The sequence below is a fragment of the Equus quagga genome, chromosome 7, assembly GCF_021613505.1.
Source record: "Equus quagga isolate Etosha38 chromosome 7, UCLA_HA_Equagga_1.0, whole genome shotgun sequence".
Taxonomy (NCBI): Eukaryota; Metazoa; Chordata; class Mammalia; order Perissodactyla; family Equidae; genus Equus; species Equus quagga.
In genome coordinates, this window is record NC_060273.1 from 61,008,274 (window position 1) to 61,566,161 (window position 557,888).

At 42.2% G+C, this 557,888-nt stretch overlaps 4 protein-coding genes and 1 pseudogene across 20 annotated transcripts; 4 read left to right on the forward strand and 1 right to left on the reverse strand.

Moving 5' to 3' along the window:
* The first annotated feature begins 54,083 nt into the window (after positions 1-54,083).
* LOC124243092 (60S ribosomal protein L7-like) lies at positions 54,084-54,818 on the forward strand (annotated as a pseudogene).
* A 22,581-nt stretch (positions 54,819-77,399) lies between these two features.
* Positions 77,400-362,481, forward strand: ATP10B (ATPase phospholipid transporting 10B (putative)). Of its 8 annotated transcripts, XM_046667349.1 has the most exons (30): positions 77,400-77,638; positions 120,302-120,368; positions 133,955-134,131; positions 144,822-144,904; positions 184,208-184,274; positions 207,053-207,100; positions 215,846-215,953; positions 252,471-252,566; positions 257,719-258,104; positions 259,127-259,321; positions 275,309-275,513; positions 291,605-291,690; positions 295,634-295,740; positions 299,227-299,358; positions 304,683-304,810; positions 306,360-306,612; positions 307,655-307,893; positions 318,096-318,287; positions 319,775-320,372; positions 322,742-322,851; positions 324,817-324,943; positions 327,901-328,085; positions 332,308-332,629; positions 335,431-335,507; positions 336,850-336,975; positions 343,829-344,029; positions 345,534-345,614; positions 346,978-347,082; positions 354,371-354,558; positions 359,613-362,481. In XM_046667349.1, the coding sequence occupies exons 9-30, from the start codon at positions 257,830-257,832 to the stop codon at positions 360,070-360,072; spliced, it is 4,392 nt and encodes a 1,463-aa protein (XP_046523305.1). In that variant the 5' UTR covers positions 77,400-77,638; positions 120,302-120,368; positions 133,955-134,131; positions 144,822-144,904; positions 184,208-184,274; positions 207,053-207,100; positions 215,846-215,953; positions 252,471-252,566; positions 257,719-257,829; the 3' UTR covers positions 360,073-362,481. The 8 variants fall into 8 exon arrangements, with proteins under 8 accessions (XP_046523305.1, XP_046523306.1, XP_046523309.1 ...); XM_046667350.1 differs by lacking the exon at positions 215,846-215,953; XM_046667353.1 differs by lacking the exons at positions 215,846-215,953; positions 252,471-252,566 and having other exon boundaries at positions 257,817-258,104.
* Positions 362,482-505,771: 143,290 nt separating this feature from the next.
* On the reverse strand, positions 505,772-512,775 carry PTTG1 (PTTG1 regulator of sister chromatid separation, securin). 7 transcript variants are annotated; one of them, XM_046665249.1, is made up of 6 exons: positions 512,688-512,775; positions 512,158-512,259; positions 511,356-511,537; positions 509,961-510,054; positions 506,658-506,816; positions 505,772-505,926 (listed from the first exon to the last, which is right to left on the reverse strand). In XM_046665249.1, the coding sequence occupies exons 2-6, from the start codon at positions 512,246-512,248 to the stop codon at positions 505,847-505,849; spliced, it is 606 nt and encodes a 201-aa protein (XP_046521205.1). In that variant the 5' UTR covers positions 512,249-512,259; positions 512,688-512,775; the 3' UTR covers positions 505,772-505,846. The 7 variants fall into 7 exon arrangements, with proteins under 7 accessions (XP_046521205.1, XP_046521201.1, XP_046521202.1 ...); XM_046665245.1 differs by having other exon boundaries at positions 511,356-511,540; XM_046665246.1 differs by having other exon boundaries at positions 511,356-511,540; positions 512,158-512,286; positions 512,688-512,752.
* Positions 512,776-515,791: 3,016 nt separating this feature from the next.
* On the forward strand, positions 515,792-531,673 carry SLU7 (SLU7 homolog, splicing factor). Its single transcript, XM_046668213.1, has 16 exons — positions 515,792-515,894; positions 517,862-518,047; positions 518,680-518,833; positions 519,184-519,264; positions 519,551-519,715; positions 520,608-520,676; positions 524,304-524,351; positions 524,562-524,693; positions 524,964-525,061; positions 525,231-525,298; positions 525,433-525,572; positions 527,166-527,327; positions 528,653-528,757; positions 528,915-528,986; positions 529,101-529,217; positions 529,877-531,673. Exons 2-16 carry the CDS (start codon positions 517,878-517,880, stop codon positions 530,054-530,056), a joined length of 1,761 nt encoding a protein of 586 aa, XP_046524169.1. The 5' UTR covers positions 515,792-515,894; positions 517,862-517,877; the 3' UTR covers positions 530,057-531,673.
* A 1,410-nt stretch (positions 531,674-533,083) lies between these two features.
* Positions 533,084-543,709, forward strand: FAM200C (family with sequence similarity 200 member C). Of its 4 annotated transcripts, XM_046668583.1 has the most exons (4): positions 533,084-533,425; positions 534,305-534,382; positions 536,523-538,352; positions 543,241-543,709. In XM_046668583.1, the coding sequence occupies exons 3-4, from the start codon at positions 536,572-536,574 to the stop codon at positions 543,383-543,385; spliced, it is 1,926 nt and encodes a 641-aa protein (XP_046524539.1). In that variant the 5' UTR covers positions 533,084-533,425; positions 534,305-534,382; positions 536,523-536,571; the 3' UTR covers positions 543,386-543,709. The 4 variants fall into 4 exon arrangements, with proteins under 4 accessions (XP_046524539.1, XP_046524538.1, XP_046524541.1 ...); XM_046668582.1 differs by lacking the exon at positions 534,305-534,382; XM_046668585.1 differs by lacking the exon at positions 534,305-534,382 and having other exon boundaries at positions 536,523-538,360; positions 543,241-543,325.
* The last annotated feature ends 14,179 nt before the right edge of the window (positions 543,710-557,888 follow it).

Here is a 557,888-nt window from a genome sequence, read left to right on the forward strand (position 1 = left end):
TACCATGTATTGGTGTTGAATTTTGTCAAATGCCTTTTCTGCATCTATTGATATAACGTGGTTTTTCCTCTTTAGCCTGTTGATGTGTTGGATTACATTAATTTGTTATAGAATGTTGAACTAGCTTTGCGTGCCTGGGATAAATCCTACTTGGTAGTCATATATAATTCTTTTTGTACATTGTTGGATTCAATTTACTAATGTTTTGTTAAGGAATTTTTTAATCTATGTTCTTGAGAGATACTGCTCTCTGTTTCTCTTTCTTGCAACGTCATTGTCTGGTTTTGGCATTACATAATGCTGGCCTCATAGTATGAGTTAGGAAGTATTCCCTCTGCTTCTATCATCCACAAGAGATTGTAGAGAATTGAAATTTCTTCCTTAAATGTTTGGTAGAATTCACCAGCAAGCTCATCCAAGTCTGGTGCTTTCTATTTTGGAAGGTTGTTAATTATTGGTTCAATTTCTTTAAAAAGTACGAGCTTATTCAGATTGTCTATTTCTTCTCGTGTTAGTCTTGGCAGGTTGTATCTTTATAGGGATTGGTACATTTTATTGGACTAATTTCATATTGGTCCAAATTTTACATCAAATCTGTGGGCATAGAGTTTTTCATGCTATTCCTTTATTATCCCTTTAATGTCCATAGCATCTGTAGGGACATCTCTTTCATTTCTGATGTTAGCCATTGGTGTCCTCTCTCTTTAGTTCTTTGTTAGTCTGGCTAGAGGCTTATTGATTTTATTGATCTTTTCAAAGAAACAGATTTGTTTTCATTGATTTTCTCTACTATTTTTCTGTTTTCAATGGAATTTCATTGAATTATTCTCTAATTCTTATTTCCTCTGCTTATTTGGATTTAATTTGCTCTTTTTTTTCTGGTTTCCTATGGTGGAAAATTAAGTCATTCACTTGAGAATTTTATTCTTTTATAATATATGTATTAAATTTTCCTGTAAGTGCTGCTTTCTTTTCATCTCACAAACTTTGATAATTTGTTTTATTTTCATTTACTTCAAAATACTTTTAATTTCTCTTAAGATTTATTCTTTGACTCATGTGTTACTTAAATTATGTTGTTTAATCTTCACACATTTGGGAGTTTTCCAGCTATCTTTCTGTTTTTAATTTCTAGTTTAATTCCATTGTGGTCCGAGAGCAGACACTGTATGATTTCTATTCTTTTAAGTTGTTGAGGCTTGTTTTATGGCCCAGATGTGGTCTATTTTAGTGAATGTTCTACGTGAACTTGAGAAGAATGTGTGTTCTGCTATTGTTGGGTGAAGTAGTCTATAGATGTCCATTATATCCAGGAGATTGATGGTGTCAGTCATTATCATTATGTAATGCTCTTCTTCATCCCCGGTAACTTTTCTTATTTTGAAGATTCCTTTTTTGAAATTAATATAGCTACTTTTGCTTTCTTTTGATTAGTGTTAGCATGGTATATTTTTCTCTATTTACTTTTAATCTATATTTGTTTTTTCTGTCAATATTTTAAATATTTCACTTCTCTCTCTTCTTGGTTGCACAGTTTCTGAGAAGTTTGATATAATTCTTATCTTTGTTCCTCTATAGATATGGTGGGGGTTTTTTCCCCTTTGGCTTCTTTCAGGGTTTTTCATTATCTTTGATTTTCTGTAGTTTGAAAATGATACGCCTTGGCATATTTTTTTGACATTTATCCTTATTATTGTTCTCTGAGCTTCCTGGATCTGTGGTTTGGTGTCTGACATTAATTTGGGGAAAATTCTCAGCCATTATTGCTTCAAATATTTCTTTTGCTCCTTTCTTCTTCTGGTATTCACAATATGCGTATGTTACATCTTTTGTAATTGTCCCACAGTCCTTGGATATTGAGTTCTGTTTTTTGCAGTCTTTGTTCTCTTTTTCAGTTTTGGAGGTATCTACTGAAAAATTATCAAGCTCAGAGATTCTTTCCTCGTTTATGTCCAGTCTACAAATGAGCTTATCAAAGGCAGTCTTCATTTCTGCTACAGTGTTTTTATTCTCCAGCATTTATCTCTGTTTCTTTTTTAGGATATCTATCTCCCTGCTTACATTGCCCATCTGTTCTTGCGTGCTGTCTTCTTTATCAATGAAAACCCTTATCATATCAACCATAGTTGTTTAAATTCCTGGTATGATAATTACAATATCCCTGACATATATGTTACTGATACTTGCTCTGTCACTTCAAGTTGTGTTTTTGCCTTTTAGTGTGCCTTGTAATATTTTCTTGATAGCCAGACATGATGTACTGGGCAAAAGAAACTGCTGTATATAGGCCTTTACTTACCTGGTGGTGAGGTGTGGGGGGAAGAGAAGTATAGTCCTATAATCAGGTGTCAGTCTTTAGTGAACCTATGTTTCTGGACTATGAATTTCACATGTGTTTCTCAATTTTTCTCCCCTTAGTTGGAATAGGATGACCAGAGTGGGCTGGAATTGAGTATTTTCCTCCTCCCATTTAGAAGGCTAGAGTGGACAGGAGCTGAGTATTTCCTTCTCTCACATGGAAGGTAGAATTAAAAGTTGGTATTTCCCTTCCCCTGGGTCAGGTAGGTTCTGATAATACTTCAGCAGGTTAGGCTCTGGTTGACTAGTTTCTCCTGAGGGTACACCTTGTTAAGAAGAACAGAGTGCTCTGACGTATTTGCAGATGGTTCCTTTTTCCTTCCCCCTGCTCAAATCATGAGAGGATTTTTCTCTGATATTTATTATGAGAACCTGGCAGAGCTCCAGGAGGTAAAACCCGCAAAAGAGAGGGCCCACCTGTGACTTGGTCTCCCTGGTGATTTAACTCTCAGAGTTGTCCAGAGTTGCACACACTGAGCTGCCAGCAATTTGTCAACCACAATTCAGGTTTTCCTACCCTGGCACTGATTCCTGAGGCAGTTTCCACTCATGAGTCTCTGCTCTGGTGAGCTGTGACTCCCTGTATTCACCTGTCCCTCTCTCTCCAATCTTGGGGGCAGGAGTCTGCTCTGTGTTCTCACCTCTTTTATGGATCCAAGAAGAGTTGATGAATTTTCAATCTGTTCAGGCTTTTACTTGTTAAGATGGAGGGGTAACTTCCAAGCTCCTTACAGGCTGAACCAGAAACAAGAAGTTCTGATAGTTACTTTTTAAATAAATATATCCATATTTTAAATAGAGAAATTTATTTAAAGAAAAACATAAAGTAAATATTAGTACCAATGGTAGGTGGAAATGGGCCCAAATCCAGAATGTGGTAATGAATGACTGATGTCTGGAAAATGCTGCATTATGCAACATGTGCATATACCTTAGATTCCTTTCTATCTCTCTGCTACTCTGCCTCTGAACCAGCACCCCACTCACTGCTCCTGAGGAGAATGTTTAACTGAGAGAAGGCTGACTGTACGTAGGGTGCCAATTTCCTGTGCTTTCCAAAGAACTTCTGGAGGACACTAAGTAATGGAGGCCACTCAAGAGATCAATATTATGCTAATCAGCATGTGATACACTTTAGCAGACTGATACACTCCACAGGCTTGAAGCAGAGAGCAGAGTCATTTGAGGATCCAGAAATAAGGAAGGCAGGCTTTTAACTGAAGAATAACTGAGTACTTTTCTGAGAACAGATTTGTCCCCCCACCACACATACACTGTTGCAGATGCTGGAAGCCATATTTGTATTATGGCCCCTCCTTCTTAGCTACAGCTTATTGCAGTAGGCGTTGAAAACCAACTCAAGCTGAGCCCAATTAAAAAATCTCTCCTATGGAAATTTAGAATTAAAACAAGAGATACTATTCAATTTTCATCATATCTTGAACTAGAAGGATGTATAAATTAAGGAGTTGAGCCATGACCAATTCCTGCTATATACAGAGGATAACAGAGGGATTTAGTCCACTAAAAGGGAGATGAATAACACAGGCACTTAGCAAGGAAAGGGGAGGGAAGGCTCTGTAGTCTCATAGAGCCAGACAGAGCAGTTTATGGTTCACAGTCGCTGTTTCTAGTTGGTTCCAGTTACCAATTGCTGTACAGCAGATTAATGCAAAACTTAGTGCCTTAAACAACAGCCATTTTATTATAGCTCATGATTTTGAGGATTAAGAATTAGTGCAGAGCTTGGTTGGGTGGGTCTCCTGCTTCATATGTCATTGACTGAAGTTACTCACTGGTATTCAGCTAGCAGAAGGACTGGTTTAAGGGTCCCATGATGGCTCCACTCATATGTCTTGTACCTCAGTCAGTTGGCAGGAAGACTGGGTTCAGCTGGAACTACCAGCCTGATCATCTACCTGTGACCTCTGTAGTATGGCTCTCAGACTAGTCAGGCTTCTTTCAGAATGGCTCAAGATTCTCCCAGAAAGTGTTCGGAGAGAGAGGAAATAGAAGCTGCCAATCTCTTAAGGTCCTGGGCTAGAAACAGGTATTGCCCTCTTTTCTGCCCCTGTTCTACTAGTCAAAAAATTCAGCAAGTCCAATTCAGATTCAAGGGGAGGAAAATTAGATTTGACCTCTCAATGAAGACAGTAGAAAGAACACTGCAGTCATCCTTCATCCTTCATGATGGCTGGCTCACTTGGGTTCCCTGAGAATGTTCTATGCCTCCACAGGAAGTAGCCCTTTTTGGGTAGGCTAGTTTGAGTCATTTTTAGCTATTTGTAGTTATCATATCAATGAATAAGTTACAAGGGCAATGCTTTATATTTGGTTGGCTCTCAAAAATTCTTTGAATGTAGCACACTGAGTGAGAACTGGAGATTCAGTACAGTTTAGGCTCTGCTGCAAGAAAGACCAAGGTTCAGATGCTGACTTTAAAACTTCCTGGTTTTGTGACCCTCAAACAATTACTTTCCTTTTCTAAGCTCCAGCTTCCTCGTGTGAAAAGAGGAAAGAATAAGAGTGCCTATTTCATTCAGTGATGGTAAGGAATCCAGTGAGATCATAAACACAAAACCCTTAACATAGGGCCAAGCATATGGTAAGCACCCAATGAATGTTGCTCTTATTCTTTTCATTCATTGTTATTGTTAGAGTTTCAAGTCAAAGAAATGTAAGAGAAAGGTTATACACTCAGGGAATATACAACCTAGCTGGGATACAGGATATTTCTAGTAATAGAGAAGTAGCATTACAGCTATCTAGCATTAAATTAAAATGAGGGAACAGTCAGAGAGCAAGTTCCTATAGGTTATTAGAGTAAAAGAAAGTGTTATAAATTGGTCAATCAGAAAACATTCCAAAGCAGGGGTCAGGTCAGAGATAGACTTTAAAGGATGCACTAGGGTTAGGCTAGAGTAGAGGTGAAGGGAGAAAATCCCAGGCAGGCAGAAGAGCAGAAGAAAAGATGGCCAGGTAAAAATGTGCTTGAGGTTTTCAGGAAGCCTTAGCAAACCAGTGCAGCTACAAAAGCTATAGGAGGTAAGATAGAAAGAAGGTAGGGATCCAATGGAGTGAGAGCCTTGAATGCCAAGTTAAGGAATTTCAATTTATACTTAAGACTGGGAAATTCTTTGGGCAGTTTTAAAATAGAGTTAAGTAACAGTATATTAATCTTCTAACAGAATGTAGACTTGAGTGAAGAAAAAGAAATTTTTAAAAGAGAGACTGTTAACCTCTGGACATAATATAGATAGAGGTGAGCAATAATGGAGGCCAGATGGTAATAGCAGGAAATGAATGGATGGCAAGCATCTAGGAGACGTCATACAGAATACATTGACAGGGCTGATAGAAACTGTGACTGACCAGATGTGGGGAAAATAGAGGAGTTAGTAACGTCACCCAGGTGTCAATTCTGAATAACACAAACAACAATTGCCCCATTGCCAGAAATGGCAAAGTCTGAGAAGGCGGCTAATTTGGAACAAGAGGGAAATGGAGGGAAGAGAAAGAGAGAAGCCTTGGATAGATGGACAAAGAAAGAATGAGAGGACAGAAGAATTTAATAAGGTATAAGACATCACTGTTCCTTTAACCTTCAAAGGAGAAAATATATATTAGAGGCCATGAGTCGTTCAGCCTAGAAGCACAGGAGTTTACACACTTGAGTTAGTGCTTTTGAAATAATGGGTCATGTGGGAGACAATTTATAATCTCTAACCCCAGAGACCTTCTGTTGTGATTTTCAGAAGCACTTAACCAGAAGCTAGGCCTTAAAATCACTAGTTGAGAAATGAAACAAGGGTTTATTCCCCCAGCCCTCTCCCCACATTTACTCACATACGAGTGTTGAGATCAGTTGATATGAAAGGAGTCTGACACATAGATTCCTTTATTGTAGTTATGTTTTACTAGGTCCCCTCAGCATTCTGTATGTGTGTGTGGCATGATGTATTTTCGGAGGGACGCATTTAATTGTTCATAGGCAAGTCCTCCAAGACACAATGGGGCTCAGTGCTATTACCTCAATCCCGGGATTTTGTTCTTCCAGACACAAAACTGTGCATCTACCTCTGTGCCTCCAAATGTATTTCTTGGCTAGGAGAAACAGAACGCTACTTACTTCACCAAGCGTTGTATACATTCCAACCTGATGGGCAGGGCAGTCACTCCATAACCCAGGGAGTTGGAAGGAATTACTGGGAACCCAAGCCCACAATTGCAACCTGAGAGTCATTGTTTTAGATAACAATCTACCTCTAACTCTAACTAGATAACTCAAAGGTAACCACTAACATTCACTCCAGGGTAGAGAGGGTTCCTAATTTGTCTTCCCATCTCCAGTTTATCTTACACACTATCTTAGTTTGTTCTGGCTGCTGTAACAAAATATCACAAGCTGGATAGCTTGTAAACAACAGAAATGTATTGCCTACAGTTCAAGAGGCTAGGAAGTCCAAGATCCAGGTGTCAGCACAGTCACCTTCTGGTGAATTCCCCCTTTCTGCTTCCTAGGCAGTGCCTTCTCTCTGTTTCCTCACACGGTGAAAGAGGCAAGAGATCTCTCTGGGTCTCTTTATCACTCTTTCATCAGGCATTCATCTCATTCATGAGTGCTCTGCCCACATGATCTAAGAAACTCCCAATGGCCCCACCTCCTAATATGACCATTTTTGCAAGTTATAATTTCAACATATGAATTTGGGGGGGACACAAACATTCAGACCATAGCATGAACTATTACCAAATTCTCTTCTCGGAGAATGATTGGAGCCATGTTTTTCTCGTACACAAGTAGGTTATTTTATAAATAAATGATCTTATGCCTTTCTAGATTATTCCCCAGCAACCATTCCCCTTCCTAATGACCTCCTTGTATCCATTTGGAGGATTCCTCTTCCATTGTATACTGTCTTAGCAGAAGGAGATTTTCCAGAACCCCAGAGCCTCCAACCACAGTAGCACGATCGTTCTTCTACCTGCTATCTAGACCAGCTAGGGGCTATCAGGAGACCCAAGGGTGGCCAATCAGAAGATATATCCCTGGACCTTGAATCTTGACCGACACCAACAGCAGAGGCAGCTATGACCAGGACAGGTCCTTCCTGACCAGGCTCTTCTGGCAACCAAATAGCCTTGCTTCCCTGCTTTCTTCTTCTTTTTCTTCCAAGACTTCCCTATTTATGTTTCCAGGGGGGCCAAGGAGGTGTCCCCACTTGGAGCAGGCCCACCACATTTTGGATACTCAGGGTCCCCAAATTTTCCACTCGTATAGCCCTGGCCTACATCCAAGTCTTCCCCACATTTACACTCTTGAGGATGAACCATGCTGCCACTGGCATGCACACCCCAGGACATAAGGTTGGCTGAGGAATGACTTATTACAAGGAGGTGGTAGGGTGTGAATAAAACTTGGTTTGTGGTATCCATACGCGCACAGGCAAGGCCCTTCCTAGGGCGTGTGAGCGAGTGAGAAGAGAAGAATGAGAGGTTGCTCTGGGGAACCTGAAAGGGCAATATAAGCAGGGGCTGGGGGGTGCTGGGGCAACTTTGTGGGCAGAAGGTCCCTAGTGTGAACTGTGTAGGGTGAGGAGAAACCTTACGGCTTATGAAGTGCATAGAATGGGGAAAAAGGGGTTTGCAGTGGGCAAGCACCTGAACATGAGAATAAAAAGCCCCCAGAGCACCTCAAAGAGGAAGAAAATGCGGGAGTTTGTCTTGTGGATTCCTGAGCCATCAGAAAAGGAGCCTGAGGGAGGGAGCCAACAAACCAGGGAGACATTCTTCTCTGTCATCTCTCCCTACTCTTCCTGGGCTCTAGAGTGTCTTCATATCCCCAGGGCAAAAGCGCAGGCTGTCCACAGTTACTCGGAAGTAACCATTGCTTTGCATCTACTTCTTGTTGTTGTTATGAAGACATTTGTCAAGGGCAAAGGATAGAACATATTTCATGCAATAGTTTGTTAGTTTGATTTATAACTCATAAATATTTAAACGTATCGTATGTGGGCCTCCATTTGTTCTCTTTCCCTGGGCCCACAAACAGTCCAGGTAGCCCACCTGCCCTTCTCCAGCTTTATCTTCCAGCTTCTCATTGATTCTATAAGGCCAAGATATCTTTCTAACAATCCCCTTTTGCTATTGCATCAGGCTCTGCTTTGTGTTTGCAACTGGGAACCTCCCAGAAGCTTTGCCTTCATTTGGTCTAGGAAACCCCCAAGCCTTATTTCTTCTAAATACAGAAAATATAAAGAAGAAAAAGAAATCACGCAAAATTCATTAACATTTTTACGCAATCGTTTTTCAATATTTCATTTTTGGCGGAACTGATGTTACAAACACATGGTTTTGTATCTATCCTTTTCACTGAGCATAATCATTTCCCCATAAATAAAAATTCTTCAGGAATAGTATTTTTAATGACAGAATCCTATCGTGTGGGTATTTCATAACTTACCTAACAAATCTCTGAGTTTTTTTCATTGGAATAAACTATGCTGAGATTCAGATCTTTGGGCACAAATCCTTTTCTACATTTCTTATTTCTTTAAAAATAGATTCCTAAAGGAGGGAATATACATTTTTAAGGTGATTGATAAATATTAACAGATAACGCTCAAGCAAGGTTTTACCAATTTGCTTTCCAGTCAGTAGAGTTTAAGAATGCCTGATTTCCTCATATCTTCACTATCCAGCTCTTTTTTTCACTGAATACCCTCAGGACCATTATTGGCTGCACCTTATAACCCCAAGATAGGGCCCCTACACACACACACAGACTCCCCACCATACCTCACTGCAGTATCAAGATAAAGGAGGTGCTGTGATAGAGTATAAGAACAAAATGGAAGAAATGGAGGAGAAGAGATTGTGAATTGAACTAAAGGGGAATGGAATTCTCTCTTGACCTCTATCTCTCTTGGTGCTGTTTAATTCTTTTGGTCCTACGAAGTTAGAGACCCAGGTCCTCCTTCTAGAAGTCTAAAGGATTTCTTCCTCTCAACTTGGAAGACCAACAGGAAACAGGGTGATACTGAAGGGAACACCTAGGCCAGCCATTGGTCTAGGTAAAAGATATTTTAGTGGGTCACATTTGTTTCAGGCCTGTTCAGTAGAGGCGTAAAATACAAAGGAGTTGAACCAGAGCCTGAAAATTATTAATGAAGAGTGAGTATTTGCCTGAATCAACTTCTAGTTATCTCCCTCTATGTATGAGGGAGATGGGATGACAGGGTTAGTCGGGGCTGTGCTGGACCAGATGGTCACGCATTTGGTGATTTGGAATCTCACCATCAGAGACCTAACACCATTAACTTTTATTTCAGATTCATTTCTAACAGGCATTTGCTGCAATGTATATTAGTCAGATGGAGTTCGAGATCTAGTTATCTGGTAGAAAATGGAGTGAAATTATGCCTGTCACAAAGACTTCAGCAAGAAGAAAGAAATGCCAACTAAATCTGCTGATATAGCTGGAAGCTGGAGTCCCAGAGGCTGGGGGTAGAGTGAACCAAGTGGTTTCCCAGAATGACCTAATATGGGAAAAGTCAGAGGTCAAATGTAGGATGTACAGAAAAGAGGAGCAACCTGGGAAAATCAAATCCGCCTAACTTATGAGGTTGAAAACGGAAGAAAATTCCCATGAGGGCGGGGACAAAGTGAGAAGCCAGAGGAATGCACAGAAGTGAAGAGAGAGCTTTCAGGACAATAGCATTTGGAGGGCCCTTTCTTATGGAGTGTGGACTACCTGGATGTTGGGTTCACTGGGCTGCTTTAAGAGTACCACTTTGTAGCAGACATACCTTTGGATTCCTCTCCACAAGACTATTAATATGTCTTATAATAATGGAGGCATACTACTAAAATAGAGTGGAACAGTTTATTCAGAAAACACCATACTTTATGATGCTGCACTCTCCCTACCCACCCAGGTCCCATTTACCACCAGGAATTTCATTGTTAAAAATTGTTGGGCCGGCCTGGTGGCATAGTGGTTAAGTTTGTGCTCTCTTTGGTGACCCATGGTTCACTGGTTCAGATCCCAGGCATAGACCTAAGCACCACTTATCAAGCCATGCTGTGGCAGGTGTCCCACATATAAAGTAGAAGAAGATGGGCACAGATGTTAGCTCAGGGTCAATCTTACGCAAGTAAAAAAAATTGTTAAAAATGGGTTCAAAATCTCACCTATGTATTTTGAGGGCATCTCTGTTCATCTCTCTCAACTTTTTACCTCAAACTATTTTTGTTACCTCAAACTTTTTATGGCTCTGATGAGGACCCAGATTTACTTCTTGTATAAAAAACTAGACAACCTGGGATCTTTAGAAGTCAAATGCCAATTTTTGTTTCAGAATGTCTGAGATAGTTGGAAAAATCCCAAATTGCTGTTTACTGTGAATACTAGAAAGATTACGTGTATATCACTTTGGAAAAGATAACACTCTGGAAATGCCTCTCCTCCCGTTGTGCCTTGGGGTGAAAGGATTTCTGTGGTCTATGTAAACCAGAAATAGTCTCCATGCTTTTGCGAAGGGCTTAAGTTATCAGGATGCTTTCTCTAGTTCAAATTCCCTTGTCTTTTCTAAGTTGTCTTGGTACTCTCAGGAAGCCAAAACTTCTAGGAGAGAATGCTCTGAATCATAACACAGACCAATGGGAGAAACCTGATTACACTGAATTAAAGTAAGTTTGCCACCAGCTCTGAATAAAATGTTAGAAGGTATCGGGGCACCATATTTACTTGATCTCTGTCCTAAAGAAGGCAGGTGGTGGAGGGGCTGCCTGCCTTAGAGAAGGAAGCAGAATTCATCCCTTCCCTAAGGATAGGTAGATTGCAGACCCCGAGCTCAGAAAAAGTATGTTCTGTTACAGAGAACATGAAAAGTACGTGTATATGCTCAGCATTTGTGAATGTTCCAGTTCCAAGTTTCTAAGTTGAGGAGGCAAGGGGACAGTGGAGGTGGCAGAAAAAAGTCAGTCACGTCCCTTCAAAGCACATCGGATTTGGAGGCTAATCTTCGAAACTGCATTTGCCTTTATTCTTCTTGACTTAAGTTAATGGGATGAAAATAGCTTCAGAATACATCATTTCTTTTCCAATTTCACATAGCCGAAACCCTTTATTAAGGAGAGCTGACCTTCAACACTCTAGTGAATGTGTTTGTTCTCTTAATTTCACCAGCAAGTAGATAACAGTACAATGTCGCTAGACAAACCTGACATAGGACAGTGAGCATTTAATTAGCCCTGTGTTAGGTCTAACGTAGACAAAACCATCACTAGAGGGAAAATAGTTTTCTAGAAGTGTACACTCAATAGGATTTGTGATTTCCTGTCTCTTGATGGAATGTTTTCAGTATAGAGAGCAATACAAAAGATGTCTTTGGTTAAGGTTTTGTTTGTTTGTTTAAGTTACCTTGAGGATCATCAAAAAAGATGATGAAACAGAAGGAACACCGAATTTGGATTCAGACAGACCTAGATCAAGTACTGGCCCCATCAGCTAGCAGTATATTCTTCGCCAAGGTACTGAACGCGATGTTTCCCAAACCTGATCGCACACATCAGAATCACCTGGGCTTCAGCCAAAGAATCTTTTTCAAACAAGCACTTCAGATCATGCTGATGTGCAACCCTGTTTGGGAGCTTCTCACCTAAATTCTCTACAGGTCACTTTCCTCATCTACAAGACGTGGTTCAATATCAACCCCACGTGTGAGTACTGAAGGAGACGAAGGACATGAAACATCTATTTCATTGCCCTGCACTCAATCATATTTAGATATTCTCTTTGAACTAATACTTTTGAGATGATTTCTTCCAGAAGATTTCAACTGGCTTTCAGGAGGCAACCTGTTCAAGTACCATATATCTATTATTTCTTTACCACCAAAGATAGTTACAGCAGTATTGCTGCTGAAGGAACCCAACAAATCACAAACAAAACATCTTCCATCAGGGAGGCATGAGGAGAAAGTCAGAGAAATGATTTTCTTCTTTTGAACCAAAGATGTAACTCTGCAAAATCAGTAAAAAATGGATTTGAAAGATCAGGATTAGGTGTCCTTCCTCCATTTTCTTTTCATCTGAAAGCAAATGGAGAAACGAGAACCACTTTGCAGCAGGTGATCATGCTAATTTTCTGAGTCACTTCCTCAAGGTGTCCTTAAAAGTAACAATCATCTCTCCTCAAAGCAATTCCCTCCCATTAGATCCATCAGCTCCCCAAATGTTTGACACCATTTAATCACTGCTTTCTGTTACCTCAAAAAGCATCGCCTGTTTGGATTAGCTTTTTCTCCAACCTTGTCCCTTGTGAAAACTGCAGCATTACAAAACAAAACCCAAACTCCTACCACAGAAATTTTTTCAAGATTGATGTTCCATGATGATGTTGATGTATCTGTATAGAATTTTTTTTTACATTCAAATCCCTTTCACATCCTCCTAATATCAGCTTTCACAACATTGGAGGTAGGTAAAGCAGGTGTCATCACTGCCCTTTTAAACATGAGAAAACTGAGGAATCTGAGACACAGGGAGGTCACAGAGCTGGTTGAGTGACCCAAATGGAGCCAGAAATACCAGACTCTTAGTCTATACTCTTCAAGACTCCAACTCCGATGGGTTTAAACCGTATTTGCTCTTAAAACCAAGAAGTCCTTGAACAATATTGTTTTAGGCCCAGATGGTTGCAGGAATTCAAATGCTACTACCAAGTAACAGTGACATCGACTTCCTCTGACTCTCTCCGCATCTATCTTTGTGTGCATGCATGTGTGTTGCCCCCTGTCTTTCTGTGTGTCTCTGTGTATGGATCTGTGTGATCTGTACGTATGTGTGCCTAAGGTAACTCCTTTCTCTATTTTTGTCTCTATCTTCCTTCTGTCTCTTTCCTGCCTTTTTCTATCATTCTCTTTCTGTCCATCTCTCTATCGCTCTTTCTCCAGCTGCTTCTCCCCATCTAGCTCCCCTTTCTCTATCAGCTCTGTTTTCTTCTTTTTAAACTTTATGCTCAGATCAGTTTGTTCATATGGCAGCCAGATGATCCCTTGAAGTTTCAAGCTTCCGTGCTTCCAGAAACGTGCAATATAATGGAAGTCTCCTCTCTCTCTCTCTCTCTCTCTCTTTCTCTCTCTCTCAAAAGTCAAAACAAACCTCTAAAACTGACTCTGGTCAACCTCGGTTGGGTCAGGCGCCCTCACGTGGACAACACTGGTATTCCAATTGGTCAGTCTGAGTCACACGCAGGCCCCTTAGATTCAGTGCTATCAGAATCACTGGAGTGAGGAATAACAGTTCTCTAAAGGAAATGTCAGAGGTTTTTACCAAAAAAGGGAGAAGTGTTGCTGAATAGGCCAAACCCACACATATCCACACAGCCTTCATTTTAGTGCATCATACATTGCCTCCTACGTATGGGCGTTTTTAAGGATTCTAACTCCTTTAAAGTTAGATCAAAAAGAGAATTCCATACCTCACCTGAAATAAGGCCACACCCTAACAATCACTAAGGGAAAAAGCCATGTAAACAGGCTAAGTTCCCACTTCTTACAGATAAAGCTCATCCACAGAGGACTTTTATGAGAAAATACATTTACCCTTGCAAAAAAAAATATGGCAGAGGAGAGGAATGCTTAAGCAAGTCATATCATCTCTGAGCCTCAGTTTCCCCATTTGTCAAATGAGGTAATATAAGTCATAGGGACTTTTGCAGACCACGCAATCCACTCTGGTTAGTTCAAACAGAAAATGATTTATTACAAGCTGATGTCACTTCTGGGAACCATACAGTGCTGCTATCTAAACAGGAACAAATGTGGTTAGGAGAAATATCCAGTCACCATATGGAAGCTCCACTGCAGATGCCATCCACTACTTGGACCAAAGACAATGGGGAGAAAGAGTAGAAGTTTCACCCCAGCTGCCCGAGAAGAGCTTCCATCATTGCATTTGCAAGAAGGTCCAGTTTCAACGTGCATAGATACCACTTCTTCTTGCTCATTTCTCACATACAAATACAGAAACCACAACACAAACCTGCTCCGAGATGTGAGAGGAAGGTCTGGAATTGTGCTTTATCAATAGCCTGGATTCTCTGAGCACATGTAGGCCAGTACAGTGTTGGGTCAAAAAGCATGGGCTTTGGATTCAGATCAAATCTGAGCTCAAAGATGTACTGTTTTACTTTAACCTCTTTAAATTCTCCATTTCTACCCACTGTTAAGTGGAAATCCTTGTAAATAGAGATCAAGTGTGCAGGGCACCTGGCACATAGCACACACTCAACACAAGGTAGCTAATAGGAGGTAGCTCATGAAACGCAAAAATATGTGAAAATATAGAATAAACATGCCTCTTCCTTCCCTCTTATGATCTTCTCCTTGGCCAACCTCTCTACACACAACTGCACTAAATATATTTCTCTGCAAGTGTTTGTTGCAAAAGACTCCACAGGTGAGATGTTAGTAACTGGCAGCTTTTATTTCCAATTTCTAATACCCCCACCTGAGACCTTCCTGTGCAGCCCACACAGCAGCACAGCCGCCTCCTACCACACACAGGCTGGGTCCCTGCACAGAGGCACCTCTGCTCCTTGCCCTGGATCAGGAGTCAGGAGGCACTCCAGGACAGATTGCTTAGATCTCTACTTCCTGGACACCAGGCCTGTCTCCATGGCATCATTCTGCTGAAAATAGACAAGAAGTTTATTTCAAGATCCATAGAAAGGAACACATAGATGGGGAGACGATTAAAATGAGAGACTGATGAGTCTTTATGCAAATTCCAGAACCGAACCCACTCCTCCAAGAGCTTTCAGGCCACTAGGGCCTATTGTTCACCCCTATTCCTCATGGCCCATCGCAGTCAACTGTTAAACTTCAGACCTTGAAACAGAATTTTAATTCAGTGTTTGCTGGTTTCTTTCCATTGCTTTTTGTGTCCTTTATTAAACTATAAGGTTCTAGAGGGGAGTCAAGATCTATTCTTTTTCTACATTCCCCCAATTCCTAGGTCAAAAATGTGGCTTTGAAATAAACAAACTTGTCTTAGTTATTTATGAACTATGTGGTATTAGGAGTCACTTAACCTCCTTCAGTTTTAATTTTGTGGGTGGGATATGTTTAACTAGACAGTTTTACGTAAGATAGTTTTGGGTTTCTTTTAAGATTTTATTTTTCATTTTTCTCCCCAAAGCCCTCTGGTACATAGTTGTGTATTTTTAGTTGTGGTTCCTTCTAGTTGTGGCATGCGGGACACCGCCTCATAGTGGCTTGATGAGCGGTGTCATGTCCGTGCCCAGGATCCGAACCAGTGAAACCCTGGGCCGCTGAAGCAGAGCGCGCAAACTTAACCACTCGGCCACGGGGTCGGCCCCAATGGTTTTACATAAGATAGTTTTAAGGCATCCAACATAACACCTGCCACAATAAAAGATAGGCATGACCATACACAGTCCTAAAAATGCGGACTGTGAACTCATGCTGTCTAGGTATTTGTGTTGTTTCCAGCACTTATTGGCACTTTTATGTAACTTCATTGTGTATCATTTCTGCATCTTTAAAAATGAGTCCAATGATAGTCTGTAACATATAGTGTTGCCATGAGGATTGAGTGAGACAAGACATAAAAAATGCTTAGCAAAATGTCTGGCCCAGAGTAAACTTGAGCAAAATTCCCCATCACCTTCCCATCAGAGGCTAAATTCAGATCAGGCAAAAGAATACACACCATCTGAATCTTCTCAGACTTCCGGAAACATTTTTTGGGTCTCCTGTTATTTAAGTTAATTAGGAATTTCCTCATTACCCACTATTGTTTCTTAGCACCATACCCTCCTTCATTCCTAGATTATCACTTGCATTTGATTGTTACAAAACAAATGGTGGAGGTGCTTTGTGATAAATTAGTTATTATGGAGCATTAGGGCTTTTAAATGCAGTGATTGCATTAGTCTCCAAAGGCCCCCTATTTTACCTTCCCTACTCCAACCACCAAAGAGCAGAGATGGACTGTTCAGGAGACATGGCTCCCCCTGCTGGATGAAGTAGATTTAGGCCCTGTTTTGGCTCTTAGATGAAGAACAGTGCAAACGGTCACGCTTTCCCTAGCTTCCCACACTGCAAATTCAGCTACTGTTATGTGGGGGGTTCTCTTCTAAACATGACTCTGGCAGCTGAATGTCACATGAGGCTCCAACCCATGGTCATCAGTCCCTTCTCAGAATTCTTATTATGCTTCTCATCTAAATTGGAATTGCTTAGATCTCACTTCTTCTATATTCTAACTTTATATCATTCTGTTTTAGTTTGCTCAGCCATCCCTGTAATCAGCACGCTTGTCTATATTGGGTTTTCCACTTCCAAATTATTTTTATGTAAATACACTCCTAACAGAAGACCTTAAACTTCACCTTGTCTTCCATCCTGTTTCTATGCCTGCAAAAGAAAAGCTAGGGGGATTTTTTCAAGATGAGAGCAGTGAAAGCAGAGATGTTCTAAAAGAATGTTTAATAAAGGAAAACAGGTAAGTTCCTGGTCTATGCACTGAAGTCCTCACAGCTACGGGAGGAAGACAGACAGACACATGAAGAACACACTGCACTATGACATGAGAAGGCACCTTCATATCTTGACCCTGAGAGAAAGGAGCCACTATATGGCTCAGAAAAGGCTCAGAGACCTGTGATTCTTATTAGAATCATCTATATTGGCAGTTTTTTCCCCTCATGAGCATGCCATCTCTTTTCAGTTGGCAATCCCCCATCGCTTTGGAGGACTTCCAAAAAAGCGGAGGCCATTTCATTCATCTGAAGCTCTGTCCTCCTTTTTAAAACTTTCAACTACTGATACCTTTTATTTCTCCTTTCCATTCATTAGTGTTGGGTCCTCTCAACTTAGTCCCATCCTTGCTGATACTTTCCTTGTTCAACTCAAAAGGCAATAGGATGTTATTGGGCTATATTGTGCTTTGGCTGGGACAGGAGTTTTTCATTGCTATTTGTGATTTTGGGGAAGAAAAGACAAGCTCAAGATCATAGGGTCTTCCTTTGCTCTGACTTTGAAGAGCTGTCAATTCTTCTTGGTCACAGATTCTTAGAACCAGATAGAAGTGGGCAGGATCTCTCAGGTAACAAGCCTTTGGTGTCATTGAAATAAGACAATATTAGTAACCTGAAAGCCAGAGTCCAGGAGAGCCCCCTGACCAGTCAGCAATTCACAGATTCACTGAAATGAGGCTGCAGGGGGAGAAGAGTGACACACACACTGGGAGGTTCTTATACTTTGAGTGCTGGGTTTAAAAAATGAAGCTGAATCCAATGAGTGGCTGCACCTGCAACAGCAAAAAAATCCTCTAGGAGAAAGTAAGACAGCTTCAAACTTCTAATTTGGGAATGAGCCAAATTATAGTCTCAATTTGGTACTTGTCTTCTGATCTACCAAGTGGCAGGTGGGCAAACAGAATGTAGAGAGCTCTTTTCTCTTCTTCTTGTGCGCACAAGAAAGGGAAATATATTTAATAGACTGATACCATATAAAATCTAGAGACAACTTTTGAGATAATTATTACTACCTGCACATGTTTTAAGTGATGGAATCAAATCCCAAATACTGTAATTTGCATGCCTAGTGCCACCCATCTATCAACGCAGACTAAAAGGCAAACCCGGAAACTTGGACCTCTCAGTCCACTGCTCTTTGAAGTCTGCACAATTTCTGTCTTTGGGGGAATAGTTATTGTTGGTTCTCATAATTAGATGAATCTTAAATATTGCCATTTAAATAAAACCTGCCAGTTTTCTATTACATGTCCCCAGTATTATAGGAATCTTAAATATTGCCCGTCATCCACACATGTATTCTCCTGATAATACAGTTTGCGTCAAGGTTACCATTGCAATTAAAGTACATGATGCTTGACCATGTTACAGTCAGAGAGGCAACCAAATAGGACACTGAATGTACGTTGTAGAAATCAATGCAGGGACCTCACATCTCAACAGGAGATTGAGATTGCAAGTCAGCTTCTAAAGCAAACACCACAAATAGTCAATAATCACCCTTCAACACCCCTCAGAAGGCACTCTGCTGGAGATCATAATACTAACTCTCAGCATATCCAACACAGACTATATTTGCTCCAATTTTGGAACAGATTGTTCTTTCTTCAGTTGAGCACCAGATGAAGTGGTGAGTTGGCTTGCATTCAGGGGCAATGTTGTATGAAAAATATGTATCTTTAAACACTAAACACTCAGCAGAGTGAGATGCTCACTCTACAGGAAGCACGAGAGAACTTTCTACCGAGGAGGAACAGTAGATCTGCAGCCCGGTGTCGGGCTGCCTCAGGTCATATGTTTGAGTGGAGTGACTGGTGAGTCACCTGCATTATTTAAATTCTTCCTTCCCTCTTTGCCTCTCCTATCTTTGCTGAGCAACTTGAGTTAAATTTACCAAAATTAAATGTATGTTGAAACTTCACTGAACTTTGTGAAATTTAGCCGGGTTAGTTATCGTAGGTCACTGACTCAGAATAATGAAGCGACATATATACATATATATACTTATTTTTGCTGATTTCTCTGTCAAAGAACCGCTGTGCTTCCATCTCAACTTCACTTGTCATCACAGCGATTACACGGTGAAGATTTTTAAAAGGTGATGTGGTTGGCAGTAAAGAGAACTAGGTTCTAATCCCGATTCTACAATGAACTCACTGAGAAGCCTTGTACAGTTTGTCTAACCTCTGAATCTCAAATTCCTCGTCTTCAAAGAGAGGGCTCAGGGGAGATATCCAAGGTGACGTTTAATTGTAAATTTCTGTTAGGAGTTTCTAAAATTGGTTTCTGTCAGCACTGGGACTTCAACCAAAAATAGAACATGGGACTGCAAATTAGTAATATGATACCTCTTCCTCCCTTTTTGCCTCCTGCTCTTCCTTCTTCTGTTCCTTTCCTAGTCTCTTTCTGATCCCTCTTCTCCTCTTGTCATGTTCCCTCCATCCGGCCCTCCCTCCCTTCCTTCCTAACCAGAATTGGGTGCCTATTGTATTCTGGAGACTACATAGGCCCTAGGGACACAAAGATAAACTTGAGGTTAGAGCATACTGCCTCTTGTGCATTGACTAGTCTTTCCCCTTCGCTTATCTTAAATGCAGCTGAGCAAGTCCAGTCTGATACTATTGTCATAGAATAATTCAGTGTGAAGTTTCTTTGGAAAATCACATCCTTTATCCAATTTGGATAAGCAAAAGTGCTTTTTAAGTTCCAGCAGGGAGTCACACAAATCTTTCTAAGTTATTGAAATGCTTCCTGAAGCTGTCTATGCTCTATTTATTGGTAAAGAAGGAAGAGGGACTAAAGGCTCCTGGCATAGTATTCAGGGCCAGGTGGAATCTTTCTTCCATTACACTCCAGTCAGCTCCAGTGCAGACAGGAAGGCAGTGTGGTTCACAAGCAAGAGCCCATGTGTGGAATTAGGCAGACCTAGTTCACATTGTGGCTCTACACTTACTGGCTGAGTCACCCTGAATGCAGAGTGTCACCTCCCAGAGGTGCTGATTCTGCCTCTATAAAATGTGGATGATAATTTCTACCTTGCAAACAGTGATGAGAAATGACACCGTGCAGGCAGAGAGCCTAGGGGAGTGCTGCACACATAACAGGTATAAAGAGAAGGTAACTGAGCGTAATTCAGGGAAAGCAACTCACATTCACATAGCACCTGCCAAGTGTCAGGGATTATATTATTAGGCTGGATAAGGCTGCAGTGACAAATTAATCTCAAAGTGTAGAATGGCCCAAACAAAAAAGAAATTCATTTATCACTCATCTAACAGAGCAAGTGGGTGCTCCCAGTTGGCAGCTGGCTTTCCTCCACATGGTAATTCTGAGACCCAGTCTCCTTTCATGCTATGGCTCAGCCACCCTCATCATCACGTGCATTCTGCTGACAGAGAGGAGGGAGAAGTCATCCCTGTTTTCTGAAAGCCTTGGTCCAAAAGTGATAGATATCACTTCTGTTCTCATCCATTATTGAGAACTACTCACCAGGCCACATCTGGCTGTAAGCAGGAGCTAGGAAATACGGTCACTGCTGGGAAGCCACTAACCGGAAATGACTATATCCCAAAGAAGGACAGCAAAAGGTTGGTGGACAGCCAACTGTCCATGCTACAGTGACTTTGATTGTTAAGCCACTTAAATCTATGTGGTAGGTATTATCATCCCCCAACTTATTGATAAGAAAATTTCAAGTCAGTTAGTAAGTAACCTCCTGGTCACGGGGATCCAAGTCCAGATGTCAGATTCCAAGGCTGGTATTCCCAATCTCGCATCACTGCAGTCCTATAAGGCAGAGTTCAGGTTCCTGAATGGTGGGCTGGATTATACCTAGACAGCATGCCCCAAAAGGTATTTATTTACACACAGAATGTGCATTTATAGCCTTTCTTTATAAATCAGAACATCTGGCAACTCTGAATTCTCATTCTAGCAAGGCAACAATGGCCTGAAGATTTCTCCTAGCTTTGATGCTTTAGATGGGGCCTTCTGGTTCTGGTTCATTCACCACTATTCCCTATCTTCCAGTTTATCCCTGTCCAATATCACCCTTGACATCATCTACCTAGACTCCCTTGGCCTTTGAATCTGTCACCTCTGCTATACGAGATATCTTTATTACTTTATTTCTTGACAGGGAGAGTCAGCATTTTGCTCTAAAATCTTGTGATAGTCATGAGGATATCAAAGAAATTAAATATATATTTCTCTCTGAAACTGTCAGAAAGAGACTATTTTAATGCTCTTTGTGCCTCTTCAAATTTTGTGCTTCTCACCCTTATCTCTCACCTCAGATTTATTATTCAGCCCTAATTCACAAACCGTCTAAATAAATTTCCTTGCAGTCTGGCCTCCATGGGTACAGAGAGCTCTCCTACTCTGAAAGATTGGTTTTGTGTCTCTTTTCCCAGTTCTTCCCTGTCTGCACTTATCTATGCTGCTCATTCCACCCCCAACAATAGCTTTGCTTCTATCAGTTCCATCCATCTAATCAATGCATCAGCGATTTGTCAACAGAGCCCAGAGAGTTTTGACTCCATGTTCTCAAGATTAGAGTTCAGTAAAGAAGCTGAAAAGCAGAGGACAAAGCACCGAGAGTGAAGATAGACACTGATTGGAAAGCAAGAGAGCACAGTATGAGCCAATAATCCACTTCTGTGGGTTTGTCCCCTATCCCTGAAAATCAACTCCAGCTTTGCAATCTGAATCGTGACACCTCCGAGGACAGGGAGTGTCCAGCCAGGCCAATCTCATCACATTTCATTGAATCCAATTTTAACTTAAAGTCCTAACTCTGATTCATCAACCAGGTTCTGCTCTGACATATTACTTGCATCATGGAAGGTGTACATAGACTTCTCAGTTTCTAAATTTATTTATTATTTGAGTTTCCGGAGGGCATTATTTTTTATGTAGTTGCCCCACTCTGTGCACTTTCTATCATCAATTGGAGTCTTCATTCAACTTTCTAATTGGCCATTCTTCTGCCCTTACTGCCTTAATCCTTCTTCAGCTCCCCAAGCAACCCCTCTGAGTGAAACATCAAGAAAACTGTGTTCCCATCATTCCACACAATATGTCTGGAAATGGGTCTCATAAAACACTAGTTCAACAAGATGCTAAATCTACCTATTATGTCACCCCTCAGCATATACCTGACACAAGTTAACAAATCAAAAGCTCTGAAAATGCCTCAGTTAACAAAACAAAAACCTTTTAAATGTAAGTCTGTATTTCCTGCACTAATTCTACTCTAGAATCCCATCCAAACCCTCCTTTATCAAGAAACACCTAGTCATGTCTGCTGGAATTACTGTTCCATGATAAATATTTTGAGAAATGTTTTCCTAGCTCTAAGAAGTGTTTTATTATATGGAAATACTTATTTGCTTTTTGTTGCCTTTTTCAACCCTACTACACATGTACTGGAATGAATTATTGGTTATAATTCTTCATCCCTTCCTATATCCATAATCTTTGCCATCTAACCTTTCAGTTCTTCTCATAAAAGATGACTTTGGTCTTGACCACGTGGTTTGCTTTGGCCGATCATATATAACAGACACAACATGAGCAATGGCTTAAAATGTGCTTATGTAGTTGAACTTGTCCTCTTGCATCTCTGCAGTGATTATAAGAAGAGCATGCTCTAGCTAACCTCCTGCTCCCAGAGGGAGGATGAGAGACACATGGAGCAGAGAAGCCCCAGCCAACCCAGAGACCTGCAGCCTGAGCAGGGCTTCCCCAGCTGACCAGCAAAGCTTCCTTAAGAATCAATGCCTATTTTGTATGCCTCTGAACTTTTGAGGTTGTTTGTTATGCAGCCACAGTTGATAACTTGCTAGCTCTGTACTAGAAAATATTCAGCTACAAATGAGGAAAAAAAATACTCTGTACCTTCAGTGACCTCATAGTAAGAGAGAAGAGAAATAAACAACTAGTTATAATTCAAGACAAAATAAAATGAGGGTGCCAAAAGAAAGATCAATAATATGCTGTGGGAACATAAAAGTAAAACTAGTGCTCTCCCTAAGTTCTTAAGCAAGAAGGTAGAATTCTGACTGGTTCTTAAAGGATTAAAAGGATTACATTAGAAGAAGAATCAAGAGGAAAGACATTCCGGGTTCTCTTTGTGGAACAGCATGCACAAAGAGAAGTATGAATGTTTTCCCTCTCGGGGAATGGAGGTGTTCTTTTGTGTCTCTATCTTTGTATGCCCTGTTTGTAACTGAGAAAACTAGATGGCTACCCAAGACCACATAGCTAGTCGATGGCAGAACTGGGCGCTAGAACCGAGGTCTCCTGACTCTAGTTCTTGCTCCCTGTTCTAAATGTGTTTACACAGCCTAGCACAGAATGGAGAAGCAAAAGTGGAAAATTAGCTTGCTATTGTGCCTTCGAGTAACCATGGTGGTCCAGGCAAATAAGTGTGTATATCACACTAGTAATCATCATCATCCTCATCACAACAACAATAACCACAATAAGAACAAAAATGACAATAGCCACAATAGTTGATATTTATTACTCATCTACCATGTGCTTGTTACTGTTCTAAGTGCTTTTTATCTGTTCTTTTCTGTTCTTCATGATAATAACCCTACGAAGAAGGTGCTTATTATTAGCCCCATTAAACAAGAAGAAATAACTAAGAAACAGAGAAGTTATGCCACTTTCCAGTGGTCACACAGTAAATAGGGGAGCTAGGACATGAAACCATCTCTCTCTGTCCCAGGAGCCTGAACTCTAACCACTGTGTTCAACTGTAGCCAAAGATAAGAATTCCCTCTGGGAGCTTTTAAAAAATACCAATGCTCAGGTCCTGTCCACGCTAATTAAATGAGAACTTCTGCTAATGGAGTCCCAGGCACCAAATCATCCTAAAAGCTCTCCACGCAATTCTTTAGAACAGCCAGTATTAAGAGCCACAGTGAGAGCGAGATGAAAATGAGAGGCTGGTGGGTGAGCTGGATTCAGAGTATTCACAAAGAGCAAGAAAACAAAACAACAAACCAGACAGACAGAAGATGAAGATGGTAAAACTTGCCTGAGAGTTTGTTCATAAGTTTATAAATCAATTGGGAAAACCATGGAATTAACTTACTGATAAAGGCAATGTTCCAAATGGAGAAAGACTTCTAGAATAGCCCACTGGGGCATAACTGACCCATCTAATGCACAATCTAAAGTACCAGGAATACTAGATTGCAAGTGGGCTCCTCAGAGTAAGAGAGAAAAACAAGCGATGAAAGATTACACCATCTTTCCTGGTCTAATTCTAACTAAAATTTTGAAATGGTCCAGTTTAGATTTTAGCATCCTCTCTGGCTTTCTGAATTGTCTTACAGTTCTTTTCCCAGGTGCCTAAGACCTACATGCTTCCCTTGGCTCCCCACTGCAGTGGACACCCTCAGGTCCCCAAGGCAACCTCATCGATGATATATCTACCCCTAAATGACGTAGTTCTCCTGAGCAACCTTTGCCATCATGTAAAACTCTTCATTGAGATTGGACACGGGCTCAGAATCTTTCTCAGCTTTAAGTAGAGCTAGAGAAGCAACCAGTCCTGATACTTGGGGTTACAAATCGGTTTGCCACCCCTTGTCTGAGAGCCAGATAAGGTGGCAATGAGACAGCAGAACAGCCCCAGCACCAGCAGAGGTGGAGGAAGGGCAAGAAAGTGCAGCTGCTGTATGGCCATCCTTGTCTTGCCTTCTCCACGGGTTTAATTGCTCCTTAGATCTTTGTCAATTACAAGGGATTGTAAATTTCCATTTCATTTGCCAAATCAGACCTCATATTTGCATGTTTTCTGTCCACTAAATTTTCTTGAAGATCTCACTGACTCTCGGTCCAGCACATGTAATAAGAGAGAGAGTTCCTCACATGTGTGCTCTGCTTTATAGAAGTCCATGTCCAATGTCACTTTGATCCTTTTCAAAACCCTGTGAGTGATACAAGGCAACTGGTATTTCCCACATTTTTCAGATGATAACATTGAAGCTCAAAATGGAAAGAGTGCTAGGATTTTAAAATATTAGTTGGGAAGGAAATTGTCTCAGATCACAACGTAGCTTGTATCAGGATTGGAATCATGCATTCAGCCAATAAACATTTGCCGGACACCTACCGGGTGCTCGATATCAGGAAAGCACCTAGAAATAGATAAATAAATCGTGATTGGTATCCTGAAGAGCTCATACTCTAGAACAGAGATTGACAAACTACAGCCTGTGGGGCAAGTTTTGCCCAATGCCTGTTTTGCTAAATCACATTTCATTGAAACACACCCATGTCCACTTGTTTGCAAAGCATCTATGGAGACTTTTGTGCTACAGCAGTGGAGTTGAGTAGTTGTTAACAAAAACCATGTGGCCCACAAAGCCGAAAATATTTAATATCTGAGTCTTTACAGAAAAAGTTTGTGGACCCCTGATCTAGTAGAAAGAGACTGAAGTGAAATCAAGTGTTGCAAGTGTTATTATAGAGCTCTGTGTGGGGCATACAGGGTGGGATCACATGAAGCAGGTGACAGCTTCACAGAAAAGATGATGTCTTGAAAGATACCCAAGCAGAGAGGCAGGAGGCAGGGATGGAGGAAGAGGTAGCAGTGTAAGCAAAATAGTGGAGATAAGAAACAATAAGGCTCATGCGGGAACCTTCAGGAGCTCAGGACAGCTGGCATTTATTTGGGGGCAGGGGGCAGAGGAGGAAGAGTCAGCAAAGGACCATCTTAGGAGGACTTCATATACAAATCTGAAGACAGTGACTTTGTGATTTTTACATAACATACACAGGCTATACTAAAAATCCTATATTTCTCTTCCAGGCTGAGTAACCACCCAGGAGATTTAGAGTTCAGTAACCATGATGCCATTAGAGCACAAGATGAGCTATAGTTTCAATTGAACAAATTGAATCTCTGTTAAATGGATTTCAAGCAATTTCCTCCCCTTATGATAGTTCATGGCAACTAGGATAGTAGTTAAGAAGGAGAGTTACAGGGTACCATGGGAACAGATGATCAGGAGACCTGGTTTAATCTAGGGGAATTGAGAAGGTTGTCCCAAGGGAACAACATTGGAGGCAAGATCTGAGAGCTGAGTCCACATCAGCCAGAGAAAGAGTCAAAGAATCACGTGAGAACTTTGTCTGAACATTTCAAAATCTGCAAAACTGAGTCATTCCAAAATGGTCCTCCTCTTCCTGGGAGGGCTACAATATCATTGGGTCCAGCTGTAAAATGGAGACAATAATGGCACCCACATCATAGGATTGCTCTAAGGACAAAAGAAAGGAATGCACGAAAGGTGCTTAACATAAGGTCTAGCACACAGTAAGCATGTAAGAAATGCTACCTATCAGTCTTAGTATCTGTTTTTTTCTTCCTGTTCTCTAAAAACGATGAGCCTATCTTGTTTGTTTTATATCTTTCATAGGATCTAAATAAAAGAATTTTGGACACAAATTGTTGTGGAATTCATATAATATTCATATATAATATTTTTGTTGAATCAATGAATCTTAGAGTCAGAAGCCATGGAGCTCCATCTCTCACTAATTGTGGGAATTCCTGTCCTGAATCCCTAACAGATGGTCTTCCAACACCCACTTGGATGAGGCCAGTGCACACTTGTTCTCCAACAGGGCAGCTCTGATTGCAGGAAATTTCTTCTTCATATGGAGCCCAAATTAACTTTCCTGAAACATCCACTTACTGGCTTTACTTCTGTCCTCTGGATGATATAAAACATGGCTTCTGCCCCTTCCACATGACAACCTTCAAGTCCCCTGATAGTAGCTTTCCCACACAGATCCCAGACCACAGGATGAGATCCTTCCAATGCACCATATCCTCTTATCTCTCTCTGACCTTCAGTGACATTCAAAGACAAAGATCCTTGGACTCACATCTTATTCATCTCTCTATCCAAGCTCCCAGCACAGTGTCTCTCACACAGCAGGCATTCAGCGAATATTTGTGATAAATAAAGGAAAGAATGCAATTTCAAACGCAAAATAAAACTGAATAATCACTCAGCCAATTTTATTCCAAACTCTAGTGTGCATCAGAAAACATCATGGGGAACTTATAAAGATGAAGGTTTCTGGGCTATACCTTTAGAGACTCTGAGCCCATCAATTTGGAGTTTTCCTGGACATTTGCATTTTTATCAAGCCCCTTGGTTATATCTGAATCAGGTGGTCTGATAACTGCACTTGGAGAAACACTGCTTTAAGAACTCCAGACGTCAAACCAAACAACTTTTATTAAACCTGATATTTGAAAGTAGTAAACACATTTCAGTTATTTCTACCTAGAACAACTTTTCATTTGCTCTCTTATTATTTTTCTTTCCTTGAAGCATTTTTTTTCCGGGTTACCCAGCCATAGCTCCCCTCCCATGCTGAGAAGTAAGTATGCTCCATCTATTACACTCTTTTCAGACTTCCTAAGGAGATAATTAGGCATTGCAATTGATTGCAATTTATTAATCAGAGCAGGATGTTATAGAGTTTGAAGGGGAGAACACAGTGCTGAAATCTAGTATAAATGCAAGGCAAGTGTGTAGAGTGACAGGGGAATAAGGCAAAAATAACCACAAATCACAGGATGTTTTAAGCTGATTTCCTATTTTACACTATGGTGTCCTAATCTATAAAAAGGGAACATTAAAACCTAGCTAGGCTACCTCCACAGCCAGATGTAAGGTTTATTCTATGAATGTTTATTGAGTGCCTACAACATAGCAGGTGCTGTCCTTGGTGTTAAGGATACATTGGAGAACGAGACCAAATCTTTGCTTCAGACAGATTAAAAAACATGTAAATGCATACATTTATTTTATACTATATCATACTACACAGCAAGTAAGTAGAATTGAATAATGGGAGACAATGAGGGAGGGATGAGGGCAAGAGAGGTCTCCTATTACATAGGAAGGTCAGAGAAGGACTCTACAAGGAGACGATATTTACGCAGAAGTCTAAGGGATGTAAAAGAGCATGCCATGCAAAGATCTGGCGGGAGAACACTTCAGGAACAGAGAATGGCAATGCAGAAGGCCTAGGTGGGCATCAGAGAATGAGGAGTGGGCTCCATATGTTGGAGGAATGCAGGAAGGCATGCCTAACTGGAGTAAAGTGTGTGAGTGAGGAGAGTGGTAGATGAAAATAAGACCACAGAGATGGAAGGAGAGGGAAATGTAGTCTATAATGGGGCAGAATTATTCTCACAGAACAAGGACCTAAGCAATCATCTAGTCCAGTCCATTCATCCAATAGGTGGGAAAACAGAAACCCAGAGAGGCTGACAGAGCTCTTCTAAGTAGGAGACAGGTGCCCAGGTCTTACTTCCCTTTTTGCTACCTCCTCCTCTGAGTTCCCTAATTTTTCTCTCCTTTTTTCCTCCTTTTTTCTATCCTCTCCTCCTCTCTCCATCCTGTTGTCTGTCTCTTCCTCCCCATGACATCTGTCTTTTCTAATTCCATGGGTTGTGGTCAGTGTTAGGTCGAGGCAACAAGATTTATCCATATGTGAAAAGAGTTCTGACCAGCAGGCCTATGCAACTCAACAACACCAGATCATTTCAAATCCTGACATCTCAGAACCTCAAAATATCACTTCTCTTGTCCTCTCCTTACTCTCTTAAAAGCTACTTGTTATTTTAGCTAAAAATTTCCTTTTCCTGCTGTCTGGTATACAAGTCACCTCCATGATTATAGAGGTTGTGTCTCTGTACTCCAATGCAAGATCTTTGGTTCAGAAGGTGCAAAGCAAGACCCATGTGTAGCAAAATCCAAACAGCATCTAATACAATGGGACAAGCATTAAGTCCAGTCACTGCACCTCCATTAGGTGTGGGGAGGATAAAGACTTCAGCCAAACCACAGGAAATTGCTGCTTCTTTTAAAGAGGTCTGTTTGTTCATGTCTAGCCCATTCCTAGAATTAGATATATCAACCCAGAATCTTATGAGAGATACTAGCGAATGGTGGTGCTCTGAGCATTGCCATCAGTGACCCAAACAGATGTCTGATTTCTAAAATGTAAGTATAGAAGCAGTGCTGTGTGAGTTTGTCACATGCTGTCCTCGGCACACATCCCCAAGTGGGTCCTAATACAAATCCCTGACGATTATATTTCAATTTCATATTTCCAAGCACTTAACTAGAGAATGCAGAGCTGGCATCTGTAGAAATTTATTTTTCTTTTTCTGTTGAAAGAGTCCTTTGCTGTCACAACAAAGCATATCCTTTTTCTTAGAAAGAAAGTAAAAGGAATTATTGGGAGTACTTTTATCCTGCCCAACAGCCAACATCAGTCTTCCACCCAGCTTTTCAAGTGCTCCAACTCTATGTACCACTGCTAAAAAATAAGAGCCACAGACACGTAACTGAGTCTCTTAAAAGTAACCATCTAAAATTTACTCCCACAGCTAATCTCCCTGAGTCTCAGTTTGCTTATCTGTAAAATGAAGGAATGTAATAAATGATGTTTAGATCTGTGGCAACTCTATCATTCTATTCCTTCTAGGTTCTGAATTACTCATCTTAGGACTGATGCAACCTCAGAAATAGAATAAGTCTAAGACTCCTCCCTCCTCTCTCTCCTTACCAAGGATCAAAGAAAGAAATGCTCTATGTCTTAATCTTGATATTATTAAAATATGTGTTTTTCATGAAATTTCAGAGGGAGTAATAAAGAAATCAAAATTTGGTTGTGGGTTGCTGTAGGATGCTGGATAGTACCTCATTATGGTTTGGGGATTCAGCTCTGGAGCTTGGTTACACTTGTAAATAGTATTTAAATGCATAAGAGAATTTGCTTTATAAAATGTATATGCTTAGAGAAGGAGCCACAAAATGTCAGAGAGGAGGTTTGGCAAATCCTCATTCCCAAAAAGCAATGATAAAACTGAGCAGAATTGTTAAACACAATCACTGTAGGACTCTGGAAATTGATCAAAGGCATACAATAAATTGGGAAGTGTTTATTCAAGAAAAATTACTGGGGCAAGCCCGGTGGCGGAACGGTTAAGTTCGCACATTCCACTTTGGTGACCTGGGGTTCACCGGTTTGGATCCCGGGTGCAGACATGGCACTGCTTGGCAAGCCATGCTGTGGCGGGCATCCCACATATAAAGTAGAGGAATATGGGCATGGATATTAGCTTAGGCCCAGTCTTCCTCAGCAAAAAGAGGCAGACTGGCAGCAGATGTTAGCTCAGGTAATCTTCCTCAAAAAAAATAAATTTAAAAAAAAGAAAAAGAACAATTACTAACCATCTATAAGGACAGTGAGAGTCTGTGACGTTTTAGGCTGCTCCCACCCCTCCTTTCATTTCCATGACATGGTAGCTCTACCATGACTGGGGAGAAGTAAGAACAGACAGCTCTCCTACAATGGAGGGCTGACCTGAGTTGGAGCAGAGTAGAGAGAAGCCATATATTCAAGGACTTTGTCGAAAATAATAGCAATCTCAGTGCCAATTTAGGAGGGCAAATATCACATCTGTTGGAGACTGTGATACTGACTGGGCCAAACAACAGATCAACCAGAAATGGAGTAGGGAAATACAAGGAATAAGCCAGGCATAATGGGTTTGGATAATAACCCAGATATTTCTGATGGTCTGTAAGGATATTTGCCTGCTTAGGAGAGTCAAGAGAAGGCCCTAGATATCTACTCATCCCCAAAGGAATGTGAAGCCTTGCACAAGCAGAAAGTAAAACCTGGGGCATCTGCTGGAGCTCTGAAGTCATTCTGCAACCTACACACAGAGTCGTTAGCAAACAGTGAAAGTCTCAGGTGTTTAAGCACAATTTCTGACCAGTCTTTGGCTGACCACTAAGCTATCCTGGCCAGGGAGAAACCCAAGAAAGCCTGTCTTAAAAGTTAAGAAAAGAATTAAGAAAAGTAACCAGATTAGAGACATCAGGGGTGAACACAATGGAGGGCAGACAGTTTGACAGAATTAGTCCAGCCAAGTCACTAAACAGCCAACAGCCAAGTCACTAAACAAACAACTAAAGCAACAACACCATCCCCTGGGAGTGGTGAAGTCAGAATCCAGAGTACTACAATATATTATCTAAAATGCCCAATTTTCACCAAAAAGTACAATGAAAAATTCAACATAATAGGAAAATGTGGCCACTACACACACAAAAAGCATAAATAGAAACTATCTCTGAGGGGATCAAGATGTTTACTTTAGCAGACAAAGACTTCAAAGCAGCTATTATAATAATTGCATTCAAATGAATACAGAAATTATGTTTAAAGAATTAAAGGAAAATATGACAGCAAGGAATCTCCAAATGGAGATTATCAGTAGAGAGACAGGAAATGTAAAAAAAAAGAACAAAACAGAAATTCTCAGTTAAATGGTCAATAACTGAAATAGAAAAAAAATACATTGGAGGGGCTCAATAGAAGATTTGAGCTGACAGAAGAAAGAATCAGCAAACTTGAGAATAGATCAACAGAAAACATACAATCTGAAAACAGGAGAAGAATGAAGACAATGAATAGGGCCTCAGAGGCTATGGAACAACACTAAAAGTACCAATATGTGCACAATGGGACTCACAGAAAAGAGAAGAGAAGGAGAGAAAGGAACAGAAAAGTACTTTTAAAAAATGGTGATTGAAGCTTCCAAAATTTATGAAAAACATTAATCTACAAGTCCAAAAAGTCCAACAAACTCTAAATATGCTAAAGACAAAAAGATCGACATCTAGACACATTATACTCTAACTGATAAAATACCAAAACAGAATGTCTTGAAAGGAACCACAATAAGAATAATAGCTTACTTCATATCAGAAACAATAGAAGACAGAAAGCAATGGGATAACATACTCAACACACTGAAAAAAAAGTCAACAAATAATTCGATATCCATCAAAACTATCCTTTAAAAAGTGAAGGTGAAACAAAGACTTTCCCTGATAAATATAAGAGGTATTATTTCCCGCAGATCTGCCTTAAAAGAAGCCCTGGAGGAAATCTTTCAGGTTCAAAGAAAATGGCACCAGATGGTAACTCAAATCCACACAAAGAAATAAAGAGCACTCATAAAGGTAATTACGTAAAAATGTATAAAAGAAAACATAAACATGTATTTTCCTCCCTTCTCTCAATTGATTTAAAAGACAGCTGCACTATAAACTTTCTGAAACTGTATTAGTGAGTTTATAACACATGAGCATATAATAGATATAAAAATAAATGCCCAAAGTAAGGGAAGAGAATTGGAGTTATGTTGGGGAAAATTTTCTTTTTTTCTTTTTACTGTATTTAAGTTTGTATAAATCTGAAATCAATTGTGATAAAGGAAGATGCATATTGTAATCCCTAGAGCAACCACTAAGCAAATAACTTTAAAATTATATAATAAAAATATAAAGAAACGAGGGGCTGGCCCCGTGGCTGAGTGGTTAAGTTCGCGTGCTCCGCTGCAGGCGGCCCAGTGTTTCGTTGGTTCGAATCCTGGGCGCGGACATGGCACTGCTCGTCGGACCACGCTGAGGCAGCGTTCCACATGCCACAACTAGAAGAACCCACAATGAAGAATACACAACTATGTACCGGGGGGGCTTTGGGGAGAAAAAGGAAAAAATAAAATCTTTAAAAATATATATATATATATAAAGAAACGAGTTAAGGGGACCGGCCCACTGGCACAGAGGTTAAGTTCACATGTTCCACTTCTCAGCGGCCTGGGGTTCACCAGTTCGGATCCCGGGTGCGGACATGGCACCACTTGGCATGCCGTGCTGTGGTAGGCATCCCACATATAAAGTAGAGGAAGATGGGAACGATGTCAGCTCAGGGCCAGGCTTCCTCAGCAAAAAGAGAAAGACTGGCAGTAGTTAGCTCAGGGCTAATCTTCCTCAAAAAAAAAAAAAGAAAGAAAGAAACAAGTTAAAATGGTGCACAGAAAATCTATTTAACACACAAAAGGCGGTAAAGAAGGAACACAGGAAAAAAAAAAGGTATAAAACAATTAACAAAATGGTAGAAATAAATTCAACCATATTAAACATTTAATGTAAATAGATTAAATACTCCAAACAAAAGGCAGAGGCTATCGGACTGAGTAAAACAAACAAAAACAAAAGCCAACAATATACTGCCTGTAAGATCTTTAGATACAAAGACACTTACATACAAACTCTTTATATACAAAGACACAGACAAGTTGAAAGCAAAAGGAAGTAAAAAGATATACCATGCAAACGGTAACAATGAAAGAGCTGGAGGAGCTATATTAATATCAGACAAAATAGAGGTTAAGATAGAAAATGTTAATAGAGACAAAGAAACGTATTTTATAATAAAATGATCAGGAAAATATTACAATTATAAACAATTTGCACACAACAGCAGAGTCCTAAAATAGATGAAGCAAAAACTGACACAACTGAAAAGAGAAATAAGCAACTGAACAATAATAACTGAAGAGTTGAAAACCCTTCACTCAAACGTTGATGGAAAAACTAGAGAGAAAATTAGCGACGATATATAAGACAAAAAAACACTATCAACTATCAACCAGCATGACCTAATTGACTTCCAGAGAACAATCCACCCAACAACGGAAAAATATGCATTTTCTTCAAGTGCACATGGAACATTCTCTAGTATAGACCATATGCTAGGCCATAAAGCAGTATCAATACATTGAAAGGTAGTGACATTGTAACAGTATATTCTCACAATGGAATTAGAAATCAATAACAAAAGGAAATAGGGAAATCCATAGGCATTTGAAAATGTAACAACACACTTCTAAATAATTCATAGGTCAAAGGAGAAATCATAAAATTAGAAAATATTTTGAACTCAGTGGAAATGAAAGTACAAAATATAAAATTTATGAGATGTCAAAGCAAGTACTTAAAGGGAAATTTATACCTTTAAATGCCTATATTGGAAAAAAAATTTCTAATTAATAACCTAAGCTTTGATTTTTAGAAACTAGAAAAAGAAGAGTAACTAAACCCCAAAGCCAAAGCAAGAAAACAGAAGGTAATAATAAATATTAGAGCAGAAATCAATGACACAGGAACCAGAAATAAAGAAAATCAGTACAAGCAAATGGCAAACTCGGTTTGCCATAAAGAAATAAAATAGAAAACACAGAGATACCAAAATAAAAAATGAAAGAGTGGACATCACCAAATTTACCGAAGTTAAAAGAATTTTCAGAAATACTATGAATAATTTCATGCCAACAAATTATACAGCTTAGATGAAAGGAAAAATCAATATAAAGATGCAAATTACCAAAACTGTCTCAAGAATAGATTGAAAATATAATAGGCCTATAATAAGCCAGGAGATTGAATCAGTAGTTACATATATCCCCACAAAGTAAAATCTCAAGGCCATATGGCTTGACTGGTGAATCCTTTTAAACATTTAAAGAAGAGATAATAGCAATCTTCCACAAACTCTTCCAAAAACAGAAACGAGGGAACACAACAACTTATTCTATAAAGCCATGATACCAAGGACAGATAAAAACATGATTCACACAGACAAAAAGCAAACTACAGACCAATATTCTTCATGTATATAGATGCAAAAATTCCTTAACAAATATTAGCAAGCCCAGTCAACAACATAGAAAAAAGATTATACACTATGACCTAGTGAGATGTACCCCAGCAATGCAAGGTTAAATTAACATCCAAAAGTCAATTAGTGTGATACATCATGCTAATTTTTTTAAAAAGACGAAAACTGCATGATCATCTTAACAGATGTAGAGTAAAGCATTTAAAACATCCAAATCCCATCGTGATAAAAAAAAAAAAACCCAACTCTCAACAAAGAATAAAGTGGAATTTCCGCAACCTGATAAAAAGCATTTACGAAAAACCTAAAGCTAACATTAAATGCAATAATGAAAGTCTGAATTCTTTCTCCCTAATATCAGGAACAAGGTAAAGATGTCTACTCTTGCCATTTCTATTCAACATTGAAAGTTTTAGCTAATGGTGTCAGGCAATAACACTGACTAAAGGGCATCGAGATTGGAAAGAGAGAAGTTAAACTATACTCACTCACAGATATATGATTCTGTATGTCTGTGAAAATCCTAAGGAATACGCACACACACACACACACACACACACAAACTACTGGAATTAAGCAAATTCATCAAGGTCACGGAATAGAAGATCAACATGCAAAATCAATTCTATTTCTATATAATCCAGAAACAAAAAGTTTTAAAATTTCATTTATAATAGCATCAAGAGAATAAAATATATGTGAATAAATTTAATAAAAGAAATATAAGACTTATAAAACATCATGGAAATAAAGAAGACCTAAATACACGGAGAAACACTCCATATTTATGAGTTGGAAGAGTCAATATTGTTAGGAGGGAAATTTTTTCCAGATTGATATAGAGACTAGATGTGATCCTTATGGATAACTCAGCAAGATTTTTTTTTTTTTTTGCAGAAATTGACAGGCTCGCCTAAGATTTATATGGAAATTCAAAAGACCCAGAATAGCAAAACCAATTTTAAAAAGAAAGAACAAAATTGGAGGATTCACACTTTCCAATTTCAAAATTTACTATGAAACTATTATAATGAAGATAATGTGGTATTGACATAGAGATAGATATATAGCTCAATGGAACAGAATTGAAAATCTAGGAATACACTCTCACGTTTAGAGTCTATTGATTTCAACAAAAGGGTCAAGACAATTCAATGAGAGAAAGGATGGACTTTTCAACAAATGGTACTGAAACAATTAGATATCCACATGAAAAAGATGTATTCAGACCCTTAACCACACACCACACCCAGAATTAACTCAAAATGGATCATAGATCTAAATGTAAGTACTAAGGTTACTAATTTCTAGAAGAAAGCAGAGAAGAAAATCTTTGTGACTGTGGATTAGCCAAACATATCTTAGATACAACATCAAAAGCACATCCACAAATGAAAACAAATGATAAATTAGTCCTCATCAAACTAGAAACTTTTGTACTTCAAAAAATACTGTTAATGCAAAGATAAGATACAGATTGAAAGAAAATATTTACAAATCATATATCTGTTGAAGGACTTGTACTCAGAATATACAAAGAACAACTCAAAACTAAGACAACCCAATCAAAAAAAAAAAAAAAGCCAGCTTGGAAAACAGTTTCTCAAAATGTTAAAGATAGATTTACCATATGATCCAGTAAGTCTACTCTAGATGTCTACCCAAGAGAAATGAAAACATATGTCCACACAAAGTCTTGTATGTGAATGTTTATAGTAGTCTTACAGTAGTCAAGAAGTGGAAGCAATCCAAATGACCATTAACTGGTGAATAGATGAACTCTGGTGTATCCTGCAATGGGATATTGTTCAGAAATAAAAAGGAATGAGCTATTGATAGATGCAACAGTATGAATGAACCTCGAATGTGTAAGCGAGTGAGGCAGGCCAGGTAGAGAGGACATGGTCTATCTCAAACAGCCAATTATTGCCATACGGGAATATTGTCATGTGGGTCCACTGTTGCTGGATGTTCAGATTTTGCAAAAGTACCGAGAAAGCAACATTTGCATGTCAATTCTCATCAGTGTTCATTTGCAGATTCTCTCTGGCTGTTTTGCTATCTGTTGGTTTATGCCAGGTGCCAGAAACTTTGGCCATTTTAGAATTCTGCCTGCCTCCTACATGATATCCTCAATATTGCCTCTTAGTCCACAAAGTCTAAAATATTTACTATCTGGCTCTAAACAGAAGAAAAAGTTTGCCTACTCCTGCTCTCATTGATTTTCTTCAGTACACGATTTCAGCTGCGTATGCCCATCCGGATTCTTGTAGACTGAAAGTGTGTGCATGGGAAGAGGTGTGTCCCTAAACAAAAATTTGGGCTGTTTCTGCGAATTCAAATAAAAATAGAAACTACTCAGCTCTATACCTGCTCATCTTATGTCTAGCCGTCCTCAGCTTTCTCCTGTATCAGCTCTCTGCCAGCACTCCATATTACCATTTGAGATGGAAGAGCAAGAGCCATGCCCAGAGGTTCCTGAACATCTCAGGATGTTCTGTTTTCCATCCTTCTGAAAATCCATTTCTCCTCAGCCCCTCATTTTTCTCAACAGAATAGATTGTCTGTACTTTCTCCCAACAGTTTGAAACGCCTTCTGTTTCAAACACAAACTTACGTTGGGTGTTGGGATTGATTTCAGGACTATGTTCCATTTCATTGGTTTTCTGTCTAGCCCTGTGCTGGGGTCACTCTGCCTCAACTACAGTAGCTCGATGTTAAGTTTTCCTGAGAGGGCTAGTTTTCTCTTTACACATTTCTTTTCCTGAATCTTTCTCATAGGGCTTATCTGTTTTTTCCTACTTAAATTTCCACATTCTAGATCAGAAAACCGAAGAGCAAAGAGATGCGATGTCCTGCCCCAGGTATGTGCCAGGGTCAGGTGCAGATTTCAAGTGTGTCACCCTCCTCTTTGTATTTAGTCTGTATTTTCACATATGTGTAGAATTTTTATTCCATTTGGGTTTTTTCCTTATTGCAGTATTTTGTAAAAAAAACAAAACCCTGTTTGAAATGTTCAAACCTCAACTGTGACGTGTATCCCAGGGTGTTCGCCTGAGACACCTCCTACTACAAAGGATTTATAGCAGGATTGCCGCATTTCTGGGGGCCTTGTGTGATGGTTGCAGTGTGGATGGTAAATTTAGAGAATTTCAAAGTAGGGGTAAAATTTAGGGCACAGGGCATGGGCCATTTTATAAAACTTCTCATTTGAAAGTAATTTCCAACTTACAGAGAAGTTGCCTGAAGAGTGAAGAGCACACTATTTACCCAGATTCACCTCGTTTTCACATTCTGCTCCATTTGCCTTCTCTGCACACACACGTGACTACTCTTTTTCCTGAACATTGGAAAGTAGATTGAATACATTATTGCCCTTTATTGCTAAATGCTTCAGGGTGTATTTCCTAAGAAGAAGAATATTCTCTTCTGTACCTACAGTACGGTTCTCAGCTTCAGTGAATTGAACATTAATACAGAAATTTTATCTAATCTCTTGGCTGTATTTCTTGTCAGTTTACCCAAGAATGTCTTTCATTGGATTGTTTTCTCTCCAGTAGAGGATCCCGTCTAAGATCACATATTGAGCTTAGCTATCATGTCTGGAGTATCCTTTAATTTGTAGAAGTTCCTCAGCCTTTCTTCTACTTTTATGACATTACCATTTTTGGATAATAAAGTGCTTGGGCCTTCTTAAGAAAGATGAGGACATTTTCCTTTAGAGAACTCCATGAGCAGGCAGAGGGACCTCCTTCATCAAAGAGCTAATGAGCCAGTCTGCCAAGGATGGGGACCAACAGAGATCCCGAAGCCACAGTTCTTGCCCCAGAAGAGATGGGCTCCTCAAAAAAGTAAACACCAAAAAAAGATGAGCCATTTCTTAAGGTAGATTTATCCAAGGAGAAAATGGAAAAGTAGGTAAGTTGCCCCAAAACCAGCTAGCCTGTGTCTCCCATGCCACCCTTCCATCAGCAGGTACCAAGGGGACCAGGTCCCACGGGCTGCCATCACCACTGCCATCTGCTCTGTAATATGGGATGTGCATCCCCCACTGATCCCTAAAGTCTCCCTCCATCTATATAGAATGTTCTCTGAACAGGAAGATCTACTTTTCCTGCCCTCCAAAAATGTTCTTTAAAAATGTATTTACTCAAATAGGAGAGTGGCGTCCTCTGTGTCTGCCACACCTGGGGTTGACATGTATGGCATCTCAGTAGCTTGTGCTTAGATGGCGGGGGTGGGGTAGCACTAGCTCCTGGGGAATGTCTTCTTTGGCCTCTAAAAGAAGACCCTGTTCATAGAGAGAAGTTGACAGTGACATTGCATATCCACTACCATCCAGCATTCCTTCATTTTAATCTACTCAGATATTCTACCTTTAAAATATTTTTTCTTAATTTTATCATTTACAAGTTACCAAAAATAAATACCATAAAAACCTCTAGGAATCTGTGAAGGTGAGAAATTCATGAAAGTCCCAAGGCCAGGTCTTGGCTCAAGCAGTCCTCTGCTTGCTCCCTCACTCTGCTGACCCCTACACAGTTGTGGGGTGGGTAGGGCTACTCAGGCCTGGTAGAGCCAGAAACTCCCCATGAAGAGTAGAAGACAAGTAGCCTCCCATATGGCCTGTGTGAGAATCAGCAGTTTGGGGAACTGGGCCCTGAGTTCAGAAAAGTAGAGAGAAATCTATGTCCATAAATCTCAGTGGGAACTGCTGACACCTTTACCTAAGACCTCTTTCCCTTCTTGATGAAGAATGGGGAGATGGGCCTGCCCCACCTCTTAGCTTAGCCGTAATGAAATGAGGAGCAGTCCACGACTTCCCCTTCCTCCTGCAAACGCTCTAGAGTGTGGGGAACACAGAACTTCTGGTCGGGGTGTGTGTGTGTGTGTGTGTGTGTGTGTAAGTGTGTATGTCAGGGAGGCTGCTGTGGGACTTGTTCCCCTCTCTGCCTCAAATGAAAATCTTTATCCTTTGGGTAACCTCCCTTCCTGTCTCAAGGCTGGAGAGGATGCAAACTTCTCTGTGGGTAGAACACGACTGTGCATGTATGTGAGCTTGGCTATTGATTGTGGGACACAGTGCACCTAGGGGAGCTGGGGAGGAGGAGGGGGATATGAAGCAGTTTCCTTTCTGTGACCTTTTCTCCTCCCAAATGTGAGAATGTCAGAGGGAAGGTGGAGGAAGTTTCTGAGGGAAATTCCTAGCAAAAGTAGGAGAAGCAGCAGGACCTGCTATTCACAAGCTTGGACAGGACACCTCTTCACATATTTAAGTACCTCTCAGGTCTATCTTTAGCCACGGCATGGGAACTAGATTCAGCAGGAACATAAAAATGAACCCCAGGCTTAGGTCAGGTTTCCCCACTTTCCCCATATGACAAGGCAGCCAGCTTTTAAGTGGTTCAGGGACAGAAACATTTCCTGAAAGTACTGGCTTTTGCATTTTAGAAATGCAGAGACAGAGCAGTGTGGACTTGGTGTGTGGGAAGTACATGTGTTGGGCTGCTGCTGTGATGGAACCTGGGATAGCTGGGGTAAAGCTGAGGATCAGGTTAGCTGCTCAAGGACTTAATATCTGCGATGTTAATCTGTCTAGAAACAAACTTTGAACTTGACCATGATATCACTCCACTGGACGAGCTCCTTCTGGAAAAGAAAGCCCTCCCCGTGGAATCTCTCCCCAGTGCCTGGCTGAATGTCTTCTCTGCAGGCAAAGGGATCACCCAGCCATCCATGCTGGGCATGTACACAGTGCCCAAGAAAAAATGAGTCAACATGGAGAAAAGTGTAGGTCCAGTGAGTGGGAAATGAAGAAGGAAAAGGATCAACCTGCTGACTGGAAGGGATGGAATGTGCTCATTTTCCCTAATCAAGACTTGCCTTGTAATCTTCCTGAGCTTGGTGGAGCCATGGCAGATTTCCTTCAAGGACACATTCATCTCATGAACCTGTAGGGGAGGAAGACATTTCCTCTACCCTCTCTGGGTTCGTCTGGCCAGAGAATGAATTAAATTCACATGAGACAGAATAGCAGGAGAAAATTAAACAAAGCTTTATAACATGTATACATGGGAGGCTCAGGCAAGCTTAGCAACTCGCCAAAATGGCTGAAGTCCCCACTTAAATATTATATCCAGCTAAAGACAAAGGAGGATGTTGGGGGTGGGGGGAGTCAGTTACAGGAGGTTACCAGACAAGCACAGTAAACAAATGCAGATTTAAGTCCTTGCCTTCCCCATTGATTAAGAGTTTCTAGAGATAGGGTCATCCCCCCTTCTTCCTGGTAGAGAGGGAGATATCTTTACAGATGGAGATTTCCTTTACAATGTAAATGTCTCTTACAAAGGGTAAGTAAATTCTACTTTTCAGTTGCTTTCCTGTCTGCAAAGTAACCAGTCTCAAATGATCATCATGCCAAAGAGACATATCTTGGAGTGGCCAATTCCAGGCCCCCATAAACCACAGAAGGGTCCTGCGTGTTTCCCAGCGTTTACAGTGTTTCCAGGGCCCAAGTTTGACTCCTACTCATCCCACTGAAGTCAATGTGGGCAAAGGTACCAAACATTTCTCATGTTCTTCCATGTACACTGGACAAAAGCATTGAGTGGTTTAGTGTGATGACTGCTGGCAAAGAAGTTTTCAGAGGTGGGAGACACCAGGGAAAGGGCCAGAGCTTTTGTGGGAAATCTCCATGAAGAGTGTAAAGAAGTTCCAGGAGCCCCTTCATATACCACTGTTGGTCTTCATGCCCAGAGAGGTGGACAAGGCAGAGGCATCATGGCTCATTCTGGCTCCCCCCCCCCAATATTTTCACCCTGCCCTACCTATTAAACCATGGATCTAGAGAGAAATCATTCTGATAACTAAGTTTTTGCTTATTTCTTATCCTCAAAGCCCCCTTGCAGCTCAGTTTAAGTCACTAAGAGGCTTGTCTCCTGAGTTTGAGAACTACCCTTTCTCCTCTGTCCTATATTCCAGATCATCCTACCCATCTTTTCCATTACACTGTGAGTTCCATCCAGGCAAGGATCTCATCTCTCTTATTCTCCATTGTGTCACCTGTACCAAGAATAGAGGGAACCAAGCCTGGTACAAAGTAAATGTTCAAAGTTCAGAACCTTTGCCTGAGTTGTCTGCTTCTTTCCACTCTCCCATCTGTGGATCAAATGAGAGCATCTGGGTCTGCAAACCATCCTGGCAGGCATGCCTGTTTCAGTGAAAATGAAACAACCAGAGGAGAGTGCTCTGGCTGGGTTTTTGATGTGACACTGATAGCAAGCTTTCATGTTTCAAGGTCCTTTTTATATAAACCTTGCTGCTTCTTGGAGGGCTAGGTGCTTGCATCCTAAAGCAAGACGCGAATCTCTCTGGATTTAAATTTCATGACTGTTTTGCAGAGATGTCATGGGTAGGAACAGGACCCCCAATTTTGAGGGGTTATGATTTATAGCTTCTTCAGCTCTCTGAAGCTAAAAATCCCTTGGCTCTGTGCATCTCCTCCAAGAGCTGTCACCACATTATTCATGATGACTCTCACCCATGGGGAAGGATCAGGGATTTGCCGCGGTGGGATCAGAGCTCCCTCTCATTATACACACAGTCACTCAGAAGCATTCCTATTTGCGGCTTTCACTTTTCATTTGCCTTCTTCTGCTCAGGTCAAAGAGATTGAAATTAAGGACCTGAGAGAGGAATCAAAATATTAGCAGCTGTTTGCTTGTTTCTTCAATATTTCCCCCCACCTCTTCTGATGACAGTTTAGAGTCAAAGAAAAAAGTTCAGGCTGTGGGACCTGGTTTGTCATGACGTCCTGATTTGTCATTATTATCTGTATGACATTCGGCAAGTTAATGTCTCACAGTCACTATTTTTCAGCATAAGATGGAAATATCATCTAACCCGATGGGTTGTTTTAAGAGAAAGGAAAATCCAGTTATCAGTTGTCCCCTTGTCCTGGAGATCCTCTGTCTCAGTGGGCTATCTCCATGGTCAGCCAGCACCCACGTGGATGCATATCTCAGCATTCCCTCAAGTTCTTCTAAGGAACCGACTCATCAGTGTCTCTGTGAGCACTGTCAATTTTACTGAAGCTTTTATAAGACTGAGAAAGAAATTTATATCACATACACGATTTTTTTTCATTATGCATTTTTGTTCTCCTAAAGATCTTCAGCTGAGCTGCTGGATGATGGGAGTAGGGCTGCTTTCTGACTCTTCCTCCACAGAGCGACCAGTCTACCTGGACCCTCCCATTTCCCTCTGGGAGAACTTGAACTCCTTATCTTGCTATTATGCAGAATAATTTTCCACGTACTCAAGCCTTGGGGCCTCGCCCCTGAGGCTCTGAACCCCTAAAGGACTTATGAGAGCAAATTTCAAGAAATAGGCAAGTGTCTTTAATGAGAAAGTGATGTCCTTGTTGTAAAGAAAGTTTAAAAATTTCCCTAGGGTCAGACTGCTTGGATTAAATTCTGGTTCTACCATTTACTATCTTGTAGTCTTGTTCAAGTGGCTTCCCCTTGTTAAACTTCCATTTCCCGATCTGTAAAATAGAAAAAGAGAATTTACATTATAATATTGTGGGTGCGATTCAATGAGATGATCCAATAAAAGTGTTTAGCACAGGGCCAGGCTTATAACCCCCACAAACATAAAGAAACAGATATGCGAAATGCCTAGTAAATAGTAGGCTTTCAATAAGGAGAAGTTATTTCTATTTCATAGGCGTTTATGTGAGTCAGATGATGTCATGTCATCATGTACAGGAAAATGGTGGAGATTTCAGGCACTGTTGGAGAAATATTTTGAATTGAGTACATGGTCGGGTGGGGGGCATTTCTGTACTTATCAAATTGGAACTCTCTATGGAAAGGAGCAGTCCTGGGTGGATTTCAGGAATGTGAGTTTTCCTATGTGCCCTTTTAAATTTGGGGGGGTGCCAGCCGGGTGGCGCAGTGGTTAAGTTCGCACGTTCCGCTTCAGCGTCCCAGGGTTCGCTGGTTTGGATCCCCGGTGCAGACATGGCACCACTTGGCAAGCCATGCTGTGGTAGGCATCCCACATATAAAGTGGAGGAAGATGGGCACGGATGTTAGCTCAGGGCCAGTCTTCCTCAGCAAAGAGAGTATGATTGGCAGCAGAGGTTAGGTCAGGGCTAATCTTCGTCAAAAAGAAAAAATTGGGGGGGATGCATTTTCTGCCCCATATCATCCCCAGACCAAGGTATCATCACTACTTTTTCCTTATTAGGTACAGTCTGCATTCATAGGGTGGTCTTTCAGCTTAACCAGAGATCTGGCCAAGGGGATTCAGTTCCACAGGCATCTATCAAACTTGAATCTCATAAGGCTTTTTTTGAATGGTGTCATTTACTTTATGATGGACAAGAAGATGTGCAACCCAGATTCCCCTTCAAAGAAGGACTTCTTGCCCTAGTTGTCAGCAGGCAGCCTCAGCTGACAGCTTCTCCAGTCCTTGCTTCAGTAGCAGAAAGCCACCCAAGGGCATACCCTTCTGGGGAAGCCTCACATACAATGACTGATCAAGGCAGGGGCTGGAAGATAGAAAGGCCCTGTCATTTTGGTGCTTCATGGGAGAACTCGGTGGGGTTGGCTGAGGCTATGTTGGATCTGCATCCCGGTTGGATTTCTCCATCTGCCCAGTCCTCCTTCCCTCACTTCCTTCCATATGCATTCATCCCTAACAAATATCCTACCAGCCACACTTTATTTCAGCGTCTGCTTCCAGAGAACCCAACATGTGACATCTTTTTATGGGACCTACATCCTTGACCTCTTAAGGAATGCCTAGGACCATGCTAAACACTATGGGATTCAAAAAGGAAATACACATGTTTTTGTCCTCAAGGAACTCCGTGGGGAGACAGAATACACACAAACATGCCTAAAATAGCTAAATAACAATGCAACATTATGTGATGATATCTGAATCTAGTGATTATGTGATTATGTGACACAGTGGGAGGTAGAGAGAATGTATACAGAAAGTTAACAATAAGCTAGGCTAGTTCAGGGAGGTTTCAGAGAGGAGATAGGCTTGTGTGGGCTCTGAAGGTTGGGGAGAACCGGGATAAGCACTCTAAAGTGTAATTTAAAAATGTTTTCCCTTTTAGGAGGAAAGAGCCAGACTGGCCTTCTCAATTCGTGATAAACAAATATATTAAATTCAGCTACTAATCCCAAGAGTCCTTGCAGTTCTTTCAGAAATTGCAGAATCAGAGCCTAGAAATCGCTTGGGCTGCAGCAGAACTGAAGAGCCACGCTCGTTTCAATATAGCTGACCTGGCAGCTTAAAGGGTCATCATGATGTATCAGGTGTAGAATGTGTCGGGCAGCCTTAAGGAGATTCTGGAAGGTTGTAGATAAGAAGACTTGGCAAAGACAAAGTCTGTGCTCAGTTCCCATGCTCCAAAACTGCCTCCCAGATAGCTTCCTATTGAGTTGTAAGAGTCCCATGGCAGGGCCTATGTCAGATCAATCCCTGGGTCCCCTTAATACACACACAAGTGGGTGAGGTGTAATAGGCATTTGTAGAATGAGCAAATAAAGGAGCCTAGCACAGGCAGAAAGGAATGCTTTCCCGTGCTGCCTTCCTCATTCATTCTTTCAAACATTCAATCAATATTATTTATTGAAAGCCTATTATGTGCCAGAAACTAACTAAGCACTGGCCTCAGAGCTTCATAAGGTCTAGTGGGAGCTAGATACCATAAAAAACAATGTCAATACATAGAGCAAAGTCGGGGACAGGCTCTTCAACACAGGATAGTGGGAAGGGCTTGTCAAAGAGAAGACAAATAAGTGGAAAACATAGAACCAGAAAAAGTTGACAAGGTGGAAAGGTAGTAAGTGGAATGGGATGGAGGTTAATTTTAAGCAGGAGGAAGAGCAAGTGGGAGAGGTCTGAGACAGAAAGTAGACTGCTCATTTGAAAAACTACAAAGAGGGCACACAACTGGAGAAGATTGAAAGAGGGAACAGGTAACTCGGGTGAGGATAGAAAAGAGGAAGAGACCGATCACTCAGGACTATCTTCAGGAGTTTGGATTTTGACCCAGAGCAAAAGGAAGCTATTTAGTCTTTAATAATGACCCAATTAAATTTAAAAGCACATTCCTTCTACAGGGTGGAGAAAAGCTGCTCCCGGATGACTTGACCGAAGCCATTGGAAGGCCAATGATAATGGAGATTTTCTTTGTCTCTTCATCTTGGTTTCCTTTGTTTATTCTCTCTCTCTCTTTGTGGTGGTCTCCAGCCCTAGAGCTGAAGTGCAGAACTGGCCACAGGCACTCATGCTGGTGAAAGGAGTCATCCTCTCAACTACATTTTGGAGGATACGTATCAGAGGTAATGGAGTACATCAAGAAAGAACATGGGTGTGGTGCCAGATACGTGGCAGTTGAGTTTTGACTGATCATTTCACCCTTTTTGGACTTAAATTTTGTTCATCTTCAAAGAAAATTAAGCAACATCCTCCCTACATTTTTTGTACAGGAGAGTTGAGGAGTCATGAGACAATAAATGACTTAGAGGCATAGTATTTTTATAAGATAGAACCATTTTCTTTGTAACGTATTAGTGTTAAATAACAAGGAAGACAGGTTGACTGCGTTGGTGAGAAGTCAGAAGTACAGAATTTGAAAGAAGAGACACGATTTTGCTATTTTCAAGTACATATGGCTATAACAAGAAGAGAAAAATTTGTTCTTGGTGGTATGCTACAGAATTTCTCTTAAGGAGCAAACCACATTTCTTGGAAAGATGCCGTGAGAGGCTCTCTTGGGGTTGTTGAGCGGCTGTAAGGAATGCATTTCAGCTTATGTGGAGCCTTCAGAGAAGGGCAGAACCACTTGCTAGTGGCAGAAAGAGGATTTTGTTTCTAAGAGGGAAGGAGAGAATAAAAGAGAGGAAAGGAGAGGGGAAGGAATGGAGAGCAGGGAAGGGTAAGGGAGCGGAGGACAGAGGTGGCAGAAAACTTTGCAGGACACAATGTGACCTCTCCCATTAACCTTTCAAATCTTCAGTAAGGTGATCTAACTCAGAAAATGTGAGTACCTTTATTTCTCTGTAAACAGGAGAATGGGCCAACACCAGTGGCTGCAGGAGCTAGGGATAGAAGTCATTAGGAGGAAGCAGGCCCCTGGGAGCTCCTAGAAATCTTGATGACACTTCAGCCTTCCCAGAGCCATGGAACCAGCCACTGAAATGAAGTTTCTTTGGTTTCCAAAGGCAAGGAGGTTGTTACTATCACCTTGGTTTTAAGGGAAAGCAAACGACAGTTATTACAGAGTACATTCAGATGGACGGGATTCTTGGAAATGAACACGTTTTGGAAAGCTGCCAACTTACTTCAGACCATTTTTCTTCTGCAGACTCTACTTAAGGTCATCTTATCCCCATCATTATTTTCTTTGGCAAACTCTTTCTTCCCAGAGCACGGAAGGTGGCCTTCAGCCAAGTTTCTTCTCCAAATCATGTAATTCCATTACACATGAAACTAGAAGTGTTTGTGTTCATCCCTTAAGAGCCCTCAGAATATAAGGCAGCATAGCCTTATCAAGGGCCTGGCCAGCAGGGAACTCACTGACACAAATGGGTGGAAGAAAAGGGACTTCGTGCTTCCCACTGGGCAACAGGGCCTTCAAAGGAGGAGGATATTTCTAATATCATATTTTCAGATTTAATTTTCATGTGGCATTTTCTTAACTTTGTAAAACGTTTAAGGACACCGGTTCTAGAAACTCACTTCATGGGGTCAAATCCTTATTCTACCATTTGCTATTCTGTGACCTTTCGTCAGCCTCTTAACTTCCCTGAGCTTCAGCTTGATCATCCATAAAATGGGCATCCCTACCTCGCAGAGTTACTGTGAAGGTTAGGTGTATGTGAGCCTTTAGCACAGTGCCTGGCACTGCATAGGCTCTTAGTAAATGTTACCTATCTTTATTTCTACAATTATTATCATGATCTTTAATATTTGAACTTTGTCACTGCTACCCAGAGCTGGAATTGGATTTTAAAAATCTATTAATAATACAATTTCTCACTAAGCTAGTCTAAGCCAAACTTTCAAGGAGGTGAGTTTATATTCAAAGTTATGTATTCAACATTTTTCATTCTGATTTTTATTTTTATTGGCTCTTCCTTGTTGAAATAGTGTCAGCAAAACTTATCTGTCCTGCTGTCTCATTCCTCTGCTAAAGCAAAAGGAACAATCCTAATTGACTGAATTTGTTACTAGCTGAGAACGACATACGTATAGAATGGCTTAGATGTAATCTTCTTCATTCCTAATGCAAAGGTATGGATTAAAGGGAACAGATGACATGATTATGGGTGCCATCCCTGGACAGACATTAAGCAAATTCAGCTCTTATCTCTAGTTCTGCTCCTACTTAGTTGTATGACCTTGAGAAGGTCACTTAAGCCCTCTCAGCCTTACTTCGCTCGTTAGTAAAATAACATTAGACAACATCATCTGCGTCCATTGTTGTTTTAAAACGTATGTAATTCATATTACATTTTGAAAGATTGTAGAGAATGGTCGAGATTTGGATCTGTAATTAGAATGTATGGACAAAAAGAACAGAGCTCAAAGCCAGGAGATATAGGGTTCTGAATCCAAATCTGCCCTTGCATTTTTATTGTGACTAAATTCTGTTTCTTCATTGTCTATAAAATGGTTAAATTAGAGCTGCATTCCTCAAAGCATTCCATGGGTTTGCAAAACAATGGGTTATACAAATAGGTTCCCTTGCTGTAGGAATTCCCAGAGTTAAAATGCTAACGTGCACTGTGACTATTGGAGGGGAGTATTCGAAGCCTTTCTAAAACTTCTTTGATGAAAGAACCATGTCTTTTTCCCACAGTGGCTCTACTTTCATGGAACACCCTTTGAAAAACATGGAGCCAGGCCACCAGCAAAGTCCTTTCCGACCTGGACAGCTCCAGGTTCTGTGAACTTGGGGTGCTGATGGCAGTGGGGTTGAGGGCGAAGCAGGTTTCACACCGTGGATTCAATGCAGCCTCGCTCAGTATCCATGGTAGAGGACTAATGCTCTCAAGGCGTTAAAACTTCTTCCCTGAGCCCAAATTCACAGGCCCTGAGGAGCTTGGGCTCTGAAGGCGCTATCCAGCCTGTTTTATTAAGCCTTCAAGATGGAAAGATGGGGAAAAAATTCTATGACAGTGTAAAGTGTTATAAGCCTCTGTTCAGTGGGATCTTTTATAGTTCAGGTGAAAGCAATCTGGAAAATGGAAAGTTTAAAGAGGTTTCTTTTGCAGAATTGGACAAGCGAGTTGAGCGCTCTTCACCTGTCTAATGCTGATAATTATCTGTGAAGACCTCTCTTGTTCTCTCAGATGAGCTTCTCTAGGTTTCAAAGAACTCATTCCACAACAGCTTGAAAGGGTAGGAAAGAGCTTGTCAGCCACTAAGATTGTTTAGATTGAAATAAAAGATTCTAAGACTCAATATGAGAAGAAATGCCTCCAACAGGTGCTCCTCAACAATGAAAATTAGAGTAGTCTAAAATCCCAACAATGTTTCACATAAAGTATTTAATAAGCAAACCAAATGGTTAGATTTTGTCTTTATTACAAATTCGGTGATGAGGGTAGTAGAAAACTTGTAATTTAAAACCATTAATGAAAGAGAGTTATAAGTCTTAGAAGTAAATAGACCTTAGAAGACTGTCTGGTTGCTTTCCTTTCTCATTTCAAAGAAGGAGAAATGAGCCCAGAGAGCGGAAGTGACTTGCACAAGGTCATATCACAAGTGCCAGAGCCCAGGTTACAAATCTTGTCTCAAGTCTCCAGTCTCTTTTTAGGTTAAACTAGATGTGGCAGGGAGGATCTTGATATTTTATCTTAAAAAATATGCTGAGCTTTTGCTTTAGAATCCTTACTATAATTATCTGTGGAAATATGACATTTAAATTTTCAAAGAGCTTCCTACTATCCGTTTAAGAACAGCATGAGCAATTGCCTCCAGTAGGCACAATAGCAATACTGCTTTAATAAAATGCCACCTGGTGGAGGTTTTGAAGCAAAACACACTTCCGCGTAGTCCTCTCCAAGAGAATTACCTTTCTTAGGCTCACATTTAATCAATATCATTATCTCCCTGAGTGGTACGTGATTAAAAATAACACTGAAAATTGTCCTACTTCCAGAACACAGCAGGGAAGATGAGACTGCACAAAATAAGCCGGTGCACAGGAAAGAAGGTATATGGGGTCAAATTGAAAACCATGGCACTCAGGGACCTTAAATCTTCATCCCCGTTTTACTGTAACAGAAAACAAAAGGAGAATTAGAAGGAAGTTCGTTCTGCTACCGCCCTTCCATGGTTTGGGGCATCCAAGTTTTCATGGAAGGTGGAGCTTGGAAGGGGGAAACTTTTACCATGAACAGCCTACCTGAAAAAACTTCCTGCAAGCAGAACACCTCAGGACTAGCAAGTTCCTAAAATGTCGTCTGGTCCAGTTCTCTGACTGTGGTGAGGTCGTCATCCATCCACCCAGATAGTAATGTGGACAGCCATCACAGAAGAATGACTAGGTGTATCTGGAAAGCTCCACATGGAAAACTCAGAACAGTGGATGTGTACCCAGCAGATCAACTTCCGCTCAGTAGGAGGAAGAACTCTCAAAATCGGAAGTGTCTGACATAGAATGGAAAGACTGTCCCTGGAAGGCTGGATACGTCAGGACTATTCATTCCACTTGTTGAATTTAAAGAGGCTTACTATTAACCACATGGAAACCTAATATTTAAAAAGAATTGGAGTGAACTGTGCTGAATGGTGGAAGATTTAGCAATCTGTCTTTATCTTAGGTTGGTTCCCCAGGGAAACAGACTCTGAGAGGGAGATTTGGGTACAGGATGTTGATTGACAAGTGCCCCCAGGATCAACACCTGAGGCCGAGTGAAGGAAGCAGGACTGAACAGAAGGAGGTTCTGAGCAGTAACACACAGGCAAAGAAGGCCTCCTCAGATCCCATGGGGAGGTCTGGAACTGGGATGACCTTTCAGAGTTTCCCTGACTTAGGACAAGGGCTTTTATTTACCTGCTAACCAGTCCCAGCTTTGGGCTGCTGCAGGGGAAGGAGGGTGAGGTTGGATTAGCAGCTCTCTTTGAGAATAATTCTCAGAGAGGAGCTCACTGAGAGCAGTCAGCAGTCAATATGTGAGCGCCTCAGCTCTGAGGGGGTGTGGACAGCATACAGCAGCATCCACTACAGTCTTTTCTCCTTGTCTGTCTAGAACCTAACCAGGAAGTTACTCTTGTCATCCTCCAAGGCTAAATAACCCTTAACCTGGAGTTTGTTTGCAAAAGAGTGTTCCTCACGTCTCTTTGTTTTCTATCTATATGCTTTAGAATACACCTCACAACAATTTGCATTGGGAAATTAATTTGCCCCTTTCTGATATTTGTCATAGAAATTGGGCCTCACTTTGAGTTGTAACTTCTCTGTGCCTAATTTCTTAATCTGTAAAATGGGTATAATAATTATATCTCCTCTCATGAGTTATTATGAGGGTTACATGAAATAATAACTATGAATTAGCACAATATCTAATACACAGTAAAGATTTAATGTGCTGACAAATAGAAATGGCAAGCAATAGGATATATTGGAGTATGTGAGGAAGCCATTTGGTATAAACCTAATTCAGCCTGACTTTGTTTTTCCAAAAGGACCTGGCATGGCCATTGAGCATGCATTGTATATCTGCTTTAGACATTTACTATGGCAAGAACAAATGCCCTTAAGATAAAGGTGCAACTTCCCCCTACATTGGCATTTCCTTAAGGATAAGCATCTTTCCTTAGGCTAGGAACTGATTGCTGCACTCACCTTTGACCACCCAGCTCACCTGTGACCACCCAGCTTGAGACCAGATCTGCCATCCTGCTGTGTCCACTGAGACAGCAGACCTACCTGCTGTGTCCATCAATCGCTGTGTTGACAGAGCAGTCTCGCAGCTATTGTAAAAGGGACATTTTAATCATATGTGAAACATCCTCTTTGGGGGTATATAATCTCTCTGCACCCCAATTATTCGGTTCCCTTTCTTTCTTTGGGAAGACAGGCCCTGGGCCATGGTCCTCACATTTTAGCTCAGAATAAACTCACCCCAAATTTTCATTTATAGATTGATTATGGATTATTTTCGTCGACATATTATTAATGTTAGAGAGAGAGATTGGTTCATGTATATCACACTCTCTCTCAGCCCTTTATTTTCCAATGTCCTTGCCTACACCAATGGCTCTCAAGGGCCCCAGGACTCTTTTTGTATGTCCATAAGATCAAAATTATTTTTGTAATAATACTAGGACATGAATCGTCTTTTTCACTTTCATTCTTTCTTGAGTATAAAACGGAGTTTTCCAGAGGCTACATGATATATATTGATGTTATTGCTCTCATGTTAAAGATAATTATTATTTTTAAAGAAATTTAGAAAAATTTAACTTCTTTTTCTAATTTCTAATATGATAACTATTGATACATGTAATCCACATAAAGAAAACATTTTTAGGGTCCTTAATAATTTTTACAAGCGTGAAGGAGTCCTGGGAGTGAAATGTTTGAAAACCAATGACCTGGACAAACTCTGTCTCCTCCTTCTAAATCTCTCTGCCTATTCACCACTCCTGCCACCAACCCTGCTTGACAGCCTTCCCTGACTTCTACTTCCAGGCTGCTCTTTCTGTTTTTAGTATTAAGACCTACACAGGACATGATCTTGCAGATGGAATAGGATCAGGGAGTACACAATGTGCTTTTCCCCTGGCGATAGTCAGATGGAAGGTTCTAGAACATCAAATGAGGTACCAGAGACTGGATGCTGCAGTTAGAACTTGCACAGAAGATGCTGAGTGGCAGCAAATGAATCACAAAGTGACTGACGTCCTGCTGCTCAGTTGCTGACTGTATTTTAGGAGGACTGGCATGTGCAGAACAATGTGGATTCCCTCATTAAATAAATTATCATCTGAGGCTTTCTCTAATGATTACCATAGAGATGACTCACTGGAGTCAATTTGACAGTGGAACAGAAAATTGCCGCAATGTGGTTTCAAACTCTCAGAATTTAGGAAAGAATAACTCTTACAACTCTTGCTTAGACCTTAGTTCCTTATTTCCTTCCAGCCCTTGCTGAGTGTGAGCTCTCAATATGAAGAGAGGGTAGGAATAGGAGAACAGGGACACTGTGTACCCCAAAGAGAGAGTTTCATGTGAAAGGGAAAACGAAAACCCATAGGAAAGATCATCATAGTACTACGTAACTCTATATCCTGCAGCAGCTCAGGGGCTCCTCTCATTTCTCCTCCCAGCAGCCTCCTGAAGTAGAAATGGCCACCCACATTCTACAGATAAGAAACCTGTGGGCTAGAGAGGTTTAAATGGCTTGCCTGAGGCCACACCTCAATTAGGTGACAGAACTGGGTTACTCAGTCTTCCCACCATAAAACATCATACTTTGCCTTTTGTGTGCCAAATAGATCCAGCTTTAAATTTAATATTTGTTAATTGCCTAAATAGGCACTAAGCTAGAATCAAGGAGGTCTTCAAGGATATAAAGCTGCATCCACGTGTGCCTGCTCTCAGGAACCACGGGACAGGCTGAGAACAAAGCAGCCTTCATGGGTAAGGAAGCAGTCGTAGAGTCCTGCAGAAACCCGAGGGCGACAAAAAGGAAGAACATTTCTGCAGCGTTACTGTGTGCTGTTCACATGGCATTTCAAAAGCAACCTCACATTTCATCCCACAGCTCTCTGGAGAAGGTAGAATTATTGTCCCTCTTTTTTAGACAAGTAAACAGAGGCTCAAAGAGATGAAACAATTTGTCCAAAGTACCTCGCTAGTGAGTTCTGGTGCTTGGATTCAAATCCAAGTCTGTGTGATTCTTAAAGACCAAGGCTGCTCTATGCCCCACTGCCTGGGGAGGGAGCAATCCTGGTCATCAAGAATTGGGAAAGACCTGGTATGATGGATTTAAACTACCAACTGTGATGTCTCGGTCCATCCCTCAGTTAGAATGACCCCTTCTCTCTAGGCAGTGTTGCCTAATGACTAGGATGTGAGTGTTATGGGTCAGACATGAGACTCCAAAAACTAGTATTAACCATTTGCTTACAGAAGGGCACTCTGGAGGGGAGGTTTGAGTGTGAAAGAGTTTTATCGTCTACATGATAGCACTTTTGTGCCTTTATTATTATACCATGTACAAGTTTTACTTCTTCAATTAAAAGAAAAGCCAGTTACAGAGGGAGGGAGGGATGAAAGAAGGAAAGGAGGAAGGGGCTTTTGAGATGAGATTAAAGGATGCACAGGATTTTGAAAGAGAAAAGGGGAGAAGACTTCTAGGAGGAAAAGTTTGAATAAAGGTTGTGAAATGGTGTTCTGGGCTGAATTGTGTCCCCTCAAAATCATATGTTGAAGCTCTAACCCCCAGTACCTCAGGACGTGACTATATTTAGAGATAGGGCCTTTAAGGAGGTGATTAACCTCCTTCTGGCTGGAACCATGGGGAGTGCAGAAGAGAAGAGAAAGAAGTTTCCTGTGGTGCCAGAAACCCTTAAGAAAAAGTGAGGGAATCTTGCAGAGCTGGAGATCAAGCACCTGAGAAAGAAGTTTGCCCAAAAGATGCTTCAAAAGGCAAGAAGGAAGCTTACCTATGAAAATGCTAAGCACTGTCACAAGGAATACAGGCGGATGTACAGAACTGAGACTCGAATGGCTAGGATCAAAGAAAAGCTGGCAACTTGTACGTATCGTGGAATCCAAATTGGCATCTGTCATCAGGATCAGGGGTATCAATGGTGTGAAACCAAAGATCCAAAAGATGTTTCACCTTCGCCAGACCTTCAATGGCACCTTTGTTAAGCTCCAACTGAGCTTCAGCTAACATGCTGAGGATTGTGGGACCATATACCGCAAGGGGGTACCGGAACCTGAAGTCAGTAAATGAATTGATCTACAAGCGGGGTTATGGCAAAATCAACAAGAAGTGAATTGCCCTGACAGATAACACATTGATTGTTCCATCTCTTGGTAAATACAGTGTTATTTATACGGAGGATCAGATTTATGAGATCTATACAGTTGAAAAATGCTTCAAAGAAGCAATGACTTCCTGTGGCCTTCAAATTATCTTCTCCATGAGGTGGAGTGAAGAAAACTACCATGCATTTTGTAGAAGGTGAAGATGCTGACAACAGGGAAGATCAGATCAACAGGCTTGTTAGAAGGATGAACTAAGGCATCTATGATGATTATTTTTGTAATCTGATCAGTTGGTAAACAGTGACTGCTTTCAAACTGAAAAGAAAACCCAAGAGGTTACTAGGTTAAAATGAAACCATTAAGGTGGGGCCTTAATCCAAAATGAGTGTTGTCCTAAGAAGACGGAGAGACCCCAGGGCTGCATGGGCTCAGACAGAGCCCTGTGAGGACACAGGGAGAAGGCGGCCATCAGCAAGCCAAGAAGGGAGGCCTCAGGAGAAACCAAATCTGCCAGCACCTTGATCTTGGACTTCCAGCCTCCAGAACTGTGAGAAAATAAATTTCTGTTGTTGAAGCGACTCAGCGGATGGTATTTTGTTATGGCAGCCCGAGCTGACTAATGCAGGAGGCAGAGTCTTTGTGAGGACGAGTCTGAAGTGGCCACAGTAATGAAAGAGCAGGAGGGATTAGAGAGAGAGAAAGTAGACAGAACAGATGGGGCAGACCGTGGAGAGTCTTGTGTATCATTAAAAATCAAATATTCAGACCAGCTGTGAAGAATAAGGAAGAAGGAAAAAGGAGATCTCTCCTCTATAGTTCTTCACATCTTATACATAGAGCAGGAGAGAGTCAGCTGAGAATTTCTAATAGTATTTTTCTTCCCTGGCCACTTGTAAAGTTATGTCATCTAAGGAAATTTATGATTTTCTCTACTCTAATTGGTGCCTTTCTTACCCACTTCTTTTTTATTTCTTTCTTGATGCCATCCTCTGTCTTATTTTTGTATCCCAATTTTATTCTCACCCTTAACTTTCTCAAGATTATGTCACAGCAAATGCATACTGCCTGCACCTTTGTTAAACAGAAAATCAGAGTGAGGAGACCTTTCAGAGTGTCTTATCTAGTCATCTTAGTTCACAAATAAACACAGTGAGGCCCAGAGAGGGCAGGGACTCTCCTAAGGTCACACAGGCTCACTCACAGTCCAGTGCCCTCCTTGCCAGTTCACTGTGCTGGGACCATCCCATGTTTGCCTGCTCACCTTGTTCCAGGGGCCCAATTTTTGTTGAGATCAGAGCAGCTCCCAAAGCAGATCATCTTTCCTCTCCACAGAGAGAGTATCACTCCCCTGTGCTCAGGATGTGGGAGAGAACGTACGGAGGGGTCAGCGGCTGACCAAAGGTCACACGCCAACCCTGGCCAGCACTGATGCCACACCCCTCATCTCTCCTCAGTTCACTGACACCTCTGTTTTCTTCACCTTTCAAGTAATTTTGGAGTGAAATTCTAGATGGGGAAACAGAAACAATCAATGTCCCTTTACTGTACCCATTTCCAAACCCAAACTGGCCAGCTGTCATCCAAGAGGCCATCTGTGATCCCACATAAAGGTCCCTCTGTCCTACCTCCAGCTCTTGCTACCTGACAATAAGTTAGAGCCATAGTCTGGCAGGAGTTGGAGCAGACCTTAGAAGTTAATCCGTACTTTAGTCTCCAGCAAATTGTATTTGAGGTTCTGCTTAAATTTCAAATGACAAGCTACTAATTTCTTTATCAGGCAGTTTTCTTCATTTTCATTCAGTTGTTTTAAAGTTGTATTTTTAATGTAACTGATACAATCCAGGATCCCAGATGGTTCAGCCGCAGAGTCAATATTCAAAATAATGAGAAAGGAATCCCATTCTCCACTCAATAGCACTAAGAGGAACCCAGATGAAGGGTCCACAGCAATACATAACTAAATCCTCTTTCTTCCTCTATCCTTTTCTCTCAGTGGGCAGCTGCAGGTTCCATCACCATCCTCCCACTCAAAATTCCCCCTCTTCTCCCACTAAGGCAGCTTTCTTCTCCTTCTCCCTTCCATTGCCTTTTCTCTCTCAGACCATTGTTATGTAGGTTGACTTAGCATCTCTCTCAGCAAGAAAGAACCATTCCTTTCACAAGAGGGAGAAATTGATCTGGCAATTTGGGGATTCTCTTTTGTGGCTTCTGTGAGTCTGTGTCAATGTCTCATAATTCCTACCTACTGGTCCTGTTAAAGCGACTTGACCCCAGAGCCACTTTTCCACATGACAGCATTTTAAATATTTGACAAAAGGCTCACAAGCCTGTACCCACCCTTTTTGTCTTCCAAACCAATCATGCCTGCTATGAAGTCACTTCTTCTCTGAGCCTTCATTTGTGACATATGACATGAATGTATGATGTAGAAGGAGTTAAAAGAATAGACTTTGGTATTATTGTTAAAAATATTACTTAGGCACACAAATGTTAATTAAGCAGTCATTGTTCTAGGTGCTGGGGATATTGTGCCAAACAAAATCTCTATCCTACTCCTGGAGGAGTTTACCTTCTGGTTGGAAGAGACTGAAAATTAGTTAAGCAAATAAACATGTAAGATATAGTGATAAAACTCTGAACAAATTAAAATAAAACATGAGATAGAAAGTTCCTAGGACTTGGGGTGGTTACTTTAGCTACAGGGCTCAGGAAGGGCCTATGGCGGATGTGACATCGGAGGTGAGAACTGAATAATCTGAAGGTGGCAATCGTGTGACAAACTGGAAGTCCACTGCAAAGCCCTTCAGATGGTAACAGCGTGGCATGTTTAATGGGAAGAACAGCATCCCGTGGGGTTACAGTGCAGCGAATGAGGGAGGGAGCAGTGGTGTATCACCTCAGGGCAGGGAAGTCAAGGGCATAACGGTAAGGAGAATGCACTTTATTCTTTTTTTCTAATGAGATATAATTGATATGTAACATGATATTAGTTTCAAGTGTACAACATAATTATTCAATATTTGTATATTACAAAATGATCACCACAATAAGTCTAGTTAACATCCATCATCATACATAGCTATAATTATTTTTATTGTGATAGATCTACTCTCCTATTATTTTCTTTTCTTTTTATTGAGGTGAAAAGCTATGTGAAGTTTTGAGCCAGAGAATGACATGACTGATTTTGTTTTTAAAAGCTCGCTTGGCTTCCACACAGAGAACCAATGGATGAGAGGCAAGAGAGAAGGCCAAGACATCAGGCAGGAGTGGTCCAGGCAGAAAATGAGGGGATCTTCAACTAAATTTGTGGAAATGGGAATGATGAGCATGGTTCAGTTCTGTGATATATTTCGAGGGTGGAGCCAACGGGATCTTGGTTTCCCAGCTGGGCTGCTGTGGCTGTGCAACCACCATGTCCACACAACCTCCCTGAGGTCTTCTGTTGCAGCCTCTGACATCTGTGGCCCACTGTTCTAAGAATAATACACACGTCCCCCTAGAACAAGCACCAATTTTAGTCACATTTAAGTCTAAACCCATACTTAGAAAGTAAAGTTATCCCCCAAAAAACTGTAGTCTGAAAATATGTATCTCCTCCTACAACACAGAGATTGTTTTACATGATTACAGAGCAGTTTAGCTCCTTAAATCCCCAGTGGTTCCAACCTTCTGCCTCCTATTTTGGTCCCTTTAACATCGTATAACTAACCACTACCTTGCTCATGGCCAGGTTTAGAACCCAGAATACCAGGGCTGCTAGTTTGACTCCAGAGCTTGAGTGTTGTGGACATTTATGGATGATCCCTCAATATCCATTCCACCCACGGTGATCAGTCTAAGCCAGGACAGGTAGTTCCACACCCCTTGCTTATGATTGACTCTGAAATGTGCATGTGACTCATCTGGCTAATAAAATGATAGAAGACAGTCTTCTGGGGACTTCTATTAAAGGATTCATAATCTCCAGGAAAGAAACACAGAATGGGATGGCCTACCTCCTTCCTCTGGGCGTTGTCATGTCTGGAGGTGAGGCCTACAAATCCTTCAGCCATCTTTGAGCATGTAACCCTCCATAAAAGGAAGCGTAGGCTGAAGATGACAGAATCAAACGATGGGAAAAATTTCGGTCCTTGGCGACTATGAAGGCACTAATCAAAAATGCTTAGAATCTCCCTTATCATTAGACTTCCAGTTTTGTGAGACAAGAAATTTCCTTTTCTCTCAAGCTAGTTTGCATTGTAGTTTTCAATTACACTCCATCAGATATATTGAGGTTCATTTTGTTTGTAATTCAACTAATATTTATTGAGCAACCACTGTGTGCCATGCACTGTTCAATGCTGGTAATACAGAGGTGAATAAGACAACGTTGTCTATTCTTGTGACACTTAATATTCTAATCTGGGGGGACAGGAAGTAAGTAGAAATAAATGGGAGAGCTTAGATAACACCAAATTCTATGAAGAAAATAAAGCAGGATAAGGTGCTGGAGAATTACTGGGAACATGGGAGAGGAGAGCAAAGTCTTTTAAAAAACTGTTAGACATATGTAGAAGTGTGTCTAGTGCAGGAATGCTCATTACCGCCGTGTTTGTAACAGCAAACCTAATAACAGTTACTAGAAATGAAATGAATATCCATCTGTGGGGGCCTAATGGAATAAATTTTCGTACATTTATATGATGGAATAGCATATTATCAATAAAAAGGCTAGATTATAAGAATATATGTTTATATGATGCTATCTCCAAGATGTTAATAAAAATAAAAAACGTTGTCGAATAGTATGTAGAGTGTTACCCCAATTCTGGGAATTAGAATAGGATACATGGATATAAATGCAGATGTATTTCCGTATGTAAGAAAGTTTGTTAGTATTGTTTAGGAGAGTTAGAGAGAGAAGAGACTTTTATCTTTTATTCAGTCCCTTTCTGTCCAGTTTCGGAATTTATTTTACCATGCTCATTTTTAATTTATGAAATATACAAATATTTTTAAAAATTTTAATTACATCTAAATTTTCTTCCTGGTAAATGTAAGTAAATACTATCGCTTAAGAGAAGTGGCGTTTGACATACATGGCATCAGAGGGGAAGAACCTGACTTTAAATAGGAGCCAGGCAAAAACGAGGCCATCTGTTCTACTTAGTGTCACCTGGCATACACTATCCCCACTGTCAGGGGTAAAAGCTACAGGAAAAGATTCTAGCAGCAGAAGCTCTGCAGCTACCAAGAGCAGCACTGCATGGGACCAGCTGCCAGGATTATCCACAGGATAATTTCAGGGCAGAGAGATGACAGGGGAGGATGATAGAAAAATACTTGGGAATGCTAGAAGAGGCCAAAATCCCAACAGGTCACAGGAGCACCTGAGGAAGAGCACCCACGACAAGGGACCTCTGAAGAATGAAGGTTGATGACAAGATGTAAGGTTATTACCAAATGCGTTTACATGACCTTCCAGGGCATTTCACTCCCCAGTGCTTTGATCTGAGCCAGACCAGGAACCTGTGTTGATTTCACCTAAGCTGTGACCTCCCTCTCCACGGAGCATGTGTTTTGAAAAATCCTCATCTGCTACATGTCAAACCCATATTTGTAACACAATCAGCAGGTCTCCAAAGGAGGCTGTCTCAAAGCCAACTTCAAGAGCAGAATGGATTGGGCAATCCACTACAATAACGAAGAGGATTAGTGGCCAGTGCTTTTCTGGATGCCTGATTTTTATTCCTTTCAATTTTGACTTCTTGTCTTATCAACAACCACCATATATTTGGTGACTAGAGAGCCTATTTTCTGATAAATAGCACATGTGGTGAGAAATGATAGATCAGGATGAGGAAAATAGGTTTTTGTTCATCCATGGAAGCTTCTACACACTCAAAGTACTGTTCTGTAAGTGTCCATCCTTCAGTGTGTCACATGCAGTCACTTAATGATAACCAGAGTTGCCATAAGCATTGGGACTTTTTGCTGTTTTGTACATTAACTGTTCAGTTTCAACCAGAGCCTTTAACCTCTTTCTAACTTGCCTTCTCCATTCCTAGCATAGATTATTAGGCAGGGGTGACAATCCATGAATGAGAAAGAGATGTAAAATACAGTGGCTCCCCTTAGAGTTTGCTTTACAAATTCTAATCTCTAAAATATTTTCTCTCACTCAAAGCAAACACATGTGGTATGTGTGGCTTCCCTATGCCTGAGGCCAGCATTACAAATTCAGCATAACAGCACTTTCTCCCACTGCTTCTAGATGAGGCCTCAGAGCTTCAGGCAACTACTCGAGAACTGACAGGTGATTTGGACTATCTGCCATCCCTGCAGCTGCTATGGCCAGGCTTTTTCTTTGATTGTTACCCACAGTTTGGGTCCCAGAGGTGTCAATTTCCCTTGCATTTGTACAATGTGCTGTGTGTGTATAGAGTGTCATATGTGATGCCATTACTAATGGATGCCTGCTGAGGAGCTTTTAATTTGCTTAGAACACCCCCTTATGATGAAAAGGGAGCTAAACTTTGCTCATGGATCATCTTCTGTCATTGAGAGAAAGTCTGGAAATTTATGGGTTCCTCATTAAATCATTTCTTTGAGACTTTCTGAAGAGTTTAAAAATAACCCAATATAGAGGAAAGAAATTTTTAACTCTCTTTATCTACTTCCTTACCAGGTCTCGTTTCCAGGGAAGGGAAGAGAATTTCTAACATAATTGGTCTGAGGTCAAGAATTAATTGTGGTATGAATATTAATGGATAGGGCAATTGCATTAAAAGGCCTTACCCCATGATCTATTCCTCTCTCCATGCCTTCCACTACACACAGCTTGGTTAATAAGTCAAATCAGGACTTGCCCTTGGCATGACTTGTCAGCTGCCTCTCCTCTTCTTAAACTTCATGAAACACTCACTTAGCTGAGTCAGGGTTCTCCCTGGAGCCCTGCCATCGCTCCCTGCCTGCATGCCAAATCATGCTGGACATTGCACTGAGTTAGTGTCTCATTCACTTCAATTCCTTCCAACTAGCAAAAATATTTCGAGCACCTACTATGTGTAAGCATCATAGCAGGTGGTAGGCACATAACAGTGTACAAAGCAAAGAAAAATAGATCTTACAGTCTAGTAAATAAATAGATAATACCTAGAGTTCACCAGATGGTGCTTTCCAAGGACTTTGGAAAAAATAAGGCAGGCAAGTGGGACAAGGGAGTTGTGTTCCGATTTCAAGTAGAGTGGTTAGGAAGGCCTCCAATGAGAAGGTGGTAGTTAAACCCAAGGAAATGAGGACCAAATCATGTGATTGTTTCAGGAGAAGAGCACTCCAGCTGTGGAAAGGAGCAAAGGCAAGGAGCAGGGGTCAGCCTGGGTGACTGAGGAGCAGCAATGAGGCCAAGTGGCTGGAACAGAATGAGCAAATGGAGAGTGATGGGAGATGAGGTCAGAGTAACAAGGTGGATGGCAGGAAGTAGATTGTGTGAGGCCTTGTAGGTTATTGTGATGACTTTGGATTTTACTCAGCATGAAATGGGATAAAGGGGAGCTGTCTCAGTTTCCTATTGCTGCTGTTACAAATTACCACAAACTTAACAGCTTAAAACAACACAAATTCATTCTCTTACAGTTCTGTAAGTCAGAATTCCAAAATTAGTTTCACTGAGCTGAGGTTAAGGTGTTGGCAGGGATGTTTCCTACTGGAGGCTGTGAGGAGAGAATCTATTTCCTTTTTCAGAATCTAGAGGCCACTTGTATTCCTCTGCTTGTGGCCTCTTCTTCCATCTTCAAAACACATCACTCCAATCTCTGCTTCCATCATCACATCGCTGTCTCCTCTGACTCTGACCATTGTAGTTACATCAGACCCACTGGGATCATCAGGATAATTTCCTCATCTCAAGATCCTTAACTTAATCATATTTACAATATCTCTTTGTCATATAAGGAAATATGCATAGGTTCTGGGACTGGGACCTGAGCATATTTGGGAGGCCATTATTCAGCCTCCCATAGATCCCTTAATGTGACTCAGGTTTCCAAAGGGTGTTTTGGCTGCTCTATTGAGAAAAGACTTTTGGAAGTACAAGGGCAGACACAAGGAAACCAGTTGGGTAGCTCTTGCAATACCTCAGGCAAAAGATGATGTTGGTTCAGTTCAGGGTTGTAGCAACAGGATTGTTGAGAAGTCATACCTTGGATGTGTTTTGAAGACAAAGCCGACATGATTTGCTGATATGGGTCATGAGAAAAAATAGAAGAGAAACTGATCCCTCTAAGTTTTTAGTGTGAGCAATTAGAAGAATATGCTTTTTCCCAAAATGGGAACGGTTATTGAAGGAGCAGATTTAGAGAAAAGAAAATGAGTTTGGTTTTGTACATATTAAATTTGAGATGCCTATTGAAGGTTCAAATTGAAATGTCAACATTTGAATTAAATGTTAGAACTTAAACCTAAACAGGTGAATCAGACCAGCCTTTACCATAATTGTGCACTGAGAGTTATTACACATTGTACTTTAAATATCATTTGGCTATTATTCCCTGCATTTAATTCAAACAGGAACATTGCGAGAGCAGGAGAACATGGAAGATGGGCAACAGCCAGGCAGGATTCATGTACTACCAAAACTCTGGCTGTAACACCACCAAAATGGCATGAGAAAGACCCAAAATCCCATTGAACCCTGACATTGGGTATTTTTGCAAATATAGTTGCAATTTCCAACGCTGACACTGAGATCTACCACAATCCTCTTGTATCTTGGTTTATGGTCTATTTCCGTGGTCTTAAACTCTAGCTTGCATCAGAAACAGTAGAGGAGTGTGTTAAAATGCAACTTTCTGGACTCCATCTGAAGAATCTGACTCAGAAGTTCTGGATGGTAGTAGTAATGATCCGCAACCCAGACAATAGCAGAGAAGGAGAGAGGAAGGACAGATGGGTTGTGGTAAATGAGTAAATGTGGTGGGTGTTTGGTTTGGTTTGGTTTGTAGTTAAGAATTCATTGAGAATTTATCACGGGCAGATATGATGTCACTTTATTCTCAAAACACCCTAAGAAGTGAGAGGAAAGTACTATTATTAGTCTCATTTTACAGACAAGAAAACTAAAGCCCTAAGGAATTAGATGACTTTCCCAGATCAGATAGCCAGTCAAGGCAGAGCTGAGATTTTAGGCTGAGTTTGTTTGGCTCTGACTCCCACATCCATGCTCTAATCGGTATTCTGTGTTGGGGTTGGGAGCATGGATTGATGAGTGGGTGGAAGTGTGAAAGGGGATGATTCTAAGGTGATGTTGATCATGTCTGGATTTATGTTGGGATTTGTAGATTGAGTTCTGGAACCAGGTTTCCTAGGTTCAAATATTGATTCTGCCACTTGTCAGTCATGTGACCATGCTACCTCACCTCTCTAAGTCTCACTATTCCCCTCTAAAAATGGAGATACAAATAGCACTTACATCATAGGATCATTGTGTTGGTTAAAAAAGATAATATATTGAAGTTTTATTCACCATGGCCTACAACACCTCTACACAATCTGCCATCTGCTCTTCTCTCCAATCTCATGTGTGTACTACTGTCTCCCATTGTGCATCTTGCTCCAAAGATGCTGGCTTCTTTTTACTACACAAACAAGTCTTGTTCATATGGGACATTTACCTTGGAATGCTCATCTGCCTAGAAAACTTTCCCCACAGACTGTCACATGGCAAATTCTTTCTTACTCATTGAAAGAATGTCAGTTCAAATGTCTCTCCCATACAGGTTTTCCCCGTATGACCAAGGGAAAGTAGTCCTTCATCCCTGGTCACATCATACTTCTCCGTTTTATTTATCTTTTCATAGTATGTATCTCTATCTGAAGTTGTATTCTCTATTTGTTTACTTGATTATTATTAGTATGCCTCCAACTGGAATTTAAGGTGCATAATATTACTTGTTCACACTATAGCCCGAGCTTTTAGAAGGGTACCTGATATGTACAGGGAACTCAGTGAACATCTGTGGAAAGGAAGGAGGGAGGATAGACGGAGGGAGGGAGGGAGAAAGAGAGAGAGAGAAAGAAACAAGGAAGGAAGGAGGGGAGGAAGGAAGGAAAGAAGGAAAAGTCCTTAGCATATTACCTGATGCATAGAAATACTAAAAACATACTACTATTTTTATTATTAAAGAAATAGTTATTAAATATCTACTCTAAACCAGGCGTTGTACTAAACTAGATTTATCAGTCTTAAAGCAGACTATATTCATATATCCCTCTAAACAACTGTTGTGTATGGACTGAAATATGTTGTGTATGGACTTGAAAAAGTTGCAAGGAGGCCATGGTGGGAATCTCTAACTCTTAAGGGTTCAGTGAACTCAGGACTCACAACCACATTTTCAATACATTTAAGAAATTCAAATGTAACTTGAACCTGTCCCATGCACAAAACTCATTACCCAAATCCACACCAGACAGAGTGACTGAACAGATGGACTCTGCATTGCACCTGGGAATCCAGCCAACTCTGACTGTGCTGGCCACACTGGAGAATCTCACAGCAATGGGGTAGAGTTTACAAATTTCCAAAGGAGACTGAGATCCTGAGTCCCACTTCCAATTTTGAATCATGCAGGTTATGGGTTTTAAATGGACCTTTTTTATTGTTTATCTTCGCTTAACGTTTGCTCCTCTTCCATGTGGGATGACGAGACATCATCTGGCACCTCTGCCAACCTCATCATCACAATGATCTGCCTGGCAGAGGATAGCTGGTTTTGGGAACAGAAACAGCTCCTCTAGAGAGTCAAATATACACATCCCTCTTCGGCAGGTGTGTGGGCATTGGGTCGGGAATCATAGGAAAGGGTCCGTGTATCCAGAGAAATTTTAGAATTTCTCATTCCTTAGCCACTGGGCAGAACTGCCCTTCAACTAAGACTGAAACAGGGGTAATACCCAAAGCAGAACCATGATCTGCGTTAGAAAGAATTTCTGAGTCCTCTCTTGAGCATCTGCAATGAGATTTTCAAGAGGGCAGCACCAGTAATATGTTCTTCCTTCTAAACAGACTTGGAGCCTGTCAATCTAGAAGTTACACCTTTACTGTCCTCCCTGTTTTGGCAAAATAAGTGTTGGAATTCAGTTCAGTTCACAAAGACTAACAGAACATTTACTACGTGCCAGGCCCCATGTGTTGATATCGCCATGGTAAACAAGCCACTTCTCTCCTGGAGCTCAAAGTCCAGTGGAAAATAAAGCCAAGGAAATAATTCATTACAAGTCAATGTGATGGGAGCTAGGGTGGTATGGGGTCATGTTTGGAGCCTAGAGATCCAGAATTAGGTGGATAGAAAATCCTGCAGGAGGAAGAGGTATCTGAATCCTGCATGATAAGATGTACCTGAAAGAATCCTGGAGCAGAAGTCTATGGATCTGGGATCCAGGTCCCCATTGTTTGAGTTAATTAGCCTTGGAAACATGGGCAAGTCATTTAAAAGCAAAGAACAACGGTCTCTTCATCTCAGAAATGGGTATAATAATACATCTCACAGGATCAGGTAACAAAATATATGTGCAAGTGATTAGTTAATTCTAAAGCATTCTACAACTCTCAAGGCAAGATATTATATGAGGCACCATTGCTATCGATTCTCTGGCATCTTAGCTTGTGTGTGCTTTGATTGGGACCAGAAAGTTTGGCTTCACCTTTTCCCAGCATCATTCATCTTTGAAAGTGCTTGGAGTTATTTTGCAACCAAGCACCACAAATAGAAACTCAAATTTATTGCCAGGGTAACTCTGCTGATGTTTAATCTTGTCTCCCACCATACTCCAAGCTCTGACCCCATAATGTTTTCTTTCTACTCTTCATACTTTCCTACGAAGTAAAAGAACATGATCCATGAATATTTACTAGTATGATCTGTGATTTGTAAGCATATTTGAGGATAAAATGTTAATATTTCAAGCATCAAGTTTGAATAGCTTTCAAACCAAAACAGAGCTCTATTCCAAAGCAAATATGAGGCACAAGCTCTTCCATGGCATTACTGCAAGATTTATTTTTATGTCTCATCATCCATAAAGCATAACAACACTCTCAACTCATAAGGCAGCCTTTTCACCTATCATCCTTGGAAGTACCAGAGTTCAAGTTCTTTTCTCCTAAATTGAAACACATTTTTCCACTAATGAATATAACAGTGACCAATGTATTCATCTCCAAGTGTGATATCTGGAATAACCTATAAGATAGAAAGCCAAACTCTAGAAACCCTGGGCCCAATGCCCGGAAAACCAATGTCAAGTCCTTCAATATATTTGGACAAAACAAAACACCCAAAATAGAGAGTTGAGATGAGAAGGCAAAAGATAACCTGAGAGAGAAAGCAAGACGAGCCACTAAGTATTAATCAATGGAGATAATGCTTGTACCCTGTCCCACGTTGTCGTAACTCAAGATAAGCAACTACTCTTTCTTAGAGACAGACTTTCCTAGAGAAACTTTGATCTGGGTAAGGAGTTCCCATCCTAATTCTAGACCTCAGAAAGCTAAGATAAAGGGTACCTCTCAAGACAGCACAACTTTGACACTTGCATGATTTGACTAAGGACTCAAATAGTTAAAAATAAAGCTAAGGCGGTGAGTTGAGGTGAGGGTTAATGGAATGTTTTGGTTTTTGCAAAAGAGGTTGCCATTCATCAAAATCCAGCTGAGAACTTCTGGGACCAGATGTTTCCATTTGGGACTCCTTTGGAAGACAGTGTAGTGCAACAGTTAAAAATCTGAATTCTGGAATCTAGTTATCTTAACTTAAGTTGTACTAGAACTGTTTATTTGCCCACTGTTTGCATTTTGGTTCAATAGAGAAAAGCAGTGGTTTTCCTTCCTACCAACAAGTTGAAATCTAAGGAAAGAGCAATGACTTGAGAAGCCAGTGAGAGATGGAAATCACAAAAGCTTCTTCTGGGTATCTTAGAAAAAGAGAGTCAGTGATGAGGAAGGACAGAGGTGAGTTGAAGATGCTTTCATGTTCAAGAGAGAACCTTTCTTATCATGACTGACACAGAAACACCTATTTGGCCTCAATCCAGAAGATGATCTGAGGGCAATTAACTTCTCAGTCTACTTTTTCTCTAAAGGAAGGATATCCTTGTCTCAAACTCGAGGGTAGAGTCAGAGAAGTGATGCAGAGATGCCTCTGAAATAGCAAGAGCTAATATTGTTGCAATTGATCATTTCTTCCCCTGCTTGTCCTCACTCTTAACATGCTCCTCTATTTTAGACTACATATAACTCTGCCTTATTTTGTATCCTTTAGTTATGTGTTTTTCCCATCTCTATGTAATGTATTTAACAAAGGTAGAGACTAAACACTGTACCTCTCTTTCTTCTTCCTCCTCCTTGCCCACTAAGCGCCGTATACAGTAAGTGTTCACGGAGTGGTTGGTGAAAAAAAAATAGATGAATGAAGCGGAATTTTCAAAGATTCACAGTCTTGGCTATCTAGTCTGTCCCCATAAAAAACAATGAAGAAATGTAAGTTTTATTCAACTGTCTTCATGACCATCCTTTTACTCCTCACTCTTCCCACCGATTCCTTCACTGTAGACATGGCATATGTTCCAAACTTCTATGTATCGAAACTTACCTGTCTTGCTTCCCATTTATGAAAGGAATTATAATTTCAGATTTTCAAGGTAAAAACTGGTTTCCTAGTCAGCTAATCCTGATTCAAAAGCTGATGACTCCTGGTACCTTAAGTGTGCTAGTCCTAACTGCATTTGATAGGAGCTTTCTGGAGACGAATGCTCTCATGAAAAGGATTATATGTGGCTTAATAGGCCAATGGAAACAGAGTCTGTAGTGGAGAAGCTTTCTGTTCTTTAAATCACTCATCCTGCAACCTAGATCTATTTAGGAATAAGCATTCATGATGAATATGAAAATTTGAGATTAAAGAGAGTATCAATCATTTGATTTCCAAAAACTCAAGTCTAGGCGACTGGTGCCAAAGGCTCATAAATGAGCAGCTGCTTGAGATGAGCATTGTATTTTATGTATTTAAGTGCATTAATCTTAGAAAAATGAATAAGAAATCAGGGAAGCTGAGTGCTTCCTTATTCCTTGAAAGTCCAGATCTTCAGAGTGTCCTCGTCCACTTGACTTTTCTGCATCTGTTCTTTTGGTCTAGGCTGCCAGAAGCCAAGATGCCACTGATCGTCACAAGCTAAATAGGTCATTTTGGCTAAAGAGAAAACCCAAAGAGGAGATAACAAGAGAAAGAAAATCTGCAATATGTTATATATGAAAAGAGGTGACCAAGAAGGACATGATTCTAGGTGGGAAAAATCAAAGAAAGACAGCTTCATATTTTAGCCCATCTTAGATTTTTGGAGGAGGATCAATACCTAGCTTAACACAGATGGAGAAGAAAGGACAGCAGAAAAGCATGGTGGAAAAAGCAGGTCTTTGACTAAAGATACTTGCTCTGCCACTAATAGGATGTTTTAATGGGAAAAAGACACTTTATTTTGAGGGACCCAAGTTGACCCATAAAAAAATGAAGATGTTGGACAAAATGGTATCTGAAGTCCTTGGAGGAATGCTCTGATGCTTGAAGAGTTCAGAAAACTGCTTGGGGTGCTTTGAACCTGTCTGCTCTATGATTAAAATCTTCACTTGTACCTACTTTCCTCCTGTGCAATCTCAGGGCACTTAGCAGTAGATTAGGCAGAGGGGTCAATTCCCAGGGCTTTGAATCTGGAAAATGTGGTGTCACTTTCTCATCATTGTTTCCAATTGCATATTTTGGTTTATGATGCATAAAACATATTGTGAAAAATGAACTCTCCAAACTGTACTGCAGAACCATTAAATGCTGCGTCTCATTCATGGGTGAAGTTTTTTAAAGGATCATCTATAGCTATGCTATGGAAGCCAGCCACAACAATGTGATGTACTTTGGATCTTTCAAATGGGCCATATTTCTATTGAGAGGGAATACAATCAGGCACTGACCTTTGGAAATGATGGGAATAATTGTGCAGAGCCTGGAAAAGCCCTGCCATTGGCATGGGACTGCCTCTGTCCCAGTCATTCATTCACTCAACAAATATCTGTTGAGTACCTATTATGTACCAGGCACCGTGCTAGGCACTGGGGAAGCAGTAGTAAGACAAACTTGGTTCTTATCCCAATGAAACTTACAGTTGAGAGAGTGCTATGACAGTTTCATGGGAGACAGCCTAGAGTTGGATGTCAGGGAAGCCCCCCCTCAATAATAGCACTTGAGATTTGAAAGATAGCTCTCCTGCCTTTCCTAACCCTTCTTGTTCTTTTATATATTCCTTGTATGAGATACTTCCCATTTTCTACCCCTGAACACACTATTGTTTATCAGGGTCCACTTTCAGTGGGGCCACCAGAAGCTAACCCCAGATGCATCTAGTCTGAGAAGAGGAGAAAATGAGTCTCTATTCTACCTGTTCTGAACACATAGTTGCACTAATATAGTGATCTTACTGGCTCTAATAATAATATAATAATAATGGTGATGATAATGATGATGGTGATAAGTAAGAATAGAAGAATAACAAAGATGCCAAGACTTTGAATGCCTAGACTAAAGTCCATATTCCGTATCTATCTTGGTTTGGGTTCCCCTAAGAACAGAAATAGGTTGGGGAAGAGTTACAAGGCCTCAATGGCCTGACTCTGCAGTATACTCTTTACATATACTTCCTTCTGCAGAAAAACCCCGTCCTCCTCCCTACATTTCTCTCCTTGCCCACTCCCCAACTGGTAGTGCCTATGAAATCTTCAAGTCTTGGCCTAGACGCCGCTTCCTCTGGGAAGCTTTCCTCAACTCCCAAACCTGGTTGGCTTGCCCTCTTATGCATTTCCACAGCATCTTGCCTTTGCTTGTCATGGCGCTCATCTTGCTATATTTGAATTGCCTGTTGTTTGATTGAATTTGTGCAACTGCACTTTCAAAATGGTCATAGAGGGTAAATGAATGAATAGATGAATGAATGGATGATGTTGCCTACTTTGCTCTGGGTCAAACAAGCATGATCTCCCACACAACTCTAATTTTTTAAAAAGCACAGATCTACTTTCAGCATAAACAATGATTTATTCCTAATGAATGTTTTTCCATTAGGCCCACTCTGGTTTCCTTCAATCCTTGAAATAGGACTGTTTTTGGTTACTGGAAAAGAATAAAGGAAACGCATGATTTTTTAGGATTGTTTGGTAGATGCAAGGAGAGACAATCCCGCAATGATCAGTCTATCCCTCTAGCCTGTAAGCCCCAGTGAATCCCTCAAACCACTTCTGGATGGTATGTTCAGGGAACGACTTAGATCTCAAGGTCACACAGAGCAGCCATCCCCCAGATGGTGCTATTAGTGATACAAGAAAAGATAAAGATTGTCTTATTTCTCCCCTTAAAAAAACTCTTGGAACAGTCCTCGTGCAGCCCAGTAAAACAAAAGCCAGGATCTGGAGAATCAATAGAAGAATAAGGAAGAAGATTGGCATTAGTGTCTAAGAGATCATGAATTAAACCCCAGGGCTGTCCTTTATCAGCTCCATGAGCTCACGTAAGTCATTTACATTCTATGAGCTTCACTCTCCTCTTCTGTAAAACGGGATAGTGTTTCCTGTTCTTGAAACCATGCCTGGGATTTAATGTATCCTGCCCTTAAAAGATATGTTGTGGCATATAGACCGAAGAATGTTCCATCTGAATTGGAGAGAGGAATAAAAGGCAGTAGGTTGCTACTGTTAAGAAGCAAATAGCTTTTCTGAAAAGATTCTTTTATACTAGTGCTCCTCAAACTGTAGCACACATCAGGCTCATTTGCAGGACTTGTTAAAATAAACGTTGATGGGCCTGATTCCCTGAGTTTCTGATCCAATAGGTGTGGGGTGGGCCGGGCATCATGCTGGGTCCTGGGGAGATGGGAGTGACCTCACTGGTCCCTATCTTCACAGATCTAACAAATTAATGGAGGAGGGCAACATTAAATAATATCCTGACACATGGAGTTTTAAGAAGACAATATCACATTCAGACTCCGCCCAGAATATCATTGTTTTGTATTGGTTCTCAAACTTTGGTGTACATAGAAATTATCTTGGGTGGTAGGCATTAAAATCCAGATCCCAGGCTCCACCCTCAGAGGCTTCAGGAGGTCTAGGGTGGAGCCAAGAACCTGAATTTTTCACAAGTTCCCCCAAATCATCCTAATGTAGGTGGTCTTCATATCATATTCTGGAAACACTGCTTTATTAAAGAGAATCATTCTTTGCTGATGGATTTTTTAATGCAGCTTTCAAAGTTGAAGTAGACCAGCTTGTATTTCCTTCCATTTTAATAAAGAAGCTACTCAAAATTAAATCTCTGTGCTTTGCCCTCCTCCTCAGATATTTCAACGGCCTTCAGGGAGCTATTTTAATTAAGCAATTCATGGAGAGGACTCCTGTTCAGGTGTGCCTTGGTTTTATTTGGAAAACAATAATTAAAAACCAAAATCTCAACTATTCCTGGAAGGAGACAAGCATCTGTCTGTTTCAAGGCATAGAGGATATTTGCAAAATGGGAGAGAGTGGTAAGAATGTCTGTTAGACTCTATAGTAGATTCGAGCACCACCTGATAATATTGATGCATGTCGGGAATGCAGATAGGTCCATCTCATGGAATCATTCTAGTCACTGAAGGGGGTTGTGTAGACCTATGTGAGAGAATAATCCTAAAATTACTTCTGGGTTCAGTGACATGATGGGACACATGCTTGCCAGGCTTTGGTTCCTTCTCCTTCAAGACAAGGGTGCAAGTGATGCCAATATAGAGATAAGTCATTATAAACCCAATCTGCCTGAGGGCTTGGAAAGACTTTCGAGAATTTAACCCACAACCCCAGAAAGCAAGATGTGTCAACAAGGGTTGGCTTTTCCCCACATTCCCCACTGACACAGCGGAATGCCCTGTTAATGGTCATTTCCTCTTGCAAGGCTTTGTCCCCTCCCAGTAACATGAGAAGGGGAGTACGAAGGTGCAATTTACACTGTCAGACTAGCTTAACAAGACATTAGCACAACCTGTAACAGAAAGAAAAAATCAAACCTCAAATCCTTAGTAAAAACTAACCAGAAACCACGCCACATATCAAATGGATAGATGTTCTTTGACTGTGGCTAGGAGGAAAGAAAAATCAGAGGGAGATAAAATAATTGGGCTTCTGTCAAATCAGAAGGCCCCATGTTACCAACCTATGTTTGGGAAGTTGAAAAATTGATGTTAGATTACAATCTAAAAAGAGATCCTGAGTGGCATTAGCAATGACTTTTGGCCCACAATCTTTTATTAATAGAGCCATGTGCAAGTCCCCAGAATTGAGTCATCCATCAAGTCAAAAATCACTCACCCATTGTGCCATCATGCCTTAGAATTTACTCACAAATATTTATGGACCATAACACACGCAGAGCACAGATCGAGACACTATAGGAGGGCACCCACTCCACTTGGGGAAACAAAGTGCTCATGAACCATATCATCCCACTGTACACATAGAACCAACTGTCCATATCCTGACTGGCAGCACCCACGGGTAGGAGATGATCAGGGGCGGGGGAAGTCAGAGATGGCTTCTTGTAGGAAGCAGAAGCAAATCTTACAATGAGTTATAGAGGACAAAGTAGTTACAATTTGCTGAAGAAGAAACAAGAGAGCATTCTAAGCAGAAGATCCAAAAGGCCCAGATTTTTAATCTAGGAAGTCTTTCCCTGATGAAAGCACTGGGAATTATATACAATAAGGTCTGTCCTTAATTATCAAATAAATGCAAAACAAAAATAAGACGGTATCTTCCACTGATTAAACTGACAATATAAAATAGTCATCAACAGAGTTGGCAAATCCTGCCATGGGGTTGTGTGTGATTTGCTACAACTTTTCTTGCGGGACAACCGGGAATGCATGTCAATGGCCTTTAAATTTGTCATACCCTTTCAGGTAAAAATACCATATCTGTGAAATATCGACGTTGCTAAATACAAAAAACTTCATGGCAGAATTTTTATAAAATAGAAAAATTATAAAAACATAAATGTCCGATATTTGGGAATTAGTCAAAGTATGGTGCATCCATATGATGATGATAATGGGGAGAATATTTAATAACTTGGAAAATATTCATAACAACCGATGAAGAATATGATCCAATTTGGGTTTTAAAAATACTTTATATACATTGGAAAGCCTCTGAAACTCTAGAAACATGTTCACCAAAATATCAACCAATAATGGTTCTCTCTGAAGTTGTAAAGTTAAGGGTGATTTGTATTTTTTCTTTTCGTCTGTCGTCTCCACATTTTCTATAACAAACACGTATTCCTTCAGAAACCAGAAAAACATGAAAAGTGTTCTTTTAACAACTAAGGAAAGAGGTTAAATGGGTAAAGCTCAGTGTTTCTCCACTGCTTACAGTACGGAGGTCAGATTCTTTTCCATGGCTTGGCCCCACCTACTGCTCCAGTCTCGTCTCTCATTACGTTCCCACCAACTCTCTCAGCATTAGCCACAAAGGCCTCTAAGTTTTTTATTTGAGAAGCTTAGTATCGTAGTTTATATTATTTTTTCAATTATTCATTCCCATCCTCTTCCCTGTAAGAGGGTTAGGTTACTGCCCTCTGCCATGTACCTTGCTTTGTTCCCAGTGTTGAGCACGATATACCCCTGTCCCATTGGCTTCAGTCTCTACTTCTCAGGCCTCAGTGGCCTCTTCTTATAGATTTGGAGACTTTTAAGAGCCCACTGTCAGCAAAAGGAATGTAAGCACACATGAAGGCTACATCCAAGCAGAAGCTTTCAGAGTCATGGAAAGTTCCCACCAGGGCTCTTGACCCTTCTTTCTGCTACAAGAATAGCAAGTCCCGCATAGGGGCTGTTCCTTCAGTTTGAGTCCCCGAATGAGAAACAGAGTCATAGCCCGAGCAGGGCTGCAGTCAACCCACAGCCTACCTGCAACACAAGTGACTAATAAACCTTTACGGTGTAAGCTGAGATTTGGAGGTTATTTGTTACTGCAACAAAACTGATTAATACACAAGACACATGGCATTTCTCTATCTGGAATATTCTCATGAGGCACCTCCACTCCATATAATTAATTCCATCTCTTCCTTCATATCCCAGTTCTACCCTAACCCCTTGACCAGGTCAAAGCCCTTCTCACATACTTTCTCAGCACAGCGACTGCTCCTTCTTAACACTTATCACAATCATAATTTCACAATTTTCCTGTGATTATTCAATCAATACCTGGTACGCCAATGGACCGTAAACTCCTTCAGAGCAGGGATAGTGGCTATCTCTCCAACCATTTTATCACCAGCACCTAGCACAGTTCTTGGCACATAGTACCTCCTCAAAAATAAATGTATATATATAAATTAATACATGAAGGAAAGCATGGGTAAATTAATGAGGAAGGTTGAGCGTAGAATTGAGAAGTGTAAAAATCAAAGAAAGCAAATATTTGGAAGACATTGTCTTAAGGTGAAAAAACATTATGAGTCTTTTAGAGTGCAAATCAATATGTAGTAACAGTGCTCAAGACCTCCTGAATAATAATAACATGTGAGGACATTCACCGTTAAAAGCACTTTATACATATTAGCTCATATCATCCAGGTAACAGCCCCGTCATGAGAGTACTACTTTTTTCCCAAGGGAGGTTCAGCACTTGGCCCAAAACCACACAGCTGGGAGCTGGAGAGAAAGGCTTTCCATCCAAGCAGTCTGGTGCCAAAGTCTGTGTTTGTAACCACTGTGGTGCCATTGACTGTGCTGCCATTCATTTCGTCTGAAGCTTGTGAGTGCTGGGAAAGTCTTGGGGAACTGCATTGGCAAGGCAAGAAAACATCTATTTTTAGTTTCCCTAATGTATCACAGCAGATCCCCTGACCTACTTCTAGGTGGGGGTGGGTGGCTCCAAGAGAACCTTTCCCCTTGGGAAAATAAAGCCCACACATTTTCCTACATCACTTTTATCATTTGATCCCCATTCAGTGCCCTCTGCCCAATTCACTTGTAAAACGATGCCAATAACAATAACTACATCATCATTGACACATTTTGGTCCTCTTCACACCCCTCGCTGTGCCTCATACGATGTCCTGCACGTATTGGGTGCTTAGTAAATGTGCTTTGAATCGAGTGGGTCCTGTAGTTCTTGTCTTATGATTAAAACGATTGGCATGGACAAACACTCATATGAAGTCTAGTGGCCTGTATGAGAAGTCCATTTGGGGGAGCAGGTGGGATGTGAGAATCTCATTCTAAACTAAACTTGACGCAAGAAATAAGGAACCTGAACACGGATTGCCTCAGCCATGGAGCAGGGAAAGCAATTGATTGTGGGGCCCATGCACCAGGCATCTTCCCCAGAAGTAGTGGTATTATGAGGGAGAGTGACTGGGGAGGGGCTGGCACAGGGGGACTAGCTTGGGAACAGGTGATGTAGTGGTGGCAATGGTGTGAGGTCTGAGCCTCAGGGGAGAGAAAGGGCAGAACCAGGGCTCAATGACTTTGCTGCTGTGACGATAAGAAAGGGTTCGATGACATCATTTCCTTTAGCACTCTCTTCTCTGACAAAGCTGATTTGTGAGTTAAAGGGAGGAGGAAGATACTGAAGTCAGCTGGGAAATTCCTGAGTGCAGGGGTAGAAAAGTGAATTGGAAACAGTGGAGAACAGCTGGTCCTCAGCTGAGGCTCAAAGGCACCCAGAAATGCCAGGCTGGGAATAGAGAATTTAGACCTATTCCAGGACAGTATTCCTTAAAGTACAGATGCCAAACCACGTACATCAGAATCACCTAGGGGAAATCTTTAAAATACAGATTCCTGAGCCCTCCTGGAATCTGAGAGTTTCATGCAGAAATCTGCAGCTTTAATACCCTGGATAATTCTTATGAATCCTAAAATCTGGAAATCTCTGACCTGGAGAGCAAGAATACTAACTTAACCAAGGTAGGGAAATAAAATCCCAAATGCTTAGAATTTGGGACCTGAGCAATGATTGTTTTTCAAGGATAATTTAACTCCTTATGTTAAGACCAGCTGTGGATTCAGTGGAACAGTCATTGATTGGGATTTCTAAGTGCTTTTTAACAACAGACATGGGTGCATGGCTAAACTTTCCTTGACGATCTCCCCAACACTTCACAGATGAAGAAATGGAATCTCCTTTCAGCCTAGTGGGCAGATTTCAACCTGTCTCTCAATTCTCTCCCTCCTCTTTCTACTGAGAATAAAGGTAGCTGTTGTGTCTGTCCTGAGAAGAGCTGGACCCCCTGAAGTAAGGGTGTGGTACAGCCGAGTCTCCGGCATTAGAGATGTAGCTCCTTGGCCTGGATTGAAGTCGCCCTGTGAAGCAGCTAGACAGAGCACCCATCTCCTGAGACTTGGCCTTCAAATCCCTATAGTTTTTAAATTAATCACCAGAAAATACTCTTCATTTCCCCACAGTTGGGCAAAAGTCCCAAGTTCTAGCTCTAACTAATCCAAGGGCTCTATCTCAAAATAAAGTGTGGGGGCCCGGGGGCAGAGCTGAGATAGTGGAGACCAGGCCACCCACCCACCAGCTAACAGCACAGGCAGCCTCTCTGGGCTTCTCTCTGGGAGCCTGAGCCGGTTAGGCCAGCCCTGCCAGGGAGCCTCCACGGAAGAGGAGGAGAAGGGCGGAGATGCAGGGCTTGGAAGAGGAACCTAGAAGCCTTGGGGAGGGCGGGGCTCAGCAGGTTTCTCCAGCAGGCCAGGAGAGGAGGAAACGGGGTGGAGGAATTGTGTTCAGGTATGTGACACTGAAGGCTGGGCTTCTAAAAGGGTTGGGGCTGCCTGCCCCAGCCAGGGATGAGAAGGAGGCTCTTGTACTGGCCGTCACTCCCCTTTGATGGGATAACTGGAGGCAGTGACAGTTCAGCCTCCCTCCTTAGTGCCCCACCAGAATAAAAACTCCCTAGGAGTGCTGACTCCCCGTGTCATAGCTGTGGAGCCTGCACCCTGCACCAAGGAGGAAGGAGGTAAGCGCCCTGCTTGATGCTAAGACTTTGGGGTGGAGGGGGTTTCTCTTCAGCTCTCACCAGTGCTTGCTGCCCTGGGGTAGGAACGCTACTTCAAAGGGAGGCTCTGAGGCTGCCCCTGGCTTCATCCTCACTACCCTGGGTCCTTGGGGCTGTAGCTGTGTCCACCACCAGCCTCCAGCAGCTCCGGGTCCCAGGGAACCTCATTCCTCTGTATCTGGGGAGCTCTTTGCCCACGCTGGAAGATCTCGTGCTTGCATGGACTGAGTTATGAGGGCGGCTGCGGATGGTGATGGTGCTCACTCCATGGAGTCTTGGCTTCCTCCACGTGCTGATGAGCAGGCAGCCTCTGCCCTTGCTGCCTATAGCTAGGAATGAATTACCTGTATAGAGAGCCCATATTATACAGGCATTGGTCATCACCTGTGCTATTTCAGGGCCTCTTTCAAAAAGCTTACAAAACCATTATGCAGGATTTTGAAAGAAGTAAATGTGTGTGAGGAAGAGAGAGAGTGAGAGTTGGCTTTTTGTTGATGGTGACTGATAAAAATAGTAATGGTGAGAGCTTATTTGAAGGTTTATGATTTACAAGCACGAGTGTGAGGCAATTTACAAGCCCGTGAGTCAGGTGTCAGTATTACCTACAATACTGCTGAGGATGCTGAGGCTCAAGGAGATTAACTGAGCCAAACCAGTGCTTGCTGATCCCAGTCCATGCTTTTGACTTACATCAATGAGGTCATAGTTAGCTGAGGGTGTTCCAGATTCAGAGTGTACAGAGGTGGTGAGGAACAACCACTTGTCAAGGGGCTTTCTCCAGGCAGAACAAAGCTGACAGCCTCATTCTCCTGTTGCCATGTTCGGGAACTAATTTAGAACTTGATCTCTACTTCTCAGGCCTCAATGGCCCCTTCTTGTGGATTTGGAGAATGTTTAGAGCCCACTGTCAGCAATATGTAATCCATGTGGTCTGTGCCATTAAGAATTCAGAGACTGTGCAGCTGAACAATGCAGCTGGTCTTTAAAACACCAGAGCCAGCAATGGAAGGGAAAGCAAATACCTCAGAGAGGAAGACATTGGGTCAGTGCACTGTGGCTACCTAGAATTAAACCCAACCTCCAAATACCAGAACTCTCATCACTCCAACCTTTGTCCCCTCCCCAATGTCACCTAATACCAGCTCCTTTAGTTTCATAGTGAGCCAGCAACACTGGCGGCCTCTGCTCTTTCCTCTTTGGGACATGTGTCCCTGGTCCTCCCTCTGCTTGGAGCACGTTCCCCTGGGCTTTTCCTGTATTTGGCTCTCTCTTTTCAACCAGGTTGCAGCTCAAATGTTGCCTGTTCAAGAGGGCTTTCTAAACCACAGAATCTAAAATGGACGCACCACCACCACTACCACCCTCAATTACACTCCCTCACAGTGTTGATTATTTTCATAATGCTGATGACGATCTGAAATTCTGTCGTCTTGTTTATTGTTTACCTTCCCACTAGAACATAAGTTCCCTGAGGGTAGAGCCATTCCATGTCTTCTGCCAGCTGGACACTACTGGGTCCCCAGGGCATAGTAGATTTCCCAATTAAAACAGGCTCAGTTAATATTTGTTGAGCGAATGAATAATAGACAGGATTAGGAGATATCATGACAGCTAGTTTTTCTCCTTCTCATCCAACACCTCCACTCAATCTCCCTTGGGAAGGCAAACATCTTGGTCTAAAAACAGCAGTAATGGTCACCTGGGTTTTCAATAGCTCAAGGGGCAACTGATTTCATTGTTGGGGTAACAGGGAAAAAGGCTAAATGGCATCAAGTGGATTTAGTTCCTTGAGAAAATAGCAAGGTCTGATCAGGCTGGCTCTGCTGACCAGTCTCAATAAGCAACACTGCCTGTGACACATGCCAGCAAGCTCTTCTGGACCAAACATGATATTGATCTTAGGCACGCCTGGGGTACTTGCCATGCCAGTATAAGTGCAGGAAGCTGAGAGTGCTCCCTTCCAGCCCTGCTTCCTCAAGTCACTGATTCAAATTCCCACCAGGCTTTGCTGACATATCTTTTGCTATTTTGGGTGTCATTCATTCATAGGATAGAAAGAGGTCCATATTTGGGAGCAGGGTGTACAAAGCATCTCTATGGGCTCTACCACTCTCTGCAACTGTGGTCATGTCTCTTCTTGTCTCCTCTTCTCATATTTCTCTTCTGTAAAACGGAATGATAAGAGCTGCCCTCCATAGCCTGTGAGGTGCACGTGTGGTGCCAGCCCTTTGCAGAGTATTCGGTGTGACAGCGATATAGAAACCAGCACAACGTATCTCTTATTCACAAGCACCCAGCCCTGCAAGCAATGGGGAGCATGGAATACGCAGGGAGCTGTGTTTGTTTTGGAAAATTTCACTTGCAGAAAATCCACAGTTCCAAAAGAAATCTATCAGAGGAAGAGACTTCTCTGCAGGATTCCTTTTCCCAGGCAACAACCTCAAGAATCGGCTTACACACTTTAATTAACACCCAGCCCATTTGCTTTGCAGCGAGGAGCATTAGCATCCAGCCTACTGACGCTTCCTCTTTGGCAAGCACACAGCATTTGGCAATATTTCACACGCTGGTAGTTTTTATGGGTCCCTCCTCGCACTTATGTGTTCTTCATTGTAATGTGTGTCAAGCCTTCCTGGTATCAGCCCTGGCCCTGACCCTATTTGATTTAAGAGACATCCGATTTTGTATCTGATCCTCAGGTTGCTCGATGATTCTTTTATTAACGCATTCCTTATCTTGTTCTGTTCCCTTGTGTTGTTCTCAATTTGCAGATGCCTTTTGAAAACAATATATTTTTTGAATCAGGAGCCAAGCCAGAGTCCTGATAATTTTCTGGGGAGGAAGGGGCCGGTAAGGAAAGTTGTATCATAGAAAGAGACTTACATTCAGTGTGTGAAGACCTTGTCTTGAATCCTGGCCATACTTCTCAGTAATTCTTTTCCAACTCCGTGGGCCACAGTAATGATAATAGCAATATTGGCAGTGGACGTTTATTGAGAACTTACTAAGTGCTAAGAGGATTCCTTGGATAATCTCATCTCATGTTCCTGCTGACTCTCTCTGTGTTTTGGAAATAAGGAATATGAGACTTAGAGGGTACAAGGCCATCAGGTAGGGAGTGATGGAACCCAGATCTGAATGCACGCTGGGTGGCTTAAGAGCACATGCTCTTATCTACCAGACAGGTTGCCTTCTCGAGTCCCTGGAATCTTTCTTTCTACACAATTCAACATAACTGGGCCTGCCCTTCTCACAAGATGTCACCCAATGAGATGATGCCTGTGAAGTTTCATTGAAATGGTGGTTTTACTTTACCATTTTCCATGTGTCTTGTTTACCAAGATTTAGAAAAATGCTCTAGAGGGATTCCTTTTCTCAAAGTGCCCTTTGAAGAAAATGACAGATATTTTCATAGAGAAAGGAAAATGGTGCATCTTGCCAAAGGGAAAATGAAAATCATCAGTCCTAACCCAGAAAATCATCAGTCCTAACCCAGAAAATCATCAGTCCTAACCCAGAGCATACATTGGATACTAGGCAGAACCCAAACTGTGTTAATTCTTAAAATCTTCTGGAGAATTTGCAGATACTATCTGCTGCACTAGGGGCTAATGATAGAATAATGATAGTCAACATTTATTAACTACTCCTTCATACTCGGCACTGATAGAAGCATTTTCCTCATGTTATCTCATGTGCAAGAGGCAGTCCATCACAGTGGTGATGGGCATGGGCTCATGGTTTAGAGTGCCTGACTCTGTCAGTTGCTAGCTGTGTGACCTAGGACAAGTTTCTCAACTATTCTGTGTTTCAGATTCCCCATCTATAAATGGGAATATTACTGAACTTTCCCCCCAGTGGTGGTGTGAACATTCTATAAGTAGATACATATAAAATGCTGAAACAGTGCTTGATGTGTAAGGTACTCTGAAATGTTCACTGCTGCTGCTACTTTTCCCTGTACCCTTCTATGAGTGAGGGCCTCTCACTCCCACCCTGTAAGTGTAGAAACTGATGACAAGTCAGGTGACACAGCGAGAATCAGGATTTGATGCTCTAACTGTATCCATCTGACCCCTTCCCTCTTCTATGTCATATTTCCTCAATAAATTCTCAAGGAAACACACATTCCTCTGGGAACTCAGTTGGACAGGAGCTTATACTGCAAGATCCAACCTACTTTCTCTCCACGCATGTACCTAAGGGTCCTTATCGGCGTCTCACCTTTAGGCTGGTGAGTGAAGTGTGTTGTTGAAAATGACTTAAGTTGTGTTCTCTAGGATATCATCAAACCAGCCAGAACTTTCTCCTCTCTTCACTTTCTCTGTGCGCAGGCAACCACACTACCCTTGGGGTGGTAAGTTTCCTCATTAAAAGCAATCAATGATGCTGCTGTTCACCAAGACAGAGCGCTGACCGGACTGTTAGTGGGCTTCTTTCAGCTCTAGGAAAACATTCTCCTGCGCTGCCTTAAATCTGCCGATACAAAGTCTCTTGAGTTAGGACCAATGTTGGGATAAGTGACCAGAAATTTTCCAGAGGTCTGTCCTGGGCTGATCAGAGACAGATGCCAGCACTTGTGCTCTTTCGACCGTGGTACCCAGTTGCATATTCAACTTGCTTTACGGACTCAGACTTCCCTTGGGTGGAGACTTGCTTCTGCCAGGAGCACCAGGACCCTTGGAAAGCAAACATTCTTCAGCTGCCTGCACTGAGTGTGCCTGGCTCTGAGATCCCTCTCAAATAATGACAGTAATTAATAATTAACAACAGCCCCCTTTTATTGAGTAGGTGCTCTGTGTGAGACTATTTAAGTAGTTCATGTAATCCTAACACAGCGACAGTCTCAAGTGGGTTCCAGTACTATCCTCCCTATTTTAGAGAAGAGGAAGATGACGTTCTCGGAGCTCAGAAACTTGGCCAGGGGCACCCAGCTGAAAGTGGTACCACCAGGACATACATCCAAGCCGGTGTGACCGAACACAGGTTCTTCATGTCTGTGCTCAACTGCCCCAAACTCCTCCTGCCTGAATCACCCTCTCCGAGATGGTTTGATAAGACATTACTGACTAACCATGGAAAAACTTGTCCTGCTGGGCCACCCCATGGGACATGTGGACAAACCTGCCACCCACAGTTTGTTTTCCTTGCACCTTCCCACCCCGGCCTGGGCAGTGAGTCTGTTTGTTTTCCTTTGCCTCGTCTTATCCGGACGCAGTTGAGCTCCTTAACTAGCTGGCTTGGCTTTCCCCCCATGACACTTTAGTTACCAGAATATCGCAGAAGTAAGCACCAGGGCAGAATTCTTGTCTCTTCAAGGTACCCTCAGCCCATCCCTAACCTTTTTGAACAGTAACCCTTTTGCATTTTTCCTTCCTTCTCTTTTCAGCCTGGTTTAAGAGCCAGTGGATTTGATCACAGATCGTGAAGCATGTTTTCACTGCTGTGAGAGAATTCAGTAATTGGCATTTTAGCCTGAGGACTGGCCTATGAATTCTGTCAGACAAAGTGGTGGTCTGCATTGTGGCTGCATGTCAGGAAAGTGCTGTCATCCCTCCTAAGTGGCACTTATGCAACTGGCCTGTTACCAGGAAGGAATACAGAAAGAAGTCGGAGAAATTGAGTTAAATCTTGGACACCATGCCCTTTAATGCCTATGAGATCTTGCACAAATTACTTACTTTCCAAAGTAGCATAATTCTGCTTCCATTTCATTCAGCCTTGCATACATTTACAGATAACACTTCCGCAGTGTCCCGGGCACTCTACAGACCCCTACATGTGTACCATTTCACTTAATTCTCCAACCAACCTACTGAGGTAGTTACTGTGAGCATCATTTTCCAGCTTAGGAAACCAAGGTTGGTAAGATTGAGTACCCATTAAGTAAGCGATGAAGGGGGCCTTTGAACCCTGTTCTTTTGAGGTCAAAATCCACTCCCCAGACCAGCATAATGCACTGGCTGATCATTTGCTGTTAAATTTTTCCTTCTCTATCGCAAGATCATGCACAAGTCTTTCTCTTGTGCACAATCTGCTTTTGCAGCTCTTGCTGAGGACATTTTCCCAGACCCCGTCTCCCTGCACTGCTCCTCCTCATTTGCCAACCTTCCAATCGATGACCAGAGCAGCTTCGGCTGATGCCCTGGCCTTCGCTCATTATCCTTTCTGCTCAGTTTGATCTCCCCATCACAGAAAGACACCTCATCGATAAGTGTAAATCTTTTTTGTTTCCTAACAATTGAGAGATCTTCCGAACAAATACTTGGGCTTACCTCTGAAAATAAAACCATCTATTTTCTCTTCCTCTGCATGGCAGAAGGATCACTGGGTACCGCTGCATTTCCAGGACACTCAGAGAAAAAGCAGGGATTGGCTGTGGACAAGATGAATGGGCCAGAGTCAAGGGCTTGGAGGGGACCCATTAGGATGTACACCCGTAAGTGCAAGGGTCTCCTCCATCATGTTTGTCACTGTGCCCTGGCACCCAGGACAGCTCCAGTGTTATTCACTGGATCAGCGTGTTGGCTTCTAAGAAAAGTATGTGTCTATTGCAGCTTTGTTTTCCAGATACTTTGTTTCTGTTTTACTTGAAAGCAAATGCAGAAGGGAGAGGGTAAGTGGTTATTGGAATTCTTACATTTGGAGACCAGTTTTCTTTCATCAGCCTCTCAGTGGAGTATTTCTCTGCCCAGTTACACTTCGAGTTACTGTGGACTCCGTTTTAGGGTGAAGCTCATCATTTCTCTCCCATCTACTAATGCCACTTCTCCTGCCACGGCTCACACTGGGAGGCCGGTCACACACACTCCCCCTCTTTCAGTTACTTGGTTTGGCTGGACAGTCACCATCGGGGTCCCTGGACCCCACTTTTTGCCCACATCCTCCTCCTTTAATTCCCTTTCAGTGAAGAGTCCAGGACAATAAGATTTCCATTTCTGAGCACTCACAGTGTGCCAGGCATGGTGCTAAATCCTTCCATATACTACTCCCTTTAATCCTCACAAGATCTTCACCTCAGCCTTTGGCAGATGAGAAAGAGCCTGATCCTTGGAAAGGTGAGATGGTTTGCTACAGGTCACAGAGCTGGATGGTGGTGAACACAGGCCTCTGTGCCAGGTCTGCGGGTGGCCAGTTCCAAGCCTTTCTGCCGTGGCTGCACAGCGAATCCACCTCTTGCCTTCAGTCGACATCTGTTATGCAACCCCCTATATGAGAGGGATGCTGGTCCTTCTCTGACTTTTCTCAAGCCAGATACCCACCCCCATGACAAGTGTCATTCTCTAGAAGGGCAACTCTGATGTCACCTCCTGTAAAATGCTGAGGGTGGGGTCCTTGTCTCTATCAGGGAGCACAAAATCCCCTAAGGGGCCGTGCCTTCCTTCTTGGTTGCCATTCTGTTAGGGATGACAGAGGAGAGGCTGCTATGTGGTCTGACTTCCAGAAACCAGCCTGAGCCCTTAGAAAAAACTGCCTTTGGGTATAAGTCCTGAGGCCCTAAGGGAAGGCCATTTTCACTGCCCAGCGTGTGGAGATAAAAGTCAGTTGGGAGCTCAGAAAGGGGGCGGGAGGGGCGGGGGGCTTCCTGTGCTTCAGTTCTTCATGATGTACAACTTTCCCATCTTGTGGTCCAGCTAGGGGCAGCCTTCACTAATACTTACCAGGTATCATTATTTCAGCAGAAATTAGATTTGTTTAAAAAGCAAACTACTTTAAGTGGAAAATTAGTGTTTCTTATCACAAACAGAGTAACTGTAAAATGAAATACAGGGATTACAGAGCACAAAGTGAACTCTGGGCTGACACTGCTGTCCACTGAAAGCTCTGGCCCCAAGACCAGCTCTCGCTTTGTTCAAAAGGACAGTTAAATATTAACCAGCTCCATTTTGCAGACATAGAGTTTTAGTTTGGGAAGTTCTCGAGATGGATGGTGGTGACGATTGCATAATAATGTGAGTGTACTTGATGCCACTGAACTCTAAACTTAAAAATGGTTAAAATGGTAAATTTTATTTCATATATTTTACCACAATACAAAAAAGAATGAGGCAGCTCTTTATGTACAGTTATGAAACATCTCCAAGATATATTAAGTGAAAAAGTAAAGTGCTGAACAGCGTGATCGGAATGCTGTCATTTGTAGTTTTTTTAAAGGCTAGATACACATACACACCTATGCTTGTATGTGCAAGGATCCTTCTGGAAGACTGACAATATTTGATTCTGTAGAGGGATTTGCTTCTGGTGGCTGGGAATAGAGCGGGAGGGTCATTGCTTGCTGTTTGATTTGTGTTCCATGTGCATGTATAACTCATTTTAATTGATAATTTTTTAACTGTAGAAGAAAATAAATTGCACCAAACTCAAACTGCCTCCCTAAAGCAGTGGTTCTCAACCTTGGCTGCAGCCTAGACTCGAGCCATTTAAAGTGAGGTCCTCTGACCAGGGGCCTCAGCATCTCTCGGGAGCTTGTTAGAAATGCAAGCTCTCAAGCCCCACCCAGACCCATGGAATCCAAATCTGCATTTTATCAAGGTCCCCAAATGGTTTGCAGGACATTAAGGTGCGAGAAGCACTGTGCAGGACTAATTAAATCCATCTCTGAGGTGGGGTTTGAGCCTGGGAATTTACTAAGGCTCCTCAGACGATTCCACAAGACAATTGATGCTGCCAACCACGGACTTAATATAATAGGGAAAATTGAAGGGGTTGAAATAGGATGAATTTTATCACTGTATGACTCCATTTTATTCAATGGGGGCCCCATGTGCCTCTTAATAGTTGTTACACGTCCCACACTTGGGAGCACTGGCCCAGATGACTATCTCAGATCACATTAACGTCACACAGGAACATGCACTATTGGGATTCACCTAAGCTTGGTGGGGAAGATGTTCTCCTTTCTGGCTTCGAGTACATCGTCCCTTATATAAAATAGACTTTGCAATTCCACACCAAAACTCATGCTGACTAAGGGCTTTTTTATCCATGGATGGGCATTACGTGAGGTCATTGTAAACTTAAACTTTGGAGTTAAAAAGATATGGATTTGAATTCACCTCTCTGAGCCCTGTGTCAAATGAGGCTAATGTCTACCTCACAGAGCTGTCATGTTTAAATGAGATGGCGTAGATGATGTTTGATGCGTTATAAGTGCTTATCACTATTAGGTGATAATTATGATGTTTATACTCCTCTCCCTTCCTCTCACATCCACGTCTTGTCCTGGGCTTCTCTCACTGTCACTATTCCCTTCACATTTGCTCATTCTGCCTTGAGCGTCTCACATACAGATGACATTTCTCACATTGCAGTTGACGCCAAGGAACTTGAGTTCCACCTCCCCCGTCTCTTGACACAGAAAACACTCTGCTGCCTCTCACCAAATTATCTGACACATTTCTAAAACACAACTGAAACCTCATTACATGGATGAACAGCTTTCCATCAGCTCATTCCTCACTCTGATATTAATATAATTGTTGCCAAGACATTGCAGTTGGCCTCAGAGGCAGTCAGGAAGGCGTCATTGGTAGCAACCCGAGATGGCTGCAAGTGCAGAGAGAGCTAGTGGAAGCTACTAGGGTTTCTGCGTGGATACATGGTACTGTAGAGTGGATTCCGTGGTTCTCCTCAATTGCCGTGGCAGATACGGTTTGGGGAGAGGGAGCGGGTGTCTGAGTCAGAGAGTAAATGTCCTTCCCCCATAGCACCCTGAATCATCTTTTCAAAATGCAAATCTGAACATGTTTAAAACCCCCGCTTAAAACCCTGTGAGAGCCTCTCACTGCTTTGAGAAGGAAGACCAACATTTTTGATAGGATCTACAAAGTCTGGCTTCCAGCTGCTACTCCTAGTCATCTCTCTAACTCCCACCTGTCTGATTATTGGGTCGTCTTCCTCACTTCACTGAGTCCTTGCTTTGTGTGAGTCCTGATCCCCAGGCCATAGACCAAGTCTGATTTTGCGCAGTCTCCTAGCCCTAGGGCCTACTTTGTAGCAAAAGCTCAGTAAACGTTCATGGAAAGAATAACTGCGTGCGAGGATGTCGTACAAATTGTTCCTGTCTAATCTGCTACCCCATGATTTGCAATGTCCCTCCCAGTAACAGAAATGCTGGCAGTTGCCTATATAGGTAGTAGACTGTTTTCTACATTTAAGCTTTGGCTGACGCTGTACCCTCTGCCTAAGATTATCATCTTACTCCTCGCTCGCTTTGTCTGGGAAATCTTAGGCCAGGATTATCTCCTCCAATCAACTTTCCTTGACTCGCCAACATCCTCGGTTATTATGGCCCTCCCTTATGTCTTTATTATGCTCCATATATAACCTCCATTTCATTTAACTCCGTTCCATGTTTGTGTCTGCCTCTCCAACACCTTGAGAAAGAAGAAATGAGAAAACATAAATTGTGTGCGATACAATAGGTGATGAGTATGTGTGTGTATGTATGAATGAGTCACTGATATTTCATGGTGAATAAAGAAGTATGCCTTGTGGCCTCAGTGCTTTTGCACTTGCTGTTCCTTCCACCTGGATGCTTTTCCCACCTCTTCTCCTAGTAGTTTTACCTACCTTCAGACCTCAGTTCGGTTATATCACAGGCCACACAGAAGCCATCCCTGCCCCACCCCCAGACTCAATCTGACCCTCTGCTATATATTCTAGCTCCTTATTTTCTTTATTAATCTTATTACCAATTCCAATTATAAACTGTACTTTTATCTGATTTAAGTTTACCTCGCTGTTTATACTGGAAGCTTCATGAGGACTGGCTTTATTTCCATTTTCCCCCAGCACTTAGCAGAGTGCCTGGCACCCTGAACATGCTCCCTGGAATGAACAGTTGATCAAATGCAGGTCTTATTAGATCCCTGAGTGTGAAAAGAGAGAGTAGGCAGATGAGAATGCCCAGCTTCCCTTCCCCACTGTGGTCCTGTGAGGGTTTTCCTCAATTGCTATGAGTAGAAACTCCGCCCCATCATTCAGCATCATGGGGACATGCCGGAAAGCATTGTGGCTGCTGGTCCCCACCCTGCCCCACAGTGCTCCCCTCCCCACTTAAATCAGGCCACTGCTCTTCTGAGAGCTTGTTCTTTGGAATCTCAGACGGGTCCAGCTGCCAACTGCTGAGGCAGCAAAGAGGCATGATGGCAAACCCAGAAGGGAAGGCAGGTGGCAGGCAGGACAGCACAGTTGTGGCTTGTAAGTAGGTCTGACATCCCCAGACACATTCTGTCTAGAAGAATGAGCCTCACCGGATTTTGTGGGCTGGCAGGAGAAGATCTGCTATCTTTCCTCCTCTTCCTGGCTGTCCCACTCAAAGCAGATGATCAGTGTGATTTGACTTGAGGAATATGGGAATCTTCTAGGTGGCCCCCCTACCCTGACTCCACCACTTGTAGCTGAAGGTTTTCTTGTCATTGACATTGACAGGCCATTGACATTCCTGACATTGCCAAACCACCCCAAACCTTTTCTTCCATTTGTCCTGCCCTAGAAAGCCTTCTGGTGACTGTCCTCAGCCAGCTAGAAGGTTAGAAGTATCCAAACATCCAGGGAGAGGCTTAGAGGGCTTGTATGCGAGTGTGTTTGTCCTTGACCGGTAACAGTCCCTTGGCCGTGAGTTGGACAGTGGCTCGTTGCAACAAGGAGATTGGGCAGAGAGAGAGAAATGCCCTAGGACCAGGAGCCTGGTCCCATACCCAGCTACCGGCTCTCTCTGCCTCATTTTACCTCCTGTAAAACAAAGGGTAAGACAACATGAGTAATTTTCACATTAGGTTCTCTGGAGCTGTTGGGTTGGGTAGAGATGACCTGGAGGCACCGTGGAGGGCAAAGGAGCAGCCCTTTAACACACTCATCCCACATCCTTACCCATACATCTCTCCCACACGCTCACAAGTACATTCACACCACGGCATACACTCCTGTTCTTTCTCTCTTCTCAGAGCTGCTTTCATCTGTTTTGTGTGCCAGCATGCCGTGAAGGACACGTGGCACTGCAGGTGAAAATGAAATAGGGTCCAGTACAGTATGAAAACATTTGATAGCCACTGACCCAGATGATCTCTGAACTCTACCAGCCCCTTGAGCCTTCAGCTGCATTATTGGGATGTGTAGTTCTCTTCCAGAAGTCTACTAGAAAGTAACAAGAGTTAGTGGTTGCAGAGGATGGACTCTGGAGCCAGACTACCTGGGTTTGAATCTGGCTTCTACCACTTACTGTGTGTCTTTAGAAAAGTTATTTAACCTCTCTGTTTTCATTTCCTCACTCCAAGATGGACATAAAGGAGTACCTACTTCATAGTGTTGTTGTGAGGATTAAATGAGTTAAATAGGTAAAATGCTTAGAATAATGCTGAACATAAAATAAATATTCGTAAGTATCGGCAGTTATGATTTTATTGCTTCTCATTATTAAACCAGTGGTTCTGAACATTGAGGGGGGCCATGGATCCCTCTGTAAATTTATAAAAGCTATGGATCCTTTCCTTGGAAAACTATATACCAAAACATCTTGCGCATTCAATTCAGAAAGCAGTGGGCTCAGTGTCTTCACTGGAAACTAAGGCCCCACACATAGCTCGCGTGTTTGGGAGAAGTGTTTTGGTGATTGAATTTAGCCTGTCAAACAATGAACAATCGGGCAATTAACAGGTTCTGATAAATGATTGCTAATTAAACTTTACGACAAATAGAGCAGAGCCAACCTATTTTCCTATTAGAAAGACCCCAATATGTCTCTTGAATTGCTGCAAATCTCTCAAACAAGGTATACATTTATTTAAGCACCTTCCAAAGGGACCTAGTTTCAGGGATTGCAATTTGCTAAGAGATTGGACTGGGTATTTCCACGGCAAATAATTCCATTTACGTTACACCCAGGCCCAGTAACACTGCATGCCCTGAATAACTCATTACGCTCCGTGTGAGGCTTCTAACCCCATAAAAGGTATAAAAGCATAAAGAATATATAAAGGAGACAGAACATTCAGATTCTTTAAATTTCTTCAGCTTTTTTGCCAGCACTCTCTTCTTAGGAGACTTTAACTAGGGGGAAATAAAGAAATGAGTTGCACAACCAAATTAGGATGGGAGATTTGGGGCAAGTGGATTGAGGTGAAGGAGATAATGGATGGACTGGGATAATGAGCTCAGAGAGGCCGGCTTCCAGATGCAAACACTAGGTATAAGCAGCTTTCATTTTCCTGAAGCCAGTTTTATGAAGCTGCTGTCCCAGGGCAAAGGCATGCAGTGCCAACTCGGCCTCCAGGATCCAATACTTCTGAGATACTTATAATGATATTTCCTTGATTCTAAGTCATACACTTTTTTTTTGTCATCAATGTTTTGTTTTTGTTTTTAAAGATTGGCACCTGAGCTAACAACCATTGCCAATCTTTTCTTTTTTTTCCTTCTCCCCTCCAAAGCTCCCCAGTCCATAGTTGTATATTCTAGTTGGGAGTGCCTCTGGTTGTGCTATGTGGGACGCTGCCTCAGCATGGCCTGACAAGTGGTGCCATGTCCGTGCCCAGGATCAGAACCGGCAAAACCCTGAGCTGCTGAAGCAGAGTGAATGAACTTAACCACTCACCCACAGGGCTGGCCCCTCATCAATATTTCTTAAGCGTAATCTGCCTTATACATTATAAGCACTTTCGATGTAGTGTTTTTCCACTTCCTCTTTGGTACTCCCCAAAATTATTGAATTGGTTATCTTACCACAAAAAAAAAATTTATCTTGGTACCAAAATACAATAATTCTTGCTTAATTTACAGGATAGTGAAGTCTGAATGAGATTAAACTTGTCAGAGTATTTTTGAAACTGTAGAAACCTATATAAGCACATTATTATTATTATATTATTATTAAATTGGCTACTTGATATTTACTGAGCATATACTATGTACCGTTTTGTTCTCCATGTAGGGACTGGAGAAGTGAAAAAAAAATTAACGAAGTCCCTGCTCTCATGGAGCTTTCCTTCTCTTAGGAAGAGATCAAGAATGTACACACAAATAAGGGAGTTTTCAGGAAGTAACGAATACCATGAATAAAATAAAACAAGCTCATGGAACAGTACCTGGGGAGGACAGCTCCAGCTAAGAGAGTCAGGGAAAGCCTGTCTGAGCTGAAACCTGAGTGTCAAAAAGGAACCAGTCCCATCTTGAAGGGAAGAGGGTGTGATAGCATTTCAGACAGAGAGAAGAACAAACACAAAGGCCCTGGTACAAGCCAATCAAGGGTCAGAGGAGAGAGTGTGACCGGAGCACAGCGGACAAGGAGGAAGGTGGGCAGAAAGGGAGAAGCGAGCCAAGGCTAGATCATATGTGGCCTCTTAGGCTATGATAATGAGTTTGGGTTTTAATTTATCCAGCCCTTGCTTTTAACAAATTCAGGAACTAAAGTCCAAAGGTGAAGTGACTTGTTCAAGGTCAATGAAACATCCTACGGTTTGGGAAATTAGATCTCTTCATTTCCTGACCGTTCTGCTTCACTGAGCTGCTTGCAGACCGCAGCTTTTGTTGGTCAGGTAAGGCCTTCGAGAAGGAACCTGACACTCCTCTGTGATTTTTTCTCCAAGTTCTTTCTGATATATCATTTTCCTCCTAATTAGAGATGAATATATTCTCATCATTTAGCTGGTTTATAAACAAAAGCAAAAATAGAAGTTATTCCAAGCCATTTAAGTTAACATTGGTTATTAAAATACTGAAGTAGTCAAAATGAAAACAAGACCTGGTGGGTGGCTCTGCAAACCAGCTCATCTGAGCTGTCTGTATCACTGTTCCTGTTACCAAATCAGGTTCGGTTTGCCCTTCGCACGAAATGCCAGTCACTGAGATGAGTCTGCAGCAGAGAAAGGGTTTGTTCACAAGGCAGCCAAGGGAGGAGATGGGAGAACAAATCTCAAATCCACCTCCCTGAAAATGAGCATTAGGAACATTTATGGGATAAAGGAGGCAGAGTGGTCTGAAGTATGGGGATAGATAGTTGGAGGGAAGGAGAAGTGAGGTAATTGATAATCTGCGCAAGCATGGTCAAGCTTCCTGGCTCTTCATCGGACGCACGTTCACAATATAGTGGCATTAACATGATCTGAGGGTACAGTTTTTGGCTCTCGGATGTCAGGAGTTCATCTATTGCATACCTGCACAGGCCCAGTTGGTGGGTTGGTAGTCTCCACTGGCCTGAACCGGACAGTGGTTGATCCTTAGTTCCTGAAAGTAACTCAGGCATCTGTTACCATAGTGACCCAAGCGTCAGGGAGATGTTGTCTATGAGGAACCTAGTAGGATCTGGATAATATATTGCCTATCTACCCGTCTTTTGAAAATAAGCAGCACAGCTAACAATGAGCAGGTGGACAACTAAAGACTACAATTAATAATTGCCAAAAAAACCTTTAGTTACCAGCTATCTAATTATTAGTGGCTAACTGTCCACTGGTTTCATTCCATTGGGAACAGTACAATTACACACTGTATCTAACAGGATCCAGCTCCTGGACTCAGGACACCGATTATCTCAAGAGTTGGGTCTGCTAAAGCCATTCATAGCTCTCCATGAGGTTCCTCCACTCATTCCTTATAGAACACTGACTTGAGACTGGGATGTGTGCCATCAGGGACTGTCCCTTGGCATGCCCAATGGGAGAACCAGTGTGGTATGTGATAAGACCAAAGCTCTTGTATCATATTTGAATTTGAATAATTTCTCCAATGCCATGTTATTTATCACTATTTATTATATCAAGATAATAGTACTTAACTCAGAGGGTTGTTATCATAATTAACTGAGACAATGTAAGTATTTAGCATGCAAAAGTGTCTCCTCAAAGTATCTGGCTCCATAATGTCCCTTCCCATCCCACAGGATCTCTTAAAATCAAGGGCTCTTTGTATCCCAGATCAATCTGCCTCTTTTTGCTCCATACATAATCTGCTGGTCCAAAAATTATTTAATGAACACCTACTGAGTGCCTTGAACTGTAGCATATACACCCACCCAATTAATATTTAGGGAGTGTCTACTAAGTGCCCATGATTGTACCAAGCATTATGAAGTCTATAACAGGTACAATGGAACATAGTTTTTGTCCTGAGGAGCTGAGCACTTAAAAGGACAATTTTCAATTAGAATATTGTTTAGGACTTGATACTTCCAAATGCCAGAATTCTATGTTCTTAAAAGGAAGAGAGAGAGGATAGAGTGATGCAAACTGGAGCAACCAGAAGGCTTTGTGGAAAAGAATGGGTCAGGGGGAGGCTTGAGCTGGGCAAGATGAGGGTAAACCAAGAAGAGAGGTGGCGGCCTTCCAGGCTAGGAAACTAACAGCATTGCAGGCACGGGCAGAGTACAGAGGTAAAAGGGGAGAGGATGGTAAGGAGATGGTAACTCCTGCCCCTACCTGGACTAGATGCCTTTTGAGGAAAAGTGCTTTTTAGGGGGCACAGACAGAGGAAATTTGGGGGGACACCTGGGTTCCAAGCCTGCTTTGTCCCCATGATGAGAATGTGGTCTTGTTGCTGCCAAGTGAAGAGCCTGGGAAGACTGATCCTTTTAAATAAGTCTCATAGTTCTTACTTGTTCCAGAATGTTAATATAAGCCCCAGATATAAAAGGGCAGTGATGTGGCATAATCCTTTCCAGCCACAGTATCTGTGTGCAGGAGGCCCAGCAGATGCATATCCTATTTGGGAATTGGGCATTCAGGAAGAACTGCCAACATTTGTTGCATCTTATACTATTCACCTCTTCCATCAATGTTGTGAATTCTTGGCCAAAGAAACTGGCTCCTTTTAATGCTGAGAAAAACTTCCTAATAGTCTGGGCTGTAGTGCCTCTGATAGGGTTCCCAGAGTGTCCTCTGCTTCCTGCATGAGAGCCTTCATCACACTGTATTGTGATTGCCTGTCTATGTCTGACTCCCACAAGACCATAGGCCATTTGAGGTGAGCGGGTACCATACTTGTTTTAATTATGTCCACCCTTCAATTCCCAGAGCCTTGCACAATACCAGGCACATGATAGATATTTGATTAATATTTAATATATTGAATTAAATTAAGATTAGCTTTTCTAGAGCAGAGGGTGGTAGGTGGCATATAAGAAAGTTAGGGTCAGAACTTGGAGGCCAGTAAGCTTGACAGGAGTTTAGATTTGATGAGAAGGCAAAGGAGGGTTGGCCAGCAGACTAAGAGAATAGTAAGCATTAAACTGTACTGCCTGCTCCCTTCTCAGCAGAGCAGATGGGGATGAATGGAGCAAAATTAGCAAAATCATTAGCATGATGATAACCAGAACCTCCTCATGCTGGGAGCTGGGAGGTAACCAGGGGTCTTCTCTGCTCCCAGCCTCCCTGCCTTTCAGATCACTGTTGCTTCCTTCCTGAGGACAGTAAGTGATGCTAGCCCCAGAGTTCTCTGTGAGAGGGAGGGAGGAAGCGAGAAAAAGAAAAAGTAAGCTGTGTCAGCTGATTCTGTGTCAGCTTTGGAAACAGATGAGTAGCCTCACTTAGGGACACCGAGATTTGGAGCCTGAGTATGGGCTTTGAAATCAGATCTTCTTCCCTGGTTTAAATCCATAGTCTTCTACTTCCTAATTCAGTGGCCAATGGCAAGTGAACATTCGAAGGGTAGAGGTAGTTATTACCTGATATGATGATTGTCATTATTGCACTAGAGGGAACTCCACTGGCATGCATCCAAGGCAAAAGAACAGAAAGACAGTATCTCCCAGAGAGACCCAGCCTGGGACCAGAGAGCCCAATAAGGGTCATTTTTTAGTACGTGTCTTTTCTGTCTCCGCTTTTAGTTCTGTATTGTTTTGTTAAAAGATAAATCACAGAGAACTGAACCAGAAATGATTTCAACTCACTCTGTCAATGCGTTGGGCAGGATAATTAACTCTAAGTGCACAACAGACAAACCTTGAACTCTCAGTGACTTAACGGGTAATAGTTTACTTCTCCCTCATGTCACAGTCCAGTACGGGTTGCAAGACCATCATACAACCTGTAGCAAAGTCATCCTCAAAGGTCTCCAAGGTCGCTGAGGTAGCAGATGAGAAATTGAGGAGATACACCAGCTCTCGGCTGCCTCAGCCTCGTAGTGGCACATGCTACTGCCGCTCATGTTCCATTGGCCAGTGCTAGTTACAAGGGCCCAACCTAAATGGAAGGAAGACTGGGAAATATCAGCAGCATATGGATATTTGGTACTGTCTGCCACAGCCACTTTCTTGCTGTGTGACCTTGGCGAAATCACTTAACCTCTTTGAACCTCAGTTTCCCTGGCTCTGAAATTGACCTAATAGTTCCTACTGCATGGAGCTTTGTAAGAATTACATGGCATCATGCAGGTAAAGAATTGAGCACATTACTTTGCAGGTAGACTCTTCAGTGTCAATGTTCTTTTGTAGATTGATTAATAACCGGGAAGTCTTCTTTGGCTTCAAGGTAACAGAAACAGGTTCTAACTACCATCAGAAAATATGGAATTTATTGGAAGTATTTGGGGTAAATTTTAGAATATGAGTGAAGGCTGAAGAACCAGAACATAAAAGATAAGTAACCGGGGCTTCATGGCAGGAAGTAGAGGAAACTATTTGGCTTGGTGCCATCCCCTTAGCAAACCAAGGGCTGGGTATTTTGATAGTCCCCCCCCGCCCCGCCTCAAGGCCCCATGCAGGAAAGAAGTGTTTCTTTAAAAGGAAATCTGGTTGCTGTTGCTAGAAAAGAGAGAGTGGAGCCTCAGTAGCCACAAATAAAAAGTATCCATTCACTGTATCAGTTAAGAATAAGTCATACAAATAAAACAAGACCCAATTAGAGTGGCTGAAACAAGAAGTGCAGATGGAAGCTGTCCACAGCTGATGCAGTGATGCCCTCAGGGATGCATGCTTTCCAAACTTCCTCTCTGCCTCCTTGGCACGTTGGCTCCTCATCCCCATACCTTATAGTCACAATGTGGCCACTCCATGTCTAGTGGGAGGATGGAGAGTGGTATCAGCAAACCTCCTTCCATCTCATCGGACAAAACTGTAGCACACGGCTAATCCTGGCTGCCATGAAACCTGGGGAATTCTTTCACTTTTTTAAATGACTTTTGATAGATTTAAGCAAAAGAGAAGTTGAGCATGGAAGTATGGATGTGCTAATCTATGAGATCTTCTAAATGTCCACAGTTTAACATTAATGTGAATAAATCAACATCCTAGTACCGGAGGGAAGTAGGAGGAAACACTAACTATCCTAAAACTAAAGAATTCCTTCCACTGGCTCTTCCCTCCAACATCCTCATAAAAAATGGAAAAATGTGAAAATTTCTCCCAGGGGTCTACAGATCCCCTTCCTGGCCCGAGAGGACCTGAGTAGCATTGGATATGGAGAGCGAACTGGTTGGTAGATGTCTTCCCAAAGACTGTTTCTGGATGGATTAGTGATTAAAAGTTCCTTCTCTAGTGAAATGTCTCTAAAGTTCCAGCACAATCCACTTCAATGGTCACAAATCAACAAGAAAGGTAGGAAGAGAATATTTTTTAAATGTTAACATACCTTGCTAGCGCCTGACCCATTCTCAGATCTCAAGAAATGGAAGCTATTTTCCAAGTTCCCTCAGAACCTACCTTTCCCAGCTTTTGATGTTAAAAATCTGAAATCTAAATCTAAAAACTAGGTACTGACACAGTTCCAGAAAACAGCTACCCCTTGGGCAGGATTCCGCAGGTAATCGTAGTAAAAGCAGTAAAAGAAAGGGGCAGAAGGACATGCTAATTGTCCATGGAGAGTTATAAGTCCTTGGGTAAATAAAATCGTCCCATTTCTTCCTTAACCTTCTCCCTACTCCGCCTCTCACCCCAGACACATTTTTTTTCAATCCAATGAAATGAGGTAGGCTTGAGACAGAAGCCTAGCCAAAAACACTTATGCTTTTTAATATTTTATGAAAGAGCTCAGTTTATCTCCATTTAATAGCCAGATTTTATTTAATGTCAGCAATGTGCTACATGCTATGGTTGGGGTTTTATATACACTATAATAACAATATTAGTTAATGTTTAGCAAGTACTTATTGAGTCCTAGGCTCCCTGCTCTAGTGCTCTACATAAATGATCTTCTTTACTCAGCAAACATACTCCGCCATGTAAAAGGTGTATTACTTGACTTGTTTTACAGATGAGGAAATTGAAGACCCAGCCAAGGTATGAAATATGGCAAATATCATAGCTTCAAGTGGTAGAGCTCTGAGTCAGACTTGCTTCCTTAATCACTAGGCTATGGTGCTGTTGACTTTTCTCAGCAGCCCTATGGGCCACAGGTTGTCTCACCTTACACCTGAGGAACCTAGGACTCAAGGGGGTTGGTGACTTACCCAAGGCCAACAGCAAAGCTATTAAATGGCAGAGCTGGGATTGAACCTAGGCCCATCTGAATCTTAAATGCAAAGATGTGCTATCCCACAAGGTTTTTTCCCAATGGCTGAACATATCTAGTGCATTAATTCCCTATTCACAACTCTGCCACCAAGATTTACTTATCCAATATAGTGTAGTAGTCAAGAACACAGACTCTGGAACCAAACTAGCTCTCTGACATTAGGTGGGTTTCTTAACCTCTCTAAGCCTCAGTTTACTTATCTGCAAAATGGAACTAACGGTATACCTAATTTATAAGTTTGTTGTAAGCACTTGGTATAAACCCAGTCTAGAGTTTCTGTTCAATAACTATTATTGTTTTTCTTCCAGCTTGTTTGAATTTCATCCATTTTATAACTCGTATTTATCATGTGCCATCAGATGACTTTGACTCCTGGCAACCCTATGAATGAGTGACGTCCACAGTGTCCTGTCCTCAGCAGCCCTACTTGGCTTCTGTAGACTCATGCCTGTGGCTTCCTTTACGGAGTCAGTCCATCTCATATTTGGTCATCTTCTGCCATCTCCTTTTCCCAGCATTATCTTCTTTTCCAAAGAATTCTGCCTTCTCATGATGTGCCCAAAGTAGCACAGCCTCGGTTTTATCATCTTTGCCTCCAAGGACAGTTCAGGCTTAATTTGCTCTAGGACCCACTTGTTCATCTCTCTGGCAGTCCAGGGAATCCACAGAGCTCTCCTCCAACACTGTATTTCAAACGAATCAATTATATTCCTGCCAGCCTTCTTCACTGTCCAGCTTTTGCACTTGTACATAGGAATTGGGAATTCGAGGGTGTGGATAATCTTGGCCTTGGTCTCTAATGACACTTCCTTACACTTGATGATCTTTCCTAATTCTTTCATTGCTGCCCTTCCAAGTCTGAGTCTTCTCTTGGTTTCTTGGCTGCAGTGTCCATTTAAATTGATGACTGAACCACGGTAAACAAAACCTTTAACAATTTCAATATCTTCATCATCTATGTCAAAGTTGTGTAGTTCTTCTGTAGTCATGATTTTCGTTCTCTTGATGTTCAAGTGCAGTCCTGCTTTGGAATCTTCTTTCACTTTCATCAGAAGTTGTTTCAAGTCATTGCTGCTTTCTGCCAGGAAGATAGTGTCATCTGCATGTCTTAGATTGTTGATATTTCTTCCACCAATTTTCACTCCTTCATTTGAGTCTAGCCCAGTTTTTCATATGATACATCCACGTACGGATTAAACAGATAGGGAGATAAAATGAATGCTTGTCTGACACATTTGCCTACAGGAAACCATTCTGTCTTTCCATATTCTGTCCTGATTGTGGCTTCTTGCCCACAATACTGGTTACGCGTTACAGTACAGGTTACTCACTGTATAGCCTTAAGAATCTTCTCCTCTCTCCGGGCCTTAGTTTCCCCATTTGTGAAACAGGAGGTTGTCTCGATATCCTTTGAGTCCCCTTCTAGCTGTCATTCCACTCTTCTCACATATCACAGTCAGGTGCCAAGTGAAGCTACGTGGTGTTGCTTGGCACCTATGGGAATCATAAGGTCTCTGTGAAAATAAACACATGGTTAATGTTAGCAACCAAAGTGCCAGCAGCCCCTAAGTTCTTATGATTGTAATAACTATCATTTGCAGAGTGCTTGCCATGTGCCAACCACTTTTTAGAACATTATATATACATTACCGTATGTAGTTCAAGAATCTGCTCATCCCTTTCCTTTTCTCTTGATGATGTTGGCAAAATATTTTACCTAAAAATATATCTTGTAAGTAGGGCAGACAGGTTGGACAAGGTATCACGTTAGCTAAAACACATATCGCAGCTAATGTGAGTGATACACGCACACACATATTGAGAGAGAGAGAAAGAAGCTAACGTAATTACCAGGTCAGGACTGCCTACCCATCCTGCATCTGTCTAGACTGTGAAGACCCAGAACAGGAAGAGCTAACATGTACATATAGAACGACAATGAAATTCCAGGCACAGCTATGAGCACTTAGGACTGCCTCAGCTGCTCCTCATAGTTGCCCCATCATGTTGGTACCATCACTATCGATTTTATAGATAAATATATGAGGCTCAAAGAGATTAAGTAGTTTGCTCTGCTAGGAAGCGGGAACCCTGCCCAGCAGTCTAACTCCAGAGGCTTTATCCTATTAACCACTACTCTTAGAACTTTCTGTACCTTCTGAGCTTAAGCCCCGTTTAAAAAGCAGGAAACCACGCCCAGCTTCCTGAATAGTAACAAAGCCCTGGGATCTTTCCTGGTCCTGAAAAACAGCACAGAGGTGGTGTCCTCAGCAGGAAGCTGAGGTCCTCGGCCCTCGAGGCTCTGGTGATAGAAGCTGCCAGGTGAGGCCGCCCCGTGGATATTCTGACCTCCCGTATGTCACCAGGGAGACACTAACTCAGGGATGACCTCCAGATCTGGAGAGACAGCCCCCTACAGCCTGCTCCAGGCCTCGCTGACCTAGGGTCAGAGTAGAGCTGGTTTACAGCCACTTGGAGCCCCTGCCCTCCTTTCTGAACAAGGAAAACACGAGGCTGGTGGGTAGTGAGGCGGAGCCAGGCTCTGCTCCTGTTCTGCTGCTGTTGGATGTGGGATACCTGCAGGGAGCAGCCAGGCTGCAACCTTGTCAAGCATATGACAGAGACTCCTCAAATGATGACTGGGGCTGTTCTGCAGTAGGCTAAATGGGACGACCAAAAGGGTATCAAAATTATACTAAGGCTTCTGTAATATTTTATTTGCAGTGGACCATCAAACGGTTAGGTTTTCAGCATTTTGTGCAACAGGAAAGAGCAGATTCATGTTATTCCAAGATTTCCCGTTGCTGACAATGCAGACGATGAAATGTGTTCGGGCCTGTGGGAAGGCCTGCTGGAAGCCCCTGGCTCTCCATGTGCTGGAATGGTGAGCAAGGGACAGCGTGTGAGAGGCCTTCAAGCCCCAGTGCCTGTCCCTTCCTCAGTCTCACTGCATTAAGAACAGGGACAGGCTTCTCTTAGACCTAGCCTAGCGACTTAGAAACTTCGAGTCAGCAGATCAGGTTCCCGGCTTGGGTGTGACATAAACAAGCTACATAGCCCTGAGCAAGTTGGCTTTGCTGTGTCTCAGCCTTCCTCTCTATAAGACACAATGTTAAAACTGAGTGGTCTCTAAGACTCCTTCCTCTTTAGAATGCCATGGCAAATAAAAAACTCTCAGCCACTCACTGCGGTTGTTAGTAGTTACTTGTATTATTAACTTTTGAGGCAAAGTAGTTGATCTATTAGATTGTCTTTTCCAAGAAGGCAGATTAGTTTTGCTTTGTTCAAGATTCTATCTCCTGTGTCCGACAGTGCCTGACACAGAGTGGGTGCTTAATAAATGTCAGATGGATGGTAGTTAGGTGGGTCCAATTTCTCTTCTGAATTAAATAGTGCCTTCCATGGACACTCACAGCATGTCTCATGTGCACCCATCAGAGATGGACTCATTCTCCGTGTACCCTCGCGCACATGAAGTGGGTCCACACTAGTTGCTGGAGACAAACTCCCGAAGCTTGCACAATGGATCGCTTCAGTCATCTAATTTTGTGTCCTCCTTGCTTCCTTTATCACTTGTCAGTCAACGTGTCTTTGCAGTAACAACGTTCTTTCCTATCTCTCAGAATGTTCCAAATTATCGGCCAATCAGTTATCTATTTGCCTAATACGTGCTCAGACCCTCTGACAAGTCCTGTAGGGAAAAAATAAATGAAGAAAAACTGGGCACTGCCATCAAGGAGTCTATGGCTATTGGGGAAAAGAAAAGCTGCCCCCACTTTTCATTCACCTTCAGTTCTTGCCCTGATATTATTCTTTTTTTCTCCATCATGAGCTCCAATCATTTCTCCCAGAGCAGCCTTCAAAACTATGTTCCACTCTGCCATTCTTTATCCCCTCAAATGCCTGACATTTCTCCATTTTCAGGGAACTTTGACCCCACTAATTCTTACCCACACATCTGCCACAATCCCTCATGTTGCTGAGTTTTGATAGCGAGGGCATCGTTAGGGACCCTGCAGTCGGGAGTAGAGAACTTGTTTCTCTAATTTGTTTCTGTCATGCAGCAAATCAATCACAAGGTCAGCTTAGGAAGTAGGATGTCGAGGCTCACTCAGTGCTCCTCAACTCTCCTGGCCACAGGAATATTTTTCAGAAGTCTTGGCATCTATCTGAGGTATTACTAAAGCAATGAGACTTTTCTTTTTTTCCTTATAAAAATGGTCTTTTTTCCAGAATTTCAGCTCACATTTAAGAGAGAGAAAGGACTTCTATAAAACTGAAATTTGATTTTGAATTTCTACTATGTAAATGGTAATGTGCTTATTTTTGGTTAGTTTTCTCATTAAAACCTTCTGTACATGGTCTCATGCCTTCACTCCTTCGAGGATTCGTGGAAGAGGGTGCATTTGGAGATTGCCCAACAGTTGTGGGCTTTGATCTGGGTTCTGTTCCTCACCAGCCATGTGACATTGGGCAAGTAAATTTCAATGAATGTTTTCTTCATCAGCAGAATGTGGGTTCTTTATTTAAAGGACTCATGTGGTTGTTAGGAAGATTGACTGAGGCAAAGTCTATAAAACTTAATGCTTAGCAGGTTATAGGGGTTCAATAACCTACTGTCTGAATCAAGTTCAACAATTTATTGGTCTCCCGCTGTGTACAAGGTCCTGTTGGGGGATGCAGAAAAAGCTGACCCATTCATTCCCAAAGCAAATATTTGATGCATACTTGTAATGTGATTTCTATTTAATTTCCAAACTTTCAAGTTTCAGCTCAAATATCATCTCTACAGAGAGGCATTCCCTGGCACCATATCTAAAATCAACCCATGGTTATTCACCCTGATGGCAACTTGTATATTTCCTTGATGGTATAACAACGTTTTGTTTGAATGTTTGTTGGCTGTTCCTTTCTCTAAGTTGGGGGAGGCCAAGACTTTGTTTCTTCATTACTAACTCCCCCAGCGCTCTGCCCAGTGCTTGGAAGCAAGTAGACACCCTACCTATTTTTAATTGAATGAATGAATCCTAGCTGCTGGGGCGACACTGAGAAACCACAGACATAGGTCTGCCCTGATCCGATTCACAACCAACTGGGGAAGCATAAGGACCTTTAAGTTAAATTGTTAAAACCCTCTATTTTTGTTAACACTAGCAACTTTCTACCTCAGAGCAAACAACGATAGGTTTTATAAGGTAGGTATAATTGGAGGTGTCAATCCTGAAAGAGGTATTTGGGGTGAGGGAGACGTGGGAAATCTTGGATGGAAGGCAGCATATGAAAGTCCATAACATTTGCAAAGCATTGCCAGAATGGAGCCCCTCTCAGTGTGGCTGGGGCCACTCTGAAGAAGAAAGCCCCATTCTCAGCTGAGAACTGAGTTTTGCTTTCGACATGTTTTGCTTTGCACCACTGCTACTTTCCTACAATCCTGGAAGAATCACATGGTGTGGCTCTCATGGGAGAGAAGAGATGCCATTCACTAGTCAGAAACAAGACCATGAGGAGAAAAAAGAAATATATGCCTCCCCTCCAAAGGGACTTATACTTTTCAGAGAGCATTCCTATACTTTTTTCTATGACATGAGTAATACATGTTCATCATGAATATTCAAGAAAATACAAACAAGCCAAAAAAAAAAAGAAAGTAAATCTCCTTTCCCATCCCATGACGTAGATGACCCTTGGCACATTTTGGTGTATACGCTTCTAATTTATTCTATACATATATCCTGATCATAGAGTACCTAATTATTGATCATGTTTTCTGTACTTTACAGTATGCAATGATCATTTTCTATGCCATTTAATACATTCCACCACATTATTTTTTATAAACATATAATACTTTACCCTACGGAGGCATCACATACCTTAGTACATCTGTAAAGGAGAAGGAAAGAGAAATTTGGGGAAATCATGAAAGGGGTTGCATCTGGGAGTTAAGAACTCAGACGTTGGAGGTGTCCCAGGTTCAAATCCTGGCTCCACCTTCACAAGAGGTAGGACATCCACAAGCCCTGAACCAGTCGCAGCATTGTTTTCCTCATCAGTAAAATAGTAATAGTAGAGGTAGCTGTTCCCTGTGGTGGTTTTAAGGATTAAATAAACTAATATAAGCAAAGTGGTTGGCCCCACAGAATCCAACAAATGTTCATTTATTTTCATGTCTAATGAGGAAATAGAACAAGAAGGAAAAGAGAAAGGAAATGCAAGCAGAGGAAAAGAGAGGAGGTAGAAAAAAAGATTTGAGGGGAGGATCTGACTTGTCTGCAAACTGGAAGTATTCGGTCGTGAGGGCAGGCTAGGAGACAGAGGGCAGCCTCAGGAGGGGCGGTCAATGAGTGCGTGGGAAATGGCAGGTTTTCTGCAAGAGCTGCTGGTCTGTGTATCTGAGCCCTTAACTGCTTTAGGAGAAAACAAAACACAAGACAACCTTCTGTTTCTTGTCTCGGCTGGAAGGCTTCCCGTTGAGAGAGCCTGGTGCTGTGGGGGCTGTTCTCTTCTGCTCCCCCAGGGGGGAGCCCCCTCAAGCACAGAGGTGAGATGTGGAGGCACCAGCTTCCCCACACAGGCTGTTCTTTCTCTCCCACCTCGGCAAAAATGACCTCACCAGTGTCCTACCCCAGAATTCCCAGAATGAATGGGATGCATCATCTCTACCTTCAAAAACTTAGGTTCTGAGCTCACCAGCTGGAGGAAATCCATGCATGCTGTTTTGTGGTGTGGCTAATGTTGTTTTCTGTGTAATTTTTAAATAGCTTTTAATAGCTTTATTGAAGTCTAATTACCGCACAATAAACTGCACATATATAAAACATACAATTTAGGTTGTGCCATACATATACACCTGTGAAACCGTCACCACAACCAATCTAATGCAGCCATAACCCCCAAAGTTCCCTCATGCTCCATCCTGGTTCCTCCCACCACCACCTCTGCTCCCAAAAGCTTTCTGCGTGACTGTGTTTTTAGTTCTTTTTCCGCCTTCTTGTTTTCAATAATTAGACAATTTGATGTTATCCTATCCCCGTGGTTCCTTTTTTCTGAGAGTGCAAATGGAAATGGTTTTATAGCAACTTTTACCACCGGTTTGATTTCCCAGTGGAATTGGAAATAAAGCTCACTCGAGACGATTGTCGCACCAAGATGGAAGACAAATCATGGCTTCATTCATTCCACAGAGAGGAGGCTCCTCTGTAGGCAGCTTTGTGTGTGCAGGATAGAACAAGACAAGGTTGCTTGCCTCATGAAGCTCAGATTAGAAAGGGAGACTGACCATATCCAAGCAAACAAATAATCATTTATGAGGAAAGGCAAAAACATGCAGTGACCAAAAAATTATGTTTTTGCTTTCCTTTTAAATGTAAAGCATAAGGAGTGGCCTGTCTAAATGGAAGCAGTTAACTAAGGTGATAGCAGGTTCTTTCTTAGCCAAAAGCTTGGGGAAGCCCAGGAATGAGGTTCTAGGCTGGGTAATCAGCAGGTCCCCAGGCCCTGAGGCTGGAAAGAAATTGGAGCCTCAAGGGAGCAGCAGGCCAGCGTAGTTGGAGCCTGAGAGAAAAGGAAACAGGCCTGCAAATACAGCTGGAAGGGTGGCCAGGGGCCAGCTCAGGGTGGTGAAATCCTTGGAAGGAGTTTGGGTTTTATTCTAAATTTAATTTGAAGCCATAGGAAAGTCTCAATCAGAAATAGTGCAATTTGACTGGTTTAAGATCACAGCTTCTCATGAAAGGACACATAAATGACAAAAATGTAAAATTTCTGATTAAAACAAATAATTATGAAAATCATAATGACGAAACTCTCTCTCTACTGTGGCTCCTTTGCTCAGAGAAAAGTAACAAATGACTGTTTTCTATTGAAGAGTGCCGTCTGCCATGCACAACTCCAAGCGTTTTGCCTCTCTTCCTGGTTTACCTCTACAAAACATGTATTATTCCTATTTTACAGAGGAGAAAATTGACTCAGAGGTTAAATAATTTTCCCAAGTTTGCAAAACTTCGAGAGTAACCTACCTAAGTAAATTAACAGGGCCAAAGGAAATGTCTCTTTCTATCAAAACTCATCTGGAACTTTTTGCTGCAAGGGCACATTTAAACCTGTTTCCTGGGCTCCGTGGAGGTTAATGGCTTTTAGAAAGAAAATAGGTCAGACATTGAAAGGAAGAGGTAATGGAGGAAATCACTGGGGGTGAAGAACACACGCTGGGGAGACTCTGAGGCAAGGGACAGAGTGTCCACGATGGTCACCCAGAGGAGCACAAGGTTATTCAGCCACCTGGCAAAGTAACATGAGAGGCAAGTCCCAGAAACTGGACAGTTCTGGCAACATGGAATGTTTGGCAAAGAGGATCAAGTCTCAGTAACTACACAAAGGTAGGCATCTCTTCTTCATACACAAGAGGCCTCAAAATGTTAACATAAAATTACTATATGGCCCAGCAATTCCACTCATCGGTATTTACCCCAAAAAGCTAAAAACATGTATTCAAAATAAAAGAAACTTGTAAACTTATGGTCATAGCAGCTCATCACAACCCCAAAAAAGTGAAAAGAACCCAAATATCCATCAAATGATGAAAGGGTAGATAGCAAGTGACATATCTATACAATGGAATGTTATTCAGACATAAAATGAAATAAATTTCTGATACATGCTACAATGTAAAGGTAAATGTTGAAAACAGGTAAACCTTGAAAATACTAAGTGAAAGAAGTCAGACACAAAAGGTCACGTATTGTGTGATTCCACTTACATTAAATATCCATAATAGGCAAATCCTTGGAGAGAGAAAACAGATTCGAGGTTGCCAGGGGCTTGAGGAGAGATGGGAAGGGAAGGGACTGCTTAATAAGTATGGGTTTTCCCTTTGGAGTGAGGAAAATGTTAGAACTAGATAAAGGTGATGGTTGCACAACGTTGTGAATGTACTAAGTGTCACTATTTGTACACTCTAAAATGGCTAAGTTTATGTTATGGGAATTTCACCTCAATAAAAAAAAAATTCAATAGAGTCATGGAGAGCACCCAAAATGCCCAGTTGAGGAGACCGTAACAGTCTATAAGGAGAATCTCTAGATAATCTTTGTTCGTTCCATATATATCTAACACCTGTTATGTTGGGTATTAGGATGAGCCAAGTAATATCTGGTCTCTGCCTTCATGGAGTTTATGTTCTAGTGGAGGAAACAGGGATTAATCAGACCCACAAATATGTAAATTATGAATGTGATGAGTGCTCTAAAGGAGAAGCTCCATGGGGCCAGGAGGTGGTCAGTGAAGTCTTTCCTGATAAAGTGACAATTCAGGAACCTTCTGAAGGAATTTACTAGGGGAAGGGAAAGCTGTTTTAAGTGGAAAGGGAATAGGCTGAGGGAACAACATGTGCAAAGGCCCAGTGGCAGGAGATCTCATGGTAGAGGTCAGGATCTGAAAGAAAGCTTATGTTGCTGGGTTGTAAATGTGAGAAGATGTCCTATACAACGTGAGCCTAGAGGGGCAGCATGGAACCTGGAGAGGCCAAGATCATACACAGCCCTGTCAGTCACATTTAGGATTTTGGTCCTAGTCCTTAGAAGAGTAAAAAACAGCCCCCAAACACACACCCTGTGTCTCTCCATTCCCTGCCCTGCATTTCCTGTCCTCTGAGCTCTTACCATCCCTGACCTGTCTTTGTTTCCTCTCTGGCTCCCCCCACTTCTATGTAAGCTCCCTAAGGGTAGGGACTGTGTGTTCACTGATGTGTCCCCAGGGCACAGCACCAACGAGGTGCTCAAAGCTTGTTGAATCAGTTCATGGGTTTCCTCTTTGAAAACACCACTCACACTGCAGTGTGAAGACTGAATTGGTTTGGGGCAAGAGGAGAGGCAGGGCAGCCAGCAGTTCGGTTCTGCAGTGGAAGGAAGTTACCTCTCCTGAGAAACCCTGTGTGCTGCACTGCCTGTGGTGGGCAGCAGCTTGTTCCTCTGCAAAAAGCAGGTCTTATCTTGAAGAGTAAGACCTCTTCTCAACTGAGTGCTCTGGCCCCTTGATTCAGACTGCCCTCACAAGAGGTTAAAGAGTCAGAGGTCAAAGAGTAGGAGAATGTCCGTTCAGTGAGGAATGTCGAGAGGCTGGAGTTGGCTGGCAGGGCAGTGTGGTTGTTGAGAGAGCACTGGCTAGGTGTTCTGAATTCTACCCCAGCCCTCTGTCATCTCACTGTGTGACCTTAAGGTCTCTCCACCTCTCTGGTTCTCCATCATATGAAGGAAATAAATGATGAACTTGGTCTCGATGATTTATCCCTACCCTATTTTTTCCCACAGAAGATTTTGTCTACTATTGTGATAATAGTAACTTATGTTTGTTTATTTGAGAGTGTGACAAAGTTTACTGTTACGAGTGTTATAACAAACCATACTGCAAATCAGTGACAATTTTAATAGGATTTATGTTTCATTAATCCCAGTAACACATACATCTCAAAAACATTACAGATGTGTACACAACATCTGATATTTATTCCATCTAGAGAGAGTGTTGAGTGCTCATGGATTTGTACACCCCTGACACCCATCCCATGGCCTCATGAATTAGGAACCATTGGAATAGAAAACTTTGGAGATCATAATCCTAGGAACAGAGAAAAAGCTGATTGTGGAAGGGAAAACAGGATGGCTTCACAGCCTGCACTGAGATTGAGCAGCTTACTTCTGCCTCCTCCCCTCTGCTTCCTGATTCCAGACAGGTGATGATACCTAGCACCCCATCCTCCCAGGAGAGAGGTCCTCCCAGGAGAAAGGTCCTCCTGATTCAAGAAGCAGATTGCCCCATCCCCTGGTCAGATGAAACATTCTTTCCTCAGCGTGCAGACCCTGGTCTGGCTTCTAGAATGGCTCACAAAGGAGTAAAGTTCAAAGAAGCTGCCTGGGCGTTGAGAGAATTCTGTTGGCTACTGAATGAAGTTTATCACAAGCAAAACTTCCAGATCTTTGAAGCAGAGAGGCTCAAGTCTGGAAATTGGTGTTGCCCCCTCTCTTGGCCTCTGCTACGTGTATGTTTTTCTAACAGATTCCTTTGTCAGAGGCACTGGTTTTCCTTTCCCCAAGCTCATTAATTTCCCAGCATTAATACACTTCCCTTATCCTCTAATTAGGCACCGCTTCTCACATATTTATGGTGGTGAATGCCCATGAGCCAAGATTTCCCCTGGATGTATGCAGAGGCCAGTCCACGCTTATGATCTGTGCTCCAAATGCGTGCACGGGCAGTGCAGGAGCCGCTTATCAAGTGTGATTCACAAGTCACTCCTTCGCCCAGAGACTTGCATTCAATATATTAAACAAATATTTGAGCAACTACTCCCTTCCAGGTGCTATTCTAGATGCCTGGGATTTTTGCAGAGAACAAAAGACAAAAATCTCTGGCTCCCAGCAGAAATAAATTTGATGACAGGTTAGCGATTAATAAATGCCTTGTAGGTAAAAGAACAGAGTGGGGTAATACAGGCTAGGTGTGCCCGAACGTGGCAAGGGGGTGTGGTGTGTTTGTAAGCAGGGTGTTGAGAAGTTGACCCTTCACAGGAACTTGCATCAGAAAAGAGTTAGCTGTGCAGCTATCTGGGGTAAGAGCAACCCAGACCACAAGGACAGCGAGTGAAAGACCCTAAGGAGGGAGCGTGACCGGTATGTCCAAAGAATAGTAAGGAGGTCCATGTGACTGAAGCTACAGGAGCAAGGCGGACAGAGTGAGGCTGAGGTCAAAGTCGTGGGGGCAGACTGTATGAGACCTTGGGGGTGCTCTGTAAAGACCTGAGCTCTTACTCTCAGTGAAGTGGGGCCAATGCCAAGTTTTGATCAGGGGAGCAATGAGATCTCACTTGTTTTTTATTCATTATTTGATTATATTTCTATTCATCTAATAGTTTTAATACCAATTGAAAATTTGTGCCTGAATCAATTATATTAGAGCGTGCAAATGCTTTTTTCTAATTCTGTCACTCATTCTACTCTTATCACCTGACATTCCTTTGTGAAGTAGAGCTTTCTTTCATCAACTCTGGGTATTTGATTCCCAGGAATACATTTCCTATTGGAAAATAAAACTAAATACTAAGATTGGTCTATGTTCTTTGATGGTAAATTTTCAAGGAAAGCTTTTTTTTTTTTTTAATAGCCACCTCAAATAGAGACAAATGTGCCTCTGCTTTAGAAGGGCTCTCCTACTTTCTCCTTCTTTCATTGTCCTTTCTTATTACTGGGGAGGAAATTCCATCAGGGAGCCATTCCTTGAGTCGGCTGTCATCTTTTGGAGTCTCCTTTCGGTGGTGCACCCATGATACCTGGAAGGAAAAAGATGGCCATGGAGGAAAGGGCATCAGGAACTCTTCCCTTGATTTGTTGGAGGGATGAGCTGATTCTTGTGTCCAGATCCTAAAGAGCAGCTACGATAGTGCCATGTCCTTGTTCCACAGCCTTCATTATTTAGTTAAATCCAAATGGCCTCACCAGGTTTTTAAGGCTCTGTAAAATCTGCGTCCAGATGATCTTTCACTCCTTAATTCTTTTCCTGTCCCCTACACACACACACACACACACACACACACACAATGCACCCCTACATTCTGGATATAACCCCTCTAAACTACCCAGTACCCCAATATATGGTCTATCCCATTTCAAGATTTTGTCTGTGGTTAATTTTCCCTGGGACGTCCTTCTCCAGAATTATCTATACCTGTTTCATCCTTCAAAGACTCCACCACGTACTCCTTCCCTTATCCCCACCCTAAGCACCCCCCAAAGCTGACATCTGATTCCTCTTTCCCTGTGCAACCACATCGCTTTGCCTTATCTCTCTCTCACTTTGTTTCTCATGTTCTCAGTTGTATAAAAATTACCTGTGTTCATGGCTATCTCAGCCACGGGTTTACAATGTCTTGAGAAGTGAGGCTGTTGCTCTGATTTTTTAAATTCCTCCCAGTGGCTAAAAGTGGCATTTGGTTCAAGGTAAGTGCCCAAACACTCATGGAAAAGAATTTATACAGCGGCTGTAGTAATTTTCAAATTTCTGCTTTCATTCATACATTCAACCAATACATAGTGAGAACTATTGTGTCTCAAACAATGGGTACTGTGGAGAATCCAAAAGTGAGTCAAGAAGTAGATCCTGCTTCTGGGAGATTCCAATTTAGAAGGAGAGAGAGAACATGTACCTAAATTACCGTATTACAAAGTCAGAAGTGTTCAAAGCTGGAGAGTCAAGAACAATAGATTAAATTCACTCTGGTTTTCCTCTTTGCTCTGCCACAATATATTCTCCAACAGCCTATGAATCATCCCATCAACTAGGATGAAAACAACTTTCACAAGTCCTCTAGGGATTTTCTCTTGTCCCCGGAAGAGCTTTCAGTGTCGTGCTGATGCCCCTCCTGAGCAGAGAACAAAGACATGTCATGTTTTTCTCTCTCTTGTTAATTCAGGCTGGGTTCCCACTCAAATGGGATTTTATAACTTTCCTTTCCACCGACAACCAGGACTTTCATTTTCATGATTCCTTTACATTTGGAACCAATACAGTTAATCCTGAGGTTTAACCAAGGTGATCATAAGCTCCAGCTTCCTCTGACTTGCCTAAAAAGTCATTTCTGGGTCCATTGTCTCCGTGGGGTTATCAGCCAGTCATGCAAACACATCTGGAGAGAAGACAAACACTCACTAAGGAACTGCTTTTTCTCTAATTTTCTGCTGGTTTAGACTTCATGTTCCCCATCTGGGCCATGCAGGGTGCTACCTTCCTTGTTAGAACTGCAGTGTACTCGTTGCATCAACCCTCCTCATTAAAACAGCAGAGCTGAGCACAATCAGAGCTTTGCAATTCCCCCTCTCAGCTCATCTCTTTTCTCTGTTTACTTATTCATTCACTTATGTATTCATTTATTCAACAAATACTGATTAATCACCTCCCTTTTATATACTCTGCCTATTCCCAAAAGGATCAGAGGTGGCTTGTGGGATCAAACATAATGCAAAACAGGGAAGCTTGGGATAAAAACAGAAAGGAAGGAGGAGGCGTTGTCACCAGCTCCAAGGGGGTTGGAATTTGGCCCTGGATCTAGTCCAGCAAAAGAGAGATTTGTCGAATTTCTACCGTTTTGCTTTCTCCCCAACGAAAACATGCAAATTTGTGTGCAGAGTGTATAACTTTTCCTGCATCTAAATACATTTATTGAGCATCCAGTGGAATGCTTTGTTCTCGTATGCAAATGCCTTTAGAATAAATGAAAAAATGAATTCACTGCCTCCCAAATTTTAGTCATTTGCATGCTATCGTTCAAATTTTTGCTTAATTACATGATTTACTTATTGTGTAGTTTTTTAAAAATTGACTTTAAAATATATTTTTAAAAAATACTTGACTCTTCCATAAATGGGATTCTATGTCCCTTGCCATAGCTAGAAAGTAATCATAAAATAAATATAATTTAAAAATAACATTGCATTCCATGTAAACAATGGCACCTACTTAAAACTCTGAGTTACAGCTTCTTCCTTTGTGCTGCAAGAGAGATTAGGATGTGTTAAGGATTTAAATTATACAAATACCACAGTGAGATAGCCAATTCTTTCAATTATATCAATACAAAAAGAAACTAAGAAAGAAAAATCTCATTATAGATATCAGTATGATATTACTACTTTTAAGTAGCATCCTATATTATCTCACACTGCCCCAAACCTTTTTACGTATCATCCCCCCACGTTTGGAAACGTTCATCAATTAATGGAAGCTGAAATTTGTGGGACAGAGTTTCTCTCCTACCTGGAAGATATGAAAGCTCTTAGATCTTACCGCATTGGGTTCATTTCAACAAGTGCAACACCAAGCCATCCTCTCCTGCACCCTTTGTTACCAGCAAATAATTGTTGCAATATGGTTAGCCCCAGTACAGAATGTGTGTGTCTCTGTGAGGAGTTCATAGTCCAGATGAGATTTTGGAAGACTTGCTTGGGTGGAGGAGCAGTGAATTATGCTTATTTAACATTATTAGGTTGCTTATAAACAGTATGCTGGACAGCAAGTGCACTACTCGTAAATTTGGAAAGTCTTAAAAATTCAAGAATGTTTCCATTCACTTATTGGATGTCCTAGTTTCAAGGTGCTAAGATTTGGATCTTAATTTCTTCTTCTCGTACTCTAATGTACTCATCTACTTTCTTTCATATCAGTGATACACATCAATAAGCAGAATTATCTTTGGGGGACAGAGATCCTGTAAGAGGTGCCAGTGACATTCAATATGTATACCAGCAATGGCACCTGATTTTAGTGGGCATCCAGTTTGGTGTTGTTTGTCTGCCTTGACAGATCAGATAGTCTACTCTACTAATTCAGAACCACCACTTTCTCTTCTCTCTTGCTGTGGGCTCAATTATGTCTCCCCAAATTCCTATATGGGTCCTAACCTCAGTACCTAAGAATGTGGCCTCATTTGGAAATAAAGTCTTGAAGATGTAATTAGTTAAGATGAGGTCATACCAAAGCACTTGGGCTCCTAATCCCATATGACTAGTGTCACTTATAAAAAGGAGAAATGTGCACATAGAGACATGCGCAGAGGGAGAATGTCATGTGAACATGAGGGCAGGAATTAAGATGATGTGTCTATCAGCCAACACAAACCTAAGACTGCCAACAAAACACCAGACACTAGGAGGGAGGCATGGACCAGATTCTCTCTCTCAGCCCTGAGACAGAACCAGCCCTGCCAACACCTTAATCTAGTACCACTAGCCTCCAGAACTATGAGACAATAAATTTCTGTTGTTTAAGCCACCGAGTTCATGGTATTTTGTTACAGCAACCCTAGCAAAGTAGTACATCTCTCTCCACCATTTCCACTGCAAGAGGGAAGTGTTGGAAACTTGGTACCACTCTACTTTCTAAAAACTGCCGCCCCTTACTCAAAGAACAAACCTCATCACTATCATTCAATATACCACATGTACGAACATACACTTGACTCAGAAGTCTTCTTCCTTTTCAAGAAAAAAAAGGGACTCTTTTATTAAAGAACTTGCTATTGATTTGGGTATATTCATTTAGCTGATTGGTTAATGAAAATGTTTACCTAGTTTCAGGGAACAAGAAAAAGCTTTATCTGTCATTTTTCATATGCTGAAATTTTCTGATAAAGCCTCAACGGAAAAGTAGTACTAATTACTTAAATGACATTTAGTTTACCGATCATTGTACTATATAAACTCTACTGATCCAACATAGGAAAGTAGCCACAGCTACTCTAACTTTTAATACGCTTAATGTAAAGGGCATGGGGTTTTTGTTAGTATTTTTTTTAATCCTTTAATATATGGTCTCCTGTTTTGGTTTTTGTGTGTATTTGTTTTGATAATATGGAAAGTTTACACATGCTCTAGTAATTAGTTTAAGTATAATATTAGTAACTATTAATCCTCTACTTCTTTAAATGGTATCTATCAACTTTCTGTTATAAGCAATGATGAAACTAGTGTATTTTCTCGTCTCCTCTTTTTCTAACACCTAATTTCAGTTTCCAGTATTACCTTTGCTAGTGTTTCCTTTCGTTCTGTTATACATCTAGTGCTCGATCCATCATTCTCAGCTGTAAAATGTAAGAAAATCACTATATTTATAACACCTGCCCTCAATTATCCTTCTCCTCCCAACTTTTGCCAAAGTTAATAAAATGTAGATGCTGCTCTGAAATCATTATCCCTGCATGACATTTAGTCTCTGTCATATAGTCAAATAGATTCAGTCCTCACCACAAGGCTTTTTGCTGTAATCTTTATAATCATATGTGGATGGACTGAAGTTTTTCCTCCAATAGGTTTTTCAATAAAGAGTCTTGGGAACAATATTCCTTAAGTTCTTGCACGTTCAAAAATGCAGTTGATAGTTTAGGTAGAAGGTTCTGAGGCAAGATTTTCTATCCCTGAGAATTTTATAAGCAATGTTGCCTGTCCTCCAGCATTTACTGAAGCTATTTCCCCACCCTATCCAGGACTGGAGGTGGTTCCCTTTGGCTGCCCAATTGATTCCCTCTGTATCATTGATATCTGGTAACTTCACCAGGGTATGACATCGTGTTGGCCATTCAGTGTCACTTCTTTCCCAGAATATAGAGTGCCCTTTCAAACTATACATTCAAGGTCATTACGTCTGAAAATTTTTCTTTAATTATAATTCTTAATATTTGCTTTAGTTGCCTATTTCCATTTTCTTCATCAGGGGCTCCCATTATACACATGTTGGATAACCCCATCTGTCTTTGATATCACTAATTTCCCTCACTGAGCCTTTGGAACTCGCTTTTCCCACCCCTGTAGTCTGTGGTTTACTGTATTTATAGCAGTTTTTGTTCTCCCTTGTGTTGCTTCTCATTTCAGATTCATGTTTGCATTGATTTCAGTTTTATCTTCCATTTCTCTCCTTAGACCAGCCAGCTCTATTATTTGTTTTCCTTCTGTATTCTTCCCACACTTCTTTAGTCTTCAGAATTCTGACTTGATCTTAGATTTTAGTGATGATCGCTTCATGAGGTGGTTTTGTTGTGTTATGCACACAGTGAAAACTTGGTCACAATTTTATCTTCTCCATGGCAATTTTTTCCGTTGAATGTTCACTATTTTTCACTTGTTTTTCCTGGTTCATTCCCCATTTGATCTTCATAGTATCTATCTACAAAAGTGACAATTTTTATGATGTTTCCTTTGTGATTGCTCATCTTTAAATAAGATTCCTTGTTTCTAAGCCAGTTATTTGCAAGAGGTTTTTATGAAAGCGATACTAGGGGGAATTTTAAATGGAGGGTTTTGTAAGATTTTTCAGACTTTTCCTTCCCCAACTGAAAGAAATCAGCAATTATAGGACTATTTTCTGTGCCACAGGCATTTTTCCTTGAAATTAGGCTTTTGTATGATTTTTATATTTAGTCCTACTCCCGCAGCTTCCCTTGACCAAACAGAGAGCGGGGGTGAGAGGATAAATGTTAGTAGCCTAGGAGATGAATTGTATTATCCAATTCTCATGTGATGGGAAAAAATGAGAGCTGTTAGATGTGGCACCTGAGTTTACAGGTGGGTTGGGTAGAGCACAGTAATAATGACAACTGTCATTGAGAATTTATTATGCCAGATATGTATACACACACACACACAAGATATAGATGTAGACATAGATAGACAGAAGGAATTTATAATGATCATGTAAAGTAGATATTATTTTGCTTATTTTTCAGAAGAAGAAGCTAAAGCTAAGAGATTAAGTAGCTTTCCAAGGTCAAACAACCAGGAAATGGTGGCAGAAGTGAAATTAGAACCAGGTCTGTGTGAATCAATTCCAATGCATGCTCACAACCTCACTGACTCCCCAGTGGTTGATACAGAATTAACCCTTAGAGGAATTACTCAGCTTCCCTGTTTAAATAATGCAATTAAATAATCGTAGACTGGGTATGTACCAATATGTCTCTGGCTTCGTCCACTATTGAGCTCTAAATCTTGAGGAATCCAAAGGCATGCCTAATGTGTAATCTCAATGAATCCTAGTCACCACTAATTTGCTGGTCTTCCCAAAGCTTAGGGTACTATCATGTAGTTGGATTTTTCGAGAGGAGGAAAACTATTCTCTGTATATTCTCTATATGGTAATCCAACCTCTGACTTCCCAATCACAGATATAGTTATGCCTTTTTTTGTAAGTGAGAAAAAAATTTAAGACACTGTTTTCATTTTGGAATATGAACTTGTTTCTGATAATATATGTTCATATGCCTTAGAAATGAGGTTCTTGTTGGAAAATATGCAGAAGTTTTTTGTTTGTTTTTGTCTTAAGAAAATCACAAAATTCACAGCAGTGGTTTCAGCAAGTGAAATGTTGAGTGCAGGTGGGGAAATTGAGTAAAGCCTCATTGTAAACCCTGTGATGATGTTTTCCTGTAAATTTAAATGAAACAGAAAGAGTAAGTGGGATGAAGTGGACTGTAGATAATAACCAACTATTCAACATGTTCAAGTTGATTGGAATCCAGAAGAATTTGGGCACAAAGATCAAAAAGGCACTGAATATTTGTGCAAAATTAGCCACTACTCCACCCCAGATGTGGTAGTGATTTGGCAGCTTTTTTTGATGATGAAAGGTTATTGTTTTTGTACAGAAGTTTCGTCGGGCAGGCCAGGCATGTCTGTGAAAACCAGGATTAATCTTCCTCTAGCCTTGTAAGGTTGAGATGCTCTGCATTTGGTTGGTTTTCACAGCTCTTAGGGATATCACCCCTTAGCTCTGTTAAATGGCATGTGTGTGCTGAAATATGATGCCAAAGCCATTAAGTGTACTTGAGAACCTCTAATATGAGGAATAATATTACCATATACCTTGAGTTTTAAGATGTCATCAATTATACACATCATTGTAAATTAAATAGTAGCATCAGGGATTTAAAATATCTCATTCAAGGTACATATCAAGTGTAAAATGCACCACAATTTCAGAAACAGTAGTACGTGAAAAAGTGAGAACATATGGTAATATGACCTTTGATCTCACAAAACATATTTGAATGGATTGTTCCCACAGAATTTCCCAGGAAAAAAATGGCTACCAAGGATAGCGGAATATTAATCACTGCTGAGGTTGATGGAAAATCAAACATGGGCCTGTCATCCCATAATCTTCGGCCCAATTAAAAATTAGTTACAATGTAGAATTGTGGGGAGGGCCACTTACGGATCTACAGCTGAGGAACCACTATCTGATGTTACTGGTGTAATTGCAAAGATAAGATTTGTACCCTGCACAGGTATCAAAAGCCAAGGTAGACCCTAGATATCAGAAACAAGATTGTCAAATCAACATGATAGACAGATGACAAAGTAAAAGAGACAACAAGTGGAAGAGACAATGAAGTGACAGCAAGAAATGGGAGCTACTGACTATTGAGGAGTGGTAGAAAGAAGAAAACTCTGGAGATGTTTGACAAGATTTTTTTTTTCTACTGGAAAAGATTCACCCTGAACTAGCATCTGTTGCCAATCTTCCTTTTATTTTTTCCTTTTTCCCTCCCCAAAGCCCCAGTACATAGCTGTATATTCTAGTTGTAAGTCCTTGTAGTGCTATGTGAGCTACCGCCACAGCATGGCTACTGACAGACAAGTGGTCTGATTCTGTGCCCAGGAACCAAAGCCAGGCCACTAAAGCAGAGCACCAAACTTTAACCACTAGGCCGTAAAGGCTGGTTTGACAAGATTTTGGAAGTCTTTCCCCAAGGCTATTTGGGTATAAAAGTGTTCCTAGCAAACACGTGGTGCCTGAGCTCTTCTTCCTGTTGAGGCACAATCTGAGATACTCTCTCATCTGATACTTTTGCCTCTACCATGGTCTTCGGGAAAGGCATCAGGGAAACATCCTACTGTATGAATCAAATACTTGAATCTATTAAAAAGGTCACATTGCAGTACCCAGAGCCTGCTGCTCTTGGACCAAAGTCCCAAGAGACACTTTATATACCACTGTCTATGGTCATGGATTAAATGATGCTCCTGCTCCATTTCTGGCCAAACCTCGACATCAAAGATAACATCTAACCGTGGGTGCCAGAGTTATCAGAAAGTCCATCCTCCATTACCTTTTTCTCACTTATCTTTCATAATTGAAGCATATTAAAAGGTAATAGAAATAAGGCATAGGCTTATTTGGGCTCTTGTGAGAGTAAGCAAATAAGAATTTGGGATTTATGGGTCTTAGACACACCTATACAAAAGGAGAGCTTGAGAAGTCTTAAAACATTTTAAGAGGGGTTCTCACCCCAATCCATGTACCTGTGGTAACTGTGTGGGGGTCTACTGCCAACTTACGTAGAACAATCCACTTTGGTTTAAAAGGGTTGGAGGAGAGAAGGAAGTTCCTCCCTTCAGTCTATCCATGGACAAGTATTTACCCTTTACTGTAAGCTCAGGATGATGATATAAAGAATATACTGAAGTAAGGTATAATTCCTGCAGAAAAATTACTTACATTTCAGTCGGAGAGAATAATGCAACAGCTTACGTGGCAAGCAGCATGTAATTAGGAGTTAAATTGTCTTTGTGATTACAAAGAATACGAAAGAAGTGAATCAGTGAGAATCAAGAAATTTGGGAAGGCTTCTTGGAGAAAATGTAAAAGATAGCTATCTCCAGCAGTAAAAATCAGCATTCAGTTCTACAAACATATGTGTGTTGCCCATGATGTGCTAGGAGCTGTAGTAGGTGCTATTTATGTTCTTTTTTTTATTTCATTGCCCACACATAAATTAGTTTGACTGTCATAACGATGGTTAACCTTTATTTAGAGCTCAAAGAGTATCATGCACTCTATATGCATTATCTATGAATTAGGTGATGATGGTGTTCCCCCATTACAAGTGAGGTCATTAAAGCTTAAAGAGATGAAGGAACTTGCCTAAAGTCACACAGCTAGTAAGAAGTCGGGATTTCAGCCCAGACCTATTTAACTTAAAAGCCCCAGCACCTAACCATGACCATACACTACCTCTTCAGCCTCCTCTGAAATTACACACATGACAATTTCTTAATTAAGAATTTGTGCTGCATTTAAGTCTTTGATTTTCCTCAAAAGTGACGTTGTAGAAAATTTATTTTGCCAGATTCCACAGTATCTTCAGCTATATCATTCAATTCTCAAATCCGTATTAGACAAAGTTCAAGTGAGTTGGAATTAAAAAGAAAATCAGAATAATTCATACCCCACCACAGTGTTAGGAGAGTGGGAAACATTTGCTGTGAAATCACAAGGAGCAATGGTAGGTTATTTGGGGAACTGTGGCATTTAAAAACTCGAACATTGAAAACCAAGAATATGAAACAGTTTATAACAGTTTCTTTTAATTGAGACTTCATGACATAAATGACACTGACAGTCTCTGGTGATAAAGGTGATGACAGTGGCCTTGGCACAAATCAAGCTAACAATTCTATATGGAATATATGTGCAAAGGAAGGGAACGAGCATTCATTAAATGCCAGACTCTGTTCTAAGAATATATAATATTTTTTGTTTTGAGTATATATGAAAGCAATTATCCTGATGTAAACCATAGTGAATCAATCTTTTCTTCCATCTCCAGAAATGAAATTTTCCTTTATCTTTCTCATTACAGATATCAACACAAATTATTTAGAATAAGAAAAGCAACGCCGTTTCCAGAGTTGGTATTCCTGCATTTGGTAAGTTTCTATTCTTAGGTATTTCCTTCCATGAGGCTGCATCTTAGAATCTGATTATAATATATATTTGTTGGTGGTGCCTATTTAGAATCCCTGACCTCCTTCTGATTAGATAACCCCTTTTCTTGCGAATAATACTTTCCATGAGGTTAAAAGAAATGACCTTGCCACAGAGTATGTACGTGAGCTGGTGAATCAGAGTAGCCATCCCTGTGGCAACGGTGATTGGTCCAGGGATGAGCATTCAATTTAAAGTGAAACAATCAGGGGCTTTCCCAGGACTTTAGCAAAAAAATAAAATGTGTCCAGAAAGACTTTCTATTGAGGCTTCTAGACTGAGTCAGTATGTGCGTCTGGAGTTTCCCAAAGGCCGTCTGGCCTACCACATGGAGAAAGCCAGTCTAAAACACACAAGAGAGCTGATAACATTGTTGGAGGCCTTGGGTCTCTGGACATTCCAGTTCTGTGAGCCAATGAATTCCCCTTTGGGCTTAAGTAGTTTGGGTTGGGCAGAAAAACGTCAGGTAGAAATACAGTGCTTATGGTGACCTCACTGAGACAGTATGAAGTGGCAGAAGTACACTGGATTGGAATTAGAGGGGCCAGCCTGGTGGCGCAGCAGTTAAGTGTGCACATTCCACTTCAGGTGGCCCGGGGTTCACCGGTTTGGATCCCAGATGTGGACATGGCACCACTTGGCAAGCCATGCTGTGGTAGGCATCCCACATATAAAGTAAAGGAAGATGGGCATGGATATTAGCTCAGGGCCAGTCTTCCTCAGCAAAAAGAGGAGGATTGGCAGCAGATGTTAGCTCAGGGTTGATCTTCCTCAAAAAAAAAAAAAAAAAAAACTGGAGTTAGAAAATAGTCTTGATGGTGACGTTGACTTGTGACTTCAAGCAAACTTCCTCATCTTCCGGAGTCTGTCTCCTTTATCAGTGATATGCTAAGATAGAATCATAAAATCCTAGGCCCTATTTTTGTCTTCCATTTTTATTCCAAGTTCCATTGCTTTAACTTTATTAATTCATAGTTATCTCTCACCTAGAAGTCGTAGGGAAAGGTAAGTCACACACACTGCTTACTAGCACGTCTACATAGGCAAGGCTTTTATTTCTAGATGAAGGCCACATCTCTCTGTTCCCAGGTCTCACTCCACCTGTCCCAAGCAGCTACCTTGCAAATACATGTTGTAGACAGCCACAGGGCCTGCATAACAATGCACATTAGGCTCTGAGAAAATCCATCCCTCCCACCTTGAAAATCAACTTAACTACTTGTATTCAATAAATAGAAAATCATGTACAAAGACTACTATGCGATATCTCTTATTTAATGTCTTTTTTCTTTATACTCCTTTAAGACCTGTTCCAGCCAATGATTTCTGCACAAATGCACAATAAAAACTTCTAAATCTTTTGAAAAGGGGATTCACACCATTACACTCAAACATAATGGACCCTGAGACTAGAAATTCCACTTTAAACTAGCAGCGATATCATAATTCTGCTGAATATTCTGTATTATTTGTCATTTACCTCCTGAACCAAGTCAAAAGTATTACATATGGTGAATGGAACATCTCTTAAATTTAATTGTGTACAGAGTATTAAAATTTTACAATTTTGGAAAGACCTGAAATTCATCCTATTGATGTTCTCCTGTGGAGCAAGCTGCTCAGGAAGAGTCCCGGTTCTGTGTGTGTTCTGTGATAAAGATCAAGCCTCATACTAAGGCCAAAAGCTTGTTTCAAATTGAAAAGATGTCCCTATAACTTATACAAACATAAACAAGACCAGTGCTATAGTTAGGCAAGTGAGTTCTCCTAGTTGGCTCCTGTTACAATTACTTGTTATCAATTGAATTTACTTCCAGTGTACCCAGATATTAACAGATGTGTGTCATTGAGTGTGAATAGCTACCATTTGTAAGTTCTGTAGATACTTCTATATCCAGCTTTACATAACTCTAATGAGATCCTAGACATACTCGGAAATATTTGCGTGACTTGTATATAGTTTTTTTTTTAATCCTAGACAGGCACCTCCTTAGCTATTGAGTTGTCTAGGGACCTCTAGTCAATTTGCCAGCTAAGCAAAGAGAACGTGGAAGACTAATAGTTATGTCAGGGAGTTGGACATTCTCTAAAACCTACAACTTTCAACTTCTAAAATCCTCCCCTAAATCTGATCAATGACATACTTAAATTAAATATGCTCACAGAATTTTATAGTTTCCCTTTTACCAATTATACTTAAGGAGAGACTTTTTGCTCCTGTTCTGAATAAACCACCAATGTCAAATATATGTGATGATCCAGTGGAAGGAGCACTTGGCTAGGATGTCCCTTACCTCCATCGCTTCTTTGTGTTTGGACTATTGAGATAAACTCCTAACTGATTGCTCTGGATTAGGTACTTTCCCTCAATGATTTATTCTAACATTAAATGTATTTTCCAAAGTGACAGCTGCCCCCAATCATTATTCCAGTTAAAAACTTTCCATTGGCTGCTTGTTGCCTCTAGGATTAACAATGATAGTGGTAGTAACACTAATACTTATGAGGGCCAACGCTTATTGGATTCACTCTTTTCTAGGCACTATGTGAGGTACTTTACATACATTTTCTCATTTAATTTTCACGGTAACTTTCCAAAAGTTCATGGTTGTGGAAACTGAGGCTCAACAAGGTTAGGTAATTTATCCAAGATCACAGAGCTAGTATGTGATGGAACTAGGATGTAAACTCAGATTTACCTGACTAAACATCAGACTATGAGCCATGACACTATTCTGCCTCTTCTTCCTAATGAAACACAGCTTCCAGCCAGTCTCTCATAAGATGGAAACTCTTCATTTGTTCTCTTGATAAATCTCTTGATACTCTTTGACACACCCTCTTCTCCTGCTCAGTTTTTTTTGTTGTCTTTAAAAAGTCATGTTCCATCTTTCAATTCTTTAGTTTTCCTTTTCTCCTGACTTTTCCGCTTTTGCTCTTCCTTTTCACCTTCATGTGCTATACCCTTTCTCTGCATCTTCAGTCAGTCGTTCAATGAACAGGTCGTTATTGTTAAGTACCTGCTGATCGGTCATTATCCCTGTCTTTCATAAACTCACCGACTAGTGAGGACAGTAGGTATGGGGGTGGGATCTATTCCATAATAGTGATAGCTGAAAAAGATGAAAGTGGCCCTGTTCCAGTGGCTAGCATTCAAAAAAAGTATTGGTAAGGAAGCAAAGTCAAAATCTCTTTATTAAATCTCATTTCATATCTTCAGGGGTGGATAATCTTATTTCTCCCAGCTAAATTATAAACTCCTTGAGCATAAAACAAAGCCTTGTGTTTCTTTTTACCACGTCCACTCCTAGCTCAGATACAGGTATGTAGTAAATATTTGATATGTTCTTACCTAACAAGCATGTCTGTATAAGATAGACTTTTATGTCCTGCCTACTTTTTCCAAGGAATTTCTTCATGGCATGTATTTATTAAGTAATATAAATATCTATATTGGCAAGTATATTTCCAAATATATAGAAGGTTATTATTCTGAAGGATAAAGAATACTGGTATGGGGACAGGAACTTAAGAATCAAGACTAAGAGTGCTGTAGGATGGGCGCCATTTGATAAATATCCTCTCTGAGGATAGAAGTGATGATTTCTGCCTTACTGGCTCCGTGGAATTATTAAGTTAAGCCAGTTAGGTAAGTGACATTAAAGGCTTTATAGTCTATACCAGTGATTCTCAAAGTGTAGTTCAAGGACCCCATGGGGGTTTCTATACAAGAGTTCAACCAGAGAAACAGAACCAGTAGGAGATACAGACTAAGACATTTATTGCAAGGAATTAGCTGACATGATTGTGGCCCTGGTGAAGCAAGTATGACACCCATAGGGTAGGCCATCAGGCAGGCCATGCTGGAATTCTCAAGCACAAGCTGAAGCTGCTATCCCCACATGGAGTTTCCTCTTCTTTTTCAAGGAAGACACAGCTCTGCTTCTAAGGCCTCGCAACCAGTTGAATCAGGCCCATCCAGATTGTCTATGATAACCTCTCCTATTTAAAGTTGACTGATTATAGACTTTAATCACACCTGCAAAACACCTTCACAGCAGCATGTAGACTGGTGCTTGAGTGAGTAACTGGGGACTGTAGCCTAGCCAAGTTGACACATAAAACTAACAATCACAGTCCCCAAAACTTTTTCAGGGGCCCCTGAGTCCTCCCTTTTCCAATATGAATGAGGCTGGATTTTTTCTTCATATACTTTAAACAATATAGTGCAACAGAGTGAACGCATAAACAGACATGAGAATCCAGCTCTCTTCTACTAATCCAAATACTAAAGAGATTTAGAAAGATTCTTACTAATTTTTTGTTTTGGGAAATAGTTATTTTTCATAAAAATGTATATTAACATATAATGAATATATTCTTCTTAAGTGAATAATTATTTTAAAATTTTCTAATTTTAAGTTTCTGATACAGTAAATATAGACAGAAATAACACAAACAAAAATTTATCAGGATCCTAAGTAATTTTTAAGATTATAAAGGAAGTCTGATTCCAAAAGGATTGAGAACCACTTTCCTGTACAAGTGTGATGATTATAGAACCTTACCTTTATCAATAAAACAAGCGCCTCAATGATTATCCTGATATTTGGCATAAATCATTGCAAATGTCTTCTATTGCACAGCATGAAGTAGACAATATAAAAACTTGGCCTTACCTTATGAATATCAAAATGACCTAATCTGTTCCTCCTCATGCATTGATTTAAACAAATTATTATTCAAAGAATCACAAGATCCTTTTGTGACCTCCTAATGACTTGACCTGATGCTATAAATACCTATTTGAATTTTGGCTATAAACACTTTCAGCATCAATATTCAGTATTTTATTCTAAAGCTTATCTTTTGCATATCTCAGCAAGTTTTCCCTGCCAAGTTTCCTTACATGATGGTCAAAATATTTATTTGGGGGATATTTTTATTCATGTTTTATATGCTAAAAATTGTAAGCTAACAAAGTGGGTAGCAAAGTGGGTAACAAAGCAATCCCTACTTGTGGCGACTTTGTATCCCAGTGGGTAAAATTCGAGTTATTCTTCACTATTTAGTCACCCTTTGATTAACCAGGAAAATTGGAGGACAGAAAGTCTTGGAAACACCAAAAATCATGATTAAAACAACAATGCCCAAAAGATGGTGCAAAATTCATTTGACAAAACTTAATCTAAGCAAAACTGCATATCACATTTGGAAACACATTATCATTATGTCGTGTCACCCCAAAGAGTCAAGTAAAAGGAATAGTAAAAGTATAATCCTTTAAGATAGAAGTTGCAGACTGGAATTGCTACAGGGCCCTGGCAGGTAACGTAACCTCCTGAAGCAGTCCAGATGAAGAATGGGGTTACTTGTGCCCAGTTCAAAATGGGTGGCCTTTATTTAGCAATGGCCAACTCTTGACTTTTATAAATCGATACCCACGGTTGTCAGTTCTTTGGCTTGTCCCACGCAAAAAGAATCTGCATTATTATGAGACATATCCTAATGGTAAATGCTGCCAACTAATCTAAAATTTAAGTCTGTGCAGGCCAGGCCACACAAAATATTCCTGAAGATTATTACCACTGTGTAACATCTGATTTAGGAACACTGAATATCACACAAATTATTTGGTGACAAAGGATCAAGAAGTCCCTATCCACCGAGATCGTCTGTAGCTGCTGCTGTTTTTCAGCAGAGCCTATCCTTGTCCCCTCAGTGATATTTAGTATGCAGGCTCTTCATCATTAGTTTGTCTTTGCTTTCTAAGACTAATTGCTGGAGGTCCAGACTGAGACTTCACGCTCCTTCAAATCGTTCATCTTTGAAAGTTTGCTCAACATCTACCTGGCAGAAGAGCCAAGCTTAGGTTGGGGAAGAGAAGGAAAGACTCCCAAACCCGTGTCGTTTACTCAGTGAATCAGCCCTGCAGCTATCCCAGCCCGTCTCTTTGGGAGTCCAGGAAACATCTAAGGCAGGATTTCTCAGCCTCAGAACTATTCACATTTTGGGCAAGATAATTCTTTGCATAAGAGGATGTCCTGTGCAGTGTAGGGTGTTTAGCAGCATCCCGGGGCTTTACCCCCTGGAAGCCAGTAGCACCCTTAACCCAGTTTGACAATCAAAGATGTCTCCAGATATTGTCATAAAGTCCCCTGGGGGGCAAAATCACCCCTTGTTGAGAACCATTGATCTAGGGGTATTCATGCATGCCCCTTGGGGGTCTCTCACCTCTTCTCAGGCTGCTTAGACTGTACTCTTCCTAAGAGGAGTTCTGGTAAATGAAATGTGTTCCGTCATGTTTCATTTCCAGTGATGTTTGATGCCCTGGGCAGCTGCTCTGCTGTCCCCATCCCCTTACCTTAGTCCTGAAAAATTAGTTTTATGGCTAATCTCTCATGTTACCAACTCCTCCTCATGTTTCAGCTATTTGCTCAGTACTTCTTCCAACTCTTACTCTTTAATCCTACGCTAGTGTTTGCATCTGATTAACCAGCTAAAAAGCTTCAAGTTATTTTCCATTCCAAGTACTTAAAACGTCATTTTGTTTGTTCAGTGAGGATTAATCTAGACCCTTGCCTTTCTCATGACTAAAATTAAGACAAATAAGCACTGACAAAGTGGCCATAGGAAGATTTTTCCCCACAACTTTTTCTGCTATATTTTATTTGAAGAATTTTATGACCCTATTTGTTTTTTAAGGGGAGTAATGACATCAATCTATTAAGGCTGTTGGGGAATTAAATGAGTCAGATTATGCAGGGTGCTTGGCACAAAGTAAGTGCTCAGTGATAGTTATAAAAATTATCACCAGTAACATTTGTGCAACTTGCAGTAAACAATTTGTCTTAAGCTTATGAAATTCATCCTGGTTGTATGGTGCTGGTGGTAGGAGATGGGGGCAAAAGGCTCTGTCAACAGTTGCTTCTTTAATTGGCAAGTTAGGGCAGCAGGAATATAAAGATTAAACATGACAAACTGTCTAAAAATCAGAAATGAGAAGCATGATGCAGTCAATGAGAAATGCAAATATGTACAAAATGCTCAATTCACCTAAGTGTAGAAAAGTTGACTGCTGGAAATGGAAATTATTTAAAGCTCTGAGACGTGTGATCTCGTAACATGATTTACTGGGAAATTCCAGCAGCTAGACAACAGAAACATGGCCTCTCTAACAAAAACTGAACACAGCATTTAATATCTATTATTTGTTACTAAGATTCTACTTAGCCGGATAGCGGCATTTAATTCCAACTTCATGATGCAAATAACTTGCCACATGCCTATTGGTATTTACAGTCTCTAAGCAGCTTGGAAAATGAGGCAATGCTTTAAGGGCTCTATATCCATTGGTCAGCATGACAGTCCAAAAGATAGTCTAGCCTCTCTTGTCTCAAAATTGTATGTACCCCTCTGTTAGGGAAGTGGTAAGGGGAAAGACCACTGGTCCTAGGAGTGAGGACATGGGGCTTGTGGTCCCTTGTCTGCCACCAACTTCCTGGTGAGGCCTTGAGCAGATTTATGAACTTCTCTAAGCTTCAGTGTCCTCACCCTGGCACAAGGAAGCAGCACAAAACGACCTCTAATTTGCTTCTGGTGCTAACATTCTGGGATTAACCAGATCTGTGATCCTAGGTCACACTTGTGCCAAGAAACCGTGGGACTCTGAGAAAAGGAACAAGGACTTGCAAAGCACTCTTCTCTTCAGCAGATGGAAAACTACGAAATGTCAAGTGCCTTTTAACAACATTCTAGACTGTTCAAAGTGTTAGGCAAATTTTATATTGTTTAGAAATGTCTAGCTTGTATCCTACTGTTACAGCTATTCAGATTTTACATGTTGTAGCTGTTTCTTCTCTTCTAAAATGCCTCCTATGTCCATGTTTCTTCGTAGCAGTCTGATAGGATCCAACAGCACAAAGTCCACAATAACCCTAGCCACCAACCAAGATCATATGTAAATATTTTCATGAAGTCAGATATTACGTTCATTTCTTTCCACCTCCTTTTTTTCTTAAACTTGGTAATATTCCCCTTTTGTTACCCTCAAAATAGGCTTGTTGTTTGCTCTGTCTTCTCTTTTCCTTATGAACCCATCAATGACTATCCATGACTATGGCAACTGGTTCATGACATTTACCCCAATTAGCTGAGTTACAGGCAACTCAGTAAAAGGATTGGACATGAAAATTTCTTTTTTAGGGTGTGAATCAAAACTCTCAAAAAAGCACAAAAAATAATTCTGATTTTCTGTATGTTTGAAGCATTCACATAATCCGTAAGTATAATATATTGGTCCCACTTTCCTTATTTTGTGTAATCAAACCATAATCAATAAGAACTACAACTATTTCATAATGAGATTTCTGAAGCATTGAGGACAAATTCATCAGGAGCACACATATAAAAGTCACTGGAGAGAGTCTTTTCTTTCTTAAGTGCCCTTGAAACCCAGCAACTGAATTATATTCCAGGCCCCAAAGGAGAGCTACAAGGTTATAATTGTCTCACACTTAATTACATGCATTGCAAAAGGTAAATGGACGAAGCCATTTTTGTACCATGTATAGAAAATAAAATCTCTTATAAATTTTGTTCTTGCTGGCCCACTGATTCACAGCAAGCAGAAATTTATGCAAGAACCATGTCTAACAGTGATGGTGGTGTTTAACTGTGCAGCCGAGCCGAGAACACTGCCTTCACTGTTCTGGGCCTGGGCCCCACACTTACAGATATGCTATTCTTCTTCTCTTGGGGCCCTGGTGAGGTGGCTTCTTTTTCTGTTTTCCTTTATTGGTCACAGTTGTTTCTTTCCAGGCCATCTTCTCTGAGTTTCCAAGGGAGCATTAGCTTAAGGCCTTGCCTTGACACGGTCAGATATAATCAGAGAAATGAAAATTGTCATAGGAAAGAGAAAGGATATTTTAGCCAAGCTGCACAAGAGAAATAGAGCCACTTTCAAGCCCCGTTTCCTGTAGCTTCTAATGGAGCCTGCTCAGGAGGGATGTCAGCTGTGCGGGGGTAAGTAAAAGCAACCTGGCCCTTCCTACATAACCAGGAATGACCACCTCCTATGATGACTGAGTCCAAGTTTTGAATCAGGTCTGAAATATAACCATTTCTCTTTGTGCTGCATTTGAAATCTCATTTGGCTTGCTGAGGGCGAGATCTATGTTCCTTTTGTATCACTGTGTTGTATTTTTCTTCGATTGATTTCACTAAGATAAACTGATGACAAATGCTACTTCCTTATGTGCGATAGAGCTTGCAGCCTGAATGTACCTGAATACATTTTATGATAAATAATATATCCTGCATTCATCCAGTGCAGTCTGAGGAAGCAGACGGAGTTAGTGTCTTGTTCTCAAAGCAGAAAGAAACTACAGCTTTAAGGGAGAGAGTGAGATCATTATACGGCTTCCCCGTTTCATCTCAGTAAGCTCTGAAGCTGGCAGTGGTTTTCAACTATCTGTGGGAACTTTGGTTTCCCTTTGAGTTCAAAGGAGAAAATAGATGCTTAAAGAAAAATCTGTTTACTCTCTAAGTATTAACTACTCCTTCCAGAAAAAGCCCCATGCATGCAAGTGAGTCTGTGATGAACACCTTTAGTACAATCCTACTGTGGCATGCTATTAGGGCTAGGGTAACACATCTCTAACCACAAGGTAAAAAGTAAATTTTTTGAAATCACTCTCAGCAGCTAGTTGTTTAAGCTGAAGGCGGTCATATATCTGGGAACTCATTTGTCCTCCAAATTTGCTACACAATTCTGGCTAAGGTAGTCAGAGGGGAATTCAAAATTCTAGGGAGGAACTTGACCTGCAACAACCGATCTGGCACTCATCTGCTTTCTTCTCCAACATCCCTTTCTCTGGTTCCAGATCTTGTAAACATACAGTCCAGAGAACTAGGAGCATCATTCCATTAACAGATGCACTGTTACATTAAGCCATTAATCAGGCAAATCACAAATGTTGTTTTCTTTCTAGACGTTACTATAATTAGTCCTAATAGTACCTGCTAAATTTGTCATTTCATTGCCATTGATGACTTTTTAAAATTTTATCAAATAATTCATTTCTCCTATTTATATAGATTTAAGTTGTATTTCTACCTCGGAGGGTTCAGGATCTCTCTCCTCCAGTTGTGACTATATAATTCCCAAAGAATATAGCAGGGGAACCTCACCTATTGGGTGGATGAATGGACTCTTGAGAGACTGAAAGTTGAAACTCACATGCTAAGTTTGCAATAAAACCATATTCCCCTCCTGCTCAAGGATGGGCGTTATTGCTTTGAGGCATATGGTGCTAATAAATCAGCTGAGGGAGTCTGCCGTTCTCAAAGGCAGAGCTGGAAAGGGAACTTAATCCAGCCACCAGGTTTATAGGTGGTGACACTGGGACTCGGGGAAATGACGTCTGAGTTACTGAGACGAAACAGTGACTGGCGTCCAAGGCTCGTGGCTCTCAATCCAGTGCCAGCTTTTCTACCACCTATTCTCCAAATGGCCCTTGCTGTACCAGAAGGGAATAAAAGTCTTCTTGACTCAAAAGTGAGCTAAAACAGGTTGGATTTCTGAGACTGATTCTCTCCACCTACCTACTCTCCTGAAAGTAAACCTTAGCCAGACATTCTTAGATCCTTGTTTGAACCTAGGAAGCTCTGTCTTCATTGCTGATTAAATGTCACTGATTTCTCCCTTTCCAGTAACATCACTTTCAACATTTTCTGCTAAAAATTTCAAGTATCCGGAGCCCTTTCTCCTTCTCATCTTTTCTCTATGGAATACACTTTTGTTAAGAGATTGAGTAAATGGGTTGTTACAATAGCAGTGGTGTGGCTTAGTAAAAACAAATAAACGTTGGAATTGATCTTGGAATTGAATCCCTTGTTTTACTTCTCAGTAACCGTGTGACATTAGACAAGTTTCTTAGCCTCTCAAATCCTCACATTGTGTGCGTGTGGGTGTGTAATCATCCAATACAACATAAGGACTGGCTCACAAAAGCCGCTTTATAATTATTAGTCATTTCTATTCATTGGAACCGGATGAGAGAGAATATTATCTGTCATGGCACTTTTAGTGTTATGTGTCTCAATGTCTGGAGCAAAGAAGGAGAATCTCATTTTCTCCTTTTGGCGTTAATCATCACTGGCTGCTGTTAATGCGGACAGCCTTGCAGATAGTTAGCAGCCTGCAAGCAACCTGAATTTTGGGGGAGGACAGACTTCCATTCCTTAACCAAAGTTGCTGCAGGCTGCTCGCGTGTGGTGTAGTATCAATTTGAACTAGCTGGATTGAAGAAACAGCACAGGAACATAAGAATACATTGTTTCTTTGCCTGATCTGCCTGTTTAAATAAAAATACCGGAACCCTGCAAGCTTGGTGGAGAGATTTTCACACACAAGCCACCATGTATTCCTTACAGCCTCCTCCCCAAGTACAACCCAAAACAGTGGCTCTCAAAATGGGCTTTTTGGGCCTGCTGCTTCAGCATTACTCAGGAATTTGTTAGAAATGCAAATTCTCAGGCCCTCCTCCAGACATACTGAGTCAGAGTCTTGGGAAGACTCAGAAATCTGTGTTTTCCGCAAGCTTCCAGGTGATTCTGATGCTGACTGGAGTTAGAGAACCATGACCTGGAGAATCTGCCCGAGTGCTTTATGGCCTACGGTGTTTCTCAAAGTGAGGAGTACATACCAGAACAGTACTCAAAACGATCTGAGATTGAACAAAGATGACATTAGTTCACACTCTGATGTGGCATCAAATAGCGGAATCAGAGTGAAAGTTTTCTCTGCTTTGATTCTCTTTCCATTCTTAAGTCTTAGTTTGATGTGAATAGGTCTTTAACACCTCTCTAACCACTGCTAATCTCCTCTTTCAAGAAAGAGAGTATGTGCAAATTCAGTGTCTTTAGGGACCAGCAGAATCTAGCGATATTTTGGTTTCTTTGTATTTGCTTTTATGAATACCTTTGATTTAGGCACATTATATTTGTTTTACATTTATGTAGTGATAAAAAGTTTTCTTTATAAATGTTTACGTGAGTCAATTTAAAGAAAAAGTTAAGAAAACTATAATACAGTTGGTGTGTAGATGTGGAAAGAATGAGTGCATTCAGAGAAATGCTGGTATGCTAGAGGGAACCTAGTTACATCAGCACTTTAATTCCATTTGTGGCATTTATGAGCTGTACTCCTTTTCTTAGCCTCCATTTTTTCGTCTATCAAATGGGAATGATGATATCGACATCATAGAAACAGTATGAGAATTTATGTATGGCAAATGCTTGCTGCAATCCTTAGAATGTAGCCGGTACTTGCTACATTCTTATTCCCTCAAGTTTTATTTGGGAGTCAATTTGTGTGGCCTTCAGAATACCATTTCTTTCTGGGCTTCAGAGTCCTCATTTGTAAGACAACCAAAAGAGACCTGATGATCTCAAAGGCCCCTTCCGACTCTTCACTGATATGTATATGCATGTATTTTGTATGTGAGTATGTACATATACTTATATATATGTAATAAATTCTGTATTCCCTACCTTTTTATAAGCATGGTGTAGGCATAAGTAACTGTATTCCCCAGACATAAACCTTGACTGCTAGGGAATAATATTGAAAGTGGCTGAGCTGTGTTGGAAAATAAAAGTCAAGTCATGAGGAATGTGGGAGCTGATGTACATTTCAGAGCTCAAACGTAATTTCATCGTATTTTATTATCATCTGTCAAACTTAAAGCAACACTGAGACTAGAAAACAGATTGTCATGGAGGTTTCTGAGGACAATGGTTTCCATGAGTTGGTGTAAATATATTCAGAGAGACTTGTTTCTCCTTAATAACCCACGTTTTTCCTTCTGAATTGCTGATGCGTTCGCTTATAGTGTTTGAAAGGCAGCTTGTCCTTTGCTGTCAAGTGAACTTGATAGAATAATAGAAAATTCTGATAAATTCAATCAGACCTTGTTGTTTCCTAAGGGAATTTCTTGACTACTTATTCTACTGAAGGAGAAAAAGAGAAGATGGTGTTTCTTTGGTCTTGTACAAAACACCGACCAAGTTTAACAGTGCAGGTTCCAGTTAGCAGGACCTGCTTGAGTTTTCCCTTCTCGGCATCCCAGGGGACAGTGCTGCAGGAGTGTAGGGGCCCTTTGGAAGGTGAAAGCAAGACATAAAGGGTTACTACAGGATTGCCCTGTTATGAAATCAGAAGTGGTAACCATCAACTTACTGCTTGTAGCATTCTTGTCAATCAGGAAACTTAAAATCCAGAAAAATGGTGAAGTGAATTTCTCAATCAGAATATAAAATAGCTTGCACTATCTTTTACATAACTGACTATTAAAGAGTCCCAGAAGCTAGATCCTCTAAAATATTGACGATTCTGATGAAATACCCCAGTGGGGCTATTTGACTCAATTCAGCTGTCACTTAATTGAAAATTATTATGTAAGGCACAGGGAATGTGCTTGAAGTTACACAAAGGTTCAAGTTACTATTTTACTATCTCTTTAAGCTCCAGTCTCACCTATAAACTGAAGATAAAATGTTCCCACTTCACAAGATTGTTGCGAAAATTAACCAAGGAGATGACATTGGAAATAACCAGAACAGCTAATAGTCACTGACCACTTACTACTTGCCCGGTGTCACTCCAGGGGCTAGGATCATTTAGCCTCAATCAATCTCTGAGGTAGGTATTATTCTTAGGTCCAGGTGGTGGATGTGGGAACAGACCCCAGAGAGAACTAACTTGCCAAACATGTAGTCTGGCTCTAGATGCCTCTTCTTTAAGGCTTAAAAACACTTGACATTGTTCTCAGCATTTCCTATGAGTTGAATCATGTGAAATTAGATACTTGACCTTTTTTCTACTCATAAAAAAAGCAATTTTGTGTGATCCTACCTAATAAGCATTGAATATGGATTAATAGTAGCTACAGTTGCTACTGCTAAAATAGTAACAATAATAATATTGATTTTTATCTTTGAACCTCCTCATTAATGTAAGGAATGCAAGTGACACTATAGCGTAAAGACCACTAGCTTGGCAATCAGGAACGAGGTGATCTCTAGGTCTCTGTTTCCCCATTTGTAAAACAAATGGGATTGGTCTTTTTCAGCTCTAATAGTCAATGGCAGAGCTTTAAAAACTGCATTGGGAAAAGGACCAGGTTTTTGGCCAATCCATCTTCAACCAATAACTTCTACTGTGAATGACTAGTACATAGTTCATGTCATACACAAGGCGAGTTTACTGATCACCTGCTTGCATATCGTAGCAGGGTAAAATCAGCATACCCAGTTCTAAACGCACATTCTCAATTTCTGTATTTAACTTCTTGTAAACCAGTAATAAACAGTTCATGGACTGGTGCTGCTTCATGGACTATACTTTGAGTAGAAATGGATCTCCATGATATATATAAATAAATTCTTAAAGAAAAGGGAGCGTGTGGGTGTGTGTTCGTTTCCCTTTAAAAATGTATTGTTTGGAGGTTAGAAATGAATATCATTAAAAACTGGAGAATTTTAAAAAGGAAGGCCACAGATGTGTGATATAAACAACAGTACTCAGAACATTTGGATAAGGTAGAGAAAAGAAGGCAGTGTGTACCAGAGTCTGTTAGTACGTTTATTTTAAAAAATTGTTTTTTTATGTAAATCATAGCTAAGCACATTCCACGTTGTCATGTTTGAAGCACTGGGGAATTAGAGGTAAATGAGGCCTTGCCCCTCTCCTCCAGAAACTCACGGTCTAGCCAGAGATGCAGCACATAAGCATGAAATTGTAGAATAGCAGATAATGCTCTGAAGAAAGACACAAGAAGAAGCATTTAATTTGGCTGGAGTATCAGAGGCGGCTTGACCCCTAAGGTGTAATTTCTTATATTTTGGTGTTTCGAATAGTTTTTCTTTATTAAAAAAAAACTTTTTTATTCGTGTCTAACTCACACACAAAGTAGACTAATCTGGAGTATACAGCTTTGATGAATTATAACAGAGTGAACACGCTCATGTAGTCACTCGATCAAAAAGTCACTGCTTGATCAGGAAATTGAATGTCACCCGCTTTCCGGAAGGTCCTGACGTGGCCCTTCCTAACTGTGGTCCTCTCCCTCTCCAAATGTAACTATGATCCTGATTTCTAATACCAAGGATTAAATTTGCCTGTTCTTGAAATGTTATGTGAATGGAATCACACTGATATAATCCCTTGTGTCTGGCTTTTCTGTTCAGTGTGATGTCTGTAATCATGCTTCCCAAACTGTGTGCCAAAGTATCCCAGAGCACTGCAGGATATTTTTAAATTTTAGAGAAACGTAGTGATATTCAGTATCTATCAGACACTGAACAAAGTAGTATCTCGTGGTAGTTTACAATTTCAACATTAGACTGCACTACATTCCTTTCTGTGGTGTCGTATCTTTGCAAACATTCAAGGGGCTGTGATTAAAAGCAAGTACATGCAAAAATTTGGAACAATAAATGGCAGGTTCTAATCTGATTCCAAGATTTGAGATGCTGTGCAGAGCCCAGCGGGCATACACATCCCACTAATAACAGTTACTTTGGTTATTTAAGGATGAAATTAAAATATTAGTTTTTTCTTTCAATTGATGTGTACTTTTTTTAACATAGGTGCTGAATTGCTAGGACAGAAATCTTTATTAAGTTATTGAGACCTAACTACTTAATAATTCGAACTATTAGATACTTCTTTTGGTGGAGTAGCATTATGAAAACATTCCTGAGACACTAAGTGACCTGAGAAAGTTTGGGAAAATCTGGTCAGAAAGTTCATTTGTATTGTTATGTGCAACAGTCTTTGTTCATTTGCATTTCTGTTTAGTTTTCTATTGTATGAGTACACCATAGTTTATTTATGTATTCTACAGTTGGAAATTTGGTCTGTTTCCAATTTGGAACTATTATGAATATTGTTCCTATGAACAGTTCTAAATACATCTTTCAGCAAACATACATGTATATTTCAGTTAGGTATACATTTAGGAGTGGAAATACTGAGTCATAGGATATGGACATTTCAACTTCAGTCGAAACTGCTAAATAGTTTTCTAAAATGGTCATTCCAATTTACATTCCCACCAGGGTTGTACAAGAGTATCCGTTGTTTCATATCCTACTAATGTTTAATATTTTTAGTCATTTTAATACAGCCAATTCTTGTAGGTGCAGGGAAATCCAGATTTTGTGCCGCCTAAAGCTTAATTCAATTTTGAGGGTCTTACCTAAAAAAAGATAGTAAATTATAAATACAAATTTAAGTTTAAGAATGATTAATTATTGAATAGGAGAAAATAAATTACAGCAAATTATAAACTTTCAAAGCTGAAAAATAACCCAAATATCACAAAATCAAGAAAAATTGAGAAAAGTCATGAATTCATTGCCCATCATACCCCCTACAATTTTCCATCTTTCCACTTTTTGGTTGCATATTCCTAGATTACCTCTTCATATGGCAACATTTTGTATTATCACTTTCTCTGGAGAAAATAGAAAGACAATCCAGTCTTTCTTATAGTACATTTGATCAAAACTTGTTTTCAAAATATAGATCATTTAGGGAAGTTTCTTTATGTTTAAGAATTTGTCAAATTTAAAGAAATTGCTATAGATTTTTTTCCAAAACTGAACTGCAAATTTTTAGGACGTCACAAATAGTACAGCATGTAATCTTAAATATACTTTGAATTGGTGAAATTCATTCGTCATCCACGTCCTGGTTGTAGTGGTTTATTGTGTATTTTGCTAGTTCTTCCCTTTGATTTGTGTCTCCATCAGCACAGCAGGTAGTAAGAGCTAGCAATTAATTACCTGTACCTGGGGGGTGACCACAAACCATATACAAATATCCCACTAAATCCAAACTAAACGTTTCCCCAACTTACCTTCCAGTATTCGGATCCCACATACCCTCACAGCTGCTTCTATGATCATATGACTTTTCTCCTCCCCCCACCTCCCATTAATATGTTGAAATATCTTCCTTCCTTTTCTAACTTAAAACCACTCTCGCATTCCTGTGCCACCTAGTCAAGATGTATTATCCTTTTTATGAATCTCTGAATTTGGGGCGGGAAATATTTTGTTTAGAATTACTACTTCTACATTTATAAAAGATTGGGCAATAATATTCCTTTTCTTCAGCTTTATTGAGGTATAATTGACAAATAAAATTGTAAGATGTTTTAAGCATACATCATGAAGATTCAATATATACATACATTGTAAAAGGATTCCTCCCACCTAGTTAATTAACACACCAATCACCTCATCTTTTTTCTAGTCGCGACATTTAAGTTCTACTCTTTTAGTGTTTTCAATTATACAATACAGTGTTATCAATTACAGTCACTGTGTTATACATTAGATTCTCATTAGACATATGACATATTCATCTAACAGCTGAATGTTTGTACTCTTTTACCAACCTCTCCCTATTCCCCTACAGTGCCCCTCAAGTTCCTGGCAATCACTTTTCTACTCTCAGTTTCTATGAGTTTGATTTTTTGTGTTAGATTCCACATATAAGTGATACCATGCAGCATTGATATTTCTCTGGCTTATTTCATTTAGCGTAATGCACTCAAGGTCTACTTATGTTGTCACAAATGGCAGGGTTTCCTTTTTTCTCATGGCTAAATAGTCCATTGCATATATATGCCACATCTTCTTTATCCATTCATCTGTTGATGGACAATTAGGTTGTTTCTATATCTTGGCTATTGTGAATAATGCTGCCAGGAACCAGATATCTCTGATATCCTGGTTTCATTTCCTTTGAATGTATACTTAGAAGTGAGATTGCTGGATCATATGGTAGTCTATTTTTAATTTTTTGAGGAAGATCCATACTATTTTTCATAATGACTACACCAATTTACCTTCCCACCAATAGTGTACAAAGGTTCTCCTTTCTCCACGTCCTCAAAACATTTGTTATTTCTTGTCATTTTGGTACTAGCTGTTCTGACAGGTGTGAGTTGATATCTCATTGTGATTTTAATTTGCACGTCCCTGATGAATAGTAATGTTGAGCACTTTTTCATGTACCTGTTGGCTTCTAAGGACAAATGTTTATTCAGATCCCCTGCCCAATTTTGTTTTATTTTTTGGTATTTAGTTGTATAAGTTCTTTATATATTTTGGATATTAACCCCTAATTGGATATATGATTTGCAAATATTTTCTCCTATTCTAGAGGTTGCCTTTCATTTTGTTGCTTTTCTTTGCTAGACAAAGCTTTTTAGTTTGATGTGGTCCTACTTGTTTATTTTTGCTTTTATTGCCTTTGCTTTTAGTATCAAATGCAAAAAATCATTGCCAAGACTGATGTTAATGTTACCACCTACATTATCTGCTAGGAGTTTTATGGTTTCAGGATTCACATTCAAGTCTTTAATCCATTTAGAGTTGATTTTTGTATACGGTGTAAGATAGGAGGCCAGTTTCATTCTTTTGCATGTGGCTGTCCAGTTTTCCCAACACCATTTATGGAAGAGACTATCCTTTCCCCATTGTATATTCTTGGCTCTTTTATCACAAACTAATTGACCATATATGCATAGGTTTATTTCTGGGCATTGTTCTGTTCCATTGATCTATGTGCCTTTTTTTATGCTAATACTATACTGATTTTATTACTATAGCTTTATAACATGGTTTGAAATCTGGAAGTGTAATGCCCCCAACTGTTATTCTTGCTCAAGATTGCTTTGGCCATTTGGGGTCTATTGTGGTTCCGTAAAAATTTTAGAATTATTTTTTCTATTTCTGTGAAAAATGCCACTGGAATTTTGATAGGTATTGTACTGAACATGTAGATCGCTTTGGGAAGTATGGACATTTCAACAATCAAACAATTAATCAAGCAGTTCTTCCAATCCATGAACACGGGATATCTTTTCATTTATTTGTATCATATTCAATTTTTTAATCAATATCTTATAGTTTTCAGTGTACAGATCTTTCACCTCTGTGGTTAAATTTACTCCAAGTGATCTATTATTTAATGCCATTATATATGGGGTGGTCTTCTTAATTTCTCTTTCTGATAGTGCATTGTTAGTGGATAGAATTACAACTGATTTTTGTAAATTTATTTTGTATCCTGCAACTTTACTGAGTTTGTTAATTCTGACAGGTTTTTAGTGGAGTCTTTAGGATTTTCTATATATAAAATCATGTCATCTACAAATAGAGACAATTTTACTTATTTCTCTCTGATTTGGATGACTTTTATTTCTTTTTCTTTCCTAATGCTCTGGCTAGGACTTCCAATACTACATTGAATATAGTTGGCAATAGTGGGCATCCTTGTCTTGCTCCTGATCTTAGAGAAAAAGCTAAAAGCTTTTAGAGTATTCAACTTTTCACCGTTAGTATGATGTTAGCTGTGGGCTTGTCATGTAAGGCTTTTATTTTGTTGAGGTATGTTTCCTCTTACCCAGTTTGTTGAGAGCGTTTGTCATGAATGGATGTTAAATTTTGTCAAATGCTTTTTCTGCATCTATTGAAATGATCATATGATTTTTATCCTTCATTTTGCTAATGTAGTGTATCCCATTGATAGATTTGTGGATGTTGAACCATCCTTGCATCCCTGGAATAAATCCCAGTTAATCATGGCATATGATCCTTTTAATGTATTGATTAATTCAATTTGCTAATATTTTGTTGAGAATTTTTGTGTTTATGTTCATCAGGGATATTGGCCTGTAATTTTCCTTTCTTGTAGTGTTCTTGTCTAGTTTGGGGATCGGGATAATGCTGGCCTTGTAAAATGAGTTTTAAAGTGTTCCCTCCTCTATTTTTTTGAAGAATTAAGGAAGGATTGGTATTAATTCTTCTTTAAGTGTTTGGAAGCCATCTGGTACTGGACTTTTGTTTGTTGGTAGGTTTTTTATTACTGATTCAATCTCCTTACTAGTAATACATCTGTTCAGATTTTTTATTTCTTCGTGACTGAGTCTTGGTAGGCTATATGTTTCTGTGAATTTATCCAACTCTTCTAGGTTGTGCAAAATGTGGGAGTATAATTGTTCATAGTAGTCTCTTATAATTATTTGTATTTGTGTAGCATTGGCTGTAATATCTCCTCTTCATTTCTAATTTTGAGTCCTCTCTCTTTTTTTCTTGGTAAAAACAGATAAAGGTCTATCTATTTTATTTATGTTTTCAAAAAACAGTTCCTATTTTCATCTTTTCTGTTGTCTTTTTATTCTGTTTCATTTATTTCCACTATGGTTTTTGTTGTTTCCTTCCTTCTGCTAACTTTGAGTTTAGTTCTTCTTTTTCTAGTTCCTTGAGGTGTAAAGTTAGGTTGCTTGAGATCTTTCCTTTTATCTTAACATAATTTTTTATCACTATGAACTTAGACCTACTTTTGCTGCACTCCATAAATTTTGGTGTATTTTATTTCCATTTTCAACTTTCTCAAAATATTTTTGATTTCTCTTATGATTTTTTTCTTTGACCCATTGGTGGTTCAGTAGCATGTTGTTTAATCTCCACATATTTGTGTTTTTTCCAGTTTTCTTCTCCTAATTGATTTCTAGTTTCATACGATTGTGATCAGAAAAGATGCTTGCTATGACTTCAGTCTTCTTAAATTTATTAAGACTTTAGTGGCCTAATATATGATGTATCCTGGAGAATGTTTCATGCTCACTTGAGAAGAATCTGTATTCTACTGTGTTGGGTGGAATATTCTGTAAATGTCTGCTAAGTCCATCTTATCTAGGTGTGGTTTAAGGACAATGTTTTCTTATTGATTTTCTGCCTGGATGACCTATCCATTGTTGAAAGTGGAGTATTGCAGTCCTCTACTATTATTGTATTACTGTCTGTTTCTGCCTTCAGGTCTGTTAATATTTGCTTTCTATATTTTGGTGTTCCTATGCTGGGTGCATAAATATTTACAAGTGTTATATCCTGTTGTCAGATTGACCACTTTATTATTATATAATGATCATCTTTGTCTCCTATAGTCTATGGCTGAAAGTCCATTTTGTCTGATATAAATATAGATCTCTTGAATTTTTTTTTGTTTCTATTTCCATTCAGTATCTTTTTCCATCCTTTCACTTTCAGTCTGGGTGTACTCTTAAAACTGAAGTGAGTCTCTTGTTAGCAGCATATAAATGGGTCTTGTTTTTATCATCCATTCACCCACTTTCTTCTTTCGATTGGAGAATTTAGTTCATTTACATTTAAAGTAACTATTGATAGATATGGAATACCATACTTGTAACATTCTACTTTAAGCTGATAACAACTTAACTTCAAGTGTATACTAAAACTCTCCAATTTTACTCTTTCCACACACATTTAATGTTTTTGATGTCACAATTTATATCTTTTACCTTGTGTATCTATTAACAAATTATTGTAGTTACAGTTATTTTTAATACTTTTGTCTTTTAACCTTCATACTAGAGTTATAAGTCATTTACCCACCACCATTACAACTTCGGAGTATTCTGAATTTAACTATATTTACCTTTACAAGTGAGATTTATAGTTTCATATATTTTCCTGTAAGTAGTTAGCACTCTTTTGCAATTCTCTTTAACAGTTTTTGTAAGGTCAGTCTAGTGATGATGAACTCCTTCAGCTTTTGCTTGTTTGGAAAACTTCTTATCTCTCCTTCCATTCTAATGGACAACTTTGTCAGACATAATATTCCTAGTTGGGAGTTTTTTCTTTCAGCAGTTTGAATATATCATGCCATGCCCTTCTGGCCTTCAAAGTTTGTGATGAAAAAGTCTCCTGATTGTCTTATGGGGGTTCCCTTCTATGTAGCAAGTATTTTTTTTTCTTGTTGATTTTAAGATTCTTTCCTTGTCTTTAACTTTCGATAATTTAATCATAATGTGCTTCATTGTGGGTCTCTTTAGATTCATCTTATTTGGAATGCTCTGGGCTTCCTGGATTTGGTTGTTTCTTTCCTCAGTTTAGTAAAGTTTTCAGCCATTATTTCTTTTAATAAGCTTTCTGCCCCTTTCTCTCTCTTCTCCTTCTGGGACCCTACAATGTGTATATTGTTCTGTTTAATGGTTTACCGTAAGTCCCTTATACTGTCTTCACTCTTTTTCATTTTTTTCTTTTTGCTGCTCTGATGGGATGAATTAAATTGCTCTGTCTTCAGGTTCACTGATCCTCTCTTTCACTTGATCTAGTCTGCTGTTGAACCCCTCTATTGTATTTTTCATTTCAGTTATTGTATTCTTCAGCTCTGTGATTTCTGTTTAGTACTTTCTTATATTTTTTATCTCTTTGTTGAAATTCTCCTTTTGTTCATTATTTTCTGACCTCAATGAGAACCTTTATGCTCAGTGTTTAAACTCATTATCAGACAAATCATTTATCTCCATTTTATTAAGATCTGTTTGTGGAGTTTTATCTTGTTCTTTTGTTTGGAACATATTCCTTTGTTTCTTCATTTTCCTTGACTTTATGTTTATTTCTGCATGTTAAGTAAAACAGCCACTTCTCCTAGTCTTGACAGAGTGGTCTCGTGTAAGAGATGAATCATCAATCAGCCTGGTTGGTGTTTCTGGTTGTCTCTCAAACCTCTGTGATTGTCCAAGCCACCTTCTTTGTTCTTAATGGCTTCCAGTAGTCGAGGTTGTGCCAAGACCCATACATGTCCCCAAAGGGAGGATCAGGGGGTTGACCCCATGGCTGAATGGTTGGGTTCATGTGCTCCACTTCAGCAACCCAGGGTTTTACCAGTTTGGATCCTGGACATGGACCTAGCACTGCTCATTAAGCAATGCTGAGGCAGCATCCCACATAGCTCAACTGAAAGGACCTACAACTGGAATATACAACTATGTACTGGGGGGCTTTGGGGAGAAGAGAAAAAAAAGGTGGAAGATTGAGAACAGATGGTAGCTCAGGGCCCATCTTTAAGGAAAAAAAAGGGGGAAGATCACAGTCAGCACCTAGATGCAGGCTGTTTGGAAGCTAGACCATCAGGCAGCAGCTGGGAAAATATGTAGTTAGAGCACGTCAAGGGATAAATAGGGATATAAGGGGGTTTTTTGCCTGTTCCCTCTTCACTGGGTCCCATTGTATAGCTATTGGGGTTGCTCCTACACCCATTAATAACTGCTACAGTTAATAACTGTAGCAAATACAGTTACAATCCTGTAGGAGTGTACCATACTGCTACAGCCCTGTAGGAATCAGGAATGCAAACCCCTTTGGCTATCAGAGCCAGACAATCCAGTGCCCGTCCCTTGGACAGCACTACAAAAGCTGGGGCACCAGATATGCGTACATACTTCTTCCAGGGTGATACTAGCAATTTGGATCAGGCAAGAGAAAAATCAGTGGAAGTGTCCTCAGACTTCCCTGTTATCTGGAGAGGATCACAGTCAGCTATAGATGAGTGCTAAATTATAAGCCTGACCCTCAGGCAGCAGCTTCTAAAGTACAGTCGTGTGTCACTTAACAGACAGGGACACATTCTGAGAAATGCATTGTTAGGTGATTTTGCCATTGTGCAAACATCATAGAGTGTACTTACACAAACAGAGGTTATAGCCTACTACATACCTAAGCTATATGCTACTAATCTATGGGACCACTGTCATATATTCAGTTCATTATTGACTAAAACAATGTTACGTGGCGTATGATTATATGCAAATAGGGCTTTTTCAGGAAAAGGTCTGGAAGATGGGTGTTTTGTCTTCTCTCTGTGTGCTGAGCTTTGGGAGGATAGCTAAGTAGCCATTTTTTCTTTGTTTGCTACAGTCCTGTTGGACTCATTGGCTATCAGAACCGGGCAATCTAGCAGTCTATCCCTTGAGTGACAGCTACAACACCTGGGGCATCAGATGTCTGTATAAGCTCCTTCCAGGGAGATATTGACTATTTGGAGTAGACTTGAGTGAGAAGGTGAAGCTGGCTTCCTCTGTCTCCAGGAAGGATCTTAGTCAGCAACTAGATGCATGTTAAATTAGAAGTCTGACCCTCAGGCAGCAGCTTTAAAGTATGCAAATAGGCCTCTTTCAGGAAAAGACTGGAAGATAGGCCTTTTTTCCTGCTCTCCCTCTGTACTGAGCTGTTGGGGATAGCCACAGAAAGTCCTTGCCAGCCCCTTAAGAACTGTTTGTTTGCTATAGTTTTGTGGATTTTGTGGACAAGCTCTGTTGGCTTTCAGAGCTAGGTGTTTTTGGGGCACTAAATGTGGTGTCCAAACTCTTCGCTTCTCAGTTGGGAGTTATCTCTGAATTGCATAGTGCTGTGCTGGGGGTGGCATTTATGATGAGAGTGTGTCTCAGTCTTTCCTATCCATTTTGATGTGGGTGATATGAGTATTTCTTCTTTTGCCTGATTTGTAGGAGTCACTCAGCTAGCATCCGGGTTTCTTTCGGAGTGAATTGGTCCATGTGTAGCTGTACATTCAGTGTGTCAATGGAAGGAGGTGAGTTCTGAAGCCTCTATGTTGCCATCTTGAATCAGAACTCAAATAATATTCTTTTGTTTGTTTATTTCTTTCTTTCATTTCGTGCAAGGTGTTCATCTTGTTTTGTATCAAGCCTCTGCTGTCCTCATAAAATAAATTGGAAATTGTTTCCTATCTTTCAGAACAATTTGCGTAAGATCAGTGTTATTTTTTCTATAGATTTTAGAAGAAATCACCAATGAAGCCAAATAGTCCCTGAATTTTCTTGTGGGAATGTTTTAAATAATGAATTCAATTGCTTTAATAGATACAAAGCTATTCAGATTTTCTGTTTCTTCTTATGTCAATTGATAGGTTTATTTTTATAGGAATGTATCCATATCATCTAAATTTTTTAATTGATTAAAGTTGTTCAGAATATTGTCCAATGATTTTTTTCTCAGTTGAATTCTCAATGATATTCCTTTAACTCCCTTCATATTATTGGTTGTTTGTTTCTTCTCTCTTTTTTTTTCATGATTAGCCTTCCCAAGAGTTTATCAGTTTTGTTAGTTTTTCCTAAAGTACCACCTTTTGGATCTTTTACTTCTGTCTACTGTACTTTTTTAAAAATTTCACTAACTTTCTTCTATTTACATTTTTTGTGTTTCACTTCCTTTTTCTCCCCCCTTACCTCCTTGAGAAAGATACTTAGACAATTGATTTTTAGCCTTTCTTCTTTTCTAGTATATGCACTCAAGGTTATAATTTCCCTCTAAGTGTGGGTTTAGCTATATCCCACAAATTTTGATATGCTATATTCATTATCATTCAGTTCAAAATATTTTCTAAACTTCTATTATGATTTCTTCTTTGGTCCATGGGTTATGTAGTAGTGTATTGGTTAGTTTTCAGATTTGGGGAAATGTTTTCTGGTTATCTTTCTATTAATTACTTCTAGCTTATAGCCATTGTAGTCTGAGAACATATTCTCTATGATTTCAATCCTTTGAAATTTGTTAAGATTTGCTTTATGGCCAGAATGAGGTCTATTTTGGTAAAATGTTCCATATGCACTTGAAATCCTATGCAAGGCTAAGAGTATATTGATCAAATACTCTGTTCACAAATTAATTGAACTGGTTCTTTTTCCCTCTCCCCTTTAGCATGATTATATTATTTATTTGGAATACATTTGGGTTCATTTGTTTTCAATTTGCTTTCAGTCTTAAGTTTTCCTCCTTCCCGTCTTAATTTAATTATGGTTTTGAATATGTAGAACATTAACATACTTCTAAAAATCAAAACTATGCAGAAACATGTAATCATCTTTCTGTAAAAGTGTCACTGCCTCCTGTATTCCTTCCACCTCATTCCACCTACCCCATGTAGGTCACCAACATTACTGTTTCCTGACCGGTTCTTGCTGTGTGATTTTTTTTTTAAGATAAGTAAATGTACATATGTTCTTATTTCCTCTTTTTCCTTTTACACAAGGTAGCATGTAAGCTCTTTTGCAATTTGCCTTTTTTATTTAACAATATCTCCCAGAGATCACTCCACATCAGTTCATAGAGATCTTCCTCATTCTTTGTTTGCAGCTGTGTAATACTCCATTGAATATATACACCATGGATTTTTCAATCAATCTCCTATGCTTAGACATTTAGGTAGTTTCCTAAAAATAATACTGCAGTTAGTAGCTTTGTGTATATGTATTTTTGTGCTGTTGAGGGTGTATCTTCCGGATAAACTCCTAGAAGTGAGGTTGCTGGGTTGAAGGATAGATGCATATGTGGTTTATCAGCTTGTGCTGAATTCCTCTCAATAAGGACTTTGCATTCCTACCAGCAACGTATGAAACTGTCTGCTTTTCCTCAGCGATAGGAGCATTGTCAGGCTTTTGGAGTTTTGTCAATCTGATGAGTGAAATAGAATTTCAGTGAGTTTTAACTTGCATTTATCATAATGTGAGTGAAGCTGAATATCTATACATATGTTCAAGGCTCATGTTTATATCTTTTTGTAAATTGCCACTTCGTGTCATTTTTCTGTGAGATTATTAGTATTTATTTTTTCTTCAAGTGTTAAAGGTTTTTCGTATATTAGAGATGTTGGCCGTTTTTCTGTGATATACACTGCAAATACTTTCTCTTTGTCCTTTGTATTTTTACATAACTTATGGTGTTCCTTGTCATATATAGTCAATTTATCATTCTCTTGTTTTTCACACCTGGATTTTTTAGTCAATGTTATAAACATTTCCCTAAATCCAAATTATGGAGGAACTCACCCATATTTTCTTCTAGTACTAGTAAAATTTTATTTTTTACATTTATGATTCTTACTCATTTTGAGTTTCTTCTTCTATATGACGTGAGGAATGGATTTTTTTTTTTTTAAAACAGTTATCCAGTTGTCCCAACATCATTTATTAAAAAGATTATCTTTTCCCCAGTGATTTGAGATACCACCTTTATAATATACTAGATTTCTATGGGCTTCTATTCCATTGGCCTTTGTCTCATCATAAGCCAGTACTGCACCATTTTAATTACAGAGGCTTCATAGAATCGATATTCAGAGGATTAGACTCCTCCCCTCACCCATAGCTTTTCCTATTTACTCTTCCTTCCTGTCTTTGTGTATTTATTTTTTCTTTTCTTTTTAGCTTTATTGAGGTATAATTGATAAATAAAATGATAAGATATTTAAAGAATGCAACACGATGATTTGGTATACATATGTATTTATTTTTTTATATGAACTTTAATCTCAGTATATCTAACTTGATAATAAAACTTGTCGATATTTTCATTGGGTTACATTAAATTTATGTTAGCATAGTAAAAAGTGAGATCTTGATTATGCTGAAGCATCTTAAATAAGAAAAAGTGTTATCTTTCCACTTGCTCCAATATACTTTTGTGTCTTTCAGGATATAGTTTTCTTCATATAGATTTTTATCATTTATTGTTATGTTTATTCCTAAATATTTTATCTTTTTTGTTGCTATTATAAATAAGATATAAGATTTTCTCGTTCATTATGTCTTTTAACTGGCTATTGCTTTTGTATACGAATGCTACTGGGTTTTGTTATATTTTCTTTTCATTGTGAAATATGGTTTTAGCATTATAAAATGCCCTGGCCTCACTTTATGTATTTGGCTTGAATTCTATTTTGTCTGATATTTGGATTTCAATTCCTGCTTTCTTTTTGCCTCTGTTTGGCTGGTAAATCTGTGCATTCCTTTATTTTTAGCCTTTTTGAATTATAGCATTTTAGATATGTCTCTTATATACAGCATAGAGTTTGGGTTTTCATTAATGGATAGGTTTTAGAATTACTTTAATAGATGAGTTAAGCTCATTAATGTTTATTGATATGACTGTTATATTTCGTGCCAAGTATGTCATCTTATGTTGCAATTTCTGTAGGCATCATATTTACTATGTTTCCTTCTCTTTTTCATGTGTCTTCTTTGTTTTTCTTTTTTTCCTTTGGCTATTTAGGATGTTCACGTTTCTGTTGTAGTGTTTAGTTTTGTATTCATAGTATCCTTGATTCCTTTTTGTCTTAACCTTTTACTATCTCAAACTTCCAATGACTCCCTCATCTCAGAATAAAATTAAATATCTTTGCTATGGCCTACAAGGCCTTCCATGACCTGTTTCCTGGCTATTTCTCTGGAGTTTTTCCTGTGACTCTCCAGTCACTCAACTCCAACAACATGACGTTCTTGGTCTCCCTCAAACATGTTATCATCTAAAGGTCTTTGCAGTCAGGTTATCTCTATCTGAATGTCCTTCCCGCAAATTCTTACACTATTTACTCCTTGACTTCATTTAGGTCTGGGCTCGAATTTTACCTCATCATCAAAAGAGTCCCTGACTCCCATAGTTAATAGATCATGGCGATTTCAATCTGTAGCTCCTTATCCTATGTGATTTTTCTTCAAAGCATGTGCCACCACTTGCCATTGTTAATACAAAGCATGGGTAGATTCTGAAGGCCAAAGAAAATATTTGAATGGTCCCTTCAACTAAAGAGCATATTTTCCATGGTTTCTTGGCATCATTAAAATGCTGTTCAGTTAAAATTCCTAAAACTTGAAAATTTGGGTCAAGTATATTGAGGTTCTCAAATAGAGAACAGAACTGGAAGTTATTTGGCATTGAAAATGCAAATGGGTAACTCTGCCTGACAACCAGATAACAGCCCTGCCTATCGAAGTTTGTCTCTAGGCTGTTTCCACACTACAATTTGTTGGAAGTTTCATCCACATCTTATTTTGATGGTATGTGTGGGCCTGTTTTCTTATGTTCCCTTGACCATTTTAACAAGAGTCTAAGATATGGGTTCATTTGAACCCATGAGTAAAACTGTACAATGTGAGAACCCCCCGAATGGAAGTCTAGCACCAGCTGTCTCATGCAATTCTCCAACTTCATGCTCCATAAAGCAGAGGATAAAGGCATCATGAATTGATGAGGTGTGGCATAGTAACCTGGGGCCTCAAAATTCATGCCAGATGAGGAGGCAATTGGAATGGGCTTCTAAGTACCAGCATAATTTTGTAATTCTGGCAAAAGTTTGTATGTGAAAGATAGCTGAGTCCCAAATGGTGTCTGCCATCTGTGGCTACATTGTAGAATCCTGGTGTGGAAGAATTTGGTTCCCATAACTTTGCTCAAACTTCTATGTGGTAATGAATACTTTTGTGAACAGTAATGGTTATTGTAACCTGGTGAGCTAATGATAAGCATGGGAATATCTCCAGGGCAAGAGTAGGATGGAGACTGGATCGTGGGGAAATAATTCTAAAAATGGTTCTCCAGGGCTAAGGGATAAACCAGATGGTACTATATTTGAAAAATGGGAGAAAACAAATTATAGCTATTTATGTTTCTGCTCTGAGGGCAATGCCTGTATTTTCTATAGGATGGCTTCTTTGCTAAGGACTATTAACTTGAGAGGGGAGAGCTACCACCAAATGATATTTTAATGGCCAGCATAAAAAATGTGTTACTTTTGCTGTGATTTCCCTGAAAAAACATATCTTGGTAGAGAAATCTTAATCATATTTTAGAAGCTCTGTTGGGTCTTTCTCATGGAATAAAATAGTAACAACATTTTAGGAAGAGAAACACTAATGGATTTCCCTTTCAGAAATTATTTAATTCAAATAAATGTTTAACAAGCTTTTGCTGAGTTCATGGCATGGTACTAGATAATAAGGGAATATAAAGAGGAATAAAATATATCCCTTGACCTCAACGCATTTGTGATTTTGTGAATAATATTCCAACAGCTAAATTTTGAGTATTGTATGATAAGAGATAGTAACAATATATAAATGACTCACCTCACTACATTTATAGTAGCTGATTTTTTTTTTATTCCTGCTTTGAAGGACCTTTCTAGTTGAAAAAAGAAAGCCCCACAAAACTCTTTCATAGAGCCGTCAAACAGCTTGCAACATTAGACAAACGTAATCAGCAGTGAGAAAACATGATGGACTGACTGATGAGATGGAAAGACTTTTGATTGCCTGGATATGTGATAAGACAATGAATCCATATGCCTAGAAGCCAAATGGATTTTTTCTAAAGGGCTTTCATACTGAAAAACTCTTAAGAAAAAGAAAAATGAGACATTAAAGGAAGACATTTTCAGCTTGAACAAGGGACTATTTGATAACTCCAGGAGGAAGTTCTATTAGCACAACCTCCTAGTTCAGGGAAAAGCTGTAAGGAATCAGGCCACTATGTAATACAAGAAGGAGGAGGAAATGGTGGACGTAAATGGAGTACGAAGGAGGGATCCTTGGAGGTAGTGGCATTTAATCTCAGCCTTGAAAGATACGGATGGGTTGAGTCCATGGGAAAGAATGATTGAGTCAGCGGAACCAGAGTGAACAAATATATGAGCTCTGAATTGGCTAAGAATCTGGTAGGGAAAAATATTTGTATGTTGGATTGGTAAGAGCTGAGGAAGCAAAGATAGTTCATGACGGGTTCACAGAGGGTGTTCACTTGAACTTTACTTAATAAACGATGAAGGAAATGTAGGATGTGAAGAATAATGCAGTGAGATCAGGGCTTTAGAAAGATAACTCTGGAGGAGCAACGTAAAGAACAAGTAGAGCATATGTGACAGTAGTCCAGACCAGAGAGTAGAGGCACAAGGACTCTCTCATTTTGTCCTCTACAAATAACTAGCATATTATTGAGCACGTGGCAGCCGTTCCACAAATGCTTTATTCACTCAGCATGTAAGTATAGCATATCTACCATATACAAGCATTTGTGGAGGCTAGAGAAATGGAGAAATATTCCATTGTTCCCAAGAAACTTAAACTCTTTACTGATTAGTCATGAATTTATAAGGTTTTTTGTTTTTGTCTTTTTATTTTTTAATTTAATTTTTTTTTCAGTGAGGAAAATTGGCCCTGAGCTAACATCTTTTGCCAGTCTTCCTCTTTTTGCTTGAGGAAGACTGTCCCTGAGCTAACATCTGTGCCAGTCTTCCTCCACTTTGTATGTGAGGTGCCACCACAGCATGGCTTGATGAGCAGTGTGTAGGTCTGTGCCCAGGATCTGAACTGGTGAACCCCAGGCCGCCAAAGTAGAGCACACGAACTCAACCACTATGCCACTGGGCCAGCCCCCTACAAGGTTTTTGAGGGTCATCCAAGGTCCAGTTGCCCAACTGTTTTGAAATGGTTTGCATTCTGCTCTCAAAGATATCAGTAGTCAGGACCAAACTTCCAGAATAAGCCACACAAAAGATTACAAATTGTATGAAACAAACAAACAAACCGGGTTCTCTGTCACATCTCCCTATTGCTCTTACTAGTTTATTTCCACTGACACTGAACTATCTAGGAAACCAAAAATTGAAAATATCAGATCTGACTGCAGGAGGCAATCAGGAGCCCCATGGAAAACCTATTCTTTTTATATATTTCCAATGCATGAAGAATAATCTCTACCTGGAAGCCAAACACCCTAAGCTGATGTCCAACTTGCTTTTTAGACATTATCCAAACATACATAATGTAGGCAATAGCTGCTTGACAGGGATTTGGAATCAGGAAGAGGAAAAGACATTTTGGTTGAAAATTGCGTGGTAATATTTATCTTCACAATGCTGTGTATGCCCCAAGCCTGTCTTCATTCTTAACCCCTGAAGAGAGAAATAAACTGAATTCAAGCCAGTGGGTCAAGATCCAAATGTAGCACATAAGCTTACTCCCGGTGCGGATAGGGGGTCCCAGAGAACAGCATGTCCTATAAAACCTTGGACAGCAGAGAGAGATGCCCATATGCTCCTCTTGCCATTTCTGCTTGTCATTTTCCACTCCCCTTCCCCCTGTAGGTGACTGATAAGCAAAAGCTTAACTTTCCTTTCATCAACAAAAAAAACACCACAAGCTATACATCTCAGCTTGTTCTTCAGCAAGTACTGTCTGTTTCTGAGCCAATGTTTGGAATTTGAAGTGACAACTCAACCCAATAATTTTACTCCTCTCCCTCTCAATCTTAAATTGTTTTTTTTTTTTTTTTTTTTTTGCTGCATCTTAATCCAGGGTGTAAGAAACATGGCTCTCACAGAATGAAATAAATCTTGAGGAGTTCTCTCTCCCTCAGCAATTCAACATCTCTTTTGGATATTCTCCCACTGAGCATGTGTTCAGAGGGACCTCTCACCTCATCAGTGATCTGTATCTCAGCTGCCACTTCTTTTTGAGGAAAACTTGACTTTCAGTTTCTAGGGAACACACAAAACAAAACCTTACAAGGGAATTGGAAGTAGGGGTGTTGAATGAGACAGCAACAAATTTCTGGTTAAGGGATGCACCAAAGTACGTACAGACTAAGCTTGTTCTGACCATTACCTTTACTAAGGAAATTAAGGATGCTTAGGTTTTACAGATCCTTTATCCTCAAGGAAAGATTTCATTGTAACTAATGCACGCTTGGGCTGGAAAGCATTTAAAGAAATTCTAAAATGTATACCACAATGATCATGACCAAAGAGTTTCTCTGGTTGATGAGAGCTTATGCATGAGTATCCAGAAGCATGTTGTAAATTGAGAAGATGCATCATCATCACTTAAGCCCCTGATTAAGGTTTTATTTCATTAAATTTTAAGCACAGTTCACCTTATTGACACATCGCTCTACTTTTTTTCAGTTTCATCCATATTTATCTCCACCAACTGCATCTTATAGAGAATGTTGCCCTGAAAAGGCAACATCCTTTTGTATAGATTTATTAAATATATCCTTTTAAAAATCAACATTTATTGGTTTCTGCCACATCTAGCCCAAGACTGAACTTGACCACCCTGGACAGCATGCCCGTTAATCCATAATAGTATTATGCCCATAACAGCATAAGAATCTACCGTTGTGCCTTGAAAAGACAGAAGTGAAAAAGTCTCTCCCCAGAGAAAACAATGCTTCTCTTCCTCCCCAGGGATAAGCATTTTTCTTAGAATTATACTGCTTGAATTGAAAAGTTTACCTCTCACATGCAGGCTTTTAGAAGCACTGTTGATGTGGTCACATTTTAATGTCTAGATTTCCATCTGGAGACCTTGATTGTATGACTGCCTCCAAGTGTGGTAGAACCATTATTGCCAGTAAACCTCAGAGTGTGCATAGATCTGTATCAAAGTTTTTCCATGGGGTTGAGGTTTCCCTCTAAAGCACTTGAATTATACTTTAACCATCATCGCACATAGAAGCATTTGGAAATTTGTTTTTAAAATCACTTTTTAAAATTTCAAAACACTTCTCGTTGCCAAATGTAAATGATACAAAATCACACCATGTAAAAATATGGTTCTTTTTAAAGTTTTCATTTCTCAGTTAAAATTCTCTACCTCTTTGTAAATTGTCCACTTTCCTCTACTAGATCTTTAACACATTTATCACAGTTGTTTTAAAGTCTTTGTCCTCTAATTCCAAAATCTGGACTGCTTCTGTTGACAAACTTTTCTCTTAATTATGAATCACCTTTTCCTCCTTTGCCCATCTCATAATTTTTGGTTTTATGCTGGACATTGTGTGTAAAAAGAACCATAGGATGAAATAAATATTAACTCCTTGAAAAGAAGATGTCCCTTCCTCTTCAGACTGCTGATGTGGGAAGTTGAGTTAATCTAACCTTATAATCATCTGCAGTTCAGCTGAATTTTGAATTTGTCGCAGCTTTTGTTAAATTCAGTCAACCACTGACTTCAACAGAGTCGAGGGCGGGATCAGAGCTTCGCCTTCATCAGGGCTTGAGATCTCATTATTAGTGAGAGTCTTGAAATCCCTCTATACTCTACAATGGCACTGCCAGCTCTCCATTTTGGGAGAGATTTCTCTCTTCTTTATGACTCAGCCATCGGCTTTTTAGTTTTTTGTACCTTGTGAAGTCTCTCTACCATACTACCCTGCCACCAGGCTTCAGAAGACTGATGCTTTAAACAAAGATGAGTGCCTTACATTTGGTGAGGGTCCATGCGCCTTAGAGGAAATCTATATCAGATCTCCAGGCCTACCACAGATTTAGGCATCTAATGCCACACCCTTCATAAAGGTGCTGTGTGAAAGAGTTGACAGGTAAGCACATTCTTGCTTTGGTTTGGATTTGCTCAGGATTCTAATTTATGATGCCAACCCACACCTGGCCATGAAAAGATTGCTACAAATCAGGCTTGTTTCTTCTTAGCCCCATCTATGGCACGGTTGTTCCTCCTGCTGCCTTGACTTCAGGGATGAAATTAGTTGTGACATTCTTCTCCCCTAGGAATAGCTCATCCCTTTCTGTTTGTTTCATTTAGATTTCTTTGTATCCTCAGCTCTCCAATGAATTTTTAGAAGTATGATTTTGTGGCTTATGTAGCTTTGTCTTATTGTCAGAGTGGGAGCAGTGGTCTCTTGCAAGATTCCACATTCTAACTAGAAGAGAAGTCATACAGGAAAAATAGAAAGTCTTCCTTATTGCTCCCCAAATGCATCCATATGCATACACACTCAGACACTTATTTGTTTATGTATTTGTGTGCATATGTATGTGACTTTTTAAATAAATAGCTTGCTATGCATTCTCTCTACAACTTTCTCCTTTTTTTCAACAATGTCTTGACTGTTTATTTCCCTGCTAGTACAGGTAGAGTTACCACATTCTTTTGAACACTTATATAGTATTCCATGGTATTGTCTGAACTATCATTTATCAAAGCAAGTTCTTACTGATGGATATTTAGTCATTAAATATTTTAATATTATAAATAATGTATCCACGAAAAATCTCACAAAAGTATGCAGAGTTTTGTGACTGTTTCTAAGGTCGAAGTCCTAAAAGTAAACAGCTCATTTGAAGATGTTTACTTCTTTTAAAAGATAACATTAAACATCATCTACTCTTTTCACATCACTCTGTGCCATCATTGTGACTATTATCACTGTACTGCTGTGATGCCCTGATCACTTTTTGACAAGTGTTGGACTATTTGACCCCTTGCATAAAGGCCTGAGATCAGAGTAACCCTGAGTAGGTTCTGTGGAAGACTAGTGCCATGAATATTTCATAAAAAGGGGATCTGGGGGCCGGCCCAGTGGCATAGTGGTTAAGTTCGCGCATTCCACTTTGGCAGCCCAGGGTTCACAGGTTCAAATCCTAGGCACATCCTTATATATCGCTCATCAAACCATGCTGTGGCAGTGATCCACATACAAAATAGAGGAAGATCAGCACAGATGTTAGCTCAGCAACAATCTTATTCAAGCAAAAAAAAAAGAGAAAGATTAGCAATTAACATATGTTAATTCAGGGACTTTCTTCCTCACCCAAAAGAAAAGGGAGAGAGGAGGTTCTGTGGTCAAGTTAGATTGGGAAGCCCAGTATACTATATCCACACACGCTTCTTTCTTAGAGATTCAGAACATGCTTGAATACATTAGAGACTTTATGAAGCCATGCAGAAGAATGATCTATTTAACTTTGTTTCGCCCAGTGTTTTCCACACCTATTGATCAAGTAACTCTCATTGTTTATTATATATTGACATCCTATAGAAAGAAATTTGGGAAGTGCTGCTCTAAGTAATTTTATTCCTTTAAAAATAAATCTGGATGTTCCTGCTGCTTCCATCTCTTTCCTTGTAACTAGGCTTTCAACACTGTCCATGATGAGTTGCCTTTTCTCCTGATCACTGAATCTCCTAGTCCAGAAAGGCTCTCCCCACTTAGAGATGGGAAGCCTCCATGCTTGCTAGAATTGTTTATAAACTAAAAATGGGCAGACTTTAAGAGAGGGCCTACTGAGCTCTCCCATGAGTCAATGAGAGCTTTTAATGCCTGAACTCTATTGAATTTATGTGGCCTTCCCATGACTCTTCTTTTCTTTTCTTCTTCATCTTCTTCAAGATTCTCATCTGTATTTTCTCATAAGGGAAGTATGGTATTCTTGGCTGTCTCCTAAAGTCCTGATGTAGAGAAGTCTCTTGCTTATTTAAGGCTTAGGCAGGGAGGATTTGTCCTACCAGAAGAAGAAAAGTAGGAAAGTTCAGTAATCTTATTCATGATAAGCTATGAGAAGAGAGCTGTGCTAGGTATGAGAGAGACCATATGCTAGGTAGAGCCTCCATTAATTGTGAACTCACTCTATGCCAACCATGGTGTGAAGAAGTTTACCTCAATCATCTCATTGACTTCACTCAACAACAGACTAAAAAATTACTGTTGTTATCTCCATTTAACAGATGAAGAACCTTGGGCCCAGTGAAACTAAAAATATAATTTGTTTACAGTCACACAAAGCAAATAATAAAGTAAATGATAGAGGTGAGATTTAAACTAAGTCTTCCCAATTTCAAAGTTGTTTTTAACTACTACACTATTCTATCTACTGTGTGAGTGTGTATAGTGCATGTGTGTGTGAGAGAGACAGACAGACATAGAGGGAGAAAGAGACAGAGAGAGAGAGAATGAGAATGAAATTAACCAAAACTGCTGTTCTGGTATGTCAGACTAACTAGAATGAGAGTCAGAGATTTAAGGCCAGGCCAAGTTGGGTAGAATTTCCAACCCTCTAGATCAGTCATCCCTCTAGATCCTATTCTATATGCTGTCCTCATTTCTCCTCTGGATCTTCCCTTGACATCAGTTGTAGAATATGCAATAGAAATCTGCACTAGACAAAGGGACTATAGAGCTTCTCTGAGCTAAGAAAGAAACCCAGTCCAGAGAGTTTCATATATAAAAATTTGGCTCAGTTCCTAACGAATTTGGATTACATGAAATCAACACTGTTTTCTCTGTGGATAACCAATCAATACAAGTACAAAAGGAGGCTTAGATTAATCTGCAGCTGGAAGCACATTTGTGAAAGCAAAGCACAGATTTTCAAAGCTCAAAAAACCTTAGGCTTATTTGATCTAGTATCGTGATTGCAATTTGTCACATGCAAAAAACATATTTATTCAACAAACATGTATTGAGTACTTCACTTTCAAGCATCGTGTCAGTTGTCACAATGCCTACACAAACACAGTGATTGGAAAAAATTAAGGAGTGAATTGCTTGAGTGCATTGGGGAAGATTATAAAAAATGGAAAATTAAAGAAAATACAAAAACGTGTGCTATGAACTTCTGACATACAAATAAACATTAGCAGGAAATAGTTTAAAAGGCATTAGTGAAATAAATTTTATATTAGAAATCTCACATTCGTTCCAGAAATACTTGCTGAGAAGCTCTTATGTGCTAGATATGTGCTAGGTCCTGGAAACATGGGGGACGCATAGGATAGTTTTTTACCTTAAACATCCTACAGCTAAGTGGGAAAGAGAAACATAAGAAGAATACTAATCACACAGCTTATAAGGGATATAATAGTAGCATAAATGAAAAAGTGAAGAAAAGTCCTGAAGGATTGGTTAACCTTTGTGAAAGTGCATAAAGCTAGTTGACATGTTATATTTAGCCTCTGGAAATGTTAGAAAAGATTTTGGGGATCACAGATGAATACCTTATTTTACCAAAGAGGAAAGTAGGCACAGAGAGGGAAGGTGGCTTGCCCAAAACTAACAATTGGCAGAATGGGAGTAGGAAAATCCTTGACACCCAAGCTAGTGCTTGCCCACATGCAGGTGAGAACCCTTTGTTAGAGACTTTCAAAGAAGATGTGTGACCTTTCCTGGCACACATCTCACTGGGAAGCAGTTGTCCCTCCTGATTTCCTACTCCTGAGCTTCTTAGGTTAGGGTGAACCTTTGTGAGCGTGCCCAAGTACTTGACAGAAACCAAAGGAAAAATGCAAACAGTTTGAAATAAACATTTTCATTACAAAATGTGCCAGGGGGTACATTTTTGTGAACTATTTTACATTAGAACCACCTGCAACAAAGTGGGAACTGCTGGTGTTTGCTGAAAAAGCCCCTTTCTTGGTATAACAGGAATGCAAATAAACAGCTGCTGTATTTTCTGCAATGTCACTGCTTGGAAGTCCGCTAAAGTGCCTTTTGTTTGTGTTGGGTATATCTCTAGGTCACTTAGAGTCACTGTCTTTTCTAGGAATTAGCTTAACCCCTATTATTATTCATAAAATAATGAAAACTGGAAAGCCAATATCCAGCTGCTATTCAGTCTGAATCCCCTTTCAGTTTATTCATTAGACTACTGAGATAGAGCGGCAAGAAAGTTTTGTAGAAATTAGATGCGAATCCTAAACATGTTCGTGTAATTCAGCCCCCAAATTCTACTTCTTAGAGTGTGTCTAAGAGAAGCTACTCAAAAGAAGAAAAAGATTCATTGTTTTAAACATAGTCTTGAGAGAACTGGTTATAATAGTAAAAATTATGCAAACATCTTACATATCAAATAGTAGGTAAATTAGAACAATTTTTGGAGCATTACAAAGCCATTAAAAAATGTTAATAGCTGTACAGCTGCATGAAAAAAATTGTTTAACATAATGTTTGTTTTCATTTCTGATATGGCTGATTCAATAAACTAAAAATCTTATAAGACAATTTGACTATGTACTCTGAAAGTCACCTAGAAGTGAAAATATAACAAACATCCTTTTAAGCTCTAGGTAAGCGCTTAAGAAAGTACAGAAAATCCCAAAGAGTCAAGAATAAAAGAGGAAAAGAAAAAGGGAGAAATCATGGGTATTATTCCAAGTTGCTGAAGTGAGTTTTGGGGATTGTAGATTGGGCTGATAGTCTCCATAAGAACCTGATTTTTTAATATACACTAGTGTGCAGGAGCCAAGATCTTGGGCCTCAATTATTTGAGGGATTTTGAATTAAGTTGCCTATGTGAAGCCATGAACTTCAAAGGGCTACAACTTCAGCAAAAGATTCAAACTGAGGAAAAATTCAGCCCATCAACAAAGGGGCACTAGCAGCTTATACACCATGTCCTAAGCTCAAAAGAAAGATATAAAGAAACTTCCCCTGAAAATTTGTAATGAATCTGTCTTCACTTATGTTTGGAGTTTGATTTTTATACCATCTGCTTGCTCTAGTAATTATTAAGCTGTAAGTAGCACATACCCGAATGGTCTAGGGAGCTTCTGATTTTGGCCATGATAGAGTAATTGAACTATACTTGCCTCCCTCCATGAACGATTAGAAAGGTGAGCAAAATATATAAAACAATTCTTTTCAAACAATGAACAAAGGCAATGTAGGGCTGTGATTCCTAAGAGAAGGGGAAGAAATGAGGTAATCTTTTGATTGCCCTAACTTCTGATTGTTGATACCTTCCAGACCACAGTGCAGGGAGGGAGAACTCAAGCAGAGCACAGTAGACTCAGTGATTAGAGAAGACTGAAATAAGGGTGCAGGCAGGCTAATGTGAAAGGAACCTGTGGGCCAGCATGCCAGAGGAAAACATACAGAGGAAGAGTTCCAGAAAATGGCAGGGGGAGTCTCTTTGATTCTGTCACTAAATATTGAAGTGCATATGTACAGGATGAAACTACGTGAGCCCAGCCAGAAAAAAACTTGGCAGCTAAAAGCTGATCAATTCACAGAGCTCACACAGGGCTAGGAGATATTAGAGTGGAGAGTAAACATCGGACACTGAGGGCACTCAGTAGCAACCACATGAAACCACACTTTACACACCTTAGTAGGTGGGCTAAATTAGTACCAGAGTAAAAGTTACTTTAGATTAACTCTAAAGAATCTAAAAAAATGTGATTCGAAAGATCAATGTGACTTCCAAATAACTTACCTGACTGCCGGAACAAAGTCCAACACGTTTCAAAGGAAGACAAAAGATCCAGCTACTCAACAATGTATAAAATTCACAAGTCCAGCAACCAATCAACTATTACTAGATTTACAGTGAAGTGGGAAAATGTGCCCCATTTCCAGGAGAAAATTCAGTCATTAGAAACAGATCCCAAAACAACAGCAATATTGGAATTAGCAGACAAGAGCCTTAAAATAGCTGCTATGAGTATTCTCAGCAATTAAAAGGAAATTTGAACATAATGAGAGAAAGATACCAAGAAGAACCAAGATTTTATAGCTGAAAAATACATTGTACTTAAACAAAAAATTCACTAGATGGGATTAACAGCCAATACTATGTTCAAGAAGGAAAGATTATGAGCCTAAAGACAAAAGAGTAAGGCATCCAAACTAAAGCAAAGAGAGAAACAAAATAATGGAGAGGAAAAAACAGACTCAGTGACCTGCAGGATGATAATAAGTCAACTAACCATGTGTACTTAGAGTCCCAGAGGGATAATGGGCAAAAAAAAAAAAAAAAACATTTTGGAGTAATAATGGCTGAAAAATTTTTTTAATTGATAAAAAACCACGAGAATAAAAATCCAATAAGCTCAATGAACTCTATGTAGGATAAACATAAGGAAAACCACCCTACAGCACATCAAAATTAAATTGCTAAAAACCAGTGATAAAAAAAGAAAATTTTAAAAACAGCGAGAAGAAAAAATATATTACGTAGAAAGGAAAAAGATAAGAATTATTAATTATTCACAGAAAACATCATGTACATGGAAAATCCTCAAAAAAGTAACTCAAACAATTAGTAAATTTAGGAAGATCACAGGGTAAACATATAAGTCATTTGTATGTTTATAAACTAGAAAAAATGATTGAAAGTTAAATTTAAAATACCATTTACAAGCACCATAAAACCCCACCAAACAAAATATGTTACCTACAAAACTCTGCTGAGAGAAAATTTTAAAAACCTAAATAAATAGAAAGACACGCTAAATTCATGGATTGGAAGACTCAACATTGTTAAGATGTCAATTTTATTGAAATTTGTCTATGAATGCCACACAATCCCAATGAAAATCCAAGTGGGCTTTATTGTAGAAATGTAAAAGATGATTCTAAAATCTATATGGAAATGCAAAGACCTAACATAGCCAAAGAAATTTTTTGAAATGAAGAACAAAGTTGGAAAGCTTGTATAGTCTAACTTCAAGAGTTACTATAAAACTGTTTTAATCAAGATAGCATTGTATTGACATACATGGGAACATATGGATCAATAGAACAGAATAGAGACACCAGAAACAGACATACACATATATGATCGTTTTTTGACAAAGAAGCCAGGTAATTAAACAGGGAAAAGAGACTTTTCAACAAATGGTGCTTTCCATAGGAGAAAACAATGAACCTTGAAAAAAATGAACTCTCACGCCATATCTTGATGTTAAAGTAAAAACTATAAAATTTCTCAAAGAAAACATTTTTCTTTGTTACCAGAATTAGACAACAAAAACGTCAGACAAAAACTGGCAAGTCTATAAAATGTGAATGATGAAAACATAAAAGAAGGAGCTGAAAATATGAAAAAAGAACAAGACTCTATCAAAAATGACCAAGCAGATATAAAAGGAAACAAATAGAACTTCTGGAATAATTTTTTTACAAATGCAGTCAATGATTTTTTAAATTAGTTGATGTGCTAAACAGCAGACTAGACACAGGGAACGGAGAAGCAAGTGGCGAACTGGAACATGTTTATTAAGAGATCATCCAAAAAACAGAACGGTGAGTTAATGAGATAGAAACTATGAGGGGAAAAAGAGACATGGAGAAGACACTGAGAGAAAGAGAAAGAAGAGAGAGAGAACATGAGAGCGAACCAATCAAAACTATTGTTCTGATAGACTAGTTAGAATGAGATTCAGAGATTGAAGTCTGTGCCATACTTGTCTTGGACACAGAGTAAAATTGCAGATTTATAGACAAAAATCTCAGAAAAACATAGAAAAGATACATACTATTTGCAAAGAAATAACAAACTGACAGACTTCTCATCGCAAAGATAGAAGACCAAATGGTGCTAGAGAAAATTAACTTTTAACCTCAAAATATATATTCAGCTAAAGTAGCATTTGAGAGAAAACAAAACAAAGATGTTTTCAAAGACTAAAGTATTTACCTTACAAGAGACTCCCACTAAAATACTTAATAAAGAAATTAAACCAGTAGAAAAAAATTGGAATAAAGAAAAATACTGAGCAAAAATTTTTAAAACATTTGGGGAAAATCTAAACAAATATTGATTTAGGGTTAATAAAAATAACGGTAGAATTAAGTTTTGGGTAACAACTGGTACAACAGAAACAGAGGCAGGCCAGGCAGATGATCTGAGTTAAAGAATTCTAACTTCCGTAGGGAAGGAAAAGATATGGTTAATTCCAACTTGTGATGTGTGCATGGTGAATGTTTAAGGATAATCAATAAAGAGAAGAAAATACATTGAATAACTTCCAAACCAGTAGAAGACAAAAAAAATAGAGAATTAAGAACAGAAAATGTTTAACTAGAAAGTGCTAAATTCTAAGATGGCAAAATCAAAGTGTATCAAATCACAAAATCATAAGTTAAACTTGCCTGTAAAGACAGAGATTAGCGTATTCGATTAGAATTATTCAAACGCATTTGAATCTATTTTAAAAATTAAGGACACAAAGTGGTTGAAAGTAGAAGGATATGTAGAGATTTACCAGACAGATTATAACCGAAAGAAAGTTGGTACAGCAAGATCAACATCAGTTCAAATAGACATTAAAGCAAATTATTGTTAAAAATAAAGAGGCTCACAACATTGATAAAAGGTACAATTCACCAGGAAATCTAAAATTTTCATGCACCTAAGGGCATAGCCTAATAATATGTATAAACAAATTTACAGAATTACAAAACCACGGTCTTGATGGGAGATCATGATTGCTTTCTGATTAATTGCAAGCTCAAGCACACGAAAATTTAATAGGAACATAAGATTTGAAGAAGATCTTTAGCAAGCTGGATGAAATAGACACACAGAAAAACCAGCACCCAAATTAGACAATAGATATTCTTTTCAAGGACACACAGATATTTACAAAATTGTCCATGCACTAAACATAAAACAAATCTCAATAACTGTTAAAGAATTGGTATGATACTAAACAACTTAATTAGAATAATTGTTAAGCAATAACAAAGAGAGAACTTCAAAATTCTCATATTTGGAAATATAAAAAACTCACTCTAATAAATGGTTCAAAGAAGAAAGAATAATAGAAATTTTTAAATAGAATTAAAAAAATAATGACAATGTTACATATCAATTGCAGACCTTATAAGAAGAAAAACTAATGCCTGAAATTCTCATATTATAAAAAAGAAGATGTAATCAATAAGCTTGCAAAAGACCTAGTGCAATAGGAGGGAAATAATACAAATTTAAAAACTGATGAACTAGAATTAAAAAATAAGAAAAAGAGAATAGTTGGTTCTTTGAAAAGACTTAATAAACCATATATACTCCTGGCTAGTTGATCAAGAAAAGAGAAGATACTGTAGAAGATTTAAAAAGATACAGAATATTATTTACAACTTCAGCTCGATAATTGTGAATGCTTTAGATTACTTGATAAATTTCTTAAAAAATATAATTTATCAAACCTGATTCAAGAAAAAAAAATAGAAAAGCTGATGATCATTAAAAAGCCTAATACACAATAAAAGAGTTTAAGCACCAAAGAAAATGGAATTAATAGTTAAAAATATCTTTCTCTTTCCCCCATCCCTAATCCCTTCTACAGGTACCAAGGCAGTTTTTCAGACGAGTTTGACTATATGTTCAAGAAATAGATAATATCACTGTTAACTTCTTCTAGAAGAGGAAAGAACACTTCCAATTTATTCCAATTCAAGCCAATATAACCTTGAAGTCAAAATCAGACGAGCACAGTAAGAAAGAAAAATGACTGGCCATCTCAAAAATGAGCATGGATAGAAAATCTATATAGATTTTATAGAAATTTATATATATTTTGTAGAAATAAAATAACAAAACTGTCAATGGGTTTTGAAAAGACATCTCAAATAAAGGTTAAAAAGCAAGTCATGGACTTGGAAAAATATTTGAAATTCATTATAACCAGCCAAGCATTATCTAGAGTCAATTAAGAAAGCTTACAAATCAACAACAGTAAGAGATAAGCTAATAGAAATGAAGGCAAATTTGTACGATGTGCCAGGCACTGTGGTAAGCACTCAGTTTATAGTAGGGAAGGAGACAGATGTAATCCCTGCCCACGAGATGCTCACAGCCCAGCCAGGGAACATGAAACAATTAACAGGTAAACAAATCAAACTGAATACATTTTGTTGTGGATTGAATTGTGTCCCCCAAAATTCATATGTTGAAATTCTAACCCCCTAGTACCTTAAAAACATGACCTTGTTTGGAAAGAGAGTCATTGCAGACATCATTAATTGGGGTCACTAGGGTGAGCCCTAATCCAATATGGCAGGTGTCCTAATAAAAAGGGGAAACTTGGATACATAGACACACAGGGAGACATCATGTAAAGGTGAAGGTGGAGATGAGGGTGAAGCTTCTACAACCCAAAGAATGCCAAAGATGGTCAGAAAACCACCAGAAACAAGGAGACAGGCATGGGCCAGATCCATCCCACACAGCCCTCAGGAGGAGCTAACCCTGCTGACACCTTGCCTTTGGACTTCCAGCCTCCAGAACTGTGAGACAATAAATTTCTGCAGTTTAAGCCACTCAGTCTGTGGTACCTTGTTACAGCAGCTGTAGCAAACTCATACAGGTTTCTTTAAAGAGGTAACATGTTAGACAGCAATGGAAGATCTGCCTAGATAAAATGGTCAAGGAAAATCTTCCTGGGAATGTCTTATCGAAGCTGACCTTGGAAGGATAAGAAGGATGCAGGCGTGCCAAGAGTCTGGGGCCGAACATTCCAGTGAGAGAGAATGGTGTGGCCAACCCAGCTAAGGGAGAAAAAAGCTTGTTTATAATATATTGGAAGGGAACATGGTTGTGGGGGGCAGTGGCAGGAACTGATGATAGAATATAGGTTCTTGGGCCTGTGGAAGGATAAATGATTACCAGAAACAGAACAAAGTCAGGTTTGTCCTCAGATGTTTGGGTGTCCAAGGCCGTGCTCACTTTACAGGATCCTCTGACAGCCCTCTGATACGGATAAGTTGTCATCCTCAAAGTATTATCCTCACAGGGAACATGGTGAAATTGCCATTTGCAAGGATGTTAGGATAATAAAATCGCAGATTCCTCAGAATGCCTCCAAGCCCCAATCTGCCCTCCAAAGGATCCTTACACCATCTCTGACATCTTCACTGTCTGTCTGGCTTTTCCCTGTCTGCTCACCATCTTGAGGCACAGCCCATTCTGTTTCTCAGCTCTAACTTAAAAGCACATTTTCAGCAGGTAATACAAGCACCTGGCACAAAATTTTAAAGATAAAAAAACGGTTTACAGTAAAAATTGTCTCTCTCCCCTGCTCCCTTCCAAATAGTTTCCTCACAGAGGCAATCACTATTACCGGCAAAGTCTATGCATTTATAAACATACATGAATATTTTATTTTTGCAACACAATCTCAGCAACTATACACACCCTCTGCCCCCTGGTTTTTTCTCTCTTGGAGTTTCCATATTGGTATCTAGAAAGCTCCTCATTCTTTTTCAGCAGCTCTATGTACAGTTTTGCTCTGTAGCTCTAATTTGTTGCTAGCTTCTCCCTTTTACTGGATTGAACGCTGCATCTCTGTAACTTTTCCTCATTTGTCTGTTCTATGGAGCCCTTGAAAATGTAGCTAATCTCACTGGACTGAACCCCTGCATGAAGCAGGGAAACTTTCTCTGCACTACCTGGAGGCTGGCAGGGTGCTCTGCTGCCATAACCATCTGCAAAAGTCGTGGTGAATTCTGGAAGGCAGCGCAGATATTAGTTAGAAGACAGATTGCACATGTTCAAATGTGGATTCTGCCACTTATAGCTAAGTGACCTTGGACCAGTTACTCAAACTCTGTCTCTCGGTTTCTTCAACTGTAAAATGGGAATAATAATAGCACCCATGCAAACAGGGTTGTTGAGTGGATGAAATGACATTTGTTAAACACCTAACACGTGGTAAGAGTTCAGTCAATGCTAATCAATGTTCTTATCTCTATCTCTCTTAGAGGATAGAGATCAAGCTCCCAAGACCTCTTGGACGGTGCTCAGAAAGAGAAATGCAGTGAGGGAAACCTCCACTGTCAGCCTGCATCTCTCTCTCCAACTTTATCACCTCTGCTCTAAGGGATAAGTGTGTGTGTGTGCATGCATGCACGCTTTTATTAAGGAAAGATGGCAGTGCCTTGTTACCCTCCAAAACTCTGCCTGGTAGCTTGTTTTCAGATCCTATCCTTACCAGCAGCAGGGGCAGCTGACCTTGGTCTGTGTCAGAGGAGTGTCATTTGACTTGCAACTGTCTTCCCACAGAATCCCCCCATCTCAAACCCGGAGCCGTCTGCTCACACACACAGCTGCCAAACTCAGGAACCAGCGAGAGCCTCTGGGGCACTCAGGGCCACCACAAGCACTGTGTAAATGCTCTCAAGGGTCTTAGATTTCACTGTCCCTGTGTCCTTGACAGGCAGGGAGACAGGTTTCTGGCTCTGGAGAATGTGGGTTAGTCCCAGGTGGCCCTTCTAGGTGGGTGTGATCCAGTTAGTGTAGTCACCCAGAAATGTCCATGTGTGTTGGCCAGTTCTCAAATCAACAGCATTGTGGGCAGCTTTGGTTCAGCTTCTAAAATCAGCAGTCAGCTTAAAACTGCAGTGATCTAAATGGTTTCTTCAAGATACACTTAACAAGATAGTTAAATTTAACGAGATGCTATTAAATACCAGTGATTATTTAATATGAATATGTGGAGGAGCTGCCGTGTAGGAGACGAATATCAGTATTAATTACTGCTGAATGATTTTAATCATCAGCACTTAAATTTCAATGTTTCTCATCAAATTGGGATACTTATGTGCAGAATCCTGAATATACTACATAAGCAATGGTATATAGTCTTTAAAGCTCTTCTTTCTCCACAAAAGGAGAATAAGAGCTAATATATATAATATGTGGCCACCTACAATCTGCCAGGCTCTATTCTAAACACTTTACAAATAGTACAGTTAACCCTCATGATGTCACCATGAGGGACTCCTGTTTTTATCTTTATTTTATACATGAACAAACTGAGGCACAGAGTGGACGCATAGCCAATGGTAAAACACCCCTGGGAGGAGGGTGATGAAGCCGTGATCTGAACCCAAGCAGACTGAATCTGGAGTTTGTATGCTTTCCTGCTAATCATAGTCTCCCAAATGATCGCAGACTTGCAAACATCTAGTTTTCAAACTCCAGTCTAGTCTAATACTGTAGGGTCATGGGACTTTGGATCCAGAAGAAGCCGGGTTAGAATCCTGACTCCACACTTACTAGCTGTGTGGCTGTGGACCCCTAAGCCTGTTTCCTCATCTGGAAAATGTCAGCACTAACACATGCTCACATGGTAAGATAATGCATGTAGAGTGCCTCTCATAGGGACTGGCACATGGCAGAAACTCAGATTCACTCACCAGACTTATTTATGGAGCCCTCAATGCACCACCCTGTGGCAGACACAGGGCAGAAAGGGCAAAAATGATGAGCAAAAGCAGTCCAATAGAGTCCCTGTTCTTGTCACGCACAGAAATGAGCGGAAATGTACAATTGAGACTGGCTAACTGCTGAGAAGGACAGAGGTACGTGCTATCATGAGACTAAAAAAGGCTTCCCGGAGGAGGTAGTGAACACCTGTGACTCCATCCTTTAGAGAAATAGCCATTTGGCCAAACAGATCTGCTAGTCTCTATGCTTGGGCAAGGCTGTAGGGTATTTGATGGATTTTTGCTGTGAATTTGAGCATTTGAACTCAGGAGGCCATCAGAGAATGGCAAGCTGGGTCAGGGACTAGTGTCAGAAATTTGATCTCTGCCTCGCTATGATCCTGCATGGGCAGTATTGAAGAAACCTCAGCATTGACCTTCTCTAGCACAGTCTCTAGCATTCAAGACGTTCTTAGTCAATATTAGTTAAAAAAATAAAGAGCAAATACAAAGCATGGGGAAAAAATTCTAAGATTTATATAGTACCTCACGTTATCCAGAGCTCTTTTCTCTGTATCATTAATGTAGAGCTCAGTGGTTGGACTAGCAGGTTTAAATTATTCCACCACCTACAAGCTGTGTGGTCTTTAGCAAGGAACTTCTTTCTATGCCTTGGTTTACTCCTCTGAAAAACGAGGTACGGTGAGGATGAAATCAGATCATGTATAAAGGACTTGGCACAGCTTCTGGCATATGGTCATTTTCATGGCAGTGTTAATCGAGGTAGTAGTCAGTGTGTGTAGTAGTAGTCAGCAGGTGATGGTGTGGTTGTTTAATCCACATGGTACAACCAAAATGGGTGGTCATAGCATTCTCCTTTTACATAAAAGGAAAAACTGAAGTTCAGAGCTCTAAGGTTATATACCTAGTCAAACCCAAGTCAACAGGATTCAAACCCACCATGCCAAGTGATCTAGCAGAAGACCTTAGATCAGAAACGTGCCATGGGAAAAGCATTAAAGACAAAAGGCTGCTCAGGGAGCATGTGTAAGACTGAGGTCAGCTGGAAGTAACTCCTTCCTTCTGAGCAAGCAGAGAGCACACTTTATGTTGACCCCTAATTGTTTTCCCTCCTTTCTTTTTCCGGAATGGAGTAGAGGGTGCAGAATTGTGAACAGGAGAGAAATTGATTCTTCTCCCATGAGCTCAGCAGGAGAAGGACGAGAAGCCAGGGAAAAGCATCCCCTTATCAGCTCGGGACTCCAGATCCTGCCACAGCAGTGGCTGCAAGTCTGAAACCAAGCTGCCCCCTAATGTGCACTCTCTGCATTCAGGAGGCTGCAGCTGGGGAGCAGAAATGCTGCAGCCATTAGCAACCAACAGCAGGAAGGAAGAAAGGGAAAAGGACTCAAGTGCCCTGAGCAGTAAGCACCAGGCTCTATGTGAATTCAGCAGTGTCCCTTGCCCTGTGTTTACACTTATCTAGGCTGGGTTTCTCATCCTCAGCACTAGTGACTTTGTGGCCGAATAATTCTTTGTTGTGGGGGATTGTTCTTTGCATTCATTGTAGATGTTTAGCAATATCCCTGGCCTCTTCCCATTTAGATATCCATAGAAATCCCCAGTTGTGACCACCAAAAATGCCTCTAGATATTGGCAAAAGTCCTCTGGGATAACCCCAGTTGAGAACCATGACTTGAGATCTGACTTGCAAACACGCCATGGCTGGGGGTTAGGCATGTTCCAGGATTTCATTTAGGGGCAGAACCTAGTGTCTGTGGCCTGACATTCCCTGAGGAAAAAGCCCTGCACCACTAGGCTAGATATTTTTGTTCTGTCTTTGCAAATTAAGACAAATCAGGAAGCATTTGTCTCATCCCCTGTCTAGTGTGGAAGGAAACAGTGCTCATCTTCCTCAGCTTATTTTACGCTTTCTAAGGCCCATCTATATTTTGAGGAAATAGTTTCTCAGCACCATATGTGAGGTGGTATGAACCACGTCCAGAGAGGTGAGTGAAGGAAAAAGTTGGTGCAGAAATCGCTTCCATGTCTCCACCTCCACCTCTATAGACATGGCTGCAAGGCAGCAGCAGTGATGGGGACTCTGACAAGCTAACAAACATTCATCTTGACCAACGTGCTTTGCTGTAGCCAACAAATATTTCATGGCAGACCTTCTGTGCTAGGCATTTCATGAGGTAAGGTGGCATTTAGAAGGACCACGTGGGCTATATATCTTCTAACTGAGTTCAAGACCCGAATTTGGAATCCAGATTTGGACTTTATCCAATTAACTGGTGAACTCAGCGTGTATATCACCAGAGACCAGGGTGGGTGCTTGGGCTCTCCCTAGGCCTTGATTTGCATTAGAACTTTTGTCTTCCTTGCCTGCATCCTGGTTTGGGGGTGCATAGATTCAAGAGAACAAGATAGTCCTTCGTTCAACACAAATTTACTGAGCACTGCTATGTTCAAGACTGTGCTACTCTGAATGTGAGATGGTGAGCAAAGCATATTCAATTCATTCCTTTGTGGTGTTTGCCATCTAATGGGGGAGACAGATGTTAGACAGAAATGACACAAATAATGTGCGATCACTGTTGGTAATAAGAGCTACAAAGGAAAAGATCAGGTGTCCCCCTGTCCCTCAGCCCGGCTGCAGTCTGAGGCCAATGGGGAGGCTGCTACAAGCAGAGGCTAAAGGAGCTGTTAACATGAAGGGCTTTGTGGATGGGAGCATAATCAGAGTGACTGCAGGATCAACAAGACAATGCGAAGCAGGGAGTGGCAGAGAGAGGGGCAGGATCCGTATTACTATAGGGGAAGCAGCACTATTTTAGTTCCCTATGAGGTTTGTGGCTTTGGAAGCTCCCTGGAAAGGGAATTAGTGTTCACAAAGAGGACTCTGGGGTTCGGGATGGTGGTTAAACACATCACCAGTGGATTCCTAGGCCACAGAAGTCAAGGAGGAGACCAGAATTACACAAATTCAGGTGAAACTCCTCCGAGAATTCTTGGAAGTAACTCTAGGACATTCTGAGGTCCGACTAAGGCTCTAGAGCATGAAGATGGAACCAAGAGTCAGCAAACTGTGCATTACAAACCTTTTCAATAGGAGGCAAAAGAAAGGCTGAACCCTGAGGGCCCCTAGGGCTCCAGATGACAGGGAAGTGTCGAACCTTCCTGGAGGAGAGAGCCCTTTACCTGAGCCTTGAAGGATGAATTTTTAAATTCGTTTCCTAGGCTGATATTATTATTCCCAATTCATAGCTGGGAAGTACTTGCGGCCCAGACTGACCAAACACTGAGAATCAAAGGGCATTGCCTCTCTCTGCTGAATCCAGTGGAGGAAGAAAAGAAACCAACTGTATTAGGAGCCAAATCAGTATAAATGGAGACTATTAAGCAAGATCCAAGATTCTTCTCTGGTAGGAATATACTGCCTATACTTTATCAACCCACAAATCCTTATCCAGCATGTACTTGTGCAAACCACTGTGGTAAGAACTGTAGAGTACATTGGCTGGCATTAATGGATTGAATCCCAGCTCTGCCACGTTTTAGCTAAAGGACAGGTTTCTTAACCTCTCTACTTCTCAACTTTATGATCTATAAAATAGGAATAATAATAGGAATAAGTAACATCTATGTGTAGAAGCATGCCTGGCATATAGCAAATGCTATACAATTATTATTATTATCATTATAAGTTTTATCATCATCATTATTGTAGGCCAGACTATATCACAGGATTTCATTTCTTCCTTATAAGATAGACTCTTATATTATTTCCATTTATTTGCAAGATGAGCAACTGAGGCCTAGAAAGAATAAGCAACTAAGTCACTTAGCTACTAACTTGCAAAGCCAGGATTTAAACCCAGGGTGCTGGACTTCAAGTTCATACTTTTAACCACAAACCTACAATGACAGGATTACAAGAAATAATGTGTATGAAGTACCAGCCAAGATTTTTGACACTCAGTAAATGACAGCTATTGGCATTTTCATCATTATCAATGGTGCACCGTTTCCTTCTTAAACGAGATAACACATATACAACATTTGGTTCAATAACTGGCACATAGTTAGTGCTCCAACTCAAAAGTCCTTATTACAGCTGGCAAGGAGTGAGGTTCAAGTTCCTACTTAGGAAACTTGGTGTCTTGAATACATGAGAATTATAGGTGAACCCATCAGTTGTAAGGAAAAAAGGAAATTATTTTCTCCCAAACTTTAAGAAGCTGAGAACTCCAAATCCTATCAGGTTACATAAAGCTATGCACTCCAGAACTTTCTGATTTCTGCCTTATTTCCCCATTTGGCCATTTTTCCTCTCCAGTTATGTGTTTTTCCACAAGCATCAGACAGCTAGCACTCATGAATGGCTTAATTTAAGCTGTAATTGGGCACCTGAATCCAGTCATCCATCGATTTTTAGGCACATACTGAAAGTTGTGTTCAGAATTAGAAGAACCCTTCATCCCTTAAATAAGCACTTTTTGCAGCAATGTCAGCAAAGCAAACATCAGCATTAATTAACAATGACTTCAGAATGTATAATGTTTTCCATTAGATCTGAAGGGGGCTAGAGGGAGGAAGACAAGGGATAACACATGTCATCGCCACGTGTCTGGGAAATAAAAGGAGCTAAATTCAGAATGCAGAAGTAGACTCCTGTTTGCTTAAAAATAGAAAGGAAATGTTTGGAAACCTCAAGTGGTTAATGATGGAGACAGTTAAGCCAGATGACTGATCTCTGAGAGCACCACATTTTGCCTGGTCAGTGGGCTGAGGACGGTGTAAATGGCATCTTATCCTTAAGGAAAGACTTGGAAAGTGTTGGGAGCATAAGGACTTTTTTCATTCATTTGACATACCTTTTTAAACACAAATCCGGGAAATAAAATCAGTTCTTATTATTGCCTAACACCCTTTGATGAATCTCCATTTCGCTAATAATAAAGCACAGTCTTTTCCTTGCCTCTTACATTAGTTTCTGAAGGCTGCTATAACAAATTACCACATTTGCAGGCTTTAAACAACAAAAATTTATCCTCTCACAGTTCCGGAGGCTAGTAGTCCAAAATCAAGATGTCAGTCATTCTCTCTCTGAAGGCTCTCCTGGAGGGTCCAGCTTCTGGCGATGGCCGGCAGCCCTTAGTGTTCCTTAGCTTATAGACACATCAATCTCTGCCTCTGTCTTCACACAGTCTTATTCCCTGCACATCTCTCTGTCTCTGTCTTCTCTTCTTAGAAGGACAACAGACATTGGATTGGGGGCCACCCTACTCCAGTGTGACCTCATCTTAACTGGGTAGACTTGAATTTTAGGAGGGCTCTATTCAATCCAGTACAGCCTCTTCCTGCTCCCCAGCTTCACCAGATGAGCTCTAGCCAGAGAGATCTCCCCTCATTTCTCTGAATACATCCAGCTCTTTCCCACCTTGGCCTCTTGGAACTTCCAAGTGCTCTCTGCCTAGACGGCCCCCGTGGCTGCCATCTCTTGGCCTGCCTGGCGCTTCCTCACCCTTCAAGTCTCAATTTAAATGTCACCACCTCAAAGAAAACTTTCTTTGCCCACCCTATCTAAGCTCCTTGAGCACATTATCTCTTCTGTCTCCATACTTGTTTCTTTTCTAGTACTTAGTGCCATGTCGATGCTGTATGTCTGTGTGTATATATTTTCTTAGCTTCCTCACTAAAATGTCAGCTTGTCCACCAGGAGTTCCACACTAATTGTCCCTCCTATCTTGTTCATGCAGCACCAATAAAGTCCTAGTCACACATCATGTCCTAAATGAATAGTTGTTTATTAAAGAAACTACTTGAGTACCTATTCTATGCAAGGTCACAGTGCCTGGCACTTAGGGGACATGGAGTACATGAAATATTATCCCTACCTTCCAAGAACTTGGGCTGGGGTGAGATCAGAGGTAGACACAAATAATTCTAAGATACGATGTGTTAAATCCAAGCAGAGAGGGACTGAAAAGCGCCACAGGAAAAACTCAGAGCAAACAATTCAGTAAAACTGGCAGTCTCAGGGGATCAGAGGGACACAGGTGGGGATAGACTTGGAAAGTTGCTATCAGAGCAAAAGGCAGCTGGTATTGGTGAAAAAAGTGAGAGTAATTCAGCGTGCATGCAACTGTGGGTAACATCTGTGAATCGGCATTTGGCGCATCTGTGAGCCGGACTCAGTGGAGCCATGTGGATTGGGTGTCACCTGAACCCAGCTGCCGTGGCAGGCAAGACAATCACAGGGAAGGTCCAGCAGATGATGCCTTTCCAGCCATGGCTTCTGGGACCCTGGTTCCTAGGCCTCAAGGGGCCTGAAAGCCATATGTGTTTAATGACTTCTGACACACTGGAGACAGTGGGGGATACTTTGCCACCCACCCTTGGGTGCCCCTGGCAGCTGGGGCAGGATCTGCATGGCAGTTTTTCTTTAGGTTCCTGCTTCTCACCCTCCCCTCCAGTTTTCACCCTAAGAAGGTTGTTTAAGCTTCAGGTTAAACTAAATCCTGATGCTCCTGGAGTAAACACCACTCAATCTTTTACTTCAAGAGACAGCTGGCTTAGAAGAGCTGCCTTTTCTCCTACTCCTTCTGGACTCCCTTCCAGTCCTCCAGGTGCAGGGTGAGGTACCTGGGTGAAGCACCCTGAGGATGTGACGGTAGACCTTGAAGCCTGAATACATTTGTGAAGGAATTCATTTAGGAGGGATGGTTTTTGGAGGCTGAAAGAGATAATACCCCATAAAAATTGCTTAGCACCATGGTTACCACATGATAAACAATCAGCTATCATTAGCTACTATTGCTGCTACCACTGTTGTTACTATGACTATTAATGTTTTCACACGGATTGTGGAAGTAGAAATCTCCATAGCACCGAAGGCAAGCCTGGGCCTCCTTAAACACTTGCTGATTTGTTGGCTGAGGGGACTGGCGGAGAGAGTGAAGATGAAGAAGAGAGGAGGTTCTCTGTGGCTAACAGGCTGGAGGAGAGAAGATCTCAGAGAAAGAGTTGGGAAAGAGCAGCTGCTATGGGCAGTGGAGTGTGAACATTGAATTTTTAAGAAGGCTTTGTGCCATGATATGGATAATACTGTGCTCCATGTCTCTTTTTACTGGACTATACATAGATTGTTAAAATTTCTAGAGTTGGCCTGGTAGGGTCACTGGATATAGTGACATTAGAGGCTGAGCTCTAGACTAAAGAGGCTCAGTGACCCTCAGTCATACGTATAGTACAAATGAATACTGTGTTCGTTTCCTAGAGCCACCATAACAAGTTACCACAAACTTGGTAGCTTAAAACAACAGAAATTTATTGCTTCTGTTCTGGGAGCCAGAAATCCAAAATCCAACAGGACCATGCCTCCTCTGGGGGTTCAAGGAGAGAATCCGTTATTTGCCTCTTCCAGCTTCTGGTAGCTCTTGCATTCCTTGGCTTGTGGCCACATCACTCCAGTCTCTGTCGCTGTAGTAACACTGCCCTCTCCTCTGTCTCAGATCTCCCTCTGCCCTTCTCTTATAAAGACACTTGTCATTGGATTTAGGGCCCACTTGCATAATCCAGGATGATCTCCTCACCTCAAAAGCCTTAAGTTAATCACATCTGCAAAGACCTTTTTCCAGATAAGGAAAGCTTCACAGTTCCAAACATCCACAGGAATTGGGAGATGCACACATCTTTTGAGAGACCACTATTTGGCGCACTGTGAGCACCCTGGCACTGATGGAGGTTAGGTGACTTGCTGAAGGTCTCAGCTCTAGCAAACAAAGGAACCTGGTACAGAAATCCAAGGAACGGAAATGACCTACTCAAGACGCTGTGGTAGACGCCAGAGTCTAGGATTCTGTCTACACCAGCCTTCCATGAAGGCTGTTTTGCCCAACAACATGGGTAATATGGGTATTTCCCATCATTTTTGTCTGGGTAACTGGGAAACTTTAAGGAAGACTTTTTTGCTGTTGAAGTATCCAATCCAATCTGAGTATCAACCCAAGAAATCTTTTTCTTTTTAATGAAAATAAAAGAATTGTTTGTAAGAAAATAAAGAAATGGAATCACCAACGTATCATGTCAATTTTGAAATGCAAAGGAGGATGATTCCTGTATAACATGGGCCTCCATCCTTTCATACGTTCACATATTTATTTGCTTATTCATTCAACAAATATTGAGCACCTACCCTGTACCAGGCAGTGTGCTTAGAGCTGGGGAGACAATAATGAACAAGATGAGTTTGCTCCTTGCATTTATGAAACGTACTACAATATGGGAGAGACAGACAACAATAACCATAAAGCAAAAGAGTGCTGTTTTGAAATTTGAAAAGTGCTATCGATAAAACAGAGCGCCGTGTGTCTACTGCTGATGACACTACTTTAGGTAGAGAACCTAGAGAAGGCCTACGTGAAACTTAGGTGAGGTTTGGAGGAGCCAGCTGTGCCAAGATACTAGAGACAGTGTTCCATTCCAAACACAATGCCCTAAGGGCCAGCGAGCTTGGCGTGATCTTGGAACAGTCAGAAGACCACTGTGGCCAGAACTTAGAGCTGGGTGGGGAAGGTGAACGATAGGAGGTTGCAGAGGTGGGCAGGTACCACTTTTTACTTTGTAGTCCAGGGAAAAAGTATGAATAAAATTCAAAGTACAGTGAATTGAAGTGTTTCAGGTATGTGTGTGTGTGTGTGTGTGTGTGTGTGTGTGTAGAGGGAGGATCTAATTTGCATTTTTTAAGATCTCTCTGTCCAGAACAGATTATAGGAGGGCAAGAATGAAGCAAGAACCCGTTAAGAATCTGTAGCACTGTTCTAGGCAGCAGATGGTGGAAGTTTGGATTTGGACTTGGGTAGTGACTGTGCATATGGAAATGAGAGGATGGATCTGAGAGACCATTTGGAGGAGGATCATTCAAGACTTGGATGATGTACTAGATGTTGGGCATGAGAAGAGATAAATCAGGAGCAAATGGCTGGATCATAGGGCTATTTACAGAGATAGTGGAGAACGAAAAAGGTACAGAAGGCTGAGGAAGGCAAGTAGCACCAGATTATGGAGAGTTATTGTGGAACCACATTAAGTTGGAGAAGCTTACAAAACATCCAAGTGGAGATGCCAAATGAGACATTGAATACATGAGTCTAGAGCTCAAAGGGCATGGTCTAAGCTGGAGATATAATTTAAGAATCTTTAGTCTATAGATGGTATTTAAAACCACGGGAATGGACAAGGTCACCTAGGGAGAAAAGGATCAGGTACTCTTGTAGGAAATGGATTGACATCTCACTCTGCCCTGATTTAAGCCTGAGTTCTGATCAGCTTTGTATTTTACCCTTTTTGAGCTTATAGTAAATTTCTCTCTTCTGCTCTGAGCTCCCTGGATCCTCAAAGTTCATGTGAGTAAAACATAGCAATACCTACAAAGGACCTTCCATAGAGAGATCAGAAAATGTCTAAGGTAACCAGTGCGTAAAGTGCTTGGGCATGACTTGTCATGCAATCCTTCACAAATATGGAGTTCAACTCGCCACTTGGGATTCTGATAGGTGTTACCATCACTTCCTCTCCTACAAAACATTGCATCGGTTCATGCAGATGGAATTTGTACTTGATGAGGTGTAATTACATTAAGTACACTCATTTCTCTACTGTGGACAGGCTCATACTTACTATTTAACTGCCTCCTGCTGGCTCAGTGGAGAAAGCCCGACACAGAACTACTTTCTGCCTCTAACCCAGTTAGATTGGCAAAGGCATAGATACCAGTAGGCGTGAGATACAGTCAAAATGTGTCTGTACAAAATTCAGCTCGCCTGAAACCTCCCTTAACAAAATTTGGTGAGATTCGATAGACTGGGAACTTCTTGAGGTAGTTTTTGCCTTCTCATGATTGTACTGCTGGTTCCAAACATAGTGTCTGACCCACAGCACAAGCCAGTCCAAATGGCTAGGGAATTAGGCCTCCCCCTCTGACCTCTCCTCCTACCATGCTCTCCATCACTATTTATACTCCGCTACTCAGCCTTCTTTCAATTTCTCAAAAATGCCAAGCATTTGGGGACCTCAGGGCCTTTGTACTTGTAGTTCTCTCCGTCTAAAGAACTCTTTCTCTGTGTCTTCATGTGGCTGGCTTCTTTTTAGATTCAGATCTCAGCTCAAATGCCATGTTCCCTTAGAGGCTTTCTCTGACCACCCAGTCTAGCAGGGACTCTGTTCATTTCTATACCTACTTTGTCCTCCATGGCCTGTACTATTTCCTTAAATTACTTGTTCATTTATTTGGTTTCTACTTTGTTACTGTCTCCCTTCACTCAAACAGAGCTCTTTGAAGATAAGGCCCTTATCTGTCTCATCCTCCCGTATCCTCAGGACTCAGACAATATCTGGCACATAGAAGACACTCACTTGATAAAAATCGGTTTTATTGAATATAGGTAGCATTAGACCTCTTGACTACAGTCATACACCACATAATGACATTTCAGTCAATGATGGACTGCACACATGACAGTGGTCCCATAAGATGAGTACCATATAGCTCAGCTGTGTAGTAAGCTGTGCCGTCTAGTTTCATATAAGTGCACCTTACAATGTTTGCACAACAACAAAATCACCTAACAACACATTTCTCAAAGTGTACCCCCATCATTAAGGATTACAGCCTGTTTATGTCAACTTCTCTGCTTAAAGCTTTACACTTCCCTCGTTGTATCATCACCACCACCCTTATGAGAGGGTGGTTATTTTTTTCTCAACCTCATTCTGCTGGTTGCTGAAGAAGCCAGAAATAAGAGCAAAGCCTACCTGATATCTAAGCCTTTTTTTTCACTATCACTCTGTTTTGCAATATTTTGAGAAAATGGATGAAAATTATGGCAAAATAAGATGGTGAGAATTTTTTCAATCTGTAACTCCTTCCACCTAGCTGAAGACACAGTCAATATAGTGCCATTCATTTGTTCAAGAAATAGGTCCTTGGCATTTTTTCCACTCAACACACTGTACTGGGTGATAGGGACTCTCAGACAAAGGGGCTCAAAGGCAGTATTCAGCCTCCTTTTTTCATTTCAACAGAAAGTAATGAGTACCTACTATGTGCCAGTCATCATTTTAGCATCTGGTCCTACTACTCTGTCTCCTTGCAAATTGCTGTATCTCCCTGTCCCTCAATGCTGCCTCTCTCTCCTCCCCTCCTATCTTTCTTGGCTCTACTTCTCTATTTCAGAAAAGGCTTTCCTCCATGTGGCAAAAAATACTGCCACAAGTGGCTCCAGGATGACATCATCCCAGCCCAGTGATGACAAGTCAAAGAAGAGCCTCTATCTCCTCCTGTTGCATAAATTTTAAATCCCAGGAAAGACTTTGATTGGCTGAGGTTTGGGTCGTGTGACTTCCCTTGAACCAATCACAGTAGGCAGAGAAACAGGGTACTCAGAAAAGCCAGGCCCATATCCCCTGCCTCCCTCTGTGGTCAGCAATTCAGTCAGAATCACACGGTTGGAACAGCAGGGAGGCCCAGTAGAAGGAGACAATGCAAGACAGACAGACAGTACATGTCCACCACCCTGCTCAAAATGGGGGTGATTCATCAACAGTCCACCAGATCCTTAGGAGCAGGGATATTGTCCGTTTTAGTCGCCGCTGCGTCCCCCGTGCTGAAGACCATTCCTGGGACATATTAGCTGTCTATTGTATTTATGAGATGAATTAAAAGAATGATATTTCATCGCCTAAAAAAATATATATGATTAGTAATATAGCATACTTCACAGTGAATAACTGGACACTGCTGTTACACCACATTCTTGTTGAGGATTGTTGATCTCGGGAGTGGGAACCCTAATACTTAAGCTAAATAACTTACCAGGCTTGCTTGATGATGAAGTGCTATTAGATTGTGAAAGGGCTTTGAAAAGTACTAAACAACACACAAATACTAAGCATTTTGCTGTTAATAGGCAGCTAGGAAATGAATGCTCAGCACAATTGTCTAAATAGGCCTTTCAAAGGCTATGGCAAAAAATGGAACTTTGTAAAGAAATTTTCAAATGGCAAGAAATACTTGGGCAGCAAAAGGCAGTTTTCTAAAATGATGGGTTTGAGAAGAATGAATCAGCAGTGAATGTCGGTGCAAAATAGTGCTTAGGACGTCTGGACATACTTCTGGTTAAAGATATTTTCAAGAGTGACTCCAGAAATAATAAAATGCTAGGCATGAACCTATTTGCTTAACTCTGCCAGCTAATCAGGATGAGAGAGATTGAGCTCAAACCTCCCGTCAAGTGCCCTTGGCCACTTTTAAGGAGTGGCGTGTGTACAGTCAGTTCTATGTTTAGTATTTTACGTCTCGTCGTTTTAGGCTAGGTGTTACCCTCCTGGAAAAGACAAGGGGAAAGGAAACAACTAATTTGAGGATAGGATTGGAAAGTGGGTGTACCATAACCAAGGCAGTAATTTCAGAGAGAAAAGAGGGAATGAATGCCCCTCAAAGAAAATGAAGGGATGGGGTACCCTCCAAACTATCTGGGTGGAACTGGGGAAAGGTCACCTGATTGGTAGTAAAGACCCATTATGGTTTGATCTTTGTACTTTCTCCCAGCTGTACTTCAGTGTGAGGTCTTTGGAACATTAGCTCCAAGAAGACAAGGACCTTGTCTGTCCTGTTTTCTTTACCCCCACCTCTCAGAGTACTGTTTTACACAGAGTACTAACAAATATATATTTGCATGAATAAATGAATGAGCGCAATATTGATTGAGGCAGTAATTGGTGGGCATCCAAGTCCTTCTTCAGTCTTTTTCCCACTGGGCAGTGTGGCCTCGTGGTTAAAAGCTGATGCTCTGAAGTCAAAATAGATCCAGATCCCACTTCTGCAATTTATCTTGCCAATATCTTCCCTGGGAACTTATCTGAGTCTGTTTCCTGTCTATAGTGTGTAACCAGTAAGTACGGCTGGGCTTTGTGAGCTTTCATTGAGATAATAGATTAAAAGTGCTTAGCATAGTTGCCAGTAGTCAGTGAGGGTTAGTTAATGTTAGTCCAAACCCTCTGCTCTTGCCAAAGTAGTCTCCCCTTGATCGTCAAAATTAATTCCCAGTCTATGTGCTTTTGCTTGCATCAATTATCCTGCCCCTTCAGCATTTTATGCACATGTATGGGTGTATGTACACACACATGTACATGCGCACATGTCACATGTCAAAACCAATTTGCGCTATCTTCTCCATGAAGCCAACTACTATGGCCCTCGTCAAAGTCATCTCTTCACTTTGGATTCTTGGATGCTGATTAAGTCACTTTTGCATTATCACATATCAATGCCTAGCACAGTGTCTGGCATAAAATACAGAAACCTAACACATTTTGGATAGGTGGATGGATGGAAGGAAGGAAGGAAGGAAGGAAAATGAACTTAAGTTCTCTGGCAGCTCCCCAGGAATTTATTTATCTTCATACCTCCTCACGAGTCAGCACAGTGCTCTTAAGCTCACTAAATGTTGATTGGATGGGGATAAGGCGGAAGAAAAAACAGAAAAAGAAAATCAAGACCAATGCCCACCTGGATCCATTCTGCTTTCAGGGCATCCTGTTGAAAGGAGTTATTGAGAAGAGAAGCAGGGAGTTGACAGTCATTCTCTGGACTCTCTCCCAGGGCCTTTTTAGAACAGGAAAGTTAATTATGGAACCAGATTAACAGTTTCTTTTTTGATACAGTCAAAGTAAAACCAGCAGGATGCAATTTAGCTCTTCCCCACTTTCCAAATAGCAGCAAATTTTCATACAAAACAAAGAGACACTTGAATTGCAAATTACTTAGAGAATCAGCTAGCAACCCCAATGGAAGAATATTTCTGCTACTTTCAAAACCCGGCTGTTGCCTTTTCAGGTTTAACTATGTAGTGGGACCTTCACAAAGGCTTGGGCGTCGCTGCTTCAACTCTGGGCCAAGCAGGGAGGAGGAGTGACTCACTAAGGTTTACTGGAATGTTACTGCTTGGTTTTTTTGCTCAGAACATTTTTTTCTTCTCCGCATCGTCTCTAACTCTCAGATTACCAGCCTCCATTCACAGAATCGGGCCTGATGGGTCCCTAGGGGTCATTTTGTTCAAGGGTGACAAGGGCAAATGCCTCTGAGGGCTGGCAGGGATATAAATGAATAAAGCAGGTGGTGAAGGTACGTGTATGTCTACTAGGAAGTGAGTGAGGACCGGAGTAAACTGGGAACCCCCATCTAATCACCATTGTCACGCGAGAATGCTGGCCCATTGTCAATTGTTGCTAGCTAGTTCTGAGAAGTCTGCAATCTGCATTCTTACCTGAAATATCCTTCTTTTGAGCTGTTGGCATATAATTAATAAAAGGAAAAAATATATCATCTAAGCTTCATATGGCTTGTGGGCCACCAGTTAACAACTTCCAATTTAGCTCAACTTCCTCCCTTGATAGATGAGGAAACTGAGGTAAAGCAAGGGAAATTATTTATGAAAGGTCACAGAGTGGCAGAGTCTTCTGACTTCTCACTCAGTGAGATTACCCCATATGGCCTCCCTCAAGTCCCTGTCCCCTGCAGGACACAGAGCAGCTTTATTTGCACAAGAGCCTTCATAAACCTTTTTTTTTTTTTCCTGATTCAAATAAATCCTATTTTTTTGCAGAGGATTTGGACAATATGGCAAACATAAGGAAAAATAAAATAAAGTCACACAGTGGTGCCACTGTAACTTTATTCATGAAAGGACTGGAGGCTGGGGTGGGAACGTCGTTGAAACAGGCTGCTTCCAGACACGGCCACTGGAGGGCAAGGTGACATCTCAGTTGCGTTAGCCCCAAAACCAAAAGTCTTAGGAAAGTTAGGACGGGGTTGAAAATGCATATGCTTATGGCACTCAGGCAGGTGGCAGGAATGAGTCAAGGAGGCCAGATGGGAAATATGGTGAACAGAGCAGATGTGTCTGAAGGACTCAGATGCTGCTCAGATTCGGAACCGTGTCACCGTGTGGGAATGGACTCAGTGTTGACAGTCCTTTTCACTTTTTTCAACTGAAGCTTGAAATCTAAGGTTTTTTGTAAAATTTTTCAATGTTTCAATGTAGCTCAATTTTAAAAAAAATGTGAGTCAAACCAAACACAAAGCAGGATTGGGCTTCGGGCTTCCTCTCTGTGACCTCTGCTTAGTGACTCACTGAGGGTGGACTGGGCACTGGGCAGGTCAGTCAGCTGGGCAGAGCGTGTGTCTGTGATCAGGCCAGTCACAGACCAGCAGGCAGGACTGGCACAGGGATGACCGGGTCTGCAGGGCGAGACTGAGGAAGCAGAGATCACCCATACACTGGGGGCTGCAATTCTCTGGGGAGAGAGGGCTTCAAGCAGAGCCAGGCTGCAGCCTGGACAGATCCTTGGGGAGAAGATCTGTGCGCATCTAAAGCACGTGCTGTGGCCTTTTATAGTGTCTGGGGGGTGTGTATATAACGATCTTTACTTCACTAAAGTAATGTAGATTATCTCCTTGGTAACCCTGTGGAAGACTCCTCCATTTTCTCAAAAGCAGAAATGTTAAAGTCAGTAAAGATAGCAAAGGGTATGTCAATTCTTTCCATTTTACTATAGTGAATCACTGAATGAGTAAGCAGCAGACTGGAATGGAGGAGCCCTTGAAAAGAGGTCCTGGACCGTCCCCGCTAACCTTTCCCTGAGCCTCCATTTCAGCCTTTGTAAAGTGAGCATTATGATACCTGCCCTGCCTCTCTATATTAGTGACGATTTTTGATTGGAAGAGATAGAACACTCAACTAGCTTAAGCAAAAAAGGGTACGTATTGGTTCACACAACTGGAAAGTTGAAGCATTTCAAACGTAGCTGGATCCAGGTGCCCAAATAATGTCAGGACTTGGTACCTCTCACTCAAAACTGCGGTCATGATCTTTCTCCTAAGTGCAGGAGAAAGAGATCTTCTCTTCTCCTACATTTCCAACACAAGTTTTGGGACTGACTTTCATTGGCCCGAATCTATCCTACGCCCATTCCTGAACTGGTAGATTTGGCAAAGGAGATAAAATGCACTGAGTGGCTGGGCCAGTACGTATTTCAGAGAACAATCAGGCATTTAGCTTGGAGTCTGTGGGAGCATGATGGATGTTCTGGAGGGGAGCAGATAAAGTAGTACACCTGATTCCCTGGTAGGAATAAACTGTTCCTATTACAATGACCTCTTGGGAAAATGTCCAGCCTGGTCTGGGGAGTTTGTTTAAAGCTGGATTCATCTAGCTGCAGAGAAAAGGACAAAATACTTGATTTCTGCCTGATGCCAAAATGCAATTGTATATTTTGTATTTATTTGCTCTCCTGTGTTTTGCAGGCTTTCTTTGACAGAGAATCAGGCTTGACCAGTGACACTTGTTTCAATGAAAGCAAGAGAGTGAATAGTAAGTAGTTTTTCCTGTTATCCATTGGTTATAGGATGTGGACTCCTCTCTCGTGCCAAGATGAGCTTTATTAAATTACCATTCCTCCCTCCAACCCGTTTAAGCAAAGAGCAGCATGTCTCATTGGTGAATCAGATGCCAAATATATGGCTTAACTTTTTTCTATTATATATTCCCCAGAGCAACACAGACACTGTCAAGGTGCAGATCACTTCAGACGTGTTCTTGGCTGCAAGTAACAGACAAAGCAGACTCCAGATGGCTTAAATAATAAGAAAAAAGTTATTAGCTCTCATAACAAGAAGTCCTAAAGTAGGATAGGTCCATAGCTGGTTAATCGAGCAGCTCAAAAATATCACAAAGATGCACTTATTTCTAACATCTCCACTGGGCTCTCTCTTCCACTTATTTCTTTTTAGTCAGCCTTTCCAGAAATCCCCCAACAGGCTTTCATTCACATTCATTGGCCAAAACAGTGTCACATACCCTTGCTTAGGTCAGTCTCTGGCAAAGCAGATGTGACCACCATGATTGGCTTAAACCAATCGTTAGTCCCTTCCTAGGGCTAGGAATAGGACCACATCCCGTGAAGCACATGGTCTCTTAGAGGAGAGTGAATATGTGAACAAAATTAAAACAAAAGGGAAGGAAGGCGGTCGACTATCTGCTATAAGATGAGACTGTGCAAATCTGAGTGGTGCTTCCTCCAAATGAAAGTTTGAAAAAGTGCTTAAGTTCCAAGACGTTGTATACTCCATCACTGCAGAAAATCGGGCACCTGGCCTGGGCTGACCTCCCCCAAGTCACAGATAAAATTGAAGACATATTTGGACATACTTTTGACTCTGGATATAAAACCTAAGACATTACTATTATACCATATGCAGACTGTTTCTGCAATTTGCATAATTATAAACTCCTCCTCAAAGAGTAAACATCACTGCCAACTTAAAAAAAAAAACTACAAAGCAGTATTACATATGCATTGCTAAATTGACTTTTTAAGTTGTCTGGGATCTTCACAAAGACACAACTCTATAGATACTGAGTGCTTAATAAAACCTTCTGTTTGTCTGAAAAGAACTCAAGAGGAAAAGAAAAGCTAAAACCCAATTTTTTTAGCTAAAGAATATGAGTTGATGCCTGAAATTTACCAGTAGGAGTTCATTCTATTAAAATGTCTCTGAAATTCATTATTCTGTGCATTGACTACCATCATTCAAGTATAGGTGATTTCTTTGTGCAGCCAAAGGAAGATATTTCCTCAGATGTCTCCATTCAGTTTTAAAAGTCACCTGTGAGCTGTGTGGCCTTATATGTGAATATTTCTAGGAGGTGATTGAAGAGATCCAGAAAGACTTTCTTGTCCCTAAATGTCTGTCTTATTAATTAGCTCCACCTAAAATATCTGCACAAATCCCTAACTTGGGCCTCGAAGGTTTCGGCTACAGTACAAATATGCTGCTGGCCACGGTGGACTGTTTTTATACACCTCAATTTAAGTTCATTGGTCAGCCCCAACGATGGCTGAGACACAGCACACTCAGGTGTACATGCAAAGAGAAGTCCTCCTGGAGCTATATTACAAATTGTGTATATGCAAATGTGTGTGTACACACAAACTAGAGATAAAGATTATGTACAAACACACAACACACATATCTACAGTGTTACATAAGTGAGTTCCCTTTTATATAAGCTATTCTATAACCTGCTTTTTAAGCTCAACAATAAATTATAGACATCTTTCCATCACAGTATGTGTGTGCATGTGTGTGTGTAAGAGTATACACGTCATTTTTTCACCATTGATTAACATTGCATCTCAGGAATCAATGGTAATTTATCTACTCAATCCCCAATTAAAGGCTGTCATCCTTGGTTTATATTTTTACTATTTTAAGTTACACCAAATATTCATGTGCAGAGAGCTTCCTCCACACGTATCATTATGTCTTTAGTCAAGTTTCCAGAAGGGCGATCGCTGGGTCAGTGAGAGGTCAGCCTCTCTGTTAAGGAGAGAGCCATGAAGCACTAGAATCTTGACACTGCCCGTGGTCCACCAGAGCACCAGCCCTCTGGGGCTTCTGGACGTTCCTGTGAGGCCTTGAGCTCCTACAGAAGGAAGATGTTAAATGACAGGAAGAAGAAAATGGGGACAAAGTGTGCCAAATGTGAACTTTGCTAAGGCCACATTTTTATCTTATGCTATCATGGAACAATAAGGGAATGACTGTTTTTACAGGCAATCATATTCATTTTTGTGTTTACTTGAGTACTACCTGTGCTTGGTCTAGACGGTAGACCCCTATGGCTGGGAGCCAGGTCTGGTTTTCTGTTGTTCTTCATCAATATGTATTGAATGCTGACATATTTACATTACTGTATGGATATGTTTTGGCGGCAAAAGATTAAATGAATTATATAGAAAATACTTCGTGACAGAAAGGAATTTGGAAGGAAGTTCCTAAGAGAGATGTGTCTAGGGAATTTATTCTCTTCCCATTCCCAACCTTCTCACCCAACCCCAGGGTCACTTTGGCCTATTATGCTGTCCATCCCACAACAATGGAAATAGATAGAGAGCCATACATCTCCAGGTGTTACTTCACCATCTCAGGGCAAAAGATGCTTCTGTATAAGGAGCAGGTTGTTATAAATGGCCATCCCTGTCAGTCAACAGATTATCTTAACATAATTCATTCAACCCCTGACCTAAGGGTCAACCTATTTTTATGACCAGCATTTGATTTACTTTTACCTTTTGCTTCCCCTTCTAAACAAGAAGAGATTCTATGAGATTATGAAAATCAAAGAAGGGCTGCACCTAGAGATACGACTTTATGCTGAGTTCTATCCATTGCAAAATGAACAAGTTCTGTAATGTTGTGCCAGTTTGATTTGCTACAAAACACATCGGAAAGATGAGATATTTTGTTTCTCTTTCCATAAATGATATTTATTTGCCTTTTCTATTTCCAAAAATGTTTCTTGTCGCATCATTCAGGGTTTTATCTAAGTTTCTTGAATTCTTGTCATCCTTCCCAGAGCAGTGAGGGTGATTTTCATGCTCCCCAATTCACTTCATTTCTGTCTGCGGTTCTGTGCCCAGCAGAAGAGTAGGGTATAGAGACACCCCACACCCATCACCAACTGGCAACTCCACTGGCTCCTGGACTTACAGTAGTATTGACCATAGAAATCCTTCAACTCTCCCCACGAAGGAAGAGAGATTGCCATCTGTCTATTCAAAGTTTGGAGTTTGGAGACCAACAGAATTAATATCACCTAGTAGCTCCTAAGACATGCAGAATCCCAGGCCCCCCCCCAGACCCACAGAGTTATAATATACATTTTCTCAAGAGGTGTTTGGTATGCACGTTACAGATCTAAAGGATAATTCTTTGAGGTCATTCTCCCTGATCTCTTCCTGTTTCCACAACATCTCCCTGCTCTAACCAACGAAGTGAAGCACACACGATGCAGAGGATAACGAAATGTGCATCATTTCCGTAGCACGCACCATTATCATGTTAGGCAAGGAAAATCCTTCAGAATGATTGGAAGGACATTTTCTCTATCTAAAAACAATTATTTATTCCTTAGAGCATTTCATTATTTTCAAAGTAATTGCTCTTCAATTCTCTCATTTGTTCAAAATGGCAGCCTTACAGTAAGGCCAAATCGTGGTAAAAGTGAGGGATACGATGAAGTGATCTTTGGCGCTCCCAGCGCCTCCTGAGCTTATTTCCTGTGTTCTCTTAAGGTTTCCAGTTCTCTCAGACTCTCTCTAACCCCTACCTCAAGCAAAATCTATTCTTGGGACAACATATGATGCCAGCCATTTATATTTTATATACTTTCACAGATTTGTTGTAATAATTTGTGCCCACCTCTCTCATGAGGTCACCTCTCTCACCTCACTTGGTCTCCCATTAAAGGAATATTATACAAGTAAGAATGAAAAGGTATGTTTTGACTAGATCCAGCTTGGCAAATCAGTTTCACCTGAGCAATTGAGCTCCTGGAGTTCTGTGTGAAGAAGGATTCTGAGGCTGCATCTGGATTCACCAGAAAAAAACATTTTGTGATCAATCAGTCATGCCTGCTATGAGTTAGGGATAAAAATATAGCCATATGTCAGCCATATAATGTTTCATACTAACATTTACTAAACGTTTACATGTCATGCATTATCAAGCTACTTGCACACCCTCTTAGTTATCTATTGCTGAATATCAAATTACCCCAGAATTTAGTGGCTTAAAAGAATAATATTTATTATCTCATAGTTTCTGTGGGTGAGGAATTTTTGCACAACTTTCCTGGGCTCTCTGTCTTGGGGTTTCCACAAGGACTCAGTCCAGGTATCAGCCAAGGCTGCAGTCTTACTCAAAGGCTCAAATGGGGAAGGATCTGTTTCCAAGCTCACTCACGTGGTTACCGGTAGCATTGAGTTCCTTGAGGGCTGTCGCACTGAGGGTCTCGGTTCCTCACTGGCCAGTGTCCAGAGCCTGCCCTCGGTTCCTTGCCAGACGGCCCTCTCCTTTTGGGAGGGTATGCAAGAAGAGTGAGAAAGAGGGTTAGCAAGAGGGATGTCACAGTCTTTTGTAACCCAGTTATAGAAGTGCTATCCCATCACTTTTGCCTGTTGTGTTCGTTAGCTGTAAGTCGCTGCATCCACTCAAGGGGAGGGGTTTACCCAAGGGTGTGTGAGTACGAGGGGATGGGAATCCCTGGGAGCCATCTTGCAAGCAGCCTGCCGTACATGCTTTATCCCGCTTAATATTCACCACAATCTCTTAAGATATATATTATTATTATCCCATTTTTATGAATGAGGAATTAAGCACGGAGCAGTCATTTATTCAAGATGACACAGCTCATAAGGGACAGAGCTGGGATTTTGACCCAGGTCCATCTGACTTTAAAGCTGATGTTACTGTCCCTACACCTTTTGCCGTCTCTACAATTACTCCATAGAGTGACCTTCAAAATGTTTTGACCGTGAACCCCTATTGCAAAAACTTCCAGAATACACTCTTATTATATACATATATATTTATAAATTGCATCTTAATCTGCAATTAAATATGAGTAAAGCTCGCTTTTAAAAGTGATTATGAATAGAAATTCTTTTATCCACACCACAATGGCTTGTCTTGCCCTCCAGAGGTCACTCCCACACTGGAGACTACTAATGCTTTTCCAGCTGTGACATCCTATGATCCATGATTCCCGAGTGGATGCTCAAGTGGGCTAATTGGGGATACGATCGGAACTTCTGCTGCCCAACCACTTAGAGCAGGGAAAAACTGGCCATCAGCCTCCTCCTCGCTCCAGTATGAGTGATAGGAGAAATATTGAATAAGTAGGAGTTTAGCCAATTCCCTCCTCTTACTTGCTGTCATCAAGTCACTTAAGGAAGGACACTGCAGGATTGGAGCAGCCTCCTCTCAGCCTCGGAGCTGTGGGGCTTCACTGTGGGAGGAAAAAACAAATGCCTTTAAAGGCTGCCTCCCGATTGGGCCTGAGGGATGAAGGAAAGTCAGATGTAGTTTTCAACTGAGGCTCTGTACTTTATAAAGACCCAGGTATTGTCTAAAAATTCCATATGTATTTATTTTAAATAGGTAATTCATGCACATGGTAAAAACATGTTTAATGGATATTTACCGAAAATTAACCTTTCTGCAGAGCCTATCTTTAACTGTTCTGCTCTTCTCCCTAAAACAACTGCTTTGTATGTGTAATCCTTCCAGTGAGCATCTGTTTCCATTCAAATATACATACACATGTCCCTGATTTTTTTTTAACCCTAATGGTACATCCACTGTTCTGCACCTTGATGTTTTTCAATTACTCTTTCTTAGAGATGCTGTTACATTTGTACACACATTTTCTTATTCTTAATAGCCACATAATGTTCTATAGTGTGAGTGCACCAAAATTTATGTAAATAGTACCCTATAGCTGGATATTTAGGTTGATTCCAATTTTTCCTCTTATAAACAATGCTGCAGTAAATATATCCTTTAAAGGATTGCTTCGGAAAGTATTTGGCTTTCACTGTTGATGTCTAACAACTTTGTTCTGACCATTTAAGGACTATGTAGTCATTGCTGGGCCCAGGTTGGGAGAGCAACACTGAATTACAGGGACATATAACCACCTTCTGTCCTCCTCCTATGAAACGCTCTGACAATGCTCCCCTTGCTCCAGTACTTGGTACCTTAGCTGAATAAGCCTCACAATATTGCTAAGAGAAAAGGAGTATGTGACTTTCCTGGAAGACTAGAGCAACTAAGGCTCCATCTTCCATCTCTGGATTTCCCAGGGCAGTCCTGGCAAGCAAGTGCTAGAACTCTGACGTGGACTAGCTAACGGGATTTATCCAGAGCAGTATGAGTGGCCTCAAATAATGGCAGCATGGTGTGGTGGGAGAGCCCCAGCTTTCGGGTCAGTGAGCAGGAACTGTGTGTGTGGTTCCCCAAATCAAGATACTGTCGCCAGAAAGTGGGGGATTGGATGCTGGCCAGGCACAAACCACAGGTTCCCATTCTAAGGGATGTTCAAGCAGAACTTTCATCAGCAACCCTTTGTCACCACCCCTTCTATACTCTGAATCTCCTTGTCCCTCTGGCCCCCAACACTAGATGACCTCTGAGATCCCATCCAGCTCAAGCTTACCCCAACTTCGTGATCTGCCATCATGAATAGGGGGAAGGAGGCATCTACCTCAGGCATCTGCCTTTATTTTGTTTGATCCCCATCTTGTCAGACCAATCAGAACTCGCCAGGTGTGGAAATCTGCCCTTTCCTCTCGCCTTCCTGGCCAGCTGCATGTAGGAGTTATTCACAGTTGCCCAATTGAAATGCCTTCCAAAGACACATGTTTGCATTGATTTTCAAATCAGTATTCTGGCCAGAGTGACAAACCCACACACTGAAATCTCAACCTCTGAGTTCTGGCTGGGCAAGATTTTTCCTGTGTGGACAAATTGTTATAAGCATACGGACGACTAGGCTGACTGTATTGTTTCCTTCTGCCAAGGCTCACAGCGTTGGGGGGTGGGGGACACACGGCAGGGGTACTTCTTAATAAAAACAGCAGCAGCAGCTACATTTCAGTTTCTCTTTTACCCCGGAGTCTATATGACACAGGGAGCACTGTGGTGAAGAATATGGGGCCTGGTATCAGTCTCACTGGTTTGGGACCCCATCTCCCTCCCTCAGTAGCTGTGTCACCCTGGCTCATTTCTTGGCCTCTCTGAACATCAGTTAGACTATCTACAAAAACCGTAACCACACCTACCTCGAAAGGGCTGGTGTGAAGATCCAAGGAGGCTGCCCATGGAAAGTACTTAGCACTAAGTGCTTAGTACCTGGTGCACACAGTACCAGTTGGCTATTCTTGTAGCTGTCCCTGCCAGATTGTTTCTCCTCATTTTGTAAATGTGCAACCTCAGAATCAGAAGATAAACAACTTGTCTAAGACCAAAAATGGCAGAACTGGACTTAAACCCGGGTCCGTCTGCCTTGCTAACTCTCCACATAGTTCTTGCTTCTTACCTTCCAGGCACTGGGAGTAGAGCAGCGAGAAAGCAAGGCATTGTCCTGGTCCTCATGGAGCCGGCCGTCTAATGAGACGTCGTGGAGCTCCATGAGAGACCTTCCACCCATTGCCTTTGTGAAGCCACCCCAGGGCGCTGAGTTAAAACACCCCTGGAGAGTCTTGACGGCAACTACAATAGCTGGTATTTATTGGGAGCTCATTCAATCTCCCCAGGAGCCCTGTGAGGCAGCTACTATTATCATCATTTTACAGATTGGAAACCTGAGCCTTGTAGAAGGCAGGACACCTTGTCGAGGGGAGGTCCTGGAGCTAGAAAATGGTAGAGCTGGGTCTTGACCAGACAATGGACTAGTACAGTTCATCATATTATTTCCAAGGAGGCAAGGTGACCTGTGACTGGAATGGGAGCTAGAATAAGAAGCTGTGTTACTCCCGCAACCCACATCTGATCACGTATAAGCTGTGTCCCGTTTTTTGTGCCCTGAGTTCCCATAGTTACCCTCTGAGGGTAAAAAATACTGGAAGAGAAGCTTAGCCATGAAAACAAAGAAATCAGGCACTATCTAATTAAAATTCGGTAGCAGGACTTTTACTGACTAACTCTGCTCTCCTAAATTCTGCCTAATTGCATTTTCAAGGGCCCCTGCATCAAGGGGCAAGCTCTGTCAGGTCAGCTGGTGGCAGATACTGGCCCCCTCCAGCGGTGGACATGGAGCCTGACTTGGCTGGGTGCAGACAGGCAAGGCCTGGGAAGACATGCACAGAGGCAGGGCCCAGGAGCCTGACTGACAAACACAGCCACGGCCTGGTGACTTCTGCAGAGCTGCCGCAGATCACAGAGAGGGCTGTGTTCAAAGGAGTCAAACAAACTCAGTTCTGCCTCCCTGATTCGGAAGATTCATCTGAATCTCCACAGGCGCCTGGCAGGTCCAGGGAGCCCGTGATGCTGGCAGTAAGTAAAAGGCCGCCAGCATGATCTTCCCCCATTTGCTGGCTTTATTCATGGCTCACAGTTACCAGCCAGCGAGGGAGGGTCTGCACAACCCTCAGGCACCATGAATTTGTTGACAAGGAGTGAAAACAAGGCAGAGAAGAGAGGCTTCCTGCAGAAAACAGAAGGGGCCTGGCCCTTCACAAACTGACCAAGCCGAACACAGCTGGAGCCTGAGTTCAGGTTTCTGTTACTTATGAAAGGGAATACCCAGCCAAAACAGAGACGAGATTTGTGTTGTTCTCAACCTGGAATTAAGAAATCTAAAACGATAAGTGCTTCATGGATCAACTCCCCACCTGCCTCCCAAGGTGTAGACAATCCCCTCAGGAAAACATCAAGAATATCCCAGGACTGCTGAGGAGGCCGAGCATAGTCAATGGACCAAGTGTTGGCAAAGGCTGTCATCCTTCTCCGAGGGCTTGCTGATCAAGCGTCTCGTTTGAGCCTTGCGGCTTTGATGGAGGGACACAGGGCATTTTGACTCATTTTATGCATGTACAAACTCTGAACATCCAGACAGGTCATGAGATCTGCCTAGAGTCACGCAGCAGTTTGATGGAAGAACCGGAACCAGAACTCTGATGGCTCTGTTCCTAGTGCGCACTTAGACTTCAGCTGTGTCTCCAGGAGAAATGTGAGAACGCATGCAGGGCGCTCTGCACACCCTGGGAAGCGCTTGGTTCTGATTAGATGGCGTTAAGTTGCTGGGACCTCTAGCTGCTCTTTCCATGGGGCCAAAATGAAGACTAATGCCGTTTACTTTGCGTTTCCCCCTCCTGGAGTGATCCTGGTGAAGCTTTGAAGCAGCCACAGTGAAAGAAAATAGCATCCTCAATTAGATCCTTTAGGAAAGTCTGCTGTATCTTCCTACCTTCAGAGGAAAACACTAAATCAATTGTCTGTATGTGAATAAACAGAAGAGAAAAGCCAGATCTGTGATAATTCCACAAATGCTTACAGGAGTCTTTATAATGGCAAATGGCCCAAAAGCCTTCAGACTCATCATATGGGTCTTTTGAAAAGTAGTTTTTGTCATTGCTAATGGAAACACCATGTTTTTACCTAGATGGATTCTGCAATTGCACATCAAAGGTCGGGCTGCATGGGGTGGGAATGTCTGTCCATAGTGTGACTCCTTGCTGGAACAGAAGCAGATGATTCTGGCACCCTGACACTCTCCCACCCAGAACCTGCCACTACACTCTGAAGAATAAACTGTGGCAGAGTGGTCAAGGTCAGATAGAATGGATTCGAGGCCTGGATCTGCCACTTTCTAGCTGCGTGACGCTGGAAAAACATTAATTGCTCTGAGTCTATAATTCTTCAACTATAAGATGGAGCTGCTAATGTACCTAACAAATGATACATAAAGTATTTAGGTAAATAATTGGGCCATCTCAGCAGTAGTAGTATCACTCTAATAGAGCTGGAAATGACTCCAGAAATCACCTCACCCAGAGGTTCCCCAACCTTGCTGAGCATCAAATGAGGTGCTTTCTGCAAATGCGTGTGGCTGGGCCCCAGACTCACCTATTCCCTGCAGCCTGCTTTCATGCTCTCGACTTCGTAGACCTCCTCGCTCCTTTGAAAAGCAACTACAGAGTCTGTCTAGGACAAAAGTACAGAGCTTCCATTAGCAAAGACTATCATTTTGTTTCAAAATCTCTGAGGATAGAGACCAGGCTTCTGTATTTTCAAAGCCCCACGGCTGATCCTTAAGCAGTTAAGATTAGTATCAGTCCTTAGAATGATCTGGGGAGCCACTGATCTAAGCCCTAGAAAGGCTAAGAAAACTGAAGCTCACAGAAACAGAACTATTAGCAAATAATAATAACAACAAACACACCCTCAGTTTTTCTGATTTCTTGTCTAATGACCTTCTCACCAAATCAATGCAACCAAATTAAGAAAAGAACAAGATAGTTTTCATGGTTGATTGTCTCAAGAATGGTCCTGGTTTACGATGTGTTAGTAACAGTTTAGAGCCAGCAACTGTATTTTCACTAAGGACTAACTCTGTGGGTTTCAGTCAGAACCACCAATCCAGGGATACTTGGGGATCTGTCTGAGTGTGAGAACATCACAGACTTGCCCCGGAGAAGGCTGGCTTTTTTTTAGGACGGAAGGTCACAGCCCAGGCATCACGGCCCCATCCTAACAGACACTACTTCTAGGTGGCTTCCTGGATGGCAGACATTCTGATCAGAAGGAAGTGATCAAATCAGAAGAGTAAATCTAACACACAAAGCATCAGGGCCAGCAGTGCCGCTGATGTAAACCGAGGAGAGGATGAAGAAAGATTTTCCCTGAGAGCTGACCATGTGCCAAGATGTGCTGAGTAACTGACTTCGGCAGTCCTAGAAGGATAATGCTCTTGTTTATCTTTATCCTTATCTATCAATTCTTTTTATTTCTCATCATTGTAAGAAGAAATGTAAGCTTGGGAGGTGGGGGTTACAGGTCTGAGATGAGCATAAAGGCATAAAAAAGAAAGATGGAAGATTTTTGCCTTTACTAAAGGAGGCAAAATTTGCTTTTCATAAATGTTATAACTGTTAATAACGCCTTCTTTAAGTAGCAGAATATTTGTTGCACTCAACATTGCTCTATGCTCTAGTTTCCTCAGTTGTAAAATAAGGACTCATAATGTGCCTACTTCCTAAGATTGTAAAGATTAAATGATTTAATGCATGAAAAGCACTTAATACAGTGAAAACACTATAATTGTTGAAAGAATGTTAGATATTGTTATAATTACTATTAAAATGTGTATTTGGTTTTTATAAGCAGTAAAATTTACTCAAATCTAAGAGTGGAAAATACAGGGACTGATTCAGTTAAGTGCATTTATATGTATAATAAGAATATTACATTTATATAATATGGATACCATTTAGGGCTTCAGATACTGTATTACTTTTTTATTGCTATGTAACAGATTATCAGAAACATAGCAGCTTAAAGCAACGCCCATTTATTAGGTCACAGCTTCTGTAGGTCAGATGTCCAGGCAAAGCATGGCTAGGTTGAAGTCTTACAAGGTTGAAATCAAAGTAGTATTTGGGCTACGTTCCTTTCTATAGCCTCTCCCAAGCTTCTTCATATTGTTGGCCAAATTCAGTTCCTTGCAGTTGTAGGACTTCAGTCCCCATTTTCTTGCTAGTTGTCAGAGTGGAGAGTATTCTCAGCTCCTAGAGGTCGCCTGCATTCCTTGCCATGTGCCCCCTCTATCCATCCATCTTCAAAGCCAGCAGTGGGAAATCTCTTTCCCATCAAATCCCTTTCACACTTCACATATCTCTTGCCAGGAAGAGCCCAGTCCCTTTGAGGGGCTCACTTGATTAGTCAGATTCACCCAGGATAATCTCTCTATCTTGAGGTTTGGGACCTTAATTACATCTGCCAAACGCCTTCCTAGCAGTACCTAGAATAGTATTTGATTGAATGAGAGAAGGCATGTGTAGACCAGGGACCAGGAATCTTGGGTACTATCTTAGAATTCTTCCTACCACAAATGCATTTTCTATCAACTCTGGCTTGGATCAAAACAAAATAGGACAGTAAAATAATGAGAATGACTTCCTTTTTATGTGCAGCTTATTTAATAATTTTTAAAGATTATTCTCACTTTTTTATAATCATACCCCTTATGTGGAATACTCAAGACCCTTGGCCAGCACTTAGCAGGAATGAGGGTTACAGATACTAATGGTAATGTATTATTAGACTCATGAGGAATAATCCCAAATACTGGCTATGAGTCACTTAACCTTTTTATAGCTATTTTATCACCTGTAAAAGGAAGAAAACATTTACCTCACAGGACTGATAGGAGTGTTTTACATAAATGATAACGATGATGAGCAGCTGTCATTTCTTGCAAACTTCCTGGGTGCTGGCACTGTGCATACCTCTGGGAGCATTGTGGTGTGATTGAAGTTGTCTGGCTCCAGAATTGAGGCCAGATACATGGTTCAAGCTCAGTTCTATCTCCTTGGGTGAGTTTCTTAACCACTCAGAGCTGCAGAAACTCTAGAGAGTGGTGACCAAAAGAATAGAAAACGGATAATAATAAAGGATAAATAATGGTCCACAACATAAGTGTGGACCTAGTGTGTGGTGTCCACCCAGTATGTGTTGAGTATGCAATACACACCCTATAGTAATACTCTTTCTTTCTAAAACTGCATTCATTCAAGTACCATCTTCATGATTTTTGCCCCAAATGCGTACTATCTATTCATACCTGCATACTATATATTCTTTTAAATCAGTTTTTTCTTATCCATGAGATCATGGTTTTGATTCACTTATTTCATTTTTTTCTAAGCTCATGTGAAAATAAATGCATAATTGTTAAAATAAAAGTATACTGAGAAAAACTGCCATGTGTATCAGTAGAGATAAAAATACCGCACATTGAGAAATGCTGCAGTAAGGATATGCAAAGACCCCTTCTCAGTGAAAGACACTGCTCCTCGAGGTCCCTGAGGAAGTAAATTGAGAGCTACCCAGATTTTTAACAGCTTAATTTTGTGTTTTGAGAGAGTGCCTTGGAATTGAAGTCATCTGATGTTTAAATTAAGCCTAGGGAATGGAAAAAAATATATATTCAGTTAAAACAGAATGAAAATAGGTGAGGGCCAGAACTCACATTTAGATCTTCCTAATTCTAAGGTCCACATTTTTTCACATTACAACTAAAAACAGGGGCAATGGAAGGAGCCAGGTGAGGAGGTGGGTAGGGGGAAGAGAGTAGAGAAGGAAAGATAGAAATGAAGAGGAAGAGTGACTGGCAAATATGTATCCAGAGAAGGAGAGAGAGAGAGAGAGAGAGAGAGAGAGAATACATGGGGGGGCAGGTTGGTAAATTCTTAAGTGATTATAAGCCTTTCTGATTATCCGATACTTGGGCTCCTATGGGTTTTAAAAATGCAGGTAGCTCCTATCACTTCTCTTCGTGTGTTATATAGGTGATTGACAGCTCTTCAGCTTTCTTTTCTCTTAAGCCTTTGGAACACCTCTCAGAATCTACATGATATGGCTGCCCACAAGGACAAAATTGTAAACTGCACAACATGCTCATAATCAGGGCAGTACGACTCCAGGATCTGAAAATCAAGCAGGGGTCCTTTACTCTGAGTCTCTCCCTTTTGTCTAAAAAATAGCCACACTAACTGTCTTATGGTAACCAACTGAAAATGTTGAACAAGAGCATGAGGTGGCTCCAGTGTTTCTCTTTGACTTTTTACTCCTTGCTAAGTGGTTCTCAGGAGGTGGATTTCTTGTAGTCATTTGCTTCTACAGCTAGAATTAAATTCTCTGCCTTTGCCACTTCCTGTCTCAAGAAGCCCACTGCAGTGCTGACTGCTCAGTACCTAGGGAAGAGCACTTTCGTTCTATATTTTAATTAGGCCTGACATCTGGTATGGACTGTGAGTACTTATGTGCACACCTGCAGGCTATTGGCTGTAGAGGAGCCGGTCTATCTGGAGATTACTAGTACAGATGGAGACTGTAGTCATTTAATTTAATAGAGCAATTGTGTGGGCCTTGTAGAATGTGCCACAACTGTGAAATGTGCCCCCCATCTCAATTCCAGGTACTCAGCACTGTTCTTTATGTAACACACATTTCACCTCTTCTGTCAATCTCCACAAGCAATACAGTCAGAAGACTGTATTGTCAACGGAGCAGTCTTGGAAACCTTTCAAGGGGGAAGGAAGAGAGATGGGGCTCTGGAAAGCAGTTGAATTTATAAAGACAATGAAATTTGCCAAGGATTTAAATGACCATCTTCCCTCCTCTGTTAAACAAATGTGCTGTGTACCACTCCAACCTCATCTAAAGAGGCTCCATCTTTCAATGTACAGCGGGAGGTGAGCATCTGGCAATGAGACAGAGGCAAATGTGACAAGAGATGGTCAGAGTAGTCACAAGCACTTGTTTTTCCATGACACTGGGGATGACCCCTTTCTTTCCCAGGACTGGAGTGCTAACTCAAGACTGTGGTTCCTGTTTTGTGAAACCTCACCTGTAGCATCTGGTTTTTTCCCACTGTATCCCCAACACCTCTCAGAGTGTCCGATGGAGCATACACGCTCAATAAGCAATTATGGAAAGAAAGAATGAGTGAGCCAGCTGAAGTGGTATTGACAAACCACAGAGACCCTTTAACTTCCTGAATGCATCCTTCTGGGTGTTCTCAAAGCCGTGGGCCCACACTGGGTAATCTGTTGGAAAATTCCATCTCTCAGTGTATTCATTGGCTGTAAAAACAGAGCTGCTCTTAGTTGGCTTACGTTGCTTCCTAAAGATCTCTTGAGCACCTGTGGAATCCCAGCTTGCTTACGTTTTAGCTGAGGAGACAGTATCATAGTAACAAATGATACAGAACAGAATAATGGTTAATGTCATGATCCTGATTAAGTGTTGGAGGAGTTCAGAGGAGAGGGAATTCCTGTGGCCCAGGAAAGTGAGAAAGACCTTGTTTTAGGTCTTGAGGATGGGCAGTCAGAGAAATTGTGGAAAGTCTTCCAGGTGAAGAGGAAAGGATGTATAAAGCAATTAACAGCATGGATTGTGGACAAACCTGGCTTACGTTTTCGGCTTTGCCATTTTCCAGCCATATGAATTTAGGTAAATTGTATAATCTGTCTAAACCTTAGTCATCTCGTTTAAAAAATGAGAATAATTGTGACTATGCCGTATACATTCTAGAAAGAATCAGGATTAAAGGAGGCAATGTGTATAAAGGATTTAGAAAAGTTCCTGAAATATAGTAAATGCTTAATATATAATAATGATGGCGGGAGGAGGAAGAAGGAGATGATGATGATGACAATAATGACCAAGACTCCATAGCGGAAGGTTGACCTGACTGGAAGAAAGGAAAGAGACTCATGTACACGGGAGGACATTGGGGGTGGAGACTAACATCAGATAGAGAGGGGAACTGATTCAAGAAAACCTGGAAAACTATTAAGGGACAAAGAAATGCTGAGAGACAGAAACATCCAGGACAGGAAAAGAAAAGTTTACTTGCAAGGGGTGTAAGGAAGTCAGACTTCCAAGGTCAGGTTCACCAATTGCAAAGCACAAGTATTTAAAGGAATATACTGCAAAATCACTTAGGATACCAAGTGTACGTGTGTCTGTTCACAGTGGAAAAACAGCCACTTTCTTGAAGGTCAGGACAATTCCACAGACATCAGCATAGCAAACATCTAGGATTAAATTGCTTTGTTAGAGTTTCAAGGTTTATGTGAAATAACCAAGGTTCCGATACTTTGGGGACCAGAACCAATCAGAGTAAACTGTCATTTTGGGGTTTTCTGAGGATGAGGTCCCCCACCCCCCATACTGGAAGCAAAGTGTCCATTTTTGCTTCTACTGAAGTAATAGCTATAATCCGTTTCATGGCCACAGTTATTTAAATCCAAATCAAGGATTTGGGAGTCGGAAAGATGTGGGTTCAAATCCCAGAATTACCATTAAATGGCACTGTGAGCACAGACAAGTTACTTCATCTCTCTGAAGCACAGTTTCTTCATTTGTACAAAGGGATAAAAATACCTCTATTATTTCTTTTTATGGATTTAAATATGTGTAATCACTAAGCACAGTGCCTGGTGCGTTACGAGTATTCAGTCTGAGAAAACTGGTTTTCTCACGTGGCTCAAAGCAGTGCTGCCTCAGATTGCCCAGGGCCTCCGGGGAAATGCAAAGGTGAGAAAATTGACTCAGACAGGGAGTCCTGGGGGCCTGGAACTTCTCCACTAAGCTGGAAAAAATACCCTGGAGACAGTTGGGTCAGGTGTCAACACCAGCTCTCTTTTACCGTGTTCCGGGTGAACGTGTCTGTGTGTTGAAATAGCACCATTGTGGACGTCAAGTTAGTCTTCAACAAAATAAGAAAATGGAATATGCCTTTCATAAAGTTAAATTTATTTAACTTCAGGGACTATCATTTATTCTAAGATTGTGTCCTTCCTAATGTTCTTAACAGAATAAAACCATGCTGAGAGTGAAGGTAGTTTTGAAGCTGGTTTTTACTTAATTGGGGAAGTACAAACTTGGTAATCCTACATCAGCTCCCCAAATTTCTTTGGAAATTTTATTGTATCATATAATCCAAAAAAATGGAAACCCTAGCCTGGGAAGCAGAAAATCCTTGTCTTGCTGATTGGGATATTAGGGGCAATCATAGTATCCAGGGGTATAGTCTTTGGGCAAATACAGGAAGCAAGGTCTTGGGAAAAGGACTCTAGCCTGCTCGGTTATTGATTATTTCAAGTCACCTGCACACAATTTAAAACCCAATCACACCTCATTTCACTGAAATACCAACACTGCTGTTCTAAGTGTTTGTAAACTGCCTGTTAGCAGTAAGTGGAGGTGCTGACTTATGTTCTGCGGGCACTAGGTGCTCAGGCTGCCCCATTTACCTAGAATAAGAATGGAAATTGATCCCTCTCTTGCTGTTTAGAATTTGGGAGTCATATCCTAAAACTGCTGGTCCATTTTTCTGTTATCTAAGGATGCAGCTCTGAGAACATGTGTAAAATGCTGAAGTCTGGGCCTGACCCCCTCTGAGCAGGGCGTCGGTGCTGCCTCTGCAGACATAGCTGTGGCAGTAAGGTTAGTGGATGCCCAAGGATTCTAGAATTCCCACTAACAAGCAAATCCTGGAGCAGAGACAGAGCAAATATGAGGGATGAATTACTGTATTCACACAGGAATCAGAATTAAGGAAACAGGTACAACATTTGCATTTTTGCTTTGGAGGAACATGCTTCTGAAAGGAAAATAATTCACCTCTGATGAGGATGAAAGGAGATGAATGAAATGTTTATATGAAGGCGATGAAAAGAGAAAGCCCAGAAAGAGCAGAAAGACGGATGTGCCTTTGGGTACAGACATATGGACTGTTCTCACGCAGCCTATTGCTATGGATGTCTACAAAACATCCACTCTGATGTTTGGAAAGACGAGATTTAGAAAGACCTCAGATGTTCACCATGTCTTCCTGAGTTCAGTAAAGCACATGGAGAAGCAATGATCTCTAAAAAAAAAACTGGTTCTGTTTTATTTTCTTTTTCACAGTCAGTGAAAGATAATTACAGACACATCATTCGTGGGTGACAAAGCTGTTCTCTTATTATCGGCGTTAGAGCCTTAGAATAAGCTGTCATGCTTACAATCGTCTCCTTCGTGATACAATTTAAAGACTAAGGTATTATTCAAAATATGAATTGTCATTCCAGAAAAGGCTTTGAAAAAAATTATAATATAGATCGATCCACCAGAAAGATATGAGGCAGGGCTTTCTTTTTTATGAAGGGTGCAAGATATTTAATGGTGTCTGTGCCTAGAATTCTATGCAAAGTCACATGAAAAGGAAAACTCAGAGAAAATAATTAGAGCTTAAAAGGACCATGAAAGGCAAGTCCAACCTTCTTTTACAGATTCTTGAATATGTAAAAATTTTTTATTGGTGAAAGGAACTCTAAAGGTCATAATTTAAATTACTATGGATTGGGTTGCTGATTTGATGGTTATTCTGTAGTTATAGAGTCTGGGACTCTAAAAGACCCAAATCCAGGTCTTCTAATTATCCTTCCACTTTATGGTTTTCCAAGAAAATTGTGTACAGTGGCTAACAATAAAAGGGATGGAAAGTACTACATTATTGATAGAGTTGTAAATATTGCAAAGCTCTGATAAAAAAAAAAAGGGTAGGTTGCCTCACAGGTCTCTCCGGGGCCTCACTTATTAATCCTTACCTGGCACCTCTTTCTTTCTCTCTCCTCCTCATCTAAATCTTGACCCAGTATTCTCAAACATGCCAGTAAGAAAAGAGAGGTGACCAGGTCCCAAGAGCGGCTCAAGTCATCTCACCCATCTGGAGACATTGAATCATAAATGAATAGCAGCCTCCCCCTAGTGGTCAGGCCTGCCTCCATCTGCTTGCCACACAGAAATAGGAAGACAGAAGTGTGAGAACGAATGAGACTGAAGCTTTTCAGGGTACAATCACATTGGTCACTAGTGACCTCTGTGTCAATGCTTTGCTCAGTCAGGTAAGCATCTTCTCTTCCCTTGCAGAGGAACTGGGAAGAGAATGGACAGGGCAAAAGCTTCCGCGTGTAGGGAAGTGTTTCTGGAGGGCAGGTATTTCTGCCTCTACAATAATAACAATATCCACCACATGTTGAGTATATACAATGTGCTAGGTGCTGTCCAGAGGGCTTTATGTACATCATCTCATTTAATCTTCACAGAACGCTGTGGCGTTGGCATTATTATACCCATGTTACAGATGAGAAAACTGAGGCTTAGAAGGGTCAGTTTTCACCTACATCAGCTATCTAGTCAGGGTTTGAATACCCACTGCGATGTATAGCCACCTGCTATTCTTGGGCAATAATAGAAAGATCACTTTCACCCCCACACCTACCTGAAGCAGCTTGAATCTACCATTGGTAATTCTGACCATGATCAAGTTCCCCCTACTACTGGAAATGTTGTCTCCCTATAGCCTACTTCACTGGATACAATTTTCACCCTCTTTAGCAGTAGTTCTCAACCAGGGTGATTTTGCCCCCATAGACATTTGACAATATCTGGAGACGTTTTTGGTTGCCACGCTTGGGAAGGGGGTGTTACTGGCACTCCATATAGAGGCCAGGGATGCTGCTAAACATCCTACAGTGCACAGGACGGCCCCCTACAGGAAAGAATTATCCAGCCTAAAATGTCAGTCATGCTGAGATTGAGAAAACCTGTTCTGTTGACGCATAAAGTAAAGTGAACTCCTTTCTATGTTAGCATTTACATGTCTGGAGAAAGCAAAAATGTCATGTCTATCCCTTCCGCCTTATATATGCTCACACCCTTAGCACACTGACTCTCCAGTCTTACCTGTTTTTTTTTTTTTAAAGATTTTATTTTTTCCTTTTTCTCCCCAAAGCCCCCCAGTACATAGTTGTATATTCTTCATTGTGGGTCCTTCTAGTTGTGGCATATGGGACGCTGCCTCAGCGTGGTTTGATGAGCAGTGCTATGTCCGCGCCTAGGATTCAAACCAATGAAACACTGGGCCGCCTGCAGCAGAGCGCGTGAACTTAACCACTCGGCCACGGGGCCAGCCCCAGTCTTACCTGTTTTAATACTCCCATTTTCTAAAAACGGAGGCTTAGAAGACTAAATGAACTACCCAAGATAAAATACCAGGGAATGACAAAGCCACACTAGATCTGAGGTTACCTAGTTCCTATTTCAACTATCTTCTAGTTATATCATGTCTAATCTTTCAATCCACTCATTAGGAATAAGGGTGAATTAAACAATGTCTCTATTCTCACAAAGGTTATACTCCAGTGAATGCTGGCCCAATATATTCCCTACCCGGGGACGAATTATCCCCTCTGTTGACATCTGATTTGGTCATGTCTACTCTTAAAGTCAGTGAAAAGAATCTAATAATCAAGACCCTCAAGGAAAGCATGACTACTTTCATGTCAAATATAAGTCTGTGCAAATAGATCAATAGAACAGAATAGCATAAGAATGAACCCACATACATATAGTCAATTGGTTTTGACAAAGGTATGAGGAAATTCAATGGGAAAAGGATAATCTTTTCCAAAAATGGTGCTAGAACAGTTGGATAGTCATATGCAAAAAAATGAACCTTGGACCTTACTTCACACCATAAACAAGAATTAACTCCAAATTGATCATAAAACTAAATGTGAGATCTAAAATTACAGAACTTCTAGGAAAAAATGTAAGAGAAAATCTTAGCGACCTTGGGCTTGGCAAAGATTTCTTAAATATGAAACAAAAGCATGAACTGTAAAACAAAAAAGAAATAATTCAGATTTCATAAAGTTAAAACCTTTGCACTTCAAAAGATGCTGTTATAAAAATAAAGCAAATTCTAGAGTGGGAGAAAATATTTGCATGACATATATCCAACACAAGATTTAGATCTAAAATATGTGAAGAATTCTTATAAATTAGTAATAAGACAAACAATCCATTGAAAAAATAGAGAAAAGATTTGAAAAGACATTTCACCAAAAAAAATTTACAGATGGCAAAAAACACATGAAAAGATGCTCAGCATCTTTAAGCATTAAGGAAATGCAAATTAAAACCACAATGACATACCACTATAATCTATTACAATGGTTAAAAATTTCAAAGACTAACCATACCAAGCATTGTCAAGAATCTGGAGCAACTGGAACACTCATGCACTACTGGTGGGAATGCAAAATGGTAAAATCGCTTTGTAAAATAGTCTGGCAGTTTCTTTTAAAAATTAAACATATACCCACTACTTGATCTACCATTCCCCTCCTAAGTATTAAGCCAAGAAAAAAGAGGAACACATATCCACACAAAGACTTATAGACAAATATTCAGAGCAGCTTTATTTATATTAGCCAAAAACTGGGAATCACCCAAATATCCATCAACAGGTAAATAAACAAATAAATTGTGGTATATCCATACAACAAATTACTACTGCACACAAGAAGAAGCTCAAAATATTTATGCTGAGTAAAAGAAGCCAGACACACCTCCCAACAAAAAACAAAAAAGCATACATATGGTATGATTCCATTTATATAAAATTCCAGAAAATGCAGATAATCTATATGTCAGAAAGCAAATCAGTGGTTGCCTGGATGACAGGGGTGGTGAGGGATGGGGATTCATAAAGGAGTAAAAGGAAACTTCCAGGGTGATGGATGTATTCATTATCTTGATTATGATGATGATTTCACGAATGTATACTTACATCAAACTCATCAAATTGTACACTTGAAATATATGTAGTGTATTCTACATCAAATATACCTCAATAAAACCATAGAAAAATGAAGTGAAATAAAATAAGATGGGTCTGAGGCAAAGAGAAGAGGTCTGCATCCTTTAGCTCTCTTTCCCATTTGAAGAGATGCCACTCAATGGGTAACATCTGTTTCTATCCCTCTAGCACTAACTACAGTGGCCACAAGACTCCTGCTTCCTCACCCCAGTGAGGTCTCCTGACTTCTGTCATCTCTAGGAAGGTTCTGCTGATGCAGTCATTCAGTGGTCAGCAAATGTATCCACAAAGAACTGAAAAGGAAACAATTGCTTAGAAATTGCACATTGGTGACATCGGTGGCCTCATCTTGGGTATTCTTTGTCATGAAGTATGGATTGAGTTGTACCAATCATTTTAGAGTCAAAGGTGTAGCTTGGAGGTTATACGAGCGCCAGTCTGCTAAAACACAGTGTCTGAGCACATTTTTCACTTCTGCAGAACCTTGTGATACATCATCCTTGAGTTTCATTTCACATCTCTTTTTGTACTGCTGATTACGTCTTTGAATTCTTATTTGTTTTGACTTTTCATTGTCTCTTTCCTGACCAAGAAACAAGAAAATCTTGAGCCACATAAAGACCACAGTTCATCAAGATGTTTATTTCTCAGCAACTCTCTGTGTTTGAGAGTTAGGAATTCACATGGATGGTGTTTGGGAAGATGATGATGATGCTTTTTGACAGATTTTTGTCATCTTACCATCAGTTTTCTCTATGTCTGTATATGTTAAATAGAAAGTGGCCATAATTTATACTATACATGAGAGGCTGCCTGCTGTACTAGAAATTACCACAAACTTTGGACTCAAATCTCGACTCAAAGCCTGTTTATGTAATTTCCTAGCTGTATGACCTTGGGCAAGTTTCTGAACTTTCATGAACCGCAGTTTTCTCTTCTATAAAGTGGAATAACTGTTAAGCGTTTAATAAGATATTTTCCTTAAAGAACTCTATACAATAAGCCATAGTATAATCATTCACATAATGGATCTGAAGCCAGACAGTCTACATTTCAACCCTGACCTCACCACTTACTTTGTAACTTTCTGTGCTCCAGTTTCCTCATCTGTAAGAATGGGGATAATAAAAACACCTACCTCATAAAGCTGGTATGTAGGTTAAATTAGTTAATACATATAAAACATTTACAACAGTACCTGGCAGAAGATAAGGACTTAAAAAGTGTTAGCTGTCTTCAGCATTATTAATGCAGCTATTATTTTTTATGTGTGCCGCCTAATAGGTGTTGCATAAGCGGTCGGCATTGTTCCTTTACAACCCTCTCTCTCTTCTGATTTTCAAAACAAATTCTGTCCCCTACAGCCATCCCTGAAGCACTTTCAAGAAAACCCAAACGTTCTTCAGATCACAGTAAGAATGACACTTTTTTCTCTTTGTGCATGTGTGTGCGTGTATGTTGCTCAGCAAAGCAAATAGAATAATAACTAATGTGAGATTTTAATTACCATGTATGTCAGTGATGCTGCTTTGTAAATCAAAGTTAATTAATTCTGAGTACTTGCTACTTCTTCAATCCTCCTACCAGCTCAGGAGCAAGCATGCTATTTTCTATGTAAATAACAAGGGTGCTTCTAGAAAGGGTGTTCAGAACAAGCAGGGTGCCATCTACACAAGAGCAATTTCAAGGCTGGAAATTTAGACTTATCATATTGAGCTCTACCCAATGTATATATCCTAGAAGAGGGCATGACGTTACCTCACTGTAATGTTAGATAGAGCAAAGCTTCCTCCAGCAGCTGTCTTTGGGTTTATCCTTCAGAAAATGGTCCAAACTTTTTGAATCAATGATTTTGTCTTAACAGTCCTTTGGAGCGCTCCTTAGTATAACAGGTTCAATAGTATATTTGGCTGTTATGTGAAACAGTACTTCCTTTTATGTGTCTAATCGCATGGTTTTCAAACTTATTCTGTTTACTCACACTAAATCTTGCATGGAAATGTAATTCATAAAGCAGAAAATAAGAAGAGCCAAGGGGTGTAGTTTGGGAAATGAAGCCAGTAGTTACCCAACCAAACTCCACACACACTTCTGTCCCCAGCAGCTATCTCTGAAGTACTTCCAAGAAATCCCAAATGTTCATACGATTGCACTTTGAAAACTCCTGCCCTAAAGTAACTTTCTTCACTCAGTTTTCCAAAGAAGCTGCTTCTTCACTGTATTTGTGTTTCATGAAAATCCCACATTCCCTTTGACTTCACTGGCTGTGCTTTTATCCATTACAATCACGTTGCATTTAAGCTGCCTACTTTCCAAAGTGAAAAATCCTAAATTTTTCAATAAATCAAAACATCTTTCTTCCTATCCTACCATCATTTTCTAATCATTATAATGATTAAGAAAATGGAGATAGATTAAAGATGCCAAGATTCTTTAATCTGGAAAGATACCAGCAAAACTTCGGAATGATTGAAGTCCATGAAATCATCATGGCACTGGCAAAGAGGAAGATGCGTTAGCTCAGCAAATTCTTCACTAATTGATCTGGGGTGGGGGGTTTGGGGTTCTTCCTCGTAGCTTGACAATAAAGATCCATACAGAGTATGAGAATTTATTTGCCAATCAAAAATAGAAACCACTTTACAAGAGAATGAGTAAATAAACAAAGATGGTAAAACTATAAATGTTTATCACACATCAGCCTTGTGATGGCAAATCTATGACATGTGTGCCCCCATTCCCATCTCCAATTCCCAAGGCAGAGATCACTAAATGATCGTGGCATAGGTGCAGCCTCAGCGTCCTTCACAACCCAGCATTCCAGGCAGCCACTACCAATTAATTAATCAGTATTGGCGTGTGATTTGAAGTCTTTCTGCCAATACTGACTAGTCTGACCACCAGAATTCACATATGGGAAAACAGAAGCCCAGAGGGTAGATAATTTTCCCAATATCATACAGCTAATTAGTGGAGGATAGCCATGCCCCTTCACCAACGCAGCTCTGGTCTGTTACACTGAACATGCTAGAACATTTGTTAGACCCTGTTTGAAAATTCCTTTGTTCTTACTTCCCACATCCATGTATAGGGAGCTAAGAGCATCTCCTAGTCCTCTTTCAGTCCAAATGTTGTTTCACAGTGTATTTTCCCCTGTAGCCTTTCACAATTGATGTAACTAATGGAAGATATGGAGATAGCATCTTGTAAAGGTTAAGAGCACAGATTTTGCCAGACCAAGTTGAACTAGACTGATATTCCTGCTTTGCTACTTACTTACTGCATGAGCTCCAGAATGCAGTCTAACCTCTTTGAACCTCAGCTTCCTCATACACAGAATAAATACTCCTCAGAGGTATGCTACAAGATTAAGGCAAATACAATATGTAAGCGCCTAGCAAAGGGCCCAGAAAGTAGGTAAAATATTTACCCATAGAGCTTTCTTTTCTTCCCTTTCCTCTTTCCTTTTCTCTCCTCTTCATATTTTATTCCACAAATATTAACTCCTTGACCTTGAACAAGGAACTTAACATTTCTGAGCCTCTTTCTTCATTTTTAAAATGAGAGTTACATTAGTACTGACCACATTGGGTTGCTGGGAAGAGTAAATGGGATTATAGCAGCAGTAGCAATAGCTAACTCAACTATATCTCATATAGGTATAGACTCCATACAGAGAATCTTCTAGAAGACTAACCAGCTTGCTTGCACTTAAATGTCTAGCCCCAGAGACTTTTGCCATGAATATTCATGTTATGGTCAGTGGAGGTAGAATGCAAAGGAGATGCCTACTGTCAGAAGGCCTAGCTCTCTCTTGAGAGAGTCCATGTATGATGAGAAGGATAGTCATTGGATTTCAAATTTGCAGACCTGGATTCTCCCTGAGCCTGTCATGAGCTTGCTCTGTGACCATTGGTAGGTCACTTAGCCTCTCTGGACTTCAGGGTAATCCACCAAGCCCACCTCATAGCACTGGCAACCCAAATGAGAAATAACCAGGGAAATCTAAAGCTCTTCAAATGGAAGAGATCATTTTTTTTCCTTTTCCTAGAACAAAAAAAGGAGGAAACCTGCCCCCTGAAGTTTGAATTGGCTTTAGTTTGTCTTTATTCTCTTGCATGTACAAATACCTTTTTATATAAAGATCTTTTTCTTTTTTACTTAAGATTGGAAATGTGGCTGCCCTACTTAAAGTCAAGAATGTCTGTGAGCAGCCGTTCCTTACCTCCTACACGTATAGCCAGTTAGAGGATGCACACTGATCCTGGGCCTCATAGACTCTTCTTCCGCTCTTTATGTAAAGATTTTGTGTTCAGAGAGTCCCTGAGTTATTACATGTAATGACCTAGCTCAGCCAGGATGAAAATGGGAAATATATTTTCTCTTGTGCCTGTCCCCCGTGACAAACAGACACATTTGCATGTATGCACATACATATACACACACATTTCTTTCTCCAGAACCCTTCCGTCAAACATCTCAGAATTCCTCCTTGCAAGGCTTTGTGAGACTCCAGAGTAACAACCAAGGGGATGGCACCAGTGATGGTGTCAGTTCTGATGGACCACTATGACCAGCAGCAACGAGTTTCCAGAATGGAATGAAAGCACTAGGTAATTGAGAACAAGTCCTTTGGGCTATTAGGCATCTAGCAGACAGTAAGATAAATCCTCATCTCCTGCTAGTTATAGAAAAAGAGATATATTTTTCCCCTACAAAGAAAGTGAAAGGACTAGACTGTTATCAGTTACCATGGCAACTCAGATCCACTTGGTGCTCAGTTCATCATGTCATGATGGAAGACTGGAGGAAAAAAGGAAAACAACACTAAGCTTCTCTCTGCTTTTTGTCAAATATTTTGAAGTGACATTTCAGGGTATGAGCCTGAAACAACTTTTTCTGAGTGGAAAGGAGAGGAGACGTGAGGGGGAGATAAAGCGGGAGTGAAGAGCCTGGGGATGCTGGGGACATGTTTGAGAGAAACTGACTGATGTGGTCAGTACTAATGAAACTGAGAGGCAAGGAAAAGAAAGCAATAGGTATTTATTGAGTGCCCACCACATGCTGGGTGCTGTGCTTAATAATGAGCAGTCTGCAACCTCTCAGAGTGCTCTGTCTGGAAAAGAAAGACAACTAAACACACAATTACAATATAAGGCGCAAGTTCTTCCAGGGCATAAGTACAGGGGGCAATGGGAGCAGGTGTCAGGTGGTTGTTGCTGGCGGGGAGGGAGATTTCCCACAGGAAATGTCTATGCTAGCATCTCAAAAATGAGAAGGGGAGACCAGGTGAAAAACTCCTGGTTGGAGGAGTGAAATGTGCAAAGGCCTTGAGGAGAGAGAACTCTGGGACTTGGAGGACACGAGAAGTTCACTGTTGCTGGAGTGGAGTGTGTGAGGGCTTAGGAAGAAGGACGAGCTTGGCTGGAGAAGTTAGCAGGGACTATGTTGTGACATATCTTATAATATGTCATATTTAAGGGTTTGGAATTTACCTGAAAGGCAATGAGGAGCCATTAAAGTGTTTTAAGCAGGTTTGGAGCGACTGGAGGATGGCTCTGGAGCCAAACAGTCATGGTGGAGGGAATAAGGGAAATATTCTAAAGTCAAGAGTGCAGGTGATGGATCTGACAAGACTAGTGGCAGTGGAGAGATGTGGATGGATTCTAGAAGTTCTATGAAGTAGAATCAACAGAACTTATTGGAGATAAGAGAGAAACAAGTGAAAACTGAAGCCCAAGTTGCTGGGCAACAGAGTGAATGGCAGGGTCATTCACTAAAAGAAGGTCAGTGATGGAGGAGTGGCTTTGGGGTCATTTTGGTTGATTACAATGAGGCTATGTTGAGCCATGTTAAGCCTTTAGAATGGCACTTGTCAAGCTTTTGTGTGTGGGTATGCTCAGAGTTGGAAACAGGCCTCATGGAACACTGTGAGAAAATGACATGTTTAGCTTAGGATATGATGAGAGAGACTCTAGAATGAGATTTTGTGTAGATCCCACCATCCGGTGCATAAGAGCAACCACAGCAGAATGATTCAGAGCATCTTCTTAGTCTGCATCTTTAATGACAAGCTGCCTTCCTTCTGCATCCTTCGTTACTGCACATGAAAGATTAGAGTCACTCTTGGCCTTGGAGGAAGAAGGAAATTTACTTCCCCTGTTGCTATTTGCACTGATATCCAGGAACTTAGCTCTTGTGGAGCTCAACAACCTCAGTCAGGTTTGGAGAAATCTATAGTGAGAATGCCAAAGGTGGGACATGATGGAGTGAGAAGAGGATGTGGCCTACATAAGTTGTCTCTGGTCGGCCAGCTGGCAGGCTAGAGGATTCCACCTGTGACCCTCACATGCACTCACTTATGCTCTATTCTGTCTTCCAGCAAGGCCAATACCCTACTGATCTTCTTCTTTTAGTGGCCCACAAGCTTGCTCTGAAGGCTGAACTCACCCATACTTACAACCACGCAAGATCTTGGCTTCCACCATTTTAACTGCCAGGAATGTGCATGAAGTCAGAAGGTTTGCATTTGAGACCCAGTGCCACAATAGCTAACATGTTAATCTTGAGCAAGTCTCTTAATTCTCAGAGAGTGTCCTCCTCTGTGATGGAGGGATAATAGTGAGCCCCACCCACCCAGGTGGTGGTGAGGAATAAATAAGACAGGGCTTAGGAAGAGGTGTGGAAACTGAAACAGGAGTTGGGGCTCACTATCACAGCATGGAGAAGGCTGCTGGGATTATAGGAAGAGGAATTCTCCCGACTCTGTCGTGCTGCTGTGCATGTCTAGACCTCTCTGGGTGGCAATCCCACAGGGTAATCTTGAATCTTACCGTAGGAGGGTCCTGAGGTCTGAGAAGATAGAATTCCATATGTGTAATAGAGCTACCACGCCCAGGCATTTCTTCTCCCAGCGGATAAGACAATGAATAAATAAACTCTCCTTTGCAGCTTTCCCATTTGTCAACCCTCTAACGTAGCCTTGAGCATGGTCCTCAAATATGGGTACTTAATTTATGCTCCCTCCAGCAAGTAGCAAGAAGTTACCCCTAGAGTAACAGAAAGAGCATGGGTTTGGATTCCGACCACCTAGATTCAGCACTGACATTTACCTGGTGTGCTGCTTTGGATAAGTCATAGAACTTCTGTGAGTGTCTATTTCCTCATCTGTAAAACAGAGATTATCCTTCTCAAATGTTCTTATAGGGATTAGAGATAACTTAGGTAAGGGGCCAACCACAGGGCCTTGTGGGCACTCAATAAGCAGTAGTTACATTCTTTCATTTCTAATAATTTATAATAATAATAATAAAATAAGAGGATAATGCTTCCCCAGATCCTTAGCCCACCCTCTCTCAAATTTTCTATCAGTAACTACGGCTGTGTAAGGATTTCTTCCCATCCTGAGGGAAGCATCTGATTCAGTGGTTACGAAACAAGTCCACATCAAAAAGGATTAGGAAAAATCCTGTCTCTGGTTCTAGCCCTATGACTGCTCAGAAATCTCAGCCAGCATCATTCTAACTGGCATCTCAAAGTCACTCTTGCATTTCAGAGCCCCTCTGCAGGAGCCAGGTCCCATGAAATGGGGGCAGCATCTCTGCAGGCAGAGAGGGTAGGAGGCAGCAGAGAGAGAGAGAGATGTCTAGCTGGGCCTGTGCTCCCCGGCCCTCCTTCGTACCCAGTGGCTATGTAAAGGGTGGATGTAGGGTATTTGGTTTTAATTGGGAAATGCTATCAATTGTCCTAGGCTCATTTAAAAATCTATCAGTATCAGGAAGTAGACAGATTAAGCAATGAGGAAGAGAAAGGAAAAAAAGCTGTCAGCGCCCTGCTTTGTAGGGAGGGAACGACCTGTCTAAGCTTCACGAGCGAGGGCTGTGCTGAATGCTAAGAAGCTACCAGAGTTGATTTTGAGATGCTGGGGAGGGAGAGGAGGTGTCTGAGCCAATTCACACAAAGTCCTGGGCAAGCTTGTTCTCGTAGCTTCCAAAGGTGGGACTGCAGTGATCCGCACCACACAGTTCAGGTTCCTGCAGCTGTTTCTGGCAGCCTGGCAACTGTGCCCCCTGGCTGTAAGCCATGTCAACACCTGCAGATAGTTACTCCCCTTTGCCTCCCTACTGGCCAAACCCTGAACTGGGCCCAGTGACCTTTTCATCCTGGGAGACATCAGTCAGGCTGAGTCCACCGTGGACCTGAGGCAGACAGGGAGAAGGGTGATAGAGATGTATCAGAGGTTGGACAAGAAGAGAGAAGGCAAGGAAAAGAAGGGAGGACAAAGACAAAAGCAAGCTATGAGAACAGCACATAAAAGGGATGTGTGACAGGGCTGTCATAGCAAAGTCCCACTACCCAGGGGCCTTAAAACAACAGAAATTTATTCTTGTGCAGTTCTGGAGGTCAGAAGTCTAAAATCAAGGTGTCTGCAGAGCCCTGCTCCCTCCAAAGCCTCTAGGGCAGGCTCCTTCCTTGCCTTTTCCAGCTTTGAGTAGCCCCGGATGTTCCTTAGCTTGTGGTAGCTTAGCTCGAATGCCTGCCTCCGGCTTCATATGGCCGTCTCCCCTCTGAGTCTGCATCTGTCTCTTCTTCTTACAAGGACACATCGCACTGGATTGGGGTCCATTCTGATTCAGCATGACCACATCTTAACTTGATTACATCTGCCAAGACCCTATTTTCAAATAAGGTCACCTTCACAGGTCCTGGGGTTTAGGACTTCAGCACATCTTTGGGGGGGGACACAATTCAACCCATTACAGGTTGTTCAGAGGGCTGCTGTCTGGTTAATTTAGTCCAGTACTGCAGAAGGCTGGAAAAGGACTAGTCAGGAACTCAGGGTTGCAAATGCAAATGCCTGCAGGGGCCAGGCAGGTAAGATAATAGGCTGCAGAATAGGAAAATGGTGCTTGTCCCTTTGCCTGGAGTCTTTGGGACAGGAGTAGACTGGAGTGCATACCCTGAATAAGGACAAAGGCTCCTCAGCTTCAGCCATTGTTCCCTGTGGGACTGAGGCCCAGGGAGGCCAGACCTAACCACGAACCAAGAATCTAGATTTATATGTGAAATCTCACAATTCTTTTTACAACTTTGGCAATTTTTTTTGTTTTATATGATTCAGGCCAAACTAAGCTCATCAGCAAACTAGGAACAGTCATGAGCAGCCAATGTGCCACTACTGGTGAAGGAGCCTTAGGTTCAAGTCCCAGGCTTGCCACTTGCTGTGTGACGTTGGGTGACTCACCTCCCATCTCTGGGCCCAATTTCCTAATGGAGCATGAGACGGTCTTGATCACTCCACAGAGTATGGTGGTGAATGTTCAAAGGTCTGGGGTACCAGGCCCACGCTGGAGGTGCTTACAGATTAGTTTAGAAAGAAGACTTACACAGCGGAAAACCTGAGTGACCTCATGCAGTTGTTCTGAGGATTATATAAGTGGATCAATTTAAAGCTACTAGAAAGTGCCTGCCCTGGCCTAAGGCTGAGTAATTCCTCTCTCCTGCTTAACTCCTTCCAGGGCTCCCCTGAGTGAGGTTCAGCGGCTGTTTTAGCACAGCGGCTGAAAGCATGGATTCCAAATGCAGAGAAGTGAGGGAGAGAAAATTGAGTGGGTAAGAAAGACAGCCACAGAGTGGAGACAGACAGAAAGCTTCGAATTCTGGCTTTCACGCTGCTGATGACAACAGCTCATTGTGCCTATTTTACAGATGAGGCACTGTACTAAGAGCCTTCACAATTAGTCCTCATGCCAACTCTGTGAGGTAGATATTATAATGACTCTTATTTCATTGACAGGGAAACAGAAGCCAGAACTCCAGAGTTTTAGGTGAACTCTCCCAATTCCTTTAAATTGTGGCAGCTAAATCAAACTTTTTTGAAACATCGTGCAGTCTAAACTTTAGCCCACCTGCAATCCGACCCCACCCGTGGGCAGCCACTTTGCAATCTTTGCTCAAGAGCCTTAGGTTCCAGTCCTAGCTTTGCCATTTTCTGTGTGACGTTGGGTGAGTTATATATGCTCACTGGGCCACGGTTGAGAAGTTCAATAACTTGCCAAGGTCACAGAGCTTGTAAGTGGCAAAGCCCAGGATTTGAACCCATGCTGTCCAGGATCTGAACTGCAGTCTTCAATAAATGTTTCTGATTCTCCTCTAAGACCCTCCACCAATCAAGCTACCCGGATCTAGGTGGGACCCAGGATGTGGACCCACTTGCCCTGGCTGATGCCTTTAACAAACTCCAATGATGGACAATGGGAATGGAAGTAAGTGCCTGAAAGATTGTATTGACTTCATTAAATGTGAAGGGCAAAGAAGAGGCAGGAAGGCCCTTGTCCAGTGCTGCATCATTTGGCCTAAGATTGCATCATTGAGCTTTTTTTTCCCCCTCCATCATGTGACAGTTTTGATTCGTGCTTCAAAATAAGAGGAATTTGGCTTTAATATTGGGTGTCACTGAGTCTTAAAAGCTCTTGATGTGAAAATGAAGCTGCCCAGTGGTTTTTCATATTTATTTTTAGCAGAAAACCCTTTTATGAAAAAACGAAACCTTACGTAGAATGCCAGCATATAAAATAGAATCAGCTGGTGTCCATTATGTGCAGCTAAGGCATAATAATGATGATGATGATGGCAATAAGGACAGCAGCAGCTAATCCTTGCTGAGAGCTTGCTGTATGCCAGGCACTATTTATTGTAAGACCTGACCTAACAGCCCTAACTCCTCCAAGCCTGACAACAGCCCTAAGAGGAAACTGAGACACAGAGATGTTCAGTAATTTGCTCAAGGTCACAGAGTTCAGTGTGGGAGTCAGACAGGCTGTCCTCAGGGCCCAAGACCGTTCCTACCCTTCTGCTCTGCCGTTCACCATGGTTCACTGCAGAGGTGCCCACTAAGAAGCAGCCGATTGCAAATGAGAGCCAGCAATACAGAGCTATGCCTTTTCAGCTTATGATCCAGGGTCCTATTGAAACTGCTGTATGCTTTTCCTATCCACAGGGACTTAATGCACGTGAAATGTATCTCCCAGTGACATTTACATAGGCCTGTCATTGTACTTCAGTCTTAGCTCGTCTGTCTTTGAGGTGCTTCCTAGGGTCTTTCGAAGAGATATCACATCTGCCCCAAAGAGTAAATTATAAATCAGAATATCCCAAACGATATTCTCTAAATTTGGTGAAAATCTGTTCAGAGTGGTTAGAAACAAACAGGCCCCCAATTCACTGTATTTATACAAATAAAAGAGGGACTGTACTGATCCAAGAGAGCTGGGGGCCTGGCAGCAGCCCATGACGCATCGTCTGGGAACCTTAGGCTCCAGGAACCCAGGTGGAAAGCCATGGCTCTCACCAGGAAGAAGCACGCTTGTCTGCTCTCTGGGAAAGGGAGAGAAAGGTGCCCTGGGCCTGGAGAAACAACAGCGTTTGGAAGTAGAGTCAGCTTAGGGAAACAGCAATCCTCAGGCTCTGACCCTCGGGCCAGGGAGTGCTGCAGCTCCCTCGGAGGCACTAGGTCATGGTCGCCCTTGGATTTGCAGAGGCACCACTAATAGCCAATTTGGGATCAAACAGAAGGTATTAATTTGCATGATTAGGTCGGAGCTGATGGTACAAATAATAAGTTAAACCTCTCTTGAGCTTTATTTTCTTTACACTCTACTGATAAAAAATAACTTTTAAATAAAACATTGAACTTAAACCTTAAGCTTCTAGAGAGTTGAACCAGAATAGGTTTCACAACCTTGGCATTATTGACATTTAGGGCTGAATGATTCTTTGTTGTGGGAGCTGCCCTGGGGGTTGTAGGATGATGAGAAGTTTTCCTGGCCTCTACCCACTACAGGCCACTAGCATGACCCTCCCCTTCCCTAGTTTGTGATAATCAAAAATACTTCCAGGGGCCAGCCCCATGGCCAAGTGGTTAAAGGTCTGCGTGTTCCACTTGGGCGGTCCAAGTGCACGGGTTCAGATCCTGGGCGCGGACCTACTCTGCTCATCAAGCCATGCTGTGGCAGTGACCCACATAAAAAGCAGAGGAGGATTGGCACAGATGTTAGCTCAGGGTGAATCTTCCTCACACACACACACAAATACTTCCAGACATTGCCAAATATCCCCTGGAGTGCAAAATAAATCCCAGTGAGATGTGAGAACACTGAATTAGATCATTTCAGAGGTGCCATTTGACTAGAATCTTATGATCTCTATGATAGTTTAGATAAACTTTAAATAAAAAGTTTAACTCAATATATTTTCCTATTGCTAAACTTGTCCTTTGTCTGGACGCCCTGGTTCACAGTTGAGGCTGAGATCACAGCGATTCAACAGCACTCCCGTTGCTCCTGGCTGCTTGACCTCAAGTCAGTTACTAAAAAAACTTAGCTTAAAAATCCTTCACAGACTGACCTCCCTCACCACCTTGTGTTGCCTCCAACTCCCTTCTCTCATCATCCCGCCTCTTCCCAAAAATGGAAAACGAGAAGAAAAATGAAAATAAATTCAAATGTCTTGGCTAAGGCAGTGAAACTCACCCAGACAGGCTTTCTCTTACCAACGGGCATCATTTATTTTTTACTTTATATTTTTCAATTGTCTTTTTCTCATCAATTTTCTCCAGTAATTACTACTTAGCTACCTAAGAGCTTAAGTCACACACTCTGTGGAAGCACAGGGGTTAAGAATTTGAGCTCCACAATCAGACCACAGCCTAGGTCTGAATCCCAGCTCATCCATCCGTCGCCAGTTTCAGGCTTGTGGGTAAGTTCCTGAAACTCTTAGCTTCAGTTTTACTATCTACAAAATGGGGCCAGCAATAGTGCCAGCCCCACAGGGTTGTTGCGAGGATTTAATAAAATATGGTAGGTAAAGTGTTCAGCCAGAGGCCGTGCATATAAAATACAGCTATTACCAGTATCATCATCACCATTATAATTATTTTTAATTATCACTTCATTCCCTTTTCTACTGTTTCAGCTAGAAGGATCTGGAGGTAATGATTTCAGGCAGCTAGGGGGATTGCTTTAGGAATTTTTGTAGAAATTAAACACTTTTAAAAAGCAATTTAAATTTATTTCATCAGCCCTTTCAATCACTCTGAGATTGCCAGCCAATGTGTCTGTACAATGTCTACGAGAGACTCAGCCAAAACCACAAAGCAGGAAGTCACAAAAGACCCTCCCCAACATGCCCCTAATCACTTTTCCCTTCTTTGTTTTCTTAGGCACCTGCATAGGGCCTTTTCGCTCCCTCCACCTTTCCTTTTCCAAAAGTATCTACTGCCATCAATTGAAGTGGCTACACTTGAATTCAGAATGACAGGGGAGAAAAGATCTTGTTTCCTTGGTGAGATTTATTTGCTTACGGATGAAAAGCAAAGACTTGCAAGAAAGAGGTGAATCTTAGTAGCCGCTGCCCCTTTCTCCCCACCCAACATTAACTTCCTGCTGCCCGTATGTCTGGCATAAGGAAAACAGCCCTTTAGGATTTAAGGGTTCAAAAGACATGCTGACCTTTTTTTTTCAATCAACAAAGATTGAAGTATTTGCCATGGAATCCTATTTCTTCTGTGTAGGTGGTCAGCGATGAGGGGTCTAGGTAACGGCTTTTTTTGTACATAATTAGCATGCTCTCTATAGCATCACGCCTACACCCTCAGTCTCGAAATGCGCAGGCCGGGATTAGACTCCCAGCTCTGTCATTTCCTAGCTGTGAGAAAAGGATTTTCACCTCACGTCGTTTAAAACACTCTCCTATGCATTAGGACGATGGTCCCCGTGCTAGCTAGCCTTTGGGAGACCAGTGATAGACAGCATTAACTCCATTAAACCAAGAGTCAGAGAGGTTGTCAGTTGCTCAAGATTACATAACAGTTTGTCGTGGATCAGAAAAGAACTTCGGCGAGTTTTTTGACCTATTTGAGCTTCAGTTTTCATATCTGTATTTCTTCTGCTTAGGGTTGGGCTAATGATTCAGTTTGCGACACACTTAGCCCAAAGCCTGCCATCTAACAAATGCGCAATAAATAGTTCTGAAAATAATGGTTATTCAGATGAAAATAACTGTGGTCTATGCAGAACAGTGTACGAAAAGTGTGCTTCACTAGCAAGTAAGAGACTTGACCAACGTCCCCAGATCCGTTCCTAAGTTATCTCACGTGACTGTCTTAACCTCTGCAGTGCGGGTTCCTATCAGGCTCAAATGGAGTTAACATTATCTGCCTCCAATTGCTTAGAAAGATAGTGAAAGTCTCGACTAAGCTGTAGGATAGAAGTCATCCTTAAAAAAGGTAAAGTGCCAAACAGATTTAACTACTAATAATTTTCTCATTCTTCATACACTGTTGTTATCACTGTTGCATTGGATCCTGGCAATGGCAGTTGACAGGCTAGCTACCCACACGCTCTTCTAGCACATTCCCAGGCAAGGAGGGACTGCTAGAAACTATCACTGAAGGCAACTCAAGGCAGAGTCGGGATTAGGACCCAAGCCTCTGACCTGGGTCTACTTTCTTCCTCCCTCACAAATAGGCGAGGTCCTCCAGACGCTGCTCCCATCCCCGCTCTGGACCTTGTACGCTGGATATATTGACTAATGGCATTAACAAAATGAGAAGCGTCAGATGATTCTGTGTAGCCATTCCGACACTAAATTTACAGAAGCATTTCTTCAGAGCTACTTGTCTTTCCTTCCTTTTCTAGCTCTTCAGGGTAAAAGAAGGTTCAGCTGCTGATAACTGGTGACGTGCTTACCCTGCGAACAGTTCATAAAGCGTGACTGCTTCCAGGAGAGCTATTTGTACAAGCCTGGGAGAGGGCTCAGTCCACTAATGGAGGCGGCAGAGATTGCCTGCAGAATAAACATGCAACTTCTTCAAGATTGCTACTGTATATTGAATAGCTTCCTAATGGAGGCTGGGACAATGGATGTGAGGACTAGGGAGGCCATCTCTATTCTGTGAGCTTATCAAGTCCCATTGAGATGTGAGCCGAGCCATTTAAAGAGCTGTCAAGGGATGTAATCTTCCAAAGCAGGTCAGCGACATGTTGGGGATGGAGGTCAGGCAGAGGTCCAAAGACTTTCACCACTGCTACTCCTTCTTGCAGAACTCAGCTGGAAAAATGTACCCAGTGCGGGAACTCTTGATATTGCAGGGCCTTTTGTACTTTGCAGTAGCAGAAGTCGTTAAGTAACTTGAGGACAGGTGATGCCTGATTCGGCATTTGTTTTGGGCTGAGGCCACAGGCCATTGCTGGACTGATTATGGAAGGGGAAAAAAGTCAGTCTAGGACTGGGATTGTTTAGTATTAGAAAGCAAAGACCAGAGGTGAACCCGACAGCCCTTCAGATATCTGAAGAGAACTCTCAGGGGAAAGATGACAATTTTTTCAACATCTCTTCACAGAGCAGAGCCAGGGCCAATAAGTGGACATCATGGCAAGATGACCCCACATTTGGAAAATTGACAGTTCAGTGGTCCAAAATGGAATGGAATGCTTTGTGAGGTAACAAGCTCCCCATGTGAGGAGTCCAGGCACCGAGTGGTTTACAAACTGTTCTGTGTAGCCTCAGGCTTCTCTTGAAATTCAATAAAGTCACAGCGTATGTAGGAATTAGCTTTGACAATTGGCCCTGAAACAGAAATCACATTTGGTCAAAATTGTTTTTGAAAATCCTTTAAATCATCCATAAAATACAGGGCTGTGGTTTTATTTTTCACAACCCTGAACAGTTAAAGCTGGATTGCTTCTGGGGACTATGTGGTTGAAATTGATCTTTACACATGGGAATCACTTTCAGTGGGATTAGATGCTCCAAGATTAGAGGAATCACAGTCATTCACGTCTCTTACCAGGGCACATGCTCTGTGGGTAGATGGAATGGCAGGATGAACCACACATCTTATTTAAATTGACGTACATTTATGTGTACGTGAGTGTGTGGCACCTGTGGTTGAGTGTGCCAGCTTAAAATTAGAAATGCTGCTGGTTTATGAAGCTCACGGGATGAGGGCAGGGTGAAATCTGGGCTCTCCCATCTTTGCTCTAATTTCAAAGGTTCCTCTATCTGTCTTACATATCAGAGTTTTCTTTCCCCAGTTTTATTGGGTATAATTTGAATATAATAAAATTTACCCATTGGGGTGCAGTCTGACTTTTAATAATTGTACATAGTTCTATAACCATCACCACAATCAGGTTATAGAACATTTCTATCATCACCGAGTGTTCGCTTACGCCCAGGCCTCTTTGCAGTCGATCCCTTCCCTTTCTCCTCCTTCCCTGGAAACCACTGATCTGCTTTCTCTCACTATAGTTTTCCCTTTTTAGGAATTGTGTATAAATGGAATCATATGGTTTCTATTCGTCTTTTGTGTTTGATTTCTTTTACTTAGCATAATGCTTTTGAGATGCAATCACATTGTTGAGTTTACTAATACTTCATTCCTTTTTATGTCTGAAGAACAGTCCATGATATAAATATATGCCAACTTTTTATCTATTCACCTGTTGATGGACATTGCAGTGGTTTCCAGTTTTTGACTATTATGAATAACATTACTATAAATATATACATTCAAGTCTCTGGGTAAACATATGTTTTCTTTTCTCTTGGGTAAATGCCAGAAGTGAGATTGCTGGGTTGTGTCTCTTTAGCTTTATAAGTAATTGTCAAACTGTTATTTGGTACTGACGGTCCTATCTTGTGCTGTCATCAGCACTATATGAGAGTCCCAGTTATTCCAGATTCTTCTCAAGACCTGATATGGCACTCCTTTTAATTTTAGCCAACTTAATGTGTGTATGTCATTTTAATTTGCGTTTCTCTGATAACTAACAGCATCGCGCACTTATTTATTGAGGATTGGAGGAGACACAACCACTCAAGTCTCTCAACCAAGTTCATTTTCAAGTGCTCCTTTTATCTTCTTTTGTGAAATGCCTATGTAAATATTTTGTCGACTTTCTAAATTAGGTTGCATCTCATATCATAACTGAGTTTTAAGCCTTCTGTATATTTTCTTGATGCAACCCCTTTGTCAGATATATGTTTTGCAAATATGCCCTGTAAGAGTATGTCTCACTTTTTGGTTTTCTCTATGTCTTTCAAAACACAAAATATTTTAATCTTGCTATGATCCAATTCATGAATTATTTTCTTTTATAGTTGGTGCTTTTGGTATCCTATCTAAGAAATCTTTATCTAAGTCAAGATCACAAATATTGTCTCCTATGTTCTCTTCTGGAATTTTGTTGTTGTTGTTTCAGCTCTTACATTTTGGTCTACAATTCCTTTCAAATTAATTTTTGTGTATAGTGTAAAGTAAGAGTCAAGGTTCATTTTTTACACACAGATATCCTGCTATTCCAGCACCAATGGTTGAAAAAATAGACTTTTCCCCCTTTGAATTACTTTGGCAACTTTGTCAAAATTAGTTGAGCATATGAGGGTCTATTTCTAGGTTCTCTATTCTGTTCCATTTATCTGTCTACATCTGTCCCAATGCCACACTGTCTTAATTACTTTACATTTATAGTGAGTTTTGAGATAGGTAGTATAGGTCCTTCAGACTTGATCTTCTCTTTCAAGATTGTTTTGGTTATTCAGGTCTTTTATACTCCCATATAAATTTAAAAATTAATTTGACAAGTTTCTTCAAAAAAAAGTCTAGGTTAAGATTTTGATTGAGATCTCATTGAATCTATAGGTCAAACTTGGAGAGAATTCCATCCTAACAATATTAAGTCTTGCAATCCATGAACACAGTGTCTCTCTCTATCAATTTAGGCATTCTTTAATTTCTCTCAGCAATGTTTTGTTGTTATGAGTACACAGGTCTTGCACATCTTTCATTACATTTTTTCCTTAGTATTTTCATGACATTTTAAATGGGTTTATTATTTTAATTTTATTATTCAATTTTTCATTGATAACATATAGTCAGGCACCACGTAACGACGTTTCAGTCAGTGACAAACTGCATATACAACGGTGGTACCATGAGATCAGTACCATATAGCCTCGGTGTGTAGTAGGCTAGACCATCTAGGTTTGTGTGAGTATACCCTATGATGTTCACACAATGACAAAATCGCCTAATGATACATTTCCCAGAATGTACCCCCATTGTATATCGACACATGAGTGTATAGAAATACAATTGACTTTTGTATGTTGACCTTGTATTCTGCAACCTTTTAACTCACTTATTAATTCTACCTTTTAGGATTTTCTGTATATATGATTACGTTGTATGCAAATAAAGACATTTTTATATCTTCCTTTTAAATGAAATTTCTTTCCTTATCTTTGTCCTGAAATCTGTTTTTCCCTTGATATTAATATAGGCTTTCTGTTTGCATGGTATATCTTTTTCCATCTATTTACTTTCATCCCATCTATATCTTTTTATCTTATTTTTAAATTTATTTGATTTTTATTTATTTTTAATTCATTGATTTTGATCCATTCTGACAATTTCTATACTTTAATTAGAGTGCTAAGTTCTTAACGTTTAATGTCATTTTTATATGGTTGTGTTTTAGTCTACCATTTAGTTATTTATTTTCAAATTGCCTCCTCTGCTTTTGTTTTATGCTGTTGTTCCCCTGTTCCTGAAAATTTTTGGATTATTTTAATAGTTTTTAGAATTCCACTTTAATTTTTCTCTTGGGTTTTTAGATAACTTTTTCATATTTTTTTGGTGATTTTAATGGGTCTTAAAATATACATCTTAAGTTTTAATGGTCTACTTAGAGCTAATGTGTACCACTTCACACGAAATGGGAAAGTTTTGCAATCATGTAAGTCCATTTATTCTCCTACTTCCATCTGTCTGCCATTGTTATATGTATTACATCTACTTACATAAAAATCCCAGAAGGCAATGTGATTTTTTTTTCTTTATACAGGCACATGTATTACAAACAAAATAAGAAGGGAAAGGCAAAAAAAATTGGTCCTTTTTACCTTCACACAGATATTTACCACTTCTGCTGCTTTTTATTCCTTTCTGGGAATTTGAGTTTCCATCTGGTGTCATTTTACCTTAGCCTGAAGAAGTTCCATTAGTGTTTCTTGTAGTGTAGATTTGTGGCAACAAAGCCTCAGTTTCCTTTTATCTGAAAATGTCTTTTTTGCCTTTATTCTTAAAGAATTCTTTTTGCTGCTTATATAATTCTGTTAATTTTTTTTCTTTAACTCTTTAAAAATGTTCCAATCTCTTCTGGCTTTTAATCAAATCATCATTCCCGTATACGTAATGTGTCGTTTTTCTCAGATTCCTCTCAAGATTCACTTTCTTCCTTGGGTCTTCATAGTTACTGACACATGTATGTACCTATGGTCTTTTTCACATTTATTCTGTTGTGGTTTGTTGAGCACCTTGAATCTATAAATTTGTGTCTTGTATCAAATTTGGGAAGTTTTTAGTCATTATTCCTTTACATACTTGTTTATACCTTATTCTCTTATTCCTGTCCTCTGAGACTTCAATAACATGTATGTTGGACTGTTTACATCATCCAACAAGTGTCTGAGGCTCTGCTCATTTTCTCTCTCTTCTCTATGTTGGATAATTTCTATTGATCTATTTTCAGATTCACTAACTTTTTCCTCTATCCTTCCATTCTCCTGTTAAATCTATCCAGTGATTTTTTTATTTCAGATATTTTATTTTTGGTTATAGAAAATTAATTTTGTCCATTTTCATTGTTCCCATATCTCTGCTGATATTTTTAATCTTTTCTTTCACTGCAAGCGTATTTTCTTTTACATCATTGAAGGTGGTTAAAATAGCACCTTTACATTTCATGTCCGCCAATTCCAAAATCTGGGTCATCTTGGGATTTGTCTTCTCTGATGATCTTTTCCTTTGAGAACTGGTCACATTTTCCTGGGTCATATGTGTTGAATATCCTGGACATTGTGAATGTTAAGCATGGAGACTCTGGATCCTGTTATTTTTCTACAAGAAGTAGTTTTTTTTTTCTTTTCACAGGCATTTAACTTGATTGGAACTGAACTACAATCTGTTTTTCTTGGGCAGCACCTCCCATGTCAGTTTGAATCTTTTTGTTTGTTTTTAGTTGATCTTCTTGGAGTCTGTTCCGTGCATGCATAGTCCAGGGGTCAGCCAGAGATGTGGCAGACAGAACTTGGGGATCCCCTCTCTGGCTGATTCCCTTCTAGAATTACTCCTCCTTCTTTCTACAGTGCGTGTGGTTTCCCAGACTTAGTCCTCTGGTCACTCATGCCACAGAGACTGCGATTTTTTCTCCAGCTCTCCCACCAACTGTTCTTCAACACTGTGCTGGCCCCTCCCCACAGCTCCTCCTCCACTTCTGCATCTTGTCAGCGCTAATCAGTGTTAAAATTATCTCCACTGGTAGGAAACTTGTTAACCCACAAAAAGTTTTGTTCATATTGAGTTCTACTCAGGTTAGGTTTGCCAACCCCCCTTCCTTAAATACTCCTTTATTTTCCGTCTCTGTATTTTTGAAGTACATCTCACTTGTAGTGCCTTCTCTAGTGCTTCTTTGATTATTCAGATCCTTCATCTAAATCCTAACTCAAGTCCCACCATGAAACCCTCCACTGTTCTATTCCAAGTTAACATTGTCTCCTTTGAGAAGGTTTTTCTAGAATTTCAGCAGGTACATCATATATAGTGTCTTGGGTTGTTGATTGCCTTTGAATTAGAGGAGGGTTTTTTTCCCTCACAATTGGCATAAACTCCACAGCCATAAGAAATATGTCTTAAGCAATTATTTTTTATCTTCCACAATAATTAAGAGCAAACTGATCAAGATTAAAAATCCAAATTCTGCTACCTATTAACTATTTGCTTTTCTGACAAGCTATTTACCTCTATAACTTCAGTATACTAATCTGTAAAATAAGCATAACAATACCTGACTTATGAGGCTATTTTAGGATAAATAAAGTTCTTTCCCTAGCACAGACACTCTCCTATTATTTTTTTTAATTTAAAGATTGGCACCTGAGCTAACAACTGTTGCCAATCTTCTCTTTCTTTTTTCCTGCTTTTTTCTCCCCATATCCCCCCAGTACATAGTTGTATATTTTAGTTGTGGGTCCTTCTGGTTGTGGCATGTGGGACGCTGCCTCAACGTAACCTACTGAGCGGTACCATGTCCACGCCCAGGATCCAAACCCTGGGCTGCTGAAGCGGAGCACATGAACTTACCTACTCGGCCTTGGGGCCAGCCCGTCTCCTATTATTCTTTATGAATGTTTTGTACCTTCTCTTTCTTCAATCTCCCAATGCCTTCTGCCCATTCTTCACTTTCAGCCAATGAATTTTTGCTTTTTATTTCATTGAGAAAACTGTGAAATCAATAGCAATCAAAAGATATCTTCCACACATTCCCGCCAACCAATCTACCTCCCCCCTACATCTGTGCCCATTTTCTCTATCTTTCCTCTTGTTAATTTTCAGCACTCCTATCTAAGACAATTAATTCCTTCACTGTGTACTTGATGGCATTCCCTTTTTTCCTGGTCAAGGACATTGCTCCTACAATTACCCTTCTCTCCCCTAGGACATCAGTTTTCCACCTCTACTCAATCTCCATCAACATGCAAACATACTACGACAACTCCCCTCCTTAAAACAAAACAAACTTCTTCTCTTGACCTCACGTCATTTCCATTGTCCTACTTCCCATTAACCACAAGTTGTATGGATTCACTGTCTCCCTTTCCTTGCCCCACATTTTCTACTAGATCAATATAATCAGGTTTTTGTATCTACCATTCCAGGAGAACATTTCTTGTTAAGAACTTCATATTAGTAAATCCAATGGCCAGTTATCACTCCTCACTCTTCAAACACTTTCTTCACTGGCCCCCAGGATTCCATGCTCCCTTGGGTCTCCTCCTACTTCCTTGGCTGCTCTTTGTCAATCTCCTAGGATTCAGTTCTTAGGACAGTTGTCTGCACTCACTGTCTAGATGATCCTATATTATCACAAGGCTTTAAATACTGTCTACACATTAAAGATTTGAAAACATTGATCTTCAACCTAGATCTTTCCCCCAGATTCCAGATTCAAATACCCAGTTGTTTACTGGTCAATTAACAGGTATCCAATAATTGGATAATTAATAGGTATCTCAAACCCACATATCCAAAACTGAACTCCTGACGTTATTTCCCAAGCCAACTCTTTCCATAGTCTTCCCATCTCAATATATAATAACTCCATCTGTCCAGTTGCTTGTGTCAAATATTGCACTCCAGTCCTTGACTTCCTTTCTCTTTTACCCAGCATGCAATCCATCAGGAAATCCTTTGGGCTCTTCTAAATATATCCAGAATCTGACCCTTTATCATTTTCTCCAACAGTAGTTCACTGGTCTAAACCATCGTAATCTCTCGTGGTGCAATATTATTTCAGTAATTTTCAAACTGCTCTTTCTACTTCCATTCTTTGCTTCAGCTACACTAGTCTCTTCATTCTTCTCAAAAACAGCAAGCATTCTTCTGCTTTGGGGGCTTACACTAGCTCTTCTCTTCCTGGAATTCTCCTCCCAAAAGTAGTCCCATGACTTTACTCCCTTACTTTTCAGTCTCTGTCCAAATGTCACATTGTCCTAGAGGCCTTCCCTCCCTTGCTTCATAAAATAGCAACCACATCACCATTACCTAGTTCCCTTACCTGCTTTATTTTGCTTCATGGCACATATCACTGCCTGAACTATCATACAGTTGTTTCACACACACACATGCACAGACACCTGGGGACACTTTACTAAGTGCATGTCAGTTTTGTTTTGTTTTGTTTTGATTCACTGCTATATCCCCAGGGCCTAAAACAATGCCTGACATATAACAAGCACTCAGTAATTAGTTGTTATTGGATGGATGGATGGATGGATGGATGGATGGATGGATGGATGAATAATACAAATTGAGGTCTTATCACAGTGCCTGGAGTATAGTTAGCACTTAATAAGTCAAGTTTAATAAATAGTAGTAACAAATAAGTAATAAATCACTTAAAACGTAATAAATCACTTAATAGATAAGGTTTCCTATCAGGCACTTGATAAATATGTGTTGCATGAATGAATGAATTTGTTCCAAAGTAGCAACAAGAACTTTATCTGTATTGAGCCAGGATCATCAACTGCCTCTTAATCTTGTGTCTCACCTCCTGATCTTCACCAGGTTCTCTGTCCAAATGCTGGTGCCCAAGGTTCAGAAAGCCATTGCATCATACTCATGAAAGACCCTCTTACTGTAACCTCACCCCAGTCAAACACTTGCAAAGATGTCAGGGGCAGCCATCTGCTCACTTGCCAGACAGCATCCCCTGTGCACAGCCAGACTCACCCACAAAGGGTTAGCCCAGATATGGCCTGGCTGGTCATTATTACAGAGGCTGGATCAGGACTGCTGGCTGCTCTAAACTCAAACATTAGAGGCATTTTGATTCCCCACATTTTCCTGAGACTCACAAACTGCAAACCAGGTTGGCTCATCTCAGTAAGTTTCCTGCGTTTATGAATTTTAATATTTAAAATGAACTGAAAATAATAATGAAAGAGACTATTATTGCATAAAAAAGCAGCTTCTTCACCTTCCCTGTAGATTCTATAATCAAAATTAACTATTTTCTTGGTTTAATCTTTGGTTTGCTTACTTAAACTAGAGAAAATTTAAAAAGTCATTTATGGGAATGTTAATGGGGTCTCACATGAAGTCCAAAGAATGGCTGAACCAGGCCTGAGGGTGGGCAGGGCCTGAGCAGCCCCAAAAGGTCTTAGCCCCAGAGGTCCAGGACCCTTCCCCCAAGGGTTCTGCCATTAGAGTGACTCCCCGTCAACTCCAAGTCTAGAAAGAATTTGGCCCAGCTGATTTTGAGAATGTACTCAGGTCCAACCAGTTGTGACCAGGGGCATCATATAGTAGAAACATGGTGCTGAGAGTGGGAGGAGCTTAGTTTTCAGAAGAGGAACAATAATTGGACAAACACTCTGCAGAGTGTCTAGAACCCCTATGAGAGGGTACAGGCAATTTCAGAGGAGCTGCTTTGTGAGCGGCATACATATGCAAAGGAAAAATGCTTTGCAGACTCAGTCATCCAATCCAACAATGAAAAAACATTGATTTTTTTCCCAGAAGCTCATTCAGCCCAAGCACATTCAACAGCTTTTCACACTGTATCTAGCATGCGTCGTTACAACTCCCATCAAGTGGGGAGAAAGTGCATTAGGAAACCAAAGAATTAATTTCCATCCTCATTGTGTGGCCTTGGGCTTACAACTCAATCTTTATTTGCCTCAGGTTCCTCATCTATGAAATGGGAAGAGTAATGTTTTCCCATGCAGGGAAAGAATGAAGTGAGATAGCGGGTAGTGCAGTGTAGAAGTTAAGAGCACAGACTTGAGTCCAAGTGGGGAGGTCAAGTCTGGTCCTGGGTCTGCCAGCTATGGCGCCCTGTGCAAGCCTCACCATTTCAGAGCTGCACGCTCTGCATCTCTAAAACAAGGATAGGAGCATCCTTCATGGACTTTGTCAGCATGAAATGATTTCTACAGAGAGCTGTGCACAGGGCCTAACAGTTTGAGGGCTCGAAACTGTGATTAAAAACTGTTTTTAAGTGATAGTGCTTCGAAAAGTGTAAAATATCTACACATGCACACTAAGATTTTTCATATTGTTGTCACCATTACTATTGTCATCAGTATCACCACTGATTTAAGGAAGCACAGTAGGAACAAGAATGAAGAAAGTGCAGCTTCAAAGTATGGCCTTATCCTTCCTTCTTCAAAAGACTCTTCCTTGCTACCAAGTAAAATAAGACACTTTGACTTGATAGACAAGACCATCTGTGCTCTCATCACTGTCTTTCCTACAACATTTCTTGCTCTGTCTCTCCTGTGCCGGCCCCTTCCCCTGCCGTACTTGATATCCAGGCTCATTGGCTATGGCCAGTCCCCAAAATCACTCTATACTTAAAAAGTCTGTGCCTTCATCCTTGCCATTTTCTCCTCTCAGAAATTCCCTTTGACCAGTCTTGACCCATTGAAATTCTCATTTCAAGTCCAATTCAACCTCCTCCTAGGCTCTTAATGTGGCCACTACCATTGTCAATTTTTGAGCTATTTGTTCACTCCTTCAAACTTTGCTTGTACCTCTACTCATAATTAGCCCTTATTTAATGTACAAATTCTATTTAGTTGCTTACATGACCCAACTCCCGCACCCCCCCATTAAAAGCTCCTTTAGGGCAGGAAGGCAGGACTGTGTCATAATTATTTTTGTAATCCCTGTTAGCTAGCACAGTGGCTGACATACAGGTGGAACACGAGAGTTGCTGGAAGGGAGGGAAGGATGGAAGGCAAGAGAGCAGAAGGAATGGTGCCATAAACTGCCCTCTGTGGGGCTCAGATCTGCAGTTACCATATGTGTTAGCACCGTGTTCTAACAACCAAGCAGACTAGTCCAGCAAGAATATCCAGAAACAGAAAAATAAATTACCTCTCCCGATTATAAGCTTCCAAGGGTTTTACTTTTTCCATGGCGTCAAATCATGAAATTCCAGGAAATCTGAAGCCTTAAGGGACCTAGTGATAATTTAATTCAGTATTTCTGTGTTACAGATGAAGAAATTGAGGCCCAGAGAGATTTAACCCCCAGCCCCCAAATGCTTTAAGCAAACAAGCAACAGAGCTGAGACTAGGATCAGGGCCCCCTGTGCCGGCCATGTCCAGACCACCCCTTCATAAGCTCCTACCTGCCCTTCCCAGGCTTTGCCTGATTTTCACTTTCCTGGGTTTGACCCCTGGCCCCATGTCCCCAGTCCCTTGCTGGCCCAAGCCAGTGTGACAGTGATTCATTCCAGGGCTTGTTATTGAGACATGGAACATGAGTTATGGAACACAGTCCATAAAAATGAAACTGCTGGCAAAGGGACTAAGTTAACATACAAATTTCAAGGGTGCACAGTCCATTAAGCCCACCTTCACCTCTGACCCCAGTTGAAAGTTTAGGGGTTCCCAAGAGTATCCTCAGGGTTGATAATTCACTAGCAAGACTTAGAACTCACTGAAAGCTGTTATACTTGTTGATGAAAATAATCTATAAGCAATCTATAAATCAAAATTGGAGTGAATTTATTATGAGCCATGTCTGAGGGCTGTAGCCCAGGGCCTTCCTTCCCCAAAGATGGAAGGGCACCAAAGAAGAGGGGTGTACAAAGTGGTTATACACCATCTTGGAACAAAGAGCATACATGACATATGACAAGAATATCTCTTTTACTGCTGTCAAGAGAGGCTTAGCTGGTGCAGCAGGTTGGTGGTCAGCAGGTCAGTGGTCGCAGGGTGAGCACAGTAGGTCAGTAATTAATCCTTAGTTTCCTGGAAGAGATGCTTATCCTGAAAGAAATGCTGATATGGGGGGAAGCTACGACTCCATCTTTAAGCTCATCATTCTTGTCTCTGGGACATAGGAAATATTTAAAGCAGGTGTACAATGCATGCTCAACAGGCACATCAGACCCTTTTGGAAAAACAAGGTCAGGCAGAATTAGTTTTAAACCAAATGGCTTCCTCATATACTCCAATATATCCTATTGCTTTTCATTTATTTATCATACTCAAAGTTACAGTTAATGACAGGGAAACCATACAGATTAAAATCAGCCAAGAGAAGAGACCATGGGGCAAATTCTAGGACAGTTCCAAATGCAGAGTTTCCATTGTCCTTTTCCTAAGGAGCCACAGACAGTGTTATTTTACTAGTATCAATGTGTGACAACACGCAGAGTATTACCAACCAGGGAAGCTCCCCTGAGCTTTGGTGTCCAGAGTTCTTATTGGAGCTCTATCATGTAGACATAGCTGACTGTCCACATAGATGATCTCAGTCCTCAGCCCATTTGGAAATCAAGCTGAAACCATGTGACCCAAAGCCCACACCCTAAATCACATTGTTATACTATCTGGCATGATGCAACTTCCCCAGGGCATGGCATTCCAAGGACTTAGAGATTACCTCATAGAAGCTTAGGGCAAACAGCAGACCTCTTTGGGGAAAGGTTAAACTCTTTACTACATAGAGCCTAGCACAGACACTATTCCTGACCCTTCCTAGCCTCCCTTCAGCAAAGCATACCAGGAAATGCATGAGCTTTGGAATCAGACAGGCCTGTGCAGGCTCTATCATTTTTTACCCATGTGACCTCAGCCAATCACTCATGTCTGTAAGCCTCAGTTTTCTCCTTTGGAAAATGGAGATAAAGATGTCTGTAGCCTCGAGGTGTTTGTAAGGTTCAGAGCTAATGCTTTCGAAGTACTTAATATAATGCTAATGTGTAGAAACCCAATAAATGAGAGCTGTCATTAAAAGCCTTCTCCTATTCTTCAGTCTTTCTTCATCCTTCTCTCTCTGTCTCTCTGTCTTGCTCCGTTTCTGTCTCTGTATCACAATCTCTCCCTCTCACTTGCTCGTTCTCTCTCTCTTCTAAGCTTCCATCTTCTCTCAGGACAGGAGGATGTGACTTCAGTGTGCTGTGAATAAGAAAATGCCAAACTCAAGGGAAGCACATTCCTGCAGCAGCCTTGGGATCCCCTGCCCCCTAGAGATGGTACCTGATGGTATTCGTTGAACAAAGCTAGCTGTCTCAGGAGCTAACACGCTGTAATGACTTAGCTCCACTCCAGATCTGGTGTAAATTGAAGATGAAAATGTGTTTTCCAAAAATACACAGGCTGCTACAGGTGTCTGGGCTTATTTCACCTTTGGTTACACGATCGTCTTGCCTGGTCTTCTTTCTGGGCTCGCGGGGGTGGGTGGGCTTGTATGCTAGGAAACTTTCCTGAGAAAAGTCCTGCACTGCTCACTGATGTTAGTAAACAGCACACCCACTGCACAGAGAAAGCCACTAAAACGCCCAAGGGTAACAATGACCACGTTATGAAGCAAAACTTGCACCATCCTGAGTTAGGCTTGTGCAGCTCTCAGAGGCTCTCCTGATGCTGCCTAGAATTGTTCTGTGGTTTGGGAAAAGACAAACCTTCCCCAGATCCATATTCTGTGATTGAGATCAGCCTTCGATGTACACTTTCCTGCAAACACCTTCTCCTACAGAGATACAATCAAGAAGGAGAAAGTCCCAGTTCAGGACCTCAGTTTGATTGTTGAAGATCTGACTCACAGATTTTACCATTTCCTTCCCTGTATCTCTTCCCACAAACGTGGCATTCAGGATGGTCAATGATAAGAAGCCTGTACATTTTCCCCATGACAATCCCTTGATAAGCCTGTGATGTAGTCCCAGGCAATTAGAGCCGAGCAAGATAATTAGACTTTGGTGTGTTGCCTTATTTCACCTGCAAGGTCTAGAGAGAGAGTCACTGTTCCGAGGCACAGACATTCTTAGTGAGCTGAGTGGGTGACTGACTGATCATTGCAATCAGTGAAGGCTGAACTGCTGTGAACTAAAGCAAATGTTTTGCTTTCCATGTGTTTGGGCTATTTTTATGCCTGGACTCTCTTAAATAGCTTCCTCTGTAAACATTCCTCCCTTCCTTCATCTTATCTGAAGCGACCCTTCCTCTTCTTCCTCTCCTAGATCAGCCATCATTCTCTTTTTCAATCTTAAATTTTTTCTTTTATTATCAAGTCAGAGGAATAGGTCCTCTTCCTTACTTCATTAATTCAACAGATATTTATGAAGTGCCTCCTACATACAAGGAACTGTTCTAGGCAATCTAAAAAACGGAACGGACAAAACAAACAAAAATCCCTGCCCTCATGTAGTTTATATTTTAGTAGTGGGAAGCAAGCAGTAAACAAACAAAAAATAGTAAAAGTACTTATCAGATGGTGATAAAGCTTTAGAGAAAAAAATGTAAGGAAACATGATGAAGAGTGTTGGGGTAAAAGGAGCTTGCAATTTTAAATACGGTAGTCAGAGAAGTCCCCAGTGAAAAGATGACATCTAAACAAGAACCAGAGGAAGTGATCATGGGAGCCAGTGGGTAACAAGACAGAGGTCTTGACAAAAATAATCCGTAACCAATCTATAAATGAAAATTTGGGGTGAGTTTATTCTGAGGACTAGCTTAGCCCAGGCCTTCCTTCCCCAAGGAAGGAAGGGCACCAAAGAAGTGGGGTGTACAGAGTGGCTATATACCCTCAAAGAGCATTTCACGTATGATTGAAATATCCCTTTTACAATAGTCTCAAGACTACTCTGTCGGCACAGCAATTGATGGACTCAGCAGGTAGTAGGTCTGCTGTCTCCATGGACACAGCAGGGTGGCAGGTCTGTTGTCCTGAGCTGAGTGGTCACAGGTGAGCACATAATCAGTGCCTAGCCTAAGGAAAGATGTTTATCCTTAAGAAAACGCCAATGTGCGGGGAGTTGCACCTTTATCTTAAGACCATTTGTTCTTGTCTTTGGGACACAGCAAATGCTTAAAGCAGATATACAATGTATGCTCAACAGCCACATCAGGCCTTTTTGGAAAAACAAAGTCAGGCTGAATTAGATTTACATCAAATGGCTTTCTCATGTACTCCAATATATCCTATTGCTTGCCATTTCTATTTGTCAGCAGCAACTGCAGGTTCTTGGTCTTTGAGATGGCACATGCCTGGTGCACCCTAAGAACCTAGGAGGCCAATGTGGCTGAAGCAGAGTGAGCAGGAGGGGAGAATGCTTAGAAAGGTGATCAGAGAAGAGAGGAGGAGCCAGAATGTGTAGGGCCTTCTGTAGTAAGCGCAGAGTAACTGAGGAAGACAACCACAAAGGAACTCAAGCTACTTTGACTTTTACTCTGAGCATATTGGAAGCCATTGGAGAGCTTTGAGCAGAAGTGTAAAATCTGTTGACTTACGTTTTTAAGAGTGACTATGGCTACTCTTTTAAGAATGGACTCTAAGGAGCAAGAATAGATGTGTGACCAGTCAGGACTTTATTGCAACAAGCCAGCTGAGAGATGATGGTGGTTCACAGAGTCCATCAGCGGAGGTGATGAGAAGTGGTCAGATTCTGTAGATACATTGAGGTAGAGAGGGTGGTATTTCCTGATTGATTTCATATGATTGGGTATAGGGTACAATAGAGAGAGACAGACAAAGAGAAGTAAGAATGACACAAAAGGTTTTGGCCAACACCTGGAAGGATGGAGTTACCATTTGGGAACAAATTAACCTCTCTCTGCCTCAGTTTTCTCATCTGCCTAATGGGGAAATTAATTGAAATAATAAGATTTGTGAAAGTTAAATGAGTTGCTACAACAAAATGCTCAGAATTATTCCTGGTGCATAAAAAGCAAATGTTAGCTATTATTGTCGAGATTCTCCTCCTTTCCCTGCTTGCTTCCTTCAGAGAATTGAGTACAGTTTGATAGGATCTTGTTTATTTATTTTTCTTTGTCATCTATCCCCTCCATCAAAACGTAAGCTTCACGAGGGCAAGGATCTCATCTGTCAAGTTCATGGCAGATTGTCAGCTTCTACAGCAGTGTTTCGATCTTAATATATGGCTGATAAATGTTTAGGAGTAGAAGTGTGAAAGGATGTAACATTCAGGCACTCTGGATTTCCTGTGACATTTCTGCTTTACATACATACTGTTTGTCTCATACACTTATATTTGTCCATTTACAGCTTGGAAAATTTGGTCACTGGCATTACGGAGGACCTTAAAAGGTGGACCACACATAGGTTAGATTGTCCACACAGAAAACTCCCTCTGTGCTCTGTCTTGATGAAGGGAAAAGTTCTACCTCAATGCAGCCATTAGCAGGAGCTCTGAGATTCCAGGCACCAGTCAGCGCCTGCTCCTTCTGTGGCTGCAATCAATGCCCCTGATTGTTCTTTAATTAGCAGAACCGCTGTCCTGCCTCCACACCCTGGTTCCACTGTCAAGATGTCTCACATCTTTGGGCTGGCTTCCCATCCCAAGAAGGTTTAGCTTGCTGCGCATGCATGGAGGAAGGCAGGAAAAGGGCAAGGAGCCAATTAGATTGAAATGGAATCTGGTCTTTGGAGGCCTCTTGTCAGGGTGAAGAGTATTGGATGTTCTCAATGATGACAGATGCTTCTTTATTTGGGCTGATCTCAGGGGTTCGAGGTCATTTGTAAATAAGATTTGCTCCATTTGGTATGGCAAGTCCTGTTCTCTGTGCCTTACTTTTTTTCGTCCCTAAGTTTTTTCTCTGTGTTTAGACATGCTCGCTGCAGGCTGAAAGGCTGTTTGGTCTGGGATGAATATTTCAAATCCTTGGGAGCAGCTGAAGTAGCAACCACAGTTAGACAGATTCAGTGAGGGCATCAATGATGGATTCACACGGTGCTGAAAAAACTCAGTAGGAAGAGAAAAGGCAGAAAAACAGTATAGTGAATAAATGCATGAATTAATGAGTAAATGAATGAAGCCTCAAAAATTATATCTTCTGATTTTAACGAGAAGGAGAGAGACTAGTTATGAGACAGCCAGCCTCATAAAGGATTAGAACCAGAGAATGTCAGGGCATCAGGAGCCTTTGCAGCCATCCATCTGGTCTCTTAGCTTTTCTTTGTGTTTTATTCCCAAGGCTGGACTACAATCCCACCCATCAGATTGAACATGGCCCATCATAGTTGACCAACACAGCAGCTCCAGCTTCTTTGCATCTTCCATCTGGCTCTCACATTAACCTCTCATCTGTGACTCTAAAGATAATAATGACTAGCCTAAATGGACAGAGTTTAAAGGTTTAATTTCCAGAAGCTTCATTGGAAACTTTGAGTTGCACTGAGGCAGACTGTTCAGAATTCCCCTTTCCATGCTCCTATCTTTCAACCATGATACTCATGGCAGTGGACCTGGGCCTGGAGGAGGCAAAAGTGTGGGCTTTAGCCCAGGGATGACTGTCGAAGATTTAGCAGAACCCATTTTATACCTTAAAACCTCATTTTCCCCTTTGATAAAATCAATATTAGAAATCAAGTCAACATCACCATAATTACCTATGAATACTCCTTGTTCAGGAAGTGTTACCACACTGTAAGGAGAGAGCACCATTGTCCCTGAATCCCTAGGTGTCCTGACACCTATCCTGTGGTTCAAAAGGAGCAGTATGTGTGCAGTGTCCCCGACCTATGACGGCCTGAGTGGCAACTTTCCACGTTTATACTGATTTTATCATAACACACACACTCTTGGGCACCCACAACCTGTGTTAAAACTGGCCTACTTGCTGCAACCAGTGTACCCTTTCATGCCAGTTATCAGCTGAGTTAATTGACAACAATAAGAAGAAAAAGCAATGGGCTGAGTGATGAGGTGGAATAATTTTTGATTGCATGGCTGTATGAACAGACATGCAAATCATATGCTTTTCCTCCAAAGACATAATTTTGACCAAGGCAATGGTCTCTTTGAAAAGCTAACAGACATGGTGAGATATTAAAGAAAAAGTTTTCAGCATGAGTAAAGAATAATTCAAGCTCTTCAGGAAGAGAGGGCTATAAACTCAAGGAAAACTATAAATGCAGACAAGCCAGGGAAGAATCTTCCAGAGAACCAAGCTGCAACTGTTGAAGTCAGAGGCTAAGAATTGCAGAGTATTTCGCATCACAAAACAAGGATCCAGATTTCCTGGTCCAAGCCTGATTGCAGAGGTTTTCAAGTATATTGACTCAAAAGAAAAGTTTAAGAGAGTTGGTTTTAATTTGAATTCAGTTCAAAGAACCCTGGAGCAAAGAAGAGTGCTTAAGAAGCTTGTTAGATATTTGCCAGGAAAGGAAGCCAGCATTTTCATTTCAAACTTCATTGAACTCAGATTATTGTAAAGCCTCTCTAAAAAAGAAAGGAAAAAATTACAGTGTAGCCTTTACATTCAGTATTTGATTTTTGCTTCTTGATAAATGTTTGCAAAAGCACGTATTTGGGGGTTATTTTTCCTTTCATTTATTTTCATGATTGGTATTGATATTGTTGATAAAAAATAATCCATAACCAATCTATAAATGAAAATTTGGGCAAGTTTATTCTGAGCTTACATTTTAGGATTATAACCCGGGAGAGTCCACAAAGGAACAGAGCACTCCAAAGAAGTGGGGGTACACAGGGTAGTTATATACCCTCAAAGAGGGTGTTTCACATATGATTGAAATGTCCCTCCCACAATAGTCACAAGATTGCCCTGTCAGCACAGCATTTGATGGACACAGCAGGTAGTGGGTCTGCTATCTTGGAGGGAGTAGCAGGAGGCAAGTCTATTGTCTTGAGCTGGGCGGTCACAGGTGAGCGCAGCAATCAGTTTCTAGCCTAAGGAAAGATGCTTAATCCTTAAGGAGACGCCAACGTTGGGAGGGGGAGGGAAGTTGCACCTTTATCTCAAGGGCCTTTTGCTCTTGCCACAGGGAATCTCTAAAGCAGATACAATGCATGCTCAATGGCCTCAGTCAGGCCCTTTTGGAAGGACAAGGTCAGGCCAAATTAGGTTTACACAAAATGGCTTCCTCATATACTCCAATATATCCTATTACTTGCCATTTTTATTTGTCAGTATTTTTATGGTATGCAAAGTTTCCATAGGGTACTATCGATTCATAACATCACTCCTATGGGAAATAAGTGTTTATAGCATGTCAACTAGATTTGCCAGCAGAAAACTATTAGGTTAGGAGTTGCAGCTCAAGTATATTCAAAGCAGCCGTAGAATATAGTTCACCAGTGCCTTCAGAGGAATGGCAGGGTGTTCCAGAATCTTTCCTCGAGGAGAAATGCAACTTCTTTACTGACATTTGTTGATGCTGCAACTCTGTCTGTGAAAGGAAAAAAGTCTGGCCACCACAATAGCAGAATGCACAATAGCAGTAGTTATGTGCTGCATAATGAAGTTTCGGTCAATGTATACTTACCGTCCCATAAGATTAGTATCATATGGCCTAGGTGTGTAGTAGGCTCTACCATGTGGGTTTGTGTAAGTGTACTCTGTGATGTTTGCACAATGACGAAATTGCCTAATGACACATATCTCAGAACAAATCCCCTTGTTAAGTGACACATGACTGTGTAGAGTTTGGAGCCCAAGAGACCTGCATTTAAATCCTAATCGGGGCCCTTAGGATCTTTTTTACTTCAGAAAGTCACTTAACTTTCTGGGACTGGGTCTCTTCATTGTAAAATGATAATAATAACACCTACTTTGCAAAGTGATGGTAAGTTTTAGAAATAATCTACTCAACAGCACCTGGCACATGAAAAGAAAATGGTGGCCATAGTTATTTTGTTTTTGATGAGGATAATGATATTTTTTATTAGAAGTTTGGGATCATTGTCAAACAACCTCCTGGCTCTTTATATATGGATGTCTGGAATACCCATACAATCTCAGTCCATTGTTATAAATCCTGTTTTTATCTTATAATTCATCTCAATTCAACTCAGCAGCTATTCAGCAAGCACTAGGGTCAAGGTGTACAAACACAATGATACATTGGCCTTTGCCCTCAAGGAACTTGAGCTAATACAACATTTGTTATCCTGGGTGCTCATTCCCAATTCAGAGGACTCCACCCAACCTCCATCCTATCGAGTTTACTTATTCATTCGTTCATTTGTTTATTTAACATATGTTTGAGCTCCTTCTATGTGCCAGCCCTGTGGCAGATCTTGAACCAGACACAATCTCTGTCCTCAAGGAGCTCTCTTGAACAAGCAATGAAAATGCTGGTGATTGGTGAGCTGCCCTGTTTAGATGTCAATGAGAAATGACACTGAGGACATCAGTGTATGTACACTCTTCCTGGCCAAAGTTCCATCTTGTTTGCCTCACTGCTTCCTGCCCTGCAGACGTAGGACCATGAATAACAAATCCTCCTTAAGAAGCCCTTCATATTTCTTTAACTTTTAGATCAAGTCCCCCACTCTGAGGGCTTAGTCCCTTCCTTGCTTTCTCCTTCTTCAGCCTGGCCCTATGTGGCCTTCCCAAATTGAGACCCCACCAAGCATGGGGTGAACCCAGCCTGTTTTTCCATTTCAGACCCAGCACTATCCCTGGTGTCTTCTTTTGGAAGACACCACCTCGAGGTTGGAAACTAGTGCTAAGGATGGAAGAGCAGAAAGACCTGGGTCCCTCATGACCTTGGAGCCCGTGTATCAGCCTTAGACTACCTACCTCTAGATTTGTTTTATCTCATAAACAGATATCTTGTTTAAGGCACTTTTTGTTACTCTGGTTAAATGCAACTGAACCCAACCCTGAATAATAAAGAATCACACTGTACCTATCATCTTCCAAATTGAATTTTTTGCTTAACATTATATTTTCGTTGCTCAGGATTCTGTTTTATGAGGCAGGTTTAATGTTTAAATCACCAATGCTAGAATTAGACTGATCGGTTCACAGGCCAACTCTGCCACTTGACAGCTGTGAGACTTGGGTACTTAAACTTCTCTGTGCCTTAGTTTGCTCATCTATAAAATGGGGATCATAATAGTACCCACATCACAGTTTGTCATGAGAATTAAATCAGTTAATATTCACATGTAAAGTGCTGACAGTAGCACCTGCAAAATAACAATTAACCTATTTAGAATTATTAACTATTACTTTGCTATTTATCCATGATGATATAGTTCAATTTTAACTGCCATAGAATACTCCATTTTGTGAATATGCTACAGTTTATTTTTTCGTTGTGCTATTTGGTGGACATGTAAGTTGTTTAACTTTTTACATTTTTGATGATGCAATGAATGTTTCTAAATACATTTCCTTGTGCACAGTTCCTTCTTCTGAGAACACGCTGTTCCTATCATTTCTTATTTTCTATTGGGTTATCTTTTCCTTTCTGGATTTGTATATGTAATAACGTTACACACATCTCTTCCCAATCTGTGACTTGCTTTTCCACTTTCTTTAGGGCACAGAAATTTTAGTGTAGTCAAACTTATCAATCCTTACTCTAATTATTGATACCTGTGCCTTCAGAGTTCCCTCCCTACCTCAAGGTCATAGGATATTCTCCTATATTTTGTTTTAAGTTCCCCCTCCCCAAGAGGGAGGTCTTTAAGCACCTGGAATTTATTTTTTTGTGTGCGGTGTGAAGTAGAAATTTGTCGTTGCTGTTGTTGTTTTTATATGAGTTAACAATGATCTCAACACTATTTATTGGGTAGTCCGCCTGTCCATACTGATTTATAAGGGCATATCTGTCACGTATCAAGTCCCCATATGTTCACGAGTCTGTTGCCCGGCTCTCTGGTGTGTATCATTTGTCTCTTTGCTATGCTGATGCCAATACGCACTGTCTGAATCTCAGTCCCTAAGGGGTCTTTAATCCATGAGATAATTCAGGAACCTTGGTTTGTTGGCATCATGCAGATAAATTAAATCATAGTTAGGATGGATTGTGCCCTGTTCAGACAGCAAGTCTCAGTGCCAGTGGAACACAGCAGAAGGGAGAAATAGATTTAACTCAAACTTGCCTTTTCCTCTCTTCTCAATAAATATCCTGTGGTGTTTCAGACTCCAAAACCCATACACACATTCTGTCACCATCAGAGTCTACTCTACATGGTGCTGTACTCAATAGTCCCCCTCCCCACATGGCTGGACAGCAAAGCCATTTGTCTTTCTAATGGTCCAAAGGAAAGGAAAGGTGCCTAGATACAATATTTATAGTCTGGATAATTATGAAGGACTTGTGACAGAGACCATTATATTGAAGTTGTAAAATGTCACCAAATGCCCACATGCACAACTCTAAAAAGACTAAGAAAATTGGAAATAAATTATACACTCACCAGATGGGGTGTTATCTCCTTGGCTCTTTCACGAAAGGACAAAATGAAGTGATTAGGGGGTGGGAAGGAGGGAGGGTGAATGCAGCTACCTACATGTGTTAATTTGCTTTTATCTCAATTTCCTATATCAGAATAATAAGCTCAACAAAGTGCCCCAGAGAGAATCTAATTTTGTTTTATAAATCAGATAACAAAACCCTTGCAATGCCCTAAAAATGTTTAAATCGTTGCCAACGCCCCTAGAGCCAGCCCTGGTGGTCTAGTGGTTAAGATTTGGTACTCTCACTGCTACAGACCAGGTTCAACTCCTGGTCAGGGAACCATACCACCCATCTGTCAGTTGTCATACTGTGGCGGCAGCATGTTGCTGTGATGCTGAAAGCTATGCCACTGGTATTTCAAATACCAGCAGGGTCACCCATGGTGGACAGCTTTCAGTGGAGCTTCCACATTAAGACAGACTAGGAAGAACTGGCCACCTACTTCCAAAAAGATTGGCCATGAAAAGCCTATGAATAGCAGTGGAGCATTGTCCGATACAGCGCCAGAAGGTGAGAGGACGGCGCAAGAGATCTAGGAGGGTTCCCTCTGCTATACACAGGGTCGCTAGGAGTCAGAATCGACCCAATGGCACTAACAGCAACAACTCCTCTGGGCACCATGAAATGTCAGAGGATCTGCCTCAGCAGCCTCAAGCAGAATCAATCAGACAGGAACATAAAAAGCTAGTCCCAGAGGTTTTTCTAAACATTCAGGATCTCTCATCAAGGATTGAGGTTTGATGAAGAGGGGAGAATTGGGCCTCCGGGCCTAAGTTTTCAGAAGAGGAAGACTTCCTAGGAGTTTGCGCAGGCCCAACCCTGACCAAGCAGTCCAGCCAGGGGACATCACTCTGTCATTCTCCTTCTAGCTGGTGGCGGCTGATTGATTTCTTGCCCTTGCGCTACTGCTGCTTCATATCTCCATGGACCTTTGCCATTTAAGTGCTAAACCTTGTTTCTCTACTTTCTTCTCATTCCTTTTTTGCCTCTTTTCTCTCTTCTCCTGTCTCTTTGTGGGTTTGTGGTCTTGTCACAGGAGATCACAGTCATATGCTCCTTCACAATCTTAGAGACTTTCTTCCACCCAACTGATATTAATAAACTTTTCTTTACTCTAGGAAACAAACAGATTAACAACTGTGGTCTATTGTTCTTCAGAAAGTCATATGTAGACCTGTGTGCCCCTATCCTGAAGATAAAATGTGCATATTGCAATGAAGTAAAGAGAGTGTGTGGTGGTGTCACATGCCAATGCAAAGTCTCTGTCCAGAAATATGCTTGCTTGCAGTTTAATGAATCTTGTAACAGACTGAGAACCCTTTCAGAGTCTCAAAGGAGGCAACACGGTTATGACTGGCTATCCTGGAGAGCCCAGGGTTCCTGTCTTGGAGAGCCAGACCTCTCTGCACACCCATACCACTCTGGGGTCCTACCACAGTGGGAGATCTGGAAGGAGTGTGAGTCGCATAAGAAAGCTGCTTAGTATTATGTCATATAGGAATAAAGGGAAATTAAAACAAACAATCCACAAACAAATCTTTGACCCATGCAGTCTCTTGGTCCCAATGAATAAGTGCCATTGTGGGAGTGGGGTCAGGCTCTCTATTTTTCTCTAATTTGAAATGCTTTGTTATTTAAGAAATTTAAAAATGCCCAGGTAAAACGCAAATAAACTCTGTGGTTTAGTTAATTGTATGGTACCGATGTTAATTTCTTATTTTGACAAACGTATCTTGGTTCTGTAAGATTAGGAGAATCTTGAGTGAAGGAACTCTCTGTACTATCTTTCCAACTTTTCTGTAAACCTAAAATTACACTGAAATCAAAAGTTTATTTTTAAACAAATCAAGCGGGGCAGGCACAGATGTCTAAAGTTATAGGAGTTCATATAAATGGCTTACACTGAGGTAGAAACACCAAAAACCAAGCTGACCAGGCTGTGCATTGGGAAACTGATGTTAACTGATGATCTTCATGACCGTAAGCAAATCACCTAAACTTTCTTCATTTTATTTATTATTTCAGAGAAAAAAGGGAATCAGACTGACCTGTAAAATATAGAAAATTTCAGAATTATCCACAGTCATACCCTCCAAGCCACAATTTCACCAAATATGAGATTTCAGTGTAAGCAAATTTACTTCTGCAGAATTTCTAGTTCACACAGACAATTTCAGTTCCAGTATATGCAAATATCAAGTCATTTCTAAGAAAACGAGAAACTAAGGGGTTAGGAATAAAGAAAGACGATATATGGGAAGTAAAGATTTGCACAAGATAATATTGAGAGAGAAGGAATATCGAAAGCACACGAATTGTGATCTTAGACCTGCACCCTGAGTCTGCAGGGAGAGCCTTTGCTGTGAGGCATGAGAGCATCCTGTTACAGGACTTTGGTCAGAAATCCTCCTGAGCAGAGCTAAGGACACGTAATCCTGCATCATGGGAAGAGAGTTTGAAAAACACTTCCCCAACAATTTGCCCATCTCAAAAATCTAGTCGTTCGAGTTGCTAAGATGTGAGGAGCTGGAAGTCAAAAGCCCTGAGTCATAAATCAGAACAATTTTCTTTTTATGCTTCACAACAGATTTTAGCTACAGACAAAATTAATTTCAAGTCTCTTGTGTTAGGAGAGGCAAGCTTTAAAAAATTCCAGGGAGCAGGTCGTGAGTGAAATTGTGTAGTACCTATCATTATGTAAAAGGATAAATGTAATTTATATTGACATTATTTAGTATGCTACCTTGATTGTTTTGTTCAAAATATTTTTCATTATACTCCCAAAATGTGGTCACAAGAAAGGGGAATTTCTACTGTGACTTCTCAATTCTTTGACCACCGATTCTTGTAAATGGGTGTATTGAGGAACTTGGCCTGTACGGCTGGGGAGAAGCACTGTAATACAGGCCCAACCTACCTCAAAGGATTGTTTGAGGGGTAAAACGGAATAGTAGGAGTGAAGTTCTTTGAAATTTTTGAAAATAATATTGAAATGCAAATTACTTTTTATTCATCAAATAAATCAAGCACTTCTTGGTGCCTATCATTCACCGGGGAAGGCGGTGTGAAGTGCTGACTGCTCCCAGGAGGCACTGGGGCAAAGTGACCACCAGCCCCACCTAACAGTTAGGTAGAGTGGTGACCACATCCAGTGGGAGGTAAAGTGGTGACTGTTCTCAGGAGGCCCTGGGGTGTAGAGTAATGATTGTCCGCAGGAGGCAGAGAGAGTTAAATGGTGACTGCCCCATGAGACACGAGGGGCAGTGTGATGACTGCTCCCAGGAGGCACTAGTGGGTAGAGTGGTGACTGCCTTGTAGAAGCCCTCATTCTAGGAAAGTACGTAGCCTCAATACCTGGAACAGGAGCTAAAATGGGATAAGATCAGAAACACATGAGTAGCCCTTCAATCATACTTTAGGACCAAGGAAGGCTTTCTTGGGGAGATACTATCTACATCCTAAAAGATGAATGGTGGGCCAGCCTTGGTGGTCTAGTGGTTAAGTTTGGCACACTCCACTTTGGTGGCCCAGGTTCAGTTCCCAGGTGCAGAGCTACACCACTCTGTTAGTGGCCATGCTGTGCTGGCAGCCCACATGCTAAAAAATAGAGGAAGATTGGCACAGATATTAGCTCAGGGTGAATCTTCTTCAGCAAAAAAAAAAAAGAAGAATGGAAATTAGCTAGGCTTTGAGGGGAAAGGGATCAGGGAGTACTGGTGGTATTGGTTTGGGCTGGCCCGGTGGCGCAGCAGTTAAGTGCTCACGTTCCGCTTCGGCGGCCCGGGATTTACTGGTTTGGGTCCCAGGTGCCAACATGGCACTGCTTGGCAAGCCATGCTGTGGTAGGTATCCCACATATAAAGTGGAGGAAGATGGGCACAGATGTTAGTTCAGGGCCAGCCTTCCTCAGCAAAAAACGAGGAGGATTGGCAGCAGTTAGCTCAGGGCTAATCTTCCTCAAAAAAAAAAAAAAAGACACAAGATAAAACAATTTCCTATGACTAGAGTAGAGCATGAAAGAGATTAACAAAAGATGAGGCTGGAAAGAGAGGTGTATCTAGTTCCTGGAGGGAAGGAGTTGTAAATTATGTTAGTTTTGTTCCTTATGCTGTCTGAGGGAAATTCAAAGCCAGAAAAGATTTTGAGCAAGGCAATGACATGAATGGATTTCTAATTTGATGACATCTTTCTGATTTCATTGTGGAAAAACAGATTGGAGGAGAGCAAAATTGGAAGCAGAGGGACAAACTATGAAACTGTCAAGCAATCCAGGCGAGAGATCAGAGTGGTCTGGACTGATGTGGTGGCAATGGGCCGAGAAGAGTGGACAGAACTGACAGATATGTATAGGCTAGAATCAACAGGATTTAATTGGTTGGATACATTGGGTGAGAGAGGAATCAAGCTTAGCCAACTGAAGGGATAGCATTGCCATTCCATGAGACAGGAAATGGGGAGCAAAAGCAGATGTAGGGTGTAGATAACGAAAATATTTGGAGGCAAACTGAGATTGACATCCTAAGAGACATCCTGATGGTGATGTCCAATCGACAGTTGGATCTTTCTTGAAATTCCTCCCTATTTTGGGAGTAGAATTTTGGAACATATGGAGGCCCTTTGAGAACCTTGTTATTAATATTAATCTTATAAAAGAGGGGACATATTAAAGATGAGAGGGTTCAGTTATTTCTTTGGAAAAATGAGAATGTTAAACCCAAAGTACATATGAGAGAGTAACTCAACCAAAAAAGACAGATGAAAAAGGCTTCATCCTTTTGACAAAGAAAAGAGAAAAGATCAGCCACTCAGCTATTATGTGCTGTGAGCTCACTTACCTTTTATGGGTAGGCTGTCATCTGGGGAGGAAATAATCTGCCCTCTGGCAAGGTCCCTGCTCAGGGTCACTCATCCCTTTGACTTCAGAAAAGTCAGGGTGAGAATTACACCTGAAGTGAAAGTGTCAGAGATGTTAGCGATTGCCTGGTCCAATACCCTCACTTTATAGAGGAAGGAACTAAGGCCCAGAGAGAATAACTGACTTGCCTGTGGTCACACAGCTGGCTAGTGGGATGTGTAAGCCAAATGTTACCTTGGCTTGGTTTTCCCTGCCCTTTAAAATCCAGATGAGATCAACTTGAACCCCCATCCCATATCCTGTGGAAAACCCTATGCCACCACTTCCCCCCAACTTCTGTGAATTCCTATGGGACTTATGTTTCGCCCAGTCATCTCTGGTTCTAATTTCCAAAGTTTGCTAAATTTCTCATTCTCCCCTCTTTCTTGTGGTTCTTTTTTCAATCTTCTCTCCTTGGCACTGAGCCAAATATGGGGACAACTCCTTCTTGACTTCCAGACTTCTACTTCTAATCAAATGATGCCATTCATACAAAGCCACTCTGTGTTGTAAAGTTTTACTAACAATTTTAGAGTAACTGGAAGGACATCATATCATATTACAATATCATACACAATTTTAAGTGAATATTTGAACTTTTTTCTAAAGTCCTATATATACAATGGAATATTATTCAGCCTTAAAAAAGAAGGAAATCTTGCAGTTTGTGACAAAATGGATGGACCTTGAGGGCATTATGCAAAGTGAAATAAGTCAAATGTTGAAAGACAAATATTTAATGATCTCACGTACATGTGGAATCTAAAAAAAAAAAAGGCAAGCTCATAAATACAGAGAATAGATTGCTGGTTGCCAAAAGTGGGGATAGGGGGTGGGCAAAGTGGGTGAAGGGGGTCAAAATGTACACACTTCCACTTTATTGTGGTGATTACTTTGCAATATATACAAATACCGAATCGTTATGTTGTACACCTGAAACGAATGTTATGTCAATTATACCTCAATTTTAAAAAAAGTTCCTCTGCCCTTTTCTGATAACACATGCAGCAACCTGCTACCATCTTAATCTCTATTTCTCATGCTCTTGCCAGCTAAATTTCCTCCTGCCTTTTCCTCTCCGCCTTAATTCTCATCCCCTTGCCTTTCATCCCAGTGCTAATCAAGGTTTATTCCCTTCTTAAGGAAATTCTGGACACATCTGCTAAAATATCAGTTTTTCTCACACACTTCACAAATCCGGTCCCACACTCTGCACTAAGCCAAGTGTCCAGTCCATTTGACCTTGAGAAAGCTTCTCCCAAATTTCCCAGGTCCTGCTCCCTGCCTGCCCCACCTCAGACTTTCCCGGGTGTATTAGTCAGCATGTAACTCACACAACCATGCGTATGTTTTGAGTGAGGTGAATTGAGCCCATCAACGTGTACCATTGTCTTTTAATTGCTTTCAGCCCTGTGGATTTTTGAACAATTTTCTTCCCTTCAGCTTAGCACTGATTTATTCAGCTTCTGCGAGCAATTTATTCACTTTTAATTAGACCCAACTTAATTATTTTGTCAGTAAAACAAACCAAGAGAATCTATAAAACAACTTTTAAGTGAAATCACATTTCTGCCTGGAGGGATATAAAAAATAAAATTATGCATCTCATTTTACCTGCCTCTTACAAAGAAAAGATTGCCCGTGCTGTGCTGTCTTTTTATTTCCCAAGATCTTTTGTCTTTCAATAGGAAGATACTTGGGAAATCAGGCTTGGAATAGAGGGAAGAAAATGGAAAAGGATAGTTTTCAATGGAGAGCAGATACGTGAGTGCAGAAGACAGTGTCTTTCCAGGTTGGCTCTTTGGCAAGCCTACCCTAGAATGATCTGGGAGCTGGTTAAGAATGCAGATTTTTCACTCTGAGAGGTAAGGACAAGAGATAGAGCTGCTCACTTGCCTATTCTTGCAGCTTCTGGACTCATACCTGCTTCTGGACACCCAAGCCCTCTTATGCAGTAATTGGCCATTTCTGCTTCTCCAGGAAGCTTGCCTTGTCTTACCCACTCATCTATGTTTTCTTCCATCTCTGACAACTTATGATGCTTGCTGTCTGCATTATTTAATTCCCCCTTGATAGCCTATCCAATTATCTTTTCCTATGTATATATCTCATCTCTCCAACCATTTTGTTAGGTCAGGAACTATGCATTACAGATCTTCTTCTGTGCACTAAACACCCCGCATTCAGTTCTGGGCTCACTCTACTCCACCAGCCTTTCAGAGCTCAAAGATATCTTTTGTCATGAAAACGCTTCACAACCTCCTGTTGAAAGGAGCTGTACTTTTGGTATTCATGGGATGAGAAAATACGTATGGCAAAATCCTACTGTGAAATCAATAATGCCTTTAAACAAATTTGCAATATATCCATCTCAACAGTATCTGCTACACTTAAAAATAGTGGCTTACATATGTATGCAGCATATAATGTGTTTCATCTACAGACTGTGCCAGAAGCACATATTAATTCTCTAACATCTTACTGTCAGCAGCCTACCTCAGGACAGTGTTTGAGAGCCAGAGTTTAGGGGCCACTCTCTTGACCTCAAATTTGGAGTAGGACATTTAAATAGAAGGTGTCAGAGTGTTTGGAAAATACAGAATCCCCTTCTTCAGCTAACAAGGCAATAATGACAGGTCTGACCATATCCTATTGCCATGCCGCCCATTACTCCAGTATCCCTCATTACTCTGAACTCTACTACTCTACCCAACTCTCTGAAGAAATGCCATTTAATCTGAGACCTGGCAGAGACAGTCACTGCTCATCAAAAATTCTATGTGTTCCCCATGTAGCCCAGGGTCCCTTGCAGTCAGAATGAGACCGTGTGACTGATTCTGGTCATTTGACTATGAGCAAAGTGATGTAGTTCATTCTGGGTCCCTGTTTTGGCTATATTTAAAGCCACATATTGGGATCATGAGGTGGAGTGAGCCTGGATCCCTGAGTCAGTGGATGGAGGAGAGTCACTTGGACCTACAAATTCTTCAAAGGTTGTGCTAAGCCATTGAGATTTGGGGCTTTACTTGTTTCACAGCCTTACCTAACTTAGCCTGACTAATATACTAGGCAAAGAGTGAAGAAAGAGCTTTCAAAGGAGAGGAACTACTCAATGTCTAGACCCGTGCACAGAGAGAGAGAGAGAGAGAGATTGGAATATTTGAAAATATTGAGCAAGAGGAAAGAGGTAGGCAGGAGCTAGATCATATGAAATAATGCAGGCCAGGGTGAGAAGTCTGGATTTTATACAAAGGCAATCATATCATTGAGATCCTTAAGAAGAGGACTGACATGATTTGATTTATACTTCAGAAAAATAACTCTGGCTGCTATGTGAAGACTATATTGGAAAGGGTGCAAATGAGGATGAGGAAACCAGTTAAAAGTCTATTACAGTAGCCCAGACAAGAGATAATAATGTTTCTTATTAGATTAGAAGCAGTAGAAATGTCAAGAAGCAGAGGGATTTGAAAAATATTTAGGAGGCAAAAAATAGATAAAACTTAAAAATAGAAGGGCTGTAGCAAATGAAGGAGAAATCAAAGATAACTCCTAGGTCATTTGGGTAAATGGAGATGCTATTCATAGAAATGGGGACTACTGGAACCAAAGTGAATTTTGGAGAGAAACCAAGAGTTTTAGAAATGTTAAAGTTGAGATACCTAAAAAAGAAGTGGCAATAGCAAGTAAGCAGTGGGATACTCTTGTCCGAAGCTCATGAGACAGGTCTGAGCTCCAAATACACCCAATGGAGATCAGCTTGCTGGGGAACTGGTGACACCCTTAACTCTAACGAACTTCGGAGGTGATGAAGTATAACACAGCAGACTACAGAATTATCTTCTCATCTGTTTAAAAAGTAGTTTTCCTTTGAAAATCTGTCAGAGTAAAGCTCTTATGGACTGAGGAGCTAAGAGAAAACCAATGGGGTAAAAAGCATTAACTGAAAGACTAATGATGGGAGCTGAGCATGGCATGCTGATGACTCAGGAGTTTTGTAAAGACCTACCCTTCAATCATTCCTTTCCCACAAAGGCCCACTCCATAGGATTTCATTTGTCATGTATTTCATTATCTTCTACAGAATTGCGTCCTTTCACTAATTTCATTGAAGGTGATCACTGTTTCCTTCTCATTCTCCCCTCCCCTTTCACACTAGTTCCCGCTCTCACTGACGTCCAAAGGCAACACTCCCCACTCTACCCTGTGCAGGGCCTACAGACTCATTTCTCACTCGGTATTTCTTCCTCTAGAGGAAATCAGCATCTGGCATCCTAATTATAGGACACAGTTTGTAGTCTGTGAATAAGGCACAATCATAGCTCTTGCTCATCCCACTGGGAAGTTCAGAGCTCTGTCTGGTGCTTACAAGGACTGATTGCTCGCAGCAGCTATATGTAGACTCCTGTTACTGAGTACAAGGCAAATGAAGGCTCTGAACTTCAGCCGTCCCCAGGACTTCTAGCCTATCCCAACCCCACTGCAGAATAAGGCCACCACCTTGACCGTTTCTTTCCTATGAAGGCCTTCCTGAACTTTCCTTGGCAGGTTCCAGAACTGGAAACCTTCATGAGAGGCTTTCAAACCATGATTTCTGTTTTCTGGTCTGCCACTAAACACATTTCCTTGAATCTAAAATACCATTAATTTAATAATAGGTTGTGAGGGTAAAAATAAAAAAGAAACATTACCATATCAATTATATGACATACCCTAGGTCCAAAACATTCAGATGTGGGGGGAAAAAGAAGTACATCCTGGATTCCAGTAAATATAGGCTTTCCTGAAAGGGAGCAGGAAGAAATGACAAGTTCTAGAGAGGAATTATTCTAATTCCCTTATTTTTGTTTTTTCATCTGTAAAATGAGTATGGGTAAAACAGGTAGAAAACTGTATAAAAGTGATAGCCATTTTCTCAACAAATCAAACCAAAACAAGCAGAAAAAACAAAATGAATAAGAAATTGATAATAAGATTGTTTTATTGCACATCTGTCTTTGATCTAGTGGAATGCTTGCAGAATGAATAGAAAACCAGTTCACTATATTTTTTCTTTCTAAATCAGGGTTGATGAAAAACCTGTTGGTGTTTTGACACTTCTGTGAGAAACAAACAGAAAACAACTTGCAAAACACATTAGCAGCCTTTCCTGCATTCGTAGGTGAGCTTCAAAAAAGGAAAATGACTGATGCTTTCTGCATGATGGTAATGTTTTTGAACCCAGTTACCAGAACAGCAATAGAGATACAGCAGGTCTAGTTCAGTGTTGTAATAGAGGGCCAAAAGCTTTTGTTTTAAGAAAAGTAGGTCTTGTTAGCGCCTATTAAAAAAATAATGTGTGTCAAACTCCTAATTTCAGATATCAATGCTTTAGCACAACGTCAAAGTCAACATTTAAGGTCTTAAAAATTAAGTTGGGGGCCGGTCCAGTGGCATACTGGTTAAGTTTGCGTGCTCCACTGCAGTGGCCGGGGGTTCGCACGTTCAGATTCTGGGCGCAGACCTAGCGCCAGTTATCAAGCCACTCTGTAGTGGCATCCCACATAAACTGGAGGAAGACTGGCACAGATGTTAGCTCAGTGACAATCTTCCTCAAGCAAAAAGAGGAAGACTGGCAGCAGATGTTAGTGCAGGGCCAATCTTCCTCACAAAAAAATAAATAAATAAAATAAATAAAAAGTAAATTGAGTTAAAATATACTGCATTAATAAAACAAACGATATTCAGGTTTGGCAAAAATTGGAAAGATGATTCAAAAATTATTGCAATTTGGGGGAAACTGATACAGTTGATTGATTTGAGGATGTGCTAACCTCAGACTGTTTCTTCTCAGTGGTTATTGCTTGTTGACTAGATGTCTAACAGAAAATGGTTTTTGTGAGATTTACACATTTTGTCCTCAAGATGGAGTGCTTTAAAAAACCCTGTGGTTAGTTGAAAGCCAAACTTTCTTAGATTCTAATTAATTTTAATTTTAGGATAGTGTACTATTTGATGAGGATTATTTTAGGCTGGTTACTTTTAAAACTGCAGATAAGAAGGGGGCTGGTTACTTTTAATAAAAGCAACTCTGAGGAGCTTGCCCTCAGCGCTTGCTTGCCCTTTGTTGGGAAACATTTACATTTGTAAGGGAAATCTCCAGCTGTAAAGGTGCCACCCTCTCTGCACCAGCAGGAAGGCAGGATGGCCTTATCTCTGGAAACTCTTAATGGGGAAGGCAAGGGCTTAAGTTGGTTACTGCTTGGTAACCTCATGTAACTGACTCCCCCCCCCCCCCGCCGCAAGATCCTCCTTTGTCTTTAGCTGAAGGTAGTATTTAGGGTGGTGGCTTCTGGCCTTTACTTAATCCGATTTGATTCTTATCTAAAAGTTGTGGGACCACCCAATGGCCAGACCCCACCTGCACTGATACCATTTTAACTTTTTTGCATGTTCTTTCCTTTGTCTTGTAAAGAAATGGCTCACATACCTATGCCTTAAATTTAGCCTTACTCTCCACCCATGTTTGCAGCAGTAGCTCTGACTGCCCATGGGTCCTGTCCCCATGCCATTCCACACTATTCTCTAAATAAAAGAGCACTACTGCCAGATCTTGAGAGTCCAAGAAATCTTTCTTTCGACTCCTCAGCTCACTGACCCCATGTCACTATTTACCAAGAATCTAAGTGTAGATTAAATTTAATTTTATAGGGTTTTCCCCCCATTGTCCTGACCAACTCATACACTTTTTAGAGAACTGTACATGAAGGGAAAATAATTCTCCAGGAACCACTGATTCCTGTTTTCTAGCCCTACTTGGGTCTTCCTTCCATTTTTAAAGTGAGCTTGTTTGTTCTAGCCACAGGAAGCTTGCAAATGTTGTTTCTTTCTAGGATACTCGCTTGCTTCCAGACACACATACACACACATATTCATACACACACAACACACACATACACACACACAACATACACACAGATGCACACTCACTATTCCATCCAGTTACCCCTCACCCACATCTTGATCTCAGCTCCAGCCCCACCTCTTCAGGGACAAAGTCCCACTCCTCTGTAGTGTAATCGCATTGCACCCTGTTCTCCTTTGTGGCACTTATCCTGGTTGGTGAGCATTTATTTACTTCTATGAGTGTATGTTTAAAATCTTTCAGCCTCAGTAGAGTGCAAGCTCCAGGAGGAGAGGGATGGATGTGTAGGTTTTACTCAGCTAGTACAAAACAAGAGTTTGATAAGTATTTCTTGATTCAGTGAATGACTGGTTGATTGACCCCTGACAGTGAGAATGGAATTTGCTAATGATGGAGTTTACCTGGGTTCATTAAAATGAAAAGGAAAGGAAAGGAACTATGGTTAATTGGAAATGTGAGCCCGGCAGAATGGAGAAAGTTTGGGAATGAGAATAGGGTTTCTCAGTAAACTGTAATTAACCCAGGATGTTAGGCTAATGGTCCACCATATAAGAATACTCCCCCACCACACAAACACCATCCTGGTAAAAGTGATATTGGTGCTGGAGAAGATTATTACCTCAAACCAGAGGTGATCTGAGCATGAATTAGCAAAAGTAGATAATCCTCAAGTTTATCGTTAGTGGGAAGTGCTATTTCAAAAACTTCGAATGAGAGAGAGACTTTATGACTGGAAGGACCTTAGAGAGTTGCTTCAGGCATGCCCCTCCCTGTCTGAAAGCAGTAATAAACCACACCTCAGATACAAGGATTACACAATCCCTCTGTTTCCTGTTCTACTTTTGGAAAGAAGTTACTTATTTAGAGGAAAGGGGAAGCAGTTCGTGAAGGAGCTGCCTTCCTGTCCCCAGTCTTGGCCCCTCTGGCCCATTCTTGTGTGCTTCAGGCAAAACAAAGCCTGGGATCCACAGCTCTGTTCAGGCGGCTTCCTTGCCTAAAACTCTTCAGGACTCCTCCTTGCTTTCAGCACAATAAGTAGCTTTAACAGGCCACCTGGCCCTTGTCTGTCTCTCCAGCCTCAACTTTTGCTACTCTTTCTCCCCCCACCACCAGTTCTCTACATGACACTCCTAGGAACTTTCTGTTTCTAGAAACTTCTACAACTCCCTACCTACCTAACTGTGTATATGTATATATGTACACACACACATATACAAACATATACATTATTTTCTGAACCATTGAGATGCCTTAACCCTTTACCCGTAACTACTTTAGGATGCATTTCCTAGGGACAAGAACATTTTCTTACATAACCACCATATAATTATCATAATTGGGAAATTTGATGTTATTAAAATTCTATTACCTAATCCACAATTTACATTCAAATTTCGCCCATCGTCAAATAATGCCCTTTAGACCTCTTTTATCTACCCCTGGTCTGGGATCCAATCCAGGATCACACCTTACATTTAGTTGTCATATCTTTTTAGTCTCCTTTAATCAGAAACAGTTCCTCTGTCTTTCTTTGACCTTTGACATTTGAAAACATAAGCCAAGGATTTTGTAGAATAGCTCCCAGTTTGAGGTGTTTCAGTATTTCCTTGTGACTACCACAGCAGTGATGTTATGTCCTTCTCAGTACATCATATCAGGAGGAACAAGATGTCAATTATTCCAATTTTGGTGATGTTTGCTTTCGTCTGTTGGGTAAGGTGGTGTCTGCCATGTTTCTCCATTACAAAGTGATTCTTTTTTTAACATTTTAATTAATGATTTGGGGGGAAAATACTTTGAAACTATGGAAATATCCAGTTCCTCATCAACCTTTCATCCATTAGTTTGGCATCCACTTCATGTCTGCTTTATTTTTAAGGGAACTTATTTTACATTGTTAATAAAGAAAAATAAAGAATATGATAAATGGACTTTTTAAACCACCCCGCCTAAAATACCTGCATCTCCCATATCAATCCAATCTTCCTTTGTGAAGATCTTATCACCTAAAATTGAGAGAAGTCTGATATGTATGGCATTAGCCAAGGCAATATTTCTTATTTGCATTTTCAACTCTATTCATGAATTGTCTTTTCATTTCCTTTTCTCTTACAACAACAATAAGAAAAAAGAATCCATGAAAGGGGCATATTTTTTTATAATGAGAAAGAAGATATACAATATTATTTCTGGCTTACCAAATGTTGTCATATCGCTTTTGGTCACATTATGACGGGCATCAGTAATTGCATTTATTTTTTTTGCTTCTACAAGGGCTCACTTAAGACTCTCAAGAGCTTCTTGCAGCCTTGGGGTCTGTGAGTTGAAAATCATTTGGAAATTGATTAAAGTCATGAGGAGAATTAAAATAAAGGTCAAATCATATGGGCATCAGGAAGGTAAAATATTACCATTTAAATAAGAATGGAACTTTTTTCTTTCGTGAATCCCAATTTCTATGACAGAAGGGGTTGCTCATTGTAAGAGTAATAATATCTAACATTCACTCGTCCATTTATTCAAGAGAAAATCATCCTGTGAGCCTACTAGGTGAGAAGCACCATTATATACAACTTCTATCCTTACAAAGCGTATCTTTGAATAACATCCTTCTGGGTCTTTAAGCAAGATTTGGCCAGAAGGAACCTTGAGGGCTTGCTTACAGGTTTCACTGAAAGAGCTCAAAAATACGAATCCCCTAGATAAAGCAGCATTCTTCCACTGCATAGGAAGATCATCTGCTTGACTAAGTGCTTGGTTTCAGAAAACACCGAATGGAGCAGAGAGAAAGGAAGCATATCCAACCCCCGGCCCCAGTCAATCAGATCAGAAAGCACCAGCTGTGTTCATGGAACAACATTCAGCATGGCCCAGTCAAGTCAGGCTCAAACTTCCTGGGAAAGAAACATCTCTTTTTCACCTATCACTCTCATTTGAGGTTCTGGCCACAAATGAGGTTCTCTGAAATATCATCAATATCAGAAAATTTTATAGCTAGAGAAAAGCTCAAGAATAAATACTTTTCCCTTTAAGACCTGTCTCAGCATATTTTTATGTCCTGTCCAATTTGTTCCTCACAAAAAGCTTGTGAAAAAAGTAGAACAAGAACAGTTTTCCTCATATTACAGTGAGGAAACCGAAGACCAGCAAAGGGAAGGGATGGTTCAGCCTCAGGAATGAACCAGAGCTGGAATTCTGACCTTCAGGGTCATGCCCCAGAAGCCATTCTTTCACTGATAATGTCAACTAGGTCATCAATACCCTCTCCCCATCCCCATCTTAAATGCTTTCATGACATTTATCACACTGTTAGTTGTATATTATTTATACGATTATTTGCTTAATGTCTGTCACCCTAGAACATGTGGATTATAGGGACTGAACCTATTTTTCTCACATTGTATCCCAGAATCTACCTTGGATGGACGGGTGGACAAGTGGATGAGCTGATAGACCACATATTTCTCCTGAGCATGGCAATTTCCTATGTCTGTTTTCAAACCTTAGCTTGCAACTGGAAATGGCCCTTTCAGTGGACTCGTCTTGGCACCGGTGGCAATGGCGAGTCAGAGATGGCCTCCCCCAGTCTCCATCAGAAGCCACACCACTGCTGTCCCCAGAGAAGGGAAGGCAGACCTACAACCTGACACAGCAGCGCGTCGTGTTCCCCAACAACAGCATATTCCACCAAGATTGGGAAAATGTCTCCAGGAGGTACTCCAGCAACAGAATCTGCACGACCAAATATACCCTCTTCACGTTCCTGCCCCAGAATCTCTTTGAGCAGTTTCACAGGTACACAACCACTTGGCCAAATGATACACACTTTAACCAAGCATCTGCCACTGGGACCAACTCAGAGACACAGCCCTCTGGACACCTTTCTTTTAATATGCAAATGTGTGTACCTTGAGAAGCCTTGTCATTCATTCATCCATTTGTTCATTCCATAAATATTTATCAGAATCTACTCTGTGTCAAGCTATGGATTGGGTGCTAGAGATATATGAGGGGGAAAACATAGAGAAAGAGAAAGACGGTCCCTGCTAAGTGTATTGTCTAGTGAAAGAGACAGACGTTAATTTTAAAATTATACAAGTTGATGTAAAATTATAACTCAGGTAGATACTTCCAAGGAGAGGTATACAGCACTACTGGAGTGAGTAACAGGGAAATCTGGCCTAGTTAAGAAAGTAGGGAAAGACTTCTGGGAGGAAGTGAAAATTGAAGTATAATTGAAAGATGTGTTAACTGCATGAAAAGAGGCAGAGAGAAGTCAGGGAAGGGAGCCAGGGGAATGTTCCTGCAGACAGACCTTCATGTGCAAAGGCACTGGGTCAAGAGGGAGTAAGAAACACTTGGGAAACTTAAAAATGCAAGCCACTCTTCTGAGATAACATATACAAAATCATCTTTTAATTGTAAAGCAAGATATGCACTTAGATATCATCTTGAATTTTGTAATTATTATTATAAACTCCCATTTATTGAGCAACTACTAGGCCCCAGAACCCTCTATTGTGTATGTAACAAATATTATCACATGTAATATTTATAAGAGCTCTTTAAAGTAGGTAGTGCCATCCCATTTTACACAAGACAAAATAGACTCAGGAAGATCATACAACTAGTGAATAATAGGAACCGAGTTTGAATCTAAATGGATTTGCCTTCAAAGCCCTTACCATAATATTCAAGGTGACGCTGAAAGAGAATGTCATTTTGGTTGCTAAGGGCCAACAGCAGAGAACTACTTACGTAGAGAGTACATTTTCCTTCTCCGTGTTTTTCACTCCCACCTTGCTTGTCCCTTCCAGATGGGCTAATCTCTATTTCCTGTTCCTGGTGATTCTGAACTGGGTGCCCTCCATGGAGGTCTTCCACAGGGAGATCACCATGTTACCATTGGCCATCGTCCTGTTCATCATCATGGTCAAGGATGGCGTGGAGGACCTCAAGAGACACCGTTTTGACAGAAAGATAAACCACTCCAACATCCAGATATATGAAAGGTAAGGGAAACCATTCCGTTTTCTCTCTTGCAAATAGGTTATGCAAACTTGTCAGCATTTTCAAAGGATTAGTCTCTCCTTTCACATTATATTTTCTTAAATTTATTTAATTTGTTGGTTCTCAACCAGGGCAATTTTGCTCCACCAGGAACATTTGGCAATGTCTGGAGACGTTTTTGTTTGCCATGTTGGGAAGGAGGGTGCTAATGGCATCTAGTAGATAAAGGCCAAGGTTGACGCTAAATGCCTTACAAAATGCAGGACAGCATCCCACAACAAAGCGTTATGATCCAGCCAAAATGCCGACTGTGCTGAAATTTAGAAACCTTAATTTAATTTGTCTAAACATTCATATTATTAAGCACAAGGAAGTTATATTATTAAGAATGGGACTGAAAGCTCAAGCATTAAACTCCAGACTTGACTAGATCATTTCAGGAGATCAAGTTCAGGAGCAGCTCCTTGACAAGTGACAGGCAACGTCTCCCAAACAAGAAAATGCATACCATTTTCATAGCATCTGAGACACTTGGCTAAGAATCCTTGCTTTTAGAACTTAACCAGGTAGGTTTTAGGACCCAGAGCTGATGCACCTGCTCTGGGTTGCCTGGGGTGGAAAAGGAAGATACCTGTGGGTGACGTCTACATTCCACCGGGTGGAGTCTCAACAAGTAGGAGGAAGTGACCTGGCGGCTGCACACCTGTTCTCTGTGAGCTCTTTCCTGATCATATTTCTCCCCTTGTGTTTGTACACTGGCTTTTTATTTTTAATTTTCCTTTTGAAAGAAGAGAGAAGTTTTCGGCAGAAAAGGCAAGTAAAGATGTCAGGGACAGGACTCGCTGGTAGCTGAACCATGGAACTGATCAGGAAAAAACCTCTTTGACAAGGAACCCAAGTGTCATGCTATGAGAATTAAAGAGACAGGATTGCACAGAGATGAGAAAAGAAGGGAGGAGAAAGCGGAAAAGGAAAGAAGACAAGAGACGGGTGGTGGTCTCCAACTTGCGCTTTGAAGGATGGTCCCACAAAGAGAACCCCAACAGACATTATCGTGGGAATCAAATTAAGACCAGCAAGTACACTGTGTTGTCCTTCATCCCCAAGAACATCTTTGAGCAGCTACACCGGTTTGCCAATCTCTATTTTGTGGGCATCGCGGTCCTGAATTTTGTACCCGTGGTCAATGCTTTCCAGCCTGAAGTGAACTTGATACCAATCAGTATTATCCTGGCGGTCACTGCCATCAAGGATGCTTGGGAAGACTTCCGGAGGTACAAATCTGATAAAGTTGTCAATAACCAAGAGTGTCTCGTCTATAGCAGGTAAAGCAAAACACTTCAGGGAAGTCCTATGGGCCCAGCTCTGATCTTTCTAAGGCTGCTGCCTCTGTAGCTGCTGTTTATAGAGGGATGAAGGAGGAAGAGAGTATTATTTTATCTCAGTGAAGCTGTTCAATTACCATAGTGAGAATTATGGTCTAAAACCATAAAACAAAAAAATGTAGAGGCTTGGATCAGTCACTTGTTAAAATTAGGAGATGTTTATTATGTGGCATTTTCTTTGCTGTTTCAGATGTTTTCAACATTTGAGGATTTTGCATAAATTCTCACCCATTCTTGGTCCAGTGTGGCCATGAGCACATTGGCCCGTGTTTGGAGACCCTCAGAGGGAAGAGTCATCATTGTTTATCAGGGGAGCAGTAGAGCATTTTATTAGGAGAACCAGCCCTGGAGACACTCTGCCTGGGTTGAACACTGTCTCCATCACTCATTAACTATACGACCTTAGGCAAATGAGAATCGGAACACCTCCTAGGGCGGTTGTGAGAATCGCACGCAATAATCCTTGGAAAGTGCTTAGCACGACACCTAACGTAATATAAATGCTCAATATGCAAGCTGTGATTGCTTCATCTTTACAAAGCAAAACTTGTATCAGCTCCACCATCAAGCCTGTCCTTAAGCTTCCTCTCTGATATTGTCCCAACCAAAACAAAACCACACACCTGCTGTCTTGCCCCATTATTTAACATTATTTTATACATGTTGTTGTTTTACAAAGGTTCCATTGGAGTAAATGAACAAACTGGGTTGTTAGGGAAAGGACGTGCTCTCAGTCGATAAGGGAAGAAGATGGAGTTTTGTGTGTCTCAATTTTGTGACAACTCACATAGCCCAAAAAGAAGTAAGGGAGTCGAGTCTGGGCTTACAGAGAGACTGCCATGACTCAGAGCTTCCTGGGCTAGCAATTAGAAGGCTTAGATGATTGAATCACTAGAAGGTGAGGGCTTGACTTCTTGGCAAATAAGGAAAATGTCCATCTCTCTCAAGGAGCACCATCCCTCTGACTTTTCCCCTCTGACTTTATCAACCCCAGTTCAGCAGAAGCTCTGCAGTTGCTCTGGTCCTTCTTGGGATGGAAGGGGTTTGCTTCAAGGTGTGCACTGCAGCCATTTAGGGCTCCTTCCTTCTGAGGAGGGTTTCGCTTCCCCAGGGGATGGGAAGGTGATGGACTTGGCGCTGGCTGCAGAGAGGGTTTCTCAGCCAAACTCCACTCGGAAAGCTGTAGCCTGGGGAAACCTCTAAGGAGACCACGTGAGGCAAAGGACTCCTTCGTCTCCAGGGCACCCCTAAGAGGAACTCCGTGCGCTCCCCTCAGCATCAGATGAGCTTCTAAAAAAGTTAGTCTGAAGGATTTTGTTGGCTTTTCTTTTTTCCAGCTAGATATAATTGTCTTGAACATTATTAGCACATTGAACACCTAGAGTTAAGATTTACACATCCCTCACCTTTGAATAAGGAAATCATAAAGAAAGGGAAAAATAATTGTTGGGGTCTGATGACTTCTTTGAAGAGACTGTGTTTTGAGAAAGCTTTGTGTTTCTCTTGTCACCAATCCACTCCATCACTTTTTGTTTTCTATCTTTCTCCTTTGTTGTTTTTCTGAAAGATGCACAGTGGTGAGCCAGGAAGCTGGTTCCTTGGGGAGGAGTGTGAGTGGACCTCAATTAGCCTGGTCCTGTTCTCCCTGCTCTGCCGGAAATCCCCTGCCAGAAGCATCCCAGAATAATGGGCCTGTTCTTGGGGATAATCTCGATGTTGATCAGACCACAGAGCAACCTGTGCTGGGTGCTGGCCTGATGTGTGGCAGACTGTTGTTCTTCTGTTCTCAAAATAACTTCCAGGGAACAGTGGAAAACCAAGGTGATAACAATCTTAGAGAAAAGAGACATTAGTTCACAGGCTCACTGGCAGGAAGGGACATGAGGAGTTTGGTGGCAATATATTCCCAAACTGCATTCAGTGAAATACTAGTGACCAAGAGATGGTCTCTGATAAAAGACGTCCATGGCCAAAAAAATGTCTGCTGGTCCTCCCGACCCATAACCCATGAGGACTAAGAAAAGATACATAGTAAAGAAACGTATTCATCTTTGATTAACTCAGTATTGTTCCAAATATACTGAATCTAAATTTTTTTTTTCCAGTGTAGCAAAATAATTGACTGCAGGGGCCAGGCAGGTAATTGAATGAAATAAACTGGATGCAGAAGGAAAGCAATATTATTCATGTACTGATAAATAGCAACTGACACTTGGCATCAGTTTTAGGATACAATAGGGAATAGTGTGGACTGTGGCAAACTGGAAGGCCCATGCATTCATCTCAGGAGGCAGAGCTGGCCACTCAGCTCTAGCTGTCTACCATGTGGAAACATAGGCCCAGTGTTGCCAGATTGTCTGAGTTTTATTAGGGGAGCTAGAAATTACTGTTTTTATTTGAAATGTTGATAACTGGTATAATTTTTTCAAACACTTCAGACCTATTTTATCTGACCCAAAGTTCTTGTTTTCCGATGAGCCCTCTAATTTGCACCCTTTGCTTGATAATATCCTAGGAACTTGAAGTCTTTGTAAAGGATAATTAGATTCTTCTTTTGTGATTCATCTTCAGAAAGGAAGCTCTTAACCTCTTTGGGGAGAGAGAGGGTGTGACTTTGAAGCAAAAATGCAGGCCTGGGAGTCAGGAGGCCTATACTCTAGACCCAGATCTGTGACTAACTACTAATTATAGTTTAGAAGTCATTTGAATCTCTGGATCTCAATTTCCACTTTGTAACACTTGGGATGCAGATGAGAACTTCTCCTGTGAGATGCGCTATGAAAGAACGGAACCCACAGCCAAATGAATTTGGGAAATAGTACAGACTTGATGCTTCTCTTGAGTCTAACAATGTATATTAGCATAATAAAGGTTCTGGGAGGACCCTCAGTAAGTAACCTAACCAACTTTGTTTAACTCAGTTGTGTCAGTGGAAATACTCTCTGCTACAAGCAGCAGAAAACTCAAACAGGTTTAAATAACAAAGAGACATCTTGGCTTAAGTCACTACAAACGCCCAGAGGTGGGCAGGTGATCAGGCGTGGTTCAGTCTGTGTTCTAGATCCGGCACTTAGCTTCCTTTTCCTTCAGTCCCGGTCTGTATCATCTTTATCCCCAGGCAGACTTTCCTCGTGGCAATGAGATGGCTGCAGCAGCTCATCTCATATGATAACTCACAAAGGGAGAAAGACAGACACTTCTGAAAGCATTCTTGGAAGGTCAAGGAAGCCTTACTCCCCAGACCCTCCTCATACCTCAGTGACCCCAGTGGGTCACATGCCCATCTTTGGACCAACCCCTGTGAGCAGAAGATGGGATTATGCTAACTGGGTCATACCTGAGCCACAAAGTCCAGCATGAAGTCAGCTTCCCTGAAAGCATATAAATGATCCAGAGAAGATGTAAAACCCAAATGAAAAAATGAGATAGTTTCCAAGAAAAGGGGAACAGACGTTGGAGAGGCCACCTCTATTTCCTCAACACTGTCACTCTAAAGTATTTTTGAGGCTAATCTCTTTGTGAATTGCTTTCCACATATTAACAGAAACATACACACTCTGGGATATTTCATACTATACATCCATGAAGTTCTTCCAACTATGAAGTGGATTGATTCTATGAAAGCTCCCGGAATAGGAAGGTAGGGAATACTAGATAAGCGTTAGTTATTAACTTATGAGTGCTAAAGGGCGTTTCCTCTTGCCACATACAGATGGGACAATGATGCGTGATGGGATGTCCGACAAAGAATACAAGATCCGCGAGGAAAATTTTTTTTTTCTGAGAAGCAGCATAATAGCTTATGTCTGAAGCACTGGCTCAATCCATTTTGTCTCAGATTCCCACATTTGAGAAACTGATGTCTTTTTTTTTTTTCATTTTTGTGCAGTTGAATACCAGGGTCCTTAGAATTTTGCTCAACTTAATCCCATGCTTCATCCAGCCCAGACTTGTTTATACTGTGAGAGAATCTTTTTGCAAACAGCAGAAGCATTGTTAACAGAATTACAATCCTGTCAGAGCATTTTCTTTTAATATGGCAACCGTCCTTGTGGTCTAAAGGTGACCCATTAATCAGATTTATGGAATGACTTCAAGGAGGGATTAGCTTCGGAATTGCATTAGCTTAGTTTCTCCCAGGGCTCAGTTTAATGAATCTGGAGAACGTACCCAGCAAGAGATTGTATTTTTCCATCCAACTTAGTAAATTTTTATTTGTATTCAGAAAACACGCAGTGAGGAAGCAGGAGTGTCAACCAGAGGAACCCATGGAGGGTTTTGTCCCCATATTGTAATGAAGCAAAAGCCTTCCAGGGCTTCAGCAGCCACACATTCCCCTGTTCGTCTCTTCAGCAAATATTAATTCAGGACCTAGAGTGTGGGGGCCAACCTGGTAGGCCCTGTGTGTCCTCGAGGGGATCAGGGATCACTAGGAGCTTGTAAACAGCTGCAGTGTCCCCTGCCTACGTGCAAAGGGTCACAGTCACACAGGGGATGCCGTGACTCTTCTGCCTGTGAGAAACATCAAGGCCAAGGGAAGCCTTCCCCGAAGAGGTGACATTTCAGGAGGGTGTTGAAGGATGAGCAGCATTTAGACAGGTAGAGGGAACATAGTTCAGCTCATGACTTCTTCGTGTGTCAGCTAAAGGTTGTATGTGTGGCTTATGCTGGTATCGAAAACACCAGGGTTGGGCCAGCCCTGTGGCCTAGTGCTTAAGTTCAGCATGCTCCACTTTGGTGGCATGGGTTTGGTTCTTAGCACAGACCTACACCACTCATCAGTGGCCACGCTGTGGCAGTGAGCCACATACAAAAAAGAGGAAGAATGGCACAGATGTTAGCTCAGGGCGAATTTTCCTCAAGCTAAAAAAGAGGAAGATTGGCAACAAATGTTAGCTCAGCGCAAATCTTCCTCAGCAAAAAAAAAAAGACCAGAATCAAGAAATGTCAGAAACATAGGAGAAGAATGACTCAGAAAAGAAATTTTAAAATTCTGACTTTTTACCAAGACTTGGAGATTCTCTTTTCTCTAAGTCAGGTAGCTGCTATAACATGAAAATAATTCCAGATGTAACAGGAGAGTGGCCAGTCTTCTGACAGCATGGCACTGAGGGCCAATTTCCCAGTGGTAGCAAGCTCTGCTGAAGAAGAAGCAAGGCTGGCCTGTGACCTGTTTTCCCTTGTATGTCAGTTGCCTTTTGTGCCAGGGCCCCCAGTGGAAAGCCTGAGAGCAGGAAACCAGAGGTTGGGATCCTGGGTCTGTCACGAATTAATTGCGTGACCTAAATGAAGCCACTTAAGCAGTTGAAGCCCCATTTGTCTCATCTTTAAATAGTGATCATAATCTCTCTCTGATATATTTTGTGAAAAGTTGTGCAGATGACACGCAAGAGGACTTGAAAACAGCAGAGCTGTAGAAGCAATTATACAATGCGATGCCAAAGGAGGTTGAGGGAAGCAATTTTAACAATGATATTTACAATATGACATCTTACTAGATGCTTCGCACCAAGGACTTTGGCATCAGACCTGGGATTGACTCAGAACTGCCACTTACCAAATGTATGGATATATATGGTTACTTGATCCCTTGAGCCTCAATCTCAACATCTGTAAAATGGGGACAATACTAGCTCCTGTCTCCCAAGGTCATGTGGATTGAATGAGATAATCCTTATAAAAAGTTTAACTCAGGGTCTGCACCATAAGCATCTCTAAGTCATTTTCTCTTTAATTTTCAGTCCCTTCAACTCTAATATTTTCAATGCCAGACCCAACTGGAGCCTTCATCTTTCTTGCTACATTCTCCATACACACAAGGGAGGAATTGTTTAATTATTCGTAAAAATCAAGGACATTTACTGAGCCACACTTACCAGTGGGCAGGGTTACCATGTTTTAAAAACCAGCACTTATGTTCTGCTTTCTCAATTCTCTACTCTTCTATGTAGCAGAATTTAAAATCTGAACTTGGGGAACCCCTGTGGAGCCTGGGCGTATGTCCCTGCCTCCCTTCCCACAGCACCCCTGAGCACACCCATACTAAGATTTAGATTCAGGCAAAAGGTAGCCTCATCTAACCCAGAGCCTAAGGCACTTCGCCCAACCCAACTTCTAATATAGAACGTGTGTTAGAATAGCATACTTATATGGCTATTAATAAAGCAGCTCTTTTCTCCCCATTCTACTATTATTTCCTCTGAATAACAGCTCTCTGGGAAACCCAAAGAAGATGAGATGATCGACAGGGAAGAATTTAGGCTTCGCCAGGGCCGTCCCAACATCAAAATATGATCATAAATCCACCTTCACCCTAAAACTACTCCAGAGTTGCTGCAGGTGTTAAATGAGATAATGCATGTAAAATGCTTAGCATAGTGCCTGGCATTCAGTAACACTCAGAAAATGTTAGCTAAAATATTGCTAAGGAGAGTTCTGGAACCTTGATAGCTTGGAGTCATCACGAGCTTGACCCAAGGGGAGTTAGAAAGAAGGACCATTGGCTGGAGTTTGGAACCGCATGAGAAAAGACAAACTCTTTACCATAGAACTTGACTCCAAGCTCTAAGACCGTAGCCAAACTGCCTGGGGGAAGAATCTGAAAAATGCAGACAACAGAGAAGCATCTAGTATCATTTGAAGCATGACTATGAAAAGTGCCACCGGCTGGACTTTACAGCCCAGCAGACCATTGCATCCATCCCACAGGTCTTTGCACAGCATTTGGCTTCTCTCTGAAGCATCAATTTTGCAAGTACTCACCCCACTCCCACTGCCTCACCCTGTGCTCACAGAAGGCCATAAACTATTTGGGCCAATTCAGCTTGTCATTTCAGGATAGAAGGCATTAGATCCTCCCCAAAACTCAATGGGCAGAAGAGTCATAAAACAAGAATTCAGGTGTCCCTGGAGCTCTCCCTTGTGTCAACAAGCATGATTTGTATTTCAGCAGATGAGGAGTTACAGCCTCTGTTTTGCCATTAAGGAGTTCACAATGCCAAAAGGTGAGGCTCCCGTTTCCAGCCAGCCTCACTTACGTCTATGTCAGCAGATTCTGAGGCTTCATCTGCTTTGCACCTCACTCCCAAACAGAACTGAGAGATCACACTGAGCCTTGAAGCTCCCACGGCTGGCGCTCATATGTCCCGATAGACACACCTATGTGACCTTACAAAAGTTAGATCACCTTTCTGGGCCTAAATTTCCTCATCTATGAAATAGAGAAAATAGTGATAATAGAAGTTGTTTCACTATTAGGCAGGTAAACGGTAAAGTAGGTTAAGTTCTGGGCTCATTACAGGCACTCAATACGTGTGAGCTTATGTCGTATTGTATTGTGTTATAACATCATCATTGGAAGTCTCCGCTTGTGAGTCCATAACAAAAAGAGGTAGATTGATGTTAAAATGGCTAAAGGTTAGGAAAATCTTCCCTTCTACTGCCTCATGTGTGAGGCAAATCTACAAGGAATCAGTTACTAAATATTTACTGAATGAAGCGTGCTAGACACCATACCAGACCCCATGTAGGCAGAGAAATATAAGACCCAGATCATCCCAGCTCTCAGCAAGCTTACTACATAGTTGAAAATAGAAGACACATGAAAGAATTAGGAAACAGGGCCATAATATAATAGGAAGTGGGGCAAGAACAGGTGCACCATTGACACTCAGTGCCCAGGAGTAAAAAGAGAAAGATGGGATTTAGATCTGCAGAGGCTAGTGGAAGCATGTTGGGAGTAACATCTCCTGCCTTTGAACACCCTAAGGCTGCTTCTCCATAATCTGTGGCTGTGACCTTGATGGATTGCACCTGCGGATCACCTGTCCCCCGAGCATGGTGTTTCCCTGGCCGTCACTGCTTGGTGCCATTCTGTGCTCTGTTCTGCTTTCCATGTGTGACAAGCTTGTGGACAAGGTCGAGGAATGGGCTACCCCCAAAGCTGGGGCTTCAGCATCCTCTTGGTATCAAGACAGACTTTATACTGTACAAAATGTGACCCAAATGCATCAGTCCTCAGAAGCCTCTGGGTGATAATGAGATCACATTCATACAAGTGCCCCAATGACACTCAGCCCCAAACTGCTGATTTGGGACTTCAGTCCACCCGCCCTAATCCTCAAGCCCCCCAGATATGTCTAGGCATCCTCAGGGAAGGTGAATATCACTTGTGTCCCCAATATTTCTGGCCAAGTCAGGGGTCCAGGTCTCCTACCACTCCCGTAGCCTCCACTGTCCCCTTCTGGTACTTTCCTCAGTCCTCTAAGTCTGAAGCCCCCTCGCTGTGGTCAGTAGCTGATAAATGGGCGCAGGGGGCAAAGAGTAGGCAGGTTGGGGGAACACAGTTGCACTCACTGCCCTCTGCCCCAGCCCAGGCTGTCTTTAATGTAACTGCTTTAGTTTCTGTTCCATTTCCTGGTGCCAGATGGGGGACAGAGGCCACACCAACCTTTTCCCCTTTTCAGTTCCTACTCCCTCTTTCTAGGCTCCTCCTCCAGCCAAAAGAACCCACCTCATTCATATCAGCTCATGAAAATAGACAACTACACAGTCTCTAGTTTACTATCTCCATAGCAGCGACACTGTTTACTCCAAGCTAATAAGAACTATAATGACAATAATGGCAGCAGTAAATGCCATTTGCTATGAGGTCGTTAGACACGTTTCATATCTTCTTTAACTCTCACTGTAACCTATAGAATAGATTTTATTTGTCCCATTTGATAGATGAATAAACGGAGAGTCACACAGTTAAGTAGTGGGTTCAAAGTCACACTACACGTAAGAAGAGTTCCACATTTCAAATCAGGCTCACTTGACTCCAAAGCTTTCATTCACTCTAGGATACTGCCTCTCCCTCAGCGCACCACTGCCAAAATAATGGGGCATTGCTGGTATTCCTGGACCAGCCGCAGGGCCCTTGTTATCCTCCTTGCAGCCATGGAAAGAACAGAGATTCCAGACTGTCAAACTGTCTTTCAAAGTGGCTGTACCATTGTGCATTCCCACCACCAATGTATGAGAGTTCCTGTTGCTCCACACCCTCACCAACATTTGGTGTTGTCAGTGTCCTGGATTTTGGCCATTCCAATAAGTGTGTAGTGGTATCTCGTTGTTGCTTTAATTTGCATTTCTCTGACGACGTATAACATGGAATATCTTTTCATGTGCTTTTATTTGCCATCTATCTATCTTCTTTGGTGAGGTGTCTGTTCACATCTTTTGCCAATTTTTTAATTGGGTTGTTTGTTTTCTTGTTGTTCAGCTTTAAGTGTTCTTTGTATATTTTGAATAACAGTCCTTATCTGATGCATCTTTTGAAAGATGCATCACATTTTCTCCCAGTCTGTGGCGTGTCTTCTCATTCTCTTGGCATTGTCTTTTACAGAGTAGAAGTTTTTAACTGTAATGAAGTCCAGCTAATCAATCATTTCTTTCATGATGTTGTTTCTAAAAAGTCATCACCGTGCCTAAGGCCATCAAGGTTTTCTCCTATGCTATTGTCTAGCAGTTTTATAGTTTTGCATTTTACATTTAGGTCTGTGGTCCATTTTGATGAATTTTTGAGAAGGATGTAGGGTCTGTGTCTAGATTCATTTTTTTGCAGTGGATGTCTAGTTGTTCCAGCATCATGTGTTGAAAAGACTATCTTTGTTCTATTATGTTGCCTTTGCTCCTTTGTCAAAGATCAGTTAACTATATTTATGTAGGTCTATTTCTGAGCTCTCTATACTGTTCCACTGATCCGTTTGTCTATTCTTTCACAAATACCACATTGTCTTGATTACTGTAGCTTTATAGCAAGTCTTGAAGTCAGCTAATGTCAGTCCCGTAACTTTGTTCTTCCCCGTCAATAGTGTGTTAGCTATTCTGGGTCTTTTGTTTCTCCATATAAAGTTTAGAGTCAGTTGGTCAACATCCACAAAAGAGCTTGCAGGGCAGCCTTGATGTTAAGAATACATTTTTCTGAGAGTTTGTCCCAGTAGCCAGCGTCCAGACCCCTAAGTCTTTAACTGGCTGAGTGTGAATCCCTCTTTTCTGGGCTTGGGGAAAAGGTTTGGGTTTTTAGAGTTTCTTGTGTTTTCACATTATGTGCCTAGGCACAAGCCATGAAATGTACTCATGGGCATAAAACAGGTATCCCAGTAGCCTGAAAAGAAAATGCTGGCAGTGGCAGAGTGGTGGTTAGCCTTCACCGTAACATTAACAGTCGTCATCGTCATCATCATGCTAAAAGAAGCTTGTCTTTATTGAGCACTTACCAAGTGCAAAGCCCCAAGTTCAGTCCCTTACGTGAGTCATGTCATCAATCCTTTCAACAACCCTCTGAGGCAAGTGCACATATTATCTTCAACTGACGGAAGAAGAAACAGAATTCCAAGAGGTTAAGAAATTTGCTCAATGCCAGACAGGTAGTAGGCAGTGAAGCTGGGATTCAAACCCGCTCCTAATCCCCCCTCTGAACTCATTCTCCCTGGCATTCCCCTTTTACCCTGGGGTGGCAACACTGACCATTCTGGGCCTGACGTTCCAGCTCCCTGAAGGGCAGCTCAGGACAGCTCATCATTGTATTCTGAATAGGAAGTCCCACAGACAACTAATTCTCCTGATAAATCCCCTCTACTCTAGTTCCTTGAAACTCTTTTATAAAATCCACATACTCGAGAAATGGAGCCCTAAGCATCCTCTCCTCCTCCATTCTCCTCTTTCACCTGCTTCCCCACAGCATCCAGTTGCCTACAAACCTCTCTTGCTGTTTATTTACCTCTTAAAAAGCCCAATCTCCTCTCGGAAAGTCGTTTAGTGCTGCACCACTTAACTTCTCCTCGAGGCAGAATCTGCCAGATGGAGTCTTCGTCCCAAGCCCCGTTGATTTGTCTTATTTTTAGACAGCGGTGAACATCCCCATGAAACTAAAATAGCACTCAGTTCCCAGGTGTGGACTCACTGAGCAGGGAGATGATCAAGAGTGTGTGGACGAGTCCACCTGGGGCAGCTGTTCTGAACAGTCTGGATTAACGAGGGAATGACTTCCTCAGGTGGCTCCCAGCCAGCTACTGGCTGCATCCGGGCGTCACTCAATGCAGGAACACGCCGCTATTCTGCATCGGCAGGATTCAGCCACTCATCACTTCCTCTGGCTGGGTGCCCTCGGGCTGTGCATCCTTGCCTGTTCCACAGACGTGTTCCTGACAATTGAGGAGACAAATGGACCCTAGAGAATTAGGAGACCAGCACAAAGTGGCCCAGGGCACGATGAAATGACCCTGATGTCATTTTTTATCCTTAAAATTCCTATAAAATTTGACTCTGATTCCACAACATAACTATGTCTACATTAATATAAATATAATTCCTTAAATTATGTACCAGCTAAATTGCAAAATCATATCCCCACACACACACACAAATCTTTTTTAAAACTAACACCCCAAAATCATGTTGATCCCGTAGCTTCAGGACTCCCACATACACACAACAGGATGTGTGTCTGGAGGTATGTGTGCCTCCATTTGAGAAGCACAAGCCCCAGAGATGGGCAATCTCTGTCCTGAGGAGGCTAACCCTACAACAGAGACTGAGAATGCTTCTTCACCACTACATGTCATCCTAAGGAAGGCAGGATTACATCTAAGGAAAGACAGAGGCAATTGCTACCAGTACAGCAGTGACCTCCCTGGGATCCAAGGAATGACAGAAAGAAGAGATAATAGAAACTGGTCTGACTTTCAGCTTCTTGAGTGGCTCCATTGAGCTCATGATGCCTATCATCATGATGGGAATTGACAAGATGACACTCCAGACCAGCTCAGAAGTAACTGTTCATAAAAATGTATATACCGTAAGCTCATCTCCATACCCCTCAATCTCCCATCACCTTACATCCCATAAAAGCAGTGAAGTCCTTTATCAGAAGGGGGAAGAATAAGATTTAATGTTCATGGGAGGAAGTGTGTCGGCCTTGCCTCTGATATGCCTACATATGCAGCACACCCAACTAGCATTTGCAAACCTTCTGAACCTGTGTGCTCTGGATATGTTGGCAATTGGGAGACTGCTCAGAGTCAAAGGTGTCCTCCCTAAATCCAATCTCAAATACCAGGTGGAATGCTGAGATTATAGCAATCAACGGATACCCGATCATTCCCAAAGGCATTATCCAATAGGATGCAAGTCAAAGAGAGGAAAGGAGGAAGAATGCAGACAAGTTGAGTGACAATCCTTTATTCCTTGGAGCAATTTTGCTATAATATTTAAGCACCTTTTTTTTCCCAAAAGTAAAATAAAAGCAATAAAGAAAGCCAGTCCCTCCTTCACCCTATGAGATTCCCTTTCCATGGAGAGTATGGGCCATTCCAATTCCTTTAAATGGTCTTATACTCGAACATTTAGCAGGTGTTCCCATGGTGCTTCTGAAGAAAAACACAATCCTCCCTTGAATCGGCAGTGAGAACATGAATTATTTGACAGTTACAGTGACATTCCTGATGGAGGAGGATCCACTCTGAATGCATCAATAAACGAACAGATAAATGTATTTCTGAAATGACACTGAGAAACAAATCTGGAGTGACTGCCCCTATTCTTCATAGAAAAAACAGTGATGTAGGGCAGAGGGGAAGCTTAAAATAAGCTGATGGGATGCAAAGGGCAGAGGAACCTGTTAAACCTGTCACATGCTTTTCCATGGAAAGAATTATTCGTCAAATGCTACTGAGGCACTGCCCCCTGAATCCTCAGAAGTGGCCTCAATAGCCATTTGGACGATATTGCCCATGAACTGATTTGACCAGCAGGCGCGGCACTGTCCTTTCCAGAACCACAGGCGCTTCTACAGAACTCTGTGGGTCTTCAGAGTTACAAGACTGCTCCCAATTCTGGTGTCCTGCTTATTTCATAGACTCTTATCAGATCTTCCTTTGGCCTCCCAAAGGGAAGCACATTCATTTCAGTGAACGGGGAGAGTCCTGTGCAAGGCCCTTTCATAACAAGGAAATAGAGTCTTAGGAGGGTTTGCTTGGAGTTCTCCAGAGGACCCCAAGGAAGCAAGACATTGAACCCCTTGTCCTCCTTAGTGAAGTCAAAGGAGAAAAGTGGAATTCCAGTCACGTCTCTATCTCTGTGGAAGAGGATATATGTCACGCCCAGGGCAGCTCAGATTCCAGCAGAAACAGAAACAATAACATGCCCAGGACTCAGCCTCAGTGAGGAAAAACAGCAAAGGAGACCCAGCCTCTCCAGGCCGGCGGGGCTCAGGGGCAGCCGGCTGCAAGCCAGCTGGGCTCAGATAAAAAGACCACGTGTGGAGTATTGGTTTGGTTCCAAACCCCACATTAAAAGAGGAACATTTCCAAACGCAGCCTTAGGCAGAAGAGCACACATCTCCAGAACAGATCTTAAAACTGTGTCACACAAGAATCATTGAGGGCGCTGAGAAAGTTAAATTTGACTTGGCATGTCCAAAAGGTTTCACAGGACACTTGATGAATGCCTTAAAATATTTCAAAAATGGTAGAAGATGGAGTAGATCCAATTGCCTGGGAGAGCAGAATTAGTTCAATATTTGGCTAAGCAGAAGGAAGACTTTCTAAAATGAGAGCTCTTTGAAATGGAAAGTATTGCCTTGGGTGGGAGCAGGTCCTTTTGCTGGAGGTGGAAAGGCTGAGGCTACAATGCCACCTGACAGGACACAGGGGGATGTTTTCGAGGAGGAGGAGGAGATACAGGCAGTGACAACTGTGGGATTTGGTATCAGGTTGGACCCGATCTCAGGTTCTAGCTCTGTTTTTGTATGATCTTGGGAAATTTTTCATGGACCCTCAATTTCCTCGTTTGTGATATGGGTATAATAATATCTACTCCAGTGGGTTATTATGTAAGTAAGTGAAGTATTAATTAACACGAGTGCCTGGCACATTAGAAATGCCAAATTTGCAGTTGCTGCTGCCACTGTCATTATCGGAGCTTGATAAATTGCATGGGAAGAGAAAGTGCGTAATTTCGTCAGATTTCTTCAGCCATGATTTCTGTAGTTATGATAGGTCCCATCTCATCAAAGTTCCTGGTGCCATCTTCCTAATTCCCTGACTGCCAGAGTTTTCTCTTTCAGGACCATTCTGTCTTCCTAGACAATGGCCTATAACCTCACCTTTCCCACCGCCCATCTCCTTCCATAACCAGAAACAATCTCCTATACACTAGTTCCTTACAACCCTGCTTTCTACGGTGATAACTGGCTATTCTGAGAAACGATGTCTATTGAGAGTGCTTTGTTAACATGACTGTATAGTAACCTTCCTCTTTAAATTTTTTCTCTTGCTGGAAAGCAAGGGCTGAGCACAATACCCAGTCAGCAGCCGGCCGTCAATCAAAACTGAAATGATCATAAAGACAGATCATTTACTAATGAGAATTTATAGATCATGCTCAGCTTAGCTAGAGAGATTATAATGGTGGCCAATTAGGGCAAGGTGGAATACAGAGTGGTCTGTGACAGGCTGACTAGGGGATATTTAGGTGCAGGTGGGACCTTCCTCCATTCACTCATTAATTGTCTAGAGAACCTTAAAACTCACTCTGACCCCCATCTTTCTCCCACCCAAGGAAAGAGCAGAGCTACGTGCAGAAGTGCTGGAAGGATGTGCATGTGGGAGATTTCATCCAGATGCAGTGCAATGAGATAATCCCAGCAGACATCCTCCTCCTCTTCTCCTCGGACCCCAGCGGGATCTGCCACCTGGAAACTGCCAACTTAGATGGAGAGACAAACCTGAAACAAAGGCGTGTTGTGAAGGGCTTCTCGCAGCAGGTAGGGCTCTGTCTAAGATCAACAGTGAGGCCAAAGTAGAGGTTTCCACCTCTACTGGAAACTTGAACTTAATCTGGTGAGTAGAGAGGAGAGTAGTGGATGCCTCCTCTTCCCAAGCGCTTAGGTACACCTAATCTTGCAAGTCACTCTGAGATGGGGATTATCCCTTTATCACTGATGGGGAAATTGAGGCTTAGGAAAGCTCAATAACTTGCTGAAGTCCTCAGAGTTCCTAAATGGGGACCCACTCTGTTCAACTGAAGAAACTGTGCTCTCTGCTCTAAAGCAAGGAATCTAATACCTGTTCCTTTGGGACCACCCCCTTTTCTGTCCTTATCCAATCCCTGCTCATCTTCCCAGCTCAGCTCCAGCAATTTCTCACCCCATAAATCTTCTCCTGTACTCTTCTGACCCCAGCATAAGCCACAGTATGGTATTCTTGACTATTTTTCCATTTGTGTATATCTTACCGTCTCAACAGTACTGAAACCTCTTGAGGACAGGGAGCAATCACTGACACATTTATTTAATCCCCACACTTACATGTACGGTCCCTTGGACATCATTATTCACTATTCAAACAACCATTATTGTTTGGTGGTTAACAGCCCAGGCTCAGGAGTCTGGCAGAGCTGGCCTCAAAGCCTGACCCCACCATTTATTAGCTGTCTCCCCTTAGGCAAGTTATTACCCTCTCACACCTTCGTTCCTTCATCTGTAAAATGGAGACAAAAATACTACCCTCTGAATGGGGTGATTCTGAAGATTAGATGATATGTACATGAATTACTCAGCATGAAGACGAGAGCATAGTAAGAGAGCAGTAAATAGTAGGCAGTAAATAGCCATGGCGTTTGTAGGCAATGTGTGTTAACTGATTGCTACTGGGTGTGATATTCCAATTTTCAATTAAAATTCCCCTTGTAAGTGTTGATTTCCAATCTAGTGCCTTTCTCTGCTCATGGAAAAGCATAAAATTCTATCACTTTTCTTCACTCTTCCAGCCTCTGGCTGGAGAGAACTGGATGAGTCAGGGGATTTAGGAGAAAGAAGGCAAGTGCTTCATCCCGCAGAGATCCTCATGAGGTGGCATTCAGTTAGCCAGATTGAAACGCCTCAGAGAAGACAACTCATCATAGCTCTCTTTGCCTCTCTCAAAGCACCGCATGAGTAGTTCTCATAAAATCCCTTTTGGATGATTGATTCACTTCTCAGAAGTCTGTTCCCTCCTCCTTACAATGGGAATAATAATAGCTAGCCCACAGTTTTGCTGTGAGATTGAAATGAAATAAAGAACGAAATATGGGGTTTGGTGAATAGCAGATACTCAGTAAACGGTCTACTGCTGCTGCCTCGACTGCAGTCACTGCACCGGGCATGGGAACCACCACAACCACCTCGCTGTCATCTTGCTCTTCACTGTTATTATGGCGTCTCAGTCTTCCCACTGGGCTCCAGGATCTGCTTGAGTCAATCACTGCACCGGGGCTTGGCGTCTGAGTTTTCTCTTCTTTGCTTGTCCTTGCCACATTCACCAAATCACCCCAGTGTTTACAAAAAGGCAGGGCAGGATCTGGGTTAACGTCACAAAGCCATTGTAGACATGCAATAATGATCTATTTCTGGGCCCAGAGCCCTATGGCCTTTCCTCTAGATCAGAGGTTTTCAAGCCTTTTTAACCATAACTCAAAATAACAGATATGCATTATGCACGCACACACACATGCGTGTGTGGATATGTGTGTAAGTCCAAAGAACTGCCACCAGCCTTACTACTTGCAAAGCACTCTGAGACTTTCTATTCTATTTCATTTTTTTTAAAAGTTCTGGGAGTGGTGAAACTTGCAGTTGCTTACAAATGGCCCCTTCAGCCTCCCCACCTCAACATCCTCCTCACAATTCTGAGTCCTTTTCACTCTCCCTTGGGCAGCTATTTCTGTGTTGTTGAGTTCCAACCAGTCACTTTTCTTTTTGCCTTTGGCAGCAGCTCCCAAGCTGTTTCTGGTATATTAATTAGTCGGATAGTTTGGGACTTGACTAGACTGAAGAGCCAGATGAAAGGGTCATTCACACTCCAGTGCTATCGACCAGCCAACTTAATAACATCTCTCAAACTCTAACCCTGCATTCTCACGGGATATTTGAGATGATGATTTACCAAAAAAGGGGTAAATTCATTTGTGAAGGGAAGAAGATTTATTTGAACTTGGAGTTTTCCAGAGTTCTCTATTCTGTTTCAGTTCTTCATTCTCCCCCTCACTTTGCTCAAGAGTGTTTTCCGTTTCTGTATAATAGTAGTGATCGTAGTAATAATATGCTTTTATTAAGCCCTTACTAAAGGCTTTGCATGGTTATCTCATTTATCTTCACAAAAACCCAATGAGATAGGTGCTGTTATTGTCCCCTTTATACACAGAAGGAAATTGAGGCCTAGAGAGGTTAAGTAACGTTCCCCAAGGTCACTGAGCCAGGAAGTGTTGGAGCCAGGATTCAAAGCTAGGTGTGTCCAGAGTCTCAGCTCTTAAGGTTTCCAGTACCTCGTCTCCCTGGTCCTTTGACTGTTACCTTGGGTTTACCCAGAGATGCGCACTTGAAAGCACATGTTCATCGTTTTCAATATTCCTCCCACATGTAAGTAGCAAGTGAGTGGCAGAAAGAATAAAAGTTGGCTTGAGCAGCTCCCGGGGGAGGAGGAATTTTGGCTGCTCTTCGCTGCCATGCTTTTCCCTTACGTCTTTAGTGCAAAAAGATTTCTGAATATAGATAAAATTCTCTCCTGGCTAACTGTATACTATAGTATTTCTCAAATGTGCCAAACACAGATGTTGATGAGAGTTACAAGAAAAATACATGTTGCAAGGTCAGATAAGATCAGAAGACAATAGGTTACAAGCTTTCAAATACTGCGTACCTCAGAACTTCTCAGATACTGTAATAAGCCTCAAGGAGAAGAGGAGGCAGGTACTAGAATGTAGTATTTCTAAACATGTAACCACAGAAAGCTTTGATTCCAAGGAACATATCCCAGGACTACTGCAGGAGAGGTGGCGTTACTATTTAGTCATTTGCCCCAAATACATTACAGGTGTTAAGGATGTAGCATAATCACCATGGGGAGAAACTTTTAAAAACGTGCATGCATCCTTCCCCATTATCACCCCTAAATTATGATTCCCCAGGACTGGGCAGGGGTCTGGGCACACATATTTAAAAAATGTTCCCCTAGATGATCTCAATACGAACCTGCCCCCACCTCCTTGAAAACCTGTACAACAAAGGGAAGTTGCCACCTCACACACTTCCAAAAAACACTTGTCATAATGAGGACGAAACTACCATCTATGTGCCTCTTACATGTGCTGGTGCTCTTGCCTGCATTGTCTTTTTCAGTCCTTGCAACCACCCTCTGAGGTGGGCATTCCTATCCCCATTTTACAAACGAAAACTCTCAGGTCCACAAAAGGCAAATTTCACCAATTGTCTCAGAGAGGATTTTGAACACCTACAAATATGCTTTGTTTGGAAATGTAATATCTTAGATAGTAAATATGAATGGCTTTTGTTAGCTTGCTTTCCCTCTAACTCCCTATTGGCTATGAGACTTTCACTTTGCCAAAAGGGTTTTTACCAACCACAGAAATGTCTAGAAACTTCCCACCCCACACTTACACCCACACCCATTTTCACCATCTTCTGGACGATAACAGATTACTATATTCTGTTAATTCAAAGTCAATAAGACAAACTTTGTCCCTGCTCCCCTAGATAAGCATTCTCAAGGTGGAGTCTGCCAAACTCTTATCTCAAGAGAGAGTTCTTGAAAAACAAGGTTCATGGTCAAATCCAACTGGGATGTCTGTGTCCTGTGGACCACTCTCTCTTGGAGGTTCTAATGTCCATTCACGTACTAAGGTCTCCGAGAAGACTTGGAGTCAAGAGCCCAGTAAAACTTTCTTTAACCCTGAGCTTTCCAGACTTATTTAACCTCAGAACCATTTTTTAACACAATACTTTTTAACACACCTATAGAAATTTGGGGGAAATATTAACCTGGATTGTTAAACACACGTAAGCACAATAGGGGAAGAGTGGCTAAGAAGTTGACAAGCCTCATGGCCTAGGTAGTTCACTCTTTACCCTCTCTGTCTAGGTTCAAATGAAATTATAAACATGAAAGAGCTTCTCAAAAGAGTCTTGCTCCTGTGACATGAGACATCATTCTCAGGGTTGCCCAAGAGTTAGTCCTTGCCTCAGAATTCAACTTGGACCAAGCCAATTTTTTTTCAATTGGAGCTTTCGTCATGATGGGCTATATATGAATTTAAAAAATTATTGACCTGTTTTTGAAATATTTATTCCTGTATTCCATTGCTAGAAAAGGGGGGAAAGGAAAGGAATCCAAAATTAGGATTATGCTAAGGTCTGCCAAGCAGGCAAGAGAACTTCATTAGAGAATTAAATTGTAGTTCTCTCTTTGGTGACATTCTGATCCCTGAAACCTTTTTTATCAAAGGGTTTCCATGATGGGCAGTAGGCGTTTAACACCTGAAAATGAATGTATGCCATCATTTTGGTAAATGAAGCAGTTACAAAAGCCAAAGAATCAGAAATGAATTCTTCCAATTAGTATTTCAGATCAGACATATTCCTGGTTATCTATTAACCAAATCATTGATGCCTAAATCCCACTGAAGCATGTGTCGGATCATTTCCCAGTGCCAAGCAGGAACTTGCTATGCCAAGTATGAGACACGGACTAGCCTCCTCAGCATCACCTGAAAGCTTGTCCGAAATGCGAAATCTCAGGCCCCATTCCAAACTGAACGGGAACCTGCAGCTGAATAAGATCCCCAGGTGATTTATGTGCACATTAAAGTTTGAAAGCACTGGCCTAGGGTATCATCGGTTAATGTAATAATTGTGCTTATCTGTTTATTGCTCAAATTACAGATTCTTAATTGACTCTCACTTTTAACTAGCTTGTATTCCACTGATAGCTAATGCTTTTAAGCAATGTGCCCGATTGGCAACAGCCATTGTAGCTTGGATCCTCTGCAATGAACGTGCACTGATAATGTATTTAGACAGAGGAGCACTTTGCCAATAGAGTTGAGGTGGTGTGGGCAATTATTCATGGCCCTCCCAGTTCAGAGATGCTGCCCTTCAAATGAAGCAAAAGGTAGCTGCCTGTCCTCTCAACCTTGCCTGTCTTGAGAACCAGAGACAAACCTCTGTCTTCGTGGATTTTGTAATGAGTCCTGCCCCAACAGGCTGTTGCAAATTTCCTTTAAGAACGATAGTCTTTCTACCTGTTGACTACTGCTTAAATGTTAACCAGAGATCACAGATTTTAGGGTTCTTTTTATATAGGATGTCCATAATAACAACAAGTAATATCAATAGATAGTTTGATTGAGCACCTACTATGTGCCATAGGCAGTTCTTCTACGTGTCCTATACCTGTTATCTCTTTCTGCTTCTCGTAAATAACCATATGAGATGGGCACTTGGATATCCCCATTTGACAAATGAGGCAAGAACAGTTAGGGAACCCCACTAGCAATGGACTGAGTTCAGATTTAAACTCAGGCACAGCTCTTTTAATTTTTTGTTATGGAGATTTTCAAGTATATACAAAAGTAGAATAATATAAATTTTTATGTACTTATCACCTAATTCCAATAGTCAACTCCTGAGCAATCTTGTTTTATCTATATCCATACTGTCTTCCCTCTGAAAATTATTTTGAAGTAAATCCTCAATATTACAACATTTCACCTATAAATATTTCTGTAACTATCTCTTAAGCATAGGATTTTTTAAATATACCGTTATACCATTGTCATGCCAAAAATATTAGCAATAATTCCTCGATATGAAACTTTAAGTCAGCATTCAATATTTTCAGTTCATTTGAATCAGGATCCAAATAAAGCCAAATGTTGACATTAATTTCTTTTTTTTTAAAGATTGGCACCTGAGCTAACATCTGTTGTCAATCTTTTTTTTTTTTTCTTCTCCCAAAGCCCCCCAGTGCATAGTTGTATATTCTAGTTGGGAGTGCCTCTGCCTGTGCTATGTGGGACGCCACCTCAGCATGGCCTGATGAGTGGGGCTAAGTCCGACCCAGAATTTGAACCCTGAGCCACTGAAGCTGGAGCACACAAACTTAACCACTCAGCCACGGGGCTGGCCCCTGAGATTAACTTCTTAAATCTCTTTTACTCTTATATGTTCCCTTTTCAGATTTTTTCCCTTGCATGTTTAGTTTTTGTTGCTGAATAAACCAGGTTGTTTGTCCTGTAAAATTTCCAGTAGTCTGGATTTTACTGCTTGCCTTGTCTCCCTGTGGTGTCATATACCGTGTTTTCCTGTCCGCTATATTCCTATAAATTGGTAGTTGGATCTAGTCCCTAAATCAGCTTCAGTTAGATTTGTGTTAGTACGTGTACGTGTCAGTGTTGCATGAGTTGATTCTCTAGCGTCCTTCAAAGGTGACCAATGAGATTTTTTTTTTAGTATCAATATGAACTCATGGATATAAACATATTTGATTTATGTAGAATCAGTCCAGTTATTATCTGTATATTGACTGCCCTGTCGTCAGTGAGTGGGAACTTCTTCACATTCACTTCTGAGTTCTTTTGCCATGACCTCAGTAGTCTTTGGTAGATCTAGTCCTTTTCAATGGAAAATGGTATTTAGAAACCACAGTTAGTACATGCTAGCGGTCCTTGTTGCTGTTGGGTTAATCATTGTTTCTATGCCATTTAAACGCACAGAACTAGGACTTTTTTAAAGATTAAATACATCAGGAATTATGCAGATACTTCAATTCAAATTCAGGACTGGGGGTTTTTACTCAACCTCCTCAATATTAAATATGTAAATCCTTCCCCTGCATCCGGCAAAGTCCTTCACCACTGTACCACACAACACCCTTTGAATAGTGGACACAGGGCTATCCTTGGAAGTAGAAAAAGAAGGAATGAGCAACATTTTTGAGATGAGAAAACTAAATTTCAGAGAGACTGAATCTTGTCAAAGATTACCCCGCTAACATAGTGTTGAGCCAGAATTGTAACTTGATTCTGATGTACTTGATTATTTTTCCCATTGTTATAGTAATTTTTAGATCCCTTTACATTTCTCAGATAAATACAGTTTTAATATATGTGAAAATGCTAGAGCTATGTGTTCTGGTTATGATTATTTACAATAATAATAATTTGACTGTGATGGATGCAACTCTACAAAAAACTTACTTTTATTTTTTATTGCCCTATGACCTCCTTCCTTTTGGTGCCCCTCTCTTCCAGAGTCCTACTGGGGTGTGGGCACACATACGTCACACACACACGCACCACAGACACAGGAGACCCCTCATCCCAATGTTTAGCACTATTTGCAAACCTCTGTTAGAAAGTCTTTTTCCATTTCCATCCCTTTAGGGCCTTATGAGGAAGCTCTGTTAGGTTATGTGAAAGATGTAATCACAGTAAGGTGCTGGTGGGTGATAGCCCAAAGTTTTCCTCCTTCCCTCTATCTCCATACCCCATGATAACGTATTTACATTTGAACAGTGGCCTTCACTGTCTTAACCACTAAGGATTATCGTGGGCATTTCAGGCCAACATAGGAAATATTTGGTGTCTCAAAGCAGAACCATACCTATTTAGTATAAAGATTAGTCAAGATTCTTGGTTGCATGTAACAGAACCCCAACCCAAAGTATCTTAGACAAAAAGGGAATTTATTGGAAGAATACAGAGTGAGTTGGGCCTCAGGTCATGTAGAACCAGAAATTTGGAATCCGTCAGTACAATCCCCATCTCTTGTCTGTGTTTCTCTTCATGATTGGCTTCGATCTCTCAAACCAACTTCCCTCACGTGGAAGGAAACATGGCACCAATAAATGGGCGCTTACAGCTTCACCCCCAGAGAGGGACTGGGAACCTTCCCTGTTGTCTAGATTGAAAAGCATCCCAGGGAGAGAGACTGATTAGGCTGGCTGGTGTCATGTACCCACCCTGAGACCAATTAACTGGCCAGAGGGGAAGGATTCTGTGATTGGCATCCTCTACCTCAACTTCATGGTTGAAATTTGCCTATGAGTCAGGGGAGTTCTGAGCAGCACAGTAATAAGTATCTATTACATCCATTACACATCAGGGCTATATAAGCCTAACTTATGTATGACCAAGGTCAACGATCCTTAAGGAGAGGGGCCCCATGTCCCCCATCTCTCTCCTAGAGCCCCTAGTGGCATTCCCTCTTTCCTGTCTGCCCTCTCTCTGCCTAGGCAGCATTCTCTAATTCTCTATAATGTACCCAGGTGAATCACTCCTTTCTCTGTGCAAGAACATAGACTTTGTTCTTGCCACTCTCAACCATTGAGCCAACCTCATTGTAGTTCATTTGATAAATTCATTTACTCAACCAATGTCTGATGAGGTCTTCCTATAGCCAGATACTGTCATAGGATTTGTTGTTGTTATCAGCAGGGGTGACACATTATGAGCATATCTTCTGTGAACAACTTATTATAGAGTTTCTCTAACTGGAATTCATACTCTCCTCTTTGTGACCTCTTTTGCCAAAAATGTGAGGTGCAAAACATTGGATCTCATGTCATTTTCTTGTATCTCTATCATCCACAGCAAGAAAATTTGTACAGAAAAGATTTGTCTGTGCAACACTTTCTTAAGACACCACTGCCCATCTGGTGGCAGCCACCCATATTTCAGACATCATGCATTCACTCATTCATTCACCAAATATTGATTGAGGGCGTTCTGGGTGCCAAGCGCTGTAGCTTGAGCTGGGTAAACAGAGAGATTCTAGACCGTGACTGTATACTCTAACAGGAAATTACACAGACAATTGTTAACAAATAATCCCACAAACACTGAATTGATTCCTTTTAGGAATGACAGAAGAAGTCATCCTTTCTCCAGTATTTCTTTAGCATGCCGAACGCATGCCTTATATGTTGGAAAATGTCATAGCAAGATTTCAAGATTAAATTTAGTCTTAGCCCTGAATAGGAATCAGAATATGCTTTCACTTAAGAAAAGGGGACACAGACTATGAGGAACCCTTAGACGGAGTCTTTCCCCACAGCACTCCAGCCCAATCTGTGTGCTTTTGTGAGCATCATCGGGGTAGGCAGGGAGACTCAGGGTGGTTGCATATGCAGACCATTTCCTCATCCAGGGTCAGAGAGGAAAGTAACTGCCAGTCACTCTCTGCTGTGGGTTATCTTGAAAAGAACTCTGACCCGGAAGCAGGAATGTTATCAAGTGCTGGTAACAGTCATTACTTTCCGGATAGGATTCTCAGAAATCAGAGTGTTGTTTAATTTGTATGCCAGGAAGGAAAGCTCAGTCACCTGGCTCAGCAGCTGGGGCGTGAAGAACATTTCATTCTACCATTTACCCAAACAAGTATACTAAAAAAAAATAAAAAAGCAAAAAGCGAAACTTTCAATTAGTACTCTTCTAAGTTTGCAGTGTATCTCCTACGTAGCTGCCTGTGTTGGCATTGTTTGTGTAGCCTGTAACCCTCGGTCCTTGCAAAGTCCACATGAGCACTCCATAAATGAGTTACTGTTGCTGCTTTGTCATCCTCACCACCCCCACCCCCGGGTGGTTCTTCTAGTCATCTAGCCTGAGGGTTGTGTAGAAACAGACTCTGAGAGCCGCACAGAAGCCCGGTGATACTGGTCCAACTCTTCTTTTCCACATACCTCCCTGGCTCATAGTAAAAACTCAAGAAATAAATGCATCCTGTGTTTGAGGAAAGCATTTAGCTGATCTGTCTTTCTTCACAGAATCTTTCTTGAATATTTCCTGATGGCCAAGGAGGAGATTCAAAGTGATCTAAGACATACTTCCCATCCTCTAAGAACTTAGGCTGTGAGTCTCTGGTTTCTTTCTAACATAAAGACCCTTCGTGACCATGAAAAAGTTTTGATAACCCTAACCCCCTAAGCCCTCCTCTGTGAAAGTAATTGTCCTTTCAGTGTCCATTATTTAAGAAAATAAATTAAAACAAAAAGCTACAATGCATTTGATGCCCTTTTTAAATGGATTTGTAATTTATTAATCTCAAGAATTCCTCAGAAACTGGAAAACCATCAATGTGTGAAACTTATTTTTTCTCTATCTACTGACAGCTTTTTGGTGCATATGGGCAATTATGGACAAGTTGCAATGCTTAATCTTCCAACTGGCTTATAGAAACAGCCTGGAATTTGACGATTAAAAGTGTGACACGTTACAAGTTCCAAGTGAGTGGTGTAGATATTAGGAATTATCTAGGTTCAAAGGAAGGGAAGATTGCTGTGGTCTGTGGTGAACAGATGGGTCCTTAAGAGGTGTAAACCTTGGGCTTGGCAATGAAATTTTAAGAGAACTGTCAATATGGAAAATTTGCAAAGAAGGCATGAAAAAGGCCCACAGGGTTTGTTCTTCAGGCAGACAGCATTAAATGCTTACATCAAACAGAGGACAAGTACGAGCTTTAGAATCAGACACACCTGGGTGCTCACAAGCTGTGTGACCTTGGGCAAGTTACTTAGTGTAATCAACACTCAGTTTTCTCTCCAATTCAATGGGGCTAACCTGTCCTGAACACTTTAAGGAGAGTTGGGAAGATCAAATAAGATCAAGTAAATAAGGGGCAACATTTTGTGAGCTGCAATTTTACCAAATAAATAGACATCATTATTTTTTTAGAGGCCTAGGTGTGCCCATGGGACTGAGTAGTCCACTGTGTCAATTAAGATTCTTTATTTGCAAGCAACAGAAATGACTCTGGCTAGCTTAAGCAAAAGAGAATTATTGCAATAATGTGGAGGGAGGTGGGTGGAAGGGGAGAAGCACATGATATGGCTCACAGAATCAAAGGAAATCTAAAGACTCAGGCTTAGAAACTAGAACCAAGAATCCTCAGTGCAGTGGCTGAGTATCGGTAGCAACGATTACTTAATGGTCTTATTTGTTTTTCCCTCCCTGAGTCATTTCCCTCAAGTCAAAGTCCCACAGTGGGAGAGTCTAGTGGGCAGGGCATCTTGATTTATAGTCTCATCAAGATTACAAATCACAGAGGAGAGAGAGTTTCCCAAAAGGATATCAATGGATTTTTAACGAAAGGAGAGTAGAATGGAAGGTGGGAAGCCGGAAAACAACTATCTACCACAAGTAATTTCAAAAGATCATTGATACATTTATGTAATCCTATTTACTGATCAACTTTAACTTTATTTGTGAAAAAAAGTGGAAAATAAGCCTAGAAAAATAAAAGTTGAGGCTAGTGGAAGGGAAAGGGCCAATTCTAGCTACTGGAATGTATTTCAGCTGTCTGTTTCAGCTTGGCCTTCCCACTGGCCCTGGATGGAGGCAGCTTGCTGATTCGGGGCCATAGGTGAGTGAGGAGTACCTTAACCCAGGAGAGTCATTACATGCTAACACTTGGCCCACTTTCCTCTGCTTTTATAGACACCGCCATTGACACACCTGGGCTAAACTGGGAACTTTGAGTTGTTTTATGGCTGCAATAATTGATTTTTGTCAATAACCTCTCCCTTCTCTCTGATCCTCTCTCACTTCCCCCCCATGGCTCATTTATTTATTCATTATCAATCCTCTTTTATTTTTAAGCTTAATAGTACATACATTGCAAGAAAACCACCTTGTAATTGTTTCTATAGTATAGAGTGATATATATAGATTTCACTTATTACAAGTCATTAGGAACCCCTAGTCATAAGACCTAACTCTTTTCCCAATTGAAGAGAAAGAAAAAAAATCCTATCATATCCTCTCCTGTTGGACAGATAGGATAGATGTGTTCTCCATCTAAGCAACTTCATCTCACATTAGCCTGGAGTTTCTTCTGGAGCAATTCGCAATTCTGTCCCCTGGGGGACATTTGGCAACATTTTTGGTTGTCACAATGCTCGGGAGTGGAGGTGGGTGCTACTGGCATCAAGTTGGTAAAGACCGGGAATGCTGTTAAACATCAAAGAATTATCCAGCCCAAAATGTCAAGAGTGCCAAGGTGGAGATATCCTGGTCTAGAAAAGCCTTGACATGCCTCCCAACCAGATGTCTATGTAGATGCTAGAAAAAATGATGAGAGTAAGCCAATGCCTAAAAGCAAAACCTTTCATAAAACAAAAAAGTAAATTTTTTAGAAACAAGGAAATAAAAAACACTGGATTGAAGTAAATCAAAGATCAGCATGACAATATGTAATTTAGTTTTTGATTCTTCCTTATTTGACCCGAATTCAAAAGAGTGATGGTGATAATGATAATGATGATGATGATGATGATTTCTAGGTATTGCGGTTTGCTTATTTTTTATTGAGATATAATTGACATGCTTTCAGGTATACAACATAATGATTCAATATTTGTACATATTGTAAAAGGATAACAACAAGCCTAGTTAACATCCATCACCAAACATAGTTATAATTTTTTTCTGGTGATGAGAACTTTTAAGATCTACTCTCTTATAAACTTTCAAATACACAATACAGTGTTATTAACCATGGTCACCATGCTGTACATTACATTCCATAACTTATTTATTTTTTAACTGGAACTTTGTACCTTTTTACCCCCTTCGCCCATTTTACCCACCCCCCACACCACGCCTCTGGCAACCATCAATCTGTTCTCTTGGTTTTGGTTTTGTTTTTGTTTCTTTTCAAATTCCACTCATATGAATTCATTTACTATGTCAGGTACTTCAGTCTTAGGAAGTAGAAAAGGAAACAAGGCCCAGAGGAGATCTTAAATGCTAATCTTTCCTTTGTGCATCAAAATAACATGATGGTTTAAAAGAGCAGTCTGTATGGCCCCGGAAGTCCCAGGGGTAAAGCCTGTCTTCCTGCTTTGCTAACTGTGTGTCATTGAGAAAATTACTGAGTCTCCCGAAGCCTGAGTTCCTTCATTTGTAAATAGGGATAACAACAGTACCTACCTGACAGAGTTATTGTGTGAATTAAAGGACATAGCACGTACAAAATATTTAGTTGGTTCCTGGCACATAATAAGCATTCAGTAAATGTTGCAGCAATAATAAAAATAACAGGAGGAGGAGAAAGAGGAATAAATGTATTGATGATAAGGATGATGATGACTGGCTTTGGATTCTGATGACATAAATTGCAGTTGTGTCTCTGTTACCAACCATAAGACAATTGCTTTACTTCAGTCTCCATTTGCACATCTGTCCAAGCCTCTTAAGGTTACTGTGAGAACTTAACGACAGCTGCCTGGCACACAGGAAGTGCTCAAGGTAGGTGGGTCTGGACTAAAGAACCACAGAGACCCACACTCTTGTCTCTGGAAAGGGTTTATCTTTTCCTGTGCCCCGATGGCTCCCCAGGGCTTTTTGTCTGTTAGTGAGACTTTCCTCAAGGAAAGCGCCTCAGATAAAAGGCTGGGTCAGAAAAATCCATGAGGCGGGCTCCATCCACCAGCTAAGGAAAGCTGTGGGGTAGTGAATCAGAAGGGAATCAGAAACTCCTCGACAAGATTAAAATAAGGACTCTGACAGATGTGTAGGACTTGGCAATTCCCCCCACCCCTCCTGTCCTTGGACTCTCCTAGCAGCTCCCTGGGGTGAACTACAGCAAATCCTTAAACGCAAGCAATCCTGAGGGGTCATCTTCGCAAACAACAGGGCGCATGCGCCCCTCTCCACAACCCATCACGGGGAGGGAAGAAAGGAGCCCAGGGAACAGGTAGCTAGAAAGGGAGAAGTCACCTCTCTGTGCAGAGAGAGAGTCAGATGGAGCACCCAAGGCCAGTGCCTAGAAGAAAAGGAGAGCAAGGGACGTGTCAGGAGGAAGGTCACTGGGAAGCCCCATGAGGGACAAGAGATGCAAACGTCGCCATTGCCCGGAATCCGCCCTGCGTGATGAAACAGACAACGGAGACGCACTGCAGCAGGATCATTAGCTGCCACTCATCTCTGAAATGAGTTTGGATTTAGAAAGTCAGCAATGAGCCGCGTGGTATGGATCGGGAGCACCGCACACGGCTTAATCAGGGGCGTGAAAGCAACTGACAAATTACAGCGTAATTTGTCATCATCTCAGAACTTGGCAAGTGTTTGTCCCTGAAAGAATCGATACCTGGAGGGAAAAGGACTGTATTTTTAGAAACTCGTGGATGGGTAATTTATTTCAAGTGAGTGGAGAGTTTATTTATGTTGGCGCCCCCACAGATCCAATGGACAGTATATTTAACGCCAAGCCAGGAAATGCTATCATTTCTTCTAATCAATTTACCCCTTCCAACAGCTGGACCTTGAAGTTTGCAGTGATAAATTCACTCCCCGTGCTAAAAGCTCTACCCAGGAAACTATTTCCATTTGTGCCTTTAGCACCGCTTCCTTCTATTTGCATAGCATGCGCCACCTTTCAAAACTTTCCCCATGAATTCTATCTTCTAGGGTACAAAGGAGATGCACAAGGGAAGAGGTGTTAACCCCATTCTGCAGATGAGGAAACTGAGGCTCCAGAGTTAAATGCAGTATTAGTCAATGCGAGGTAGAATTAGAAATCAAGATTTCTTTGCCCCCAGTTGTGTTTCTCCCCCGTTGGACTATAAGAGACTGTACAACTGAAATACCTAATGAAAGAGAAAAAGTGGAGAAAGAGTCAAGGATGTATTTAAAATACTTTGCTACGAGAATGTTCAGGGTGGTGGGGGGTAGGGGGTGGGGGTAGGTGGGCAGTGTGCTGTGCAAGTAAAGAACAGAGGGTCTGCGGTCAGACTCGGAGTCAAATCCTAGTCCTGGAATGGCCATGGGTGGCCTACTTCACCCTTCTGAGCCACAGTTTTCCCATCTCTAAAAAGAGAGGGTGAAAGTTCCCACTTCACTGAATAATTGTAACCTTGAAAATAAATAATGTATAAAACTCTCGTTACAGTGTCTGGCAGAAATAAGAGTCCAGCAAACACTATTTATTTTGTTTTATTAGCTACTATTTTCACAGCATTTTTACAATAGCAAAACAAATTAGAACAATGTTTATGTTCAATAGTGAAATGATTAAGTGAAATACAGTGGCATTCATACCATGGGTTTCTACGCAGCTGTTAATAAAGATGTAGACAAATTTAGTAATGTAAAAATGTTCGAGATGCATGAACACAATCTCATTTTTGAAGTGCATAAGTATAAATGTGTGTCCATACATAAGTGTGTGTATGTGGTTATTTATTTTCAAACCCCTGGAAGTATTATATATGCAAGAATCTTAACTGTGGCTTTCTCGAGGTTGGTGTGATTTATGATCTTTTTTTTTTTTTGATCATCTATTTCTGTGCTGCTCAATGTAGTAGCCACTAGCCACATGTAGCTATATAACTTTAAATTAATCAACATTAAATAAAATTTAAAAATCAGTTCCTCAATCATGCCCCCAGCCTTCAACAGCCACAAGCAATTGGTGGCTTCCATCCTGGACAGCACAGATTGAGCACATTTCCATCATTCCAGCAAATTCTATTGGACAATGCGGTCTAGAGATTCAAACTCAGGCCTGCCAGAGAAATGTGATCAGGGCAGGGACTTCCCTCTGCCGTGCATCTCACTTTTCATTTGCGTACACTTTCTCCTCGTTAATGAGGACTTAACTTTTTCTTCTAACACATTACAGCTATCACAGTGTGACAAAGCAGGTATTACTTTATTTGCAATGGTTCTAACTGATTAGCTTTCCCAATGATCCTATTAAAACTAGGTCCGGGGGGCCAGCCCCGTGGCTGAGTAGTTAAGTTCTCATGATCTGCTTCGGCGGCCCAGGGTTTCGCTGGTTCGGATCCTGGGTGTGGACATGGCACCGCTCATCAGCTCATGCTGAGGGGGCATCCCACATGCCACAACCAGAAGGACCCACAGCTAGAATATGCAACTGTGTACTGAGGGGCTTTGGGGAGAAGAAGAAGGGAAAAAAAGAAGGATTGGCAACAGATGTTGGCTCAGGTGCCAATCTTTAAAAGAAATAAAAATAAAATGAGATCCCTCTGACTTAATAACCTCACAGCGTCCTCTCTCATGCAGGAAATACAGTTCGAACCGGAACGTTTCCACAACACCATCGTGTGTGAGAAACCCAACAACCACCTCAACAAATTTAAGGGTTACATGTAAGTATCTAATGCCCATGTCTGCTAGTAAATATCTCCTCTGCAACTAGAAAACATTTTTTCTCGAAATGGCCAAACAGGTAAGTATCCAGATCCTGAGGAAGTTTATTTCTTTTTGTCACAAAGAAAGGCTAGAGAAACCTAAGTAAATTGGGAAACTTTTCCTATTATTTTTTTGGTGAAGTGACAGTTAATTATCTCGTAGGGTTTAATTCACTAATGGGTTTTTCAGAACTCTAGTGAAATAGCATCAAAATCAAGACTACACTCTGATTCAGAGAAACCAAGTGTGATCTAATTAAGATCAGTTTTCTCAAAGAGCCTGTGTTGCATTGTAGATAAGAACAGGGACTCTCGAGTTTGACAGAACTGCGGTTTGAAACCAGGTTTTATCACTTACAAGCTGTGTGACCTTGGGTAAATTAATTAACCTCTCTGGACCTTGGTTTCCACATCTGTAAAATAAAGATTATCATACCTACATCACAGGATTTTTTTTTCTCAGAATTAAATTGTTTATCATAGGCAAAGTCCTTAGCACAGCAAATGGCACAGAGTAAATACTCAGTTAATGGTGGCTACTGCTGTTGTAATCATTGTTATTCTTATTCCTCAGCTTTGGTTCTGAGAATTTTACTGTAATTCTGCTCCCACATCAGATGACCAGTCTTATTGCAAGAAAGACCAAAAAAGAGCAATGCTAACAGATGTGAATAAATGTCCTTAGAGCTTTAACAGTTTTTAGAGTACTTTCACAGAACATCATCTCATTTCATCCGTACAAGCCAGGAAAGTGAGTATTATGATCCTCATTTTTCAGATAGGGAGTCTGATCATCTAAGACTTTTCAAGATTCACCCAAAGGCACACAGCAGGTTCAAGACAAAGCCAGGCCTTAAATCCAGGTCTTTTCATTCCAACTCATGGATTTTCTGTTGTCGTGCATTGCAGAACTCAGCCATGTTATGACGACTTCTCTACCCAGAGGGGCTGGAATGAGGCTTAAGAAGGCCTCTTAGGAGGCAGATGTCGATGCTTTCCCTCCGCCCACATTTTCTCAGGCTGTGTGCGATGTCATGAGGAGTGATAGAGACGGCAAAGGATATGAACAATACAAGAGAAATAGCAGCTTTGAAACTCAATTGCTTGTAAAATGCACAGAGAGAGCAGGTGGAGACGGGCAGAGAAGGGCTCTCGGGGAAGAGGAAGATTCCTTGCAGGCATCTGACAAGGTAGAGCTGGCCGCCTGCCCCGGCAAGGAGTCCACCCCTCATGGCCGAGGTTTGGGATCTGGGTCGTCCCCAGTCACCCACGCCTGGAGCCATTCTCTTTCCTCTTAGAGAACATCCTTCTTGCTGGGTTCCTGTTTGGATCCTCGGTCCCCCAAACAGCTCAGGCCAGCAGTCAGCCTTTCTCAGTTTTCAGCCTGGGTCTGTCCCCCCATCTCAGAACTTTCCCAGCTGCACCCAAAGCCCAGCACCTCCTCTTCCTGGGTGCTGCCCCTAGAGACCCGTCTTCACCCCCAACCTGCCCGAGCCTCATGAATGAGCCCTAAAACGTCCTGTTGGTCAGCCCAGTAGCCAACCCATGGGATGATGGGGAATTCTCCTCTGTGGTCCTGCCTCGGCATCAGGCTCTGAGAACATCCTCGGGCCCAGCACCCTCAGATGGTGTGCGCTCTCTTCCTGAGCAAACCACAGGTCTGATGCCTCCAGGTTCCCAGAAGCTTCTTTGGGTCCCCTTCATTTAGGAGTTCTCCTGTGACTGCCCAGGCTGGCTAGAAAACGAACAGCTTTTAATGCTCTATTAGAAGATTAGGAGTGTCAGACGGGAAAATGCAACTTTTAAACAATAAGATCTCTATAAAGCAGTGGTTCGCAAGCCCTCCCCCACCACCAGGGGACCTATGGCAACGTCTGGAGACGTTTTTGGTTGTCACACCTGGGAAGGGTGCTGCCGGTATCTAGCGGGTAGAGGCTGGGGATGCTACTAAACATCCTACAACGTGCAGGACAGCCCCCACGACAGAGAATGACCCCACCCAAAAGGTCAATAATGTCAAGGTTGAGAAACGCTGAGCAGCCCGGAGATAGATAATCCTTTTCTACCATCCATTAAAAAAGGAACTTTACCACTAGGAGAAGTAGAAGCCACTGTCATATGGTATCACCTCAGAGCATCATAAAAATGTTCCTTAAACCACTAGCTACCGACAGTGACTTATTCAAGATTCTGTCCAGAGCCAGCCCCTCCTCGATCAAGACAGGTGGAGCCTAAGCTTCAGCCATTCTTGGACCATCCTTATGGTTTGTGTCACATTCATAAAACATCTAAACTTTACCAAATTTTTGACTTATTTTTTTCTTAATTTATTTCGAAAGGAAAATTTATATCCCTGGTCATATGGGAAACCAGTATCACTTGCTATACATAGAAGGTGATAGTAAAATTAATGAGACCACAACGATTATCATTATATTCTAACTGTTGACTCCAACTTGCCAAAGCTGCCTCTGTGTTGGAAAGTAAGATAAGTAAGTGCTGGAAAAGGCTTGATGATATACTCGCACCAAATCTTCTCATTAGAGTCAGAAGAACTGCAAATAGAGTGACTGATCAGTAAGTTAACAGGGTACTACTTAGGGAACCCCAGCACAGTGAAAACCGCATGAGAGTTGGTGTCTGTGGCCTGGGTTCCCGAGTCCTAGGATGTCCCGTGTACTAACTGTGTGGCCTTGGAAAAGCCTCTCACCCTCTCTGAGCTTCAGCTTTTTCACCAGAAGATGATCACCCTGCTAACTTCCCAGAGCTATGACGAGTCAAATAAGATGAGTAAATATAGTTTATAAACACGGTAAGGAATAAGTGATATTAAAAGGCACAATGAGTGGCAATATAATGCTCTGGAGCCAGACTTCCTGCGTTTCAATCCCCGTTCTGCCACTTACTAGCTCTATGGACTTGCCTCAGTTTCCCCATCTATAAAGTGGATATGATAACATGACCTATCTCATCAGGTTGTCATGAGGCTCAATTGAGTTAATTCACAGGAAAAACTTATAAGCAACCTAGAGAAATGAAATGTTAAAGACCTAGAAAGAGACTATCATTTTTCTGTTCTCCCCAATGCTGTGGGGAAGTTATATTTAAACTTCCTGAAAATCTGGAAGGAAAGGCATAGGCTAGAGTAAGGGACAGACCCCAGGGAATGACTGGTGCTGATTGGACTCAGAAGTTTCTAGTGCGAGGTGGAAAACTCCATTGCTCCCTGAGACTAGAGAAGGGGAAAACCTCTCCGCTTTAAGAAGCTGCCTCCCAGGACATTGCACAGAGGGCCACTGTCCACCTCCTGTGAGGTCTGTGTATTTCACAAGAGACAGAGCAAGAGGAGTCTAGTTTAGGGAGAGACCCAGTGAAAGATGCAGCTCCAATGAGAGAGGCCTGCGAGCTGCCCCTCCTCACTCATCTCGAGGTATAAGAGGCAGGGCTGCCTGGCATCTTCCACGGACCTGGACATTCAGCTTGTGTGGTTCTGGTACCAGCAGCTAGGTGGAATAAGCTTGTGAACACAGCCTAAGAGGACTCAGTGCCAGTCCTTGCAGGGCCAAAAGCCAGTTCCCCCACACTTGGCCCCTAAAACCGTTATATTGAGTGTGAAAGTTGAAGCCAAGGCTTTTTCAGCAGAGCTCTGCCTTTAGGTGGGTAAATGATGATTTCCTTATGGGTGGATAACTCCCTTCTTATGGTCCAGCTACCTCTAGGCCTCCCAGGAGAAATGAAGAGCTGCAATTGAACATGAAGGTTCGATTCCAAGTTAACATCCCTCTTCTGAGAAAGAGGGAGGGGAAGGATGGTGTTCATTCACCACTTCTAGTTGTGTGACGCTCACCTCTGACAGCGTGGAGAGGCCATCAAACCACTCCCTGTCTTTCCTCATCCCCAGGGAGCATCCTGACCAGACCAGGACCGGCTTTGGCAGTGAGAGTCTTCTGCTTCGAGGCTGCACCATCAGAAACACCGAGGTGGCTGTTGGCATTGTCATCTATGCAGGTCATTGATCCTGAACAGCTTATTTTGTCCCTTCCCTTTATCTTCCCTCCTCCCTCCCCTCCTCCAAATCCATCTTTGGTCAGTGGGAACTCACAACAGTTCTAAGAGGGTAGAGTCATGTAACTTCCCATTTCTTAGCTAAGCAAACTGAGACTGGGAGTCCCTTGCCTCCCGTGGTCCGTAGGAAACGTGATTACACTCCAAGATGACATGACTCATCTGAACAAGACAGGGAGCGGGATCACACTCATTCTCCTCTCCTGGGTTTGTGACACTAACTATAGGCAGGATGAAGAATGTCTTCTTAAGCCTGAAGAATAACCTCACCAAACCTAACAATTTCACCTTTTTGTGAAAATTGTGCCTCAATTTTTCTCATCTCTGCAATGAGAAGAATATCTGTGTCTTCCTCATAGAGCACTCGTGAGGATCAAAGGCCCCAATGAATGAAAAGCACCAGAACTGTGTCTAGCAAGTGAGGGCTCAGTGGGTTTTAGTGGTTGCTTTTGCAGTTATGTATTTATCATCATCTTTATTTATTTTAGGGTTGTCTGTCTCTCCTTCCCACTTTGATTTTGCTTTCCAATGAAAAAAAGATAGCAGCTCTTCTCATGATGGAATCCAAAGTCTTAGAGGGCAGTCTTGGGACTGCTGTATCCCCAGTACCTGGCACCCAGCCCTCAGTTGGTACTCAACAGATAAGTGGTGTTACGTCAACAACCATAGACTTCTCCCGCTGGAGAGGAAAGAGTCTCCCTGGAGTGTCTGCCTTCACTGGAAAACTCCAGAGTGTATTTCCCTGGGTCTTCCACTCACTGGGACATCTTGAAATATTTTGCTCTTTTGTTATTTTGTTTGATTTGTTTTAGAATCAGTAGAACCCCACTTTGATGGACATGGAAGAGCATTTAAACATCAATCTACCCTAAGACTCACTTTTTGGGACTGTCAAAGAAAAATAGATTGTTAAAAAAAATAGTGTCACCATGGAACCTCCTTTCGCTGGTTTGCTGGAGGGGGGTTGTCAGTTCAGGTGACTGCTTTCAAGCGTCTTTGGCAATGGAGTTCACTGCCATCTGGTAGACGCACTGAGGATGAACTCTGCCTGCAGCAATCCCTGCCCCACCAAAAACCCTCACGGGCTTGGAGTTTGCTTCTCTGCCTGATCAGAAGCAAAACTCAGTGGGTGACGGGACAGGCGTAGGAGGGGTAGAATGGGAGAGAGAGTTAATCATGGCTCTGAGGAGTCAGGCTGCCTGGGGGGAAATCCCCTCCTGGCTGCATGTTCCTAGGGATATTGGTTACACTTTCAACCCAAAGGGATGATTCACATGAGATTATCTGTGAAAAGGGCTTAACACAATGCCTGGCATGTATCTGGCTCTCAAAAAGTGTGAGCAAAAATGGTACTAATTGTTTTTAGTGTTATTATCTAGAGCAGGAGTTCTCAACCTTGGCACTATTGGCATTTTGGTCCAGATTGTTCTTTGTGGTAGGGGGCTGTCCTGTAGGATGTTTAGCAGCGCTCCTGATCTCTACCCACTAGATACCACTAACACTACCTCCCAAGATGTGACAATCAAAAATTTCTTGACACATTGCCAAATATCCCCTGGGGAGTAAAATCCCCCGGGTTGAGAACAACTGGTCTAGAGTCACATTCTCTGCCCTGATAACATGGATGGACAAAATAGGAACGCCTCAGAGTCCAAGGCCCAAAAAGGCCAAGTTGAGCCTTCCAGAAGGAAGAAATCCAGCATGAAAGTATGTGTTCCTCACAGCAAACATTTATTGAGTTCCTACTGCGTACAAGGAAGTAATTTAGGTACTTTGTGTGTGTTAACTCATTCTCCCACCCCAAACACACACATAACCATTATGTCCTGTTTGCAGATGAGGAATTGAGGTACAAAGTGCTTAATTCACCCAAGGTCACTTGTCTCGTAAGATTAATTTCTGTAACCCAAGGTCAAGTATCTATGGAGCCAAGCTCTGCTTGGAGCCCATATTCTAAGCACTACACTACACCACCTCACCCTTGAGCCCAACTCTTACCAAAAGAACACACGGGTCTCAGAAGGTGAGCAGGGGGTGAAGAGTGTAGTACCAGGACCCCTTATATGGGGTGAGACTGGGGCAGGCGGGAAGGCCACCATGCTGCCGCCCGGTGCTCACAGTGCTGCAGAAACCCCACAGCCCACAACTGCAGCGACTTGAGTCTAATTTAAGAAGCCTAGAGTTGCTCACTCCTACTGTTTTGTTACCACTTTAAATCCACAAGGCAACCAGATAAACAGCATTAAAGCCATTCACTGCTGGCGCTGCTGTATTGGTTTTCTTTAATTTTGCAAAGAAAATGTGAGACTGGTATTTTCTAATCTGACTGCTGAGAAGTATAGCGTGGTAGTTACAATTTAACAGCCCGAAGGGCAGGCTCTGAAGACAGAGTCTCAGCCTGACTCTCAGCTCTGAGCTGTGTGGCTTGGGTACCCCAGTTGCTGGAGGGAGAAATAGACGGGGAGTCAGAATCCTGGGTTCTCACCGTGGCTCTGGTGTTAATTTATTCTTTCGCTTTGGGCAGGTCCCTTGTACTCTTTGGTCCTCAGTCTTTCCAACTGGAAAAACGAGTGACTGTGTGAGATTGGTAGTTTTCACATTTTCTTTGAACAGAATTTTGTGCAAAACTCCAAGATAGGAGTGGAGCTCCTCAGGGGGAGTGCTGAGTGGAGGCTTCTGGCACCTACAACTCTTGCACAAGCAACAACAACACCTTAGGCAAAGAAACAAGTATGAAAACTACTGGCCTCAAACACTGTCCTGCCCCAGGGCCTTGGCATGTACTGTTCCCCCAGCCTAAAACCCTTCTCTCCCAACTCTTCTCTCTCCCTTCAGGTCTCCCTTAAATGTCACCTCCTCTGAGAAGCCTTCCAAGACCATGCTTTCCAACGTCGTTTCTTATTTATTAGCCCCTTGTTTATTGTTTATTTCATGAGACTTCTTACTAACTGTAATTATCTTCTTTATTTGTTTCCTTGTGTATTTTCACCAGAATGTGAGTCATCTGTCTTGACACTGTATTCCACCACTAGCCCATAACAGCACCTTTGTGCAAATTAGAGAAAGATAGCTCTTCCTCAAGACAGCTTACTGTCACTTGCCAGAAATGTGTCATAATAAACTTGCAAATCTATGACAACTACAAAACGAGGGCTACCTCTAGAATTGTGCAGTGCACAGCCTGTGCATGGTCACTCTGTCAGTGCCCACCACAGTGCCTGGCATGTAGGGGATGCCCAATAAATACCTGCTGACAAATTGTGTGAGGCCTCTACAGCTGTTCTCGGCAACCTCCCTGCGGCAGGACAGATTCAGGTTAGAGAGCGAAGCCTCTCTTTTCTCGTAAGCTCCTGCGAGAAGAGCAGAGGGTGTCTGCCAGGCCAGAGGCAAACAGGCGCCGAGGACTGATTACTGCATTTTCTCTCAAAGGCCATGAGACGAAAGCCATGCTGAACAACAGCGGCCCGCGGTACAAACGCAGCAAGATCGAGCGGCGCATGAACATCAACATCTTCTTCTGTATCGGGCTCCTCTTCCTCATGTGCCTCATTGGAGCTATAGGTATGGAATGTTCTGGAAAGAACAACACCATAGTAATCTTGTTTCTTTAGGCAAGTTGCTTCAACTCTCTGAGCCTTGGCTTCCTCATCTATAAAATAGAATTAATTAAAAATAAAGCCTACCCTGTACAGGTCTACCTTGGAGCTATTGGGGGTTCGGTTCCTGATCACTGCAATAGAGCGAATATCACAATAAATTGAGTCACATAAATTTTTTGGGATCCCAGGGTATATAAAAGTTATGTTTACACTAAACTGTAGTCTATTAAGTGTGCATTGGCATTATGTCTTAAAAAAACAAGGTACATACCTTAATTAAAAAATACTGCTAAAAAATGCTAACCATCATCCGAGCCTTCAGCAAGTCGTAATCTTTTTGCTTGTGGATGGTCTTGCGTCGATGTTGATGGTTGCTGACTGATCAGGGAGGTGGTTGCTGAAGGCTGGGGTGGCTGGGGCAATTTCTTAAAATAAGACAACAATGAAGTTTGCCACAATCAACTGACTCTTCTTTTCAGGAACAGTTTCTCTGTAGCATGTGATGCTGTTTGATAGCATTTTACCCACAGGAGAACTTTCAAAACTGGAGTCAATCCTCTCAACCCCTGCCATGCTTTATCAACTAAGTCTATGTGCTGTTCTAAGTCCTTTGTTGTCATTTCAACAATCTTCACAGCATCTTCACCAGGAATAGATTCCATCTCAAGAAACCACTTTCTTCGCTCATCCCTAGGAAGCAACTCTTCATCTATGAAAGTTTTATCATGAGATTGCAGCAATTCAGTCACATCTTCAGACTCCACTTCCAATTCTAGTTCTCTTGCCCTTCCCACACCTGCAGTTCCTTCCTCCGCTGAAGTCTCAAACCCCTCAAAGTCATCCATGAGGGTTGGGATCAACTTTTTCCCAACTCCCGTTCATGTTGATATTTTGACCTCTTCCCGTGAGTCACAAATGTTCTTAACGGCATCTAGAATGGTGAATCCTTTCCAGAAAGTTTTCGACTTATTTTGCCCAGATCCATCAGAGGAATTACTATCTATGGCAGCCATAGCCTTGCAAAGCCTTGTATTTCTTAAATAATAAGACTTGAAAGTCAAAATGACTCCTTGATCCACGGGCTGCAGAATGGATGTTGTGTCAGCAGGCGTGAAAACAACATTAATCTTGTTGTGCATCTCCTTCAGGGCTCTTGGGTGGCCAGGTGCATTGTCAGTGAGCAGTAATATTTTGAAAGGAACCTTTTTTTCTGAGCAGTAGATCTCAACAGTGGGCTTGAAATATTTAGTAACCATATTGTGAACAGATGTGCTGTCATCAAGGCTTGTTGTTCTATTTCTAGAGCACAGGCAGAGTAGATTTAATATAATTCTTAAGGCCTAGGATTTATGAAATGGTAAATGAGCATTGGCTTCAACTTAAAGTCACTAGTTGCATTAATCCCTACCAAGAGAGTCAGCCTGTGCCTTGAAGTCAGGCATTGACTTCTCCTCTCCGGCTATGAAAGTCCTAGATGGCATCTTCCTCCAATAGCAGGCTGTTTTGTTTACATTGAAATCTGTGGTTTAGCATAGCCACCTTCATTAATTGTCTTAGCTAGATCTTCTGGATAACTTGCTGCAGCTTCTATACCCGCACTTGCTGCTTCGCCTGATACTTTGATGTTATGGAGATGGCTTCTGTCCTTAAACCACAGGAACCAACCTCTGCTAGCTTCAAACTTTTCTTCCGCAGCTTCCTCACCTCTCTCAGCCTTCAGAGCATTGAGGAGAGCTAGGGTCTCGCTCTGGATTAGGCTTTGGCTAAGGAAATTGTAGGGTTATTAATTGGCCTAATTTCACTATTGTTGTGTCTCAGGGAATACAGAGGCCCCAAGAGAGGGAGAGAGAAAGGGGAACAAGAGATGGTGAAGCAGTCAGAACACACACATTTATCGGTTAAGTTTGCCATCTTATATGGGCACAGTTTGTGGTGCCCCAAAACAATTACAATAGTAACATCGAAGATCACTGATCACAGATCACAAATACAATAAATGAAAAAGTTTGAAATATTGCAAGAATTACCAAAATGTGCCACAGAGACATGAAGTGAGCAAATGCTGTTGGAAAAATGGCGCCAATAGACTTACTCAACAGAGGGTTGCCACAAACCTTCAATTTGTAAAAAACGCAATATACGTAAAGTGCAATAAAGTAAAGTGCGATAACACGAGGTATGCCTGTACTTTAAGAAAATGCCAATGAAATAAAAATGCATGTGAAAATTTCTTGAACATATTAAATACTCTAAATATTAGGAATATCACCTATCATTTATTTGTCCAAGAAATACTTCCTGAACCCAGGCACTCTCTTGGCGTGAGAAGATAGCAAGATGAGTCAGTCTGAGGACTGGTCCTCAAAGGGCTCATCGTCTAGCAGGGAGGAGTCCAACACCTGAACAGAAACAGGAACAGTGTCAGAATCAGTCAGTGAGGGCTGCACATGAGACCTGCGTTAGTCTTAGTTTCCTATAGCAATAGTTTCCTATTGCTGCCATAAAAAGTTAACACATATGTAGTGGTTTAAAACAGCGCTAGTTTATTCTGTTACAGCTCTGGAGTTCAGAAGTCCAAAATCAATTTCACTGGATTCAGATCAAGGTGTTGGCAGGGCCACTCCTTCTGAAGGCTCTGAAGGGAAAACTTGTCCCTTGTCTTTTTGAATTTCTAGGAGCGCCTTCCTCCATCTTCAAAGTGCATTACTCCAACCTCTGCTCATGTTTCCTTCTCCTTTTCTCATAGTTTCTCCCTCTGCCTCCACTTTATAAGGACACTTATAATTACATCATTGGGCCCACCTGGATAATCCGGGTTACTATTCCCCGTCACAAGATCCTTAACTCAACCACATCTGCAAAGATACGTTATCTTCTATTTTGCCATATAAGATAGCATATTCTCAGGGCCCAGGAATTAGGATGTGGGCATCTTAGGGGGCCATTGTTCATCCTACTACAGGCATTGTGAGAGCATCAAGGAAGGAAGTCTTCCTTGAAGAGGTAGCTGCTAGAGCTGATCACCAAATGCAGTAGGCACACACCAAAAGAGGCAGGTGGATGGGGCACGCAGCTGTGAAAAGAAATAGAGAGGTCACTCTTAGCCCCAGGGACAGGGCAGGCAAAGCACAGACATAGGAAGGAGAATCATTTTATGCAAAGAGCAGTTGGCTGTTTGGTGTGGCAACAGCAAGACGGAGAATGAAGACATGAGGAGCACCAGGCTGTGACCGAGATCTACAGCTGCTGAGTGTGGGGAGCTGGGAAGGTAGAGGCGCCAGGATGTGAGCCATTCGAGCTGCTCCTCAGAGTGTAGGCAAAGAGGGAGCCTCACTCTTACCTGCTCTCCCCTCTATGGCTGAACTCTAAGGGTGGTTCTCAGGACCCTAAAGGAGACTCCAAAAAGGACCAGGGAAGATTAAGAGGAAGAACTCATGTGCTGAGTCCAGAACCACCTGCTGATCTCAAACCAATGAGCAGCGGTGGTGTTTTTACAAGATAGTGTCTGAAAGGCTAAGACCTTCCAAGGGCCCAGAGAGAATCGTGTGACCACAGTGAAGATGGTGGGATTTAGTCTTCTGGGTGGCCTGGAGTTTTTAATTAACACACATCCCAGATGTGTCTAAGAGCACTCCACGTGGGGGCGGCTCACAGCTGGAAGGGGAGCCCCTGGAGCAGAGGAAAGCAGAAAAACAAGAAAACTGCCCTCCGTGTGGCCACCTCCGGGCCCTTCTAGACACTGCAGGGACTGTTACCTCTACTTCGAGACAGCTTTTTCAGGGACTGTCCGATCTGGAAAGGGCATTTGAGATCATCTCACTGTGTCTCCAGAGAAAGGAAGTTAATGATTAAAAGGTCCCACAGTGAGATAAGGCACAGACAAACCAGAATCAGCTTGGTAGATTGCCTAAAATGATAAATAATTGGAGAAAGAAATGGAGGGGGCGGAATTCTATTCTGTCTGAGAATGGTGCCTCATTCACAGTGACGGGTCTCTGTGGGTGTCTAACTAAAGCACACCTGCAGGAGGTGAAACTCTCAAGTGAGCGCCATTCCAGGGTTCTTTATCACGTGTTTACTTCAACTGTGTAAAAGTGGTATTTCTTTTTTCTTTGCCCAGGATGCCCTCCCCTGGCCTTTCTGTTCACCCAACACCCACCCCGGCTCCAGGACCCCTCAAGGCCTCCTCCTCCATGGGGCTGCTCTCATGGTCTCTAGTTCCTCGGAAGGCCAGTGGCCCTAACTTCACGCCATGTACTGGCCCTTAGTCATTTGCTCTATACTATTACCTTCAAATAACCTCATGTCTGTAAGTCTCCTTTCTTCTACCACATGTGATGGCATTTGGCCCAAACTCCTGGGCAAAGCAGCATCGTGGGGGCAGGGCAGCATTCCCTATGCCTTTTATTCCCTATGCATCCCACCCTGATGCTGAGAGCATTATGCATGTTAGATTATTCTATTTTCACAATATCCCTATGGTGAAGGTATTATTACAAATTAACAGATGAGGATGCTGAGATTCAGAAAGCTCTGTGGATGTACTTCATCTTATTAATCCACAGATGATGAGTGTTGTTAACCCCATTTGCAGGAAAGAAAAGATAGGATTCTGTCTATATCTGGTGCTGTTACTGTGGGCTCTCATAGCATTCAAGACTGTAGTGTAGCATCTCTCACACTGTATGGGATTTATCCCTTTACATCTGGCTCCCTGACTTGGTAGGGAACTCCTCAAGGACAAGAACTAGGATGGATTCCTTCTTGAATAGAGACAGGCAGGGAGGAGTGGATGAACAGAGAGATTCATGGATGGATGTGTCAGGTATGTGGATGGATGGATGAGTAGGTGAATGGGTGGATGAGCAGATGGATGGATGAGTACGTGCATGGGGGAAGAAGTGGGACTAGCATACAAGTCTGCCAAGACTCCCCAGCCATGCACTTTCTACCACACAGCTGAAAAGAACTCATGTCCCTTTCTCTCTTTCCAATCCCTGTATAACAGAACTTCATCAAAATGTGAGCAGACCACATGCTAGTCTTTTCTGGAAGGACAGAATTAATGCCTATCAAGAGATTGAAATGTAGGGTATATGAAGGACCACTTCAGAGCTAAATGAATACACACACACACACACACGCACACAGAACTGTGTTGTATAGAGTAAGGATGGGCTCCTCCAGAGTACACTCATTTCGGGGAATAGGCCAAGTGCTGATGTAACTGACCGACTTTAGGACTAAGTGGAGATTCTGCCTCATCCTGACTTTGCCTCCTCTCAGGTCACGGCCTCTGGAATGGGACCTTTAGAGAACACCCTCCCTTTGACGTGCCAGATGCCGATGGCAGCTTCGTTCCCCTTGCTCTTGGGGGCTTCTACATGTTCCTCACGATGATCATCCTGCTCCAGGTAGGAAACCCTCCCTACCTAGGGGCTCAAGAAGACCTGTGGCCAATACCCATACAACTTTGTGTAATAAAGAAAAATCAGTGCTGGCCGCAAGAAAGAACTAACTGGACTGAGATGGGGAAATGTTCACTGCTTTGCTTTCCTGTGGGTCTTTGAAAGCATTCACATTTGGGGTAATGTCAGGACCAACCTTGCCTTGAGGAGGGGACCCTATCCCCGGAAAATAGCAAAGGAAGATATTGATCAGGCTTTCCTATTTAAGAGTATGATTACAGCAGTGATCCATTGTGCCACAGAACAAGTAAAACCCTCATGACCTGGGAACAAAAGAAGAAAAAGCAGCACAGAGAACTACCAAGAGCTCTCAAGCCCCAAGCATTGAGAGAAAGAAACCACGGGTTAATGTTTTAGCATTTGACAGATTGAGATGCAGAAGAACAGAACTGGCCCTACATGGGAGAAAAAAACAAAACATAGAGCACCTACAGGAGAGAGGCTGTAAGGGATAAAGTGATGAATAAAAAAATCTTCAGCCTAAGAAATCACAATCTAGGAAAAGATGAGGGAAGTCGTAGTTTTGTTTTGATGAAGCTCCATCTACATTCTATTTCTTGTAGTATTTGAGAGTGTTTCATTGTCCTCTTACTGGTGAAGCTTTTTCTGTCGTTAGTTCATTCATTCATTCAGCAGAGCAATCCTTTTCATATGCGAGTCAGATCCTACTCAGCTCTGCACAGAGCCCTCTGATGGTTTCACATGTGCTCGAAGTAAAATCCGCAGCCAACGAGGCCCTAAGTGACCTGGCCCCTGACTCCCTCCCTGGCCTTGTCTCCTGCTCCTTCACGTCCGAGGCCTCCTGACACTTACCCCCAGACGCCTGCCCACTCCTCCTGCCACAGATAACCTCACACCCTCATTTCTGCAGGTCTCTGCTCAAAGGTCGTGGTTTATGAACGAGTCCCCCTCAGCCATCACCCTCTACCCTCTTCACTTTTCCTTACCTTCTTCCTGAGACTTAGACCAACCAATATGTATTTGTTTGTTTGTTTACTAGAATGTGAGGTGTTCAAGGCCAGGAATTTTGTTCTGTTCACTGCCATTTCCAGCACCTAGCACAGCATCTGACACACAGCAAGCCCTTGATAGATATTAGGTCTCAAATTCATGAACAGTAATCAATAATGGGTCTGAACACCTGCAAAAGTGAGCGGCAGCCCTCGGCAGCAGAGAGACAGATCCAAGGGGTCAGAAGACTCTGGCCAGGGGCACCAGAGTTCCCACCCCCTCCCCGCTCGGTCATTAGACAACCAGTAGTGAGTGCCTGCCTCAGACAAGACATCCCTGGTTGAAGAAGGCGCATCTCTTCTTCAGATTCCCCTAAAACTTCCAAGGGAGGCATGGAGTCATTGACCTTTAGTTTCTCAAAGAAAGTCTATCACGTGAGCTGACCTCCATTTTCCGTAAATGCCTTTGCTACCCACTAGCAAGGGTGCTGAGGCAGGGCACTGGCCTGGTTTCTGAGACAGTGGGAATCATTCTCTCCCTGCAGGTGCTGATCCCGGTCTCCCTGTATGTGTCCATTGAGCTGGTGAAGCTCGGGCAAGTCTGGTTCCTACACAATGACCTTGATCTGTACGACGAAGAGACCGATTTGGCTATTCAGTGTCGAGCCCTCAACATCACTGAGGACCTGGGCCAGATCCAGTACATCTTCTCCGACAAGACAGGGACGCTGACCGAGAACAAGATGGTGTTCCGGCGTTGTACCATCATGGGCAGCGAGTATTCTCACCAAGAAAATGGTGCGAGGCCTTTCAAGGGCTCCTATGGCTCTTGCTAAAGGAATCGCCCACTCTCTCCTAAGAAAATAGCAATAAAAGACATTATCCAGGCTCCCCACAGATGCCGTGAGGCTCTGTGGCAAGCTGCTCCCTGGATCCCCGTAGGCTTCCTTGTCACAGATCAGTGCTATTCTTATCACCTGTACACTTCCATTTGTTCACAAAGGCTATCAGTGATCTCCTTTGTAGTCGCTCTCCGGTCAATCTTTATCTAGTGCCATTCATACACAGGATTTTTGTCTGTCAGAAATGGACTGGGGATGTGTCCCAATTATGGGGCAGTCATACAGCCAAGTTTTGAGAATTTCTGAGGTCACGTTACCTGACATGTCAGGACAGGCCTACGTCTAGGCGTATGGTCAGATTCGATACATCCAGGAAATGCTTTCCATGCTAGCTGATCTCTTGGGTTTTCACTGAGGCAAAGCTTTGACTTAGGAAATATGGCTGTAAAATGCCTGGACTGTCATCTTGCATGGACTTACACACACACACACACACACACACACACACACTAACAGGAGAAATTCTCAAGAGAGCAGCATTCATTCTTTGGAGTGGGAGGGATGGAGAAGATGAAGGAAGAGATATTGTAGGCAGCCCAATCCCCTTTGCCACTGAGGTAACCATTTACATGGGAGCTTCTGACCTCTTTTTACCAATAATCACAGCTGCCATTACTAGTGCTTAGAGTATGTTAGTCACTGTAACATATCATTAAGTCTTCAAAACAACCCTGGGAGTTAGGTACTTTTTTAAAATCCCTAATTGAGGAAATAAAGGCACGGGTTTAGTCAAAGCTCAAAATCACACAGCTAGGAGGCAGCAGAGCAAGGATTTGAAACTGTGTGGCTCAGTTGCTCCCTTCTTCCTCCAGTCAGGGCAGCCCCCTGCCTATTTTCCAGAGCAGCACAATGCTCTTCTCACCCTAAAGTCTGGCATCTCCCCAACTGTGACCTGGCCAACGTATGGCTGGTGCAATAACAGAACTCCTTTCTCACAGCCAAGCGACTGGAGACCCCAAAGGAGCTGGACTCAGACAATGAAGAGTGGATCCAATACCGCTGCCTGACCGTCCCAGCCAGATGGGCCCATGGCCCGGCAACAATGAGAAGCCAGAGAGGGGCCCAGCCTCTGAGGAGGTGCCACAGTGCCCGGGTACCCATCCAAGGACACTCCCGACAAAGGTCCATGGGGCGCTGTGAAAGCTCGCTGTCTCCTGTGGCCTTCAGCAGCTCCATAGTAAGTCCATGCCTTTTCCTCTTTGAATTGCTAGTGGCCTCTGTGTGGGAGAGATGGGAGAGGGCTCTAGGGTATGGAAGAGAAAAGACTATATGAACCCTGAAAAACTCTCAAAACGGCAGCCCTTGGTCTTGTATGTAATCCACGTACATATGTTTTGTTGGGTATATGAAATTCTTGTTAATTTCAAATGTTCAGTGTTTAGAAATTGGAAGATTTCATACAAACATAGATTTCTGGCTTCTGTTTAAAAAATGGAATTGGAGTGGGCGGCCCCATGGCCAAGTGGTTAAGTTCTCACGCCCCGCCTCAGTGGTCCAGGGTTTCACTGGTTCAGATCCTGGGCATGGATATGGCACCACTCATCAGGCCATGCTGAGGCAGTGTCCCACATGCCACAACTAGAAGGATCCACAACTAAAAAATACACAGCTATGTACTGGGTGGATTCCGGGGGGCGGGGGGGGGGGGGGGGGAAAAAAAAATTGGGGACAGTGGTTTGCTCTGGGGTGAATCTTTAAAAAAATGGAATTGGAAAATTTCTCCACACTAAGCCAGCATTTCCTCACGGCAATAATTAGCTTGAATTAAGGAGCTGATGCCACTTAGACTGGGTGTGCAGGCTTCAGTTACTCACAGTCTACCACCCTCCCTTTCTGTTTATCCCCATCACTGAGCTGAGGGCCAGCAGTTGCTCATTGTGCATGTTTTTCCGACAATACAGTTAAAAGGAAAGAGAAATATTTGTCATGCTCATGTTTCTACAAAGTAGAAAAACAAAAGATAAGCCTGTAAGACTTATGCATTTCAAGAAAAATGGGAGAATGTGATCATCATTGATAAAGAGTCCTAAATTATCGTGAAGCAAAGAACATCTATGTCAAAATTACCCAGCTCAGGGCCAGCCCCGTGGCCTGGTGGTTAAGTTCACACCCCCTGCTTCAGTGGCCCAGGGTTTTGCCGGTTCGGATCCTGGGCGTGGACATGGCATGAGGCCATGCTGGGGCTGTGCCCCACATAGCAGAGCCAGAAGGACCTACAGCTAGAATATACAACCATGTACTGGGGGGCTTTGGGGAGAGGAAGAAGAAGGAAAAAAGAAGACTGGCATGAGTTGTTAGCTCAGGTGCCAATCTTTAAAAAAAAATAAATAAAAATAATAAAAATAGCCAGGTCTAGTGTTAAAAAAAAAAAATACCAAGCCCACTTCACTCCCTTAGTTACCTGCCTGGCCCCTATGACATTCCACTTTGCAACTTTGGTCTAGGGCTTGCTGGGTATGGTCCCTTCACCTTTGATCCATGAGGACAGCCATCAGTAAATGTCCAGGTAGCAGGTGAAGAAATTGAGTTCCTTCCCCAAGATTACACAGCATTCCCTCGAATCAAGGCCAGAACTAAGGCCTTCTGCTGCCTGTCCCGTTCCACTTCCCTCCACACCATGCTCTTTCTCTAGGGAACACATCATCTGGAGTCTTCTGCACTTACAGAAAAGGTCAGAGGGAACCCTAGCCAGCTTGAACAAGACGCACATATTAATGGAGGGACCTGAAGTGCTATTATCCCATTACTAGAAATTAGATTTTCAAAATGATCCTTTTGGTGAATTTCCTTCCAGTCTTTTATTTCCCCATTAGTATACAAATAACCACATATATTTAACATTTTTTCAGTCATAGTACATATAAATTATAGGTGCTGGGTGTTTTTTCACCCTGACATGATATCAAAAGCATGTTCCAGGGTCCAGCCCAGTAGTGTAGTGGTTAACTTCACACACTCCACTTTGGCAGCCAGGAGTTCACAAGTTCGGATCCTGGGCACAGACCTAGCACCACTCGTCAAGCCACACTGAGGCAGCATCCCACATAAAATAGAAGAAGGTTGGCACAAATATTAGCTCAGGGCCAATCTTCCTCACAAAAAAAACATTTTCCATATTGCTACCTAGTATTCATAACCCAGGACTATGTTTTCTAACTGTAACAAAGAAGAAATTCTGTCAGTCTATCTGTTCTGGGTTGTTACTTCTCTAACTTTGGATGAGTACAAAGTTGAGTTCATTCTCTCATGCTATTGCCATTCACAGAAATGCATCATTAGTGGGGATGAAACAGTAACAATGTGTTAAGACATATGAGGCTCATAAACATACAGGAGGAATGATCCATAGATGCATCTAGGAAGATTTTTGGTTTTTTTTTTTCTTTTTGATTTTCCCCAGTAAGATAACCACAGGACATGCATACTGTCAAGTCTTTCTCTTCTTTAATTCTGTCCCCTCTGGATGGAATGCTGTTCCCCCAGCTCTTTAAATATTTAAACAATGAATTCAGTGAATTCTCATTAGGCGCAGATTCTAGGCCTTTCACTATTGGCGTCTTTTGGTACTCTCTTGTTCTAGATACCACGAGCATCCCACCTAACTGAGAATGTCTCCCCCAGGATGCAAGGGGAGAAAAAGGGAGCTTTCCTTTGTAGATCTCAGTTGGTAACCACAGATTTTCTGTCCCCTGTTCAACCTGACAAATCTCAGTAGCCCGGGAAAATTGCAACCCTCAGCCAGCCGGTATAACTTTTATTCAGGGCCTTTGGTTGATGGTCAGTGAAACAGACACATAAACTTGTGAGCTATCTCCAGGTCCTGGATGTCATCATTCTGCCCTGGCTGGCACTTTCAAAACCAAGGTCTGACTAAGTTCATTCAGGAACAATAAGGACATTGACTCATAGACTAAGACCCAATTCTTGTTGCCTGGGCACGTAAGGATGGTGATAGGTTCTCTTTATGAACTGCCAAATATGCCATTCTACAGTCACATTGCTTGCAAATCTGGGGTTAGTGGGATAATAGCATCCCTGGATATTTGCTAGGGAGGGCACTGGGCTACGAGTCAGTAAGCGTAGGTTCTGGTTTCAGCTCTGCTCCTGGCTTGCTGGGTAACCTTAAGCAACATGTCAAACTTCTTTCCTTCCCTGTTTCATCACCTGAAAATATTTGGCTTACAACTCTCACCAACTGTTCTGAAAATCAAGAAACATAACGTTTGTGCTGACCTGAAAGGTCCCTTTTAGCTTTGAATTAGGCACATTTGGAGTCAAACGCCCTAGGCTTTCATCTCAGCTCCACCACGTATTAGCCCCGTGACTTTGGTCAACTTACTGGGCTGAAAGCCTCAACGTTTCCATCTTTAAAAGCATTATTGTTTTCTGCTTCATGAGTTTATTTTGAGGATTTAATTCTTAAAGTCAAGTGTTCCAGACAGAAGGATAGCTCATAGAAGTTTTAGCTGATCTTTCTGAAGGAAAGCTCTCTACCTTGGACAAGTGGTCACATATCTGATGACATGGGAGGGGAAATGGGAATTTTCGTAAAATACGATGTCACGCGCCCTCCCCTCGAATTCTGATATATTTGGTCTATGGTAGGGCCTGAACATTCATATTCCTATTTCCGATGATTCTAGTGAGCAATCAAGACTGAGAACCTCTCTAAGCATACTGTTGCCCCATTAGGAAATGATCTTCATTTGGCTCAAATGAGCACCTTCTACAGTTTGGGAGGCATTGGCTGAAGGGGGTGATTTATGCTTTCTTAGAGGGATCTGACACTAACCTGCAGAATGTGTGTGGCTGGAGTGGCAGATCCTTGAATTAGTCCATAGAGAACATCTACGACAGCCCAAGGGAGCCCTCTGGTTCCCACCCGCACCCATTCTCGGCAGGCTCTCTGAGCTTACCTCCTCCTCCACCTGCCCATCTGGCATCTGATCTGGTCTGATAATCTCTTGGCACCACCAGTTCTTTACCGTCCCTTTGTAAGCTCAGCCAGAACTTGCTCTTGAACCCCGGGGTGCCAGGTCATGGTGGAGCACCCTACCACATTTAAAAGAAGCCAGGTGTTGATTTCCTTAGCCCTTTGCTCTAAACCAAAAGTAAAATGAGCATCAGCAACAAAAACTGGCCTTTTCTTTTACTACAATAAATAGGGAAGCATTAGGTTGTCGTCGCCTAATTGGCTGCTGTAAAATCCGTGGCTTTAGGGTGGGGTGATACACTTATGAAAGTGGTGAGTTCTGAGCCAGTGTTTAGGGGTACTGGCAGATGGAAAATGAAATGCCTTTTTTTCTCCTGGTCTGTAAGCAGCCAAGATTTGAGCAGAGAATCTTTGTTTAGAAGTGCCACTTGCAAAATGTTTTCCAGAATCGTCAGACCAAGGAGTGTCTTCCTAATCACGTAATTTACATAGGAGCCGGTTAGGCCCTCCACACTGCACCACCACTCCCTTCTGTGGGCATGGCCCCTGCTGCCCTCTGGGAAGAATGCCATAGAGAAGAGTAAAGGTGTCTTTGGCCCTCTGCCTGCTTTCCTGCATCTTGGTCTTCCTTTCTTTCTTTGGAAAAGATTTGTGCAGCCCTTCGGGTCTGCTCCAGGCTGGCGGGAACAGTCCACCTACACACACTCCCACGGAAAGTTGGATAAGAGTCCTGATTCAATTAGCCAAGCACACAAAATCTTTTTGGATGTGATGTGAACACACAGGGCAGGAACAGCTAAAGCTTATCTCAGTTTCTCTGAGCCTCCAGAGTCCCCAGTGGGTGCACATGGCTACAGTGACTCTGTTCACAAGGGGTTGAGGTCTTATAAGATCTGGGAAAGTCCCTTCTTGCTAGGCCACTGACTTTTTTCCTTTGGGACTGACATCACATTTGGGAAAAGCTTACCTTAATAATCCATGTGCTTCTATTGAAGCAAATATTTACTAAGATTGGGCTCTCCCAGATCTGGAACCAAACTCAGTATCATCAAGGGCACAACCTCAGCCAGGGCAGAAACAACACCGCCCTAAACACGATTTCAGCCTCCAGCTCCCCAAAACCCAAGAAAGTTTGTTTCCACAATGGTGATATGACCACATGGTTAAGTAGTCAAAAGGAGCCAAAGGTCAAAGGTGGAAAGTAAGTTTCCGTCCTCCTCTATTCCCCACCACCCCAGAGACAACCGTTATTTGCTGTTTCCTGTGTCCTTCCCAGAGGTGTTTTACCCATATAGAAACACACGAGTGTGGTATGCATGTGAGCACATCCGTTACTGCAAGCGGGAACATACCATACATACTGTTTGGACTTTGCCCTTTTTTTGACCTAACGAATCTGGGGGAATATTTCATACATGTAGACAGACAGATATTCAATGGAGAGCTGCCTCATCTTTTTTAATGGTTGTTAGAATTTGTTAGATGGTTGAGCCATCATCTGTTTATACATGTGTGAATTTTTCTCTAATATTCGTTCTTAGAGCCGAATTGCTGAATTATGAGTGTGTGAGTTTTTATTTTGATTGATACTTCCCAAGAGATTGTACCAGTTTAGACAACGACCAACAACAAATAGAAAGGTCTGCTTCCCCCCATCTCTGCCAGTTCTATGTTTTCTCAATGTGTACATTTCTTTAAAATAGCCTTTCATTTATTGTCAGCCAGTCAGTCGACAAACATTCAGTAAGCACCCACAATATGACATATATTGTTCTAGGCGTTAGGGATATAAACTCTAACAGGGTATTTTCACTCATTTTAGGAGCTCACAACCCAATGAGGGGGCAAGAAGAACCCAGTGACTATAGGACCGTGCTCTCAGTGTTGGGATATATGGGTGCTGAAGTGCTCTCAGAGCCCAGGAGAGGTGCATGTACATCAGACTAGGCCTCAGGGGGCCTGGAAGGGTTAGCACCTGAGCTGAATTTGAGACAGAATTAAAGAACCAGAGCAAGGAAAAGGCTATCTGGTCAGAGAGGTGAGGAGTGCACGTTGTTGTAGTGGGAGAAAATCTACACAAGCAAAATGGAGAATTGGGGTTCTGAGGAACAGCTGGAACAAAAGTACAGGACAGAGAAAGGCGAAGGAAGAGATGGAGACGTAGGCGGAAGTGTGCCATGAAGAGCTTTTTCCAGGCCTAGGCACCAGGGTTCCTGTTTACTTTCACTGCTGGTTCCAAGGATTCCTATAGTGACAAACTGCAGCCGCCAATCAGTGACAGTCACCAGTGTGAACTGGAGTGCATTATCATTAAAACTGAGAGGTCAGTGGCGCAGTGGGGCTTAGCCTACTTTTCCAGCCTTCATTGTGGAACACACCCCAGCCAGGAAAGAAGCAGGGGTGACAGGGCAGCCATGTAGCACAGATCCTTGCTACTCAAACTCTAGTCCTCGGACCCGCAGCATGAGCGCCACCGGGGAGCTTGTAGAAATGTCGATGCTCAGGCCCCACTCCAGACCCACTGAATCAGCATCTGCATTTTAGCAAGATGCCCAGTTGATTCATGTGCTCGTTAAAGTCTGGGAAGAGCTGGCATAGTGTTTAAGAGTTCAGGTCTTGGCATCAGGCAGAACTGGATTCAAGACCCAGCTCTTCTACTGATTGTGCGACTTTAGACAAGTTACTTAACTTCAATGAGCCCCCTTCACCTCATAATTAAAATGGGAGAATGATAGCTATTTCAATGCTGTTATGATGGATTAAATGACATACAAGAAAGCCCTTAGCACTTTGCTATAAAGTTGTCAACAAATGTAATCTATTGATAATGATGGGATCCTTGAGGGAGTAGCATGAGGTCAGAGATCATGTTCCTCAGAGAGGGTTTGCCTGAGCTTTAGGTGTTCTGCAATAGATCCAACCAGCTGCCACAAAGCTCTAATCTCAACAACTGGTAGCCCCATAAATTTCTATTGCTTTTCCTTTGGAGAAATAGATTAGCCAAAAGGCCCAGAGATGGGTGGGGCACTGCTTTCTCTCTAAGTGTCCTAAGTGCCAAGTTTCTAAATGGTAATGGACCAGACAGGAAACCAGTGGACCAGGGGAACCATGCAGAACCTTGCCTGGGGAAACAGTCGGTGGTGACTGGATAAAGCTCAACTGACATCTGCTGCTGACACCTGTGGGCTGGGCCTGCTGCCAAGGCCAGAGAGAAGTAGGCCCTTTGCAGAGATTTTTTTTAACTCATCACTCTATGATTGGGTGGAAATACACTAAAGAAGAGTTTTAACAGAGACTTTGTGAGCTAATCAGTGGTGACGTAGCAGGGTGTCCTAGCTAGAAGTTAGTCAACAGAGGTTTGAGTGCCTGCGGTCTGCCAGGCACTGGAGACACATCACAGACACTCTCTGCCCTCATGGCACTTAGAGACTAGAGGGTAAATGGACATGCAATAAATAACCATTAAATCATTTTAACTGTGTCACTGTTTGGAAATACATAATGCATGGCTTGGAGCAAAGCAGTGTGCTCTCAGAGGCTGGGAGTCAGGTGATGTGAAAGCTGCCCTAGTTCTGCCCCGAACTGAACGTGCGTCCTGAGTGGTTCACTGGCCTCCTCGCTGACACTCACTTTTATCCCCAGGACAGCAGGGTATTTGCCTTGGATGACCTCCAAGCTTGTTCCCAACTCTGGGTATCTGTGGTAAGGGTTAAAATCATCCCGTTCATGTACCCCACAGAAAATGAAATCTATTTCCTGAAAAGGAAGATTCCCATAATTTCCTTTGTAATCTCATGAGCTATCTGCTGAGCCCTAAGGATTAGATATATAAACCCATCAGTTGTGTTTGGGATGCCAGAACTGAAGACACTGGGGTGTCAACAAGTGTCAAAGGCCATGTCCTTCACATCGGGGAGTCACCCTGGCATGGAGGTTAAGAGCATGAATTCTGGGGTCAGGCTATCTTGGATCAACTGAAGGAATCTCTCTCACTTATTGTGTGAACTTAGGCAAGACACTTAATCTCCCTGGGCAGCCGTTCCTTACCTAAAATTCAGAAGTAACTGGGAGGATAATAGCTCTCAACAGATAACGTTGCTGTGGGCATGCACTGAGAAAATGGATGTCCCCAGAATATAGGAAACACTACATGAATAGGAACCATCATTACTATTGTGAGAAATGGGCTCAGAGTTCCTTGAGTGGTGTTGGTAAGCTGATGGCAGGCACTGGATGGAGCCTGGAATCTTGTTAGAGAAGTTTGCAGAGGAGCATTAATAAGGGAACATAGCAACTTTACCATGACCACAGAGAGGGAAAACCCGAGACTCGCAATCAGGGGTCTGGCATCTGATTCTGGCTTTACACCAACTCAGTGGGTGACACTGGCCAAGTCATCTCATCTCTCTGGGTTTCAATTAAGTTGGGACTAGTTTCATTTCAACTTATGACTGTGAGAACGCAGTCAGGTCACATAAATGACATTGCTTGGAAAAGTAGGAAGAGTTTCATCAATGTGACCTCCTGCTGTGAAGACTGCACTCAAAGAGAGAAAGAAAAGATGGGGCATGCTCCCTTCCCAAGATTTCTGAAGTCAGTGGCACCACATGGTATAGATCATTTGTTTACTATTATTTACAGGGCAATGAAAGGAAATGCAGACCTGATGCAGTTTTACTAGCATCTAGCATCTTCCTTTTAATAAATAGACTTTTGTCTGACATTGTCTTCTTAAGATGTTATGAACAAGATGGAGGTGTGAATGTTGATCTTGGAGACCACTCCAAATGAAGGCTGAAACTCTTTGAAGGGTGTTTGCTCCACCACGTCTCCAGTCCCTGTTTCCCTTAATCTCCCTGCTGTTGGAAAATCCAGCTCTCATCCCTCCAGGCACCAGCACCTTGGGCTCCATGTGTCCAGGTTTCCTCCCCAGTGGCTCTCACCTGTGCCAGCAGCCCTGGGGAGGACAGAGTCTGATTTCTGGAGTCACTGCATTTGGTAGTCAGAGAAGACACAGTCTGAGGACTATTTCCCCAGAGGATGTTTTTTAAATCTCCACTTGGGTTATTATTTGTAAAGCCTGCTAGCTCATTGGCCCTCAGGCTTCACCCTGCATAAATCAGTCAAGATTCCCTCAGTCCATCTTTTTCAGCCATTGACTCTCTTCTAAACTTTAATTATACTGTGACTTCTGAACACTGATGGAAATGGTCTTATGTGGAAACTTCTTTGCAGAATGGCTTTTGTCATATCTAACTATTGAGAGCTGGTGTTTGTTGAACTTCTGCCTCAAACAAAGCAATAGTTGGAGCTCTAGAAGATACGACTTTATGAAAAACACAGTCTCTGTCTTTGAGGCTCTTGCCTCATCTCTAGAGAGATTAAACGTAGAAAAAGGAAAATTAAATTTAAAATATAGGTCAACATGTAGTGAATTCCAAAGGGATCGTACAAGTGGCAACTTCTACAAAGACATGAAAAATTAGAAACCCATGAGTCAGATCCAGCCCACATCATCTCTTGAAAACTCAAGAGATTGGGCAAACTTGACCAACACTGGAGCATTTCGCTAGCAGAGCAGTTGCCACCTTTTAGATGAGATAGGACCTGCCAGGTGTCACAGCCCCCACCATCCCATGGTGTCGTCATCTGCACTTTGGCCCACTTCCATTATTCGCCTTACCTGCCCAACTCCGGTGCACATTTTGAGTTAAGAACCTGCTATTGTGGTTCAGGAGACAGAGAACTCACTGTGGGCTGGCTAAGACCTCATGGACATGTGGGACTTCTCATGGTTATTGAAGTCAAGGTAGGATTTGGGTAGACAGGAGAGGACTTTTCAAATAAGGTGAGATCAGAGGCATAGAAGTATTCATCCAGGAGGCAGCCAACAGACTACCCAGCTGAGCTGATGGTCCGTGTTGAGAAGCGGTGGGAATAAAAAGTGGAAATGCCAGTTGTGAAAGAATTTAGATGCCAGCCTGAATTGATCATGCCAACAATGAAGATCTCCTGAAGGTTTATGGAGCTCAAGAGTACCCTGAGGGAAATGGTGTTTTAGGACGATGCACGAGTGAAACATACGAAGGCTGAAAAGAAAACATGTGACAGGCAGCAACATCCGTTTAGAGGCTGATGCAGAAATTCAGGATTGAGGGCCAGAGAGTCTGAGCCTGGCTGGAAGCATCAGGAATGAGGGTTAAATGATAGGGAGACACTCAGAGGGAAGACCTGCCACAGCCTATAACTGATGGACACGTGGGACTGAGGGAAAGGGAGGAATCAAATAAGAATCTGCTGTGACCAGGCCTGTGGGAGGGGGAGGCGTGCTGGATACAAGCTGGCAGGGAAGACTGTATCATCCTTTCTGAGAAAAGCACCTGCTGGAGGGGGCCTTCTTCCCAGTCCCTTCAGGAAAGGCTCTCACCCAGGCCTTTCTGTCCCAGGAAAAAGATGTGACTCCAGATAAAAACCTACTGAGCAAGGTGCAAGATGCTGCTCTGTGGCTGGAGACCCTGTCAGACACCACACCTGCCAAGTCTTCCGTCTCCACCATCTCCTCCATCGCTGACTTCTTCCTCGCCCTAACCATCTGCAACTCCGTCATGGTCTCCACAAGCACCGAGCCCAGGCAGAGGGTGAGAACCGGTGCTGGTGGGGGGTAGGAGGGTGGATGGGAGGAGGGGTAGGGTGAGCAGTGAAGCCCTGAACAGAGAGACAAGACATTGAACCCTAGCCACAGTGTCCTCATTTCATGCCTGTGAGACCTTGAACAGATCTCTTATCCTTTATGGGCCTATGTTCCCCATTTTTAAATATAATGGAAAAAGTCATATAGGGAGCTCTCTGTGTAGCTTTCAAATTTTGTGTCTATCTGGGTATATATTGAGTTAATATTTACTGAGCACTTGGTACGTACCAGGCTCCAAACACTTCACCTGCATTTTCATTTAATCCTCACAGCCCAGCAACCCTGTGAAGTATGTCTTTGGGTTTAACAAGCGAGGAAACGGTGGCTCAGAGAACTTGAGTGACTTAATGAAGGCTGTATGGTTAATACATGGCAGAACCATCTGTATGACTCCATAAGAATATCATATTATGCTGGTCTCTGCTTTTATATGGGGGTTAAGAAAATAATTGACAGTATGTATGATGTTCTGCCAATTGGGAGCTAATGCAGCTGGATGGCCATTGATGGAAGGTTACACTTTGAATGACTTTTCAGTATTAAAGATAGATTTGTCTTTATCCACGAACTCTCACCCAAGCTCCCTTGTGAGTGACTGATGAGAACATTAGGTGTTACCACTTGTGGCTGTAAAATCAAGAAAAAAAGAAGGTTCACCCAGGCACCAAGCCAGAGCCTCCCCTTATTACTTCCAGATTCCAGATTACCCTGAAAAGCCACTTCAGCCACTGAAAAGTCACCAAGTTATCAGAAGTCTTCAAGGAGTTTTGGGAGGCGGGAAGCATTATCTGAGAAATTAACTCTTTTTTTGAGAAAAGAAGAAGTACCATTTTGGGAAGGACAGCATCCAGCTCAATTCTCAAGTTAATGGGGAGGCTTTAGCTGGTAGGGAGCTCAAGAGTCTAATTTCCGGAGTCAGGCAGACCCAGATTTGAGCCCTAGCTCTGCTTCCTACACACTGGGTGAGCATGGCCAATTTATTTAACCTCTCTGTGCCTCAGTTTCCTCCTCCATAAGTTGGATGATGATTGTATCCCCTAGAGTTGCTGGGAGAATGAAATGAGATGCTGCACACAAAGATACAGCAGACAAGGCTGTGGGAAGAGTTCAGGGAATGTGAACCCTCACTGTGGGTCTGGCTTTTGTCTCCTTTTCTTTCTTTTGTCTGTGATCAGAATGGATGGTCCAAAGATAGAGGAAAATGAGCATTGTTAATCCCTACAATGCCGGGGCTGGAAGGAAACAAATGGCCTAACTCCTCCATGTTATAGGCGGGTAAACTGAGGCTCACAGAGAGAAGAAGAGTTGCCCACAATCACAGAAGCCCCAAATAATTCACTTATTGCAAAATGACCTTCCTATTCTGCCATAAGACGGCTTGCTATTTTTCCAAACATTGAGAGTAACGTTCCACTTTTCTCTTTGGACCACAAGGTCACCGAGCCACCCTCGACCAAGGCTCTGGGCCTGTCCCTGGAGAAGATTCAGCAGCTCTTCCAGAGGTTGAAGCTTTCAAGCCTCAGCCAGTCATTCTCGTCTACTGCACCCTCTGACGCTGACCTGGGGGAGAGTTTACCCAACATACCGGTCTCGGACTCGGATGAAAGGGATGACACGTCTGTGTGCAGTGGAGACTACTCTACTGATGGTGGCTACAGGAGCAGCACATGGGACCAGGGCGACATCCTGAGGTCTGGGTCGGCCGCTTCCTTAGAGGAGGTGCTGGAGGCCCCAGCCCTAGGCCTGGCCAGCCCCGAGCTCTGTTACGAGGCCGAGAGCCCTGATGAGGCTGCCCTGGTACATGCCGCCCATGCCTACAGCTTCACACTGGTGTCCCGGACGCCCGAGCAGGTGACTGTGCGCTTGCCCCAGGGTACCTGCCTTACATTTGACGTCCTCTGCACCCTGGGTTTCGACTCCATCAGGAAGAGAATGTCCGTGGTTGTGAGGCACCCACTGACCCGTGAAATTGTTGTCTACACCAAGGGTGCTGACTCCGTTATCATGGACCTGCTGGAAGACCCAGCTTGCAGTAAGTCCCACCTCGCCAGGGCTCCGTAGAGGCAGTGTGGAATGGTAATGAGGAGGTCAAGTTCCAGTGTCACTTACTCCAGGGGGTACCAATTGGAACGCAGGCCCACAAGAATCTCTCCTCAAAGCAAATTCCTTAAAACACGCTGCATCCTACCTCTCCTCGACCTAGGGATTTATAGTGCTCGCTAGCTTGTTAAAGACTTTGGGCAGTCTGGTAATAGAGAAACCTCTTTAACTCTATTTATCCCAGTTTCCAGTTTTCCAAACTCATTTAAACATGGATTGTCCATACACATTTTTTTTGTTTGTTTCATCAGGACATCTATTAACATACCATAGAAGGCACTGTGGTCCTAAGTTTTAGTTTTGGAGAGAAGCCAGCTGCACCCAGAGAGGGAAGTGACTTAAGAAAGATGGCACAGTTAACTCATGGTCAATCCTAGGCCCAGGTAACCTGAATCCAATTCAGAGCTCTCCCCGTGCTGTCAGAATCATGCACCAGGCTCAGTTCACTCTGGGAAGCCTCAGGTGTCCCTCTTTATTATCCTTTTCCCAAGCCTCCCACAAATGGATTTTCATAAACTTGTGCCAAGCCAGAAAAATGTTCCAAAGTCCCTACATATCAGCATCCAATTTTGGAGTGACATGAATTAGCGTGCAGCCGCTTCCTGATTGCTAACAAGGAGAAGACAGTTATGGGGCTATGATTCTCCCAGGATAGGAGATTCCAGCCAAGCTTTAGAATTGCCCAGGCAGCCCAGTGCCTCCTGCATTATCAGCTGTGGATCAGAGCCAAGAGGTTCGTGGGGATTGATGAGTGTTTAGAATGGGAAGGGAGCTAATTAGGTCTCTTCATCCCCAGACTCTGGCAGACAAGTGAATTCAGTGTTTCTGAGTCAAGGGAGCCATGGCACTCTATCCCTGGGCAACACCCATCCAAGCTGCCCTGGAGACGTTTTTTTCATTTGTTCCTCACCTGATTCCAAAATGGATTAGAGATGCTTCCAATAAAAGACACATTCACAATGTTACTATAGAAATTGAGAAGCAACCCTTTGAAGAGGAGGGAGAAAATAACCCCAGGTTTAATATTTTTACAGTATTTCAACATTCAACTTGACCCTGAGGTTCCTGGTAGCCTGGGCAAAAAGGTAAAGTCACACAGGTCAAAGGCAAAATGGTTTAATCCCAGGATCTGATGTCTTTGAAAATAAAACATTATGGACAGTGCTCAATAAGAAAATGCACAAAGACTGTGCTTAAGGCATCAGGAAAACAGTAGCTCCTGAAAAATGAGAAAATAATCTTTGAAAGGACTTTTATATTGCATGAAAACAGCCTTAGAATAGTATCATGGGAAAAATCAGAGCTTTGTTGGACTTCCTTATACTTATCTTACTGTTAAGAATTGTGTTTTTCATTTTGCATTATATAGAGAGATGGATGAGGTGCAAAACAACTGCTTACTACTTAGGCCTCTAAAAATCTCCATCCAGCCCTGGTAAAGAAAGATCCTGAAGCTTTTCCAAGCTCAGCTTTACAAAGAGCTACAATTGGTTAGTGATGTCTGTGACATCTTAAAGGAAGTGGTGAGGCATCAATCATGCCCCATACCCGCCAACCCAGGCTGAAAACCTCTTCTTATCTGATAGATAAAAGTACTAGAATGTCAAGAGAAAAAGATAAATTTCTTCTAAAAGAAACATGTAGGACTTCATAAAGGGGACTTTGAGCAACACAGTGAAATGTTTTTCACACTAGATTTATAGGAAATGCAAAAAATATTTTGCTAAGACCATTTCTTATATAGGAAGAAAGCCTACCTGGGCAAACCCAATGTGCTGAAGAACTTAGCAATGAGATTCAGTTCTGTAGTTGTCTTGGAACCCAACCTAACGTAAGGGCTGAAGTCGATGACAGAGAAGGTAATGGATAGTATGTCTAAGAGCTAGCAAACAGTTGGTCACCCGGATCTACAGTGGCTACGTGGAACATACCTTAGGTATCAGCAGAGACCCAGACCTCTGGTCCCCTGATTCAGCCGGGCTTCAACTGGACCTGGGAATCTGTGTTTGTTGAAGTTCCCAGGTGATTCTGATTGCAAACAGGTGATTGGGAACAATATTTGAGACCACCTACCCTCCTTAAATAGGACTTTTTCTCAGCCAGGCTTTTGATCATCAGATATAGAGAGCAGACAATTTAAGGACTCCTGGAGTCATCACCATCCAGGGCACCCTGACAGCTCCCCTGTGTTTCTGAAGTGGGCTGTAAGGTGGTTCCTCCTCTAAAGATTCCAGAGTGTTAGGAGTAGGTATCCATAAGCATTTGTACATGACCTCATGGGGGACAATGGCTATTTGACAGTGACTGACACTGATGTGGAAAAGAAGGTGAGGAAAATCAGAGCCCGGACCCAGAAGCATCTGGACTTGTATGCAAGAGATGGCCTTCGAACCCTGTGCATCGCCAAGAAGGTGAGAACGCACTCCTCGTTTAGTAACTGAAAAGCCTCAACCCTCATTCCATCTTTTCTATTTCTTTTTGGAAGACCTTTAATGTTGGTTGTTTTAATATTTTCAAAATTAGCTATTCTGACTCACCACAAAGACCCATGACTTTGACAATATTGCTGGGGCAGAAATCTGAATGGTAAGGTTCCATATCACTGTGGCTTTGTTATTCTCTGCTTCTCGTTACATATGTCATTGATAAGCCATAACTCATAACATCATTTTTTGATGTTATACTTTTGCCTTCAAAGTATCCTTTTGAAGTTTGCATTACTTGCCTAGATTTGAAATTTGGGAGATTTTATGTAATCACATAAAAATCTAGATTTCTGCTTTCTCTTGAAAACTTAGAGGGTCTGGCAAACTGAGTCTCCATTCTTGAATAGCAGCAAACAGCTAGAGCCATGTGGCATCTGATCCCTTCAATGAGGGATATATTCTGCTGTGTTATATGGCTGGTCACAGTCCCCACCATTCCCTATTGCATTGCCCTTGGCCCGGCTATAGTCATGTACATCACCTACGTCAGGCCCTGCAGGTCTTTGGCTTTGCAGCCCCCGCCAGGGAGGCTGGCAAAGGGAGCTATGAATCCCGGAGCTGAGCATCTAATGAGGACCCTAAAATCAGGTAAGGGAGCTATGATGGGCATATGTTTCTAGATGGCTAGAAGTGGTTTCTCTTCCAGAAGTCCCCAGAGAGCTTCATCTCTTTTATGGTGCTTAGTGCCACATACAGTTTAAGAGCATCCACTGTAAAGCCAGACCTACCTGGATACAAGTCCCAATCTCACCACTTCTCTGTTGTGTAACCTTGGGCAAGTTTCTTCACCTCTCTGAGTTTTGGATTTTCTTATCTGTAAAATGGTCCTAGTGCTCTCTACCTCATACAGTTGTCATGGAGATTAACTAAAGTGACACATGTACAGTGCCTGGGACAGTTGTCAGCACTTATTACTCTATAAATTGTGGTTATACCCTTGCCACCTTCTATTTTCCACTGAAATTATTTGTACTTATTTTACCTCTTCTAATAAGACTGTGACTTCTTCAAGAGCAAAAGACCGACCTGTGTCCCCTTGGTTTCCCCTATAGCACCAGGCACAGAGGGAAAATTAAGGAATATCTGATGTGTGGACAAAAGAATCGTTCATTGCTATAAGAGACAGTATGCATGTGATGCCAGCAGAGGGTTCTAAAAGTGCTATGGGACTCCAAAGGAGGAAGATGTGTCCTCTAGTTAGATTCTTCCAGCTATTGGGCACCTCCAGCAGCTGGTGGAGCAGTCTATGGGGCTATGCAGGACCTAGCTACTGCTTATCTTTCCAGCCTCACTGCTGGCTCCTCTCTGCCTGGCTCTCCATCCTTCAGCCAACTGGTATATTCAAGAAACAGAAACAGAGCCACGTTCATCGATGCCTCACGGCCTTTGCACTTGCCCCTCCCCATGACTGAACCCTTCTCATCACTAGATCTCAACTTGCATGTCCCGTTGTTTAAGATACCTGAAGATCCAAATGAAATACCCCTCTTCCCACAGCTATCCGTCTATCCAGGCACACTCCATCATATCACCCTCTTCATTTTCCATATGGAACTCTTTGAAATGATCTGTTCTCTTAAATTATTTACTTGGATGATGTGTCTCGCCCTCCACTAGCACGTAAGCCCAGGCCTGCAGGGATCTTGTCTGTCTTGATCACAGTTATACCTCCAGTGCCCAGAGCATAGCAGGGTCTCAACAGATGCTTGGTGATAATGGAACATGAGGATCAATCCTTCATTGATTCATGTCTCAAAAGAAAAAAATCATTGAGGAGAAAGCCCCATCTGATTGTGTAGCGAAGCTCAAACAGGCCCATACGAGACCGAGCACATGGGAAGGGGGAGGGATTCACCCAGAGCTGGGAACAAGCCTATTCCTGTCCCATAGGTCGTAAGTGAAGAGGACTTCCGGCGATGGGCCAGTTTCCGGCGTGAGGCCGAGGCATCCCTCGACAACCGAGACGAGCTTCTCATGAAGGTTGCAGAGCATCTGGAGAATCAACTCACCTTACTTGGTAACTAAAAATAAGTCGTGATTAAATGAAAAAAAGGAATGCTGCAAGGTGGGAAGGGAGTTCTTGGCCCTGATTCTGACACTGTTACAGATGTGTCTCAATTAGGAGCCTTCCCTGGGGTGCCCTTCCAGGTATTTGGCACAAAAGGGATGTGCCAAAACCCAACCCAGACTCCACACAGAGCTTCCTGAGGATGCCCCAGGAGCAGTCCTGCACTCCCTGCTGGATAAAGCCTGGGAGTTTGGCTGCTTCTCCTCTAGTCATTCAAATGTTTATTGAGCACCTACTCCGGGCCAAGGAGCATGCCAGGCATCGGGCTGTGACAGGGAGCGAGTGTCACAGGCCAGACCTCCTAGAGCTCAGAGGTTAACAAGGAATCTGGAAGATTAAACAGGTAATTTCAACAGAGCGTGATGAGGGCGGGAAGATGTACCTGGTGGGATAAAAGCACAAAGTAGAAATGCCGACCTCGCTAGGGCCAAGGAGGGTGCACAGAGAAGAGGAGCTGGTCAGGCAAAGGGGGAGAGTGTTCCAGGCAGAGAGAAGGGCCCGAACGAAGGCCTGGAGGTGAGAAAGCCTGGAAACTCAGAGGGCTGAGATAGCTGGACCACGGAGTGTGGGGAAGAAATGACGTGAAGCGAACGAGGTCAGCAGGACCCAGATTACCAAGGGCCACGTAGGTCAGATGCTGAAAGTTTGGAGGGGGGAAGGGAGTAAAAGCAGGGCAAATTTGTGCTTTCCTGAGATTCCTCTGGCTGCTGTGTGGAAGTTAGACTGATATGCTTGGGGAAAGATGAAAAGCATGGAGACCAATTAAGAGACAGCATTGTATTTCTTTTGGAGGAAAAGCATTGCCAAGGAAGAAGAGGGGAGCTTTATTTATCAGGATTAATCTCCTCACAGCTCGGGAACAAGATCTAGGAAAGACAGTGTCCGAACACCATGCACACACTGGCCACAGGGCCAAGCCTTCTTTCATCTTGGGAGGCATTGCTGACCGAGGACGAGGGCCAAATCTGGGCCCTATCGAGACCTTGCTGTGGGCCCAGGGACACACTCCCACACCCCTCTGAGCCTTAGCTTCTCCTCTGGATACATCGCACTAGTCCAAGCTCTCAGCCAGCCAGGGTGCCAGAGGACAGTGCCAGGAACGCTGTAAGAAGACAGTGATGCCTTTACACAGAAAAGGTGGCAGCAAGACTTGGTAGGATGGGCGGCAAGCATGGGGCAAGAGCTTTGCTCCCCCCTCCTTCAGCCTTTAGTTTCCTGTGTCTGACTGCAGGGCCTCTGCCTACTGCCTCACAAGGCCCCCTGGAAAGCTGGCTGCAAGAACTCGTTTCAACAGAAGCCAGAGCTTCTATCCACCACACAAGGCCATGGGAGTGTCACCCCGTTATGGCACTTGACCCCCTTCTTGCCCCCCCCACCCCACCCCCAGGTTTCTTTTGTTTCAGGGGAGCACCTTGGGCTCAGGGGCTGGAAGTGCTCCTCAGCTGGTTCTGCATGAAAGAGAGCACACTTGTCAGGACCTGTCGGCTTCCCTGGCTGGGAAAGGCTCTCACAACCCTCCTGTTTCATTTTCTCTTTCACACAAATAAATGTGTTTTTCCTCTCCTCTCCTTCACTCTGCCTCCCTGTAATGTAAATCAGCTTCAGAGTCTCCCCTTCCAGGCTAAGCCTTGGAGGGAAAAGTGAGGATCGAGCCTTCACTTTTCACGGGGTTGTTCTCCTGTGCATTTGGGTCTGAAATACAAAACACATTTCAGGGTAGAGAGGTTAGTTTTCTTCCCTCAAGTTGGCTGCAGAAGGAGAGGACTGGGCTAGGAAGAGATTTCATCCTACCACTAGGAAACTGCCGTGCCAGTAAAAGCTGCATTGCATTCACGCTGGGTCCCACAAAATGAAATGATCTTTTCAATATGCATCCAGTGTAACTGCTTTGCCAACCTATTGTCACTTGGGATTATTAAAAGAAATGAACTGCCTTGCTCCTGCCCAGAGTGAAATGGGCAGCCATTAGTCTGTGCTCTGAAATGAATCTCAATTTAAATGCAGATTTATTTTGGCTTAATCGCTTAGCAACTATTCAATATTTGGGTATATATTCATCAGGGTTGGTGTAAAGCTTGAGATCATTCAGAAATTATGGAATCTGCATATTTAATTCTCTCCAAGAATATTATCAAAAACTTGAGTCTCGGTTAATTCTGCTGTGAGCAGTTGCAGAGCAAAGATTTCAGTCTCTCCACTTCTCTGTGCTCCGATGGTCACTGTGCGGGTCCCGGCCACGGTCAGCTCTCCTCTGCACTCCTGCTCAGCCTCCAACTCACTGTTAGCCCTGAATCTCCTCCTGCTGCCTCCAATCTCCAATCTGTTCTCCAGAATGATCTTAAAACTCAAAACTGGTCCTGTCGCTCTCCAGCTTTACTCCCTGCTGGAGCTTTCTTTGCTACTAAATGAATTCTGAATCCCTCGATGCCCAGACAGGCTCTGCATGCTCCTGCCCCTTACCTCCCTTCCTGATCTCACCTCTCACCCAGCTGTGTCGTCTTCCACGCTGACCGTTGGGCTTCACACACACTGATCCCTCCACCTGGAATTCTCCTCCGTCCCCGTCTCTTGACTTTATCTTCCAGGTTTGAGCTTCAATGACACTTCCTCAGCAAGGCCTTCCTTGACCGTCCAGATGAAGTTTGGGTCTCTGATAAAAGTTTGTGTGGCACCCTGGGCTTCTCTCCTCATATAGCTCAGTTATCAATCTTTATTCAACAGGCCTTTGAGCTTCAAGAGGGTAGGGACTAGGTCTGTCTATTTCACTGCTGTATCCTGGGTACTTAGCACAGCCTAGAACGTGGAAGACATTTAATAATCATTGCCTGGCTTGATAGGGCTTTGGGGAAATTAAGCAGCTAGTTTTTCACCATAAATATGAGCTCTGGTATCTTTGATCACTCCAGGAGCCACTGGGATCGAAGACCGGCTGCAGGAAGGTGTTCCAGACACAATCGCTGCTCTGCGGGAGGCTGGGATCCAGCTCTGGGTCTTGACTGGAGATAAGCAGGAGACAGCGGTCAATATCGCCTATTCCTGCAGATTGCTAGATCAGACCGACACCGTTTACTCCATTAACACGGAGAGTCAGGTGAGGCCTAAGTACGGCTCAGACATTTAAGTGCCAAGCCAACAGGAGACAGGCTTAGGGGTGGGATTTGGGTACACAGGGGAAGCACCCCTACCTCCAAATCTTAGAGCCCATAGGGCCCTGGAAGTCATCCAGCCCAACATCTCCTGCCTCATCCCCACACATGGTTGACCAGCCTATTTATATTACCTCCAGCAGTACGTATTAGAAAGATTCCCCTCTCCCAAATTCCACCCTTGACCCACTCTCCCCATTCTACAGATGAGGAAATGAAGTCCACCTGGGCCACCACCTGCCCAAGGTCAGCCTGGTAGTTTCTGATAGAAAGACTAAGTCTGGAAAGCTGCTCTCCTCCCAGGCCAATGCTATGTGCATTACACCATATTGCTTGCTCATAAAACCTCAATTGTTCATTTCTTATACTTTGGATTAACTCATCCATTGATAGTCTGAGTTTAAAATTTCAGCTCTCATTTGTGTATCAAACTGGTTTGCCGTGGACTAAAACCTGGAGGGAATGATATATGAGACCAGTATGTTTTGATGGGGTGAGGGAGAGAAAGAAAAACAAAGTCCTAAAACTGCAATTTTCAACCCAAATAGGTTGTGGATGGCAGGGAGAGAGGTTTCAAGAGAGGGCTGTATATATTCAAGGATGTAACACAATTTTACATTTAAGAGGAAAAATCTATTTTCACAATGTTAACTCCAGAAGGTCAGGTTCCACTATCTTCTTGGCTGATGAACATGGGAAGCAGGCATTGTGATGTATGCTATCAAAAGGGAACAGGACAGCACTGCATTGCAGGGCTGGTGGGTAGAGGGCACCTGGAGAGCTAGGGCCTGCCGTGTGGAAAAGGATGGAGAAGAGAGGGGAAGGTGGGAAAGGGAAAGAATGGCACAGAAAAAGAGGCAGGGAACATGGTGGAATCTCTTTCCGTTTTGCCTGAGGCTGATCTGGACCCAGCACAGAAGTTTGGGAGGTTTAAATTTGGCTTTTATTCCATGAAGAATCCACATATACAGATTAAAAAAAAAAACAACCACCACCACCAAAGGTAGAGTATACTGAGAAAAGTGCCTTAGGCCCTTAGATAAATTGGAAAAATCATTACTTTCCTGTCAGGTGCGCAGATTGCGCTATGATTAGATTAAACCCCGATGAATTCTCGAAATGAACTTAATCTCAGGGAAATCTTTGGTGTTAATATTATGCTTAGGAAAGAAAGTAATTTGCAGCTTGCTTGAGTGCTTGATCCCTGTGATCCCCATTGATGTGTGCCTGCCCCGCTTGCAATGATCATTTCACTCCAGGTGATTCCAGAAGGAGGACTTTGGCAAACCTGAGTCAGGCAGCCCAAGGATGGAGTGGGCTTCTTTGGGTTCTGTGAAATGCAATGCTCTTCTGTAAGGAGCTGAAGATGTTTGTTAATTAATTAGCCAAAGTTGCTAAGGAGCAGTGGGCCACACTCCATGTTAAGTCACTGTCAACTGTTTTATAGTTATCCGGGACCCTCCGAGATGGTTAGGCCCTGCCCCCACCCCTGGGTCTGCTAAACCTGTAATATTAGTCTTTCTCATCCCCTTGTCTGGGAAAAAGTGGTGGCTGCATAGATATGTTAAGATAGACACTGGGGAAATCCATTCCAAATCTCAGATTTATTTAAACCACAGTTTAATGTAATTACATATTCAATGGATATTTCCTCCAAGGGTTTTAATCTGCCTAATTCATTATAAATTGATTTAGCACTACCGTTTCTTTGTTATGTATCTTAAAGTTACAAGCAAGTTATGGGACCTGGCTCGACCTCAGGCTTCTCATCTGTAAGATGAGAGAGTTACTAACCCATCACTGGAAGTGTTGCTCTGTCAAGGAATTTTAGAAGGGCGTCCAGTATTAGACAGGAACTAAGAATAGCAACTATTGTTGTATTATTAATGACATATATTGAAGGCTTACTATGGTCCAGATACCACACCTTTCTGAACTTTAGTCTCCTCATCTGTAAAATAGGGATTAAAAAGATTTGTTTCAGGGGCTATTGGGAGGGTTAAATAAAAGCATAGAAGAAAAATACTTATTAGCACAATATTTCTACTAATTAACAAATTACCCCAACACTTAGCAGCTGAAAATAGCAGATTTTTGTTATCACTCAATTTCTGTGGGTTAGGAGTCCAGGAGTGGCTTAGCCGGGTACCTCTGGTTCAAAGTCTGTCCTGAGGTTGTAGTCAAGCTGTCAGTCAAGGTCGTGGGCTCATCTAAAGGCTCAACTGGATGGGTCATTTGAGGATGGAGACGAGTCCTTCTTCCAAGCTCACAGACGTGATTGTTGGCAGGCCTCGGTTCCTCGCCCTGTGGGCCTCTCCAAGGAGCTGCTTTTTCCCCAGGGCAAGCCATCCAAGAGGGTGAGAAAGAGCACCAAATCGTAGCCACAGTCTTTTTGTAAATTAACCTGGAAAGTGACATCCCATCATTTTCACAGAATTCCCTCTCAGAATCCTCTCTCTCACAGAATTCTCATTAGGAAGGAGTCACTAGTTGTAGCCCACTCAAGGGGAGGAGATTCCACAATAGCATGAATACCAGGAGGTGGAGATCCTTGAGAGTCATCTTAGAGGTTGCCTACCACAGTACCTGACATATTAAATATTAAATGAATGGTACCTATTGTGATTATCACATGGAAAATTTGAAATAAGTAAAATCAGAGATTTCACCTTGAAGCTTACATCGCCAATGACTTGTTGCAGTCATGTGTCTGAGGAATGTATATAATTTGTGCTAACCCCAACTTCCAGCAAGGACCATCCTGGTCACTTTCCCAGATAGGTGCTTCAGGTACAACCACCTCCTCCTGGAACTACTTCCTGTGGCCCCTATAGGTCTGTGCACCTCTTATTGCCTACGGCACTCAGTTTAGCATCCCTAAAGGAAGACTCCAGAATAACGAACTGTGGTCCTACTCGCTCCAAAGTAAATTATTCCAAACAGTCTCAGAAACTTCTAGATCAATGGTCCCCAAACCTGTCATTTCAGAACAACCTTCACAATTTTTGCCAAGATCCGCATATTACCTGTTTTTCATTTAATGGGTTCATTTAAATTGACTCAATTTGAACATTTTAAATTTATTTTTAGAAGAAATTTTTGGCACTACAGTAAATGAAAAATCATCATCCCCTGCCATTGATAAAAGAACAGCACTGAATAAAGATCATCTGAACAAAACAATGCTATTAAAACTGGTAATACAGTTGACTGCCACAATTTTTCTCTCTCCTTATTAAAAAGTGATGGTTACAGACATTAAACAGGTATGAAGGATGTATTTAGAACCCAAATCTGACTTTATCTCTGATGTAATCAAAAGTAAAGAATGGTGTTAGAATTTGAGTGGTGAATATGATGTAGTCGACACAGAAATTGAAATATAATGATTTACACCTGAAATTTATATAATGTTATAAACCAGTTACTTCAATTAAAAATTAAATTAATAAATAAAAAGTAATGGAGAATTCATAAGAGCAAGTAGCTTCTTCACTGTTTTCAAGGTAAATAGAAGAAAAGAATCTATTGATTTCAAAGAAGTTTCTTTAAATCAATAAAATTTTCACATCCATGGTCAGTTTTAACCAATCTAACTAACACATTCATAACAACGGATAAACACGCAGTCAATTTTTTTTTCAACTAAGAAGCCACAGTTTAGGGAGTAATGATCTGCCTCCACTACTAAGTCGTGGGGGCAAGTTACTGATGATTGCACTGTTTCAATGTGCTCATATCTAAAGGAAAGTCAGTAATGCCCACCGTACCTACCACAAAGGGATGTTCTGAGGAACAAAGGAAAACTGAAATGGCTTGTGAGAAATAGAAAATACCATAATGTATGACATCTTGTCGTTATGTTACCATCATGTCAGTGTTATTTATTATCTTATACCATCCCTGTATCAGTCCCCATCTTGCTGAGCTGTTTCACTCCCATTCCCAAGCAGTCTCTCCTATGTTGGCCATTAATTTGGTTCCAAATTAATATTGCTTTGATGCTGTTTGATATATTGCAAGGAAGTGTAAAATTCAGAGGATGGTTCCGTAGTAATCTCTGTGGTGGTAGAGTTTTATAACAATTTTGCTAAAGGATAAAGTGACATTTTTAACCTACATTTCCAATGTTACTTACCAATACTGCGTTTATTATTCTGACTACAGGAAACCTGTGAATCCATCCTCAACTGTGCTTTGGAAGAGGTAAAGCAATTTGATGAAGTGCGGAAGCCGGACCACAAGCTCTTTGGGTTCCGCCTACCTTCTCAGACACCACCCCCCACCTCAGGAGCTGCAGTTCCAGACATTGGATTGGTCATCGATGGGAAGACATTGAATGCCATTTTCCAGGGAAAGCTGGAGGAGAAATTTCTGGAGTTAACTCAGTATTGCCGGTCTGTCCTGTGCTGCCGCTCCACCCCACTCCAGAAGAGTATGGTAGTCAAGCTGGTGCGAGACAAGTTGAGCGTCATGACCCTTTCCATAGGTACCTGTCATGCTGAGTGTGGGTGGCAGCTTGGCAAGGCTGATCTGACCAGGCCAGAGGTGGGAGTTCAGGTATCAAAGTCAAGATGCTCAGGCTGAGGGTCATTGTCTTAGAGGGAGAAAGTTCAAAGTGACAATCAAGCTGTGGCAGCCAGGAAACAAAGCAGAGGTTAAGTAGAGTGGGAGAGTGAATCAAAGTTCTCAGGATTAGCAGGTCAGCTAAGGAAAAATCAGGACTTGGCTGGAGGTCAAAGTCAATAGGGGCCTCAAATTCAGAACATCCAGGGAGCTCAACAGTATACACTCAGGCCAACTCAATTCTGGGAATACAGACCATTTTCCCTTCAATACTTAACACATGACACAGTACTGTGAACCTCAGGTGTTTGTGGATTTGATGTTCTGCTAAGTATTGCTGGCTGGTGGGGAGATTTTAAAAGTTAGGTCTGTCCCGTATTTAATTTTGTACGTTCATTCCTAAATACAAGGCCCCGCACGAAGCCTGCCCTCAATAAATGCTGGCTTGTTGGTGGATGAAGAATTCCTCCTAAGAGACTAAATTAATCACAGTTGAGGCAGAGAAATAAAAACTGTACTTACTTCAAACCTTCCCGCAACAACCAAACCTGGTTTACAAGAACCTTCACGACCTCTTCTCCATTAACCCTTCAGCCATCTTTCTCGCCGCAGCCGCCTTCCTCTCTCCACACCCAGCACTCCACGTTCGAATTGCTTACCATTCTCCACGAGCCTTGTCCTGTCTTTCTCACTTCCAAACCTGTTTCCTCTGTGAAACGCTCTTCCTTCCAATCCCACCTAAGCTTCCTTTCCTCTGGGAGCTCCTGCGGCACCCAGCCCTCAGGGCTCTAAAGCACTGTTTCGCTTTCTGTGAAGGCCTGCTTGGTAGACTATGAGCTCCTCGAGTAGAGGGACAATGACAGTCTTATTCACCATTTCCTGCCATGCCCGGCACTCACCAAACACACGGTCAATATTGCACTCATGGAGGGCCATTCTTACAGATGGTCCCAGGTTCTCTTCCTCCTACACAGACATGAGAAGAGATTTTCTTTCCATTGTATTTCAAATAAGAGGCCTCTCATACATTGTTTATTCTCCTGGTCTTCAGGTAAAAGTGGTCCAAAAAAAGAGGGAATAGAATATAGGGAGCAGAGCTTTAGAATCCTAATTTTATTCTCTGAATTATCTTCCTCAAAACTTCAGACACACAAGGCAATAGCCCAGGACTGAGGTAAGAGATTGGCTTCACCCCCATAGCAGCAGAAACACAACCAGCAGGGTGAGAAACAGCAGGATTCTACCCTCTACTTCCACTGGCTTGCTAACGGAAGAGGTTAAAGGTTAGATTTGTTCTGCCATGCAGAAGATTAAAATTATGCATTGTTACACTACCAAGAAAAACATCATCACTATAAGAACAATGGCTACTTATAATGACAAAATTTAAGATCAACCATTTTATTGCCAAATAATTAGGGGTAGAAAATTCTCTCCCCCAATGCCATATTCTCTATGATGTCTACTATAAATTTAATTGCATATTATTAAAATAAACTCCTGGAAAAAGGGGTGAGGCCAGGAGGAGAATGAGGGCAATGCAGTCTACAAACTACAGCCCGCAGGCTAAATCCAGCCCACTGCATGTTTTTGTAGGCATGCTAAGAATGGTTTTGATGTTTTTAAATGCAAAATGTGTAAAAGACTATTTGCCTCTCAGCAAGAACAGTTGTTCAGTTTTGCTTCTTGGCCCACAAAGCCTAAAATATTTACTATCTGGCCCTTTAGAGAAAAAGTTTGCTAAACTCTAGTCTGAAAGAAAAGGCACTGGGAAAAGCCAGGCTTGTGAGGGAGGCCTCACTGTACAGACCTGTGCTGTCCAAAATGGCTGCCACCTGGCTGCACGTGGCTATTTAAATTTAAAATTAATTAAATTGAAATACAATTTCACCAGCCGCATTTTAATAGTCACGTGGAGCTAGTAGTTTCTGTAATGAATGGTAAAGATACAGGACATTTTCATCATCACAGGAAAATCTATTTGGCAGGGCTGGGATAAAAGGAGGCTGTGTGTATGTATGTATTTCCATGCCCTCACCTCCAATTTCCTGAAACAACTTAGTTTCGTGAACAGGAACTCAGTGTGACTAAATGTGCCTCAACCAAAAAAATCAGTCAACCCCATTTTCCTATCTTCAGAAACAAAACTGAACACTGTCCCTGTCCTTGGACACAATTGACAATCTCTGATACTTCAGCTGTCCAAACATTCCGGTTGTCTCGATATAGTCAGTATTTTAACTCATGCTGAGTTAGGGAAGGTATGCCAGCCCTGGAATCAGAAAATCTGAGTTCCAAATCTCCTGGGTCCATCACTAGCTGGATGACCCTTGCCAAGTCTCTACATCGCTCAAATTCTCCATTTGCTCATCAGTAAAGTCGGTTGTAACATTTGTGGAGGCCTTTTTGTAAACTGTGAAGCACTACCCATGTCTCATTCACTCACCGTTGTAGCCCCAATACCTAATATTGTGCCTAGAAAAAAAGATGCAATATTTGTTGAATGACAAAGAAAAAGAGGGGCTTCTTGTCCAAAGAAGAAAAATATCTCTCAGGCCAAATACTGTAGCAATGGCTTCTCCTATAGGACTATTCAGAGGCACATTAAAGGGATTCAATTATGTACAAATGGGGACACTTTAGAGCCACTCTGTGAAACCCTTCTCATTATCACGCAGCAGTTGGACCAGGAATAAAGACTCCTCGTGCCCTCTCTTCTTTCAGGTGATGGAGCAAATGACGTAAGCATGATTCAAGCTGCTGATATTGGGATTGGAATATCTGGACAGGAAGGCATGCAGGTATTGTTCCCTGCAACTCTTGTTTCTTCCTTGTTCTCTTTGATCCTTGTTGGAGAGTTAAGGAACTCCCCACAGGGTTGGAGGAACTTCTCCCAAAGAGGCTTGCAGAATTATTGTCTGAAAGTCAGGAGGCTTCCATGCCTAGACGTAACCTCCATCACCACATCCCTACTGCTCAGTCCTTCAGAACACAGAGAGAGATCAAAGCATGCTCGGCTCTTTACAGACAGCTGGCAATACGTGTATTCTAAAGCCAAATAGTACCCAACCACTCAGGGAAGACTAAGCCTTCCTCTGACTCCGCGCTTCCTCCGTAACCTCCACTCACATCCAAAGTTGCAGTGCCCTCTGTGAGCAGTGACAGATATAGGAACATCTGAAAACATTCTTCAATTGCCATTTTAGTCTTGATGGCTAGATTGACCTATAAATTGCTTGGTACACTTTAATTAACAGTGTACCTAATTTAGTCAAAATTCAGCTTTGAGCTGTTAATGTTTCCCTTTACAACAGACCCCACTTTGTGGTTTTGAACCATTAACAATTGTGCCCCCCCACATTAGGGGACATTAATGCAGATATTAGGCATTGCCCATATTTGATGGTGAGGATGAAGGGACACTGTTCCCTTTGGTTATGTACCATATGCCAGAGCCTATTGAGCACTTCACATTTATTATCCCAATTAATTTAACAGTCACCACAACCCTGTGTGTTAGGGATTGTTACTCCATTTCTTTCAGATGAGGAAACTGAGGCTGAGGGAGGTAAAACAGCCTGACCAAGACTCATACCAGGATTTATAATCAGGCATGTCCAAGCCTCATACTCTTAAAGAGTACTGTGAGCTGTGTCTTGTTCTGAGTAATCCCAAAGGCAGAAGACACGTTTCAACTCCATGTAAAGGAAGAACTATCCACCCATCAGCTCCATCTGATGGGGCAGGCAAATGGCCTGCCTCAGGGGGTGGCCAAGGGTGGGCAGATGTTTGAGGATTAGCTGCATGGAAGCCCCTACTCTCTGGTTAACCATTGCATCCCATGGTACCCGACATGTACTGGGCCGCAATAAATGCTTGTTGGATACATGGAAGGAGATGAAGGGCCACACTAGACCACTGGTCCCTTTTGACCTGCGCTTCTCAGATTCTGGTGAGGTTTGGATTTCCCAGAAGAGAGAGTGAGGTGTCAGAGTCCAAAAAGCCACCCAAGGGTGCCATGTAGTGACAGAGGTTCTTTCAGACCCACTAGCCGTGGACTTAGAAAAGAGCAGTGCCCTTAAGGGAGCCTCTGCAGCGCATTGGCAGCATGGATGGAAACTGGTGTCTGCTCTGCCCTCTCAGGCCGTCATGTCCAGCGACTTTGCCATCTCCCACTTCAGACACCTCAAGAAGCTGCTGCTCGTGCACGGCCACTGGTGTTACTCACGCCTGGCCAGGATGGTGGTGTACTACTTCTACAAGAATGTGGTGAGTAGCCCTGTGCTAACCTCCTACCCGAACCTTGCGAGTCCTTGCCAGTCCTTGCTGGGGACCAGCTCTCCCCACAGTGATAGACAAAGCATCTCAGAATAAGGGAATGAGTCAGGCTGGCCTGGATTTTGAATCCTGAAACTGTCCGTTACTAGCTCTGTGAGCTTGGGCAAGACAATTCACTTCTCTGGGCCTCAACTTCTTCTTTGATAAAATGGGACTAATACTATGTATTTTGTGCAGTTCTATGAGGATTTGCAAGACTATATGGAAAGCACCTGACACATAAGAGGCAGCATGAGTTCTTGCAGGTGTGGACTCTGGAGTCAGACATACCTGATTCAAATCCAGGGCTCCTATCTTTGATAATGGCCCTGTACCCTCATTTCACCATCTCTAAAATGGGGATGGTAATAGTACAGTTCACATATTTGCTATGAGGATTCAATGAGAGCTTATATACACACACACACACACACACATACAAACATACACATATATACATATGTATACACACACCAAAGTGATTGGCATGTAGTAATCACCCTATAACGTTCGCCATTATTTTCTACTATCATTCTTGCTGCTGTCGTTACTCTTAGAGGGCCTCCATAAATAAGATTTATTTTCTGACATCAGGGAAGATGTGAAGAACTGGCCTGACCTATATCTTAGATTTTCTCCCCAGATAGAGCCACCCCAATCCAAGCGCCACATGCCAACCCTTGGGAGAGGAAGGCTTTAGGACTAGGTGGCTTCTACCTAACACTTCAGCATCGCCAGCCTTCCCAGCAGGGAGTGCATAGAGGTGAGGACACTAAGTAAAATACCTACTGGCAAAAATATTTGGAGCGGGGAGTTCATCTGGGTCTAGTCTTGCCTGACTCTAGCATGCCGAGAGAACTTGAAAGAGTCACATAACCTCTCTGAGCCTTGGTTTCCTCGTCAATAAGATGGGAGACTGACTCTCCCTGTCTCTAGAAGTATTATCAAGAGGCCTTGGTGTCAGGGCTCAGGAAATCACTATACAAATACAGACAATCGTATGAAGATATTATTGTTTCTCCTAAAAAATATGTCCATTACTTCTTTCTGCTCATAAGTGCCCAAAGCAGGCCCACACCAACTGAGGTGTTAAAGCTATCAGAGGCTCTTATGAAAAGCCCTCGATTAACAATGGGTATAGAAGAAGTCAGAACATTGCTGTACTAAGGGAGGGAACAGGGCCTGAGGTTTTTATTTTCTGGTTCAAGGATCTTTGAATAATTCCCGAGTGTCTCCAAATAGTATCCGATTCCTGTTTGCATAAGGAAAAAGAGAAGATTAAGACCACGGTGATGGAAGAGAAATTAGCCACATAGCAGCTATGAAATTGCTATTTTTTCCCTCTTGCTCCATTATCCCAGTCCTGTTTTCAGGCACTGACACAGGCACCCTCGCTCAGGAGTGAGTCTTTCTGTGCAAAGTTTAATGTATATGTAAATAAACAGGATGACAAGAAAATAATGTAAATTTGATAAACTGGATGGTAATATTATTTCAGCAAACAAGACTCTCTATTTGACCCGAACCTCACTCTCAGCATGAAAGCCTGTTTACCTAGAATTCAAAATGCCCCTGTTTAATTTTTTTCTTGCCTCCAAAGGAATTGTTCTTTTGAATAAGCACAACCTCTCCTCCGCATTAAATTTGTGAAATAGAAAAGGAAACGTTTCCAGCCAGCCATGCTTTTAAAGCTTAAATGATATTTATTTCCAGCCCGATGCCGCGCTTGAAATTGCGATACTGATGCTGCATTATCTCCCCATTGCAATTAAAGGGTGGAAAACTATGACTTCCACATCCAAAACTAATTTCAGAGGGGATTAAAACCCTGCCTGCTCTGAAATTTGAACAATGAATTAATTACTGCACTGTAGCTTCTTGGGAGGAAAAGCAGGCACCCAGTTTCCGCGATGCCATCACTGGGTTCAACATGCTCGCTCCGGGGCACAAAGATTCCAGGCAGGCAGGGGAAATGGAAACAAGGTCCGAACATGCCTGCAGAGGAATGGAATGCTCCTTAATGTTGAAACTCCAGGATGAGTGTTAGGAAAATAGAACAACTTAGATTTACTTCATTTATTCAAATCATTATTGAACACCTGCTGTGTCAGGAATATTATCAGGCACTAGGTATAGACCAGAGATCTAGACAGACTTGGTCCCCGCCCTCAAGAGGCTTACAGTCTAAATCAGGCCTCAGCAAACTTATTCTGCAAAGGCTCACATAATACACATTTTCAGTTTTGTGGGCCATGCAGCCTCTGTCACACCTGCTCCACTCTGCTGTGGCAACATGAAAGTAGCTATAAACAATATGCAAATGAACCAGTGTGGCTGTGCCCCACTGAAACCTTACTTATGGCTGGATTTGTTCTGCAGGATGTAGTTTGTCATCTCCTGGTCTCAATAAATCTTCTCAAAATGTGGTTCTTGGACTAGCAGCATGAGCATCACCTAGAAGCTGGTTAGAAATGTGGATCCTTAGGCTGTACCCCAGGCATATTAACTCAGAATCTGCATGTTGAGTAAGACCCCCCAGGTGATTCATATGAACCTTAAAGACTGACAAGCACTAGTATAGGGAAAAAGAAATTAAAAGCTAAAAAACATTTCCTATGGCACATCTTCTTAGAGGAAGGTTAGAATATGATGGACTATCACCAGGAGCCTCAACCTAATCAACCAAGAGGAAAATAATGTGTAAGCTATGACCTGAAAGAAGAGGAGCTACAACTATGAGTTAACCAGACTCCCTGCCAAGAAGGAGAGGTCAATAATCTGAGTCCTTTAAGGAAATATTTCCAGCAGTTTATTATTTTATAGCATAGATTGTATCTAATTCCAAAAAGTCTAAGTGACATACAGTAAAAACATGAAGGCAATAGGGAAGTTATAAAGGAAACATAAGGGTTTGGATCAGGAAACATAGAGAGGAACCTGAGATAAGATGCTGAGTATGAAATATGTGGTTAAAACAGCAGACCAGTTCTCCAGGAGAAAGACTCCCACTTTCATCTAAATCCAGAGATCAATTTGCAAACAATTAGAAAAAGGTCACACAAAAATTTTCAGGAACTTGTCTTCAGTGGCATTTTTATAGGAAACGAAAATTAACCTCTATATGGTCACCCGTTTTTCTAACAACCCTTAATAAAAATCAATATTAAATTATAATTCAATAAGAACATCTCAATGGGAAACTGAGCCAATGATATCCAAACACATAGCACTTTATTGCTTTAACTAGGGCTTAGATGAAGCCCTTTGACACCACTGCTGTGTCGGGTAGGGCAAAGAGCTCAATAAACCTCAACAGGCAGTTCACTCAAGTTCTCCACGCCACCTTGGTGCCTGTACTATTTCCTTGGTGCTTAGTACTGCTTGATACTGTTTGGTATACTAACATTAACATCCACCACCATTTATAGAGAACCTACCGTGCACCAGACTCTGTGCTAAGAACTTTACGTACATACGTAACTATGAGAGCTAAGTGTGGTGTAGGGGTTAAGAGCATATGTGCTAGAGCCAGACTGGGCTCAAACCCCAGCCCCGCCCTGCTACTTAATAGCAATGTGTCCTTAATTACTTATTTAAGCTCTCTGTATCTCAGTCTCTTTGTCTGTAAAATGGGGATACCACAGAACTCTCAGGTTTATTGTGTGCATATATGAGTTAAAATGTGTGAGGTGCTTAGAACAGCACCCCAAATACAGTGTATGCTTAGTTTGTCCAGATTAAACTAGGTGATAATGATGACAATGACAACAACAGGTGCTAACAGCCTTATGGGGTGGGGACAGTTATTATCTATTTTATAGATGTGGTAGCTGAGGGCCAACGGGGTTACCCAGATCTCACAGCTAACTAAGTCACAGAATCAGGATGGGACCCAGTTCTAGTCTACTCCACACTCCCCACTGTCCTCGTCATGATGGCATTTCGTGCCTCCTGGAGGTCCAAGCACCCTCTTCTCTGGTAGTTGCCAAATTCCTTGCAGGCAAGGGTCGCTCTGACACAGGTCGTGTGTCTGCTCTCCAAGCCTCCCTAGCACCATGCCTCAACACAAATTGTTCAAGAATGTTACGTGATGATGTCGTCACACTTGGCCACAGAGCTTCCACACCCCTTCCACACCAGCCAAGGCCATCGCCCCTCTTCCTTCCTCACCTTTGCCTATGACCAGAGCTTGAGTGAACACTGGATCAAGCATCATGGCTCGTACAGGATGATAATGGTGTACAACTTAGAAACTGCAATTTGGTGAGACAAAGCTGATGCTCGCAGTCCGGGGAGATTCAGGCTTGGGGTAAAAGGGCTAGAACTACATTGTGAGACGTTAGAGGATGGCCTGTGGAGAGTACATGTGCTGCCTCGCCCCCTCTGGCATCCATGGCAGAAACTGCCAGCCACAGCGGTCTGTGTGCAATGCTTTCCCCACACAGCACCCCAGGGTGGAACCTACTGCCTTTCCTAGTGTGGGATAAAGGACTCTGCACTGGAGTGCTGGACGTTGAGCTGTGCTCTCAGATCTTGAATTCACTTTAACAAGTGCATCCACTTCCCACATATGATGAGGGTAGACTCCGGAGCCAGACATCTGGGTCTGAATCCCAGCTTCACTGCTTACTACCTCTATAATCCCAGCCTAGTCACTTGACCTCTCGGAGGCTCAGTTTCCTCAAATGGAAAATGGGGATAATAGTGACTGCCTCAGAGGGCCATTAGGAGAATTGAATGGATCAGAACAGAGCTTGCCACAGAGTAAGTGCTTTATGAGTCTTTATTGCCATTGTTGCTATTATTGATCTCATCTGTAAGATGACGAGGTTGAATTATATGTCACTTCCAGCCCTGTCATCCTAGGATTCTAGAACCTCAAGTCACTGTTCCAACCCCAGTGGCTGAGGGACTTTGGTTTAGTCGCTTACCCTATCTGAGCCACTCAAGCTGCCTATGTGTAGATGGAGGTGAGAGTTATCGTCTCACCCATCTAGTTGGGGAGGGAGAAGCAAGGCAAGGAGCACGAAGGGCCGAAAAGAATTTTTTAAACCACACACAGAGAAGTTGAAGCCTCATACATTTGCTGAACACTGGTATCAAAGAGACTTTCTAATACTTTGGTTCTTCTCAAACCCTCCGTGTCAAGTACACAAGTGGTTGATATTGATCTGGGGGCTCAAAGTCTGCCGATAGTGTATTTCAAACCTACCTACAGCACAGGAAATAACTGAGCCCCTTCCCCCTAAATCCCCTCCTCTGAGAAATAACTTCACCAAAACTCGAGTGCAGGAGGAAATCCCTTGCGACAGCACGAGACTGCAGTGGGAGGAGGTGACCTGGAGCCTGGAATCGCCAAGGGAGGCGAGCCTGGCCTTCAGGCAGAGAGATGCAAAGTCCAGGATTCTCAGAGTACTGGGATCTCTCTCAGAGCCAGGATGCTGCCCACTAGTCATCTGGGCAGAAAAGCCAAAGGACGGAACTCCTTGGCTGGAAGAATCTCGTTCAGTATTGTCACTGCATCATCCAAAGATGGGGCTGAGAAAGCTTGAGGGATGGTCAAAGAGAGAGAGCTTTGAAAACTCAGTGGCTGGTTGTACCACTTTCTAGCTCTGAACTTGAGCAAGGGGTAGCTGAGTATCTCAGAGCCTCAGATTCCTCAGCTGTAGAGTGGGACTAATATTCTTATTATCAATATGTAATATATTAATATAACACACAAATATAGTTTTATATTAGCAATAATACTAATCTTGCAAGATTGTTAGGACAAATTATAATGTATATTGCACATCTAATAATGTACTATCTACTGATCCTATAATACCTCTCACACACCTGGCACAAATAGCTCAATAATTATTTCTGACTACGACTAATAATATTAACGTTCATATTATCATCATTACAAGAATAAATAGAGAGCAAAATAACACTGACCCAGTAGTTAGGGAATGAGAATTCTAGCTTGAACACAAACCTGCCGAATGATTTCTTACAGTACCCTTCACCTCTCTGTGCCTCAGCGACACCGAGCTGAGAAGCTCTAGTGGTTACTCCAGGACCGGCTGCTTACATGACCTTGGTCAAGTCACCAAACCACGTCACAATACGGTAGACAATAATAGTGACCCAGCCCATCTCAGGCGGGGAGGCCTGGAGTGGGAAGGACCTTTGAAAACATAAAGCAAGTTTAGGCAGAAGATTTCTTATTCACCCTCCAGAGTTGCATGACCATTAGGGAAGTATTGTTGAGGAAAACCTCGTGAAGTCATCTTCCCGCCAGGCTTCCTGCCTGCGGTCCAGTTTTCTGTCATCCCTCTCTCAGGGACATCCTTTTCTTTTACCACACTACTACTAATAATCACTGCCTTTTATGTGTCACGTGTTGTAGTCTAGGTACTTCTATTTCCATCTGAAAGATGCCAAGATGATGTTCAGAAAAGTTAAGCCATTTGCCTAAGGTCACACAGCTAGTAAATGACAGAATTGGGGATTCACAACCAGGCCTCTTTGCCTCCAAAACCTGTGCTCTTACCCACCAGAGTTTACTACCTTAACAAGCTGGTGGGGTTTCCTTCAGGTCCTGAAGAACATTAAGACTAGTTAGTGGTAGTAGTAATCGCAGCAGCACCTGCTGCTCCGAGGATTAGTGTTCTCTCCAAACCTTACACATCCTGCATGCCATGAATGAGGAAACTGAAGCCCCAAGTCAGCGCAGGTGACTTGTCGGAGCTCCCGAGCAGCAGCAGATGACAAGCTGCCCGCAGGTCCGCGCTCACAAGGCCACGCTCTCTGCCCGCAGTGCTACGTCAACCTGCTCTTCTGGTACCAGTTCTTCTGTGGCTTCTCTGGCTCCACCATGATTGATTACTGGCAGATGATATTCTTCAATCTCTTCTTCACCTCCTTGCCTCCTCTCGTCTTTGGAATCCTCGATAAAGACATCTCTGCAGAAACTCTCCTGGCGTTGCCTGAGCTATACAAGCGCGGCCAGAACTCCGAGGTGAGGGGCCCGGGCAGGCGGGGGAGGTGGCCTCAGCTTCTGCCTGACCTCCGACTCCTCCCTGGAGGTGTCAGAGAAAGAGCACTGGGCTGGGGGTCCCACTCTGCCACTTACCTCCCATGTGACCGAGGAACTCGGCTCCCTGTTGCTGGCCTGTTTCTCATTTGCTGTTGAGGGTGATGGACCAGACCCATAGGTATTTTTCTTTTTAGTTCTCTCTTAATTATATCACACATTAATACGTGACTGCCCTAGTTGAAGGGGGAGAGGACATGCAGAAAGTTCCCTCTTAGCTGGTTTCTCTCTCCAGGCTTTCGACAGAACCCCCCAAGGCTTGGTTTGGGAACCCCTGGGGTTAAAGCTAGTTTGCTCATTACTGGGTGAGACATTCAAAAATGAGGGCTTCTACCTCACATCGGGGAAAGCAAAACTTAAAACTCAAGGTTACACGTGGTCTAGAACTTGCTAGTATCAAGTAGACTGAAGGAGGCCCAAGAAGCCATCAGGATAGTTTCTTAGAAGGCACAGGGAGGCCCCACTGGTGCCCAGGATGATTTGAAGAAGTCGTACAGCACCAGTCCAGGTGGTCAGACTGGCACAGACGTGGGCCAGGAGGTTGGGTGGAAGAGACAGAGAGGGAAACCAACCCCCTCGAAGGAGGAGCTCTGGGAAAAGGGACATCGAAATGCCTAGAGTACCTTTGCACCTGGGGGAAAGGAGAGCCAAGTCAGATGTGGTATTTGAGAGCTGGTGATGTTGGGTGGACAGCCAACAAAGAACCAAGCCCAATCCTGACCCAAAGACTGGAGGAGAGCAAGACAGCCCAGCATTTCAGGCGAGGGAGACGTGGGGGTGGCACATGTACATGCTAGGCCATTCTAAGTGTCCCCTTCCTGTAGGCAAGCTGGCTGCATAATGCATTCCTTGAGTATCTAACATTAAAAGAAGTTAATGTAGCAAAAACAAACTGTAAACGGTTTCACTTTTCCCAGGGAAGGCAGGAAGACTGAAGCACAAAATGGGAAGTCTTATCTCTGAAGCCACCGAGCTCTGTCTCTTGGGACCTGTGATCCTGGGCTGTGATTGAGAGCTCCTTTTTAAAAACCTTAGAATCCCCAGACTTACCAAGTTCGTCTTAGCACTAGCAACGTGCAAATGAATGGTAGTCATTAATAACTGAGCACTAATGCACAATTGCATTTAGACCTCTCAAAACCCAAGAAAATAGTTGGTGTTGTTTTCTTCCACTTTCTACGGAAGAAGAATCAATTCTCAAATCAGTTTAGTGACTTGCACAAGGTCACAGTTGGTGATAGAGCTAAGATTTGAACTGAGGTCTGTCACCCCCAGGTCCATGCTCTAAATCATTCCATTCTATTGCCTCTAAGATAAGAGGTGTTGTAAGTGCCATATAGTGTGCTCCAGCTCAGCATGAGGAAGTTGCTTGCAAAGCAAAGAGGCTTGCTTCGAGGGCGGTAACTGTTGATGTATTCTTTCCTGGCAGTGCTATAACATGTTCACTTTCTGGATTTCCATGATGGATGCATTCTACCAGAGCCTCATCTGTTTCTTTATTCCTTACCTGGTAAGTCATCTAATCCCATTCTAACCATACAAATCACAGAGTAGCATTGCTCCTGTTTATATGAAGTCCTAGACTGGTAGTGTCTTTCTGGACACTTTAGAGCAGAGGCTCCAAACAGGTGGCCTGCAGATTACATCCAAACCAGGGTATTTGAAAAGTCAGAACACTTTACTAAAAGAGCTTAATTTCTGCCAGCTTTTGAAAAACTGAAAGCTATCAGTACACTGGGTGATTTTTCCCTCATGGCAAAAATCCAGAGTTGACTCAACAGACCTGTTTAGATAGGGTGCATGTTCTCCAGCTTGCCATAGTCCCCACCACTCCCTTTTGTCTTATACCTGGCCTTCTTCACTCATTTACTCTTTCTTACTTGAGCACTGAAGGTATTTGAATTTACAACCCTTGATTTATATTTATAGTTGTGCTTCTAAGGTCAAAGCAGCATTCAGGCAGCAAGTTCTGATAGTAAGGAATACTACATTATCTGAAATAAAAGCAAGAATGCAGATAACAAGGGATACCAGCCGCATCTCAATTTGGTCCCCCAGTTTAAAGAGTAAGAATTTAGATAGCAAAGGATATCTGCATTCTTCCTGGACGGGGAACCAGGATGTGGGATAATTGCTACTAGGTAAACAGTGGTGTCTATCTGACCTCTGGGCTCACATACTTTTGCAACTAGCAACAAGATGGGTGTCAACGAAGCAGACGTTTTGTGCTATGTTTGAATTTTCTCACTTATAATACCCTCCCTGCCCAGGCCTCTACTTGCCTTTCCAGCTTCATCTTTTGTCCCCATGATGTGCTCAACAAATCTGCTATCTAGGACCATTTGAACTTTTCGCCCTCAGTTCTGGCCTCTGCCTAGTCTGCCTTTCCTTTCTCTTTTCAAGAGATTAACTCCTCTTATTATGGTCTCAGCTGGTATCTCCCCTCTTCTGTTCTCCCAGGGGGCCTTGTACTTGCCCTTCATTATAGCATTTACCCCCTGAAGTACAGTTGCCCTGCCTAGTGAACTGTAAACTCTTTGAAGGTGGACAGAGAAGTATCTTCAGCAATTGGCATTGTGTCTAGTGGGTGTTCAATATATTCTTTGTTCATTCATTCCACAATGTTCTGGAATACCCATCATGGCTTCCTCTGAAAATGTGTTTCTAAAGAATTTCATCCTGTCCACTCACTCCTCGTCTTGTCTATTCCTCGGGTCAGTTCCACATGGATGGCAGCTGGATGGAAAGCTTCTCCCCATTCCTTCCCCTCCCTTGACACCTGCCTTCACTGATGCTTTATAATCACTGTGTCCAAGCCAAGGCCTTGAGTCCCTGGGCACAGCTCACAGTGCCTGTTTGTTACTCCTCTGCAGACCTACAAGGACTCTGATATCGATGTCTTTACCTTTGGGACACCCATCAACACCATCTCCCTCGCCACAATCCTCTTGCACCAAGCAATGGAAATGAAGACCTGGGTGAGTGCCTCAGAGCCCCTTTCGCCTAACAATTGTCTTCCTGTCCATTGACCACATCCAGATGTCTGAGTTGTTTCACTGTATATTATTGATCTCCTTGATACATACTAGACTCCTACCTGTGTCCCACTTGTGCAGGGATGAAAGAGGTATAGAAGATAAAATTAATAAAATTCCTGGCTTCAACTTACTTATCATCTAGTCAGGATGATAAAATTAAGACTTATATTTTTAAAAATGACAATTTGTTGAAAAAAAGATATTTTTTTTATTAAAAAATCAGAGGTGTTTCAGAAACAAGAAAAACATTAGACTGATGGTATTCAAGGCTGTGTTGGGAAGGTATGTTCCCCATTTAATTCCGGGGTAAAAGGCTAGAAGACTGCCTCCATGTAAGCACATCTCAAACATGTCCAAATATCACATTTTCATATCTTAAAAAGGCAGTGCCAGATTTCTCATTAAATTCTTGAAGTCAGTGATAATTGTAAAAACAAAGAGTTTAAAATTATATACAGATACCTATCTACATGATTTAATATATTATCTTATTTAACCTCCTAGAACCCTTTGTGTTAGGTGGAGGTTTTTTGTATTCTTTTTTTTTTTTTTCAGTTTTATTGAGAGAGAATTGACATACAGCACTGTATGAGTTTAAGGTGCACAGCATAATGATACACATATATTGTGAAGAGGTGGATATTAACTAAACTTATTGTGGTAATCATTGTGCAATATATGCGTGTGTTAGGTGTTTTTTTATTCCCATTTTATAGATATTGAAAAAGGTACAAGAAACTTTCCCCAAGCAGTTCAAGACAGAAGCAAATATGAACGCCGGCAGTCTGACTCTTGACCTTTTAACTGCTGTGCTAATAGTCTGAGGAGATGAGATTGAACGGTGCAGGAAAACCACTTGACAGAAAGATGTGTCCTTAGCCAAGCGGAAGGGCTCTTTCGGAGAGCATATGTATTAAAAATTTCAAAAATGCCCCAAGTAGGCTCAATGTGTTCCCTACGTTCTGCAGTGGAACTTCCTCCCCAACCTCCTACCCCCTAAAAGCTAGAGCAGGCCCTGACCTGCTGGGCAGTAGCTGATGAGAGCCATACAAGGGAACTTCTGGATCACAGAGTTCCCATTTTGAAAACCCCTTCTTCTCCCATTCATGCCAATGACAGATAGAACAAAGTAATAAAACCAAAAAGGCATAGCCAAGCTTAAGGATAGGATAAATTTCTTCAAGAACCACCAGCACCGAAAGCGGCTGAACCACAATGGGGTGGGGGAGGGGAAAGTACTGCACAGGCTCAAACTGAAGGTTTTCTGGAATCCAGGACAGGAAACAGACTATGGCAGTGGGAGCCTGGCTCCTGTGGGGTAAGGAAGACTGGAACCCCATTTACTGCTGGGTCCCAGGTCTGGGCTGGAGTTCCCCCACTCAAGAAAGAAAACTAAAGATGAGATGACAATGACAAGCTATTTGGAGTTACAGTTTTATCAGAAGCTGTGAGAAAGGTAGGCAAGAGTCAGAGATAGAACTTTAGTACTAGAAACTGAGCCAAGCTAAGGAAACATTTAGAACTCTTGAAAATGAAAAATTTTGTCATTGAAACTAAAAATGCAATTTGTAGGACCCACTCTAGATTGACACTGGCAAAAAGTCAACTACCACATTGGAAGGTAGTATTGGAAACTCATCCAGAATGCTGCTCAAATGTGAAAAAGTAGTTAGGAGGAGTGGTGGCTAGGCTAAATGACTCCAGCATCCACAAAATAGGAGTCATAAAAGAAGAAAAAGGAAAGAATGGTAGAGAAGCAATAGATGAAGAGATAATCAATGAGAATGAAAATTAATCAAAATAAATCTGGATATATGGCCTGGATATATCAAATGGAAACTGTGCAGAGTAAAAGACAAAGAGACAATCTTAAAGCCTACCAGAGACTAGGAACAAATCACTCGAAAAGGAAGAGCAGTTAAAATGACAAACAATAGAAGCCAGAAAACAATGGAGTAATTATCTTCAGAGGCCTGAGGGGAACAACAGTTACCCTATTAATGCTAGGGCAAAGACACGACATTCTCAGAGAAACTCATAGACCCTCACTAAAAGAAGAAACCTACTTCTGCAAGAACATAAAATCTAAAACTGTAAGAAACAACATAATGGCAAAGAAGGGCTGTTCAATAGGTAGTTAATTTATGCTAAAGCTTTCATCATGACCACATTTAACTATAAATTTTCCCATAAAAGTCCACATTTATATAGTGTCTCTTAAAACTTAAGTTATCTTAATATTTAAAAATAGTATCTTAAAAACTTAAGAGGAATGTAGGAAACTCAATTCAGCAGAATATAGGGAAGATGAAAAGAGCAAAAGAAATGATGGCGGATAAAACGTACAAAATAAGAGGTTCAAAATAAATCCAAATATATCAGTACTTATAATAAATGTAAGTGGATTTAATTCACCTATTAAAAGCAAAAATTGTCAGATTGGATGTTATCCAGCAAATATAGGAAGAAATAGACAAATTCACCATTATGGTGTGAGATTTTTGTACAACTCTATCAGAAACAGATATAGATCAAATAGGATATGGAAGCTTTGAATAAATTAGCACACTTGATCGACTATAGTTAGATCTAATATATAAAATCCTGCTCCAAATAGCAAACATGCATCTTTTCAAACACACACAGACCATATACCAAAAATTCAAAGAAAAAGAGTGAATTCTGAATCACAAAGGAATTAGAAAGACTCAGTATCGTAAAGAGCGTGTTTTCTGACAACAATGCATTTAGATTAAAAACAAGCAAGAAAAAGATAGCCAAACAAACCTAACATGCTTGGAAATTTCAAAACGCACTGCTAAATAACTCACACAGTCAGGAGTAAATCATGATGGAAATTATACTTGTTGCTGAATGACTATAAAAATACCACATTTGCAAACTTGTGGCATGCAGCTAAAGCTTTTATTATTAAAAACAAAAAGAAGAAAAACAAGTTAAGAATTCAACTCTAAGGAACTTTAAAAAATTACCATGTAAACCTAAAGAAAATAGAAGAAAAGAAAAAAGATAAGAGAAAAATCAAGGAAACAATAGAAACTAATGTCTGGCAAAACTGATCCAGGATAAGACACAGAAAGAAGAACCAGAAAAACAATACTAGGAATGCAAAAGACTGTAATCATAGATATAATCAATTTTTAAATATTTTTTTGAAAATGTAAGCCAGTTCATAATTTCTTTAAATGTGAACTTTACCAAAACATAGTCAAGATCATTCAGCAAACCTGAATAAAACAATCACCATTAAAGAAATTTAATTGGTAATCCTGTCCCCAAAGCCACAAACCCAGAGTATTATAAGGGTAGGTTTGACCAAATTTATAAGGGACAGATAATCCCTATCTTAAACCAACTTTTTCACAGATTAGAAAAGTGGAAAAGACAGGCAATTCATTTTTCATGGCTAGAATAATCCTGATACCAAAATGGGCATGGAGAGTTCAAGAAAAGAAAATTTTAGGCCAATCTCACTAAATGAACATAGATGTAAAAATTCTAAATAGAATTATTGGCAAACCAACTGAGCAGTGTATTAAAGATAATAACGTCCAACCAAGGAACTTTCATATCCTGTTAGTAGACTGTAAACTGAAACCACCACTCTGGAGAACAATTTGAAAATAGCTAGAGGAGTTTAAGTACTCCTATGCTGTGACACACTTCCCCTTGTAAATATGCACCCTGGAAATACTCCTACGTGTATATACAGAGGCATGTACACGAATGTTTGTTACAGCATTGTTCTTAATAGAAAAAAAAAATTAGAAGTAGCCTAAATCTTCATCAACAGAAAAATAAATAAATTGTGGCATATTCATACAATAAACAGTTAAAATGAATAAACTAGAGCCGTATCTATCAACACAGATAAGACTACAAAACACAATGTCTATTGAAAAACAAGTTACAGAAGGATACGTACACATGAAAAAGTAAAACAGTATCCATAAACGTGCATACAGAAACATGTATATACAAAATATGCATAAGAATGATGAATGCTGAATTTATGTTCAAGATTAAAGAGAAAACATTTGCAAGGGATACATGGGTTCTTTAATTGTATCTGTAAGACTCAGTCTTTTAATAAAACTCAGGCAAATATGATATAAGGTTAAAATTGATAAAGCTGGGGGTTGAATATATGAGGTTTGTTATCTCTATGCTTGAAATATTTCACAATAATTTAATTACATTTTTAAATAACTAGCCCAAGATATTTTCCAAGAGGAACTCTGCTCTCTATGACCCTCTTAACCATTAGATTTTTTTTGACCTTTCAAAATGCCCTGTGAAGTATAATCAGTCCTCGATTGTGTATTAAATGGGTGATGAAACTCAAGATTCTGCATCCTCTGATTGCTCACTCAGCCCACTTTCTCAGAGCACTGCATTCATCTGCTTTGAAAGAGGGTAGCTGTTCCTTTCACTCACCATTCAGCATTATTAATCCACCTAAGGCATCTCTAGACCAGGTATCCCGATAGTTACCGGTGATTTCTGGTGCTCTCGGGAAAGGAGTCAGCTGCAAGAATCATTATGAAAGTGCTTGAAGCAGGGGGAGTCTGTTTCTTCCCTGGGTAGAAACCTAACATGAATTTTAATAACTGTGTCACTTTTCACAGTCCCCACGAAAGCAGTGAAAAAATTAGCTAACTGCTTTCTTCTTCAGGAACAGAGTCTAGATTTTTCAGATCACCTTTCCCACTGAAAACAACTAAAAATAAGGAAGAACTTATTTTAAAAAAAGAAAAAAAACACTCCTTAAAAGCATAAAAGAGCTGACAGGATAGTAAAAACAAAAAGCTCTGGGAAAGGGGAATTCTAGAGACACAAGGTGAGCCAGAGCCTCTGTTTTCTTGAGGGTGTTTGCAATCCTGCCCAAAAGGAACTTGGTTTTTGACAGACTTGACTGAGCAAAAAGTTCAGGAATCAAAACCCAGACACCAAAGGTAGGAGTCTAATAAGAGATTACATTAAATTAGGACCCCAAAGGCTATACCACCCAAAAGTGGACCAGCTTGTACACCCTCCCCCACAGGGACTAAAAGGATTGTTCCCATTGTGCTGAACAAAGCAAGGAGAATCAATATAAAGAAGCTGCCCTGGGACACAGACCACGTGCTGGCCTCAGACAGATTTGCAGCCTAGGTTTGCAACACCTGGGTGAGCCAAACTTCGACCTATGAATTCAGTTTAAAATGACTCAGTGGCCAGGGACATTGCAAAATAAACACACACACCCTCTCTAGAGAAAAGTATGTCATCCTAAGGCTCAAATTGTCCCTATGAACTTTTCAAGGGCAATAACCATCACATATTCAAAAATAACCAAGCTCTCAAGGAAACAAGAACCCATTAATGAGGGTCAAAAAAAAATCAGGGGCCAGCGTGGTGATGTAGTGGTTAAGATCACACACTCCACTGGGTGGCCTGGGGTTTCTGGGTTCGGATCCTGAGCCAAACCTACACACCACTCACCAACCCATGCTGTGGTGGCATCCTGCATACAAAATAGAGGAAGACTGGCACAGATGTTAGCTCAGGGATAATCTTCCTCACCAAAAAAAAATATATATATATATATATTTCAGGTGTTGATATTATTCAATATAAATTATAGGAAAGCTATGTTTAAAGAAGAATAAGATGTAAAATATCTGCAGGGATTAGCAGACTATACAAAGCAACCCAGTCAATTTGAAAAGAGACAAAATAAGACATTTAGACATTTAAAAAAATACAGTAACTATAATTTAAGTTTCAATGGCTGGCTTAAAAGCAAATTAGACACAGGTGAATGGGAGAGTTAGTGAATTGGCCAAAAGAAATTATCCAGAATATAAAACAGAGGAAAAATTATGGAAGAGATATCAAATACACAGAAGATAGAGTGGTATCTGAAAAGGTCTAACACACGTCTGATCAGAATCTCAGAAGGAAAGGAGAGAGAAAATGAGACAGAGGCAGTATATGAAAAGATAATGACTTGAGAATTTTGCAGAAGCAATGAAAGACATCAATCCACAGACTCAAAAAGTTCTGCAAAACTCTAGAACACTAATGACAAAATAAAAATCAAAAGCAGCCAGGTTTTAAGAGAGAAAGATTTCCTTCTAAGGAACAATAGATAGAGTTGCTAACTTCTCAATAGCAACCACAGAAGCCAGAAGATAGTGGAATGCTAGCTTAAATGTAGTGAAAGAAAATAACTGCCAAATAAGAATTCTACATCCATCAAGAAAATCTGTCAAGAAGGAGAATGAAACAAAGCAGTAGAGAATATATCACCAGCAGACTCCCACTGAAGGAAATGGTAAAGGATATCCTTAGAGCAAAGAGAAAGAAATATCAGATGGAAGGTCCAAGATGCAAGAGAGAATGAAGGCATAGAAAGTGGTAAACATGAAAGTAAATCTTAATGAATACTGACCGTGTTAGACTATAATGACTTATGGGCTTTAAAAAGACGATAGAATTAAAATACACAGTAGCAACAAGATAAGTCGGGAAAAAGGTAGAGAGAGTTAAAGTGCTATAAAGTCCTTGTATAACTCAGGAGGAGGAAAAAGTAGTTATAAACTTTAGACTGTGGTAAGATTGCTTATTATCATTTACTGAGTAGTCACTTAAAGAACAGAAATGGAGTGTATAACTTTCAAACTAGTAAAGAGGGAAAATGAAACTAGACAAAATAGTCAATAAGTTTAAAAGAGCACAAGAATGGGGGGGGAAAGAAGCACAAAACAGGCAGGACAAAAGATCAGACAACAGAACCCTTCACTGCTTTGCAAATGAATAAACTACAGCCACATGTGGAAAAAATGCATTCATCACACAAACATAACATTGAGGGGAAAAAAGAAAAATCACACAAAATGTGATTTATCTAACATTTAAAAATGGGCTACAAGGGGAAGCATACGTAGGTGGTAAAACTACAAAGGATAACTTGGAAATTATCACAAATCAAGGACGAGACAGAAGATTTAGGAGATCTTGGGGTGTGTGTGTTCAAATTCTGGGGGGTAGCAACATAGACGTTTGCTTTATAAGGAGGCATTAAACTGTACGCTCTTTTGAATTTTTTATATGTGTGTTGCATTTCCAAAAAAAGTTGAAAACAAAGTTAACCAAGCGGAGTGGTTGCACTGCCCCCTAACCTAAATGTTCAACAGCGTTTACTTCTCCTTTCTCTCCACAGACCATTATCCACGGGCTTGTGCTCATAGGCAGCTTCCTGTTGTACTTTGCGGTGTCCCTAGTGTACAATGCCGCCTGCGTCACCTGCAACAGTCCCACCAATCCCTACTGGGTGATGGAAGGCCAGCTCGCAGATCCCACTTTCTACCTCGTCTGCTTCCTCACACCGGTCGTGGCTCTCCTCCCAAGGTTTGAACATGGGAGCTGTTTTCTTGCTAGAACTACCAATCTCCCCTTAATAAGCCGTGTTCATGATCCTAGATTCAAGAGTTTGCCTCCTACTGGGATCCTTGAGGCTATTGTTTCAAAGATAAGGTGCTAGGACAGAAAGAACAATGAACTAGGAGGCAAATAACATGGACCCTGGTCCCAGGTCAGCCACAGAGTAGCAAGTCACCCAATCTGGCATGGCCTCAGTTGTGACATCTATAAAATGAAAGTAATAATTCCTACCCTCCTGCCTTATAAATGTTGTTGTATCTAAGGAATCATTTTGAAAAGCTCTATGGTCCTATATTTATTAGCCCAGGAATCTCCCACTCAAATGCCTGCAAGGACAGGTAAGCAACTATGGAAAACCAGGTAAAGTACAGACATTGACATTGGGGGAAAGAACTTCTCAGCTTCCCCCTGTCATTGCCACCAGGAAAGATCAAGTCTAGCATTCCAGAGCTTCAGAATTTTCCTGGAAATTCAACTTTTGTATGAAATAGCCAACTTTTTAATATTACTCAAATTTGTTAAAACACACACACACACAACATGTATTAGCCAAATAAATCATTCATGCCTAGGGACTATTTCTAACATTTCCAGCCTAAACCCTGTACACTTGCCTTTTCCAGAAAGACCACAGCAGCAACAGCAATAATGCCTTGCATTTCCCTGGAGCTCAGTCTTGACACATGCTCTCCTATCGAGCTCCTCATTTTGCTTTTACTAAATCACCTGGAAGTTAGGCAGATCTCTGGTTCCATTCCCACTTGCTTATGGGACAGCTCAAGTCCCAAGAGGGACCAGAATGTGTCCACATGCCCACCACAAATCATAGTGGAGCTAGATTCTCCCAACTCAGACGCCAATGTTCTGTTCTCCAGCCCACACTGTCTAGTCAGAGTAACTGGTGAACTTGATGATCATGCACCCATAGGCAAGACTTAGCCCCTCTCCATCCTCAGGGTCTCACAACCCTGAACATCCAAATTCAGCCACTTTATCATTATAAGCTGTAGCCAACAGGCCATTGCAACATTCTGCCAAACTTTTTCTAATCCAAAATTAGGCAGAGAGCCATCAGTAGATCTTGCTTTGTTTAGTAAGTCTGGCAGCTTGCATACCCTAGTTTGGTCTCCATATCTTCTTCCTAAGCCACCTCAGACCTTGACCTCTGAAGATACCAAGATGATAAATACTATTGAAGTCAGTGAACCCCACAAATGCTGGGTGAGTTCCAAGTACACACTGTGTCCACAGCCTCCCTGCTTGGCCCTTACTGGTCTCTGCTGCCTCATCTCTCCACTCCCTGCCTCCAACTTTGGGCTCCATACCACCAACCTTCTTGCACTTCCCTAAAGGCCCCAGGCCCTCTCACCTCCCTGCCTTTGTTCACACTGTTCCTTCTGTTAGAAATGCCCTTCCCATTACCAACCCTCCTCCTGCTTTGACAAAATTTCAGGCATGCCCAATTCCAGAAGACTTTTGTGTCTTCACCTACCTTCCTTAGGCTGAAACAGGTCCCCTTCCTGCGTGTGTTCCCATCACTTAGGTTGTATGTCTGTCGCTGCCTTTATCCCATTTATTATAAATTGTCTATTTGTGTTGGTCTAACCATTAACTCCTGGAAGTAATGTAGTCTGCTTATCATTATGTAACCAACACCTAGCACAGTTCCTGCCACATAGGCTACACTCAGAGATAAATGAGCAATGGATGCTAAAGAAATGGAAAGATGAATAAAATGGGATCCTTGCTCTCAAGAAGCCTGCAATCCAGCAGACAATTCAGACATAAGTTCGACCTGTATTATGGGTCCTCTCTGTATTCATAGAAGGCCCTGAGAGTGAAGAGTAGGAAGTAATCAAGAATAAGCACAAGCCTCAGAGGACAGATTTCCCACCCAACCCCTTCCTCAGCCCAACCCCTGGGAAGACAGACCCTGGAGAAACCATGAGGATTGTGCCCTCATTGGAAAAGGGCTTCAAATACATGGGTTAAATATTTTTGTCCACCCTGTTGGGGTTAAACACGGTTGTGATCATCACTGACCATGGACTGAGCTCCTCTGTTCTGTTTCTTATTTGGAGTATGGAAATAGAAAATTATCAGCCCCATATTCTTTGTCTTACCCTTGGCTAGAAAACACACTTGAAGCCAAAGTCTACCAGCTTGATGAGGATCATTGAAAACTATGAAAAGACTATTGACACTTTTCTTTGAAAAAATAAGCACTCAACATTACAGCTTGTTAAACAGATGAAGGATGAGTTAGGGAACAGTTAGCAAATATTTACTTGCTGGTTACCATAGTGCATAAGTTAAATCTTTGCTTATTCTATATTGAATTTCTGTTTAATTCTGTTTACTAAGAAAGGCGAAGAGATTTCCTCTAATCATGAAAGGATTATTTTAATGGTTCCACATACTGTTGAACTGTAACCTTGGAACAATTAGTGTTTTTTATTGAAATCCACATGACAGAATGTTTGCCACAGAAAACCGTATTTGTTCATTTAAAGTCGTAAGCTGTATTTATCATAATGGAGATTGATTTCACTTACCAAGATTGTGATAATTATCCCACTCACCGTGACCTCACTAATCTTGGTCTAATTAATTCAACCAGTATGAAAGAACTGTACAGATTCTCTTAAACTAGGAACAAGTAAATTATTTTACGGATAAAACAAAAGAACCTAACACAAACTTTAAAAAGAGTGCAGCATCTTAATTAGCTACAACGAGGCTAACAGTCCTTGGACAACTCTTCCCTCAGCTTCAGTAACTCAACTCTCTTGGTTTTCCACCTGCATCTCCTTTGTTTCCTTTGCTGGCCCAAGTCTTCGACATGGTGTATGTCAATCCTTGGTCCTAGGTTCTCCTGTCTTCTAACTTCTGCTCTCTCTACAGACTTAGCAACCACTATTGTGAAGTTAAATATTATTTTTAACAGGTGAATCTCCAATATAAATTCCCAGCCAGATATCTCTTCTGAATTCCAGACACATCTTTCTAGCTACCTAATTATCACCTCCCCTGGGCATGCTAAAAGTCTGAAGAAAGCAGGAGATATCGATAATTTAGTTTACGATTCATCCTCTATACTACTGCCATCCAAGAAACCTGGATTTCTTCCAGAGTCCCTTTCCTCAAAGAGTTACCCACTTTAGATCAAGGCAGACCCGGAGGAGTTATGCTTGATACTGCCCACCACCTCATGCCCATATGGAGCCTATCACCAAGCCCTGACAGTTCTATCTGCTACACATTTCTCAAATCCATCTGCTATTTCCATTTCTACAGTCACCACCATGGATGGGTTATAATCCTTTCATCCTAAATTATTGCAATAGTCTCCTAATGGGTTTTGCCCTAATCCATTATCATTGTGTCAAAGTGTCATCATGTCATCTGTTTATAACCCTTCAAGGGCTTCCCACAGCCTTTATAATAAAGCACAAAAACCATAATGTGTCCCACAGTCCTTGGCTGCTCTGTCCCTGCCAACCCCTTCTGTGTCCTATTTCCCCACTCTTGTCCTCACTCTCCACACTTCAGCCGTTGTACCCTGGAGTGGTTCCTACCTCCTCTCTGCCTGGCTACTGCCCACGCATCCCTCAGTCCTCTGCTTTAATGTTTCTTCCTCAGGGAAGGTCTCTCACAACCAGATCAGGTGTTTGACACTCTCATTGCTCCCTCTGCTTCGAACTCTGTTCATGGGCTACATGAGAGCAGGAACCCTGTCTGTCTTGTTCACAGCTTAATCCCTTGGGGCCTGGCCCGTCGTCAGGTCTTGACAAGTATTTGTTGAATAAATGAACAGAGAAGGAAAGTGATGGCTTGGGGGAAAGGTTTAAACTGAGAAAATTCCAGTTTCCAGGCAATAAATTAAGTCTTTCCTGAAACACATACATGGCCACCTGTACTGCCTCCCTGGGAGAAATGAGAAAGAATGGGGAAAGTATGTCTGATTTCTTGGGATCTGCTATAGTCTTCAGAAAACCCTTGCCCACTGTGAGGTCACCCTGAAGCTTTTAGACACAGTGGAAGGATGGGAGCCTCTCTGCTTACAAGGCTTAAGAAATAAAAATTCAGAAGAAAAAAGGATCATTTTGGGAAAAGACCTTAGATGTCTTCTGGACCAACTGGATTACTTTTTAGATAAAGAAACTGACACCCAGAAGGGATATGAGTTGCCCACTATCACAAGATGGTGTGTGCTCCCTCCATACATCACTTAATTTTATTCACCTTCTTACTCCCTCTCTTCCTAAACTTGTAACAGCGAAGAGAACCTAGGCACAGATAGAGACTCCCATTCCAGAGTCCACTACAGGCAACATGCATCTTGCATGGGGAGAAGAACTCTGAGTTCCATCAGGGAGCTCTATTAACTTCTTGAAACCTTGGGACACCCATCTCATCATTTGGGGCCTCGGTTTCTTCACCTGGAAAATTGTAATAATACACTGATGCTGTGAAGTCCATGTGGCCTATTGATTTAAGAAAAGAATATGTATTTAGAAACTACTTAACAATTAAGTTCCACAAAGGGTTGAACATTACAAAGCAAGTAAATTTGGCAAATTAGAATAGCCCAGAAATAGAATGGACTGCCTTGTATGTGATAGATACGAGAAGAGCCCCGGGATCTGGAGAGCTTGGTTCCACCCATAGCTCCATCACTGTGTGGCTCTGGAAAAATCACTGAATCTCTTGGTGCCTCAGTTTCCTCATCTGGACTCAGGGGGAACCAAAAGTACCATGCAGTTGCATGGAATTGTTGGGAGAATAAGATGAGTTAATAACACATACGACACTTAGAGTAGTCCTGGTACATAATAAATGTTAGCCATTATATTCTGTTGTTGAACTCCCCAACAGCAGAGGTGCCCAGGCCTAGATATGATAATCAGCAGTCAGTGCAGCAAAGAGGATCTCGTGCTGGGTGGGGAGTTGGATTCTAAGACCACTTTCAATGAGTCAACACAATAAAATAAAGACAATTTCTGATTTTTTCCCACCAGGTACTTTATCCTGTCTCTACAAGGGACTTATGGGAAGTCTCTGATCTCAAAAGCTCAGAAAATCGACAGACTCCCCATGGACAAAAGAGATCTGGAAATCCAGAGTTGGAGAAGCAGACAGAGGCCTGCCCCTGTCCCTGGGGAGGCTCAGCCCACCCACCATCCAGAGCCACCTGTCTCAGAACAGGGCTTCAGAGCCAGCACCCCAAAGAGCTCTAGGCCTTCCAAGCGGAAGTACAAGGAGAACTGGGTGGTGCATGGGGAGAGATGCAGCAGAGACCACATGAGGGATGACCCATGTTCAGGGGACTCCTCAGCTAAACTCTCATCAGGGGAGCACCTTCTTCTGGGGCCTGGTAGGACAATGGCTTCTGGAGTCTACTCAAGTGGACAGACTGATGCCTACCGGCCCTCAAACAGGGGCAGCCATCGCCGATCCCAGAGTTCGCTGACCATATGAGGAGACTGCAGAAATATGTACAAAGTCAGAGAAGGTCGTCCAGTCGCTGGCCTAATTAACCATTTCCTCTTCATGGAGGAAAGAATGTGCCAGTCTTACTCTTTTCTCCCTACCAGGCTTGACTTCCTTAAAGAAAGTGCCGGCCCTGAGGGGTTTGACAAAAAAGGACTAGAAACCAATTGACCTCTAGTTTTCTCTGCTGCCAACAGCACATCTTGCAAACAGAGTTTTTTTTATAAGGAGGCTATGTTTCTATTGTATTGAATTTTCAAATTTTTTAGCCCAGAAACATTCTTCTGATCCTCTGGATAAGTACAGTCTACAACCAATGCAACTGTGTTGTATGTTTCCAAGATTCCAAGAAGTGTATCGACTCAGGTGATATCTCAGGATATGGAAGTTTCTGGGCTTGTCAAACCATCACCCCACCCCTTGGTGCCAAGAGTTAAAGTTTCAGAAGAGACCCATGCACACAAATGCTTCATTTCTAGTGTATTGCAGTGATGGCCGTGTTGGGATTAACATCCCTTCCATTCTCAGAAAGTTGGGTCTGCTTTTTGTCTCTAAGCCAAAGAAAACCACATCTGAAGATTAAAACTAGACTTGAAGCCAGTGCCACAGACACTTCTATGAGTTGTAGGGCCACAGCTAGGGTAAGCAGCGGAAAGAACATAAGCATGCTAAAGGGAACAGGTGCACCAGAAACCCCATGATTTACCACACGTCCCATAGTCTGGAGAATCTACCAAGAGGACGTGGGCAGCATTCTTTGTTTAAAGCTATTTATTTTATTTATTTTTAAATAGAAGTACCCCTCCTCATTCAGCTCTCAGGATAGGAAAACTCTAAGATCAGGAGATCTTTGCACATCTGCACCCAGACTAGACCCATATGATAGAGCAACTCTGAGCCCAAACAATGACATGTTTAAGAGTAGGGCCATTGTGAAACCCTATTCATTAAGTTTATGCCAGAATATCACCATCTGGAAGACACTGGCACCTGCCTCAGTTAAATTAGGGAGAGTCAGAGGAAGTCTCACGTCACAGGGAAAGAAGGATTGTATAGACTTCTTATCCCTGGAGGCTGTAAATGCCAAATATATGAAAAAGCTTAAAAGTGTTGAAACAGAAGAATGGATGGTAGAATTCTAATAGGCTGTCAGGAGAAGCTAGGTCTACTATAGACAAGGATAGCCCGTCCCTAGTCTTTTAAGGTAAGTCAGGGAGGGCTACTGAAGCCCTCCCCTCCTTATGGTGGTGCCATATATCAGACAAAATCCCCATACATTAGGGATGGATGCAACAAGTGTGACAAGTCTTTGAGCCTAAGCGATATAGCCACCACATGAGTTGACTTATCACTTAACTTCTCAGCAAAGATGCCCAAAAAGATCGTAACAATCATGTTGGCAAATGGCAGACTGAGCTGGTCCTTTGACCATCCTACTGACAAACCTGACCTAGAGGGGCCATTCAGTGCATCGTACTGGAGTCAATACACTGGATCACTTTCGCTGACTCTGCCATATCTTGATGCCAACACTGGCCAGCTGGTGGGTATTTAGGGGAATCCTACAGGAGGTTTGCTGAGGGAGGAGTGGGTAACACATCAGGCGACGCAGTAATGATATGAATTGTCCCAAATGAGGGGATTGAGCCAAAACTTGGATCTCAGGGTCCTCTTTTTCCCCCATACAATTCCTGCCCACTCCCAAAAGCCAGATGAGACGGTAAGGTGTTTCAGAAAAGAACAGAGTAGTGGGAAGAACACTGGCCTCAGGAGATCCGGGTTTGAGTCTTTGCTCCTCCTCTGTACTCTCGAGGAGCCAGGAGCCTTGAAGCAGGATGCCTTACCTGCAAATTAGGTTAGAACTGCCCTACCTCCCACGCTTGGCATAAGGATTAGGTCAAAATACATGGGGGATGTGAAAACCCTTTGAAAGCTGTCACACCCTTGATAATAACAAAGGGATTTTTATGTCAGAGCTAAGAGGAAATAAAGTGATAGGGAAGCTGAGAAAAATGTACTTACTATACATAAGTATACTATCCTCAAATGCCAAACCATAACCAACATTCTGATGCTGCTCTCTTTCTTGTGCATGACCAACCAACCCAGTTAGCCTGGGATTTTCCAGTTTTAGCACTGAAAGTCCCACATCCTGGGAAACTCCTCAGCCCTGGGACAACTGGTCACCTACTCTTTCCCCTCCCTCTTTGTAAACCAAACCAACTGTGACTGTCCAATGTGCCATCTTAGGGGGAAAGGTTAAAACAACTATTTCCCTATAACATAATGCTAATGATTGTACTTAATACATTTTTATACTTTTATGACCTTTTACTGATTGACTGGAAATGTGTCACCCTTTGTTAGAAAAATAAATAAACACGGTTTTCCATAGTTGCCTGCAGTTCTGAGTACTCTCTCTTCCTTCCATCCTTCTTTGCATTCACTCATTCACATCCATTCACTTATCTAGCCAATCAACTGTTAAGCCCCTACCAGCTAACTGGTGATGTGCTAGAGGCTATGAGGAACACAGTCCTCATCTTAAAGAAGCTCATAGTCTTGTTGGACACATTATCAGGAAGATAATATTTGATCCAACATAGGAGAATGACACAAACCAAAATGGTTGTAAGAATTAGAAGCAGCACACAGTCTCCTCTCAGAAACACCAGCCTGGCTCCTCCCCTCTTCCTGGAAGCCTGACACCAACCTTAAACCCATATTGATTAGGTGCCTCTTTTCATTCACTCATGCAACAAATACCAAGTGAGTGCCTGCTGTACACAGCACTGTGGTGGGCAGCAAGGAGAAGAGAGGGAACAAAAGCAGACCCAGCTCCTGCCCTCAGGGATTTACAGTCTAGAAGGGGAGATAGACAATATTCAAGGAAGTCAATAAATGTGCTAATGACACACAATGAAAAGAAGCAAGAATGGAGAGGAAGGCAGGGGGTGGTTCCCAGGGTACTAGAGAAGGCCTCTTCACGGAGGAGATGTTTCAGCTGAGACCTTAACCATGAAAACAAGACAGCAGGGAAGGGCCATTCCAGACAGAAAATTAGTATGAAAGCCCTGCAAAAGGAAGAGAGTTTGGTATAGTCAAAAAAAGACGATCAGTGTGACTAGAACCCAATAAGCAAGAGGAAGTGCCCCATGATGATGTTTCTAGTAACATCTGGACTAGCTTGCTGTGAGCTAGGTGCTCGTCTAAGTGCATGTTGTCATGGAAACCTCACAGCAACCCTACAAGGTGGGTACTATTATTCTCCCCTATTTCAGTTAGCTGCTGCCACATATCAAACCACCCCCTAAATGTAGTGGATTAACATGACAACTGTTTACGTGCTCATGATGCTGTGAGTGGGCAATTTGGGCTGGGATCTCCCTCCACGTGGTCTCTCATCCTCAAGGACATCAGCTGGCCTTGTCTCATGACAGCAGTGTTCTGAGAATGGAAACAGAATCTGCAAAGTTTCTTGAGACCCAGGCTCAGCACTCCCACATCATCAGTGCCACCACATTCTATTGAAGCAAGTTACAAGGCCAGCTCAGTTTCAAGGGGGTGGGAAAATATACACCTCCTTTAATAGGAGCAGCTCAAAGAAATTTGAGGCCATTTGCAATCTACCACATCCCATTTACAAAAGGAGAAACTGAGGCAGACAGCAGTTACATACACATGGCACAGTCACATAATTAACAAGTAGGGAGGCGACATCCTAACCCCAGGAGTCTGAAACCAGAGGCTATGCTCTTGGCCACAGAGATACAACTGCGAGACAGGGCTGGAGGGGCAGGTAGGAACCAATGACAGAGGGTCTCGTCATCTCGACCTTCTCCTCAGAGGCAAGGTGGTGCAGTCATGAGCCAGAATTCCATCCCACCTCTGTCACAGGCTGGCAACATGACCTAGAGAAAGAACTCCCCGTGATCAGCTGAATTGCTCACCCAGACAAAAGCTTAAGTAAGGAAGCTCCTAACACCCTATAGGTGTTACACCCCTTAGAACTTGTGCCTGCACTGCCCTAAATATCTCCCCATGAGCTGATCACCCAGCTAGAGCTTTCCATTCTGCAGAGAGAGGCCCCAGGAGAAATGAATCACACAGGGGCAAATTTTCCCAGGTAATCAGAGAGTAGACCTCCAAGGGAATCTGGGACCCAGGTAGGACTCCACTGATAAGAAGGTGGGGACCATGAACGGGGCAATACCTCGAGCAGGCAGGCCTTTTGAGGGCACTCCAGGAGGAGTGCTGTGAGCCAATACTTCAAGATGCTGCGATGAGGATTCTGGCATTTTCAGACAGGAGCTAAGGCCAGGAGCCTTTTTGTTCAAAGGCGTTCTGGTGCCACCTAGCATCGGTGGAGGAGCTGCTGCACCTGAGGGTTCTTCCTGCAGCCAGAGCAGGGAAAACAGGGCTGAGGAGGAACCAAGCCAGAGTTGGGAAGCCAGATTTCAACACCAGCTCTGCCAGTGGTTTCTGCTGTGACTCTGGACAAATCCCTTCACCAGTTTTCAACCTCAAACTGAGGTTCACCTCGGTTTCCCCGAATGCTCAAGGGGAGAACTGGACTAGTTCTAACATTCTGTGATTCTAAAAGCTGGTTACAGTGTAGGAATGACCTTGGCACACTCGAGGCCTTGTGATTTACTATTTGTGCAGTTGTTTGATTCTCTATCACAGACACACACACACACACACACACACACACACACACACACGTGATGGAAGATCCCACAAGGAGGGGACCCTGCGATCTTGTTCTCTGCTGTGTTCCCAGAGCTCAGGACGCGGCAGTGCTCGACAACATTGTGACTATTGCTGCTGAAGACGACTGCAGATGGGAGCTGGTCTCAGAGGGGATATACAAAGGTGGAGGGCGGCAACCCTATCTGGGACGCTAATGACCCCCTAAGCCTTTGTGAGGCCCAGGTTGCCTTTTTCAGATCAGTGGATGTGAAGGAGCTGCAAATGCATAAGGAGGACCTGGGCAGCCACCATTTCCTGCTGTCAGGAGGAGGTGAGAGCTAGGATGCCTCTTTCCCTCTCTCAGGTCATGGTGGGCTCCCTCCAGGTGCTAAAATGAGCAGAAAGAGGAGTTTAATCTCCTATAATCTCCATCAACACCTCCACACCCCCATAAACATAGCTGGTTACTATGTAAAGAAAGCTCCAAGACTAGTTTCCAGTCCCCCTTCCACGTCTGCCACTGCCCCTGAGCCCTCTGCCCATTTTCAGACGGCCACCACCTCTCCCCTGATTCTCGGTCAACGAGAGGGGCCAGCCACTCACAGGTCAGGCCAGGGGAAAGGTGAACCCAGGCTCCTCAGAGGCCAAGACCACTTGGGAGGTGGCAGTGTCCTCAGAGGCTGACCTCAGACCCCAGTGCAGCAAAGGGGAGGCTGGCTGGCTGACACTTGACTGAACTTGGAGAGAAATGTTTTTTCTACAGTGTCATGAGCCCTTCCTACGCCAGCTAACCTATGTTCCCAAAAGACAAAGTGAAAGATATTCCAGCAGATGACAAAACTCAAGTCAAAAGGTAAGTGGATGAGCCCAGGATCGCCTAGTAATCTAGAATTAGAGCTGAGACTGAAATTGGGGTCTCCTGACACCCCTCAATGGGAGCTCATCAACAATCTCATCAGCCAGAGATTAATTGGCAATCCTTTCCAGGACTGCTTGGACATTAAAAAAAAAGAAGATTAACACAAAAGGGCAAAATAAAAAACATCAGGCCACATGGCAGGTGAGTCAGTGTAGATCTGTTTGACTATGGAATCCTTCCAGAACTCATGTTTGCAAAAGGGCAGCCCAAGAGTGAAGGGTGGGGCTATACCAGGAAGAACTCACCTCTGAGAGTTCTCTTCTCCTGTCTGCAGAGGCAGAACTGAAATCTGAAGCCCTAGCAACTGCTGCTGCTGAGCCTCTAATCCTGCCTTTAAAACAATCCACCTTTTTCCCCACGAAAAAAAATATCTATAAACCTTTGTCTCTTTTACTGGATGCAACAGACAAAAGTGTGAAAGGAAGCATGCATCTGCTCTCCCCATTTAAAACAGACTGGTGTGCTGGACAATGAGAGTTCTCTTTCAGGAGGACAAGAACCCTGGACAGCCAAACGTCTGCTGGGCTAGCTCTAGTCACGCCTGCCTCTTTTTAAAGAGCACGGAACCAGAGAGGGGATGTGAACTTGCCAGAGGTTGAGAATCACCTCTGCTACCCTCAATTGCCCCATGAGCCTGCCCCCAGTGGCCAGAGGAGTGTGATTTACAAGGTCGTTCCATGTTGAAAATGGAACCTCTGGGGTACCCACACTCGATGCTTTTACGAAAAGGACCCGCTGTTGCCCTCCCAAGTAGGACCTCATATCACCCTCTGGCCCTGCCATCAATCGATTGGCTCAGGATAACCAGAGGACGTCATTCAGGCCATGGTCTTAATGACGTAAGGTAAGATCCCATCTTTGTAACTCATCTATTTTAACAGCAGTTTGGGGCACTTCATCCCAAAGAAGAAGAAATAGGTATGGGAGTCCTTCAGGCGGGGTGGCAGGCCAGAGTGGGGAGAAAGACACCTTGGGCCAGAAGACCCTTTCTTTATAAGACCCTTGCTTAGCCCTTTGGAAGTGATGGCCTACACATCAGGTGGCTTTTGTACAACAGGACAAATGAGGAATATCTCCCCTTCTTTTGTTCCCTGCAAATTCTAATGTGTTTTTCCATTTGGCTTCCTTGTCCCCTTTTATAGATGAGAAAACTGAGGCTCGATACCTTTCCCAAAGTATGTGGCTGAGAGCCAAGATTCAACCCCAAGCCACCCAACTTCAGGGCCCAAAATGTTAACCATTAGGCTACACTCCTTCCACAGTGGAGTGAAAAGAGCCCTGACTGAATTTAGGGTCAGGAGATCTGGAAAATCTGCAAATTTCTTATTGTGAGTCTTTTCTTCCCCTCTCATTCTTCTCCATGTGTAAACTGAAGGGGTTGGCCTGGAGACTTCTAAGGCCTTCAAATTTTTCTGAATTCATGATCCTCATCTGTAAGAACACACACTGAGTTCCCTCCTAAATACCCTTGAGGCTTCCACTCTAGCTATCAATGAGACCTTTTTTTTTTTTTGAGTAGATGTGTAAGAAACCAAATTGATCAGCTCTTGAAAAAGATAATGAAAGCCACTAGTAAGTCAACCGAAAACCTGCTGACTGGCTAAGCATTAGCAAATCACAAATATTGCTTGCAGATGGGGACAGGAAGAGTAAGCAGATAGTAGGAAAGGAATTTGAAGGATATTAAGATAACACGGAAAGGAAATAAGCAAGAGCTATGAGCTCTATTTGTGCCCCAGCTCCTGAACCAGGTGTACACTGAATCTCCATCACCTGACTCCGAGCCACCTCCCAGGCTCAGAGCCCAAGCTTGAGGGAAACTAACTGCTTGCTATTCTGAGCATATTTTATACTTTCCAACCTCTGTGCCTTTGGTCGAGCTATCTCGTCTACCTAGAATACCTGCTCAAAGCCCAAATCTCAAACTCAAAACTCTAAAGAGCACTTCTTCCACAAAGCTATCCCTAGTCACTGAACTCCCAAAGCTCTTTGCACACCACATATGGAACTCAGTGCAGACTCACTGATACTTACTCATGTCTTTCTTTTTTTTGGATCATTCCTGCTAGAATGTCTGAGCCTGAAGTCACAGGTCATGAATGATTGGACTTTAGGTCATCCTAGGACTAGAAGCAAGTCTTGGCCAATGATAGTAGCAGACTGGCTCATAAGAATCTTCTCTCATCTAGTCCTGAGCAGAAATCCAGGAGAAGAGGTGGGCAGAGACATTTCCTCTGCTTCATTCATACCAGGAGTTCTGTCTTGGCCTCCCTTTCATCTCTTCCTCATAGGCAAAGACCAGAGGATGATCCAATGGTCAAAGTTCCAGGAAAATCGGTGGTTCTTGAGGGCCTCTGTCTTAACAGGGCTCCAGAAACTTTCTGGGCTTCAATTTCTCTTGCATTTCCTCCTTCCATGAGATCAGCCAGCACAACTAGGCTGAGACTCATCATAGGAGGAAGGCTCCCTTTTCTGGCTTCCACTTTGGGCCACTGGCCTCAGTTATAAATAAATTCTCTTTGTTCCCATTCTGCCAATGTTCCTGTGGTACCAGTCTGGGGAGAAGGGAGTAGGCAAATGGGGAAGTGGAGACCCAGAGAGGGGAAAAGTGATCGTCTATGTGGGATGCAGACATTCCCAAGTTCTATGTCCATGATGCTACCAAACTCCATTAAATTTCAATTGGTATTTTTATCCCCATTTTATAGGTAAGCAAACTGAGGCTCAGAAAAGTTAAGTAAGGTACTCAAAGATGCGCTGTTAATAAGATGCAGAACCAGTATGCCAAACCCAGATCAGATTCCCAGCCCCCTGTAATTAACAATCAGGGCAGCCTGGTCTTTGGGAAGCAGCAGAGCATGTGATTTTCTAGAACAGTCCTGTCTCATGAACTCCCTCAGGGTCTCAAGTTGCACCTCCAGCTACTTATACTTTCTGGCCTCCTTTCCACCCTGCTTCTCCACAGGCACATCCTCCAAACACTGACACAGGGCCTAAGAGGAGGCTCAGCACCCTGGAAGATATGTTGACACTGGCCCTGCTCTAATTACAGCTCCAACAGCCTACACTGTGCCTAGCAGACACATCATACCAGGAGCACATTAGTTTCTGCCCCAGCTGGCTCCCACCATCGGCATGCTCACAGGGGCTCTGTGTGAACCCCTGACGTGGGAGGAATGCACCCAGCCCTGCCTCTCTTCTTATTTTTAATTAGAAGTTCCATTAAAACCACTACAGCAATGAGGCACACACCAGGCAGCATACTTCAGGACAATTAGCACACTCCTTGGGTGGCTAAAACAGCCTCGGCCCTGGTCTGGGCTGACATAATTGCACCAAAACATACAGCCTACCAGGAGGCTCCTGTTTCAAGTGGAAAGAAACAATTAGTCACACAATCTATTGGGCATTAGATCTGTAGGAAATTGTTCAGTATACATAATTTAAAAGTTTGCCAGGGGTTGAGATACATGGAAATTATCACTTGTGTATGGCTCAGTATGTCCACGAACAAACCTCCATCCTTGCCCACCCCACCCCCATGTTATTAATAGTGTTTGTGCATAGAGACGCCAACTGCGTAAAGGGACGGGTTGTAATTACATGTCTGGATCACTGTAGATGTGCGCATTCTATTTCTGGAATGTGGGAAATAATCAGTGGGGCAAAGAAATTATGAACCCCCAACAACCTCATTGCCACTTTCCGAATCCCCAAGCCACTGATTAAAACCTGCCCCAAAGATAGCTCTGGGCCGTGTCATCCTGGTGATTCTGAGCAGCAAATAAAGAGAACAAATTGGAAGACCAGAAAGACCTCTCTGAACACCAGCAGAGCTGCAGAAAACCACCCGAGGCTCCCCGGCCTCTGTTTGAAGCCCCACTCTTGGATTCCACATGCAGAAGCGACACGTCTGCATTGGCTCATCCCTCTCCAGCTCTCATTGCTGAACCATTGCACCTTCCACAGGCCAGAAGTGCCACGATAATTAATATTCAACTGGCATTTCCACTGCACATTCAAAGCCTGTTCTTTCAGCCTTTTCAAATCCAATTCCAGACCAAAGTAATCCTTGCCCTTGCATTCTGGTTTGGGCGGCACTGATTGTTAGGATTGCAGACTATGGTTTATCAGCATTTATTGAACAGCAAAGGACCTGCACCAGAACGTTTGTCACTAGGTCTCTGACTCCCAAGAAGAAATTAACAAGCCAGCAGGACACAAATACTGGGCAGGAAGGAGGCTGTTTCAGGGAGAATTATTATTTATGAGTTTGCATACAAAACTATGGATGGAGTAGAGGGTTGCGAGGCTTTGAAACAAGGGACAGTCAGGCTAATAGGAGGCAGCCAGTGTTTGATCACTTACTTTCAAGTCTCCACAATCACTCTTCAGGCTTCATTCTTTGTGGATCTTGAAAAAGAAGTAAAGTGGAAAGACACCTTGATTCAAATCCTGGACTAATCCACTACATGACCTTGTGCAAATTACTTTCCCTCTCCAGGACTCAGCCCCTCATGTTCAAGACCAGAGTTAAATGGGGTCAGGGGTGTTGAATCCCTTTCTGTTGAACCTCCATCCCCTGCGTGGGGATGGACAGGTTCCTTCCCCACGTTCCCCAGAGCAGCTCTCATCCTACATGTTTCCCATACAAGGCTTTCCCCGAGATTTTGTTTAAGGAAAATTCTTTTTAATTTGTAGAAACAAGTTTGAAGCCACTAGATGATCTCTAAAATCCTTCATAGCTTCATAGCTCAAGAGTCTATGAAGAAGTAGAAGTGAAATGGTAGAAGGACCCCACCAAGCAAGTGGAGAAGCAGCCACATCAGTATGTTTTGAAGGGCCAAAGAGATACAAGAGGGAGACAGAAGAAAGAAACAGATTAACATGGAATCCCCGCAAAGCAGAGAACACACCTAGAAATGATAATAATGACTGTAGATATATAAACACAGGGGCCTAAAAACTATGACTTTGAGGGATGTTTAGGCCTTCTTTAATAACTCATATAGCTCAGCAATAATGGCAGATTTCCTAGGCAGATGGAAGGCCCCCTGGTCCAGGCTGATAGGTCCAGATTGATAAGACTTTCTGCCCCACTCTCTCTTGAATGGATGCATTGCTCACCCATGCAAGCTTTGACAATAGGGAAGGTATCAGCTCCTTGGATGAAAGTCTTCTAAAGACAAATTCTGAAACCTAAGAGAAATCTCCCTAGGTCTTCCAAGATGAAATCCAATGACTCTGGTTAATGAAAGCCAGACAAACCCAAATAACCAACGATGACAGAGTTAACTTTTGAAACATGGAACGTCAGCCCAACTTCCGTTTAAAAATAGTGGATTGACTACACGTTTCTCTCTCCTGTCTCCTAAAATCCCACTAGAATATGAGTTAAGGGAGTAGAGAGGTATAAATCCTCAAGAACAAAGAGAAAAGGAAAGAAATAGAAGCAAAAAAGAAGTGGACAAAACTTAGGAAAAAAGAAAAGAAATGAAAGCGTGGTAACTGATTTAGATTTCAGCCTTCTTCTCTCTGCAAAGGACATGCAGGCTGAGAAACCAAGACGAATCCAGGCAGCTCCTGCCAGCAGACCTCAGAAAGGCTCTGGAATCAGAGGAACCAGGTAACGCTGAAAAGAGCGGCCAAGGAGTAGGGCTGAAAACAAGGAGTGGAAAGCCTGAAACCACTCTCCTCTCCTCAAGGGTGCAGGCAGGAGATTGCCACTCCTCAAGCCAGCGGGGAGGTTTCCTCTCTGGAGAGGATGAAACAAAACCTCTGCAAGAGGGAAAATCAGGAGAGCCCAGGCAGAAAGCGAGGCCCTCCCTGAACAAAAAGTTAGACCCTCAGCTCCTAGAACGCTGGCCCCAAGACCCCCGAGGCCCCTCCCAAGCAGATCGGATAATTCTATTTCAGAAAGCTGACTAGCCCAAGAGAAGATTTTCAATTACTACCATCAAAAGAGGGTAGGCAGAGCAACAATCGGAAAGTCCACTGTCTTCAAGGCTCTCTCTCTCTCTCTGTCCAGCCCTAGAAAGTCACAGCCCAGCATCCTTATATTTGGAATTCACCACACCACCATTAGCTGAACTCCATCCACCTCACTCCCACTGGAACATGGTGAATAGAAGCTTTAATGTAATCTACCCTGATTCCTAAGGGGAAAAATGAAATCAGTAACATACCTTATTATGGCAGGTTTTGCTGAGTGAAGATGTGCAAGCACAGGGTGAGCATGACATAGCTCAGAGAGAGAGAGCAAAGTCTTTTTTAATATTGGACATTTGTGATAAAAAAAGAAAGGATGCAAAAGGTGTCTTACAAGGAAGAACTCCTCTAAGGAGAAGGAGGAGAGGTATAAAGGGAGTCCATAGGAGATTTTGCCCTATCATGTATAAGGTAGGCCCCTCTTCTAATCGCCCCACACAATCTTCAGTTAAATGTCACTTCTTGGGGACACTCTTCAGAGCTGTATCTACTTGGGAGATGGATCAGACTTCCAAATCCTACTTCAAAGCAGCATCAGGAGAGAACAGAGGCTGCCACACCCAAATTATTCAATTATTTGTCTGCATTCCACTAATACGTCTTGGTGGAGAATTGCTCATTTTAAAAATGGTCAAAAGACCCCACCCCCAAATGAAACCACCTGCCAATAAGCCCCAAGGAAACACCAGTGTCTTCATATGCGACGTATTTTTGTTCTCTGTGGCATTCTCTGAGGAGAAAATTCTACCTCCTCCCTTGCATTTTAAATTAAGGATGCACAAGTGATTTCTCATTTTCCTAAACGAGAGCCTTTTGACCCTACGTCCCTTAGAGAGGGCCGTAGGCAAAGTAGCTTGCTTAGCGCCAGCACAGCCACTTCTCCAGAAGGCCTTCAAAGGAAAGGCTCAGCACTCAATGATCCTGTATCCGCCGGCTGTCAGAGCCCAGGCCACAGAAAACCCCTTTTTAATATTCACGCCTATCAAACACTCCATAAATTCTTGTAGTTAAGAAGGATAATAAGAGTGACCACAGTAATGACACCATTTCCTGAGTGTTCTCGGCACTGTGCTAATGTTCTACGTGCAACTCCTCACAATCTTTACAACGTCTGTGCAAGGTAGCCCACTTCTGTTTTATAGAGGAACCTAAGGCTCAGAGACATTAAATTACTTACAAATGACACAGCCAGTCTGAGGCAAAGCTGGATTTTAACTTGAGTCTCTCCAATCCCAAAGTCTGTCTTCCCAAGCACCAAATTCTGGATTGTTCAGGCTCATTCTTAAGCTCTCTCTACATCATTTATCTGCTTAGAAAGTTTCGGTAGCACCCCACGGCCTGCAACACTGGTTCTCGAACCCAATAAATATGTCAGCTAAATTCAGTGACTCACTGTTGCCCAAAAAGTCATATATACTTCCTACCTCTGTGCTTTTACGTACAGCAATCCCCTAGTTTGGAAGCCTGCCTCCTATTTAGGTGCATATTACCCATCTTTAAGAGAGCAGCTGAGGTCACACCTCCTCTGAAGCCATCTGTGAGTGTTTCAGGCCCTAAAACTTTCTGTAGAGATTTTCTACCCTCTGGACTCCCAAAACCCTTCCTATCGCTCATTCTGTCTTTATAATAAGACAGCTTACAAGTTACTATTTTATATGTTATATTGGTCAAGTTTCCAGCAAGAAGCACAGTCACGTTAGCATAATTTGAGGAACATTAATAAAGGGACTATTTACAAAGGTGAAGGAAGGCTATAGGGAAACGCTGCAGCTGTGTGAACCCCAGTCTGGCAGTAGAGGCTTCTGTGACAAGGCCTAAATGGGATGAGGAGAGAGAACAGTTGTGCCTAATGGAACCCAGTTTGGAGAAGGAACCCATGGTGGGGGAGACGGTGAATAAATACCTCACCTTACTTTCTTTCCTCCCTTCCATCTCTTACCAATGTTCCTCACTGGCAGATATTGACCTGAAGCCAAAGGACAAGGGAACACATTGCCATAGACCAGTGGTTCTCAAGCTAACATACATCAGGATCACCCGAGGGCTGTCAAAACAAGGCTTCCTGGGCCCTACCCCCAGAGCTTCTGATTCAGTTGGTCTGGGGTGGGCTCAAGAATTTGCCACAAGATCACGGGTGATGCTGAACGCAGGTCCACACATTGAGAGAAGCTGCCATAGATCCTACCACACAGGCCAGCCTCCTGGAGCACCGAACAGGCTGGAAGGGGTGGAACGGTGTCTTGGAGGGGCAAAAGGAGGATATCCAGCCCACACTCGTATATGGAATCTAGACCATTAGACCATTAAACATTTTCTGTAAAGGGCCAGAGAGTAAATATTTTAGCCTTTGCAGGCCATTCAGTCTCTGTTGCTACCACTTAACTCGGCCATCAGAGTGCAAAAGCTGTCATAGACAACACATACGTGAGTGAGCATGGCTGTGTTCCAACAAGAATTTACTTTCTTTCCTTCATTCTTTATTTATAAAATTTTATTTACTGCAAACTCATTAAGACTTACCCACATCTGCATCTCCACAGTGTTCACAAACAACCACCACAGTCCCTGAGTGTCTAGATTTTTTTTTTTTGCATTTTTATTGGGCAAAGGGTTTTTTTTTTAATTTTTATTTTTTTCGGATGTACATCATATTTTGAATTCTGTATACATTACATCATGTTCACCACCCGAACACTAATTATAGTCCATCCCCTCACACGTGAGCCTAATCACCCCTTTTCCCTCTCCCCTCCCCTCTTCCCCAAAGGTAACCACCAGTCCAATCTCCAATGCTATGTGGGTTTTTTTTTTTTTTGTCGTTTTTATCTTCTACTTATGAGTGAGATATGGTATTTGACTTTCTCTCTCTGACTTATTTCACTCAGCATAATACCCTCAAGGTCCATCCATGTTGTCACAAATGGCCGGATTTCATCATTTCTTATGGCTGAGTAGTAGTCCATAGTGTATAAATACCACATCTTCTTTATCCATTCATCCCTTGATGGGCACCTAGGTTGCTTCCGAGTCTTGGCTACTGTGTATAATGCCGCAATGAACATAGGGGTGCAAGTATCTTTATGCCTTTGTGTTTTCAAGTTCTTTGGATAAATCCCCAGCAGTGAAATAGCTGGATCATATGGTAGATCTATCCTTAATTTTCTGAGGATGCTCCATACTGCTTTCCATAGTGGCTGCACCAGTTTGCACTGCCACCAGCAGTGAACAAGGATTCCCTTCTCTCCACACCCTATCCAACATTTGTTGTTTCCTGTCTTGTTAATTAAAGACATTCTGACTGGAGTGAGGTGATACCTTATTGTAGTTTTGATTTGCATTTCCCTGATAGCTAATGATGTTGAGCATCTTTTCATATGCCTGTTAGCCATCTGTATATCTTCTTTGGAGAAACCTCTATTCAGATCTTTTGCCCATTTTCTAATTGGATTGTTGGGTTTTTTGTTGTTGAGCTGTATGAGTTCTTTGTATATTTTGGGTATTAACCCCTTATCTGATATATGGTTTGCAAATATCTTCTCCCAATTGTTGGGTTGTCTTTTCATTTTGTTGATGGTTTCCTTTGCTGTGCAGAAGCTTTTTAGTTTGATGTAGTCCCATTTGTTCATTTTTTCTTTTGTTTCCCTTGCCCTGTCAGACATGGGACTTGCAAATATGCTGCTCAGACCAATGTCATAGAGCGTACTGCCTATGTTTTCTTCTAGAAGTCTCATAGTTTCAGGTCTTACATTCAAGTCTTTAATCCATTTTGAGTTGATTTTTGTGCATGGTGTAAGGGAATGGTGTACTTTCATTCTTTTGCATGTGGCTGTCCAGTTTTCCCAACACCATTTATTGAAGAGACTCTCCTTTCTCCATCATATGCTCTTGGCTCCCTTGTCGAATATTAGCTGTCCATAAACGTGTGGGTTTACTTCTGGGCTCTCAATTTTGTTCCATTGATCTGTGTGTCTGTTTTTGTGCCAGTACCACGCTGTTTTGGTTACTATGGCTTTGTAGTATAATTTGAAATCAGGGAGTGTGATACCTCCAGCTTTGTTCTTTTTTCTCGGGAATCCTTTGGCTATTCGGGGTCTTTTGTTGTTCCATATAAATTTTAGGATTCTTTGTTCTACTTCTGTGAAAAATGTTCTTGGAACTTTGATAGGGATTGCGTTGAATCTATAGATTGCTTTAGGAAGTATGGACATTTTAACGATATTAATTCTTCCAATCCAAGAGCACGGAATATCTTTCCATTTCTTTGTGTCTTCTTCGATTTCTTTCAACGATGTTTTATAGTTTTCGGTGTACAGATCTTTCACCTCTTTGGTTAAGTTTATTCCTAGGTATTTTATTCTTTTTGTTGCAGTTGTAAATGGGATTGTATTCTTAATTTCTCTTTCTGCTACTTCGTTGTTAGTGTATAGATACGCAACCGATTTTTGTACATTGATTTTGTATCCCACAACTTGACTGTATTCCTTTATTATTTCTAAAAGTTTTTTAGTGGACTCTTTAGGGTTTTCTAGATATAAAATCATGTCATCTGCAAAGAGTGACAGTTTCACTTCTTCTTTTCCAATGTGGGTCCCTTTTCTTTCTTTTTCTTGCCTGATTGCTCTGGCTAGGACTTCCAATACTATGTTAAATAAGAGTGGTGACAGTGGGCATCCTTGTCTAGTTCCTGTTCTTAGAGGGATAGCTTTCAGTTTTTCTCCATTGAGAATGATATTTGCTGTGGGTTTGTCATATATGGCCTTTATTATGTTGAGGTATTTTCCTTCTATACCCATTTTATTTAGAGTTTTTATCATAAATGGATGCTGTATCTTGTCAAACGCTTTCTCTGCATCTATTGAGATGATCATGTGATTTTTATTCTTCATTTTGTTAATGTGGTGTATCACGTTGATAGATTTGTGGATGTTGAACCATCCCTTCATCCCCGGAATGAAACCCACTTGATCATGATGTATGATCTTTTTAACGTATTGTTGTATTCGATTTGGTAGTATTTTGTTGAGGATTTTTGCATCGATGTTCATCAGTGATATCGGCCTGAAATTTTCTTTTTTTGTGTTGTCCTTGTCTGGTTTTGGTATCAGGATAATGTTTGCTTCATAGAAGGAGTTAGGAAGCCTCCCCTCCTCTTCAATTTTTTGGAAGAGTTTGACAAGGATAGGTATTAAGTCTTCTTTGAATGTTTGGTAGAATTCACCAGGGAAGCCATCTGGTCCTGGACTTTTAGTTTTTGGGAGGTTTTTGATTGCTGTTTCGATCTCCTTCCTGGTGATTGGTCTATTCAAATTTTCTACACCTTCTTGGTCCAGTTTTGGAAGGTTGTATGTTTCTAAGAATTTATCCATTTCTTCTAGATTATCCAATTTGTTGGCATATAGCTTTTCATAGTATTCTCTTATTATCTTTTGTATTTCCGAGGTGTCCGTTGTAATCTCTCCTCTTTCATTTCTGATTTTATTTATTTGAGCCTTCTCTCTTTTTTTCTTGGTGAGTCTAGCTAAGGGTTTGTCAATTTTGTTTATCTTTTCAAAGAACCAGCTCTTGGTTTCATTAATGTTTTCTATTGTTTTTTTAGTCTCTATTTCGTTTATTTCTGCTCTGATTTTTATTTCCTTCCTTCTGCTGATTTTGGCCTTTGTTTGTTGTTCTTTTTCCAGTACCTTTAGGTGCGCTGGGATTTTTCTTCTTTGTTGAGGTAGGCCTGAATTGCTATAAACTTCCCTCGTAGAACCGCTTTTGCTGTGTCCCACAGATTTTGACATGTCGTGTTTTCATTTTCATTTGTCTCCAGGAATTTTTTTTATTTCTTCTTTAATTTCTTCATTGACCCAATCATTGTTCAGTAGCATTTTGTTCAATCTCCACATTTTTGTGGCTTTTCTGGTTTTCTTTCTGTAGTTGATTTCCAGTTTCATACCTTTGTGGTCAGAAAAGCTGCATGGTATTATTTTGATCTTCTTAAATTTATTGAGACTTGTTTTGTGGCCTAATATGTAATCAATCCTAGAGAATGTTCCATGGGCATGTAAAAAGAATGTGTATTCTGTGGTTTTTGGATGGAATGTTCTGTATATATCTACTAAGTCCATCTGGTCTAATGTGTCCTTTCAGGCGAGTGTTTCCTTATTGATCTTCTGTTTGGATGATCTATCCATTGGTGTAAGTGGAGTGTTAAAGTCCCCTCCTATTATTGTGTTACTGTCTATTTCTCCTCTTATGTCTGTTAATAATTGCTTTATATATTTAGGTGCTCCTGTGTTGGTTGCATAGATATTTGCAAGTGTTATATTTTCTTGTTGGATTGTTCCCTTTATCATTATGTAGTGCCCGTCTTTGTCTCTTATCACAGTTTTTGATTTGAAGTCTATTTTGTCTGATATTAGTATTGCTACCCCTGCTTTCTTTTCTTTGCCATTTGCATGGAATATCTTTTTCCATCCTTTCACTTTCAGTTTGTGAGTGTCTGTAGGTCTGAAGTATGTCTCTTGTATGCAGCATATACATGGATCTTGTTTTTTCATCCAGTTGGCCAGCCTATGGCATTTGATTGGAGCATTTAGTCCATTGACATTTAAAGTAGCTATTGATAAATATGTATTTATTGCCATTTTGTCACTTTTTCTTTTTTGGGGGGTGTGTTTTAGTAGTTCTTCTCAATTCCTTTCTTTTTCTCTTGCTCTCTTCTTTTGTGGTTTGATGGCTATCTTTAGTAATATGTTTGATTTCTTTTGTCTTACTTTTTTCCTGCTTGTTATAGGTTTCTGGTTTGTGGTTACCATGAGGATCCTATTTAATACACTATGCATGGAACAGTCTAAATTGAGTAGATAGACTCTTTAGCTTCACTTCTTTCTAAAAGCTCTACTTTTTCACTCCCCTCCTCCCATATTATATGTTTTTCACATCATATATAGTCTTTTGTTTAGTGTGTGTCTATCCATTACCCTCTTATCATTGAAATAGGTGATTTTAGTACATTTATCTTTTAACCTTCATATTATCTTCACAGGTAGTTGATCTGCTGCCTTTATTATTCTTTTACCTTACAAGTGATTTTATTGCCTTTTTTGTTGTTGTTGTTGTTGTTTTGGGGTTTTTTGATAATTTTTTTCTATTTGTGGTCATTGCTTTCCCACTTAAAGAAGTCCCTTCAGCATTTCTTGCAAAATTGGTTTATTGGTGATAAACTCCTTTAATTTTTGCTTGTCTGGGAAGCTCTTTATCTCTCCTTCCATTCTGAATGACAACCTTGATGGATAGAGTGTTCTTGGTTGTAGGTTTTTTCCTTTTAGCACTTTAAATATGTCGTGCCATTCTCTTCTCGCCTGTAGGGTCTCGGCTGAGAAGTCTGATGATAGCCTGATGGGCTTCCCTTTATATGCCACTTGTGGCCTTTCTCTTGCTGCTTTTAGGATTCTCTCTTTAATTTTAGACATTTTGATTATAATATGTCTTGGTGTGGGCCTCTTTGGGCTTCTCTTGTTTGGAGCTCTCTGTGCTTCCTGAACTTGGATGTCTGTTTCCTTCCCCAGGTGAGGAAAATTTTCCTCTATTATTTCGACAAATAAATTTTCTGCCCCTTTGTCTCTCTCTTCTCCTTCTGGGACCCCTATAATCCAAATGTTAGCACGCTTGATATTGTCCCAGAGTTCCCTTACACTGTTCTCATTTTGTCTAATTCTTTTTTCTCTTTTCTTTTCTGCTTGGGTGATTTCCTCTAGTCTTTCGTCTAGCTCGCTGATCCATTCTTCTGCTTCCTCTACTCAGCTATTGAGTCCCTCTAGTGAATTTCTCATTTCGAGTATTGTATTCTTCATTTCTGATTGGTTTTTTTTTTATGTCTTCCAGTTCTTTGCTGATGTGCTCACTGTATTCATTCATTCTTCTCTGCATATCTGTGAGCATCCTCATTATATTTTGTTTGAATTCTTTGTCCAGTAGGTCGCTAGTCTCTGTTTCACTTAGTTCTTTTTCTGGGGTTTTGTACTGTTCCCTTGCTTGGAAAGTATTCCTTTGCCTCCTCATTATGCCTCTTTCTCTGTGCTATTTTCTTTGTGCTAGGTGAGTCGGCTATGTCTCCTGATCTTGGAGAAGTGGCTTTATGTATGAGATGCCTTATGAGGCCCAGCAGTGTGCTTCCCTCTCATCACCAGTCCATAAGAACCAGGAGTGACCCCTTTGTGGGCTACTTGTGTTCCTCTGCTGTGGCAGGGTTGCTCCCAGTGCAGGTACCCAGGGAGTCTGATCTTTCCTTCCCTGGCCAGCTGTTTGTAAATCCGGTTTGGAGGGCCTCAGCACTGTTGGCTACAAAGTCTATTAGCACACTCTTATTGCAAGTGTCCTCTTAATTGGTACCCAGTGTAGCTGGTTGCTAGACTCAGGGGCTACAGTTGGATAGGCCTGAGGCCAACAAGGCTGTTGTCAGTTCTCTTAGGAGTGCAGCTGAGTGATGCTGGCCCTTGGCATGGGGGCCCTCAGTTGTTTCAGGCTTTGGAAGGTAGGGCTGATCCTTTTTATGGCTATTTGTGAAGCACAAGTCTTCTGCCACTGATAAGCCTCACCCCACACTGGACCACATACACTGTCAACACAGTCCTGGTCCGTGCACACTTCTCAACCCCCTGGAGCGTACCCCAACGCCACACTGCAGAGGCCCCCACTTCTCCCCCAATGCCCCCCACAGTTCACCTGGTCCTCACACAGGCCCTGCCCCACAGAGGCAGACACCCTTGCCTACCTGTAGAGGATCAAGGCACTCAGTCAATGCAGGCTGAGAAGTAGCCTGAGGGCTTGCTGTTAGGTGGGGCCAGTCCCTAGGGCGGGCTGCCTGCCCTGGCTGAACTGGATTAAATCCGTGCTCTTGTGGGTGTGGCAGACCCCTGGGCTAACAGCCCAAGGAATGCACTTCAATGGCCCCCACCGGTGCCCATATCAGCACGCCTGGACCAGCTCAGAACAATGGCCCCCACCAATGTCTTAGTCTCCGGAGAGGACCCTCCTCTCACCAAGATGCCCCCAGAGCCGACCAGGTGAGTCTTGTTTCACCAAAGGACAGTCAGCCTTCTCTCTGGTGATTTTAGTTTTCTGCAATGAGTGAGTTTGTGCGTGGGCCCTTTAAGACCCGGATCTTTTCGGCTTTCAGCCGATAGCTTTTCTGGGGGCATCCTCGCTGCAGTTAATAGCCAGCAAAGCCAGACAGTAAGACCCCCGTCTCAGTTGGGCTGAGTCCAAAGGATGGTTATAGCAGTATTGCCCCCGCTCCGGACCTCACTTCTCCAGGGAGAGCTCGTACCTTAGGGTGGCTCCCGCCTGGCCAGCTGAGAAGCTCTGCTGCTCCCAAAGGTGGCTTTTTTCCTCTCTTGCCGGAGTTACTGCCTCTTCTGCCTTCGTTAGGACTGTCCCTTGTCGTGAGGGTTCTTTTTATCCAGTTTTCGGTTTTCAATCCAGGGTGATTCTTCCCAAAATTGTTGTAACCTAGTTGTGTTCGTGGGAGGAGGCAAGTTCAACGTCTGCTCTCAGCACCATCTTGACGAGATCTCCGAGTGTCTAGATTTAAATGCCTAGACCTTTGCACGTATTTCTCTCTTCGCTCTGAGGAAACCTGGGTTGTATCTCTCCCAGTGGGATAACACTTGGGTAGCTCTCAATTTATTTGTGAAGCCGATTTTTAACCTCCAATGTGTGTCAGGAACTGTGCTAATCTCTCAGGATCCAGAGGTGAACAAGACACCCGCAGTCCCCAGTTTTGAGGGTAAACCAGTTAATGAGATAGCAGTTAAGGTTTTCCGGTTGCAAGCAACAAACGTGAGCCTGAGTAACTTAAATAAAATGAAATGTGCTAAGAGAATACTGGGAAGTCAATAGACCTAAGAGAAAAACAAGTCAGCCATTCCTCGGGAAGAAGAGAAACCAGAATGGCTCCCGAAAGAGCTGCCACAGCCCCAGCCTACTCCCTGGGTTCTCCTCAACTCCGTCTTAGGTGGGGCCAGGGCTCAGGTAGATTTAAAATTTCCCCACGTGATTCTAATTTGTAACTGTGGTTGCTAATAATCGCCCTGGTCTCCTCAGCAAAGTTTTGTCTTTCTCCTGTGTCATTCTGGTTTTTAGTAGATCACTGACTCCTGATAAAGTTAAAATAAACTTTCAAAAATCCACCCAAATTCGCTAACCCTCCCACCTAGTTTAACAGGTGGACAAGAATATACTAGATGCTTTTAGCACTTATTTCCTTTCAAAGCATTCTCAGGAGTCTTCATCTCAAATGAGCCTCATGGCTGCCCTAGGACATAGACAGCACACATGTTATTATTCCTCCTTGCAATAAGGAAACTGAGGCTCAGCTAAGGGGTGTGCCCAAGTTCACGCAGCAAGTGAGTGGCGGAGCTGGGACTAGAACCCAGGTCTCCACAGGGCAGTGGTTCTCCAATTTTAGAGTGACTCAGACACACAGGGATACTTGTCCCATTGCAGTGTCCCTGGCTTCAAACCCAGAGGTTCTGATGCAGTAAGTCTTGAGTGAGGCACTAACACCTACTTTATCACCAAGGTGATTCTGATGCCTGTGGCCCCAAAGTCTCAGTTGGTGAAACACTGCCATTGAGGAAATCATCTTCAGTCCCTGGCTTTGACTATTATCCTGCCCAAAAGCAAGAGAATTGCCCAGCTGACTAACTCAAGATACTATCCAAACCTATGGTATTTCATTTGCTTTGCCCTTCATCGTCTAATTGCCTGCTAATATTAGCTTTCCAGAGAAATAATAGTCACAGAAGAACTCCAGATCACCGTTGGCCAGTGAAGTTCAGTTCAAGATGCCAGCTCAGATCAACCAGCAGTGGCTTCGTAGAGCCTTGGATTGAGAAGTAATGAGACTGTACCAGGCTCAGCAGGAAAACAGACTGATCAGCTTATGATGTCTGTCGTGGACAGAGGGAGGATTCTGGCAGCCCTGCCTAGCATCACTCTAGATAGCACTTTATCCTGTTTTTTCTTATTTTTCTACTTACAGAGAAAATAGTTCTACAAAGAGAGACCTAGTTTCTAACCAGAGATAAGGAGAAATGATTTTTTTTAATTGCTTCCATGCTGCCCATAAACTATGGGCTCTGTTTGAGACATTCTGGATGCCGTGATTCAAATGTAAATATCCCCTGAAATCCATCAATGTCTGGGAAGCTGATTAAGCACCACGGACTATAACAGTGTTCCCTTTTCTGATCTTCAGGCGTTTTTTATTTTTGTGAGCTGATGTATTGCCACAGTGAGGGGACTTTCTCACACATTCTGCTCAGGATAACAGATGAGGTGTGAAATTGATTCTGAACACCTAGGAGGGTTATGATTTATCATCGTACATTAGGCCCTGTGGAGCTTTACTGGATGAATCCCAACTACACTCAGATCCAACCACGTTCCTGGAACAAGGACACTTACTGACTCAAGATACATTAAGTACAGCTATCTCAAGCTGGCACCCAGTAAGGAGCTCCTTTTCATTCAGTCAACAAATATTTACTGAGCACCAAAATGTGCCAGGTACTGCTTTAGGAGCTGCAGATGCCACACTGATAAGAGAGACTCATTTATCCCTAGAGCTGGCTCCTCTCTCTGATTATAACTTACACTCACCATTGGTAAACTCGCCAACAGCCTGGCGCAGGGGAATCGATATTTGAGGTGGCCTGAACTGGGCATCATCCTGTAATTTTCTGGACAATGGATACTTAGGGGAGCCAACCTGAGGATGGCTAATGCTGCAACTTCAACATTTTTACTCTCAGTATAAAGGATGGGCACATGGAAATTTCTAGTGAGGGCGTACAGCACGTGAGCCCCTCAGGAAATCACTCAGTCAAGGGCTTCAGGAAAAAGCCTTATCTAACTGGAAGTGTGTAGGCATCCAGAAAGAATTCTCTCTTCTGCCAACCAATGCCTAACACCATGTGATTATACAGGGTTGGGCAAGGGAAGAGGCGGGCAGGGCATCAGAAATGTGTAAGGAAGTTTTTTGAAAACAAAAAGTCCTAAGGTGGTGTTCTCTCACCTCAGAATTCTGCCTCTGAAGTTCTGGGCTGGGCTCCGGGCAGATCTCTTTTGAAAAAGTACCATGGGTGATCCAGATGAATCCAGAAAACACTATCTTGAAGTTTCATTTAGACACAGGCCTGGCCTCTGTCCAAATACAAGTTACAAATTATAGTAAAAGCACTAGAAACCCACTCAACAGGAGTCACATAGCCTGGGTTCTAGTCCTGATTTTCTCTCGAATCAGCTGGGTGACCTCAGACCAGCCCCTCAACTTTCTGGACCGTAGTGTCATTCTATGCATGATGAGGGGAGAAGGAGATGATTTCTAAAGTGTCTTAAAGAGCTCAGGTTATGTAGTTATGTTTGTTCACATTTGCAGCCCATTTCAAATACTAATTGATAAAGCCTTGGTATAAATAATCACTGTTAAATAGTTCTTAGAGAAAGTAATGCATATTTAACACATATTTGTGCCAGATCAGTCCATTATATGTTTAAATGACTTCAGGATCCATAATTAGGCTTGTGAGGTGCTCAGCGCAGAATTTTTATAAACTCCCCAGTAGCAGAGTCATCCTTGTATAATTTGTCACCCTGCCTTCTGCCTTGGCGCCACTTGCCCCATCTTTGGGGTGTTGCCACAGCTGCAGTAATTAGTCATCAACTGACTCTTAAGTGGAAGCTACTGGATTTCTCTAACAATGTCCGTAAATTCATTCTTCTCATTAAAGAACCCAGAGTTGTGTCTTTTTACAGACCTTTACCAGACTGACTTGCCTAATCATCTCCATTTGATTAATATTCTTGCATGATTTCATTCTGATTACCCACCTCTCTATACCCCACTCACGTGCACCTCCATGCAAATACTCTGAGCTGATGGCTAAGACCATTGGCCAAGCAACATGTCAATGGCAAACATCAAGATTTTTATATCTTTTGCTTCTCCATACAGATAATCTCCTTTGAGATAATGATGAATGGGACTGAAATCCAACTTTCTGGCCCATTCAAATTAGTTATCTTGTCCATGGCCCCATCTCCAGCCAAGTTACAGGTCAAAATCAGCAAGAGTAATTCCCCGAGAATTCTTCACCAATTCACAGTTGACTCAGCCAGTATCTATTTTTGGAATGGGGCTCATAGTTCACCACTCCCTGAGAATCCTAGCACCTTAGATCAATAGATCTGAAAGCTTTAATGTGATAAGAATTCCACAGGGGTGAGGCAGTTGTTTCCCTGTCTGTTTGCAGCCCCACACTCTCCCTCCTACAACCTACTCTATACTGCCAGGCCTGGAAGCCTGCACACTGGATTTCCAGATTCTCTTGCCAGGGGCTTTTGATTAGGTTCAGCCAACATGAACTACCAGGAGGAGAAGTGTCCTGGTTCTACCATGAGCAGAGGTGGTGCCTCTTTAGCAATTCCAGCAAAAGCAGCAGCAGGGCACACCTCCCTCAGAGGTCCCAGCACTGCCTATGTGGGCTCCAGACCAGCAGCTTCCTCATCAAGTGACCTCCTCTGCTCCTTTTTAATCCTTAGCACAACCTTTCTTTTCCTTTTACTCCTCCAGCTTTCCTAATACCATTATAACTATAATAGGCTGTTGGCAAAATGGTCCCAATTAATCCCTTCCAATTATTTCCCCTTTGCAATGTGATTACAAATCTCCTCCCATCAAAAGATAGTCTGTTTCCCTAGACTTCCCCTCTTGAGTTCGGGCTGGCCTCATGACTTGCTTTGGCCAACAAATTGCAACCAAAGCAATATTGTGTGACTTCTGATTCTAGACCGAAAGACCTGGCATGCTTCTTCTTGGAATCTTGCAGAGCTGCCTTTTGAAGGAATCTGGGCCAGCCTGCTGAAGGATGAGAGACCTCATGGAGGAAAATCCTAGTGCCCTAACCAACGATCAGCCAGACCCCAGAATCAGAGGCACCCAGCTGCCCTGACACCCACCACAGACACATAAGGGAGCGTACTCAAGACCAGAAGAAGAATCCAGTTGACCAGTGGACTGGTGAGCCATAATGAATAGCTATTCTTTTAAGCTACTAGTTTTAGGGTGTTGTTACCGCACAACAGATAACTGATGCAGTAACTGATTCCTTGTAATCTCCCTTCCATTGATGTTTCTCTAACTGGACCACGATTGATATAGGAAACTTGTTACAAGGGGCTGTGGAGATCAACTTGTCTGTGCTCTCACCTCTCAGGCAGTTTATAGATAAGAGCACCTTTAGCTCAGTCTGAATAAATACTTGGTAATCAACTCCAGTGTCCGAGGAACGTCACGTCACTGTCAAGGATTCTTTTTTCCATAACTGCTAGCCTCATTCCCTCAAGCTGCAGTTTTTGTCTTTTCCCTCCTATTTCTTGCTCAGAAGAAAAAGAAAATAGTGGATGGTAGACATTGTCTATAAGTAAGATACTTTTTACCCCCTTGATTAAATAGCCTCAGCCAGATTCTTTAAATTTTCACCTCTGGCCCCTTGGAATTATAAAGAAAAAAGCACTTTAGTGTCGATTGATTTGGAATCACCCAGGGCTACGGTGTGACTTTCTGCAAGTCATGCACCTCTCCGAATCTCAATTGTTTCCACTATTAAATCAGGCCTGTTGTGAGAAATAAATGAAACAAAATTTGTAAAAACTGAGTATGTGTTAGGTCTTGGCTTTCTCCTCTCCAAGTCTACTCTCTAAGGTAGAATTGCAGAATAAAAAATAAAAACTATGAATCAAGGATGGATCCAAATACCCAGATTCCAAATTCTTATCAGAGTGTCCTGAACAGACTCTCCCATAATGATGGCTGAAAGGCACCCATACCTATGGCAACGGATGCGGAGAAGCGACAGTGAAGCCGACCACCTGCGCCTGCCCTACGGGGAGGGACTGTCCTGGGGAACCGCTGTCTCAAGGGAAGACTCTGAAGAGGTTGATCAATTCCTCCGAGTTTAACCAGCAACAAGAGGGGTATTCTTTCAATACAAATTAACATATTTTAATTGGACAACAAAGAAACAGAAGGGAAAAAGTCAAATTCTTATTGCCCGAACCAATCACTGTTAATACTTTAAGTGCATTCTTCCACACTCTGTGAGCTGTCCCCTCAACCTCCACTTCAAGCTCTCTCAAAAGAAGCCACTGGTACAAAGTGAGCAGGGAACAATGTAGACGATGAGACGGAAGAGCCCAGAGGCAAGACAGAGGAGGGAGTTCGCATCACACGCTCCACAGAAACCACTTCTAATTCCCCTCATTAGATCCCTCTGTTCTCTCAAAGTCCCTCCTGGGCTGCACTTGGGGAAGGCGGGGGAGTCAGGGAGGAAGGGGGTTGGGGGAGGCCAAGGAAGATTTCAGAGGGTCTCTTCCCTCCCCACACGTAATGTCCAGCCTTGTCCGATCCCGCCTCCTTCCAAAACACTTCTTCACTATTCAGGGCAAGTTAGCAACCATTTGTCACTTAGGATATTTTTTATTATTCAGGATTCACATCCCATCTCCACCAAAGTATTTCTTTTAAAGACAAAGTGTCCTCCCCAAAAGAGATCCTAAGGAATGGAGTTGTCTCCAGTGATGTGTGCATGTGTGGTACTTTATAATCAAAGTCGCATAAACACACACAATGAAGACTTCACCTATATTCACATGTAATATAAATATATGGCCCTTAATCTGATTTACTCCATCACAAACATCTTTACTTGCCAATAAACATTCTTTTTTTTTTTTTTTTTGAGGAAGATTAGCCCTGAGCTAACATCTGCCGCCAATCCTCCTCTTTTTGCTGAGGAAGACTGGCCCTGAGCTAACATCCATGCCCATCTTCCTCTACTTTATATGTGGGATGCCTGCCACAGCATGGCTTGCCAAGCAGTGCCATGTCCGCACCCAGGATCCAAATCGATGAACTCCGGGCCGTCGAAGCAGAACGTGCAAACTTAATGACTGCGCCACCGGACCAGCCCCACCAATAAACATTCTTTTATAATTTCATTGTCAAGGCTGTATAGTATCTCATTGAATACATGCCTTAATTTGTTTAAGTAATTCTCTACTGTTAGATACCTAGGCTTTCCAATATTCTCTACTGTTAGATATCCAGTTTTTCAAGATCATAAAATAAGAAAAAAAAACTTGTACCATCTTTCTCACCTGCTCAATTATTCCCTTAGGATACATTCTTAAAGAAGAATAGCTGAGTTAAAGGAAAATAATACCCACTTTAACCCTTTGATATATTTTGTCAAATTGTTCTCCAGGCCTGGACCAGTGGACACCACATCAGTGACATGACAGTGTTCGCAAGAGAGGACTTGCAAGCCCCAGTTGGAAAGAAAGTACATCTCAAAAAATGCCTGGGAGCCTCTCCCTGGACGCTGGTGCTTTACTTTTCCATGCAAACATGCTGGTGTCCATCATTGCCCCATTGTAGCCTTTGAACATCTCTGCAACTGAATCTTTGCCCTTGCCTCTTCCATCTCTCCCTCCTCCCGGGCACTTTCTCAGACAGTCAAAACAACTGTAATAATAGGACATCTTTCATTATCTACTCTCAGTGCTTACTCACACTGGTATGCATCAAGTTGGCCCTGTGTATCAGGCAGCTGTTATGCAATACTTCTGCATAACAAAACATTCCAAAACTCAGTTTGTAACGGCAAGCACTTATTTTTTTTCTCCCGGGACTACAGGGTGTTTCAGGTGTCAGGGCAGCTACATTTGGTTCCAGCTTCAGGTCAGTTTCCATCTAATCCATCTGTCTCACTCTGGGCTCAGGGTAACAGGGTAATGGCAATCTGGAGCATACACTTCTCAGAAAGACCTGACAAATTGTTGATTCTGCCCACATTCCTTTAGGCAAAACAAGTCACATGGCCAACCCCAAGATCAGTGTAGTGGGGAAACATACTCCTCCCACTCTAGTGCACTATAGAATGACATGGCAGAAGGAGTAAAGATCTGAGAATAATTCAATCTACCACATCACATCAGTTGTTAAAATACTGAAACACTTCCCGACTGTTTGCCAAGGAAGAATTTTTTACAAGTCACCTAATAACCTTGCCCAGCTATGGCCACAGAGGCAAGTAGTGGGGCCTGAGAGCAGTGCCTGTGTGGAAGTGTGTGCAGCCCCTTGCAGCTGTGTGATAGCAACAGTGGTGGTGGCAAGTTTGTACAGCTCCACCTACTACCCTGGAAGGGCTGAGCATTGGCAAGGGCATCAAAGCAAGCAATGTTGTCAGTCAATGCCTCTGTCTCTGTCTTCAGGGTCAAGGCCATACGGGAACTGTTGGCAACCCGGGATGTACCCATCCCCTGATTCATGGGCAGTGCTCCCGACTGCCCATCTGCTGGAACAAAGTACAGAGCTCTGAGGCCCTAATTACCATCCATTTATTGGGGAAGTCATTGAAGTCTTTGACGCAGTGCCTCATGTCAAATCACAGTTCAGACAGGCATCATTCAGCTGATGGCAGCAGCATTGAAAGAGCACAACAAAATCTAAAACATAGAAGAGAACACTACCAAACTCATTTTAGAAGGCCAGCATTACCCTGATACCAGAGCCAGACAAGGACACTGCAGGAAAAGAAAATTACAGGCTCATAACCCTGATAAACATAGATGCAAGAATATTCAACAAAATATTAGCAAACAGAATTCAACAGGACATTAAAAGGATCACACACCATAATCAAGTAGGGATTTATTCCAGAATGTAAGGATTGTTCGACATAGGTAAATCAATCAATGTGATACACCTCATTAACAAAATGAAGAATAAAAATCAAATGATCATCTCAAGAGATTCAGGAAAGGCATTTGATAAAATTCAACATACTTTCATGATATAAACTCTCATTAAACTTGGAGGGAACATATCTCAACATAATAAAGGCCATTTATGACTAACAGCTATCATACTCAATGGTAAAAGCTTTTCCTCTAAGATCAGGAACAAGGGAAGGGTGCCCACTCTCACCACTCCTATTCAACATAGTACTGAAAGTCCTAGACAAAGTAATTAGGCAAGAAAAAGAAATAAAAAGCAACTAAATCAGAAAGAAAGGTGTAAAATTGTCTCTATTTGCAGAGGACATCATATTATATATAGAAAATCCTAAAGACTCCACCAAAAAAGTGGTAGAACTCATGAATGAATTCAGTAAATTTACAATATAAAAAAAAAATCAATCACATTTCTATGCGCTAATAATGAACTAACAGAAAGAAAAATTAAGAAAACAATCCAGGTGGTAGCATAGGAGAATTCTGAGCTCACCTCCTCTCACAGACACAACAAACCTACAACTACCTATGGAAGAAATTCCTCTGAGAGAGATCTGGAAACTGGATGAAAGAACCTCCACAACAAGGGACAACACAGAGAGAAAGGGAAGAGGCAGAGATACAGTCCTGCTGAGGAAAAAAAAAGCACTCCCTAGCCCCAGCCCTTCACAGTCAGGAGAGAGCTCAAAGGTGCAGACCTTTTCCCAGAGGAGCAGGGCATTTGAGCTCCACATTAGGCACCCCAGATGTTAGATCCAGCACAAGAGAGGTGATAACCCAAAATGCCTAGCTTTGAAAACCAAAGGAGACTATGCCCAGGAAAACCATAAAACTTCAGGGAAAGGAAAACATGCTCTTAACGGGCCCATTCACAGACTCTCTAGACCCAGAAACCAGCACAAAACACCAGATAGAAAATCACATAGTCCTTTGGTAAAAGAGACTCATTTATGAAACTCAGAGTGAATCCTGGAGAGGCAGGAGGTGGCTGGGACCATCCTCCAAGGACTGAGACACTAGCAGCAGCCATTAGTGTGACCTAGTTCAGTGGTGCTGACACGGATGCTGGCAGGCACCATTGGAATCCTTCTTCTACCCTCTGAGTACAGGGGCCAGCCCTGCCCAGTAGAGCACCTGAAGCAATCGAGTACAACTAGGCAGCAAAGGCAGCCCACCCCAGAGACCAGCCCTGCCCACAGCAAGTCTGCCCAAACAACCACACAGGGGATCTGCTCCACCCACCAACATGCCTGAAATGGTTGTGCACTGCCATGCTGGGACCTGCCCCATCCATCAGTGCACCTGAGGCAGTTGCATGCCCCCAGGCCACACAGCCACAGGCCTACCCTACCCAAAGCAAACTAGTAATAGCCATATGCCATATGCCACACACCCAGACTCACCAGAAAACTTCCCCACCCGCCAGCGTACCTGAGGCAACCAAATGCCTCTGGGCTTTGCAGCCAGCCACACAGGAGACCTGCAGCAGTTGTGTGCCCCTCGGCCTAGCAACTAGGCACACTAGAGACCTAGCTCACTTACCAGCAAACCCACAGTAGTTGTCCTCTACTAGACCTCACAGCCAGCCATGCTGGGGGCTTGCCCCATCCAATAACATGCCTGTAACAGCTGTACATGCCTGGGACTTGCAACCAGCCAGTCTAGGAGCCAGCCTAGCCTACCTGTGTACCTGCAGCAATAGCAGCTCTGCCACAACAGAAGGGCATATGCAGCCCATACAGGGGACAACCCTGGAGCATTTTACATGGGTGATAAGAGGGGAGCATGCTGCTGGGCCCCATAAGACATCTCTACATAAGGCCACATTTCCAAGATCAAGAGATGCAGCTGATCTATCTAATACATAGAAATAAGCACAGAGAAGTAGGAAAAATGAGGAGACAAAGGAATACATTCCAAATAAAAGGACACGGGCTGCCCCATGGCCAAGTGGTTAAGTTCGTGTGCTCTGCTTTGGCAGCCCAGTGTTTTGCCGGTTCGGATCCTGGGTGCGGACACAGCATCACTCATCAGGCCATGTTGAGATGGCATCCCACATGCCACAACTAGAGGAACCTACTAGGATGTACAACTATGTACTGTGGGGATTTGGGGAGAAAAAAAACAAATAAAAGGGTAAATCCTCGAAAAAGGACTAAATAAAACAGAGATTAAAAATCTACCTGATAAAGAGTACAAATTAATAGTCATAAAGATGCTCACTGAACTGGGAAAAACAGATGAACACAGTGAGAACTTCAACAAAGAATTAGAAGTATAAAAAAGAACCAATCAGAGCTGAAGAATACAATAAGGGAAATAAAAAATTCACCAAAGGGAATCAAGAACAGAGGAGATAGCACAGAAGAACAGATCAGTGATCTGGACAACAGAATAGAGGAAATCACTCAAACTGAAGAGAAAAAAGAATTAAGAAGAATAAGGACAATTTAAGGAAACTTTAATATCAATATCAATATCAACATCAAGCATTTGCATTATAGGTGTCCCAGAAGGTGAAGAGAGAGACAAAGGGGCAAGGAACTTACGAAAAAATAATAGCCGAAAACTTCCCTAACCTAGGAAAGGAAACAGACATCCAGGTACAGAAAGCACAGAAACACCAAACAAAATGAACCAAAGAGGTGCACACCAAGACACATTATAATTAAAATATCAAGAATTAAAGATCATGAGAATCCTAAAAGCTACAAGAGATAAGCAACAAGTTACATACAAAGGAAATCCCATAAGGCTATCACCTGACTTCTCAACAGAAACCTTACAGGTCAGAAAGGAGTGGTATGATAGATTCAAAGTGCTGAAAGGGAAAAACCTATAACAAGAATACTCTACCCAGCAAGGTTATCATTCGGAATGGAACTAGAAAAAGATGAACCAATAAAGCCCAAAATGAGTAGAAGGGAGAAAATAAAAATCAGAGTGGAAATAAATAGGACTAAAAAGACAATAGAAAAGAGCAATGAAACTAAGAGTTAGTACTTTGAAAAGATAAACAAAATTGACAAGACTTTAGCTAGATTCACTAAGAAAAAGAGAAGACTCAGATAAAATCAGAAATGAAAGAGGAGAAATTACATTGGGTACCACAGAAATATAAAGGATTATAAGAGAATACTATGAAGAGCTATACACAAACAAATTGAACAACCTAGAAGAAATGGATAAATTCTTAAAATTACACGAGCTTCCAAAACTGAATCAAGAAGAAATAGAGAAACCGAATAGACCAATCACTAGTAAGGAGATTGACAGAGTAATCAAACATCTCCCAAACAACAAAAGTCCAGGCTTGTCTAGTGAATTCTACCAAACATTCAAAAAATATTTAATACTTATCCTTCTCAAACTATTCCAAAAAATTGAAGAGGAGGAAATGCTTCCTAACTCATTTTATAAGGCCAACATTACCCTGATACCAAAACCAGACAGTGACAACACAAAAAAAGAAAATTATGGGCTAATATCACTGATGAACATAGATGCAAAAATGCTCAACAAAATATTCATAAATCGAATACAATAATACATTAAAAGGGGTCATACACCACAATCAAGTGGGATTTATTCCAAGGATGCAAGGATGGTTCAACATCCGCAAATAAATCAATGTGATACACCACACTAACAAAATGAAGAATAAAAATCACAATCATCTCATTAGATTCAGAGAAAGCATTCAACAAGATACAGCATCCATTTATGATAAAAACTCTGAATAAAATGGGTATAGAAGGAAAGTACCTCAACATAATAAAGGCCATATATGACAAACCCACAGCTAACATCATACTCAATGGTGAAAAACTGAAAGCTATCCCTCTAAGAACAGGAACAAGACAAGGATGCCCACTTTCACCACTCTTGTTCAACATAGTATCAGAAGTCCTAGCCAGAGTAATGAGGCAAGAAAATGAAATAAAAATCATCCAAATTGGAAAATCACTATTTGCAGATGATATGATTTTATATATAGGAAACACTAAATAATCCACAAAAAAAACTATTAGAAAAAATAAATAAATACAGTAAGGTTGCCAGGTACAAAATCAACATAAAAAATCAGTTGTGGTTTTATACTCTAACAACAAAATAGCAGAAAGAAATTAAGAACATAGTCCCTTTTACAATTGCAACAGAAAGAATAAAATACCTACAAATAAATTTAAGCAAGAAAGTAAAAGATCTGTACACTGAAAACTATGAAACATTGTTGAAAGAAATTGAAGACAAAACGAGATGGAAAGATATTCAGTGCTCATGGATTGAAAGAATTAACATAGTTAAAATATCCATACTACCTAAAGCAATCTACAGATTCAATGCAATCCCTATCAAAGTCCCAGTGACATTTTTCATGGAAATAGAACAAAAAAATCTTAAAATTTATGTGGAACAACAAAAGACTCCGATAGCTAAAGCAATCCTGAGAAAAAAGAACACAACTGGAGGTAGCACTCTCCATAACTTCAAAGTATCTTATAAAACTGCAGTAATCAAAAGAGCTTGGTACTGACAGAAAAACAGACACAGAGATCAATGAAACAGAAATGAGAGCTCAGAAATAAACCCACACATTTATTGTGGACAAAGATAACAGATTAGTGGCTACAAGGGGAAAGGTGGGGTGGGGGTGGGCACAAAGGGTGAAGTGGTGCACCTACAACACGAATGACAAACATTAATGTACAACTGAAATTTCACAAGATTGTAACCTATCATTAACTCAATAGAAAAAAAAAAAGAAAGAAAGAAACCCACACATTTATGGACAGCTAATTTTTGACAAAGGATCCAAGAATATACAATGGAGAAAAGAAAATCTCTTCAATAAATGGTGCAGGGAAAGCCAGACAGCCACAATCAAAAGATTAAAAGCAGACCACTGTCTTACACCATACACAAAAATTAACTCAAAATGGATTAAAGTCTTGAAATGTAAGACCTGAAACCGTAAAACTCCTAGAAGAAAATATACTCAGTATCCTCTTTGACATCAGTCTTAGCAGTATCTTTTTTAAGGTCTCCTCGGGCAAGGGAAACAAAAGCAAAAATAAACAAATGGGACTGCATCAAACTAAAAAGCTTCTGCCTGGCAAAAGAAACCATCAACAACACAAAAACACAACCTACCAATCAGAAGAAGATGTTTTCAAGTCATTTTTCTGTAAATAAAAGTAAACAAAAAAAGGGGTTAATATCCAAAATATATAAAGAACTCCTACAACTGTACAACAAAAAAAAACCAAACAACTCCATCAAATAATGGGCAGAGGGGCCAGCCCAGTGGCACAGCAGTTGAGCTCACACATTCCACTTCAGCAGCCCAGGGTTCGCCAGTTCGGATCCTGGGTGCGGACATGGCACCACTTGTCAAGCCATGCTGTGGCAGGCGTCCCACATATAAAGTAGAGGAAGATGGGCACAGATATTAGCTCAGGACCAGTCTTCCTCAGCACAAAGAGGAGGATTGGCGGCAGATGTTAGCTCAGGGCTAAACTTCCACAAACACCCCCCAAAAAAGGGCAGAAAATCTCACATTTTTCCAAAGATGATTTTACAGATGGCCAACAGGCATGTGAAAAGATGTTCAACATCACTATTTATTAGGGAAATACAAATGAAAAACCGTGAGATATCACCTCATGCCTGTCAGAATGGCTATTATTAAAAAGACAAGAAATAACAAGTGTTGGAGAGGATGTGGAGACAAGGGAACCCTTGTATGCTGCCGGTAGGAATGTAAACTGTTTGCAGTCACTATGGAAAACAGTATGGAGATTCCTCAAAAAGTTAAAAATAGAACTACCATATGATCCAGCTATTCTACTTCTGTGTATTTATCCAAAAAACACTAATTCAAAAGATATATGCAACTCTATTCTTATTGCAGTATTATTCACAATAACCAAGAGTTGGAAACAACCTAAGTGCCCATTAATGGATGAATAAAGAAGATGTGGTATAAATATACAATGGAACAGTACTCAGCCATAAAAAAAGATGAAATCTTGCCATTCGCCACAACATGGATGGACCTTGAGGGTATTATGCTAAGCAAAATAAGTCAGACAAAGAAAGCCAAATACCATATGATTTTACTCATACGTGGAAGATTAAAAAAAAAAACAAACACATAGACACAGAAAATAGATTGGTGGTTACCAGAGGTGAAAGGAGGGGAAGACAAAGACTAAAAGGGCACATTTGTACCATGATGGTTGGCAACTAGACTTTTGGTGGTGAAGACAATGTAATGTACATGGAATTCGCTATATAATGATGTACACCTGAAATTTATATAATGTTATAAACCGGTTACCTCAATAAAAAAAATAAAAAATAAAACAATTTTTAAAAAATAAAATCTCATTTATAATAGCGCCAAAAAGAATAAAATACTTAGGAATAAATTTAGGCAAGGAAGTGGAAGATCAGCACACTGAAAACTATAACACATTGATGAAAGAAATTGAAGAAGACACAAATAAATGGAAAGATATTCCATGTTCTTGGATTGGAAGAATTAATATGGTTAAAATGACCATACTACACAAAGCAATCTACAGATTCAATGCAATCCCTATCAAAATTCCAATGGCATTTTTCACAGAAATAGAAAAAACAACTCCAAAATTTGTACAGAACCACAAGAGACCGCAAACAGCCAAAGCAATCTTGAGAAAGAAGAACAAAGCTGGAGGCATCACACTTCCTGATTTCATACTATATTATAAAACTATAGTAAACGAAACAGTATGGTAGTGGCATTTAGAAAAAGACACATAGATCAATGGAACAGAATCGAGAGCCCTGAAATAAATCCACACATATATGATCAATTAATTTATGACAAAGGAGCTAAGAATATACAGTGGGGAAAGGATAGTCTTTTCAATAAATAGTGTTGAGACACTGGATAGCCACATGCAGAAGAATGAAACTGTACCACTATTTTACACCATACACAGAAATCGACTCAAAATGGATTAAAGACTTGAACATAAGACCTGAAACCATAAAACTTCTAGAAGAAATCATAGGGGGTAAGCTCCTTGACATCAGTCTTGGCAATGATTTTTTGGATTTGACACCAAAAGCAAAGACAGCAATAGCAACAATAAACAAGGGGGACTATACCAAATTTGAAAGTTTCTGCATAGCAAAGGAAACCATCAACAGAATGAAAAGGCAATATGCTGAATAGGAGAAAATATTTGCAAACCATATATCCAATAAGGAGTTAATATCCAAAATATATAAAGAACTCATACAACTCAATAGCAAAATATAAGCAATCCAATTAAAAAATCGGCAGAGGAACCAAGTAGACATTTTTCCAAAGGACATACAAAAGGCCAACAGGTACATGAAAAGGTGTTCAACATCACTAATCATCAGGGAAATGCAAATCAACGCCACATTGAGATATCACCTCACATCGGTTAAAATGACTATCCTCAAAAAGAAAGGAGGTAACAAGTTTTGGTGTGGATGTGGACAAAAGGGAACTTTTGTATGCTGCTAGTGGGAGTGTAAACTGGTGCAGTCACTATGGAAAACAGTATGGAGATTCCTCAAAAAATTGAAAACAGAGGGCTGGCCCCGTGGCCGAGTGGTTACGTTCGCGCGCTCCGCTGCAGGCGGCCCAGTGTTTCGTGGGTTCGAATCCTGGGCGCGGACATGGCACTGCTCGTCAGACCACGCTGAGGCAGCGTCCCACATGCCACAACTAGAGGAACCCACAACGAAGAATACACAACTATGTACCGGGGGGCTTTGGGGAGAAAAAGGAAAAAATAAAATCTTTAAAAAAAAAAAAAATTGAAAACAGAACTACCATATGATCCAGCAATCCCACTTCTGGGTATTTATCAAAAGGAAATGAAAACAAGATCTCAAAGAGATATGTGCATTCCCATGCTCATTGCAGTATTATTCACAATGGCCAAGATAAGGAGATATGGAAACAACCTAAATGTCAGTTAATAGATAAACAGATAAAGAAGATGTGGTATATACATAGAATGGAATACTATTCAGCCATGAGAAAGAAGGACATCCTGCCATTTTCAACAATATGGATGGACCTTGAGGGCATTGTGCTGAGTGAAATAAGTCAAACAGAAAAAGACAAATACTGTGATATCACTTATACGTGGAATCTAAAAAAAGTTAACTAATAGAAACAGAGACTAGAATGGTGGTTGCCAGGGGCTGGAGGGTGGAAGAAAAGGGGAGAATTGGTCAAAGAGTACAAACTTCCAGTTAAAAGATGAAAAAGTTCCAGGGGGCAATCTAATGTACAGCATAGTGATTGTAGTTAATAATACTGTACTATATACTTGAAAGCTGCTAGAAGAATAGATCTTAAATGTCCTCACCACAAAAAAGAAATGGTAATTATGTGATGCGACGGAGGTGCTGGCTAATGCTATGCAGAGTTATCATTTTTCAATATACAAGTGTATCAAATCAATACCTTGTACATCTTAAACTTATACAATGTTATATGTCAATTATATCTCAATAAACCTGGGGGAAAAATCTAAAACAAGTGATTTGGAAATTAGAATGATTTGACCAATGATATGCACCACAACTTATATCATTTGCTAAGCAGTTTTAAGAAATATATAGTATATAAACTAACAGGAATTTTTTAATTTAGTTTTATTTTCTATTTTGATTTACATTGTCAAACATGTTATTAACTATGTTGAGCATCGCCTCTGCCTGCTTCATGCCAGGAGCAGTATAATCTTATTTACTCCTGTACTTCTCTCTCCTGTTAGATTACGACCATTCCATTGCCACCCAGAGGGCAGCATGAGATCAGCATGCCAGCACACTGTTAATGTCTGTAAATATCTGAATCCTAGACTCATACAGCTGGAATGGATTTTAGAGATTATGTCCAAGTTCCGCTTTACACATGAAAAGACTGATCTCTGGGCAGGGGAACTGACTTACACAGTTACCACACAAGGGGCATGATCTGCTCACCACGAGACAAAAGCCAATTGTCAAGAGGCAAGATGGTGGCAGAGAAAGGGCATTTTATGCTTGCTAGCAAGAGGGAAGATGGCTGACTAATGTCCAAAAGAACTATCTTAAGGGGGGCACACAATCTTGAAGCAGTTATATAGGCCATTGGGTTATAGGAGAGGGGGTTAGGAAAGTTGACCCTCTGGTGTTACAGTCTGGGAGTCGCCACACCAGATCTTTCAGTTTCATTGATGATGGCTATCAGCATAGACTCTCTGTTTGGGGGTCATCACATTCCTAAGGAACTCGAAAGAACCAAGTTATCGTCTTATTGCAGCTGGGAGGTATATGCACAAGCAGGGGCCATAAAATCTACAGAGCAGGTGGATCTCCTGGAGGGCGCAAATCCAGCTGGGTTAGTTAGTCAGAGGTCATTCAAAGTTACAACTTAGTCTCTTTTCTACAATATGGCTTCCCTTATGTCAACGTTGTGTTGAGCCGGTTTCACAACCAGTTGTGATAGAACCCAGACCTCCTGACTCTCATTTAGGAGGCACGCTGCAGCACAAGGGTTAAGAATTTTAGCCGAGAGATGTGGGTTCAAATGTCAGCTTTGCCACTTACTAGTTGTGTAACCTTATGTAAATTATTTCATTTCTCTCAGTCTCTACAAAATTTAGATATCCCTACCACCTAAGGTTGTTCAAAGTCAATTAGCCTCTACATGTGTGTGTATACGTGTATATATAAGCTCTCATTACAATCGTTATGGCTTTGACTGCTGCACCAGGGAAGTCTCTCATTTTCTCATCCTAATCCAAATGTCCCTCTACACATGGCCTCTCCCATGGCCACAAAGAGTGTGAAAGGGCAGCAAGTGGGCATCAGAACAAGAAGACAGTCGACTCTCATGTGAGTAACAAAGCTTGTCTAGAAACACCAAGGAATACAAATGGCCATGACTTTAACGCCTGGTGGCTCCAACATCAGGGAGGCTCTGAGGCACATCATAGTTTCTAAATTACTTGCAACATTGTGCCAAGGAAAGCAGGCCAGCACGCAGACACGAAGCTCCAGGTAGCCTGCGCTGGGGCCTGAAAGAGCCTGCTCTCAGGTCAGCGGTACCTTAAACTCTCCCTAAGAGCCCATGGAACACTTTTCAGCAACAGCCTTGTGGACAGACATAGAACTCACCACTAATGAAACACCCTAACAACAAAATTAACTTAATTAGGAAAGAAAAACAAAGTCCATAGGATTGGTAAAACTCTCACCAATAGAAAAAGATTCCTGGTTGGAAAGATCAAAACCACTTAGAAAATAGAAGACTGGGCGAAAACTAGTTTAATCAAATAAAACTAGATCTTCCAGCTCCTGCTTTGTGGCTGCTCTCTGCCTGGGGTCACATACGAAATGAACACAAGTCAGACTCCAACAGCCGCAGAGAAGGACAAAGCCTTTAGGGAAAGTGTCTTGAAGATGCGCAAAAGGGGAATTACACCACAACTGGAGAATAAAATCGAACTTCCTAAAAATCCAGCTCCTTCTCCCCAAAGGTGCCCTGGAGCCATTCTCATGCCTCACAGCCTCTCAGCTGCGTCTTTCTCCCTGGTGACCTCAGGCCCTTCCTCCTGCAGAGCCGCCCACCACACAGGCAAGAATGGGAGACTGAATACTTATCCTTTTCCTCTTTCTTCCCTAAGAAACCATTTTTAGTCCAATTAAGTACCTTTTCAGGCCATAGTAAAGTTCTAAAGGTTGCCATCACAAGCATTGAAAACCAGCAACTTGTTTCATGCATCGCTTTCTCCTCCTGTTGCACAGACCAGATCACTACAATTTGGGAAGCTATTTGCGCAGATTCTCCTACAGGTTTTATATTCAACAGACTGTTCTGTTCTTTCTAAGGTTTTAAATGAGCCCCTGGTGACTTGAAATTTAATCTCTTTTTTGCTTTCAGTCTCTTTCGTTTCATCTTCTCAAGCCTCAGCCAAATGCTTGGGAACCACCTGACCTACGCTCAAACCTCACCATTTTTAAAGGCTTATTTTCCTAGGCCTGGGGTTCTGTGAACGATTGAGGGGGTGAAACCTAAACAGATCACTCTTAAACTAAGCCACACATGGGCACATTGGATCTCCCAGAAGGGAAAGCCATTCTGTTAGCTTCTCATTTTAAAGGGTCTACACTGAATTACACCACGTGAAAATATTATGGGTATTTTTGTATACAAATAAAGAACACGTTATGTACAAATCACAGCGGCTCAGGATTTTGACATTATTCAACAGACACTTCAGGTGCCCAATGTCCTATGATGTTTAAGGGTGAAAAACTTTTGCCTTATCCCTGAGCTGGGTTTGCTCTTGCAGCAAATGTCGTTGTGCTGTAGGAAAAAGACCACAAGCCAGAGTCATAGGACCCAAGTTCACATCGTGGCCCTGACTCATGGGCTCTAGGGCCTTGGTCAAGTGCTAATAAAAGATTCTATTCGCTGATCTCCTAGTAAATTAAATATAGCTACAAATTCTTTATGGCTTTTCTCATCAACAGGGGGAGTCTCCAACCTTTGAATCTTGGCTGGTCTTGTGACTTGCTTTGACTAATAGAATGTGGCAGAAACAGCACTGTACAAGTTTCAAAGCCTTGCAGCTTCTGTCTCCGCCATCATGGAATGCTTCCCTGAGACCATGTAAGGAAGCTACTCTAGCCTGCCGGAGGAGGAGAAGCCATGTGGGAGAAGCATGGCATCATGGCCCACACTTAGCATCAGCTGCCAAATATACAAGTGAGCCTCTCTGGGACCTTCCAACCCAACTGACCCTCCAGCATCCAGCATTTCGAGTTCAGGCAGAAGCAGCAGAGGAGCCACCCCGCCGACCTACAGAAGCATGGAGAATGAGTCATTGTTGCTTTAAGTTAGTAAGCTTTGGGGTGGTTTGTTACATAGCAAAGGCTGAGTCCCTATTTCCTCATTCAAATGGGATAATAATACCAACCCAATCTATTCATGTGTTTATCCAACAGAGTTATTCATGACCTACTATATACTGTCTATAGAATATATATGGATATATAATTTTGAGAATCAAATGAGATAACGAATGTTAGTATACCTGGTAATTTTAGTTTTATTATTGTTACTAGCCCCTCCATTTCATTGAGCTCCACCATTTTTTAAGCACTTAAATTCCCTTTATATTTGATCCTCTCAAAGGATCAGAGAGCATCATTTCCAGTCTTCTCTGATGCAGCTGGTCCTTTGGCACCTGACCTGCTACTCTCATTAGCAGATAGGTCTGCCCTTAGATAAAGGACCTCTGGAACTTTGTTCTTACAGGGCCAGAAATTCACTCATTACAGGAAGCACACAACCACTGTGATAATGCGCAATGATGGAGGGCTTTCCCGTTACCATCCCAATAAGAGCCTTTTAAAAAATTCTTTAACAACGATAATAATCACTAAAGTTTATTGAACACTTACTATGTGCCAGGTGCAGTACTGAGTTTTTTAGTGAACTGTAGTTTGACTCAACAGCACTCCAAGGTAGATACTATTATTATCCATATTTTGTGGTAAAAAAAAAAAAAAAACTGAAGCCCAGCAAAGATAAATAACTTGCCCAAAGGCAGACGGCATGAGGTGGACCAAGATTCAACCCCTTATAATCTGAGCCCAGAGCACCACCCTTAACCACGCCCTGGTCTACTCACTTGACCTTATTCATGCCATGTTCCCTGCGACTCCCAATACTTGTCCAGGACTAAGAACATGTCTTTTTCAAGCTGAGCTCATTAGAAGTGAAGTTCTGTGACCCTGGCCAAGCCATTGCCTTCTCTAGACCTCTGCCCCACACCAGGTAAACATGCAGAGGGTTAGACCAGGTAATGTCGAAAAATCCTTTCCAGCCCTGAAAATTAAGATGGTAAATTCTTCCCTAACATCTTGTTATATTCTGAGATTTATTCTCTTTCTTATTAAGACAACTAAAGAGCATTAGGGGAGGAAAAGGAAAAGCAGATGCTATAAAAGTGTGTTTATTAACTAACGTATGGAAACGAAAGGGCAGCAGAGGAAATTCTATTTATATCTCCCTCAAGGATTATGCCACGATCTACACTATTTGATTTTTTTAATGCATTCATTCAGAGCCGAGAGTCTGTAGGGTGCTCTTTAAGCCTGACACTGAATGAAATAATTCAATTAAAATAGGCTTGAGGCTTTTGCAAGGTATTAAACTCCCTGAAGAGAAGATTTAGGACTCGCTCAAGGCAGCTTCAGCACCGGCGTTGGGGAGATCATAGGAAAGCATAAGAAGGGCTCAGTGAGGGCTGCTTCTGGACATATTGGAGGAGGTGAGTTCCAGGTTGCTTGGAAAAGGGGTCATCAGAGCGGGAACCATAGCTCAGGGAAGACAGACTCTGTCAAAAAGCTTCCCAATAGCTCGCTAGAGTCTGACATTCATTCGATCATATTGCCCTGGATAAAACCTGTCATTCCCTAGCAGGAAGTGAAACTTAATAACAATCATCAACAAGAACCATTCTTTGAGTGCTCTCTCTATCCTGGGTAGGGTAGTGACCTAAGCGCTTTTCATGCCTTGTCTTATATAGTCTTCACAACTGTATGAGGTCAAAAGTCATCAAGCCCATTTTACAGATGAGAACACTGAAGCGCAAAGAAGTGCCATGACTTGCCCAAGGCTACGGAGCTAGCAAGTGGCAGACTCAAACCCTCATCTGGGGGCCAAAGCCAGTGCTCTTCAACACTATGCCACTTAAAATCAGGTGGGATGTTACTGCAGGAATCTGCACTCAGAGAAGTGGGTGCATACAGAGAAATGCAGACATGGTCCCTTTCCTCAGGTGCATGCAGTCTGATCCACAAACATGACATACTCAGAATAGCGCAAACTAAGTTACACATGACTGAGGTCAGATCCAAACCTGAGGACAGGTTTTCACATGGGCGGGACCAAGAGAACAAGATAACTGGAAAAGGAGGATGTGAAACATGCAAGCTGTGGACCTAAAATCACCCTTCACAGGTCTGCTCAAGACTGGCCTTTTTTTTTAGGCTAGTAAGATTCTGACTCCAGTTCCAATGTATAGGAGGGTTCTTTCCCACACCATGCAATTCTCCAACACCAGCTGGGTGTCCTATGATTTAACTCAATTCTGACACTATTTACCCAAAGATAGCATCAGATTCCACAGGTTAAGGGCTCAGTCCCAAAAGACTGCCCACCACATTCCCATCCCCTAACCCCACCCCCACTTCAGATGCCAGTCACAAGCCCGAGTTTTCTGACTGAATGGCTATAGATCAGAGTTTCAAACAACCCCCTCCTTAGGTTTGATTAATTTACTAGAGTGGCCCACAGAACTCAGAGAAACATTTTACTTACTAGAGTACCAGTTTAGGGTGAAAGGCTATAACTCAGGAACAGCCAGATGGAAGAGATACATAGGGCAAGGTATGGGGAAAGGGCACAGAGCTTCCGTGCTCTCTGGGCACACTGCTCTCCCCGCACCTCTACGTGCTCCCCAACCAGGAAGCTCCCTGAACCCAGTACTTTGGGGCTTTTACGGAGGCTTCATCACACAGGTGTGACTGATTAAATCATTGGCCATGGGTGACTGAGCTCAATCTCCAGCCCGCTCCCCTCCCCAGAGTCAGGAGGGTTGGACTGAAAGTTCCAACTGCTAATCATTTCTCCTGGCAACCAGCCCCCTCCTTAGGTGTGGTCCAAAAGTCACCTCATTAATGTAACACAACACACCTTTATCACTCTCATCACAGGAAATTCCAAGGGTTTAGGAGCGCAGTGTCAGAAATGAGGGTGAAGACGAAATATACATTTGTTATAAATCACAGTCTCACAACTGGGCATCCATGGGATTCAGAACTGTGTCTTCCTTATTCAGCTCCATAGCCCCAGGATCCAGCAATTACATTTTGTTGGGAGAATGGAAGAGTACCTGAAAGAAGAAAAAGAAAACATACAAAATTAAGTAAGCCAAAGAACAAGAAATCTCAACCCTAAATCTAATCATTCTTCCCTTAAGGAAAAAAACGAGGGGAGAGTGAGTGTGGAGGAGGTTAGGGGAAGGACCTGAGTTACCGATTGGGTCAGGTGCAAGGGATGCCAACAGCCAAAACGACCACCTTGAATTGCTAGCCCCAGATCAGCGCCTATGAAACTTGAGTGTGCCTTAGAAGCACCTGGGGAGCTTGTTAAAACACAGATTGCTGATTCACCCCCAGAGTTTCTGATTCAGTAGATAGGGAAATTTTGCATTTCTAACTAATTCCCAGGTGATGCTAATACTGTTGGTTCCGGGTCCAGCACTTTGAGAACCAATAGCACTCACCTTCATTGCACATTAGAATCACCTTGGGGGGGCTCATAAAAACACACAGGCTGTAACCCTGACCGAGTGCATCAGAATCCCTGGGGATGGGACCAAGTTATGCCAGCTTTTAAAAACTAGGACCAGGTGATTCCAATGTGCAGCCAAACCAGAGAGGAAGTAACGTTGAAACTGGGGTAGGCTTGAAGTTCTTATCCCGTAAAATAACAGCTACTATTTCTTGAGCCCTTACCATGTGACAGTCACTCTGCTGAGCACATCATTGCGTGATCTCATTTAATCCACACAGGAACCTGTTAAGTAAGGACTATTATTCCCATTTTACTGATAAGGAGAGTCACAGAAATTCGATAATTTGTCCTAGGCCATAAACTGATAAGTGACATCCTGGAAATCCAGTTGAGGTCTATGTCTATCTGAAGACTCCTAACTACTAGGGGTCTTGAGCCCCTTCCCCAAGCCACTTAGTGCTCTGGCCTATGCCTTAAATGTGTAGTATTTGTTTGTGTCCAGATGCCAACAATCTGAGCTAGAACAGTTGGAATCAACTTCATATTTGGCATTAGAAAATAGATAGATGGATAGATGGATGGATGGATGGATGATGCATAGACAGATAAATGGATAGTGTAAGGGATCAGAATTTGCCACCCCAAAATGTGTCTCTTTGGCTTGATTATTTTTTTAGGACAAAAGACTCTGAAAGAAACTTTCACCTTCCCCCTAACTGCCTAAAAGATTTTTGGATAGAAGCCCTGTCCCCAGGAGAGGCCATCACCATAGATAACTCTGGGTATTGGTAGACTGGGAGAGTCCTTGCTAAGCCCATTCTTATCAAAGTTCTGTCTCTCAGGTCACATTGTCTATAGATAGCCCAGAAAACAATAATTTACCAAATATTTGCTTTTCCATCTCCATGTAAATTGCCTTCCTCCCCTTTGAAGTCCCAAACCACTACCCCCAGCATCCTCCTTTGTCTTTAGCTGAAGATAATATTATGATGGTGGTGGCTTTGGCCATTTTGGCAAGTTACTCAGTTTTCCTGGGTTTCTCCCACGTATACATGTTACTAAACTTTGTTTTATTTTCTCCTGTCAACTTAATTCTTAGACTAGCCAGAAGGACCTAGAGGGTAGAGGAATACTTCTTCCTTCACCTACAATAGATAGATAGATAGACAGATGTAGATCTGCATTCATAGATACATATGTGAATAAAAAAATGCAAATCACAGAATGGTTGTTTTACTGAATTCAATACTTTTTTTAAACACAGCCACTGTCCTGCTTATACTCCTTCGACAGCTCGCAATCGCTTCCAAGACAAGCTGAAACTCCAAATATGGCATCCAAGGCCCTTCATGATGGGGCCCCTGCCACGGTCTCTCCAACCACTCACACCTCCTCTGTTTACACCCGTCTATTCTCAGTTCCCCAAATCCAGCCACGCCACCATGCCTTTGTCCATGCTCTTCTTTCTCCTTCCTTCCTCCTTATCTGCCTGGAGAACTTCTACCCAACCTTTAAAACTCAGTCAACCTCCTCCCCATAATCCTCCCCCACATCCCTTCTCTGAGCAGTCACAGCAGCATGTGTATCACATTCCATCTTACTGTCACTATTTACCATTCTCTATGCCATTTACCTGTTCGCTGAATTTCCAAAGGGACTTTTTTCACAGAATCCTGGCTCTGCCCTGAGAATGAAACTTCCCCTGAAGATCCTCGAGTAAGGCCTGTACTTTCTCCCATCCACCAGGCCTGGAGATGTGGTAGTGTCCTTCCTCCCTCTATAAAATCCCTGCAGCTTCGAATCTCATGCTATCAGACTGCACCACCCACAACCCCTCCTTGTTACAGTCCTACTCCCAGCACCACACCTTTCCTTCCTTGAATATTTAGTTCCTGGCTCATTGTCCCACTCTCCAATATCAGTTCTGTCTTAATTATTGGTGATTTCAATATCTACATTGTTGACCCTTCCAACGTCCTGTTCACTCATTCCTTGATTTCCTCCGATGAACTTGTTCTCCATCCCACTTCACCTATCACTCCCATGGCCTCACCGCAGACCGTAGACTTTGTCATTACCAATCACTAAAACCCCTCCCAAATCTCACTTTCAAGCATCCCACTCTCCAAGTGAGGACATGTCATGTGGGAGAAGGTGAGAGACAGTGCCCAGAGGCTCAGATTCCCTAGTCCATTGTCATCACCGCTCCCTCTTGCCCTATCCACTGACTTCTTCTCACTTTGTCATACTCACTTGGCTAAACCACACATTTCTTGGTTAAAACCAAATCTCTGCCTGCTCTGCACCTGCTCCCTGAGAGCTGAAAGGGACTGGAGGAAAATATAACCACACTGACTGGGTCACTGACCATGAACCTCATGACCATGAGGTCATGACCATGAACCTCAAGCAGCTCCTATTGCTAGTCCATTCACTCTTCCACCCTCCTGGATGATTCTTTCATCCCTTTTCCTCTCTTTGCAAATCTCAAGCCCCATCCTCATTTTCAGCCCTTGACTTTGCTTCTCTAAATCATTAAGAAATTAAAGGCGATCAGATAGGAACTTCCGCAAGCTCCCACCTTCCTTCACTCTCCTGCATCTGCACCCGGTTCTGGCCACCCCTCCTATGGCTATGACATAGGATGTTAGAGACCTACCCTCTGGCCACCCAGGGATTCCAGACCCTGATGCACCATGAAGCCAGCATTCTTCCCTCTCTGTGCCAAATTCTGTATCTCCTCTAGGTTGGATGATACCACTGAGACAGAAAATAAACTGTGGTGGGGGCATAGATTTCTTCTTTTTCTTAAATTGGAAATTTAAATTATTCCTCTGTGCTTTGTACCCAAGCAAAGGATAAGGCCCTTGATACACTATTATGTCAACAAACAAAAGGCTGGGCATCGTTGTATCATCCCTCCAGTGGACGCCTATTTATCTGGCTTCTACTTATTTCAAGTACAGTGACCCAGAGAAGACAAATAAAATAGGATATGAAGTCCTTAATGTGTTGGGTATCTACTCAGATTAACAAAGACCAATTGTTCAATTCAATCAGTAGAAATAAAATCTTATTCAATCTTTGTCCCTTGTAATCATTGGAGGATCTCAAAAGTGAACAGTGTGTGGGAGTGGGAAGTATGTACGGGGGCAGGATGGGGATGGAATGGAATGCCACTTTCTGTCAATGTTTTTTAAAGTCTTCACTTTTCCCAGAGGATTTTTGAGAAAGAAGACTATGTATGATTTTTCTCTCCTTGCTTTCCAACCCAAACTGTAGACAATTCAAATTCCCACTTTCTGTGTTATGCTAGTTAAGGCCATAGGAAAGAGTCTTCTAAAGGTATGTGCATCTTAATTTACATCGAGCACTTACCATCTGCCTTGGCATTCTGCAAGTGCTTTATGTCTGTTATTTCAATCTTTTTGTACTCACTTCACAGGATAGGTAGTATTTTATCATCATTCCCATTTACAGATTTGGAAACTGAGGCTTAGATAAATTCAGAGATTAGCCCAACATCTAAGAAGGCGAGCTGAAAATCGAACCTAGGCAGTCTGACTCCTGAGTGTGTATATAAGGGATGTCACAACACCTTCCATTCCCCTCTTGGAGATTCACTCCTTTGTACCCTCCAATCCATTAGGTATCTAAAAGGAAAATGAGACGAACGCAGTGGAGCTTCACTGAGAAGATAAAAGATGAGGTAGGTCATACAGAAGGGATCGACTTCTCAGGAAGAGAATTAGCAGAGGCAAAATGCAAATTCTGCTGGTGGAGAGTTTACATTTTAAATTCTTATCTGCTAATACATCGGTAAGGACATGGTGACCCCAGTCTCTAAGTGGCTGAGGAAGGTAGTCTAAGGTAGTGATTTCTGGAGTGAAAAGTGCCAAGGTTTAAAGCTAGGCTCTTCTTACTATGTGATCTTGGGCAAGTTACTTAACCTCTCTGACCCTCAGGTTCTTCTTAGGTAAACGGGGATGACAACAATAGTAGCAACTTCACAATCAAATTGGTACCAGTTGTTAACCAAAGAGATGCCATTAAACTTTGAGCGCAGCATCAGAGACTGAATATCCAATGGCCAGACCACATGTGAAAATAGAACTCTAACCCACTATCTGCAACCAACCAGGAAACCAACCCATTATCTACAGTAACCAGCCCAGGAAGCCAGCCTACTTACTATGTATAAGCCAGACTGGTGAAAAGTCAGACTGCTGTCTCTAGAAAAAATCCATGGAGCCAAACAATAACTCCTGTAACAACCAGCCCAAAACAGGCATGACTTGACTCACAACGGGCAGCTTCGTTACATTTTATCCTTGCTTCCAACTTAGGACCAACCAGAGAAAGCCGAATATGCACCTTTAACCAATCACATTAGATGTCGTGCTTCTAGTGACTCCACCTACAACTTCCCCGTGCCAAGAGCCTTCGATCGGAGCACACCTGAAGTCTTCCCTTTTCTCCACTATAAAGCTTTCCCACCCCTCTGCCTCCTTTGAGTCTCAGACAAAACACAAGTGATGGTGGCTGGCTCCCTTGTTATAGTTCTGAGTAAATAGTCTCTGTCTGTTCTCACTGGGTTGGTCTTCATTTGTTTCCACAAGTGTCAACTGAACTCACTCAGGTGAGAAATGATGGAGACTTAGATGGAGGTGGTAACAGGGAAGATGGAGAGAAGTGATCAGATTCAGGATATACTTTAAAGGTAGAACCTTCAAAATGTAAGAGGTAATGGAAGGTGAGAATCAAGTTTTAACTTGGATAACTAGCTGGGCAGTGGTGCCATTACAAAGTCGAGGAAGGCTGGAGTACATTCTCAAACTGGAGAATCAATGCCTTGGGTTCACCTACTCCCTGCATACACAGCAACGTAAATAACTCCAAAACTCTTCTCTATCGAAGAGACCATCTCCACCAGCCTGACATGTGGCCAAAGGTCATTTCTTTGGGTGGGGGAACCTCCAGGGTGTTAGTTCACCGGTACCCATAAGCTCCCACTGCCCACTCCCACTGCCCACTCCCACTGCCATTTACTTCCCTCCCCCTCAAAAATAATCTTTGCAATCTCCTGACTGATATGTGAAATTTCACCCTCGGAACTGACTTCAACCACAATTAGAAAGTTAATAAAATAGTATAATCTCAATTTTTTTTTAAGTATGTGTATATCTGGAGCAAATACAGCAAAATGTTAACCACATTTGTTATCTCTGGATAGTGCTATTCTAGGTGATTTAAATTTTCTTCTTAATACATTTCCGTATCTCCTAAGCCTTTAATAATGAACAAGAACATTTCTTATTAAAAGAATACATTTCCTAAAAATGAGATCTCTGAGATAGTTAATAAATTAAAAGCTGTCAGTCATGTACTCCCCGGCATGACAGAATGGAGTGTTATTTCACCCATGTGCAGGTTCTGATGGGGTGCGCAGAAGACATGAGAACTGGGTGGGGGCTGTCTGATAGGGTCAAAGGCACAAGGAGGAACGTGTTCCCCAACCACTTCATAGTGTGGCCAAAGACAGCCCCGCGTCCGCAGGTGTGAGAGAGAGCAGACATGGAGCTCGGCTCACAGGCATGAGCTGTGAGAAATACAGATCAGCTCTGCATTTCCAAACACTGTTTCAGGGGCATCACTGCCAGTCTAAAGACAAGGGATAGGGGCTGGCCCCGTGGCCGAGTGGTTAACTTCGCGCGCTCTGCAGCAGGCGGCCCAGTGTTTCATTGGTTCGAGTCCTGGGCGCGGACATGGCACTGCTCGTCAGACCACGCTGAGGTGGCGTCCCACGTGCCACAACTAGAAGAACCCACAACGAAGAATACACAACTATGTACCGGGGGGCTTTGGGGAGAAAAAGGAAAAAAAAAAATCTTTTAAAGACAAGGGATAGCCTATTTTTTAACTAAATAATTAAAGTTTTTGAAATGCAAACAGAGGCAAATTCAGAATTAGGCGGTCCCAAGGGAACACAAACTGGAGCAGATGCAGCCCTGCCCAGACCTCACCGCCAAGGCCTGGACCGGGAGAATCACCAAGGTGTGTGGCCGTACGTTGTCACTGAGATGAGAAAAGGAAGTGAAATGATTTCAGGCACTGCTCCCCTCCCCCAAAATAGAGGAGGAGAGCTGTCATCACCCAACCCCCACCCCAATTCAACAGGCCTTCTGCTCCAAAAACTTTAAATTGTAGACTTTTTGCCACTCATTCTTGGCTAAACTGACAGCAATATCTGTTTACTTTGGCTTCAAAGCAAAGACTAGGCCCCTCCTGGGTCCAGGACTTCGAATACTCAGCAGTTAGGCTGATTCCTACTGGAAAGATGATAGAAACTTTCTCCCTCCTAGGATAACTTCCTCCTTCGGCGTGTACATAGCAGAAGTGTAGATGGATGGACTCGAAGAATCAAGGGCCCAGAAAAGTCCAGAAGCACATTTCCTCGCTAAATAGTAACACCTGAGGAACACTTCAGACTTTTTTTTTTCATTACACTCCCATACTAACCCAAAACTATCCAAACGTGATAAAAGCATGTTCTTTCAATGTTATCGTTTAACAGACTCGTCAGAGGATTATTTAATTAGTACTTTGTTTGGTTTTGCCATTCACCGCTTGTTTAGAGAACAGACATTGTGAAAATAATGATAACTTGTAGATTTCTGTCCCAAAGGTTACAATTTCATTGCCCTGTAGAACATTAACCAATTTTGTATTTTTAGAGAATTCATTTCCACTTTGCTTTGACTGACTTACTATATAAATGTCTGTTCCTCAAATTCTCTTTTTGAACCAGCTCTACCTTCTTACTGAATCATTCATTAATTGATGACTTGAGTAAAATTTTCACACACATTTATCTTTTGTATGAGTTGCGTGTCAGGGAGGAAAACTTTTCCTCTACTCTCTTGGACTCACTCTTGGGGGCCTGCAAACAGACAGACCTGCAAACTCAAAGAGATTAGCAAGAGAAAAAATATATTTTAATCATGTATGTATGCAGCTTCATAAAAAAGATATGACTCAAAAGGGCTTATATATCATCTTAATAGGGGAAGGGCAGGGGGAAAAGGGCACTTGTGGGAAACAAATGACTTTGTTGTCAGTGGTGTTGTTGAGGAAGATTGGCCCTGAGCTAACATGTGTTCCAATCTTCCTCTATTTTGTATGTGGGATGCCACCACAGCATGGCTTGGTGAGCAGTATGTGGGTCTGCACCCAGGATCCAAACCCACAAAGCCTGGGCCGCTGAAGCAGAGCAAGCAAACTTAACCACTATGCCACCAGGCCAGCCCCAACAAATGACTTCTTAGAAGGAAAGGGGAGAAAGGGTATTTAGAATAGATTCAGGATATGATAGTTTTGTGACAAGGTTTTTGATGTGATGCCAACCTGTCATCTCCAAGAGGATTAGAAGAGTTGCTCCCAGGAGGGGATTCATGACAACTGAGTTCTTTTGAAAGACTGCTTTTAGGCAGATAAGGGATTTCAGGATCACAAGTGCCTCCAGCTCAAAATAATTTTTATGCAACAGTGGCATATTCTGGGCCCCTTCATCCTTCACGTTTTAATTTTTTGGAAACTTATTCCCCATTTTGCAGATGTGAAAACCCAAGTCTCAAGGATAGCAGAAGAGCCACACCTCATCAGGATCAGAGGCAGACCTTAAAGCTAGTTCTGACACTAAAGTTTTCCCACATTGCCAAACTAAATAGCTGTGTGACCTTGACCAACTCACTTTCCTCCTCCAGGCTATTTCCTCAGATGTAAATTGGGGCAGGTAGAAAAGATGATCTCCACAGTTCCTTCCAGATCTAGTAATCTCTGGTAAAGTTAATTACTTGGCAAAATGATAAAAACATCCCAGACTGATCTTCAAGTCCTCTTGCCACTCTACCCCCTCCCTAATGATGTCACTTCATGAGTGAGGCTTTTCTCCCCAGGCAGAAGCCCATAGTCCTGAATTTTCTCTCTCCCCATTACACTGACCTATCCCATGTCCTGTGCGTCAGGAAACAACTCCAACAGGGAATCTGCTCACGTTATAAACTATAAAGTAATCAATACTAAGGGTAAAGCTATTAAGAGATCAAGGTCTCACACACATACACATACTCTCCTCAAAAAGGCATCAGTATTTGCCTTCCAGGAAAGAGAAACTCTTTACTCAAGTGGGTGGTGTCATCCCAGGCTGCATGGCAGGCCAGTGGGGTAGCTTTGTGTGAGCAGGGGAATCTTAACACCCCTACATCAAATGTACTTGGAGGGCTGGGTTTTGGTCCAAACAGACCAGAACTGTGTCCCGGCCAGCACCAGTCCCCATGCCACACCAGCTGTTATATATTTTGAGCTTCACCCTTACTTTTTTGCCTTAGTTCATAGAGTCACATCTGCCTCCAAGTACATACTACAGTGACAGTGTCTCTGCATCTGTTGCTAGTCACTCATCTTCTCCAACCCAAAATGTAACATTTGCGATTGCTGTTGATTAAGATGATTAGACTTGATTCTCATTATTCTTCATTATATAGAAAATAGAGGCTTAAGTGTTTTTCTTTTCACTTATTAATCTGTCCTAATGTTTCTACACTGAATATTTCTTCAATGCTAGAATTTAAATAATGAAAACAACTAATGCAGAGACTCTATTAAGGATAAGGAATGAGCTACCATCCTGATCCCATCAATGTAGCTTGTCTTTTTAATGCTCTTTTTCCTTCCTCCCTGGCAATTAAAAGACAAGCATCTGTGCTGGAGGAGGGGGTGGGCATGCACGTTTTAGAGAAGAGAACCGGTAGGACAGTTTTTGCTACTGCCAATGCTGTAACGACATAATGTCTTGACTTGTGGGAGAGTCATTTCAACATGATTTTTTACAAAGATGGTGAGTCTTCTTCTGGGTTAGCATCCGACCTCAAGGGAATGTCTTGGCCTAGACAAGACACAACACAAGTGGTCAAAGATGCAAGGAGAATAATGGTCCTCAACCCTGGCTACACATTAGAATCACCTGAAGACCTTTAAAAAAATATGTGTGCCTGGGTAGCACTCAGACCAATAAAATCAGAACCTCTGGTAGGGAGGGCCGAGCATAGGAATAGAAAATATCTACAGGTGATTCCAATGTGCAGCCAGAAGTAATAACCCCTGCTGTAGAGGGGTGTTCAAAGAATCTTTGCTTATAGATGGAAAACAAGTTATAGTTTATTGATTGGGTGTGATTAATTAAATTATGATGCATCCACGCAATGGGATACTTCCCAGTCTTTTTTTTCCTTTTGAGGAAGATTAGCCCTGAGCTAACATCTGCCACCAACCCTTCTCTTTTTGCTGAGGAAGACTGGCCCTCAGCTAACATCTGTGCCCATCTTGCCCCACTTTTTATATGTGGGACGCCTGCCCCAGCATGGCTTGACAAGTGGTGCATAGGTCCACACTCAGGATCCGAACCGGCGAACCACAGGCCTCCAAAGCAGAAGGTGTGAAATTAACTGCTGCGCCACTGGGTTGGTCTCCCTTTGTTTTTTCCTCATAAGGCAAATCTATAGATGTTGGGTGAAGCCATTCTCTCTATCAATGCTTTGGGCACAATAATTAAGACCTATCTATAAGTTTTTGGGAGGCCTATAAAAAATGTCAGAGACCTAAAAAAAAAGCTGTTGAATACAAAATGTAAGAATAAAACTGCAAAGTTGTGACAAATAAACGTTTGTCTCTAAAACGTAATATCATGTCAACTTCAGCAATTAATGAGTTTATCACATGTGAAAACAGTTGGTAAATTATATTCTCACCTCAAGAATTCCTGAGTATGCACGGTCAGTGGTTCTCAAAATGTGGCCCCCAGAACAGCAACATCAGCCTCATCTGAAAACTTGCTAGAAATGAAAACTTTTGACCCCACCTCAGACCTACTGAATCAGAAACTCTGAGGATAGAGCCCAATTATCTGTTTGCACAAGCCTTTCAAGTGATTCTGATACGTGCCTAAATATGAGAAACACTGTGCTAGATAATTACTAAAATAAAAGGATCATAACCTTATTAACCAAAATTCAAATAACCAATCATAAATTAAATAATAAGTAGCCAAGTAACTTACAAAGCATGATTTAAAAATCGTTTCAAAAATTTCTACTGAGAAAAATATATATATCCTCAAAAAGATAAACATAAAACTATCACATGATCCACCAGTTCCACTCCTAAACATACACCCAAAAGAATTGAGAACAGATACTTATATATCAATGTTCATAGCAGCATTATTCACAATGGCTAAAGGGTGGATATTACCCAAGTGTCCATCAATAGGTGAACTGATAAACAAAATGTGGTCCATATATACAATGGAATATTACTCAGCCATAAAAAGGAATGAAATTCTGATATATGCTACAGCATGGGTGAACCTCAAAAATGTTATGCTAACAAAGTAAGCCAAACACAACAGGACAAATATTGTAGGATTCTACTTATATGAGCTACCTAGAATAGGCAAATTCATAGAGGCAGAAAGTAGAATAAAGGTTACCAAGGATGGGGGGAGGGGAAATAGGGGATGACTGTTTAACAAGTGCAGAGTTTCTGTTTATAGTGATGAAAAAGTTCTGGAAGTGAATAGTGGCATGGTTGTACAACATTATGACTGTACTTAATGTCACTGAATTTTGCACTTAAAAATGGCTAAAATGGCAAATTTTGTGTTGTATATATTTACTACAATTAAAAAATTGTGAGCTGGAGAACCAGGGGAACCCGTGGGGTAAGGCCTGGTCCAAGACTAAAGCCCTGAGAACAAGGGGAGCCTGTGGCGTAAGGCGCGGTCCAAGCCTGAAAGCCCCAGAACCAAGAGCACTGATGCCTGAGGACAGAAGACGGAGATCCTAGTTCAAATGAAAAGAACAAATTGGCCCGCCCCTCCTCTTTTTGTACTGTTCAGGCCCTCAGTGGATAGGATGATACTCACCTGCATTGTGAAGGCGATCTCCTTTAGTCTACCAATTCAAATGCTAATCTCTTCCAGAAACATCCTTACAGACACTCCCAGAAATAATGTTTTACCAGCTATCTGGGCATCACTTAGCCTAGTCAAATTGACACACAAAGTCTGCAGATGGTCTTTTTACCATCCATAATCTTAGACTCTAAGCTCCTCAAGGGCAGAGACCGTTGTTCATGAGTCTCCAATATCTAATACGGCACCTGGATCACAGTAAATGAATGAATGAGTGAATAAGGGAATGAGCAAATAAATGAAGAAATGAGTGCATAAAGTCTTTAGGCAGTCTAGTACCCAATGAATTGTGTGCAAAATTTTGTGCAAACATGAGTTTTTCAGAGAAAGGGTCCATGTACCTTTCATTAGATTATCAATGAGACATAGCCCCACAGTCCTTAAAACCACTGGTGTGGAGATGGGGACAGGATGGGGTGGACTAGATGATTTCCTATGAATGGCCCCTGGCAAGTATTTCAAATAGATCAAATAAAAGCAAGCAGCAGACAACCTGACAAGGTGACCTCTCGCACTGGGGACAAACGAGAGGAAATCAGAGTTTATTGCATGGAGCTTGATTCCTTCGCTGACCATTCCCCTCTGAGTCCTTGAGGTTCACCCGTTCTCTGATTTTACAAAAGCAAGTGAATACTCTGTCATTATCCTGATTGCACTTCTGGCAGACACTAGCTAGACACAGATGCTTCCAACTTCAAGAAATATCAAGAAAAAGCCTGTTTTTTAGAAGAACTGAATCCTCTGCTGAGGGAAGAGCCTGGCACTGACGTGAGTCACACTCAATTCAGCAGACGTTGAACAAGGTCGTACTGGGTAACAGAGGCTAGGAATGCACACGAGATTATGCCGCCACCTCTGGGGAGCTCGTAAGTTTCACAGAAGGGAAAGATAATCCTCTGCTCAACTCTCCCTGCTAATCAGAGAAACGCCAATTAAAGTGACACTGAGAAACCTCTTTAGATTCATCAGATTTTTTTGGTGAGGATACGGGAGAATGAGATGTTCGTGGGAGTGAAAACCTGAGGTCATGCTGGAGGGCACTGTGTCGGTGCTCACCATGTATCCCACCCTACCTCACCAAGGGTCAGTGTGGCTCACCCAGCCACTCACCAATCCTACTCCTGGGTATACACCCCCAAGAAATTATCACACTGATTCCTAAGAGGACTTGTGCAAAGTTGTTCTCCAAGGCTCCTGGAAACCCCAGATGCTCTCTTTTTGCCTCGTCCTACTTACAGAGAACATGTTGGAAACATTGGTTGAATAACGTTCTGCCACATGAATTGGAAGAATTCAGATGTAAAGCCCTCCACCTAGCCTCACCACCTAGCTCCATGACTCCCATCTCTAACCATCTAGGGAGTATAATGACCTCTGTTTCCAGTGGTGAGGGGTTATTAGAGGGAAAATGTCCCCTGGATGCTGAAGACAGAAATCAATTCAGGAACATTGCCTTAGATGCAATAGACATTTTGGCCATCACTGTATGAGAAAATAGAATGGGAAGCTTGGAAATTAACCGTACTAGGTCATTTCATCGAGTCCTTTGCCTCTCATGGGTTAAAAGCTTAAGGCAGCTTCAAAAGCTCAGATCTAGGGAAATAATTTTCTATTTTTTCCTGAGACTAAAACTTTGATTCAGCAGGACTATGAACTCTTGGATGGAGGGAACTAGAAATCTAGAGGGGAACCTACCATCGGACACAAGGTTTTGAGAGTAGAACCCAAATACATCAACTTTATAAATAGTTTTAAAATATCAGCATGGTTCCATGTGCTAGTAATGAATTCTATCCATGTTGCTTAAAAACCTCAGTTTCTCTATGAGGATTATAGTAGAACCCACGTTATAGGAATGTTGTGAGGAACAAATGAAATAATAATTATGAAGCATTTAGCACATTATAGGTTGCCCATGAATGTTAACCATTATTCACAAAATTTTTCTTTTATTTTCTTAGCCAGTAAAATTTATTAAGACTTTTTGTGTTCCCTGAACCAGCCCTTGGGAATAAAAACTGGACATGGAATTTTTTAAAGCTGAACAATAACTTAGATATCATCCAGTCCATTTTTTTCCAAATCAAATCTTTTTTTTATTTTTTTTAATTGAGTTAATGATAGGTTACAATCTTGTGAAGTTTCAGTTGTACATTAATGTTTGTCATTCGTGTTGTAGGTGCACCACTTCACCCTTTGTGCCCACCCCCCACCCCACCTTTCCCCTGGTATCCACTAAACTGTTCTTAGTCCATAATTTTAAATTCCTCATATGAGTGGAGTCATACACAGATTATCCTTCTCTCGCTGGCTTATTTCACTTAACATAATTCCCTCAAGGTCCATCCATGTTATTGCAAATGGAATGATTTTGTTCTGTTTTACAGCTGAGTAGTATTCCATTGTATATATGTACCACATCTTCTTTATCCATTCGTCTGTTGCTGGGCACTTAGGTTGCTTCCATGTCTTGGCTATTGTAAATAATGCTGCAATGAACATTGGGGTGCATAGGACTTTTGGGATTGCTGACTTCAAGCTCTTTGGATAAATACCCAGTAGTAGGATGGCTGATAGTATGGTAGTTCTATTTTTAATTTTTTGAGGAATCTCCATACTGTTTTCCATAGTGGCTGCATTCCCACCAGCAGTGTATGAGGGTTCCTTTTTCTCCGCAACCTCTCCAACATTTGTTACTATTAGTTTTAGATATTTTTGTCATTCTAACGGGTGTAAGGTGATATCTTAGTGTAGTTTTGATTTGCATTTCCCTGATGATCACCGTTTCCAAATCAAATCTTAATTATAACACCAGAAAACTAATTAAAAACAGAGCTGCTTTAGTGGGAGAGGTTGGTAAATGGAGAGCGGGCCTCTCGCCCTCCCCAGGGAACCCTAGGGTACCACAGAGCACAGTTTGAAAACCACAGCTCATCCAAACCCTTCATCTTATGGATGAGGACTGTGGGGTTCAACAGTCTAATTGCTTGTCCAAAGTCACACAGCTAAGCAGAAACAGACAGCCTGGGCTAGAAGCTGGATCTCCACTATCAAGAAATTTACCAACTAGCTACAGAAACAGGACGTATGCATGCTAGGATGTGGAAGAAAACTGGGGCTCATTTTTTCAAGTTATATTATCAAAGCCTGGGCCTTGGCTGAGCCCCTTACCCTCTGGGTTTCAGTTTCTCCGCTGAACTTTCTGTTCTTAATAACTTATGCCTTAGAATCCATTACAACGAAAAGAATGATCACTTATGTGTTCAGTGACTCATAGTCATTTTTTATTGAATACTTTTATGAATGTGTGGATTTGTCATGAATTTATTACCTAAGTAAAATAAAAATACGATGACATTGTAATTAAGGAAAATCGTTTTGAATAAAACATCATTATGTAATTTGGAAATACACAGAAAAAGCAGACCGCAAGCATTAACTCTGATTTCTGTTATTTATCTTCTCTGTGCTCTGAACAATGAAATTTACATGATTTTTATGCAGCATTGAAGCTTTATTTTTTGAAGCTTACTAAGGAATATTTCAAATACACGAAGTAAGCTCTGCTTGCTCTGACACCCGATGCTGAGCAGGGCAGAGGGACAGTGAAACTGGCTGCTCTGATAAAATGTAATTCTTCCCTCATGGCAAGACTGAAGGTGAAATGATTGTGAGGACTGGATATCTTCATAGCTTCCTTCTGGGCAGGAACAATCAAAGGGAAGTAAGACTGACTTCAGAGCTTCATCCACTACCTGGGGTTGGCGGTTCGCTGCTTAGCAGCCTCCAGACCCTCCAATTCAGTATCTCTCAAAACCGCATTGGCTTTTCTTGGAAAAACCCACAGGCATCCTAGTCTATGTCTGAATCCTTTTTAAAAGGCCTCCAGTGGAGACAGAGAGGGGCTTCCACCAGAGTGCAGAGCAGATGAAGTGCGCTCACTTCCCTCCACCAGCATCTCCTCCTCCCACCACCCTGGACACACAAATGGTTCTTGCCCAACATATACATGCCACACAGAGGAAGACGCAGGCCCAGGCCCTGCTGGCAAGGTTTGTTGTCTAGTGGTTAAAAAATTCAAACACATAGACATTAAAAGGAAACAAACATTTCAGGGGAAGATGTTCGATGCCAAGTGAGTTGAACGAATTGTAAATGCCATGGGAATTTAACCCACAGAGAAATCATGGCTAGTATTTAGAAAAGACTTAGCAAAAAGAGATGAACCATGAGCTAAGCCTTAAAGAATGACAAGAATTGGGTGGACAGGACGGAGGGTGCTCCAGGTGGGGGAAACAGTAAACAGAGGACCCCAAAAAGGAAAAAGACAAGATGTATGGAAACAAGTGGGAAGCTTGTCTAAGCAGACATAAGCTGTTTGATTAGAGATGGAAACTGAGGCCAAACCACGAAGGATCTTAAACACCAGATAGAGAGTTTACACCTGCCCTTGTTCCCGTCATTCCCTGGTGACACTAATCTGATGAAATGGTTCACAAATGGACTTAAGGACAGATGCCTTGCCTCCTCACCCTCAGAAACCCAGGGATGCAAATATCTTTCCTGTTCCATACAAAATCCCATCTACTGGTAGAAGCTGCAAAGAGAACTGTGATGAGAAAGATGATGGGGCTGGCCTGGTGGCGCAGCTAAGTTTGCACATTCCAGTTCAGTGGCCCCCGGTTCGCCAGTTCCGATCCCAGGTGCAGACATGGCACTGCTTGGCAAGCCATGCTGTGGTAGGCATCCCACATATAAAATGGAGCAAGACGGGCACGGATGTTAGCTCGGGGCCATTCTTCCTCAGCAAAAAGAGGATGGTTGGCAGCAGTTAGCTCAGGGCTAATCTTCCCCCCCAAAAAAAAAAAAAAATGCTAAGATCGCACCTGAGCTCATCATGAGAGTTGTGATTTACAACTGGTGCCTGTCAAGGATAAAACAGGGAGGAACTGCAGCAAGGACAGCAATGCTGACGCTTTGTGTTTGCCGACTCTGCTTTATTCAAAAGGGATGGCTACCATGGGGAGAAATCAGGCATGGAGGTTGCTTAATGGGGAAAGAATTGTGGGGTAGGGAAGGCCTTACAATTTCTGCTAGTTAGGTTACCAACACTCTTTATGCTTCAGAACAACTCCAAAAGAATGCTCTGCCCCAGACTATCAGTGAGAGTATTTACGCACTAGTGCTGACATCCCACCTCAGCAGTAGAGTCCTATAATTGATTAGTGATGTCTGCCATGGGCTCAGAAGTAAGAAGTAATACTATACATGCTACATACTTACTACGCCTAGTTTTACCAAAGGGACCACACTAAAAGTATTTCAGGCATCAGAACTAACTGATGCAAGAAGTTAGGTGCTCGTGTTTGGTTTGGGGTTGGGAGAGATATGTTTTTCAAATCATATAACCAAGTTGGCAGGTACTCCTATATATCTGTGTAATTACTAAGATTAGCCCAAAATGAACACTGTGCCCCAGAAGGAACTCACGGCAGGACCACAGAGCCCACTCATAAGAGAATCCGGGGATTTTAAAGCCTTTAATCATAGTGATTGTGTTTATCCCAACCTGTTTCTTTAGTGGGACCTCCCCAGTACTTGAAAATCTGCAGCCCACACCTGCCAATGATTCCTGGTGCAGAGCAGCCCTCACCAGCAGTCTCGCCCTGATCTCTGATCTCCCTGCCTCTAATTTTCTCTCTTGTTGGAAGCCCTTCATCTCCTTCCCTACCACACTCCCTGGGACAATGGAGTTTGTCGGCAGAGAGAGCAAATTTTTTTTCTTCTTTTTATTCTTCCTGTAAATTCAAACAAGCGGCCAGCACTACAAGAACTTTCATATTTGGAAACACCCCAGGGTGTTTCGCAAAAATCAATCTGACCGAAAACCATAATATATAAATTCACCTGATACAAGGACAGGATGACGGTGGAGATTTCTCCCCCTACCTCCGTAATATACGGTGGCCATACAAATGACTCTGACAACTGCACCAATTACTAGAGCCACTGGATAAATCTCAAGGTCAGGAGAATTTGCAGGAAAAAGCAAGCAAATGAAATGCATCTTTAAAGCGTTCTCTTTGCATAGGAGAGCCTGCTCGGGAGCACATTCCAGCAAAAATAGATGATTTGGGCAAGAAATTTTCCACCTTCCCTTGGTGATACTGCAGCTATCTGAGAATCACAGCCCCACCATCTCTTCCCAGAGGGCTTTCCTAATCTGGAGTCGATGCCATGTGCATCCCTTATTGTGGAAGAAATGAGGATTGTGCTGGGCGTGGGGCAAGGCAGACTGGAAGGGCATAGCTGCTGAATATTTACACACATAAAATGTTAACATTTTTCTAATTATAAAAAATATTCTTAGTGTTGAAACTTTACAAACCACAAGGAAAAATATTAGTCACTCCCAATTCCCCTCCAACCATTGCTTGGTAGCAGACCCCCAGCGCACTCTCCCAGGCCTGCAGCAGAATCTCCTGGTAGATACACAAAAGGAAGACTCCTGGGCCTACCCCCAAATCTGCAGAACCCAGATTTCTGGGGATGGATGAGTCCCCAGCATCCAGATTTTTGAAAAGCACTCCCAGCAATTCTTATGTGAACTTCTTCTCTGATCTGTAAACCCTCCCAATGCAGATACTTGTGTTTCTTTGTTCACTATTGTATTCCAGAGCCTGGCACATAGAAGGCACTCATTAACTATGTGTTGAACAGATAAATAAATTCCATTCTATCTTTTTTCCTTGCACATATACTTTTCTTCCTTTTTTTTTTGAAACATGTCTTCGTAGTTTTCACTTAACAATAGATAAGGCACTTACCAAATGTACTTGTCAATGTCCTGTGAGCTTCGAAGCCTTATCTCACTTATAACAAACCCATAAAGCAATTATTGTTTATAATGCCCATGTCAAATGAAAAATCCTAGACACAGAGAAGTTACATAATTTGTCCAAAGTCACACAGCTAGGAAGTGGTAGAAGCAGGCTTCAACTTCAAGAATAAAAACCCAGAATCTTCACGCTTCACATCTGCATCCGACTTGAACCTCTTCTCAGGTTTCCAAGATGGTTCATTTTTAATGGTAACATGGTATTCCATTGTACAGATTCACAGAATTTAAGAAATTATTGGATAGTTCCTATTTTTACAATACTGTGCAAAAAGCATGTTAACCAAATTTCCCATAACCATATTGTTATTTCCTTAAATAACTTCCTGAAAGTGGAATTGCTAGGTCAAAGGATGTGAACGCTTTTAGGGTTCTTGATTCATATTGACAAATTGTCCTAAAATATTTTACTAAGATACACATCCACCAGCAGCACAAAGGTGCCTGTTTCTCCCATTAAAAATACAGAAACTTTGAATATCATTAAAAATACATATTTGTGGCTGCCATGTTTTGGGGAGCGTTTTAGTTCTTTTTCAACAAGGGCGCTTCTCACGGGGCCGGATCTTGGCTGTACCAGATCTAGGCAGGGAGACAGAGTTCTCCCCACCCCTCCCCCAAAGCGTTCTGGGTTCTGTTTTGTGTTTGTATTTTGCTTTGTTTTACCTCTATACTTTCCCTTATGTTACACCCCCAGCTGTTCTGGATGTTCTCATTTCTACGCATTCCACAAATTCACTTCCTCACCGTTCCAGCCCTCGGTGATCCTATTCCTCAGAAGATTCATGAAAGAAGCCTTATCTACTGTGATTATCCACAGAGCCCTGACAAAGAAATCAAGGCTCAGCCAGGCTGAGCAACTTGCCCAAGGTCACACAACATGTAAACAGGCAGAGACTGGATTCTCAGAGCTGGAACTCTTCACCACCCACCCTCCACGGCCTCTCCCTTGGCAGAACTTGCCACGTGTGAGAGAAAACTCAAGCTGTGAAGCTACCATTCCCAGGACTGACTGACCTAGCAACCCCACAGCCAAAAAGAGGGATTACTTCTCCCTGTGCAGAGGAGGAGGGAAGTAAAGAGCCTCTCTCCTCTGCCGGAGCACCCGAACGGAACCGTTACTGGTCTCAGTCACTGGCTTCAAACGCTTTGCCTCTGGCGTTACTGAAATCATTATCGATCTGGAGTGTTCTCTAAATGAGCTCACAATCTACCACGGCCCGCAGACCAGCCAGCCTCCTCGGAGCAGCTGCTTCCTTGATCAGCTCTTCCTGGCTCATATTTACTCTGAGAAATTAGAAGTTAAAAGTCAAAGCAAACAGAGATGGAATTTAATTAAACTGAGCAAAGACACCGTGTGCAAGGAATGCTGTTTTTCTCCTCGGATAAGCAAAAGAGAATGGTTGAGTTGGCACCCAGGCACTGCCTGAGTTGACAACTTCTGTTCTGTTGCCCTCCCGGCATCTCTGTCAGCCACTGATTGCATGTATGCTCCGTGGAGACAGGGACTGCGTCCCATCACTCACCATGCTGGTATCTGTCAGGACTGATAAAGAAGTTAAGAGTGTCTCCAACCATGCTGCACCAATTGTTTTCTAAGTGAGAAGTCCAGAGGAAGGCAGCCTTAGGGTTGGTCTGGCAGCTCAACCAAGTCATCAGGATCCAGGCTCTCCTGTTTTCTGCTCCCCCATCCTCATGTTGGCCCCTCCTACCCAAGCTTAATGCTCCAGGCTCTCAAGCTCCAGGCATTAACCCCTACTCAAGGCAGAAAAACAGGAAAAGGGATAGGACCACCAGATCCCCTTTCACGTCTGCCCTTTTTATCAGGAAAGCAGAGGCTTCCCCAGAAGCATCTATCCTTCCTCTTACATCCCATGCAGCTTAGGATCATGTGGCCACTAGATTGGCGAGCAGGGGTGGGGGAGATCATCCTCATCAATTTAGAACAATCATGAGTCTTCGCTGGCGCTGGACAAATTCTTAGCCCAAACAAGATGGAGGTTCTATGAAAAAGGAAGAAAAGAGGGATTGGAAAATAATGTCTGTCACAACTGTTACTCAGCACATAGCAGCAGGCCTGGCACAGAGCAAGTGTTGGATGAAATCATATTCAGTGAAGGGTGAACACCTTTGTTCTGTACCTGAGGATGGAGGGAGGAGTACGGATTGAGGGGCAAAGTCAAATAGGAGAACAGAGGTGGGTGGAAGGAATGGATGGCATCTGCCTCCCATCTATTCTTGGAGTAAGTCTGAGCTCTTATGGTTGGGGAAGTAAAAGCCAGGAACTGATGGGACCATAACTCATGAGCATCCTGGTGATATTTTGGGTAAGGGGTGATGGATATTTTGGGTGAGGGGCTCATGACACTGTTCACAAGAGCCCAGTGACAATGGGGCAAGGGGCTGTGAGGGGGGTCCTTCTCTGGGCCACCATATAACCCAGCAATGCTCTGTCCATGAGAAATTGGAAGTTTTGAGAGCATCCACAGAGACCTCCTTTGGCATGGAAAGCCAACAATATCCTCATGATGGGCATGCAGGAGGCTTCAGAGGCGGCTTCCCAGGCAGTGGACTCCATCCGGGGGAAGCCAGAAGAGAGGAGGGACGAGGCCATGTAGACACTGCAGCTGATGGACTGGCTCTGGGAGCACCTACACAAGCCTTGGCAATCCCAGAAATCACCGGGAAATATTTTAAGGAGGCAAATGCTGTCAGCCAAGCAAGTGGCGGCTTGTGCTAACATAATTTGTGTTTCCAGGCTGGTAACATTTGGGTTGCAAGGGGACAAGACAGAGCTGGCTATAGTTTCCCACAGGGAGGAATACAGCCTACCTAGATTCTCAGAGCAGGTGGTACGGCCAGTGAGAAGCCCACCTGGGAAGCCAGAGTTGGACTTCCCTATTAGGATCTGAGGATTGCGCAGACAGAGCAGGAATCAGAGGAACCGCCAGCAGCCAGGACTCCCACGACTTCTGGGCTGAAGATGGAACAAGATTCACTACGCTCTCACTGGTTAGATGCTCCCTTCTCCCGGGGCCTCAATTTCCTCATTTATAAGATGATGAGCTCACATTACATCTCTAAGGTCCTTTCAACACTGGTGTTCTGTTTACAAACAAGAAAAGAGTTAAAACAAATCCGTGTGACTAGACTGAGGATATGAATAAGATATGGCCCAACCAACAGGCAGTAAGACGTGTGCTTGAGAATTCAGGCTCTGGACTCAGCCAGACCCGGGCTTAGGGCCAAGATCTGTCATTTACCTATGAGCTCATGTTTTTAAGCCTGAAATGAGTTTTCCTTGTCTATAAAATGGCAATGATAATAGCGATCTCATGGAGTAGTGTTGAGAATTAAATAATACACTCATGTTGCCTAATAAAGTGCCAGACATACACTAGGTGCTTCATAAATGGCACTTTCAACAAACCAAAAAGATGAATTCTCAAGTGATGATCTGCCTTCAGGACTTCAAGAATCTCAATATGCTGTTTTTGGTTTCCAAATCTTTGTTCCAAAAGAAGTCTCCTTTTTTTTTTTTTTTAGCTCAGGGCCAATCTTTTTTTTTACTTTTTTTTAATTTGAGTTCATAATAGTTTACATCATTGTGAGATTTCAGTTGTACACTATTTCTTGTCTGTCACCACATAGGTGCTCCCCTTCACCCCCTGTGCCCACCCCCTACCCCCCTTCCCCTGGTAACCGCTAAACTGTTTTCTTTGCCCATGTGCTTGTTTATATTCCACATATGAATGAAATCATCTGGTGTTTGTCTTTCTCAGTCTGGCTTATTTCGTTAAGCATAATTCCCTCCAGGTCTATCCATGTTGCTGCAAATGGGATGATTTTATCTTTTTTTATGACTGAGTAGTATTCCATTGTATATATATACCACATCTTCTTTATCCAATCATTGGTCGATGGGCACGTGGATAGTTTCCATGTCTAGGCTATTGTGAATAATGCTGTGATGAACAAAGGGGTGCATATGTTAGTTCGGATTGTTGATTTCAAGTTGTTTGGTTTCCAAATCTTTGTTCCAACAGAAGTCTCCTTTTTTTTTTTTTTTTAGCTTTTAAACAAGCACATGGGCAAAGAAAACAGTTTAGTGGTTACCAGGGGAAGGGGGGTGGGGGGTGGGCACAGGGGGTGAAGGGGACCACTTATGTGGTGACAGACAAGAAATAGTGTACAACTGAAATCTCACAATGATGTAAACTATTATGAACTCAAATTTAAAAAAAAGTTGTTAGATACCCAGTAGTGGGATGGGGGGGTCATATAGTAGTTCTATTTTTAGTTTTTTGAGGAATCTCCACACTGTTTTCCACAGCGGCTGCACCAGTTTGCATTCCCACCAGCAGTGATGAGGGCTCCCTTTTCTCCACACCCTGTCCAATATCTGCTATTTTTAGTCTTAGTGATTACAGCCATTTTAACAGGCGTAAGGTGGTATCTCAGTGTAGTTTTGATTTGCATTTCCCTGATGATTAGTGATGTTGAACATCTTTTCATGTGTTTGTTGGCCATCTGTATATCTTCTTTGGAAAAATGTCTGTTCCTATCCTCTGCCCATTTTTTGGTTGGGTTGTTTGGGTTTTTTTGCTGTTGTTCAGTTGTGTGAGAAGAACTCTCCATTTTGTGACTGCCAACTTTAACTTCAAGGAGGGCACCAGAGCCATCAGACCTTCCTGAAAGCTTGATGACTGGGTTTGTTGTAGGGTCCTGCCACGGTTAACCCTAGACTCAGGGAGGTGTGTGGAGGCCCTCCATTCTGGGGAGGGCCCACCCTTCTTCCTTTCATGGGCCTTGTCTTGTTGGAGAGCCAAATAAAAGGCTCTGCCCACTCAGATTCAAAAATCTATTCATTAATGGGATGCAATTCACATTACGTGCCACTAACTACCTAGGAAGGCAGTAAAAATTAACAAGCAACTACAGCTTAATTGTTTGATAATGACAGGGAGTTCCAAAGTGCCCTCTTGAGTAATAAAATTAACATTTAAGCTAGTCCAGTTAAAGAACCTTCCCTTAAAGATAACTCTTCACTATTAACATGGCTTATTTATTTATTTTCTCTTTGGGCAGCTCCAAAATATCACAAATATGTACTGAACTTTGAGAATCTGCCCAACGTTCCAGGACAGTGACCTGAGTGTCTGCAGAGTTTCAGGTGAACTACAGAGGGCCCCTGCCACACACACACACTGAAATCAGATTGCCCTACCTGTACTTAAGCAAGGGTAGAGCAGCTTCTCAGAAGCCAGTGCATCTCCCTAATGGGAGACGGGGCCTGGGGGAGGCTGCCAAAACACTGCATAGGGTAGGGTCCTATAAAATCTCAGAAATCGGGGCCAGCCCTGTGGCATAGTGGTTAAGTTTGTGCACTCCACTTCAGCAGCCTGGGGTTCATAGGTTTGGATCCCAGGCATGGACCTAGACACTGCTCATCAGCCATGCTATGGTGGCATCACACATACAAAATAGAGGAAGACTGGCACAGATGTTAGCTCAGCGACAATCTTACCTAAATAAATAAATAAATAAATGAAAATTAAAAATCTCAGAAATGAAATTATTGCTTTAACATCATTCTTTTACATTTGAGCTTATACCATTATTCTAAGGTCCTCTCTGGGCTTTTGTTTAAGGGAATGCAGTGGTTTTTAAATATGCCTGTAAAAAGTAGAGTCTAATTTCCTTTCCTTTGAACGTGGGGAGGATTTAGTGATTCTCTTCTAATAAATAAAATGTGACAGAAGGGACCTTGTGTGACTTCCAGAACTAGGTTCTAAAACAGATTCAGCTTCCACCTGGGTCTCTCTTGAGATGCTTGCCCTTGGAATCCAACCACCATGCTGTGAGGAAGCCCAAGCACATGGAGAAGCCACAGTTGGGTGTCCTGGCCAATAGACCCAGCTGGGCCCCCAGCCACCAACACCATCAACTGCCAGACTTGTACGTAAAGGAGAATTTAGATGGTTCCAGCACCCAGCCTTTGACCCACGCCAACTGAGGCCCCAGACAGGGTAGAACAGACACAAGTCATGTTCCCTGTGCTTTGAATTCCTGACCCACAGAAACTATGAGAGATAGTAAACGATAATCATTATTTTAAGCCACGAAATTTGGGGATAAGCTGTTACACAGTAATAGATGACCCCTACAGGAAATTTTACAGACATTGGGCTTCCTGGATCTTGAACCAAAACCACAAGGCCAGAAAGCCTCATCCACCCAGGACAGAGGGGAATGCAGAGGGAGGAGGGCTCAGCTGTGCCTGACCACTGCCCCAGCCACCCGCCTTCCAGCATGCCCGTCACTCTGCTAAGTGACAGACCCGAAAAGAAGCTCTTTAGCCCTGAGCGAATTTAAGGTTGAAGAGTTTGTTTATAATTCACAGAGATAGGACTAAGCACAGTTTATCCACCTGGGATGTTTGCTTTCCCCAAAGAGCTAAGGATTGGCATTGATAACCCCTTGAAAGTGGCCTTTCAGACAGTCCCATCATGCTGTGGCTCATTTCACACATGCTTGGGAGAGAGGAAAAGCCAACAAAGAGGAAATGGCTGTGTTCTGGGACATGTCATGCCCACCCCTCCATGCTCGGCCCCAACTCCACACCCCATGTCCACTGTCTCTCACACCAGCACTGTTATCTTCCCAGGCCAGGCCAGCTGTCTTCTCATTCATTCATTCATTCCATACGTCTTGAGCACTTACCGCATCAGGGAAAACAGACATTAATCAACTAATCATACAAATAAAGAATTTCACTTGTCCTGAGCACTAGGAAAGAGAAGTACAGGATCCTCTGGGGAGCTGGGGACATTTCAGCTGAGCCCTAAAAAATTAGAGAATTAGTGAGGCAGACAGAGGTGGGGTGTGGGCATGGGGAGAGCATCCCAAACAAAGGTCCACACAATAGGAAGAAACTGTGTGGCATGTGGGGATCGGTCAGGATGCCAGGAGTGGAGAAAGCAAGAAAGAGAGCACCCCCAAAGAATCTGAGGAGGAAGGGAGCAAACGGGATCATGTGCGGCCATACAGTAAGATTTCGTCTGTCCTCTAAGAACAACAGGCAGCTACAAAAGTGTTTAAAGCAGGAGAGTGACAGGGTCAAATTTAGTCTGCTAAATCATTTCAGTCCTCTAATCCCATCTCCCGTCTGTGTGTACACCTCTAATATAACCCAGATCACATCATATGATAGCTAGCTGCTTAGGTATCTTTCTCCCCCCGGGGCTGATGACCTCATGAGAACAGAGATAAAGTCCTAATCATATCTGTAACTCCCTCAGGCTCCCTACTGCTTTTGGGATCAAGTGCAAACTCCTTCTGTGGTCTGCAAGGCCTTGCACCTTCTGTCCCTTACCCACCTCTCCAGAATCCTCTTGAGTCGCCTCCTCTGCTCTCCAGTCATTAGTCATGGCCCAGCCACACCGGAAGATATGTCACTTCCTCGAGGGTCTTTCAAGACGCCCTGGCTAGGAGAGCACAACTGCTAAATATTCTCTGAGCAACCAGTGCTTCCCCATCAGAGCACCCACCAGGATTTATACCACTACTTACATACATTCTTTAATTTAATATCTGTCAACTTCATGAAAGCAGAGAACTTGTCTGCCTTGGTCACCATCATGTCCCCAGTCCCTGGCACTGTGATGCTCACATTTGGCATTCCACAAAGAGTTGTTAGAATGACAGAATGAATGAGCGAGGACATATGAATGGGTAAATGAATGGACAGATTAGTGCACGACCCCAGTGGCCACCCAGGCCAATTCAACAGCTGATGTTGGACACCTCTTTCTGGTCGCCCTCCAGGCCCATCAAGGACATAACCTCTTTGCTGGCCTCACTGACACGCCCCTGGAAGAAATCAATGTTAGCGATGGCTTTATGGAATAAATGGAAAGTAGAAACAGGTAGAGAATGCCAGGAAGGCATTTCTGGCAATCTCTGAATAGTTATTATCTTAATCCTTCTGCCAAGCAAGAGGAGGAAAGCTGGCAAACACCCAAAACGAGTCCTTGTAAATGTTGACGTGTATGGGACATTGGCTGCATTCATGAGCTCCCCAAGTGCAGGGCATTTCAAAGCCTTTCAGAGGAACTAATAGGATCAAAAACAGTCCTTTAGGTCAATGCTTCTCAAACTATCTCTGATAAAAGGCCAAGTTTATTCTTATTTTCAATCTATCACAGATCAATACTTCATGCAATACAGAAATGATACACTTGGATAAGGCAGCAATGTCAAACTGCTAAAAAAGTTTTTAAATGCTCACTTCCAATTTCTGCACTCACTTCATCACGGATAACAAATATTTTGTAGACCCACTCCCATCTGCAGGCCACACTTTGAGTAGCACTGAGTCAGGTCAGTACTTGTAACCTCACCACCTCATTCCTCAGCTGTGGCAGACATGTTAATTGATCATCACACATTTCCCCAGCAAGCCCATGTTTGCCTCTAAAATCTTTCTCATCCCAGTGTTCAAGACAGCCATCACCATGTAAGCAATCAGGGATACCACGAGAAATTAAACTTATTTACCATCCCTACTCTACATGGTCCACAGATTGGCCATCTGTCATATTTATGCCCAGGATAAGGAAATGTCTACATTTTTGTTTCCAGCCTAATGAAAAGTTCATGGAAAACAGCCATCTCATCAAAGGAAACCCCTCCTGTTCACTCAATTCATTAACGATCTTTCTGCAGCTTGAGAAGCCCTCAATTCATACATACTAAGAGAAGATGTAGAAATCTGTACCACATACAGAAACTTCTGATGTGTTCTCAGATGTAAACTGTAGGGATCGCATTTGGGAACCTGAATTCTGGCCCTTCCTTGCCTTGGCTCTTTCTTCCCTCAAATTCTCCATTCCTATGACTCACCTGCTTTTATTTCAAGTTGTCCCAAGGGCTCATTCACAGAGGTTGTTTTCACTTCTCATTACCCTCTTTGTCAAAACAGTGAGGTTTTCATTCTTCCCACGTTCGATCTTTTCCCAAACAAGATTAAAATCCCTCCGCCCTTCTTGGGCAACCATCAAGCTATAACCCAACCTCCAGTCAGTGAGAGGCAAAGAAGAAGAAGCCACAAGGGGAGAGAACTGATGCATTGTCTCTGTGCTTCAGATCTGAAGCTCACTCTAGAGAAAGACAAGCTCCCCTTTGAACCTTTTCACTCAACTCGCCTATAAATCTCCCTTTGAAATGTTTTTTGCAACTTCCTCTTGGTCCCGCAAACCATGGAATCATGGACTGTTAGAGCTAGAATGGGCCTCAAAGAGCATCTGCCAACCCAAAGCTCTCCTTTGACTAGGGGAGGAAACAATGAGGGTTGTCTGAGCAGTCAGAAGACCCCAGGCCCCTCACTAACCAACTGGATGACCTCAGAAGAGCCAGTTCACCTCTCTGAGACCATTTCCAAGAAAAACAGATAAGATCCCTAAAACGGGGTGATTGTGACCCGCTCACAGGGCTAATTGAGAATTAAATGAAATAATGTGAACAAAAATGCTTCGAAAATAAAAGCACCATATGAATCTCAGGATTTTAACTGTTTTTCTCATAGCATCACAGTAAACTAGAGGCCAATGTCAAAGTGGAAACACTGGGGGTAGAAAGGGGAATGAATGATCCAGTACACCTTTGACACTGCCTTCTTTTGGTTTTTTTGTTTTTTCTTTTTTTTTTTTTGCAGGGAAAGATTCGCCCTGAGCTAACATCTGTTGCCAATCTTCCTTTTTCTTCTTTTTCTCCCCAAAGCCTCACTGCATAGTTGTATATCCTAGTTGTAAGTCACTCCAGTTCTTCTATGTGAACTGCCACCACAGCATAGCAAATGACAGACGGGTGGTATGGTTCCATGACTTGGAAGCGAACCTGGGCCGCTGAAGCAGTGAGCACCAAACTTTAACCACTGGGCCATCAGGGCTGGCTCGACAATGACCTTTTTGACTACCTGGGAGCTGGAATGAATTTAATGAAAATAATCAGGGGATAGGAGCCCATTCGTGGTCCACAAGAGCTGATAGCAGCTTGAACTAGGATGGTGGTCATGAAAAGAAAAAGTGGACAGATTCAAAAATATTCATGATGTAAAACCATCAGGGCTAGCTGATGGATTGGCTGTAGGAAGACAGAGGGAGAGGGCTTGTTCAGGGTGATGTTTCCAGCCTATTTAACTGGACGGTGGTGTGGTTCAATGAGATAAGAAACACCAGAGGAGACCCAGGTAGGTGGAGCACAGGTGGGCGATCTGAGGCTCAATTTTGAACATATTGAGTCTGAGGCGCCTTTGACACATCCAAGCAGAAATGTCAAATAAGACAGTGGAGCTGAGGGGCTGTGTGTGGTTCAAGACACAGAATGTCAAGTATATCCATGTAGGTGGGAATCGAGGTCATTGTCTAGGATGAGATCACCCAGGGAAAGAATACAGGGTGGGAAAAGAAGTGGGCCTAGGATGAGTCTTGAGGGACCATAATATTTAATGGCAGAGGAGGAACAAAGGGAGACCAGAGAGACAGCAGGAAAAGCAGACTAGTGTTTTTATCCAAGGGGAGAGCATCATTCAAGAAAGAAGAAATGGCCAGTGGCATCAAGCGCTGATAAGGCTTTATTTAAGATAAAAGCTGAAAAATACCCTTTAGATTAGCAATGGAGGTCAGCGGTCCGTTTCCTGAAAGAGTTCAAACTCCAGGTCCTTTCCAAACACAGGGTCTTTCCTGTTCCTTCCCCTATTACCATCCAAGGTTCGAAATGGACCTCAAACCTCTGGGAAAACCAATCCTCCTCCGGGTTCTGAACACTATGGCTCTTTCAACATGACAGTTTGGGGCTTCAGCTAAGCCTATAACTTTCTGGAGGCCCCGCTCCACCCTACAGACTAAGAAATCCAAAAACTGAGATTGGTTTCTTCTAGATCACAGATGGCAAATATACAGCATGCCTGTTAACACCCACCACAGCTTGGTCTACAACAGACATCACTAATTGATGAGAAGTCCTCACCTAAAAACATGTCTCTGGGGTCACTATCTCCACCTCTCATGTTCCAGGATGGCTATACAGCCCAGAACTGTGGATCCCCTGCCCACTTTATTGTCCCCCGTTACCCATCCTCCCCTGAGGAGGTAAGACAACAGAGGAGACAGAGACGAGCCACATTCCACGCCACACCACGTCTCTTTGTCCCTGGTTCCCTGTCCCTGGCTGCCGGCTGCACATAGCCCCTGGCCAGACTGTTGCATCTGTTCCCAATATTGATGCAATTCGCAGTAATTTGCTTTGGAAACCAAAGCCTGGGGATTGTGGGCTTTTTCTGAAAAGCAGGCCCTGCTCCCCTGGAGAAGGGGAATGACTCAGCTCACATCAGAGTTGTGTTTGTTTGGCTTGTTCTGTTGGACACAAACATCCACCAGGTCCTGCCCAGCACGGACGATGCACGTGCCTCCTCGCCAGTCTGATTTGGGAGGATAAAAAGCTCAACAAAGGAGCAGATGATCGAGAGGCTTATTTGCAGTCTGCACAGTTTATATTTAGCCATCTCGTGACTGGGTTGCTGGCTCTGTGTGGCAAGTGCCCTTGGGAAATTCAATCCTGGGGGACGTAGAGGTGGGACAGACCTGGGAGAGGGTAAGGAGGCTTTAGGTCACAGGAAGGTGAGTCAACCAAATCTGTCGAATAAGCAATCAGCTGGAGACAGTATTTTGGACACTCACTTGTAGAAACATGGAAGAAAATATAAAAATATGGAAGAGGGGGCATTTTTCTTAATAATCTGTAAATTGCCTAGCACACAGGTATGCGAAGTGCCTCCTCCTTCCCTTCACGCCTACCCTCAAGAAGCCTGGCAGCGGGTGGGGACTCAGGAAACCTGAATTCTAGTCCTAGCCTGCCATCAACTAGAAGCGATTTCCCTGCTCTGTAAAATGAAAGAGCTGGAGAGGGGGATCCCTAAGATGCCGTGGTTCCACTCGTGATGAGATAAAGAGAGGTAACCTACAGGATGTACCATGGGGGGGTGGATGGGGAGTCATAATGGAACCTTCTGCAATCATTAAAAATTGTGGTGCCGATGCCACCCAACAAAAAATGAACTTCCATGAAAATGTATCTCAAAATCAAAATAATCTTGAGGAAAAAAATGACGCTGCTAATCTATATTAATTGAGACCGAAGGTATTTCTAAGGTCTCGCTAAGTGAGTAGGGCAGCAGCCGCATGAAGCAGCCGTTCATTGTCAGTCAGGCTTCGTGGGATGGGAGAGAGTGACCACCGAAGACAGGAGGGGTTTCCGCAAGGTTCTCTGAGAGGAAGGAGAATCCAAGGGGAGCCTCACTCACCCCTGCTGACCCGTCCCACTCCAGATTTTGAGATTAAGTTGTCTGGGAATGCAAATCCCAGAAAGTGATGCAGCCAGAGAAAGGAGGGTTTTATATAAGATTTTCGTTGCCTGTTTGGGTTTTTGTTTTTTGTCTCTGTGATGCTTAGCAGCTGAGTACATAGAGGGAGAACACAACGCACCACCTTCCCCCAGCCCACAGCAGCAGGGGGAGCATAGATGGGGGGCACGGGTCCTAAGGGACCCAGTCCCATGGGGGACCCTCTTAGAACAAGACTGCGGCTTTCGGCAGAAGCTCCACCTCTTGGTGGGGCCCAGCCTCCTACAGATAGTGTTGTCTGGGCATAAATCCTCTCATTCTAGAATGACAAGGCAGAAAAGGGCCTTACAGATCATCCCTCACTCCCAGAGCAGTCCTAGTTCCGTGCAGTTCTCAAGCTGGCAGCCTCCTGAGCTAGTTCACTAAGGTTCTGGGTTCAGGATAATGGAGGGTTTGATCTGAGTTTCAGGGAGAGACTGGCTTCTCGCAAATATTCACCCAGTCTCCCGCATCAGATGCAGACACCTCAGCCCCGTCAAAGGCAAAGAGGATTCTAACTGTCCCGGCGAGGTCTGAAAGAGCCAAGAGTCTCTCCCACTGCTTACGAAAACTGCACCTGTAGCTCTTCACTCCTCTGTGTACAAGTACACTCATCTGCTAAAACGAAAGGGGGGATGTCAGAAAAACAAAACTCTCTCGTGGGAAAGCACCCCCCAAATGAGAAATTACACAAGGAGGCCTCCACCGGGCCAGTTCTCCAGTCTCAATTATCTTCACCACTTGGATTCGTTGAATCAGAATGGACTTTTCACATCATGTCATCATTTTATGAAGAAGCAATTTAGGCCCAGAGGAGTTGTGTTTCTTAAGCAAAGTCACACAGCACCCCAGGAACCAAGACTGGGGTCCTCTGGCTCCTATGCACATTTTGAAAGACTCTTAAAGGTTAAATTCCAATCCAAGACCCCATTCCTTTGTTTTATGGACAATAGGAACCTACCCCTCCCCACCGAAAGCCCCTTTTTAAAATTTCCCTTCTTGCACTATCTGTGGCAATCAATAGTGCACAGAACGGAATCATCATTGTAAGTACACTTCGTGTATCCCAATCAAGACACAGCGAGTTTGGGGTTCGGAACTTGACCTGTCCCACAGCGGCGCAAACCCCGGCAGCCTGGCTGCGCCTTCCCTGGGGGCCTCGCTTGCCTTCCTCCCGGGCTTGAGGCCTCTGCCTTGACGTGCCTGCCCCCTAGTGGCAGCAAATTTTACTGCAGTCACATTCATCTGCAGACAAACGAAAGAGAAATCCGGTGAAAAGAGACAAAGCGGGCCAGGTTATGATGAAGACGTTTTTTGACCTCACACACAAATACCGGACTAACTAGACGTTAGGCCACAGCAGTTTGAACCTGTGGAGAGATGAGGCCAGAGTACCGAGGATCCTGGGTTGAAACTAGATTATGTAACTGACTCAAGGGCTAGTGGGACTAGCGGGCTCTGAGAATCTGGCATGGGCAGGAACAGAAGGACCTCAAATAGCAAAAGAGGGAGCATGGGCATGTGTGTGCTCCCAGCAAACACGGGCATGAGTGAATTCAGTCCTGCGCCCCCCACTTTGCACAAGCTGTCCCGCTGTTCAGACCACTGGTCCCCATACTTGCTTAGCTAAGTCCTGCTCCCCCCGCCGCTCTCAGTTCAGAGCTGCCCTGGCCTCCGCAGACGAGGTGAGCCCTCGGCCTATGCTCTCAGGGCACCGGGAACTTTCCCTTCATAAGACCATTCACAGACCCTAATTCTGTGTTTCTCTGATTATTTTCCTGCCCGCGCTAAAGGGTAAGTTCCATCAGGGCTGGTGCTGCGGCTGCCTTGTTGACTATTGACTCTGCACCCCAAAACAGTGACTAGCATATAGGAGGCCCTCAATACCTCTCAGCAGAATTAATGAAGCCAAAAGAGTTGGTTGAATGACTGAATTACTCTTTTTTACAGAATAAACAACCAGATCTCGTCTCAATGGAGAAAGAAGGCAAAGTGCATCTTGGCGCTTCAGGGCTGGGCAGCGCCGACAGTGGGATTTGTGTTTTTCTTGCCATGTCTCAGGATCCCTCCTAAAAGGGATCCCAACAAAAGGCACAAAATCTTCTGAAGGTGGAGACCTCCCCGAATATCACCCCAAATGCTCACCGTCGCCCTTGGGACATGTCTCTGGGCAGGTATCTTCGCCACAATTACACTTCTTGGTGTCTTCACCACAATTACGCTTCTTGACCATCAGTGTCCGTAGGCTCAGCTTTCATCCCTGCTGTGGTAGGAAAATCTGCCTGAGGACTGAAGGACAAGCAGGTGAGAGGCTGCTGACCTTCTGGGCTGCCTGTCTGTGTGACCTCAAATGGCACCTCTCTGCCCCGGGTTTCCGTTGACCCATTTGTAAAATAAGGATCTTGGGGTATGTAACATGAAAGTTACTGATTTTCAGATCTCAGAAAGCCCAACTTAAGCTGCCTTAAGAGGGGTAAAAAAGGAGATATAGATTGCTCATGAAACCGAAAAGTCATAGATTGAAGCTTGACTCAACCCAGGCTATCAAGGAACGTCCTCAGAGCCTGGTTTCTCTTTTCCATCCTTCTGCTCTGCTCCCTTCTGTGTTGGTCCCCCCGTGGGCAGGTGCCTTCTCTATGGGGGTCTCCAGCAGCTCCAGGCTTTTATCCCCACAGCAGAAAAATAGAGGGCGTTCCTCTCAGTAGTATCAGACAGAAGTCCCAGGTCTGCCCCACTGGTGCCTTTGGACCTCATGCTCATCCACGAGCCAGTCCCTGCAGTCAGGCGGAGTTCTGGGCTGCACGTGGATCAACATGGCCAGAGGCCAGGCACCCTAGAGGGTGATTAAGGAAGCACCTCAGAATGTGGGGGAGTGGTTGCTAGATGCGCAAAAACAAAAATGGCCCTGCAGAGGAAGTGATCTGGAAGGACTCTTCCAGCTTTGCACACCCTCACGGGACTCTGATTTGATGCTGGGGAAACAGAAGGGAGAACAGAGCTACAGACATGCTCTAGAGTTAGCCCAACCCCAGACCCTTTCAAACAACCCAAATGCCAAATAGGACCCCCTCACCCATCCTGAAGGGAGAGAAGGGGTGTCATGAGCTGCCCTGATGTTGTGATGTTGACCCTCCAGAAGGCAAGGGACATCAAATGAATGGCATTTTGATAATGCCACTAAAATGGAACATTTCTATTTCCCCAAAAAGATGGACACTGCCAGTGAGATTCATAAAAAAAAAAAAAAAGATTGTATTAAACTTTCCCTTTCACTGCTTCTTTATATCTCTTGTTGAAATGGAGCAGGATGCAGGTTGCCATGGTGACGGCTGAATTTTAAATAACAGGGCTCAGGAGCTCTGGCTGCTGGCTGCACCGCCCCAGGCAGGAAACCGTGGGGGAAGAAGAGAGGCAAAGTGAGAAGAGGAAGAGAGCTGCTGGGCTCATCCCAGGACACTGTAACTTCTCCAACTTGTTCTTACGCTGAGGATAAGGCCCCAAAATCACAGACTCCCACTGTGTCCAAAAATGAGAGAATGTGAAGCCCAAATGCATAAGCAGAGGACCTGGAAGTCACTCTGTCCATCCCTTACCAGATTCTCTCTTCTGACAGATGGATTTCTCCAACACTTACATCCCTTCCCGTGGATAATGGGCCCAGCCCTCGAAAGTTTTAGCCGGGCCACTGGAAATTTGACCCTAAGAGGAATGTTCAGAGACCCTGCAAGCCAAGAGCCCACAGGATTTTTAAGTGAAAGAGGAATTTGAGGTTAAGAGCCCAGTAACTGTCAACTCCCACAGCCCTGGCCACAAATTCCAGTTCTGCTCTTTTTTTCTAGAACCATCTAAGAATGAAATGGAGAGATTCAGGAAGTGGTGGGTTCCCCATGACTGGACATACTCAAGCCTGCATAGGCCACCCAGCAGCTGACTGACAGGAATGCTTGGAAACAGTTCCAGGCATCAGAGAGGTGGGGCCCTGCTAAGGGAGGCTTGGAGAAGCGACACGCCGAGGCCTTCGCCCAGAACTATTCTAAACTCCAGACCAGGAACAGGGAAACTAGAGGCTGGAAGAACCGGCACCCCGGAAGCACGGAAATCTGCTCTGACACCCAACCACATGTGGGGACTGGCTCTGACAGGGGATGGTCTCGTCTCTGTGCCTCTCTCAGCTAGCCCTGCCCCTTGTCTCCTCTGTGTGTTTGTCAGGGAATGGCTTTTAGAAGTTAAATAATAATAAACACAAAGATTGTTGCTCTAAGCTGGGAAAGTAGCAGGCTTACTAAAGCCGAAGGAGTCTGACGTTTCCCCCAGAAGCCCCGTGAGCAGAGGCCCCAGGAGAAAGGGGCAAGAGCCCAGGAGATGGAGCCCCTGGGCCTGGGACCTGCACCTCCATAACCTGCCCCACCCCGGTCCTGTGCCCCAGGCCTGAGGATCCAGCAGCTTGGGCCTCGGGTTCCCCATCAACATTCCCCAGACAGATCGGGCTGAGCAGGGGAGAAGAGAAACAGAAATGGCAGAATCAGGAGGGGGAAGCGACCCCACAGTCGTACCACCAGGCCACCCTCCCGTGCCTTCCTGAACAGAGGCAAGAACTCAGAGGTCCTCAGCCTTAAGAGGAGCAGAAGGCAGCCGCCCGGCACTGGCCTTGGCCTAACATTGGTGCTGCCCGAGACCTGCTGGCCTCTCTTTCCAACGGCAAGCTTAGCCCCAAACCACCACTTCCACCCCCAAAAAGTCAGCCCTGCCCACCCTGCGTGTGCACACGCACACACACACACGCACGCACGCATGCACCTAGAGCAGAGGGCAGGAGCAGCCTGGAGCCTCAGAAAGAGTGCCCAGGGATCCATACACACTAGGCTTGTACACACGTGAAACTACTCCTGGTGGATGCCGAGAATCCATCAACAGAAAGGGACCAGAAGACCAGAGGGTAGGGGACAGAAGGGAGACTTCTTTTCTACCACACGCCTTTTTGTAGAATTTCTCCCCCGTGCATATATTGCCTTTTCAAAAAGTAAATTCTGTTCCTCTTTCTAGAACACATCTGCTGAATGCGTCCTTTGTCCTGGCCACTTGAAGTCAGGAAAACTAAGTTCTAGTTCTGTTCTGCCACTAACATTGAAGTAGTGTGATGCCAGCCTGGGACTCAAGCATCCTCGGCCCCAGTTCGTGGGGCTGTAAATTGGGGTTGAGGAAACCTGCTCTACCCTCCTCGCAGGCACTTTGGGAGTTTGATGAGATCTAACAGTAGCAACAATGATAGTAGTTAAATGTATTAAGTGCTTGTCATGCACTGGGCACAGCGCTATAATCTCAATCCTAAAGCAATCCTATAAGATAGCAGCCAGTAGAAGCCTCATTTTAAGAGACAAGAAAAATAAGGCAGAGAAAAGTAATTTGCTCAAGGTCATGCAATTACATATCCGGCCTTCTGACTCCGGGGCCAACACTTTTACCCAATAAATGCCACGTGTCAGTTTGACATTAGTATTCATGATTCTAGAGGCAGCTTCCTGTCCCAGGAGGCTTGGGTGAGTGATCAGATTGCCTCCACCTGTTTGCCCCAATAGTGGCATCTGCTTTTACTTCAGACAGTTCAATGAGGGGATAGAACCTACAGATAGGGATATAAGCAAATCCCAAAGTGGGATCCCATTCTAGATGTTAGGATTCATTTCGTGGCGGAGACCAGGGTAGTGGACCTGCTTCTAACGGCAAGCAGCCCCACCTGAGGCCCCTGTCCACACAATTAGCTTATTACTGCCCCACCCCCACTGTCGCCATGGTAACGAGGGACCTAGGATGCCAGTCGTCAATTGCTGTTCCTGATTTAAAGAGCCTTCCTAATGCACGCTTCCTCTTCATTCTCCTCTCTCCTGAGCACTTCACAGCCGTCTACCATATCTCCCAACTGGCAGTCCTGCAGCCCCCTCCTTGACCACCACCAGGGACAAGCAGCTCACTACCCACCAGGCCCAAACCATTCTCAAACCACCTTTAAATGTTTGCAAAGTCTTCCTGCTATTGCCCCGAAATCTGCCTCCGCATTCTGTCTAACTCTAGTTCCACTGCTTCCCTCGGGGGTCTCATATCACACCTCCCCCTGGCAGCCCTTCCAATAATTAGCGATGGTCCTCATCTTCTGCCTGGGACTTCTCTAGGCCAGCGGTTTGCAAACTTGAGCGTGCATCAGATGTGAGGATCTTGCTAAACCACTGAGTGCTGGGCCCACCCACAGAGTTTCTGATTCAGTAGGCCTGGGGTGGGCTCAGAAATTTACACCTTGAAGAGGCACCGCCACTGCTGTGGCTTGGGGATCCACTGTGAGAACCACTGCTTCTCATAACCACTCCTCAGACCTTTGAAAACTCCTTCTGTGTGCGCATTCCCAGGCTTCTTTACCATTCTAGTCTCTCTCCTTGGGACCTGCTCCAGGTTGCCAATATGGCACCCAGAACTAGACAAGAAACCTTAAGTAGACATTTTGGGTTACAAGAAAGAAAGAGTCCCTCAGGTTACCTCAAGTAATAGGAGGTGTTTGTCGTGGACTTCAGACAAAGAGAAACCTCAAGTTTACGGCCAGCCCGCCTGGACCTCAGGCTGATGAGGCCTCTTGGGAAGAGCAGAGATGGCAGTGTAACTGGATCTCTACCCAGAGGAAGAGATCTTGCCAGTCTCTTAGCAGCAGAGTGACATCTACCCTCAGCGCTCTCTGCCTCTTCTTACCCTATTTCTGCTGCCACCGACCAATTCCTTTATTCCCTCTCTCCTCGTAGATATCTCTATCTCTTAGCTTCTGCTTCCTCATTTTGCTTCTGTTTTCTTTGTTCCTTATGTCCCCTCTTGACCTTTACAACAGCATGGCCTGTCTCCACGAATATTTCAGCCTCTGGGCCTGCCACCAATGGCCAGATTTGCCCTTTTTTTTCTAGTTCAAATTCCCAAAAGAGAGAATCGGAGTGGGCAAGCTTGTTCCAATTTGGGTAAAGCTCTTCAAAGCAGCCTATAGCTTGGCAGCCTTGGCTCGTAAAAGGTTGGACCACATGATTTAAGCAAAGGCTGGCCCCTCAGAAGGAGATCATGGGAGTAGCCTGCCATCCATTGGCTACCAATAGATTTAATCTTGCATGCCAACTCCATTTGAAAACTACTGGCTGCCTTAAAGACTGTGTTGAGAAGGATTCAGAGGCTACATCTGAACTCAATGGAGTATGATGAATTAGTATTATCTGTCATGGGCAACCAAGCAAGAAGCCTCCGGCTGCATGCCCGTCCCTTGCCATCCTAGTGTGAGAGTGTGTGGTCTGATGAAGGCAAACACGGAGGAGGCATGAACTTCCTCATTCTGAGTCTTCTGCTTCTCTTTATGGGTACTAAGATTATATTTGCTTGTTTAGACAGCTGGATCACGCTATGGCTTCACCTTGAACTTCAGCCACACAAAACCCCTAAGCCTTTTTCGTACCTGCTGTTAAGTCACATCTTGCCCATTCTGTATTGTGCAAAAAAAAAGGAAGAAAAGGAACCAGTTAAATTTTACATTTTTCCCTAATAAAGTCCACCTTGTTTAATTTAGCCTGTCACTCCAGCCTGTTGAGATCTTCTTACTTTGAATGATGTCTTTTTCTGGCCTGTTGGATAAATTGCTCAAACTGGGTCTGCAGGCCTCTGTCCATGAAATGGAAGTTAAATGTCTATGTCATCTTCTATACAGGATTGACACAGATAAATTTAGATTATTTGCTTCCATGGACCAACTATGCACCATTTGGGGGACAGTAGCCCAACAATTTCATGAAATTATTTTAGCCTCCCAGGTACATGTGTGTATTTGTCTGTTGTGTCCACAGTGAGGCCCATCAAAGATACTCAGACTATTCGACAGAAGCAGCTCCTTTCCTTGAATAATAGTTACCGTTCACTGAACAACCATCCTGGGTGGAGGATGCTTTACCACATAATTTCTAACCCTGTCAACAACTTTAAGAGGGGGTTTTTGTTATCGTTCTTTTAGGGATGGACAATTGTGGCATAAAGGGTTTCATTACTTTCCAAGATCACACAGCTAGTCTGTGGTCGGGCCGCATCGCAGTCCCAATCTGCCCGATCCAAAATCTTGTGTTTCTTCTGCTGTGCCACCCGGCTTCTCCCTGTGCATGACTCTGAATGACAGAAAAACTTGCTAAAGGCAGAAACTAGGGGCTTATGAATATAGTCACCCATGAATCACGTTTTTAAAAAGTACACCTATATTAGGTCTTAACAAGTATGATATATCCGTACTTTGGAATATTACACAGTTATTAAAAAAGAATGAGGTAAATTGACATATAGTCATACGAAAGACATCCAAGATGTTAAGTATGTCTATTCTGATCCTATTTTTTTAACATTACGTTAACATTTGTAAGTAGGAGGTAGAAAATTATGGGAGACTTTCAGTTTCTAAACTTTTCCATTTTGATTGAATTTTTACATTTAGATACTACTTTTGGAATCAAAAAAGAAATTAGGAAAATAAAGTGTTAAAATCATCAGTTACCCTTCCCTTCAATTCCTGAATTTCATGCATCGGCATGATGCATAAAGATTTGAGCCTCCTGTGTCTCCAGCACCAACAAGAAGAAATGCATTGCCTCACATAAGAAGATTTGAGGTAGGATAGGATTTGGGTGGGTTAATTCCACAGTTAACTGAATTATGCACCTATTCTAGAAACATTCACAGCAGACTTCTCACATCCTATTAGTCAGAATTGTATCACATGCCCCTGCTAATTCAACCACTGGTAAAGGGGATGAGGTCCTTAAGCCAGGAATGGACAATTGATTTGCTCCTTGGGACTGGAGAGGCCAGCCCCCTTTGAGGCACATGGCATGCCTTCTCTCTGAAGAATATTGGGGTTCTATTAACAAGGAAAAAGAGAGGAAGGGCTCATAGGTACAGAACCAATGGTGTTACAACTATTCCCTAAGTTAATGATGACACCATGCTCCTCTTAGGAGTCTTCTCACCCAGTAATTGTATGTCCCTCCCCCATCCACCCCCACCCCTACCCCTGTGTATTCAAAGAAGCCCACTGTTCTGAGCCAGGTGTACTGGGTTTATAGACTATTTCAATTGTTAAAGTGTCAGCTAAAGTGCTTCTGCTTTTGTTACTGTTACTTATGCTGACAGGGATGTTCATAAATGCCTCTGGGATGCTCCGTGGGAAATGTCACCATAAAGATGATTGAAACACACTGATTAAAATCTACTAAAGATCCAAAGCCACGGTCCAGTTGATTTCAGACACTGAGAATTCTGAAAGCAAGCAAGCAAGCAAGCAAATGATTTTCAGTGGTGGTAATATATGGCTCAGTTTAGCAGGATATACAGTGTTTGACAAGAAGGATTAAGCTGAATAGATTTTAGAGGAGAAATTTAAAGACAGACAGAGCTGTCTCGGATGTTTTGAGATACAGCTTTCTACGGGTAGGGTTCAGTGTGCTCCGCCACTCCTCTGAGAAACTGGAAGAAGCTACCACCCTTCATGGTTCAGCCTTTTGTCCGTTTGGGAAGTCATCGAGACAAAAGGCTCCAGCCCCTACAAACTTGAGGAATCTCTGAGAGGGGATCAGTGATTTTTCTGGTAGACGAGATGGCCAAAATAGGCTGCCAGGGAGAGAGAAGGAGGAGGAGGAACCACGTCCCCAGCCCCATCAAAGCTGGACCTTGAATTCACCATGATCTTCATTTCTTCCCCCATCCATCACCACTCCCTTGTCCCCTAAAACGTCCTTTTCTTTGACTTGCCCCTCGTGCTAGATACCTTCGTCTGCCCCTCCTGAAGCACTCTCCACTCTTCTCCATCCCCCTGCTCTGTGCCCCCAGAGGCTGACCTGGAGGGATAGATCAACGGGCTCCTGGCCCTCTGACTTCTAGTTGGGTTTGGCACAGGAATGAGATCAGTGGGAAGGGGTAGAGAGAACTTAGAGAGTGAGGTTGAGGTATTTATTTTTCTGAGGTCCCCAAGGACTGGCTACATGTGGAAGTCTCAGCTCAAGTAAGGCAGCCCTCTCCACAGTCCACTCTATCTCCCAATTCTAAAGGCTTAGGAGTGGTGATGGAGCCCCACTATTACTAATAGTTCTGCACTACGCCTTGTGGTTTCCCCACACTCTGCCCACGCCTTTGTAAATAGTTTCTTTATGAAACTCTGCTTGAGTTATCCTAATTTGAGGGTGCCATCTGTTTCCTGCTGATACACCTCTCTAATTTGATCTTATGTGCGTTGAATGTTTTTACTTGGTGATATATCTGTGTTCCTGCCTCCTGAACCACTGCTCTGCACAGTGCCAAAACCCACAACCTCTGAAGTCACATAAAACTGGGTTCATATCCCACTCCCCCTTCTCTCGCTAGAAGACCTTGGGCCAGTCACTTTCCCTCTGTAAGCCTGAGTTTCTTCATCTGCAAAATGGCAATAATAATAATAGTGGTATCCACTCCATAGAGATCCGACCCCACCAAATTCAAGATCCCATAAGGAGCAAATGAGACAATAGGGAGTGGTGGTGAGTGTGATGAATTACAGAGCTCATGAGGCATCTAAGAGGGAGGCAGCGGCTCCCCAGATCCGAGTGATGATTGTCATGAAAAAAGCCAACCCATAATTGTTAGTTCTTCTGATACTTCAAGAAGCCTTAAATCCAGATTTCTATATGAAATCTCCTCTTCACTAGAATGTCAGTACCATGAGGACACTATCTTATTCATTACTCTATCCCCAGTGACTAGAATAGTGCCCAGCACATAGAAGTAATCAAAAATATCTTTGTTGAATAATTACACAAATTTTTATTTATTAGCAATTAGCGAGGGTAAAACAAAACCGGGGCCATGAAGGGGCCAGCCTGGCAGTGTAAAGGTTAAGTTCACCCACTCTGCTTTGGCGGCCAGGGTTCGCCAGTTTGGATCCTGAACATGGACCTACACACCACTCATCAAGCCATGCAGTGGCAGCGTCCCACATAGAAGAACTAGAAGGACTTACAACTATGAGATTCAAATAGGTACTGGGGCTTTGGGGAGGGAAGAAAACAAGAAGAAGGTTGGCAACAGACGTTAGCTCAAGGCCAATCACCCTCACCAAAAAAAAAAAGAAAAACCCAGGGCCAGGCAAGTGCTGCATGGCTGTGAGAGTGAACACCTCCTTAAAGTTTGCCTCCTAGGCTCCTCGCTCATCTCACTCCAGTCCCAGCCCTCAAAGAAACTCTGCTATGAATTGCTACTTCTGCTCCAGAAATAACCACAACTGAAAGGTGCTAATAAAGGACGGATCCTTTTTAAGCCCCTATTAATTAAATAAAGCCATATTTTCATGAAGTGGGGCACAGCCATCATTTTCAGAATTCCCACTGTGCAGCCCCTAATTCAGCTCACCTGCAACCAGGCACTTAATTAATGTTCTCAGGCCCGAGAGAACAGATGCAACTTGTTTTAGCCCCAACAGCTCACGGATCCTCCACTCTCTCTGCCGTACACCAGAGGACGCGAACCCAGCGAGCTGCAGATTCGTTACTGCAGATTCGTTACCCGGCTTATAAATGCCGAGGAGACAGCTCTCCAGAAAAGAATGACTCAGTGGCCACGTTGCAGATAAAATAATGTATGAAACCACTTCTATTTTAATGGCACTTTGCGGTGACACTAATACTGATGAAAAATGTTAGCGTGTATGAGATGGTGTTATGTTCAGTGAGAGATGAGGTTTAGCAGGCTGGGGCCACCTCTAGTCTAGGCCAAAGATGTGAGAAACAGCAACTCCCAGCTGATGGGCGTTAGCCCCTGTGTGAAATAGGCTGGTTGGGTCAAATAAGACTAACACTTGACCTTGGCAAGTATGTGATGGCCACTGCTGGTTGGCTGACCCGACAGTCATTACCAAATCCCTCTCTTCTAGTCAACTTCCACTCCAGAGCTTGGAAAGTGTTTTCCCAGCCTCTTCTGCAGTTGGGAGTGGTCATGTAAAACACAATCGTTCATGAGTGGAATTCTGCTGGGGGAGGAAGTTCTGGGAAGCAACTGTGCTTTCCTGATAAAAGGGACAGAAGTGGTTGATCAACACCATCTGTCTCACTCTCTTTCTGCCCTGAATTGGGATGTGATGTCTAGACCCATCGCAGCCATTTTAAAACTAAGAGGCATGGAAGAAGAAGACCTCAGTGACAGCAGTCTTGATGTCCAAGAAGAAGCTAATAGCTGCCCATATTCGGCCTGGATGAGAAAAAAAAATGCCTATTCATGTATGGTTCTGTAAGCTGGATGTTTCCCTCAATACAAATGAGTGCATTCTGATATTTATCTTAACCTCCCTGTGCCTCTGTGGTCTCATCTGTATAACGGGAATAATAACGGTATTTACTATTGTTGTAGAGGTCGTGGCCTTAATGAAAATCTGTTCAAAGTCTTGAAATAGAGCTTGACACATAGTTAATCCTTAACACTAGCATCATTATGTATTAATGAATAAGAAGCCGCTATGCTTTTTTTTTTTTTAACACTGCTAAAGCCATCACTAATAATGCACGAATGAGTGTAAGCAAAAGGCTAAAAGGAAATAGAGACTGAACCAGGAGTGGCAGCGGGGGGTTGGGAGGGGCAGGCTGAGGCAGCAGATTTGGAGTCAGGATACCCAGGTTATAAATGTCCAGAAATAGCGGAATGATCATGTAAACAAAGGCACATCCACTCCATGAACCACATATGCAGACATTTAAAAATGCATGCAAAAGACTGTCTAAGGGCATGAGGAAATGCTTATGATAAAATGTTAAATAAAAAACAGAACACACACACAAATTACATTTAAAAGACGATCCCAACTATATTAAAAAGAAGTGAAAATGAAAAGAAATAACCCAAAATGGTAATCTATGAGCTTATGGATAACATTTTTCTCCTTTATGATTTTCTGAATTTTCCAAATTCCCTGTAAAAAAATACATAATTGTTGTATACGATAAAATTTTTGATAATTTTAATTTTTTTCTCTTTTATGCTTTGCTGCATTTTCAAAATTCTTTGCAGTAAACTGATTACTTATATAATAAGAAAGATGAGTTTGTTTTTAAGACAAGAAAACACATTTGTTGCCCAGAGGCAAATGGAATCTGACCAGTCTTACTAGCATTGCAGGACCCACAGCAAAAATACATTCTGGTTTCTTAAAAGCTACCAACAACGTAATTTTAGTATATTTTAAAGTATGACGGTGCCCCAGAGGGTGGAACTGCTCATGTATAAGGGCTCACTCCTGCTTACCAAAGACGGAGCAATAAGTCAGAGTGGGCCTCAATGTACACATTTCTGTTTTCAGCTACATTGGAGAAACTGAGGCAGGAGATTTTTTTTTCTTTCATTCCAAGTTTTGTATATTCCTATGAATTTTTAAGATAAAAGTTATCTTTTTATCACACAGATTGTGGATTTTAGGCTCAACTTCACCAGTTACTAGTCATAGGACACGGGGTACAGACAAGTTGTATAAGCTTTTAAAACTCCGTTTTCCCATCCCTAAAATTATGGTTATAATGTCTACTTCTGGGGAATGCTATATTCAGCAAATATAATAATGTGTGTTAAAGTGCTTTATAAACTGTAAAGCCCAGTACAAACTTTAGTGAAAAGAACGTAGGCTCTGAATTGTCAGCATTGATTAACATCCTGGCTGTGACACTTAATTGTATGTGAAATTTAAGCAAAATATATAACCTCCCCAGCTTCAGTTTTCTCACCTAGAAAATGGAGATCTTTCTTTATATATAAGACAGCTGGAGCACTGTGAACACCTAATATAGGAAAGTTGTAATTATACTGTCTGCACTTTCCCAGGAATAAGCGCAGTGAGTTCTTCACTTGGAAGAGGCGCCCCAGGAGACAGGAACAGGGCTTCCTTCACAAACATTTCCCCAAAGTGCCTGAATGCTACGAAGAGCAAAGAGGAACTGGGCAAGAAAACTGCATCCCTCCCCATAAAGCATTTTTCCAGACTGTCTGCCACCCAACACCCAAGCTCTGGACTGCCTCTCTGAAATATTATCAAAAAGACAGAAAGAGAGTCTAGATGTGAAAAAATATGAAAAAGGAATTTGAAGGTTAATTTCATGTGTTGACTGGGTCACAAAGTGCCCAGATATTTGGCCAAACATATTTCTGGGTGTGTCTATGAGGATGTTTTTAGATGACTTTAACATTTAAATCGATAGATTGAATAAAGCAGATTGCCCTCCCTAATGTGGGTGGGCCCCATCCAATCAGTTGAAGGCCTGAACAGAACAAAAAGGCTGACTGCTGAGGGGAAGAGGGAACTCCTCCAGCCTGACCATTGAGCAGGGACATCAGTTTTTCCCTGTTTTCAGACTCAAACTGAAACGTGAGCTCTTTCTGGGTCTTGAGCCTGCCGGCCTTCGGACTGGAACTACATTCAGTTCTGCTGGTCCTCAGGCCTTCAGACGCAGACTAGAACTACACCACTGGCTCTTCTGGGTCTCCAGCTAGACGACTCACCCTGCAGATCTTGGGACTTGCCGGGTGGGACTCCATAGCCACATGAGCCAATTCCCTATAATAAATCTCTCTCTATATGTAATTCTATGGGTTCCATTTCTCTGGAGAACCCTAACACAGGAATCTTCACCTTAACGAACAAAGGTTTGACTGGAGGGAGGACTTAGGAAACCACCGTGTCCCTAAATCCCAGAATCCCAGCAGCCTCGTGACACGAATCAGCAGCGACTATTGAGTGCTGTGTCCAGCTTCCCACCATGTCCCGTCAATGTGAGCTGCTAAATCATGTCCTTCCCCGTTATCTGAGGATGGGAAATCAATACTTCCATCATTATTATTATTACTCCCAAGGCACCTCTCCAGGAGCATCTCACCTGTTCTCTCCCAAGCACAGAGCCGGAAAGATGATGAATCTGCTTTTGAGACCCCATTGATCATAGCAGAAAGGGAAAGGATGAGACGGAAAGAAGAAATATAAGGGGAGTACCAGAAAAAAAATAAAAAGAAAGTGTGAAAAAGCCTAAAGCTGCTGCTCAGTGTTGTCCCTGAACTTCCTTAATGGGATTCCTTAGGGGTGATGGTTAAAATGGCAGGCCCCTGGAGATGCTAAGTCTGTAGGTCAGGGGCATAACCTAGGAATCTACCTTAATTAACAACCTCTTCAAGTGACTTTTTTCCTCTTCAGGTGATTTTATGCACCTAAAGTTTGTACCTTAAAAACTTAGAGATCTACTAGTCACTGGTCGAAATAGTCACTGGTAAGGATCTTGATGTTTGTGGTCCTGCCGTTCATCTCTCAGAGATGAGTTTTGCCGAACACCTGCACACGCACCTGTAGGAGTGGGCCAGCATCTTGCATGTCAATATCAGCCGCATTCCAGTTTGGTGGAGTGGGGATGTCCCTTGATTGACACCAGCAGTTCTAAAACCTCAGTGTGCATTAGTCAAGCCGAAGGAATTGTTAAAACAGAAATTGCTGGGCCCCGCTCCCAGCATTTCTTATTCAGTAGGTCTTGGGTGGAGCTTGATAATTTACATATCTAACAAGTTCCCAGGTGACTGATGTTGCTCATCCTGGAAACACACTTTGAGAATTACTGGGTTACACATTGGATGGATTCTTGAAAAGTAGCATGTACACTGACAGTTCTTTTTCTTCTTGTTTGGGCAGAAAAGCATAAATAAGGGAGAGAAAAAAATCACCTGCTCCCTTACCACCCACTAGCCACTGGGCTTCAACAGACACACACACACACACACACACACACACACACATTTCTCTTCTTGAAAAAACATCACACTGTATATTGCCCTCTGCCCTACCCCTTCCCTGAACACATCAGGAACTCCAGTCTTCCACGACACACCTCTACAACACAACCTCTAACAAACGCACAACACTAGCACTGTCTACATTCATCACAATTGTCTGTGCAATTTCCTTCAATAATTTTATTGTTTTAATTAAACATGCTCAGTGTAAGAATCAAACAATAGAGAAAAATACAAAGAAAAGAAAATGCATCTCAATTCCCACCCCCCCAAGAGATAATCCTTGTTAATAAATTGATGTACGTCTTGCAATGCACATATTCCTATACACATTTATAATTTTACACAAATGGAATCATATAATCTAAGCTATTTTTTAATCTGCTTCTGCCACTTATATACATTTTGTAAAGCAAATACAACCTCAAAAGTCTTCGGGAAATGTATTACCTAGTTGAATCTTAACCTAAATCCTCTTAGGAAATGAAGCATTCTTCTATATAGTGAATTTCTGCCTCCTCCTCACAGATCCACAGGTTACCTTCTTAAGGGTGTGTGTGCTTGTGTGTGTGTGTGAATTCCACATTCATTTATCAGGTTTGCTTCAGGAAGAGTTCACCTGTAAGAAGGATGAGCCTTTTGCTGTAAATCAGAGTTCTGGGTCTCAGTGTTCACAGCACAGATGGTCTGAAACCCAGAGTATTTGGAGATTCCAGTGTAAATTCTGGATTTTCTCCAGTCGTCTAGGACTGAAGACACTGATCTCTGGTCCCAGTTGAGTTTCACCAACACTCTGGCTCCAGAATGAGCACTGGCTAAGGGTCTAGTAAGCAAAGGGTGGAAGTAGGGGGTGGATGTGGCGGCGGGGGTCCTTGATCTGATCAGGGCAGCCCAGACAGCACATCCATGCCACTGGCTTTCGTGAGAACCAAGCACCCCTCTGCTTCTGCAGAACGTAGTTATACTTTTTTATATGACATCCTTTGGTTAATTCATCCCCATTTTCCGGATGAGGCTGGGTGTGAGATTCACCACGATCATGCACAGAACGCCCTGAGCACAGTGCCTGGCACATAGTAGGCGCTCGATAAACGCAAGTGTCATTGCAAAGACAGAGTGAGAATGTGGCTGCTGTAGGGTTTCCCACCTGTGCCCGCCTCTCCTTTCCGAGTCAGACCACACTCTCATTCTGTAGACTATAGTGAGATAGACATTTCAAGAGACAGTGATGGATCAAAGATGAGTTCCCTAGAGACAAAGCACACTCCTTATTGCCCATCAAATCTAAAGCCTAATAAAGCCCACATAGTACTTACAAGGTCCCCAGCCCTCTGCCTAAAGGTGGAAATCGTCACCATCACAGTGAGCCTGGGCCTCAGGGCAGACCAAGCTGACTTAACGATGAGGAAGACAACAGAAAGACTTGACCACAGCACCCAGCTGACCATACCAGCAAATGGAGGGGCCTTCAGATCCTCTGTATCCCTTTTCCCTAGGAGAAACTGGGGATCCTCGTAAAGTTTAATTACAACTTCTTTTTGCCTTGTGGGGAATACAAAGACACAGTGTAGCCCTAATGTGTTTATAGATGGCAAGGAAGTAGAGATTCAAATAAACGCAGGGGGACCATAAGAGGGATGTACTCAACGCTTCTCATCTTAAAAAGGGACCAGTAACCTCGACAGTCCATGCTAAAGAACACTTGTCACATTCTATTAGTTCCATCTGATCACATGAAGAGGGAATAAAAATCACAGCATGGCAGTGCCGGTGTCTCAAGCTTCATTAAAATGATTTTTCCCAAGAGTGTCCTATAACAGCATGTAAAGCACTTTAGTACAGTACCTGGATCGCTGGAAGTAATCAATAAACGTAAACTAGCAGTGGCAGCAGCGGTAGCAAGAATGACATGCTGAGAGCACTCATTTAGCTGGTTGGAACCCTGCTCAGCATAGAATTCAAGTCTTCTGGCAATTAAACGAGTGTTTAACTTCCCATGAAACCACCTGCCCTATTCCTTCTGAGACTCAGCCCTTCTGTCTCCAGTGTTCCAAGTTCTTCAGGCGACCTTGGGTCCGCTCTCTCCAATGTCCCTGAGTCCACGATGACAGAGATATCCCAGCTGAAGAACTGAACTTCACAGGTCTGACGCTGACACAACCCATGGAATTCAGTTCTCAAAGCTGAGGATACACACAGGCTTTCCAGCGCTGGCGCAAAGCCCCGCTCCTCGCAGTCCAGGCCCCATCCCAGCCCTGTAAGATACAAGAGAGAAAAGCCAGGTGAACCCACAGAATGCTTCCCAGTACCACGTCTAGTCCTGGTACTCGTCAGTCCTAAGCATTGGGAGGCACATGCTTCGTAGAGGTGTGTGTCACTAAACAGCATTAAACGTTATAGTTGGTCTTTCCCACCTCATGGCCCTTACACACACTATCCTGGAAAACTCTTCTTTCCTTAACACCAACTCATTCTTAGGTTCTAACCTTCAGCATCACTTCCTCGAGACGCCATCTACGGCAGAGACGGCTAATTGTTCACCCAACATCCCATCTTCCCTCCTTCTATAGTACTAGAACCCCCAAATTTAATCTGGGCACAGGGACACCTGGTACCTGACTTCACTTCCGAGCCTCACGTAACTAAGTTCTGGATGTGAGCAGAAGCAATGAGCCTTCCACTGCCCTCTTCCCCTCTTCTCCCTGCTTGGACTGGACACATGGTGGAGAGCCACTGTGGACCATGCAGACAAGGGAAGCCCCCCCAGGGAAAAACAGAGCAATAGGCTAGAAGATCCCTCAAACCGTGGGCTTCCATATGAGCCCCAGACTGCTTACGCCTGCACTAGTGTGTCAGCGAGAAGTGAACATCCACCTCGTGTGAGCCGCTGTTCTGTGGGGATCTCTGTTAGAGCACCTGAAGTTTTAGCTTTACTAATCCCTCTTCCCGATTGCCCACTAGCCTCCTCTATTCTCTTTCTTAACATCCGGCTCTTTCCCTTCATAGCACTTACCATAATTGGTAACTATAAATCTGATCATATAATCATTTGATTAGTATTTATCTCCCCAACGAGATCATGTTTTCCACAAGAGCAGAGACCAAGCTAGGATTTTCTTTTTTAATATATATAATAGCTTTATTGAGATATAATTCACATATTATACTACTCACCTATTTAAAGTGTACAACTTATTGGTTTTTAGTATCTTCACAGAGTTGTACAACCATCAACATAATCAATTTTAGAACATTTTCATCATCCCCAAAATAAACCCAATACCTATTAGCAGTCACTCCTCATGTCCCCCCAGCCCTAGGCAATCACTCATCTACTTTCTGTCTCTATATATTTGCCTATTCTGGACATTTTATATGAACAAAATCATACAATATGTGGCCTTTTGTGACTGGCTTCTTTCACTTAGCAGAATGTTCTTAAAGTTTACCCATGTTTTAGCATATATCAGTACTTCATTCCCTTTTATGGAAGAAGAATATTCCACTGTATGGATATACCACATTTTGTTTATCCACTCAGCAGTTGATGGGCATTTGGACGGTTTTGCCTATTATAAATACATAATGCTTCTGTGAGCGCTCATGTACAAGCTTTCGTGTAGACACGTTTTCATTTCCCTTAGGTATATACCTAGGAGTAGAATGCTTGGGTCATATGATGACTCTGTGCTTGACCTTTTGAGGTCTCCACATTCTCACCAACATTTGTTATCTTTCTTTTGATTATAGCCATCCTACCGGGTGTGAAGTGGCATCTCGTTGTGGTTTTGATTTGCATCTCTCTGATGGTCAATGATGTGGAGCATCTTTTCATGTACTTATGGGCCATGTGTATGTCTTCTTTGGAGAGATGTCTGTTCAGCTCCTTTGCCAATTTTGTAATTGGGTTGTTTGTCTTTTTTATTTATTCACTTGTAAAAGTTCTTTATATGTTCCAGATACAAGTCCCATACACATGATTTACAAATATTTAATCCCATTCTGTGGATTGTCTTTTAACTTTCTTGATGGGTGTGTGTGTGTGTGTGTGTGTTTTCCATAACATTATTTACAGCTTCCAGCATAACGTCCGGTTCATGGTAGATACTCCAGTGATGGATGGGAGGAAGGAAGGAAGGAAAGAAGGAAGAAAGGAAAGAACTTTGAGAGACCATATGGTTTAATTTCCTTATTTTATCGATGGGGAAACTGAAGGCCTAAAGACATTAAGATGCTGGCATGATGAGATAATAAAAACAAGGAGCTAGAAGTTAGAACTGGGTTCTAGCTCCAGCTTGTCTCCTATCAGGTACGAGAACTAGGCAGGTCACAGAACCTCTCTGCACATAAGAGACCTCCTCCCAATCAGGTACTGGAAGGAGCAAAGTAAACTAATGCATGAGAAAACATTGTTTGACCGTGAGTTATAACTGAGGCCCACGGCCAAATGGCTAAATCAGCCAAGTCAGAAAAAGGTGGCAAGTGGCCCAATTTCTGGTCCAGGGTGCATGCTGGAGCATCATAATTCATTTTTCAGATTGTTGCTGATTTCCATCAATTGAGATACTTTCTGGTTCAATGCAAGGAAGGCAGCACTAAATTAGTCCCAAATCTCAAGAATTCTCAGTCTTTCTACCCACTGAGAGTCCTAAACAAGAAGCGATGCTTCCACTGAGCGTAGCCCTGAGCAGTGATTGTGTCTTATTCTCTACTGAATCCTTAGCACCTAACACTGTGCCTGGCACATGGTGGATGCACCAAAGTATTGTTTAATTAGTGAATGAATAAATGAATGAATGAACAAACAAATGAACGCCAACCATAATATGAACCTGAATCCCACAATCTTAAAGCAGCAGATGGGAATGAATTTACCAGGTAGAAGGATTCTGAGGTCGCACCCGGGCCTATCTAGAGGCAGCAAAACACAACGAATAGAGAACACGCTCTGCCACAGGCCAGCTGAGTAGTCCTGGGCAAGTTACTGCCCTCTCTGAGACTCAGTTTTCTCAGCTGTACTATAAAGATAATAATAGATCTATCTCACTGAGTTGTTATGGGGAATAAGCAAGATGATACTTGCAGAACACAGTGCCTGGCATGCAGTAAACACTCAAGAAATGTTAGTTTTATATAAGAATCAGGAATAAATGATGTGACAGATTAACAAAGTCTGCCACAAGTGCAGAGAGGGAAAGAGGCAGTCACATATTTTCATCTCTGCTTAAACTTACATCTGTTTATATCTTTCACTCTGCTACACCCATGCCTTTCACTCCTGTTCCATGCCAGGCTTCATGCTCCGTTCATCCATGGCCCTAAGCCAAAGCTTCAGGCATTTTTATTCTGGTTGGATCCACACAATTGGTGATTACTACACAAACGTTTCGTATTTCTCATGCAGCAGCATCAATTCCACTTACTCAAAATGATCCACTAGGCACTCGCTTCCCTCGGCTGGCTCGGAATGGCTTCTCCATCACCCTCAACTCAACATGGCTTTTTATACTTAGAATACAAGGTAATGGACAATGTAAATACCCACATTTGAATGTCTCCACAGTTTCATCTCTCCAGTGAGTCTCGTCTCCCGCTTTTACAGCAAGTAAAGCCAAGACACAAAGGGGAAAAAGTGATACCCTCACCCTGAAGTGCTCTAACTGAGACGACCCTGAGAAAAGAGAGCCAGCAACACAGAAATCTAACGGGAAGGGTGGAGCCACACCACTGAATAACCACCAAGTGCCAACTGCTTGCCAGACCCAAACAAGGCACTTCACATGCAAATTTCACTTCACTCTCACAAAGCCATAGGAAGCAGATACTGTTGCCATCTTCGCTTGCCAAAAAAAAAAAAAACAAATTAAGAAGGAGGAGGACAGAGAGGAGGAGAGGGAGAAGAGAAAGGAAGGGAAGGAGGAGGAGCAGAAGCTAAGCAGTTATACTCATACTTTCAACCATTCTGACCCTCTGCCCGCCTCTTGGAGAAGTAAAAGAAAAAAATCTTCCCTAAAGGAGTTTAAAGACTAGGTAAGGTAGCAAGGTAAACAGATGAAAAATCAGTAAGCGTAGAAGGCACATATAATACATACCAAGCCTGGCGTCAACAAGGGGCCAGCAGCTGGTGGAAGGAAGACCTCACTCTAGCACTGGTTCCTGGGAAGACATGCTCCTCCCATGCTGAACGTCGTCTCCATAAATGGAACCCAGTGGCCCAGGCTAACTGAAACCTTGGTAGATCAGACTCCTCGTTCTTTCACACCCTCCATTCAATCCTCCTGCAAGTCCCACAAGCTCTACCTTGACAGTCCACGGGAACCTAAGCTCTCACCTTCCCCCAAGCCACCATCACTTCCCACCCAGACCCCGGCAGCAGCCTCCGCCTCGCTGGTGCCTTGATTCCACTCCTGCCTCTACAGTCCCCCCTCCAAACAGCAGCCCGAGCGCTCTGGCCAAAAGGTTAATCAGATCCCGTCACTTCCCTCAACAAGCTCTCCAACAGCTTCCACCACACTCAGAGCAAACTCCAAACCCCTTAGCATGGCCTACCAGGCCCACGTGATCTGGCCCAGGTCCCGTCTCCAGGCTCATTTCCTCCCATCCTTCCCTCACTCATCCACTCCTGCCCAAGTGGCCTCCTTGCTGTTCCAATTCCACCACGCCATTGCATCTTCCTGGAATGCTCTTCCTCCAAATATTGGCACTGTTTGCCCCTCAGTTCTTCCAGACCCTTCTCAAGAGTCACTCCTCAGAGTCACCTGACCTCCACCTAAAATAACGCGGTCGCCCATGCTCACCCCCAGGCACTCTCTCCCCTTGCCTCACTTTTCTTCTTGACAGAATTTCTCCTTCTCTGAGAATGATGGTTACTTATTTGTTTATTGCCTCTCTGCCTCACGAGAATGAAAGCCCCACGGGGGAGGGCAGTTTGACCCCAATAATGTGTGGCACAGAGCAGGTCAGTTCTCAACATTTTTTCATTATCATCACCTGAAAGAGCCTTTTTAGGCATATTTTCCTAATCGCACCCACTATGAAATTTAATACCTTAGATGTACTGTATATCTGTTTATGTAATATATGTATATCTGTGCTTTATACATAAAATAAGTAAGATGTTTTTTACCCCACAAGAGCCAATTTTTGTGCCCTTGGGGTGATATTTCCCCCATTGGGAATGCATGAATTAGGAGCTCGATAAATATCTGTTGAACGATTAGATCTCCTGAGGTGAGCAGCAAGCAGAGAGACAGACATCACTCAAGGTATTAAGTTCAGCTGGGGAAATTCCAAGAACCCTCCCCACCCTAACCCTCCCATCTGTAGCATGAGCACATCCTGTCAAGCTGTGTCTGATGACTATCCGGTATTTTTCTAATTCAGGTTTTCAGCTTTTTTTTTTAACCGTAATCTTCTTTTGCATCCCAACTCTTACTGCTATTTTGGATGTTTAAATCCACGTTTCCTTCACCCTCATCCCCAGTCACGCTTTAAAACTCAGATAAGCACCCCCCCACTCCCACCCCATTCGTGCACAACTCCTTGTTCATCCGCAAAACCTTCACTGAGTTTCTACGTGAGCCAGACTAGAGATGAAAAGAGGACTATGGTCCAATCCCTGCCCTCTCAAGCTTATGGGCATGTGAGGATGGACAAACAGCACATTTAGAACAACATACCAAGTGCCCCAGGAGGAGGAGATAAAAGTGCTTTGAAAGGACAACTGCATGGGCCCAGTGGAATCTCTCCTTCAACATGCATCCATTTATTCATTCATTCATTCATTCATCATTCATTTACAGGGCACCTGCTATGTGTCAGGCCCTGGGACAGATACAGCAGGGAACAAGGCCAACATGACCCTTGCCCTCATCCTCATGGAGATAACAGGAGAGACAGAGATCTCATCGACAGTCACACAAAACAAATGAGCTCAACTGTGAGAAGTGCTATCAGTGGAAAAGCACATGATCCTATGAAGCACCTGATGGTGAAGAAGAAGTGACAGTGAAGGAGAAATCCTGAAGGAGAAATAGGCTGCGGTGTGGTGAGGGGCAGGTAAAAGCCAATACAGGCAGAGGGAACAGAATGTGCAAACACTCCAAGATGGGATGTGACTGGGCACACAAGGGCAGACTGACAGACCTCTCTGCTGGGGCCAATAATGAGACCAGGGATGGCACAGAAGTAAGGGAGGCCCAGGCAGCCCAGGGCCAGCTTCCATCAGCCTTACTTAGGAATCTGGAGTTGACCCTAACAGAAATCAGAGGAAGCAGGAAAGCCATGTGATTCCGATTGCATTTTTTAAATATTCTGGCTGGGTGTGGTGAACAGTTGGGAGGAGGGCAAGAGATGTCCCAAGTACCCATCATCTGATCACGCAATTTAACACTTGATCCTGCGGGGTCTTGAATCCATCAGTGCAAGTCTGACAAGACGGACATTCTCAACCTCATTCCCCGTAGCAGGAGTGCACTGTACGTGCTAGACGATTAGAAAATATTTCTTGAGTAATTATTTTGCGATAAATTCTAAGCTTTTCTTATAATTAAAAACTTCTTCCCTCTGCCCTCCGAAAGATCCTCTCTTGTCTCTAATCACTCTCCCACCCTCCGCTCGACTGACGTGTTCTGGTTCTGAAGACCAGCGTAACTTTCAGATAACCTCCTCACAAGCTCTCTGAAGAGTCGCTGCATTGCCTGGACAGGGGACATCAGAGGCCACGAGGATCTGAATGGTGGGTCATTTCAGCAGCCATCGTGGTCCACTCCCTGCCCCCAATCCCCACCTGTACCAGGTCATCCAGACCCTCCAACCTCCAGTTCCTCAGAGTCTGCATCTCCAGTGAGGCAATAATTCCTTCCCGTGCTTCTGAAGGAGCCAGGTCAAAATGGACCTAAACTGCACAGCCAGAACCATTTCTCAGCCAAAACGGAGAGCCAGACAGAACAACTCAGAAAAGTCACTGCCTCCTATTTACCAAGACGAACTGTGCACTATGAGCCATTTTGTCAACTTCATGAGATTTGCAGTCAGAAAACATGGAAACAAAAGAACAATACGAAAGCCTTTTAACCACTGAGCATTCACATTTATCAACAGGGCTGTTCTATCCATTATTAGCATTTCCTCAGTGCAGAGCCCAGGAAAATGGAAGTTGTATTAAATCAATAAAAAGCTGAATTCTTTTTTAAGGCAGAATTCTATTGTGTAACTCTGTTGGGTAAAAGTATAATTTGTCCTATGAAAAGAAATCCCACACCAGATTTGGTCTTGGTGGTTTACATTAGAGAAGCTATTTGTTTCTATTTTCAAGAATTCATCCCCCTCTGTTGTATGTATTTTTCCCACCATGTGAGGGAAAAAACAAAAACTAACCCAAAAGTTGTTATAAATACGATTTTGCCAAAAAAAATTACTGTGGCACTTTGCTCTTGCTATCTAGAGTCAGAACAAAGGATTGAGTTTCCAGTATGTGAGGCTTTCAGGAGAGCTGCTAATCCAGTGTAATTCTGCAAATCTAAAATCCTTTCGAACTAAATAATTCCTGGTCTTCCAGTTCACTCCCAGAAGGTGTAGAGGAGATGCATTCAAATTACTTTATGCGCTCACTATAAAAAAAATAGTCCCTTACATAGCACTTTACTTTTAAAAAGTTTCTAAATCGTCTGCATAACTATCTCATTTGGATCTGTGCACACAGCCTTAAGAGGAAAGCTGGAGCAGGGATGGCAATATTAAAGAAACAGGGTTGATAAATCTTGGCACCAAGAAACTGCAGCGTTATCCTGGTGTTGAACCTCGCCAGCCCTTTGTGTAAAACAAAATCCCCTTATAACCATGAAGCGAGTTCTTGGTACGAGAAAAGAGATTTAACGAAACACAACTCACAAGTGATTGCAGCGCATGCAGCGGGTGCTGGCACCACTAGGCTCGGGGGCCAGGTTGGCTGGGAAGCAGACAAAGCCTAATATAAAATATGTTTAATGTCGGCAGAAACCGTCTGAAGGCTGGATTCACTCAACAGAAGTGGGCTATACTTTTCTCTCTGGTCTTCCAGCCTATCCACTTCAAACTTGGTGATTGTTTCCTATTTGGAGGGAAAAAATCCTAAGTTCCACACCTGTTTCCAAGGCCTTGTCCCTTCCTCTGTGTACAGGTTCTGCCTGTGTATAGGATCCAGGCCCTGTGGTTACTAAGGTACCAGTCTCTGGGGACTTCTCTGACTCCCCCCACTTCCACAGCCATCAATGCTTACCTATTGAACCACTCTAACTTCCAGGGTACCAACCCTATGGAGGCACAAAATGTCGTATTTGACCTGAATGGATCCCCTCTCCTAGCCCAATGCCCATATATTATAGTATTATCACAACAGCTAAGATGTAGTAACTACTCATTACACGTCAAGCACCGAGCTAAATGAATTTTCTCACTTAAAATTCACAACAAAGCTATGAGGTAGGTACCATCATCAACATCATTTTATAGATGAGAAAAGGCTAAGTGACTTGCCCAAGGCCACACAGCCAGCAAGTTAAGGAACTGGGATTGCAACCCAACCATTCCAGCTCCACAACTCAGGCTCCCCACCTGCGCTGCTAAGTGAACTAACCGAGCCTCACCAAGGCCGTCTAACCAACGAGCCCGCCTGGCCGGCAGCCCCTCTGGCTCAGGCCAGAGCACTCCTCTCTCCTACTCAAACCAAGTCTTGGTTTCACTGGAGGAAGGGAGCCCCTTGGACAAAAGTAGAGATGCCCACACCCCCTGTGTCAGCCAATCTTCTTACACACTAAAAATAGGGGCTCTCAGATAACCTTAATAGCAAACGTCATGGTTTTACAAAAGCTGCTGCTACAAAGGAAAAAAAATTCTGGGTGACTAAGTAACATGAATTGCTGGAAGTCAAGCCTTCCATCCACCCATCCTCCTTGGAATTGCAAGATGATGGGGTGTTTCAACGGTAATGAACGCAGCACTCCCAGAGCCATCAAGTGAATGAATCAAGTAAATCCTCAGTCTTCTCCTTATCCCAGATTTCTATCTTCCCACTGTCATTACCATCTTGCTTAGAAAATCATTTCTGGGCCTTTCTGCTGCTCCACAGAGCTGGATTGTCATTTAAAGGCCTGTTAACTAACTGGAATTGCTCTTTTGTAGCTGCAAATAAAATTCGCATGCAGCTTGGATGAGTTTATCATGGGAACTGATTAATTAGCAGTTATGGGGCCCTGAAAATAGAGCTCCATTTCATTAACATAGACATATAATTTTTTGGTGAATATTGTTATGATTTAAATACACTTGCTCCATGGTGGGGACGATATGGAGGTAGTGGAAAAATGAAAAATCTGTGTGTTTACTAGGAGTGAGATCAAATATAAAGGATCTTTTAGATAACAGTGACAGCTAACATTGAGCTAGGGTCTGCCCTACCAGGGTCTGTTCTGATGCTCTTCAGGACCATCCTAGGAGACAGGCACCATCATTATTTGCATTTTACACAGGAGAAAATGGAGGCACAGAGTCACAAAACAGTGCAGCCAGGGTTAACACTCAGGCAGTTTGACTCCAGAGACGTGGTTCTCAACTGGGCAGAGGAGGTGTGACCCCAAGGAGATATGTGCAATGTCTGCAGATAATTTTGATTATCATGAGTAGTCAGAGGTGCTAATGGCATCTAGTGGGGAGAGGCCAGGAATGCTGCTAAACATCCTACAATGCATAGGACAGCCCCACAGCAAAGAACTATCAGTCCAGGGGCCGGACCCGTGGCAGAGTGGTTAGGTTCTCGACCTCTGCTTCGGTGGCCCAGGGTTTCACCAGTTCGAGTCCTGGGCGTGGACATGGCACTGTTCGTCAAGCCATGCTGAGGCAGCATCCCACATGCCACAACTAGAAGGACCCACAACTAAAAATACACAACTATGTACCGGGGGCTTTGGGAGAAAAAGGAAAAATTAAAAAAAAAAGAATTATCAGCCCCAAAATGTCCATAGTACTGAGGAGGTGGAACTCTATCCCAGAGCCTCGTCCTTGCCATCGTGGCCAAGGCTTGTGCTCAGAGAATAGGGCAGACTGCGTAAGGGGCAGGTCACCAGTGATGGCCCCTTCCCTACGTACTAGGCAGATACCCGTGTTCCTTTCTGGCCATCACCTCAGCAGCAGCAACATCCATAAATAGGATTAACAATGCTTTACTTGCCTGAAGTTTGGATGAGACCTCTTAAAAGCTCTGTGAGATCTCAGACTCCCTATCAAAAAATATGAACTCTCTAGAAATAATATTAAACATGTGGCATTAGGGCCGAAATAGTAAACACATCAACAGAATAAAAGTGAGATTCTAGAAAGACATCTGTGTATATGTGGGAATTTAGGACCAGACAAAAATATCCTTTCAAATTAAAAAGCAGCCGAAAGGGGTATACAGGAACTCTCTGCATTATCTATGTGACTTTTCTATAAATCTAAAACTATCCTGGGGCTGGCTCCATGGCCAAGTGGTTAAGTTCGCGCGCTCCGCTGCGGTGGCCCAGGGTTCAGATCCTGGGCGCGGACATGGCACCGCTCGTCAGGCCACATTGAGGCGGCGTCCCACCTCCCACAACTAGAAGGACCTGCAACTAAGATATACAACTATGTACGGGGGGGAGATAAAAGCAGAAAAAAAAAAAAAAAGATTGGCAACAGGTGTTAGCCCAGGTGCCAATCTTTAAAAAATAAATAAATAAATAAATAAAACTATCCTAAAATTAAAAGCTTATTTTAAAGAAACAGCAGAGGGAAAAACTGGCATCACTAGAGGAAAAAATTAACATCAGATCTGTTTCACACCATATAAAAAAATACACTTCCAATGGATGAAAGAGCTAACTGCAAATAAATGACATGAGAACAACTAAAACGATAAAAGTTTCATTAGCAAATGTAAGAATAAATCGTTATAATCCTCACTTGAGAAAGGCCTTTCTAAACAAGGCACCAAAACCATTAAGGAGAAGACCGGCTGTGTGAGACCGCCGCCGGGGCAATGAAAGCGTGTACTGAAGAGGGACAGAGTGTCAGTTCAGTGAAGTAATCAGAATTGTCACTGCAGCTTTCTTCTGGGAGAAACTTCACAGCCAACGTTTTGCCTCTCTGGTTTGGTAGAACAAGGGGATCTTTTCTTGTTACTTTGATATCTGAGCTGATCTGGGTGACATTTCCTCCAGCAGTGGGAGCAGCTGGTAACAACTCCCGTTGGCCAGACAACTGGGGATCCCAGCACACCAGGGCCCCTGCCAAAATGGGGGCCCCGCATGACTCTCCCTGGTACCTCCAGAGACAAAGCTGGAGCAAATCTTTCAGCCCCACACGCAAACTCTGGTATCAGCTTCTCCTGAGAGCTATGCAGCTTGATGCCCACACCTCCAAGAAATATTAAAAATCCAACACAGTCATTTTTTTCAGCATGACCTTGCGTTTTTATCTTCAATAAGGAAGGTATCCAAATAGTCATGTTCTTAAGGATATAAATTTCTGGCAGAGTAAGGAACTTAAGAAAAATCTGTACAGAGGAGTAGGCAAGGCTTTCCTCCACCCCTCTGATAGGATGGCCATCCATTTGCATCTTCCCAGTGTCTTTTTTCAGAGAATCAAAGACACTTTCTGGAGAAAGGACAACACATACCCTGTAAAACACTATATCAGAACCAACCTGCAGTGGAAAAAGTCAGAAGTTTGAGTCCATCTTGGGCAGTGAGGCCTTCGGTAGGTCGCTTGACCTCTCTGAGTCTCAATTTCCTGAGCAGTAAAATGGGTATAATTCATTCACTCAACAAACATTTAATAAGCTCCCATTATATGCCAATTCTACTGTCTCTACTAACCTTACAAATTTTCTAGAAGAATTACATGAAATGACCCATGAAAATGCTTTGCAAATTATGTCATAAAAATACTTTATTAATCTTAAAATAAAAAGAATTCCTGTTGTTATCATTATTATTAGTAAGGCTGAGGCCAGGACCAAAATAAGGAACTTTTGCCAGATTATAGTACAACCAGAAGGAGGAATCACCATTCGAATTTAAAAAGTGCCCTAAAGGTGGCTTTTAGGGACCACACCCAAGACTCTAAATTGCTGACAGCCAGAGAAAACAAATATTTGCTACAGACTTAGCCCAAAGGCCCACGCTGAGAAGACAGACTACAGTGAGTTCCCACAGTGCCCTTGGAAAAAGCTGGATGATAGGAATTCAGAGATAAGAGGATGACCAGGAAGCATGACAGCCTTGCAGCCAGCGCCGCGTCCCATCCCACATCTGCGCCTGGTGGAATCCCCAAGAGAAGACTCAGACACCACCTACCCCACACGCTGACAATCCAGGGAATTCCAAACAATCTGGGCAAACCCCAAAGTCAAGGTTTCCAGCTTCTTCTTCCTCTGTGAGCTCCACCACAAAGAGCTTCTCGTACTACCGCTTATCTGTTCTGAGGAGTGCTATGCATAAGGTCAGCAAGGTGATTTTTATTAAAAACAAACAAGTGAAGAGAAATTCGTTCTGTTCAAAACATAGTTAACAAGGAAGAGACAAATGTCAGCAGAGTGCTGCAATCAGAAGGGTTTGGGGCAAAACCAAGTGGAACCCCGAGCAGGCAGATGCAATGACGAACGTGGAGGTCCCGAATGACAAGAAAATACAATAATTAAGCCTTCAGGAAAGAAAAGCTACACTATTTGCCCAATATACAAATTCAGTAAAAAAAAAAAAATTTCAAAAAAAAAAAAACTCTTTACCCAAAGACAAGATTGAACGAGCTCAAGAATAGGAACACAATCATTAAAATATAGCAGCTACAATCCCCGACTTCCTAACCCCCAAATTACACCACAGGTACTGCACAGTATCTTCACCCTATTGTCACTGCAAGAAAGCTTATGACTTGCTAAATAGAGTTCACGGTCCACAACTCCAGGATTTAAAGCATATTATTTTACCATACATGTAGGTTCTACACCACTTCCCAACCCCACCCTACCCCACCCTGAAAAAAACAAAAGGTTACAAATATTTTCCTTTTAAAAATGGAACCACATCTTAACCAAAGCACTGGAAACATCTCCAAGCCACTGACATTTTCATATTCACAGACCATACAAAAGCCTCACCTATTTTAACTCTGTCATTCAATATGCCTTAAACATCTTGATTATTTCTTTAATGTGCCATTTACTCTGCAATAATCCATGTACAAAAGCCCACTGCCTCTCAGACAGAAGATAAGTACATATAGATCAACTTGCAATGATTATTTTTCCCAGCTCATACTCACAGCGAACTCCTAAAATTTCATTTTACTTTATCTTTCCCAATTCGGCGGCCCTTCTCCCCCTCCTCATTTTCCTACTTGCCCCCATCCATCCAGCCCACCGCTTGGCATGGCTTCCCGCCCGGGGTTTTACCACTCCACTCGGCCCCGCCGCTGCCATCCAGGGAAGGAAGAGAGCTGTCAAGTGTCTTGGAGCAAGAGCATCTTTCTGGAGAAAGGCTCTTGCTCACTTGGGTAGAGGAAGGCACGCAAAGGCCTATTTGCATATGCTTTTATTCCATTTCCACACCCTGCACGCTAACGCTCTCTGGAAAGTCCCTTCTCGATTCCCTCCTTGCGCAGCGAGGGGGGAAGAGGCTGGGCCGGAATGGAAGGTTCCAGCCTGACGGTGTCAGCCTCTCCCTGGGGAGGCCTCAGCCCCCCTCCTGCTGTCTGCAGGGTCCAGACTAAAGCGTCCGGGCAGGGGACCCTCTCCCAGCGCGCCATGGGCGCAGACGACTGCTCTGGCCTGCGCGCTCTGGAGAGTTCTGAGCAGGATGCTCGTGCTCTGCTCCAGCCTCCCCCGAGGAAGTTCTGGTCAGGCGCTCGGTCCCGGGCTTCCTGTCTGTACTCTCCCGCAGCCTCGCGGGGAAATCCCGAGAGCTTTATCCGCTGCCCAAAGAGCCTGTTGGCTTTTCAAGTATGTGCAGGCTGAGTTTCGGTCAAAACCTCAATTTAACGTTAACCAAAAATAAATAAATAACATGTGTGCAGGCATTTATTTAAAAAAAAAAAAAAAAGAAAGAAGGAAAGAAAGAAAAAAGCAAAGAAGAAATGGCCTTTACAGTGAGGACCAGGCAGAAAGCTCTTTTTCTTGCTGCACATACACGAGGCCTGGATTTGCTCAACATTTGAACAAACGGATGCTTTGAAGTGTGAACTGGCTGCTTGAAGTGAGCGGGGACCTAGCAGGCAGGAGACCCAGAAATTTCTTTCCCAATGCTCTTCTCCGAAATGTGGACATACAAAGCAGTCTTGGCTCTTACTCAGCTAATGATAACAATAATAGCCAGATTTTTATGGGCACTTACCATGCCCCGGGCTCTCTGCTAAACGTTTCACATGCAGGATCTTGCCTAATCTCACGGCAAGCCTGACTGCTAGCCAGGATTACGATCCCCATTTTACCCATAAGGGAATTTTATCTTCTCTGAGGTTAGGGTCTCTTACCCAAGGTCACATAATAACCACTTCTGTGGGTGCTCTTTGCTGCTCCTTTTCCCAAACTAGGAAGGCCTTTCTAGGCCCTCTGAATGTGCAGCTGCAAATTCAGATTCCCAGCCAAGATAAATACAGCCTCTCCATACTGGACATTTGCCCCTACACAGAAAAGAGCCTGTTGAGGGATTTTTGCTTCCAGGCTGGGGTCACTTCCCCGGCCTCCCCAGAAGGTGTTCATTCCTCACCTTCCTGGGCTCCCAAAAGGTTTGTTTGAACTTCTATTACAGAGAACTTTTTAAAAAGCAAATATTATTGAGCACTTATTATATGCCAGACACTGGACATACATACAGGTTCTTATTCAATCCTCCTAGCAACCCTAGAAAGCAGATACTATTATTATCCCCAGGTTACAAAAGAGGAAACTGAGGCTCCGAGAGACTAAAACACTTGCCCAAAGTCGCGTAGCTAGAAATTAGCAGAGCCAGGGTTTGAAGTGAGGTTTGCGCTCCTCAAAGCTCTGAACCGCATACACTGCATTACACCGCCTCTTGAGGGGGCCACATCAAGACTGCTTGCCTCTGTGAGATTCTCTGTCATGGGAAAGTGAGCTCCTTGGGGGTGTGGGTGGGGGCCCAGACCTCTGAGTCACTCTGAGCTGACCTTCAAGTATTTTTCAGCGTTTGCTGAAACACTGGGTGGATGGCGGGAAGAAGGATAAGAGAGTCCAGAAGAATACTCTTAACCCATCCCATGCTGTATTAAGGAGTAAATGACCTATTTGTGAAGCTTTTATAAAAGGATAAGAACTGTATCATATCAACTAGTGACAATCTTGTTTAAAGACATCTGAAGTCATGTGGATATATCAACTGGGGGTCAACTCAAGAATAAACAGGAGAAACCCAGGCCTGGCTGGTTTCTGCTAACAAATCCCTTACCCCATTCCACTCAGTTTACTTGACTTCTGCCTTCCGAAGGGTCCTTCCCCAACACCTGGGGCTCATTTTGTATAGTTTTCCAGAGCAGACAAGTGGATGTGTGGAGCCAGGATTTAAACAGCTATAGACCCCCAGAGGTATGCACTCTCATTGTCTGCCTATTGCCTTTCAGTAAGAATAGACTCTAAAATCTTGAGCCAAGTTTTCCTGGTCAATATAGGAATTTAGCCTCATCCTTTTACAATCAAAATTTATATCATTTTGTTGTATTTTTGTAGGGGGGGGTAGGATGGAGGTGAACTTAAACGCCATTTATGGAACTTCTATGCCAGGCAATGTGCCAGACACCATACCTACATTATCTCATTTAATGCTCATAAGATGGGTATCACAATCTCCATCTTAGAGATGAAAATGTACAGATGAATGCAGCTCAGAGAAGTTAAACAACTTCCCAGAGTTACAGAGTTAGTAAGTCAACGCTGGGAGGAGGGGAATTGTTGAATGAGGATGAATCTTCCTGAGTGACAAGAACATGCCTTTTCTGGTTTGGAGCCCAGTCTAACTAAATGTCATGCAACCTTCTTTACATGTGCTCACAAACGCAAAAATTAATAGAATTACTGGGTTGGAGCTATTTGCTACTCAGTTACTTGGGAAGCAATGGGAACAACATTAGTATGAATTGTGTGTGTGTGTGTGTGAGAAAGATTGGCCCTGAGCAAACATTTGTTGCCAATCTTCCTCTTTTTACTTGAGGAAGATTGTCCCTGAGATAATATCTGTGCCAATCTTCCTCTACTTTGTATGTGGGATGCCACAGCAGCATGGCTTGATGAGCGATGTGTAGGTCCATGCCCAGGATCTGAACCAGTGAACCCGGGCGGCCAAAGCGGAGCATGCAGACTCAACCACTACACCACTGGGCCAGCCCCAATATGAAAATTTTTGAGCCCTGCATTGTTTTATTTTAAATCCAAGGAGGCCCACCCCTTCCTTTTTAAATAACTCCCTCGCTTCCCCCCACCTTCTACCATGGTATTAGACATTTCAAAATGGTTCCATATCCTGCAGTAAATATTACACACAGGCAGTCCTTGGTTTTGCACAGTGCTGTGTTAACTGAAACTAACATTGATAAATGAGTTAAAGTTCAGAAATTTATCCAACGTTATGATGTTCTGTTGGGGAGGCATTTAATCATTTATTGTCTTTGATTTTGTAGTTTTCTTTTTGAATTTTGGAGCCATTTTTCCCTCATGAGCCCTTGAAAAACTTACACTCACAGCATCCAGAGTCTCTGATGTGTTACCTGGTTCCATGTTGAAGAGATGGCTTTGCTCCATGTTTCACGATGCACATACAAGAAACTTGAGAATCTTGCCGTTGTTCACCTTAAGTATCGCAGTGTGGGCTTAGGGGTATGAAAATATCAGATTGGAAAGATAACCCTCAAGCGTGTCCCAGAATACTATGGTGATGTCTCCACCTGAGTTCTTTGGCCCTCAGACTCTTTGATCCGGTACTAGGAAATTGTGACATAGATGGCTGTGAAAAATACCCCCAAGGGTCATGATGCAGGCTGTGTTTCCAGCCCACTCAGTAGCTAAGATGCTTTGGGTTCTTGAACCCAGGAAATCCCCAAATAGACAGCCTCTGTTGGGGTGAGGGTTAGAGCAGGTACCTCAATCAGCTTACAGTTCAGCTGGAGCCCAGAATCAGGATGTAACTCACCCTTGTCTCTGCAGGTTCAGGTGAGAGTTAGGAGTACCCAGTGGACTGCCTCTATCCAAAGAAAAATCCCAGGTAACCAAGTGCCCTTCTGCTCAGGGGCTGCCCAGGAAGCATGTTGAGCAGCAGCAGGCCCCCAGGCTGTCACAACCCGAGTTTCCCCCACTTCATCCTGTCACAGGACCATCTGGCATGCATGCCTTGTCCAATGGTCTTAACTTTTCATTTGTGCACAACTGCTCTCTCCAACTAGTTTCACACCTGTGAAAACAACAAGGAGTAGGAGAAAGCCAGACATTAGACTCCAGCTGAGAAAAACCAACAACTTCTGATTAACTTCTAATACAATCGGGAATAACTCCTCCCTAACAGGGTTGCGTTAAAGGTTAAATTCATTTTTAAAAAGCAGTAAAGTGCCAAACATAATACATGATCCATAGCAGGCCCTGAAAATACCGAGCAAAAGATCACCTATTAAATATCTTTGTATTTCTTGTGCAGCCTTTCCCCAAGCTGGACATCCCGAGAGCTATCTCCAACCTTGTGCCTGGTAAAGAGATCTCACCACGCTGCTGTAGCAACAGGCAGGGAGACAACAGTGATGCCGACTGTGTTCCTGCATTCCAAGAGTCAGCCCCTGAAACTGAATGTATGTAAGTGGAGAATCAAGCATCTGTGAGGTGGAACAACACAAGTGGGCCTAAAAGAAATAGAGCATCCCTGTCTCCAGAGGTGGATAATGCTGGAAATATGGACACATTTGGTACCGACCCAGCAAATGAAGGAAGCCACAGAGTAACGATTTAGTCAAACAGTGCTCATGAGTAAAGCTGTTTTAACATCAAAAATACTGCAACAAATCTAATTCTCCAAAATAGGAAAGTGGTTAAATAAATTAGGTGCATCTACAGAATAAGCATATCCACTCTATTTAAAATGATGGTGCTAGGGGCTGGCTCGGTGGAGCAGTGGTTAAGTTCACACATTCCGGCTCATCGGCCCAGGGTTCGCTGGTTCGGATCCCGGGTGCAGACATGGCACCGCTTATCAAGCCATGCTGTGGCAGGCATCCCACATATAAAGTAGAGGAAGATGGGCATGGATGTTAGCTCAGGGCCAGTCTTCCTTGGCAAAAAGAGGAGGATTGGCAGCAGATGTTAGCTCAGGGCTAATCTTCCTCAAAAAAATAAATAAATAAAATTTAAAAAATAAAATAAAATGATGATGCTAAAGAATGCTTGATAACATTTAAAAAGGCCCTTCCAGATATCTTTTAAAAGGGAAAAATACTATAAAAAATGCTTATTATCATGTAATTTCTATAAGAAAAAGTGAAAGCAACACACACAATTATTTATAGAAGGGATATGTGAAATCTTTCTTATATTTGTGTCATCACTGTTTCTATGTTTAAAAAAATCCAAGTGTCTTACTGTTTTTAAAGGGTGAAATGTTAGTTTGAGAGAGAGAGAAAGAAAGAAAGAGAGGGAAGAGGAGAAGGGGAAAAGAAAAGAAAGTCAGAAAGCAGGGGTTCATAAACATCTTCCCACCAAACTGTTTCCCTTCCACGAAGCTTTCTGCTCTGCTTCCTTCAAAGCTTCTGGCTGAGGAAAAACAACGCGAGCCATGCTGCTAGTAAAAGATCATAGATAAAAGACTAGGGACATATACCCAAAGCATTAACAGAGAGTAAATATTTACAGATCAAAAAGTGCAATGTAAGGGTAATTTTAAGCAAAAATTACTTGTCTTTCCCATGAACTCCTAAAAGCATGAAAGGACCCTGAAACTACCCAAAAGCTTTCAACGAAGTGGAATGATCCAGGGCTATCCAGGAACATCATCTTCTTCAAAAAAACATCCCCAAACAAAATACAGTTTACAGAAAATAGTATTAGAGAAATGATTTTGTGGAGCAGAACGACTTTAGGCCTCAGCCTGGGTCTTGGTTAAAACCATAGAGCAATGTTCAAGCGCAGGGTCTCCAGCCAGCCTGCCTAGGCTGAATTCTTCTGCTTCCACCTACCAAGTAGACGACTTACGTGATCTCTTTCTGTCTCCTTTGCCTCCATCCTGGAAAAAGAAAAAATAGCAGTGCTCCACAGGGTTTTCATTAGCTCTAAATGAGCTGGTACATGTAAAATGTTTAGAACTATGGCCAACACATGGTAGGTATTCCATAAATAAACAATTGATTATTCTGGTAGACATTTGTTGTGTACTGGCTGCCTAGCATCCAGCTCCCTTCCAAACACTGTTCTGGATCTCCTTTATGAAATCACCACTCGCCTGTTCTCAACACTGTTATTTTGAGTGGAATTGATCCTCCCCTCCCCTCCAAAGGTGGTCACTGATGGACTGAGACCACTCTTCTGAACAATGATGATTGGTTCAGGAAGGGGCACATGACCCAATTCAGGCCAATGAGGGAGAAACAATTCTGAGGCTTGTTTAAGAGTGTCCCGAAGAGGCCCTCTCTCTCTCCCCAGCAGATGATGTAGTATATGAATGTGGGGCTGCCACTGCCACAGCCATTTGGTACCATAAGGAGGAATCTAGAGCTGCCAGAGAGCCCCATGCAAGAGCAGAAAATGAAGCCATCACTAAAGAAAGCTCTTGATGATATCACTGGAGTCCCTTGATCAGACCTCACCTGAAGCTAGCATACTGCTAAACAATTCAGTTATATGAAGCAACAAACTGTCTGTTATTTAAGCCAATTTGGTTTGGGCTTCTGTAACTTGGACATAAGAAGTGCTAACTGATTCACTTTTCTGAGATGAATAATCCTTTACGTTTCTTTTTCGGGAACCTGACCATGTTTTCTGCATTCTCTGCATCGATAGAATTTGATTGAGTTAAGTCTCAGACTCTCTCTCTATGAAGAAAATGAAAGAAAATAAGCCTTCAGCTGCCTTCACCCTTTCCTACCTCAATTATTTCAATCCACCCCAATTTCCAAGGTACCCTCCAAAACCAACAACATGACTTGAAAAATGGTCCAGGCATTTGGAATAAGAATAACCCAGAAACTGAGTCAAATGCATAAAGCTCTATGTTGTGTGTATACATATGTGTCTTTTAATGTGGTAACTACCCAAGACGGGAAAACAAGAAATATGATTTGCAACAATATACTTAACCATGTTTGATGAAATTGATGTTTCTAGAATTTTGTGATGAGCTACTTGAAGATATCACACAGATTTGAATCACCCCAGCACCTAGGCCAGTGTCTCTCATCTAACAGACACCAACACTCCCTTGTCAAACTGAAATGCCCATCATTTCGGCTTCATCCTGCTCCAACCACCACTTCGACCATTTATTGAGCACCCTCTGTCCACCAGGCACTTCGCTAGGCAATTTACACATATTCTCTTAGATAATTTACCTCACAGCACATCTGCATGGTAAATATTGAACTTCCATTCCTATTTATAGAGGAGGAAACAGGGTCAGACAATTTGCCCCGGGGCCACGCAGGTAGTAAATGATGGAACTAAGATTAGAACCCGGGCCTAATATGTAAAAGACACATTGACAGTGAAACACACGTCACATGAGTATCAGAAGAAGAACAAAAGATCATGTGGTTACAAGATGTAAAGGTCAAAGGCAAAGATACTGAAGAGGCAGGAGGCAGCATGATGTAGAGGAAAAGAGAAACAAGAGTTCACACTACTCTGCTGTGACTGAGCTTTGTGACCTTAAACGAGACAAAGAATCCATTCATTGGTTTTTTCAACAAATACTCATCAAGGGTCTACTATGTGCTTAATACTCAGGAAACAGCGGTGAATGAAATAAACATGGTGCCTCTCTTTGTGGAACATGCAGTCCCATCAAGATCCTAGACGTGGAAAGGCCCTTCACCATCACCCGGTCCACTTCTCCCTTTGACAGGTGGAAAGACTGAGACCCAGACAAGGGGAAGGACTCGCTCAAAGTTACACAATGAGTTGGTTAGTGGCAGAGCTGGAGGAAACCCACCTCTTCATATGACCCACTGTAATGCTTCACAAATGGGAAGAAGGTTAACCACCTGTCCCCATCCTATAGGACTCCCCACAGAGCTGAGATGGAGTCTCTGAAAGCAGTTGAAGATGGTCCTCGCAGCACTGTCAGAGGCAGCATACACAAGCGCGCACGCACACGCACGCACACACACACACACACACACAGGAGACAACTTAAATGCACTCTAAGTAAGGAGTTGTTAAGTAAACTGTAGCACATTCATATAATGGATGCTTTTGCTACTAAAGCAATAATGTTAACAAATGTTCGTTTTATTGGCTTGGTCTGGAGAGTGGCCACGGTGTTTCATTAAGCATGGAGGAAAGCAGTTGTAGACTAATGAATATAACATAATCTCATTTCCTGTTGGTTTCTTGGCTTTAAGAAGAAAATATAGATGTGTTTATATCTTTTGTATACTCATGTTTAAACATAGAGAAAGATGTGAAAAGATAAACATCATTGATTTTCTCAGGAGGTGGGACTGGAAGACAGAAGGGGACAATTATTAACTTTTTCTTTATATACAAATTATATCATCTGACTTGGTACAAACGTGGATATTTTGTATTTTTGATCATTCTTTTTTGATCTGGTAATATGTTCACATGGCTCAAAATTCAAAATAGACAGAAACATAGAGGGTAAGAGTGTCCTGCTTGCTTCATCCTCCAGAGGCCCTTGGTTCCCAGGGGCTGTCAGTTTCCTATGATCTTTTCAGAGGTAGGTACTGCTAGAGACCTCTGCATGTGAGCATGACACAAACACTGCACCTTGCATGTTTCCATTTGGCAACATATCCTAGATACCATCTTGTCTCGGTCTATTCGGGCTGCTGTAACAGAATAGCATAGACTGGGTGGCTTCAACAACACACATTTATTTCTCTTGGGCCTAGAGGCTGGAAGTCCAAGATCAGGGTGCCAGGATGGATGGGTTCTTTTTCCCTTTTTTTTTTAAAGATTGGCACCTGAGCTAACAACTGTTGCCGATCTTCTTTTTTTTTTTTTTTTTTTCTGAATTTTTTTAATCCCCAAATCCCCCCAGCACATAGTTGTGTATTTTCAGTTGTGGCTCCTTCTAGTTGTGGCATGTGGGACACCACCTCAACGTGGCCTGATGAGCTGTGCCATGTCCATGCCCAGGATCCGAACCAGCGAAACCCTGGGCCGCCGAAGCAGAGCGCGTGAACTTAACCACTCGGCCACGGGGCCGGCCCCTGGATGGGTTCTTGATGAGGACCTTCTTCCTGGTTTGTGATGGACGCTGTTTTGCTGTATCCTCATGTGACGAAAAGCAGAGAGAGAAAAAGCAAGCTCTCTGTCTCTTCTTATAAGGACACTAATCCCATCACGAGGGCTCCACCATTATAACCTAATTACCTCCCAAAGGCCCCACCTCTAAATACCATCACATTGGGGCTTAGACTTCAACATGCACATTTTGGGGGACACAAACCTTCAGTCCATAGTACATATCATAGGCATAAATAATGAGCCTTCTTTTCTACAGCTCTATTTATATAACCAACTCCTTACTAAAGGGCATCTAGGTTGTTTCCAGTCTTTGCTCAAATGACCAATGCTGAAAAGAATAACTTTTAAAAATTATTATTTTAAAATTACATCAGACCATGTCACTCCTTGACTTGAAAATCTACAGTGGAAACCAGTTTCATTCAGAGCAAAAATGAAAATGCTTCCAAGGGCCTGCACGGCCCAGTGAGATCTGCCTCCATCCCCCCTCTCAGCTCTGGGACCTCATCTTCTACCATCACCCCTGGCCTCTCCAGTGGGTGACGAAGGCCTCCTTGCTGGCTCTCAGAAGTCTCCTCCCTACTGTCTCCATGGCTGTCTCCTTCATCTCCTTCAAAGTTGTGGTCAACTCTCACCTCCTCAAGGAGGTACCCCACATTGTAAATAGCACACACACCCAGTACTTCCTATCTCCCTTGTCCACTTTCCACCATTTTTTCCATAGCATTTAGGACCTTCTAACATATGTATATTTATTTATTGTATTACTGTCGTCTGTCTTCCCAAACTAGAATGTAAGCTCCCTGAGGGCAGGAATTTGTGTCTGTCTTGTTCACTGATGTATCTCCAGTGCCTCAAACATAGTAACTGGCACACAGGAGAAGGTTAATGAATATTTGTGAAGTGAATAAACATGAATTGCCCATGTGTGTGAGCATATTGTATTACGTACATATTTTTAACAAAGTATGTTAAAGCGTAGGAAAAAGGAAAGGGGGAAAGGCATATTATTTTGGAGGAGGGAGCAGGGGAGTTATAGATACCAGGGCATATTTCATGAGATTTGTTTGTCACTTTACATACACATCTCAGGCAATCCTCACAAGAACCTGTGAGTTCAGTAAGCATGGCTGTCACCCCTTTTAGGGTTGAGGGAACTTGGGCAGAGGGCAGTGCAGCGATTGCGCAAAGTCACACGGTGGGAAGAGGAAGAACCCACAGCAGCCAGCCTCCCGCAGGCAGCCCGGTTCCAGCACCACGCTCGTTCCTGCCAAGCTTCCACTCAGGTTTCCATTCAGGCCAGTGGCCTTTTTAATGCAAGGGAAATTCTAGAAAGCCACTAATAAATCGCTGTAGTCCAAAATTCTCAACTTTATTTTCTGAAGTGCACACAGCATCAGGAGAATCATGAGCCTGCTCCAGGCTGATGACCCACTGAGATGTAAGTCACTCACCCAAGGTCACACCACAGTGTGCGATGGAGGCACGATTTGAACCCAGACAGTCCTCATTCCTGAGCTTACCCTTAAGCACCACACCACACCACACTGCCTGCCAGACTTGGGCCAGAGCAAAGAAAAAATAAATAGGAGGGTCATATGCATGCAAAGGCCAAGGAGCTCCCAAGAGGCTCTTGGTCCCCAAGGACTCACATCAGCTGCCAAAGCTGCCACACGTGTTCTCTGGAAAGTTTCGACTTATGAGGTTCTCTTGACAGGAAGTGTTGCCGGCTCAGATCTTACCTCGATCAGCACAGAGGCTGGGAGCTCTTGAAGCTGCATCAACAGGCACAAGACAGATAATACCACGGCCAGCCTTGAAATATTAACCAAGAGGCAGCTGACAGTCATCCTCCAGGCAATTGGCGTGTCTGAATGATAGGCAGTGTCAGCACACATTAGGCCCCTGAGACCCACTGACTGTTGTTGCTCTGCACAGCTCCTAAAGGACGTCGTAAATCATAGTTCCATCTTGGGTGATGCATCCTTTCAGGGCAGGGGCGGCCGACATTTAACATGCCATCCACCCAGAGCGGCTTCACGAGTTGCTTGATGCTGCCTGTTTGCATTTGTGAAATAAAAATGAAGCATTAGGCTACACTCACTTATGGGTGGTTGCCTAGGGTTTCACTTACTTAAAAATGCCACCAGCCTGACAGTTGGGAGACCTGTATTAAGATGATATCAATCAGTTTCTGACAGTCACACGGCATCTCTCTAGGTCTCAGTTTTTTCATCTGTAGAGTGGGTGGCTGGGACAAGAGCTGTGAATTCAGGCTTAGTTCCACTTTAAGCACTGACCTGGCCAATCCCAGGGCCTGGGACCCTCTGTTCCTCGTGCTGCTCCATTCCTCACTCAGGGCAGCACCAGAGACAGGCTAAGCCCAGGCTTAGAGCCTCAGAAAAAGCAGGGACACCAAAAAAAGGAATGTTTTAAAAGCAATAGATACTTCAACAAAAACACTGAGGTGGTTTCTGTGGGGAAACATCTGAACTTTTTTTTTTTTTTAAAGATTTTTTTTTTATTTTTTCCTTTTTCTCCCCAAAGCCCCCCGGTATATAGCTGTATATTCTTCGTTGTGGGTCCTTCTAGTTGTGGCATGTGGGACGCTGCCTCAGCGTGGTTTGATGAGAAGTGTCATGTCCGCGCCCAGGATTCGAACCAACGAAACACTGGGCCGCCTGCAGTGGAGCACGCGAACTTAACCACTCGGCCACGGGGCCAGCCCCACATCTGAACTTTTTTTTATATTAATTTATGATTTTACTAATAGGAGGACACCATAATCTTTCCATGTTTATAACCTTCCAATCTGACTCTTTTCTGAAAACGTAGAGGCTTCTCACCTCCTCCCTCCCTCCCTTCATTTGAAAAGATTCCTAAAAACCTCTGTGCCTTGGTCTCCTATTTTTTAAAAGGAGAGCAGTTGCCCACAGTTCGCCCACAATGGTAGACCTTTATGTGTAAGGGGATACAGATCACTCACCAGGAGGGCAAAGAAGGGTGTGCAAGCGTGTTCTGTGCAGCATTGTCTGTAATAGCAAAATAGGGGAAATGATCTAAATGTCCGTCAGCACAGCGCTCGTTAAACCAATCATGGGCACATCCACCCTATGGAACACGAAGTGCCCTAAACATGAACGCAGCAGGTCTGCATGTGCGAAATGGGATGTTCTCCAGAAACCATTTCTAAATGAAAAAAATCAGGATGCAGAGTGATGCACAGTAGGCTCCCATTTGTGTTTCTTTTAAAGAAATCTGTATTCATATATAATGATTTATACGTGGAATATTTCCAGAAGGATAAACAAGAAACTGTTACTAGTCGTTGCCTCTGGGGATTAGACTAGGCAGCCTGAGTGAGAGGAAATGAAACTTCATTTTCATTCTATATGCTCTTGTACCATTTAATTTTTTTTTACCACTCACGCGCAGAACTTCTATTTAAATAAACAAAAGGGCTGCATTTATGTACCATATTGCTATCAATATTAATGGTAGAAGCTAATGAAAGATCGTGCTCTGTCAATACCAGTTAGCATTCATTCGTTTAAAAGGCTGAGGGGGCGTTGATTGTGTGAGGAGCGATGTGATGTGTGCACCAGCCCTGCCGAGAGGCCAGAGCCGGCTCCTTCCTGCAGGGGGCGCAGCAGTGACCGCTCAGGTTCTGGAGGGAGGCAGAGGAGACTCCAGGTGGCCACAAGGATCCACCCCTTCCTTGCTGGATGACTGTGGGAAAACCAGGTCACCTCCCTGAACCTCTGTTTCTTTATGTGCAAAATGAAGATATTTAAAGAACCTACTCCCCCGCCCCCCCCGCCCCACCTGAAAGCACTGCTGTGAAGAATAAAGGAGACGAAGCAGGTGAAATGTTCACCCTGGTTCTTAATAAATGTGATGAGCTCAGCCATTGTGATAACAGGTGTCCTTCTCTATCTGAACTCTGGCTCTCTCAAAATCAGGGACCTCTTAGTTTTCAATAACCCACTATCCCCCTCTGTCCAAATGTGCTATCTGAACTCAGGAACAAAAGAAATCCAGAGGGTAAAGGATATCCTTACTCCTAAGAGGCTCAGAAGAGGAAGCTAGGCTAAGCCTTGCAAGATAAGCAGGCAGAGTCAATAGGTGGGGGTTGGGGGTAGGAATTCCTTACCGAGGAAGCATCATGAGTTAACAGAATGAAGCACTAAAGATGTCTGAGGAATGGCCAAGAGCCCAGTGTGGGTACCTCCATCACGGGAGACCAGTGGACCAATCAGGACAAGGTTTCAAATGCTGTGATGAGAAGCTTCCAGAACAAAGTAGATACTGAAAGTCAAGGAGCAATGAACTTTCCTGACCCAACAAGGAGGTGATGAGGGCAATGGCAGTGAGAAAGGAAATGAGAAGATGGAACCTGAGGGACCCCAGGATGTGGACTGTCTAGGGTTTGATGACCACTTGGATGTTTAGCTGGGGAAGGTGAGGAAGAAGCTGAAGACAAACTCTTAGATTTCTAGTTAATGCCATAAACCTGAGCTTTCCGTGACAGTTCGAGGGAGAACTGGGGGTTCACGTGAGTATGTATAACATTGCCAAACACAATTCACTCTTTTTGTCTTAATCTCCAAACTGCCATAAGATCTGAGCAAGCTTCTCTTTAATTCATCCAGAAGATATTTATTGACTACCTATTTTGTAGAAAGTACTATGCCACGAGCCAGAAATATAACAGTAAAGAAAACAGCGTGCTTGAGCTCACAGTCCTTCGAATCTACCATGGAGTCCAGGCAGGCTAACAGTCAATCACAATCATACTGGGACAGGAGAACTCACAGAATACTGAGATTTCAAGTAGGGGCACATACTCCAAGCTTGACTGTCAGTGAAGGCTTAGGAAGTGACTTCAAAGCTGAGAACAGAAAGAGAAGCAGGATTTAAGATAAAGAGCCAGGAAAGAATATTCCAAGCTGAGTACACAGCAAACACGACGGTCACCAGACTTGGAGGAGCTAAAGAGGTCTAACATGGCTGACTAGAGACTGGGAGGTGGGCAGTGGGCAGACAGGAGGCTGCAGGGAGACCAGGTCATGATGTAAGGTGTTAGAATTCATGCATAGGCATCACCTTCTGGGCATTTCTCAGCACCAGCATGATGGAGCACAGACCCTGCTCCCACAGCTCCAGTTGCAAACTGGGCACATGGGCCTGGGAGCTTCCCCCCAAAATGTGTGCAGAAGTACGAGTCAGGCCAACGATTTGGAACCAAGTTTGGATTTGAAAACGATGACTTTGCTTTTGTATCAGATTTCTAAATAGGGAATTTTTTTTCAGCCCCATCAATGTCATGTGCACTGAGTTCCTCCTTTCACTCCCTCTTTAAAAAAAAAAAATGCAAAATCCAAGTGGGAGATAGACATCCTGGTGTGACAAGGTGGGACGTTCATAAGTTCAGAACCTTTTCTGCAGACTTCTGCCATCCCTTCATTTGACAATAACAATAACTTCCAAGGCCCTTACAACCATTACCTCATCCTCTGGACACAGAAAGTAAGAATCAGTTTTATTTTGATGTTGGTTCTGATGCTTGAAAATGTTTTGTAACTTGCCCAAGGTCATCTAGGAATTTGTGGGTCTAAGGGCAGGCCAGCTTGGTTTACTCTATTTTTCTACTTATCTTTCCCACTCTCTTCCTCTCTGTTTTCTCTGTCCTTTCCCACTCTTCATTGCACAATATAGAGAGTTATTTGTTTGCCTTAAGCAATGGAGATGGGGGAGAAAGTACAAGGAAACTAATAAGGCTGGTCATGAAGGGGAACCTAAGACTCGCAATGGGGCAGCAGGAAGAGCTGGAGCATTCCAGGGACCCTTGCCCTGGCCCCAAGAAGCCCAGACGGCAGCAGGGCCCTTGCCCTCAGGCCTCTGCTGTCATTCCTGTGAGCCAGCTGTTTTCAGAGCCTGTGATTGTCTCACCTCCCCTGACCAACCAGCTTAACAGCAGTGTTTCTCAAACTTTGGTCCTTGGGACATTGAAGAGACATGAAATTAAGCAAAATTCATGACCCTAGGTAGGATCTTGGTCTGGATAAAGACACCATCAGGATAACTGGTGAGAGCAGAATATGGACTGAAGATTAGGTAACAGTATTGAACCAATGTTAAATTTCCTGAATTTGATCACTCGACTGTGGTTGTGTAAGAGATTAGCCGTCTTCTTAGGAAACATATACTGAAGGATTTAGGAGTAAAGGGGCTTGATGTGTGCAAACTACTCTCAAATAGTCTAGAAAAAAAAATTGTGTATGTGTGTGTGTCTGGTGTGTGGACAGAGAGAAAGAGAAGCAAATGTGGCAAAATGTTTACAGTTGGTGAATCTGGTTAAAGAGTATACAGGAGTCCTTACAACTATTCTTGCAACTTTTCTTTAAGTTTGAAATATTTTTTAAGAAATAAAATTACAGAAAACAAAATTAATTTTTAAAAGACCAAAAATGTGCTCCTGGACCAGATGCATCAGAATCTCCTGGGAACTGCTTAAAATACTGTGCCAGTTGCCACCCCAACACAGAACAATAGGATCTGCCTCTCAGGGACTGAGGTCTGAGAGTGGGCATGTCAAACAAGCTTCTCAAGTGACTCAATGTGCACTAAAAAGCATACCTTGCACCTGTCGCATCAGGACCACTCCAGATTCCTCACAGCTTCAGCTCTTCCATGCATTTCTTAAATCAAAATTCTTGGTAGAGAGAGACTCCAATGGCCCACCCCACCTTTTCATGCCAGGCCCCATCACAGGCTGCTACAAACCCATTAACTGACTGCTTTGGGGTCAAGTGCCTGTCCAACAGCATTGGATGAGGACCAGAGTGCCATCATCCACTTGGGGATACCTCTTCTGACTGGACCAGATTTACCTTTAAAAAGGTGACGAGAAGAAAGGCCCCATCACTGACTCCTCTAATACAACATTTTTAATAAAGATCCTCACAGGAAAGTCTTTGTCAGTAGACATCATGTGTTTCCCTCCCAAAAGAGAAAATTGGGGGCCAGCAGGGTGATGCAGTGGTTAAGTACGCAAATTCCGCTTCAGTGGCCCGGGGTTCGCTGGTTCAGATCCCAGGTGCGGACATGGCGCCTCATGGCAAGCCATGCTGTGGTAGGCGTCCCACATATAAAGTAGAGGAAGATGGGCGTGGATGTTAGCTCAGGGCCAGTCTTCCTCAGCAAAAAGAGGAGGATTGGTAGTGGATGATAGCTCAGGGCTAATCTACCTAAAAGAAAAAGAAAAAGAAAATTGGAGGTAATGGGGAGGTTTTACCCAATCTAAATCTAAACTTGGAAAAGCAGAAATTTAGAAAGTCTTTACACCACTTGAGAACAAATATTTTTCCCAAGGACCAATGATTTTATTCTGTAGTCATAGACCACGTCAAGCATTTGTGTGTGAGGCATGAAAAGACCAACCAGTTCATCAAGCCTTCACGAGCATCCAGCCTTCCAATGAGGACATAGTACCTGGATGATCCATTTAGCTTTAGAATCATATTCTTGAAATACCCTATTGCTGTATATTTTTAAATCAAGAGCTGAGATTAAACCCCAAGAGGTAAGAGGTCAGGAGGGTGGGTGTAGAGACTGCCTTGATTCCTTCATTTCCTTCACACCAAGCCTCATTCTTATTCCTTCCTCCCATCCACCAACCAGTCATGTAAACCCTATTTCCAAAACAAATCCCCAAGGCATCTACTTTTCTCCAACTTCGCTGTCACCAGCCCATTCCAAATGGCCATTCTCTCCCCCTGGACTATTCGTCTCCCACTTCTATTCTTTCACTTCACATAGAAACTACAATTATTTTTTAACTTTTTAGTTTAAAAAATGTCAAACCTACTTCTGGCCATGATGGAGTAATCAGGACTGGATTTACCCCTTTGAACAAACTGAAAAACCAAACAAAATGAAACAAAGGTTTTTAAGATACTGGACATGAGGCAATGCAAGTCGGTGATACCTCAGAAATGGGAAGCCCCACAATTGCCCCAGCTTACTGCCTTACGAGACTTTCCAGGCCATGACCCAGACAGGGCAACCAGGCAGACCCAGGGAATGCCCAGCGGTGAGAAGACAGAGCTGAGAGTCCTTGAAGTGCACAGTGGCTGCAGGTCGCAGGAGAGAGTACCGCAGAGAAGCACAGAGCTCCACAGAGGGCTCCCTTGAGTATTCAGGAGAGTACTGACCATGGCGTGCATGAGAGAAAACCACCCAAAGCTGGGGGATGAACCACCTGAGAGGGAAGAGTACCCAGCATTCACCCTAGGTCAGAAATGGTGCCTGATCCCCTCACCAGACAGGGAAACCTCGTAATTCGTAGGGCATTGGTAGAGTAACAAGAAGGGTCTCCCCTAGCAGAGGGAAATCATTAGCCCCAGAATAAATGCTGCTCTGATCCTGCCTAACAAATCCAGAAAGAGCTGAAAGGAGTAAACTGTTTCCAAGCAACTCGAGAAAATTCCTACAGGAAGAGAAAACTGTCCAGCACCCAAAGAGTTAAAAGTCCCAATGACTGGCATCTAGTAACAAATTATCAGGCATGCAAAGAAACAGGAAAACAAGGCCATAAAGAGGGGAAAGATCAATCAACTGAAACTGGTCCAGAACTGACACAGATGTTAGAAATAGCAAAGATATTAAAACATTTATTATAATTATATTCTACTCATTCAGAGTTAAGTCATAGAACATACTTTTAAAAGACTCAGATCAAACTTCTAGATGTAAAACTACAATATCTAAAATGAAAAGTACACTGGGGGATTAAGAGCAGATAAGAAATTGTGGAAAAAAATATTGGTGAAATTAAAGACACCATGATTGACACCATATGAAATGCAAATACAGAGAGTAAACAGCTGGAAAAAGCGAAAAGAGCATCAGTGAGCTATGAGTCTCCAAAGAGGAAGAGGAGGCAAAAAGAAAAAACTATTTGAAGAAATAATGAATGAAAATTTTCCAAATTTGGTAAAAGCTATAAACTTGGAGATGCAACAAGCTCAGCAAACCCCAAACACAAGAAACATGAAGAGAACTACACAAAGGCACGTCATAGTCTAATTGTCCAAAATCAGTGAGAAGGCGGGAGGGGGAAACATCTAGAGGAAAAAAAGACATTGTACAAAGAATAATAGCAGATTTCTCCTCACTGAAAAAAATACAAGAAGAGAATGGAGCAGCATCTTTAAAGTACTGGGGGGAAAAAACCTGTCACCCTAGAATTCTACAGTAAAGACTTTTTCGGACACACAAAAGCCGAAAGGATTCATCACCAGCGGACCCATACTACAAGAAATGCTTAAGGAAGCTCTGCAGGCAGAAGGGAAAAGACCCTCGACGGCAATCTGGATCTACACAAAGGAATGAAGAGCATCAAAAAAAGTAAAAGATGTTTTCTTATTATTTAAATCTCTTTAGAAGATAATTGATTGTTTAAATAAAAATAACAACAATGTAATATGGGGTTTATAACAAATTAGAAAATACAAATGTGTGACAACAAGAGCACAAAGCCTGGGAGGGACAAATGGAAGTACACTGACCAAGGTTCTCACACTGTGTGTGAAGGGATACAACGTCCTGGAAAGGAGACTGGGATAAGATAAAGATGTGCACTGGAAACCTCCTAGCAACCACCAAAGCAATCCACAGAGTTATAGCTAATGAGCCAACAAAGGATTTCATTTTAAAAAACCTCAATCCAAAAGAAGACAGGAGAAGAGGAACAAAGAGCAGATGAGGCAAACGGAAAACAAAGGGCAAGATGACAGACAAACAACCACATCCATAGTCACGCTTACAGAAAAGTCACAGAAATACTACAGAGAACTCAAGCAGCCCCTTCCCACAGATTCACCAACTTTTAATGTTATTCCGTATTTGCCTTATCACTCTCTCTACACACACATTTTTCCTGAAACTTTTGAGAGTATATTGCAGACCTCACGCCCTTTCACACCTATACACTTCGGCGTGTATTTCCTAAGAACAAGGACATTGTCCTATGTAACCACAGCCAAGTTATCAAAGTCAGGAAATTTAATGATGATGCAATACTATTGTCTAAAGACAGTACATTTTAAAATTTCATCAGTTCCCCCAATAGGGTTCTTTAGAACGACTTTTTCCCAATCCAGTATCACACATTGCATTTAATTGTCTTGTCTCTTTAACACGGAGCTGTTCCTCAGCTCTTCTTTGTCTTTCATGACCTTGACATTTTTGAAGAGTACAGGCCAGTGTGGTGGTGGTGGTTGTTTTCTTTTGTTCGGTTCTAGAATGTCCCTCAATCTGTGGTTCTCTGACAAAAATAAATTTTTTTACTCTGAATCAGATCCTGACACTGTCCAACATAAACGGCTCCTATGGGTTCCCAACCTCTTGCACTTAGATCACCATGTCAGTACAAAGCCTTTCCTGATCTGACCTCTGCCTTCTGTCCACCGTCACCTCCCATCACTCTCACCCACATCGTGTTCCAGCCACAAAGGCTGGCATGCGTTCTTTCCTTCTTTCCAGCTTGTTCTCACCTCAGGGCTATTGCATGTTCTATTCCCGCTTCCCTCAGCTCTCATCCTCCATATCTCAGTTTACAATCACCATCTCAGAGGTATCTTCCCTAATCACCATTTCAAAGTAGCCCTCCCCCAGAGCCAACCCTTGGCCACTCCAGAGCACTCATCACCATCAGAAATTATCTTTTTTCTTTACTTGCTTTGTACTGAAATAAAAGCCTTGGAAGGGCAGGAATCCTGTCTATCTTGTTCATGGAAGAGTTCTTAGCATCTAGAAAGATACTGCGCACACAGAAGGCCCTCAGTACATATTTTTGGAAAGAATAAATAAAGAAGGGACAGAGGGAGCCAAGAAAGAGAAAGACAGAAGAGGAAAGATATATACTTTGCAAGAAAAGAAATCCCAGTGACATAAGTAACATCTATTGAGAGTTTCCCACATGCTAAGCACTCTTCTAAGCATTGTATATGTACCAATTCGTTCATGGCACAGTCAGAATCTTAAGTAAGTCACTTAATTTCTGAGACCCCAGACCCTCCATCAGTAAAAAGAAGAAGCCCTAACATTCTGGGAATATCTCAGCAGTTAACCACACCCTCGGAGAGACACAGGAGGAGTGTTGAGGTTATTGAAAGGGACCTGGGCAGTGGGTGAAAGCAGTATAGAACAGCAGACACCCATCCCGGGTGGCCAGAATGAAGGCAGGATGGAGGCAGGAGCTACCCCTTGTAGTGAATGCCTAGCTCTCCTTCCTGGGAGATACCTTACAGTCATGGGAGGGGGCGTCCAAAGACCCCATTTTTACCACATGATACCACCTCCTGGACTGAGGAAATTAAATGTCAGAATGCAGAGAGAGAAAATGCAGAAGGAGCACAGAGAAGCAGAGATAAGAGCTGGAGAAAGAGTTCAGCTGATTTCCGAGTACCTGGTTCCAGACCATTCCAGATGTCCGGCAATCCTCCTGCCCTTGGTCTCATGAAACACCCTAAAGGCTATAACAGTCTTCTTTACAAAGCTAGCTCTAGCTGGTTTCTCCTCCTGCAGAATGTTGTTGATTTTGGAGGGCTGCCCGCCATTGTTTGGGGAATTCCCCTAGTTTAGAGACTTGGTGGGAAGCAGAGAGCACCTCCCACAATCGAAGTTGTAAATGTCAGTCACTCACTTTCCCAGTGTTCCTTGCAGCTGGGATGGTTGAGCACATCACCCGGGTTCAACCAACTAGATGTTACATGCAATGAAACGTGGCCTTGAAGAGTTCACTCTAACGCTGGCTGTAACAGCAACACCCTCCATCCAACACCACCAGTGGAGGCAGCACAAGCTGGGTTGTTTGATGGTGGTGGCATCCGTGCCAGTCTCATCACTCTGACTGCTACCCTGGCTGAGGCCTGACCTCCCTTGTTACTCCCTTTTATCTCAGGCCTGTTCTGTAGCTTTCCTGACATTTCTATGAACCACCTGACATGCTTTCAATAAATTCCTTTTCTGCTTACGTCAGCTGAATTGGTTTCTGTTGCCTGCAGAAACTCCAGTGGATCCAGTTACTTCCCACAAATGTGCCCTAACTAACTCAAGGAGCTCAGCCTTGCCTGAATCTTCTTCTTCTCTTTTTGAGGAAGATTAGCTCTGAGCTGACATTGGCTGCCAATCCTCCTCTTTTTGCTGAGGAAGACTGGCCCTGAGCTAACATCCATGCCCATCTTCCTCTACTCTTTATATGTGGGACGCCTACAACAGCATGGCATGCCAAGCAGTGCCATGTCTGCACCCGGGATCTGAACTGGTGAACCCTGGGCCACCAAAGCCAAATGTGCGCATTTGACTGCTGTGCCACCAGGCCGGCCCATTTTTTTTTTGTTTTCCTGAATCTTCTTTAAGTGTATATTTCCATCCTCTTGATGACCCCTCTCCCCAGCCACTAATTTATATTATCTACTGAGCCCATGCAGGGAGAGCCAGCCTCAGGTCCAGCCCCTCAGGTGGAGAACCTCCTGCTGGACCTTATATTTTGATGCCCAAGTATATGTTCCAAAGGCTGTTGCTGGCCCATGTTCCACCTTTGTGTGGATTAGGAAAAGGCTTAGTCATCAACTGAGGACATCTTGTGTAGGGACCAACGTGCGTGGCCACATGCAAAAGCCCTGGTGGCCATCTCCTCCATGGCCCTGCTAGGCTGACACTGATGGAGCTGGAGGGGAGGAAGAAGGTACTAACCACGTGTTCACAAATGGACAGAATTGTCATTGGTTGAGATTCAGGAGGAAAGCATGGGCTTTGTAGAAGTCTATAAGCGGAAGGAAGCATAGAATCAGTGGTTTGCAACCTGGAACCCATGGATAGGCTTCCAGGGGAGGTCTTAAAACACCTTGAAATTTTATATAAAACATTGTGGAGGGGCCAGCCCAGTGGTGTAGTGGTTAAGTTCGTGTGCTACGCTTCGGTGACCCAGGGTTCACAGGTTCAGATCCCAGGCACAGACCTACACACCGCTCATCAAGCTATGCTGTGGCAGCATCCCACATACAAAGTAGGGGAAAATTGGCACAGATGTTAGCTCAGGGCCAATCTTCTTCATAAAAAAAGAAAACGAAGTAGATGATGGCTAAGATGAACCACAAAAACAGGAAAATTCTGGAGATCCAGATTGAGTTGTTAGAAAAAGAGAAAAAAAAGTTGTGGCAACCCATGTGTTTCTGGAGAGAGGGTCTCTAACTCTCATCAGTGTGTCTAAAGGCTCTGTGATCTACCTACCACACACACAAATAAACCATGACTTAAAAACCACCAGTATAATGTAATCTTTCACTTTACAAATAAGGAAAGGAAGAAATAAATGTTGAGAAAGGTCACAGAGCTCATTAGTGGTCATCAGTCAAGATGAAAACCCAGGTCCGCAGCTCAAATAACAGAATTCCCTTTCCGCTTTAAGTAGCAGTCACACGGTCATGCCAACAAGATCTCTTCATGGAGAGAATTCTCCCTGGTCAGGAGTGTCCCGGGAGCAGCAGATATGTATCCCCCAGCACCAGCACTGCTGCTCTTCCAAACCTCAGGCTCCCACTGCCCCCACCCCGCCCCCGGGCAAGGACAGGCCTGCCTCGGTGGTGGAGCAGATCCAGGGCCACCAGGGGCAAACTCTGTCCCTCCATTGTCCCCCCCACTCTGCTGTGTCCCACGCTCACACTTGTAGGCACCTGCACCTCAGGGCCAGGCAGAGACGCAGGAAACCTGTGGGCTGGGAAGCCACAAGTCACTCAGCTAGTGCTTTAAAGCAAAAAGTTTTTTTGAAGTCCTGAAACCCACGCAAGAGGCTGGGCCCCGGCGTTAGCGCCAAGGCCGCGTGGGTGGGACGGCCCTCACACCCACCTTCACCTTTCTCAGACGAGGCCTCCTTTTCTTGGGTGCCTATAACATTCATTTCATTTCCTCAGTTTAAAAATATTGCAGACAGGGCCACCAGACAGTTTTTCCAAATGGTTTCCTTCCAGGATATCCCAGTTTAATTAAAAAAAAAAAAAAATCTTAGGAATGACCACGACAAACAGGAATAGCTGCTACCATACGGGCCAGGCACAGGAGTGAGCAATGGACATCATATTGCAGTTCCGACTTCACAGTAAGGACAAATACTATTACCGGCCCTATTTTATATTAAGGAAACTGGGGCAAACGAAGCTAAGTTACTTGCTCAAATTTCCAAAACTATAGGAGGCGGAGCGAAATCTTTAATCCAGGGCTCTTAGACTCCAGGTTCTCAACCCACAGCTGCTCTGCTATGTTTAGCTAAATGCCTCTCAGCAGAGAGGGTGCTGGCTGAGATTCCTAAGAAGCCATGGCTTTCCCTGGTCCCCTTCAAAGGTTCTAAGCACCAAACAGAGCTCCTTCCACTGAGAACCAGGGCTTCAGAGAGTCAGACTGTTAGAGCCAGGAGAAGTTTAAAGACCGTCTCTTCCAACCTCTCCATTTGACAAGTGTGGACAGAGTGGCCCAGAGAGGGCAAGGACTATGTGCAGGACACACAGCTAGTGAGTGGTCCCTTGACTCCAAGTCCAGGAAGCCATCCACTGAACCGAAGTCTCCAGACAGAGACATTTTGCCCATGTTGTATGGGAGATGATTTTAGGGGTACTCAGAGAAAGCTTTAAATAACATGAATTCTCTTAAATAACGAGAAAAATATTCCCTTTCATTTCTTTTTCAGTCATTCCGGTTACTTTAAGGACAGCCTGAGTTCAGTGTGAATATGTCTTTAACAGTGTTAAACTCCCTTTTTATAGAGAGAGAATGGACCTTTCGTGGAAATAGTATAAGTACCAGCAAGAATGTAGTAACATTGTCTTATTTTCCTTGGTGCTTTCTTTTTTAGGTTACCCTATGCCAAGCAATATAAGTTTTCCATTTATACATTAAAGTTTCCATTTAAACATATGTATTTAGGTTAAAGAAAAAATGAGTCAAGAAAATTGTTAAATGAATACTTATCGTTTGCTATAATACAAAGTAACCTCAAAAATAATTTCAAAGAAAATAAAAGAGACTTGATACTTCATAATGACTTTTTAAGCAAATGACTCAATAACAAAACCAGGACTTTAAAGCATATGACTCTAATCACGGCGCGTTCATGTGACTAGACATTCATCACACTAACTTGAAGGTCAGCTCCATACTCTGTGACTTCCTCTCTTCACTCCACACCCCCTTACCACTCAGGTGACCTCAGGGACACAATCACGCCGCCCGAGGAGGAGTCTAACACGAGGCGATTACAACTGGAAAGAGAAGCAGCCCGACAGCACCGCGGAGGCACTGCGTGTGCTGTTCCCAGCAGTCGAAGCGGTCTGCCGCCCCCTGGTGGACAGCTTGGAAATTCATGCCGGAGGGTTTTTGTCCTCATCTCGGCAAGCTTGATACTCACGTGTGAGAAAGTACTTTGCTTTGTATTATATGTAAGCACGGATGTAAACATAGATAATATACTGCTTTTGAATTTCAATTCAGGACGGTAAAGGGGGTGTTACAAAATGCTTGTTAGAAAGGGGTTTCTGTGTCTGGTAAGGTTGAGAACCACTGTTCTTGAACAGTAAGACCTGTTCCCTGCTTTGAGGGCTGACGGGCAGGACGAGCCCCCATGGAGGCCATTTCATAGTACGAAGTGTTACTCCCCTGCCTGACCAAACTCTCTCTGGTCTTCTTTTTCTGTCCAAATCCTGCCTCCCACCAGGCCCAGGCCTCCCTCCCTCCAGCTCACAGCTGTCTCACCCTCCTCCGCAGTCAGCTCACTTCTCCTGGGTTTGAACTAGTTCCACCACGCTGGACTTCGCACGAGTTACTTAACCAGGCAGAGCCCGGGTTTCCAGCTATTAAAAACGAGTGCCCCGCCCACAGCCCGTGGCGTTGCTCTGAGATTCCATGAGATGATGCTTACGAAGCATTTACACGGTCCTGGCATGAAGTGGATGCTGCATAAATGTCAGGTGGTCGTCGTGACACCCCCAATCTCCCCTCCACCAACCCTTCCCCACTGGCTTGATTTAAAGAGGTCTCAGTAGATGTGTGTTGAATGATAAAAACAGAGTCAGGATTCTCCAACAAAGCTCACCACCAAGCTGATGGTGTCCCGAAGATATAAAATCTAGGCCCGCCACCCCTCTCAGCTAAAAGACCGTTTGCAAATTAGAGAGTGCAGCAAACGAATGAAGAAGAAGGCAGGAGGTGCCCCCTAGTGGCATGGTTATGTCGTCTCGGGAAGAAAAGTGGATTCTGGCAATGGAAAGCGGAGGATTTAGCATAGTGTTCATGGAGGACAAAACCAAGTGTTAAACTCAGGTGGGAGGCAGTGATGCCTGAAAGACACAAGTGGGAACTCACCAGCACCGATGCCTTTATTATCTGACTTTACCCCACAGGAAGTGACTCACTCAAGGTCAGCTTGTTAGTCAACGGTAGAGCTGGCAATTGAACCCAAGGGTGCCAACTACAAATCTGGAAATCACTCCCCTGCTCGAAAGCAAACCCTTTCAGAGTAGGAGCTGCAGCTTATATGTTTACGTCCTTCACAGCACTTACCACCGGGTTATGTATGTAATAGACATATGCATCAATTCTTTAGGAAATCAAATGAATTATTTGATGAAATAATAATCAACATTTATGAAATGATCATGTGCCAAGTGCTATTAATATATTATTTCATTTGTTGTTCACAATAACTGTGTGAGGTAGCCTAGCTTACAAATAAGGAAATTAAGTCTCAGAGATGTTATGTAACTTGCCTAAGATCACAAAGCCTGGATTTGCACCCAAGCACATTAACTCCAGAGCCGGGCCTCTCATCCACTAGACCACAAGTTCTCAAACTGTTTGGTCTCGGGATTCCTTTACACTCAAAAATTATTAATGACCACAAAGAGCTTTTGTTTACAAGGATTGTATCTATCAATATTTACAGTATTTGAAATTAAAACAGGAATTTATTTTTTTTTTTTGGTGAGGAAGATTGGTCCTGAGCTCACATTTGTTGCCGATCTTCCTCTTTTTGCTTGAGATGGTCCCTGAGCCAACATCTGTGCCAATCTTCCTCTACTTTGCATATGGGATGCCACCACAGTGTGGCTTGATGAGCAGTGTGTAGGTCCATGCCCAGGATCCGAACCCACAAACCCTAGGCCACCAAAGTGGAGCACATGAACTTAACCACTATGCCACCAGGCTGGACCCTATAACAAGAATTTTTTAATTGACTAATTAATTTAAACATTGCAATAACCCTTTTAATGTTAACATAATTAAGATATTTTCATGAAAATTATTTTCCCAAATAAAATATTTAGTGAGAAGATTGAGATTGTTTGACATTTTTGCAGATTTCTTTACTATCTGACTTAAAAGAAGGCAGCTGGATTCTCGTATCTACATCTGCCTTCACTCTGCTCTGGTGTCACACTTCGCGTAGCTTCTGCAAAACTCTAGGGTACGCTCGTGAGAGGAGAGTGAAACAGGCGAATGCCCTCTTAGTACTGTTACTAAAATGCTCTTGACCTCATGCACCCGTGAAAGGGTCTTGGGGGACCCTGGGGTCTCCAGATGCCCTTGGAGAACCAATGCTCTATAACATGCCTCCACAGGGCCAGTGAACGAGGGCCTTGCCTTGCTGAGCGTCACTTCTTCAGGAAGTTCATTCCCCCTGAAACATTCCTTTTCACTTCTCAAATGTCTTTTCTTCCCTTTTCCTCCATTCTTGCTTTTTTCCTGGCAACGGCAGGAAACTTTTAAGTCAACTTTAATATCCTCCTCTATGCTCTGGATACAGCCTGTCAGGGCGATGAGGAACCTTGAGACAGAATTCTACAAGCGATAAAGACGGACTCTGTCTTAATCCTAGATGCCTCTGAATAAAGACCAAGGAGCATTAATTATTAATTCCTAACTCTTACTCCATTTCTAGGGAAAAGAACTTCCGAAAACTCCTCACTCAATTTCATCTAGACTAAGAAACTCAGGATTAAGAAGCAATACTCTCGTCTCGTTAAAATAAATAAATATGAGTCATTAATTGTGGTATCCTAAAAGACAGTCCCATTTCACACCTAGAGGGAACCTTGGTTCGCCTGGGTGCCATCCTTCCCCTGGTCACCAACTCTCCGCTAGCCTCCCATCAGCACAGTGAGGAGGGGGCCCCTGCTCCATCCCCAGCCCCAACAGGGATCCACACTGCTGCTTCCAGACCACACTTCTCTCTGCCCCAAAGCCCCAGCTTGAACCTCATGGCATCAGACGGTACCACCCCTTGCCTGCCTTGTTGCAAACACCTGGGTCATTCCCTTTCCTCCTTGAAGTTTTGGGTTCCTCGCTCACTACCATTCTCTCCACCACCACTCCTTCGCTCTGTTTGCTCCTTCCAAGACCCTGCTCTCCAAATTCCCTGACACGTCTCCTCCAGTGAGCTTGCCCTCCATCTGTCTCAGTCGCTCACTCCTGTAGTCATCTCCTAGACATTATCACTACCAACAACTCCAAACTCTCCATAATCTGATCTTCAAACACCCCACTCTCCATCTTCCCAGCTCAACACTATACTATCCATCCCCAACAGTCTTGTGGCCTGACAGGGACCTACACTTAAAATCTAAACACATTTCCATGGCCTTTAAGATCCCACAGGATATGGCCCCTCCCCACCTCTCTGGCATTGTGTCCCAACCCTCTCCCTATCACTCGCTACCCTCCAGCTCTGCTGACCTTTCTGTGATTCCTCAAATATATCAAGTCCATTCCTGCCTCAGGGCCTTTGCACTTGCACTCTCCTCTACCTGGATGGTCCTAGCCTTGGATGTCCTCAGGGCTCCTCCCTCACTTCCTTCAAATCTTTGTTCAAAATATCCTCTCAGTGAGGCCCTCTATAACCTCTCTGTTTAAAATTTCAACCCACCCATCCAGCCACTCACCCACTGGCCTTACCTCCTTCCCTACTTTATCTTTCCATGGCATCTATCACTTTCTAATGTGTGGTATAACTTACTCGCATTTTGTAGATAGTCTGTTTCTTCCAGCTAGGATGAGGGCAGAGATTTTTACCTGTTTTGCTCACTGCTGTATCCTTAGTACCTGGAACAGCATCTGGCACATAGTGACCGCCTAGTAGGTATTTTCTGCCTGAATGAAGGAAATTGGATTACGCAGATTTGAAAAAATAAAAATGTTTAAGTCATCTACATAACACCTTAAGCAATAAAGCACCCAGCAATTTCTCAGAATTTATCAAGAATTATCCTTCAAAGTTTTAAGGGGTTTAAAAGAACTTATATTTATGCCATTGCTGTATAGCTTCGCCTCTTTAACAGACACACATGACATCTGTTATGGGCTGAATTGTGTCTCTCCTCACCCCACTCCCCTGCCCCAAAGTTCCTCGGCTGACGTCCTAACATCCAGTACCTCAGAATGTGACTATATCTGGAGATAGGCCCTTTAAAGAGGTGATTAAGTGATAACGGAGTCCATACGGTGGACCCTGATCCAGTAGGACTGGTGTCCTTACAAGAAGAGGTTAGGACACAGACACACAGAAGGAAGATCATGTGAGGACACAGAGAGAAGGGGGCCATCTGCAAGCCAAGGGGAGAGGCCTCAGAAGCAACCAACCCCACTGACATCTTGATCTTGGACTTCCAGCCTCCAGAATGGTCAGAAGATAAAGTTTTGTTGCTTAAGCCCCTAGTCTGTGGTATTCCATTATGGCAGCCCAAGCACCCTAATACAGCATCTGTGTCAGGGTTAGTCCCAAATTATATAAATTTTTAGTTTTTATGGAAGGTCTTCAGGAATACAACCCTCCCGTAAGATCCCACAGTCCTGTGTTTTTATGGCAGGTCTTCAGGAATACAACCCTCCCGTGAGATCCCACAGTCCTGTGTTTGAGCACCACAAGTTACCTAGTTCTGTGTGATGTTATGTCTGCTGCCTTCTTAGCTCCCACTTCTCTCTGGCTCCTTCTCAAGGCACGAATCCACGCCTGCTTTCCCTGTCTATCTTCACCCGTCTGTCCTCTTCAACCTCTCTCCACGCCCCCTCACCTCTCTGCCTCTAAGTACAAAGCAGGCCTGAAAGACTATTCGTTTTATTGCCCTAGTTACATGCCAGTTTTCAACCTAGAAATGCAGAACTTTGTGCTCAACTAGCTTCTGATCTTTCTGGAAGATAAAGATGCTTCTTAACTCTGTGCCCTGCCCCTGACTGCACCCCTGGGCTAGTGTCCCATAGTGCCCCCGATGGGCTGTCCCTTCTAGTGTGTCAGTGCAAGTCTTCAGGAAGCCAGAAGCCAGCTGTGGCCCGGGCTCTGAGCAGCATACCAATGGCAGGCAGCTCCCGCCTCTGCAGTGGGGCTGCAAGATGGAGGGGAGGGCTGGCACGTGCCATCGCCATGGAAACCTCCTCCTACTCCTCAGGCTCCAGGGGAAGGCAGGACCTGCAGGCTGTTGCACGGTGTGCTCTGAGAAGAGAAGTGGCTCGTCAATCCAGCTTCTCTTACAGGAAAGAGAGGCCTCTTCGCGGCGAGTGGAGGCCCAAATCCTCCTGGGAGCCAGTGCACAGGGACACAGGCAGCCACTTTGCTGTCGTACTTCCTGCTGTAATTCAATTCCACAGACCGATTGTTTGTCTGCCCCAGGCAAGGCTGTAAACCTGGAGGCCTCAAAGATAAACCACCCTCGGCAGACGTTCACTCTAGCTGCAGGAGAGGGACATTAGATCTGCCATTTGTCTGCTCCTGTTGCTTGAGCACATATGGCTAAGGTTCCAAAAGCCACTAAGTGCAGCATGTTCTAAGTTAGCTCTGGGCTTGCCGAGAGAGGCCAGGACCTGCCCTGGGAGCACCAGCCATCAGGAGAGGAAAGAGGCCTGAGAGGATGGGCAGAACCCCAGCAGTCTGCAGGGAACAGCCACATCCACGGGGTGGGGGGAGAGAGGTTCCTCCCCTTCCTGCAGCCAAGAGTAGCTCTAAATGAACCACATGGACCTGCAAGAAGGGGAGAGTGACATCTCGGAAATTGTAGGCTCACCCTGGTGCCACCAACAGAGCCAAGTGTGTTGAGACAGGGCTCTTCGGGGAGCATTGTGGGAGCCTGAAAAAATAGTGTGTGTCCTTTTCTGTCTTCTTAACGCACTATGGAGAGAAAGAGGGGACCAGTGGTGTGAGGGGACTTGAACGTAAACACTGGTGCCTGCTCCTGGTCCAGAGATTTCTCACCTGCCAGAGTAGCCCAAGTCTGCAGGGCCTGAAGATCCTCCAACATGGTGTGCCTGGGAAACCTTCACCCCCATCCCATCCTCTGTGGCCCTCACAGGTATGAAAAGGCCCCCGGTGGTTATTAATGGATGGTTGGCCGCTGGATCAGGCAATAAGAGGCCCCAGGTGGGAAAGCTGTGGGAAGAGGCAGGGTGGCCATTCTCAGGAGGGAGGGAGTCCTCAGCCATCAAACGTGTGGTCACACACCCTACAGAGTGTTGGCCACCAGCATCACACAGAGCCCAACACCCAGAATGAGGCCAGGACACTCACCATCACCAGCACATGGCTCATCCCATGAGCAGAATCCTTCTCCTTCCAGGTGTCCTCCAGGGCATTGGGCTGCAGTAAGGCCCACAAGGGCCCACGACCTCAGGAAAGAGCTTGCAAGGAGTTTGAGATGGAAGTTTTAAAATGAACAGGACCAATGCTTATATTCCAAGCCAAAGTTGAAGTTTAACCCAAACTAGAGACCTGCGCAATCTGTTGAGATGCTGTTAAGCATCACCCACCACACAGCAGGGAGGAGAGGTCAACCAAACATGTGTGGCAGCAGTTCCTAAAGAAAGAAAACCAGTTCACTTCCACCCTTATGACCTGGACGTTCTCAGTAAGCAGGGGTGGGGCCGTGAGAAGAACGCCAACAGGACCCGAGCTGTCTAGCAGGGGAGGCAGGAAGCTGGCCCCCTTGCTTGTGCTCTGCCCCCACCACTCTCTCTGTGGAAAACTGTGACGAAGGTGGGCTCCCTGGCCCAGACTCTGCCTGATGTGACAGTGGGCACAGTGCAGTCACTGGGTCTCTAGGAAGCTGGGTTCCCAGGGCCTGATGACATACTCATTCATTGCAGCAAACACCAGAGTACCTACCACATGCCAGGCACGAGGATACAACAGTGAACAGGACAGACCTCAGCAGCTCCCCGTGTGGCCGAAGAGAGAGCTGGACCAACAGGCAGGCAAAGCTTAGCTTGGTAAGTGCTAGGAGAAGTTTAAGGGTCTGGGGCTAACTGAGCAAATAGGAGGGCAGCTAGCCCATGCTTAGGGTCTCAGGAAAGGCTTCCGTAAGAGACTTGCCTCAGTGGAAAGCTCAAGGGTGGACAGGTAGGAGTCAGGCAAATCAGAAGAGCTTTCCAGAAGTGAATCTCACGTCATCTCCCCAGGAGCCACCAGGCTGCCTTGGGAGCCCCGCAGACTTTATCCCGAGGGCAGTGTGGCATCATTGAAAAGTAAATGAAGTGTGGAATGACCACTTAATGGGCATGGGTTTCTTTACTGGCGTGATAAAATGTTCTGAAATTAGGTAGATGGTTGCACAACATTGTGAATGTACTAAAAGCCACTGAATTGTACTCTTTAAAATGGGTAAAATGGTGAACTTTATGTTTCATGAATTTTACCCCAGTTAAAAAAAAAAGTAAATGACACATGGAAGGAACTTTCAATTCCAGCCAAGACGGAGTAACAAGGACCACTGTAGCCTTCTGCCTGAAACAACTAATAAACAGGACAAACATATGAAACAATGGTTTCCAAGAGACTAGATGTCAGGCAAAAAGGGCAGTGATCCTTGAGGAACGGGAAATAAATGAGGTGAGCCTGAAGCCTGCCACAGAGTGGGGAAGAGAGGGGAACCCAGCAGAGCCCAGCCGACCCCCTGAATCGAAGAGACAGCAGAGTCAGCGGAGAGCACGGCAGCTAGTTTGCAGGGCAGAGCACTGGGGAGGACAGAGCTGCAGAGAGAGAGCGCTGGGGATTTGCAGAGGGTCTCCCTCTAGCATTTGGAAGAGCCGGCTCATCACCTGCACGCAAGAAGACTGCCTGAAAGGGTTAGAGGGAGGAGCGCCCGCGGGTCACACACCGCTGGGAATAGCGCCCATTCCCAACTGCCAGATGGGAAAACTTCACAATCCAGGGAACACTGGATAGAATATTAAGAGTCTTACTTCATTCCTTACATTAAAATTAAAAATAGAACCATCATATGATCCAGCAGTACCACTTCTGGTATACATCCAAAGGAAATGAATACAGGATCTCAAAGAGATGTCTGCACTGCCATGTTCATTGAAGCATTATTCACAATGGCCAAGGGGCAATCAACAGGTGGATGGATAAAGGTGGATAAAAATGTGGTTTATATATACAATGGAGTATTATTTCATCCATGAGAAAGAAGGAAATCCTGCCATATGGGTGGACATTGAAAGCATTATGTTAAGTAGGATAAGTCAGGCAAGAGAAGGACAAACACTATATGGTACCGTTTATATGTGGAATCTAAAAAAGCCAAACTCATAGAAACAAACAGTAGAATGGGGGTTACCAGGGTCTTGGGGGGTGACGAAAATGGGGAGGTAATGGTCAAAGGGTACAAACTTCTACTTATAAGATGAATAATTTCTGGGGATCCCATGTACAGGATGATGCCTACAGTTAAGAATACTGTATTATATACTTGAAAGTTGTTAAGAGAGTAGATCTTAAATGTTCTCATCACAGAAAAGAAGCAGTAATTACGTGACATGATGGGGTGTCAGCTAATACTATGGGGGGGGTCATCGTTCTGCAACATAGAAATGGGTCAAATCAACACATTGTACACCTTAAACTCACACAATGTTATACAACAATTATATCTCAATAAATCTGGAAAAAAATAAGAGAGCTTAGGTATTGAGGCCAGACAGACACAGGCTTGAGTCTAGGCTCCAACAACCTACCAGCTGTGTCACTTAAACTTTGGAAGCCTCAGTGTCCTCATCTGTAAGACAGGGATTCATTTGATTGTTGTAAAGATAAAAGGAAGATACGTTAAAAAAAAAAAGTTCATAATATATGTAAGTCAAACCATTATGCTGTACACCTTAAACGTATCTAGCGCTGTATGTCAATTATATCTCAACAAAACTGTAAGGAAAAAAGTCTTTCCTCAGGAGAAGGGGGAATTCAGCCCAAGGCCAAATGCTGCTCTGGTCCCGCCTAACAAACCTTAAAAGCAAGACTCAAATGAATCAGATTGTTTCCAAGTAATTTAACCATATCCCAGAACAAAGTTTAAGAACGTTTCTAGAAATGTAAAAATACCCAGCATGAGCAAAAGGTAAAATACCTGTCTGGCATCCAATTAAAAACTGTCAGACATACAAAGCAATAGAAAAACATGACCTGTAATGAGGGAAAAAACCAGTCAATTGAAACCAACCCAGAATTGACATAGATGTCAGAGTTAGCAAAACACAGATTATAACTCATTCCATATGCTCAAAAAGTTGAGTAGAGACATGGAGATATAAAAAAGACCAAAATCAAACTTCTAGAGTTGAAAACTGCAATGTCTCAAATAGAACGACAGTGTCACATTTGTTGGAGGGGAAAGCCCTGCACCTGGAGAATGGCTTTGGGGAGATACTGTTAAAGCAGGAATAAGAAGCTGTTGGAACATCGCAGGTCAGAATGATGGTAGCACCGGAAGAGTCAGGCCTTTCTGAGATATTTAAGAGGTGGAATTGGCAGGATGAGGTGTCTGCTCCGACGTGTCGGGTGAGGAAGCTGACGACGACCAGGTGAGACATCAACCTGAGTTCCTCAACTTGAGGTGAGGTCGAAGAGAACCAACTGATGCCTTAGGTGGACTCAGCAATGGCAGAGGAATCTGAAATGCCGTTCAGGAGGCGAAGCCATGAAATCAGGAGGCAACAGCCTCCCTCAGGGTGCCGCGCCACGGGCATGAATGGTGGACTCAAGAAAGAAAAGGCGGGGCAGTTGGCTTCTGGGGAGAGGGAGCATGAAACAGAGTGACACTGAAGCGCCAGGCAGGGCCTTGAGGGCCAGGGTGACGAGTGCAGACGTTACCAAGGCACAATGAGAATCTACTAGAAGGCTGCAAGCAGGGGACTGACAATTGCATGTGCATTTTAAAATGTCACACTGGTCAGTGGTGGAGAATGGACTGGAAGGGACATGAGCAGCTGCAGAATGAGCAGTTGAGGGCTTTGGTCATGGTGAGAGATAATGGCTTACATCTGAGGGGTGGAAAGAAGTGAACAAACCAGAAAGATAAGTTAGAAGCAGATCCTCAGGCTTGTTTAGGATGGATGTGGGAAGAGACAGAGGTGACAAGGATAGCTCCCAGGTTTGTGACAGGAGTAAATGCCATTTATTGAGGTAGAGAAGGCTAGCAAAGGGCAGATTTGGGAGGGGAGAATCAAGAGATCCAGTTTAGATGTGTTAGATTTGAGATCTCAAGTAAGCAACTAGAGACAGGGGTCTTGGAGCTGAGAGAAGAGACCTGGGTTAGATACAAATGTGGGCCAGAGAGACAAAGGCAGCACAGAGGTGGGGTTCTAACCACAGAGGTAGATAAGATCGCACGAGGAGAGTGTGTAGAAGTGAGAAAAGAGGCCGAGACTGAGCCCCTAAGATCTGACATTTAAGAAAGATGCCGAGACAAGGAAGGACTTTTAGTGATGATGGAGTGGAGACTAGAGAGGCTGCAAAAAGAGAGAGAGAGAGAGGAAGGAGAGAACGGAAGAGGGGAGGTGACCCAGAGCACATGGAGGGATTGGCCCATGATGGCAGGAGGGAGACCTCTGCTGCAACATGCAGGAAGCTTGTAGAATCAATGGCAGCAAGTTGAGGGCACTCCTGACGGTTGGCTCCTACATCCTCTACTAGGGAGGAGGTACAGCACCTGAGAGGCAGGGGTAGGGGGCAGAAGTTTAGAGCAGAGATGGTATGAAAACAGTTGACTCAAAGTGGGAGAATGGATATTAGTGTAAAACTGTCAGACAGCGTTGCATGCCACTCACCAAGGTGGTTGATCCTGAATCCTCAGGGATGCCAAATGGCTGCATTGGGCGATTTTCTCCAGGAATGAACTTCAGTTCCCAAAGGGCACTAATACCAAAGTACCACCTCCTACCCCTAGCCTCCTTGGAGGCTGTTTCAGAATCAGCCGTACCAGCTCCAACCCAAGTCACAAACGGGATGTGCAGCCAGCCCAGACCTTAGAAGCAGTTATCAAGGTAAGGCTTCAACCTGACACCCCCACCCCCACAATGAGGACTGTGGGAAATCAGCAAGAGGAAGGCCATCTTTCCAGCCTCTGGGTTCTCAAGGTTCCAGAGGGAAGGGTGTCTTCTCTCTTTAAATGGTATAATCCTATTAATATGCAAATTCTGATAAATTTAAACTATGCTAATCTCCCATATGTTCACACAAGATAACCCTGGTAATAGACAAAAGGTATAGCTTTACAGATATTTTTGTACTCACAAATCAACCTAACTGTAATAGTAACAGGCCAAGCCTGTTTTGAGTGTTCATGCATTAGCTCATATAGCCCTCCTGACCACCTTTCAAGATAAATTTTATTTTGGGTTTCACAGATGAAAAAAATGGAAGTTCAGAGAGGTTAACCAATGTGCCCAAGGTCACAGAGCACCTAAGTTGCTGATCCAGGATCTGATTCTGGAGGCTGTACTCCCCACTACCATGCTTTTCTGTTGCATATATGTATATATGTATTTAAATAAAAGTGATCCTGGACACTGTTCTATAGCCCATGTTTACACCGGAAAAGTTCCGTGGTTATCTTTCCATGTCCACACATGTAGATCTACCTTGTCCTTTTATTTTTTTTTATTTTTTGCTTTTTTTCCTCAAATCCCCCCAGTACATAGTTGTATATTTTAGTTGTGGGTCCTTCTAGTTGTGGCATGTGGGACGCTGCCTCAGCATGGCCTGATGAGCAGTGTCATGTCCGCGCCCAGGATCTGAACCAGTGAAACCCTGGGCCACCGAAGCAAAGCACACAAACTTAACCACTCGGCCACAGGGCCAGCCCCAACCTTGTCCTTTTAAAGAATGCATTTTATTCTACTGTATATCTGTATCACATTTTCCCATTACAAACTATGTGACAGCAAACATCCTTGTAAACACACGGGGACACTCACACGTGAGGGGTTTTTCGGTACATCCTTGACTCTTTCCTGTGCCTTCCTCCCCACCATTTGCCACCCTGCCAATTCCAAACCCTAGATTCCTCCAGCCTTATTCTTTTCTCCACTGTCACCTCCTCAAGGTCATTTCATCATCATCTGCCACAGACTCCAAATTGGTCTCCTTGCCTCTTTTTTTCCCCATTTTTTTTAACTAAAAAAAATTTCTAATGTATGTTTTATTGCAGTAACATTGGTTTATAACATTATATAAATTTCAGGTGTACATTGTTATATATTTCAGTTTCTGTGTGGATTACACCATGTTCACCACCCAAAGACTAATTACTACCCACCACCACACACACATGCCTAATTACCCCTTTCACCCTCCTCCCGCCCCTTCTCCCCTCTGGTAACCACTCCCTGCCTCTTGAGTGAGTTTCTGAAGCACAAACCTGACCCTGTCACTTCTCTCCTTAAAACCTTTCCATGACACCCACAGGACAAACTCCAAACCTAGGACAGACTGTAAACCCCCTGACATAGTTTACAAGCCATCTGGCCCCTGCTTAACTCTCCAGACTCCTCTGTTGCCAACCAAGCTCCTTGCCCAAACCTCAAGCAGAAAAAGAAAGGCAGTTTTCATTTAACAAGCTGCGTTCTCCTGCCTCCTTGAATTTGCAAAAGCTGTTCCCTCTGCCCAGAACACTTCTCTTCCACCAAGTCTCCATCCACACGTTCCTCCTCAGGAAGCTGTCCCTGCCCTTCCCTACGCTGGGCTGGGGAACACTCCACAGCCCTGGTCCTTCCGCCCCTGCATGCCTTTATCCCCTATTGTGAGGGTGTTTCCTGCCTGCCTCGCACCCTGGAGCACAGGCTCCTGAGGATGGGGGGAAGTATTACTTAACCATCCTATGCTTGGTACCCAGCACGGTGGGGCCTCAGTAAAGGACTTATGATTAAACTAACGGAAAGAACAAAGTCAACCTAGGAATTTCTACGTAGTACTGACCCTTTTGTGAGTTGGTCCTATTGCATAGTATTGGCCTGATAGAGAATATTAACATCAATATATTAAAAAGGCTTTGTGTTCCTGTTGAAGGGTAACTGGAATTTGAAGCCTGAAAAATGCCGTGAGAGGAGCAAGCTAGGGGTGGGTGAACCTTACGGACAAGATCCCCCTGAAGGTCCAGCGCAGGCAACTGCCTGACCTGAAAGAAACTTTAATCCCAGAGTTTGGACAGACTAGAACTCCAAATGGGGCTTCTCATAAGCTTTTTCAAGTAATGAAGCCAAATACATTATACTTAGTAACTTGTACGCAAACAGCAACAATCCCAGAAAACGGAAGAAAATTCTATTAATGGAGAAGCATCTGTTTAAAGTTCTGAGAGTCTCAACAAGCATTAAGCACTTTGCATCCAGATTAACAGCAGACAAAGAGATCACTCGGCACTCAGGTCTGACGGAGGACAGTAACTCACTGGTGAAGGACTGACTAGTCGCCTTGCTCCCAGCCCTTTGTTCCCTCCACCACAAGAAGCCACTTTCCAAAGTTTCTAAATTTATGTAGAGTACAAAAGCCATTCACTATTATGTTTGGCTTTTCAAAGTAGTTCTATTATCCCCAAGGATGCTGGATCTAATAGTCTCCCTTAAAGAAAAGCGCTTTTGTCATCTTATTCTTTCAGAAGCCTTTCTACTAATTCCACAAATTCAGACCGATTCAGTCACATTCAGAGGGCAAAAATTTCAAAGTCAGGACCAGTGTCTGTATGTGCTCCTGGTACTTTATGCCTAGTATCTGGCAGCTTCCTCTAATAGTGATGGAAAAGAAAGGATTTGCACTCTAACTTGACTATAAATGCTACAGATGTTTCGGGAAAAGGCTTCCTACATAGGTTAGCATTGAGCAAGGATCAAATTCAATTGACTACATGGCCCCGGCAAGTAAAGTGAGTTAAGTAGGCTGGGTCAGAGAAGAGACAGAGTAAAAGGACACGCCAGCTCTCCCTTCAGGCCACCTCAGGCAGGTTCTGAGGACAGAAAACCCACAGTCCACCTAAAAGGCAGCCAGCACCCCATCGCCAGTCCACCAAGTGCTGGAAACCAGGGCCTCCTATTGCCACATCCGCTTTTCCTAGAGAAGCTCCAAAACCAAAAATATGTGAAACTCTGGAATTTTAAATATCCACTCCCCTCCCCCAAAAAAGAAAATCCACAGCAACCATTTGCAATCTCCGATATTTTGATTCCAATCTCAGATTTGGAATCAAAATACCAGCTTTATCATTTTCTAATTCTTCATGTCTTTGGCCTATTAATGAACTTCCGAACCTCACTGTCCTCATCTGAAAAACAGGGTCATGAACATGAAATGCAATGCTTATCAAACACTTAATGTCCAACACAGGGTGAGCAACTAAATAGAGTTTCTTACAGGTGAAGAGCGGATCTTCCTATCAGTAAACTAACTGGTGTGATCTTCAAAGAACCTAATTAAAGATCCCAGGGAGGTCGAGTTCTCAGAAGATTTAGAGGCTTTCAAATTCTGATTACTGAACACTGAGCATTCAAGTCATTAGAAACTAAACAGAACCAGCAATAAAGAATGCCTAGCAATAGATACTTAATGAGCTGGAAGTGGCTCCTCCAATTAAGAGATCTAATAACTGGCACTAGTTAATGGCCACAAAAAGGCAATAAAGTACACATTGAGGGGTATATGTTTCAGGGAAAACAGTGGTAGCTTCTAAAGTAAGCTGTTAACAAACAAAAGGGTTTTAAGATAAGTTTTTCAAATCAGACAAACTTCCATTGTCAGATTCTAGACTCTTGTCTGTTAAACACTTCCACTAATTTTCACACTGTTTTAAGCAGATTCCAAAGAATACCAACCACAATATTAAGAGTCTGTTAAACAAAGAATTGCTTTATTAATACAAACTATTCATACATACACACAAACTATAAAGTGCTAAGAAATTTAAATGTTGAAGTCATAGCAAACGGGTGGCAATTCAACATCCAGGGCTGACAGAATGCTTGAGGGAGACTGCAACGGATCTAGAAAACAGGAATTTCTTATTCAATATGTGCAAATCCTTGAGTAACGGCCCATCTCAACAGGCATTAGTTATCACTTTTAATCATAAATTGTTTTTCCCTTTGTCTAATGAATCCCTACCCTGCCCTGCCTACACATATACACACTCGCTCGCTCACTTGGAGACATGGCTGTGGTCCCAGAATTAACCTTCATTAATTAGGAAATAAATCTTAGAAGTACCTGAAACTCTACTGTTCTTAGAGACCCAAGTAAGAGCCAACAATGTCACTAATGTAATTTATAAAATAGCATAAGTTATCCCATCAGAATAAATAGAAAACATACTTTTGACCACCAGCAGGAACCAAGTCCTCAAACCTTCTGCAGTAAGAAGGTTTTGTCATGCTGTGTTATTACACAGCTGTCTTGATCCTATATTAGCTTTGGACATAACTTGGAACTCTCATTCTAAGCAAGTTTATTCTACTTCGATTTATAATCTAAGAAGCTATATGCTAAATTCAATCTTGTTTTGCTGTATCTAAGACTGTCCAGATTCCAAAATGCCCTAATTCTACCCGGGCATTTGGGACTAAAAAGCAGTACCAGTTCTGGAACCTTATCCCTGAATGTGAGGGATAGAAATTACTTGCAGGCTAACCTTCCACACAACTCTGTGCGCAGGCTAATGAAAGTGTTATGACACAAATTGTTTGCAGCCCTTCGAGAAGGGCACTTGTTCACTTACTGGACTCCCACAGTGGAGAAGGCATCTTCAGAGGGGAAGGGGGGCCCAGGTGTAACAGCTTTTCAAGTTCCCGTTCCTCCTCGAGGATCATGAGAGGCACTCCATTCAAGGGCAGGTGTGCAATCTGGTGCTCTTCAGGCAGGTCGAAACTCTCAAAATCTGTCACCGAGAAAGCATTTTGTCAAGGCAACAGTTTTCAGGGTGGTCAGTGGCCTCTGGAGGTCTGAGACCCTTTCAGTGGGTCCATGAGGTCAAACTATTTTTCATAACATTAATCCTCTTTCCCACTGGGTTGATGCAATGATGGTACAAAAGCAATGGTGGATAAAACTGCTGTGTCATAGAACGAATCAAGGCAGTGGTAATAAACTATATTTAGTAGTCACTCTATTCCTGTCATTCGCTTGCAGTAAAAAATGCCAGTTTCACATATCACTTTACCATATGTAGTATTAATTTTATTAGCTCTCAACCTTTGAGAACATGTCTTTTTAGTATTCTGTACGATAAAATGAGAAGTATGCCATAAAGCACATCTGTTGCAAACTGAAATACCACGGTGATCTCAAAGAAAAAGATTTGCACAATGATTTGATTTTCAAGCGAAACTAGAGGCCTTTTTCCCAGAACACCACATAGTCGAAAGAACAACGGAAAGACAAACCATGGTTACTCAGACTTGGGTATTTGTCACACATTTTCTCAGAGGAATGAAAGAAGTCTATCACTTCAAGGAAAACAGTATTTGTTGCCAATGACAAAATTCACAATTTCAAGGAAAAAAACCAGAGCTTTGGAAAACTTATCTGCAATCATTAGCTTGACAGCTTCCTAATACTTAGACTTTTCTGAAGAGATCAGTGATGTTAATGAACGTGCTTTTGATGTCACATAATGAAACATTTCAACATTTGGATGATCTACATTTCTCAGTGAACCAATACTTCTAAATGACCAATGCGAGATAAATGCAAGGATAAAAGATACATTGGAAGTGCAAAATAGACCAATAGATTTTGTCAGAGGATAAAGTGTTCATTGACATGGTTTCAGATTCCAGATTGCAACTATGGGTCGGAAAACATTGTTGAGTTTTAGTGCCGTATCAAAGAAAACTATCCAGACTTATCTGAAAAGACTACTAAAATACTTCTCCCTTTCCTAATCATGTATCTCCACGAGGCCCAATTTTCTTCATACTTCAACCAAAACAGATGCAACAGATTGAATGCAGAATCAGATGAGAATCCAGCTGTCTTAAATTAAGCCAAATTAAGCAAATCTTCAAAAGTATAACACCATGCCAGTCTTCTCAGTAAGTTTTGTTTTGGAAAAGTTATTTTATGAAAAAAACAAAAGTTGTTAACATTAACGTAGTAGGTTTATTTTTAACCAATTAATTTTTTTAATTTCTCAATTTTAATTTCTAATACAGGAAATAGAACAGAACACACAAACAAAGCTTCTTTGGGGTGTTTGCTAATTTTTAAGTGTGAGAAAGTCCTAAAACAAATTTGAGAACCACTCTGTTAGGTAACATTCCTTCTTAAAATCTGAGTGCCTCACTTCTTAGAAATTTAAAACTGATTCCTCTTGACAGTAACAGAAGTAAGATTCAAATATTGAGTCTTTCCTCTTTTCAAAGAGGTTAAGTGTTTCCTCAAAAGATAAGAGCAAAGATGGAGGGAGAACCATCATTTTCTGAAATGTGAAGTTCTCTATAGCCTAAGTACTAAGAATTGTCTGTTGTTTTTCAAGCCTGGTCAAACCCAGAAGTCAGAAAGAAATCGAGTGTTGCGTGACTACTTAGTTTAAAACCACTGAATTGTAAGGGAAACCATAGACAAAGATGCCAGAGGAAAGAAGTCGGCAACATAACAAGGCTAATTTCCTTTATCCACAAAGAGCCCTTAAAAAATAAGTCAATCTGTAAGAAAGTCACATAATCAAAGGAAAACAAAGATACAAACAGGAAGTTAAAGAGAAAGAAAAAATATAGATGGCCAATAATCAAACATGCTCAGCCACAAACATCCCCCAATTTAAGACATGAGAGACCTGCTGCCTTTCTGGTAAAGATTAGAGTTTTGAAACATCTGCAGTTAAAGAACACGGGGAAGGGAGGCATCCTCACCCACTGCAGGTGGGTTCGCTTATTTATGCTTCTGTTTTGGAGGGCAATTTAGCAGTATCTCTTTCCTCAAACACAGCATATTATAGTCCTCTTCCCTGGTCAATATGCATAAACCTACCTCATTTTCCTGAATGTTAATCATTAGAATGGATGCACCATGTTTTATCAAAACTTAATTACACACACTTTGAGACCCAGCAATGCTTTTTAAAGTTTACTCTCCAGATATACCCACAAACTCGCGACAATATAACTTCGACGATACTAATGGCAGAATTGTTTGTAATATACAACAGCCAGAAAAAACTTAGATGTACATTAGCAGAATGACTAAATGCTCTTTGGGCCCTTGTGGTCTGCCCCCACCCAGGCACCAGCAACATCCTTCACTTGGCCTTTCAGTTGGTCTCCCAGAACCACTCCAGGCCTTTGTTCTGCCTCAGGATCTTTGCACACACGTAGGTACAATACTTTTGCCTTGCCTCTCCCCTTCACCCAGCTACCTCCTTATATCCTTCAAGACTCAACCTCAGGTCACTTCCTGAGAGAAAGCTTCCCTGCTCTTCCAGGCTGGGTCAGTCCCCTCAGAAGCCCACCCTCTTTCTCTCCTGGCTCACACTCCAGCACAGAGATGATTGGTTCAGTGCTTGACTCTCCCTCCAAATCCTGTGCTCCCTCAGGGTAGGGCCTGTCTTCTTAATCATTTCATCCACAGCCTAATAGTGCCTGGCATACAGTAGCCTCTCCTCAAATGTGAGGAAATTAAAGCTTGAGAAGCAGGTTCTATAATACAAAACATTTCAGATCCATGTAGCTGATTGAAGGAGTTAAAAAAACACATTTTCACTGGCTATGTGGATTTTTCAGGCATTGTTCAACTTGACACAAAGCCCACTGTCTAAAAGGCTTGCCAGAAGACTGCCCACTTTAGACTTCTTCACTGTTAGTGAGCGCATCTTCTCTGCCCCAGGTGGTTAGCTTCTGAGGACAGAACAATGCTCTCCACATCTTCTGATTTCCCTCCTGACGTAAAGATAATACCTTACAAATCATTCCACCAACAATTAGATTTGTTCAAAGACACCCAGATTCAGACAGTCTCATTATAGTTGGGGTCCTATGTCTGAAACTCAAGGCTAACGCATTTGTGCAACACCACAAGATACTACCCAGAGGATTGAAGGGGAAGAATTTTTCTATTTCTGGATAGGCGTCGTCCGGGGCAGGAACAGAGCTTTTTGCTTTCACAGTCTTCTCAGTCACCTAAAACAAACCAAGAAAATACGGATTAGTGAGAGTGGAAGCCTTGTCAACTGATTAGTACAAGAGATCATAGAGCTTCCTCAAGACATGTGACTGCTTTGCTACAGTTTGTTTTCAATTTCATGCGGACTTCTAAGAAACCATAATCTTCAGTTGTCATGATTACACGCAAATACAATTCAGCAAGCGATTCTAGTAGCAGGGTTCAAAAGTTAAGTCCGAAATTTAAGTACTGGCACCTGTCAGCATAAACTATCAAGAATGCAGAGTGGAGTTAATTCAGAGCTAATCAACTCACTCACTCAGCCTAACAGAGAAGAATCTGGGCATGAGCACCCAGAATAGTAGTTAGTCCTAGAAGCCATTTTTGGCTTTTGGAGTGTGATTTATCTTCATTACTTGCTTGGTTAATATTAAAAACAAGTTTGTATTCCTCAAATACATACACATAGTAAGAGGCAGCAAAAAAACAGTCAAGGACTTTAGAAGCCCACCAGGGATCACTGCCTCGTCTGGAACTGAGAGGTAGGCAGTCCACGACAGCGGCAGGCCAAAACGAAGCCTGAGTTTTCCGGATTTAACCTTACACATAGAGCAAATCCCTATGGCAGGGTTTCCCACACTTTGGTTCTGTGTCACATTCTCCTTATTTTTGCCATGTCCTTGCAATACCCGTATTTAACGTTTCTCTCTAAGTCAACTCAGTTTTTTAAAAAGACATCCTTGTCCTAAGCCGTATTACGTGTAAGCCACAGGTTTGATGTAAAGTACTAGTTGTTTTTTCCTAATACACATTAAACCAATTATTCAAATAAAGTGTTACTCTCTATGCTGAAGTCACCTTTCACAGCAAAGTCCTCTTGGTCTGGGACGCACTGACCTACAACTCATGCACACACACACAAATGCCAACATTTTAGCAAATTATCACCCAACGAGCTGGTGCTGGCTCTGGGACGTGGGGAGGAGGATGGTAGCACCTGAGCTATTACATTAGGAACGCGACCACTTACAACGTAAGCACCCTTGCTCGCACTGCTTCATGTATCTGTAAGTAGACACTACCAACCAATCTGCTTCAAGATACTAGCTAAGGGCAGGTGAGGCAACAATATTCACCAGCTGCTTCTGCGACTTCTAATTTTGAGGTACAGAGGAAGTCCACAAAGAGAGTCTTTCATCTGCTATGTTTGCCTCTGTTTCCTTTTGCTCACAGGAAAGAAAGCCAGGTAGGACGCCAATAGTCATTTTATGAGTCAAAAGTGAAGTGTTTAAATAGTGTCTTTATAGCTAACACTCACCTTTTTGCCAGAGAAGCTTGTCTGTTTCTGTTTGAGGGGTCCATTAGTCTTTACTGACTTTTCTGTAGCTCTGTTGACAGTCCCCAAAGCCTTTCTGGCAGCTTTAGGTAAGGCTGGGGGAACATCAAACGTTTTCCCAACACGTGGTGTTGAAACTTGAGATCTCCCATCCAAGGCTTTGACTGCTGAAGGAAAAGTCTTACCATAAGATTATGTAGGCAGTAGACACCTGTGCACCTTGAAGGCTGACTGTGTATATAAACTTGGCCTAATTCTCATCCCTAAACACAACCTTTATTTTTTTTTCCCTGAGGAAGAGTTGCCCTGAGCTAAGATCTGTTGCCAATCTTCCTCTCTTTTTTGTTTGGCTTGAGGAAGATTAGCCCTGAGCTAACATCTGTGCCAATCCTCCTCTATTTTTGATGTGGGTCCCCATCACAGCATGGCTGACCAGTTGTATAGGTCTGCATACAGGATCTGAACCCGCTGCAGAGCGCATCACACTTAATCACCAGGCCACGGGGCCGGCCCCCTCAACTCCCATTTTTGACAGTGGCATGGCCATGATATGCCTAATAGTACTTCAGTTTATGACCCTCTTAAATAATCTCATTAAGGCATTGAACCTGAAAAAGGGACCCATAACAAGCACGTAACAATAACAGTATTCCGTTACAATAACAGTATTCCGTAACCTGACTCCATTTGCCAACAAAGGACACTAAATGCCTCCCCCAGCTCCAGGCCACATTCACAGTTGCTTCACAATACCTGTGTATCTGACTGCAGCCTGTATACTTACAAGGCCCAGACCCCAGCTTCATCCCGTCCTTAGGAGCCACACGGGTGCCTGGTTCTCCATTTTCCTTATCAACAAAGATCAGAGTAGCCATTCTGGATTAAGCTAGGGATGTGAAGTACATATTAGACCCTGAGGGGTTAGGGAAGACGACAGAAGTTAAGGTGTAGCTCAGAACAAACTTTCTATCCTGGGCACGTCCACGCAAAAACAAGAATTAAGAAGGAGAAGCCGGATCTTGAGCCAACAAGCACTTAAGCCAGCTCTTAACTCTCGAAACCTGCGTCAGAGGCTCTAAGCCCCTGAAGAGTTGGCGGTTTGGGGCTTATCAAAACCGAACCGCCCTGGGTGGCGGACGCAGTCCGGGGTCATAGACAACCCGGGGTAGCCCTAGCCTCCAGCCCCCAGGCCCCAAAGCCCCGGCTCCCGGTTCCCGGCCCCCGGTCCCCAGCCCCCAGCCCCCAGCCCCGGTCCGTCTCCTTCCTCGCCAGACCCCGCTGGCCCAACCACTCGCAACCTTTCCATTCACCCACGTTGGGACCAACAGCCAAAACCACCCAAGACTCGGTCTCCAGCGGTCGCACCAGAATCTGCGTTTAAACCACAACTCACGCCCCTATTGGTTCATCCGCCCAAGAGGCGGGACCGGGGTGGGGCGGAGGCTCCCAGGAAGAACCAATGGGAGGAAACTAAGCTCTCTGGGCTCCGCCCCCGGAAGCTTTTTCCCGGGAAGTTTTGTAGCTTGTTTCCTGAGAAGAAAAAAAACAAACTTGCTGACACCTTAATCACGGACTTGTAGGTGTTTTTTCAATCTGCTCCCTACATAGATAGAAAGGGAGTGAATATGGTCTCCAATTCCAAGAAATAAATAATTATTATGATTCTTATGATATCAAGATACAGAGTTTTGCGTTCGTTCCTGAAACACATGGGTGGCCAAGACGTTCTTAAATGAAAAGCTTGCGAGGTTCAAAAAAGTCAGTGCAAGGTGGCGACAGAACTATTTTCCTAAGGTCTTCAACTAATGAACCATCCGTCCAGAGAATAAATAGACCGGATCAAGTCAAATAAAAAGAAGGAACAGCACTGGAGGAAAGGCATTGTAGTCACTGGAAAACTGAGTCATAACTGAGGAAAAATGGGTACATAATAGTTGTATCTCAATTAGAGACATGAAAGAATACATATATAGTCAGGTGGAGAAGACAACCCACATTAGGTCTAAGGAACACTAGTAGCAGAGCAGAATTAAGAAGAAATGTAGGTACAGATAGATCAAACAGCAATGTGGGAGTCATTCTGTTATGCTTGTGATTAAGAATGTACTGATTATTCCCTAATTGCAGGACTATCTATCCTCAACATTTCAGGCTAGGATGCTGTCTCTTCTGTAGCATCAGGAATCTGACTTAGGAACAAAATGATGATCCTACAAAACACATAATTCAGGCTTCCTTTAAAATTCTGTCATTTAATAGGGACTTATTTTAAACTTCTAACATCTCAACAATATATGTAGTCATCAAAACCACCTGGAAGGCCCTGGTGGGGAAAGGCAGATGGATGAACAAGAGAAGATTAAAGCAATAATAAAGATACAGAAAAGGAATTCCAATTTCAAGATATGGAGAGAAACTATGCTTGAAAAGGTTGACGAACTTTTCCTATTTCTACAGTAAATGGAAATATATTGAACAAATGCAAGATAAAGGAATAAATTCAAAAGACCAAAGCTGATCTGTGTCAGGCAAACCCTACTCCCCACAGGTCACCAGATACATTTAACCTGCAGGTAAGTTGGGAGAGAGGAGTTGACCCTACATTACTCTTTCACAAAAGGTTTAACACTACACCTGGCACAGACATGGTTCTTAATATATGCCAGTTCATTGACCCTTCTTCCCTGGCATTTCAGGATCAAAATTGATTAAATCATTAATTCATTCAACAAATATTTATTGAATGCTGAGTAAAAGCTGGATAATGTGTTAGGCATCAAGAAGAAAGATCCTAACTCAAGAAGGTGAAGAAAAGCAGGAGTACAGAAAATCATGCGTGCCTTTATTGCCCCTTCCTTGTCCTTTTTCTTTTACTCCCAACCCTCGCTTTAATTTCCCCCGTATCTCCTTCTATATGTCTCAGCTCCATATTACATTATCAGCACACAAATGTTCACTTTGAAACCAAATTTGTACGACATCTACAGCTTCCAAGTGGGGATTCTCTATCTCCTAAGGTCTTTGGGTGCAGGGTTTATATCTCCCTAGGGTAAGTCCTCCCCTTATGACAGAAAGTGTCGTGTCTCTCTAGGTCATGCAGTAACTGTAAAATGCCATAACCACCCCCTCTTTGAGTGACCACTGTTTTCTTACTAATGATGCCCCAGACCCACTTTGTTATTCCAAACCATTACTAGGGATACCCAGTCGCTAAACCACACTCATCTCTTAATAGCACCCAAATCCTAATCAATCCTAGTTTATCCTAATACCCATTCACAAACAGCAACCCATCCAGAACTGATCCCTGCTTCCCTAGACTGTCCTCAGAATCCAAACTTTACAAAAGATTATTCCTGCTTGTCCAGCACATTCTATGCTTCCTGTGGGAGATGTGCTCCCTGGCTTGTGCCTGGTGGTTGTAACTAAATAGGCCTCAACACTTCCAAGCAAATTTCAGGAATTTCTTTAGGGAGATAAAAACAAAGTGTGGGTGCTTCGGGGACTATGCACTTTAAGTCTATTCTCTGACATTTTCTGTTCCTTCATCTATTTCCCTGTAAAATCAAAATTAATATTTACCGTTCTTAAACTCTAGGCACTGCAAATTCTTAATAAGAAAAAAAATAGATTATATGATGATGGGCTCTCTTATTGAGGCAAACATGTTAGATATTTTCACTCTTATATGTTATTTTGAAAAATAAAAAAAAACATGACCAGAACAGATAGGGGAAAAAAATCGGAGTAAAGTCTACTAGGAAAATTACTGCTTATTTTTCAGTACTTTATTTCATACATATACTTTAAAAGGAGGGTTGGGATGTCATGGATACTATTGTTTTCCCAAAAGGGAAACCGTTTTATAGTATTTTTTTCTAATGATAAAGTATAAGATCAGTTCAAAGCTAGGTGTCACAATTACCAAATAGTGCCTTGTGTTCTCACAGCGCTGGTATTCCTTTCAGAGCGACTCTCTACAACTGTAAATTACCTCAATAACTATTTTAGTGTCTTTCTCACTCTGTATGATATAAATACAAGGAGAGAAAGACGCTTTGTGTTCACTAGGTCCCCAGCATGTTACACAGTACCTGGCTACTAACTAATACTAATTTTAACTGGGTTTTTTTTTTTACTTAATGCCTAACGCACTTCCCCATTCATTTCATAGTGCTAAGTGAGGCGTAAGCTGTCGTTCGTTGTCGGTGATCTTTTTTTTTTCATCATAAGAGTCTGCGATTCTAAAAGAAACAGCTGCACGTATAGGTAGTCGAAAAGAAGCTGCTCAATCTTAGCTCCGCCTATCGACCCGAGGTAGAGAAATAGGTATAGCTCGAGATCTCGCGAGATCAACGTCTCCTGGGAGCTGCGACGCCAGGAGTTATTAGTGCGCATGTGTCGATCGTCCTGAAGATACCGCGGTGGCTGCCGGGAGGAGGTGGAAAGCCAGGAAGTAAACATTGACCCATCGCTTTGGTTTCTCTGCGGTGGTTTTGGGGTCGGCTGCGGCGGGACTGGGTAAGGAACTATTGTGAGGACTTAGGGGTGGAGAAGCAGGTGAAGCTGAGGAACCCCGGAAAATAGATCAAAGTCCCCTAGTTCTTAGATGTCTCCTGACGGGGAACGCCAGGTTGAGGAGGGAACGGGGAGCAGGGACCGGCAAAGAAGCCGCAGTACTAGGCCTTAGACGCGGTATTCGTGCCCGGCCAGACCAGGACTGTGTCTCAGTGGTTTTTAGAGTAAGAATTATAAAAGGCGATTGAAGCTGCACTGCCCAGTATGATAGCTGTTAGCTGCTTGTGGCTTTTAAGCACTTGAAATGTGGCTAGTCTGAATAAGTGTAAAATCCATATCAGATTTTAGAGACTTGCTTTGTTTTTTTAATATTGAAATGATATGTTGGATATATTGGGTTAAACAAAATATTACAAAAGTAATTTTACCTCTTTGTTTTTAGTTTCTTAATATGGCTACTGAAATATTTTAAATGATATATAGGGCTGGCATTATATTTCTGTTGGACAGCCCTGCATGGGAGGGTTTTAAGCTTGGGTAGTGGGGCATGCTGTGATTGTGTTTAAAATTTGTGCTTTGAAAAAATAACACTGCAGCGTGGAGAATTGATTGGAGGGACTTGGAGGAGACTAGTAGGAAAAGTAATAACACGAAGGTGGTAGCATTGAGAATTGAGAGAAATAGGTGAATTTGAATGACATTCAAAAATGAAAATAATGATGAAATAGGTATGAGGACTAGCTGGAACACTTACGTAAAGCGATGGAGGGTGGTGTCTTTCGTTAAGAGAGGAAACAGTGGAAGGAAACTAGATTTCATGGAGAAGATCATGAATTTGAACTAAGATTTGTTGAGGAGCAGGCCCCATGGTGTAGTAGTTATGTTCAGGGAGCTTGGTTTCAGCAGCCAGGGGTCAAGGGTTCCGATCCTGGGCACTGACCTACACCACTGCAGCGACCCACATGCAAAGTAGAGGAGGATTGCCACAGATGATAGCTTAGGGCTAATCTTCCTCAAGCAAAAAAACAGAGGAAGATTGGCAAGAGAGGTTAGCAGGTTAGCTCAGAGTGAATCTTCCTCAGCCAAAAAAAAAAAAAGATTTGTTGAATTTAGGTGTCTCTGAGACCTCTATGTGGAGATGCTCTGAAGTAAGCAATTGGACTTATGTATCTGCAGTTCAGATAAAAGATCTGGAGTAGAGAAATAAATTGGAGAGCCAACAGTAGTATATTGTGGCTATTGAAGCCTTAGAAATAGATGAGCTTGTCCACAGGTGGAGTTCAGAGTGATGAAAGAGACTCTAGGATGGAGCCTTGTGGAATCCAAAATTAAATAACTGGGCAGAAATGGATGAACCTTCAGAGCAGACAGGAGGAGTAGCAAGAGGGATACAAGAAAAACCAGGAGAGTATAGTGTCACACAAGCCAAGGGATAAGAATATATCAAAAAGAGAGGGAACAGAACTGAAAAATGTCCAATGGATTTAGCACATTGATCATTGATATCTTGGTGGTGACTCTTTGGAGTAGCGGGGTGGAAGCTAAATTAGAGTGATCGAGGAAGGAAGGAGATGCGGAAATAGTGACAATGAATATAGATAACTCATTCAGTCTTTAAGAGGACCAGAGATAGGACCCTGTTTACTCATTAAGGGTTATTGTGGTAAAAAAGTTTGAGACACCTACCTAGAAAGAGAGGAATTCAGGAATATATCTGAGAGAAAGAGTCTTACAAAATTTTCAATACCTGTTTGTGTGTGTCTTTCTCCATTTGTAGGTGACAGTTGAGGGAGAAACTGCAATAGGAGGGGAAAGACACCATTCCCTTACAGACACTATGAAAGACTAAGAACATATGACACATTGTGTATAACCCACAGTATGTGTTATTAGGATGTACTTTTGATAGTTTCACTGATGAACTCATGAAGGCCTAGTTTATACTAATGTGTGTTTCTTCCTTTTCATAGAGGAGGGCAATTAACCATGTCAGCTGCAGCTGTGGATGCAGTTAATGCTGCCTCCCTGTCAGGGTCCAAAGAAATGAGTTTGGAAGAACCAAAGAAGATGACCAGAGAGGACTGGAGAAAGAAGAAGGAACTAGAAGAACAGAGAAAACTGGGTAATGCTCCTGCAGAAGTTGACGAAGAAGGGAAGTAAGTACTGTATTTGCATGATCTGTTCATTCAAAATTCAAATTCACGTCTACTTAGTTTATCAATTTCTCATCCTTTGCTTTGACAGGAAGCCATCTTTACCATTTACATCATCTTTTTGTTATTATTTATTTTATCAAACTCCTATGTGTAAGGTTTAGTAATCAAATAATATTGGAGGGCCTGTGATGAATAGCTATAGTCCCTTTCAGCCCTTCCCACTCCTTGTTCCACGCTACAAAAGTGACTGCTTTCAAATCTTTCTATTTTGAGTTTTTCTGGTTGATACCTCCACATCTCTAAATAATGTATCTTCACCATTATACAACTCTACACATTATTAGTTAACTTCTTGTTCTGATACAAGATTTATCTCACTAACATACATCCCAATCTTCCTTCATCTCTCCTTCCCCTTCAGTTATGGCATTATTCTTAGTTTCTGTGTTGGAAATTTTTTCACTCTAAGATAAATTACTTTATTTTTACTTATTTTTCATTATAGGAACATTGAGCATATTCTCTCTCCCCCCTCCCATTGCAATAACAATTTTTAGATTCTGGATAGGCTGCCTTTGTAATACCAATTATTTTCTAACTTTATTTTTTTTAATTTTTTAATTTTATTACAGAGACATCAACCCTCATATTCCTCAGTATATTTCTTCCGTGCCATGGTATATTGATCCATCAAAAAGACCTACTTTAAAGCATCAGAGACCACAACCAGAGAAACAGAAGCAGTACAGCTCCTCTGGAGAATGGTACAAGAGGGGTGTAAAAGAGGTATGTAGGCAGCCAGTGTATATCCATGTAGAAATGGAGATTTTATTTTAAGAACTTAATATAAGAACCTTTAATGCAGTACTATATAAAGTAGAAACAGATTATGTAACCTTTTGTCTGGTATTAAAATTCACAATATGTATTACTTTAGCTTCTGTATTTTCCCTTTTAAATTTTATATTGCTGAAGTCCTTAAACTTTCTCATTTATAACAACGTGAAGACTAGCTTATTTTCCTCTTAACAAATAAATCATTTCACTAGACAATATAGTAAAGAGAGCCAAAGTTATTTCTAACTTATTCAGATAAATGGAACACTTTCTTTGTTTTTCATTATATCCATTTGTAGAATTCCATAACAACTAAGTACCGCAAAGGAGCATGTGAAAATTGTGGCGCCATGACACACAAAAAGAAAGACTGCTTTGAGGTAAGTTCACCTTTGAGAAGTTTGGAAACTTGTCAGAGTCTTTCTTTATTCTTTGTCAGAGAGCTTAATTCTGTTTTTCTAAAATTACTGTATTTAGGTACAAGTTAAATAAAAATTGAGTGAAAATGTTTAGCACCATCAAAATTTTCTGCTGGAAGCCTAACTGATAATCGAATAGACCGTAAAGTCCCATGGTGTATTCACACCCACTCTGTAAAGATTATACAAAATTTTCCTCTGGGCTACAGATACTTAGGAAAAGATTTAATCTTATTCTGTTTTCCAGAGACCCAGGCGAGTTGGAGCAAAATTTACAGGTACTAATATAGCTCCAGATGAACATGTCCAGCCTCAGCTGATGTTTGACTATGATGGGAAGAGGGATCGGTGGAATGGCTACAATCCGGAAGAACACATGAAAATTGTAGAGGAATATGCCAAAGTTGATCTGGTGAGCAAAATTTCCTGCTTTCCTACTATCCTTAAAGAAGGTACATTTTGCTGTAGCTCTGATTTAGCAGCTCTATTTTTTGTGTCTTCGAGCAGTATAAAAATGGTGACATTTTTATTATAGTAATAATACTAAGCCTAATTGAATGGTGAAAATAAACAGTGTGCTAGCCCTATTTGGCAGCAATTTCTTTTTATCTGATTCTTGTATTGTCCTTTACTCCCTGACTTAGGTTGCAAAAAATCCTGGAAGCATGAGAACAGATTAGTATTCAAATCTTTTGGCTTTTTGAGGTTATCAACTCTTGGCCCTCAGACTGTGGCTTACCCATGGGCCTGTTTTACAGTTGTCACGTGGCATTTGAGGGTGGTGGAAGAGGAATAGGGTAACCCATTGAGAAAATTGAGTTGTTTAGTTCAACCTCAGATTTTTCTTTTATGATTTCACCTACTCACACCTATTCCTTAAAAACCATAGTCACACTGCCATTTTATTTTTTAAGTAGACTTAACATTTAAAAATCATGGGATTTCACATAAACATCTGAATTTCATCTTTCTTGAACAATGAAATATATGGTAATCATAGGCCTGCCTGGCAAGAGTCAGTCATCTGGAGTCAGGAGGCAACTGCCCCATTTAGACAAGGCTTGCTCTCTGCAGTTTACGGCTGGTGCTGGCTAGCTCAGCTCACGTTAATGCCTGGTTCAAACAGGGCTTTGCAACTCCTCTTCTTTGGAGAACTATGGGTCTAGAGCTACAAGACATCTCAAAGACGTAATCTTGTCCAGTGACCTTTTCTGAAAATAATAAACTTACTTATTTTAAATATATAAGATTAAATGTTCATTTGAATGTTGTAAGTAAATTTCAAACGTTTCCTTTTTTCTTAGGCAAAACGAACACTGAAAGCCCAGAAACTCCAAGAAGAGTTGGCATCAGGAAAATTAGTGGAACAGGCTGTAAGTAATAAAAATGTTCAGTAAAAAACTTCAGGGGCTGGCCCCATGGCTGAGTGGTTAAAGTTCACGTGCTCTGCTTTGGCGGCCCCGGTTTACAGGTTCAGATCCTGGGCACAGACCTACTCCACTCATCAGGCTGTGCTGTAGAGGCATCCTACATACAAAATAGAGGAAGATTGGCACAGACGTTAGATCAGGGCGAATCTTCCGCAAGTGAAAAAGAGGAAGATTGGCAACGGATGTTAGCTCAGGGTGAATCTTCCTCAGCAAAAAAAATAAATAAAATAAAATTCAAACTTTTAGTAAACAAAAAATGAAGATTGAAACAAGAATATGTTTTATATGTCTCAAGTTAGAAAAGATTTGAAGGAGAGAGAGGTACTATTGAAGGGAAAGTAAAACTGACACTTTTATACAGTTCATGGGAATATAAATTGATGCAATTATTTTAGAAAGAATACTGCCATATGCCTTTTCTGGAATTAGTAGATCCATCCATCCTAAAGAATTTTCTGGTATTCATAAAAAGCATTATGCACAAAGATACTCATTGCAGCACTTTTTATGACAGCAAGAAATTGAAATAGCCTAGTAAGGAATTGGTGGAGTAAGCTATTCTGCATCTCATGACACTATGTTGCATAGCTTTTAAAATGACTTTTATCAAGATTTAGTAACAACTCTGGAAAACACTTATATTTTAATGACACATGAGAAAATATTATTATATCACCACATAGGAAAAAAGACCAGAGCACCAGTTCTTACTTAATGTAGAATTAGTGAATTTTTCTTTTTTTCTTTTTTTAGTATTTCCCACATTTTCTATAATGAACATGTAATAATTTTATAGCTGGGTAAAAAAATTTTCCTACTAAAAAAAAAAATGATATATTGCAGCCAGGTATTTTTTTTCCTTTTTTAAATCATGTCAACTTAATAGTTAAAGTATATTATGCTTATTAGAGTTCTGAAAGTTTTCTTTTTAACAAATTCATGCCATGACCAAATAATAAATTAAACATTTGGAGTTTTTGAGTTTAAATTCCTAAAAGAGACTCAGCAAATATAATTACAAGCAAACAGAACGAAGTCAGCACCAAGTAAGCTGTCACTGAGGCCACCTGTCAGGTGGATTCACAGCACAAGTTGACAGACAGGTTAAAATCCAGCTCTGCCCCTGGCCAGCTAGGTGGGCCTAGAAAAGTTAATTTGCCTCTCTGAGCCTCATTTTATCGTCTCTAAAGTAAAGATAACACCACCAACCCCCCAGGAGGCTTAGCATACATATCACATCATAAACACTTGGTAATTGGTAACTACTCTTGATGTTGTCAATTATTACCAACTCTGGAAAAAGGAAGAGGGCCTGTTTCTCTTGTTCTAACCTATTCTCTATTGTTTGTTGTAAACATAGTATAATTTATTTCCCCAGGTAACACACTTAAATATATGGAGGGGACTGATGAATTTTGCCCACTTGGATATTAAAATTAACTACATATAGTAGAGCAGTCTCTGCTATGGAGATTTAATTGTCTATGTAAATGTCCTCTGTTGAACTGGCAACTTGTGGGACCTCTAAAAAAATTGTTTTTTAAAAAAAAGTGTCTGATTTGGAAGTAACACAGAAAAAAATTTAGAAAATTACAGAGAAGAAAAATATCCCGTGTTCACTGTTAACTTTTTTTTTTTTAAAGATTGGCACCTGAGCTAACAACTGTTCCCAATCTTTTTTTTTTTTCCCTTCCTCTTCTTCTTCTTCTCCCCAAAGCCCCCGAGTACATAGTTGTATATTCTAGTTGTGAGTGCCTCTGGCTGTGTTATGTGGGTTGCCGCCTCAGCATGGCCTGATGAGCGGTACCGTGTTTGTACCCGGGATCCAAACTGGCGAAACCCTGGGCTGCTGAAGCAGAGGGCGCAAACTTAACCACTTGGCCACGGGGCCGGCCCCCTTACTGTTAACATTTTGAAGTAGGCCGTTCTGGGTCCCACTCCACCCCTCCACATATATCTATACATGTGCGTGATTATAACACAACATGTTTTTTAAATAGATTCATCTTTACATACTCATTTATCACCTACTCTCTTTCCATGAAAAAATATATAGTGCGATAGGACTTGTTCTCTGTGTCATTAAATGTACACCATAGCATCATTTATTTTTATATAAATTCACATGGTTCAAAAATCAAAACACTTTAAGAAGATATGCAGGGGGCCGGCTCTGTGACCGAGTGGTTAAGTTCACGCGCTCCGCTGTGGCGGCCCAGGGTTCGGATCCTGGGTGCGGACATGGCACTGCTCATCAGGCCACGTTGAGGCAGCGTCCCACATCCCACAGCTAGAAGGACCTGCAACTAGGATATACAACTGTGTACAGGGGGAGTTTGGGGAAATAAAGCAGGAAAAAAAAAAAAGATTGGCAACAGTTGTTAGCCCAGGTGCCAATCCTTAAGAAAAAAAAAAAGAAGATATGCAGTGAAGTCTCCCACCCCTGCTTCCATCCACCATATTGCTAAACCTCACCTCCCTCATAACCTTTTTCACTTTTCTTGTGGATCCTTCCAGAGGTGTATATCCTTCCAGAGTTTCTTATGTAAAAATAGAAATATATAATCTTATTCCCACCCTTCCCTTTTTTTCCCCCAACAAAAAAAGGGTAGCAAATTATATATTTTTCTGTACCTTGGGTAGAATCAGTTTTAATGGTTGTTCATTGTTCCAATATCGAGTGTAGTAATTTATCTAACCAATAATCTATTGTTAATTTGATTTTTTCCCCAATTTTTTGATACTATACACAACACTATCATGTTCTTGTAAATACATCTTTGTATAATTGACATGTTGTTTCCTTAGGATAAATTCCTAAAAGTGTAATTATTGGTGCAGTAAATATGTATATGTCAAATTTTGATGACAGATCACTTAGTTACCATTCAGTAGAGCTATAGATATTTTTTCTTCTCACACACACATTTCCACATCCCCCTACTAATGCTATAAGGTATTCTTTTTAGCCTTTGAAGCCTTTTTAAAGGGACGAGATGAAGTACTGACCACTTTGCTCTCGGCATTTTGTGGAGTTAGAGAGGCTCTTGACCAATTGCTATGAAGAAAGATTCTCTTTGTGACAAGGATTTCAGACTCTCCTTAAATCACAATACCATGTCACCTGAGTGGATTTCTTCATTGCCCAAATTTTACAAAGGCTGTTTTGGCTATAAGAATACTTATTACATGATCTTGGTAACTTTTCTTTTTGGCCTTAATAGGAAACTAATCAAGTTTAATGAAAATGGTATGTCTAAAAATGAACATGTGAAATGAGTATTTATTGGGTACATTGGTCAACGTAATCTTCCTGTTACCTTTGTATGATTATAACCCTATATCAATGAAAATTCTCTAGAAATTTTTGGGCTTTGTAGATAGTCTAGTAAAATTACTCACAATGATATCTTGTATTCAGAACTTATATACTTATTATGAGTGAGAAATATGAGAATTTGTTCAGTTAGATTTAAATTATATTATCTTAACTATGTTTTTAAAGTGCTAAATAGTCAGCTGATTCAGTGGAATAAAATTACAAATTCTTTTTCTTCTTTCATGTTGCAGAATTCTCCAAAACACCAGTGGGGAGAAGAGGAACCAAATTCTCAGACGGTAATAAATATTTGCCCTGTCTGGGCACACATTACGTTTTTCAATTTCTTATAGCTAATGGTAATAATGATATATAATTAATAATAATAATAATAATTTTAAAGAACACAAGTGAATACAGATTTGGTTAAGCAGAAAAGAAAGGAAAACCAGAACTAGTTGCCATTCTTTGTGTCTTACAGTTTTTTCCCCGATCTCTCCTTCTTTCAGGAAAAAGATCATAATAGTGAAGATGAGGACGAAGATAAATACGCAGATGATATTGACATGCCTGGACAGAACTTTGACTCTAAGAGACGAATTACTGTCCGGAATCTCAGGATTCGAGAAGATATTGCAAAAGTAAGCCTTGCCAACTTGACATACATATTCGAAAAATATTTGTCTTCCCAGCCTAAATTTTGTCTACTCGTCTGGTATCTGAGCAGTAAATGGGTAATATAGTCAGTCATTCCAAGATCAAGTGTCATTCTGTCTTTTTCTCTTCATCTCTACCCCAGAAATGCACACACGCATTCAATTGATCATGATCAACTCCTACTACTAGTTTGCTGAAACCGTTTTTGACAGAAGTAAACATTAATGCAGTCTTAAAACATTTTTCCCTTCTAGTATTTGCGGAATTTAGATCCAAATTCTGCTTACTATGATCCCAAAACTAGAGCGATGAGAGAGAATCCCTATGCCAATGCAGGAAAGAACCCAGATGAGTAAGTATCAAGTTAAATGTATAGATTTCAAGGTGGGGGAGGGGAGTTTTTAATCATAAAACTGAATCTGAATTAAAATGAGCATCATCCCTGGTTGGGTCAGAAAAGAATTAACTTTCCTTAAAGAAATGAGTCTCTGAAACAATTTTTTTTTAATTTGTATTTACAGAGTGAGCTATGCGGGAGATAACTTTGTTAGATACACAGGCGATACCATTTCAATGGCTCAGACACAGTGTAAGTGTTTGCTGTATGTCAAGGTATTTCATATCAGCTCATAAGAAATTTGGGGGCGTTTTTTAAGGGTTGTTTTCAAGAAGCATGCAATCAATGTAGCTGACAACTCATTAAGATGTTTTTAATTACTCTAGTGTTTGCTTGGGAAGCCTATGACAAGGGATCTGAAGTGCATCTGCAAGCCGATCCTACAAAACTTGAGCTGTTGTATAAGTCCTTCAAAGTCAAAAAAGAAGACTTCAAGGAACAGCAGAAAGAAAGCATCCTGGAAAAGGTAATTTTGACCATAATGCTAAAGAAGAACATTCCTTAAAGAGAAATTACCAATGAGTAAGCATTCAGTTTACATTTGGAATACAATACACAGTCCCTTTTAATCCATTAGGGATCATCGTTTCTTTCTATTGACTTAATCAGCTGGTATTACTGTATCAGTATAGCTGTATAGGTGAGCTTGAGCTGCAAAACAAACTATCTTAGGACCAGCCCCAGTGGCCTAGTGGTTAAGTTCAGCGTGCTCTGCTTTGGTGGCCCAGGTTTGGTTCCTGGGCACAGACCCACACCACTTGTCTGTCACTGGCCATGCTGTGGCCACAGCTCACATGTTAAAAAAAAGAAGAAGCGTGGCAAGATTGGTAGCAGATGTTAGCTCAGGGTGAATCTTCTTCAGGAAAAAAAACAAAAAAACAAAAAACCAACACTACCTTAAAACTTAGTAGTTTAAAATAAACATTCTTATTTCTCACCATTTTGTATGTCAGCTGGGTCTCCTGGTCTGAGCCTGCCCATCTAAGGCTGGATGATCTGGGACAGCCTCACTTTGGTATCTGTCAATGAGCAGGCCTCATTTGGAATAGCTCCTCTCTGTCCCTCTGGTCTGCTGGCCCAGCTTCTTTGCATGGCATTCTCAGGATACCAGAGACCAGCAACAAACAGTATGCTCCAGTGCACATGTGCTTAACAGGCCTTTGTTTGCATCATATTTGCCAATTTCCTAGAGGCCACAATGAGTAAGATGGTCAGGCCAGATTCAAAGGATGGAGAAACAGACTCTACCTCTCTTTTTTTTTTTGGAGGAGGATTAGCCCTGAGCTAACCTCTGCTGCCAGTCCTCTTTTTGCTGAGGAAGACTGGCCCTGAGCTAACATCCATGCCCATCTTCCTCTACTTTTTGTATGTGGGACACCTACCACAGCATGGCTTGCTAAGCAGTGCTATGTTCGTACCCAGGATCTGAACCGGTGAACCCCGGGATGCCAAAGCAGAACGTGCGAACTTGACCGCTGCGCCACCAGGCCAGCCCCCAGACTCTATCTCTTGAGGGGAAGAGCGGCAAAGTCATGTAGCAAATGGTATGCATAGAAGAATATGAGAAACTTATGGCCATTTTGTAATCTATCACATTCAACAGATGAATAGCAACTGACACATCTTTTATTTGCCTATGAAAATTTGGTGGCCTTTTTTTCACTTTGTTTTGTATAACAAAGCCCATAAAGAATATTCCTTTATGGGGCCGGCCCCGTGGCCAAATGATTAAGTTCACGCACTCCTCTTCAGCGGCCCAGGGTTTCGCCAGTTCAGATCCTGGGCACAGACATGGCACCACTTGTCAGGCCATGTTGAGGTGGTGTCCCACATGCCACAGCTAGAAGGACCCACAACGAAAATATACAACTATGTACTGGGGGGATTTGGGGAGAAAAAGCAGAAAAAACAAAGATTGGCAACAGTTGTTAGCTCAGGTGCCAATCTTTAAATAAAATACATATTCCTCTAATCTTTCTGATTGGAAATAAACCCTTTGGTAGAGAGATGAATGCAGATCTTTGTAAAATGTATTTAATCATGTTCAATGTCCTTTTAGTATGGCGGCCAAGAACACCTGGATGCCCCTCCAGCTGAGTTGCTTTTAGCTCAGACGGAAGACTATGTGGAGTACTCAAGACATGGGACAGTCATCAAAGGACAGGAGCGGGCCGTCGCCTGCTCTAAGTATGAGGAGGATGTGAAGATCCACAATCACACGGTATGTGTTGAACCAGAACTGTTTTGTGTCCTTGTTAGCATTTTGCTCTGGATTGTATTTTTCTGTTACAACTTCATTAGCAAATCATTGTTGAGCTTTTTTTGTTTTGTTTTACATTTTAAATTTGTTTTATGAAATTTTTCCAAAAATAGAAAAAATGTGAAAGAGTACTGTTACGTTTGCCCATGTACCTACCACCTAAGTGGGTATTTACATATGGCCATTTATGATCTGTCTACGTATGTGTGTGTGTGTGTGCGCTGATATGTATATCTTATATTTATAAATTTTTTGACTGAAAAATTTGAAAATTACAAATATCATGACAGTTTACCCATAAACACTGTATCTTGTATTTCCTAAAATTAAGGATGTTCTTCTATGTAACTACATTACCATTAACACACTGTAGAAAATTCATGTTAACTCCGTAAAATTGTCTAATCTCTAGTCCTTAATCACATTTTCCAAAAGATACCCAAAAACGACTTTAAGTGGCTATTTGGTTTTGGGTGTTTTTTGTGAGTCAGAATCCAATCGAAGTTTATTTTGCTTGTTACTGGTTGTCATATCCCTTTTTTCTAGAATGCCTCTCTCCTTTTTCGTGACAGTGACTATTTAACAGATCAGGCCAGTTATCCTGTAAACTATCTCATATTCTGTACTCAGCTGGTTGCTAATGATATCATATAACTTATTCCTTTATCTCCTGTATTTCCTATAACAGGAATTCAGACCTAAAGCCTTGATTAGATATAAGTTAAATGTTTTGACAAGAACACTTCACGGGTGATGCAGTATACTTCATATTGCATCACATCATGAAGTATATAATGTCACTTGCTGTACCCTTGAGGTCCCCAAACTACAGTTGTCTCTTCAAGTCAGGGGTCAAAAACGTAACTAACTGTAGGAGCCAGGCCAGTAATCTATATGAGCGAAGCGAGCCAGGCAAATTGTACAAACTAGAGAACATAAGCCCTGTCTAATGGGGCATCCACTATTCAGTAACAGCCAGTTATTGACAAGTGGGAATGTGGGCCCAGCATTCCCCAGTGCTTCTAAATTTTTCAAGAGAATTCAGATATCCTAAATGTTTTTTATAGGTTTTTGGGAATACAATGTAAGACCGTTGTAACTGTAATACCTGCTTCTCACACTTGAGGGCGGGCCACCCTCTCCCTATTTGCTAGCCCTAGAATCCCCGTAAATTTCCTCCCAAATTACCTTTAAAAGGACTGGATTATTTAATACTCTTATCAACAGTATATGAGAGTCCCTAGTTTCAGGTCCCTTTTTAAGTAACCTTTCTCTCTCTTCTGCAGCATATCTGGGGATCTTACTGGAAAGAAGGCCGATGGGGATACAAATGCTGTCACTCTTTTTTCAAGTACTCCTATTGTACTGGAGAAGCTGGGAAGGAGATTGCTGTACGTAGTTGTCCTCTAGTTCTGACGGGGTAAAATAGCCAAAGCTCTTAAGTCAAAGTCTGGATAAAACTTATCTTCTCGTGTTTCAAATTTTAACATTTTCTTAGATGATTGGTCACTATGATACTCAAGTCAAATTACATATATTTCCCCACAGAATTCAGAGGAATGTCTTGTAAATGATATCACTGGAGAAGAATCGGTGAAAAAACCTCAAACCCTCATGGAGGTGAGTCTGCGATGATTTGTCCTGAATTTTTAAGTCCTGGAGGGAGGACTTTAAAACTTGCACCAGCGCTTTGTCTTTGCGTTAATAACACTGTATTTCAACCCTCCCCATCAGATGCATCAGGAAAAACTAAAAGAGGAGAAAAAGAAGAAGAAGAAGAAGAAGAAGCAGCATCGAAAGAGCAGTTCAGACAGCGAGGACGAAGAAAAGAAACATGAAAAATTGAAAAAGGTACTTCGTGAGGTCTAAATAAATAGTAAGAGTGGCAACAGGGTTCTTTATTTGTAGGGGCCTGAGGAGATCATCCAGTTCTGTCTCCAGCCCCATTCTAAAAATGAGGAAGCGAGGCCCGAGTCTGGGTGATTTGCTCAGGTCACCTTGCATCAGGTCTAGAATGTGAGTGGAGATTTGATGTGTCTTGGTCTTGCCTGCTTCTTGGATTATTTGTTAATTATCACTAAGGCACAGAAGAAATGTGCTTGTTAAAGCTATTAGTTTAGAGTTATTGGCTCGTTGCCCAGAAAGAATTGCCTTCTAACTCTATAATTTGTAAGTTTCAGCAAGTCCTTGGGAAATGTCTTGCAGTCTCCACCTGAAGCATCAGTTGCCAGCTTCTGTCAGTAAAATGAACCTCATTCAATTTTTGTTATTAAATAAAATTTCTGTAACATTGAAAATGTCATAGAATTTTCTGCTCTATGAAAATATATGAGCCAAATAGTGATTAGTTGTAGCTTGACAGTAGAAGGACTGACTCCCTGGCTTTTTCAGGGAATCTAGGTTTTTGACATAGCAGTTCATATTCAGTGGGGCTTTCGGTACTCTGCCACTTTTGAACAAAAGAGATCTGATGGAGAGCCATGGTACTCATGTTTTTCCTCTCACTATAGGCACTGAATGCAGAGGAGGCCCGCCTTCTCCATGTCAAGGAGATCATGCAGATTGATGAGAGGAAGCGGCCTTACAATAGCGTATACGAAACTCGGGAACCCACGGAAGAGGAAATGGAGGCCTACAGAATGAAACGTCAGAGGCCCGATGACCCCATGGCCTCCTTCCTTGGACAGTAGTAACTAGTCGTAGATGGTCACCCAAGATAGACACTGCTGATACATTCTTTGAGCTTCTTGCTGATGATTGTAGGTGGAAAACTCTGTGTCTACTCTTCTTGTGCCTGACTTTAATAAAGGTTCCAGAAGTCTCATGGTAAATTCATTCCTTCTCACACAGAAGAAACAAAGAAGAAAAAGAAAGAGGAGATACATTAAAGGCAGAGTAAGATTTTTTTCCAATTTTATATTAGTGATGTGGAAGGAGGCCTTGGCTCTCTACCTATCAAGAATATCTTATGCTCAGGGCCAGCCCCGTGGCCGAGTCGTTAAGTTCGCACGCTTGCTTCGGCAGCCCAGGATTTCACCGGCTCGAATCCTGGGCAGGGACATGGTACCACTCATCAGGCCATGCTGAGGTGGCATCCCACATGCCACACCTGGGAGGACCCGCAACTAAAAATATACAACTGTGTACTGGGGGGGCTTTCGGGAGAAAAAGGAAAAAATAAAATCTTTAAAAAAAGAAAAGAAGAATATCTTACGCTCTATATTTATTAAGTCTCAAACTTTATTTCTTCAATTTTTATGGTCCTTTAGTGTTAGCACACATCTTGAAGGCAGATTACTTAGTCTTTCTCAAAACCAGGTCTTCGTTTTTTTAAATTACTAGTAACTATAATTGTAGTTATTTGCTAATCATTCATTTTTGCCTTCCAAGGTTTTCCTGGCCTGAAGCTAAAAGTAGTATTCTATCTTGGGCTTTGGGTTACTGAAGGGAAGTCTGCAGGACATGTGAATAACTTTATCCCTGACATCAGTCTGTGTAGTAATAATTCTGTTTTCCACTTGGTTATAAAATTTTGATTGTAAAATATTTCCTTGTACCTTACACCTACATGTGTTAGCCTTTGAACAGAAAAATAACTTATCCTTCAGTCAGTGTCGACTGATCACTACTTGGTGTTTTACCCTTCGAGACGTGAGTCTTCAGACACAGAAATCCTCCCCTTTATAATAGAGGATATAATTTGTGATACTAGTTTATTGTGATTACTTTGTGTAACAATCATGAATATTACATCTTAAAAGATTGTAGAATATCTGTTGTACCTAATCTTTATAGCCAGCAGGTGTCACTTTGTAAAATTTGCAAAAAGCAAAACCTCTTGTTGAAGCTTTCTTCAAAGAATTAAAAGGATAGCTTATAGGGATATTAGTAACTGAGATTGCCATGATCCTCTTCTACGAACATTGTGAAGGTAATACCGACAGTGAGAGTGGGATCAGTAATAGCCTTTACATTGTACATGGACTTTTAACAACTCACTGGGTTTTCTAAGCTACCAAAACCTCCCAGGACATTGCATTATTAGCATCTCAGAAATAGTGCTGATGGGAGAGTAACTTCATCAAATTGTCAAGTACTATGGATATACGTGGTATCTAGATTCAGACTAGTATGAAATTAATACAGCAATGCAAATAGGTCTAATTCTTACCTACTTTAAGAATGTCAAAAATTTGTTTTCATAGTCCTACCTTAACATAGGATGGTTCAACAGAAAGTCTGACATTGGTATCTATTTTGTATTTTATTTATCTTTTGTTAATAAAGATATATAATTGAGAATTGACTGTGAGTAGTCTGTAGCATTATTTCAAATTTTGGCAGAAAAGTGGTTTATAGGACTGGTAGAGAGCCTGGGTTAGCTTCTGTGAGTTTGATTTAGAAAATTTCAGGATTCTTTAACTCAAAAAACATGTCACCTAACCTTTTTGGGTTCTGTTCTCTGTGAAACCTAATTCACTCTGATTTTAAGTAGAATTCTATAATATCTGAAATCTTATTTGTTTCACTTTGGAAAAAAGGTATCTGGAACATTACTCAAGATACGAGCTTTGATTTTACTGTCTCAATAACAGCTGCCTTTCAAGTGCTGGAACTGTGTGCTGTAGTTTTCGTATGTTATCTCCTCAGAACAATTTCGTGGGGTGAGTAATGGATGATATCCCTATTTTACAGTAAGCACATGGGCTTAAAGAGTCCAGGTAACTTGCTCATGCCCTAACAGTTCAAAGTATTGGGGCCTGGACATAAAGCCAAGTATCTCTGCCTCTAAAGCCTACTGCTTTCTCTGGTATTTAAGGCCCAGGTTTGTGGACCAGGAAGGCTGGTCCTTTGCAGTTTCTTCCATTGACAGAAACCTTAAGCAGGCTCTTAGTCTTTATCACATTCACTCTAAACACCTGAAAATGATGCATCTGACCCAGGTTCTTTGATGCTTCCCCCTCCCCCAACCTTGTGGGATGCTTCTCACAAGATTGATTATTCAAAAATGAATAAAATATCATTTCATTAAGTTTATAATATAGGAGAGGAAGTCAATTCCTCTACCCACTCTGGGTCCTTCTGGCTGGTCTGCGAATTAAATTTATATGAGACAGAATAACAGGAGAAAATCAAACAAAGCTTTATAACATGTATACATGGGAGAAACCCAGGAAAATAGCAACTTGCCAAAATGGCCAAGGTTGCCACCTTAAATGCCACCTTCAGCTAAAGATATGGGGGAGGCAAGACAATGCAAGCTCATCCTCCACCTTAGTATCGTAATGGAATGTACAGCTTGTCCCATTTGCCTGAACGTTTCATTTGGGAGTAGAATGATCTTCCTTCTCTTTTTCCTCATTGATTCCACATAGAAACTGGTAATTATTGGAGCATTATAATCTCCAAGCACAAAGTCTGACAGAAAACTTTATATCTAGTGCTCTAAATGTTAACAATTAGAACTATGGGGGCTTTACAACGCCTTCCATTCCTGAGTCTCTACGATTCATCTTTTCTGCCAGACACAACAAGCAAAAAACTCCCACCTCCACAGACACAAGTTAGAAGGGCCATCACGCATGCTCCCTACTCAAGCCAGCCGGGCCCTCAGCCGTTTGCTAATGCGCCTGCGTGCGGGGAACCGCCTCCCCCAGTGTGCGGGCGGGAAGCCGCCCGGAGAACCCGGATGGAGCCCTGGTGTGGCTGCGGCGGAGGGCGCTGCGGAAGCTCAGCTCTAACCGCGTTCCGCAGGTTTCTGCCCCGTGTCGGCCCTGAAGGGCTGCTGCCTAGACTGCTTCCGGCGCCCAGAAGCTGCGCCCCCGCCGGAGCGGAGAGCGAGCTGGAGCGCGAAGCGGGCGCCTAAAGGAAGCCCGAGCATCCCCGGGCCTGCGCCTCTGGCTGGGAGACGGGCGGGCGGAGAGCAGCCGAGCCTGCTTTCCTCGCCGGGGCCGCCTGCCAGACGCTCGGTCCTTAGTAACACACCGACAGGGCCAGCAGTACGAGCTGGTGTTCTGTGCATGCGTGCTCATAAGTAAACCTCCCAGCAGCCCTGGAAGGTAGGTACTATTGTCATCCCCAGTTGACGAGTGGAGCCTGGGAAAGGTCCCAGCCTCTGAGTGACAAAGCCGGGATCCCAGGCGTTGGCCTCTGCAGCGTCTGCTCTGCCACCACATTCCCGACCCGTTTCTCCTGGCTCTTGCTTATAACTGTAAACGGTGATGACTGAATCCTCCGCCTCCCCAGACACCGCACGTCCCGTGGGCTGCCGGCGGCGGTGGCTCAGTGCAAGTGCAAGTGCGTTTGGTTTGGAGTTTAGGCGTACAGCTGCGCTTTGGTGTTGTCATTGCTGACACAGATGTTTTAGCGTTCAAATATCTCTGTTATGTGCATGTTTACGTTTAACTGTTTTTTCTCCCAGTTGTGATATTTTTTCATATCTACCCTTATCCTTCATAAACTTGCCAAAACATTTTACTTTGTTATATTAGATCTTTCGTTGTTATTTCAGATCTTTCATTCTGCATCTTAAGATCTCTCTGAACATACTGTCAAAAGAATCATTCTAAACCCGAATGATTTCTGTCTTGGTAAGATAATGCTTTTTATTTTACTGTTTATTATGGAAATTTTTCAGCATACTCAAAAAAGTGAGAATGGTGTAATGAATGTGTACCCATCATCCAGCTTCAACAGTTACCAACTCAAGGTGCATCTTGTTTCTTCTGTCTCCACCCTACTTTGTGTTTGTGTGTCTGTGTGTGCTGAAGTACAGTATTTCAAAGGAAATCCGAGACATCATTGCATTTGTAAATAAGTCTGTATCTCTAATAAATGAGAACTTTTTTTGGACACAACCATACCATTTATCGCACGCGCTTGGATTAACAATAATTCCCTAATAAGATGATGCTTTTTGTAATGTTTACATGTTTTAGGATATTGTGATTTCTAAATACCACAAAGGAGCAAGTGAAAATTGTGAGGTTCTAAAACACAAGACAGTCTCTTGGGCGGTAAGTTCATCTTTGAGGATCTTGAAAATCCTTGCTATCTGTTCTCCCTTTTGAGGGGGATGGAGAAGAATACTATAAATGAATTTTTCTAAAAATTCTTTTGTTCAAAACAGGTAAATCTTCAGTCAAAATATACTTGAGTAGCATAGTCAAGGTGAATAGGAATGGACTCTTAACTGGTCCTGTAATGATTTCTAATGAGACTGAAACAAGGTTTTTCCTTCACTTCCTCTGCCCCTCAAAATACACATAGTAAATCTACATAACAGTACAGAAGGATAATCATGTTTTATGCTTATTGCTGTCAATTAGGATCGATTCTAAACACAGTTGGCCCTATAGTCTCATCACTTGACAAAAGAAGGCTTAAGATTGACTCTTTAAACTTCAAATCGTCTTTATTGATTGGCAGACATCTTCCAATTTTTAACTGGCTCGTAACAACCATATGGCAGGTCAACTTATTAGTTACATAGAAGTATATTTTACAACGAGGGAATCTTGGCAGAGCCACTAGAAAGCTAGTGCTTTAAGTAAATATTCTTGGCTTACTTATTGTGACTTTATTTTATGGCCAAAGTGGGCATTTGGATTTAAATGTGCTCCTGTTAAGTTATTTCAGCCACATTCAGTGGCATAGAACTTTGGAGACTTTGGGAATCACTTATCTGGGAGATAGAATTGTTTTCTAAGGTGTATTTGAGCCTACCTATGGATTATACCTTTGCTCATTGCTAAGGAGGAAGAAAAAGAAAAAAGGCATGGCTTTCTTTTTAGGTCCCTCAGCTTTCACAGAAGGTTGTCATCAACTCAGAAAACGTAAACGCCTATTAAAGCATTTAGGCTGTTTACTTAGCAAGCTAGAATATCTGCCAGCTAGGGATTGGCCTGAAGGATATGTTTCATTCCTCTAAATCCGGCCACTTACTAGGATATGTATCAGAATCACCTGGACAACATTATTTTAGATTCTTTTGTCCTACTTCTGGAGAAGATGATTTATTAGTTCTAAGGTGGTACAGGGATGTTCAGACTTTCAAAGAGGTTTCCAGGGATTGTGATGGGCAGCTTTTGTTAAAGATTACTGCTCTAGTTACAATTCATAAGAATTATCTAAAATGCTTCTTCAGAATACAGATTCTGGAACACTTTTCCAAAGCCGGGGAATCAGAATCTCTGGGCATGGGGCTCAGGAAGCCATATTTTCGCAAGAGATTTAGATGATTCCTCCATTTACTAAACTAGAGAACCGCTGCTTCTACATCCTCCTCTTGGAATGCTGCTTATTTTCATTCCATTGTTTCAGCTCCTTTCTTGACTGTTTTTACTGAGGGGTAGTTTATGAAAAAGCATCATGAAATTTCTATTGTAAGTAAGGGTGTCCTATGAGAGAAATTTTCTGAAGTCTTGGTAATAAGAATAGTTGTGTTTCTCCTGAGCAGCTTGTTTTGTTTTTCTATATGGACTGTATGAGTCACGGATGAATAGTGGGTTACACTTTAGCAGCAAGAAAGCTCTGAGCCAAATTTGTATCCTACTTGTTTGTCAAGGGTGGCTTAATCAGACCTGGTTGAAATTCTCTGCTTAAGTTGGAATCAAAGCTGCTTAAGGATTGAATAGTTTTACAGGCCTTTTTACTCCTTAACTATTAAAAAGAACTAGCCACCATGGCAATCTCTGCCCTTCCTTAGAGTATTTATTGAATTACTCCCTTCTCTATTCAGTGCTTCATGACTGGGGCTGTGCACACATCCTTGGTGCAGGATGGAAGAAGTGGGTGGTAATGAGATTCCCTTTCTGAGGATACAAACTGTATCAGATTTGTTTGGAACATACATCATTGAAAACAAATTAAGCCACAACTGCAATTCACCAGTAAGAACTTACAAGTATTCACAATTTGTATAAGCCCAAATCTCCCATACATAACTGGCTGACAAGTCATTTATTCCAGGGCATTAGCTGTGTGAGCTGTTATCTTTAAGTTGGACTGTCATGCTGTCATGGCTTACTTTGAACTGACATGTTACAGGATATTTCTTGACATGCACACAGATGACAGGATGGCATGTGATGTGGCTTTGTTTTAATTTGGTTAGCCACTGATTTTTAATGTGTGGGTTATATTTTACTCCCAAAGCAAAATTCTGCGGCATCTCTGGAATACTACCTGAGAATTTTTGGGTGCCATGTCGAAGAAACGCAAATGGGATGACGACTATGTTCGTTACTGGTTCACCTGTACAACGGAGGTTGATGGAACTCAGCGCCCACAATGTGTATTGTGTAACTCGATATTCTCAAATGCTGACCTCAGACCATCGAAACTGTCTGACCATTTTAACAGGCAGCATGGTGGTGTAGGTGGGCATGATCTCAATAGCCTGAAGCATATGCCAGCACATTCTGATCAGAACGAAACCTTGAAAGCATTTGGAGTTGCATCTCATGAGGATGCCTTGTTACAAGCGTCATATCAGTTTGCTTATTTATGTGCCAAGGAGAAGAATCCTCATACAATAGCTGAAAAATTAGTGAAACCTTGTGCATTAGAAATAGCACAAATAGTTCTGGGACCAGATGCACAAAAGAAGCTTCAGCAGGTACCCTTATCAGATGATGTGATCCATTCTAGAATTGATGAAATGAGCCAGGATATCTTACAGCAAGTTCTGGAAGATATCAAAGCCAGTCCTCTTAAAGTGGGTGTTCAGCTTGCTGAGACAACTGACATGGATGACTGCAGTCAGCTAATGGCATTTGTGCGATACGTAAAAGAGAGAGAGATCATAGAAGAATTCCTGTTCTGTGAACCTTTGCAGTTAACAATGAAAGGAATAGATGTGTTCAATCTCTTCAGAGACTTCTTTTGGAAGCATAAGATAGCACTTGATGTGTGTGGCTCTGTTTGTACTGATGGTGCCTCCTCTATGCTAGGAGAAAATTCAGAATTTGTTGCTTGTGTGAAAAAAGAAGTACCTCATATCGTGATCACGCATTGTTTGTTAAACCCTCATGAACTTGTCGCAAAGACATTGCCTGCAAAACTGAGGGATGCTCTGTTTACTGTGGTGAGGGTAGTAAATTTCATCAAAGGGCGAGCTCCAAATCATCGCGTGTTTCAGGCTTTTTTTGAAGAAATTGGAATAGAGTATAGTGTCCTCCTTTTCCATACTGAAATGCGGTGGCTTTCTCGAGGCCAAATACTTACTCATGTCTTTGAAATGTATGAAGAAATAGATCAGTTTCTTCACCACCAAAGCAGTAATTTAGTTGATGGCTTTGAAAATAAAGAGTTTAAAATTCACCTAGCATACCTTGCAGATTTATTCAAACACCTAAACGAACTTAGCGCGTCTATGCAAAGGACTGGGATGAACACGGTGTCAGCCAGAGAGAAGTTATCTGCTTTTGTTAGAAAGTTTCCGTTTTGGCTAAAGCGAATTGAGAAAAGAAATTTTACCAACTTTCCCTTTCTGGAAGAAATAATCGTTTCAGATAATGAAGCAGTATGCATTGCCACTGACATAACACTGCATCTGCAACAGTTGAGCAACTTCTTCCACGGCTATTTTTCCATTGGAGACCTTGATGAGGCCAGTAAATGGATACTGGATCCATTTCTTTTTAATCTGGATTTTGTCGATGATGGTTATTTAATGAAAAATGATCTTGCTGAATTACGAGCTAGTGGCCAAATCCTGATGGAATTTGAGACAATGAAGCTTGAGGATTTCTGGTGTGCTCAATTCACAGCGTTTCCAAACCTGGCAAAGACAGCTCTAGAAATCCTTATACCGTTTGCAACTACCTACCTTTGTGAATTGGGATTTTCATCACTTTTACATTTTAAAACAAAGTCCAGGAGCTGCTTTAATATGAGTGATGACATCCGTGTGGCTATTTCAAAAAAAGTTCCTCGTTTCTCAGACATCATTGAACAGAAGCTACAGCTACAGCAGAAGTCACTGTAAGCTGGTAAACTTTTTTAATGTATGATTTCTAATATATTCTTAATTCCACTGTAAAATTAAGCTATAATTCTGTCTCTTTCCTTTTATATTTATGGTATACCAAATCCAATGTTTACAAATTGAATATCTTTGACTTCATTAATGAGGCATGTGAAAATATATTTTGAGGATGAGAACACAAGCAGCAGAAAAGATTAAGTACCCGTCACTGCCTAGTTGATCCATAGGGTTTTTCTAATTTTATGTGTCTGTCTAACCTCTTGATGCAATACATGAAAAAGACACCCAACACTAGAATATCCAGCTAAATAGTACAGTAGGCTAGGAATGGAGCCAAGAGAAAAAAGAAGACCTCCCACAGCTGGCATCTTCGTGTGAAGGGTAAAAGTCAAAGGACAAAATGGCAGAGAGTCCTCTCATCTCTGTGCAGGCTGTCATGGGGAGGTTAGTGAAATCAGAAGAGGATCATGAAATGTTATAGTGAGAGAAGGGATGATTCTAGTTTATATAAGATTTATTTTTAAATGCGTTCTTTGGAGTCACTCTCACACTGTCCATCCCCCTAGCTCCCGTGCTCTGAATGCCATGACGTTAATAAACATCCTCATACCTTATCATCACTCGTCTTCCTTTAAATTACATGAGGACTCCAAGTCACCGAGGCTGCTAAAAAGGAGGTTCCAGAGCCGCCTCCTAGAGATTCCGATTTAGCAAGTCTGGGAGAAGATCACAGATCTTCATTCTTAACTACCTTTCCAGATGGTTCTGATGGATTCTTTGGTCCTCTGGCCTCCTCTTATTTTCCTACACCCCAGCTTCCTCACCTGTTTTACATTTTATTCTGTATGTATTTTTCCAAAATAGTTCAAAACTTTTGAATGGACCAGAATATAAATAATAAACAAATTGACAAGAAATTACTAGAGTAAGTCAGGGTCATCAAAAAATTCCCCATGGGCATCTAAAGGAATATTCTTTTTCTAGATGATAATTTGACAAAGTATTTTCTAATTTAAATAAGCTTACATTTTTGTTTCAAAACTTGAATTTTTTATCAAAGTACTAAATGCTCAATGCTGAAGAAAGAAATGAGTCTGCGGGGCCCAGCCTGGTGGCACAGTGGTTAAGTTCGCAAATTCTGCTTCAGTGGCCCAGGGTTCGCCGGTTCAGATCCCGGGTCCAAACCTACGCACTCTTTGTCAAGCCATGCTGTGGAAGATGGGCACAGATGTTAGCTCAGGGCCAGTCTTCCTCAGCAAAAAGAGGAGGATTGGCAGCAGATGTTAGCTCAGGGCTTATCATCCTAAAAAAAAAAACATGAGTCTGTGATGAATAGCTGCAGTCCCCTTCCTGCCCAATCACCTTGACCATTTCTGCTTTAACTTTTTGTGGTTCTGCCCACATCTGTAAGTAATATGTTTATATCAAACACATATACCAGCTTTGATTTATCAGCTTTAAAAGTTATGTATTCACTCCTCTAGATAATAGACAAGGATTGGATTTCTAAAACATCTCTTCTACTACTACCGATTTTTTATTATTATAGTACTAGTTTTCGTTCCTTTATTGATTATTCATAGCCGTTTGATTTAGGATTTTTCCGTGTAGGAATTTGTCACATGGAAAGAAGCAAGGATGTCCACAAAGTTTTGTTTATAAGGTGAGTAATCACAGCATTATTTATTTAGTTATTTTGGTGAGGAAGATTGGCCCTGAGCCAACATCTGTGGCAGTCTTCCTCTGTCTTATATATGGGATGCTGCCACGGCGTGGCTTGATGAGGAATGTGTAAGTCCGCACCCAGGATCCAAACCCACAAACCCCGGGCTGCTGAATCAGAGCACACAAACCTAACCACTATGCAACCAGGCCAGCCCAATCACAGCATTTTTATAATAGTGAAAAATTGAAAAAAAAACCTGAAAGGCAATGGAATCTGACTACCAAATTTAGATGCAAATTGAAGTTTATATTTTCTACATAAAACTGAGCTTTATCACCATCAAATACTTTTATCAGTAAATATAAATACATGCCTTTCATTTAAAAATGTAGTTACAGAATATACGTTGTAATGTTTCCTAGTATAATCTAACTTCAAGAACAGTGGGAAAAATTTCCAAAGCTAATATAGGAATAAATCTGGATGAGTATGTATAAAGTTTAATATGTCTGCATATCTGAAGATAGAAAGGAAGTAGGGATGGAGCAAGGGCTTGCATGAAACCTGGGACCTACCTAATGACACAATAGCAAGACTAGGATGAAAGGCCAGAAGCAATGACCTTTGATGCCCGGGCTTTGATTAAGTCCACTAGAATCTCTCTTCAACTAAATTCATTCATTTCTGCTCTGAAACAAAAACCCAAAGGATTTGTAAAGGAAATGGCTGAGTTTTTAATTCATTTTCAAATTCTACAACAGTTTATTTTCCCCTGATCAAATGAAAGAGGGTGCAGTGTCTGCTAAATGAAGAAGAAACCTAGTTTTTTTTTAATTTAAATAATCTCCAACAGTGGTACATATATTGGCACATATAAGTCAGATATGTTGGTTTCTTTTTCTCCCAAGGAAGAGATCATATAAGATCGATATGAGATTGTTTTTCTTATATTTTTACTATATAATTAAGGTCACTGATAAATTGCAAAAAGGAATCAAGGCAGGATAAAGATATAACCTTTATGACCAGCAGATGTCACTCTCTGTGCATGATTGGTTGAAAGCAAACGTGCTTGCATTACAGATTTTGCCAAATTTCTGATTTTTAAACATCACTAGAAAAGGAATTAGTAGTTCAGATTAAAAATGCTCCACCTGAGCCTCTCCTACAAAATTGGCAGACAGAACTCTGGTGGAGCCAGTAACTACCAGACTGCAAGAAATCGTTGGGGAGCAAGGGTGGGAAAGAGAAGATGGGAGGGACTTTTTGTCTATACTGACTTGCATGTGAATTTTTGACATCTTGGCTGCTCTTGTAAGCCACCAAAAGCTACTTGAAGTAAATAGATGGGTCAGCATTTTCAGGCATGATCCAATGAGAATCAAAACGAAGCACACATACTTTTAAAGGGTGAACTTTATGATATGTGAATTATATCTCAGTTTTTAAAAGATTAGGATCTGGGTATTTATAGTATAGAACCTTTTTAGCACTAAATTATATCAAAATATTGTAAGCTTGGCTTTCATATCTACCAAGCATTTGGAAAAATCAAATTTGAAGCTTTCAGTCTACCTTAATTTGAAAGGCAATATAAAGTAATTGTCTTATTCGTTGTATGTTGTACTTGATTTATCTTCTGAGAATAAAGAGACACCTGAGGTTACGTTTCTTCTGTTTTACAGTTTTGCTCTAAATCTTACTCTAATACAGAAATGGATTCCAGTTCTGGCTCAGCTACTTACTAGCTGTGTAAACTCTATAGCCCTCAGCATATAGGAATCAAGAGGTCTGGCAGACAAATCATCTCTTATTTTGGTCTGCTTAGCATTCATTCATTCATTCACTTGCCTTTTTAAATAATAGCACCCAGATTTTTCTTTGAGGAACTTTCTTACCCGCTGGCAGTCTGTATGACCGCATCCTGGCTAGGGTGAGCTCCAGTCCTTTTGTTGGAGTTAATGGGAAAGACGTTATACTTGCTAAACTAGCAGCACGTGAGTCTGGAGCTTCCGGTGATCAACTCTGCTGCCAGAGGATGAAGTCGGCAGAGACAGAGCCGACAAAAGGGAGGAGGCAGATTCCCCGTGACACTGCTTCAGCACCCAAGTGCAGTCGTACTTTTTTCCTCTCAGTTACGTGAGCTAACAGAGTCCCTCTTTTTCTGAAATCTGTTTTCTGACGTGTGCAGTCAAGAGACCTGCTTCAATACCTGGTTTCCAATCTTTCTTATTACGAATGGCTCATGGGAAAGTTTTGACTCTGTTAATTTTATTACGTGATTTTGGGCAGCTCTTACCTGTCCTGCGCCTCAGTTTTCTCCCCTATAAGATGGAACAATTGGACGGGTTTTCCCTAGAGAACGTCTTCATTTTTTCCCACAGAAACCATATTTTATTTGCTTGATTTTGGAATTTTGGTGGTGTTGACATCAGTTGAAAGAACTTTTCCTAGATATAAACAGAAAACTAGACTTTTTGTTGTTTGTTTTGGGTTTTTTCTGTTTATTTTTGTCATGGTCCCAGCTTGGTTTCTGGAGCAATCACAGTTTTTATTTATCATTTCCTAACCTACAATTTTGGAAACTTTCACCCTTTATAAATAAATATAAATTATATTAAATAATTATTTATATTTAATTATATATATTATATAAATAGTAATAAATAAAATATAAATATAATTTATATTTAATTAATATATAATTAATTATATTAAATAATTATAAATAAAATAAAAAGGGTTACCTTTTTATTCTGGAACTGATATTTATTCAAATCTTCAGAAGACCTTATCCCCAGTGTTTTATTATGAAAGGTCTCCAACATACCACGAAGTTGGAAGAATAATAAAATGAACACCCACATGCCTATTTTCTAGATTCAAAAATTAACATTTTGCTGTAGCTGTTATATAAATGCATAGGTATCCATGTATCAAACAGGATCCAGTAAGAAATAGAAACCAAACCAGTTTTTAAAGAAATGGAATCTACAGTAAAGAATCATTAACCAGGTGTTGGAGAACTAGAAAGGAAAAAGGGGATACTGAGGTATCACCGAGATAGTAAGTGCAGGAAGCAACTGGCATCACTAGGATGGGTGAACAAGAAAAGAGGTGGGATTATTAAAACTTGGAAGATTGGATGAGGGGTCCCTTGGAAGTGAGACTCTGGAGTCTGAGGAAGGGGCCGCGCTTGACTGGTATTATTGTCTTAGGACCTCAAAAGTCGGAAGAATGAGTGTCAGCCTGCTGGTGCTGCCATCTCTGAGAGTGCATGATGAGGCTGGCTCCAGAAGTGTGAAAAAACTGAAAACTCAAAGCAGCTGCTGCTACTGGAACTCACTCTCACTGCCAGGCTGAAGAACCACTGCAGAGATGATACTGACAGCAATACGAGGAAAAAGAGCAAGGAGCAAGTCCCTGGTCCTTCCTCTGTAGTTCCATTATCTCTCTTGCTCCCTTATTTGCAGAGTTTAACAGAAACCTAGGTGATAAAGAAATATACTTTGTGGGGTCCCAGCCCCAGGATCACAGAGCAGATTATAGGAAGTATGGAAGGATGGGTTTGAAGCTGAAAGACAATAGTTTAATAACCAGCACATTCATCCCTTTGGCGATTGAGCATCCATTCCTACCCTCTATCCATATTTGAATTTCTATACAATAAACAGCTTTGTGGTTCTCTTAAGGTGTTAACTACCCTCTCTACAAATAAAGATGCTCTACCTTCTCCCCAGAATGAGGAGACACAAAGTTTCAACTCACTTCTCAAATTTAGTAGCAGTGCCATTAATTATTCAGTTGTCTAAAAAGCAGCCCCAACAACCAAGTTTGTGGGGCAGGGGTTGAGGACTGGGGGTGTAGAGGAGGTCTCCAGGTATAAATCATCCATCTCACTCTAACAATAAACAGTGATGACAAGCTGGTACAAACCACCCTGAAACTCCTCAGATGCATGGTTCCAGTGCAACACTAGTCATCTGGACATGTTATGCCTTGACCAGGCCACGTTCAGGCCCACTGGCATTAACCCTCACAGCATAAGCCCAAAATGGGCAGTGGCAACCTCAACTTCCAAGTTAGTAGAACTACTGTTACGTCCTCTGGAAAGCATTCCTTGGGAACCAAGACTTCCAAACTACCAGTGCTCAGAGTTGCAGCAATGAGAAGTGAAAATTCTGTGAGTTATTAAGTACAATAGTAAGCGGAGCTACTCTCACGTCCACCCCTTGATTCCTGGACCCTTGTATTATGGCTTAGAAAAAAAATCCATATTCATTGGTTACCAATTCAAAGTACATATTGCATCTTATAAGAAAGAACTTTATCCTTTTAGGTTATTTTCTCCCATTTGCAAGTAACTGAGTCTTAAGTAAATCATTCTGTCATGCCAACAGACCAGCCGCTTTTTGGTGGTGAAGTACATGACGAGACCAGTAAATTCTGTAGGCATCAGTCTTTTGCCACACTCTGTTATGGGCTAAATGTTTGTGTCCACCTCCAAATTTCTATAGTGAAACCCTAACCCCCAATGTGATATTTGGAGGTAGACCTTGGGAGGTAATTAGGGTGAGGTGAGGTGATGAGGATGGGACCCTAGCCCAATGAGATTAGTGCCTCTATAAGAAGAGACACCACAGAGCTTGCTTTCTCTCTCTGGTCCACAAAGGATGTCATGTGAGCACACCGAGAGATGGATTCCCGCTACAAGCCAAGAGAAGAGGCTTCAGAATTAAACCTACCTTGTCACACCTTGATCTTGGACTTCTCAGCCTCCAGAACTGTGAGAAATTTCACCCAGTCTATAGTATTTTGCTATGGCAGCCCAAGCAGAATAACACACGCTCCTTTGCTATTCCTTGATGAGATACAATGTGGTGCAGGATGCCGTGACAGTTAATAAGGCTGGCCGAAGTACTGAAGGCAAAGCCATATCCGAATGGTGTGTGTTTTCCAATAAGAGTAGGTTACTGCCCCGTCCATGATAGAAGGGGTCTAATATAAATAACCTGCCACCAAGTGCCCATATCAGGGCCTCAGTGTGGGTCTCTGGTCTCTGCTGTTGGCAGGTCGGGCACTCAGTAGGTCAGTCTTGGTGAGGGGAAGTCAATGTTGTACTTATGTATAAGCCTGCATCCTTGCCTACATGGCCACTCTCACACATGGCCCTTTGGGCAATAATTGTGATGTCTGGAGAAAGAGGCTGACTAATAGCTATAAAGTACGTCATCATGTCCTGATTATTGAGATCCTCCTCTGTGTTAATGTAGGTTCAGCAAGGCCATCGGGAAGTCCTCAAGCCAAAGTCAGCTGTCACAGGAGACTTGTATATCCCGTGAATATGCATGCCTTAGTATTCTTGTCACACTCAGTTATGTGCTGGGAGCAGCCCATGGAAGTGTGAGCTGGTCCAGGTGCAGTGACGAATTTCAGATTGCAGCTGCTGAAGCTCTTGGTTCGTTATGTTCCCTGTGGTTGTCTGTCTACAAAGCACGTTCTCATTCTCATGGCTGCACAGCGTCCTTTGGTGAGCATTCACCTAGAATGCAGTGATCTCCAGTTCTCTGCCTGTTCTGAGGTGTTCAGCCATACCTCGCCCCCAGACCTCCTTGTCACTTTTAAATCTGTTCTTTCTGAGTCCCTGACCATCCGTCCAACCATCAGTAACCGCCCTTGAACACGAGTTTAGGTGCCTACTTCTGGGTAGTGCTCAGTCTAGACATAGCAGACAACCAAATGTCCTGCTCCAAGTTCTGCTCCCCAGGCAGATTTCCCTTCAGTGGGGTCTTTCAGAGACAGACCTGACTGGGGTTGTAATGCTGCGGCAGTTTTTGCAGCAACCAGCTGGTCCTTGCATGCTGGGCAGAATAAACTGTAGACCAGGCTAAATTTCTTCCTACTAGTCAGCTCGTCATAGGGAACTCCCCATGCACCCAAAGTTATAGATTGAGGGAAAAGGAAGCTTTGCATGGGAGGAGGTGTCAAAGGAGTTGGGTCACCTACTCAGGCAACTTGCTTGTGCCTTCCAGACCTGCTGATCTCTCTTCTTTATGTACCATTTCCACTTGGTGATAGACTGCTGCTGGGCACACTCCAGTTCATGGCTTGCTGGATCACATAGCACCTAGTCCCATAGTTAGGTGTTCAGTTTTAACAGGGCCTAGTAGCAAACCAGGAGCTATTTCTCAAAAGGAGAATAGTTATTTTCAAAAGAGGGTACAGATTTTCTCCAAAACCCTAGAGGTCTATGCTTGTATGGGCATTTGCCAAAGGCTCCATCCAGAATCCCTATTTGCCACATTCAAATGTCATTGGATCTGCTGGGTCTTAGGTCTCAAACGGCAGAGTAGCTAGCACTCCAGATGGACTTGCTGCAGAGCCTTTTCGTGCTCTGGTCTCCACTCAAAACTGGCAGTGTTACACGTTACTTGGTAAATGGGTCAGACTGACACACTCAAACGTGTGCGTTGCCTCCAAAAGCCAAAAAGGCCCGTGAAGCCTTGTGCCTCTGTTGTAGTGTAGGTGATGTGAGGTACAGCAACTTGTCTTTCTCCTTGGAAGGACTATTACAATATAGACAGCAATATTGTATTGTAATCATCCAACTTGCTAAGAAACTAGATTTTAATTATTCCCACCACAAGAAAGAAATGATAATTATCTGAAGTGATAGAGGTGCTAACTACCGCTACATGGCAATCATATTACAACATTCAAATGTACCAAGTCAACATATTGCACACCTTTGATTTACACAATGTTATATGTCAAATATATTTCAATGAAAAAGATAGAAAAGGAGTGAACTGTTGAAACATGCTCTAGACGATTAGCACATCAGAAGCTTCACTAAGATGGGTGGGTCCCTGAATCTTTATGGGGTTTATCTTCCACTCCCTGACTCACATATATTTTACTAAGGCATCTAAAGTACTTGCTACTACCTTCTTATCAGATCCAATCTGCCTGTCATCAGCAAAGTGGACCAGTATGATGGTCTGTGAAATGTCCGATGATCAAGATCTCTGCAGTTTATACTGAAGCAGACAGTAAGTGGACGTAGCCCTAAGGCAAGGCTGTGAAGATGGTCTCTTGGTTCTGCAAAGTAAAGACAAACTGCTTCTGGCGGCAGAGCCAATTGGTATAGAAAAAAGAAAAGCACTTACCAGGTCACTAATGGTATATGAGGTTATGTTGATTTTCTCTTATAAAGATACCACATCTGGAACAGTAGCTGCAATTGGAGTCATCGCCTGATTAAGCTGACAGTAATCCATAGTCCTTCTCCAGATCCATCAACCTACACAGAACAAACAGGTGAATGTGATAGATATTAAGCTATGATGGTGGGACCCTTATCTGCAGTTTCCTCTAGGAATGTGGTATTGCTTACTACCTTAGTAAGGAGGGGAATTTCTGGGAGCTTCTACTTCGCCCTTTTTACCACAATAGCCCTCACTCCATGGATCAGAGAGCAAATTTGGGGATTCTGCCAGTAGTTGAGTATGTGTAGTTCCACGTACACATTCAAGAACTGGAGCTGTAACCTCTAGGTTCTTAGACCTACTAGGCTCTCTGTAAGTTAAACTTGGGCCAATACTTCATTCATTACCTGACCACCATTAGCCCCCACCTTGACTGATGGACTATAATAGAGTTTTAGGTTCCCAGGAATTAGAATTAATTCAGGGCCAGTGCCTATTAATCCCCAAAAGAGCTGAGGATTTTCTTTTTTTGCAATACGCAGTCATCCTTTTAAACACTGCAGATCTCTGGGTAAGTCTTGGAGAAAGGTTTATAGTATATACTTGTGGCAGTGTTGTGGAGTCCTTAAGGGAACTCAGCACATCCGCCAGTCAGGGGACTCTGGATCTGAAAACTGCCTTGGGTCTGGAAACTGAAGGAGAGGCTATGACTCTCTCTGTAGTAACTTTAGTCAGATTTCTGAGCATCAGACCTAAGAGTTTTTCCTGTTGTATAGATCAAATAATATTTTAGTAGACTGCCCATCTATTTCATTCCTAGATCCACTGTACCAATTAGCTAATGTATGAGTAGGGTTCTCCAGAGAAACAGAACCAGGAAGATATGAATATATATGATATAAGGAATTGGCTCAGAGAATTATGGATGCTAACAAGTCCAAAATCTGCAGGGTTTTGGCCAGCAGCCCAGAGAGCCAGGAGAGCCGTTGCTGCAGTTGTAGTCTGAAAACAGTCTGCTAGAGAATTCTTTCTTGCTTAGGGGAGCTTGGTCTTTTTATTCTATTCAGGCTTTCAACTGATTGGATGAGGCCCATCAAAATTTTGTAGGGCAATCTGCTTTACTCAGAGTCCATCCATTTAAGTGTTAATCTTATCCAAAAACACCCTCACAGAAACGCCCAGAATAATGTTTGACCAAATATCTGGGCACACAGTCACCCAGCCAAGTTAACACATAGAATTAACCATGACAGCTACTATCAATGATCCCTGTGGGTCAAAACATTCTAATTACCATTTTGTCCCTGGTGTGCATTTTGTTAAATGCATCCGCCTTAGCTCTAATGACAGAATGCTGCCCCTTGGACTGTGCCACTCTAGGATCCCATCAACCTCACTGCAGTCAGTGAACTCATCTCAGTGGCAGCATCTTCTGCCATCAAACCAGCCTATGGAGAACAACCACCACAGAGATTGTCAAGGGTATTGGTGGACTCCTTAATGTATTGCTCAATACCTAGTGAACGAGTGTCCTCTGGGCCCCCTTGAACCATAAAGTAGCGGGGGGTAGTGGGTGAGGGAAGGTTGAAGGTCACACCTGGTAAGTTTGCTCCAACATTTCTATCTCCCTAACTCTTTGAATTCCTTTCTCCACATTATGCCAGGGAAGTTCTGGGATCTCAAACTCATTATATTTAAGTCACTGTTGAGTCCAAATTTCTGTCATCCAAGTAAATAAATTCTTAATGCAAGCTAACATTAAATCCAGAATCGCTGATAAGTATGCACATATCAGTAAATTTGGCCTATTATATTCTGTGCTCTTTAGTCTAATGCTCTTAGAATGCCATTCCCACACATACTCACCAGGTTTCTGCCTATGTCGATTAGAAAAGTCTTGCTGTTCTTTGGATTATAAAATCTTTCCTTTGGGATCAGACTTTGTACTTGTTCCCTTGGAATATGCTGGATTTCACCCTAGTTAGGCATCTAGTGGCAACAAGAAGTAGGTGGGGTCGGTCTTGAAGAGTATAGGCATCTCCTTGAAAGACACTTGCTTCAGGTGAGGTTATTACAAGGACTTCAGGCTACTCTCAGACATGGAAGGTGAAGGCAAGGCAGGCTCAGAGTGACTTAGGGGTTAAGATTTTCAGCTTCATCTGAGTCCATGCAGATGTTCTCATTCCAAATCTTGCGGACAGTTCCCAATCCTCATCCTAACGTTCACTGAAAGATGGAGGCTGTGTATTCAATTTACATTTAACTCTGCAACCCTCACAATTAAATATTGTGTCTGAATTTGCAGCTACAAAAGATTTGAGATATTTCAGAACTGCCATAGATTCTCTCTAGTTCTCTGACTGAGACTTGAGCTGAGATTTTAAATAGCTGAGTGTGTCCTTTTCTTTCTGTAAGCACTTCAGTGCACTCAGAAGAAGGCATCCCACCCCACAGTCCTTGTAGTCATCATTATTCCAGGCAGCTGCTTGGTCGCCAGGCACCTGCTTCAGGAGGTTCTTTATCACAATAATCTACAGTCAATAATTTGACTAATCAGTACCACTCCATGCCATGGGTTACTAGCATCCCCTTTCCATGACAAGGAGCTCAACATTGCATTCGAATCTGAAGACTAACCCAGGCATGTGAAAAAATTCCATCTTGGAGGGTCTGTTTCCTGAGGCTCCTGGTACCGATTTCTGTATCAGTCAAGGCTCAGTAAGGGGACACAAACCTCACCAGTTACTTTTGCAGAGAGAATTTAATGTAAAGAATTGTTAACCGAGTATTGGAGAGCTGGAAAGGCAAAAGGAATACTGTAGTAAATACAGAAAGTTACCATCCCAGGGCTGGGAGAACAAGGAGAAGAGCTTGGGATTAATACAACTGAGAGACTTGGATGAAGAGGCCCATGGAGCTGGGACAGAGAAGACATCTGCCAGCTGATACTGGTATGTCTGAAGAAGCATAATGAGGCTGGTTCTGAGAGTGTGGAAAAAATGTAAATTTGAACCAGCTGCTCCTACAGGAAATAACTCTCTAATTGCCAGGGTGAGGAACTGTTGCTCCGGTGAGGCTGACAGTAACAGGAAGCAAAACAGAAAGGAGCGGGTTCCTTTCCACTCCTCTGGACTTCCGGTCTCTTTCTAGTGCCCCAACTGGAAGACAAGCAGAAGGCCAGCTGGCAAAGGAGAACTGTGATTTGCAAAGTCCCAGCCCTGGCATCGCATGGCCTAGTTTGAAGCTAAGAGACTATAGCTTAATAACCAACTCTGTGTGTTCGTGTGTTCAGGTGTGTTTTTGGAGCCACTTTAAAGTGAATTTCCTACATCATGTCTCTTCACCCCTCCTACTTTGGCATGCATCTCGTAAGAATAAGGGTATTATGCTATACAACCACAAAACCATTATTCACACCCAAGAAAATTAATAATTCTCTAATAATTGCCTAATACTCAGGCCATATTCAAAGTTTCTCCAGTTGCCCTCAAAATATCTTTTATTCCTAATTTTTTTGAACCACCTAATTTTTTTCTGACAACATTTTGAAGAATGTCCCACTCTCTGGATTGCTTTCTCCTATGTCATCTTCTTTGATTTCTGCTAATCAGAGGTTAGGTCTGAAGGCTTGATTAAATTTAGGTTAAAACCCTTAATGCACCATATAATGTCAGGTTGTTTTAGCCTTGGTGATGCAAAATTTCCTTGTGTGGTTAGCAGAATGGCCACCTGATCTCTCCATTGTAAAGGGATGTTTTTCTCTTTCCACTTTTTTAAGACTACGTTTTATTTTTAATACGTAATAGAGGCATAGGGTAAATTGAACAGTGCAGTGAAGGCTGTACCTCCCACCTCGTCTCTCTCCTCCACAGTTCTCCCCAGAGGCAGCCGCTCTTACCAGATTAGGTATCTTTAAAGAGATGGTTACACATAAACAAGTGTGTGTGTGTTTGTGAGTGTAACCTTTCTCCTTCATAAGGAGTAGCACATTAGACACACTCTTGTTTGCTTCAAGGTTTTTAGTTTTTATTATACCCATCATAAGTGGATGAGACATGTAGAGCTAAGTGTCTTCTGAGTGTTATGTAAAATAAATCTGTAGACGTCTCTGAAATACAAGATTTAGAGAAATTAGTCTCCTACTTCACAACAGCTAACACCTAAAAATTTTTTTATCCTCCAGCTCAGTCTCATTTATACAGTTTAATCATGCCTCATTTCCTCAATCTGAAATTTCTGCTTTTCTTCCCAGCCAAAAGGCAGGAATAGACCCTATATTTCTCATGTTCCTTCCCAAAATTATGCTGACAAAAGATGGCAAAGCCTTGGTTTCTATACTCATTCATAGGCTGCTTTCTCAAACCTTGATTCCATAAAACAGAAGCCTCTCAACCTCCATAGCAGGGCATTTCCCTCCAATCAAATGTCTGCTCTCTTCTGATCCACACTCTGAGTTGAGAAACCTTATCAAGAGCTTTTTGCCTCAGCTTCCAAAATGAAGTCTCTCCAACTGAGGCCCTTCAAATAACATCTGGAAACGGATTGGATCTTTTCTGGGTCATTTCCTGCTGAATGTAAGTGGTGTCTATTTTGGTCTGACTTCATTTGCTTTGGGACGCTAGTTGGCTCAGGGCTCTAACTTTCCTCAAACCTTAGGCCAGAAGAGCCTCTCAGAACTCCCTGGGTCTCCTTTTCCTTCCTGTGACAACTACTCTGCTTGTTGAAGCCTCTGCCCAGCTAAATGTGGTCTAGTAGAAGGAATGTATGCCTGGGCAAGATCTGAGCTCTCTCCCCAACCTGCCCCTCCCCCACTGTGTAACCTGGGGGAGATGGCCTGCTTCTGTGCCTCCGTTCCTCTGGCTGTATGATGAGAGAAATACTTGTCCCACACTTGCAAGGTTGGAACAGACTGCTCTTTGAAAGGTTTTTTTTTAAAAGAAAGCATATAATCCCTCTGCCTGAAGTTACCACCGTCATGAGTTTGATATGTATTCTTCCAGAGCTTTTAAAAAAATACTCTTACATAGGAGAAAAAAAAAAAAGGGTATAATTGTAAGGGGTTTGCCACATCCCCAGATCCAACTCATCCATAAGAGCAAAGGAAGAATTTCCAAGAACTGCAACACAATATATCCTTTATTTTTTATTTTATTGATGGGAAGGGTGTTGAATATGTAATAGATACCCATGTTTTTAAAAATCAAGCTGCTCCAAAAGACCTACCATGAAAAATAAGTCTCCCTCTTACCACTGTTTTCCAGTTCCCCTCTCCAGATACAATGTCTTGTGTTACAATTTTCTGTATATCCTTCTAGAGATTGCTTATGCTCATACATCCATGTGTTTATGTGCATTTTCCTCACCTCTTCTATTTTTAATTTGGATGACAGCAAACTGTACACATTGTTATGCTCCTTATTTTTTTCACTAAACAATGTATCCTGGAGATAATTCCATAATAGTACATAGAGTTCTGCCTCTCTGTATATATGTATAATGATTTATTTAATTAGTCCCCTATTGCTAGGCATTTAGAGTGTTTCCAGTCTTGTATTAGTTCAAACAAGGTTGCAATGAATATCCTTATATTCACTTCCAGGGTGAGTTACTAGAAATAGAACACCTCTGTCAAAAAATGCATATTTTTAATTATTATAAATCTGTCACCTTTCCTTGCATTTCAGCTATCATCTAAGTGATATAATACACCGAGCAGCCAACACTCACTCCAACATCACCGTCCTTCTGTGCAATGGCACCATGTCCTTTCTATCAACAGCTGTCTCCCCAGTGCTGCCACATTAGTGAGACTCCATCTGGAATGATCTCATTCTAGAGAATTTCGCAGCCCCAAAACCCTTGTTGAAAGTAAGCATTGACAACTTGGGTCTTGGCCATTAGGTGTTTGGAATGATTCAATAATTGTTTTTAAACTCTCTTTTGTATGAGAATTGGAGAAAGGAAAGGGTTGAAAAAGGCAAAAAGGGAGCCCAGGAAGACCTACGTTTTCATAATGGATCTAAGTCAAGATCTTAGACTTTCCTTGTCTTCACTCCACAACTACCTACCAAACCGCTGAAGCTCCCTGGACTTCTTTGTCCTCATGTGCAAAATGAAGACCACAGACCAAATTATTTCTCAGGACCTTTCCTCCTTTGAGAATCTGAAGCTGCAAATGCAGTGTAGGTCAGGGGCACTTCTCCCAACATCACCAAATTCAAAAGGCAAGAGATGTCACAAATCAGTACATTATTAATATCCAAATGGGTGGTACAATTGAGAAGCAATTTAGACAGTGGTGTGCTGGTAAACAGGCTGGGGGCTGGGTTGGGAGAAAGAGAGCCTTGATTTGTAGCATTTGCTGATTTCTGTAGTGTAATTGACTACTATGATGATTTCAAACTGCCAACATGACGTCACTAAACTCAGAGTTGGAAAGAGGCACAGAATTAGCTGCTGGCTTCAGCAAACCACCAGTTAGGAATTCAAAGAATTTTCTTCAGTTCTGTGTTGAAAAGACTTCATGAAAGAGGAGAGATTTGTATTAGGCCTTGAAGGATACTGTATTAGGACTCTTTCCATGGTAGCTGACAGAAACCATTCAAACTAGCTTAAAGAACGGGAGAGAAAGAATATGAGAATGTGACTATTTTAGTACAAGTATCTGAACAAAGGGCTCTAATAATATGGTCACAGCACTCTTCTCTCTACCTTTCAGTTCTTGAATCTGCTTCTATTTGTGTATTGATAACATTGTCTCCCGCCATAAGCAGGCTCTCTCCAAGTGGCAGGAAATACGCTAGTGGCAGCCCAGAGCTATAGCCTCACAGTTAACAATTCAGAAGCAAAGCAATGCCCTCTGGTGGAAATCACATGGAAAGACTCTGATTGGCTCTGCTTGGGTCTCATGCCCACTGTTTGGGCTCTTAACTGGGCATAAAGAAAAGAATACCTGGTCCACATGATGCCCTGCCCCTGCAGCCAGAGGGCAGGCAGAGCACTAGGATGGACCACTCGTCCCACCACCAATACTCATGAGAATAATCCAAACAGAGTTCCCCAATGGACAGAGGGGTACTGGGCAGATAAAAGCCATGAGTTTCTAGTAGACATGTGGATGAGTCTTTGTGGAAGAGTTGGAGATAGCTAGAGGAGCAGCATAAGTGGAGGTGCAGAAACATAGAAGTTGACGGTGTTTTGGGGAGTCAGCAAGAAGACCACCCTGACAAAAGCAAGGCTGCCCACAGGACAGTGGTTCTCAACAGAGGGCAGTTTTCCCCCTCTGGGGACGTTTGGCAATGTCTGGAGACGTTTTTGGTTGTCACAACTGGGGATGGGAGAGCTGCTACTATTTTCTAGAGGGCAGAGGCCAGAGATCCTGCTAAACATCCTACAATGCACAGGACAGTCCCCACAACGAAGGCTTATCCAGCCCCAAATGTCAGTATTGCTGAGGTTGAGAAACATGGCCCTACAGGAGAAGTGGCTGGGAAGATGTCAAATCAAAGAGGGCTTCCAGTTAGTGAGGCTCCAGAAAGCCTAAGGAGTTGAGGCTTTATCCTGCAACTATTCCACAGGCGAGCATTACAAAGATGTGGAGAAAGGCTGACATGGCTTTGATACTCTCTGCTCCTTCTTTGCCAGCTTTGCATAGCTGGCCATTTTTCATCCTTTGCAACTCAGCTTAAATGTTACCTACTCAAGAGATCTTCACAGATCTCCCAATCAAAATAAGTTCTCTCGCAGACGTCCATCATCGTCTCCCACAGTTCCCTCTTCTTTTCCTTCCTAACTCTAAACCACAACTCTGAGTTACATGTTTATTTGGGCGATGGTTGAACATCCGTCTCCTCATAAGTATCATGGAGACAGAGGCCTCGCTTATCTGTTCCTTACTGTGACCCCAACATTAAGCAGAGTGCATTTTGCATCGCAGTCATATCATATTTAATCGATTGATTAATGTGAAGGTTGATTATGGGATTGAAGAGAGGTGGAGGGTAGGAGGTGGGGTTGAAAGAGGAAAGGAAGGCAGTCCTCTGGATTTCTCCCCTGCTCGCTCTGACCCACCCTCATCTCCCTTCTCTGACTTTCACAGGATCTAGAGTTCACAGCATGACAGATCGTTAGGGTTCAAGTGAGATGCAACACCCTTCTAGCAATTTTCAGCAGACAGGATTTAATAAAGAGAGTCAAGAGAATTCAGAATCACTGCCCAGCAAGTTCCGGCCTGGGCCTCCGGGAATGACTCCCAGAACACCACCACACTACTGACACCCCGAGGGAACTACTATTTCTGGCACAATATGGAAGCTAGGAATTGAGGGAGAGACTGGCCCAGCCACTGGCTACAGGAACACACCATCTGAGGTGTAATCTGGGGACCAGGAGCTGCTGCCAGGACTCCAGAGCCATACTGCCCCTTTTGGGTCAGCATCAGCAAGTGGATTCCTCCCAAGCTGCTGCCTCCTCTCCATCAAACTCAATTTTTTTTCCTAACTCAATTTTGAACTCAGGTCTCGCAGAAGCACACAGGACTAGCTAAACCTAAATTACAATGAGAACCCCAGCAGCAAGGAGTCTAGGAAACGGGTTTTTACATTCCAGCCTCTGTAGCATAGGAAGGCACACCTGAGAGAGGTTTGAACAGGTGTGAAACAAGCCAATCAACCACGTCTGGCACATGGCTGCCCCTGCCAGATTGTAAACTTTCTGTGGCCGTCAATGTCATAATGTCCTTCATCTTCTCTCATTCGATGCTGGACATGTTCTCCAGACTCGAATGGAACTGTGAAATGAAATGAATCAAACAAAGGGGAAAGCCTCCTCATTTCTTATAGCACGCTGTACCTTTCCTGTGGTGCTATCGCATTTTGCTTCTTAATTTGTGTTCTCATTCATTTTCCATGTGGACCAGAAGTTCATCTCCTTGTCCCCACACTCATAATAGGTCATAAATGTTTTCAGATCGAATTAAAGACAGACACAGGCTAGAGGGAGGAAGTCCTGAGGTCCCTTCTAGCTTGAGGCAGCTCCTGGAACAGCCATTTCCTGCGTATTTTGGATTTCCTGCTACGTGAAGCTATCACCATTGCAAGGACCCACAGGACAAGGCCCCAGGGACTCTGCTTGACTCCAGGAGACCTGGGTTCCAGCGCTCCTCCAAAAGTTGGATAAACATCCACTCCCATTCATTCAGCCAGTAAACATTTACTGTTGTAAAAGTATGGCACCACAGCCTTTCCCTATACTTTTCATTCACCATTTCCTTTCCACAAGAGCATGCCAGTGATTTCAACTTCTGTCGCCGTGGAGCCCCATGGGTAACACACGGAGATTCCTACTGCACCCTAGAAGAGGGGCTTTCCTGAGCCTTCGAGATTCTGGATAGCCTCCAGGCATTGTGAACAGAGTTTCTTCACCTTTTCCATCCCTGACTCATCTGGGGACAGACCAAGGTGCCCACAGGGGGTGGTGGATGGAGGTCCCCTTTCCAGCCATATATGAATCAGCACACCAAACTCTACTTCACATGTCGTCTTTCAGTCATGTTCATTGCACACTCCTCCCCTACAACCGGACAAGTTACAGTCATCCCTCAGGGCTCAGTGGAAACATCTCTTCCCCAGGCCTTCCCCTGACCACCCAGTTGTATACGCAATGTTTTTCTCTACTGTAACACTCATTTCACTTGGAACCACTTGTGTCATCCCACTAGACCCTAAGTTCCATGAGGATAGGCACCATACCTATTTGGTTTACCTCTATATCCCCGGCACCTAGCTCAGGGACTGACACATGATAGATGCTTATTAAATGTTTGTTGAGTGAATGTTTGTTGAGCCCACTAACTTTCATCCTCAAATAATATTTATGTAATATTAACAGTAATTCTCTACATAGTTCAATGGCTTACCAAACACTTTTATGAGTGAGTGTCCCAACTTTGGGAGGAAAGACAATGCAGTAATATCATCATTATTCTCCCTACATTTCAGAAAATGAAACAGCATCTATAACGTAACTGACTTGTCTAAGGTATTGGAACCAGCATTAGAGTTCGAATGCATATCTGCATTAAAATTCTGACTGTAAACCTTGGGTTATATACAATCTGCTAACCAGATGCTCTGGCAGCTGAGCGAAATACTGGTAGCTGGTGGAAGAGAGCAGTGGACAGAACAGGGAGAAGCAAAAGTCAGGCTTCTGATGATTCTTCTTTTCTCTAGTGTCTGCTTGCTACCTGAGCAGGATGGCTCTGCCTGCTCTGGAGCAGAGACCCTCCAGCAGGCACACACACCTCTCCCAGTAACAAGGCTGGGCCAGAGTTAGTGAGGCCTCATCTTCTGGGGAGGAGAGAGCTGAGGGCTATCGCGCATGGGTACCTGTCCACACTATTATGTACGTGCACACTCACGTCTGGACAAAGTCCACACCAAGGCTTGCTTACATATACACACACACAGGACGAGCCACTGCACAAACAGGTACCACACACGCATTATGCACATGCACACTGATATGTGGTTATGCACACTCATACAAACATTTAAACATGCACCAACATACAGTCAGCCACTATCGTGTGTACTCAGCAACTGAAGTACATTCCAATTGCACACCAAGCTGCAGTCTTGGACACGGTGTGTATATGTACA

What these genes read in the sequence shown, in the direction of transcription:
- FAM200C (XM_046668583.1), top strand. Translation starts at nt 536,572, where the DNA reads ATGTCGAAGAAACGCAAATGGGATGACGACTATGTTCGTTACTGGTTC. An exon ending in CAGCTACAGCAGAAGTCACT is followed by an intron (nt 538,353 to 543,240) that starts GTAAGCTGGTAA and finishes TTATTGTCTTAG; the next exon opens with GACCTCAAAAGTCGGAAGAA.
- PTTG1 (XM_046665245.1), bottom strand. Translation starts at nt 512,248, where the DNA reads ATGGCTACTCTGATCTTTGTTGATAAGGAAAATGGAGAACCAGGCACC. An exon ending in CTTCCCCTTCAATCCTCTGG is followed by an intron (nt 506,817 to 509,960) that starts GTAGTATCTTGT and finishes TCTCGGTGACAG; the next exon opens with ATTTTGAGAGTTTCGACCTG. An exon ending in TTCTCCACTGTGGGAGTCCA is followed by an intron (nt 505,927 to 506,657) that starts GTAAGTGAACAA and finishes CCTGTTTTCTAG; the next exon opens with ATCCGTTGCAGTCTCCCTCA.
- ATP10B (XM_046667349.1), top strand. Translation starts at nt 257,830, where the DNA reads ATGGCCCTTTCAGTGGACTCGTCTTGGCACCGGTGGCAATGGCGAGTC. An exon ending in ACTACTTCTACAAGAATGTG is followed by an intron (nt 336,976 to 343,828) that starts GTGAGTAGCCCT and finishes CTCTGCCCGCAG; the next exon opens with TGCTACGTCAACCTGCTCTT. An exon ending in AGCGCGGCCAGAACTCCGAG is followed by an intron (nt 344,030 to 345,533) that starts GTGAGGGGCCCG and finishes CTTTCCTGGCAG; the next exon opens with TGCTATAACATGTTCACTTT.
- SLU7 (XM_046668213.1), top strand. Translation starts at nt 517,878, where the DNA reads ATGTCAGCTGCAGCTGTGGATGCAGTTAATGCTGCCTCCCTGTCAGGG. An exon ending in GAAGTTGACGAAGAAGGGAA is followed by an intron (nt 518,048 to 518,679) that starts GTAAGTACTGTA and finishes ATTTTATTACAG; the next exon opens with AGACATCAACCCTCATATTC. An exon ending in TGAAGATCCACAATCACACG is followed by an intron (nt 527,328 to 528,652) that starts GTATGTGTTGAA and finishes TCTCTTCTGCAG; the next exon opens with CATATCTGGGGATCTTACTG.